This window comes from Gobio gobio (assembly GCF_949357685.1).
Source record: "Gobio gobio genome assembly, chromosome: 10".
Classification (NCBI taxonomy): domain Eukaryota; kingdom Metazoa; phylum Chordata; class Actinopteri; order Cypriniformes; family Gobionidae; genus Gobio; species Gobio gobio.
In genome coordinates, this window is record NC_137116.1 from 29,930,563 (window position 1) to 30,507,278 (window position 576,716).

General features: G+C 39.1%; 24 protein-coding genes across 55 annotated transcripts; 11 read left to right on the forward strand and 13 right to left on the reverse strand.

Annotated features, from left to right (window-relative positions):
• The first annotated feature begins 4,529 nt into the window (after positions 1-4,529).
• On the forward strand, positions 4,530-8,621 carry gpx8 (glutathione peroxidase 8 (putative)). Its single transcript, XM_079827136.1, has 3 exons — positions 4,530-4,774; positions 4,910-5,171; positions 8,243-8,621. Exons 1-3 carry the CDS (start codon positions 4,568-4,570, stop codon positions 8,404-8,406), a joined length of 633 nt encoding a protein of 210 aa, XP_079683262.1. The 5' UTR covers positions 4,530-4,567; the 3' UTR covers positions 8,407-8,621.
• A 9,042-nt stretch (positions 8,622-17,663) lies between these two features.
• lrrc75ba (leucine rich repeat containing 75Ba) lies at positions 17,664-70,204 on the reverse strand. 2 transcript variants are annotated; one of them, XM_079827501.1, is made up of 6 exons: positions 69,629-70,204; positions 59,761-59,889; positions 55,370-55,429; positions 52,918-53,030; positions 21,767-22,112; positions 17,664-20,269 (listed from the first exon to the last, which is right to left on the reverse strand). In XM_079827501.1, the coding sequence occupies exons 1-6, from the start codon at positions 69,899-69,901 to the stop codon at positions 20,036-20,038; spliced, it is 1,155 nt and encodes a 384-aa protein (XP_079683627.1). In that variant the 5' UTR covers positions 69,902-70,204; the 3' UTR covers positions 17,664-20,035. The 2 variants fall into 2 exon arrangements, with proteins under 2 accessions (XP_079683627.1, XP_079683628.1); XM_079827502.1 differs by lacking the exon at positions 55,370-55,429.
• An 18,251-nt stretch (positions 70,205-88,455) lies between these two features.
• On the forward strand, positions 88,456-98,570 carry ggt1a (gamma-glutamyltransferase 1a; the record flags this gene model as incomplete). Its single annotated transcript, XM_079826409.1, has 14 exons — positions 88,456-88,484; positions 89,428-89,529; positions 89,793-89,969; positions 90,049-90,179; positions 90,676-90,765; positions 91,501-91,693; positions 91,901-92,061; positions 92,159-92,308; positions 95,363-95,499; positions 95,736-95,923; positions 96,129-96,256; positions 96,377-96,489; positions 98,215-98,328; positions 98,424-98,570. 14 exons carry the CDS (start codon positions 88,456-88,458, stop codon positions 98,568-98,570), a joined length of 1,860 nt encoding a protein of 619 aa, XP_079682535.1.
• A 9,912-nt stretch (positions 98,571-108,482) lies between these two features.
• ggt5a (gamma-glutamyltransferase 5a) lies at positions 108,483-130,094 on the reverse strand (the record flags this gene model as incomplete). The annotated part of the gene is made up of 12 exons (XM_079827384.1): positions 108,483-108,629; positions 108,719-108,829; positions 110,839-110,951; positions 111,712-111,803; positions 111,932-112,116; positions 112,421-112,551; positions 120,109-120,255; positions 120,331-120,491; positions 120,580-120,769; positions 121,072-121,167; positions 121,280-121,407; positions 129,928-130,094. The coding sequence occupies 12 exons, from the start codon at positions 130,092-130,094 to the stop codon at positions 108,483-108,485; spliced, it is 1,668 nt and encodes a 555-aa protein (XP_079683510.1).
• Positions 129,638-144,567, forward strand: asphd2 (aspartate beta-hydroxylase domain containing 2). 3 transcript variants are annotated; one of them, XM_079827387.1, is made up of 5 exons: positions 129,638-130,439; positions 133,221-133,329; positions 135,291-136,492; positions 137,255-137,368; positions 143,339-144,567. In XM_079827387.1, the coding sequence occupies exons 3-5, from the start codon at positions 135,598-135,600 to the stop codon at positions 143,446-143,448; spliced, it is 1,119 nt and encodes a 372-aa protein (XP_079683513.1). In that variant the 5' UTR covers positions 129,638-130,439; positions 133,221-133,329; positions 135,291-135,597; the 3' UTR covers positions 143,449-144,567. The 3 variants fall into 3 exon arrangements, with proteins under 3 accessions (XP_079683513.1, XP_079683512.1, XP_079683511.1); XM_079827386.1 differs by lacking the exon at positions 133,221-133,329 and having other exon boundaries at positions 130,196-130,439; XM_079827385.1 differs by lacking the exons at positions 129,638-130,439; positions 133,221-133,329 and adding an exon at positions 134,178-134,615.
• A 6,076-nt stretch (positions 144,568-150,643) lies between these two features.
• On the forward strand, positions 150,644-184,004 carry cabp1a (calcium binding protein 1a). Its single transcript, XM_079826601.1, has 7 exons — positions 150,644-151,647; positions 176,539-176,569; positions 176,771-176,914; positions 176,999-177,108; positions 177,195-177,269; positions 178,704-178,776; positions 182,368-184,004. Exons 1-7 carry the CDS (start codon positions 150,967-150,969, stop codon positions 182,391-182,393), a joined length of 1,140 nt encoding a protein of 379 aa, XP_079682727.1. The 5' UTR covers positions 150,644-150,966; the 3' UTR covers positions 182,394-184,004.
• Positions 184,005-184,596: 592 nt separating this feature from the next.
• mlec (malectin) lies at positions 184,597-196,886 on the forward strand. Its single transcript, XM_079828149.1, has 6 exons — positions 184,597-184,993; positions 185,799-186,003; positions 187,039-187,217; positions 187,399-187,575; positions 193,272-193,329; positions 193,838-196,886. Exons 2-6 carry the CDS (start codon positions 185,802-185,804, stop codon positions 194,077-194,079), a joined length of 858 nt encoding a protein of 285 aa, XP_079684275.1. The 5' UTR covers positions 184,597-184,993; positions 185,799-185,801; the 3' UTR covers positions 194,080-196,886.
• A 3,699-nt stretch (positions 196,887-200,585) lies between these two features.
• unc119b (unc-119 lipid binding chaperone B) lies at positions 200,586-208,836 on the forward strand. Its single transcript, XM_079827987.1, has 5 exons — positions 200,586-200,911; positions 201,287-201,400; positions 203,624-203,732; positions 204,095-204,267; positions 205,354-208,836. The coding sequence occupies exons 1-5, from the start codon at positions 200,686-200,688 to the stop codon at positions 205,464-205,466; spliced, it is 735 nt and encodes a 244-aa protein (XP_079684113.1). The 5' UTR covers positions 200,586-200,685; the 3' UTR covers positions 205,467-208,836.
• LOC307133151 (phenazine biosynthesis-like domain-containing protein 2) lies at positions 208,830-213,762 on the reverse strand. The gene is made up of 10 exons (XM_079827986.1): positions 213,489-213,762; positions 213,241-213,376; positions 213,032-213,128; positions 212,852-212,950; positions 212,657-212,766; positions 212,537-212,566; positions 212,365-212,453; positions 210,320-210,495; positions 210,133-210,195; positions 208,830-209,939 (listed from the first exon to the last, which is right to left on the reverse strand). Exons 2-10 carry the CDS (start codon positions 213,322-213,324, stop codon positions 209,827-209,829), a joined length of 861 nt encoding a protein of 286 aa, XP_079684112.1. The 5' UTR covers positions 213,325-213,376; positions 213,489-213,762; the 3' UTR covers positions 208,830-209,826.
• An 867-nt stretch (positions 213,763-214,629) lies between these two features.
• LOC307133148 (uncharacterized protein) lies at positions 214,630-226,517 on the forward strand. 3 transcript variants are annotated; one of them, XM_079827979.1, is made up of 9 exons: positions 214,630-214,832; positions 214,922-215,064; positions 215,186-215,344; positions 216,297-216,413; positions 217,447-217,563; positions 217,766-217,864; positions 217,968-218,075; positions 218,607-219,135; positions 225,129-226,517. In XM_079827979.1, exons 2-9 carry the CDS (start codon positions 215,033-215,035, stop codon positions 225,684-225,686), a joined length of 1,719 nt encoding a protein of 572 aa, XP_079684105.1. In that variant the 5' UTR covers positions 214,630-214,832; positions 214,922-215,032; the 3' UTR covers positions 225,687-226,517. The 3 variants fall into 3 exon arrangements, with proteins under 3 accessions (XP_079684105.1, XP_079684104.1, XP_079684106.1); XM_079827980.1 differs by having other exon boundaries at positions 214,788-214,832; positions 215,001-215,064; positions 225,129-226,292; XM_079827978.1 differs by lacking the exon at positions 214,922-215,064 and having other exon boundaries at positions 214,639-214,832; positions 225,129-226,292.
• hnf1a (HNF1 homeobox a) lies at positions 224,961-247,543 on the reverse strand. Of its 5 annotated transcripts, none has more exons than XM_079827984.1 (11): positions 247,334-247,466; positions 246,923-247,231; positions 244,036-244,235; positions 243,746-243,926; positions 243,174-243,376; positions 242,846-242,994; positions 240,399-240,540; positions 239,818-240,000; positions 239,023-239,138; positions 238,238-238,322; positions 224,965-225,189 (listed from the first exon to the last, which is right to left on the reverse strand). In XM_079827984.1, exons 2-11 carry the CDS (start codon positions 247,219-247,221, stop codon positions 225,152-225,154), a joined length of 1,596 nt encoding a protein of 531 aa, XP_079684110.1. In that variant the 5' UTR covers positions 247,222-247,231; positions 247,334-247,466; the 3' UTR covers positions 224,965-225,151. The 5 variants fall into 5 exon arrangements, 4 of the variants coding, with proteins under 4 accessions (XP_079684109.1, XP_079684110.1, XP_079684107.1 ...); XR_013817371.1 differs by lacking the exon at positions 224,965-225,189 and adding exons at positions 231,129-231,451; positions 231,894-232,054 and having other exon boundaries at positions 246,923-247,543; XM_079827982.1 differs by lacking the exon at positions 224,965-225,189 and adding an exon at positions 231,129-231,451 and having other exon boundaries at positions 247,334-247,473.
• On the forward strand, positions 227,165-231,766 carry cUnh12orf43 (chromosome Un C12orf43 homolog). The gene is made up of 6 exons (XM_079827988.1): positions 227,165-228,490; positions 228,647-228,677; positions 228,761-228,859; positions 228,996-229,078; positions 229,178-229,268; positions 230,601-231,766. The coding sequence occupies exons 1-6, from the start codon at positions 228,397-228,399 to the stop codon at positions 230,932-230,934; spliced, it is 732 nt and encodes a 243-aa protein (XP_079684114.1). The 5' UTR covers positions 227,165-228,396; the 3' UTR covers positions 230,935-231,766.
• A 3,121-nt stretch (positions 247,544-250,664) lies between the features above and the next one.
• LOC307132114 (uncharacterized protein) lies at positions 250,665-252,692 on the reverse strand. The gene is made up of 3 exons (XM_079826271.1): positions 252,219-252,692; positions 251,558-251,702; positions 250,665-251,416 (listed from the first exon to the last, which is right to left on the reverse strand). Exons 1-3 carry the CDS (start codon positions 252,625-252,627, stop codon positions 251,050-251,052), a joined length of 921 nt encoding a protein of 306 aa, XP_079682397.1. The 5' UTR covers positions 252,628-252,692; the 3' UTR covers positions 250,665-251,049.
• An 842-nt stretch (positions 252,693-253,534) lies between these two features.
• hps4 (HPS4 biogenesis of lysosomal organelles complex 3 subunit 2) lies at positions 253,535-271,556 on the reverse strand. Its single transcript, XM_079827380.1, has 13 exons — positions 271,300-271,556; positions 270,315-270,356; positions 267,820-267,907; positions 266,048-266,191; positions 265,753-265,860; positions 263,727-263,843; positions 261,039-261,133; positions 260,457-260,529; positions 260,228-260,361; positions 257,365-258,121; positions 255,419-255,545; positions 255,143-255,254; positions 253,535-254,486 (listed from the first exon to the last, which is right to left on the reverse strand). The coding sequence occupies exons 2-13, from the start codon at positions 270,347-270,349 to the stop codon at positions 254,315-254,317; spliced, it is 1,962 nt and encodes a 653-aa protein (XP_079683506.1). The 5' UTR covers positions 270,350-270,356; positions 271,300-271,556; the 3' UTR covers positions 253,535-254,314.
• A 1,386-nt stretch (positions 271,557-272,942) lies between these two features.
• Positions 272,943-277,430, reverse strand: cox6a1 (cytochrome c oxidase subunit 6A1). Its single transcript, XM_079828032.1, has 3 exons — positions 277,319-277,430; positions 276,849-276,988; positions 272,943-273,303 (listed from the first exon to the last, which is right to left on the reverse strand). Exons 1-3 carry the CDS (start codon positions 277,416-277,418, stop codon positions 273,214-273,216), a joined length of 330 nt encoding a protein of 109 aa, XP_079684158.1. The 5' UTR covers positions 277,419-277,430; the 3' UTR covers positions 272,943-273,213.
• Positions 277,431-279,217: 1,787 nt separating this feature from the next.
• On the forward strand, positions 279,218-287,682 carry LOC307132325 (C-type lectin domain family 2 member B). 4 transcript variants are annotated; one of them, XR_013817281.1, is made up of 8 exons: positions 279,266-279,337; positions 279,549-279,636; positions 281,612-281,689; positions 281,794-281,880; positions 282,046-282,185; positions 283,712-283,824; positions 285,152-287,132; positions 287,204-287,640. XR_013817281.1 is itself a non-coding variant. In XM_079826566.1 (7 exons), the coding sequence occupies exons 2-7, from the start codon at positions 279,570-279,572 to the stop codon at positions 285,303-285,305; spliced, it is 639 nt and encodes a 212-aa protein (XP_079682692.1). In that variant the 5' UTR covers positions 279,218-279,337; positions 279,549-279,569; the 3' UTR covers positions 285,306-287,682. The 4 variants fall into 4 exon arrangements, 2 of the variants coding, with proteins under 2 accessions (XP_079682692.1, XP_079682693.1); XR_013817282.1 differs by having other exon boundaries at positions 281,794-281,871; XM_079826566.1 differs by having other exon boundaries at positions 279,218-279,337; positions 285,152-287,682.
• Positions 287,683-288,800: 1,118 nt separating this feature from the next.
• On the forward strand, positions 288,801-301,359 carry asgrl1 (asialoglycoprotein receptor-like 1). Of its 2 annotated transcripts, XM_079826554.1 has the most exons (9): positions 289,442-289,535; positions 289,986-290,069; positions 293,661-293,777; positions 294,826-294,909; positions 295,062-295,154; positions 295,268-295,306; positions 297,273-297,412; positions 297,501-297,613; positions 299,925-301,359. In XM_079826554.1, the coding sequence occupies exons 3-9, from the start codon at positions 293,765-293,767 to the stop codon at positions 300,088-300,090; spliced, it is 648 nt and encodes a 215-aa protein (XP_079682680.1). In that variant the 5' UTR covers positions 289,442-289,535; positions 289,986-290,069; positions 293,661-293,764; the 3' UTR covers positions 300,091-301,359. The 2 variants fall into 2 exon arrangements, with proteins under 2 accessions (XP_079682679.1, XP_079682680.1); XM_079826553.1 differs by lacking the exon at positions 293,661-293,777 and having other exon boundaries at positions 288,801-289,535.
• On the reverse strand, positions 300,237-304,814 carry LOC307132318 (phospholipase A2, minor isoenzyme-like). The gene is made up of 4 exons (XM_079826557.1): positions 304,761-304,814; positions 302,910-303,060; positions 301,623-301,756; positions 300,237-301,150 (listed from the first exon to the last, which is right to left on the reverse strand). Exons 1-4 carry the CDS (start codon positions 304,807-304,809, stop codon positions 301,032-301,034), a joined length of 453 nt encoding a protein of 150 aa, XP_079682683.1. The 5' UTR covers positions 304,810-304,814; the 3' UTR covers positions 300,237-301,031.
• Positions 303,994-316,085, reverse strand: LOC307132317 (phospholipase A2-like). 2 transcript variants are annotated; one of them, XM_079826555.1, is made up of 5 exons: positions 315,951-316,085; positions 313,826-313,878; positions 312,902-313,049; positions 312,668-312,801; positions 303,994-305,911 (listed from the first exon to the last, which is right to left on the reverse strand). In XM_079826555.1, exons 2-5 carry the CDS (start codon positions 313,872-313,874, stop codon positions 305,706-305,708), a joined length of 537 nt encoding a protein of 178 aa, XP_079682681.1. In that variant the 5' UTR covers positions 313,875-313,878; positions 315,951-316,085; the 3' UTR covers positions 303,994-305,705. The 2 variants fall into 2 exon arrangements, with proteins under 2 accessions (XP_079682681.1, XP_079682682.1); XM_079826556.1 differs by lacking the exon at positions 303,994-305,911 and adding an exon at positions 311,417-312,403 and having other exon boundaries at positions 315,951-316,079.
• A 7,655-nt stretch (positions 316,086-323,740) lies between these two features.
• prkab1b (protein kinase, AMP-activated, beta 1 non-catalytic subunit, b) lies at positions 323,741-335,722 on the reverse strand. 6 transcript variants are annotated; one of them, XM_079827369.1, is made up of 8 exons: positions 335,593-335,722; positions 334,482-334,629; positions 334,185-334,339; positions 332,962-333,055; positions 328,102-328,216; positions 327,885-328,018; positions 325,673-325,741; positions 323,741-324,914 (listed from the first exon to the last, which is right to left on the reverse strand). In XM_079827369.1, the coding sequence occupies exons 2-8, from the start codon at positions 334,620-334,622 to the stop codon at positions 324,837-324,839; spliced, it is 786 nt and encodes a 261-aa protein (XP_079683495.1). In that variant the 5' UTR covers positions 334,623-334,629; positions 335,593-335,722; the 3' UTR covers positions 323,741-324,836. The 6 variants fall into 6 exon arrangements, 4 of the variants coding, with proteins under 4 accessions (XP_079683495.1, XP_079683493.1, XP_079683494.1 ...); XM_079827367.1 differs by having other exon boundaries at positions 334,479-334,629; positions 335,593-335,702; XR_013817326.1 differs by having other exon boundaries at positions 324,432-325,259; positions 325,350-325,741; positions 335,593-335,702.
• Positions 335,723-337,332: 1,610 nt separating this feature from the next.
• LOC307132154 (transmembrane protein 233-like) lies at positions 337,333-347,726 on the reverse strand (the record flags this gene model as incomplete). Its single annotated transcript, XM_079826321.1, has 3 exons — positions 337,333-337,497; positions 344,747-344,881; positions 347,535-347,726. The coding sequence occupies 3 exons, from the start codon at positions 347,724-347,726 to the stop codon at positions 337,333-337,335; spliced, it is 492 nt and encodes a 163-aa protein (XP_079682447.1).
• A 1,972-nt stretch (positions 347,727-349,698) lies between these two features.
• On the forward strand, positions 349,699-352,167 carry LOC307132856 (uncharacterized protein). Its single transcript, XM_079827432.1, has 6 exons — positions 349,699-349,829; positions 349,940-350,293; positions 350,452-350,589; positions 350,738-350,775; positions 350,870-350,968; positions 351,775-352,167. Exons 1-6 carry the CDS (start codon positions 349,781-349,783, stop codon positions 351,871-351,873), a joined length of 777 nt encoding a protein of 258 aa, XP_079683558.1. The 5' UTR covers positions 349,699-349,780; the 3' UTR covers positions 351,874-352,167.
• A 711-nt stretch (positions 352,168-352,878) lies between these two features.
• Positions 352,879-374,916, reverse strand: msi1b (musashi RNA binding protein 1b). Of its 6 annotated transcripts, none has more exons than XR_013817358.1 (15): positions 374,687-374,894; positions 374,400-374,440; positions 373,477-373,558; positions 373,262-373,346; positions 365,876-365,917; positions 365,680-365,772; positions 361,125-361,173; positions 359,512-359,594; positions 359,316-359,433; positions 359,027-359,107; positions 356,854-356,910; positions 356,496-356,558; positions 356,194-356,327; positions 353,245-354,312; positions 352,879-353,201 (listed from the first exon to the last, which is right to left on the reverse strand). XR_013817358.1 is itself a non-coding variant. In XM_079827801.1 (14 exons), exons 1-14 carry the CDS (start codon positions 374,815-374,817, stop codon positions 354,271-354,273), a joined length of 1,101 nt encoding a protein of 366 aa, XP_079683927.1. In that variant the 5' UTR covers positions 374,818-374,894; the 3' UTR covers positions 352,879-354,270. The 6 variants fall into 6 exon arrangements, 4 of the variants coding, with proteins under 4 accessions (XP_079683927.1, XP_079683926.1, XP_079683929.1 ...); XR_013817359.1 differs by having other exon boundaries at positions 353,247-354,312; positions 356,194-356,348; XM_079827801.1 differs by having other exon boundaries at positions 352,879-354,312.
• Positions 374,917-383,651: 8,735 nt separating this feature from the next.
• On the reverse strand, positions 383,652-414,786 carry lzts1 (leucine zipper, putative tumor suppressor 1). Of its 8 annotated transcripts, none has more exons than XM_079827018.1 (7): positions 414,340-414,496; positions 413,245-413,322; positions 389,950-390,306; positions 388,144-388,983; positions 387,787-387,975; positions 386,186-386,380; positions 383,658-386,094 (listed from the first exon to the last, which is right to left on the reverse strand). In XM_079827018.1, the coding sequence occupies exons 3-7, from the start codon at positions 390,166-390,168 to the stop codon at positions 385,507-385,509; spliced, it is 2,031 nt and encodes a 676-aa protein (XP_079683144.1). In that variant the 5' UTR covers positions 390,169-390,306; positions 413,245-413,322; positions 414,340-414,496; the 3' UTR covers positions 383,658-385,506. The 8 variants fall into 8 exon arrangements, with proteins under 8 accessions (XP_079683140.1, XP_079683144.1, XP_079683142.1 ...); XM_079827016.1 differs by having other exon boundaries at positions 389,809-390,306; positions 414,340-414,486; XM_079827014.1 differs by lacking the exon at positions 414,340-414,496 and having other exon boundaries at positions 383,652-386,094; positions 389,809-390,306; positions 412,944-413,272.
• Between the last annotated feature and the right edge of the window lie 161,930 nt (positions 414,787-576,716).

Below are 576,716 nucleotides of genomic sequence, written 5' to 3' on the forward strand. Positions count from 1 at the left end.
TTTGTTTCTGGTGTCATTTGACAGCTCTTTGGTCTTGGCCATAGTGGTGTTTGGAGTCTGACTGTTTGAGGTTGTGGACAGGTGTCTTTTATACTGATAACGAGTTCAAACAGGTGCCATTACTACAAGTAACAAGTGGAGGACAGAGGAGCCTCTTAAAGAAGAAGTTACAGGTCTGTGAGAGCCAGAAATCTTGCTTTTTTGTTGGTGACTAAATACTTATTTCCCACCATAATTTGCAAATAAATTATTTAAAAATCAGACAATGTGATTTTCTGGATTTTTTTTTCTTGTTCTGTCTCTCATAGTTGAAGTGTACCTACAGGCCTCTCTCATCTTTTTAAGTGGAAGAACATGCACAAATGGGGGGCTGACTAAATACTTTTTTGCCCCACTGTACGTCTGTGCGTAGTGGTTCTTGAAGCACTGACTCCAGCTGCATTCCACTCTTTGTGAATCTCCCCCACATTTTTGAATGGGTTTTGTTTCACTATCCTCTCCAGAGTGCGGTTATCCCTATTGCTTGTACATTTTTATCGACCACATCTTTTTCTTCCCTTTGCCTCTCTATTAATGTGCTTGAACTAGGGATGGCTGACGTGAAACTGACGTTTCGGCGCTTTGCCGAGATCCCGAAGCGCAGATGTTTCGAAACACTGCTCCGAACTGTGATTCGAAACACCCATGTCACGTGACTATGGCTAAATGAAGCTTCGAAGTGTTTCATCAGGTGAAGCCTGTCGAAACTGTGTTGATTAAAGGGGGCGGGAACAAACCACACAGTCACACATCTGTATAAACCTAATTCAATTGTGAGAGGAGAGAGATTTTGTGATAGCAGTGATATAAGTGAGATTTATAGTGCGCTCTGGTTAGTTAGGCTATATTTAGGCTATATTTAAATTAGATATATTGACTGATAGGTATAGACAGTGACAGATAGGATAGATATAGTGACACATTCATATGTTAGATAGTGACAGATAGCACAGCATAAGTGAGAGATATAGAATTATATAGATTCATAGGTGATATATAGATAGATATATTAATAGAATAGATAAAAATGGAGCCTCAACATAAGAGATGCCGAACATTTTTTTTATTGCTGAACAAATAATCATTTACAAACAGCATGGCAATAACAGAACATTTTTGTATTACAGATCAGGTGCTTGAAAGTACAGTAGAAAAATATATCAGGCAAATCATAATAAAAGAAACAAAAAACATTGAAGGGGCTAGGGTTTTGTTTGAAGATCATATTATTCTATAATGGAAAAAATACTGATTGCATTTTCATAACTTTGAGGGCTTTTGTATAAGAGTTAAACTCATTATGACATTTTTTAAATCTTGGTTTCACCTTTAAGAACTTGCATTTGTGTATATAAAATGTTCCCAGCATGAGGATGTTGTTAATCAGGAAGTTATCTTTGTTATTGTCCATTACAAGAGATGCCGTACATCTGTGGTGTGGGAGCATTTCCATTTGGAAACACCAAATAAAGTGAGATGTGTGTATTGTGATTGGCAGCTAGCCTTGATGCACCATTTGAGGAGCACTCATCCTGGCATTTTGGAGGGTGCAGAGGACAATGTGTCCCATGTGTGAGGATTTTTTTAAAAGCTGGATTTTATATGTAAAAAAAAAAAAAAAGAAGTCAGCAAACTCCTTCAACAGCAGAGCAAATAATATTTTTGAATTAAAATGTTATGTAACAAATGAGACACATTGTGGCTTTATTTATTTTATTAATGTTCATTTTTCATGACCACAAAAAAAACTAGTTATTCACAATGAGGAGGCTACAGGTTTAAAAAAACAAAAACAACATCATGTAGTTGTCAGACAGATGTTAAAAAGGGTTTTTTTTTTTTTACATGGATCATTGTCAAGGTATTTCAGATCAACACATGCAAGTGACCCCTAGATGTCGCCGTAGAGACGGTGTCGGATTGATTCGAAGCTTCGAAACAACATGGCACATTTGCTTCAACTGTTTTAGTGCTTCACGAAGCCTCGGCCTGCCCGTCACTAGCTTGAACACAGAGCTCTGTGAACAGCCAGCCTCTTTTGCAATGACCTTTTGTGTCTTGCCCTACTGGTGTAGGGTGTCAATGGTCGTCTTTTGGACAACTGTCAAGTCAGCAGTCTTCCCCATGATTGTGTAGCCTACAGAACTAGACTGAGAGACCATTTAAAGGCCTTTGCAGGTGTTTTGAGTTAATTAGCTGATTAGAGTGTGGCACCAGGTGTCTTCAATATAGAACCTTTTCACAATATTCTAATTTTCTGAGATGCTGAATTTGGGATTTTCCTTAGTTGTCAGTTATAATCATCAAAATTAAAAGAAATAAACATTTGAAATATATCAGTCTGTGTGTAATGAATGAATATAATATACAAGTTTCACTTTTTGAAAGGAATTAGTGAAATAAATCAACTTTTTGATGATATTGTAATTATATGACCAGCACCTGTATAAGTCGTTATTTTGTTTTATTTTGGCGCACCAAAAATATGATCGTCGCTTTATAATATTAATATTGAACCACAGTTCTCACATGGACTGCTTTAAATATGTTTTTAGTACATTAATGGATCTTGAGAGTTTAAATTGCTTTGGTCTCTATGGAGGCCTCCCTGAGCCTTCAGATTTCAACAAAAATATCTTAATTTGTGTTCTGAAGATGAACGGAGGTCTTACGGGTGTGGAACGACATGAGGGTGAGTAATAAATTACATTATTTAAATTTTTGGGTGAACTAACCCTTTAAAGTCTACAAGGTGAATCTGCAGCTTTAAAGGGATCGTTCACCCCAAAATGTTATTTCTGTCATCTTTTATTCACCCTCAAGTTGTTCCAAACCTGTACGAATTTATTTATTCTGCTGAACACAAAAAAAAAGTTTGAAGAAAAAGAGTAAAGAATGTTGGTAACCAGTTGACGGTAGGTATTGACGTATTTTTTTCCTACTATAGAAATCAATGGGTACCGTCAACTGTCTGGTTACCAACATTCTTTAAAATATCTTCTTGTGTACAGAAGAAAGACAATCATACAGACTTGTGAGTGATGATAATTTTCATTTCTGGGTGAACTATCCCTTTAAAGAAATTTTCATTGAAAAAGCCTAAGCTCTTATCTCAATTCTTCAAGATAAACTTGTTATTTGAAAGCTATGAAGTTAAATGGAAAATTAACTGAAATATATCTAATGGCCATAGCTCAGAGGGGTTTATTCCTCTGCATGAAGAGTTTAGCTCCTACACACCAGTTTTCATTGATCCTAATGACCTTGATTTGCTGCTTCAGGTGTGTTTAATTAGGGCTGGAAATCAGAAACATTTTCCTTTGATATTGAAGCATTAAAAGATTTGAGAAAAATAGAATACATATACAGAATTTAACGATACTAATCATAGTTTGAATATTTTGTGTTGAGCAACTTTTTTTTACGTGAATCATATTGTGTAACATTCTTGAATGTGACTGTATGTATGACAATTGAATTGACTTGTTTTTAAATAATAGCCTATCATGCTTTCTTTTTCAGATTTCAGAGAACCAAAAGGAAAAGAGGCAGTAGTCTGATGCAAGCCAGATTTACACAAAAAAAAACACCCCTGAACCATTGGACCACCTGTAGTTATAATGACATCAGACTTCTGAAGATCATTTTATTTTCAAAGGTTGTTATGCTTGTTGTTGTTGTTATCCTGAGGGGCCTGAGAGCTCTCGGATTTCATTCTTAATTTGTGTTCGGAAGATGAACAATGGTTTTACGGGTTTGGAACGACATGAGGGTAAGTAATTAATGACAGAATTTTCATTTTTGGGTGAACTATCTCTTTAATATACCATGCCAGAACATCACCAAGTGGACAACCTTTACTTTTACTTTTCAACCTTTACTAAAAAAAACCAGCTGAGTGATTGTACGGGGTTAGGCTATAGAGACACAATCCTTCCACCAGTAAAAAAAAAAAAATTAAATTCTTAACACGGTATTGTAAAGAAGCGATTCTATTTAAAATTGGTAAACACGACACGATACGAGTTTGCACAATAAAATCAGATAGAGTAAAGGTTATTTTAGCGCAGTGTCCAAGGCGAGGGCTCGGAATTTGACCCCTCATCGAAATGGCTTCATGGATTGGTAGGTACAGATATATAGCCTACGCCATTAAATTAGCAACATATCCATGTTTTTAAGTCATTGTGTTTCTTAAACTATGGGCACCTTTAGCTCTGTGGACTTTTACAAACTAAACTTACAGTTTTCGCACTCTATTTCGTTATCAGCATCCAGTGGAATAAAGAATAAACGTTCTGTAATAGTAAACTTGCCTGATGACTTTATGATTAAAGAAGAGGGGAAATTGTCTTTTTACAATCGCATTTCCTTCTGCCCGCCTTATGTAACTGACAGCCTTCTCAACCAATTAGAATAACATTCAGACACGCCCCGTAATATCCCACTATCCACACGCCCACTATTCTGACTAGCGAAGAACCATATTTGAAGTTTTTCTCCCTGATTTCTCCACATATCCTCCGTCATGGAGGCGCTTGGGGGATACCCCACCAAATCATCTGCGTCTAGAGCAGGACTGTTCAAGGTCTTACTGAGTGTGGCCGTGTGCATGGGCTCACTGTACCTACTGCAGAGTAAACTCTCAAAGTCGAGAAAAACCAAAGATTTCTACTCATATGAAGTGAAGGACGCGAGAGGCAGGACTGTCTCACTGGAAAAGTATCGAGGGAAAGTAAGTTATGCAATTTTTTTCTGTTTTAAGTGCTTTGACTTAATTTGTATGTTTTTTTCTGAGAAACGCATAACTGTCTTAGTGTGTTTTATGCAGCAGTATTTTCACTCGAGGGCTCGCTGTCTCTGATAATAGGTCTCTCTGGTTGTAAACGTGGCGAGTGGGAGCGAGTTAACGGAGCAGAATTACTGGGCTCTGCAGGAGCTTCACCGAGAGCTCGGCACGTCTCATTTTAACGTGCTCGCGTTTCCCTGCTCGCAATACGGCGACACCGAATCAGGCACCAGTCGAGAAATCGAGGCTTTTGCCAAATCCAACTACGGTGTGACGTTCCCCATCTTTAGCAAGATCAAAATAATGGGGTCTGAGGCGGAGCCCGCATTCAGATTCATCACAGGTAGGTTTTACCTGAGAATCATTTTCATTCAATAACTTTAAAGTTTTACACGAAATAAAAATTGTAGCACTTTTGAGAAACAACATCAAGCCATTTACAGTCACAATTAGCTAAAACTGGAATAAGTGTTTTTTTTTTTTGATGTATTCTTCAGAGTGCCCTTACGAAAAAGTTTATTCACGTGTGCTATTAGTATACTTCTTTTAAACTAAAAAATAAGAGTATACTTTCAGTCTACTTTTTGTATACTTAAAGTTCTCAGAACATTTGATGTAGCCTACTTCTCAGAAATATAATTCAAATTGCACTTGCTTAAAGGGTAACTTCAGTGATTTAGCATTAGGTTTTGTATCAGTAGAAACCCGGTAGTATATTCAAATGATGGTACTTTCCCCCCTCATATCCCTCTGAGACGAGAGAATTATGAATTTGATTTCTGGAAAAAAAAAATGTTTGGCCAGAGGCTAAAGACTACAGCCACTAGATGGAGCTGTTCTGCATGTTATCAATCCGCCCATATAGTAGGGAGGTTACCGGTAAGCCCAAAAAATAGGCCTTTGACTTCAAGTCATGATGCAAAGGTCCCCTTTGGTATGGAAGTACCTTAGGGCCATAGAAATAAATTTATCCTAAGACACAAGTGAGATCACATTTTGTAAGTTCAGAAAAAGACCCAAATATATCCTATTCATACGCCTATTCATTATTTTTCTCACATGAATAGGGTAAAACATTTTACCTTTTAGATATCACCATGAAAATTACTGAGTTGATTACTTATATCAAGACAAACAAAAAATGTATTACAAGTCTTTTTTAAATTGTTTGTAAACATGGACAAACGGTGCATAATCTAATGTGCTAATTTGCATAAATACCACAACAGATCTAAATATTGGGTACAGCGTTTTTAAAACATTCAGAGATTCAGTCAGTCATTAATTCAAGGTCCACTCAACTGTCAACTCTCAACTGTCACCAAGCTGTCCCTCAGGTAAGAAAATGTCCTTTTGTTTTTCCTACATGGATTATTCATTAATATAAAACATACCTGACTATTTTTGGTGAAACGATGTCAAGTTTAGGATTAGCGAATAGTTTCATTAGATAGCTAACACGGCTAGCAGCAGCAAATAACTTGTTAGCTGTCTTAAGATATGGATACATGGATTATTGTAGCCTACATGGCAGTGTAATGACTATGTAATTCAAGTCATTAATCTCAAGTAAGGGATAATGTATAGCGAGGCGGTTGTTATAGCGAATAACAACCCCTCCAGGCTGATTCAAGACCCCTCCACGACTGACTGAATCTCTGAATGTTTTAAAAACGCTTTACCCAATGTTTAGATCTGTTGTGGTATTTATGCAAATTAGCACATCTGTAATTAGATTACCGGTATGCACCGTTTGTCCATGTTAACAAACAATTTAAAAAAGACTTGTAATACATTTTACGTTTGTCTTGATATAAGTAATAAACTCAGTAATTTTCATGGTGATATCTAAAGGTTAACTTTTTTACCCTATTCATGTGAGAAAAATAATGAATAGGCGTATGAATAGGATATATTTGGGTCTTTTTCTGAACTTATAAAATGTGATCTCACTTGTGTCTTAGTATAAATTTATTGATATGGCCCTAAGGTACTTCCATACCAAAGGGGACCTTTGCATCATGACTTGAAGTCAAAAGTCACTTAACCTCCCTACTAATAGGGGAGAGATCTCACGCACAGAATGTAAGACACAGACACAAACGCATGGATATAACGGAGCGATGCAGACCAAAGTGAGTGTTTCAACTTTTCAATGAATTCCTGCGATAGTTTAGCTTCCATATGCGATCTGATAACGCTCCAGACTGGCACTTAACGTTACCTCAGCTCTGCTCAGCTCGAATGAAATCTGACACTGCTGTCTGTGACATGACTTTCGTTCGGCTCTCTCACACTTTATTGAAAAGACACGTTCAGTTTTTAATTGTAGTGTTTATTCTCTAACTGAACGAAATGATTGTATTACTATGAAGATCAAAATGACGGTGTATGGAGTGGCCTCGTAGGGCAGCGAAGCAAGTGCATTCTGGGAGTAGTTGTCTTTCATCCACATGAGACAAAAATACATTTTCTGTCTTTTCTCAGTCTAGAAGGCAACAAATTCAAAAATAATTTCACATTTCTACTGCATAAATGACCCAGTTTAAATACAGAGCTTAATGCTAAATCACTGAAGTTACCCTTTAAGTATAACTTGACTTATACTGACAGAAAAGACTTGGTATATTTGGCCTATACTTGTACTCAATCTTTTGATCAAGATCTACTTAAAAGTAGGAAATTAAGTATTCAAAGTATTCTTGCTTTGTTGTGTTTACTCTTTTGATTGAGGAGCCTATTAAATATACATTTTCACATAGTTTCACATACATTCTTATAAACTTGCATTGTTTGAATTTTTTTATTGATAAAGCAGATTCTGCTTTTTTTTTTTTTTTTTTTTTTTTTTTTTTTTTTTTTGTAGGCTTGTCCACTGGTGGTATGGAAGGCTAGATTCTTGAGGTCACGATTCGATAAATCGATTCTCGATTTTGAATCAAGTTTCGATTTGATATATGCATAGATTTGAGTGTGGTAGACAGTTTAATAGGTCTAGAAGAGAAAAATCTTGCTGAATTAATGCATAAACATTTATAGGAGGTGTGCTCAGCCAGATGGGATTTAAACTTTGTTGTTGGACTCTTCAGGCACTCAACTTTCTAGCAGACCGACTCTGATGACAAAAGACAAAATATAAAATTCATACATTTGAGTACATGGTACATAGTGTATAGTGCATCGTTTGGGATTGGGACACAACTTATGGTAGATCATTGTGCACAGGGAACCGAACTGATAAATATTTTATCCCAGACCCTGTAAATTTGAGTGACAGCCCAGCTATGTATAGTAAAGCAAATTATAACCTCTGGTTTCAAATATGAGGACATTTCTAAATGTATATTAATATTGAATAATAAATAATATTATGAACTCAATATTCATGTATATCTAAAACCTTTTTATTTTTAGATTCAGTACAGAGAATGCCGAAATGGAACTTTTGGAAGTTTCTTGTGAGTCCGGAAGGCCAGGTGGTGCGTTTCTGGAAGCCAGAGGAGCCCATAGAGGACATTCGAAAGGAAGCCACAGCCCTTGTGCGGAATATCATACTGAAAAAAAGACAAGAGCTATGATGGGCACAAACCCTCAGATACTCAAAAGTGAAGCATTGTGCACATTTAAGTGTGTATAGATCATCTGTGGTCAAATGCAGAGGGCTTCGCCTGCAGTGACATCAATGAGAATGAAAGTAATTCTGGTTAATGTGAATGATACTGACAGAAGATGATTGCTTGAGGCCTGGCTTTGTGTGCTTGTGTATTAATGTTAATAAAAATTTAACGTTTTTGATTGGTAGTAGTATGATTTTGCGACACAAAATACCTCTTAAATTAATCTTTTTTTTCTTCTTTCTTTTTTTTAAATAAAAAGCCTGATTCTTGTGATTTATTTTTAACCCTCTGGTGCTCTTCGTTTAGGGGTTGCATTGGTGTGTGCAAGTGACCGGACACCTAAAAATTAAACTTCCTCCACCCCAGTAAAACCAATGCAATTTATTTTTCTTCAATAAATAATTTTGTATTTTGAGATGATTTGATGGTATTTTTTAAATATTTATGCAATAATTATGGTCTATTTTTGCCATTGAAAATGCAACCATGGTTGTAATCACTACTCTATGGAGAGGCTTGAGAATTCCCTAGTTCTCTTTTGAACCCATTTAATAAATTTTTTTTTGGTGATGGATTTGAATATATATTTAAAAAATCTCAAAGACTATTTATTATAAAGTTTTAGATTTTTTTTGTTGTTGTTAGAAATATATTATATATTATATATAAATATAAATATTTTTGACCGAAGAGCACCAAGTTTTTTTTTTACGACCACTTAGCATGCTCGAATCATGCCCTCATTTTTTTTTTGTGTGTGTTTACATACCTAATGATAGAAAAGTCTCCAAGTTTCATATCATTCCGATGAAGCAGTGATTTTTAAAATTTCAAAACAGAACATTTTCTGGTCAGAAATGACAGAAGAGCACCAGAGGTTTAAAGGGATAGTTTACCCAAAAATGAAAATCATCACATGATTCACTCACCCTCAAACCATCCTAGATGTATATGACATTCTTCTTTCAGACGAATGCAATCGGAGTTATATAAAAAAAAAGTCCTGGAAAAATGGCAGCCCAAAATTTGAAGATCAAAAAAGTGTGTCCATCCATTATAAAAGTAATCCACATTACTTTTATTAACCCTCCAGTGGGTTAATAAAGGCCTTCTAAAGCGAATCGGTGGGTTTAGTAAAATATCTAGCTTCCGTATTCAACTTACGAAAAAAGCGTAACTGACGTGACAGTGATGTTGGACGCAAGCGGTTTGAACTCTGAGAGACACTACACTTTCTTTTTAAGTTGAATACAGAAGGCGGTCCGCCGGAAGCTAGATATTTTACTTTATAAAGTTTTAAATATGGATATTTTTCTTACACAGACCCATTGATTCACTTCATTAACCCCCTGGAACATTGTTGATTACTTTTATAATGGATGGACACTTTTTGGGGGGCTTCAAATTTTGAACTGGCATTCACTGCCATTATAATGCTTAGATTAGCCAGGACATTTTTTTCACAGTTTTTCTCAGTCGCTTTGGTACATTTCTCGAATCATCCTCGACATTTGCAAAACAGTAAGTGCACTTCTCAAAACAATTCGTACAAATAGCAGAACACCATGTATTACCTGCAAAAGCCAGTCTCTTGCTCAAAATCCTTAGTTAATCTCTCAAAAGTAAATATGTCAAAGAACATGTCAGTGCCATCAGAATGACAAGTCCTTGTGTCATTGAGTACGGATAAGACAGTCAAATTGCTTAGCAATGTTGTCAATCTAACTGTATTCTGGAGGGATGTTCTGATGTAAACTATGGCTAAAGTTTTGATGACAATTACTGTATTGTAAATTGTAGGTTACACCTCAGTGTAAGTGGGAGTTTGATTGCAAGAGACTGGACAAGATTCACATTTACGCTTTTACTGTTTGTACTGTAATTTGTCGACAGACCATGTCATTGCGATACAGAAAGGAAAAGACAGCACTGCCATAGCGCAAAGAAAAAAAAACTAAAGTACAAGTGTGAACATAGGACAATCTCCTAAGGGAAAACTGTGTAGTACTGTTGGAATTACAGTGCAGTCCTCCTACACCTCCTGACGTTCCTGTCTGTTGGGCCACAAATTCTCATCCACATCACAACAAAAATCTTTAGAAAAAAAGTCTAGTGAAAATGTATTGAAATATGCTTGAAATATTATGACACCTTGTTCAACCATTTTGCATGTAAAGACTTATGCTATGAACTTGTGCCTAAATGTTGGGGGTAAGACTATTCAACAGAGACCCATTAAAATACATTTTGATCAACATGACTAAGCAATTGATAACGAAGGAAACAGGGTAACAGTTTAGAATAATGGTCATTAGTTAACTACATTAGTTAACATGAACTAATAATGAACTGCACATATAAAGCATTTATTTATCTTTGTTAATTTCAACATTTACTAATGCATTATTAAAATCTTGTTAACATTAGTTAATGCGCTGTGAACTAACATGAACAAACCATGAACAGCTGAATTTGTATTAACTAACGTTAACAAAGATGAACAAATACAGTAACAAATGTATTGCTCATGGTTAGTTCACGTTAGTTAATACATTAACTAATGTTAACTAATGACCATTATTCTAAAGTGTTACCGGAAACAGCAGATAATTGTACATATTCAAATGCATGACTGTACCAAAGCATTTGCAACTTGTTCAAAGAAATGAGAAACTGCTTTTTTGATGTGCACAAGTGACACAATGATGTGAAGATTGAACAGGTTTTGAGAATTCCGATTCTGATCTGAGAAAATGTTATATACACCTGGCTTGAGGGTGAGTAAATTATGAGGTCATTTTCATTTTGGGGTGAACTATCCCTTTAAAGATGCAATAATGCACATTTCAGATCCTTTTCTGATATGTGGTAAAAAAAACAACAACTTGGAACAATCAATTAAATATGTCACTCATCTGGAATAAAAGGCAGGTAGCCTATTGCAGATAAATGCATATTCATAATTTACAATAATGGTGTAATTTAGGGGCATAATTGACAAATTCAGTTTCTTATTCAAGAAGAGCTGAATTTGCCATTTGCTAATGGTAAAATAGTATGCCCTAATACACACAGGAAAAAAGGGGTGTCAAAAATTGTACATTAGCTTGTCCCTGGGGCAGTACCCTTAAAATGACATTTTTGTACCTTTTTTTTTTACCACAAAAAGGTAAGTAGTACCTTAAGGTACGTACGTATTTGTACTCTAAGGTTCCCAACCACGTTCCTGGAGGACCCCCAACAGTGCACATTTTGGATGTGTCCTTTGTCTGACACACCCACATCAGGTCTTGGAGTAGCTACTAATAAGCGGATGACCTGAATCAGGTGTGTTAGATTGAGGAGACATGCAAAATGTGCACTGTTGGGGGTCCTCCAGGAACGTGGTTGGGAACCTTAGAGTACAAATACGTACGTACCTTAAGGTACTACTTACCTTGTTGTGGTAAAAAAAAAAGGTACAAAGATGCCCTTTTAAGGGTACTGCCCCAGGGACAGGGTACCCTGTTGTAGCCTTAAAGGTACAATTTTGACACCCTTTTCTGTGTGTAGTGAATCTAAATGTTATGCTTAACATATCTAAAAAAATACATCCAATTTGTTTAGTTATATTTGTACGTTCATTTTTTTAGGGTTGCATTAAGCCTTTAATCCTAACAAAATCCATGATCAAAATGATGTGATCATATTTTCAAAGGAATATTGTTTGATTCACAAAAGTTACATCACAGGAAAGATCAGTATTTTAATCTCCTTTCCTCGTTTAGAAAAAAAACTATGCATTCTTGATTATGCCATTTGCTGTAGTTTTGTTAATGGCATTTTCTAGTTTTATTTTCACTGATTCTCTGACAGGCCTTTGCCACTTACATAGTTCATGGAGGTTTGTTTGCATTTTTGAAACACTCGTCTTCTATAAACCAAATTAAATCTAGCTGATTTCATTTAAAAAAGAAGATTTTCCAATAATTAACTTTTGTCCATGTCCACTAGATGGCAACATCGTACAACATGACAAATCTCTCTCCCTTTCCCATAGCAAGACTTTGCTGATAGATTTGCACTTGCTTCAAGCGAGATGTCGAATATTTGCAACTGAAAATGTATGGTGATACTTTGAGTAAAGGGAAAGAAAAGTACATACTTTGAAGAATGCACTTATTAATAGTTTAGTAATTAAAAATTAACAAAAGGAAGTAACTTTTGTGATCCCTGCGAAAATGACGCCAGTGAAGATTTGGGAAAATAAAACAAGATTCAATGTCCAACTGGTGGAAAATCGTCGAAAATCGGGTGGTCGGGTTGCAAAACAGAATACAAAGCCAGCATATGTCTTAAACTTATGGGCTCATGTACCTCAATCCTAATGTTTCGATGGTTGAGTTGTAGCTTAACATTTATCTATCTATCTATTATTTATTTTGCAAACAAAGCTGTAAAAAAGAAAAGAAAAAAATGGCGTACCGGTTGTCAGAGCCGTCAGTAGGTAAACTTTGCACTAGAATGCAATATGTATAGTACTAGTATGCTGTATAGAGTGCATACAGGTAGCCTACTATACATTTTATAGTGTACATTGTAATATTAGTGAGCATTAGTATTTAGCACTCTAAAGTATGTAGATTGTAGATACAATGGCATTCAGAAGCAGATGTAATGTTTACAATGGGAACTATAGCTTTATGGTCAGGGCTTATTCTATTGTCTAGGAGACCAGTTTTTTGGGACATATTGTATTCTGTTTCCTTTAATAAATCTGTTGCTTCTGTCCCATGTCACAATTATGTATTTTAACCATTTGATTTGTTCTAGCTGTTTTTCTCTTAGGAGGCCATAATCAGATCTCTTAGAAACTGACGGCCTACAGTCACACACATTTGTCATTCTCCTGACTGATGTGACAGAGTACAGAGGCAGAAACGGCAAAGAGACTTGCAAAGGACAGAGTAATGAGTTTGATGTCCAACTCTGCCAAGCAATCACCTTCCCTGCCCTCATGTTGAAAGGATCCAGCCTGACCCGGCCAATCCATCACGCTGTTTGTTATTTGAACTGAATGTTCTTAGAGGAAAAACATCCTCCGAACTAAATGTACCAAGTGTCCAGACAAATGAACGCATACATTCTTAAGCTTCAAAGTTCAGCTTGGTGGGGTTACCGCTGCCTGACTGTGCTCTGACATTTTGTGAGCTCTGATCAAAAGGTCCAGCTCGCTTTGACAGCACAGAAGACCCCATAAGGTGCACCGCTGGGAATACAAATCCATGGGAACCTTCAAGACTGAGCATAATGAATGAAAAATACATGCAAAATATTTTCTTGTTGGCATGTCAATCAAATTAAACAGTCCCTGTGTTATACACATTTTTAAAAAAAATGGAAAACAGAAGGTGACAGAAAAAAGAAAAACATTTAAAAAATCTGGATGTTTTGCAAATTCAGAGAACATTCAGAAATTACTTTTTGGGAATGTTTGCAAAACGTTCTTAGAACATACAGTTGGACAGCGTTGCACAATTAAACTGAAACATCTGATTTTAGACCACAAATAAATGATTAGTATGGTGCAGGGCCTCCTTTTGCTGACAATACAGCATCATTTCGTCTTGGGAATGACAAATACAAGTGGCTAAAGGGATTTTGAGCCATTCCTCTTCCAGATCACTGGCCAGGTCACTATGTGATGCTGGTGGAGGAAAGCATTTTCGGACTCTCTCTTCCAAAATACCACAGATCCTGTGACTGTGCAGGCTTTGGGGCATGTTCAACTTCACTTTCATATTCCTCAAACCATGTCACAAGTTTTGCTTTGTGTATTGGTGCATTATCATGCCGATACACTGCACCCTCTTCTGGGTACAATGTTTGAACCACATGGTCCTCCAGAATGGTTCGGTAGTCCTTGCCAGTGACGTGCCCATCAAGCACATTAGGGAATGCCATAATACTGCAAACCATCACTGATCCACCCCTGTGCTTCACTCTGGGCATGCAACAGTGTTAAGACTCTTTGGGGCTTCTCCACACTGTAACTCCCACAGATATGGGGAAATACGTGTAGGTGGACTTATCAGAGAACAATCCATGTTTCACATTGTCCACAGCCCAAGATTTGCACTGTTGGCACCATTGAAACCGACATTTGGCGTTGGCACAAGTCGAGTGACCAAAGGTTTGGCTATCGCAGCCCGACCATGAATATTGACTGGACAAACCGTTTCGGTGGAAACAGGAGAGTCGAGGTGCACATTTAATTCTGCAGTGAGTAAAATTTTTTGGACACAATCCGGGTTAGGACCTGGTCATCTCTTTCAGACAGCTTCCTCTTGTGTCGACAATTACTCCTATTGGATGTGGTTCATCCTAAGTAGTGGTATGCCGACATTACCCTGGATACTAGCTCTCGATACACCACAAAGACTCGCTGTCCTGGTCACAGATGAGCCAGTGAGACGCTCTCAAACTATTTATCCTCTTTGGAACTCTGATACGTCTCCCATTATGTTGTGTGGTTTGCAATATTTTATGTCCAGCTGTACTATTGCTCTGCTAATTCAACCTTCACACTCCGCTCTTACTGATGGAATGTAAAATCAGTGAAGATTGGCCACCAGGCCAACAAATGTATCGCCTCCACCTCTGTATTGGCCAGTGTTTCAGTTTCATTGTCCAACCCCTGTATTTTTGTCAGCTGATCCAGTTCGGAATCTGGATGATTAGACTACATTTCCGTTTGTCAAGTTTCCATTGGAGGGGAAGATTATAAGGGGAAAATTAGACTCATTTTATTGTATTGTTGCAATGTATTTGCTGGGTTGATTGTTTTGTACGCTAAAGTAGACCTTTTTTTAGTGGAAACTTTAAGATAATTATTAATTCATATTTAATTAATATTAAAGTCCCCACTTTTTTTTCAGTAGGTTTTGTTCAGCCATGGGGTGGCAGACAAAGACTCTAGCAGTATTTCTTCCGCAGTAACGTGGGTCTGTATGCTTGTCACATAAACACAGACCATGACATGCATAATTCCCAAGACCTCAACGGGACTGTCTCGGAAGCTGTTACAGCGTCACTGTTTATACAACCAAATATAACACAGCAGAACAGCCTGCACTTCTTGTTTGAGATCACAGTGACAATAACAAGTGTACACACTGCTGAAGATCTGTTTACAGATGTTTAACACACACACACTCTTTATAACCACTATCATACACACACTGACAAGAACCATACAAGCCCAACTCCATTTGAGTGGAACTGGGCGTCTGCATTATGTTTCATGTTTCTAGAAAGGTAATACTGCTCTTTGAAAGGGATAGTTCACCCAAAAAATATTTCCTCATCCTCATGTCATTCCAAACCTGTTGCTGTTATTATTATTTTTTGGGCAGAGGCTATTTACACTAAGTACAAATAGAGATAGATGCTATGTACACTAAGTGAAAACAGTATTTTCTTTACACTAAGTGTAAATAGTAGTTAGGTACTAGCACCTCAGTGTATAGTAGTATGTTATAAAACAGTATGCAATAATTACAACATATTGTGTATGATTATATTTATTAAAATCATAAATGGATGCCGCCTTTTTGGTACATTATTTGTTGTTAAACATTGTTCTATACTCGTTGGGCACTTTATTACCAATTATTTTATATTTTCATACGTTTATTTAAATTAAATGTGTCTCCAAGCTGATGTGCATGGGAAAAGGCAAAAGAATGAGTTAGGAAAAATCATAATTTAACACGTAAAAAGCCGCCTGCCTTACATTCCATGCCACTGCTCCTGTTATCCGACAGGTTTCTTTTGTAATTTTGCCTGGCTCAACTAGACATTGGTGGACAGAGTTAAGGCCAAAGTATACTTCACTTTTTACTCGTACGCAAGGGTCAGCATACAGTGCGCACCACTGGATTTTTGTAACCGTGCGTACTTTGTATGCGCAGGTTGTACATGCGCATTTAATTTTTTTGCAGTATTTACATGGGTTGTAACTCATGGCAAGAGATTGCTCAAAACTGTGCATGTGTCGAACACCTGTGTACGCGTACGAGTCAAAAGAAGTATACTTCGCAAGGTTGTGCGTTCAACTGTGCACATACGCTCATGTACGCACAAAAGTGTAAATAGCCTCTGCCAAAAAGGCAGGCATTTTTTCTATGAAACACAAAGAGAGAATTTGAGAATTTCTTTCTACGCAATAGTTTATAGTAACGAATTTTATCACACTATCAAACAAAAAAACAGCACAATAATAGCTGTCCCTATGATTTGTGTTCTATATTCCAAGTCTTCTAAAGCAATAGAACAGTTTTGAATAAGAAAAGGATTTGACATATCATTTGAGGTTGGACATCAAATGTCAATGGTTCGCGTATGGTTCATGACCAAATGCCATTGACGCCAAATCTGCGTCATATCTTATCTGAAATGTACATTGAAGGTGAAGATTTTCATGTAAATTGGGTCTCTTCCTCACAAAATCGCATGGCTTCAATATGGACTACTTTTTTAAAAGACGCTTTTATGGGGTTTTTGTCTATTTAGAAGCTTAAGGTCAGCACGAAATGACTTTTCTTCCATATTGTAACATATATCCAAGTCAAATAGCTTCTCGAACAAGAAATGTAAGGGCGGGACTTGATTTTGTCTATCGAGAATTAATTGGATGGTTGTAGTTTGCTATTGCTGTGATGTCATGTGAGTGACAGGTTGTTCCGCCCTCGAATCAGTAAAGTAGCATCATCAGAGAAGAGAATAGGGGGGCAAGAGGGATGGAAAGTTATTTTAATTGAAGATCACGAGGGCTGTGTTTGAAAAAAATTATGTGCACCGACAAATCATTTATAATAATTTTGACTTCATGGTGACTTTAAAAGAGGAATTGTTACCGTTTAAAAAAAAGAGTTGCATGACACATTTTCGAAAAAATTACTTTTCTCTGCATATGGGTTTGGAACAACATGAGGATGAGTAAATGACAGAATTGTGATTTTTCTTTAACATTTCAGAAGAATGTGTGTGTGTGTAATATTCCCTCAGGCTGCCACAGATCCTAGCACAACCCCCATCATAAAAACGTATCTGCGTCTCCTCCATGCACTCCAGCTCATCAATCAGCAGATGGGCACCTCACCAACCTCCCACAGACACTTTCAACCATCAAATGCCGATTTGCCATCGCTTAAAAATAAAAAAGCAAGTATTATTTTGCCACACTTATGGTATTACCAATAGAAGTTTATTACAGAAGCGTTGAACAGTCTTATAAACGATTTAATACATGTTTGAAGGACAGATTAAGAGGTACATATGACACAGACAGAGACTTACACATAAACAACATGACAAATAAGCTGCCCTCTATCAATAACCTGCCACTGAGTGTATTAGTTTGCTTAGCATTGTGGGTATTGACACCATCATGGTGTTTATGAATAACATATATAGCATTACGCAGGTTAAACATTCCAAATAATCACATCAAACCAAACCAATCACCAAGCCTGGTAATTGTAATGATTTAGACACAGGGCCAAACAACAAATGCAAAGAAGCCACTTAAATTAATTTTTTATAGGTTCTGAGTAGTCCAGATTATTCAATCTTGGGTTTCACTTTATGTTCATGGTCCCTTTAACACATTCTGTTGATTATGTGTAACGGTGCACCTACATGTCTTTTAACTCTCAGAGTGTTAGTTACTTATAGTCAGTAGAATGTCTGTTTAAATACCATCACAAAAAAAGAGAGTTAGTTGACATGGATTGGTCTGAGCAACAAAAGTAGCCCAATGGCCTGTCAAAAGTAGCTCGAAAATAGCCTAATGCGATTTTCTCCATTGGATTTGTACGTCTGGGGGGGATGTTGGAGCGCCAAATTTGTACAGGGGTGGAAATCAACCCGCAGAATTTTTTTTTAACCCGCGGCAACAACTTAAAAGTAGCCCAATTCAATTCGGGAAAACCTGGCAACACTGCTAAATAAAGTGTTACTCAGTCTTGGAAAGTTAAAAAGTTATTTTGCAACACAAGTTGAATTTGTCAAGGCCCTGTGAAGATGGTTGTTGTGGAATATAACATATAATATAATAGTCTGAAGTCGACGACAACACTGAGAAAACATTAAGATAACATTAAACAAATACACACACAACTGACACATTTAAAAGAATACATACATCATATATAACACTGACATTTAACTATTTGTTAAATGTGCTGGTTAGTACATTTGTTTGACTAATTTTTGTTTCAGAATGACATAAAAATTTTGTTACAAGACGGCAATGCTACAACAAGCTTTTCAGTTACAAACCTGATGAAAAAAAAAAACAGACTAAAGTGCTCAGGTAATCAAAGGCCATGGAACAACCATTAGCGCTTTAGCTTTAGGTCCATTCATTTTGACATTAATGACTTGTCTGCCAAAATTAGATTTAAAAACGGCCAAGGTTATTTTGAACATGAGGTTAAGAACAGTTAACAAAGTGTACCAGACGTGACTTATCACTTTTAGTAAAGTGTACCAGACGTGACTAATCAAGACAAGAATGTAGAATACATATTAAAATACAAGTGAAACGCCATGTTTCATTGGATCATTCCAAAGGGAACAGCAATGCTTTAAGACATCAAGACATATTTTAAGAGGTATATTTAGGATGTAGACTATGACTCAAAACATAAATAAGAAACCGTTATCATTCAGTAAACTTTCATATATAACAAAAAACGTATCTTTGTTGAAATGTACCAGTTGTCTTCTAAGATAGCTTTGTTCATCATTAGTAGACAACAAAAACAAGCCGCTGGCAATTCAACATCATTCACAACTACACGACAAGTGGTGCGTGGGTATTCACAAGTGAACATTTTGGAAAGGGGGGGAAAAAGCAAAAGTCTTGACATAGCAGTTTTGCTTGCGTCACGTGACGTGGGTCGCCTGTATAGTCTGTTGAGCTGGTTTCATGGCTTTTGTTGGGAGATTAGTAGAGCACACACAGAGTGGTGATAGGTCCAGTCTGCTGCGGCAGAGACGGCCTCAGCAATGCAACACTGACAAACACGACCAAACTTGACCCGACCCCACATCATTTCTAACCATACCCTAGTTAAAACCGGGATCCATCAAGCTTCAAATCCACCGTTGGTATGCATCAGCCAGTCGACTGACTCTGGGATTTTTTATTCGCATCTTTTCCTGTCCGTCACTGGTTCTTTGTGATCGAAGAGGGGCGTAAGACGGCATCTTTTACGCAACTCTACTTTGTGGCCCCCTCCAATGAACCCCCACCTTGAGTCAAGGAGCGTCATCTGCCAACACAGTAAGTCAATGGTGAAGCTTTTAGAGCGTTTCAAACTGCTGTGTTTCACCGTTTGCTGTGCTCAGGTGCTTAGGTGGCTCTTTAAATGTGATGCTGTTGGTTCACACATAACCACAATGGGAAGGTCATGGAGCTGCGGTAGAGGAGGGAGATGGTAAAAGGTGTTGGACTGGGAGAAATGGTACAGAGAGAAGAGAAATCTCCTGCTTGCGCTCTCCCATTCTTTCTTGATCCCATCGTCAGATGAACGTGATAGGTTCACCTCTCGCAATGGCGCAGGGTAAAACTACCTGAACTTTTCTGTTCCCCAATGCTCCATGGCTCCAGGTCCTCCTCTTCCTCCTCATCTTCCTCCTCCTCTTCTTCGTAGTGGCTGGGTTCTTCAATAGAACTCTCCATGCGGTAGCAATAGGGCTGACCCTCAGTGTACTCATAGATGGTGGGCAGACTGCTCTTTAGACTACAGCGTCGCCGTAGGGCCACCAGAAGAGGCTGAGAACAGAGTAGAAACAGTTCAACTTGAGTTAAACAACTTTGAGTTTCAGTTACTTACAGATAAAGTCCCTTCAAGGCAGTGGTTCTCAAAACCTGTCCTGGAGTATCACCAGCCCTGCACATTTTGTATGTCTCCCTCATCTATCACAACTCATGATCTCATTAGTAGAGACTGCAAGACCTGAATTGGGTGTGTCAGATATAGGGAGACATACAAAATGTGCAGGTCTGGTGGTACTCCAGGACAGGTTTGAGAACCACTGCTTTAAGGCAAGTCATTCCACTCGGCGGCCATCTTTGAAACACCTCTTGGACAGCTATTGCAGTCATGCAAGTTCAGCTCCTATCTCTTTGAATGGGGAAACGTCAAATTTTCCAAAGCTGTTCACCAAGCTTACGAATACATTTTACATTTGAAATCACCAATGAATTCTGACAACTGTCTTATAAACTGTGTTTCTAAATGCTCAAATCATGACCAAAAAAAAAACTATTTTCAGGCTGGACCAGCCAATGCGCATGTGCAGTCATAGGCACACGTCTAAGAACATAAGCAGCTGCAGTGATGTGATGACTTTAACAATTAGCGATTGGCTCTTTAAAATTAAAAGACAGGACTTATTCCGCCATATTGCACTTTCTCCCATTCATAATAATATGACTGCACCATTTTTCGATATAAAGTCTGCTGTTACACAATGTGCAGATTAAGGTAGGGGTGTCTATTGTCTGGATGTGGATGTTACAGAAAGTCATGTGCTCTGGATGAGTTAATCTCTTTACGTAATTTAATTGTTTTATTAGATGGGATACCAGCAGTACTTGAATAACCAAATGTTGCTTTACCCAGAAACTTGGTTTAAAAGGTCTAAATCCAGCTTTATTTATCGTATTCGACAACGGTCAAACTAAAGGAAAAGAAAAAATAATGGTAACACTTTGCAATAAGGTACATTTTTTAACATCTGCGTTAGGTATGATGAACTAACAATATATGAAGACAATTAACTTTAACCAAGACTTAATTGTTAGTTCAGGACACCTAAAGCATGTTAGCAAACTGATGCTCTTCTCCTCAGGGAAACCAATCCAAATCCAAATAGATTTTAATTAAATGGTTTGCTCTGCCAGTCAAAAACGGTGACAGAAAAAGTGTCAAACAAATATTAATTTTGCATAACGTGATTCACCTGAAAAGAACATGTTCCCGAATCAACATCCTTGATGGTCCTAGTCCAACATTACAGTGAGAAAGAGGATTATGCTTAAGGCTGGGGTTAGGTATGATATGTAGACAAAGATCTTGTCTTTAATTTTAGGGTTAGGTTAGGCTTAAGGCTAGGGATATGACTCTTTGTTCAAAGAATACTGCTCCAGGAGCATCAAGGATGTCCTACTTGGCTAATCCATGTTGTGCCTCATATCTTGCAGTACAACAGTGTTAATACTACATTAAGGGGGACTGTGATTGATTTTAAGATTCTGTTGTTTTACCTGTGGCATGGTAAATATGTCCACGTTGTTGCCTAGGTCAATCCAGGCAAGACAAGTGAACCTCTTGGATTCTTTGAGGGCTTCAGTCAGATCTTTAAGGATGCCAAGAGTCAGACGGTTCCCGTTGAGAGCCAGTGTTGTGAGTTTGAGCAATGCACCCAGGAAGGGCAGAAGTAGACGTAGGCCCTCGTCCCGGAGCTCAGTGAAACTAAGATCTACGGATATCACAGCGCCCCCACTGGTCTGGAGGTAATACGCCACATGCCGTATGTCGCGAGTTGATAAAGGGATGCCTGAGAGATCCACCGAGTCACTGCAGAGCTTCTTCTGAAGTGTTGTTTTAAGACTGAAAAGTAGGGGAAAAAAACAATTGTCATATACCGAGGAATTAAATGAGATGACTAAAAAAAGACTAGGGTGATTTGGACTCTAAATCTGATCATTTATAATGCTGCGACTTTAACAAAATTGAGGTTGAGGATTTGGTTATTTGCTCTATATTAAAATCCTTCTCTTCCGGCTAAGAGCAGGGTTCTGTAATAACTTTGTGTTTCCAGTATTCTTTAAACCAGAGACAGGGGAAAGAAAGACCGCTGTGGTGGGATCAGCAAGTGTTACATGTATTTTACTGTCCAGTCTTTGTCAAAAAAAGGTCAAATCCAAGTTGCAATCATATCAGAATTCCTAATAATCTTTCATTTTATTACGTGCTGAGGAAAAGTAGCCTACACTTAATCCAAACGAGTGTTTTTCCTCATATTTGCCTGTAAGGATTGCATTAAGATTGCGTCTTACCCTACAATTTATAACAAATGTAGCAATTACAGTTTTATCTACATTTTGTACAATTTCAAAAGTGTAAATCATTTTAATGAAATAACACAATCCGTGTTTTTGTGCATGAATTATAACATGTCATTATACTGTGTGTATGGGAGATTTTAATAGAGCATAGATTGATGTTAAATGGACAACAGACACTCATCACATAATTGTGGGTCCTGCCTAGACATTCTACACTGGTAGTCACTATTTCCAATGAAAAAGGCATTAGATTGTGGGCAATTATTCATGCATTTTTGTCCCAACTGTAAGCCTGGCTTCTTTAGATGAGGATAGAGCTCTCAAATTGGTGGGGCTTTGCAACAAAGGACTAATAAATTAGTTGATTTAGGTGACTGACAGCATTTATGTGACAAACAGTTCTCAGAGACATATATGAAGTTGAAGTCTCTTATAACCATTTAGTATTCTCAAACTTATTCTTTGCCATTTGGAATTTGATTAGTAATTTCACTGTTTAGAACAATAGTTTGAGAATAGATAGCTTTTGGGAAGAACACTGCAGATATAAAACATAAAAAAACTGAGTACACAGTTAGTTATTGACTGACATCTGTGCTTGCCAACTCGTGAGAAGCACCTGTTTGCACTGGAATGTATGTAAATGTCATCTTTTTTTGCATCAGTACTGGTAAACATCTATTCAATGAAAACTATCCTTTGCAATTCTTTGTTCAACGACTTAGTCATGTATACAGTTTATCTGCACATATCCTTCGGCTTCAGTAGCTGGCATCGAGAGCCTTTGCAGAAATCAGATAAGAGCTTTAAGAGCTTTCTTGCATGTATTGCCTCTTATAAGTCTTTGACTTGGCCAATTCAAATAGCTTGTTTCTTCCCTTTGAGTCAATTGCTGATTGTTTAGTCTAGTTGCAAGGTCCAAAGTCATGAAAAGACTTCTCAGGTACTCTCTGATGCACTTTCACTGCACTGTAGGCAGCCAATAATGCATCTACCATAATGCTCTTTGATATGAGGTTACTTGGCAAAGCTATAACTATCTGGCACACTTAAGTCATGCAAATACATTTATTTTGAGAAGCTTCTTTCTTTCAGAACTTGGGTAGAGAAAGAAGGGTTTTTTTTTTTCAGATGCACGTTAACATAGATTTGCCTGCAAATTAATTAATTTGCAGAAATGAGTGCAAACTGTTATTTAATGAGTTGTTGAGGATAATACATGTACTGTTTTTGACTAAACTTAAAAACAGGACACATGAATTGGTGTGAAGAAGTAATACATTAAATTGTTTGTCTTTATTTTGACTATTTTAAAAAATAACAGCCAAAGTTATACTGGGGAAACATACAGTCTTTAAGAGGAGATAATATTAGACATCCATATGAGGAAGATAAGACCTCCTAAAGTATTATTTTCTTCTCAAATCATTTCTGAAGTATGGTTCACAGCAAGAGTTCACTATTGTTCTGTCAAACCGTGCTGAAAACTGGATCCCTGCCGCTGATGAAAGCTGCTTTTATGATTTTTTTTTTTCTGATGATGGTTGCGTGCACGGTGCACCAGTGCCTTTCTACACTCACCCACAATAAATCTTTCAAAATGTTTCAATGTACAGTTGCTAAGAAATTCATATTTAGTTCAACATTCAACTAAACTGTACTTTTTGGATTTGAGAATTAGACTAGTTTTATAACATTAATTGTAAGAGAATTATAACAGAAATTGAAAAAAAAAAAAAAAAGATACGAATATTTATTAGGTGTCATTCAATGTTAAAATACTTTTTCCTTTCCCAGTCTTCGCAAAGTCAAATATAAGCCATTACTTTGTGAAAAAGAAATCCACTTAATTGTACTATATTAAAAAAAAATACATCAACTAATTCAATATAAAGTAGTACATAGACTTCATTATTCTAGGACTAAGCTTAGCAAATTCTATCCTTCCACCTCCTCTATCTGTAACAAGTGTGAATCTGCTGAAGGCACCTTGGGACATCTCTTTTGGTCATGCCCGAAAGTGTATGAGTTTTGGTACGAAATTTTTAAATTCTATTCAGAAGCTTATTCTTGTGACCTCTCTTTTGACCCCGCTATAGCTGTTTTTGGCTGGTCTAATTCTCTCATCTCAGGTAATATTGCAGGCTTTGAAGCCACCTTGGAACCCTTTCTTAACTATCTATCGACTGTTAGTGATAATAGCTTAAAAGTTTGACCCTTTTCACTACCTACAAGTCTACCTTATACTGCCCAAATCCACTCGCTTAGAAACATACACTCAAAAAAAAAAAAGGTTCTATATTGCACCAAAAATGGTTCTTGGCTCGTAATCATAGGGGAACCTTTTTTAGTGCTATATAGCACCAATTTTGGTGCTTCAGTGGTTCTTCAGCGGTTCTTCAGAGGTTCTTCACCGGTTCTTTGACTAAGGTGCTATATAGCACCTCTGAAGAACCGCTGAAGAACCACTGAAGCACCAAAATTGGTGCTATATAGCACTAAAAAAGGTTCCCCTATGATTACGAGCCTTTTTTTTAATGTATAGCATTTCAAAATATATAAAATGTATGGAACTGATCTAACTTTAAGGTTGTTAACTCCCCCTCCCCTCTTTTTTTTCTCCTTTTCTCTTGTTATTATTATTGTTATTGTGGTTCTTGTTTCCTTGTAAAGTCCTATGTTGTGTTGTCTTGTCTTGCTGCCAAGACAAAAAAAAATTATTTGTCAAAATAAAAACCTAATACAAAAAAATTATAAAAATAAATACCAGGCGAGAATATTATATTAATAAAATGAAACACCACTTTCATGTTTCTTAACACATTTAAGAACACTTAAACAAACAAATAACGTTTAAAGTGCATTTTATATCATTATGTTTTAATCTCTTTTGCTTTAAAGTAGTTATTTTGATGTGTTGACTAGCATGCTAAAGCACAAATACAAGTAAGTACTTGATTGTAATTTTAAGTGTTATTTGATTTAAAGTTAATATGTACTAAATTTCAAATTTATCATAATGTGAAATTCCAACAAGTTTCAATAGAAATTGCATTAAAGTGTGGTGCTATTAAAACACTGATCTGATGGTATCAGGATCTAGAGTAGTCTGCCAACGGTGTGAGTCTGGGGCGTGTGAGTCTGGGATCTCTTTGGATGACCAATGGCAGACAGGGGGCGTGTTTAGAAAACCTGTTTTAAAACATTATGGGCCCTATTTTAATGATCTAGGCACATGGTCTAAAGCGTAACTAAGTGCACGTAGGGCGTGTCTAAATTCACTTTTGCTAGTTTAACGACGGGAAAAATTATCGCCACGCCAGGCACACGGTCTAAAAGGGTTGTCCCTATTCTCTTAATGAGTCATGGGTGTGTGTTTGGGCGTAACGTGCGATAAACCAATCAGAGTCTCCTCTCTCAATCCCTCTCTCAAAAAAAAAGAGGAATCCTTTTACTTTTAAAATGTAAAAATGTTTGTGTGCTGCTGCGTGTCCCTTTGTGTGTAATAAGCAAAGTGTGTGTGTGTTGTGGACACGCCTATAGGCGCATATTACTAACGCGCCCTAAAATAACAAAAAAAATACTGCGCTATTGACTTTAGACCAGGTTTCAGTTGGTCAATGGCGCAGGCATTTTCAGTGGCCTCAAAATAGCAATGCGCCTGAACACACCTCGTTTTCCGACCAGCACGCCCATGGGTGCACAAATGGGCACATATGCATTTGCTATTTAAACAACGTGGCGCAGGACGTGAAAATGATAACTGCGTCAGGCTAAAACTATAGCAAAAAACACTTGGCGTTGCACTGCGCCGGGTGTATGATAGAGCAACTGCATTTGGTGCCAGTAATGGTGCTAAAATTGTACACTTCACCTTTGAAACAAAATAGAATCAATCTGCTGACACGTAAGAAAATTAAACAATCTTTCAAAAAATAAAGGGAATGTTAGGGAAAAAACTTCTTTCAAAACAGCAGTACCTCCCCTCCACAGTCCTCTATCAGAACCATTACCATATCCATGCCAGTCTGTGTGCTTCATTTTGACCCAGTTCCATTAATAAGATCAATAAAATACATGCACAGACATACATCTGCTTGAAAATCACTCAGCTCCACAGATGTACATGATAAATTCTTCATGATTTGGGCCACACGGTAACAATGCACAGTTTGAAATGGAAATACGGCGAGTCTTGCAATATACACTGTCACACGAAGACAGGACAGAGATCAAAAGAATATTCATTTGCCAAGGAAACACACACACCCACGCCGAGATGCAAATGCATTATTACAATCCTCTCAAAGGCTGATATCTCTTCATGAAATCCCACTGACAGTCTTCCTCCATTTTCCTATCACTGGTAGCAGGTGGCATCGCTCTTCTGTGTTTGGGCCCAAATTCAATTTCTTTTTCTAAATATAACTCCAGGTCCAAACCCCCCGGGGTTTATGCTGTATACGAATGTCCAAAGGCTTTAATTTGACAAACAGTGGTTCTTTTAAGCTTGCTGCCTCATTTCTGCTAACTCACAAGCCAATCTGCTCTGCCTTTAAACGGTGACATTTGAGGGGTCTCTGCGATTAAATAGCAATAGGTTGGCCCATGAAAAGACTGTGTGCTTTGATGAAATGCTGAAGATGTTCTTTGAAGATGCTTTAGGAATCAATTTCGATAAAAAGTCAGCAAGAGAGAAGCTTTTGACAGAAAATAGTACAATTAGTCTGACCTGCCAATCCTGCTTCGGATCTAAATGATTTAAAGACAAGGATATATTGGTTATTAAAAACGATACATGTTGGGGCATTTTACCATTTTAAAGGGTTAGTTCACCCAAAAATGAAAATAATGTAATTTATTACTCAACCTCATGCCGTTCCACACCCGTAAGATCTCCGTTCATCTTCGGAACACAAATTAAGATATTTGTGTTGAAATCCGATGGCTCAGTGAGGTCTGCATAGCCAGCAATAACATTTCCTCTCTCAAGATCCATTAATGTACAAAAGCTTCATGAAGCAGCGTTTTGAAATCAGCCATAACTATATAAGTTGTTATTTAGTTTTTTTTGGCGCACCAAAAATATTCTCGTCGCTTTATAATATTTAATATTGAACCACTGTACTCACATGAACTGATTTAAATATGTTTTTAGTACATTAATGGATCTTGAGAGAGGAAATGTCATTGCTGGCTATGCAGGCCTCACTGAGCCATCTCAAATCTTAATTTGTGTTCCGAAGATGAACAAATGTCTTACGGGTGAATAATAAATTACATTATTCACATTTTTGGGTGAACTTACCCTTTAAGCATGGCAAAAAAGAGTTCTTAATCATAATTTGATCTAGTTGTGCAGTGAAACAGTTAAACAACCTTAAAGCAGCACTAGGTAACTTTTCAACCTTCATTTTCAAGACTCTTGTGATGATACATCGACTTACAATAGGTTGAGTGACACGTCTGCCATAGCCTGACGGGGTCTGTATCGTTTTTAATCGTACTTTTAAACTTCGGGTTTCGGGTAGTAACCCGAGAACAAAAAGAACTACAAAATTCGACTGCTTTACGGCATATACGTCACTTCCACCACCACCCCCACTTCCTTAAATTCGGACGTGCGAGCCCGAGCCCAACTATCATTTGTTTGCCGAATGTTATAGTCATGGCCTAAGCAGCACAGAAAAATAAGAAAGCAAAGGTTTTGTCGGAGGAAAGCAAAAAGAGGAAACGAGAAAGTGATCGGATTAAAGGCAGGACGAGGATCAACATTGGGCCAGCGTTTGCTCGTTGGAGTGAGCTGAAGGAGGAGGGGCTACATTCTTGCAAGTAAATACATAAGACGTACAAAATCAAATTTTAGGATACCTAACATGTCTGTGATATTTGTTTATTTGTCTTGCCTCAAGCTATAATGCAAATCGATTTTTCAAATTTGCAGATTAATCTAGGGTAGCTTGATATTATAATATTGACGATATATGGTTATTACCTACCACTCAAACATTGAATTGAAGTATCATATAGATTCCGTAAAAACGGGAACCAATAGACTAGGCTACTATAATGACGCTGGCTTCTAAACGTGAGCATCGCGATCATTTGGCGTTTGAAAAAAATAAAACCCATGAAATTATATTCATATGACATGCTGAAACATATGCCACTGTACCTGGGATGAAGACATTTCACACGCGACGCAAGCAGAACACCTGCATGTGAACTCCTCCTGCAGTGTTCAGGGCTATCACGCCGCATTCACACGGGCCGAGAAGCATTGACGCCGAAGCCCCGTGGGAATGTGGCGTCATAGTTGTCATGTCAACAAATGCATGTGCGATGCATCCACTGATGTAAGATGACAAAAGTTTACGACAGTAGTAGAGGACAATACTGTTTCCCAACTGTAGGGGGACCCCGAGAGCAAAAACTACCTAGTGCTGCTTTAAAACTGGATACATTTACTTGAGAAACACAATTGCATATTACATTGCATATAATGGTGTATTTTTGGTTCAACTTTATTTCGATAGTCTACTTTAGACACAATTTTGTCAGCTAGATAACTCTAATAACTACATGTCAGCTAACTCATTAATTTGCAACTGCATGCTAACAAACTTTTGATTAGAGTATTATTAGACTGTTAGGTTAGTTATGGTTACGGTTGGTAGAATAAGTTGACATGTAGTCAGGACTTGGGGGAGCATAAAAATAAAGTGTTAGCAGATATTAAGCAGACAGTCTACTAATACTCTAATACTGCAGTGTATTCACATGGCGGACCCCGGCATGGTTCCATCCAGACCCGCGGGACATAATTGCATAATTTTATCGTTTCTACAGATCAAAGTGAGCAGCAGAGCAAAACAACGAGGCGTCATTTAAGGTAATGATCTTTTGGTGCTACATCCTCTTATATTTTTATCTAGAGCCAAACGCACTTCATCTAAGTATTTTCCGCTCCATGCTTGTTGCTTCTCTTTTCCGCTAAAGATGTAAAGCGTCACATTAAGAGTTATTTTGATAAAAGTAGCAGAAACATAATGAGCAGCAAAATAGATACTTTTGCTAAAACGCTGCAGAAAACGAGAATGCAGAAAATACAAGTATTTTTATCTGTCATACAGATGACTGTTTGAAGTATGCACTATGTAAAAGAAATGTCAGTAAAATATCCAAAAACCACTAGGCCAGTGTTGTATATTTTTTTCAGTTGAGTACTTACAATATCCCACGTTTCCAACTATTTGTAAATTGTGAAAAATTTGCTCTTTTACCCAAGGAACCGGGACGTGTGAGGGAGTCGCCTGTAAATGGCGTCAGATCTGCCCTCAGTTTCCGGTTTTATTTTGCAGAAACGCTTTACTCTTACTGCAGTGTGCAACAAGTGTCATAGCAGCCACAGAGCAAACGCACATATCAACGTCATAACATAATTTTCAACACACTCAGATGTTTCTAATATGATAAACAGAGCTGCGTTACTCATGACCGGAAAAGCAGAAATGGCGCCGACGACTGTGTCATAATAAAAGTCCTGCTGCTCACGAGGCGTGTGTTGCGTTCATCTTATTAACAATCGCTCCAGCGGGCTTGCTCAGCTCCACAACACTCGGTCCTGCTCTGCTTCATACTACAGTACCGTCAATAATCGCATCCATGAACATGATTTCTGCTCCAGACCTATCCCGATTCTTTTCCACCATGAGGTGAAGACCACATGTCCAAGATTCTGTGCTCAAACCTGGCGTCATCAAACTATGCCTTTGTTTTGAATAGGCAAGCTCTAGCGGACAGAAAAGTTACATAGTGCTGCTTTAACTAAACCAGGTTTGTGACACTTTGCATATTAAGAGAATTTCATAATAAACAATGTTAAGGCCTAATTTGGATTATTTAGCAATGGCAAGGGAAGGCGACGACAAACTTTATAATTACTAGTTAACTTTGTTTTGTGCTCTCGATGAGAGTTTTGATTATTAGGTTATGTATATAGTTCTTTTAGTAGTTTATTACTTTGAGCAAAATATAAAAATGGTCCATACTTTTCTTAAGAGGTAAAGCCTGCACCCCCAGTATGTTTTCTCAGTCCCAAGGCCTTCTATGTGCCATACACGTAGGTTTCTAAAACAAAAATTAAATAATAATTATAATAGCCTGATAAAACATCTGATCTTACCTTTTTATATTCATATCCAGTTGGGAGAAATATTAATGTAATTGTTTGGGGAAATATGGGCAAAAATTTGTATACATCACTGCTTTGGCTCATCTTTGATGACTATTTTGAGTGTTTTAAGATTTTTTCTTTTACAAAGTACTACGGCTGCCATATTTTTCTTGATTTTAAGCAAAACCTCACTGAACTGTTACATTTATATTGTGATATCTTCATATTAATATTTTAATATTAACTGTGGTTATATCTATCTATCGATATATAGATAGATAGACATAACCACAATTAATATAAAAATATAAATATGAAGATATTTACTGGAAAACGAGAAAAAAATACTGATTAAGAACTTTTTATACTTTTTTTGTATTTTTTGCAAATGTGCATCTGTGCCACTGCAGGATATGTAAAAAAAAAAAAGAGTAATTTTAATGTGTTATTTATCAGGGGGGGGGTTTCTCACGACCGGGTGCCAGTTTGAATTACAGTCACTTCGGGCTCACTTCACGTTCCTTGGCAACCAGCAGCTATGAGTGACATTCATTTTCCTTACTGTCAGCTTTCGTACAATCACAGACACTAAGCATTCTGCATTCAGACGGCACCAATGTGTGTTCCCTTCGCAGCACATTTCCAGTCTATGGAAGTATGTGAGTTTTGAAACATGTAAAAGACAATATTTTGGCCATGCAGAGCTGAAAAGATTTCTTCCTCAGCCCTCATTTTCTCCCTCGTCTAGTCTTCCCTGACGTGTATGACTCAAGCATCACTACATTTTGTTTTTGCAGAGTCCTCAATGATGCAAAATACGTCCATTATTAATTCTGGCCCAAAGGAACATTCCTCCTTCTCTGTTTCTCTTTCACTGAAAACCCTGCTGGACTACCATACCATAATCCAATAAGAAATATTTGCTGCCAATTTATTCAAAAAAATTATAAAATTGAACATGATATCACATATATCAATATTTGCCAAGAAACCACCAAAACGAATGGCCTCAAAGGCATTATATTATTTTGGCAGATGAATAAATCATAATACATTAAACTTACTAGCCCCAATAACTATGTAACAAATACCTATTTCGCAATTACAGAGGTAAAAAGGAATGATATTTCCATATTTCCTTTGATGATTTATTATTCTGACACCTGTGGCAATGAGAATTTACTGCTGGAAAGTAAAAATCTTTCCTGGTTTACTGGCATATTACACAATCAGTAATCATGCTCTTCTCGTTCTCACATTTTAAATAGTTTTATTTAAGTTATGAAATCATGTCACGTCAATCTGATTTTGTTCACAAATGGTTGAAAAGAGGCAAGCAGCATAGCACACTATCTCCTAATGGTGAAAATTAAAAAGCAAATATGCAAATCGGAACACAAAAATGTATTCTTGCATTATCAGAATCCCTACTAAATATGAATTTCTCATTCAGTGAGCTGTCTAAATGAACAAAGGAATGAGGGAAGTCATGTCTAATATGCTAATCAGAGGCATGAGAAACCAACTAACTGCGTCAAACCAGCAGATTGCATCTTTAACATCTGTTTGACTTTATGGTAAGGCCTAATCTGACAGACTTTTTTCTAGAAATTGTTCCGCTTTGACAGTGAAAGACCCACAGTTGTATGGCAGTCGAGCATGACAAGAAGCATGCATTAAGACCCTATAATTGTTAGTAAGTACTGTGGGTAGTTGTCACCAAACACGACCTAATACATTCCCATGAAATTCTGAGGTAAAAGGGTGAAAAAGGGAGTGTCTTTCATATGTTCTATTCATAAAAAAGAGCCCTTTTGGCACACAAATATATAACAATCAAAAACTTGCTTTATAAATGTACTTAAATTAAATATGTTATATTTGTAAGTGGTTTAAAATAATAAATTACGTAGTGTTTACTAAGAGCAAATAGCCTGCCTTGTTGGCAGAGACTATTTACACTAACTCCGCCCACCAGTGTCTGATTGAGACAGACAAAATTACAATATAAATCTCTGAGGATCAAATAGGATCAGTGGCATGGTGGAGAGTAAAGCCCAAACTATACTTCCGCCGTCCACACGTGCAGCCCAATATTTGAAACCACGTGGACAGTGCGTGTACAACAGCGAATGCGCAAGAAAGACAGAAGAGTCACAACAGTTGTACTGCGCATGTGTCGAACTCAGTCATCCGTACTCATCTGCGGTGGGTTGAGTATACTTCGAAAGCTGTGTGGACACGACTGCGCGCGAGACGCATCCAGATTTCTCCAAACTCTATATTCTCCCTTTTCCCATCACATATCAGTTCGGAGATAGAATTAAAATTATGAAAATATTTGAAAAGTGGGAATAAGTGTTTAACTGGTATTTAATAGTGTGATTAAAGTGTTCCGTCCATTTATGATTTACATTGAATATGTTGTTGTTATTCTTGCATACTGTTTTATAATGTACTGAACTACAATACACTGAGGTGTAAATAGTATCTGCCACTCTTTGCACTATATAGTATATATAGTGCACTACTAGTATAAATGGCATCTAGTAAAAACTATTTACACAGTGCAAAGAAAACACTATCTATCTCTATTTGCACTTAGTATAAATAGCAATCTGCCAATAAATTACTTCTGCACTTCAAAAAAGTTTGAGGTCAGTGAGTGTTTAAGTAAATTAAAGCAATAATCCCTGTAAAGCCGTGATTTACAGTTAATTTATAACAGCTAGGGGGCGTTGTTAGGCATGACGCGGAATTCACTGTAAACCGCGGCTTCACGGGGGCTTATTGTTTTTATAAAACAATTACCACACTATGCAAATATTAAAGCCAAATATATGTATAAATGCAACTTGTAAAATCACTAAAAGCCTTCCTTCCGCTGGAAAAAATAGTCCCTGACCGAAAACAACAAGAGAAGTTACATTATTATGCCATTAGATGACGGCAAAGACTGTCTTAATGACTGAGTCACTCAGTGACTCAAAGACTTTTATATTGAAAGGACTGTGAACATGGGAACAAGACACAACTGACAAATGCTACTAGCGCTGTCAGTGTCAGGACACAGGAAAACCCCATAACTGTTAAAAGGACTACTAGATATCGCAGCGGACATTCAAACTGATTTTTTATTATGAATATAGGACTGACCTGAAGGAATCAAGCTGCCACCTCCCCCAGTTTCTCTTGAAGCCAATACAGAAGTGACTTAAAATGCAATTCATCGAATGGCCGCTAGGGACAGGCTCCAGAAGGGAGCAGAATCTCATTGAGCCTCATGTTAATATGCTAGGGCTGCTCGATTATGGAAAAAATCATAATCACGATTATTTTGGTCAATATTGAAATCACGATTATGTAACACGATTATTTCACATGACTTTGGGAATGTGTTGTATTTATTAAAAATACACCTTTCAACAATTCAATTGAAATTGTAACATTTGTTGTACTTTTTGAACTATTAAAATAAATAATATAACATATATTCGAATCAAAGTATAAAAGTATTCACGTAAAAATGATAACCACAAATAAATAAGATCAACAATATGGTTCGGCTATGCTTTTCATGTACGTCTAACATTAGTTTTCAGGTACAGAAATGTATCAAATGTAAAATAACATTGCATATTTGAGTGCATAAATTAAAGATTAATCCTATTAAACTTACAAAAGCTATTCAATCAAGAGCGGTGAGTGATGTCCTTGTCTTTTGTTGTTTGACATTAAACAGACAGCAGTAAAGGCTACTGCCCCTTTAAGACCTCACGTCTTCTTTATCGACTGTATAAAGTTCACTTAAGGCATATACAGACTATGTCTGCTAAGATACTCATCAAGATGGACATGTTGACATACGTTTTGTGTGAGTTTGTCCGTTTAAGAGCAAGACTTGAAAGAGAACTCAATATTTGCGCGCTGAGAGACGTGTGCGCGCTCTCGGATGAACGCACAGAGACACATTTTCTCACAGCGCGCACGGCTTCTCATTCTAAACCTAAACCCTAAAGCACTAAACCCGGGTGATGACGGTGAAAACGACTGGTCATATTCGAAAATATGGCAGCACTCGCAATCTCGCATGCATTGAACAAAGTTTACAAAGAGAGAATTATTTGAAAAATATGAAGGAAAAAAAGGACGTTTACACGGCTCCCCTGCTCTCGTCAGTTTTTGTTTCTTTATTAGATTGTCATAGGTCACTCTGTTTAATTTTCAAGTGGTTAAACAAATTCGTGGTGTTCCCTTGCGTCACAGCCACTGCCATGTAGCAAATCTTAGCATGTTTCTGCTCGTCGTCTGATTCCTCGAAGCCAAACTGTTCCCAGACAACGGAGTTGGTTTAGCCTTTTTTTGCTCACCAAACGCTGCTGTAACTGCCCTCCTTCTGCCATCTTTACTCGCGCCGAGTTTTTACATTCCAGCGGATGATATGCACACGAGACTCACGACCTGAGAGAGATTTGTGGGTTCGGGAGGGGCGGATGTGCGCGTGCGCGTTTCATTCAGAACGCAAGGCAAAATAATAGTTTTTTCTCGATTGTACTATTTTGGTGATCGTTGGGAGGCAAAATCGAAATCGAAATTCGATTAATTGCACAGCCCTATAATATGCCCAACTTTACAGCAGAAAAAACATGTTTACAGCCTGGTGCAAATTGTGGTTTTGGTCTATACAGCTAATTTTGCCCTTCATGACAGCTGTGAGGGGGATTAATTTTTTTTAGAACACATTTGTTTAAATTATATAAAACCTTAAAGTTCTGCGTAATTAAGGGCGTGGCCACTTGAGTGACAGGTGGATTGCTGTCTATCTGCTGTCTGTTAGTCATCACGTCACCTCAGCTCCACCCACGTCCCGCCTCTTTGCCCATTTTCAGTTATCCAGGAGTGACGTGCGGTGACACGCTGCCAAGATGGCAACGGCCGACTTTACACTTCAAAACTGCTCTTCAGAACCCTACGTCACGGACACTACGTCCATATTTTTTTAAAGTCTATGGAAGGAATATGCTAAATCCGAATGCAGCTAATACACTCGGTCACAATATATATGCTGTCCTTTTGAACTTTGAACATTAAAAATAATAATAAATGTTTCTTGAGCAGAAAATTAGCATATTATAATTATAGCAACTCTCCGTTGGCTTGCGAGCTGGAAAAACCAAACTCTGGTCAGGCCAATCACATCGTGTATAGAGTCGGTGGGCGGGCTTAACATAATTGACGCAGTTCCGCGTGCTACTTGAAAACAAAGAAGCTGGCGAACAGCGGTCTTTCGAAACGGCTTTGGCCGCGACTCTGGAAGACTTGGAGTTAAGCTTTTCTTTGAGAAAAGAACAAAGAATGGCACTGAAGTCATTCTTAAAAAAGGAAAATGTGTTCTGAGTTTTGCAGACCGGATACGGCAAAAGTTTAATCTATCAACTAGCTCCGCTTCACCTTCTTCATTACTCTTGTTGGTTTTAGCGCTATCCTATTGTAGCGCTATTGCATGCAGAGGGAATATGAAAGACAACCGTTTATCCCGTCCCTCGGATTGAGCCCTGCCAATGGTGTGTTCCCAGACCCAACATCTTGATGTGGGTCTTGCTTGTCAGGCTAGTTTTTACTGTATTTTTGGATCAAATAAATGCAGCCTTGGTGAGCATAAGAGACTCCTTTAAAAAAAATCACTGACCCCAAATATTTGAAAGGTAGGCCTACTAGAGTGTTATAGGCATCATTCACAGTAAGGTCCACACCACTTTTTCCTATTATAGATTTTGTCCCCACTTATTTTGTAGTGAAGCAACTGACACCGGGATGACAGGTATGCTAAATGATAAATTATTATCGTTCTCCCTGGTGTGTGTGTGTGTGTGTGTGTGTCTTTGTCTGACTGTGCTGTCGGTCTACAAATGGGACAAAACATATCAAAAGTCTTCCACCAAAAAGAAAATATTATTGTGAGTGTGATTATTTAGCAAAACCTGCACACAAGTAGTAAAGCTGGTTTTCAGGGGCCTGTTCTTCATCCCTGAATGGGTCTGAAAGGCTTTGAGAGGTGAGAGATGATGCAGAGGATATACTGAAAGCTAAAAACCAACCAAGCAGAATGAGTGACAGAGAAAAGGAAGACAAGTGCTACAAAGACATGCTTTCCACCGCCGTTGGCATGGCAATGGCTGTTTTCTACCTGAGTGGATGCTTTTACACCTTTGATCAGCATGAGATTCAGACTCACACCCGCCTCCAGGAGCAGATGCTGGTCTGTCTTTCTATGAAGGCCTGCAAATAACACTATCACATCATAGCCTTAACTGAGCACAGGTAAACAACACACAGAAGTATAAACACGGCCAATCACATGCCATTTGGAAACAGAAGCACCAATCGCTGAAATTGAAATCACAAATACAGCTTTGGAACAGCACGAGGGTGAGTAAATGATGACAGAATTGTAATTTGTTTGTGTATACTAATCTCTGGGATCTCTGATTTACTGCTGAGAAATAAACCCTAATAATCATGCATGTGTCTCCACTAGAGTTTCAGAAAAGATCTCAACTGTGTCACAAACTGCTTGTTTTTGCCAGCACACCAATTTGCAATCAAAACCGACATTGCAACAGGAACTCAAACATTACTCATCAAATTCTTCCAAAACCAGATTATCTAGAGCATGCAATTCACATTAAGTTTATAGACATTTTTAAGTTCACCCTATGCTTTTGGGAAATACTCATTATATATTAGAGTTAAATTTTGCTTGGATACAGTGCAAAGAAAAAAAAAGGAGCCTTGCTGCATAAATTGACAATTTCATGACCCTGGCAAATGGTTACATCAATAAATGAAAACACAGAATCAGTAAGCCGCAGTCTGTTATTACGCTAGTCCCTAATTATAAATCAGGTAGGACCACTAAGTGAATGTCATGTCACGTGATTAATATTCATGAACTCTCCTGTTCTCTTGTTTCATAGTGTCTATGCCGTGCTGATTAAAATGGAAACATTCTAGTTTTGTTGGTTCGCTTTCTTAGGCTACGTTTACACTAATCTGGTCTTTTTCTCTGAAATCTGCGCTTTTTGAAGATGCTCTCTTAAGTCTTTCAAATGTGAAAACATCGTTTTTTGTGTTGTAGTGTGTACTGTGAAAATGGAGGTATTTGAAAACGTCTCGGTTACGTATGGTAACCCTCGTTCCCTGAAGGAGGGAACGGAGACGTACGTCGGACGTACCGACGAATTGGGATCACTTCTGGGAGCCCCTATCAGCTTCGAGCTATCTAGAACCGGCCAATGAACAATTGGCGTGCGAGATTTGCATCTCGCGCTCCGCCCCGCGCCGCGGGTATAAACAGGAAGCGAGAGCGAATGCACGCTGTTTTTCACTGAGGAGCCACACGTAGTGGCTCGACCTGCAGTGATGGTACAGCAACTGTGGCGACGGGACGTACGTCTCCGTTCCCTCCTTCAGGGAACGAGGGTTACCATACGTAACCGAGACGTTCCCATTCAGTCGGTCACGTTCGACGTACGTCGGACGTACCGACGAATTGGGATCCCCTATGGAAAACGCCATAGTTACTACCACTTCCAGCGCCCAGCGATGAGCCCCACAGACCCCGATCTGATGCGGGCGGGTAGGTTCACGCAGGGAGAGTCAAAGCTGCTGTTCCGCAAGACCCACTCAGCTGACTGTATTGGATAACGCTGGGAAAGCGTGCCTGTGAAGGCAGCTGCGGAAGCCACATCATGCCCAGAGGGAGTAAACATGTGGAGAATACACGTATGGGCTGGCCGTGGGCAGCACAACATACGGAAGTCTCAGGGGTGGCCCCGGCCAATTAGGAGGGAGACAACACGTACCTGAGACGGCAGAGGAGCTCTGCCGAGGGAAAGACACGGGCTCGCCGTAGGGAGCCGTACCGTGGAAGAATACACATATGGGACCGCCGTGGGGGTCACTACATACGGAACCCAGCCTAACACAAGTTCCACCAATGCATACGAGTGTTAGACCTGGCGTCGAACGCTCCGCCACGTCCGACTGCCGCGGGTTGCGGAGGACTCAACAGGGTTCGCCGTTCCGGGGAACTCGACTGGAGCGGAAAAGCGCACGCATCCGTCTACCATAGGGGAGGGAATGGCGCAGCAAGCCGACACTAGAACGGGTACTTCGGTGTTACTGACTATGGGAAGTGAGCACACAGGAAGACACCGGCTCTACACGGAGGCTATAGAATCTAGCGAACGTGTTAGGTGTCGCCCAGCCCGCAGCTCTACAGATATCTGTCAGCGAGGCGCCACGAGCCAGCGCCCAGGAAGAGGCAACACCCCTAGTGGAGTGGGCTCTTAACCCGAGCGGGCAGGGCACGTCTTGGGACTGATAAGCCAAGACGATGGCATCCACTATCCAGTGGGCCATCCTCTGCTTGGAGACAGCCTTTCCCTTCTGCTGTCCTCCGTAACAGACGAAGAGCTGCTCTGAGGTCCTGAAGCTTTGCGTTCTATCCACGTAAGTCCGGAGAGCACGGACGGGACAGAGAAAAGCTAGGGCTGGGTCTGCCTCCTCCGAAGGCAGCGCTTGCAGGCTCACCACTTGGTCCCGGAAGGGAGTAGTGGGAACCTTGGGCACATATCCAGGCCGGGGTCTCATGATCACATGAGAGTTACCGGGCCCGAATTCCAGGCACGATTCGTCGACCGAAAATGCCTGCAGGTCCCCTACCCTCTTGATGGAGGCCAACGCAATCAGGAGTATAGTCTTTAACGACAGTATTTTCAACTCAGCTGACTGCAGAGGCTCAAAGGGTTCTCTCTGTAGTGCAGTTAGCACCAGAGCTAAGTCCCAAGAGGGTATAGAGGGAGGACGAGGAGGATTTAATCTCCTTGCTCCCCTAAGGAACCTGACGATCAGATCGTGCTTACCTAGAGATTTTCCATCTACGAGCTCATGATTAGCGGCGATAGCGGCGACATAGACCTTGAGGGTGGAGGGAGACAGCCTTCGCTCCAACCCATCCTGTAGAAAGGTAAGCACAGAAACGATCGAACATCTTCGGGGGTCTTCTCGGCGAGAAGAGCACCAGTCGACGAACAGGTTCCACTTCAACGCATAGAGGCGCCTCGTAGAGGGGGCTCTAGCGGAAGTGATGGTGTCAACTACCGCTTGCGGTAGGTCACCTAGAACCTCCGCGTCCCGTCCAGGGACCAAACATGGAGTTTCCAGAGGTCCGGACGCGGGTGCCATAGGGTGCCCCGTCTCTGAGTCAGGAGGTCCTGTCTCAGAGGAATGGGCCAGGGAGGTGCTGTCGCGAGGAGCACTAGTTCCGGGAACCAAGTCCGGTTGGGCCAATACGGAGCGACCAACAGGACCTGCTCCTCGTCCTCCCTGACTTTGCACAGTGTCTGCGCAAGAAGGCTCACTGGGGGAAACGCATACTTGCGTTCTTCCCGGGGCCAGCTGTGGGCCAGGGCATCCGACCCGAGGGTCCCCTCGGTCAAGGAATAAAACCGCTGACAGTGGGTCGTCTCTGGGGAGGCAAACAGGTCTACCTGTGCGGCCCCGAAACGACTCCAGATTAGCTGGACCGCCTGGGGATGGAGTCGCCATTCTCCCGGAAGTACCTGCTGACGTGACAGCTCGTCGGCCGCACGATTGAGCAGGCCCGGAATGTGAACGGCACGAAGCGACCTCAGATGCTTCTGACTCCATAAGAGGAGATGGCGGGCGAGTTGCGACATGCGACGGGAGCGTAGACCACCCTGTTTGTTGATGTACGCTACGGCCGCAGTGTTGTCCGTCCGGACCAGAACGTGCTTGCCTCTGAGCGGAACTTTGAAGCGGCTGAGTGCAAGACGAACTGCTAACAACTCGAGGCAATTGATATGCCATTGCAGTTGAGGCCCCGTCCACAGACCCGAAACTGCAAGCCCGTTGTACGTGGCACCCCAACCCGTGGATGAGGCATCCGTGGAGACAACGGAGTGCCTGGACACTTGTTCTAGGGGTACTCCCGCCCGGAGAAACAGAGGGTCCGACCACGGGCCGAAGGTTTGGCGGCACCTCGGAGTCACTTGGACGCGGAGGGAACCGCTGTGCCACGCCCATCTCGGGACTCGATCGTGTAGCCAGCGTTGAAGCGGTCTCATATGAAGCAATCCGAGCGGCGTTACTGCGGCTGCGGATGCCATATGCCCCAGGAGCCTCTGAAAATGTTTCAGTGGAACCGCTGTCCTGCCTCTGAACGAATTCAGGCAGTTCAACACCGACTGGACGCGCTCCTCGGTGAGGCGCGCAGTCATGGCGACCGAGTCTATCTCCATACCGAGAAAAGAGATCCTCTGCGTGGGGCAGAGTTTGCTCTTCTCCCAGTTGACCCGAAGTCCCAACTGGCTGAGGTGACTGAGCACCTTGTCCCTGTGTTCGCACAACTGCTCTCGCGACTGGGCAAGGATCAGCCAGTCGTCGAGATAGTTGAGGATGCGAACGCCATGCTCTCTCATGGGAGCAATGGCCGCCTCCGCAACCTTCGTAAAGACGCGGGGCGACAGGGACAGGCCGAAGGGTAAGACGCGGTACTGATATGCCCGTCCCTCGAACGCGAAGCGCAGAAAGGGCCGGTGTCGAGGAAGAATCGAGACATGAAAGTACGCGTCCTTCAGGTCTATCGCTGCAAACCAATCTCGGGGACGGATGCACCTGAAGATGCGCCTCTGCGTTAACATCGTGAACGGCAGCCTGTGAAGGGACCGGTTCAGGAATCGCAGATCCAAGATCGGTCGTAACCCGCCGCCTTTCTTGGGTACAATGAAGTAGGGGCTGTAGAACCCGGACCTCATATCGGCTTGAGGGACCGGCTCTATCGCGTCCTTCGCCAGTAGGACAGCGATCTCCGCCCTGAGCACGGGGGCGTTCGCCTCCACTACAGTCGTGAAGTGAACGCCCCTGAACTTGGGGGGACGCCGGGCGAACTGAATCGCATAGCCGAGTCTGATGGTACGGATGAGCCACCGAGACGGGCTGGGAAGCGCTAGCCAGGCTCCCAGACTCCGAGCAAGGGGGACCATCGGCACCACAGACGTACCCGCAGCGGGGCAGCGAGGCGGAACGCAGGGATCCGGCACGGACGGCATGGGAGCGGCCCGAAGCGGGATCTGAGTGTGCTGTGCAACACTTACCTGCATCCGCGGAGGGGACGTGCGAGTGTGGGGAGGCCGCTTGTGTGCGTCCCGACAGCCGGCGTCCCCTGCTGGCGAAGGGAGAGGTACTTGAGGGTGGCGAGGCATGGGAGCGTCGACCACCGCCAAGCGCGCTCTCTTGGCACCCAGAGATATTGGAAACTGCTCTTTTATTGATGTTTTGGGTGCCGCTGGCACTGGGGCCAGCGGCGGAACAGACAAACAAAAGATTCTCCCCCGGCCCTCCTCCGGGGGAAGGAGTGGTGCTGCAGCCATCTCCCTCCGAGCAGTTTCCTCCATCTCTGGGTGGCCCGTCTCAGGGTCGCTTGCGACGACGCTTGCCACCTGGCTTGGCAGCGGCCTGAGCGGGCTGGACATCCTTCCCACGGCCGGCCCCACGCCGTCGGCTGGTGGAAGGCTGCTGCGGTGCCTTGGCGGGGGCGGAGGCGGCGGCGGGTGGACGTCCTCGGCGACGAGTAGTCGGAGGCGCTGCCGCCGGCGGCGGGGTGGAGGCAGCAGCGGGCCGCCGGGGCAGGATGTGCTTGATCGCCTCCGTCTGCTTCTGGGCGGCCGAGAACTGCTGGGCGAAGCTCTCGACCGCGTCGCCGAACAACCCAGCTGACGAGATGGGGGAGTCCAGGAACCGATATTTATCGGTCTCCCTCATATCAGCCAGGTTGAGCCAGAGATGACGCTCCTGGACCACAAGCGTGGACATCGCCTGACCGATGGAACGGGCGGTGACTTTCGTCGCCCGGAGGGCGAGGTCCGTCGCCGTCCGGAGCTCCCGGAGGAGCTCTGGGTCAGGCCTACCCTCGTGCATGTCAAGGAGCGCTTGGGCCTGGTGGACCTGAAGCAGCGCCATGCCATGCAAGGCGGACGCAGCCTGCCCGCAGGCCTTGTAAGCCTTCCCAGTCAGACTGGAAGAGAACTTACAGGCCCGGGACGGGAGACGCGGGTCACCGCGCCAGTTAGAGGCGGTCGCCGGACACAGTTGCATCGCGACGGCGCGCTCCACTGGCGGGATCCCCACGTAACCCTTGGCTGGTCCGCCGTCGAGAGTAGTGAGGGGGGAGGAGTCACTCGGCCGGTTTCTGGCAGAAAAAGGTGCCTTCCACGACCTCGTGAGCTCCTCATGCACCTCCGGGAAGAAAGGTGTCGGGGCGGGACGCTGAGAACCAGCGCGACCCACCCCGAGGAACCAATCGTCCAACCTAGAGGGTTCGGGACACGGTGGAGGGTTCCACTCGAGCCCAACCCTTTCGGCGGCCCGGGAAAGCATAGCAGCCATCTCAGGGTCCGGTGCAGCCGTTGCCACTCTCCCAGAGGGAGGCAGTACAACTGAACCTTCATCCCCCGAGGACTGAAACTCCCCCTCCGATGCAGCGATTGACATCTGTTCATCTGCTGGAGCTCCAAAAGTCACCACTGGTCTCCCGTGGGAGGGTCCAGCGGGTTCTCCTGGAGGCTCTACCGGCTGCGGAGCAGAGGGAATAGGGGCCTGCGGAGATTGACTCGGCGGGTTTGCCCTAAACGTGATCCTCAGATCACCCTGGCCATCCAAAGAAGCAGGTCCACCCGGGTTAGGGGCAGCCCTGGTTCGTGGGATGGGTAAGGGGACTCCCCCAGCCCGGAGGTAGGAGAGTCTCGATCTAAGCTCCGCGATAGTCATGTTCCCGCAGTGGGAACATGAACTATCCACAAACGCCGCCTCAACGTGCTGTATGCCCAAACACGTGAGACAGCGATTGTGACCGTCAGCAGGGGACAGGGAACGACCGCATCCAGAAACGCACGGGTGGTAAGACATCCTGAAAAGGACAGCACGTCACCCGTGAACTCTTTTTGTGAGGAAACGCTCTTGTGCTGAAGCACTCAGGGGGAAACGCGACAGCGCACGGGATTGTTGTGCAGCCCGTGCCTGTACTCAGCAGGAAAAACGCCCAACCAGACCAACAGGATTTGCTGTTGCTGTTAAAACAGCAGTTTTTCTCTGCTTGCAGCGATAAACTCAAGCAGTGTAGCGTTGAGAGTCCTCTTCATCTGCCGTGTGGCTCCGAAGTGAATGACAGCGTGCATTCGCTCTCGCTTCCTGTTTATACCCGCGGCGCGGGGCGGAGCGCGAGATGCAAATCTCGCACGCCAATTGTTCATTGGCCGGTTCTAGATAGCTCGAAGCTGATAGGGGCTCCCAGAAGTGATCCCAATTCGTCGGTACGTCCGACGTACGTCGAACGTGACCGACTGAATGGGAACTATGATGCATGTTTAGTCATCATGTGACACATAGATATTTAAGTTTATACCGATATGTGCCTGCTGTCTCTTACAACAATTAAGTAAATTTTATATTAAGTATACTTTATGTAGTAAGCATACTAATATCAGCGTACTAGAAGTATACTTGTAAGTGCACTTTTTAGTGCATAAAAGTATAATTTGAAGCGTACTATAAGTGTAACAGCAGTAAACTTTGAGTACTAGTTTACAACTAAGTTTTTTGTTTGTACTGGAACTATACTACAAGTGAACTTATAGGTAAACTGATAGTTCACTAGTCAAATGCTTGTAACACATTTTTAATACACTTTGAGCTAGTTTTATATTGCAAGTATACTTGTACATTTTCTTACAAGTATAAGTGAACAACATCATACTTACAGTTGACTATTTATATATTGTTTTGCACTTTAAGTATACTATGTTCCTATGTTTTTTTATATTTTAATTTGAATTATACCTTTTAACTGTACTTGAACTCTTTCCATTTTAAAAACGTTTAATTCTAGCTTCATGCATACTTTTTGATCAACACTTTATTGTGGGTAAGTTTCATTAAAAGCAACATTTTAAACAAAAAGCTGAGAAAATCGCATTTTTCTTTGTCCAGATGGGATTCATAACACAGATGGAGTAGATCGAGTAGATTGAGTCCATCAACACCCCTAAAGCTTCACAGTTGTTTTCTCTTAATGGGTTCAACATTTAAGTCCGTAACATCAGACGGTTTTGAACTTGCATGCTGTTTAAGTTTAAAAGAAGTATACTAATAGCACACTTGAGTAAACTTCTTTTTTCGTAAGGGATGTGCTTTTCCCTTTCACAGTGTTTGCACAGATACATGTTACTTTGTACAATCTTCATATTACATTCCTGCAAAGGTCACAGAAAATGTTCTCGCAATTGCTGTCCTGTGGCAAAATATGAGAACAGTTGAGTTTTAGACCAAACATGGAGTGACTTGATTGCAGCAGTACGTGTATATTTTGCTAATAAAGTGATTGTGCCAGAAGAATAAGAACTTTATGATGTTTGGTCTTTCGGCATAATATTAGTGAGCTTTTATTACACTCTACGCATACACAATAACATGATTTAAGCATCTTCCAACGTTTCAATGTGAACGAGAAATTTTTGGAAAATGCTTGAAAACAATATAATAATAAATGTTTCTTGAGCATCAAATCAACATGTTAGAATGATTTCTGAAAGGATCATGTGACACTGAAGACTGGAGAAATAGCTGTTGAACATTTAGCTTTGCCATCACAGGAATGAATTACATTTAAAAATGTAAAAACAGTTCTATTAAATTGTAATCATATTTCACAAAATGACTGTTTTCACTGTCACTGTTTATTTTTGATCAAATAAATGCAGCCTTGGTGAGAATAAGAGACTTTCAAAAACATTACATATGTCTGTGTTACACATTTTACATGTAATTACTATAGTAATAACTATACATTATGCATAATTACATGCAAATAACTCTAAACCTAACCCTATAGTAAGTACATGTAGTTAATTATTATTACTCAGTACTTAAATGTATAATTACACTGTAACAAGGACACCGTAAAATAAAGTGTAACCCAAATCTTACCAACCCCAAACTTTTGAAAAACATAAAAATCGTACCAACCCCAAACTTTTGAACGCTAGTGTAGGTAATTTAAATATATCGGAGTTGTCATTGCATTCATGCATCCATCTCTGAACAATTAAAATCCTCAGCCACTGCAAAAACACATTGCAAATAGAAAATGTTGATGCACGGATAGAATTAATTTTGCATCCCTAATAAATGTGAAAGCAAAAATAATACATCCGACCGACAGATTGTGTTTATTGATGTGCGGTCTGGTTAAACCAGTCACATAGTCATCGGCGACGGTCGCTTTACACTGCCAATCAAAGATATGAGGGTGTCAGAATGATGGTCCTCTCATGCAGAAGATTCACCATAATGCCTGTCTTACACTCCTGATCAAGCCGCAAGAAACACACACAAAAGAACCAGCACAACATGAAATCCTGCTTCTTTCATCACCGCTTACAACTCTCTTCCACCTTCCCTCCGTTTTGCTTCATTTTTCCTATCATGCAACACACCCTGAATAATTTTCCTAACTGTATAATTACATTATCTTCTGTCGCTATTCACGCAAGTTGAACCCCAATGAAAGTCTGAGGATTTCTCTACAAGAGAGGAGCGAACTAATGCAGAACCATCAAAAGTGAACAGACACATATAAATCTGTCAATTCAAATTTAGCCAACCCTCTTTCTCATTTCCATGTAAATGGAGCTGGATTACGGTGATATGGCACCTAATAGGACCAGCATGCATTCATAAAATGAAAAATATTGGATGAAGAGGCACACATATGACGTAATCTATATAATAACTCAAGAAATATTCTCTGAAAACAGTCAGAGATGTCTTAATATCATATGCGATTTTACTTCTCAAGTAAATGCATCTGGTTTTATACAGCGCCCTACACTAATATTGGCACCCTTGGTCAATATGAGCAAAGGCGGCTGTGAAAACAAATCTGCATTGTTTACCCTTTTGATCTTTCATAGATAACATTTTTTTTAAATTATTTCATTGAAGTAAAAGAATTGAAAGTGGGAGGGGAAATCACATTATGAAATAAATGTCTTTCTCTAGTTCACGTTGGCCTTAATTATTGGCACCAAATTATTACAACCTCCTTTTCCCAAGATAACAGCTCTTCTCCTATAATGCCTGATGAGTTTGGAGAACACCTGACGAGATCAGAGACATCCATATAGAATCTCTCCAGACCGTTCAGATTCCCAGCTCCATGTTGGTGCTTCTTCTCTTCAGTTCACCCCTCTCATTTTCTATAGGGTTCAGGTCAGGGAACTGGGATAGCCATGGCAGAAGCTGCATTTTGTGCTCAGTGACACATTTTTGTGTTGGTTTGTTTTTTGGATCATTGTCCTTATGATTCAACTATGGCCCATTATAAGATTTCTAGCAGAAGGTTTTGATTTTTTTATCTGTTGGTATTTGCTAGAATCCATGATGCCATGTATCTGAACAAGATGTCCAGGACCTCCAGCTAAAAAATAGGCCCACAACATTAAAGATCCAGCGGTATATTTAACTGTGGGCATGGGGTACTTTTATCCCTGTTTTCATGAAACCTGGTAGGTTTGCTGCCAAAAAGTTTTTTTTCTTTTTCTTCTGACCTTAGAAGTCAGCCCCATTTGAAGTTCCAGTCGTGTTTGAGAACTGAAAATGCTGGAGTTTGTTTTTGGATGAGCGAGGCGGATTTTTCTTGAAACCCTTCCAAACAACTTGTGGTGTTGTAGGTGCTGTTTGATACATTTTTAGGCTTTCTTTGCCCCAAGACTCAACTAATCTCTGCAATTCTCCAGCTGTGATTCTTGGAGAGTCTTTGGCCAGTCAAACTCTCCTCCTCACAGTGTATTAGGACGATTTAGACACACGTCCTCTTCCATGTAGATTCGTAAAATCTTTAGTTGACTGAACATCTTTTAGTTAATTTGAATGCTTTAGCTACTTTCTTACAGCCACTATTTTGTGAAGCTCAACAATCTTTTGCTGCACATTAGAACTATATTCTTTGGTTTTACTCATTGTGATGGATGCTAAGGCCATACACTCTTTCTTTATCTCTCACACTCTTTACAAAGAGCATGTTCCTCGGTCTGTGCCTGGTTTCTGTAGTGTAGAGCAGAAAGGACCTGCGGACTCTCTGTTTGTCAGATTGACTTATGAACACAAAGCTCTAGGGAGAGTATAACAGATCCTCCAAAACAGAGCTCCTGAACCACACACACACACACACACACACACACACACACACACACACACACATTGCAGAGCAATCTTGTCTGAATCTCTCATCACACAGAAGATTGGCACCACAGCACACAAACACAAAACGCCAAAATAACCACCATAATATTTGGTTTTTGGATATGTATGACCATAATAGCATGTTTTTTGAACATGTACCATTGTATTCTTTGAAGTAGCTTGGAGTACCATGTAAATAATATTGCACATGCATATATTCATCGTGGAGTACCATTGTAAACTTATTAAAAGTACCATTACACTGTAAGAAATCTAAATGAGTATCAGTCTTGCTTTTCCAGGAAAAAAAAATTAAACATTTTTAAAACAAGATTGTATGAAAAGCATAATTGTGCATAAACAACACAACATGAGTGAATTAACTGACAACAGGTGAACTGAATAAAACTGAATACGACTAGAAACTAGAGGTGCATTCACAGCGTGTCGTAATTATCTCAATTTCAACTTCTAAAAAATGTTACGTCCTTATAGAGCTCGTAAGACCTCCTACTGCTGTAGCACCTGACCGCTGCAGATTCATTTAAGCGTCGATAGTGGTGCCATAGTCATCAAAATGACGATATTTGCGTCATCGGAGGCTTTTTCCAGACATAAAATACATAAATCTCTCATCTCAGGGAGATATGAGCGGGGGAAGCACAATCATTCGAATATACTACCAGGTTTCTACTGATACAAAGCTGCTAATCGCTGAAGTAACCCTTTAACTGTGAAATTATTACATTATACAAATTTTATGTGATTAATCGCAATTACAACACTTACTTTTATACATTTTTTATATATTTTATAATGTAATCATTTCACAGTTAATCCCACTTCCCACATAAACTGTGAAATTATTACATTATAAAATCTATTAAAAAAGCGTGTTTTTAATTGTGATTAATTGCGATTAATCACAGAAAAATGTGTGATTAATCTAGTTATTGTTTTCAATAGATTGACAGCACTAGTTTAATATCTTAATAGCTTGTTCCACATAATTGTATGTCTACATATTTGACAAAAAAAAAAGATTATAAGGGATATAACTTTGTTTCAAAATGACCAGTACAGTTACAGTTGCTTATATTTAGCAACCCTGTATAATACATGAGAATGTACTAGTGTGAAAATACCCTTCTCTTTCTCCCTCTCTCATCCACTGCTTTATCCTCCCCTGAGAGCCTAAAGGTAATGGAGCAGGGCAACATGGTTAATTCAGTATGTGGAAAAACTATTGAGTAGAGGCAATGGATTCAGGGCGCGAGTAATGGCAATGTGGGCGGTACACATTCATTTATTCACTTTTCAACAAGCATGCAAATATGCAAAATATATTCTGCAACCATTGACTGGTGCTTGTATAACACACTGCAAACTGGTTGCTCGAATACATTTTATTAATCAGGTGAAGTGAACAGATTTATGCTGGATAACTAATGTTCGGGAGTATTACACACACAAGTTACAAAAGGCATTTATGGCTCTCTCTTTATACAGCACTTCCCAGATCCAGCAGCAGTGCTGTTAAAAGACTCTACTAATCAATAGCAGAGATGAGGGGGAGCTGCGATTAATGGGCCAGCGGTGGCAGGCCAAGCAAGCTCTAATTTGTTACACTCATCTATAATCACACTGTCTGAAACTGCTACCAGATTTCTGTTCAATAACTCTGTTCAATAAATAAAATGGAACAGATCTGTAGTTTATGCAAATTTCAGAAGATTTTCCAGGTCTTAAATTATGTGGACCAGTGTTAATTAACTAAACCAATTAAACTACTAAAATTATTTTCTTATAAATAAAACAGTTGTGAATAATATAATATTATATAATATAATTAATATAATTAATATAATATAATATAATATAATATAATATAATTAATATAATATAATATAATATAATATAATATAATATAATATAATATAATATAATATAATATAATATAATATAATATAATATAATATAATATAATATAATATAATATAATATAATTAATATAATATAATATAATAGTCACAATCACCAGCTGGAGTGCCCTTATTATCTACCAGAGGGCACTCCCCTCTTGTTCACTGTCATTCCAACATGGACTACGTTTCCCAGAACTCACTGCTTGGTCTCATTCCTGATTGTTCTCAGCTGTTTCTCATTACATTGTCAGTCCCTGCCTATATAAGTCTGGTTCATTCAGTCACTCTTGGCAAAGTCTTGTATGTGTACTGCATTTCTGAGCCCTTGTATCCTGGTTTCCCGTGGCTTGGTTTTGATCTTATGCCTGATGCCTAGGGATGGAGAAATGAAGCCTCTTGAATCTTTTAAGCTTTTCTCTGATTATTTCGGAAGAAGATTCGAAGCATCAGAAGTGTCAAAAACAGGGCCATCTTGTGGCAGGTCAAATTTATAGCAGCCATAAACCAGGGAGCGCAGCTCTGTTGTTTTATCCATTAAGCACAAAAAAAGCCTGACATGTTCAGACAAATGTTCAGTTTTCTGATAATATAATTCCCATATTCAAGTGTGGCAATAAATGAAATGAAATTATAATATTACTAATTAAAATAATACCAACAGAGTTGTTTGATGCAAGTAAATGGTGCTCTAATTAATTTTATGTTTTATATACTGTTTATCCATATATGATAGTGTAAAATAGGCTATAAGCCTATAAAACATGTTAGTAAATGGACTTGAACTTCCATAAACCCGTAAAGTAGCGGTCTGGGTTCAAACATTCTGACAAGCAAAATGAAGCATTCACGTGACTGGAAAGATAGTGAGGATACGTTTTTCATTGATCACGTGTCTGAAAACAATACGTGCTCCGGCACAGAGCTTCACGAGAAATTGCACTGCAAACTCGATATGCCCATTGAAGCTTCGGTGTCAGATGTAACATCCCTACTGTTGTCCTGGATAAGCCTTGGACTCTGTCACTGAGATTTCCAGTCTGGTGTTCCCAAGAGCTGAGCCTCTTCACAACATGGCTGCCACACGAGAGTCTCCAGCCATCAAGGCCGCCCCGACAGAGTCTCCAGCCGTCATGGGCGCCACGCAAGATTCTCCAGCTGTCATGGGCGCCACACCTGAGTCTCCAGCTGTCATGGCTGCCACACCAGAGTCTCCAGCCATCATGGCTGCCACACCAGAGTCTCCAGCCATCATGGCTGCCACACCAGAGTCTCCAGCCATCATGGCTGCCACACCAGAGTCTCCAGCCATCATGGCTGCCACACCAGAGTCTCCAGCTGTCATGGCGGCCACACCAGAGTCTCCAGCCATCATGGCTGCCACACCAGAGTCTCCAGCCATCATGGCTGCCACACTAGAGTCTCCAGCCATCATGGCTGCCACACCAGAGTCTCCAGCCATCATGGCTGCCACAGGCACCACGCCAGAGTCTCCATCTGCCACGTCAGAGTCTCCGTCAGTCATGGGCGCAACGCCAGAGTCTTCAGCCATCATGGCTGCCACGCCAGAGTCTCCAGCCGTCATGGCCGCCACGCCAGAATCTCCAGCTGCCATGGGCACCACGCCAGTGTTTCCATCTGCCACGTCAGAGTCTCCAGCAGTTATGGTCGCCACGCCAGAGTCTTTAGTCATCATGGACACCACACCAGAGTTTCCGTTTGACATGAATGTTGTACATGAAGTCATTAAGATAGTCCCTATGCGTGTGAGACTGGCATTCAACATGGCAGATCCTCCAATTATGTTGGTCTGTGTGACTATTCAAACAATACCGGTGGTCCTAGCGCACCCTAGTCCGGTGGTCTGGGGGTCTCAAAGGTCCTTCCACCATCGGTTGCATTTCCTGTGATGGCAGTTGCGATTCTGTGTGTCTGGGCCGTGTACATTTCTCCAGAGAAAGCAGCACCTGATCCAGCTTGTCCTGACACGACCACGGAGGTTGTTCCAGAGCTTCCTGTCTGTCCTGACATGACCACGGAGGTTGTCCCTGAGCTTCCTGTCTGCCCTGACATGACCACAGAGGTCGTCCCTGAGCTTCCTGTCTGCCCTGACATGACCACGGAGGTCGTTCCTGAGCTTCCTGTCCTCCCAGACACAATCTCGGAGGTTGTCCATGAACTTTCTTTTTGCTCTGACATGACCCCGGAGGTTGTCCCCAAATTTCCTCTCTGCCCAGACAAGACCACAGAGGTTGTTCATGAACTTTTTGTTTGCACTGAAATGACCACAGAAGGCAACCTGCTTTGACAGGGCCCCTGAGGTCAACCAGAGCCTCTCTATGCTCCGTGTTCCAGTTCTACCTGATCTGCTATGGTGGTCTTCAGATCTTCAGACCTGTCCGCTCTGCTGTGGTGGTCTTCTGCTCTGCTGTGGGGATCTTCACACCCGTCTGCCCTGCTGTGGTGGTTATCTGCTCCGCTGTGGTGGTCTCTAGCTCTGCTGAGTTGCTCTTCAGTCCCATCAGCTCCACCCTAGAACCACCCCAGTCTCTAGTTCTGCTTCCATTCCATCGACCTGGCCTGAGCCCTTGTATCTTGGTTTCCTGTGTCTTGGATTTGATCTTATGCCTGTTGCCCTGGATTTCTCTGTTAGCCTGTGCCTTGGTTGGACTTTGTTTGGACTGTTTACCCTGTGCTTTTGACCTTTTGCCTTTGAATTACATCTTTGGATTACCCTTTAATAAGCTTCTGCATTTGGATCCTTAGCCTTGTGTCTCGGAGCAGTTTCATGACTAATATAATTTAATATATGGAGTAAATAGTATATCTGTTTAAGCATTAATGCTGAGGGATGGCATTAAATAATTGACTCCATATCAGCACATTGTGATGTTTTGATGGCATACAAAATAGGGAAATTTTCTCACCAGGCCTGGGCCTTTCGCCGGGTCATACTTTTTCTAAGCCACTTGGAGTGAGGGGTCAGGTGGTAGATGAGCTGTCTGCATATTTTATCAGTTGCCTTCAGCGTCTCTGAGTCCTGAAAGAACAACATGAATAGAAAGGCTCAATAAGAATGAATTTTTTTTTTATTTGATTAAACTTGACAAGATAAATGTGGGGCCTACAGCATGAAGTTCTCAAATTCTGCGAGTAAACAAAATAATTCACTACATAAGGAGCAGATCAGGGCAGTTTCTTATTGCAATCTTTTTTTTCTGAAGTTTGAGGCACTTTTTAGATCTAAATTTAGATTTGGACGAAAATACATCAGAAAAATAATCTTCTCTGAGACTGAAAACTGTAATCTCCTCTGATATATAATCCATATCGGCTTTGTGTCATTTTTTTGTCTTGTGGTTTTACAAAGATGGCTGTCTGAAGCTTTGAATCACTAAACACTTCTATGTGTACCAGCCAAATCAGACTAATTCCTCAGATACAGATCAGTAAAAGACAAGAGCGAACAAACAAAAAAATTAAGATGATTAATTCAAATCATTTTTTAACAAATTAGCTTTTTTGGCAGGTCAATCTGTCTCTGTCTGTGCTGTCTTGTACAAGTATTCTTGATAAAGTGTACAAGAGAGCTGTCAGTGAATGTGACACTTTTTGTATAATTAAATTATAAAACTCGTCGATTTTAATTTCAGAGAAAGTCCGTTTTTATTGACATCTATACAAAGTCATCTGAACACTTGCTGAAGTTTGTCTGCCTTGAACAGTACAACCAGACTATCCAAACCAAAATGTCACTGTTGCCTTCTATTAATAACTTGCACCCTGCTTAGATGGAAATCTCTGGAGCTCCCACTTGCACAAGCAAAGTGATGGTTTCACATTTAGAGATGCAAACCTGGTAAGAACACACTGACTGTAGGAGGTGAAATAAATCATGTCATCAAATATTTATACTGGAACAGGTGTGATGTTAAACCAATGCCATTTTATACCCTTGTGAAACAAATGTCCTTAACTTTTCCTCTTTGTAACGTAAAATGCAAAAAGCTGAGGTGCAAATTTAATTCACAGACACAAATTTAGTCTGTAATATTTAGACTGCAAATTAGCTTAAAGTGGACACTAAATGTGCATTCAAATGAAGTAATTGTCATTGTTTTCAGCTCAAAAGCAGATCCTTTTTATGCAAATGGACTTTTTATATACACCATATTCACAAAAGTGAGTCTAGCTACAATTAATGTTTTATTTACACCTGTGGAATTTTATATAACATATTTGTGAATAATTTTTTAGCCGATGATCATATGATGGAGTAGAGCATTATAATTGGGTATACATTATACATCTGTGGTGCAGACGATTTAGCCCAGATTCCCATTAAAGTATGCCAGATTGTGATGGTATACTGTATGGAAGGCCACTTCCTAGTAACGAATGAGAAAAAAAAATAATGCTTTGGTTCCTCATAATTTTGACTTTGGTCATAAAAAAGTCATTATCACAAGAAAACGGACATTATATGTAATAATTAAAACTTTGTATGTCATTACATAAACGTTTTAATCAAACAATTGTGACTTAAATTTGTTTTGTCATAATTTTGTCTTTTAGTCAAAATTATGACTTTTTATGTCAGACCAATTCCTCAGACACAGATCAGTGAAAGACAACACCAAACAAAATAAATGCAAGATGATTAATACAAATAATCGAAAACCAATTATCCTTTTTGGGAGGTCAATCTGTCTCTGTCTGTGCTGCCTCGTACAAGTATTCTCCATAAAGTCTCATAATTGTGACTTAGTATTTCATAATTTCAACATTCTGCCATTACTTCGACTTTTTAAATCGCATTATTGTGACTTAGTATCTCAATTTCAACTCTTTTGTTTAAAACAGTATCTAAACATTTCAACTTAGTATCTTATTATTTCAACTTATTGTCATTATTTCGACATTTCCTCTCATAATTGTGATTTAGAATCTCAAAATTTCAACTTTTTGCCATTATTTAAACAGGGCCATCGTATAAGCGGAATAATTGACTCTAGGCCAATGAATTATTAGAAAAATAATGCACACCTGAGGTGGTAATGCAGTCACGACACAAAGCCGAGTGGCCTTTACACCTCGGGTGTGCATTATATTTCAATAACTCGATGGCCCAGAGTCAATTATTCTGCTTATACGATGGTTACCACACCTCAAAACATTGTTCAGATGATTTATTTCAAGACATTAGTCAGGTTTTGTTCTTTAAACGCTCTTGTGTGCAGGACTGATTTCTTACGCATCTAAACCCAAGCCTCCGTTGCTAATTCCAAAACGTCATTAATGCAGTGAATTATTAAATAAAGAAAGAGAGAGAGAGAGAGAGAGAGAGAGAGAGAGAGAGAGAGAGCGTATGTGAATTACCTCAGTCTGTGCTTCTTTTTCAACAGTGTTCCGACGGCAGCAGCATCTACTAATACGAAACTGTAAGAACAGCGCAGTTATTACCTTGCTAGTGAGAAATGTCATGTAGATTTTAAGTTGCTAAACTATTTTACTGATAAAATCGTCAGAGCAGCGCTGACAACAGGTTTCTGTACGAGTGTGTGTCCGTAACCTACTGTATGTGTGTGCGTCTGGTCTGAGTGGGAAAGCAGAGAGAGCGGGAGAAAGAGAGTATGTGCTTTTCATACATAATAAAACTTGAAGAAAAAAACATGACAATAATTTGTTGTTTTTATCCTGTTTATTTGCTTGGTCAGTGTTGTTGTAGGTTTTGGTTATTTTGCTGTTGTGGGCTGTAAAGACACTTTAAATAAATGAAATCATTTGGTAATGGAACTGTAATGGACCTGCCTGGAACTACTTTAGCCTGCGTTTCCCTGAAAATAATTGCACACCTTAGAACATTTGTCAACCAATCAGATTCAAGACTTCAACAGCCCCGTAGTACAAATATTCTCGATAAAGTCTGATATATGTGACTTACCCTAGTGAAAAATAATATACCAAAATGTATTTGAAATACATTTATTTTATGCTAAGTATACTACAAATACTTTTACATGTATGTACTTAATATAAATACCCTGCAATTGTACTTTTAGTATACTAAATTGATATGGTTAAAGTCTGCTAAATTGTTTTATAAATGTATAATTATAATTTTTGTCTCATGATTATGACTTAGTATGTCATAATTTGGACTTTTTGTGTCATTATAACTTTATGTCATTATTTCAGCATTATTGTAACTTAATTTCAACTTTTTGCCATTACTTCAACTTTTCATTTCATAATTGTGTCTTAGTATCTCATCATTTCTACTTTGTCATTACTTCGACTTTCCCCCTGGATTCACAGGAAAAGGCTCAAGCTAGTCCTAAAATGCATGTTTGAGCTGTTTTAACTGAAGGCAACTTGCAACTTCCATTATTTTGTCTCAAGATTCACACCATGAATGTTTTTTTTCTAAGGCACGTTTAAAAAAGCTACTTAAATGTCCTAATTTAACTAAGGCCTGATACTGTCTGTGAAACTGGGGCTTAATCTCATCATTGTGTATTTAGTATCTCAAAATTCCAGCTCTTTTGGCATAATTTTGTCTTTTTGTCATTTTTATGGCTTTTTTGGGAGGTCAATCTGTCTCTGTCGGTGCTCCATGTACAAATATTCTCGATGAAGTCTCATGAATGTGAATTAGTATCTCATTATTTAGAAGGTGTTTTTTTTGTATATAACTTTTTCTCTCAAAATGACTTAGTTGTCATGATTTTGACTTTTTGTGTTATTATAAATGTATTTCATTATTATCACTAGGCATGCTATAATTTGACTTTTATGTCATTATTTAGACTTTTTATCTCAAAATTAGGATGTGAAATTCAGTGAAATTAGAGAGACTATAGTGAACTTTAGTCACTGTCACTTGCAGAGCAGATCAGATTGACACGTGTAGTTTCCTAGTGACGGTTTCCTTACAGTCCTATACTCTATACTGAGTACCACACTGAGCTTCCTGAGTCTTTACTGTTAAAGTGATAGTTCACCCAAAAATGAAAATTAGCCCATAATTTACTCACCCTCAAGTCATCCTAGGTGTATATGACATTCTTCTTTCAGACGAATAAAATCTGAGTTATATTACAAAAGTCCAGGCTAATCCAAGCATTAGAATCGGATTTATAGTTGCTCTGTTTTTGAAGTCCATAAAAAGTGCATCTGCCCATCAAATAACGTGCTCCACGCGGCTCTGGGGTGTTAATAAAGGCCTTCTGAAGCGAATCGATGCGTTTGTGTAAGAAAAATATCCATATTTTAAACTTTATCAAGTAAACTTTCGACCGACCGCCTTCCCTGTTCAATTTATGGAAAAACTGTTGAAAGTTCCCCTGCCGGTCAAAAGACTAACGCGACCAGGTAGGCTCATCATGACGTCACGTACGCATCTTGAGTTTCACTTTCAACATTCAACACTTTTCCATGGAAGGCGGTCGGTCGAAAGTTTACTTGATAATTTTTAAAATATGAATATTTTTCTTACACAAACGTGTCGATTCGTTTCAGAAGACTTTATTAACACCCCGGAGCCGTTATTTGATGGGCAGATGTACTTTTTATGGACTTCAAAAACAGAGCAACTATGAATCAAATTCTAATGCATGGATTAGCCTGGACTTTTGTAATATAGCTCACTGAAAGAATTTTATACGTCTGAATGAAGAATGTGATATACACCTAGGATGACTTGGGGGTGAGTAAATTATGGGGTAATTTTCATTTTTGGGTGAACTATCCCTTTAAGAACCACCTCCCTATGACTCTGACAGAAGCACAGAAAGATCTCCAACTAATTTAATGCATACACTTTTAAATCCAGCAGCAGCCTCAGGGTTATGCAACTATATTAATCATTAGAAAAAAAATCTGCATAATATTATTTACAATCTTTAATGGACAAGAATATAAGATAAGCGAGAAGACTTTAGTTTTCATCAGACTGCTAGTTTCTATTGTGCCCTGCAGCTGGTCTCTCTCTCCTAGCGTTTGTCCTGTCATAATGCGGGGTCTGCTTTTCGGCAGTTCGCTCTCCATGTTTTCCGATCGAGGGCATCATCGGGGGCGACATTGTCATATTTCATGTCTTCCTTTATCCGATCCATCCATTGTTTCTTTGGTCTTCCTCGGGGTCGCTTTCCGTCAGGGTTGAGACTCATGGCCCTCAACACTATTGACTCTTCCTCGCTCCTGACTACGTGGCCATACCATTGAAGTCGCACTTCCCTCATCTTCTCCATAATCGGTGCTACTCCCATGGTCTTTCTGACGCCCTCATTCGTTACTCTGTCCCATCGGGTTAGCCCTAGCGTCCACCTGAGCATCCGCATCTCCACTACGTGAAGGGCCTGTTCGTCCCTGTTGGTCGCAGGTCAACACTCTGCTCCATATAGAGCGACTGGACGGACGACTGTCTTATAGATTGTTGCCTTAACCCTCTGGGGTACTTCATTTATGGGTCACACTCAGGACCTTCGGGTCAAAAATGACCCCCAAAACAGACAAAAAAACTCACACACACTTATACGCACAAAAACACACATATACAAATGAACGCGTGCCGTTCCAAAAGCTAATTGTGTTTTTGTGTGTGTGTGAGTTTTTTTGTCTGTTTTGCACTCTTGATGTTTTAGAGATTCACCCTTTACTGTTGAGTCCTTTTTTCTGCATCCTGGCTGATTTGTAGATTGTATGGACAAAAAAACTCTGTATTTTAATATTTTTGCCCATTTCCCATTAATTTCCTATGGGGGTCATTTTTGACCCGAAGGTCCTGAGTGTGACTATTTTTTTACGACCACTTAGACTTTTCAAATCCTGTCCCCAATTTGTTTGGGTGTTCATATACCAAGTACCAATAAAGTCACCAAGTTTCGGACCATTCCGATGAAGCTACGATTTTTTTAATTTATTTATATAACGCTTCAGGTCATTTTTGACCCGAAGTACACCAGAGGGTTAAGGTGTTTGGGCATGCGTTTATCACAGAGGATGGCGGTGACATCTGGAAAGCTGTCACCATCGGCTGAGAGGGTGGAGCAGAGGGATCTGAATTGGGTGGCCTTCTTCAGATCTATGCCGTCGATACTGATGGTATCCCTGGTCTGGAGGGGGGCACTTTCCATGTACTCCATCTTGTCGATGTTAAGCCATAGGCCATTCTGGTCCAGGTGGTCTTTCCACCGTTGTGTGTGGAAAGCAGGAAAAGGAAATCAGTCTCAGAATGCCCTATGGTGCTGATTCAAAGATCCTGGATAGCTGTGGGGCTGACTTAAGGCAGACTGACGCTTTGCTGATCTTCAATCATATCATACTTTCAGCAAATGAGCAAATTCATACACAACGACTCAGACAACACTCAGAGAGTTTATTGATTTTAGGAATGGTTGAGATACAAGGCAGCAACAATCGATTGTTTAATCTCATCTGTTTTGAGTTTAAGCAAGACTTGAGCTTAAAGTTTAATGAATCAAGTCTTTATAATTTGATTGAACAGACTCAACTAACCTTCTGCAATGCACACTAGGTTTTAAATGAATGCCTGAAGAAACACAAATGAGATGCCATAGTTATCATTCCCTGTCTTGTCTTGTATTGCATTTGTGAGCCATGTGTGGATTACAAAATTATTTGTGAGCTCCATTTGAGGGCTGCAGTAAATCAGTACACTATACGCAAACACATTTCTTTTCATTTACTCTAAGTAGCAATCAACAAAGCGAAGAAATTACACGCTCAAGTGAAACTGATTGACTCACCTTCTTTGGGCACTGCATGTCTCTAGCCAGACTCAGCAGGAGCTCGTGAGATATGGGGTCGACCAGGTTAAGGAATGATGCATTCTTATAGAGAATATCATTGAGCGACGTGCCCTCTAATCCCAAGTCCTGAAAAAAGAAAACACAAAGAGAGTACATATTATCAGTCACTCACTCAAGATGCCTTTTCTGGCAGTTTCATCATGTACTCTATGTCTCTGAATTACACACAATGTTTGTTTTTGTCCTTATTCAAAATGGTACCCCTGAAATTTATACAGAAAACAATCAAAATAAACTATTTTGCTTGATTCGTTCTATCAAAATCACGTGACCAATGACATCCGAAGCTTCGTTTCACACACACCCACGTGACTGCTTCATACTCATACTTCATACTTCATACTAGAATTATTGTATTGGAATAGTTTATTGAGACTTTGTCATGGTACATGGGGACACTTTCATTTGAGTTCGCCCAATAAGGTTGATAATATATTTAGCTTTTGTTCTGGAGCCCTTAAATATATATTTATATTTTGTCTACTTCCTTTATTCATGAGTTTTATTTATTCACAAAGAGGAAAAATGTCCACATTCACAATACAAAATGTCTTTATTGGGTTGAGTTACTAGGAGTATGCAATGGAACAGATTTAATTTAATTAATTAATTAATTAATCTATTCATTAATACATTTTTGCTTTAAGATAATGGTTGCAAAACATTTTGCGACACAGTGCTTTCCTGCAGAGGTCCTCGTCGAGCTCTGATTTGAAAAGCTTCGAGTAATGAACCTTTTTCTGACACAATTGTGCTGAAAGCTTCACTGGTTCAGAAAGCTTCACTTCGCCATCACTAATAATTTCTAACTTGCAGTCAAACATGACCCTTAACAAACCTAGCCAGTTCATATATGTCGTGTTCTAGCTTAAGCGCTAATGAAGCCCTTGATTTGCCCTTGATTAGCATCAGGTGTGCTTGAGACAACACCTGTTTTGCAGATTTGTGCTGTTGTGAGGGATTCTATTCAGGGGGCTGATTCATTTTGAGACTGTAGAAGTCATTAAAAAGTTGCATTTTCAGTTGAATTTGGGAAAACCACTTGAAACATTTGTTGTTTTGAGCTATTTCAATTACTTTTGCTTGATTTGTTCATTGCAAACAGCTGAAAGTCTGTACATTTTGCCAATAAATCTGATTTGCAATGGGTGTTGAATAATTTTGATTACATCAATATATATAAAAAAGTGTGCCATTCTCAAAACACAACAGTTTTTGTATTGATATTGTGAGTTGTGTGTGTATGTTCAATGGGTTCCTCTTTAGAATCGGCAGGTGGCATTTTCGCTTGGTTTGGGGGGGAAATAAATTAATTAAATTGTCCTGATTTATTTAGAACTTTCTCACCTTTTAAATTCTTTGCATATTTAGTCTGGATCTAAATCTGTGTTTGACAGCTGTCCCAAAAAGTGGAGAACATAACTTTTATGTATTATGCAAGTTTGATTTACATAGACAAGAATGACTCTAGAATGGCAAGATTGGGGTGTTTCACCGAGACAGAGTGAGAGCCGCAGTCTTTCAGTAAGAGAGAGAGGATTATGAAACGACCTACATTGGGTTTTTAATATTCAGAGACCAGATGCTTTTATCTATGGTGACTTGCATATTTGAATGGAACAGGTCTTTGCACTCAAGAGCAGTTGAATGTGCATGCCTAAATGTGTTTAGCTGCAGGGAAGGAGACGCCCACACCTACCCACCACTCTGTTCCCTACTCTTCTCCATCCATCTGGCACCAGACATTTCCCCCCCTCATTATGGTGTGCTGAATCTCAAAAGAGCACATGGGGTCACTTTAGCTGCTGGAAAGCCCAGCTTAGACCAGCATGAATACTGGATAGTGCTGGTTTGATACTTGAGTTTCTTTCAAATCAGGCTCATTGGAAAAATTGCCTGTGGCGACATTTCTGCAAAATGATATTACGCTGCTTTGTGCAATTTTCACAACACTTTCAAGCTGAAATGTCCAATGAGTGGCACTTAAAAGTGTGTTCAGTTTCAACTGAAACAGGTGAATGAGAATCTGACAACATTTTATTACGTTGGTTGTCGTACAGTACATATCGCGGCAGTTAAATTAAATGTTCAGTGAGTGGCACTAAAAGGTTAATTCTCTATAACACTTGTAAATAACAAACAAAAACACTAAACCCTATCCTAAACCTAACCGATAGTGTTTATAAAAAGCAAATATGAGATAAAATCGCATTTGCTGAAGCAACCATACCATTTTATGGTATTAATATTTTTTACAGCCTCTAGTATTCATTTCAACTGGAAATTGGTGCAAATTAGCAGCTATGCATTGTCTGTAAAAACTCATAAAAGTCTTTTTTTTATAGGTTTAAATTGTGTCCCAGAAATGTCTGATCGAGACAGCAAGTGAGCAGAATATGAAAAAAGCACACAAGATGTGTAGCTTACACACGTCTCATAGAGTGGGCAAGATGGATGTTTTTTTGTATGTGAGTATGTCTAATGATGCTTGACTCTTATAATATTGCTTTAACCAAACAAGCTATTTTATCTTAGTACACTGAACAAAAACGCAGCACTTTTGTTTTTGCCCCCATTTTTCATGAGCTCAAAGATCGAAGACTTTTTATATGTACACAAAAGGCCTATTTCTCTCAAATATTGTTCACAAATATGTCTAAATCTGTGTTAGTGAGCACTTCTCCTTTGCCGAGATAACCCATCCACCTCACAGGTGTGGCATATTGGCCTTTTGTGTACATTATAAAAAGTCTTAGATCTTTGAGTTCAGCTCATTAAAAATGGGGGCAAAAACAAAAGTGTTGGGTTTATAATTTCGTTCAGTATATGAACAACACACAAGACAAGCAAAGACATTATTGTGAAAGTCAACTCAAATTGACCACAAAGGGTTAGGAAAACATTAGTAGGAAATGATGATAAAAAACCTTATAGGATTTGAAAATAATTTCTGTTACTGTGACTTCCAAGAATCCTAATAATAATCTCTATGTATGACAAGCCTTTTGAGAAAGAGATTTGAGTAAATCACCAAGCATCGGATGACAGCTGCCCCAAGTTATATCATATGAGATCTGGGGCTGTCAACTTGTTTTTTAGATGCAGTCCGGCTAGCTGGTATCTCTGTATGCCAAAATAATTTTTCGTCAATGCGAGATCAGTAGCAGTCCTGTCACCAACACACATCAAGTAGAGGAAGACCGGGCAAGATGCCCCCAGAGTAAGACGTCTCCCTCTCCTTCAATTTCCACTTGAATATAGCATTAAGTGCATTTACTATTGCATCTAAGTTGACATCTGAACATCATCTTTTGTGGGATTTATTCCATCTGAACAGGTTTGAAGTTAGTGCCGAAAAGTTACCTGCTTTTCAACTAATAAAGTTCATATTTATTCCTCTAGAGAGATTTGCACATTTTCTCCAATTAAGATGAACTTTTGTTTCTACCTCCTCTTCAGTTGGTTGAGCCCCTGTTCTTAGTTTTATCAAATTTGGTGTCACTGGATAATACTGCTCTCCGAATTCAAATATTTTAATGTATATTTGCATATTTAAATAATTAATACATTAATGCTCTTTGTTCAAAACAAATAATGGAATCTTATATTCCAAATATTTTCACTAAAATATATAAACTTAACTGATAAGATGCATACTTGAATAGAATATTGATTTAGAATTTTTGGGCTGTTTACACGACACTGTTTTCAACTAAAAATTGAAAACATTTTATTCGTTTTGGCCATTTACACAACAAAGCCGATTTGGGGGCTGAAAAACGCTAATTTTGGAAAAATGGGTTTCAAAGTGCAAGTTTCTGAAAACAATATTGTCTCTGTGTAAACTACAAAAAATGAATTTGTGAAAACGGTGACATCATGCGCATGTGTATTATGGTTGCGTCCGAAAACTGAAATATGCTACTTTTCGGGGGAAACATTTCAAGGTAAGAAGGCATCATGGCACGTCCGAATGAAAAGTTAGCTTCACTTCTTGTCTTCTGAGATACCTTAATCTGATTGTTTTTTGAAAACAGCAAGGATGTATCCTTCGCTGCCTTTGATATCCCACAATCTTTCCATTTTGTGACAGTTGAGCTAAAAAAATATAGATGGCGTCTGAAAGGTGCAGTTGGTTGTCAGTTTGTGTGTAAATGTACATTTTTGACCAACGTTTTCCACTTTTGATGTAATTTCTACACTGTAAAAATGGGTAAATAATGAATTGGTTTGAGTACAGCCAACTCAAATAAAAATAAAAAATCAAATGAACTTATTTACAACTTTCTTTTTCTTTTGAGTTCTCAAAACTGACATATTTGAAGTAATCTGAATTGTTGTATTGTTATGAGTTTTATGAAATTGTTACTTTTAATTTAGACAAACTTAAATTTAACTGAAACGGCTGGGATTTCAATTTCCTGACATGCTTTGCCATGAGGGAGAGAAAATGCTAAAATGAAGTGTTATATAATGTTTTTTGTGCAGGGTTAATGTTAAGTCTGGAATTTAGAATTGTTTAATGTTTTTTTATGCTAGTTTAGAAGAGTTTCTGCTATGTTAGTTTTATAGGGTTACCATCATGATGACAAGTGGAGCATGAGCTTAGTTTGAGAACAGATATATGTGACCCTAGACAACAAAACAAGTCATAAGTCGCATGGGTATATTTGTGGCAATAGCCAACAGTATGGGTCAAAATTATCAATTTTTCTTTTATGCCAAAATCATTAGGATATTAAGTAAAGATCATGTTCCATGAAAATATTTTGTACATTTCCTACCGTAAATATATATAAGATGTATCATTAGTAGCAATATGCGTTGCTAAGGACTTCATTTGACATTGTACATTTTTGTTAGTTTTGCCAACTCATACGGGTTTACAGTGTGGCAATTAATTACTATTGTAGTAATGAAATATTTGCTTAGTTATCACCAAAGCACTCTCTATCTTGCTGTAGATCATTGAACTATTATGCTGCCTCAGAAGTCTGTCCAAAATCAGTTTCGTGAGGTGCTTTCGTGCGCAAACGCTGCCTGCAAAGTCATCAATGGCAACAAGTCAGCTGCCTAAGTTTTTGGACTGAGCCTCCATGATCAGTCTATAAGCGCACAGTGTTTCTTTATAAAGTGACATCGCCAAATACTGGCCTGACAGCAGAATACAGCGATTTTAGATGTTCTCGCAGATCAGTGTGAACGGGGATCATTTTGACAATGTTGTCATCTCTACGTGTAACTTTTCAAAAACCTGCATGGGGGGCCGCATATCCCAATTATTTTGCTATAACAAATATATGTTTCCATTTATTTCCCCTAATAATATCTAATAATATGAATGATGCATCATTATCCTGCACATGCTACATTCACAAGTTGCAATTATTTGTACATGTTGTTCTTCAAGGGGTATGTTCTCTTATCAGTTCTTTCCCGGTCCACTCTAATTGTGTTAGGTCCTGTTAGCAGCTCTGAAACATGAGACCTATTTTTAAATCTCTGTTTCTTGATAATGAGAGAAGGCTGTAATGAAGACTGAGAATGCACACAAAGGACCACACCGCGAGTCACCGCCGCACAGGTATCCAAGACTATCTCTCTGTGTAGATTAAACGCTCTCTGCTCTGGGATGTCAAATTCTCAGTGTAATTAACAGCACATCCTGAGAGAGGGAGACAATGAAAAGAGGACTATAAAAAACTGAATTAAAAAACAAAACAAAGGGATGACAACAGGCAAACTGTGGGGGACAATTACATAAAAAGATTGAATTCATGAGAATAGAGGGCACAGTGTGAATGATAAATATACACAAGCGACTAATAGATATAAGATATGTACAGGCCTGAGCGTGCCCAGTCCTTGATTTACATGGCGTACATAAAAAAATAAATGTTTACCCGCTGATAGAAGATTTTATGCATTTTTCCGACCAAATTTAAAGGTACACTATGTATGACTGCATCATCTTCCAAACCGTGTTTTTGTCTTGTCCTGAATCAGTACGCCAATAATAAATGTTTATATTCAGACTATTTTAGACCGAGTGAGAGTGGAGTAGTCCAGTACCTGTGTGACTCGTCATAGACATAAACAGAGAGAAGTAACTCCGACTACAATGTTCTTCCACAAGATAGTGTGACAGCAAATTAAGGAGGAAACTTTTTTTTTAATACATTAATCAACATGCATAAATATTTTGAGTAGTTGCATGTGAAACCCTTTACTTTTTCTGGAAAAAAAGTGTGGCAAAGCTATATATATATATATATATATATATATATATATATATATTTCAAAATTCTTGTTTCTTCTCATCATTTTTTTTTTTAAATATCTTTGATAAAACAGCTAGCAACAGATCCATTTATAATTCTTGGCAGATGCTTTTTTGTAATCAAAACAACAGACAAACAATAGCCAATAGATGAGAAAAGCAACAGCATTTGAGTTAATTTGGAACGAGGAGATGAGCAGCTGCAAAGACGAGAACATCGAAAGAGAGAGTGAGAGTGAGAGTGAGAGTGAGAGAGTGAAGGAGAGAGAGAGAGCTGGGTGTAAGGTTTATAGAGTTGTGGCAGGATTTTTGGCTGGAAAATAATGGAAGAATTAAGATGAGGAATAGCTGCCTCTCCATGTCATATTTTGACACAGTAATCCTATGATATCAGAAAGATATTGTAAAAGTGATTTTTTTTTTATGTTAAAGGTGCAATAAGTGATTTCTGAGAAACACTGTTGATCTTTGAAATCAACCCAAACAAACACACCCCTCCTTTCATTGCTCCGCCGCAAAATGCAAAAACACGCAATGCAAGAGTGGATTTTATCACTCTTTGTCATAGATGAAGAGAAGCAAAATAATGCTTCATGAACAATAAAGTGCAGATGACGAACGAACAACAAGGAAGGACAAAAAAAGAACATACAGTATGCTGTTACTCTAGCTAACATTACAACAACAGCATTTTGGTTCTGTGAAACATACCAATGTTACTCATGTAAGGAGCAGAAACAACACAAGCTCTGCGTCTGTTTTCAGGCCTTCCTGCTTGAAGTTGCTCCAGCGCTGGAAAGCTATTCTAATATTAACATTCAAGAGCTCTTGCCTGATCATAACCCTTCTTTTTCCAGAATATTATTCTCTCTCTCTCCTCCCCCGTCATCATGAATGTAAACACCCTCTACTGCTGATTTGCTACAAGTGTGTTGTGGTCAAGAAGCAACCTCCCACGGTCTCTCTTGAAACCAAAACAGAAGTGACTTAAACTGCAATTCATCGACTGGCCACAAGAGATAGGCTCCAAAAGGGAGTAAAATCTGTATCTCCCCCATGTTACAATGCCCAAATTTACAGCAGAAAAAAAATATGTTTACAGCCTGGTACAAAAAATTGGTCTATACAGCAAATTTTGCCCTTCATGACAACTGTAAGGGGGGTAATTTTTTTTGTAACTTATCCGTTTGTATTATATTAAGCCTTAAAGTTCTACATAATTAAAGGTGTGGCCACTTGCGTGACAGGTAGATTGCCAGGTGGGCATGGTTTCTGCAACCAGGCACCTCAGCTCCACCCATGTCCCACATCTTTGCCCATTTTCAATTATTCGGAAGTGACCATAGACTGTAAAAAAATATGGACGTAGTGTCCGTGACGTCACCCATAGGATTCTGATGAGCCGTTCTGAAGCGCAAAGTATGGACGAGATGGCCGTTGCCATCTTGGCAGCGTGTCATCGCGCGTCACTCCCGGATAACAGAAAATGGGCAAAAAGGCGGGACGTGGGCGGAGCTTAAGTGATGCGATGACTAACAGACAGCAGATAAATGGCTATCCACCTGTCACTCGAAGTGGCCACGCCCTTAATTATGCAGAAATGTAATGCTTTATATAATGTAAACAAATGAGTTATAAAAAAATTCACCCCCCTCACAGTTGTCATGAAGGGCAAAATTAGCCGTATAGACCAAAACCACAATTTGTATCAGGCTGTAAACATGCTTTATTCTGCTGTAAAGTTGGCCATTTTAACATGGGGCTCAATGAGATTCTGCTCCCTTCTGGAGCCTGTCCCTAGCGGCCAGTCGATGAATTGCAGTTTAAGGCACTTCCGTATTTGCTTCAAGAGAAACTGCGGGAGGTTGCCGCTTGGGAGTGACGCGCTACCGAGATGGCGATGGACGGTTTTAGGCTTCAAAAATACTCTTCAGAAACCTACGGGTGACGTCACGGACACTTTTTTTTTTTTTTACAGTCTATGGTTGTGGTGCTCAGTCCGATCCATACATTTCTCAGAAATTGCTTATTGCACTTTAAAAATACTCTTTCCTGTCCAAGCTTGATATGCAGAGACAAAAAAAGAGACTGAAAAGGCAAAACACAGTAACTACAACCAGCACAGCAACCAATGAGGCAAGACTATCTATTTGTCTGACCAATGGTTGATGAGGTGAGTGTTCAAGAAACCTGTTCAAGAAAACACTACAATAATCTATTCATCTATTCAGAATCTAGGCATGCCTTAAATATAATATAGCGTACTACATTGTTTATGTACTTTATTGCCTTTTACAAACAGTAGCTTTTGACTTATTCTTACACATACACATGACGCACTTAAGCGAGTGACCTCCTGATCTCCTGATCTCCTCTGTCATCAGTGGGCAGCTCACTCTCTGATGCTCTGTACTGGCACTCTGTGTTGAATTTGAGCATATAGGTCACACTGACAGAAAAATTGTACCATAGAAGCATCCAGGCATTAGTATTAGGTGTTTGTGTAGAGTCTCGACAACAAATCCAAGGAAATTATTTTTTGCAAGGTGACTCACTGCAGCACTACAGAGTGAGCAGCACGGTGGGTGTCTGAAGTGGAAATTCCAAGCAGCATTTCACCTATTAGATACATTATACGGGTCAATGACACGGATGTCTGAGATGAAAATGAGAAATGTAGTTTAAAACACGTGGCATGTTTTTTTTAAATGTAATGTTTGTATTTATGGTATAGTTTCATTTTTTCACGTTTATTGCACTTTTTACAATAAAAAATGGGCTAAATGTCAAGTGGTGCAATCATCATGTAAAAAGTAATCAAACATTTTCCTTGCACCTATAACATACACATGAGTGTGCACAACTTGCTTTTATTTTATTACTTTTTATTACTTTCTGTTTATTTACTTATTTTCAAAATATGTCATAATAAAAAAAAATAACTGGCTGACCTTGACAAAGTCATGAAAATCTAAATGGACATTTAAATGTTTTTTGGTCACATGACAACAAAATGGCTTCCTTCATGTTGGTTACTCCACACTGACTTTGATTTGGAAGACATACATTTCACAAATATTAATAATTTTGGATGTTGTTTTGGAATTAAGAAATGCTTGTAAATTTTAAGAAATAATATTTGAATTATAAATAATAGGCTATACCACACTGATCACGTCAACATTTCCTTATTTAAGAATTTCAGCCATTTCCAGAAAGTTACACCATGCACCTTGACATTGTTTAGGCTATTTTAAGCCCAACAAAAATATCAAATTGACTTTTAATTTAGAAAATGAAAACATGTTCACAATAGAAGAGGTGTTCAAGTGATTTCTGCATGAATTTCGTTTAATGATGTCGTTGTGTGTCAATGCAACTGATGCACTTGTGCAATATTTGTGTCAGCGATTGCAACTACATGATCTACACACGCAATGCCAGTCAAGCAGTGAGAGAGGCAAACTCATGTATATTTTACAGATGCACATGTTTTTTTAAGCACTGCATGACATTTGCCCTCACCTTCCTCAACAGTTTGAGCACGTCCGTCGCCTCTTCTATCTTCCTCTCCCGGAGGAGCTTCTGAATCTCTCGGATCCAGGCGACTCGTCTGACATACGGGCTGTGGTTGGCTCTCCTCAGCACTCCCGTCAGTTTATCCGACCTGAGCATCAGGGATGTAAACAAGAAGTCTCCGCTCCGATCGCTCTCTCCCGTGCTGTCCAGATGCTTCCGTCGCCTCCTTGAAAAATTCTCATTGTCGAGACTGTTTTGTCGGCTGAGCCTAGAGCCCATGATTTCAGTCACGTTAAAAAGCACAATGTTACTCTAAATACGACCCTTTTGCCTCTCAAACCATGGCAGCCCGTAAGATAACGCCCAGCGGTCTCCACATCGGTCCGAACTTGGGTAGCACGTACTCGTTATGCTTCCAGTCAATGTCCTTTGTGCAGTTCTCCCGACGACACAAGTAGTAGTAGTTTTAGCTGCGGAATTGTGAGTGTTTTGTTCTTTATCCCAGCTCTCACGTCCTCGTATGTGTGTTTGTTGTCAGTAGGACACGTCCGCCTGATGCTCTAGTTGGTATTCAGTGATGGTGATGCTCTCCAGCACCACGCGTGGATCATTACTGAGGTCTGTCCTGCCATTGGCTAGCGGTGTTTCGTGTATGTGCCCCATATGCCAAGAAAGGTGGTGGTGAGGGGAAATCAAAACTACATTTTAATCGAGTTTTTTAACTGAGGGTGAATTAATTTCATAAATTGATGCTGAATAGGAGGTCCAATTGGAAGTAAATTGCATCTCAGTTCTAGACAGCAGTTGCAATGATAAGTGAATTAAGACTTTCGATAGTCTTTTGCTTCTCAGATGTTTTTTTCAGTTTAAAAAGGATTTCTTATGGAATTTCAGAAGAGTTCTCAACACTATTTCACACTGTTCTCAGATTTGTTAAGTTTTCAGTATGCACATTTTTTCTTTAGGCTATTCTTCCGAAAACAAATTATTTAAATGCTCCCTAATATTGTTGAATTTAGCAGTGACACTTTACAAAGGTCTCATTTTTAAACATTGTTTAGTTAAGTTAGGATTTCGTGGTAAATAATTCCATCATGCGTTGGACTACGTTCCGGCTACTAAAGCGCATGGGGTGGAAAAGTGTGATAGTTTGAAGAAATTTTTAGGTTTGTTCGACTTGAAGAGGCGCTTGCCAGACCTATCTGTGTTTGACATCACAATACCGCAAGAGTGATTAGAGAGCAGACGACTTTCGATTAGCTCTCATGATACTGTGATGTCATACACCGATCGGTCTGTGTAGTGCCGCTTCAAGTCGAACACACCTTTGTTCAGTGAAATTTCAATCAAGACCGAAAGTACAAGGTAGACTCATAAAAGGTAGACTAGTCATCATCAGGTATTTTCATAAAAATAACCGGGGCAAATTACATTTACATTTACATTTAGTCATTTAGCAGACGCTTTTTTCCAAAGCGACTTACAAATGAGAGCAAAAGAAGCAACTAGAACAGTCAAGGGCAACAGAATGCAAGTACTGTAACAAGTCTCAGTTAATCTAACACAGAACACACAGGACAGTTCTTTTTTTATATATAAATAAATTAGACAGACAGAAAATGAAGAGAATGATAAGTGCTATTCTTGATTGGTCAGGTGCTGCTGGAAGAGATGTGTCTTTAGTAGGGATGCAACAATACAGTTAGTCCACGGTTCAATACATACCTCGGTTTTTACTCACGGTTTTCGGTTCGGTTCGGTTCTGATGGCTTGTCACATACATTTTTTGTTATTCTATTCTTAGGCGACAGGAACCGCAAGAGGTTAAAGAGAAAAAAGACTATTTTTTTTATCGCAATACTCTTTATTTATTTTAATTAAAAGAATTGAAAAACCTTACTTAAACTTAAAACTTTACTTCAATAAAACCCTTCTACACATTCCTAGTGTATTGGATAATATAAAATAAATATATATAAAGATTTACACTGGCAGCTCAGAGCTGTACAGCAACATTTAAGTATGAAATTGAATGAGTAAATGTAAAAATAAAACACTACATAGACTTCACTATAAAACATTGATTCTTAGCTAGTTTTTCAGTCAAGAGCAGTGAGTGATTTTCTCTGTCTTTTGTTGTTGTATTAACATTAAAGGGATATTTCACTCAAAACTGAAAATTATGTCATCGAGAAATGAATACAGGTTTGAAATAATATTAGAGTGAGTAAATAATGACATAATTTTATAGGTGAACTGTCCCTTTAAGGACCGCGTGTTCACTATAGGCTGCGCTGCTATCAATTTAAGACCTCTACACATCTACTAATATACAGACACGACTGCGATTTTACTTTCATTTTAGACATAACCGACTGTGTTTATGTTAACCTTGTGTGTATTTGACTGTATTAGCGCAGTAAGACGACTACTTAGTTCAGTATTCACGTGTTTGACAGGCTTTTTGTGCGCGCGCTCTGAAAAGCGCATGTTAAAACCGCGCACGCGAATGAAACTGGCAAGGCTTTAAAACGCATGCAAATAATGAACTTTCGTGATTGTGAATAACTATAGTGTTCCGTGAGTATTACTCCACTAACGTGTGATGTGAATGTATGTCGCGTTGTTCAGTATTGGGATGGAGGCAAATGATAGAATTTGTAGAAAAAAAATTAATTAAATGCGAAACCGAAATAAACGCAATTCACAAGCGCGTATTGAACCGTGAATGCTGTACCGAACGATTCAATATTATATTGAGAATTGTGGCATCCCTAGTCTTTAGGTGTTTTTTGAAAATGGCTACAGACTCAGCCGCACAAATTGAGGCAGGTCATTCCACCAGGTGGGAACGGTATGGCACCACAAGGCGTCGTTAACTGGCAGGACGTAAGTTCCTGGTGGGTGTGTAAGTCTGAATGAGCGAGTTTATGTATATTGGTGCAGGGCCAGTGGTTGCTTTGAAGGCGAGCACCAGTGCCTTGAATTTGATGCGAGCGGCTATTGGCAGCCAGTGCAGACTGATGAAGAGAGGCGTGACGTGCGCTCTCTTCGGCTTGTTAAAGACCACCCTCGCCACTGCATTCTGGATCAGTTGCAAGGGTTTGATAGTGCATGCCGGAAGGCCCGCTAGAAGAGCATTACAGTAGTCCAGTCTGGAGAGAACAAGAGCTTGGACCAGTAGTTGTGTAGCATGCTCTGATAGGAAGGGTCTAATCTTCCTAATGTTGTATAATGCAAATCTGCAGGACCGGGTTGTTGCAGTGATGTGGTCAGCGAATTTTAGCTGATCATCAATCACAACTCCAAGGTTCCTGGCTGTCCTGGACGGAGTAATGGTTGATGAACCTAGCTGAATGGAGAGATTGTGGTGAAGTGCTGGGTTGGCAGAGACCACAAGCAGTTCTGTCTTTGCAAGGTTGAGTTGCAGGTGATGATCCTTCATCCAGGCAGAAATGTCTGTTAGGCAGGCAGCGATACGAACACCAACCATGGGATCATCTGGTTGAAATGAGAAGTAGAGTTGAGTGTCGTCGGCATAGCAGTGATAGGAAAAGCCATGTTTCTGAATGACAGATCCCATTAATGACATGTAGATGGAGAAGAGAACTAAATGAATTAGCAACACGGGACGAAAGTAACAAAGCACACAACCCTTGACAGATCTGCCAAATATCACGTGATTCCGTCATCGTTTTCCGCGGTTAGGTCCGATATGCAGTTTTCAAGTACGGCAAGTAAATTAATGAAGCAGTACTTTTTTTCTAATTACAAGTTATGTTTCTTGTTTCATGTGTCACAGTAATGATCAATCTACGGGTTATTTAGTGCTGTTACACACCCTGAAGGTTTGTCTTTTCAGAGTTTTTTAAAGTAAATTGTGTTTAAATGTCAGGACTTCCTGTCGGGACGAAAGTAGCACTTGTTACTTTCGTCCCGCTATTATATATATAATGCATATTATGCTAATTTAATTTAATTTAATTTTCATATTGTTCATACTGTTGCATGTTACATATTAACAAGGTCATAGTCAGGTATGTTTAATAAAAACAAGATTGTTGTATTGTTACTTGGGTCTCGATTGTATTGTTGTGTTACTTTCAAAAGTAACAATGTGCAGCTTATGTTCAAAGTGAAAATATACTGTAGTCATTCTACATTTGTACAAATTACCACCTGCTATTGATAGACCACACTTGTGAGTTATTGACCACAGCAAAAATATATCTCGGACTAAAATATTATCTTTTAAAATGACGTTTTTCTCTCCCTATATTGATAATGCAATGCTAATCGAATGAGCTATTATTTAGCATTTTAGTCTCCTCTAAACAAAATCACATGGCATGGTTTTAAAAAAAATCATTAAATTAAGAGTTTTACAGCTCTTCTCTTGCTTAATCCTCAGATTTTAAATAAAACATGGTCAGAACAACATTAAGCTATATTTTATTTTATCATTATTTTATCATAGAATATTCTTGTTGAAACCCAAAACACAAGGTGTGAAAACAGAGCTCCAAATTTGCACAGAAGCTTTTTTTTCTTCAAATGTTATATTATATTATATATTATATTATGTGTGTTATTCTTAATGAATACAAAAAATAAAAATGGAAATATTTAAGTTATTGTAGTAGTTTCTAAATCCAGAAAGTGTTTTGAAAAAACTCTAAATCCAGAAAGTGTTTGAACTTAGGGCTTTAAAGAACAGTTAATGAACAAAGCACTAAAGGAAAGGAAAAGGAAAGGAAAAAGGTCAAATGTATGCCAAACTCATTCATTAAAGTATTGCGCATGACTCAGACATTAAACGTAGCCCCTTTTCAGTAAAGAGTGGCCCCAGTTTTTTTTTTTAAATCCTATATCCAATTTTTTATTCTATTTTTTTTTTGCCGGGGGGGGGGGGGGGGGGGGGGGTATGGACAATATACTGTAAAAAAAGATGGACAATGCGCCTTCACTCTCTTCCATTGACGTAAGTGAAGCCAGCGGTGTTCGAATATGGCGCAGACATCTTGGGTCTAGAGTCTACGCAGTATCAACTTGGAGCCAGATTCGGCGAAGTAGTGAGCGCAAAGCCGCAATATCAAGGTCCCGCCAACAGGGAGAAAGAAATGTAGAGATTAAAAGCACCAATCTCTTCCAGAAGTTCACGAAAAAAAAATCACTCAGAGAAGCTGTCGATCTCAGCTGTCAATCATAACGTCACACCTCCGTTTTTATGGGGGGCGATCGAAACGCATTGGCTTCACTTTTCAGGACTCGTGTGGCACGCTTGGTATGGACACTGATAAGTAGGCTAGTGATGGTAAAACGAAGCTTTTCGAAACTCAAATGGACCATTTCTTCGCAAAAGGATTGACTTGTGTTTTGCACCTCCTGGTCGTACGCAATGAACGGGGTTTAACACATTGAAAACTCACCCAAAAAATAACGATATACAAACCAATGGCAAACGTTTATCAAGAAAGTTTAAGCTAATAAATGTGATCAACAAATAAATAAATATGACGATTTTAGGTCTTTTATTAATGTTTACTGCTTGGTTTGTATGTTAGGCAGGGCTTGTCAAATTAGCTAAATCACAAGATATTTAATACAATATCCTTTTTGTATTAGCTATACACGCATAAGTATTACAAATCATAAAATTAATGCAAAACCTACATTATAAAACTGACCTAAGATCATTTAAGAACCTCGTTCAAGGGTTCACCAGATCAACGCCATCTAGCAGCGAACCATACGAATTTTGAAATGTTTCGAGACCAAGGTTCGAAACAGTATGACATAACGAAGCCTTGTTTGCTGAAATCACGTGGCTTAGTGAGTTTGATAAGGTCCAACCCACTGATTGGAAACAAAAGATTTGTAAATGTTTCGATGCTTCAAGGACAAAGTAGCTGTAAGAAATTTTAGGGCAAACAGCTGAGACATAGATAGCAATACAATCCATCAAGACATGAATTGACCTAGCTAAGGTATGGTGCTGATTGTTCTGCTGATGTGCTCTCAAACCTAAACATGAGTAAAGAATGTTAAAATGTTAAAGGAAAATGTTAAACACCTTCATGAAGAATCAATCCATCACATCACAGGTCTTCTGCTGGCATTGAAGGTTACATGACATGTTTTGTCTCACTGAAAACCTTCTAGCTGATAATGTGGCCTAGACGCTCGCTTAAGCCTCTCTTATTCAGCTGCGGTAAAGCCTTTCATTATCTGTCCAAAGTGACATGACAGATGGAATAGACCTTAGCAACAGACCTTACTGATGTCCCCGTCTGATTTCCAGGCTTGCAGCCTTTTTTCAAAATATCTGCTGAAACTCTATCTGTCTTTTATTTCCAATGTGAAGGCAGGCAAAAAAAATGGACACATAAAAAATGAGTTCCTACTGAGGGTTGGTTTTCAAAAACTTGTCAGTAAGCTATTGCATATTTTATTGCTGGCAGTAGTAGCATGAATGCAATATGCCATATTTACTGGAAAGGCAATTTCCACATATGCAAGTTAATTGATGTAATATATATCAAGGTGGGTGGCTGTAGAGAAGTGCACAGCGATGAAGATACTTAACAGAGCTTTATTCTAATAATCAACTCAAAATAAACAGGAGAATAACTAGATCACACAACCACGCGCACACTGACGTTAAACAATCCAAAACAAGGAACAGACGGAAACTGAGGACTTTAATACATGAGGGCAAACAAAGGAGCTGATGAGTTCATTGACGAGGGACAGGTAAATGAGATGAACCAATGAAACACATGGGAAAACTGGGTCAAAGGAAAATTAGCAATCAGAAAGTGAACACAATGAAAACAAAGACAGAACAGATTCTGACAGTACCACACACCCCCTGGGAAGATCCTTGGGAGGATGAATCGGAGGATGATCCAGGGACAATCCTATGGGGTTGTGAACTCTGGAGCAGGCTCATGGGCTGGAGCAGACTCTGGACTGTGCTCAGGGGCAGGAGCGGGATCTGACGCTGCTTTCTCGGGAGGGGGCTCTGGCACAGCGTCCTCTGGAGCAGGCTCTGAGATTACACTCGCTGAAAAGGACTCAGGAATTTCTCTCACTGGAACAGACTCAGGAATTTCGCTGACTGGAACGGACTCAAGAATTCCTCTTACTGGAATGGACTCGGGAATTTCACTCACTGGAACGGACTCAGGAATTTCTCTTACTGGAATGGACTCAGGAATTTCATTCACTAGAACGGACTCTGGAATTTCACTCTCTGGAGCGGACTCTGGGATTTCACTCTCTGGAGCGGACTGAGATTTCACTCTCTGGAGCGGACTCTGAGATTTCACTCTCTGGAGCGGACTCTGGGATTTCACTCTCTGGAGCGGACTCTGAGATTTCACTCTCTGGAGCGGAGACTGGGATTTCACTCTCTGGAGCGGACTCTGAGATTTCACTCTCTGGAGCGGACTCTGGGATTTCACTCTCTGGAGCGGACTCTGAGATTTCACTCTCTGGAGCGGAGACTGGGATTTCACTCTCTGGAGCATGACTCAGGAATTTCACACACTGGAATGGACTTAGAAGCGGACTCTTGACTTGCGGACTCTGGACGAGAGGACTGAGGAATGGAGAACTTCCTTAGAGCCGCTCTGACAGAAAGGATGGAGGGGTCCGCTGACTTTGCCATCAGGTCAACACTGTTGGACACAGCCTTTTGGGCCAGGCGAAAGGCTGAAGAATAGGCGTCCTGATGGTCGCTGGTGCAGAGTCCATGGAAGGTTTAGGTACAGGTTTGCGATACAGGGCTGGAGTAGTTTCTAAATCCAGAAAGTGTTTTGAAAAAACTCTAAATCCAGAAAGTGTTTGAACTTAGAGCTTTAAAGAACAGTTAATGAACAAAGCACTAAAGGAAAGGAAAAGGAAAGGAAAAAGGTCAAATGTATGCAAAACTTATTCATTTAAAGGTCCCATGGCATGAAATTTTCATTTTATGAGGTTTTTCAACATTAATATGAGTTCCCCTAGCCTGAATATTGTCCCCAAGTGGATAGAAATGTTGATCGGTGTAAAACCGAGTTCTGGCTGTCTTTCTCTGCCTTTGAGAAAATGACAGCCCAGACGAGCCAGTCCTGAAGTCTCCTGGTTTGACGTCCAAGCAGGAACGGTTACCTCCCTTTCCTCCGCCCAGAGAATCTGGCACGCCCATGCAAACGCTCGAGAGATCATGGGTTGTGAACGAGTGAACGCTGGCAGTTTCTCAGTGTTTGGATGTACAAATGAAAACAGAAGTCTTTTTTCAGTTCCTTCTGATCTGTGATCAGTGATTTCTGATGTGTAGCTAATTATTTATTATTCGTGCACACGCAGCGGCTTCTCTCTCCAGACAGAACGGTGTTTTCTATCTTGTGAGTCAGTGTTTTTGTACGTCCTCGTCGCGTCTATCGGTTCTAAAATGTGCATACAGTCATGAGTTTCTGCTCAACATCGGCAGAGTCAGATCTTTAGAGATAAAACTCACACACGCCGAAGCTCAGGCTGCACTGGCCGGTGGCCTTAAACATCCCCGACCCCCAGTACTGCATCTGGCCCACAGCGGAGGCACCAAACGCGGCGTGAGATTAAGCAGAAGGGGGGTAAGCGTGAGCATATCCGGGCTAGCCAGCCTAGCCCCACAATAAACTGGATTACATTCGATTACTGCTGTTGTGTCTTTGTTTGCGCTGTGTACTGTGCCTACTCCTGCCTCGTAGACCTCGTTAAACCACGCCCCCTCCGCTCATTTAAAATGCAAAGATATCAGCCAATCACAACAGTGGGCGTTTTTACTGAAGTCTCACAGCAGACACGCCTCTTGAAGCAGGGCATTCAGCCACAGGGCAAACAGCAGTAAATAAAAAACTTTTATTTCTAAATTATGACATTTTATGATGTAAAAGTCATACTAACAATATAAGTACACCTCAGGAAACATTATAAAATAAAAGAAAAATGCCATGCCATGGGACCTTTAAGAATTGCGCATGACTTGCATATTAAACTTGGCCCCTTTCTGTAAAGAGTGGCCCCTTTTTTTTCTTTTCTTAAATCCTAAATCCCGTTTTTTTGGGGTTGGTTGGTTAACGTCGCAATGGGCCAGACTGTAAAAAAAGATGGACAATGCGCCTTCACTCTCTTCCATTGACGTAAGTGAAGCCGGCAGTGTTCAAATATGCCGCTGACATCTTGGGTCTTGAGTCTGCGCAGTTTCAACTTGGAACCAGATTCGGCGCAGTAGTGAGCGCAAAGTGGAGCCGCAATATCAAGGTCCCACCAACACTCCCGCCTAATCAACAACTTTTTGTGAAATAAACATTGGAAATGTAGAGATTAAAGTTAAAACTCCAATCTTTTCCAGAAGTTCACGAAAAAAAATGTCCGTTGGTGCCTCAGTGACTACTTCACTCAGAGAAACTGTCAATCTCAGCTGTCAATCATAATGTCACACCTCCGTTTTTATAGCATCAAATAACAAACTAAAACCAAACCTATTTAAAGAACAAACACTTCTAACATCAGTGTGATAAAAACAGCCTAAAATGACAGAAACCATCTGTGGAAAGCAAAAACATTTATTTGATGTGTAATTTGATTGTTTAGTTTGTCTATGCCCCATTACATAACATGGAGAGGGCGGAGTTTATGACCTATACTGCGTCCAGCCACATGGGGGCGATCGAAACGCATTGGCTTCAAAGGTACAGGTTTGGGATGAGCTGGAGCACAATGTTTTCAGGATGGGACTGGATGACCACAGGTAATGTCCTCAATTTCCTCAACAACGAAATAAGATCCGTTTAGCCAGAGGACATGATTAATGAAATCAACTAAGGGAATATAACAATCACCAGGAGATAAGAATCGAAATAACTCATCATCCAGTCCCATCCGAAAGCATGCATTGAGCATAGAATCGCTCCAGCTCACCAGATGGAACAGCTCCAGGAATTCCCCCACGTAATGCTCCAAAGGTCAGCCTCACTGCTGGATGTGACAGTCTCTGTTGCTCAGACCGTTCCATTTTAGTTGGTCATGGATTCTGTCACGGTGGGTGGCTGTAGAGAAGTGCACGACAATGAAGATACTCAAACAGATCTTTATTCTCTAATAATCAACTCAAAATTAACAGGAGAATAACTAGGAGATCACTCAACCACGCACACATTGATGTTAAACAATCCAAGACGAGGAACAGACTGAAACTGATGGCTTAAATACATGAGGGAAAACAAAGGAGCTGATGAGTTAATTGACGAGGGATAGGGGAATAAGATCAACCAATGAAACACATGGGAAAACTGGGTCAAAGGAAAATGAGCCTACAGAAAGTGAACACAATGAAAACAAAGAGAGAACAGACTCTGGCAAATATATATATATATATATATATATACACCGATCAGGCATAACATTATGACTTGTTATGACAGGAATAAAGGAATGAAGTGAATAACACTGATTATCTCTTCATCACGACACCTGTTATTATCAGGGTTCTAAATTAACTTTTTTTATCACCAGCCAATGTGGCTGGTAACTTTCTAAAGTTACCAGCCAATCAGAATATCCACTAGCCAATTTTTTTGCAGTGAAAATAAGAGAAATTATGAGTGCCACTGAATGCATTTGATTATTTTATTAGAATTGCTGGCATGAAAAACACAAAGTACAATACAAAAAAATATACACAGAAAGTGCAAACATTTAATTTCAAGTTTGGGATCTATCTATCTATCATTTGAATAGCATGTCTTCAAAGCTCTTCTTCTTCTTCAGAGGTGCCATCAGAATCTGAGCCACCCTCTGTTCCTTTTGTTCCATGTTTGCGCACAAAGTCAGGCCTGCGTGAGCGCAAACTGTCAGCATGCCAGATGTCAATGGCTTTGGTTGGGTCAAAGTCTTTGATGTCAGGTGAGCACAACTGGGTTTTAAGGAGGTCAGAGAGGGTCTCACCTTTTAGGCGTGAGCGCCAGTCACTCTTTACCTGCTTCATAGCACTGAACCCTCTTTCACAGTCAGCTGTAGTTGCAGGGATGGTGAGGAGAGCATCAAAAAGATCAAGGACATCAGGACACCGATGGCGCAGCATTCTGTTCACAGTAGGCCAGGTCTTCTCAAAGGTTCCTGTAGCAGGGTGAGACAGAAAATATGCATTATGCATTTGCAAACAATTATACATTTTCAAATGCAACTTTAGTTATTAAAAGATGGCATTCAAATTGGGATTGTGCCTTTAACAAAATGTTAATTACTCTGATTCCTGATAAACAAAATAAAACTGTCTTACAATATTAGACTTTTCTATAGCGCTTGGGAACTTTTCAAGCACTTGTTTAAAAATGCTACTGATATGGTACATCAGTATGAATTTTTTTCCTCAAACATCATTCTCCAAGTACCTTGGCTGAATCCTGCTGTGTACAGTTCAGACTTGAGAATTGTCCATTGATCAGGGATCAACTCCACATCTACTCCAGCAGACAGTAAAAGAGGTCGGAAGTGACTGATGAGTTTGTTTACCTCTTCATCACCAAAATCTGAGAACAATGGGGAAAACATTAATATAAAGTTAAGCAGTTGTCTTAAAACATAAAATGCGTAAAGATTTGTTCATTACATTTGAATTGCTAACCTGAACTCGTGTCTGCCTCTGGCCAGCACTGGAAACTGGTCAGCTGCATAGCCTGCAGGACACCACTGTTCACATCACTAAATCTAACAGTGATGCACCGGCACAGAGAATCGATTAGCTCATTCTTTGCCTTGTCATGCTGGTCGGCATCAGTAGGCTTCAGGAGGACTCCCTCATAGGTGTCTGTGTCCAGCACTGCTCTCAGCTTAGGCCCAGGTCTACAGTTGTGCAGAGATGGATGGATGAGCATCTTTTTAATTATTTTTTATTTATACTGAGATGAAAACACACCAACACAACCTAAAATGAAATCATAAATTGTAGGATATATAATACATACCTTGACTTGTACTTTTCTATGACAGCCTGAGTGGAGGAAAGGCAGCTCTGAGCTTCAGCCAGGGTTGACTCTGACCTCTGCAGTGACTTGGAGAGGTTACTCAGTTGATAGATGGTGTCATGGAGAAGGCAGCAAAATCTGAGCACTCCACCATCCTTGGCTATGTTGAGGAACCCCTTGGCTTTGGCCCTCAGAACAGCATTGATGTTCGTGGCCTCCTGGGACTACAAACAAAACAACTGCATTATATCAGACAGCATTTAAAACTGATGAAGAGAAAAAGAAAGCAAACATTAAATAATCCATCTACACTGCTGGTTTTAGTAGGCTATACATTAACATACCTTCTCATCTAGGTGGTGTACAATGCCAGCATATCCCCTGAGAAAATGGTCTAGTGCTATGAAGAGATGTGGTAGCCACCGGGTTCCACCTACTCTGGTTGGCATCAAAGCCTTCATGTTCAGCTCCCTGAAGTGTTGCTTTAGGCTGGCCCTGTTCACTCCACTCTTATGATATAAGGTGTAGAGTCCACTCAACAGGTCCTCAACTTTCCTGGCCATCACATTTTTCCTTATTCCGTCTGAAAAGGCAAGCTCTAGCTTATGGGCCATGCAGTGGATCCCCAGCACATTAGATCTGTCTGCACGCAGTTTTGTAACTACACCATTTTTTACCCCTGTCATTACAGATGCTCCATCTGTGGTGATTGCAACTAGCTTGTCCTTCCAATCTGTGCTGACTCCATTTTCCATTATACTGCACACTGCTTCAGCTATATTTGTAGCATCTGGCTTTGAGACAGCTTTTACCCCGACAAAATCAACTTTGACCTTCCCCTTACTGGCACTCCTGACGTAGACCATTTCTTCTTCCATCACTGCACTGTCCAGGGATCCATCTGACATGACCGAGATGAACTTGCCATCTGATAATCTTTCCCTCATCTTTCTTCTCTCATCCTCTGCTATGTAGTGTATGAACTCTTTTGCCTGGTAGTCATTTGTGTATGTCTCTCCTATCTTCAAGCCTTTCTTCCTGTCCACCCTGAAATTAATTTTCGTGTAACACACCACTGTTAGCGCCTACAACATAGTACATTTCAGTGATATTGTTTTTTCAATATGTGTTTTCATCTGTGTCTATGGAAGCACTTTGAATCGTATTAAATGCACTGTTTCTGAAACATGTAAATAGTAGTGCTGTCAAACGATTAAAATATTTAATCGCGATTAATCGCATTAATGTCATAGTTAACTCACAATTAATCACAATTAATCGCACATTTTTATTTATTCTAAATGTCCCTTGATTTCTTTTTGTCCCATTATTTTTTCTTATTTTAATGCTCTTATCAACATAGAAAAGTGGATCGGCTTGCTTTGTTCAAATGTTTGTTTTATTGAAAACAACATTGGCATACTTTAGTGTTCGATTTCACACCAACATTCTCACTTGGAGCAAATAATCTCACACAATGTAACACTGCCCATCAATAAAAGGGTGAAACAAATACTTTGTTGCACAAACAGCCCCTTCAACAGCCCTTTCTAAGGGATCAAAACAGGGTGATACAAAATAAAATTACAAAGTGCACATGCAAGGTAAACTAGGACTCCGCCTATAGTGCAGTTAAACCAGGGGTCGCCAACTAGTGAACTCCGGTCCGAATCCGGACCGCGAGATGCGTCCATCCGGACCGCGAAGCCTTTTGACATAATGAAACAGTTAACGTTGCAATGCTCTCTGTTACTACGTTCAGACCCAGACGCGCGGTCAAGCATGCAGTGAAGAAGAGACTGATGGTGCGCTCACACCGGACGCGAATGACGCGACATGCACGCCGCTTAATCCGCGCCGCAGAATGTCTATTTGCGTCTTTGCATTGACTTAAATCACTCGCGCAAAACGCTTCATTCGCGTCTGGTGTGTAGGCTACGCACCATCAGAGCAGAAATCAGCGCTCAAGACAAGCACTTTTAGTTGAAGACCCCTGAGTTAAACCATGGCTTAATACGTTTCTCATTTCGGCGTCTCACGCTTGCCATCCACGTCTACTCTTTTAATGGCCCAAACGAGTGCGGGCAGCCGCAGCGTGCCTGATGTTTTGTTTCCGGTCTAGCTACATCCGGAGTGGTGTTGTAGTTTTTCTAACGTTACTAGTTGTTGCAACAGCATGTGAAAAAACTACAAAGTTTGTTAGACCAAAAAGAACGTTAATCTCGCGATAAAAAAATTGACGCCGTTAAAATAGGTTTGCGTTAACGCCGTTAATAACGCGTTTAACTGACAGCACTAGTAAATAGTAACGTTAATTCACTTACTCACACATCCATGCGAAGTCGGTGAAAGGCCTGCCCTTCTTTCCGATGGCGTGAGCATTTCGAAAAAGTAGCTGCATCTTCTCCAACTCAGACGTCTTCAATAAAGCGAGGCTTCTCCCAGCAAGGCTCTCTTCAATACGACCTGTCTTGGCAGTTTTAACCCTTAGGCTCTCCAGATGACTTCGGGAACTCTCATGGTCCTTTACTGCCTCTACTTTAAAATTATTAGATCCTACTACGAAATTGTTTGTTTTGTTTTTTTCTTTTGCGTACATGCGGCAATCCTGACAATACATGACGACATTGTTGTGATCAAACACTAGCCATTCACGACCCGTCAGCCATTTGGCATTAAATTTTCTTTTCTTAGTTTCTCTGTCGATACCCTCCTCATCCCCTGCCTCGTTCCTCTTCTCGCCCCCAGAAGTCTGTCCCAACCACCGCCGCATTTTGTTTAATATTAACCTAACGTTACTAGCCAACTCCGTTCGTCTTATTTCTTGTGTTTTCTGTCTATTCGTTTCCATGGTTTCTCGCGCTGGTTTAACTGCAAACTGCGCGCAGCCAATGGGCGTATGAAACGTCATCACGTAGCATTACGGCAGTGTTTTTTTTTGTTTTTTTTTATTGAAAATCAAACACAAGCTACGGCACAGTGTTCATGGGAAATGTAGGAGATAAATGACTGAGAACAGAGCGGAACAGAGCCTTATGTATCATGCATGTAATGCCTCATGCATCACCGGCCAAACTGGCTAGTAAGTTTTTATTAACACCCGCCAAAATGAATTTTAACCCGCATTTGGCGGGTTGGCGGGTGTTAATTTAGAACCCTGGTTATTATACCTGTATATTAGCAAGTGAACATTTTGTCCTCAAAGTTGATGTTTAAAGGCCTGTTCACACCGGGACGATTTTCGCACGCGTTTATCGCCGACGTTTAACGCCTCGGGACTAAACAATGGGCGCCAATGTGAGTGTTCACACCGACGCGCAAAACGGCAGGCGTAAAAGCGTCATTTTTAAAAAAACGCCTCGGGTTCGTTTTTTTATTTTGACGCGGCGCGTAAAAAACTGGCCGACCAATGAGATCGGCGCTTTTGTTCACGTGCCTGGAGCTGCTGAAGTGACAGTAAAACACGACTTGGTGGCGCTCAAGCACAAAACGCTCTTGCCGAGCACACATTGATACGACGAAGAAGTAGTAAGTAGACAAAGAAGAAGATGAACTGCTAATGCTGCTTGCCAGTTAGCAAAAAGTGTGTGAATGGTTTTGTCCATATACATAATATGTCTATGGTTTTGGCAAGCACGTAAATACTGTCTCTCTTCTCCTTCTGTGTGACAAGCGAGTGTCAGAGGCTTAAAGTGCCGCAGCACCATCTTGTGTACCGGGAGCGCATCTACTGAATGTGCCCGTTCACTCTGCGCAGCGCCAGTGAAAATCGCTTGGGTGTGAACACTCAAGACGCGCCGAAAAACGGCACGAAAAACGCTGGCGATAAGCGCGCGCGATATTCGTCCCGGTGTGTACAGGCCTTTAGAAGCAGGAAAAATGGGCAAGCGTAAAGGCCTGTACACACGGGGACGAATATCGCGCGCGCTTATCGCCAGCGTTTTTCGTGCCGTTTTTCGGCGCGTCTTGAGTGTTCACACCCAAGCGATTTTCACTGGCGCTGCGCCGAGTGAACGTGCACATTCAGTCGATGCGCTCCCGGTACACAAGGTGGTGCTGCGGCACTTTAAGCCTCTGACACTCGCTTGTCACACAGAAGGAGAAGAGAGACAGTATTTACGTGCTTGCCAAAACCATAGACATATTATGTATATGGACAAAACCATTCACACACTTTTTGCTAACTGGCAAGCAGCATTAGCAGTTCATCTTCTTCTTTGTCTACTTACTACTTCTTCTTCGTATCAATGTGTGCTCGGCAAGACCGTTTTGTGCTTGAGCGCCACCAAGTCGTGTTTTACTGTCACTTCAGCAGCTCCAGGCACGTGAACAAAAGCGCCGATCTCATTGGTCGGACAGTTTTTTACGCGCCGCGTTAAAATAAAAAAACGAACCCGAGGCGGTTTTTTTTAAATGACGCTTTTACGCCTGGCATTTTGCGCGTCGGTGTGAACACTCACATTGGCGCCCATTGTTTAGTCCCGAGGCGTTAAACGTCGGCGATAAACGCGTGCGAAAATCGTCCCGGTGTGAACAGGCCTTAAGGATTTCAGTGAGTTTGACAAGAGACAAATTGTGATGGCTAGACGACTGGGTCAGAGCATCTCCAAAACTGCAGCTCTTGTGGGGTGTCCCCTGTCTGCAGTGGTCAGTATCTATCAAAATTGGTCCAAGGAAGGCCCGTGTGGTCCGATCAAACAGACGAGCTACTGTAGCTCAAATTGCTCAAGAAGTTAATGCTGGTTCTGATAGAAAGGTGTCAGAATACACAGTGCATCGCAGTTTGTTGCGTATGGGGCTGCATAGCCGCAGATGTGGCCTCTTTCAGCAGGATAATGAGCCCTGCCACAAAGCAAAAATGGTTCAGGAATGGTTTGAGGAGCACAACAATGAGTTTGAGGTGTCGACTTGGCCTCCAAATTCCCCAGATCTCAATCCAATCGAGCATCTGTGGGATGTGCTGAACAAACAAGTCCGATCCATGGAGGCCCCACCTCGCAACTTACAGGACTTAAAGGATCTGCTGCTAACATCTGGGTGCCAGATACCGTAGCATACCATCAGGGGTCTAGTGGAGTCCATGCCTTGATTGGTCAGGGCTGTTTAGGCAGCAAAAGGGGGACCAAAGCAATATATATATGGGTCAAATGATAATGTTCTCACATTAGAATCAGTTATTTGGCTCAACACATTGTTGCTTTACAAATGAGTGGTGTTAATGCTGTGTAAATATGAAATTCATAAATATTCATATATTAACTTCATGTGTGCCCATAGCTCTGATATGCTGTGATGTTAGTGTTATGATTCCATATTATGTGCAGTCTCAGTTGCTTTTTGATTGTTCATTTCCAAAACATCTGGCTGTCCGAGTCACCGCTCCCCTTAATTAACTAAAACAAGACTGTACATATATCACAATGAAAGAGATTATTAGGGAGTTTTTAAAAGGGCGTTAAGAGCAAGTATCATTTATTAATTCAATTCATGCAGTACAAAGATAAATAAGGGCTGAAATGCAGTAGAAGTTTGTTTTAATAGTTTCAAACTGACTTGAATGTGTAACTGTGTTTGCAGGCAGACAGAAGAATAAAGTTCCTAACAAAGTTTAATTGCAGGCATATTAATAAATCTTGAACGGTGTGCAACACATAATGGGAGGAGCAGAAGACAAACTCTGACAAATTATACAGTCATGCTGACATGCACTTTAGTGAATTGAGGACTTTGGGACAAAAGGTCTCTTGAACAGGTCTAATGATGCTTCAAGTGTCTTCTGCTGAAAAGTGCTTACCGGCTGTTTTTATGGTGTCATTACTGTGCTCTTTGACTCCAGTTACAAGGTCATAGAATTTTCTGGTAGAAAGGCCTCAAATTATCTTTAGCTTTCCTCAATGGAGCAATTCCTCCTGAATAAAATAACAGGAAGCTTTACAAACATAGAAATAACATTTTCAAAGTCAAGAATCCCCCATCTGCAGTCACCCATTTAGCTGTGAGTCAACACCAACATGATGCATCAGAGGTGTTTCTTTGAAATCTTACGTAATAGGAAATGCTGGCTCACATAAATAAGCTTCAATAATCATGTCCAAAAGTCTGAAACCATGTTTCTATGAATTCAATAGATTATTTGCATTGCAAATTACTAAATTATATCATCCGCATAAAACAATGTTATGAACATGTTGAAAGACTTGGATAACATCACACTAATGGCTACATTAATATACATTTCACAATTTCTAAGAATGCGGTATGAGATGTTTTGCTGTAATGATGCGGGTGCTGAAGCTGTCACGGACAGTTTGTTCAAAACCTAATGATCCATGTATTCTGCCGTGATTTCAGAATGTCTTGTTTTTCAGTGGAAGAAAGAACATTTGAACTTTTGGCAAGGGAATTTACATGACCAGTGTTACATATTTACTTATACCCTAGATAACTCTTTAATATGTGTTATTTTTTGTAGTAGCAATTCTTTTTTATTTAATCTGGATTCAGACTTTTGGACCCCACTGACTGTGTATATTTGTATTTATTTTTTGTACATGTCTAAGATTATGGGTGGGGTGAATGCATTGCGTCACTATTCTGCAGTTGATTTACCTCTGAAGCTCCTACGCTTTTAAAAACAGGGTGACGTTTCATGTGAGTAATACCTCACCTGTCTTTACTGGCAGGACCTTTTGAAAAATAATCCTGTTTTAGCCAATCACCATGTAAGGTTGATTTATAACCTGGAGTTAAAATTTTATTAGCACGGATTATATATGTCCCCAGTTCCATTCACTCTTGTCTACAAGAAAAAGGATTCAGTTTTATGGATTATTAATAATTATGGTTCACCAGACAAAATCATCTGAGAGGTATGTCTCCATCTATCTATCTATCTATCTATCTATCTATCTATCTATCTATCTATCTATCTATCTATCTATCTATCTATCTATCTATCTATCTATCTATCTATCTATCTATCTATCTATCTATCTATCTATCTATCTATCTATCTATCTATCTATCTATCTATCTATCTATCTATCTATCTATCCATCCATCCATCCATCCATCCATCCATCCATCCATCCATCCATCCATCCATCCATCCATCCATCCATCCATCCATCCATCCATCCATCCATCCATCCATCTTTCATCTTTGTCTGTCTCTCTATCTATCAATCTGTATATCTTTGTCTATCGATCTGCCACTGTATATCTATCTATCTATCTATCTATCTATCTATCTATCTATCTATCTATCTATCTATCTATCTATCTATCTATCTATCTATCTATCTATCTATCTATCTATCTATCTATCTATCTATCTATCTATCTATCTATCTATCTATCTATCTATCTATCTATCTATCTATCTATCTATCTATCTATCTATCTATCTATCTATCATCTATCTATCGTCTGTCTGTCTCTATCTAACTCTGTCTCTATCTTCCATCTTTTTGTCTGTCTGTCTCTCTATCGATCTATCTCTCTGTCTATCATCTTTCCGTCTGTCTGTCTCATTGAACTGTATGGTTTTCAGATATTGTCTTTAATTACTTCCTCAACCTCTCTTTCGACATGCATATACTATAATGGACTACTATCTGGAAATAAAATTCTGTGATTGCATATTGTGTGACTGTTGTATGCTTGGATTTAAACAAGGATGCACTCCCTGAACTGCAGGGTTGATCCAAAAACAATTGATGGAGTGCTATGACATTGTAAAATGAATGCTGAGCCTAAATGATGATGATGATGATGATGGCGATGCGTAACTGTAAAGGGTTTATTCAACAGGTCCTTTGAGCTAGGTAACATTTCATTGTTATCTGTTTCTTCTAAAAAATTACCAAAGGTTTACACCCGTGCTTCCATTCATGATGAGCACATGTGGAAAAGGTGATGCAACTTGTATGCTTATTTTTTTCATTATGGGGTTCATTATGATTACAAAAAAACAGTTCACTGGTGTGATTCAGTTCACTGATCAACTGAGAATGACGAAGTGCATTACATTGAAGCGGTGGTGATAAGCACATGTCAAAATAAATAAAGATATTTGTATTGTGTGTAATGAGTGATAATCTCATAAATGTCATCAAGCATCAAATTACAGCCTCAAATGTGTTTATCTCAGATATTCACATTCTGTATCCATTCAGGAAAATGGTCAAGAAATCTCTTGTTGCTGGGCTGGTGGTCTTGCTTGTGGCTGCAGTGGGTTTTTTCATGGGTGTGTATTTGGGGATCGCAAATAGGAGACTCGCTGAATCCTCGGGCCATTTCTACTCAAAAGCAGCAGTGGCAGCAGATGCCGGGAAGTGCTCTGAGGTTGGGAGGTAAGAGTCCGAAGAGCCAAATGTTTCCTTGCATGTCGTTGAACGTACCTTACACACCCAGCTTTCTTTATGTTTGCAGGGACATCTTAAAGCGCAATGGTTCCGCAGTTGATGCTTCTATTGCGGCTCTGTTGTGTGTCGGGCTGTTCAACGCGCACAGCATGGGCATTGGAGGAGGGCTGTTCTTCACCATATACAGTGCAGCTACAGGTAAAACAATGATATTTATGCATTCAGCAGATACTTTCCTAGGGTTTGAACCCATGACCTCTGTGTTGCCTTCAACATAACACATTGAATTAAATGTAAAACATACTCCTCAAAACTGACATTGTTTTCTAGTAAACCTGACACTGAAGGACATTGCTTTAGGAGTTAAATATGACGCAGAGGTTATTTGCCATTCAGCAGATACTTGTCATGCAAAGTGACTTAGAGTACATTAATTGAAGTGACATGGCCAACCTGGGGTCAAGTGCCTAGAAAAAGGGCACAGAATTGACTCAGCATCATAGTGAACACAAATCTTGCGTCATTTTGACTTGGGTGTAAACATCAGCAAATGACGTGGATGACCACTACCTCATTAGGTGAAGCTAACAAGAGTAAACAACAATTGACGGTGACACACAAGCCTCTTGACAAACAACACTCAAAATGACAGTCTTGACAATGGAATAAATAAATTACATGTTTTTTTCCACAGGAAAGGTGGAGACAATTGATGCCAGAGAAACTGCTCCAATGAACGCTTCAGAGGACATGTTTGGCAATAACACCCATCTGTCACGGAAAGGTACATTACCATTAATATCACCATAATGTATCACCAAGTCCAACCTCCTTTCCATAGCTGCAAATATATGTTTCTGCTGGTGGGTGCCAACTCTCTCACTCTTATGTACTGATAATCAGTAGCAGTTCACTAAATAAAATAATTGAATAAATACCTGTTTACAATAAGCACTTAGAGTGAGGAGATTCACGAGTACACAGGACAAAGTTTGAGCGTGCGCACACAATATCTGAGTAAGAGCAGAGCCATGAAACCACTGTATTTTTGAGAATGTGTGTCAAATTTTGTCGGAGAGTGAAAGAAATGGACTCTTACAAAAAAAAGTATAATTCAAGTTAATTTCCTTAAGTATAATTAAGTAAAGTTCAAGCATATTTTTAAGTACTTTATGTAGTTAGTAAACTAATGTACTGGAAGTATACTTGTAAGTGTACTGTTTCATTACTACTTGGGACTAAATTTGCCCACTTTTTAGTGTATAAAAGTATACTTTTAAGTATACTGTAAGTGTAACAGAAGTAAACTTTGAGTACACAACTAGTTTACAAATACGTTTTTCTTTTGTACTGCAACTATACTACAAGTTAACTTATGGTATATGTTCTTTTTAATATCTTTTTTTTTTATTATTGAGTATTTTTGAATAATTTAACAGATAGGACAGAAAATGAGTGCCATTGCAGTTTTGGCCTTTGAACGATGATAACACTCTACTGTGTCTTGTTTGAATGGCAGGAGGGTTGTCCATCGCCATACCAGGAGAAATCCGTGGTTACGAGATGGCGCACAAAAGACATGGGAGACTGCCATGGAGGGTACTGTTTCAGCCCAGTATAGAATTGGCACGCAATGGTTTTCCAATTGGCAAGGCCTTGGCCAATGCCATTGCAAAAAACAAAGAATCAATTCTGAGTGACGTGATGTTGTGGTAAGGATTTATCTTTTGGACGCTATACAGAAACAGGGCAATTTGTGAGAAAATCCACTTATCATAAATTAAAATGGCACATTGATCTTCTCATTGTAAAGTAAAAATGTGCGATTGCATCATACATTACACGCCACACTTTAAACACTGCCTCTACTAGTAGTTTCAATGAAATCTTATTGATCTTGTCCTCTCTCTGTGTTTCAGTGAAGTATTTTGTGACTCAAACAAAAACCTCCTGAAGGAAAATGATATAATTCGATTTCTCAAACTTGCTGACACCTATGAGAAGATAGCGGAAGAAGGGCCGGATGTTTTTTACAATGGATCTATGGCTCAGAATATAGTGGATGATATCCAGGCGGCAGGTCACTTCATTCTTTCTTTGTTTTACCCTATTTATCATGCCTTAAAGGTCATCTGGCCTAATTTTAATTAAATATGCAAATCAATCTGTCACTACAGGAGGGATTATTACACTTGAGGACCTAATGGAATATAAGCCAGTGTTAAATGAGACCCCGTTGAAGTTAAATGTGGGAGAGTACACCATTTATATTCCTGATGCTCCATCCAGTGGACCTGTACTCGCTCTGATTCTTAACATAGTGGATGGTGAGTCTTTGTGCATGCCTAGATAGATAGATAGATAGATAGATAGATAGATAGATAGATGGATGGATGGATGGATGGATGGATGGATGGATGGATGGATGGATGGATGGATGGATGGATGGATGGATGGATGGATGGATGGATGGATGGATGGATGGATGGATGGATGGATGGATGGATGGATGGATGGATGGATGGATGGATGGATGGATGGATGGATGGATGGATGGATGGATGGATGGATGGATGGATGGATGGATGGATGGATGGATGGATGGATGGATGGATGGATGGATGGATGGATGGATGGATGGATGGATGGATGGATGGATGGATGGATGGATGGATGGATGGATGGATGGATGGATGGATAGATAGATAGATAGATAGATAGATAGATAGATAGATAGATAGATAGATAGATAGATAGATAGATAGATAGATAGATAGATAGATAGATAGATAGATAGATAGATAGATAGATAGATAGATAGATAGATAGATAGATAGATAGATAGATAGATAGATAGATAGATAGATAGATAGATAGATAGATAGATAGATAGATGGATAGATATCCCCATGAATGTCCTCAACCTCAAGCCATCCTTGTCTTATATATTTTCTTCTTTCGGACGAATACAATCAGTGTTATGGCAGTGAATGGGGGTTGAGATTTTGAAGCCCAAAAAGTGCATCCATCCATCCATCCATCATAAAAGTATTCCATATGGCTCCGGTAGGTTAATAATGGCCTTCTGAAGTGAAACGATGCATTTGTGTAAGAAAAATATTTAAATATCATATTTATATATCAAAAACAAAAAAACTAGCTTCCGACAGACGGTTGCACGCATCAATTTACGGAGAAAGAGTAACCCCTGACCTGATGCATGACGTATTGACGAACGCGGAAGCGCAGAGGATAGAGAAAAACTAAACACCTGTCATAAATTAGAAGTCTAAAACGAGAATTTTTAAAGAGAAATGTGGGAGGATTTCGATATAAGAGAGGCTTGAGTTAGTTGCCCATGCCTATTTGTTTGAACCACGAGAGGCGTCTAAGCTTAAGATACTACATCCAACGTCATACATTGTGTCAGAATTACTCGTAGGCTGTCTGTCAGAAGCTAGTTATTTTAAAGTTTTAAATATGGATATTTATCTTACAAAAACCCATCACTTTGCTTCAGAAGGCCTTTAATACCCCCTGGAGCTGTATGGATTACTTTTATGATGGATGGATGCACTTTTTTGGACTTCAAAATCAGGACCGCAATTCACTACAATTATAAAGCTTGGAAAAGCAATGACTCTGACTGTGTTCGTCTGAAAGAAGTCATATACACCTACACATATACACCTAGTCATATACACCTAGGAAAGCATTTTAAACTGATAGATGACCGATAACTATGAGAGGGCATGTTTGTTTTTTTTTAACCTGCTTATGTAATAATCCCCCATCACCGCAGATATTTACTAACTCACTCAGAGACGCTACCATCTTCAGAGTGCAGTCTACATTGAGTAATCCCAGGATTACGCAAAAGAGCTTCATTCATGAGGGCGAGCAGCATCATGTTATGCATTAAGAAAGAATGTACATGTAGCTCAAATTATTACAAAATAGACGTCAACGAGGCAAGCAGGTTAAGATCTTGTATCCCCCCGAAGGGGTTTATTTTGCAATAGCGATTAGATGACAGTACATTATACATTTTACATGACATATCACCAAACCAACGCTTTCCTGTATTTCAAACAGTAGATCATAGCAGCAGCAGCAAGGTCATGGATTCGTTCCTTAGGGATGCATGAACCGAAATGTATGGCTTCAGCGCAATGTTGTGCAGTTGCTTTGTATAAAAGTGTTTGCCAGATGTATAAATGTAAATTAAATATTCATTTAGAGTTTAAAATATTTTGCATATTTGACTTGCATATTATCTTTTTTTTTTAAAGTTCATCATACAATATACAAAACAAGCATTCAATAAGGCAAACTCAATAATGTTTCAGAAATATGAATACTGAGGTAATTTACAATGCAATCTATGAAAGAGATTCAAGATGCCAGTGCCAGTACTGTTTATATGAAACAAGAGAAATGAGTATGCGAGACATGTAAGTGCGACTTTCAGTTACCCGGAAGAATGGACTTATACACAGCATTGCCATTGACGATGGAGAATTGGAGAATATTAGAAAATATCTGGCTGCTGAATTTAAAGTATTCCAGAGAGTTGTGTAACTTTAATACAGGATTTGTTTTTAAGTTCCAAGCGTTGCTTTTCCATTGTTTTTCTATGCATCAACCTCTTTTACCTTAAACGCTACATTTTTAGAACGCTGTTATACACGAATGAAATAGTCAAACCATTTAGTGCATGTTTACATAGAAAAACAGTGGGAAAAAACAAAAAATGCATTCTAATTTTGTAAGACAAAGTAAATATTTGCGTGTATGGACACGTTAAAGGTGCTGTATGTAAAATTTTCACTCTACTAAAGCATAAAAATACCATAATATGTTTGCAGATATTTAGGAAACATGCTAAGTTCACATACGCATTTCTCAACAAAAACAAAAAAAAAACAATGCTATAGCCAGTTATTCTACTTGTGTGTTCCATGTCGGAATGTCTGTTTTTGTTTTGGTCTGTGCGATACTGCGACGCCGGTTTACCCAATAGTATTTCGACACCTCAGGTTGTCAGTTGGAGAAAAACAGTGTATTGCAGCCATGGAAGCCATGCAAACTGGGTCAGAGATCACAGATTCTACCCAACCTAACAAGCCTAGGCATCCATATAAAAACGAGAGCATATTAAAATATGCATTGACTTACAGTGTGTAAATCTCCTCGGCTTTAATTGTCAATTGCGCTTGCTCCTGTTGCGTGTCCTCAAGCTGGCAACCCAGTCTAAGGAGGAGGGGGTGGGGGAAACGACTCTCTCCAATAGTTTGAATTTGGAGAGCAGTACCCATTTCGACCACTAGCTGTCAATATTACATACTGCACCTTTAAATGAATCAACTCTCGTTTTCTAGGTTACAACTTCTCAAACAGCAGTGTGTCCACGGCAGAGAAGAAGACGTTGACATATCATCGCATCGTAGAGGCATTTCGTTTTGCTTATGCCAAGAGGAGTAAACTGGGAGACCCGCGCTACCTCAACATTACTGACGTGAGTTCAACTATTTGTAATATTTCGTTTTTTGTTTTTTTGCCTTGCGCAAGATTATGGGAATTAAAGCTACCTGATATCATGCAGTTTTAAACAGGATCCGTGAAGTGGTTTATAGAGTCCTTTATAATATTGTCTGAGGATATTTTCCCAAGGCCTCTAACTGTTTCCGATTTCATGCACCTGCGAGTTCAACGGCCTCTTGTAAATCTCTTTTCAATTATCTCCTTTCCCAGCTCCTCCATAACATGACCTCAGACTACTTTGCAGACAACATCAGGAGTAAAATCACAGATGACACCACTCACCCAGACAGCTACTACGAACCGGAGTACTTTGTACCCAATGACCACGGCACGGCTCACCTGTCAGTCATCGCAGAGGACGGGAGTGCAGTGGCGGCCACCAGCACCATCAACCTTTAGTAAGAGAAAAAGGGCACTAGACCTGTGTTTCTCACTTTGTTTAATTTTGAAAACACTGTTCCTCTAACAGTATTTATGGAGGCTCTCATATGTTAGTCTGAATCTCTGAGAAAGAAAGTTATTATTGTTTTTGGTGCCAAAAAACATGCTATATTTTTGTTCTCTTCATTTTTATCTGATTTTATCTTTCTTGTTTTCTCACAGTTTTGGCTCTAAGGTGATGTCACGCTCAACTGGGATTATCTTTAATGACGAGATGGATGATTTCAGCTCTCCTTACATTACCAATGGCTTTGGGGTTCCCCCTTCACCCAGCAACTTCATTCAGCCAGGTGTCTTGGGTTTTACAGCTTAAACTAAATGACAAATAATTCCCTTTTTTATTTCTATTGACACACTGGTAAACTTCAAATGATACATGTATTAACATACTACTTTTGTCTTTTGACAAGGTAAAAGACCACTTTCATCGATGTGCCCCACGATAATATTTGACAAACACAACAGAGTCAAAATGGTGGTTGGGGCCTCAGGTGGGACGAAAATCACTACAGCAACTGCTCTGGTAACCACAAACACCACATTTTTTTATCTGGTCACACCTGATCAACTCAATAAAGATTTCAAGACTTGAAATTAATGTGTCAGATAAAAAAAGATGTGTATAAAGTCAATATAATTAAAATGGGGGTTTATATTGAATAGGGCATGTTCATTATACCTTAAAAGTTTTGTAGTTTCTAATCCAAATCATTTAGATTTGACTCCTTAAAAAGGAGTCTGTAGTTGACTCCTTAAAAAGTATTTGATCAGCTATAAATGTATACATGTAACCACTTTCATCAATGTGAGTGGGCTGTGGACTACACCGTATAGATTAACAGTAGTAAGTAGCATATTGTAGTGTGTCGTGTCCCTTCCACTAATTCTTAATTTCGTGTAGGAAGTCGCTGCAATTTATTCATTTTGAAAGTGTCCCCATTACTTTCGTTCATGCTACACGTTGTCTAATGTTACTGGGCACACTAACAATGATGCTAAAGTCCGCAGTCGCTAACATGCCTCTTGAGGCCAGGGGAGTGAAGTTTACATGCACAGTTTTTACTGGCCTATGTCTGTTACGCTCACCCGCCTAAACCTCACTCTCATTTGGGTCACACCACCAAATGTAACCAGTCCTACTCAACCTGCTCCAAGCAGGATTCGACCCTGGGCCTTTGGCATGGGAGGGGTGCACACTATCGACCGCAGCCTTTAGCATCAGTCGCTAGTTGAGCCCAGGGGAGTGAGGTTTATACGCACAGCTCTTACTGGCCTATGTCCGTTACACTCACCCCCTAAACCTCACTCCCATCCGGGTCACGGCACCAAAATGTAACCAGTCCTACTTGACACACTACAAGCAGGATTCGAACCTGGGTCTCAGGCATGGGACGTGCTAACGACCGCAGCCTCTAGCATCAGTCTCTAGTTGAGGCCAGGGGAGTGAGGTTTACACGCACAGCTCTTACTGGCCCTAGTCCTTTATACTCACCCCCTAAACCTCACTCCCATCCGGGTCATGGCACTAAATGTAAGCAGGATTCAAACCACGCCTCCGGCATGAGAGGTGGGCGCACAAACAAGCGCTGCATCCCAATTCGCATCCTATCCGTACTAACCCATACACATCACAACATGTAAATAGGAAAATGTTGGCGTTATTGTGTCACTCATTGAGCAGTAGGCTAGCTGGAGCAGTTTACCTCCAGTCTTTGTGCTAAGCTAGGCTAGCGGTGGGTTATGGCACGCACGGAGATGAGAATGGTATGTATGGACTTATATAACTCTGGGGGATACGGTGAATAAGCTAAAGTCCCAAAAAGTCAGCGTGTTCCTTTAAAGACCCACGAATGGCAGATCAACGTACAACTACATTTCTCTCCAATATGGTAGGAAATTAAATTGAATGTGGAGGATTTGAACTGTGATGATGATTGACAGGGCAATTTAAAGGGTGACAGGATGCACATAACTAAGCAACAGAGTCCGTTATAGATGACGAAGTAGTGTGTCCCAAAGCTTGCATACTCTTCTGCTACACACTCAAAAGTATCTACTTTTTCTTCACAAAAAGAGTACATACTTTTAGGTCGTAGTATAAGTAGGCAAATTGGGATGCAGAAAAGGACACTAGTAAGCCTCTTGAGACCAGGGGAGTGAGGTTTACATGCACAGCTCTTACTGGCCTATACGTCCGTGACATCTATCCAAACGTGCCTTTTCACCTCTCCTTCTTCACTTCTACCAGGTGATCCTGAACTCGCTGTTCTTTAACTACGATCTGAAGAAAGCGGTTACAGAGCCCAGAGTCCACAACCAACTCAACCCCAATATGACAGTAGTGGAACAGGACTTTGAACAGGTGGGTTCCTGCACTTGACAACTAAACTTTCTCAATTTAAGCTATGATAAAACAGTTCATTAACCCTGTAAGGCCTGTGTGACATGATGCTACAGAGTATTCTTGATGGCTTGGCTCAGAAGAATCATGTAACAGAGCTGCTGAGGACGCCAGGAGCAGTAGTGCAGGCCGTTGTGCGACAAGGGGACAAACTCTACGCTGAATCTGACCCCAGGAAAGGTGGCTATCCTGCAGGATACTGAACGCTACTCCCTCTCGTCCTTCTCACATTTTTTGGACCTTCAGTCATTGGTGGCTCAATGAAGAACCAGGAAAAACTAATATACACATTCAATAGCAATACACCTCTCAGTCCCACAATTAACAATTGCACCACAATGCACAAGGTTGCACAAAGACTCCCTGTATTTATTAACTTTTTCTTATCGGTATCAATAGTGCCTAACTTTCATATTGAACAGTCTATGGTTTTATCAAGCTTATTTATTCCTTTTGTGTGTAGAGAAGAGTATTGATTATCAGTATGTGGGGGTCCTTTGGTACCTGATTCCATTGTACAGGTTTTTTTGTTGTGTAATGGAGGTCCTTGGGTTAATGGACATGGGGTTCATATTGAGAGTGCTCCAAAATGAGGATGTGCGACTCTTGTTCAAGTCAGGGAAATAAGTATAAAATTAACATATTAATACAATATTACAGGTATTTAATGTCCATCATGAGATGCTTCCCAGCTAACAGGGAATGTTCTTATAACTTTGGCTAACGTTCTGGCAAGGTTCTCCAGTAATGTTAATATAATGTTTGTTCAAAGTTATCTGGTCTTTAATAATGTTCTCAATACGTTAGCACAAAACATTATCGATACTTTGAGCATAGAACTTTTTTTCTGAAACGTTTTAGTTGGACTTTCGTCTAACATTTTTTAATGTTACTACTTAATTCAGAATGTCCAGAAAACTTTCAAAATGAACGTTTCCATAATGTTTGCAAAATGGAACGTTTGTTTAACATTCATAACCAAGAAAAAACGCTGGACGTTTTGAACGTTCAAAGAACATTCAGAAATACAGGGAATGTTAGCAAAACGTTCTTAGAGCGTATTTTTGTTAGCTAAGTTTTAAAGAGATCCCCCCAAAATGAATATCCAAACCTGCAGACTTTCATTCTTCTGTGGAACACAAAAGATGTGCTTTTTGCTCATCTCCGAGCAGTAACAATAAATGAAGACTGGAGATTTCAAGCTTCAAAAAGGGTGTCCAGTATGACTTGTATTTATATAATTTAATTTGTTATTGTGTTCAACAGAAGAAAAAAGTCATATAAGTTTGGAAAACCATTTTTTGGGTGAATTATATATTTTTCATGATAGACACACACTGGATAACAAGACAATGTTAAAAATGTGTGAGGAAACTCTATTACTATCTATAAGCTGAATGTTTCATTAAAGCAGCAACCACATATTCATTTTTAAATAGTGAACTGGAATGATAATGTTCTTATGTTGAAGAGAAGCTGTTATTGACATCAGAGCCATTCAGAAGTCAAATCTTGGGAGAACGGCATGCAAGGCATCAGATTACCTCACTATGATACCCTCTGTATACAGCCATCCTTTCCCGAGATGACTTGTATAATGTGAAATGCTGAACGACAATAACAACTGTTTTTCTGTTAATATGTAAATTACTTGTGGACGTGAAACAGACCTGAGCTTTAAGGCAGAAAAAAACAGTTCACTTCAGGTTTTTCAGGTAACATTGTGTAACTGTAATTTAAAAACATTTGAATCAGGCCATAAAAAAGTTCTTAAGAGAACATCTAATATTAAACGTGTATAGAGAGATTCATCAGAATAACCATCAGAAGTTATTATCTAGCCTGATGTTAGTCTGATTCTATGTTAAATTACATTAAGAGCTAGCACTAGACTGTTGAATGTTGTCATATTTTTCACCAAATCATATAACTGCAATAGCCTATCATGCTGTATAATGTATATCACATTCAAGCTATTTCATGAAGCTATAGATGTTAATGTTTATCACGAAATGACACTGTGGTGGAAATGTTCATTCTGACAAATAAAATACATTTGTGTATATATTTTTTAAACACCCACTGTCCTCTGGCTGTTGCTATGCTGTTAATTAAACGGTTTTGGACCGATAGATGTTTGCCGGCGCATTCATAAGTGTTCGTATAAATATTTTAACAGCTAATTACTAAACAATGCAAGCTGTATTTTAAGGAAACAGTGCCATTTGAACCATCTCTGAGTCAAAAACATGTTTTGAAAAATGAAAGGCATGGTAAATTATCACATGCCCAGTCAGCAGCCACACACAGGAATATAAAGTATTTATTATAAAGGTAGAAGAGCGAACTTCTTTGAAAGTATAATAAAAATCAAGTAAACAATATTTAACCTGCTGAACTAATGACAATCTGGTGTCTAAAGGCCTTAGTGGTGTATAATTTCTGCACCACCAAACAGAATTGCAATTTATGTCATCCAAAATTAGGTACTTAGAAAGTAGTAGAAAAGCAGCCCTACAAATATTTGGAGATGGGGACTGTTTTCATAGAGGTTTAACTCATTGGGCTCTCAAGTCTCACGCATTGGGCGTGAGACACACGCATTTCAGCCCGTTCACACGCTTACACACCACACCTTGTATTTCTCACACAGAGAAATTTTCGCACTCAGAGAAGCTGTCAATCAACTAAAACTTATTTAAGAAACGAACACTTGAAATGAAATCATCGTGATAAAAACTGCCTAAAATGACAGAAACCATCTTTAGGAAACAATTATTTGAAGGGTAATTTGATTTTTTAGTTTATCTCGCGTCCATTAGAATTCACGGAGGGGTGGGGATTATGACCTATACTGGGATCATATTCTATATGATTCTAGTCAGAATATGAGTCTGATACTGCTCCATTGGGCTGTGATTATTGGGCGTGCTTCAACCGAACCAGGAAAGACCTCAGTTGGAGTAAGTAAGTGATGTATGTTGAGAAACGCATAGTTGTCCACAGAACTCAACTGCACGCACGCTGGAAGAAGTAGAAGAAGAAGATGAGTGTAAACGATCTTTGCCGGTGTTGTAAAAATAATTTAAGGATACACAGAGTACTTACCAACACGATCATAATTTTTGAGAGAAATAGTAAAGGTGAATGCATATACGAACAAGTTCTCCGTTTTGTAAACAAATTCAGCCCAAGCACTCTTATTGGTGACGTGGATGGTTATGTTACTGTTGATCATCTGTCCATCATCGTATAAAGCCCGCCCTGAAAATCGAATTGGTCCGAACAGCTCTGGTTCGAGCATAGTTGCTCCACAACGGATCAAGTCCAGACCATAGACTGTAAAAAAATATGGACGTAGTGTCCGTGACGTCACCCATAGGATTCTGATCAGTTTTGAAGCGCAAAGTATGGACAAGATGGCAGTTGCCATCTTGGCAGCGCGTTATCGCGCGTCACTCCCAGATAACAGAAAATGGGCAAAAAGGCTAACAGACAGCAGATAAATGGCTATCCACCTGTCACTCGAAGTGGCCACGCCCTTAATTATGCAGAACTTTAATGCTTTATATAATGTAAACGAATTAGTTATAAAAAAATTCACCCCCTCACAGTTGTCATGAAGGGCAAAATTAGCCGTATAGACCAAAACCCCAATTTGTACCAGGCTGCAAACATGTTTGTTTCTGCTGTAAAGTTGGCCTTTTTAACATGGGGCTCAATGAGATTCTGCTCCCTTCTGGAGCATGTCCCTAGCGGCCAGTCGATGAATTGCAGTATATGTCACTTCCGTATTGGTTTCAAGAGAAACTGCGGGAGGTTGCCCCTTGGTCCAGACTGAACTTCCCGACCTCAAATGTTGTGGGCGGGGCTAAATTCGGCTGGCATCCAGGCTAGGAAGTATGACCATATTAGCCTGGTTCTGTCAACACTGCATTGGCTCCCTATTAAACATTGCATACATTTTTAAATCTTGCTAATTACTTACAAAGCACTAAATGGTTTAGCTCCCCAGTACTTGAGTGAGCTCTTTACGCATTATACGTCCTTCATGTCTATTACAATCTTCAAAACTCTGGCACGTTGATAATACCTAGAATATCAAAATCAACTGCAGGTGGTCAATCCTTTTCCTATGTAGCACCTAAACTCTAGAACAGTTTTTCTAGCATTGTTCGGGAAGCAGACACACTCTGTCAGTTTAAATCTAGACTAAAAACGCATCTCTTTAACCTGCCATACACATAGAATATTATCAATTTCTATTATTCAATATCAGTTAAATTATTGTTAGGCTGCATTAACTAGGTCAGCCGGAACCGGGAACACTTCCCATAACACCTGATGTACTTGTTACCAGTGTTATCAGTGTAAAAAATTGCGTTGCTCCCTTAAAAAGTAACTAATTGTGTTTACTTTTATTTACTATTGTGTCTTTTTCTCATCTAGGCTGGGTTTGTTTTTTTGTTTTTGTTTTTTTATAACAAAAAAAGTTATATTTTTGTGCAAATGGAAAGACCCTTTTACACCAAAATTGAAATGATAAGCCTCAGGCCAAGGTAAAAATGCACATTGACGCGATAATGGAAGAATAGGACACAGGGGAAAAAAGTTTAACACTTACAGTCCTTCACCAATAGAAACAAAAAAATCTAAAGTCATTTTTGCTCATGGCTGCTCATTTGACTGATTTCATTCATTTTGAGGAATAGCCTACTGAGAAAAAATATATATTTTTTTTTTTGCAAGTGAGATTAGTAAAAGCTCACATTTAGGCCATGTCCACACGAAGCCAGAACTTCCCCTATCCGATCTTTTTTTTTTCTCATTTCAAGAAATATCTGCGTACACACGAGAGCATGAAAATGGCTCAAAACGATGTAGTATACATGCCAGGCCAGTATGTGGCACTGTAATTCTGCCACAGAAATACACTAAAAACGGAGAAGAAGAGTTTTGGCTAGAAGGGGTACAGCAACAGTCGGAGGTGAGGTAAAATTTCACAATAAAATAACAATAAATAAATTTGCTACTTACCAGATGTGTTTTATTAATGCATACACCTACCCCAACCCTAAACATACCCTTACAATAATGCAAATACAGTAATTAAACAACGCAGTATTGATGTGCGCATGCCCAGTGCCCGTAGTTGTATCTCCTCTAGTCTTCCCCGCGCAGGACGTGGTGTGATGACATCACCGTTTCACAAAATATACGGATTGGCTGTATACACGAAACCGCAAGGGTGTCGTTTTCAGATTTATCCACTTAAGGACCCGGTTTCAAAAAATAGCGGTTTCAGTCTCCCAAAACGCCGGATCTGTGTGGACGAAACGCCAATACAATAAAAAATGTATACGTATACAGTGATACGCGTCTCCGTGTGGACGGGCCCTTAGTCTAGAACTACAATAACCCTCATGTTTACACACAACACCTCTGAAATGACTCTCGATTTCTCTCAACATGGGAACGAGAGAGCTGTCAGTCAAATAAATGGGAAAAAAGTATTTTTTATGAAAATGTAACTCAGATATTTTGTTGTAAATTTTAAACGTAATGCATTACTTTACTAGTTACTTGAAAAAGTAATCTGATTAAGTAACTCGAGTTACTTGTAATGCGTTACCCCCAACACTGCTCGTTACATCATAAGAAGAATGACATATACGCTAATATTAGTCTCTGTGTTTATCCCGAGGTTTACAGTGGTCTGCCGGATCCAGGCCATATCCAGATCAGATGGTAGACCTGCAACATGACCACAATGCAGCCCTGAGGTGTCAGCAGAGACCCCCTGTGAAGGCCTCCTTCACTTTACTTTCTCTATGTCCAGATGAAAACGTTATCGTAATTATCGGAAACCACTTAAAACGCTGTATTATGCAATGCAGACAAGTAATTTAGCAGTCATTTTGTAAAGAAAAACACATATGTACTCAAACGCACTTGCTAAACATGTAATGCTTACAGGCATGCCATCACCGTTCTCACGCGGTTTTTTTTTTTAGTTTACACAAAGATGATAATGGTATCGTTTCAAAACCTGTCTCGGGGTTTGCGGCCTCTAGCCGACGGGCGCTGTTGCCGTGCGGATGAGCGGCAGGAACGAATTGATAGTTTTCTATTTTGGTTGAAAATGGTGTTGTGTAAGTGGCCCCAAAGTAAATAACTAATGATTATAACGGAACTGAATCAATCAATAACTTACTTTAGCTGGACAATACCTTTTTTTCTAGAGCTAATGTACAGCCAAAACAATCTCTCTTCCATTCATTTCCTATTATCACTGTGATCTGTTTCTTCCTATTTATCGCTGCTTTAAAATAATCTATATTGTGAAAAGAGCTATATAAATGAAGGTGACTTGACTTGACTAAAGCCCACCCTCCTGGTGACGTGTTGCTTACAAGGTAGTTTGTGACGTCAGAAACACCAACGATTTCAAACTGCTCTTTTGAGACTCACTGGAGTTTAAAGGAGAAAATACTCAGCAATGGTGTTGACTTGTGAATTTGCACATGGTTTGTCTAAAAGCACCACATATAAACAACATTAAACACAGTATTTCTGTTTTACTGTATTTTTGATCAAATAAATCCAGCCTTTCAAAACATGAAAAAATCATACCGACCAACTTTAGAACAGTAGCATAGCCAACTGTATAAAAGTGTATAACTACTTCTTTGACATGTTTTTATATTGTAGCCTAAGCATTACTCCATAATGCCGTAGCAGCCTGTAAAACATGCAAGTGAAGTGCCTCAGGCATTGTCTGTGTGTGATTTGCATAAATTTCCATGTTGACTTCCCTCAGCAGGGAAAAGACAGAATAAAAAATATTCAAGGAAGCATTCTTTTCCACAACAGCCCTGAAGCTGCTCACTGACAGGAGCGTGGTCACCAGCGAATGCTCATAACTCACTGTGGAGTGGCTTTGTTAAGATTCTGAAGCACTCATGAATGTTCCGTCAAAGAGTTTTCAAGAGCACATTCATACTTAGAATGAACTGAAAACTAAGGGAATCCACTGATTGACACACAAAAGGCGACATCCAAAAGCGCACAAGTGTCTGACAGTTGTATTGTCCCACAGCTGGCGGTTGCTGAGGATGGCTGTAAGTTTGGCCTGAGGAGAGATGATTCAGTATTGTACTGTCAGACAGGAAACCCTCTGGCTTATATGCTCTCTCAGCTCCAGGATGGAAAGCATAAAGGAATGAGAGTGAGAAAGATTTGGGTACCAGCAGGCAGAATCCAGACTAAAGCTCCCCCGTGGACTTCAAATGGAAGTGACTGGGCTTTAGGTTTGCACAGACGGCAGGCTCTAAAGGTTTGCTGACTGGCACTCAAGTTATGCTAGCTGCTTATGCCAAGCAATTACATACACAACAACGTTTAATCTTGCGCTCTAGAGCTCATAATGTTCTGTTTATCTTTCCGATCATGATGCCAAAGCTAATGCAATCACTCACATTGTTCATAGCCTCCGATGGGATCTCGCTGTGCATTTTCATGAGTCAGACACGTCCTGTTTTCAGAGCTTTGGACGTTAATTATAAAGAAATGCAGGGCGTCTTGCTGTGGAGGCATCATTGGTGAGCAGCTGAGCTAAACATTCCCTTTGACCATCCATCTGCACACTTCAGCGCTATTGAGAGTTGCCAAGAACCTGTGACAGGCGGTCAGCAATCCACACAATCAATAACGTGAATGTAAGACTTTTTGAAGAGTCCGTTTAGTCCTGTTGAACACCATTACAAATACTTTGACACTATCTAATTGGAAATCAAATTTTAAACTAATTCAGATATGAGGTTTTCAAGCAACAACCAAGTAAAAAATAATCAAAAATATGTTTATATTATAGTCAGGAAAATCCGGCCCCCAAAAATTAGGAAATGTGTTTCAGCTAATATTAGATGATAATTAAGAATAGAATATCATACAATACACCGATCAGGTATAACATTTTATGACTACCTTCTTAATATTGTGTTGGTCCCACTTTCGCTGCCAAAACAGCCCTGACCCAGTCGAGGCATGGATTACACTAGACCTCTGAATGTGTGCTGTGGTATCTGGCACCAACATGTTAGCAGCGGATCCTTTAAGTCCTGTAAGTTGCGAAGTGGGGCCTCCATGGATCGGACTTGTTTGTTCAGCACATCCCACAGATGCTCGATTGGATTGAGATCTGGGGAATTTGGAGGCCAAGTCAACACCTCAAACTTGTTGTGCTCTTCAAATTCCTGAACATTTTTTGCTTTGTGGCAGGGCTCATTATCCTGCTGAAAGAGGCAAAGCCACCAGGGAATACCGTTTCCATGAAAGGTGTATATTGTCTGCAACAATGCTTAAGTAGGTGGTACGTGTCAAAGTAAGATCCACATGGATGGCAGGACCCAAGGTTTCCCAGCAGAACATTGCCCAAACATCACACTGCCTCTGCCGGCTTGCCTTCTTCCCATAGTGCATCCTGGTGCCATGTGTTCCCCAGGTAAGCGACGCACACGCACCCGGCCATCCATGTAATGTAAAAGAAAACGTGATCCATCAAACCAGACCACCTTCTTCCATTGCTCCGTGATCCAGATATGATGCTCACATGCACTGTTGGCACTTTCGGCGATGGACAGGGGTCAGCATGGGCACCCTGACTGGTCTGTGGCTATGCAGCCCCATACGCAACAAACTGCTGTATTCTGATGCCTTTATATCAGAACCAGCATTCACTCCTTGAGCAATTTGAGTAGCTCCGTCTGTTTGATTGGACAACACGGGCCAGCCTTCGCTGCCCACATGCATCAATGAGCCTTGGCCGCCCATGGCCCTGTCGCCGGTTCACCACTGTTCCTTCCTTGGACCACTTTTGATAGACACTGACCACTGCAGACCGGGAACACCCCACAAGAGCTGCAGTTTTGGAGATGCTCTGACCCAGTCGTCTAGTCATCACAATTTGTCCCTTGTCAAACTCGCTCAAATCCTTACGCTTGCCCATTCCTACTTCTAACACATCAACTTTGAGGACAAAATGTTCACTTGCTGCCTAATATATCCCACCCACTAACAGGAGCCGTGATGAAGAGATAATCAGTGTTATTCACTTCACCTGTAACTTCAAATTTAAATTACTCAGAGATCAGTTTTGAAATAATTAGCAATGACATGAATAATGAAAAACAATTCACATTTTTCAGCAAATGAGTTTATGTAAAACATCTGTTGTAGTTGGTACAAATGTTGCTTCATGTCTATTTGTTTAACTTTCATTAACAAAATGAAAAGAAATAACTTTTATCAATCTATAAATATGAAAGAAAGATATTGAACCTGAAAATAACAAACTTGCGAAATGTTTGCCAGTGTTTTAAGCTTGGGCTAGCAAGATTTTTTATGCTTACCAAGGGTGCATTTATTTGATCAAATACACAGTAAAACAAATTTAAAATAGGTGTTTTGTATTTAATATATTTTAAAATGTAATTTATTCTTGTGATGGTAAAGCTGAATTTTCAGCATCATTACTCTAGTCTTCAGTGTCACATGATCCTTCAGAAATCATTCTAATATGCTGATTTGCTGCTTAAGAAACATTTATTATTATTATTAATGTTGAAAACGGCTGTGCTGGTTAATATTTTTCAGGATGTAAATGTCTTTGCTGTCACTTTAGATCACTTTAATTGATCATTGCTGAATAAAAGTATTAATTTATTTTTTTTTAAATCCTCCAGACCCCAAACATTTGAACAGTATTGTATATTTGCCCTTATAGACAACCCTGTGCACAAATCAACTCGTATTATACAAGTTTTGTAGTACACAAAGTGATTTTTTAAACATGTGTCCCTAAAGTAGTGTTGCACACTATTATAAAATAACATTCACATACTGTATATATATATATATATATATATATATATATATTATATATAAAACACACATTTCATTTTCATAGTAAAATGTCAAAACTTCACATATTGATGGTGCTTGCTAAAAATTGTCAGTTTGTCATCTGCCCAGTGCACTTTATCCAAACACGGCACAGATGCATCAAGCAAAAGTTGAGAGAGCTGGTGTGAATTAGTCTCCAGCTGCACTCCAGGTCAATACCCTGCAGCTTTTCCATTTTTCCGTGAGTCAGATACGGCCACTATGCAGTTGTTTTGCTTTGATACTGCATTAACCACATTATAAAACATCTGCGGGACTTTGACTTTGTGCCCAATCTTGTTAAGTGACTCCAAAACTATCTGAGGAAGAAAAGAGATGAAAGTGGAGTGAGCATTTCACTTGATCCTTTACAAGCAATTTACTTCAGGAACATCTGTGTTCTACTTACCTTTTCAAACAAGGGCTCAAAGTTAAGAACGTTTTTGGAGTCCACAAATACCACAGGGGCGTTGATGGAATCTTGCAGAGTCTTGCCGTACCACAGGAAGTTCATGAGTGTCTAGCCAGAGGAGTTTCAGCCAGAGTTGGATTAATAAAGCACAATGCGTTCAATTTGTTCAGTTAAAGGGCCAGATTTACTAACAGCGCAAACCCGCTGAAAAGGCGTGGACAGGGTTATTTTTGGAAATACATTTATAGCCGTTTCTCTTTCAGGCGCAACATTTATGGAAAGAGTATTTAAATTAATCATGCAACATGATTTACTAAGGTTTGTGGTAGTCAATTTGGTATTTGCGCCAGTATTTAACACACACACACGTGTGCACAGAATGGCTTCTCATGGTGAATGAATAGTGCGCGATAATGAAATGGTGAATGAATAGTGTGCGATAATGAAGTGCGATAATGAGTTCTCTTCCTTGTCTTTTTGCAGTGCACGCGAATGGACAAATACACACAAAAAAGTCAAAATACTCTCGTAAACACAGTCGGTTATTCCGTTGATGGTAGATTTTCTTGATGCCGTCTCTATGATAACGTTAATCAAACAACAAAGCTAAGAAAATTCACTTGCTGTTCTAGACAGAATAACAACTATATTTGTAATGTACAGCCTGGGGGGCAGTTGTGGCCTAATGGTTAGAGAGTCGGACTTGTAACCGGAAGGTTGTGGGTTCGAGACTCAGGTCCTGCAGGAATTGTCGGTGGGGGGAGAGAATAACCAGTGCCCTCCTCCACGACTGAGGTGAGACCCTTGAGCAAGGCACCCACGGCTGCCCACTGCTCCGGGTGTGTGTTCACTACTGTGTGTGTGCACTTGGATGGGTTAAATGCAGAGCACAAATTCCAAGTAAGGGTCACCATACTTGGCCACACGTCACTTCACTTCACTATATTTTATTAAAAAAATGCAGTATTATTTTACATTTGATTACAGTTTAACACTTTCTGTACCTTCTGTACCTACCTGAAAATGTTTATTTCAATCATCTTTGTTCAATTGTATTCATTAGTGCAATTGCCAATTTGTTCTTTTTCTAATTACTTTTTTACTAATGCTTTTTTTTTTTGCTATGCTATTTTTAAACCATAGGCAAAAGTTGCTATCCAGATGATTTTTGTTTATGGTATTCAGCTAATAAGCCAGCACTCTGAAAGCGCTTCGAAAGTGCTGCAATGTATTTACTATGTCAACAGTGTAGGATACTGGCACAGATGAGAAGAGATTGTTGAATAAATTTGTTATTTTTGTGGGTTTTTGCGCACAAAAAGTATTCTTGTCACTTCGTAAAATTAAGGTTGAACCACCGGAATCACAAGGACTATTTTAACGATATCTGTAACTTTCTGGGCCTTGAAAGTGTTAATTCAATTGCAGTCTATGCAGGGGTCAGAGAGCTCTCGGATTTCATCAAAAATATCTTCATTTGTGTTCCAAAGATGAACGAATAACTTGTGGTTTTGAAACGACATGAGGGTGAGTAATTAATGACAGAATTGTCATTTTTGGGGGAACTAACCCTTTAAGCAACAGCATGTGATTTCAGATGCTGCCCATGTCTTAGCCCATTTTGCGCTTGACATGACTGTGATAGTTGCTGTTAGGAGGCACCGCACATAACAGTGTGTGTGGTAGTGGGAAGAGAATGGTCTCCACTGGTGTTCATTTATGTGGAATTCCAGAGGAAGAAGCCATCCGAAACATATCGTTTGCAAAGCCATGTTATTTTTTATTTTAAATAACCGGTAGATACAATTTTTATTTAACTTTCGTGGCTTATAACATTTTAACAAAGACTTTTAAAAAATCCCTATGGGAATAATTAGTGGAAAAAATGCTTCTGGAACCAGCGGCGCTAAAAAAAGGGGGCGGGCGCTAATACACTCTATTTGCACTGTTCTTGGAAGATTGTTTTGGTCATAACGAAAATGAGCTGCTGCATCTGTGTTCAGTTTGCACATTGGCAGACAACCCGCAGAACTTTCCACTTCATCGGCTCTTCTATGGGATCATGCTAATTTGCCCTGTTTAGTGAATCTGGCCATAATAGTGCAGATTAAACTCACCAGTGCCACCCCGGTGGTGATCATACTGCCCCCTGAGGCTCCTATGACCACGATGTGTTTCTGAGATCGGGAGTAAAGGATCACTGGAGACATGGAGGAAGGCGGCTGCTCACCTTCACATAGATACAGACAGAACAGGAGTTCAGTACAAAATACTAATAATAATTAATGGATTATTTGAGCTGTGAAGCTGTCTAAATCAAAATTTTTGATGTTGGGATACCGCTCCACAACCGGAAAAAAATGGCAGGGATCTATTTTTACTTGATCCATCCTATAAAAATTACTTGTTTTAGTGCAATTTGATTAGGCTGATTGAATAACATTTTGAAAACCAATTTAGATGCTACCACATGAACAATGCTTGAGGCTACCTAAATGTATAAGTCATGTGGCTATGTATTTTTTTATTATAAATTATACATATAAGCTTATAATCATGTCTATATTATGTCTAATGAGTCATAAATGGCATATATATAAAATCTGTACTGTTTTGTCTACATTAAGAATTAAACACTATATCTAAAACCAATCATTTAAATGTTGCAAACAAATGTATGCATCGCAACAATAAAATGTTCAGATGAAAAATGGATATGATTTTTGAGATTTGCTAAAGATTACATTAACTGTTATTCAATGTAAAAACAGTGTTAAGTTCAATTAATAAACAAAGATTATTGGAGTATGTTTTACAAGAAAACTATTTCAGTCTTTCTACTTCAAAATTTTCCATTTAATACAGTGTTGTACTGTTGTAAGTGTCCTCCTATTGCAAATGCCAATAGAATGTTTATCGATACTGAAATATTCCATTCATTTTGGGAACTGTATATGTCAGAAATCAGCCATTTGTGAAGGGTTACTAACCAGCATGAATCTGGTCTGTTTTTCCACAGAAGTCGGCAAGTTCATTGTTGATCAGGATGCCTGTTTTGGAGGAGAAAATTCTGGATCCAAATCTGAGAAGAAAGAACCGTTTCTAAGGTACCATTTTACTCCAGTAAGGCATTGTATTTATCAATTAGGTAATATTATATCATTGTGTTCTAGAGCTTGTGTAAATGGTGTGAATGATACTTGATTGTACATGTGGTTGATGGTGCTGGTCACAGATACCGCCATCCCATCCTCAGCGAGCACGGACACATGAGTGGTGCCATGTGAGTCCAGGTATGGAGTGACGTTGTAGTAGCTGGCATCATGAGTGCGGTCAGGACTGATTTTTGCTCTCACTTTGTCCGCAAAATGCTTCTGAGTGATCTCAACTGCCTCCTATTCAAGCCACACAGAACGTCGAGGATGATGAACTAATGCATGACTTTATGTGTGCCAACCAGTGGGTTGCCAGCAATAATGGCAGTGTTGCTGTGCTGTACTCTACTGCCTGCAGTAATGATCACCCAGAACACAGCACTTAAGTCATTACAGCAGATTACACCAGTGCCTCCATAGAGGGTAATGACTGTAATGTTTCTGTTGAGTTACTAAAACAGAGCCTGACCAATGGTATCATGCCTATAGCGCTTACACAGAAGTTTAATATGTAAAACAAAAGACTTCCTCCTACAGAGCCTACCGTTTGAGAGGCAAAGTTGGGGTCTTTCATGAACTTCTTAAGACCGTTGGCAAATTTACAGGTTTCTACGTAACGTTGGAATGTTAAGACCTTCTCATCCCCCTCCAAAGATGAAGGACTTGGATCAAAACCTGAGGAGCACAGAAAACTTAATCAGTCTTTCAGTTTAGAAGCAACAACAAAAAAAAGGTTCTGTAAAATTGATCATTAATATAATCAAATAAACAATATTCATCTTTTAAAGGATACCACAAAGCACCAAAACACATTTGACTACAAAGAAGTGATAGGAAACAGCAACATTGTGGTTGCTACAATTGTTTTTAACACATTCGTTTGTGGTTGCGAAGTTGTTTCACAGTGGTTTTCTTAGTGGCTGACAGGGCTTGGCATTAACACCAGCCAACCGCAGGTGTATTTCAGTAGTGGCATGTAACGCAGTCACTCCTATTTTATATTTTATATATAATATATATATTTATCATTTGTAGTCTTTTAAAAAGGCATCTGAAATAATAAACAAATTGCAATGTACGGTTGGTCAAAAAATATCAATAAATATTGATACTGAAATATCTGAAACACTTCCAATACTCAATTGCCGCAGAATAGATGCACGATACCAGCTGCGCTTTCTCGCTCTCTCATCTCTCCGACAGCGAGTTGACACAAAAACCCCCCACCTCCCCTCACTCAATCATTTAATTTGCTCCGGATGAATATTGTTGGTGTTTCAGGGCTTGAAATTCGGCGTGGGATTGCGTGTATTGCGCATAATTTTACTTATTCCCATTGATTTTGTGCTCACACCCCAAGTGCATGCACATAAAGACGCCTTTCAATACTAAATTGAGTTCTTTTTCACTGCTTATTGCGCTTAAACAGTCAAATACACACTAAATAATGTCAAATTTCCGGTCTTGGTTTTAATAATTGTACATTGGACAAAGCACTGGGCCATTTTAATCAATATGTACACAAATACACGCAAAGACAAAATTGTAGATCTGTGTTATGGATCCATTAAAGGAGCGTACAGATTGGACTGTTTTTATGGACTCTGGTAATGACATTGATGAAGTAACAGATGTGATTAGTAGCCGATACATTTTGTGAAGATTTGTTAATCCCTGTGAAATAATTTAGGAAATGGGTTACGAAATCAATCAAGATTCTTTTAACAAAAAGAAATAGGGCCTTTAAAGAGGGAAATGTGATTATAGATTAAGAAGAGAAATTAAATGTGAAATTAAGAGGGCTAAAGCAGTCTATAAGGAAGATCTTGAGTTAAAACTGAGAAAAGGCCATCTAGGTTCTGTTTGGGAGGGGATGCATTTAATAACAGGTCGGGATAGTAGCAAGCGAAATAATAAAATTACTGGATGGTTTCAGTTCAGATGCAGTTCTGTCTCAGAATTTTAATAATTACCATTTAAGATTTGATACTTATGATTTTGCACAGGAAATTGAGTGAATGTAGAGAAAAAGGTGAGCATGATTGTGTCTTTTTCAACATGGGAGATGTTATTATAGTTAAGCATTGTAAAATTAGGAAGGCACCTGGGCCTGATAAAATACGGGGCCGATTACTTAAAGCTACACTGTGTGATATTTTCCCCCATCTAGCGGTGAAAAGGTATATGACCATCCAGTGAATATTAGTTTCTGTTCCTCTCAATTCCGATTTCGTTTTAACTCCTACGGTGGCCGATTTAGTCAAAGATTAACATGGCTTCCAGTTCGACCTCGTCCACATTCGACACGGTGCCATCGAGTGTTAAAACGTGAAAGGCGAAGCTTGAATTTACGGGTATGTCCCTCTTTGGCTAATGTACTTTCAAGATGGAGGGGCAACATGGAGACCCGCATTCAAACCCCTCACCCGTATGTATTTTCAATGGCATATTATAAACTTACGAGAATACTTTATTACTTGAAAGAAGTAAATATACATTAATGAGCACATATATTTTTGAAAGAACTAAGTGTTTTTAGCTAAGAATAAACTAAAAAAGTGTAGCTTACACAGTGTAGCTTTAAGGAATGTGCTGAGCAGTTAGGAGGACCAATTTATTTTATGTCTTTGCTCTATCCCTTCAACAACAGAGAGAACCTGCACTGTGGAAGCAGTCTACAGTGATACCGGTACCAAAAAAACGCCACATACAGTCAGTTGATGATTTTAGACCGGTGACGCTCACATCTCTAGTTGTGAAATGTTTTGAGAAATTGGTAAAGAGAGAAATTATGCAAAGGACCCAGTACTCTTTAGACCCCTTTCAATTTGCATATCTGCTTGTTAAGTCTTGACGTAAGGAACGCCGTTTCTGGGTCCAAGCCTCAACTCGTTTCACTTGAGAATGCCATCGACGGCCGTTTATGAGCGCTATTTATTCATATTAAACATCAAACATTTAAAAAAGTTAAACATTTTAAATACTTACAGTCTACACAACAGTCTCTGTGCTCACAGCGTCGCAGACATTAATATTTTAACAATTTATAAAAGATGAATCACTGTCTGGCCATCTGGAATTTTGCTATGGAGATAAAGGTTATGATTCTATATTTTTTGTAGTGTTACACCACATTGTGTGTGTATATTAGCACCATTTGTTGTCTTTCTTGTGGTATGGGATTGGACCATTTGGACCTGGAAGCGCTGCCGCGTAACGTCAGACTTAACAACTGGATAGGGATAACCGAGGTGTAGAGGATGCAGTAGCAACCCTTCTACACTTAGTACTCCAGCATTTGGACAAGCCAAAAACATCAGCAAAATTACTCTTTATTGATTTTTCATCTGCTTTCAATACCATTCAGCCACATATCTTAGTCAGGAAACTTATTAATGAATTTAGTTTGGATTTAGTATTGTGGGATAGATTTTAGATTTCCTTGTGCAGAGAACACAGAGGGTCAATCTTTCGAATTGGTTGGTATCATCTACTGGGTCACCTCAAGGATGTGTCCTCTCTCCTTTATTATTTATTTTGTATACTAATAAATAATAAAGGAGAAATTAAGTAAGAGTAATTTTGAAAATAGACATATTATAAAATTTGCTGATGACTGTAATTATTTGTTTATTGAGTGATGGGGACTCAATGTATGGTCCTGTGGTTGATGATTTTGTTACCTGGTGTCAGGATACTTTTTATGTTCTTAAAACTAAAGAGATGATTGTTGACTTTAGCTCGAGGAAGCAATCTATTCAGTACAAACAAACAACTATAAATGGTATGGGTGTTGAGAGTGTTGAGCAGTATAAGTATTTGGGCACCATTTTAGATAATAAGTTGACTTTTTCACTAAATACTGAAGCCCTGTGTAAGAGGGGGCAACAGAGATTGTACTGCTTGAGGAAACTAAGGTATTTTTATGTGGATAAAACATTGATGTGTATGTTTTACAGATCTTACATTGAGTCGTTTTTATCTTTTTCATTGCTGTGCTGGTTCAATTCCATAAACATGTCTGGAAAAGATTGTAAGTCAGGGAAATAAAATAACTGGGAAGAAGCAGATGAGTATGGCCCAGTTGTATCAAAGGCAGGTGTTGGGAAAAGCACAGAGTATATTGTTAGATGAGTCACACCCCATGCACCATGAGTTTCACCTCCTTCCCTCTGGTATTCGTTTTAGAACTCCTATTAGCAAAACAAATCGGTTTAGATATTCATTTATCAGCTGTCAGCAATTCTTTTTAAAGACTTCATATTTTTTTTCAGCAAGATGCATTAAATTGATAAAAAATGACAGTAAAGGCTTTTACATTGTTACAAAAGTTTTCTTTTCAAATAAATGCTGTTCTTCTGAACTTTCTATTCATAAAAAAAATCCTGAAAAAAAAATATATATATATCATGGTTTCTACAAAAATATTAAAGGGGTCCTATAAATGCCCTTACAAGATGTAAAATGAGTCTGATTTGAGTGTGTATTTGAGGTTTAGGCTCAAAATACCCCACAGATCATTTTTATAGCATGTTAAAATTGTCACTTTTCGAGTGTGAGCAAAATCGTGTGGTTTTTTTGTGTGTCCATTTAAATGCAAATGAGCTGCTGCTCCCGGCACCCTTCCAAGAAGAGGGCGTAGCTTCAATGGCTTGTGTTAGCAGCTCTGATTACCTCACGCAGACACGCACTGAAAATGTCAGAAACTGTTCAGCCTTTTATGTTCAAACCGTAGTCGGACAATGATGGAGAGACTCAAGATGGAGAGGCTCAAGAAGAAGTGACAACATGTATAATGCAATAATACGTTTCTGAATGGTTAGTTGATGAATTTATGTAGCTAATGTGGAGTTGATTAGCATATTCTGTCATGATAATCTATAAATCGCTTGTGGGGGAACTGTTGTAAGATGCCCACAGAGCCAGAGAATACAATGCTGCAAGAAGATAGAACAGGTAGAGTTTAGTTTAATTAACTTATGTTGTCATCTTGCTTTATGATATGCTATTGCATACTGTATTGCAATAAATGTGAAAAGACGGATGCGACAGCTTGAGCAGACTCCTAAATGTGTTCCTCTACAACAACTCATGGCCTCACTGCCTTTGTTGTGTGTTCCCGGGGGCAGGGTTTACGTACATTTTGGGGTTAGTGACGTCACTAACCCTGAATAAGCTTTTTGTAACCCTGAATGTCTGCTCATGTGGTCCGTAACATGATTGCATGCAGTAAATAAAATGTCATATGCTTGGTATAATAAGAATAAATGCTGCCATAAATAACGGCCCAATTCAAATGTTTACGTGCTTTTCTTCCTTTTATTTTTTGAGCGGTGATGAAATATATTGCACTAGCACTTAAAGAAATACCAGTCTAGAAATGCATCTAAATTACAGCTAAGTGCAACCGTACAGTGGTCAAAAAGGATATAAACAGTGAATTTTGAAGTGATATATTCTTGAAAACAGATGTGGATTCGGACAGCAATTAAATTACCACACGACCTTGGTGTTTGTCTAAAACAGTATGTAATTTGGCCAGGGATTTGTACGCGGGTGGTGGGAGACGGACGGCAATAAAATCTCTGACTAGCCTGATTTAACCTGTAAACGATGACAATACCTTTTGACCCCACGAGAAAGTTAGTGTCCGAATATGGCTTCAGCCAACTCCTTCACCACTAACGGAGCGAGCTGGAAAATCAAACTTTTCCTGAACCCTGTGGGGAGGAGGGCCACAACATCATGGAAACCAACAAAACTCAGCAAAGATCGTTCTTGCTCCGTTCTTGAACTTCTGGATATTCGGCAGCAATGCCACAATGGAATGAACGGCTTCGCTCACATCTTTCTCCGCCGCCATTACTGAACTAAAACTTAAACTAGCGCATGACATCAACGTCATCGTTCTCAGCCACTCCCTCTGTTCGCTGATTGGACCAGTAAAAATTTTGTTCAGAGAAAACCTAGGAATATACTGAAGTCCCAGACGGAGTACTGAAGGAAAATGAAAATCGAGCGGAAGTACGTAGGAGGGCGGAGCCAGGCTACAGCATATCAGAATATTAGAATGACTTCTGAAGGATCATGTGACACTAAAGACTGGAGTAATGATGCTGAAAATTCAGCTTTGCCGTCACATAAATAAATTACATTTAAAAATATATTCAAATAGTAAAAAAACTGTTATTTTAAATTGTGAAAATATTTCACAATATTACTGTTTTTGCTGTATTTTTGATCAAATAAATGCAGCCTTGGTGAGCAGAATCTTACCAACTCCGAACTTGTATATGGTTGGGTCTCATATCTGTAGCACAAATGGTTTAGGAAGAATTTTGGCACCAAAGTTTAATACTTTAATCATTAAACTACAACCCCAAATCAGAAAAAGTTGGGACAGTATGGAAAAAAAAGAAGTGATTTCTACATTTACTTTGACTTGTATTTCATTGCAGACAATATGAACACAAAATATTTCATGTTTTGTCTGGTCAACATCATGTCATTTGTAAATATGCATCCTTTCCTGTCATTCAGACCTGTCATTCTCAAAGAAATAGCAGTCTAGAAATTCATCTAAATTACAGCTAAGTGCAACCGTACAGTGGTCAAAAAGGATATAAACAGTGAATTTTGAAGTGATATATTCTTGAAAACAGATGTGGATTCGGACAGCAATTAAATTACAACATCATGTCATTTGTAAATATGTATCCTTTCCTGTCATTCAGACATGCAACACATTTCAAAAAAAGTTGGGACAGGAGCAATTTAGGGCTAGTAATGAGGTAAAATGGTTAAATAATGATGTGATTTGAAACAGGTGATGTCAACAGGTGATTGTAATTATGATTTGGTACAAAAGCAGCATCCAAGAAAGGTCTAATCCTTTAGGAGCAAAGATGGGCCGAGGATCGCCAGTTTGCCAACAAATACGTGAGAAAATTATTGAAATGTTTAAAAACAATGTTCCTCAAAGAAAGATAGGAAGAGATTTGGATATTTCACATTCAACAGTGCATAACATAATTAAAAGATTTAAAGAATCTGGAGGAATTTCAGTGCGTAAAGGACAAGGGCGCAAGCCTAAGCTGAACAACCGTGATCTCCGATCCCTCAGGCGGCACTGCATCAAGAATCGTCATTCATCTATAAGCGATATCACCACATGGGCTCAGGACTACTTTGGCAAACCTTTGTCAAGTACCACAATACGTAGTTACATCCACAAATGCCAGTTAAAACTGTACTGTGCCAAAAGGAAGCCCTATGTTAACAGTGTCCAGAAGCGCCGTCGACTTCTCTGGGCTCGGAGGCATCTGGGATGGACCATCACACAGTGGAAACGTGTACTGTGGTCAGATGAATAAGTATTTCAGGTATTTTTGGGAGGAATGGATGCCGTGTGCTCCGGACCAAAGAAGAAAAGGATCATCCAGGCTGTTACCAGCAACAAGTCCAAAAGCCAGTGTCTGTCATGGTATGGGGTTGTGTCAGTGCCCCTGGCAAAGGTAACTTGCACTTCTGTGAAGGCACCATTAATGCTGAAAAGTACATAGAGATTTTGGAGCATAATATGCTGCCTTCAAGAAGACATCTTTTCCAGGGACGTCCATGCATATTTCAACAAGACAATGCAAAACCACATTCTGCACACATTACAAAGTCCTGGCTGCGGAGGAAGACGGTACGGGTACTTGACTGGCCTGCCTGCAGTCCCGAACTGTCTCCAATAGAGAATGTGTGGCGCATTTTGAAGCACAAAATGCGACAACGAAGACCCCGTACTGTTGCCCACCTTAAGACTTGTTTGCAGGAAGAATGTGACAAAATTACACCTGAAACACTTCATCACTTGGTGTCTTCAGTCCCTAAACGTCTTTTAAGTGTTGTGAAAAAGAATGGCAACATTACAAAGTGGTAAATGCTTTACTGTCCCAATTTTTTTTTAAATGTGTTGCAGGTCTGTATGACAGGAAAGGATGCATATTTACAAATGACATGAAGTTGACCAGACAAAACATGAAATATTTTGTGTTCATATTGTCTGCAATGAAATACAAGTCAAAGTAAATTTAGAAATCACTTCTTTTTTTATTTATTTGCGTTTTCCATACTGTCCCAACTTTTTCTGATTTGGGGTTGTAACATATTACCAACAATAATAGTGATGCTTGCCATATCAAGTACAACTAATAAAAGGACAAACAGATGAATACATTTTCCCACCTAGCATGGTGTTGAGTATGAAGCTTAGTGTCGCTCCCCCCGCTGGCGGTGGAGGAAAGTACATGTCATACTCTCCTAGATTCACATCCCAGGCATCTGATTCAGACGTCTTGAACGAACTCAAGTCCTCCAGAGATATTGTTCCACCTGAAATACAAAGTAAATAAACTGATTCATGTATTTAAAGAAATCAGAATTGAAGAGAGTGACAATTTGAATTACCTGCAGCTTGTATATCACTGACAAGGTGTTTGCCGATGTCTCCAGTGTATAAAGCACTCGCCCCATGTTCTGCAATGATCTCAAGTGTATCTGCCAGTTTCTCAAATTTCACTACGTCCCCCTCTTTCAAAAGATCACCTTGTTCATTCTGGAATAACTGGCTATAAAACACACCTTTTCGGTCATTGTTTTGTGTCAAAGGGATCATTATGAGTCTGAATTAATTCTGAATGGGAGTACATGTGTTACCGTAGTGGTGAGTCTGGCTTCTCCTTTAAAAGCAGCGGCAAAAATCGAGAGAGCACATAGGGAATGTGGACGCCCTCTCTAGCCATTTTGATAGTGGGCTGAAATAAACTGGCCCAAGGCAGACGTCCATACAGTGTATGAGCTCGCTCATAGCCACGGAGATCACCTGGGACACCGATCCAGTGAGCCCCTTATAGAGAGAGAGAGAGAAACTATAGCTACCATATGTGCTTAAAGTGCACTATGAGTATGTGTAGCTATGGAAAATGAGACGGCTACATCCTGTGTAATGGATAACAAGGTCTGTTTGTAATTAAAGAAAAGAATAGTGCATTGCATCTTTCCCCAAAGGGCATTGCATATATTTAAGGTATTTTATTTCAAATCGTTGTTATGAAGGAAACCCTTTATTTACACTCTCAGCATATTTAAAGGTGAATAATGTTTGTGGTTGCAAGAAACAAAAGTTCATCCATCTTAACACACTGTCACCTTCCATTGGCTGTGTTGTTGTTGGGCACGTGGCAAGAAGGTCTGTTTTAAAAGCTTTTGGGACAGTCTCTCTGGCATTGATTATTCTCACTTTGCCTAGATAACAGAGATATGGATAAATAATAACAAAAATATACATTATACCGGCAGAAATAATAAGTAATTTAAGGTAAGGTAAAGTCTTTAAGGTAAGTAGGATGAATCTCACCACTTTGTTCCCGTATTGTGAATATAGAGCCTCCGCCAATGCCCATACTCTGGGGATTAATGATTGACGTGCACAGTAAAGTAGCAATGGCGCCATCTACCGCTGACCCACCCGACTGCAGTATATCTCTAGGAGAAAAAAGACTGAAAATGAGCTGTGATTCAAAGGACCTCCAAATGTGATGATCCCCCTGCAAAGGGACCTTTTTCTAAAATTTAAAGGTAGCTATAGCTATCATGTAACAATATAGAAAAGTAGTTTTTTCCCCCCAAAATTGGATAACTGGGTTTGTTTTGGTATTGTAGGTTTAAAAAAAAAAATCACTGTGTGCTAAGTTGATAGTGTATCTGTTAAGGCCCTTTCACACCAACGGCGATAATAACTATAACAATGTTGTTTTAAAAATCATTCTAAATGTTAAAGAATAGCAGAGTCCGCAACTATAATGAAAACGGCACAGTGGAAAGATATTGTTGGGATCACTTTGAAAATGATTTTTTTTTTTCAGTTGATGAATGATCAAAACATTGACAGCCAATCAGAATTCACCCTGCTTTAAAGTGCTTGGCGGATGACATAACTACAGCGCGTGCTAATAATAAACAGAATTGTGCATTGGTTCTAGTCACAGTTATTAAAGCTGCAGTCCGTAACTTTTTGCGCTCTAGTTAATAAACAGAACTGAATGCGTCTTGCGGAAGAACATTGCAGCCGGAGCTACTTATGTCTATGGCGAGTCACGCAGGGACTGTGCTCCTCCGCAGCGGCTCCTCCCAGTCTGGTCTGAAATAGTCCCAATATAAACACTTATTATACGTGTACCATAATGATTCAGGGTAAGACAAAAACACGGTTTGGAAAATGGATTCATGTTGTACATTCTCATTATATAATTTTTGTAAATCTTGAACCCAAAAAAAGTTACGGACAGTAGCTTTAACTTTATAGTTGATGTGAACGGGCCTTTATTCTACACATTTACAGCGGATTTCAAATTTATTTGTACAGTGATTTTCATAATGCGCCTATTGTGATTACTAATAGTTAGGGATTCACGATATATCGGCCACCATATCGGTATCGGCCTGATAAGAAAATTTGCCCTATATATTAAAGCTGATAAATAATGGATTATTTCCTTCAGCTGAGTCACTTCAGATGCGCACTGTTCGCCATGATGGTTTTGAATTGCTTTAAATATGTGATATATGATTGGAATCACTTCAAAAAAAGAAAATACAGTAAAGTGCCACATGTGCAGCGCAAGTCTGTCATACAAGCTATATACAATTATAATGAAAAATAGAATAAATATTTTTGTTTTTATTTAGCGACTTTTGTTTTTGTAATTAGGCTCTCAAAAATGATTGGATTTGAATTTAGATTTATCAGACAATATATTGGTTATCGGCTTTAAAATATTAAGAATTATCGTTATCGGCCAAAATCATAACAATCGGCCATATCGGTGCACCTTTCACACTTGTTTCGATTTCTTGGTCTGAACCCGAGTTTGATTGCTCCCTCTCCTCCCGCTAGATTCGGTTCAAACTGTATTTTTCAGGTCATTACCGACAAACTTTTTCAGGGCCGCCCATAGGCGTAACGAGTGTACTAGCCTTACCCTGCCCATAGACTTGAGTCTAGCGTAGAATTTTCTTACTCAAACCAATTGCCTACCGCTTCTGATTGCTTTAAGAGAGAAAGCTGTTCATAACTGCTGATCTAGGATCAATTATGTCCGAAATGATAGTATATTGGCAAAACTTTTGGCAAATGATCCAGTAAGTGTCTGTTTGCGCTCTCTGGTAACAGAGAACGTCAAAGGTTTCTATTTACAACATGTTTTTGCAGCGTTGAGCAGTGTGGCCAATCAGAGGTGTTTAAGTAAGCACTGAACAAAAACACTGGCATTTTGAGCAGTGAGTGGATTCGGAGTCCTGCACATGCTCAAATCCTCTGAAATAACAAACAAAGTGTAGATATTATATGGAAATGAAAGATTAACTGTGCAGTCAGCCTTATCTATTTAATATGGAGACAGATTAGACTCATTAATAATTCACGCAAAAAACAAGATGCACACATGTTTAGCCAATTTCACATGCATGAAACCAAATTCACGTGCGCAAAAAACCATTCACGTGCGCAAAATAAAATTATACATTCATAAAATACATTTTGAGCAACGAGGGGGAGAGGACGCTGGCGATGTCTGTTTGCCGCTTCTCCACCTCATTTAAGTTTTAATTGTTATGTTTTTATTTTTAATTATATATTTTTAATGACCGTAACCAGTAAAATCACTCAGAGCTATTGGGACAGTTCCAAGGATCTTACAATCTCAGATGACTCCACTCGACTGTTTACAGTTGGTAGCAAGTGTCTGTGTATGAAGCTAACCGGCCCAACAGCTTTTTCTTGCGGTCTACATCACCAGCGCTCATAGCTCCTTCTGGCGTTTACCATGATCCACCTCTCCTGGGGCCTATACCATGAAGCCGGTTTAGCTGGCTAGCCAGATATGTTTAAGCTTAGTTTGTGCCAATCCTGGGTTTAAGGTACCATTAAAGTGGTTTGGCTTTTAGCTGTGTTCATCTCCATAGTAACTTACCCTCCACAGCTAACCTGCTCCAGGGCAGGTTATGTTCTGGATAAGAGATATCAAACTGAAATTGGACCAATCAGCTGTGAGCAAAGTGACACATATCTGATGCAATAAAGTCACTCCCCTTTTTCTTCTCCAAATTAAAGGTCACTACATAGCAAATGGCTATTAAAGACTTAAGCCTCTGGCTTTTAACAATGCTTATTTATAATAATAATAATTTTGAATTATTTAAAAATAATTTATGTAATTATTATACCCTTAATCAATTACACATGTATAATTTTAGTAAATCAATCATTAATATGCATTTTGTTAATATTAAAATAAATATCCTATATAAAGGTCATACAAATAAGCTTTAAATTCAATAACTAAATCTATAAAAAATTACATGTGAGCATAAATGTTCAATTCTCTCTATATATCAACTAAACTAACTTCATAACTTTTACTTGCATTGATGTATAAGATTTTTCTTAAAGTTGTCCTCGACAGCTCTTTTCTTCTGTGTAAATTTGTTTCAATTCTTAATATTTTTCAATCATGTATATTCTGCAGAAGAGTGAAGTTAATCACACTGCTTCTCTCGTGAGAAGTGAATCTCAGTTTTACTGATCCACAGCATGTGATTGGCTGTTCACTACTGATGTCACAGCTAAACTCCTAAACTCAGGATCAAAGCCTGAGTTGACAGAGAAAGTTGATGATCAGCATCATGGGACCAACAAAGCCTGAATAGATTGGTTTGGTTTTGTCAACTCAAAACTAATCCTGTAACCCTGAGTTTGTTAAACTACCATCATGGTACAGGCCCCAGGTCTCGATCTCACTAGTCATGTCACGGATGATTGTTTGGTGCCGAGTTCTTCACTTGCTCTGCATATTGCCTCTGTGGCTGGCGGTTTACAACATACGTGAAGTCTGTGTGGCTGGTATATTGAACTACTCGGCCACTCAACTGATGGAATATAACAACTAAAGTTAAAGGGATAGTTCACCCAAAAATGAACATTTGATGTTTTTCTGCTTACCCCTAAGGCATCCAAGATGTAGGTGTCTTCGTTTCTTCAGTAGAACACAAATGAAGATTTTTAACTCCAACCGTTGCTGTGTGTCACTCATATAATGCTTGTCAATGGAGTCTAATTCTATTAGAGTAAAAAAAACATGGACAGACAACTTCAAATTAAACCCTGCGGCTCGTGACGACACATTGATGTCTTAAGACACGAAACGATCAGTTTCTGAGAGAAACCGAACGGTATTTATGCAATTAATTTCACCTCATATCAGACGAGCGCTTTAGCTCTCCAGACTGCCATCACTTCCCGTAGGTGAGGTCAAAATTCCGGCCGGGTCATAGATATGTATACGTAGATTCCTCATTCGAGCGATCCACGCCATGATCCATGCAGGCACTAATGAGGTATCTATGTATATATCTATGACCCGGCCGGAATTTTGACCTCACCTACGGGAAGTGATGGCAGTCTGGAGAGCTAAAGCGCTCGTCTGATATGAGGTGAAATTAATTGCATAAATACCGTTCGGTTTCTCTCAGAAACTGATCGTTTCGTGTCTTAAGACATCAATGTGTCGTCACGAGCCTTGTCTGTCCATGTTTTTTTTACTTTAATAGAATTAGACCCCATTGACAAGCATTATATGAGTGACACACAGCAACGGTTGGAGTTAAAAAAAATCTACTGTTCTTCAGAAATCTTCAGTTCTACTGAAGAAGCGAAGACACCTACATCTTGGATGCCTTAGGGGTAAGCAGAAAAACATCAAATTTTCGTTTTTGGGTGAACTATCCCTTTAAGTTACAATGCTCCATCATGTTTATCAGTCTTTCAAGAACTTGGACTCCTACGACGGCCTCGTAACATCCACAGAAGAGGTCGGCGAAAGTTTGTTGTTTCCTCCCGGTCTGGTGATACCCGCTTCTATCTGGACAGCTGTGCGCCCTGTCGCGTCGCGTCATCTGAGGACTGATCATTTTAGCTAGGAGCTGATTTTAACTTAATTTCTTAATTGCTCTAACTGCTTCATTTTATTTTTGTCCTCCCTCCCTTTGTAGCACTTTTCTTTAAAATGTAAAGTGCTTTATAAATAAAATGTATTATTATTATTATTTCAGAAATGCAAAACACAATTCGTAGATTTACAACTGTGCACAAAAACTTTCGAATGTTTAAAAAATGTACAAGTTCATCCTGTAATGTGAATGTGCAAATTGTCATTCACGTGGGAATTGCCTTGGATTTGTGTGTGTGTGTTTTTAAGAATTTCCTGGCAGAGCTCTCCTCCCACCCGGATCAGTCGTACGCCTTAGCAATCAGATTTAATCTTATCAATCGGGCAATCATAACCGTGTGAGTGCATTGGGTGTTATGTCATCAGCGTTCGACCACAGTTAGAGATCATGGCTAAGGCCCTGTCCCAAATGGCACCCTAAACCCTCACTATGTAAAAAACAATCTCGATGAGGCCAGTGCTAAGTGGGAGCTATTGGCCACCCAGATGATTGCTTGCAGTCATTTGCGTGATTGTAACAGAGAGAGCTGTCTGAGGGGCTCTGTACCTGCAGCTAAAATACAACAAAACAAGCATAATTTCCTCTTCATATGGGACATCTGACTACCACAGCAGTTGCTTACATCTGTTAATATTTAATAAACTATCACTGATCTCTAACATCTTAGTTTCAGTAAACACAGATATGAACCGATAAACCGGCACATACCTCTGCTTCTTAGCCATGATCTCTAACTGTGGTTGAACGCTGATGACGTAACACCCAGGTGGGCCCGCCCTCACGCGGTTATGATGAATAACCGTGTGAATTGAGCGTGGATTGTTTTTTGTGCATGTGAATTTGGTTTCATGCATGTGAAATTGGCTACACATGTGTGCATCTTGTTTTATTAACTATTAAATGTGTTTTTAAAGGGGAAGCACATCTTCCAGCCACCCTGCAGGTTCACCCTCTGCATATGGGGCTGTGTGTGTTTTTGCCTTTTAATATGAGGTCCAGCCCACTTGTCCGTGTTCAGCAGGTTTCACTATATTAGTGAGGACATTTTTTAACAGTGAGGACATTTTGAACCTCACAGTCAAATCTGTAGGGGGAGACCGGTTGTAACATGTTGTAACCACCAACTCCACCAATCAGGGATAAGCTACACGTTAAAGCCACAATATGCAATTTTTTGCCGCTAGAAGTTGCTTAATTAAAAACAAAGGTGCAGTTTGATGACGCCTTGATTTCACAGAGCTTTTGTTATGCCGCAGACGACCGCTTCAACTTCTTCTGGTCATGCGTATGTGGGGTCTATGATGTGGGTTAACGCAGCGCTGTTTTATCATTTTAGATACATTTGAGTGTGTTGAAAGTTATGTTATCATGCTACTCTGTGAGATCGCTCTGCGGCTATAATGAGACACTTGAGACACCTTACTGCAGTTAGACAGATCGATATTAGGCATGGTAAAACATGGTACTCATGGTAAATCAAGAAAATGAGATTTAAACAATAAGACTAACTGTGTTGAGCTATAACAATCATTCGTTTTCTGTCTTTGGTGCATGTCCTGGTGCATGTTCTAGTGTTTTTTTTAAGCGAAGTCCTATGATCAGTTCATTTTTACCCACTTCCTCCTAGATCCCATATGAATAGTTGTCAGTTGCCAAAAAATATATATATATTTTTAGGTAAGAATGTAATTTTAATTTTGTAAATTTGACTAAAACTTCTTAGACTTTTGCAGATAAAATCATATAATTATATTAGATTAAATTGTAGTTTCTAAGGTAAAATATAATACATTTTAACCTGCAAATTTCAAACCATAATGCTAATACGGCAAGATAAACACTGGCTGACAGGGGTGGGAGCTGTATATATAATATAGCTGTATAACCTATAGCTGTCCAAACACAGCCCTGACATCTACTCTAGGCAAACAAGGCAAAATTTGGGCTGTCAATGAAAATTTAATAGACATCTAACCATAGCCCAAGAATAGACTAGTCATCTAGAACATGTCAAAGATATTTAAACCAAACACCTTGTAATCACTATTGATTTTGCTTATATGAATAGCATACATCTTGCAAGTGATTTTGGCAAAAACGACATGTAACTAAATTCAAGGTTATTTTGGCTAGAAGTGGGTTACTCATAGCCGGACAATATAGGGGTCTATTGTTAACCGAAACGGTGAAATTACGGCTGGGTATTAACTCACCTAGCCTGGATGCCAGCCGAACTTAGCCCCGCCCACAAAATTTTTACTCGGGCAGTTCGGTCTGGACTTGATCCGTAGAGAAGTAATTATGCCCGAACAGAAACTGTTCGGACCAATGAAATTGTCAGGGCGGGCTTTAGACGATGATGGACAGATGATAAACAGTAACGTAATCATCCACGTCACCAAAGAGCGCTTGGGTTCAATTTGTTCTAATCCTAAACGGAGAACTTGTTGTATATGCATTCACCTTTACTATTTCTCTCAAAAATGATGATCGTGTTGGTAAGTACTCTGTGTATCCTTAAATTCTTTTTTTACAACACCGGCAAAGATCGTTTACACTCATCTTTTTCTTCTAACGTAACTTATTCCAGCGTGCAGACAGGGTTGCCAAGTTTTTACAACAAAACCGCCCAATTGCTAACGTTCCTCAAAACTAGCCAAAAACAAGCCCAATCGCTTTCCTGGGGGGTTCTCCGGGGGGCAAAAAATGCATTTGGGGGGTAAAATATGTGTTATTTTGGCAGGGCTGGCAGCTAAAAATAGCATTCCTGGGTCTGTATATCACATAATTGGGGTCGCTTCAACCCGCGGACATGGCAACACAGTGCCGTTGAGTTCTGTTGACATTTGACAACTAATGTTATGCGTCGCTCCGTTGCTCTGATTGGTTGTAGGTCTATCCAATTGAGGTCTTTCCTGGTTCGGTTGAAACACGCCCCATAATCACAGCCCAACGGAGCAGAATCAGACTCATATTCTGACTAGAATTGAGTATGACGACGTCATACTATAACTCACCCTCATGTTGTCCCAAACCTGTATGAGTTTCTTTGTTCTGATGAAAACAAAATAAGATATTTTAAAGAATGCTGGTAACCAAACAGTTGACGGCAGCCATTGACTTCCATTATATTTGTATTGGATGCTACATTTTTGGGTGAACTATCCCTTTAAATTGACATGTTAACTTTAGTCAACTGAAATACAGTTTGCCAAACCCCCTTTGCCTTCCCTTGACTCCAGTTTAACAACCCCGGGCTACTTGGGGAGGAACTGTTGAGAGAGATAAAAAACCCACACAAACAAGAGGAAGAAGAAAATACAGTAATAAACATTTTAACATCTTCTGTATTTGTTAAGCAGACGGTCACGTATCAAAAGCGCTTTTAGACCCGTCAGACGCCTCTGGCGGACGCAGTGCGTTTATGTTTGCAAATGATCCATATATAAAACGTCTATCACGATTAGCATACTTTCTAACCACAGGACTGTCACCTTTAAAAAAAAACATGCTTTTCAAATAGTTTCCATGTCCCTTCTCCTACAGAATTGACAATTGACTTGTATAGCAACAAAACTTACATAAAATAGCCTACTGTTTTAATGAATTGTATACTGATGAATTTATTGTTGTTGTCAAAAGATGTCTCCTCTGAGGAAACCAGAGATTGGTGTCAAGAGGATTATAGGCTGTGAAGATACTTAAACTAGCCTAATTAACGTCCAACTTTCTGTGCACGGACGTCTCACCTCACTCCACTCGTGTCCTGAAATTCACCTGACCCAGCCATCACACAGGATTACAAGACTTGTTGACATATTCCAGAAAAACGTGATATTCCACATCATTATGTTTGATTGAAAGGTTTGGAAGCTAGATTTTGAAGTAATTTCTAAAACATTGCAGGTAATCAACCGACAGCACGCTATTTAGGATTTTAAATAAACACATTTTATGGTGCAGAATTACGGCTACGTAAGACACCATATCATCACTCACCGCCCGATCTTTGAACAAGTTTCCGAGTCCGCTGCCACTGCTGCTTTTTTGTAAAGTCCCTCAGCGCACTCCTCGTTAAAGTGAACCACGCAGATAATAATAATTACAGTAATACATATAAGCGGAATACTTATACACAAACAAACTTTCTCTTTTCGTCTGGCCATTGTATCCGGCGGGGTTTTGCTGTATCACTGAACTTCTTTCTAGTGTACAGCAGAAGTTCACAATTACCCTCCCCTTCCAGACTGTCAACGCCTAATTAAGCGCATTGTCCAGGTGTAGAGGTCGAGTCTAAATCGGATTGCGGAAAGTGTTGTTGCAAGAGGTGTTTTCGCACCATCCAAATGCTATTTGGAAGACTTTAGGCTACTCATACACACACGTTCCCCTGGAGAAAAGGGGTGGACTGCTGGACCACCACCTAGGGTTTGAACTTACTTACAACCCCCTTTTTTTCACCACCACATTGGGTCTCAGGACGATGAGATCATATTCCTGCCACGTTAAAAGTAAGTTACTTAAGCTATTTCTTCCTAACATTAACACTAAGAGTTATGTTGTATAGTTTAATATAGCCTACTATTTAGCCTAACTAAAAATTTAGAAATCAGCCTGGGCTGTTCAATTTGTCAACTAAACACTTAAAGAGTCTTGTTGATGTAATCTGATGTAACCTGGTTGATTTAGTAATGTTGTACTAAAATTATTTGCCAGTCAAATTAGATGTTACATATTTTTGTAGGTTATACATTTTTTTTTAGACAAGCATCTCAATTTCCAATCAAACTGTATTTTAACAAACAAAATTATTTAATCAGAAATGTTTAATTTTGTAAAATATCTTTTTTTGTAGATATAAGAGGTCATGCTAAATTGTGAATGTAGTCACAGCTAAACGAAAACCTTTCAACCGTTAAAAAGTATCCATTTGCGCCAAACTGGTTTCGGGGGGGAAATCACCGGTGTAAAATCTGAACATACTACATTCTCCATTTAGACCATGTCATGTGACCTATGAAGTGATTCCGTGTTCCCCTCCATTTATGAATATTGCGACTCCTTTCCCTGGACAGTAAAACCCAAAATAGGTCGTAAAAATTAACAACAAACTACTGGACACTGCAACAACAGACTTTCTCGCAGACAAGCACTTGTTTGATTTAAACATTTGGCATTTTTTATTAAAACATTTTTAATTTCAATTTAAAATGTCAGGCGATACATTGTTGACATTACTGTTAAAAATGCACTTCCAATAAAGTGAGTGTTGGCAAAAACGGTTGTCATTTTTATGTTGAGGTGGCAGGGGTGTTGTCGGCAGCTACAGAATGTAATTAATAAAGTAACTTGTAATCTAACTTAGTTACTTTTAAAATCAAGTAATCTGTAAAGTAACCATTACTTTTTAAAGGAGTAATCAGCAATCAGTAATCAGATATTATTGGCCCTATCCCAAATGGCACACTTCATATGCACTTTCGGTCTTGTGGTCTCGTGTCTGTTAAATCAAGACCACAGAGAGTCCCATTTGTCATTTTAGGTTTCAGAAAGGTGTTCGCTTTGCGCCCAATATGCGCCCTTGATGCACACTTTTGCCAAGCCCAATGTTATCTGCCTGCAATACCGAAGGCTGCACTTTTAGGGCCACCGCAGTTTCACGACTGCATTTCTAGGACCCTATTTTTTTGTGACGGCGCCATCTAGCCAACTGTAGGACAGAGGAGAGCTGATTCAAACTTTTCCACCTTATTTTTAACAAAACAGCAGGCACGGCCATTTTAAACTTAATTACTTAAATTAGTATAAATATTTCAACAGGTTACCAATGGGTAGGTTTAGGGCTAGGGGTTGGTTAAGATAATATATCAATTAAACACCTAAATTATTGCTAGGGTCCTAGAACGGCGGTCCTGAAAATGCAGCCTCCGGGTTTGCAGGCAGATGCTACTCGCCAAGCCCACACTGAAGCGAGCTCCGCAGCAGAATTCTTCCTGACAGTCAAAGCGGCATTACATCACGAAAGTGCGGACTCGTAGTAAGACCACAAGTGTTTAGGATGCAGTTTGGGACAGGGCCTTTATTGGTCATAACTTCTGATGAGAAATAGCGCACAAGGATTAAATTTAGTGCACATGTGTTGAGCATGCTATCAAAGTATAGGCTATGTATTCAACACATAAGTGTTTACATCAAATCTAAAGTACATTGGATGCGCATGCTGCACATAGATGTGTTGTAATATACAGAATTTTGGGAGTATGCATATAGGCTATTCAAGGGAAAGCTCTGACATTATATTGTGCTATGCAACTGAAATTTAAACCCATAGGGGTTGGACAGTGACATGTTGAACAGATGTTTCATATCAGCTGTTAATAAATGCTGGATAACAGCAGGATTGGAACATTGTATTGGCCAAATCATAGCCTCAAATTTCCACTGAGATTCTATAGTGAAATCTAAGAAAACTAAGAATTGAAAGAATCAGTAGCTTAATATCAGAGTATGTTTGAATTTGTATATTATCATGTTGACGAGTCTACTATTGCATAAAATAATCTAAAGATAATTAGAAATGCATGCTGAAAGTACTATATTCAATTAATACATTTCACTTCAGCTCTCAAAATGTGTGGTATTCCATCAAGTGGCAAAATCATGATACTTGTGCATAAAACGGAAGTTGAGTCTCTTGAGACATATAAGCTATCCGAGTGAAAAAACTAAATGTAGGGACTTATTTTCGTCCATCGGGAATTGACTGGATCTCTGTGGTTTGTTATTTCTATTCGTGTGAATGATAAGTTGTCCCGTCCTCGCTCCAGTAAACTTCTCTGTCCATTGTGTATTCATGGTGACAGCTGTTAGAAAGCAAAAGTGTATTTATAGACAACTGTAATCAACTAAACCTTCATATGACTTTTTTCAAGTAGGCTTGTAGTAGGCTATTTTTTGGGGTAACACTTTACAATAAGGTTCATTAGTTAACATTAGTTAACTACATTTGTTAACATGAACTGATAATGAACTGCACTTATAAACCATTTATTTATCTTTAATGTTAATGTCAACATTTACTAATGCATTATTAAAATCTTGCTAACATTAGTTAATGCACTGTGAACTAACATGGACAAACCATGAACAGCTGTAGGCCTATATTAACTAACGTTAATAAAGATGCTGAACAGAGGTGTTGTTCATGGTTACTTCATGTTAACTAATTCATTAACTAATGTTAACTAATACAACCTTATTGTAAAGTGTTACCTTTTTGTGTATTTCATGAGGGTTGGGGAAAAGGGGAGGTCCTTAATAAAATCCATTTTGGAGATTCGCCAACTGACGCAAACCCACGGACGGCACATAAGGAAACTGTTCATCTCGTGTCACCTCAAGGCAAGTTTCAAGTTTGTAACTATCCGTCATTTTTGTTTTGCACTTTTTTTTAACAAAAAACGGCAGGTTTAATTTATGCGACTGCAAACCATTTTGAACAGGATATTCCTGATAGGCTACTTACAGACTCAAACAATGTAAAGCAGACTTCCTCACAACTGTAGTCTACTGAGCTGCAATTAATAGCAATAAGAGCAAAAAAAGCGACGTAGACCATTTGCAACATACTATCAATATATTTAAAAACAAAACACAAAGCGTTACATTTGTTGCGATTCCATTTGTGTGGAAACGGCTCACGAGCACGACGTCAGAGGATGTTGTCAGTTTGGCGTACAATGCACCATGGGAATTGTAGGCCGTTGGGTGTCACTTGTTAACAGCTGCTACTGCTTTTATGATAACGCGAACTGTGTTACTGTGTCAGTACCTATTGAATTCACAACACAATGACTGATAATGTTGTTTTAATTCCTAATTTATGAAGTTTATTGTTGTCTTGATTGGGCACTGTTGAAATGAAAGAAATTAGGCCTAGTAGCCTATATTCTTGTCATTTATGGAAACCTGTAAATCTTTCTCTTGTTGGTAGATTTGTGGACATGCAAGTTTTAATGAAGGATAATACAATTGGTTTCTACAATGTACGTTAATTGTTTTGTAGCCTACGAATCATTTCGCTCCACACAAAAAACAAAAAACATTGGCTTGTCGCCACCTACCGGTTAACGATAACCCGCAGAAAGGCTCACTGAACATTCCAATAAATTAATATTTTGTTGTGAAAGGATAGAAAAGATTCGAGTCACTCGGGTGATTCAAAATCCACGAACGTTACTTCCCGTGATACCCATTTTATGCGATTTACAACTCGCATGCATCAGTAGACTAAACTGTATTCGGGATTTAATATCCAATTTAATATTATTATTACAATTATTATTATTATTGTCCGAGTTAATGTTGTTATTATGGCCACTATCGATATCCATATTATAATGGAGCATTTATGGCTTCAGTAGCCAGTCAGTTAAATGCGTCTTTTAAACGCCCAGATTTCAATGATGAGACGTCGGACGTCTGTCATGTTGTTTTCTACCCGGTTGTCTTCGGCGTTATGGACGTCGCCTGACAACGCTTTACGCCGGACATAAGGGCTGGACTAGAGACTGCAATGAAGCATCGACAGGGAGGTGTCTGAGAGGGAAGTGTAGAAGCAGGATAACTGGCAGTGCCGGGTGGAACAGTCGCTGCAAATCTGACAGACAAGAAGTGCCGCGTTCTCGGTAAATATGCAATTGAAGGGGCGTCGTTTGCGCATTGACTCGTTGTAATGATATTTTTGCATGCTGAATCTCTTGATTTATTTGTTGCATCAGGTAGCTGGGGTTTCGTTTTCTTTGTGCTATCATATTGAACGCATTCCCCTGCTGTTACTCCCTGTCTCTCAATCTGCCTGTGTTGACAGACGCCGGGTTTGTTTTTGTCTTTCACCTCTAACGTTAGCCTGTCAGGATGCATTGCATTCCATCTGAAGGATCCTAATGCAACAGTAATGCAACAATTCCCCGTTTTCTTTGTGTCAGCCAATTAGGCTCCATAGTCAAATTTGTTCCTGCAGGTTTGTGTTGACTGTCTGCATGCTTTTATTGCAGTATACCTTGGAATTCTCTCATGACTCATGATTTTAGAAAGTGCAGTGCGGAGGTGTTGCTAAGACTGAATTTCAAATGCCATGCCTGTCTGTGTGTGCTGCGTCTCTACCAAGCTGCTCGTCGGGCTGTGCGTAAGTGTGGGGAGGGGGATGTGTGTGTGGGTGGTCTATAGAAATGATCATGTGGTCAAACCGGGCTGTCAAGGCAGGTGTGATGCAGTTTGCCTCAACGGCAATGTCGACGTAGTGATCTTCTGCTGCACTTTATCACAAAATGTCCTAATATCTCCTTTTTTCTCTTTTCCAGGTGCCCTCGGGTGCACTGTGTCTCTGTTGACTGGGATCAGGAGGCGAGGAGCAGCTGAAAAATCTCACACTGTTACTGTCTCCAAATGCATTGAAACGGAGGAGAAAAGCTCGCTTGAATTAACCAAAGTGGTCAGAACGTGATCCAATTAGACACAAACATCTCCTTGAAAATGAAGCAAAAACGCGAGACGGCATCTCTTTACTAAAACACCAAATCAAGCCGACCCAACAGATAAGAATACTCTAAATCATATCTAAATGTACGTCTAAGAGTTGGGAGTGTGAATCTATGTTCGTATGCAGGGATGGAGTGGTCTTTAGAGCGGATGAGGGAATGGGTGGCAGGTGGCATGCAGTCGGTGCGAGAGTGTGAGTCCAGTGCTCTAGGCACTGCTCTTTGTCTCGCCTTTCTATTTATCTGGTACTGCTACCGTGTGGGATGCGAGCATGCCGCCCCTTCGCTCCGTGGCGGTTTCAGCCCAGAGCCACTTGGTGGCGCCATATCTGGTGGCGTTCTTGCCTCTGACCTCTCGGCCCGAGGAGGCTCGTCGAAACTCCATCAGGTCGGCGGGGTAGGAGGAAGCGGTGTTGGCGAGGAAGAGCTCAACGGCTTCGCCTACTGCCAGTCAACCGAATGCTTCCGTTGCACCAAGCCCGGCGAGGGCCTGAACCAGCGGCTCTACCATAGCCTGCAGGAGTACGCCAAGCGCTACACCTGGGCCGGCATGGGGCGCGTCCACAAGGGCGTACGCGAGCAAGGCCGCTATCTGCTCTGCAGCCGCCCCTCCATCCAGAAACCTGAGGTCTTCTTCCTGCCGGACCTTCCCTCGGCTCCTTTCTTCTCACGGGAGGCACAGAAGCATGACGTGGAGCTTCTGGAGAGAAGTTTCCCTGCGCTTCTGGCCGAATTTGAGAGCGTGTACCGGCTGCCGTCCAGTCGGACCGGCTCCTCGCTTCCACTGGGCTGGAAGGCCAACAGCACACCCCGTGGCCAGTGGGGGACCTTCTATCTGGTGAACCAGGGTACTCCGATGGTGTTGAACGCCAGGCGGTGTCCGCGTACGTGGAGGGTTCTCGGCCAGCTCCGTACCTTTATTGCGAATAATGTGTTTGGAAACGCCTGCTTCTCGGTGCTCAGTCCTGGGACAACCATCACCGAGCACTACGGTCCAACCAACGTACGCCTGCGCTGCCATCTTGGTAAGAGGATGTGAATCTATTTACACTACCAGTTAAAGTTTGGGCACAGCTACTTATTGTTTATTACAACGATTTTCCACATTTTAGAATAAAAGTAAAGTCATCTAAACTGTTACACATCACAAATGGAGGTATGGAATATTGAATTACAGTACCATTCATAAGTTAAAAATTAAAACTATTATAATTATTCAGCGAGGATGCAGTAAATTGGTCAAATGTAGGGTGATTTCAGGTTGATTGGGAAACTTTTTCCAAGTCATCTCAATGGCAAAAAGTGTCCCAATCACCCTGAGTTCACCCCTATTTATATTTCAAATAGAGGATGTTCTTTTCAACTTTCTACTCATTAAAGAATCAGCATATTAGAATGAGTAATGATTCTGAAAATTCAGCTATGCCTTCACAGGGATGAATTAAATCTTAAATTATATTAAAATTGTAATATTTCATTGTATTTTAATCAAATAAATGCAGCCTTGGTGAGCGTACGATCTTAAGATAAAAGCTTTCCAAACCTAAACTTTTTTTTAAATAGAAATAGTACTTTGTTAAACAAATCTTATTTGATCTTCTTCAAATTCGCAACCCAACTTCACCAGTATTAAATTATTTTTAAAGATCATGAGAAAAATAAATGTAATCGAATGTGTCCAAACATCCGCCTGGTCATGTATGCATTATATCTGAGCGAAGCAGTCTGTGTAGCTGTCTCTGTGCCTGTTTAAGGTATAGCCATTTTCCCTCTGTGTGTGTTTGCAGGACTGAAGGTGCCCTCTGGTTGTGAGTTGGTAGTTGGTGGAGAGCCGCAGTGCTGGTCTGAGGGAAGCTGCCTGCTGTTCGATGACTCTTTTCTTCACACTGCATTTCATGATGGTGAGAAACAGGAACAATGTGCAGAATAAGTATAATAGATTGTGGTGCATATGCCTTTTATTCAATATTAAGAGTGGTCAGTAGTGGTCAACCATTTGCGCTATAGACCAAGATATATTTCTCCAATGCTTAGACTTTTTATTGTCAATGGTTAGACAATTTTAGACAGCAGGGTGGCTGATACAAAGCCAATATAATTGATGTCACTGTAAATCTTTATACCTTAAAATTATAAACAATATAAATAATAATAATCATATAATAGTATTTTTCATAAATAAAAAAGCTGTTAAAAAACACGACTAAAAGCAAGTAAATACACTAACCAACAGTTCACTCAGTAATGTAGTTTTTGCGCACTAGGAATCATATTTTCGCAAATAAAAACCAAACACATTGTACACACAGTACACAGTGAATATGACATGATTCATGAATATGACAGTGAAAAACTGGATATAGCACAGAATAGTTTGAAATCATTTTTTATAGTTGCTCTTTTGTGCCCAGTGATAGCTGAACTCTCCTGTCTGCATCCAAATCACACAACACATGGTTTTCTATAGGCTATGCACACTAGATCTAACAGCTGGATATACCACAGTTTGCCAGGTTCTGGGCATTAAATGTTTATTAGATACTCAAAGACTTGTTTAAAATGCGTATGTGCTAAATGCCGACAGTGTATGAAAAAGTATTATAGCATTTTCCTTTCAATTATTAGACAGAACTGTTAAACAAAGAGTAAACTAATGAAGGCTGAGAATAGTAGCTCCAGTACATCTGCATTCAAGCACTGCACTTCTCAACTCTGTCAAAATACAAGTCCTGCCTATGATTTTTTTGGGGGGGCCAAACAGAAAAACATATCAATGCAAATAATAAAAAAATGGCAAATATCGGCCATTATACACCGATCAGGCATAACATTATGACAGGTGAAGAGAATAACTCTGATCATCTCTTCATCACGGCACCTGCTAATATTGTGTCGGTCCCTCTTTTGCTGTCAAAACAGCCCTGACTCGTCGAGGCATGGATTCCACTAGACCCCTCTGAAGGTGTGCTGTGGTATCTGGCACCAAGATGTTAGCAGAAGATCCTTTAAGTCCTGTAAGTTGCGAGGTGGGGCCTCCATGGATCGGACTTGTTTGTTCAGCACATCCCACAGATGCTCGATTGGATTGAGATCTGGGGAATTTGGAAGCCAAGTCAACACCTCAAACTCGTGCTCCTCAAACCATCTCTGAACCATTTTTGCTTTGTGGCAGGGCTCATTATCCTGCTGAAAGAGGCCACAGCCACGAGGGAATACCGTTATTGGTCTGCAACAATGCTTAGGTAGGTGGTACGTGTCAAAGTAACATCCATATGGATGGCAGGACCCAAGGTTTCCCAGCAGAACACTGCCCAAAGCATCACACTGCCTCTGCTGGCTTGCCTTCTTCCCATAGTGCTATCCTGGTGCCATGTGTTCCCCAGGTAAGCAACGTACCCAGCCAGTTCTGATGCTCACGTGCCCACTGTTGGCGCTTTCGGAATTGGACAGGGGTCAGCATGCGCAGCAAACTGCGATGCACTGTGTGTTCTGACACCTTTCTATCAGAATCAGCCTTTGCTCCCCATGTGCATCAATGAGCCTTGGCTCGCCCATGACCCTGTCGCCGGTTCACCACTGTTCCTTCCTTGGACCACTTTTGATAGATACTGACCACTGCAGACCGGCAACACCCCACAAGAGCTGCAGTTTTGGAGATGCTCTGACCCAGTCGTCTAGCTATCACAATTTGGCCCTTGTCAAACTTGCTCAAATTCTTACGCCTGCCCATTTTTCCTGCAAACACATAAACTTTGAGGACAAAATGTTCACTTGCTGCCTAATATATTAAACACCCACTAACAGGTGCCGTGATGAAGCGATAATCAGTGTTATTCACTTCATCGGTCATAATGTTATGCCTGATCGGTGTATCTAGTGTACAGTTAGTTGCACTAAGGCAAGCATTACTTCTAGATCAGACTTAAAGTCCCCATGAAAATTTCAATACGTTTTTTGGCCTTTAGTATGAATATGTTAGCGTTAAGGTTATCTATAAGCTAGTGTGCTCCAAAACAATGACAAGGATATAAAATAAGATATAAGCATTCAAAACATACAGTCTCTCACTTCTGCCAATGTGGATCAATGATTTTGATGACATCACTCTGCACTTCAGCTTCTCATCAGATTTTCTGTACAATCAAATGCTCTCTAGAATCTAAAGCGCCCTGCCCCTTACAATATAAATAGACGCTGAAGCTGCGGCTGAAATCGATCACTTGTTTACACATTTACTATTTTCTACATGGTGAATGGCACATAGTGCACTATATAGGGGATAGGGAAATGTTCAGACAGTGTAAATATGCTTTCCATTGGGGCAAATGAAGTCTGGTTTCAGTGTCACGTGAACCACCGCAGCACACACACAGTCTGCTCCGGTCCAGAGACATGATAGCACGGAGCAGATTATATGCACGAGTCGGCACACTCCACAAAACGTATCGGATCCTTTTGAATTCTGAACAGAATGCTATATTTTAAAGTGATATGGAGATTAGGAGAGAAGCTGTTAGAGAATAGGAGGAAACTGCAGCTGTACCGGCTGAGCTGTGGTATAAACTAAACGCTATTGGCTATTTTAAAAAGGGCGAGGGGCTCATCAATATGGGACAAACCCTGTCTTTCTGTTTCAATGGAAATTACCTCAACACATTGAATAATACTGTGCATTTCAAGGCACTTCAGTGGGCCTTTTAAAGTCATGAAATCAAAATTGACCGTTCTTTTTTATATATATAAATGGCAGATTCTAACTCGAGTCGGTCGCATCAAAATCTATTTTCGCTTTATTCTTCATGCCACTGTTACCAGCAGAATTTATTTTGTAAATTTGTCTGGCTCAATCAGACAATTGTTAGGCGGAGTTAGTGTAAATACCCTCTGCCAACAAGGCGGGTGTAAATGACAGTATTAAAATTAATATATTCTTTAATCAAATGAATCTCCCCCTTACCATTGCAGCATCATCTTTTCTCTGATAAAGTGTTTTCTGGCACGAGGGTGGGACAACCTGTCACTCACATGACATCACAGCAATAGCAAACCACAACCATCCAATCAATTTTCGAAGGACAAAATCAAGTTCTGCCCTAAATTTTTTTTCTTGTTCAAGCAGCCATTCCACTCGAGTATACTATAGATAGATAGATAGATAGATAGATAGATAGATAGATAGATAGATAGATAGATAGATAGATAGATAGATAGATAGATAGATAGATAGATAGATAGATAGATAGATAGATAGATAGATAGATAGATAGATAGATAGATAGATAGATAGATAGATAGATAGATAGATAGATAGATAGATAGATAGATAGATAGATAGAATTATATACGTCACAATATGAAAGAAAAGACTTGCTTCTTCTGTATCATGCCGACATTCAAAATACAATGAAATTGCCGAAATTTGGCAGACGGATTATAAAATGGCCTACATTTTTTTCAAAATTGACTACTCGGTAGAAAACTAGTCGGGTAATCAGTGGAAAGGAAGCCCTGATCAGACAGAACGCGTTTTTTGCGTTTGCGTTTTTGCGTTTGTCTGAACGGGGCCTAAGGAAGTATAATTAAAGGGTAACTTCAGTGATTTAGCATTAAGCTTTGTATCAGTAGAAACCCGGTAGTATATTCAAATTATGGTACTTTCCCACCCTCATATGCCCCTGAGACGAGAGAATAATGAATTTTATTTCTGGAAAAAATTCTCAGATGACGCAAATATCGTCATTTTGCGTCATCTGAGGATTTTTTGGCCAGAGACTAAAGACTAGTGCCAGTTAGGGCTGGGTATTGTTCAAAATCTTTCGATCCGGTGCCAATTTTGATACCTCAGTTTCGATACCGGTTCCTAACGATACTTTTTTCGATACAATGTTTTAAAATCCATTTCAACATCAACAAAAATACATTAAACACAAAACTTTTATTTTTCACCTTAATTTAAACAAATTCTGGTAACACTTCTCACTCAGGGTAACATTATTTATAAAACTGGTTGTGCTTTTTGTAAGGGTGCTCCGATCAGGATTTCAGGATCGTCGATCACACATACAGATCTATTTGAAGCCTTCTTGTTTTATCAATTTTATTTCTGACAATGGGGGAATCCCCCCCTTTGGTGACTCTTATCATATAAATGTATATTATTATCTCACCTAAATATTTGATCATGCAGTGCATTTTTGTTTTTAAATACAAATTTTCAGGTAGGTCTAACATTAGTATTGAGGTAAGAAATACTAAAGACATTTAATAAGAAATCAAATGTAAATTAATATTGGTCTTCCCTGAATAAATTAAATTAGATTAATCCTTACACTTAAGGTTGCAAAAGTTAGTCATTCAAGAGCAGTGAGTGTCATAAAGGTTAATCAAACATCACAAGACAAAGAGAAACTCAGAGACAGCAGCAGTTTATTCGACAGCTGTCACTTTAAGAGCGAACACGGATACGGTTTCATGCAGTTGCACAAACGTTCACTCGCGAGTCACGACTGGGTTTACGTGCATACTCGTCAAGACGGTAATTTAGTACATACATTTGTGTGTATTTGACCATTTCAGCGCAATTTGTACTCTCAAGCTTTTTGTGAGATGGCCTGTGTGTGTGTGTGTGTGTGTGTGTGCTGAGCGGTTTGAACACTGGCAAGACTTAAAAATAAATGCAAATAATAAACTTTAGTGACGATGTGACACTGCCTCGATTGTGCAAGTGGCAAATCCTGTGTCAACTGTGCAGCTCGATTTTAGTGCAGATGCGATGTGCTGATGTGAAGCCATTTGAGAATTATGAAAGGGAGAGAGCGCGCGCACGCGGTGATTCACTCGCGCTGCTTGTGAACTTACGTCTCACAGAAAGTTTTCCTTTTGCGCCTTTAGTTGCAATACTTATCGCATATGTTGCACTTTGCTGACTCGGCATCCACTTTTATAAGTGTATAAAAGCCGCTTGGCTTTTGGAACCGAAATTTGGCACCGAAAGATGAAGAATTTTTCGATACTCATAATATCTGAGTTTTTCGTTCGATACCATAAAAGTATCGCCGTTCGGTGCCCAGCCCTACAGCCAGTAGAAGGAGCTAGTTCCGCATGTTTTCAACATCTCACTCACAGAATGTAAATGCGCACGACCGCTCGGATCAGGCATTAATAACGGAGCGGTGCGGAGCAAAGTGAGTGTTTCAACTTTTCAATAAATTCTTATGAAAGTTAAGCTTCCATATGCGAACTGAAAACATGCCAGACTGGACACGCGCCGTGAATGACTGCTGCGCTCACCTCAGCTCTTCTCGTAATGAATGAAATCTGACTCCTGCTGCATTTGTTCCGTGCCTTTCGTTCGGCTCACTCACACGTGACGTTATTGAAAAGACACGTTCAGTTTTTAACTGTAGTGTTTATTCTCTAACTGAACGAAATTATTGTATTACTATTAAAAACAAAACGACAGTGGGGGCGGTGTAATGGTGGGCAAGTGATAACCAGTAGCCGTGGCTTTGGGAGTGGCCTCGTTGGGCAGCGAAGCAAGTGCATTCTGGGAGTTGTTGTCTTTCATCCACATGAGACAAAAATGCATTTTCTGTCTTCTCAGTCTAGAAGGCACCAAATTCAAAAATAATTTCACATTTCTACTACATAAATGACCCAATTTAAATACACATTCATCTTCCCAGCGCTGAAGTACCCCTTTAAAGAGCTTTTACATAAGATGCTTTTTTGCATTCAAAAACGATTCGATTAATATTGCCAAAACGATCCCTACTGTAAACCACTCCTAACTCATTAACGACACCACTCGCAACATGCTGAAAAGTGAGTATTTACCATTTACGTCATTAATTCAATATATGTCTGCGCAGGTTCTGCAGAAGATGGGCCGAGAGTCGTATTCATGGTGGACCTGTGGCATCCAAACGTGGCGGCAGCCGAGAGACAGGCACTGGACTACATCTTCACTCCTGGACGCTGAAAGAGAGCTGGGAGGAGAAAGGGTTAACAATTTCCATTGTATTAACAGTATGAGACGAGTGCAAAGGGAAAGACAGAGTGTGGAGAACATCAGTCTCTTCCTCTAGTATACGTACCTTTTACTCCTCACTTTCCCTCTTGGCACTGCTTCAGTAGAGACTCCGATGTACCGTCACTATTGTACATTATCAATGTTTACAGACCTCTTCAAGTCTAACCATAGCCAAAACCTGCTGGTGAACTGTGCTTGAGACGAAGCCCTCGCGTTCGTGTTGCTCCTACAATTTAGCTGCAGGGTCACTTTATACCCAGTGAGTGTCATAGTATCATTTCACCGAAAGCATTGACAGTCAATCGCACATGGAAATGCACTTTTTGCCACGGCCTGGTTGCCACAGCCAGGTAGGATTGTATAGGAAGCACAGTACAATGTTTGGTCTGTACATTTTTACTGAGGTTAGGCTTACAGAAGCTAAGCTAAACAGTCGTAAAACGACACATGCTGCAGTGACAGGGGATTTGACATTTACACCAAAGGTATGTGGATATATGGCAGAGATGGAATGCGAAGTGAACTGAAGCACTACCAGCTAATGTGTAAAATGACCTCCATTAAGCGCACTAGTGGCAAGTTGTTTTGCCGCCACACCTAAGTCAGGGTCGGATTGCTGCGATGGGGAAGAATACGAGCACATCAAGTCAGCCTGCTTTCCACTTTACTCTTTCCTACCTTGAATTTTTGAATCGATTCAAAACTTATCAACCGCTTTGTATCTCTGTGAAACTCTGTGAGGGACAGGGCGCTTAATATTTTCGGAAAACGCAACGTAATGGCTGTTAATGTGTGCTAGGTTCAACCTTATTGTGCTTCGTCGTACTGCTTGTAAGCAGAGCTTTCGTGGTTGTCGCATCGATATGGTACATTCCTTTTGTAAGACGACAGACCGTTTTGAGACCGTTTCGTGAGAAGTGACATTTTATATCGTTGTGAGACTTTTGGAGTTGCAGATCAATTTTATGACAACGTTCCTACTTCCATGTTTCCAAAATTGTGTGCCATGGACTACTTTGCAATGGATTGAGTAATTCTGTAGATTTAATAAAGAACTAATTCAATATCCGGCTCTGTGTACTTTGTGGCAATGCTGGTATCCAAATATGTTTGAAAATATAACGTGACTTGGCATTTTGTATTACTGCAAATTAACTGGGGTGGGTATGAAAAAGATCTGATAACAATAACATTTGCTGCTTCTCTGAAACATACATGCTATTTTGACACGCATTAAAGCAACACGCTGGATGTTTGGAGGATTTTGTATATGGGGGTGGCAGATAGAAGGGGAGTGCTGCAAACCGCAGCCATTATCAGACTGCAGCGCTGGAGATTTACATAACTAACCTCTTTTGCTAAAACAGAGGGGAGAGAGATAAATGGTAGATGAATGAAACGGTAGAAAAAAGGCAGATGCAATCCACCTACGGTCCATATCTGTTCTTCAGATAGCATTTTGCAGAGGTTGCAGATCTAATATTCAGTTAGTGTTCATAGGTCCTTAATACTGCAGAAAATCATTAGTATGGTGTTACAAACTGCTTTTTCTTATGTAAATATTAATGGCTTTTGAACCAACATGTAAAATGTTGAATTCAATTCCCAGCAGCAGACGCACTTCCCTGCTAACATTCATATTAAGTTATGAAAACGTTGTTCTGAACATTCAAAATGTCCAGTTTTTTAGTTTTACTAAGTTTTTTTGTTGTTGTCATGGTTATAGGGAAGTTCGTTGTTATGGGATATTTTTGAGTGCTCTGGACAATCTGAAACAAATAATAGGCCTAACGCTTAAAAAAAGGGGGGAGGGGGTATAAAGAATGTTTTTGTGCTAACGCTTTTTGAGAATATTATTGAAGATCAGATAACTTTGAACAAACATTCTATTAACATTACTGTAAGATTGTTTGTTCATTGAGAAGCAAAATTCTAGCTGGGTTGTCACGTCGATTCAAATAGTTTAATAATCAATGAAATGCATTTCTCAAAACAGTTTATTTTTGTAATTGGGTGGTTTTGGGTCCGGGCCCCATGGAGTTAAAGGGTTAGTTCACACAAAAATGAAAATTCTGTCATTAATTCCTCACACTCATGTCACTCCAAACCCGTAAAGCCTTCATTCATCTTCGGAACACAAATTAAGATATTTTTGATGAAATCCGAGAGCTCCCTGACCCCTCCACAGACAGCAATTTAATTAACACTTTCAAGGGACAGAAAGGTATGGTAAAAAACTTCATTAAAATAGTCCATGTGAGCAAAAAAATAAATAACGACTTTATTCATCAATTTCTTCACGTCTATATCAGTCTTCTATGCAATTTACATTGGCCAGCTCCTGCGTCAGCATCACACGCTTACTTCGTGGTGCTCACGTGAACAGCTTTAGCCAATGGTAAGCCGGCATTCTGGTGTAGCTCTGACGTAACTCTGAAGCACTGCACTGTTTTTACTAGGTCAACAGCATAATAGACTGACACAGACGAGAAGAAATTATTGAATAAAGTTGTTATTTTTGATTAGCCTAGAAATCTAGATGCACCCTAGCGGCAGCAAATCAAATTTGCTGCCAGGGTAGTATAGCAACTCTCCGTTGGCGTGCAAGTTGGAAAAACCAAACTTTGGTCAGGCCAATCACATCGTGTATAGAGTCGGTGGGCGGGCTTAACATAATTGACACAGTTCCGCGTGCTACTTGTAAACAAAGAAGCTGGTGAACAGTGGTCTTTCGAATCGGCTTTGGCTGCGACTTTGGAAGACTTGGAATTAAGCTTTTCTTCGAGGAAAGAACGGCACTGAAATCATTCTTAAGAAAGGAAGATGTGTTCGGAGTTTTGCCGACCGGATACGGCGAAAGTTTAGGGTGCGTTCACACTTGTAGCTCGGTTTGTTTGGTTCGTTTGGTCCGGACCAAAAAACAAAACATATAGTACTGGTCCGCTTAGCGTTCAGACTGGCATTTTTAACAGCGAACATAAAGTTACCGAACCAAAGGCATAGGGATACAGTCACAACCTGATTGGTCGACTTTTATGACATATATTTCGCGACGGAGCTTGCTTACCGAACATTCAAAACAATGCTGTGTGCTGGATTAAACGCGATAATTTTATGCGTGTACATATGGTTTTATTTTTACCAGCTAAGAACTCACGAAGAGCTTATAAAATGTTCAAAACATTCAAAACAGCACCAGGATTTCCTCTGTTGTATGCAGAGACGAAGATCTGCATATTGATGAGGCACTTTACCTCCTCGTTGGTCCACGTTTGCCCTCTACTCATTTTGGATACACAGATCTTTCCACGTCATCAAATCAGCTGACTTGTAGCGTCGCATCTTGTGACAGCACGTCCTGTTTTTGGTTCGTTTACATGTCTTTGGTCCGTGTTGTGTTCATATATCAATCGAACCGCTCCAGAGTTCGTTTGGAATCGAACGAGACCCATCTTTTTAGTGGTCTCGGTCCGCTTGTTTGTTGCGCACCAGGGTTCGGATGGCAGCGTTCATATGTTCAAATTAACCGCACTAACCAAGCAATCGCACCAGGGTTCGTTTTAATCGAACCAAACATGACAAGTGTGAACGCACCCTTAATCTATCAACTAGCTCCGCTTCACCTTCTGCGCTGCTCTGGTTGGTTGTAGTGCTATCCTATTGCGTGGGAATTTGAAAGACAACTGTTTTTCCCGCCCCTCGGACTGAGCCCTGCCAATGGTGAGGTCTGGCTTGTCAGGCTTATTTTTTTTTTTTTGCGCACAAAAAGTATTATCGACGCTTCTTAAAAGTAAGGTTGACATGGACTATTTTGACGATGTCTTTACTACCTTTCTGGACCTTGAAATTGTTAATTAAATAGCTGTCTATGGAGGGGTAGAGCTTTCAGATTTCATCAAACATATCTTAATTTGTGTTCTGAAGCTGAACGAAGGTCTTACGGGTTTGGAACAACATGAGGGTGAGTAGGCTAATTAATAACAGAATTTGAATTTTTGGGTGAACTATCCCTTTAAGCAAAGTGCACTGTACATTTAAAGGGTTAGTTCACCCAAAAATGAAAATTCTGTCATTAATTACTTACCCTCATGTCATTCGACACCCGTAAGACCTCCGTTGATCTTCAGAACACAAAGGAAGATATTTTAGATGAAATCTGATGGCTCTGAAAGGCCTCCATTGGCACAATGCACGGTTCACTCTCAAGACCCTTAAAAGGTACTAAGGACGTCGTTACAAAGTCCATCTCACTACAGTGGTTCTACAATAACTTTATGAATCGGCGAGAATAGTTTTTGTGTGCAAAAAAACCCTAAATAACGACTAATAAAGTGATGACGATTTCAAAACACAGAATCATGAAGCTTCGAAGCGTTATGAATCAGTGAGTCGAATCATGATTCGGATTGCGTGTCAAACCGCCAAACTGCTGAAATTTAGCGATCCAAACTGCTGATTCGACTCACTGTCACTGATTCATAACGCTTCGAAGCTTCATGATTCCGTGTTTTGAAATCGTCATCACTATATAAGTCGTTATTTAGGGTTTTTTTGTGCACAAAAACTATTCTCGCCGATTCATAAAGTTATTGTAGAACCACTGTAGTGAGATGGACTTTGTAACGACGTCTTTAGTATCTTTTAAGGGTCTTGAGAGTGAACCGTGCATTGTGCCAATGGAGGCCTTTCAGAGCCATCAGATTTCATCTAAAATATCTTCCTTTGTGTTCTGAAGATCAACGGAGGTCTTACGGGTGTCGAACGACATGAGGGTAAGTAATTAATGACATAATTTTCATTTTTGGGTGAACTAACCCTTTAAATGTAGGCCTATGTAGAAAATCTACATATTGCACCATATTTAGTGGGGCTGTGCACAGAACGCGTTTTTTTTTTCATTCTACTGCTATTGTTTTTGTAAACATTACACGGACGCGTTAATAGCGACGCTTTAAGTTTAAAAAAAAAAATACTTTCTGTGTGAATGTACTAACACAGAAACCTTCACCAATCTATTGCGATGCAGTATAATTGCCGCAAGGGGGAGCTAGACAGTCATCTATCCGTGGAAGTGACAGGGCGTCTGTACAAGCAGCCCATAACGAGTCTGGATGAATGTTTCCACTCATCTTCTGAAGGTCAAGGTTAAGATTTTTAATTGGATGAGCAAGGCCTATATCAGCACAAAAGGGCACCTTTTACCAATAGCAGTGTCTGAGAGAGAAAAGTGTGACAGCTGTTGGAGGTTGGCAACACAGTGGAGCGACATTATGAAGCAGACAGTGACACTGCAGGGCACATTCCCTAAGCGCTCTCTCGCTCTCTCTCTATCACACACACACACACACACCTTAGAACCATTTGTAACCTAACAACATGGCTGAATGCCAAAACATGTGAGCAAGATGGGAGAAATGTACGCTAAAAGATGTCAAATGAAATTTTTGCCTATAGCTAGCCCACATTTATTTTGGCAACATTCATTCATCATTCACGAATACTTAGAAGAAAATAAACATCTGATTATATAGCTTATTTACAAATTCAAAGTGCAGATACCACATCATTTGCATCAAGCTGTTAGGAGAGAACAAAAGGCCCTTTGCTAAAACAACCTGCAATTTATCGTCCATCAGACGAATATATTTAAAGAGAAGAAAATTGAAGTAGATTCTAATTTTTTTTTTTCTTACAATATGTCTGTACTTTATTTTGTTGTAAGAAACATCTATTATTTATTGCACAGGCAAAAGAGAACAACAATGTCTCAATCTCCTAATAATATAACTCTATAGATTATAGCCTTATACCTTTTTTATAATATTGTGTATGTTTACATTTTATAATATTGTGTATGTTTACATACTACATCTTTTCAAGATGCCCCCCTCCCCCAGAAATAATTAAGGCTTGGAATGAGCAAGGCAGAGGTGGACTTTGGAGTCTAAATGTCATGTTTTATGCAGGTTATCTCAGTTGTGGTTCATAAGGAATAAATGGACCGTGGAGTGGCCTGAGGCTGGGATGTCCTGCACATGCTGTGCAATGGGATGCTGTGTTTAATCAAGTGAAAATCTGTGGGCGAGAGAACTTCTCAACGTGATGCGTTCTGAAAACTTTATCACCCTGGGGACACGGAGCACATTCAAGATGGTGGAACTGGAAAAAAAAAACTGAAGAAAATTTTTTTTTAATTGAGCAAAATTGGATATTGCAAGCAGATTATACACTCTGTAAACAAATAGTCTGTATACAGTCTATATATTGCACAAACTGATTTGAGATTTTCTTGCAGTTTTATTAGAAAGAATGTCAGAGTGAAGCTCCACTCGTCTGACAGCAGGTGGTAAGTATTTTTGATTATCTCATATATTTTTATATTTGTCATTATGCTTACTCTAATAAATACATTTTTGATGTAACCATTTTAAGTGAAAATTTGATTATCAATACTGGACATAATCAAATATTAAATACATTTGGTTTTGATAAACCAATTAGCTCAGACATACAGTGTGTGTTTTTCATGCGTAATACATTATTTAGGCCTACATTTAATCTGATAAACCTGTTCCCTCAGATGTTTACATAGTACACAATTTAATATTAAATACATGTTTTTTTTTATTAAACGCATTATAAACTATTATTTTATTTATATTTTATGTGATAAACCTGTTAAATTACAAGTTTACATATAGACAGGGTTTTTTTTATTAAACATTATAAATTATTTTCTGTACATTTTAGATGATAAACCTGTTATCTCAGAAGTTTACCTTACATAATTAAATATTAAATAGGCCAACATGTTTTTCCATAAACATGCAAACTATTTTATTTATATTTTATCTATAAACAAGTTAGCTTAGATATTAATACTATTTAAATAAATAAATGTGATTTGCATGCTTTTATGTACCAGAATATTATTTAATGTGTTTAGTGTCCAGACATGTCCTATGTCCATAGGGGGTGAACATTGGATAACATGAAATGTAATTTAAGTTAATGCATCCCACTCTCTTATGGATACTGAAGTATCCTCATAAACAAATATCACAAATGGAGCTTAGACAATGAGAGAGGGATCCTTTCCATATGTTTTTGGTCCATACAGTTCATGTTGTGTTGTGTCACCCACAGGCATCTGATGATGCACACCATACGTTCCACGTGTCATCTCTCTCTCTCTCTCTCTCTCTGAATCTTTTTTGGTTTATTTCCTAGCCCATCTCCCCTTACCTACGCGTCCTACCAGAATAGCTCTTATACCGCCTTACGGAGCAATCAGGTGGCACCAACTCAGAGAGGAGATCTCGACAGCATCACTTCAAGCCCAACATGCCATCGAGGAGGTGCCATACTCTTAGCACTCTACGCTGGGCTATTCAATTTAAACAATAATAATAATGTGACACCTCAGAGGTCAGCCTTTACCTTCAAGGGCATTTTACCAAGCTGAGGATGAGTTTCACGCTCCCCAAAAGCGAATCGACGACATCCTTACTGAGATCCTCCGCACTGGCCAGGAGCGCGGCTCTGCCGCCCGATCATCCCGGAGCCCGGCGGATACACCATCAGCGATCCGCGGTGGCGGCATATGGAGCGGAGCCGGCGGACTGCGATGCGAGCTCGCGGAGACCCCTATGTCACCCCTCACTGGTCGCTACCCGGAATAGCGCAGAGAAGAGCCACCCACAACACTCCCACTCCCATGGACACGCTCTTTCCACGGCTCACAGTCAGGAGGACCTGTCGGAGCTTCCAGGTGGAAGGGAACGACAGACAGCCAGACGGCATCATCATCATCACCATAATCGTCATCATCACCATCACCGCCACCGGTCCACCCGGGACGACCTGCCCCAAGATCCCCGACCCAAACACTCTCACGCCGCTCGCATGCCCACCAGAACTCAGTCTTTTTCCGAGTCCAGGGACGAAACGGCTGTCTTTTTTAACTCACCTAAACTGGCTCGACCGGGATCGTCAGCGAGCAGAGAGGCGTGTCTACCGTCCACCGCCTCATCCTCGCCGGTGCCCGCATCCTCCAGCCGCTCCTCCCGGAGATCGGGGAGGTCCAGCGCAGCATCTTCTGAAGCGGATTTCAACCTGCGCCCGTTCCTCAGCTCAGTGTTTGGACAGGTAAGGCCTGAACACGCTAAGAATAGCCTACGACTTTTTAAAGGGCTGTTATTTAAATATAGAGACCAAACACGTCAATGAAATAAACTTCATGCTACGAGGTGTAAATATGTTAGTCATGATTTTAGTGGTAATTACTTTTAGGCTAATACAAATGCTTACAGCTCTGTCACCAATTTTCTATGGTGGACTCTTACCTAACAGGGAACGTTCCCACAACTTTCACTAATGTTTTTTTGAGAAAAAACGTTATGAGAAAAACACTTTCAGAACATCCTTATGATGTTATCTGTGCTTGATAAATAGGCCTACTCTCATAATGTTGACAGAGAACGACATTCTCTGAATATCCTTATGATGTTATTATTTACGGAATGTCAACGTTAACCTTCTTGGAATATTACAAATAAGCCTAAACATTTAAAAAATTGCAAGTAAAAATGGATAGGAGAATGCAGTTGTACTAACATTATTGCAACCTTTTAAATAATGTTCTATCACAACAAGAAAACTGGACGTTTTAACATTTAAGATACTTTGCAAATCACTGTTCCCACAGTGTAACAACATACATTTGTTAGCTGGGCTAGAGTCAGAACGACTCTAGTATCAAGAGGGTTGCATATGCAGCGACTAAAGTCAGGATTAGGGTAAGGGTAGGAATACGTTTGATTTAAATGGATAGTTTACCCAAAAATGAACGTTATTTCATCATTTACTCACCCTCAAGTTGTTCCAAACCTGTATGAGTTTCTTTCTTCTGTTGAACACAAAAGAAGATATTTTGAAGAATGTTGATAACCAGACAGTAGCCATTGACTTCCATAGTGGGGAAAAATACCAACATTCTTCAAAATATCTTCTTTTGTGTTCAACTAAAGAAAGAAACTTTGGAACAACTTGAGGGTGAGTAAATGCCAAAATATACATTTTTAGGTGAACTATATCCCTTCAAGTTTAGAATCAAAGTGTGGAGTTTTTGTAGGTTTCTAAGCAGTTAAATTCTTTGTATGTGTCACAAGAACGGTTGAGTCTATCAAAAAGCTTTTGAAATTTTTCTGAACAGCATGGTCAAAACATTATCAGACCCAAATGTGTTGAAAATGAAAGGTGTAAGGAGAGTTAGAGTGAGTATAAAGGTGTGTCCCAATTCGCATATTTATGCTGTTTCCCTGCAAACATTGGTAAAAAAAAAAAAATAGCCGCGGTAGGACGGCATAAATCGGTAAAAATATGTGTTGGGGTAACAGCTTAGGACCCAGGACCAGTAGTGAAAAATGAAGACCAGGAGTCAGATTAATTAAAGAAAATTTTTACTGAAGAATAGTTTGCAGTTTCATCAGCAGAAGCCAGCTCAAGAGGAGTTCGTAGGCCGCACTCCCTCTAACAGTCTCCCCGCCTCCGTCTAACGTACATACAATTTTCTGAACAGTTATACGGTTTTCAAGGTCTAGACACGTCATTACTGCCATGTGGAATGATTCTGATTCGTTCTAACAACATGCAATGTAAGCAACTTTCCACACGTAGACAGATAGGAGCATATATCACTAAAAATGCGTAGACTTGATGTCGCCCAGGCCCAGATTAGTCCCTAGCGACCTCGGAGGTCATAGAAAAGACGCCTCCAAGTCTAGAATCGTCTGCCGAAAGGACCATCTCCAATACTGGATCTGCACAGAATCATGAGACGCACACACAAATTTCCATCAAGGTCGGGACATCTTAACTAACTATCAACAAAGCTTCTCCAAAACATGCTGATACTACATCTAGTACAGAAGTGACTTTATTCTATAAAGAAAGAAAAGTATCAGAGAGGTACATTTCTCCCCAAAAGAGTACCCAAAGAATCCCATAGATGTTTCAGGGATGACCCCGGGGGGTCACCTCAGGAAGACATATAGTTAACATATGCTGATCTCGTTTGACTCCCTGGAGTGTTATTACTACACCAAGGACATTGGCCTGCCAGCACGTCTTGACACAGACATCAGAGCTGGATTCAAAAGCACAGAGCAACTAAAACACTACAATATTCAAAATCACTCCTTGAATATAGAGAACTGATTTATCAAATGTAGGACACTGTTATAACTTGATTATCATTCATTCTTATTTTAATATTGAACATAAAATCATTCTTGAAGGATATGTGTCTGATGAAGAGACAAGTGATGTTTGGCTTGACCCTTGACCCTTCATATGTGACACAGAACATTTCCTAAAAATGCATTCAGATACGTCCGCTCAACTTTCATTTTGGAACTATTTTTCAAAAACGACGGAACGTGTCGGAGGAACGTCTTTTCCACTGCCAAATGTTTGCTGGGTTTGTAGTATAAATAGTGTGAGTAGTGTGTTCACACTGAAAATTCCAAATAGAAAAAGTACACTTTAAAGGGTTAGTTCACCCCAAAATGAAAATTATCCCATGATTTACTCACCCTCAAGCCATCCTAGGTGTATATGACATTCTTCTTTCAGACGAACATAATCAGAGTTATATAAAAAAATGTCCTGGCTCTTCCAAGCTTTATAATGGCAGTGAATGTTGCTCTGTTTTTGAAGTCAATAAAAGTGCATCTATATCCATCATAACTGCTCCACACGGCTCCGGGAGGTTAATAAAGGCCTTCTGAAGCGATGCGTTTGTGTAAGGAAAATATCCATATTTAAAACTTTATAAAGTCAAATTTCTAACTTCCGGTGCATGGGCCATTTTCTGTATTCAACTTACGGAAAAAGTGCAACGCCTCGCGCAGTTCAAAATGCTTACTCTACACCTGACGACACTGCACAGCAGTTACGCTTGCCAGGAGACCTTTATTAACCCCCCGAAGCAGTCTCATTTTTGGGTGAACTAACCTTTTAAATACCCGGATGATGCACCTCATGATTAACCGAAAATGAATGAAACGCTACACGAATGAGTACATAGTGGATGTAAGTAGCCTACATAGTGTATAGTGTGTCATTTGGGACGCAACTTAAGTTTTAAATTCACAATGGCAAACAGACACATCCATATTATGTGTGGAAAAATGGTTATCATATTCCTTATGATCAAATGAATCCAATTAGGGCGCATTTAATCTGAAAGTTTTAAGCATATTTATCAATGGCAGATGACCAGTGTGACTAATGCCGAGTGCACACTGCCTGATTTTAGGCCCGATTTTGACTCGCCGACAGGGTTTGCGAAATCGCAGACAAATGCCCGAAATCATAGGCAGATCGGTGCTCGTGCATGTGAGTGACAATCACAAAGTGGCGCCGATCAGACGCGATCAGAGAGAATCGCAGACGAGTCGCCAACGCCCGTGAGATATTTGGCATGCTAAATATCTGGACTTGTCGGCGATTCAAACTCCTGCTGTGTGAAATGTGTTCTGACTGAAAAATACATGGGCGATGACCTACAGCCAATGAGAGAGCAAGATACATGGCAGCTGGAGGTTCAGGGAGGAGTTAGACCAGAATATCAGTATTTTAATAGATATCTTTACAATTATATCAAACAGAAACAAAGCACAAACATTTGCTTGACCAGCCGCATTAGTTGCACATTGCAAAATTATTTATTTACCTCAAACTCTCTTTGCAGAACACAATCCTTGCTCTTTCTGTCTCCCCAAACATTTCCTCCGCCATAATCTTTTTCTCCTTTTCGCTGCGAATCAGCGCACAGACAATTTAGTTTATCAGTTATCATGTTTATCATTTTTAATAACAATTCCAGTCTCGCGCCAGAATGGCCTGACGCATACGCGATCTCACGTTGTTTGGGGTGATATCAGCTAAATTTGGCCACTTTTTTGGTAAATCGCTTGGGACAGTAATACAATACCATATATGCCTTTTCCATGTGCTTTTATGATTATTAATGACTGTTTTTGATAATGTTGTGTTGAAATGATGTAAAAAAAATATTATTATTTAGGCCCTACAGTTCTTAAAACGTCAGCTGTGCCAATTTTTTTTGCATGAGCAGTTTCAGGTAAAATGGGCCGCTGTTTCAGGCAAAATGGGCCGCTGTTTCAGGTAACCAATGGGCCAGTCAAACTGCAGGGAAATAGTGATTTATCATAAATTTTTATTTTATGTAGCCACATACATTTAAACTGCATTAAACAAACATTAAAACATGCCATTAAAAAAACAAAAAAAACATTTTGGGTGCAAACCCACATATTCAAATGTGCAATTAAAAAAGTAAATTTTGGAACAGCATAGATCATTGGTCAGTGGTGTGTGTGTGTGTGTGTGTGTATCGGTGTGTGCTTGTTTATGTGATTTATGAGGGCACAAATTTGTATAATGACATTTACCAATTACACTGATATTATTAAAAGTTTAGTTCACCCAAAAATGAAAATTCTGTCATTAATTCCTCACCCTCATGACACCCGTCAGACCTCCGTTCATCTTCGGAACACAAATGAAGATATTTTAGTGTAAAGCTGATGGCTGAGAAAGGCTTCAGATAGGCCTCCATTGGCATTCAGTACATTTACACTCCCAAGACCCATAAAAGGCACTTAAAACGTCGTTACAAAGTCCATCTCACCACAGTGGCTCTACAATAATTTTACGATGCGACGACAATAGTTTTTGTGCGCAAAAAAAAAATCAAAATAACACCTTTATCCAGCTTGTTCTTGTCTTCCGTGTGTGCCTCCACGACGCATGCGCGAGAATATGACGCAGATCCAGCGTTCGGGAATCCATGGAATGCTCACTTTAGCCCCATTTTGAGCACTACGCCGAGACCTAAAGCACGATCAATGTAGAATTCAACAGATTAGACACGCGCGTCTTCCTCTGCTTGTAAACAAATCGCTTCTGGGTCATGTGTCCGAACGCTGGATCTGCGTCATATTCTCGCGCATGCGTCGTGGAGGCACACGGAAGACAAGAACAAGTTGGATAAAGGTGTTATTTAGATTTTTTTTTGCGCACAAAAACTATTGTCGTCGCATCGTAAAATTATTGTAGAGTCACTGTGGTGAGATGGACTTTGTAACAACGTTTTAAGTGCCTTTTATGCGTCTTGGGAGTGTAAATGTACTGAATGCCAATGGAGGCCTATCTGAAGCCTTTCTCAGCCATCAGCTTTACACTAAAATATCTTCATTTGTGTTCTGAAGATGAACGGAGGTCTTACGGGTGTCGAACGACATGAGGGCGAGTAATTAATGACATAATTTTCATTTTTGGGTGAACCAACCCTTTAAAAACCATTACGCCTATGGAGAGTCCTCATAATGTTGTTGCACCAACATATGTGTGTAGGTGTGTACACACATACACACTCACCCACACACTTCCACAGACACACTCACACACACTCACTCATGTATGTGTGTTTGTGAGTGACACAGAGGCTGGCCCATTTTAGCTGAAACAATGTGGCCCATTTTACCTCAGTGGGTTAAGGTAAATTGGGCCGTCAAGAAAAACATCACTTTTCCAAAAAATATGTTCATATACCAAACTAACAGCATTATTTCTGATGGATGCCATCAAGACAGATATTATGCATATTTTTTATGTGCATGTTTTTTTTATTTTATAGATTTATCATCCTTATAATAGTTTAGTTAGATTTGGTATGCCAGGCTACTTACCATGCAGCTTTCTGGTGCAGTCTTGATTTGAATTATTGCCCCACCCACCAAAGCAAACATAAACCAATCAAATCACCTGTTACATGTCAAACACAGTTATGACAACAGTTTGAAATCCTTTTCAGTCATTGGCTCTAAATTCCAGAGGGGCTGGGACCCCCAAACCTTAAATGGCCCATTTTACCTGATGGCCCATTTGTCACATCTCACGTGTGTTTGATTGTGAAACGTAGTTTTCGGAGAGAGTTGTCGGTGATTCTTCCTATTGTACAGTCATGCAGCTGTGTAACCTCCTGTCACCGATCTATCGTGCAGTGTGAACACAGCAGTGACTGAATGCTATCACAGATAGTCATGCAGTGTGAAAAGAGCAGTGATCCGACGAATTTGAAAATCGTGCAGTCATTATTGCAATATTGTGTATCATCGGAGACTGGGCAGGGACAGCCAACTTGCACGTACTATATGAATTGACAAATCGTAAAGCTCAATCAGTATGTCTTCTGTAGTCTTTCCTTAAAGGGTAACTTCAGTGATTTAGCATTAAGCTTTGTATTTAAACTGGGTCATTTATGCAGTAGAAATGTGAAATTATTTTTGAATTTGGTGCCTTCTAGACTGAGAAAAGACAGAAAATGTATTTTTGTCTCATGTGGATGAAAGACAACAACTCCCAGAATGCACTTGCTTCGCTGCCCTGAGGCCACTCCGTACACCGTCGTTTTGATCTTCATAGTAATACAATAATTTCGTTCAGTTAGAGAATAAACAGTACAATTAAAAACTGAACGTGTCTTTTCACTAAAGTGTGAGTGAGCTGAACGAAAGTCACAGCACAGACCCAGCAGTGTCATTCCTCACGAAGAGCTGAGCAGAGCTGAGGTAAGCGCCAGTCTGGCACGTTTTCAGATCGCATATGGAAGCTAAACTATCACAGGAATTCATTGAAAAGTTGAAACATTCACTTTACTCTGCACCGCGCTCCGTTATTATGATTGTCCGTGTGGCCGTCTGTGTCTTACATTCTGTGAGTGAGATCTCTCCCCTATGGGAGGGTTGATAACATGCGGAACAGCTCCATCTAGTGGCTGTAGTCTTTAGCCTCTGGCCAAAAAATCCTCCGATGACGCAAAATGACGAGGAATTTTCCCAGAAATAATATGCATAATTCTCTCATCTCTGGGGGATATGAGGGGGGAAAGTACCATAATTAAAATATACTACAGGGTTTCTACTTATACAAAGCCTAATGCTAAATCACTGAAGTGACCCTTTAAGGTGCGGCCAATATTTCTGTTTAATTTTGCAGGCCAAAAAGTCCATTGTCTAATTTATCGATAGTGTATAAGCACATGTAACTGTCATAAGCTAGATTTGCGTGTAAACCCTGATCTCAAGAGGGGCTCTAGCGAATGATGCTAGAGGCTGCGGTCTTTATCCCCCTTGTTAGAGCGCCCGCCTCCCAATACCGGAGACAAAGGTTCAAATCCCGCTCGGAGCGGGTTGAGTAGAACCGATTACACACAGCTCACACAGAAGACACTTTCAAACCCAAGTAGCTTTCTGTTCCATCACTGTGGCGAATCCACCTGACCAACTTGCACCCCTGGGGAAATCTTTCACCCTCATGTGAAATTCTTGATCATGTGAATTCCTATTGAAATAATTGGATTTTGCCCATAAAACTTTGCAAGGTAAACGTGACCGCATCTTTACAGTTAAAAGAGCCAATCACCTATTTATTTATTCATTTATTTCTTTATTCAAGAATACGAATACACATTAGCTGGACCGTCCTGAAATATACAATTTAGCTGACTGAGTTGTGATAAGAAACACAAATTTGTGATGCCATTGTCAGATTTTATTACTGATTTGAAATATGTAATTGAAGCAAATTTTCAACAAACGGTTACACAGATTTTGTTCTTTCCCCATTCAAGTCTGAAAATAGCTGCCTGTGGGAATTTGGCTGCCGAGACTTTTTCATAATTCAACTGATTATCGCACACTATATTTTGGCATATGATACCATATTATGAAACAGTATCTGTGTCTTCAGTGTCTTCAGTACCTGAATTGCAGAACCTGAAACCTGGATCATCGTCTTTGTTGATCCTGGAACAACATTCCAATCAATCAGATTTGTGGGACAGGTTTACAGTTATGGGTACGGTTAGGTTTAGGGGTAGTTATCTGGTTAAGATAACATTTTCAGAAAGGAATATTGTTCCAAGATCAACAAAATATGTTGACCCAGGAAGATTTTTTCAATTAAGGCACATATGATAAGCAATATTTTGCGGAATAAATATTAATTTATTTTCACAATGTATCCCAGTGTTTCATTATTGATCTAATGCTTTCTGACAGTAAACATCTGTTAGCTGCCGCTGATTAAATGGCTGTCTAGAATATTGTGGAAGCTTGCCTTCGGTATAGAAGTTTGCTTTGAAAATCAATTGCATTAATAATGAAAGAGTCTTGGCTGGAAGGATGAGCTCTGGTTGCTCCTTTGTTGCTTTAGACACCGAAAGGTTGAATGGATGAAGAATGCAACGTCTGATTGTGAAATGCAAATCTGTTTTAGGCATATCCGAAAGAGATTCTGTGTATAAATGATTAAAAGCTGCTGTGATGTCTGATGGCACCGCCACAATGACTTTGATGCGGTTATAAAACATCACACACAAACACACACATTCATTTGATGCAGGCCGTCCAATTATTGGTATCCAGGAAGCTTTTAAAACTGACATATCGCCACATTTCAGAATCCATGTTAATAAGAGAAACACCTTTTTAACTGGAGGGTTAATCATAAAACATAGACCAGATCAGACCAATTAATTGTATCCGGCTTCAAGGTCAGAGCTATTCTCAATGTGCAAATAGTTAAAAAAAACACCACTTGTTTATATTGCAATGGTTCATCTACATTAGCCTCAGTACTCTTTTCTTATATAAGCCCTTAACGGTTAACCCTTAAATTCATACCTCGGGTCTTTAGTGACCCGGGATGTCATTCGCTACCCTCCTTCTCATTCATATTTTAAAGTTAGACATCAACCTTCTTTGTATTCCTCAATCAATGAACAATATAACATGACAAAAATTATAAAAATATAAAAGAATGCCTGTTTTCCCATTCATTTTTTAAAAAAAAATGGTATAGGGTCGCTAAGGACCCGAGGTGTGTAACTAGGGTTGCCAACTTCTGGAAAAGAAAATAAGGGACAATCGTGGTTCTTTATAGGAAAATAAGGGACAGAATAAGGGACACTCAAAATATTTGTACTGTACCACACAGTGTCTGTCATTTCCGTATCTGCAGTTGAGTATTTGTATAAAAGGTTCTCAGACATTTGGGTCATTCTGTGTCAAAATCAACCAAATTTCAGATTTTTTAAATTTTGTTTCTGAATAAAGACAAACATAAATGAAGAAAAAAATAAATGTGATGGATGTATATTTACTGAGTAATTCAATATTTTGTAGTGGGGGTCAGAATGACAATTTTCACAGGGGTGTAAAAATGGCTCTAGAAAGATGGCAGCATCATTATTTTATTTTTACACAGAGATTGGCAGGTCTATTAGTGAAATATGTTTACTTTAGCAATCTTTGTTGCATTATATGCCGACGGTGACATTAACAATAATCACGTTGTTTCCATCCGCCCAAACTGATTTGCCGAAATCAAAATGCAAAGAGTGAAAGGGATTTGCCGTTAGCGCAAATCAACGCAATCAAATATTAGTGTCACAGTCACTTGATGGTGGATCTGGTGAATAAGCTGAGGCGGTCAGAATAATGATTTTGAAGACATTGAAAATAATAGTTTTGAGATTATGTTTGAGATGGGGAATATGAGCCAGATGCTGAATGTACTGGGAAATGAGCTCTGACGAGGACAGTGGTGATGGTATAAAACATCTGCTCAAACTGAACCCTTCCAAGCTCCAAAAGGTAACAAAATATGTTTTATTTTATTCTTCTGTAATTGTTACTCCAATATCAGGAGAGTTTTATATTATTGCAACATGTAGATCTATCCATGTTAGATGTTATTCTGAGTCGCATACGACCCGAATATAATGTTTGGCGAAACGTTCATGCTTTTGAGGGTAACCACTGTTATTATTCATGGTTTTGTACTTAATTTGCTAACAGATAAAGGTGCACTATGTAACTTTTACGTCCACTAGAGGTCGCCTGTTCAAAACAAAGGCGTAGATTGATGACGCCACGTTTGAGCACGGAATCCTGGGACATGTGGTCTTTACCTCACAGCCGGTGGAAAAGAATCGGGATAGGACTCGGGCAGAAATCATGTTCATGGATGTGATTATTGACGTTACTGTAGTATGAAGCAGAGCAGGACCGAGTGTTGTGGAGCTAAACAAGGCCTCAGGAGCGATTGTTAATGAGAAGAGCGGCGGGACTTTTATTATGACACAGTCGCCGGCGCCACTTCCAGTTTTCCAGTGTTGGGGTAACAGCTTAGGACCCAGGACCAGTAGTGAAAAATGAAGACCAGGAGTCAGATTAATTAAAGAAAATTTACTGAAGAATAGTTTGCAGTTTCATCAGCAGAAGCCAGCTTCAAGAGGAGTTTGTAGGCCGCTCTCCCTCTAACAGTCTCCCCGCCTCCGTCTAACGTACATACAATTTTCTGAACAGTTATACGGTTTTCAAGGTCTAGACACGTCATTACTGCCATGTGGACTGATTCTGATTGGTTCTAACAACATGCAATGTAAGCAACTTTCCACACGTAGACAGATAGGAGCATATATCACTAAAAATGCGTAGACTCCGTGTCGCCCAGGCCCAGATTAATCCTCAATGACCTCGGAGGTCACAGAAAAGACGCCTCAAAGTCTGGAATCGTTTGCAGAAAGGACCATCTCCAATACTGGATCTGCACAGAATCATGAGACGCACACACAAAGTTTCCCAGAAAAACAGTTTCCATCAAGGTCGGGACATCTTAACTAACTATCAACAAAGCTGAATCTGCAAAACATGCTGATACTACATTTAGTACAGAAGTGACTTTATTCTATTCTATAAAGAAAGAAAAGTATATCAGAGAGGTACATTTCTGTTACATTTTGAGTCCCCAAAAGAGTCACATAGCTGTAACATAGATGACCCCGGGGGTCGCTTTAGGAAGACATACAGTTAACACATGCTGAGCTCTTCTCACTTCAAACACCAAGGACATTTTCCTGTCAGCACATCTTGACACAGACATCAGAGCTGGATTCAAAAGCACAGAGCAACTAAAACACTACAATATTCAAAATCACTCCTTGAATATAGAGAACTGATTTATCAAATGTAGGACACTGTTATAACTTGATTATCATTCATTCTTATTTTAATATTGAACATAAAATCATTCTTGAAGGATATGTGTCTGATGAAGAGACAAGTGATGTTTGGCTTGACCCTTGACCCTTCACCGGTCATGAGTATGAGGTAACGCAGCTCTGATTATCATATTAGATAAATCTGAGTGTGTTGAAAATTATGTTATGACGTTACTCTGTGCATTCGCTCGGGGGCTGCTATGGCACTTTTTCACACTGCAGTGAGAGTAAAGCGTTTCTGCAAAATAAAACCGGAAACCGAGGGTAACGCAGATATGACGCAATTAACAGCCGACTCCCTCACACGTCCCGGTTCCTTGGGTAAAAGAGCAATTTCTCACATTTGGGATATTGTAAGAAAGTAACTGAACAAATTATTTAACACTGGCCTAGTGGTTTTTGGATATTTTACTCAAAAATTTTACATAGTGCACCTTTAAAAAAAAAGGGACATATTATGCCCCTTTTCACAAGATGTAATATAAATCTCTAGTGTCCCCAGAATGTGTCTGTGAAGTTTCAGCTCAAAATACCCCCAGATCATTTATTATAGCTTGTCAATATTGCCCTTATTTGGGTGTGAGCAAAAACGCACCGTTTTGTGTGTCCCTTTAAATGCAAATGAGCTGCTGCTCCCTGCCCCCTTCCAGAAGAGGGCGGATCACGAGCTTTGGATACTCCAGCAACAACAAAACAAGCAAATCTCACTCAGCCAAAATGTCAGAAATATATAACATTTTACTGACATTCGTTGGCACATTTCCTTTCAAAAATGAAATTCAACCACAGTGTCCTCAGTGGCTCAGATGCCGGGAGTCTATCGAGACTGGAGTATGGAGTATGTTCGTTGGTACATCCAACAACAAAACATTTGTAATGTTTTTTGGCTCAGAGATTGTAATACTCTAGCTAGGTGATTACAGCGGGTAAACAGAAATGTCGGTCTCTGTGCTTCTCACTCAGGGTTGTGTCTATGCTAAAAGGGCAGATCATCAACAGTCATGGGTGGGGTTTCCCTACTCTTACTTATAGGAGTAGGGGAAATATGAAACTTAATAATATGAAGTATGAAATATTAATATAAAAATATGAAGGAAATATGAAGATTAATAATGATTGATGGGGATTATTAAAAAAAAGTATTGGGTAGATTTTTACCATTAGAGGCTGATTGTTTACATACACTGTGGACACACATCTGTGTTCAAACACCTTATAAAAGTGCATTTTTCATAATAGGTCCCCTTTAATATAAAATCACCATTATTGCCTATACTGCTTCATTCATGTGTAATGTTGGAGTATTTCATTGGCATTCATGGAGGCATCTCACATCACTGGGAGAAACCTTCTGTTTGCAAGTATGTTGTTTAGGCTGTCAGCCTCAGACGCTGTATGAATCAGTGAGTCTGGCTGTGTGTGTGTGTGTAAACAATTTACCAGAAATGCAGTGTAACAGGCTCCAGATCACAGGGGTGACACACTCCCTATTGGTCTGTCTGAATTCCCAACACTTTCCTTGAAGGGGCGTTGAAAAACGAAAATTATCTTTGGATGACAATGCAACTCTTTCAGTCCATGAATCTTGTAAATGTTAAAACAGATATGGTCTCCTCTTCCCTTTAGCGCTATTCTTAGTCTTACAGTCTCACTTAGTCTTTGTGCAAGTGTTTCGTTCCTCCAATATGTTTTTGTGTCTGTTGTCAAACATGCCCCTCCTCTTTTTCGCTTACTGATGTGCTTTTTGAGGTTACAGTGACCTTGCCATGATCTTCTGGGAGATCAAGAACCAGATACTTGAGGGTGTGAAGATGAAAAGATGAAGAAAACTAAATGGATAAAATACATTTTTTTAATTCTAGTGTCAATATTGTAGCCATGTATATGATGAAAGTGCAACAAATTATCTTATCTATATTTAGATTTTCATTAATGTGCTGGCTATCAATTCAGGGTATTTCCCTCCCCGATCAAGCAAGGCCTGGTAAGACATGTTCCTGGATCAACATATTTGTAGTTTCCAAACCATAGTGGACGAGTGCACTCATTCAATCCCACAATGCACCGCAATAACAAGTGTACAACCGGTGTACTCTCAACGGCTAGGGAATACCCATAATGCACTGTGAGATTTGCACACCAAATGAAGCGTGTCTCTACAACGAGATTCTTCCTGGGTTAGTGACATCACTAACCCTAACATTTACATAAACCCCTTCCCCCGGGAACACGCAACAAAGGGGGTTTAGTTTATTGCAATACAGTACGTAACACAAATGCAATAGCATGTCGTACAAGCAAGATGACAACATAAATTATAACCATAATTAAACTAAACTATACCTGTTCTATCTTCATGCAGCATTTATTCTCTGACTCTGAGGGCATTTTACAACAGTTCCCACACGAGCGATTGCTAGATTATCATGACAGAATATGCTAATCAATGACTTGAAGGTAGTTAAAGGAACATGCAGACTTTTTGGGACTTTAGCTTATTCACCGTATCCCCCAGAGTTAGAGAAGTCCATACATACCATTCTCATCTCCGTGCGTGCCATAACTCTGTCTGATGCACCCACCACTAGCCTAGCTTAGCACAAAGACTGGAGGTAAACGGCTCCAGCTAGCCTACTGTTCAATAAGAGACTAAATCATGGAACTTTGCTGCCGTACCATGGGTTCAGCAGCGCAATGTTATTACGCAGCGCCTGAAAATAGTCCCCAGCACGCTCTCTGTGCAAGCAAGTTGTCACGTTGGTTATGTTGACAGAGTTAGTCTATTTTCAGGCGCTGCGTAATATCATTTGTATCAAAGTTCCATGATTACTACGCAGGAATGAGAGTTCCTAGCTATATCGGTCTAGAAAATCGCAACTTTTCATTTTCCGCCGGTCTTAGTACACGATGTAACTATACACATCACAACATGTAAATAGGAAAATGTTGGCGTTATTTAGTCTCTTATTGAGCAGTAGGCTAGTTGGAGCCATTTACCTCCACTCTTTGTGCTAAGCTAGGCTAGCGGTGGGTGCGTCAGACAGAGTTATGGCACGCACAGAGATGAGAATGGTATGTATGGACTTATCTAACTCTGGGGGATACGGTGAATAAGTCCCAAAAAGTTGGTGTGTTCCTTTAACGCCACATCAGCTACATACATTCATCAAGTAACCATTCAAAGGTCCTGTTGCACTTCTTCGTGAGTCTCTCCATCAGTGTCCGACTCCAGTTTGAACATAAAAGGCTGAACCGTTTCTGACCTTTTCAGTGCTTGTCTGTGTGAGGTAATCGGAGCTGCTAACATGAGCTCTTGAAGCTCCGCCCTCTTCTTGAAAGGGGGCCGGGAGCAGTAGCTCATTTGCATTTAAAGGGACTTTAAATTGGTTTTTGCTCACCCTCAAAAAGTGACAATTTTAACATGCTATAAAAATGATCTGTTGGGTATTTTGAGCTCAAACTTCACATACACAGACATCAGAGACATATTTTACATCTTGTAAAAAGGAGCATTATAGGACCCCTTTAAACAACAAGCACAAACTATGCAAAAGCGGCAGCCCTTCTGGTGCACTCAGTGTCCAAATTCACAACACTCGTTTTCATTCACTCCTTCAAGGGAACTATATTAGTGGAATAATGTAGAGAATAGTGAATGAGGGTATAGGGGGTGATTTCGCACAGAGCAATTGCCTCCCAAAACAATTATCAGTTAACATCAGTAATTCTAGTCTTACTTCCTGCACAAACCAACGTAGTTGGTAACAATTTGCATAATACCAGGTCTTTATTGGCTGCTCATTAACAACGTCTACTTTGACCCGCCCTCAAACACTGTATTTGTAGCTGAGGCCTGGAAGGGTTGGGTTTGTGTTGTCGACATGTTGTGTTGTCGAGAAGACGCTGTTTTCTGCATTACGAATCCACTTTTCATGCAGTTCAAGAGGATGAAGAATCGGCTCGGTATTGATACGGTAAAACAGACACCATCATTACTGTTCGTATCTCTGTAAATACAAATGCTGACATTCAGACATGCTAATGAACGTTTTGTTTTTGACAAGCTGTAAGCTATAGACCATTCACAACAGATTGATACATCTGACCAATCAGAGGAGACAAAGTCCTTTATCGAGTCGTTTCAGACACTGAGAAATGAGGTGATGTGCAATGTATATTATAGAAAAGGAAAGTGTTTTTTGACCTTGGATGCATGTAAACCTATTGTAGGAGATCCAAAACAAAACATAATTTAGCATTAATAGTATTAATCATAAAAAAAAGAACAATCAATAATGTGGGGGGAAATCAAACTCACTGACTCATATATTCTGTTATGAATGTCATCCTCACACATTTATAAAACATTTTCCACAAAAAGAGACCGAACAAAATATGATTAGTTATTTTAATCTATTAATTTTTATGTTTAACAGGGAAAAATCTAAATCTTTTCAACAAGTTCCCCCTATAGAAACCGGTTGGGAATCTTTTTGCAAGATGCCTCATCTTTATCCTGTTACAATAATGCACCAGTATTATGACCTTAGGAACTGCTTTTGCTGTTCAATTTTTTGCCTATGCACATTTTTGTTTGTGTACAAGTGGAAACAGGTGTACTTTTGAGGATTATGAAAGATATTGTGTGATATATGCATTGCATTGCAATGGGTATGTTTTTGAGGACATGCTGAGCTTGTGACTGTGTCTGCTGACAGGATGAGAGGTGACAGTTAAAAGTAGGTTGCACACTAAAGTTCACAGAGAGCTTGAAACGGGGATGGAGGGATAGATAAAACTAACATATTAGAGGAGAAGAGGCAGAGAAGGGTTTCAGCCCCTGAATCTGTTTCTCAGGATGAATCATCTCATGGAGAAAAACGAGGGGGAAATAGAGATGGATGGAGGATGACAGATAAAAATATGCGCATATGTGCGTGTGTGTGTGTGTGTGAGAGAGAGATAAAGAGATTCTTGAGGAACAAAATGAGAGCCAGAAAATAACATTTATCTGTGTGTCACAGATAACCCAGCAACATAAACAGAGGCACCATTAATTGGCCTCTGTATCCACTCAATAAGCTTTGATGTCATAGTCATGGCTTGTATATAAAAGCATGGCTATGACATTTCTGAAAGGTTTATGAATACTTTTAAGCTCAGAATAAAGGACAAGGACAGTTCTGCAACCTTCAGTAATACAACTTGTGTACTAAAATGGCATGCTACTTTGACATATATGGTATTGAATGAATAACATATTCATTTACCAAGGTATTTAGTGCTAAACTCAACTGGAGAGTTTGAACTCAAAAGTGGGTTGTATAGGTCTGTTCTGATAGGATCATGAAGAGAAGGGAAAAACAATGCTAACTGCAAATGTCAACATGTTCAGAAACAGGGACGTGTAGAGTGTCTCTCTGGGGCAGGGACTCAAATGTCACGATATCAGATTTTTCACACCACAGTTATCGTGGCCAAAAGAATTTGTGATATATCGCGATGTCTATAGAAACCTATTTGGGGGGATAATGTTAACAGTCAAAATCATGTTTACTTTTGCTTTCTTTTTTTAGTCAATGAATCACACCATCGCATACAACAATTGAGACTCTTTATCTGGCTTCTTTGACTGCCTAAGAAATAACCAGGAGAGAGAACATACTGTCAAGTTCAACAGAATTAAATAAGCTTTAACACAACTAATAACTTAAACTGTTAACTTGCATCCCCATTTGGAATCCACATCCAAGATGGCGCCGCGGATGGCAGCCTCGGTATGGACCTCTTCAGCTATTGTGTTGTTTTTGTTTGTTTGTTCTGCGTTTAGTCATTATTTTCCGATCAGTTTCACCAAAGACAAACTACTGGACATTAGGCTGACTAAGCGTAACTGTGACCTAATATTTTTTTAATGCATTTTCATATTTGTATTCTTAGAATTTGTATTACTATGTTCTTGTTGTGTTTGTATTGTATATGTGCACTGGAAGCTTCAGAACCAAAAAAAATTCCTTGTGTGTGCAAGCACACTTGGCAATAAAGCTCTTTCTGATTCTGATTCTGACATCCAAGAAATGGCATATCCCAATTAAAATAAAATTTCATATCAGAAAATGTGGCAGAAATTATATTATTATATTAGTAATAAAGGCTGTCGATTAGCATTGCATTATAAATATACATTATCCTTACGAAAATAGCCAAGATGGCTTGAAGAACAGATAAACTGTCACAATGGTGTGTTAATTCTCTTCATGTTTAATCAATCAAAACGTCTCTATCTGCATATTATTCGGTGGCAGCGATCCATATAGAGTGGTGCAGGTATGACGTCACTTTCAAGTCAAGTCAAGTCAACTTTATTTATATAGCGCTTTTAACAATGTAGATTGTTTCAAAGCAGCTTTACAGTGTTAAACAGGAAAATAATGCAGCATAATTTTATTCAGCTGTATAGCCATTCTGGAAAAATTTCAAGTATCATACAGTGACAGTGTGGGCTTTAGATCAATAATTTGATCAGTAATTTAGTTTAAATGGTTAATTTAGTTTATTATTTAGATGTATTTCGATGTTTAGTTGAAAAATTTAGTGTCCCCAACTGAGCACGCCAAGCCAGAGGCGACACTTTGTAGGCCAACCGGCAGTTAGTATCACTCTGGTTCCCTCAATAAAAAACCATTAGGATTTTCCCATAGGGCGGCTTTTGGATTATCGCAAAAAAACAAGCTCTGTGGTCAACAAAAGTTTATGATACTTTTGTCCATCAAGATAATTATCAGAGAAGAACACAACTTTTACTAATTTTGAAGCCTAAATGCACCAGAAGTGAAAGGCCCAGATTGCCTCTGTTGTCCCATTTAGCCACTTAGTAGCACCCGCCTTTTTGAAGGCATGTAACAGCTTAAAAAAATCATGAGTGGGGTAATGCTGATGTATTTTATGTCAGAATAAAATGTCAAAGTGTCTTGAGCTTGTGTTCACCACAGACCTTATTTCAGCCATTTAACCAAAATCCCATAAAAAAAACCATTGACTTGGGGACGATGGAACTGGAAGTGCTAAAATGCTAACTTGCTTCCGCGTTTTGGCCTGCACCACTCTATTAGCGATTTCCTGGAAAGTCAAAAGCATAGACTGTAAAAAAATATGGACGTAGTATCCGTGACGTCACCCATAGGATTCTGATGAGCAGTTTTGAAGCGTAAAGTAGGGACGAGCTGGCCGTTGCTCTGGCAAAAAGGCGGGACGTGGGCGGAGCTGAAGTGACGCGATGACTAACAGACAGCAGATAAATGGCTATCCACCTGTCACTCGAAGTGGCCACGCCCTTAATTATGCAGAACTTTAATTCTTTATATAATGTAAATGAATGAAAAATTCACCCCCTCACAGTTGTCATGAAGGGCAAAATTAGCTGTATAGACCAAAACCACAATTTGTACCAGGCTGTAAACATGTTTATTTCTGCTGTTAAGTTGGGCATTTTAACATGAGGCTTAATGAGATTCTGCTCCCTTCTGGAGCCTGTCCCTAGCGGCCAGTCGATGAATTGCAGTTTAAGGCACTTCCGTATTGGCTTCAAGAGAAACTGCGGGAGGTTGCCGCTTGGTCAAAAGTTGAATACTTCTATGGGTCTCACTTGTGGACTTTCTGCGCTATAGCGCTCTCCGGTGTCGAGTATGAATGATACAAATGACATATGATAGTTTAGCGCACCATAATGCTCACATCGCCCTATTTTGGATAAAAATACAACAAAAATTTCCTCTATAAATTTGTTCGAAGTAAATATCCATAATTCTTTATCCGAATACGCACACTTTTTGACTAAAAGCCTCAAGGGATGTAAATATAACAAAACACAGAAAGGCGTTTACTGTAAAGTTGAAAAATGAGTTGCACTTTATTTTGTTGGTCCCTTTTAGACATTCTGTTAACTATATGTAACGTTGCATCTACATGTCCACTAACTCTCATTAGAGTGTTAGTAGAGTATAAGTAGACTGTCTGCTTAATCCCAATCTACAAAATTTATGCACATAGCCTAATTGTCAAATTTCCAGGAAGCCCATGTTAAGAGTGTTTTTTATTTATTTATTTTTTTACAGAAAGCATATAATCACTGATCTATACAGTACTTATATACAATGACGGCTGTCAATGCAGGACTGAAACAACGCATACGAACAATCTGAAGTTACGTGTGTGAGTGCGAGTGTGTGTGTGTGGTATTTTTAGCTGTCTGTATAAATGATTGTTTGGATTAGAGACCAGGCCTCCAGCTGTGAGAATGGTAATATGCATGTCTGAATGAGACCCACTCTCCTCCCATCCTCTAAACACAAACACACAGACAGTTTCTCATTTACACCTCCTCTCGCAGAGCTTTAGCTTGGTAATAGTTTGATTATTTTATTGTATTATAATATTATGTCTCTCGTCTGTGCTTTTATGACTAATGAAACACCTCATACAGCCCTGAATTTACCAAAAGAGCCCTTCATAACCTAATTTAATGATGTCTACACTTACAGAAGAAACCTGTTAAACAAAAAAAATAAAATAAAAAGTAAAATAGAGTGATGTTATGTTCTGTTTCATGATGTTTTCTCCAAATATGTTTGAGATTTAAGCTCATCTTGTGCCCTATATTTCCGTTGCTATTTCACTGAGTGACCTAGTTTTAGCTTTAATTATCAGTAAAGACCACCACATTCTGGGCATACGGTCTTTGTATGAATTCAGGCTTTCAGGGCATATCTTTGAGTAATCTTAGAGCCTCTATGAATGCTAACTAACACGCCATAATGATTTCGAAGCCTGGAATCCTCATTCTGCACGTCAAACAAAGGACGGGAGTGAATTTACATTTTGAAAGGTGTCCTAGTTATTTTCATTTGCATACGCCTTGGTTCTCAGCAACCACATATAGCGAATAAAAACACCATAGCACCATGATAGTGTCAGGTTTATGTTTGGTTCTGTTAACTCTTATTTTGACATTCTGCCTTGTTTCCATTAGTTCCTGTTTTTTCCGCTCTGTTTACAGTAGTTGTGATTTCTAGCTGCCTTTGTTCTACCCCTGTATTTATCGTCTGTAACACTTAGGAGATCTCATGAGAAACATAGAAGATAACCATATAATAAATAAACGAAAACCGACAAGGGACTAAATTCATCCGGGAGTACATGGCAACCCAACCCTGACAGAAGAACCGGCCAAAACGTGAGAGGAAACCAAAACTAAACAGAGCGGGGAAACAGGAACAAACAGAAACATGGCAGAATGTCAAAATAAGAGTTAAAGCTGCTGTCCGTAACTTTTTTTGTGTTTGAGATTTACAAAAATGATATAAAGAGAATGTACAACATGAATCCATTTTCCAAACCGTGTTTTTGTCTTACCCTGAATCATTATGGTACATGTATAATAAGTGTTTATATTGGGACTATTTCAGACCGGTTCTGGTAGGAACCGCTGCGGAGGAGCACAGTCCCTGCGTGACTCGCCATAGACATAAACAGAGAGAAGTAGCTCCGGCTGCAATGTTCTTCCGCTAGACACATGCAGTTCTGTTCATTAACCAGAGCGCAAAAAGTTACGGACTACAGCTTTAACAGAAACTAACATAAACCTGACAGATAGCAAGTTATGAGAGGGCAGGTACAATATTTTCTTGAGAGACTGTTATAATCTAAAATACATATAAGTATAAATAAGTAATAATAAATTAGGTATAGGCTAAATAATAGGTAACAATTTACAATGGTTCCATTTCATTTGTTAAAATTAGTTAACTACATTAGGTAACATGAATTAACTAAGCATATAAATGCTTCAAAAGCAATTATTAATCTCAGTTAATGTTAATTCATTTCATTAACTAATTCATTATTAAAATCTTAAGTTGTATCTGCACTGAATGTTTGCTGTAGTATTTACAATTTTCTTTCAGGAATTGCTATTAAAGTATTTTCTTGTAAAAAAAAAAAAAAAAAAAACTTCAACACTTTTTAAATTATTTACAACTTCATGTTTGCTTTATTATTTTTGTGTTACTATTTAATGGACTTGAGCATTGAACAGTTTTTTTTTTTAATTAATGTTAACAAAGGTTCATAAATAATATAACTCCCATTGTCAGTGCTCGTGGTAGGTTAATATAATGAACTAAGGGACCTTTTTGTAAAGTGTTACTTAAAAAAAAGTTGCACACACAGTAGGCACTGACGGCACCAGTCCTATTAAAAAAAGTATTTTATGTCTTTTTTATGTCTTTGGTGTTTTTTATCGTCTCACTGTGTATTTATCTCACTCTCACCATCCCTTCCTCTCTGTTTATAGTCGCTGTGAGAGTGTATAGATCTGAAGAGTCAGTCTACACAATGTGTTCAGTAAACAGTTATGATGAATGAATGGAAAATGTTGGCTGGATTGCTTATTTTCATTAATGGGAATGCTTTCTTTCTCAATCCATCTTCCTCACACATACAAATTCACACATAGACATGCAGCCCTTTCTCTGTGACATGTGACATTCACAACACATGTGATGTGGCTGTGTATAAATAACATAAGTGATGTTTTGTGAGCTTATGTGTTTGTGTTATGTATAAGAGCAATGTCGAAATACATATACAGACATGACTTGTTGTTCTTAATGGATGGCCTTGTGTATGAGACTTCATTGTACCACCCAAAACATAGCAACGCAGAAAAAAGGGGAGAATAAGGCTAAATTAGATCTGATTTGTGTGTTTATATGAACAATCCTAAACCGTTCCTGGAACCTCATTAACAGCGTGTCGAGGTGCTTCTATCAGTGCAACATGCTGTTCCTGAGCTCTTGATCAACCATAACATCAACTATTCCCTGGTGTCATTCACCCTCAAAAGTATCTGTCTGCTTAACACAACAGGGCATGTTTAAGAGCCTGAGGAAAAAGTGTTGTAAATGTTTTTACAAAGATAGATGGTGTTAACACAAAGACATTTTTGGGGCAATGGTCTTATAATATCATTTTCGAGCTACAAAGACAAGGAGTTCTGGGACGGAATCAAACAGAGACATATTGTATCTGAAAATAAATGACCAGAAGACCAGTTTTAGGTTCCTCTAAATAAAACGGATATATAATATACCTTATAACGCACTGTAAGTCATTTAACTCTTTAATGAGTATGTGTTCCGCCAGTCATTAATATCACAAATATTAATATTAAAGGTGCACTATGTAAGATTTTTTCATTAAATTATCCAAAAACCGCCAGTGTTGTACATTTTTTTCAGTTGAGTACTTACAATATACCACATGTTTCCAACTATTTGTAAATCGTGAGAAATTGCTATTTTAACCAAGGAACCGGGACGTGTGAGGGAGTCGCCTCTCGATTGCGTCATATCTGCGTTACCCTCGGTTTCCGGTTTTATTTTGCAGAAATGCTTTAGGCCTCGATCAAACAGAACGCGCTTTTGCAGCGAGAGACACCTTTTTTGAATAGATTTCAGTTGGCAGAGAGTGTTATACGCGCTGCTTATGCGTCCCGGGCGCCTCGCATTTTAACCGCCTGTTGCGCCTCGCGTTCTAGAAGGAGCGTTCTGAGCCCCTGAAGTTGAAAAAAAATCAACTCAGAGCGGAAAAGTGCCCGACATCATCGCGTTTTTTTTTTTTTATTGTCCAATCAAATGAATGGAGAGGCAGGCCCTCCGTTGTGGCGACCGTTACCTTGATGAGACTGACAGGACAGCTGATTCGGGGGTTTCCTAGCAACATAAAAAAACCCCGCAGCGCACTGCTATTTTCTAAATTGAAAAACGTCGACCAATAAAAGACAGTGCAGTGCGCCTCGCGTTTTCGAACCTGAAAAACGCGTTCTGTCTGATCGGCCTTACTCTCACTGCAGTGTGCAACAAGTGTCATAGCAGCTGCCGAGCAAACGCACAGAGTAACGTCATAACTTCATTTTCAACACAATCAAATGTATCTAATATGATAAACAGAGCTGCATTACCTCATACTCATGACCGGAAAAACAGAATTGGCGCAGACGACTGTGTCATAATAAAAGTCCCGCTGCTCACGAGGCGTGTGTCCACAACACTCAGTCCTGCTCTGCTTCATTCTACAGTACCATCAATAATCGCATCCATGAACATGATTTCTGCCCGAGTCCTATCCCTATTCTTTTCCACCGGCTGTGAGGTGGAGACCGCATGTCCCAAGATTCTGCGCTCAAACTTGGCGTCATCAAAATACACCTTTGTTTTGAATAGGCGACCTCTAGTGGACGGAAAAGTTACATAGTGCACCTTTAAATATTTTTATGCATTTTACATTTATGCATTTAGCAGACGCTTTTATCCAAAGCGACTTACAACTGAGGAGTACAGGAAGCGATCCGTCATGAAGTTTATAATACAATACCGTTGAAAAGTTTAGGGTTAGTAAAAACGTTTTTACATATACTTTTTTTCAGCAAGGACACATTAAAGTGACAGTATACAGCTACAAAAGATTTACATTTCAAATAAATACTGCTTTTTTCATGGTTTCCACAAAAGAATTAAGCAGCATAACTGTTTCAACACTGATAATAAATCATATTTCTTCAGCATCAAATCAGCATACTAGAATGATTTCTGAAGGATCATGTGACACCGAAGAGGAAAATTCAGCTTGTCATCACTGGAATAAATTACATTTTAAAATATGTTAAAATCGAAAACTTCTTTTAAATTGTAATAATATTTCACAATATTTTATAGTATTTTTGATCAAATAAATGCAGCCTTGGTGAGCAGAAGAGCCTTCTTTAAAAAAATAAAATTCTTACCGACCCCAAACTTTTGAACACGAATGTATTTTGATATTTTATTTTGAATTAAATTACACAATAAATAAAACTACAAAATGATTGTCAATATATTTCAGTGGCAATTAAAAGTTATATACCAAATATGTATTATATTATTTCACCAGTGACACTTGTAATATATAGAGATTCAGATTTGTGTCGTTGTTGCAAATTTGCCATTTGTGTTGTTACACTATAAGGGCTCTAACTCCATAAATTGAATGAGGTTGAGAGGAGAAATAGGGTCCCAGGTCACTCAAGACCCGAAATTATGTGAAACTCTAATTTAGAATCATAACAAATACGCGAACACACACATAGACCTACTGTCATGCACGTTGTGAATGATGTGTTACTGTAAATACAGACTTGCTCATGTGTGGCTTTGCCCTGGAATGTTTGATGCTACTTGCATAAGCAATTTAATTTCTCTTATTCTACATGCTGTTGCGTAGGCGTAGGTATTTACGTCGCATTAATTGCTGCTTCTTTGTTTTGGCCTGCAATTTAGGTTGCATGTTTTTACATGTGCGTGTGCGTGAATGTCATGGTCTTACGTAGTCAGTAAAGACTGCATGTTTATACTCCTTTCTTCCCCCGTGGTGAATGCTACAGCTTCTGTTCTCCATCTTTCGCCTTCTCTTTGCTCCATCGCCTTTAAAGGTTGTCACCGTTTGGTGAGGACAGATGCATCTCACTTAATGGGATTTGTTCTCTTAGCTGTGACGCTGGAGAAATGCCATTGCCACGTGACCAGGACCACCTCACCTTTTTTGTAACGCACTACTCTTAACACTATAAAACAAGTCTTAATACACCTTGGGTGTCTTTGAACGAGTAGAAGCAACAATGGATGCATCACTAGTTAAAGGTTTTCTGGTAATGAAGCCAGAAGAACTTTACTTCATGGATGGTCTGGATTTTATTGTGAGGGACTGAAGTTTTAATGTTTGATTGTGTTTAAAATGTAACCTTTGCTGGTGTTGTTTTGACATTTTTTCCTCATCTTTTGTTGTTACAGAATCGAGAGCTGAGACCAGAGGAGATTGATGGTAAGTTTTTCACTCTGTTATTTTTAGTATCATCTGTTATTGTTAGATGATCCAAATGTAATAATTAAAAAACTTATTTTAGCTACTTCAAACCTGTATTAACTATTCCTATATTGTTTTATTAGACCTCATGTTTCATTCAGTTTTCCTACTGTGTGTTAACACGCCATTAATGTGTTTGGTTTGTCTTGATGAGCGAAGAGCTGCGAGAAGCGTTTAAGGAGTTTGATAAGGATAAAGATGGCTTTATCGGCTGTAAAGACCTGGGGAACTGCATGAGAACTATGGGCTACATGCCCACCGAGATGGAACTAATAGAACTGAGCCAACAAATCAACATGAACTGTAAGCTTCTGGTTGAGCACAGCCATAATCTTATCAGCTACGTCTTTTCACTACGAAATATTGACATCAGTCTGTTTTTCTTAGTAGGTGGCCATGTGGATTTCGAGGACTTTGTAGGGTTGATGGGACCTAAACTCCTTGCAGAGACAGCGGACATGATCGGCATCAAAGAGCTCAGAAACGCCTTCAAAGAAGTGAGTAGAGAGTTAAAGAATATAAAGAATATAATATACAAAAAAATGAAAGAAATACCAAATAAAATGTTATGCATTGATTTCAGTTTGACACAAATGGAGACGGTGAAATAAGCACAGGAGAGCTAAGGGAAGCTATGAGGAAGCTGCTGGGACAACAGGTTAGTGCTTTTGATGGAGAGAATTGTGAGAATGTGCTTAAAATGACCATGAAATCAAATTAACATTCTTATTTTTTTATCTGGAAGTGGAAATATATTGGTGTATATATATATATATCAAATGTAATTTTTTTTGTAACAATTCGTACCAGCTCCGCCTAACAATGCCTGGTTGGGCTGCTAGGTTTTGACGCAATCGACCCGGGTTCGAATCCGCCTTTTACTGAGCTCGCTCTTCTCGCTTTTCCATCACACATCACATCGGAAAGGCATTTACTTTCAATAAAAATGAAGAAAATGTTCTAAAAGTGGAAATAAAATGCCAAACGAAATGTTTAATAATAATAAAAGCATTTATTGGATAGTGTTAGCATCCATTTAATAATTTTAATAAATATAATAATTTACACTATGTTATTATTGCATCTTGTTAATGTACAACAATACTGAGGAGCAAATAGTATGTATCTGTCAAAATAAAGTATAAATAGCATCTAATTACTATTTACACATATTGTAAAGAACTGCTATACTTTTACATGGTGTAAATAGAATATATCATTATTTTCACTTAGTGTGCTATTTCACTTAGTGAATAGCATCTACAGCTATTTGCACTTGGTGTAAATATCACCTATCGTTAAGAAAATATGTTATTTTCACTTAGTGTAAGTAGAATCGTAAATAGCATCTATCGCTATTTGCACTTAGTGTAAATAGCCGCTGCCTTATTTGGTGTGATGTGCACTCGTAATCTTTATTCAAAGTAACTTTGTCTTTACTTACATGAGATCACAGCAAAAGCAAACCACAACTATCCAATCAATTATAAACTTTGTTTTGTTTGTTCGAGAAGCCATTTTACTTGGATATACATCTCAATAGAGCAGAAAAGACTATCGCAACTTCCGTTTCATGACTTTAAAGTGACATGAAAATGTACTCTTTCTATTTTCTAAATGAATGTTATTGCTCTTATTGTGAATGTGAACAATTCATTGTTTTGTCCTTGTAATTTGTAATCAAAATTTCATAACTCAATCTTCTGGTGAAAACCGTTTAAACACCGCCCCTTCCTTACAATTGACTGAAAGCTCGCATTCAGATCCGCCTCTATCCAATCAACAACCCGTGGTGCCTTTTTTTCTTCTTCAATGCAGGTTGTACGTCACAATACAGAAGAAAAGATCTGTCTCAACTTAAAAGTTCCCCCACAAATGAAACATCTGCAATAACTTACTCTCCTTCAAGTTTTCTCAAACCTCTAATGCTGTTATAAGGAGAATTGTGATGAATCTGCACGCAGTTCTTTTCCATATAATGACATTCCATAGTGACCACATTTTGATTAGATTTGTGTGAGGAAAAGACCAGAATCATTCAGTCAAATGGCAGTTCCTGTCACCTGATTTCTAACAAGCTGGTTTTTGTTAGGTTGGCCATCGAGACCTAGAGGACATACTGAGAGACATTGACTTGAATGGAGACGGCCGAGTAGACTTTGAAGGTAAGAATCTCAGTAGCACTATAAGTAACAAGGCTGTAACCACCATAGCCATTGAGAGGGACAATGTATAATAATTAGAAATGGCCAAATTGTGTCATCCAATATTTGATATTCTTGATTCTGCTCTGCTGCTGTCCATTATGCTCCACTCTGTTTGTTGTTAGGATAACAAACAGTTTTAAGTTACATTTTTAAGCTGTTCTGCCTCCGCAGTCTAACAGCACTTGATGTCAAAATGACTGAGATGACCAATCAAATCAAAGAAGGCGGGCCTTACTACTCACAGAAGACGAGTGCAAAGTCTGAGTGCAAATGGAGGGCTTTGGCCCCCCTAAAAATGTGCGATTAACTCCGTAATTTGTACTAATTCGTGATCGCCTCAGTGAAATCGGTGGCAGGCTTCGGCTCATCCCCATATTTTAGTCTGCGTAATTAAGTATGTTCTTCAATCCGTAGCAGCGCAGCGCCTGCGTCAAAAGCAGAGGACAACGTGTACGCATTTATTGATAGATTGTTATGATATCTGCATCTGTGTTTGACTGGCTATCACCAGACCAAGCTCGATCTTTTAAAGGTCCAGTTTTTCGTGTTTTTTTGAAGCTTTGATTGTGTTTACAGTGTGCAATATAACATGTGTTCATGTTTCGCGTGTAAAAAAACACAGTATTTTTCACACAATTTACTTATCTGTATACTGCTGTTTTCACTGTCCTCAAAACGGCTTGAAAGATTTCCCGTTTCTATGAAGTCCCTCCTTCAGAAACACGTCACGAGTTCTGATTGTGCCAGCGGTTCCCGTGTTGTGATTCGACAGCAGCTTAGGGCACGCAGAGCGCACGTTACCGGAAAGGTCACGCCTCTTACCATAACGGGGATGCATGCGCTCAATGATCTCTAAGTACAGCGTCCCTGGGAAAGCCAAACAAAGGTGACTTGACTCCGGGATGAAAATAACAGCGTCTCGACGACATGGCGACAAACAAACTATACGAATGCAACCGAACGCAACACTTCCTATTCTCCACGCGGGAGCAGCAAGACCACGCCCCCTTTTTCGCGTGTTCGCGTGGGCGGAGGTTAGTCGACATACTGCTCTACTGACGTAATTAAAGCAGGAAATACCAGGATGTAGTCCTAACCGGCCGTTCGCTGTAGGCTTTGAAAGGGAACTTCTGTTAAATAAAATATCTCGCTTGGCATTGAACTTTGAGCTTTATAATTTTACAGGTATTATAAATGCTCTAACAGCAACATTACACACTAACGAAAAACTAAAGTTTGAAAAATGGGATCACGAAGAACAGGACCTTTAAGATTGAACATTGGTCTGGGGAGTCTGTTCTGTATTTTCTACTGCACAAGAGGCGTGATGAAAGGGCATAGTTCAAATGACTCTGTACGCAATTGGATAGTCCTTCAACCAATCAGACCAACGATCCATCGCTTCTCTATCCGTCATTGTGTTAAACCCGCCAATACCAGGTGGATAAAGCACACACAGACACACTCACTCACACGCGCCCTATCTCTCCCTCTGGTTGTTTCTGTTTGAAAGGAATGGCTGCTGTTCTCTGCTTTTCAACAAATGATTTGAATACAAATTATTTTTCTTTCTTTTTTCTATCTGAAGCTAAAGCAGCAATATTGAAAGCTCCGGTATCTGTGTTTAGCGAGAAAGCTTGTGTGATTGCCGCCAGCTCGCAGTGCAATACAGTCACGCTGTGTACCAGTTGCTTTGATGCGATTATCAAGTTAACTGACTCGTAGTGTGTGCAATATCTCACGACCTCCCGAGTGTCCGAATTTGCACAGTGTACGCCGCCTTAAGCCGGTTTGTGATTGGTCCCCCTGCAAATTTGTAACAGAAGGAGTATTAAAATATGTACAGGTTTCCAGCCTGAGCTGCTAGGGCGAAATCAAATCGGGCTGGACTTACCCAGTCTACATGTAGTTCTTTGTCATAAATGCAGTTTACATAATATGATGCGGAGCAATCCACTGTAGAATCTGGGCTTTTTTTAAATGAAATTCCTTTCCTCTACACTCAAAAAAAAAAAAGGTTCTATATGGCACCAAAAATGGTTCTTGGCTCGTAATATAGGGGAACCTTTTTTAGTGCTATATAGCACCAATTTTGGTGCTTCAGTGGTTCTTCAGCGGTTCTTCAGAGGTTCTTCACCGGTTCTTTGACTAAGGTGCTATATAGCACCCCTGAAGAACCGCTGAAGAACCACTGAAGCACCAAAATTGGTGCTATATAGCACTAAATAAGGTTCCCCTATATTACGAGCCAAGAACCATTTTTGGTGCCATATAGAACCTTTTTTTTTTAGAGTGTACTCATTAGCTAATTTCCACTCACATTTATAGTTATTTTCATGTGTTTTGCTTTTGGATTTATTATCAAATTAAAATTATAAATTTTTATATATATGTTATAAAAATGTTGAATATTATTTTTTAGAATAAATCCAAAAGCAAAACACGTGAAAAGAACTATAAATGTGAGTGGAAATGAGTTAAGTGGTCATCTGTAGCCCTCTACTGGTTATAGTGGTAATTTCATGTCATTTTCATGTTAAAGTGTGTTTGTTTTCCACCAGGTGACAGAAATCCTCCACTAAAGCATGGCACCATGAATGAAAATGAGAAATGTAGATCTTCTTTAAAGTTAATTTTACTGCACAATTGTACTGCAGTTAAAAATACTAGTGTTTAAAACATTACGTGTTGAAAATAATATGATAAAAAATATTCTGCCCAAATATTGCCAATCTATACAACAGTAATATAAAGTTTCTCTATATTCTTAATGAATATTAGCTGGTCGTTTAAAATGATTGATAGGTAGTGTATAACCTCATAGGCATTGTTCATGCCTATCCTAGTATACAATCAATACTTTATATTAAATTAATTTATATACCCTGCTTATATTGAAATCCTAGAATCACCCCCGCCAGTGGTGCAAGCTTTTTTTTTAAATTAAATTTCTGTTTTTAATTGAAAATATGCTATGATTTACATGATTTGTGTAATTCATAAATGTGACGAGAAAATAAGCATTTGCGTTTTCAACATATTAGACAAACGAATAAGAGTAAATGTGTGCATATTTAGAAAATATATTATTTGCAAACATTGTAACAAAATATTTCAAAAGTAAGTTACCTGGTTGCCTTAAAATTTTGAGTTCATTGAAATTAAAAAATTGAGTTAGGACAATGAACGTTTATGAGAATCGACATCACCCTTTATTCAAATATTATTAAAAGATTTTGTAAGCATATTGCGTAATTGTGTTTTATTTGTAATAATGCAGTGAAACATGCCAAATTGTGCTATTTTCATGATTTATAACAACATTTTGTTTAATTTATGTGGTTCAGATACAATAATATTTTTCTATTTTGCTACTTACTAAACCAATTTCCTTCATTGTATTAACTCAAATTTTTAATTTTTTAAATGAACTCAAATGAACAGGCAAACAGGTTATTTACTTTTTTAAGTTAAACCAAAAGCAGACAATAGATGTACAGTATTTTAAAGTTAAAGTCTCTGTATTTGTTTTCTCTCTGTCCCTTTTAGAGTTTGTACGAATGGTGTCCCGCTGAAAGGGCAGCGTTCATATGGTGTCTCCAACAGAAGAAAGAGATGCTGTACTGCTTCCTGCTGGTCAAAGCAGACAGAGTGTTAGACTACTGCAAGAAAAGCCCTGCTGAGCCAGTGTTGAGTGGTATAAAAAAATGAAAACTGGAGTTTTTGGAGAGAAAAAAATAAATTCATGCACACACACAAACAAAAAAAAGTATACACGTATACTGTAGCCAAGTGTCTCTGCACTTTCAACCATGCAAGACCAAACAAAGTTTTTTAACACGCACATTAGAGTACAATGCTTGATTATGGCAATATTACATTAAGTGGTGTCCCTTTTGTCCCATATACGTGTCTCTGTGTGATAGGTGAAGAAAATTATGAACGTTTTCACAGTCACACTGTGATGTCTAACATGTTTTTCTTTTGTTAGCAGTAACGTAATGGCGGTAATGCATTGGCGTCCTGGTAATATGTTATATAAGTCAAGCTCATACCTAACTCCAGTTTTGACTCTATTATTATTTGTCCATGTCAAACTATTTGCCTGTTTCTGTTCAAAGTGCATGACTTTAAAACAAATATATACCACTGTGCAAGATGGAACCAAATTGTGTTGCTGGCCTCTATAGATTTATTTTAACACATAACTGAGTGATTTCTAAGTTTAGAAATGTTCGATTCACTATTTTTAGTTTTCATGACATACTTGTCAGGCAACTAATTCCAAGAGCACAGTTTCACTCTACACAGGCCTATTTGAATCAATGCACAATATCCTTACAAATGTTCAATACCGGATATATGATCAGGTATTGAACGTTTTTAAGGATATTGTGCATTGTTTGTTTAAGAAACAGACAGTGAAGATTTTTTTATTTGATTTCATTCTCTTTATGTCTGTTTGTGTGACCAGTGTCAGAGACATGTGTAGTCTTGTTATCTGATCCGATTATTGCATGCCAAAAAGACCTTCATATGTAATATAGCCTAGTGGTTTTAATACATTGTAACAAAATAAGCAAATAAACTGTGTCTAGTAATAGTGTATATTTTTCATCACCACATTTGTGTTTAAGCTTCATTACTCTATTAGTTTTTACTCAACTAAAGGTTTGCCTACCTCTTCTAAAGAAATGCTATTTATATACACACGGAGCAACAATTTGGCTGCTGTCTGCTCAGCTGTTCTCCAAATCATTCAGCAACGAGCATCACTTTCCCAGCGGCTGGAACAGACTGCTCGTGTTGTCATGGCAACGGGCTTTTTCCTCCGGACCAAAACGGGACAGAGTTTTTCCTGTTTTTTTTTTTCATTGTGAATGCAGCAGCTAGCGAGCGCTAAAAAATAATGCCACCGTGTGGCAAAAAACAACTAAAAAAACATCATGCATGTTTTGTTTCAACCATGCATGCATCTACATTTTTACCACAGCTGTAAACATGTAGCTAAGAGAAAGATTTCTCTGCAAATACATACTTGTTTTCAGTCATGGCTTTTCTGGGAATGCATATTTCAAATCAATCACATCAAATGTCATAAGAGTAACTACTTTATCCGGGGGGGGGGAAACGCGGCTCACAAAAAGAAGCCCATTTTGTTGCATTTTTAAATAAATTTCATTTATAAAGAAATATATTGTTGTATTTATTTAATTAACTGATCAGCATAAATGAATAAAACATACATTTGTGTTTTCAATAAATACATCGTTTCACAAACCACCACCACCACCAACAATAATAATACTTCATTTGAATATATAATATTGTTGTTTTACATATATAGTATAATTGCTGTTTTACTTTTTATTATATAATTAATTATTATATAATTATAAGTAATAAAAGATTCATAAAGATAACATTGTTTTTCTGTTTCTTTACGTTGGGCATTAAAATAAAACTTAATTAATTTACCTGCTCTGTTCTCTCTCTGCCTAATCCCGCCCACCTGTCGCTGCGTATTTACAGTGTACCAATGAACTGAAGCCAGCTAATTTATGCGAGGAAGTGAGTGAAAGTTGATACACTTGATTCGCTGGTTCCGGCCACTTCCTTCGATTGTGATTGGTCAGAGCCTGCCGGACTTGACGAGTCACTAGCAAATCAAGTCGGAGAACCTGTTATTCGGCTTTGTGTGATTGGATGATCTGCGCAAAATCCCGCCCCCTCCGGAAACTGGCTATCAAGTTAGTCTGCCTCTCCTTACTGTTCCATCCCTTCAACCTGCGCTGCTGACTGCACACATACCCACAGTACTGACGCGGCCCTCCCGGTCAGAAATTGCTGTGATTTCAGGCGCAAAAAGCTCAAAACACTTGTGTTGAGTAGTATATAAGCGTTGAATAACCACGGTGTGATCATCTATTAAACGAGAGCGAGCACACGCCGTACACAGGGGTGCAGATGTAAGGGAATAATACCTGCAGACTACAGCTGCCACACTGATGACAGAGCAAGAGGGAAGTCAGTTAGCCAGCTAACCACCCAGAGCTAAACTCGACTACCAGGCAGGTAAATGTACGGCGATCTGGACGGCTCAACAACAACGTGCAACCCTAGCATCTGAACGGAGCCGGCCGTCCACTACAGAGAGTATTTCGCAGACTGCACAGTAAGAGTGACATACATATTGGCTGATATTGCTTTGGGCTTTTCACACATTAAATTGTTAACCCAGGGCCATTCTGGACCCTAGGTTATCATTTTCAAATTGTCACACTGTTCTTCACCCTAGGTTAGGTATTAATCCTGGGGGTTTAGGTATTCATATTTCTTACAGCACATATGTATAGCCTTGGTTAACCTTCTTATTTGCATATGCATGATGTCGGTAAAGCTGATTGGACGCATACAGCTCGAGACGTGCGCGCCCTATATTAATAATAACTGCCTGGCTGTTTATTTGTGTGTAAAAAAAAAAAGCTACAAATTAAAACACAAATAATAGTCTATTCTTTCTGTTTGTCGTCACTATTTGACATGTTTTCTCTCAGACGCTGAAACTAAACAGCGGATGAAAGTTTCTTCAACTGTACAAGGCGTGTGAATATTTAATAAGTTGAGCTGCGAGGCAGTTTATGATTGGTTGTTTGTTGCTAAACAACGTGCTGTCACATATTAGCACGTCGTTGTTTTACGCGGTACACATTTGGTACTACAATTCGGTGCTTACCGGGCTAACCCAGGGTTAAAATTGATGTTGAATCCATTTAAAATTAACCCAGGATTAAAAATGTTCATTCACCCTGCGTTTAACACCGTGTTATTGTCGTTTTAAACCACAGGTCAAGCGCAGGGTGAAAAGCGCACGTGAGTGTCAGTTCCAGCTCACCGGCTTCTCGACTGACTTCCTTGCATGCCGCTTTTCCCGCTTCTGTTTTTTCTTTATCCTTTCACTTTTCTTCTCGGACTTGTAGGCTATGAGGAGGGTGACATTGCGCTGTGCTGTCCGGCTCGTAATCGCAGCTTTGTGGCTGTTGGTGGAAGTGTGTCGGGCCGAGAGCGGGGCCCAGAGTCTGGCCGAGCGAGTCATCTGGGCTGTAAACGCCGGCGGGGACGCGCACACAGACGTGCACGGCATTAATTTCAAAAAAGATCCGCTGGAAGGAAAACTGGGGAAAGGTGAGTACTCGTGAAAGTAACGGATTGCAAAAGAGTGTTATTTATTTTCTCTCCATTTTTGTCTGCAAAAGAATGAGGCTATTTTTAGTGGTGGTCTCTCGAATGAATGAGTGTCCATGTCCCGTGTAAAAATGGAAATAATTCCCTGCAGCAGCATTGTTATATAAAAGCAACTTTTTTTTTTAAATAATGGTAAGTAACGTGCAGTTAAGTGTATGAAAACAGATAACACTTAATTCTAATCTTTATTTTAGTAATGTAATATGTGTACTTTATTTTTTTTGCAAGCGTTTACTCACCCTCATGTCATTCTAAACCCATATGGCTTGCTTTCTTCCATGAGACATAAAAGGAGATATTAACCAACGATTTCTGTCTCAGTCCACATTCACTTTTATCAGATGGAAAAAGATAAAAGTGAGTGGTGACTGAGGCATCTTTTGTGTTCCTCTGATAAAAAGAAAATCATGTGGATTTGAACACTTGAGGGTGAGGAAATGATGACAGAATGAGTGAATTACGAAATATTAAAAGGTATTCCGGTTGCACTGTTTGTTTTATTACAGTATGATTGTAATTAGAACGTCAGTCATATATTATATTACGAAGAGAGAGACTGGTTGTCAGCTCGTCTGGTTCATTAGTAGTTTGTTATTAGAGCTGTTGATCATATCAGGAAGTTGTTTGTCACTTGAAATGTGATGACGGTCACTTCCTGAGTCAGATGAGAAATGCAGTGCGCACATGTCAGGGCCTGTATTGTGCACTTCTAAACTCTGTAAAGACTTGTGTTTTTTCATATTATTGCAGCAGTGTAACCAGATAACGACCAGTATTATAAATGTGGTACTTAATTTTCCACTCTGCTCTTCGTTGGCTATAAATAGATATTGGAACAAAATGAGGCATCTTTATGATAACCTTAATCTGGTTTGACATTTGCTCAGCATGTTATAAAACACGAAATGGCACGTACACTTGCACCCCAAACTCACCATTTGGTTCTGTTGGAACTTTTTCCCCATCTTGCTCCAGCATCAGACTACGGTCTCCGTCTGCCTATCCTGCGCTCCAGCCCGGAGGATCAGGTTCTCTACCAGACAGAGCGATACAACGAGGATACATTCGGTTATGAAGTACCCATCAGAGAAGAAGGAGACTACATACTGGTCATGAAATATGCTGAGGTTTACTTTGCTCAGTCTCAACAAAAGGTGTGGATTTTGCTCACAGCCATGGTGCACACAATCATTCTTGGTAGTCGATATTTGAACGTGGTAATGTTTAATAATTCATGATACTCCAGGGTATGTATTTCATAGTTTTCCCTTATCTCTTTCTCTCTTCTCCTTTCTTCTGTTGTCTTTTGAAACCCTTTTGTTTGCTTTTTCCCAGGTTTTTGACGTGCGTTTAAATGGCCATGTTGTGGTGAAGGATCTGGATATCTTTGACCGTGTGGGTCACAGCACTGCTCATGATGAAATAGTGCCATTCTCCATAAAAAGAGGAAAACTGAGTGTGCACGGTGAAGTTTCCACTTTTAATGGAAAACTCATGGTAGAGTTTGTTAAGGTAAGAGTCATCCTATATTTTCCTATAACCTATACGGATCTCAAGAGTAAAGATGTCCTGCTGGTCAGTGTGAGAGAGTTTTGAGACAGTTGATCGATCCTTTAAAGCAGAGGACGCCAACCCGTCGATCGCAATCGACTGGTCGATCTTTATCACTGTCCCGGTAGCTCCCGATAAATAACTGAAAAATAATTAACAACCTGTAACAAGTAGAATTATGTACCGCTCCTTTAAGGCAGAATGCACGCACTCACTCACTCGCTGATGAGTGGGCAGTCCGTGGACTGAGCGCGTGCTGTTAACATCGCATGTATACGTGTAATATTTCTGTTGCTCTTTGCACTGTTTATTTTATGTTCAGTAATGCAGTTGTTAGTGAAGTGTTTTGCAAACTGCCCCATGTGTGCGTGGGACCGACAACGCTGATAATAAACCCCTGTGAAATATCAGATACGTGAGTTTTGCATACACTTGACTACAACCATTCAGGCCAGCTATCTGGCCTCTCTGTGTAAAGCGTTACAAACACATTATCAAGGCACGAAATCGCTTCTTGTGCTCCCAAAATGTATTCTCTGAATCCTCAAAATTTGCACAGCACAAATCGACCGATGCTATAGTTATGACAGCGCTACTGCAGCTGAATATCTCTTCAGCAAACTGCCGCAAAGGAAAGTAAAAGTTGCAGACGCTCAATACACAATCATTATCATTAAATGTAAAGAAACCAAATGATCAGTGCTTATGCCACTCTCTCCTATTGCGGTCCTTGATTTTTAAATTAGCTGTTGATCAATACAATGCAGCTCATATTTGTTGATTTCCGTGACGTGAACTCCATTCAAAATGCATATAGCGTGGGAATTGAAGACAAAACAATTGTGACCAAGTGTAAATGGAATCGTTCTGATAAATCAGATATCTGATCTGTAAAAACACATGAAGTGGACCAGGTAAAAATATTCCCTGCAAGATAACTGTTCGGGATGCTTGAAATATAGGGAGAAAAATATAAATATTGAATTGGGGAGGGGAAATTTTTCTTTTTCAAAGTCTTGAAACTATGCAATCTAATTTAAATAAAAAAACACCGCTCATGCTACAAGTGTGTATCTTTGTTTGGATCATATTTGTGATTAAAATGCAGCGGTTGCTTCACATTTCAAATGGCTAATTTTTTTTAAGGCTATGAATCTGCCATGAAAAATCTATAAGTAGATTTTGCCTTTCATCAAGGCTGAGGTCAGGGATCGTTGGCTTGAAAAGGTTGGTGACCACTGCTTTAAAGGGTTAGTTCACCCAAAAATGAAAATTCTTATTAATTACTCAGTCGTTCCAAACCCGTAAGACCTTCGTTAATCTTCGAAACACAAATGAAGATATTTTTGATGAAATCTGAGAGCTCTCTGACCCCTCCATAGACAGCAATTTAATTAACACTTTCAAGACCCAGAAAGGGAGTAAAAACATTGTTAAAAGGGTCCTTGTGACTCCAGTGCTTCAACCTTAATTTAATGAAGTGATGAGAATACTTTTTGTGCCTGTGTCAGACTCTTGCGCTGTTGATGTAGTGTAAACAGTGCAGCACTTCCAGAACGCTGGCTTACCATTGGCCGACGCTGTTCACATGAGCACCACAACACATGCGCACGAGTCGTTCTGCCGTTGAACTAGGAAGCGCTGCACTGTTTACGTCAACAGCGTCATTGTTATTTTTGTTTGTTTTGTGCGCATTAAAATTTTCTCGACGCTTCATAAAATCAAGGTTGAAGCACTGGAGTCACATTAACTATTTTAACGATGTCTTTACTACCTTTCTGGACCTTGAAAGTGTTTATTAAATTGCTGTCTATGGAGAGGTCAGAGAGCTCTTGGATTTTATCAAAAATATTTTAATTGTGTTCCGAAGATGAACGAAGGTCTTATGGGTTTGGACAGGTTTACGACATGATGGTGAGTAATTAATGACAGAATTATAATTTTTGTGTGACCTACGCCCTTAACTTGCCCTTTCGGGCCAAAGCTGCAGTCATAGATGTTTCCATCCACATATTTTTTTATGCACTTTTTGGGATATTACATTAAAAAAACACTGTATGGAAATGCCAAGATTTCCATACAGAAAAATGTATGCACTCAATTGAGGAAGATACTTTTTTTTTTTTATCCGATAAGAATACATGCGCAAAAACGAACCCTCGATGCGCAAGAAAAAAACTCATGTGACTTTGCACTCGGTGGGTGTGATTGACTGGACTAAACAGTGGACCAATTTCATTGAAATGCCTGAGCCAAAGTCTGTCATCATCAGAATGATTTGGCATAATGACCTCCCAGAAGCATCTCACATGATTGCAGTCTCAAACCCCCGGCCTTTGTACGTGACATGACAACATAACATGACAGTCTTTATTGTGTTTTCTAATGCACGCTTCTGAGACGCAAGTCATTTATGATATAGGAAAAAAGAGCCACAGTTTCTTCCCCAATTGCAGCAACATCCATTTTTAGTGACAAAGTGACAATTTTGTTCTCTTGAACCCATTGGATGAAAACGCTGCTTTATTCGTAAATGTTTTATGTGCAATTACAGATTTGCAAATAAGTTAAATTCGCAACTTTGAGCTATTGAAAATGTAGCATGAATTGATTTTGTATATCCATTATCATTCTCTTCGTTTTCACTAACTACATTGTTGTTGCAAGATCTGTGAGACTGAACTTAGGTTTTGTTGATAGTCTTGGAAGTATCGGTAAGATTGCACAGAGCTTATTCAGAGCAGCACCATGACCGGTATGAAAGCAAGACTGAGGAAAAGCTTTCTGTATTTTCAATGGCATTTGCTATAAAAAGCTGATAAAGCACCGAAATCACTTAGAATTTTCCACTGTTCATATTGTCTGTGGTTGTTTTTATCTACTGAAATTTCTCTGAAATATATTTTTGAAGTGTTTCGTCTGCAGAACAATCTAAAGACACATTAAATAACAGTACAACCCACTGTAGAGATGTACTGTATATCTATCCCCCACCATTAAAAATCAAAGATGGCGCGGCTGTGAATAAGGTCTGGGCTGCGTCCGAAATCGCGTACTATGTGAGAAGGTACTACATTTGAATTTGAAAAAAGTAAGTTTCTATATAGTATGAATGAATGTAGTATGAATGTAATGCGGACGTACTACATCTGCCATGTTATCATGATCATGTGACCTACCAGCGTCAGTTGCGTCCCGTCACCTTCATTCATAAATCGCCTCCCGTGGCCTCATGGGATAGTAAAGTGTCCATCATATGCGCACTTCAGAATCTCGCCGGAAGTAGTAGGTCATCCGGGTACTTTTCGCCTACTGTTTTTCGCATACTATATAGTAGAGAAGAATTCGATTTCGTATGCAGCTCTGGTCTATTGAAAACTACAAACCAATAGTAATTTTTTTTGCATGTACTGTTGTTCCAGCAAAAGTATGATTGTGAATTGCATTATAGCTGTAATTTTCAGCTTGTTGCACATTTTCATACAATAAAGTGAAGTAAAAACTTTTACTATTAATAAAGAAAATCTAATATACATTTCTAAAATGTAGTTGTGCCTGCATGAAAACAATGTATGTCAGTGATTAGGACATGCATTTATTTATATATATATATATATATATATAAAATAAATAAATAAATAAAATATAATTTTTTTTTGTTGGGGTAACAGCTTAGGACCCAGGAACAGTAGTCAAAAATGAAGACCAAGAGTCAGGAGTGTAATTAATTAAAGAAACATTTACTGAAGAATAGTTTGCAGTTTAATCGAGCAGAAGCCAGCTTCAAGTCTCACAAGGAGTTTGTAGGCCGCGCTCCCTACCAGCCTACGCGCCTCCGCCTATCGTACATAAAAATTTCTGAACAGTTGTACTGTTTTCAAGGTCTAACCACGTCATTACTGCCATGTGGATTATTCTGATTGGCTCAGAGAAAATGGATAGTCTTGGTAAATTTCCACACATTGTCAGTTCACGTGTCCATATATCACTTGTTGACGCTGACAGGCGCCAGCTTGCCCAGAACAACAAGTCCACCCGTCTCTTTGGATGCCCGTAGTCCACATCCAATACTGATCTGTAACACCGAATGCGCACATACACAGATAAACAGTCTCTCCAAGGATGGAGTTGGTTGAGCTCTGGTCCAAAACATACTGATAACATGTGCTTTTATCTCAATGAGAGAGACAGACAATAGTACAGACCATATTCATCTTGATTCTTTAGGGTTTCTGTAAGAGGAAATATAAAATTAAATTAAATGAAAGAAATCCATATTTCGTCTCCGGAAGCCGGGCTAAATGAGCAATCCCTGTTACTGCATTCCTGTCGAGTTAGAAGTGTGTGATGCCTCTAAAATCCAAACACACCACAACATGTTCTGAAAAGTGTTTTTGCGAAACATCACACACCACCAGGACAGACCCTCAGTCACCACTCAGAGACCAAATACAAACTTTAGAAAATATAAAGGAAGAAACAATCATGGGTCCTATTGATTATTCAAAATCATAACTGGAAAGAATCATTAAAATCATAAGATTCCAGAATCTTTCTATATATATATATAATTATTATTTTTTTTTTTAATAAAGTCTCTTATGCTCCCCAAGGCTGCATTTATTTGACAGTAATATTGTGAAATATTTTAACAATTCAAAGTAACACTTTTCTGTTTTAATATATTTTCAAATGTAATTTATATCTGTGTTGACATCTGAATTTTCCTCATCATTACTCCAGTCTTCGATCCTTCAGAAATCATTTTTATATGCTGGTTCTTTTTTTTTTAATGACTGACCCCAAACTTTTGAATAGCAGTGTACATTTACCAATCCGTCAAGATGTTTTTCACATGAACAGAATGCAAGTTAGTCAATGGTTTCTGCTTCAGGGCCGTCCCTTAAAGCAAACATAACTCTTTCAGTGATCGCTATGCAGTCATCTTTTATTGAATAAACAAGACATTCATTAAATAAATAAGCCTTGTTATTTATTTTCCTTTTTGCTAAAAGAACATTGATTAAATATTGTGATATAGTTATCCAGTTAAACACACTGAAGCTTAGTATTTCAAAGAAGACGAATTCTGTCAAAACTAATTGTCTCTTGGAGCGTTTTTTTTTTTGTTCCAGTTGTGTAATTTAATTGATTATTTCAAAGCTGCTCCCTTTTTTCTTGTGTAAACAACAAATGGTTTTGGCTTGTGGGGGTTCTGTCAGCAATTAGTCTCTGAGGAACCGTGGACATTGAGCATGACAGAAATCCAGAGGGAAGATGACATTAATGGATATGAGGATGTAACGCGCATTAGCTTGTCTGTCAGTCACCGGATAAAACATCTCGTTCTTAAAATGAATCATTTTGATGCTTTTGCACCTGACAAATTGTGTCCTAACTGTTCAGCGAATTCTACTTTGATTGGGTTGCATAGTATTTGTATTCATTTTTGAGGTTCAAAACTGAAACCGATGGAGCAGAGAGCCACAGAACTGACTTTGTGCACGCCTCAGCCTTTTATTCACTGATAGAAGCTCTGCAGGCCAACTGCCACACAGAATATACCAGAATTGATTTGCATGTTTTCTCTTGCGTTTGCATGCATTTCATCCACTGTAAGCAGTGAACCCTAATCTATCTTTCTCTTGTGTCCACAGGGTTACTATGACAACCCAAAGATATGTGCACTATATGTGATGAAGGGCAAGCTAGAGGGTAAGAGGAACCCCTGGGATTGGTTGGGATGCCAGTTGTCCCTTTCATAGGGCCCTAAAATGGAATATAATATTTCATAGGGCCCTATCACTGTACACATTTGACTAAATTATTAAAATAAAGTTTTATTAATTCTATTGATTAGACATGCTTTTTAATTTATTAGAATGAACTTAAACCATTAAAAATAATAGAAAAAATTACAAAAAACATGGAATTTGGGAAGAATAAAGCTAAAACTGATGCAATACTAGGGCCCTTAAAATTTTAATAAATTATTGTTAACTTGTGTAAGTTTCATGATTTCAATCAATTAGACAATTTTATTTAACCATGATGGGAACCTATACAATTTAAAGCGGAAAAAAGGGTATCTATAAAAATTAAAATGAAATAAAACAGAATTTTGGAAAAATAAAATGGAATTTTGGGGGGAAAAATAAAACTCTCTGTTGTATCCTTAATCAAGCATTTTCTCCTCCTAACAACCTCTGGTTTGTTTTATCAGATGTGCCAAAACTACAGCCACATCCTGGACTGGAAAAGAGAGAGGAAGAGGAGGAGGAAGAGGAGGAGGGGGAGGGCGCAGAAGGCGAAAAGAAGAGTGCCTCCGCCGCTCTCAAGAATCCAGTTCGGTCCGGGCCACGCACCCCCAACCCATACGCCACTGACAACAGCAGCCTGATGTTCCCTATTCTCGTGGCGTTCGGGGTCTTCATCCCAACCCTCTTCTGCCTCTGCCGTCTTTGAGGGGAACAAGTGAACGAGAGGGGAAGAGAGAGGAGAAAGGACGGACATCAGGCTGTGGAGGGGTGGGGGGAGGGGCGCAATGAGGGACGCACAGCCTTGGGGACAGGCAGAAATAAAGACTGACATCACAACAGATAGAGAGCAAAAAATGGCCGAGGGACATGCAGAAACAAGGAGGTTTCAGATATTGCTGGTTTTTGAAAGACCCGGAAAATACATGGATTTCGAATGCGATTTTTCATTTTGTGCGTGTGTTTGTGCTTGTGTTTGTAAACATTTAATACCAATTTTAGAGATCCGAGAGGTACCGATTAAATGCACATACATACACACACACACACACACACACATCTGCAGCAGGACTAACCACTTTACAAACCTGGTTTGTCTGGTCTAGCAGGAGATACTAAGGAAAAGTTGAGGACACTCCTAGATCACGTGTCCCAATTCATGGAAAGTTATTGGCTGGAAGCTTTTTCTGATCAGCTCTGGCGTTTATCTGCTGTTTTTTGGGGGGGTGGGGGGGTGACCTCTGGTGGGAGGCAGAAATGGTACAAGAATTTTCAGAACCCTTTTTGACACTTTGATCGGTTGGTTAATGCGTCTGAACCTCAGTTCAGAGATTTTTTTTTATTTTTTTTAATTTCCCTCAAACAACCTTCTCTCATTCATTTCGCGCAGCTTCATTCATTGTTTGTATGATTTCAAAGCATATATATCTTTCTTCGACCACAACAACACGTATTTGAATCTCCAGCTGCTCAAAGGAGATCAAATTGATTCTTTTTGCCATTTACGAGTCATTTTTGGTCTCTGGATATCTGCATGCGTTCTGTATTAAATAAAACCTACGATTTTGTATTGGGAAAAAAAGCGTAATTGTTTCCCTTTTTAGGTGGGAACATGAGTTCGTAACAACAAAGAGGGTCTTTAATACACTGGCCCAGAAACTTTAAGATTGTATTGGACTAAAGTGCTTTTTAAAAAGTGTCAAATACTCTCATTGGTAGATGATGTGTCTGGAATAGCATTTTATTGGTTAATGTAATTAATGGCATCTTAATTAACATCGCAAGGGCTCGGTCACCTATTACACGGTGCAAAGGAGGGTAGATGCTCGGTCAGGATGTTCTTTGTCATGTTAACGTCTTTGCACTTGCCACTGTTAGTTTCCTCTTGGTTCAATCATACAGGCCGTTTTTAACAATGCCACCAAAGATACTTGGATTAGCGTTCCACAGAAAACCACCAGGATGCTTGTGGTGGAAGAATTCAACAGACGCAGGCCTGCCATACACTGTGAAGTATGGATGCGGAAGCTTGAATTTTTGTACTCCAGTTGGCAAAGTTCAGTGCTGTCATTTAAGCTACTTATTGCATGTGTTGAGTGAACATTTGCATTCCACCTCATCCATCGTTCGTTTTCTTTAGCATGTTCAACTGGTATACTTTTGTCACGTCTTGCTGTTTTAGATCCTAAGCTGCATCATGTTCCTTTTCCCCTTTGTTTTTTCGCAATGCTACCTTTTGTTTCGCTCAAGCAAGCCTGCCTTAAAATGTGATTTAGTGTGCTAACAAGAGACCAACTCTCACACTGCTGAAACATCAGACCACAATCGAGTGCTCATGCCACTGTGCTGTGTGACGTCCCCGTCTCTTGTGTGAACTCCTTAGAACTTATCTTGGCCTTCACCTTCTCAAAAGGAGTTGGATGAGAGGGCAGGGTTTGCCTTTTTTTTGTTTTTTATAGGAAACAATCATACAAATATCAAAGCAACTTTTTCATTTATCAGAGTTGCAGAAAGTTGATATCTTATCGTCGCCAAAGTCATTTTCTTTTCTTAACTTTTACACGGTGCATGTGTATATAAGGTACTTGGTTTGTTGTGCCATACGGTTATTTGTCCTCTTTAGAATATTGTTTTTTTTTTTTTTATGTGATTGTTATTGGGGTCTCTGGGTTCTTAAATATCTGGCCTTGAAAATAGTTGTGGATAATGACGTTGATTTGATTTGCGACCACACATAGACACACTGACCGATTGTCAGAAAGAGCTTGGATTGTATTGAGGTTTGTTCATTTACAGTGGGGTTTTTTTTATGTTGTATAATTTAAGCAAAAGGATATGGGTTAAATATTGAAAGACTTTATTTTCCAGGAAGTAAGTAGTTGATTTTTTATTTCCTCAGGATCTTTTGAATTTATTTTTATTTTTTATGATGAGTCTTTTACTAGTGTGACTTATTGCACTGCCTGGTGTTGTTTTAAAAGCATTTTTGTTTGTTTGTTTGTGTGCTTGTTTTTTCTTTTTGTCATGCATTGTGTACTTTTGATTCCTTGTTGCCTTAAATTTGAATACATCCTCATGTGCTTTACCATTTTGTGCTCTGTGATCTTCATTTCTATTGAGTTATTGCATGGTTGAGTTTTTTTTTTTTTCTTCATTATTTTGTCACCTGAAAAACAGTAAAGTTGTGTTCAGTTTGTCCTGCACAAATGCGCAACTTCTTGGACAATAGCCAAAGAACACATGGAGGCCTTTCATTGTGCCCTCCTTCATGAAGAGCTTGTGTGTATTACTCCATCCATGCCACACAAACTGCTGCGTTTATGAAAGATGTAGTTTCTGTTCATGTTAGTCATGTTAAACTACCTGTCCCCTTTTTAGCCTCCTCCCTCAGAACTGAAGAGAACATGAACTGGTGAAATAGTATTGGAATGGTTACCCACCCACACTGTCTTTAGAGAAGGTTTCTGAGGTGGGAACTGCAAATTATTGCCGTTTCTTTTTAATAAATGTGCTATTTTATCAAACTGGCCTTGAGGGTATTTTTAATGAGGTCATTTTCATTGTTTCATTCACAAGTCGGCTAACAATCATAGTTTAGGTTGAGATTTATAAATCAATTATATAATTATCATTCATTTTAGTGTATTACTTTTTTACTGATATAGTCAGGGGTGCACATAACTGGTGCGCATGCGTGGTATAAATAAACTGCAGCAGAAAATGTGCGTACCAACATTTTTGGGGACAGGAATGTTTAATTACTGCAGTAGCATTGTCCTCCACCTCTGGTAAGATCATGATAAGCGTGTTCATTAATCATTAGTTGTTAAATACCTTTCTAGTTGGCTTTTCACTAGGGCCACTAGAAAACACGGATGGAATTGCAGCATCTCCAGGTGCTCCCTTGAGAACCAGACCAAATGAAGTTATGTGCACCCCTGAATATAGTGCCGTACCAAAAGCTGAAGGTCATAGAATATCTCGATCAGGCATAACATTATGACTGAAGTGAATAACACTGATTATCTTTTCATCACGGCACCTGTTAGTGGGTGGATATATGGGCAGCAAGTGAATATTTTGTCCTTTAAGTTGTTAGAAGCAGGAAAAATGGGCAAGCATAAGGATTTGAGCGAGTTTGACAAGGGCCAAATTGTGATGGCTAGACGAATGGTGCTTTCGGTGGTGAAAGCCCACTGTTGGTGGACAAGGGTCGGCATGGGCACCCTGACTGGTCTGCGGCTATGCTATGCAGCCCCATACACTACAAACTGCGATGCACTGTGTATCCTGACTCCTTTCTATCAGAACCATGTGCATCAATGAGCCTTGGCCGCCCATAGTCGCCGGTTCACCACTGTTCCTTCCTTGGACCACTTTTGATAGATACTGACTAGTGCGGAGATGGCCATCACAATTTAGTCCTTGTCAAACTTGCTCAAATCCTTACTGTTGCCCAGTTTTCCTGCTTCTAACGCATTAAATTTGAGGATTTAGGCCTGGTTTTACAGACAGGGCTTAGACTAAACCAGGATTAAGCCTTAGTTCAATTAGGGAATTCCCTAGAAATAAACATTACTGGTGTGCATCTTGAGACAAAACAATGCCACTGACATATTTTAAGATATGTCAGCGCAAGTTGCTTTCAGTTAAAACAGCTCAAACATGCATTTTAGTCTGGGACTAGCTTAAGCCTTGTCTGTGAAACCGGGGGGAAATATTCACTTGCTGCCTAATATATCCCACCCAATAACAGGTGATGAAGAGATAATCAGTGTTATTCATTTCACCTCGTCATAATGTTATGCCTGATCGGTGTATATCCATTATATTTACTTATGTAGTGCCTTACCAAAAGTTGAAGGTTGCTTATTTAATGAACAATAAATTTACACTGTAAAAAAAACTTTGTTTACACTATGGTGTTTTACCAAAAGCTGAAGGTCGCTTAACGAACAATCAATTTACAAAAAAAGTTATAATTAGTTTAAAACAAAAAAAACATATATAAAGGAAATTATCAATTAACCAGGGGCCCGTTTCAGTAAGGAGGTTCAACCAACTCTGAGTTTAAACCTGAACTCTGAGTTGACTTACTCTGAGATAGGAAACTCTGAGTTTTGGGTTTCAGAACAGCTGAATTGAGGTAGTTCAATCAACTCTGAGTAGACTGACTCTGAGTTAAGCACATGCACTCCAACTATGAAAAGCCACGATCAATGGAGCTCCGAAATTACGATTCACCATGGCAACAGCACCCAACAAAAAGATGTTTGCATACTTCCGGGTCAATATGTAAGTTTAATTCTTAATTATTTTAATTAAGTTTAATTTTCATGGTATCCAAAAGGCAAAAAAAGAATGTGGCAGCAGCTAAAAATGAAAAATAAAAACATAATTCAATCAGGTAAAGCTTTAAGCATAACATGTTCATGGGTGTTGGTTTAATGACTTTACAGACATTTGACATATTAATTAAATATCATTCAGTGTCCAATGTGCAGCAGCTTTTCCCACATATACCCTTTTCACAGTGATGACGTGTTTTAATGGTCATCAATACCGTAAATCCTGCAACGTTTTTTGTATTTTTTTTTTCTAAATGTATGTACATTTATAACACTAATACTTTGTATTTTGCATAATATTACAAAAAACAAGTTTCCGCTGCTGTGAGAGTGTTTCTAATACAGTGTCTATGGTAGTGATGGTGAAAATTAACATATTTCTCTCTTTCCACGTCCGTTATCAAACTCACTCTATTTTTTCCCTCTTTTTGAAAGTTGTTAAATCACTATTGTGGGGTTTTTCTTTTGCTATTTGAGCATGGGGACACACAAAAAATATATTTAATTTATTCTTTCATTCACCGCTATCAAAGTTAACCCTATGACGACTTCCGCTCTGAGAAACCCAGAAATGTGAAAAGGGTCTATGCTCTTTACACATAATGAAATGTTCTCTGATCCCACTTGTTACATTTATTAACTAGGGTAATGACATTAAACATTTGACTTCTACTCAGGCCAGCCAAACACCAGCACCACTGACAGATGAAGAGGAGATGGAGGAAGAAAATTAACATCCATCAGGAAAAAGAATAAAGTATTTGTAGGAAATAAAGATGACCATAAAAATTGTAATTAAATGTATTTAAGAGCAGTGGTGGTGGTTATGGCATATATTTTGTTCTACCATCTGGCAGCATCCTTCCATTCCATACAGTAATCCGTTTTCAGAAAGTGTGATGATGGGAATATGAGTGTTATCAATGCATCCAACCACTGGAAATCCTAAAGGAAATTCTAATTATCAGTATACTTCTAGAGGTTTATCAAGTGAATGTCAGGATCCTTCCTGTATAAAAGGACATGCCATTTTTGTCAGTTTGACAGTGTCCCCATGATGAAAATATAAGCAATGAATGAATGAACCTCCACTGCAAAGAATGCTTTTCTCACTATGTATTTTTGTCAAGTGGCAGATAATTTAATTTGTTTTAAGTAAACTTTGCTTACTTTAGATTTAGATTAAATTTATAATTTGTTGATATTTGTATTTGAAATCCGACCAAAATACTCAGTAAAAAAAGCATTTGTGCAGTTTGAATGAATAAACTATTTAAACACAGCTGGCGCTTTAAAAAAGGGGAGGAGACTGAAAGAAACTCTGGGTTTACCAAAGAAAACCTGCTCCTGACCAGGTTAGGTTCACAGAGTAAGTTACCCTGGTAACTTAACTGACTCTGTGTATAAGTTACCTCTCTTTTAGAAACGGGCTTGACTTACCCTGCTTTCTCGGGTTTGACATACCTCCCATTCTGAAACAGAAAACCCAGAGTTTCCCTTATATCAGGGTTAACATACTCAGAGTTTTCACTTAACCTCCTTTCTGAAATGGGCCCCAGAAATGTAGCAAAAATAATGAGAAAAACTGAATAGTTTTTTTTTTTAAATAAGAAAACCAAAAAAATTCAAACAAGATGTACAATACATAATAATAGGGGCTTAGGGAAAATGTGATAATATTAAAAGGCTAAGTACTTAAAATAAAACCATAGTTTTATAAATTAAATATCTGCACTGGCTCAAAAGAATAATAAACTGACGTGAGCTGATGGGGAGACTTGAGAAAGTAAACAGAGAAATTATGGTAACCATAGCAACTTTCGAACGCCTTCAGCCAATCAGAGCGCAGTCCTGTCGGCGTAGGTTCTCCATAGTGACGCGCTACGCCATCTTGCATTCAGCAAGCGTCGAGTTCAGTGGAGACGTAGTCCGCGCTTCGCCGCTACACCAAGTGAAATTTAGGAGAGATGAACAGTCAGAGCTCCCGCAATGAAACGGCAGCCACCGCCGTTAACGGTTCGGATTCAACGGCGGCGGCTTCCCGAGAACGCAAAACCGGAGGCGGCGTTCTCAAAAGGCTGAAATCGCGACGAAATCAAGTGGACCGACGGCCTGTAACGGAGGAAGAGCTGCGGGCGCTGGGGAGAGACATCACTCCGGATGAAGTTTTGGGACTCCGCGTAGTCACTCGCGGTAAGAGCTGTGGGACAGCACCATGATACCTGCTTCATCTCACAACTCTTCAGATGCTCTCAGTGTGCATGTGTTACTTGCGAGTTACAGCATCTACTGAGTAACTGTTTCATGTGTTTGTTTACTTAACTGTTACTTTATATAGTAACAGGCCCAATCCATGCAGCACATTTTAATGAGTTTCCAGAGAGCACTTTGACTTGATGTCTATTTTAAACATGGCCAATTAAGCACTGTGGATCCTGCATCATATTAAGACTGTTGCATGTCTTTCTCAGTGCTTAGATTGCATACATTTATTCGGAGATTACTAGTATATACTATGTTCCTCCCATGATGTATTACAGAAGTTCATGGCACATTTTCCCTCCACAGACTATCTGTGTAAACCAGAGGACAACATCTACAACATTGACTTCACACGCTTTAAGATCAGAGACCTGGAAACGGGGACTGTCCTTTTTGAGATTGCCAAACCGCCTCACTGTGGTATGTTTCCTTTCTTTGTCTTCAAGTTAAACTAATAGATAACTTCGCACAATGGTTCTTTCATCATAACTAACTGTATTACTTTTCACTTAAAGGGATAGTTCACCCAAAAATGAAAATTCTGTCATCATTTACTCGCCCTCAATTTGTTTCAGTTTCTTTGTTCTGCTGAACACACAAGAAGATATTTTGAAGAATGTTTGTAACCAAGCAGAGCAACCATTGACTACCATAGTAGGGAAAAAATATTTTTCAGCAGAACAAAGAAACTCATCCAGGTTTGAAACAACTTGAGGTCGAGTAAATTATGACAGAATTTTCATTTTTGGGTGAACTATCCCTTTAAGTGAAATGCATCTGTGCATGTTTAATAGTACCATAACTTTCTCTTTTCTTTTTTTTTTGGCACAAACTATTGTATACATTACCTCGCTGTCTTATATTTATGCTTTTTCTATCTTTGCCAATCCTTGTGAGCTACTAAACAGTCGTTGTTTTAATGACAATAGAAATAAAGATCTATTTTATTCTATTCTATCTTGCAGTAAAACGACAGACTTGTTGGTGATGTATGCTGGACGTCTCCATTCATTTAATCTGTTTAAAGGGATAGTTCACTCAAAAGAAAACTACCTCAAAATGTACTCACCCTCAAACCATCCTAGGTGTGTATAACATTCTTCTTTCAGACTAATAAAATTGGAGTTATATTAAAAGATGTCCTGGCTAACCCAAGCATTATAATGGCAGTGAATGGCAAAATTTGAAGCCCAAAAAAGTGCATCCATCCATTATAAAAGTAATTCACACGGCTCCAGGGGGTTAATAAAGGCCTTCTGAAGCGAAGCAATTTTGTAAGATAATATTAAAACTTTATAAAGTAAAATTTCAAGCCTCCGCCAAACCACCTTCCGTATTCCGTAACTTATGAAAAAAGCGTAACTGGTATTATGTTGGACGAAGCGTTTTGAAATGCGAGAGGTGAGTTGAATACAGAAGGCGGTCTGGCGAAAGCTAGATATTTTACTTTATTAAGTTTTTAAAAAATGTATCTTACAAAATTGAGTTGCTTCGCTTCAGAAAGCCTTTATTAATATGTGGATTACTTTTATAATGGATGGATGCACTTTTTTGGGCTTCAAATTTTGGGCTGCCATAATAATGCTTGGAAGACCCAGGACATGTTTTAATATAACTCCGATTGTGTTCGTCTGAAAGAAGAATGTCTTATACACCTAGGATGGCTTGAGTTGAGGGTGAGTACATTCATTTTTGGGTGAACTATCCCTTTAAACCTTGTGCTTTAATAACAATCGACCTCAAGCTCTCATTCAGATTGCCTCCATCCAATCAACAACCAATGGATAGAGGGGAAGTCCCCAACCTACATTTTTTCCCCTCAATAATCCATTTCATACATATGTATGTCAAAATGCAGAAGAAAAGATCTGCCCCTGCTTGTTACACCACAGCTTTTAGTGTATCAAATCTATTTAGAGGTTTCTTTTTTCATGGACTCTTGAAATATGAGGGAATGTTATCATGTCATTTTCATTAGAATTTCTGTAGTGAATCTATATTTCTGGTTTTGCTCTGCATGGACGATTTGGCTTTCTGAGTCTCCATTGAGCTCTTATCCATTCAGTTCTTATCCTTTTTTTTTATGCATTTTTGACAAATACTTTTGTTCATAAGTACAATAGTATTAAAAAATCTTTATCAAACGATTTTAAATACTTATGCGTGAGGTGAGTAATCATGAACAACTGGAAAAGTTATGGAAATTCAGTGGTCAAAAAGAATGTTTTTTACTCATACCAGTGTTTTTTTTTTTTGGTGGTCATTTTTAGTATTTTTTTTATATGTGTGTATGTATGTATATATATAATATAATATAATATAATATAATTATATATATATTGAATTAGATTTTTATATTTTCTGTTTCGTTGTTATTTAATTTAAAGTTTTAGGAATTTTGTTGTTTGTTTTGTCATTTTTATTAGTTTTTTTATGTCTATTTAGTTTTTTATAAAATTTTAGTTTTAGTTATTTTAGTACTTCAACATAAAATAAATTAAAATGAGAAATGTTTTCATGACTATTAGCTGAAATAAAATAAGTTTTATTATTTTTATTTTAATACAAGTAATGAAAATACAATTTTTTTTTGTTTATTTTGTTAACTATAATAACCCTGACTCATGCACTTTTTCTCAACAGACCTTGATGAGGAAGATGAGGAAAACGGCGAGGTTGACACCAGTGCTGGGCGTTTCGTCCGATACCAGTTCACACCGGCGTTCCTTAAGTTACGCACAGTCGGAGCCACGTAAGTCTATCGGACATGTGCATTCTGCTGTGCAAACAAACCTCAGTGGCTCTGAAATTCAGTTGACCAGCTCTCATGTATTGAAACAAAGGATCTTGTCATCTGCTGCAACACTTGAGCAACGTTATTAGCCAAATCCCACAGAAATCATGAATAAATCATGATTTGGCCTCAGTAATTCTTTCAGTTGGGCAGTAAACATGAGCAGACTTCAGTCATGTTATCTGTTTAATTCAGTGTTATTGAATGTCATAAAGCATTTGTTTAGCTAAAACAAACTGAACTGAATGGGTTTTTATTGCATGGATTGATCATCTTGTGCATTGGTGTATAATGTCTCTTATCTCTTCACACTCTCTCAGTGTTGAGTTCACAGTTGGCGATCGACCTGTTACCAATTTCAGAATGATTGAGAGGCATTATTTTCAAGACCGCCTCCTGAAGAATTTTGACTTTGACTTCGGCTTCTGTATCCCGAACAGTCGGAACACGTGCGAACACATTTACGAGTTTCCTCAGCTCCCAGATGATCTCAGTGAGTGTTCTGGTTGCTATTTTAACTATAGCTCTAAACTCCTGTAATGAATATAACAGATCTTTTAGCTATTAAACCAGTCATGTTTAGTCCTGTCATGTGTTGTTTTTTTTTACTTTAGTGTACTACACTTTACTTTTATTTTATTGAATGTAACATAGTTTTTTACTTAGTAATTTTGCCTCCTTTTCCAGTACAAATATCTATAAACTATCCAATGTGAACTATCCCTTTAAGTCATTTTGCTTTCCGAATTGTTGATATAAGAATTTTGTTATTTGTACTGGAAAAGACATATATGTGACCCTGGTTGACCTCAAAACCAGTAATATTTTTTTAAAATTGAGATTTAGATCACCTGAAAGCTGAATAAATAAGCTTTCCATTGATGTATGGTTTATAGGATAGGACAATATTTGACTGAGATGCAACTATTTGAAAATCTGAGGGTGTTTTCCTTTAGAGTTATCCAAATGAAGTCCTTAGCCCTGCATATTAATACTAATAATAGTTTGTTTGATAAATTTACAGTAGGAAATTTACAAAATGACTTTATTGAAACATGATCGTTACTTAATATCCTAATGATTTTGAAATGTGTATATATATATTTTTTTTAATAATTTTGACCCATACAAGGTATTGTTGGCTATCGCCACAAATATACCTGTGTGACTTATGACTGGTTTTGTGGTCGAGGGTCACATATTGAGTCAGGAGTAGTTGTAAGTATAATCTGTAATTTATGAAAATATAATTATAATAGACACAATATATAATTTTTACTATATTATTATAGTTATATAATTTGTGATAACACTACTTAATATGAACACCTTGAACTGATACTAGACTTGTTCCCCTTAAAGGCTGAGAGAGGAAATTTGGCACAAAAGAGTAACCAATTGCCTTGCAAGTAACATATTGACCTGCCTTTGTCTGACATCTCACTCGTCCTGTCAGGCTTGTATCAAATTTCAGCCCTCACTCTCTTGCCAGTGCTCAGATAGAGCACAGGGCATTACATGACCGTGCTAATTTGCTAAAGTGGTATATAACACTGTGGCGTTCCTTTGTTTCCTGCAGTTCGACTGATGATTGAACACCCGTATGAGACCAGATCAGACAGCTTCTACTTTGTGGACAACAAACTCATCATGCACAACAAGGCAGACTACGCTTACAATGGGGGCCAGTAGTGCCGCTTCAGCAGGAAACCTGATCATAGTTTGTTGGAGTGACCGTGTGGTTTTGCTTGGAAAGTGTTTGCGTGGAATGCAAATACAGGACTGCCCCTCGCTACCAACAACACACGGCGTTGTCACCAGCATTACGATCTGGCACCATCGACCCACCCAACAGGAAATGACCATTCCTTCTACAAAGTTCCTGCATTCCACAGACTGCAGGCACTACTTGTGGGTTTGGCCAAAATCTAGCGGAGCCTTTCTCCTCCGCCACACTCGACTAGCCGGAACTGAAGAATTCCTGTCCTGTCATCCTGCTTTAGGGCGACTACAATAGAGGAGTTTTTGTTTTGTAACGTTTGTTCTCATACGTCCTTCACCCCCACCACCACCTTTTTAAAGCTCTCAAGTCCTGTTACCAAACTGAATCTTGAATATCTGAATGGGGTCTTTCTATGCTACAGCTTTTTTCAAATGTGCTAAAATGAAGCGATCCTGCCACATACGTCTTTGGTTATTAAACAATAAGGGGTTTTTGCACAGATTTGCAGTTGTTGTAGTTCATTAAAGGGGTACAACGGCATTATTGGGGTAAATCAGCACAGGGTTATTATGTCCAGTTAAAGAGGATGTGATCTGTTTTCTATCATCATAACCCCAAGGGGGCGTTTACACGATAGTTTTTAACTAAAAACTTTTTAAGGGTTTTGGCCGTTCATTTACAGGACAGCAGCGTTTTTGGGAGCCTGTAAACGCAAACATTTGAAAATGGGTTTTAAAGTGCAAGTTTTTGAAAACGATAACGTTATCGTCTCTGTGTAAACTACAAAAACGCGAATTTGTTAAACGTTGACGTCATGCCTATGGCTGTTTAGTTTATGGGCTCGTAGTTTTTCTTTACAAAGTGACATTGCCAACTACTGGCCTGACATGAATAATAAAGCGTTTTTAGTCGTTTTCGCAGATCTGTGTGAACGGGGATCGTTTTGACAATTTTTCCAGTTTTAGTACTTTGTTGATGTAAAACTAACTGAAAACGGTTGATAAATTTGGGGTCAGTAAGATTATTTTTCTATGTTTTTGAAAGAAGCCTCTTATGCTCATCAAGGCTGCATGTATTTGATCAAAAATACAGTAATATTGTGAAATATTACAATTTAAAATTACTCCCTTTGAATTTGAATATATTTTAAAATGTTATTTCTGTGATGGCAAAGCTGAATTTTCAGCATCATTACTCCAGTCTTTAGTGTCACATGATCCTAATATGCTGATTTGATGCTTAAGAAACATTTCTTATTATCAATGTTGAAAACAGTTGTGCTGCTTAATATTTTTGTAGGGGAAAAATGATTTATTTCAGGATTCTTGATGAATGGAGAAGAAATTATATGTAATTGTCTTTACAGTCACTTTTGAGCAATTTAATGCATCCTTGATGAATAAAAGTATTAATTTCTTTTAAAATAACTAACTTAACCCAACATTTTCAACCCTAAACTGACCATTGATCACGCTCATTTTATAATGTACTTTGTTTGATTTCGTCTAACGGCTTTGTAATATCTTTATCTGACGGAAAACAAAAGTGAACTTTTCTTAGGTGTGTAGTTTCAGTCCTGTTGGGATCTGGAATGGATCTGGCCGTAGGGCATCTGTCTTTGTCATGTACGAGGGTTTTTGATGTCAGGCTCAGCTGTGCATAGGCTACATAGAGAAAACATGTTTTCACTCGTGTCACACACAGAAAGGGATGGGATTCCCAACATGGTGTCCTTGTGCACCTTTCAAGCTGTTTAGCCTCTATCAGAGCTTTGATGTTTACCTTTGATCTAATTCAGCATGGTGTTTAATAGCGCTTTCGAATTAGGCGGTGCGATTGGCTGAAAAACTCAATTAATAAAGCTTCTGGATGCCCATCAAGACATGCCTAACTTTACATATTTAATCAATCTTAATTTGATTTGATTAACTCATGATCAAAGTAAATAATGTGAAGGTTGCCCATTGTTATTCATTCACAAAGTCAGTCGACTCTCAATCTATTCACAAACAAGTCAGTCAGCCGGAAGCTGACTTTCTTACATTAAGTGTCCTTAAAAGAGAGAAGTTGACCCATGTTTGTGAAGTATTTGTGGTTGTATGTCTGTCTGAGGCCTTATACTCGTGCTGTTTACAATAGGTAGGCTGCTACTACTACTAGGCAGGATTGTATATGCTGTTTTCATTGGACGCGTTATTAAATAACTAAACGTTATTTTTAGCGTGTTTCTCATCCAATAAATTGAAATACGATTTATTCAATTTGATTTGAAACGAAGACTTAGCTTTCTAATTCTGTCAAATGTATTACGAACTTCAAACAAAGGCGCTTTGGCGCTCTTTGTTGTGACGTGATCGCCTCACTTCAAGCGAAGCGGCAGCGATGTACCTGATGGCGTATATACAAGCGAATCGAATTGAAACTAAATCGAATTTAATTGAAGCGTGAAGTTTGTGTCAATACCCGGCCATAATAGGAACCATGTATTTGTTGACATGCTGTAACCTACATGGAGTAAGTTACTACAGATTTTGGTCCATATATTTGGCCTACTGCACAAAGATAATATTTTGGTTTATTCCATTAGAGTTACTGAGAGAGATAAAATGTCTTTAATATTCTTTAAAATATTCAGTTATCATTTGGTGGTTTCTTGTATATCATGGACACTAATGTGTGGATTTAGTCATAGCAGCTGTTTTAGGAATTATTGTTCTTGCTTTACATTTGTTGTGTAGCCTAATATGTCAACTGGAATACATTTCTGTCTTTTTATTTAGCCATTTACTGGGTTTCTGCAGGTCTTAATTCACCCTTGCACAAATTAAGTCTTAAATCGGAGCAAACATATCTTAATTTCATAAAGTCATGGCATTAAATCTTGCATACATTGTGAAAAATGAATATCTTCCGCAGGGTTGTTGTCCTGTTTGCACTGTTTTAAATCATAAACTTGTTACATTTTGATCACAAGACTTCAAATCTTACATTTACCGTCATAAAACCTACAGAAACCCTTATGTCAAGACTATTTTTTCCCCCCTTCTTCATATAAAAAGGCCTGTATCAGGACTCTTTAAAAAAAAAAAGAAATTCATAATATTATTTGAGCATTACAAAAACAACTTGTTTAGATAACGGGGACCATAATTCACACACACCAGCTCCCAGTTTAAAGATTTACCCAAGATCAACTGCAATTAAAGACAAAAAAAAAAAATCTTATCCGGTTGTATGTAGGAAGGAACATTGTATTATACTGTGTAAAATAGGAAGTCTGTTCAGATATGAAGGGGGAGCGGTGTTCAGAGAAATAAATAAAATACATTTTATAAACTTTATCTGTTTTATTCTTGACTTCACAGTAAAAATGCAATATTGTACCACAAGGTGGCAGCCAACGTCACTTGGACAGCAAATGATTTTAAATACTATCTCAAAATATTTTCATTTCATTGGCACTAAGAAAATACTGCTATTTTCACTAAGCGCAAATAACCGCTACCATTATTTAATAAATATAATTATTTACACTCCGTTATTATTGCATACTGTTTTATAATGTACTAAAATACTGAGTATAGTATCTAACTACTCATTTGCACTTATTGCAAAGAAAATACTATTTTTACATAGTGTAAATAGAATATCAATTGGAAAAGACAATTTTTGCTGATTACCACCTGAAAACAATAAAATTGTGGTTTTAGTTAAGCATCTAAATATATGTTAATATATATGTACCTCCAGCATGGCATATTTTAACCATGTGTAAACAAAAATATATCCTATTAAACTGCAATTAAGGCATATTGAATGTTAAAATGCCTTTCAAATATAATATTAAGTGGGTATTATTACCCATTTTACCCAACTTAATAAATGTAATGTTTAAAAATTTATCGATAACAAAATAAGTGGAATTAGTAACGGAGGCTTGGTCTCAACTGTTAAAACTGTCAACTTGAGATTTGAATCTATGGTAGAAGTAGTTCCGCACATAAGAGGGTTTTTAAAGACCCTCTGTTGTTGTTTCTTATTTATTTACACACTTATACCGTTGAACTGTTGTATAAACGTAATATCACACTCGTAGCCGTGCAATATTGCTCATATATCAGCACAGCTGTGATTCGGCCGTAGGCAATCAATGGCTCTGGGCTGAAAAAGACACTCAGCCAATCAGAATCGAGAACTAGAATGCCATGTATAAAAGTTATTGTACATAACTTAGAATGCACCTTCACATTGATATAACGTGGAAATTAAATGCACTTAATTTTAATCAAAACTATCAGCAAATTCAATGAATCGGTTGTGCAAGTTTGTCTAGATTTTAAGAGTTCCCTGAAGAATGATCTGCGCCTGACCAATGATGTCCACTCGATCATCATCTCTTATCTCCAGCTTTACTTCACCACCACGACTGGAACACTGGTAGGCTAGAGAAACAAATACAGCAGAGATAAATGTCCTATTCTGAGCAGATTTTGTCAATGTTACTCATCAGTTTACTTTAACACATTGATGTGAACTAATGTCAGTATTTCCCTTCTACTGTAGATTCTGATTTTTTTTTTTTTTCCATTCCAGTGTTTGTGATGACATGTATTGAAAGAAAAAGGAGGCTGTTACCCGTCATTTTCTTTTTCTCCAGCTTCTCAGACCAATAGCCAGCAAGGACTGTATGTGCAGACCCTTTTAGAAATAAAGTTGTAGTATGATGCATTGATGATTGCCAGTAAGCATTGATTTCTCTTGTGCATGTGAGTTTACATTGTACACATTTCTCATTCAAATGGCTTTTGAGGGTTCTGCTCACCAGTGACTGGATCTTCAGGGACACCAACCCAGGGTGAGAAGACACGGGAGTAGAAGTCATATCCAGACTGAGCAGTCTGCGTTCCTTTCACTGTAATAATGAGACTTTTAATCTTACCAGTGGTCTCATTTCTCACAAGAGCCTCTGCCTCTGGCCTCAAAGACATAAGTTCAGACCTGCCAACAATGAAGAAGCGTACTTCACATAGAATTTGCAATAGATTATTCCTTTTTCTATGCAAAAAGCTGTTTTTACATTTAAAGGATTAGTTCACTTTAAGGTGTATGACTTTCTTCTTTCTGATGAACACAATCGGAGTTATATTAATAAATATCCCAATGCTTCCAAGCATTATAATGGCAGTGAACTGGGCTCATGAATTTGAAAAAAGTGCATCCATCCATATTCCCCCAGCTGGTCCGGGGTCCTTTGCTGAGGGCTGTCCGGTCCCTGTATGACCGAAGCAGGAGTTTGGTCCGCATTGCCGGCAGTAAGTCAGACTTGTTCCCGGTGCATGTTGGACTCCGGCAGGGCTGCGCTTTGTCGCCAGTTCTGTTCATAATTTTTATGGACAGAATTTCTAGGCGCACCCAAGGGCCGGAGGGTGTCAGGTTTGGGGACCACACGGTTTCGTCTCTGCTCTTTGCGGATGACGTTGTCGTGTTGGCCCCTTCTAACCAGGACCTTCAGCATGCACTGGGACGGTTTGCAGCCGAGTGTGAAGCGGGGGGATGGGGATCAGCACCTCCAAATCCGAGGCCATGGTCCTCAGTCGGAAAAGGGTGGCTTGCCCACTTCAGGTTGGTGGAGAGTTCCTGCCCCAAGTGGAGGAGTTCAAGTATCTAGGGGTCTTGTTCACGAGTGAGGGGAGGATGGAACGGGAGATTGACAGACGGATCGGTGCAGCTTCTGCAGTAATGCGGTCGATGTACCGGTCTGTCGTGGTGAAGAAAGAGCTAAGCCGTAAGGCGAAGCTCTCGATTTACCGGTCAATCTACGTTCCTACTCTCACCTATGGTCATGAGCTTTGGGTCATGACCGAAAGGACAAGATCCAGAATACAGGCGGCCGAAATGAGCTTTCTCCGCAGGGTGGCTGGGCGCTCCCTTAGAGATAGGGTGAGAAGCTCAGTCACTCGGGAGGAACTCGGAGTAGAGCCGCTGCTCCTCCACATCGAGAGGGACCAGCTGAGGTGGCTCGGGCATCTGTTCCGGATGCCTCCTGAACGCCTTCCCGGGAAGGTGTTTCGGGCATGTCCAACCGGGAGGAGGCCTCGGGGAAGACCAAGGACACGCTGGAGGGACTATGTCTCCCGGCTGGCCTTGGAACGCCTCGGTGTCCCCCCGGAAGAGCTGGAGGAAGTGTCTAGGGAGAGGGAAGTCTGGGCATCTCTGCTTAGACTGCTGCCCCCGCGACCCGGCCCCGGATAAGCGGAAGAAGATGGATGGATGGATGGATGCATCCATCCATCATAAACATACTCCACACGGCTCCGGGGGTTAATAAAGGCCTTCTGAAGCATGTATTTTTGTATGAAAAATATTCATATTTTACACGTTATAAAGTAATATATCTAGCTTCCGCCAGACCGCCGAAGAAAGTGTAACTGATGTGACATATGGTGTCGAACGAAGCATTTTGAACTGCGAAGTTGAATATATTTTACTTTATAAAGTTTTAAATATGGATATTTTTCTTACAAAGTTAATCTATTCACTTTAGAAGGCCTTTATTAACCCCCCGGAGCCGTGTGGAGTACGTTTATGATGGATGTATGGATGCACTTTTTTGAGCTTCAAACTCATGAGCCCCATTCACTGCCATTATAAAGCTTGGAAACATCATGATATTTATTAATATAACTTTGATTGTGTTCATCAGAAAGAAGAAAGTCATATACACCTAAGATGGCTTGAGGGTGAGTAAATAATGGGGTCATTTTCATTTTAAAGGTACTAATCCTTTAATGCTCATTTAATGCACACAAATACAATGCCATTATCAATGTCATTTTCTTTGTTCGTTTCAGAAATGTCCACCAGTACCTGTTGCATGTGTCAGCAAGACGAATCATTAGATTTTTTATGGCTGGACTGTAGCACACATCCTGAATGGGTAAGTCTCCAACAGCAGCCTAAAAATGTAAGGAAAAATGGTGACACAAAATAGTTTCTGCTTGTGTCATTCTAAAAACAGAAATACTAATGGCAACGTTACCTTCAAAAGATCCTTGATTTCATGTTGGTCCTGCAAATGAACATTCAAATCTCAAATTCAGACCAAAAGCAACTACTTGATTGTTGAAGAAAGGGTCCACGAGGTGTCTTTTGGTAATACCTGGGGCTTTGGTGTGTTTAAGGGGAAGTCCATTATTAGAGATTCTTCATGCTGGCGCACAATAAGCTCCCCACTCATAGTCTCAAACACCACAACAGGGTTGACATTCTCTGCGTGATGATATTGTGCTTTTAGAAATGGTCACCAGTCCATTGTTTTTGGTAAAAGATTCATGTCAGGATGAGCGTTTCTTACTTTTAAGGTAAAAGAGCACTGCTGCTGAGGCTAGTGTTGCATGTCCACATAGTGGATACTCACTTTTGGGTGTAAACCAGCGTAACCCAAACCTTGCACCTTTCAAAATACATCAAATCCAAAATGTAAATAAGAGTTGTTTGAGTATTTCAACATGCATCTCTACATGCAGCGGAATACCTGAGGTAAAATCCATAGAATTCTGTTTTGTGATGAAAGCAGTGTCTGATAAATTCATCTCAGCAGCAATGCTTTGATAAAGATCATCTTGCAGCTCCTAAATGTATTACAGAGAAACATTTTATAACGTTGTTAACGCGCTAATTAACATGCTATTACCATGAATAACTAATGTATACGTTAACGTATTTAAGTCTTAGTGTACTTACATTCTCTATAAGACATACTGCAGCAGGATTACCTTTGAAAGGTACATTGGTAAAAGCATCAACGGTAAATATGGGAATTTCCATTGTCGTGGCAAATTCGTTGTCTTTGACTCTTCAGTTCTGGTCTAAAAACAAGCTGTCGAAGGAGATTTACTTTATTGAACATGCAATAAAGTTGAGATGCCAGCTGTTCATCTGACTTATTCAATGTAAACCCTCACTTCTACTTTTGTTCTCGCTGTACGTACATCCAATGGGCTCTTTTCTTTTTGCTCCACCTCATGGCACCATTTCCTAAAACAGCCTGACACCATTGCCTCTGCCAACGCAGCGTCCCACTCCACTTTTAGACAGTGATTTGGAGTTGAAGTTTGACCAAGGGAGCGAGTCTATTTCAATACATATAGAATGCTGCATTAAACAAATTCTTAGGGGAAAAAGGTAAATAACAAATCTACTCCATAGCGGATTCCGAGTGATCAAGGACGTTCCAATTCAGCCCATTGCAAGGTTTCCGCCAGTAGTGGGCACTCGTGCAACGTAAACAATAATGAACATCCGAGTGAACGAGACTGAGGGAATTTAACGAGAGAAGGGTATAAAAAAAATAAAAATAAAAACTGAAACGCAATTTGTTCTTCTCCCTTTTCTCATCGCATATCAGATTGGAAATAAAAATTAATATTTAGAAAATATGTGAAAAGTGGAATTTAAGTTCCCTAAAAGTGTTTATCGGGTACGGTAGTCCACTAAATAATGTAGTCTATAGCCTAGATACTTACTAAAATACTGAGGTGGAAATAGTTGAACTACTATTTACACTTGTTGCAAAGAAAATACTGCTTTTTACATAAAATGTAAATAGAACCTAGCGCTAATTGCACTTAAATATCTTCAATTAGAAAATAGGCAATTACTCAAGTATAGAATAATTTTTACTTTCAGGTGAATCTTTTTACTATTCTGTTTTTGTTTTGTTTTTGTCAAAATAAAACTTTTTACATTATATAAATTATATCAAAAGTAATTGTACATTCTGTAAAAGTTTATCCAGGGGGGGGGCTTTACAGGGCTATCTTCTTTTAATATTTGACATTTTGTGCTATAACAAGAAAATTAGCAAATGTTTCTATTTATTTCCTATAATAACATATCCTGCACACGCTAAACTTGTATCTAAATATGTTACAATGTAAAAGTAAATCTACATTGTTGTTAAGGAGGGCATCTTCCCCCATCATACCCCTAACTCATGTTGTGTAGGCCTACAGCTCTTATAGGAAGAAAAAAAATATAGAAAAAAAAACATTCAATGAATGTCTGTTATTCTAAAACAAAACAATCTTTGTAAGGTATTTGTTGATCTTGTCTGTCTGATGTCTGTTTTAGAGGGGTGTTGGGCACTTTTCGGCTGGCTGGCCTGGATATGGGAAACCAGCTCACAGAAGCAAATCTTAGGCTGGTTTATTATAATAAACTATGTTTGTTGGTTTAGCCTACCGAGGAGGGCGGATAGTTGAGTATTATACGTGAATGACAGGAATACTGACTGAAAGTGAAACTGATTTGCAAGACTGGAAATGGCTACTATTGTAAGTAGGATTCTATTTAGGCTGATATAAACGCATTGTAAAATGTTACCATTCTTTCACAACCTACATTTTTTACATCATCTTTACAGGTTTTTAACGTGAAAACCACTAAGTTTCGATTTCTGCATATCGTCATAAATGGATGAGTTCATTTGCATGCCTCTACAGGTCTTAAGTTTGTCTGCGCTTAAAGGATTACAATGAGTCTTAACGAACCAGTTTGTCTTAAAAGGTGCTGTATTTTTGAGTTTTTATCACTGTGTTTTGAAACGAAGAATCTTGACGTGTTTAGCTCATATTTATCTTTGGTAGGCTATATAATTGCTTACAAATCTTTATGTGTTGATTTCAAGCCAATCCAAACGAAAAAGATCGGAGTCTCACTCACCCTTTAGACAAGAGTCAAAGAGAGCAGCTTCTCCTACATCCAGCTGTCTGTCAACGAGGACAGACTGGTCAATAGAGCCACCAACCAACTTCAAAGATGGAGAGACATCTCCTTTGCATTCAAGGTGAATTTTATATGAATACAAAAATGAAAGCACATTTTACTCCATGATCATGTTTCCAATAACTGTGAAATATCAAAATAACAAGAACCTAAAACAATCATTTAAAAAAATTAAAATGTTTAGTGTAAATTCAGATTTTGGATATATGGGGCACTTTTAAAAGATGTAAGGTGGTCATCAAAAAAATTAGATATAGTCAACAAATTGGAATTGGGCATCAAGACCTGCAGTGTAAGTGCGGCCCAAGTGGTGCTCACTGCAGAGCTAAGCCTGTCTGACACAGATTGGAGTTTTTTGCACACGTGTAAACACAAAAATCCGCATAAGATCCCATTTTTTCACATCTGTTTTGAACCACTTCCAAATGTGGTTTTTAATCCGATACATGTCCGATATCAGGATGTCTGACCTACGTCTAAACACATATCCAATTCCAATATCCAAGTTAGAAGTATTGCGCAGTTTGTCTTAAAATGTGCTATATTTTTTAGTTTTTATCACTGTTATGAAACAAAGAATCTTGACGTGTTATTTATTTATCATTGGTATAGAAATGATTACAAATCATTCTGTGTTGATTTCAATCTAACCCAATAGAAAAAGATCAGAGTCTGAATGCACTGCCAAAAAAACATGGCAAAAATAAAAAGTAATCAAAGTATCTTTCCATGTATGTCTAAGGAAAACTAACCGTTTTATAGTTAGACTACTATAAAATCTAGCATGTGCCCAAACAACCATTTTTGCCCCTAAATTAACCTCAGTGACCAACCACAACCCTAAGTGGCTGTGAACTTTTCAAAGGGCAATATAAATCAGGACGCCTGCCATATTTGCTGATATATAGGGAGACTATTGAAATTACATTTATTAGTTAATTAAAATGTAGAAATATGAACGTTTTTATCACACAGTTCTGTTTGACATGACCTTCTTCTCACTCACCCTTTAGACAAGAGTCAAAGAGAGCAGCTTCTCCTACATCCAGCTGTCTGTCAACGAGGACAGACTGGTCAATAGAGCCACCAACCAACTTCAAAGATGGAGAGACATCTCCTTTTCATTCAAGGTGACTTTTATATGAATACAAAAATGAAAGCACATTTTACTCCATGATCATGTTTCCAATAACTATAAAATATCAAAATATCAAGAACCTAAAACAATCATTTAAAACAATTATAAAAAAAATAATATTTTTATAAGACAAGGCATCAATTTCTAATCAAACACATACGCCATGCGCCAACACATTTAAAATGAAAGTTGTTTTTAAAATGTTTACAACATTTACTCCAAAAGTTTAGTGTAAATTCATTTTTGGATATATGGGGCACTTTTAAAAGATGTAAGATGGTCATCAAAAAATCATATTGTCAACTAATTGGAATTGGGCATCAAGACCTGCAGTGTAAGTGCGGCCCAAGTGGTGCTCACTGCAGAGCTAAGCCTGTCTGGCACAGATTGGATTTTTTTTGCACACTTGTAAACACAAAAATCCGCATAAGATCCCATTTTTTCACATCTGTTTTGAACCACTTCCAAATGTGGTTTTTAATCCGATACATGTCCGATATCAGGATGTCAGAAGTATTGCGCAATTTTTCTTAAAATGTGCTATATTTTGTAGTTTTTATCACTGTTTTGAAACGAAGAATCTTGACGTGTTTAGCATTTATTTATTTATTTATCATTGGTATAGAATTGATTACAAATCATTCTGTGTTGATTTCAAGCTAACCTAAAAGAAAAAGATCGGAGTCTGAACGCACTGCCAAAAAACATGCTAAAAATAAAAAGTAAACAAAGTATCTTTCCATGTATGTCTAAGGAAAACTAACCGTTTTATAGTTAGGCTACTATAAAATCTAGCATGTGCCCAAACAACCATTTTTGCCCCTAAATTAACCTCAGTGACCAACCACAACCCTAAGTGGCTGTGAACTTTTCAAAGGGCAATATAAATCAGGACGCCTGCCATATTTGCTGATATATAGGGAGACTATTGAAATTACATTTATTAGTTAATTAAAATGTAGAAATATGAACGTTTTTATCACACAGTTCTGTTTGACATGACCTTCTTCTCACTCACCCTTTAGACAAGAGTCAAAGAGAGCAGCTTCTCCTACATCCAGCTGTCTGTCAACGAGGACAGACTGGTCAATAGAGCCACCAACCAACTTCAAAGATGGAGAGACATCTCCTTTGCATTCAAGGTGAATTTTATATGACTACAAAAATGAAAGCACATTTTACTCCATGATTATGTTTCCAATAACTATAAAATATCAAAATAACAAGAACCTAAAACAATCATTTATAAAAATAATAAAAAAATGATCTTTTTATAAGACAAGGCATCAATTTCTAATCAAACACATACAATGCCATGCGCCAACACTATATTTAAAATGACAGGGTTAAGAGAAAACGAGAGACCTCACCAGTCGCCAGTTATTTTTCACTGAAAAGTGACAACCCAATGAACGTTTCAAAATGCAACACGTCCGACCTAAGGTGAGGACATTTATCATATTTGAACTAAAATAAGTTATCTTTACTATTACTATTACTGTAATAAAAAGAAATAGCCTAAGGACATGACACTATTTTCTTACAGAGAAAGAGCAGCTTCTCCTACACCCACATGTTTCTCTTTGAATTCTGACTGGTCAAAAGATCCACCAAGCAACTTCAAAGCTGCAGAAGCTTTCCCATTAGATCCAAGGTGAAGTTTTTCTTACTTATATTTATTTATTAATATAAATAACAGTTTAAAACTCAGCCTTAAAGGGATAGTTCACTCATCAGTTACTCCCCCTCAATGCCATCCACTATGCTTTCTTTCTTCAGATAAACACAAATACATTTAGGAAAATAATCCATCTCTGCGAGTCAATAAAATGCAAGAGAATGTGTGCTGCTTGGTTGATGCTTGAAAGCGAAAAAAGCTTCTTACCCACACATTGATTCATCCACTGGGGTCGTATGTATCACTTTCACAACCGCTGTGTGTGGTTTTTCAAGCTTCAACCAAGTGGCACACATTGGCATTATATGGACTTATTAAGAGATTATTTTCCCAAAACAATTTTGTTCAGGTTTATCTGAAGAAAGTCATATACATAAGGGAATGCATGAGGGTGAGTAAATGATTATTTGAGTATTTTCATTTATCAGTGAACTATGACTTCAAGCAATGTGACAGCATTGTGCAGAAAAGACATTTTGAGAATGACTTTAATTTTGTGTCTTCTAGACTGCTGACAGAGCAACACTTAAAATGTCCTTTGTGCAAATTGATGTTGAAGGATCCAGTGTCCATCCCCTGTGGACACAATTACTGCAACAGTTGTATTAATGCATTCTGGGACAACTGTGCAGGAGAATATGCTTGTCCACACTGTGATAAAGCATCAGAAACACGGCCAGTTCTGAGCATAAATGCAGCTCTGGTTGAAGTGGTTAAAAGCATGAAGCAGGCAAGCTTCAGTCCAGCCCTTCCACCACAATCCTATGCTGGACCGGAAGACGTGGCCTGTGATTTCTGCCCTCCTAAGGGCAAACTGAAATCGGTGAAGTTTTGTTCGAACTGTGGCACGTCCCTCTGTGAGACTCACGTCAGGCAACATTACACAATACCAGCACTACAGAAACACACACTGTCAGACGTGACTGGAGACATTAAGACGAGACCCTCGCAGCAGGGTGAGAACTCCGACACCAGCTTCAACAGCACTGCCAGCGGACAAAGCCATCGCACAGATAAACCTCAAGACATTATAAAGGTTTGGTATCCTATATGATATTATGCGATATATAAAACAATGCAGCAAATTTGACTATTACTAAATTAATAATGCATACTTTATTAAAGTTCTCATGAAATGGAAGTTGCGATAGATGGAAAGGCTGCATTTACATTACATGGTTCAAGTGACCCAATTCCAATTTTTTCCATCCTATACGGCACAGAACAGATATGACCCACAAACGTATATGCAGGAGAAAAAAGCACATGGCTTCCGATATTCTCAGATCAGTTTCAGGCCTCATTCATGTGGAAATAAATCTGATATGAATCGGATACATGCAATTGCGTCTGCCATGTAAAGGCACAGATAGAATATTCCCCTGTCAATGCGAGTCGTACGTCATGCAAAAATTATTTCCATGCTTTTCATGCTTGTGTATGTTGACCTAGTTTCTTTGTGTGTGCCAGTTGGCCTAATCAAGTTCACCTGTTATTTTGTTAATAGGTTTGGTCTGTCCATTTAAGCTCTGTGTTTCCCTCAGTTCTTTGTCAGTTCTTGTTGCGAGAATTGTCTGTCCTGTGTCTTCCTAAAGAGTTAATTGTGAAGTTCCTGTCTGTACTGCCTAGTTCTCCAGCCCTGCCTGCACGGTCTCCTCTCATCCCTTCAGCTCCTCCTACACTGGCTTCGCCTCCCCACCTAGATTTGCCACGAGTTTCGTGTTCGCCAGTTCAGCCCTGCTGTGTCGACCACATAGCTCCGCCTAGATCTTCCGGGCCTGTAACTCCCCCTTGGCTTGTCGAGCAGTCTTCTCCACCTTTGCTCCTCGCCCCCCTCGTCCCTACGACTCCACCAGGCTTTCTCGTCCCTTCTGCTTTGCCTTGGTCAGTCGTCACTCTACCATCGCCACGGACTTTCAGGCCTTCGGATGTGCCTCATCCCTCTACCCCAACGGCTCCAGTGGGCTTCTCCTTCCCTTCAGCTCTGTCTTGGTCCTTGGTCGCTCTGCCTTCACCCCGGTTGCTCGTTGCTGCGGCTCCACTCTGCCCTCCAGGACCTTCGATGTTTCCCGTTCCCGTCAACTCTTCAGCTTTGCCTGGGACTCCATTACCATCGATTCCATCTCAGTCACTTGTCACCCTGGTCATACCTGTCAAGCCTCCTCCATGGCTCCTGCGTCCCTCGACACCCCCATGGGCCTACACCCTGGCCCTTTTGCGCCGGCTCCTCCAACCTTCATCTCCACCTTGGCCCTGCCTGTCCCATGTCCCTGCACCTCCCACCTAATCCCCCACACATATTGCTATGGCCAGGGGACACACCTTCCACGAGGAGGGTGATATGTAACGTGTATATTCTGTTTTGGTTTGGTTCTGTTCTGTTTCTGTTCCATGCTTGTATATGTTGACCTAGGCTGCGTCCGAAAACCTAGGCAGCTGACTTGTTGCCTCGCTGCCTTATCAGACAATGGCTTGTAAGGCAGCGTTTGTGCATGAAGGCACCTCACGAAACTAATTTCGGACAGACTTCTTAGGCAGTGTAACCGTTTACTGGTCCACAGCAAAATAGAGATAGCTTTGGTGAGAACTAAACAAATATTTAATTACTACACTAGTAATTTCTCGCTAGAAATGACATCAGAAGTAGAAAATGTTGGTAAAAAAACGTATATTTACATGCAAACTGACTTGGCAAAAGCAACTTTCGGACGCCATCTTTTTTTTCCAGCTCAACTGTCACAGAATGGAAAGCACAGGATTGTGGGATATCAAAGGCAACGAAGGATAAAAATATGCCGCCTTTCAAAATCGATCAGATGAAGGTATCTCAGGAGACAGGAAGTGAAGCTAACATTAGATTCGGATGTGCCTTGGTGCCTTCCTGCCTTGAAATGTGTCCTCCGAAGGTAGCAACTAGGTAAACCTAGGGTGCTTCTCAATATCCCTCCTCGTTTCCTCGCTCCTCCGTCCTCCATCCTATGACCCGGAAACCGACCAAGCTCAGCCATCTTGTAGGACATCTCAATTCTCTAATTGCACTTCGAGGAGGCGAGAATCGAGGAGTGAGGAGGCCTCCTGAGGAGTCATGAGCGAGGGTACACGGGTGTATCCTTTGCGGAAGTGTTTTATCAACTAAACGTGACGCACGTATAAATTCTCCTCCCCCTTCACATCTTGCCACAGTTTATTCATTATTATTATTATGTTTACATGTACAAGACACAAATGTATGTCAAACAACAACAACTGACAGTTGCAGAATTATATCAAAGCACAAGAAAATGAAAGAAACAAACTGTAATACTATACAACAAATAAAAAGCAGTTAATAACTGGGAATAATTAGTTGTTATTAAAGGTCCCATGGCATGGCATTTTTCTATTATTTTATAATGTTTCCTGAGGTGTACTTATATTGTTAGTATGATTTTTACATCATAAAATGTCATAATTTAGAAATAAAAGGCATTTTTTCAATACTGATGTTTGCCCTGTGGCTGAATGCCCTGTTTCAAGAGGCGTGTCTGCTGTGAGACTTCAGTAAAAACGCCCACTGTTGTGATTGGCTGACATCTTTGCATTTGAAATGAGAGGAGGGGGCGTGGTTTAACGAGGTCTACGAGGCACGAGCAGGCACGAGCTGCTGCCAGAGAGACGGATGGACCGGAGTTCACTTCACATCAGTTCTGTCAGTCTCAGTTCAGTGAACTGTTGTAGTTACAGCATATACTTCAGGTTATTAGTCTATTTCTAGTCGGAGGGACTGTCACTCATGTCAGAAAGTTAGTAACTTTAGTAAATTATGGATCAGCGCTGACTGGAGACGCGAACCGTTTAGAACGATTCCGATTTGGTGAACTGATTCGGTTCACTAAAAAGAACCGGTTCAAAAGAAAGATTGTTCGCGAACCGGACATCACTAATGTACCAGAGACAGAGCTCAGCGATTGCTAACAAAGTTATTTATAGTAACTACTGAGTTGTGAGAGCGCTGTCTGTCAGCGTGAGTTTATTGTGTTTGTATCTGAGAGTTCTGAATAAACACGAGTCCCAGTCACGCCGAGTCCGTCTTCATCGTTATTACCAACTTTGTAACACATGCAAAGTACCATTACAGCTGTCAAGATGAACGAGTTATGAGTAAGTGTTGATAATAGCATTATTTTTAGATATTTTCCTATCATATGAAAAGCGTCAGTGACGCACATTGAGTACACAGCGCAAACAAAGACACAACAGCAGTAATCGAATGTAATCCAGTTTATTGTGGGGATAGCTGGCTAGCCCGGATATGCTCACGCTTACCCCCCTTCTGCTTAATCTCGCGCCGTGTATGGCGCCTCCGCTGTGGGCCAGATGCAGTATTGGGGGTCGGGGATGTTGAAGGCCGACCGGCCAGTGCAGCCCGAGCTTCGGCGTGTGTGAGGTTTATCTCTAAAGATGTTACTCTGCTGATGTTGAGCAGAAACTACTGTATGCACATTTTAGAACAGATAGACGCGACGAGGACGTACAAAAACACTGACTCACAAGATAGAAAACACAAAAACACCGCTCTGTCGGGAGAGAGAGAAGCCGCAGTGTGTGCACGAATAATAAATAATTAGCTACACATAAGAAATCACTGATCACAGATCAGAAGGAACTGAAAAAAGACTTCTGTTTTCATTTGTACATCCAAACACTGAGAAACTGCCAGCGTTCACTCGTTCACAAGCAATGATCTCTCCAGCGCTTGCATGGACGTGCCAGATTCTCTGGGTGGAGGAAAGGGAGGAAACCGTTCCTGCTTGGACGTCAAACCAGGAGACTTCAGGATTGGCTCGTCTGGCCTGTCATTTTCTCAAAGGCAGAGAAAGACAGCCAGAACTCGGTTTTACACCGATCAACATTTCTATCCACTTGGGGACAATATTCAGGCTAGGGGAACTCATATTAATGTTGAAAAACCTCATAAAAATAAAATGTCATGCCATGGGACCTTTAATAACTGGTAATATTAAATAAAATATGGACAAATGTGGTATTAATAGTTATCTCTAATGTTCAAGAATCCCGATGTGCAAACTAAATCCAGCGGTGTAGAGTCATCATTAATTGACGACGCTTTGAAGTGACGCTAAAGGGAGCGAGGATATATCATTTCACTTCATTCAATTCCTCCGTCCTCAAATCTTTTCCTTGCATCCTTCCCTCGCATCCTAAAGGGGTGGAGCTAAGACGCAAGGAAAGGAGGCGAGGAAAGGAAACGAGGATGCACAAATAAGAATTGAGAAGCACCCCTAGTTTCTTCGTGTGTGCCTAATTACTTTCACCTGTTATTCATTGTGTTGATTGGTTTGGTCTGTCTATTTAAGCTCTGTGTTTCCTTCAGTTCCTTGTCAGTTCTCGTTGCGCTATGTTTGGTTATTTCCATTAGTACGACTATCTTTGGTTGTTTCTCCAAATGTTTAGTTTAAATTCAGATTTCGGATATATGGGTCACTTTTAAAAGATGTAAAATCTGATCTAGTCAACAAATCGGAATTGGGCATCCAGACCTGCAGTGTAAGTGCGGCCCAAGTGGTTCTGACTGCAGAGCTAAGCACAGATTGGAGTTTTTTGCACAAAAAATCAGCATAAGATCCCATTTTTTCACATCCGTTTTGAGCCACTTCCAAATGTGTTTTTTTTTTTGGCTCTGCAGTGAAATGTTAGCCTGGATGCCATCCGAACTTAGCCCCGCCCACAACATTTTTACTCGGGCAGTTCGGTCTGGACTTGCTCAATAGAGAAGTAATTATGCCCTAACAGAAGCTGTTCGGACCAATGAAATTGTCAGGGCGGGCTTTAGACGATGATGGACAGATGATAAACAGTAGCGTAATCATCACGTCATCAAAGAGCGCTTGGGTTGAATTCGTTCTAATCCTAAACGGAGAACTATGCATTCACCTTTACTATTTCTCTCAGAAATGATGATCGTGTTGGTAAGTACTCTGTGTATCCTTAAATTCTTTTTTTACAACACCGGCATGGATCGTTTACACTCATCTTTTTCTTCTAACGTTAGGCTACTTATTCCAGCGTGCGTGCAGACAGGGTTGCCAAGTTTTTACAACTAAACCCGCCCAATTGCTAACGTTCCTCAAAACTAGCCAAAAACAAGCCCAATAGCATTCCAGGGGGGTTCTCCGGGAAAAAAAGGCATTTGGGGGGTAAAATATGTGTTATTTTGGCAGGGCTGCCTGCTAAAATTCGCATTCCTGGGTCTGTATATCACATAATTGGGGTCGCTTCAACCCGTGGACTTGGCAACACAGTGCAGTTGAGTTCTGTTGACATTTGACAACTAACGTTATACGTCGCTCTGTCGCTCCGTTGCTCTGATTGGTTGTAGGTCTATCCAATTGAGGTCTTTCCTGGCTCGGTTGAAACAAGCCCCATAATCACAGCCCAACGGAGCAGTATCAGACTCATATTCTGACTAGAATTGAGTATGACGACGTCAGGCTAGTGAAATGTCTTCTCGAACAAGAAAAAAATGTAGGGCGGGATTTGATTTTGTCCATCAGGAAGTGATTGGATGGTTGTGGTTTGCTATTGCTCTAATGCAGGGGTGTCCAATCCTGCTCCTGGAGGGCCACTGTCCTGCAAAGTTTAGCTCCAACCCTAATCAAACACATGTGAACAAGCTAATCAAGATCTTGCATGCATACTAGAAACTTCCAGGCAGGTGTGTTGAGGCAAGTTGGAGCTAAACTCTGCAGTACAGTGGCCCTCCAGGACCGAGTTTGGACACCCCTGCTCTAATGTCATGTGAGTGACAGGTTGTCCTGTGCTTGTGCCAGTAAACAAGCCATCAGAGAAGAGATGGTGCTGCAATAGGGAGGGGAAGTTGTTTTTATTTGAATTGCGAGGGCACATGAATTAAAACAATGATGTGCACGCATAAATACTGCAATATTCCATTAAAAAAAAATAAGAATTGTCAATTTCGATTTCATTGTCACTTTAATTTGCTTGATGTATTTTTTATTTTTTTTGTAGGAGATGGCAGTTGCCGCCAAGCCTCAGACACGTCTAAAAAGATCTGCAAAAACCTTCAGACCTAAAAAAAAAAAAAAAAAAGATAATGTTAGCAGTATTGAGTTCTCCACACTACAGCAAGAGGTTTCAGGGCTTAAAGAAAAAGTTTCACAGTTAGAGACAAAGAATTCAATGAAAGAAAAATACGAGGACGAAGAGGATTATGGAGAGGGATATGATAATGAAGAAGACAGTGAGGAGGAGGATGACGACTATGGAGTGGAAGATGAAGATTATGAGAAGGATTATGGAGAGGAATATGATGATGACAATGACGACTATAGTGAGAAAGATTTTGATGCAGAGACTAGTGATGGAGAGAATGAAGATGAGGAAGACTATGATGACGAGAACAATTCTGAGGAAGATGATGATGATGAGAACAATTCTGAGGAAGATGATGATGATGAGAACAATTTTGAGGAAGACTACTATGATATGAACAATTCTGAGGAAGACTATGATAATGAGGACAATTCTGATGAAGATAGCGATGAGGATTATGATAAGTATTATTAATCATCCCTGCTTACAGTGGCTGTTGCTTTTCTTAATATACATACAAGATCATGTAGCAGTAGAAGTACATACATTTTCTTAATGATCTTTCTGCAAATACATTTCAAAGCATTTGAGTGGGAAATAATTACAGTTAAAACAGCCAAAACTCTGGTTTCATTATATGCATTCTAGCACTGTTAGTGAAAGTTACTTTTAAAAGTAACGTGTTACCCCCTAAAAAAGTAACTAGTTGCGTTAATTACTTTTTATGGAAAGTAATGCGTTATGTTACTTTAAAAAAAAAATAGTCACTGGGATGGGCTTGCTTGTTTGTTTTTATTTTTTTTAAAAAGTTCTATTTTTGGCAAATGTGAAGGCACTTTCACACCAAAAGTGAAATGAATAAGCCTCAGGCTGAAGGAAATGCAAATCCATGCCCGTACAGTACAGAGCACAGTTAAAAATAAAAAAACCTTTCAGCTGTGCTGCCATTCTTACTGTCAATTTCTTTCAACATGGGTACAGAAGAACTGTCAGTCAATAAATGGGAAAACTAAATAAATTGCGATACTTATTTGAAAAAGTAACTCCAATATTTTGTTGTAAAATTAAAAGTAATCTGATTACACCAACACTGACTGTTAGTAATATTTCAAAATGAACAGTATTTACTGGACTAAAGTTTACCTGATTATCCCTCACATTCTTTTTTTAAAAAGAAATTAAAAAGAAAAATCCTGTTAAATGTGAGTATCAAAAATAATGCATTTTGGGAAATCTCTCAGTCATCATTGTATTGCATTGCATTACATGTTTTGCCCCGACAATAAAAACTACAGAACTTTGGTCATAAAACTAAGCATTTTAAATATCATATTAAGTCATAATTCTGGAATATATACAGTGACAACTGATATTTATGTGCATTTTATGTAGGCTATGTAGTCTGCAATACTATAAAGATCTGATTGATTTATATATATATATATATATATATATATATATATATATATATATATATATATATATATATATATATATATATATATATATATATATATATATATCATATATACAGGTTGTCCTATATATATCCTATATATATCAGATATATATATCATACTATATGCGCCATAAAAGCCTGGAGCATCAAATATGATAATCAACAAACAACACATGCAAACACATTATTTTAGATTGTCTAAAGGTTCAATAAACTGTTCCCTTAAAAAAAAAAAATTTTTTTTACTATTGTTTCATGTCAAGTTTTACATCAATGTCCTATTTTTCTACAAACCCATTGTATTCTGCAATAAAATCTTCTTTCAACTAATTTCAAAATGGACTGATTTAAGAGAGCAATTGAACAACAGACAAAGTTTTAAAATCAGTATGTTGGAGAATAATTCATTAATTACTCACACTCATGTCGTTCCATCCAAACCTTTAAGACTCATCTTCGGAACACAAATGAAGATCTTTTTTTTTTTCCATTACAGTCGCAACTGACACTTTAACGCATCAAACAAAACTGAAGACACTTAATCACTTTGCCCCGTCAAGCGAACATGCTTGAGCTTCCGTTTACCACTGATGTGTGCGTTGAGGAATGTTAAAAAATGAATAAAAGCCTAAATTATCTGTTCATTATACAAAGCGACCATGCCTCTTCAGAAATTTTTGACTAAACTTCTCAATTCACATGGATTAGTTTTACGATGTCTTTATGAACTTTTTGGCATGGACTTGGTGCTGGTAACCCAATGCACAGGACAATGATGACATCAAAAATATGAATGATTCTGAAGCTGAAAATACAGAATTATTTTAGACGAATATGCTTGTACTCTGACTAGATACATTTAAAATAATGTAGGCCACTTTTTACTGGTCACAAGACATTTGGCATTATTAGGACCCACATCACAAATATCCCCCATTGCATTATTATACATTATATTCAACATTAGTAGTTTAATGTAGTACTGACACATTTTTCTTGCACAGTATTTTCATTTTGGTTTACTATACACAATACAGATTATCACTATCCACAGTTATCCAGCATTTTTGTATTGGGATATGTGACACGATATATTGTTACATCCCTAGAAATTAATTTAAGAATTGTCATTTTTGGGTGAACTAACCCTTTAATCTCAAACAACTCTGAACTGACCTTGAATCAGGAACTATGGTATTGGGGGGAAAACACACATTTTAAATCAGAAAAAAAAAAATCACAGAACAGAAATTTAAATACTAAAAACGTAAATATTAAAAACGTATAATGTTTAATAAGCTATAAATTCTTAAAGGTGTTGATTGTGTCTGTCGGTCTTGGTAGGTCAATAGATTACCATTCACTCCCCAGAATGACATGTTTTAGCTCCATTACAGCAGGGGGCAGTAAAATACTTATGCTTGATGCTGCAACCTGAGCGTTTTTTGTTCGTTTTAACTACATGTGAAACGAAAGCTCGTGGTGTGGACTCTTTTTTTATATTTAAATGTGTGAAGTTAAAGTGGATATTTGGACGTTGTATATCAGTCACGTTTTTAGCATTCCCCTCGAAACGGTCTACGTTAATGTTTGTCGTCGTTGTTGCGTTGATTCGCGTCTTGTCACCCAGTCTAGTAAACTAAACATGCTTAAAGTCTTAACAGCGTAGTGTCATAGCTATAAACTGATGTTTTTTATTTATTCAAACACCGATAAACCTTGAGGATGTCTGAAAGCAGCAGTGAAGATGAAAACTCTGCAAGACTGAAAGAAGCTGTCTGGTGCTTTGGACCACAGAATGTTAAGATCAATGGAAAAGGTAGGCTAACGTATATCAGTGTTTTATAGAGATCTTTATTTTTTTCGAGATGTTTGCAATGCATAGTATGAAATGAAATTACTTCACTAACCAATTAAGCGTTGACAGATATTACATAGATATCCCAGTACTCAGTGCTGCCTTTATCCCACACAGGTGGAGGAAACAACGGCACACGAAGTCGTAGGTGAGTCAGCATGAAACGCTTTGAGATTGGATTTAAGTGATTATTTGGTCATAGTTAATAGTTTGGTTAACTTTGCTACACAGAGTCGATGTTTCAAAGCATGAACATGATGGGAATGAGCTCGGGACAACACCGGAGTTTCAATCCCATGTGGCAAAAAAGTTAGGAGCCATGTTAGACGGGTGAGACGCTACAAAAAAATATATATATATTTCTCAAGTTCAACTTCTGAGTATATTTGTCATTTATCTTTTATTTCTCAGCTTGCCAGTACAATTTCTCTGCCTCACTCTCGTTTACAAACACACTTAACTATAGGTGCATTTCAGAAGTGTTTTCTGAGACTGTTGACTCAGAACCTGGTCAATCCAAAAACAGAGATGAAAAAGAGAATGAAGAAAGTAAGCAAACTTTAAAAGTGACGGATGTAAAAACATACATAATATCCACTAATGTCTCAGGATTTCAAATAGCTCAATGTTTCATGTCATTTTCTAAAGGTTTCCGTCTCTTCTCCACATCTGCCTCTGGAAATTGGATGGAACAATCACCTCCTCCACCTCCAAAAAGGAGACCAATTCCCAGCTCTAGGTGAGTCTGAGTCCTGCTTATGATAGAACATGCACACATTCTTTTAGTTCACCCAAAAGGAAAATTCTGTCTTCAGTTACTTACCCTCATATGAGTCCAAACCCATAAGACTTTTGTTCATTTTAGATGTATGATATATTGGCCACCGTATCATAGGGATAGGCGATATCTTATCGTTTGCGAAATACCGGTAAAAATTCTCCCCACGATAACAATTAGTCTTCCCGCGATAATAACGATAAAGCCTAGTTGATGACACCACCCATTCGCAGCTCACGTGCAGAGCGAAGACAACTATGGCGGAAGCTGCCGAGGAGTTTATCGCTAAACGAGGAGCTACCTGTGCAATCTGGAACCTGTACACACAGATGTATTTTCACTCTCTGAGCACTTGGACTGAGCGCTTGAGAGATTTGCGCTTTGTCAACAGTGTATTTGACGCACAATAAACACTAGTGTGAGGCGTGCGACTGATAACGCTCTGTGTTTCACACACTCAAAGAGAGAGCGAGAGAGTCTCATACCACACTGAATTGACGTGCTACATGCAAACAATATTCTTTGTTGTATTTTCCTGTAAAATAACGGCGTTCATTTGGAATTATTCAGCCTTTATGAACAAGAAGAAACTAATGCTCAAAAGCCAATCTCATTGGCTGGTGCTCACCTATTACTGTCCCTGTTCGATTTCAGCAAATCAGTTCGAGCGAACGATGACAACATGATTAATATTCATGAACCCTGAAGCTCATCAATCCTTAGTGTGGTTTATATTGTTAGTAGTAGTAGAATTCGTAGTATTATCTTATTAGTATTATTGTTAGTTTATTATTTTTTTTGAGAAACACTGAATGACCAACAATGTCTTAAGCACCACCACCAGTCCTAAATTCAGTTAAAATTACAAATATGCATTCATACTTTTTCATTCGCACATGATTACCAAGTTTTAGTTCAAATTACTTGTTATATCATTAAATTATTATTTATATCTATATATAGTTTGCACCATGAGAATATGAATAAATACAGAATCTGTGTTTACATTTCAAACTTGTCCTTGATTCAAATTATTATTGTTTGTATTTTGTGATGTTTTTCATCACTGTTGCACTATTCAAACATTCCCTGCACTTTTACAGAAGAAAAGTATATCTGCAATTTTTCAATTTCTGAAAAGGCTGGTGTATGTTTTTTTAATTTTTTGATGAAATGTTTATTATGGAGCATCTATCTATCTAAATTATCAACAAGCTAGTAAGTTTATAATACATTTTACATGAATGAAAATCTATATTCTGTTCAAAGCATCTTGTTTCCCTATTTCTGCAGTGACAGTGACAGTGAGATGGAGATGAGGCTTAGAGAAGCTGCTGTGTCTGTGGCAGACATCCTCGGCCCTTTAGCCCAAACCCTCACAGAGAAAAGTACAACAAACGTAGAGTCTGGAAAGGAGGACACAGTCACAAAGAAGACAAGGAAAAAGAAGAAAAGAAAAACATCCACAGGGGAAAGCGAGGAGAGAAGTATTCATGTGTCAGAGAAACCGTCTAATGGAGAAGGAACAGAAGTGCAAACAACTGTGGTAGAGAATTTGACAAAGAAAAAAAAGAAGAAAAAGAAAAGAAAACAGTTGGAGGAGGGCAGAAAGGGCGATGATGAATAAAAGACTTTATTGTTCTAAATGGCAATTATTCTGTTAGTGCTGTTTTGTATGTTTGAATGGTGTTTTATGTTCATTGAGCATTAACAGTTGACTGCAAAGTTTAAAGAACCTGTTTCTGGCCAGTTTAGCATTTGTATGCTATAAATCCCCCCTCCCCCTCTTAAAAAAAAAATCAATAAAGTAACATTTATTTTGCCATTTTACTACAACTTAACTGTCCTTTTATTGAGCATAATTTAAGGTTTTGTGACAAACATCATCATTAGCATCAGTAGGCAGCAGATAGCAATATAGCAGTTTGGATTTTTCAGTGACAGATCATTGTTTTTCGTTTCGTTTTTGCTCTCAGCAGCTTTTGGAAGTGGTATTGTCATCAGTAGCTGCAGCTATTGTGCAGTAGAGACCATTTGTGTAGGGATGTAAGGGTCGATGTCCCCTGGTGAAGAGGAGAGCAGGTGTGAAGGATGGGTTTCACTTGTCTGGGTTTGAGGGTAGAGCTCCAAACTCCCCGAAGACACTGGAAATTTAAAGGTGAACTTTGTGAGATTTATGATAAAATACATTCTCTTAATCCAGTTTATTGTACATTGACTACTATTAGTATGCCATTCATGGCTTTATATCCCCCAAAAGTGTAAACATTGAGCCTTCTAGAGACACCATCTAAACAATGAGTGCGGTTATCTCAGATGTGTCATGCCAGCTTCACACATACTCCGTTTGCAGTGCGTATGCAGTACATATTGTAGTACGTATGCGGTGCAGGAGCAACACATGCTTGGACGCGTTTGCTGTGATCCGCGGCTTTAAACACAATAAATATAAACAACGCAATATTCGATTCATTGTTTCTATGTAGATGTATACATTAAGATTCTCAAGCACATGGCTAAACATTTAAACATGATACTTCTCTAATGTAAAACTTAAGTAATCACAAATACTTTAAACTAACTTACCATCCACACCAACAGCCGTAGAAATTGTCTCCCATGCCTTTTCTTTTAAATCGCTATATGAAAAGTCCTGCGGGTCATGCAACACTTTGTGTTTTTCCACCTCACTGATTAGACGATCGTCATCCATTGTAGCTTTCTTGTTCCGAGTAGTTCTCCGACTACTAGCATGTCACATAATCAGTGTTGGGGGTAACGCATTACAAGTAACTTAAGTTACATAATCAGATTACTTTTTTCAAGTAAATATATGGGTTCCTTTTTCGAAATGAGTAACGCAAGTTACTTTGCTTTTTCCATTCATTGACTGACAGCTCTCCTGTCTCCATGTTGAAAGGAATCGTAAGTGCAGAAGCATTGTGTTATTGTGGATTTAGATGTTCCCGGGGTTGAAGTAATAAGATTAGGCTACCGTGAAAAATAGTAGTATACTTTAATTACATGCACTTATGGTACTACATTTTCATGTCAACTAAGTGTTCATTTTGACTACAAACGATGCAAATTCTGTGCGTGCAAAAGAGCATGGATGCGAAACAATCGCTGCACCGCACCGATCCTGGCACTAGCCGCACCACAGCCGTGTGAATGCTAGTCTAACCGATTAATGTGGACATGGACAATACGTACTGCAAACGGAGTAGGCCCAATGTGTGAACCTGGGCGTGGCTATTAAAGCAGACGGAGCCAAAGGGTATTTGCCGATGCGGGTCGAGACCATGACAGACGCGCACGCGCTACATGGGAATTCAGCTTCATTTGCATAAGTGCAAGCCCAAATTCGCTTTATTAGACTTCCGAAGATTAAACGGGTCATGAACACATCGAAGCGAACAGGGCATTGAGATGTACAACTTTAAAATGGACATTGGATGTTTATTATTATAAGCGAGACTTGTGTACACTCTAGACCGTGTTAGCTCAACTGTTTACTATGACACACAGCAACACAGCTTTAAGTTTTCCTATTATATTGGACCTGTTAAAGTCCCCCTGTAGTCAAAAATTTTTGGATCTCAATTACCTATTTAAACGTTTTTTTATTGTGAATTATTTTTTTTTGTGCCTTAAAATAACTTGAATGTAACTGTACACCCTTGTCTCACTTAGTTTATGCGGATTCATGAATATGCAAATTAGCCCCGCCCCTACTCACTCGTACAAGCTCAGAAATACAGTCGGCGAACTTGCTGAGGTAAACGCTGCACAATGGCGCTCTTTACAACGTTGGACACACAACGGTAATTAATATGAGTATCCTTTTGCTTGACTACTTTATTAAACAGCTAATAATGTGTTGCTAATGTTACACAAACCATGTTCCTATTTGCCATCTCAGTCTGCCTTCAGTTTCAGTCAGTAGGCTATGCTTAACTTTAGAAACGCTTTGAACATCATAGAATGTCAGTGGAGAAAGGCAAATTTCATCATAACATCGTAATATACATCTACATCATATACATAATTCACCCGCTGTATCTCTAAATGTACACGATGTTTCATATCAACAGAAAATATACCAGCATAACCTGGCTTCAAAGAATAGTTAATGATATGCTAAAGGCCGCAGGCCCGTTGACGTCAGAAACACAAGCGATTTCAAACTGCATTTTTGAGACTGTCTTTGGTTCACTGCAGTTTTAAAGAAAAAATACTTATGAAAATGACTTATCAATTTGCACATGGTTTGTCTTAAAGAATATTAAAAACACCACATAGACACAAATACAACATTAAAAACTTGATTTTCACCCAAACGGCAACCTCCCGCGGTCTCTCTTGAAACCAACACGCAGCTACGCAACTTTACAGCAGAAAAATATGTTTACAGCCTGGTACAAAAAGTAGTTTTGGTCTATATAGCTAATTTTGCCCTTCATGACAACTGTGAGGGGGTGATTTTTTTTTTATAACTCATCCGTTTCAATTATATTAAGCCGTAAAATCCTGCATAATTAAGGGCGTGGCCACTTGTGTGACAGGTTGATTGCCACTATGGTCGAGCTAGGTGGGCGTGGTTTCTGCAACCAGGCACCTCAGCTCCACCCACGTCCCGCCGTTTTTGCCCATTTTCTGTTATCCAGGAGTGACGCGCTGTAGAGATGGCGACGGCCGGTTTTAGGCTTCAAAAATGCTCTACAGAAACCTACTGGTGACGTCACAGACACTACGTCCATATTTTTTTTACAGTATATGTTTTCACCACAGGGGGACTTTAAAACATGCCTGCACAAGCGAGAGGTTGCGCACTGCAGAGCAAATGGGTGGAGCTTACGTCTCTCCTCGCTAGGCACCCGGTGAGGAGGAGCAAATGTAATTTGGGCCTAATGGGTGTAGCTAGAATATCTAACCCTACCCACAACTCTATCCATCCACCCCATTAGATGTCCAGAGAGGAGGTGCTGGACGTCATTTGACTCTGCAGTGAGTAGGCCTACCACTTGTCACAAACACCTAAGAGCTGTGTTTGTGATGTTTAAGTAAATGTTTTTTGTAATTCCGCTAGGTGTCACAGAAACAACATACTTCATCTTTAAAGGATTAGTTCACTTTAAAATGAAAATTTACTCACCCCCATCTCATCCAAGATGTTCATGTCTTTCTTTCATCAGTCGAAAAGAAAATACGTTTTTGAGGAAAACATTCCAGGATTTTTCTCCACACAATGGACTTCAATGGCAACCAAAATGTTGAAGGGCCAAATCAATATAGTTTCAAAGAGCTTCAATGGCTCTGCATGATCCCAGACAAGGAATATCTAACAAAACCATCTGTCATTTTCAAGAAAAAATAAACATTTATATACTTTAACCTAAATTGCTCATCTTGCGCTGCTCTGCAACGTGCCACGGATTGCGCAATCATGTCGGAAAGGTCACGCTATACCAGTGGTTTTACATTAAAAATAATAAAAGAATCATTTTGTTTTCATAAAATCAGTCTATAGGCCTATATAAAAGGAATACATTCGTGAAATATATTTGCCTTAAATAATTAACAGATTAACAAAAAGAAAGAAAAAACTGAGACTGAGCTGCTGAGTTTGGTTCATTATCATGAGGTGCGACGCTCCTCAAACAAGTTCACGGAAAGGAAACCAGACGACAGAAAGCACATCTTGTTTTATTTATTTTACAATAGCACAGTGTAAGTAAACTTTGCAATTTTGAACAATGTCCTACTCTTATTATCAGTGTTGGGGGTAACGCATTACAAGTAACTTGAGTTACGTAATCAGATTACTTTTTCAAGTAACTAGTAAAGTAACGCATTACTTTTCAAATTTATAACAAAATATCTGAGTTACTTTTTCAAAAAAGTAATGCAAGTTACTTTTTCACATTTATTTGACTGACGCGTCTCCTGTGCCCCCATGTTGAGAAAAACTGAGAGTAAGTGCAAAGGCGTTGTGTGTAAACATGAGGGTTATTGTAGTTCTAGACTAAATGTGAGCATTTACTCATCTCACTTGCACAATAAAGGTTCAGTACTCCTCAAAATGAAGTCAGAGTACTATGCAAGAGTACTATGCAGAGTACTATGCAAACCTCCAACAATCTACCTTTATTGACCAATGTCTTGCTGCTGACCTTTGATGATTCAGTTAAACCATGAGCAAAAATTACTAGATTTTTTATTGGTGAAGTAAGTGTTTAACTTTTTTCTCCTGCATCCTATTCTTCCATTATCCAGAATGGCAGCACAGCAGAGCTGCGCCCTCTACTGTTCATGCGTGAATTTGCATTTTTACCTCAGCCTGGGGCTTATTATTTCAATTTTGGTATGAAGAGGTCTTTACATTTGCACAAAAATAGAACTTTTTTGTTATAAAAAACAAAAAAACAAGCCCAGCCCAGGTGAGAAAAAGGCTAACGCCAAAGTAACGTAACGCATTACTTTTCTTAAAAAGTAACTAAGTAACTCAATTAGTTACTTTTTAAGAGAGTAACGCAATATTGTAATGCATTACTTTTCAAAGTAACTTTCCCCAACACTGCTGCTTATTATCTGTATGACCAAAATGACGGAGTATTTTATGTTTCCTCTGCTTGTTTGCGCGGGCGCCTCACGCGCACATAACATATTCCAGCATTGCACACTTGACATCGCAGTCATTTCATTATCAACATAAAATAGTCAACCTAACAGTTACACAGCTCAGTTTAAACTTTAAATAGTCAGTAGTAGCCTACAATTCGTGCCTTTCAGTGTGAGCTCCGCCGCTGTGGTGTTTCCAAGCATATGTGAAGAGGATGATTTTTCCATCAGTATTGGGACGCGAGTGAAAATAGCCTATAATAAATAATCGTGAGTCTAACGCTGGTTACTTTCAGATTCTAATTAAATGATTTCGTTTTGGCTTTATAGTTATGTACTTATATTTTTTAATTCTTGATCTGTTCTGAATACCGTTCAATTTAAAGGATTTTGTAACGCGTTGTGTCGAGAGGAAAATCGGTATAGCTCACTTAACTGGAGTTATTGTAGACATGGAGGCGATGGACATTTCACAGCTCACACTTTATTCCTCGTGAAACTCGCGTAATAGTCCGTCACAAACGCTATACCGTCCACAGTGTTACTTAATCAAGAAAACAACTTGATTTGAGCAACAGAAAATAACCCGCATACATGGGAGTGCTCGAGGCGCAGACAGTTTAACAGAGCGCGCAGCTCTTAAAGGGGCACCATATTCCTACTCATTACAATTTGTTGTGGACTGAGGGGAACTAAAATAACCTATAGCTACGTTTGTAGTGTTTATAATGCCTGTAGTACATTTATAACATGTTGCTTTATTTACCGGTATTATTTCTGAATACAATAAAATGTGACCCGTTTTTTTTTTTCAACCAAATGATTAATTGGTCAAAATTCTTGTCCCATATATATATATATATATATATATATATATATATATATATATATATATATATATATGTATGTGTATATATATATATATATATATATATATATATATATATGTATGTATATATATATATATGTATGTATATATATATATATATATATATATATATATATATATATATATATATATATATATATAGGTCTAGCTATCAAATTAGTGCAGAATCAACTTTGCGTTGGGAATATACATCAATCATCAAAAGCGATTGTGTGGAAAAGTGCTGAGCTAAATTTTTGTGTCATCTAGTGGTTTAATGGAGTACAGTCAAATGACCAATTGTATATAAGTAATCGTGTGCTTGGCTTGACTTGTTTGAATATAAATGGCTGTAGGCCTATTATAGTATATGGGTTGGGAAAAAAACGGGGAAAAGAAGAGGGTCGCGAAAAAAAACCCACTGCGCTAGACGTCATAGGCGAAAGTACCGCCCCAAGCAAACGTGCTAAGACTAATACAAACACTCTTTACAAAAAAACCGATGTTTAACCTTTTTTTGCTAAAGGACTTTTGTATTAGTCTTTGCACGTGCACTTTGTAAACACTGGGGCAGTCATAGATCTACATAATAAAGGCTAGATGTCTTACGGCAGAGTCTCTAACGTCATCACCGGCGGCCATCTTGTCACAGGCAAGCTTTCTGGTGGGCTCTGATGTAAGGTGAGTGATCAGGTACCTGATGTGAGGTGAGTGATCTGCACGAACACAAATACTCTAATCTCGCTGAAATCTTGACGGATTTACAAATGGTTTGGTTTCTTACAAACGTTATTAACGTGGCTATAATTCTGGATGTTTGAACAAATTATGAATAATTATTCATAAGTATGCAGTGTCATAACTAGATCTCTGACGTTTATAACAAACCAAACAGTTAAAAAATCGGTAGAAAATGTAGCAAGTTATGGTTATTTAAAAAGTACATGCACCATGTTACGAGTGAGCGAGCTGACTGTGACAAGATGGCCGCCAGGTGCGGATAAGACATCTAGCCTTTATTATGTAAATCTATTGGGGCGGTACTTCTGCCTATGTCTAGCGTGACCTCTCCGACGCGATTACGTAATCCGTGGTGTGTCGCAGAGCAGTGCAAGATGAGCAATTTAGGTTAAAAATTATATTTGTATTTTTTTTACACTAAAAAGACCCTATTCCGCAGCTGGGATCGCGCAGAGCCTTTGAAGCGCTTTGAAAGTGCATTGATTTGGACCTTCAACATTTTGGTTACCATTGAAGTGTGGAGAAAAATCCTGAAAGGTTTTCTTCAAAAAACTTAATTTCTTTTCCACTGAAGAAAGAAAGACACGAACACCTTGGTTGAGATGGGGGAGTATTATCAGGAAATTTTCATTTGGAAGTGAACCAATGGTTTCATAGTAGTAACATCTGAATTTGGCTACCATAAGCACAGGGTTTGTACCTGGTTCTGGTGAAGTGGATTGCAGATGTAAAGACTCCTCTTCAATGGGAGTGTCTGTATGACCCTCAGGATCTGAGGCGAGAATCTGATCAGGAGGAAAATGATAGATAATTTAAAAGAATCGCTGTTGATTTCACACTGGCTAGTTTTACATGACGATTAAATTCCTGTTCCATTCCTCATTTTCATCTCTTGGCAATTTTTACATTCACACACAAGCATAATGCAAATGTGACAACCTGATTAAGTCACAAGTACAGTTTCTAGAAATTCGTTATTATGTTATGTAGATACCTTTTGTGGAATATTGTTACAGAATATATTCATTTATATCAGATCAAAAATAATTCTGGGTGCTACAGGCAGCAATGGAAAGTCATTTTTTGGATCTTCAAAATTTTGGTTACCTGGACTTTCAATGGAGGGACAGAAACCTCATAAATTTTTTCAGGATACTTTGATGAATAGAAAGTTCAAAAGAACAGCATTGATTTGAAATGGATACCTTTTTATAATATAAATGTCTTTACTGTCACTTTTGACCAATATAATGCACCCGTACTGACCGCAAACATTTAAAAGCTAGTGTATCTCAAAAAGAGAATTATGGGTAAATTCGTGTTTTAGTTTATTCAGAATATGCTGAATGTCTTGTTCACATGCCTGTGAGCTCTGAAGCAGGTAAAAAAAAAAATCTAAATAAAGCCCAGTATATGGACGTTAATCTAAAGATGAGGTGCGTGTGTAAACATGGTCAGTGGGATGAGATTGTGTCTGGTTCTTGCCTGTCGAACAGCTGTGAGGTTAGTCAGTGTCCCAATGCTGTTGCTGTCTGCGATGACCATAGCCTGGGACAGGAGACTGGAGGAGGGGTAAGAGCTCAGGTCTGCTTTGCTATACACTGAAACACACACAATATTAAAGCAGAAATTTGGTTAAGACAAACTAGGTCTTTGCTAAAGTGTTCTGACTAGTATGTTGCTATACTACCGGTCAAAAGTTTGGACATTTTTTTATGTGTTTGAAAGAAGTCTCTTATGTTCAGCAAGGCTGAATCTTGGTGAACATAAGAATCTTTTGTAACATTATAAATGTATTTATATTCACTTCCACAGCCTTACTCCCCCAGTCTTTTGAATGGTAGTTTATCACGGTTTCCTCACAAATATTAATCAGCACAACCATTTTCAATATTGATTATATAAGAAATGTTTCTTGAGCATTAAATCAGCATTTTAGAATGATTTCTGAAAGATCGTGTGACGCTTAAGACTGGAGTAATGATGCTGAAAATTCAGCTTTGATCACAGGGATAAATTACATTTTAAAATAGAAAACTTGTACAATATTGTTATTACTGTAATTCTGATCAAACAAATGCAACCGTATGAGCATAAGAGACTTCTTTCAAAAACATAAAAAAAATCGTAATTATTCCAAACTTTTGACCGCTAGTGTATGTGGTTGCTACAATGTTCTGGGTGGTTTCTAGGGAAATGCTAGATGTTTTCAAATCAAAAATGCCCCTCCATAATAATAGTGATGCTTGTCTTAGAAGGCACCACTAATTAAGTACTTACTGTGGCATGGGAACTGTGCCATTGTTGCCATGAAAGAGCTTGGGCCAATGTGAGACTGGAGCTGCTGTGCTATTGGCTGCTGAGGTGAGGCTTGAAGCTGCTGCTGAAACGAGATCGGCTGAAGGGTAGTAAACCCTCCCCCCATGTTGTTAATGACAGTCTGTTGTTGAGAGGACGTCAAACCTACAGTAAAAGACATGTTTTAACATTAATTAGCAGTGTTTTGGTGTTAAACTGTTAATGTAGATCACTATATGCATGTGAATGTGATTTCAACGTGCAACATGTTGCTGGATCATCTTTGTTGATTCTGGAACAACATTCCAATCAATCAGATTTGAGGGTCATGTTTACAGTTTATGTCAAGCTTGGGCTTACAACCAGGGTTAGGTGCTTCTACATCAGTGTTATTTACCTATCATTTCCCTCTGATTTTAGGAAGAAGTTATGGGTAGGGGTAGGGATTAGGTATAGAGTTAGCACTACATTTCCAGACTGGAATGCTGTTCCAGGATCAATAAAATATGTTGACCCAGCATGTCTTACTTTGGCAAAATCACGGTGACCGATATGCATTATACCTATGAGGAGTGAGGAATCTCCCAGACTCATTACACTTGGTAGGGAGGCCATGATCAGTCCTGGAGGGGCAGCGGACGATCCGGACACTCCGTGCAGGGAAGTGAGAGTACTGACTGGAGGTAAGGAGCCACCACCAGATACCTAAGAGAGGAAATAAAAAACTCTGTCAGGTTTCAGCTTCCTTAAAGGATTTAAACTTGCCTTAAAGGGATAGTTGTCTTTCATCGTTTAAGGAATTCTTCAGTGTTTTTGTCCATACAAAGAATGTCAAAGTGGTCCAATGTTGGTTTGGCCCCCACTGACTACTATAGAATGGACAAAAACGCTTGAAACATTCTTTAAAATATCTTTTGTGAACAAAGAAATGTATACAGGTTTGGGGTGACATGAGGGTGAGTAAATGACAGAATTGGCATAATGTGGCAAACTTGATGTAATTGTGTCAAAACTTTGTAAGAAATGATCAGAAAAAGTTCATATGTAAATTCTGGTATGACCCAGTGTCAGCATCGCTGGCCTATGGCCCTGTCCCAAATGGCACCCTAAACGCTCATGGTCTTCCTCTGAGTCCGCACTTTCACGGCGTAATGCCGCTTTGACTGCACTGAAGAAGTCCGCTGCGTAACCTGCACCAGTGCGGGCTCGGCAGAAGTGCGCATCGAGGGCGCATATCGACCTCAAAGGGGGCGTCGCGAGCACCCTTCTGCGACCTAAAATGACAAATGGGACACCCTGCAGTCCCGTGGACTTAAAGGGTTAGTTCACCCAAAAATGAAAATTCTGTCATTAATTACTTACCCTCATGTCGTTCGACACCCGTAAGACCTCCGTTCATCTTCGGAACACAAATGAAGATATTTTAGTTGAAATCTGATGGCTCTGAAAGGCCTCCATTGGCACAATGGACGGTTCACTCTCAAGACCCTTAAAAGGTACTAAAGACGTCGTTACAAAGTCCATCTCACTACAGTGGTTCTAAAATAACTTTATGAATCGGCGATAATAGTTTTTGTGCGCAAAAAAACCCCTAAATAACGACTTATATAGTGATGCCGATTTCAAAACATGGCATCATGAAGCTTCGAAGCGTTATGAATCAGCGAGTCGAATCAGCAGTTTGGATCGCCAAATTTCAGCAGTTTGGCGGTTTGACGCGATCCGACTCATGATTCGACTCACTGATTCATAACGCTTCGAAGCTTCATGATGCCGTGTTTTGAAATCGTCATCACTATATAAGTCGTTATTTAGGGGGTTTTTTTGCGCACAAAAACTATTCTCGCCGATTCATAAAGTTATTTTAGAACCACTGTAGTGAGATGGACTTTGTAACGACGTCTTTAGTACCTTTTAAGGGTCTTGAGAGTGAACCGTGCCATTGTGCCAATGGAGGCCTTTCAGAGTCATCAGATTTCAACTAAAATATCTTCATTTGTGTTCCGAAGATGAACGGAGGTCTTACAGGTGTCGAACGACATGAGGGTGAGTAATTAATGACAGAATTTTCATTTTTGGGTGAGCTAACCCTTTAACGGACACGCAGCGGCCATTGTAAGTCCACAAGACCGAAACGGCACATGAAGTGTTCCATTTGGGACAGGGCCTATGACATGACTTTATGAATGGGTCATTGAATCATTCAGTCAACCGATTTGTTCAAAACGCAGATCATTCAGGAATGATTCTGCGATTGAGTTGTTTGGAACTATTTTAGTTGGTGAAAAAGAGCAAAAGCAAACAATACCGTGTATAAAATTTAAGCCACTTAATAGCTTCTTGTTTGTCAAACTGTTGAATAAAATCCATCACATTTGCAATCATGCTGATATTTGGGGAAAACAGCACTTATACTGTATGTTACACATAAAAAAACTAAGAAGAGGCGTTTTTTGCACCCATATCTTGAATTTGAGGGAGTAATTTGATGGCATTTTTTTCCCAAAGCCCTGTCAAGGGTAGGATAGGTAATTTCGGAGAGGCTAGCAATAGCAAGCTAGCTTTGAAAGCATTAGTTCCATCCCTCCCATCAGAGAATCTCCAAAGCCACGCCTCCTTCAAAACACATGAACGGAACACACACAGCAGAGTCTGCTAAGTGTCACAAGAGACGGCTTTAAATTACCTCATGTCCCAGAGCACATAACATTACAATAATAGTGAACATAAACATCTTACAGAGCTCTTATTTGTACCACCTGACTGCTGCAGATTCATTTTGCCATTGACAGTGTTGACAGAAACGCAAAACAAATAATGTGAGAAAGTGAACATCTTAGAATTTCATGGGTCATCATCTCGTAATGAAGAGAGTGTGCAGAGTTTCAACCAGTATATCATAAAGTGTTCATAAAAAATGTCCTACCCTACCTTTATTGTGATCACAGACTGTTTCTATAATCTCTATCATTTATTGTGATATGTGTCAAGAAGTGTATTTAATTCTCACTGATTTGTGATGGTGTGCATCCAGGAGTGTATGACTGGGTTCTAACTGAACTGGACTGGCCAGACGACCGCCGCCACCCCGATCTTCACCACTGGAGCTTCTCATTGTGCCCAAACTCTCACAAAGCACCGACTGGCTGTACTTCAGACCTTCAGTGAATGAACAAAAGAGAAAGGTGGGTAAAGCAGGTCAGATTTAGGGAGAAATCTTCAATAGAATTCTTCTAGGTCATTAAAAATCAACCCATTTGACATTAAAAAAGATTTCAAAGTGTAGTTTTTTGTGTGCCAATGACAAAGCATCAGTCTGAGCTTGAATGACTCTGCACCTGGTGAAGGACTAGATGATAGTGTCTGTCCTGTGGAGGAAGCAGATTGGCTGCTGTAGGGCACGTCCAGTGCCAGTTTGTGGCGAAAGGCCTCCTCTTTACGCCGATTCGCAAACCAATTGTATACACGAACCTCTGTGACCAAATTAGAGCCCAGGCCAGCCAGTTGAGAGGGAGAAACTCCCCTCTGAAGACACTCCGCTCTAAAACACACATGCATTCAAGCGGTATTACCCAGCTTCCACTTACTATATTTGAGTGCTCTATGATTAAATGTGAATAAAAGCTTAAATTAAATCTGTTCATCATATAAGGGCAGAAGACTTCAGACGGTATTAAACCGCTCGATTCATATGGATTTCTTTTGTGATCTCTTAATGAACCTTTTTAAGCGTCAGAGTTTTATGTAAAGACTTTCAATGGAGGAACAGAAATCTCTCAGATTTCGTTAAAAATATCTTCATTCTTACGGGTTTGAGGGTAAATAGATGTTGACAGAATTTTCTTTTTTGCGTGAACTATCCCTTTCAAATAATTTTGTGTTATGCCAGTTCACTCCTGTGCTCATTTACCTGTTGCACTCCTCCACCAGTCCCTCCCTCTCCTCCTTACTGGGGTTCTTCTGTCGTTCATAAGCCTGGAACAGGATTTGCTGGGAAGCCGGGCCCCATTTGAATCGGTTCCTCCGTCCCTTTCTCACATCCTCCCCGGATTCCTCTCCTGACATGACACCTCGACTGGCATTGGTGAATTCTGCATTATTCAGTGTGAGAGATGAATTCATTCCATTCATTCTAATGGTGCAAATCTTAAAGGAGTGCTGAAACAAAATCTTGTAAAAGAGAAATATGTTCATACTCACGTTGGCTGATCTCTGTCTGTTTCTTGATGTACCAGCTGTAGAGGGCGGCACGCTTTTGATTCTTCATGGGTGTGCCCTTGTTGAGGTGCTGGGAGAGATGGGATTGGTTGAGGCCGGTGGACTCCACCACCTCTCTCTGTGGTAGGTTGTGCTGCTGCATGTAACTCTTCACCACTTTAGCCACATGCCAGGGATCCTCTCTAATACACCAACACATTGATACATTACGCATTTCTGAATAGCTCCAAACAAGTTCTCATAAAAGTGCATGAATTTGTGCCTATAAATTTCAGGATTTCTTTTAATTAATTGTCTTTCAAGAATCTTCTTTTTCTATCTTAATTATGTGATTATAGCCTTCCAAACTTTTCTATATTCTATATGTATTTTAACAACGTCAACGTTTCACAATTTGGGGGTCAGTAAAGTTTTATTTATTTTTTTAATTGAATATTTTTATTCAAAGGTAATTTGGGGGTCAGTGTTTAAAAAAAAAAATGTATAATGTTATTCAAAGGTAATTTTGAGGTCAGTAAAGTTTAAAAAAATAATTTTATACTTTTATTCAAAGGCCATTTCATTTCATTAAATGTATTAAAAGTGACAGTAAAGACTTATGTTACAAAATATTTATATTTCACATAAATACTGTTCTTTTGGATTTTTATATTCATACAAGAATGTATCACAGTTTCCTCCCAAATATTTAGCAGCACATCTGTTTTCAACATTGATTATAATAATAAATGTTTCTTGAGCAGCAAATCAGCATATTAGAATGATTTCTGAAGGATCATGTGACACTGAAAATTCAGCTTTGACATCACAGGAATAATTTACATTTTAAAATATATGAAAATACTAAACACTTATTTTAAATTGTATTAATATTTCACAATATTTCTGTTTTGACTGTATTTTGATCAAATAAATGCAGCCTTGGTGAGCATAAGCCTTGGGGATACTTTTTTTTAAATCTGACTGCACCAATCTTTATAATGGTAGTGTATAACTAACTAGAAAATTCTGGTATCACTCAGTTTTTGTATTAAGTTACAATTTTTAAAAATGTCTTATAATGGCATTAACTTGCTCATTTCAATGCATTAAGTCACATAAAATGCTCAATAAACATCATTAATACTGATAAAGACTGTAAAGAGAAAAGTATTTCTTTATGAGCCATGTGGTCAAATAAATTTGATGATATATCTCCATTAAATATGATATCATATGCAGAAAAATGTGTTTAATATTTCTCAGAACATTAGAAAACATTATGGTGAATGCATAAAATTGTCATTTTAGTACCAGTTAAAACTCATTTAAAAACACATCAACTCTACATAAAAAATAATTACTACATAATTAGTATTTAGTGTATATATATATATATATATACACACACATCAGCATCATTACTCCAGTCTTCAGTGTCACATGATCCTTCAGAAATCATTCTAATATGCTGATTTGCTGCTCAGGAAACATTTCTTATTATTAATGTTAAACGCTGTTGTGCTGCTTAATATTTTTATGTAAACTGATTTTTTTGTCCTTTCAGGATTCTTTTATGATTAATAGAAAGTTCAAAAGAACAGTATTATATATTATAGAACTATTTAAAAAACTGTTTTGTAATATGTATTCATTTAATAAATGTCTTTACTTTTTCCTGATCAATTTGATGTGCCTTTGCTAAATAAAAGTATTCATTTATATTTTTTTAATAACTTTCTTTTTTTTTTTTGATAATAATTTTTTTTTAAACATTGATAATAAAAATAAATGATCTTTTTACAGTAAATGATCAATTAATTTTACAGTATTACTGTTTTTTTATTACAGTGTTACTGTATTTACTGCATTTTTGATCAAATATGCAGCCTCTGTGAGCATAAGAGACTTCTTTCAAAAACATTACAAATCTTTCCAAACTTTTGACCGGTAGTGTGTGTGTATATATGTATATGTATATATATATATATATATATATATATATATATATATATATATATATACTGATGGCACTGTTGCCTGCAAATAACCCTTCTGAACATTTTATTTTATAAAAAACAAAATCTTGATTAAGACAAAACACTTAAAAAATATTTTGTGAGAAGGGTGAGGGGGAGGAGGACGAATTGTATAGAGGCAGAGAGAGTGCAATGTTTACACTGTAAGATAAGGCAAGAGACAAAGGGCCAAAGTCCAGTAAAAGAATAACCCTTGTGAAAGCTATACAAACACACAAAGCCTTACAAACGCAAAAAAACATATCCAACAGCAATGCATTTCACTTATACAAATCACTCGCACATATAAAGCAGCCCTTGAATATTTCAATAAAGTGCATTACAAATCCATTTTTATCACTGTCCAAAGAGCCACATATTTGTAAACGAACAAACCTCCCTTCACAACAGCACTATCTTTACAATGTCACCACAGTCATGTGTACACAAACACACACACACAGAGCGATGTCACTCTGTTAATTTTAACCAGTCGATGTAGCTCATTTATTAAAAAGATAGAAATGGCCAGAGAATAATGAATAGGGTGGGTAATTAGTAACTAAAAAAGGTGGAACCTCCTTTATATTCACCCCATCAGTTGGGAAGCAGAGCATTAGTGGAGAGAGGAAGCCAATGAAAAGGAATAGAAGAGAGAAGACCTGAGATGAGCCAGTGAAAAGAAGGAGGTTTAATCAGGAATTTGTGGAGCGAAATACTAAGTTGAGAAGAAGACGAAGGTAGATTTTTACGATGTTTCTTTAGAAGAGCAACATTTGAGGCACTAAAGTCTTATTAGATAGTTCAGCGTGCGTGTTTTTGATGAAGTTTGGATTGATTGAAAGTGTATTAGAAGACACCTGGAGACTTACTGCAACAGCCGGTCGACTTCAGCCCTTTGCCTCGCGGCCTCCTCTGGCGGAAGCCTCTCCAGATCACGGAAGATGGGAGGGGGAATGTCCATCTCTCCCTCCTCTGAGCTCTCGCCGTCTGCCCGGTCCGTCCTCTCTGCACTGGCCGAGGCCCGTTCTCGCTCCAGGTCGCCCATGGCCTGGATCAGCAGCTCTTTTGACAGTCCCGAGCCCAGCAGCGACCACACCAGCTGCTCCTGCAAGGCCGAAAGCCGGCTGCTTCGTTCTCCTCCTGCTCTCCTCCCCTCTTCTCCCTCCATCTCTCGTGTTCTTTGGTGTTTTAGCAGCCGTTGTTCTTCAGTAACTTCGTGTGCAAACAGACGTACACACACACACAAGGCAAAACAATTATCGGACGTGCTCAATATTCACCTGATTCTCAGGGTTTGAGTTCAGTAGACAGTCCTTGTTTTCATTTTCTTTATCCTTTTCTCTTCCTTGTTTTCCAGCGTTCCTCGGTTTCTGCTCCTGTATTAAGTCTAGACACCTGTTGTCCTTTTGCTTTGAAATCAGATTTTTTGCTACTTGCTTTTCCCTTCATCCCCTCCTCCTTACTCTGTCGCTCTCTCTCTCTTTCTCTCCCCCTCTCTCTCTGTGAACTTTGGCCTCGGCCTGTGTCGAGGGCAAAGTGTAGAGTCTAACCATTCAGTGAAAATGAACATTACAAACACATTCAACACTCACACTGTCATCTTGCTTGAGAGTCTTTATTATGAAATGGTGTTATATGGCGGTTCTTAAAACTTCTTGCACTTTTATGTACTAGGGCATTTTTTTTTATTAAATCATGGATTATCATGACAACTTGTAACTTTTGTTAACAAAAAAAAAAAGAAAAAGAAAATCACATTAAAACTTGGAAACTTTTCATGATGCTATTTATTACATTTATTGGAGCCCTTTAAGTATACATTTTATTTGGTAGATTTTAATTTGTTTCACCCTTGTTCCACACTTTTAAATGATGAAAATGTATCATAGAAATATTGTTCCATTTTTTAAAACTGTGATAATCTTAGCAGAGAATGAAATAAACAATTTCAAATTATGATTTCCCTTCAGTTGTGATGCAATTTTTTTTTACCATCACTAGCAATATGAACACTAGTAAGTGTGTGTTTTTAGTGTCTATTTTAACGATCTAAGCGCATGGTCTAAAGCATGTGGTGCAAGTGCATTTAGGGCGTGTCTGAATCCACTTTTGCTAGTTTAACAACGGAAAAAAGGGTTGTCCCTATTCTCAAAATGAGTCCTGGGTGTGTTTTGGGCGTAATGTACAATAAACCAATCAGAGTCTCATTTCCCATTCCCTTTAAAAGCCAGTTGTGTTTGCGCCATGGCGGATTCGCTATTTACATGGTGGAATTTGCGAGCGGAAAAAACTGAAATCTGCTTCTCCAGAGAGGAATCCTTTTATTTTAATATTTGGCATGTTTGTGTGCTGCTGCGTGTTCCTGTGTGTGTAATAAGCAGAGTGTACGCGCGTTGTGCACACGCATATAAGCGTATATTACTAAACCGACCTTTAAATGAAAATAATAACTGCGTTGGGCTAGGCTGTCAAGCCAGCAAGATGTTGGGTCTGGGAACTCACCATTGGCAGGGCTCAATCCGAGGGGCGGGATAAACGGTTGTCTTTCAAATTCCCTCTGCACACAATAGGATAGCGCTACAACCAACCAGAGCAACGAAGAAGGTGGAGCGGAGCTAGTTGATAGATTAAACTTTCTATCCGGTGGGAAAAACTCTGAACACATCTTCCTTTCTTAAGAATGACTTCAGTGCCATTCTTTCCTCAAAGAAAAGCTTAACTCCAAGTCTTCCAGAGTCGCGGCCAAAGCCGATTCGAAAGACCGCTGTTCGCCAGCTTCTTTGTTTACGAGTAGCAAGTGGAACAGCCGTGACTCTGTCCTCATTACGTTAAAACCGCTCCCACCGACTCTATACACAATGTGATTGGCCTGACCAGAGTTTGGTTTTTCCAGCTCGCAAGCCAACGGAGTTGCTAGACACCCTGGCTGCAAATTAGATTTGCTGCCACTAGGGTGCGTCTAGATTTCTAGGCTAGCGTTGGGCTGAAACTAGCAAAAAACACTTGCGTGACATCACACCTTTTACTGTAGTTTATAAATAAGCTTTTTTTTTCACAAAATCTGTAATTTTCTGTCATTGTTAAATACCCAGATGTAGCAGAAGTATTGGATTTTCTTCAGCAAACGGGACGCAGGGCGGTGAGCTGTCTGTGTCCGGCATGTGACATTAGAGGCTGAGGAGGGGTCAAGTAAACTTGAAAAAGTCCTCCCACTTCCCACCTCTCTCAATATCGCAGCCTAACTCACACAGTTATCCTTCAAGTTCTTGTTCACATGCTATCAGCAGTGCCTCTGATTTTCCACTCCATTTAAAAATAACAATTCACTTACAACTATTGTCAAAATTACAGTTTAAAATGCATAACCGATGGAATATTAAAAGATGATAAAATTGTTCATCCTGTAATGAGTGTATTTGTGTGTGCACTACTCGCTTCTCATAATGCGTGTGTGCAATGACTTTGATGGGTTAAATACAGAGGACAAATTCCGAATATGGGTTACCATACTTGGCCTTCACGTCACTTCAAAGTTCCATAAAATATTACTATATGATCATTTTACTATAACTGCAGTAAACTTATACAGAGTTGTCGTCACAGTTTCCGGAACTATGCTAGTGAAAATATGACTGACCCCAATAAAAATGTGCTTAAAAAGGTGCTATAGTATAGCGGCATAATCTGTAAAAGTACAGTACACCTGCACTGTACAACTAGAAAATTGAGTCAGATATATTCAAACAAACAAAAGAAAACATCAACAAGTCATTAACTCGTGTAATAAGCCAAGATATTCCCTGCAATAAACCATAAAACACAACCGCTTGGGGTCAGTAAGATTTTAAATATTTATGAAAGAAATCCCACCAAGGCTTCGTTTATTTGATAAAAAATGTAAATAAAAACAGTAATATTGTGTAATATTATTACAATTTTAAATATCTATTTTAAAACTGTTTACTATTTTAATATATTTTAAAATGTAATTTTTTCCTGCGATGGCAAAGCTGAATTTTCAGCATCATTACTCCAGTCTTCAGTGTCACATGATCCTCCAGAAATCATTCTAATCTGCTTATTATTATCAATGTTGAAAACAGTTGTCCTGCTTAATTTTTTTTTTTTTTTTTTTGTGGAAACTGATGCATTTTTTCCAGGGTTATTTGTTAAATAGAAAGTTTCAAAGAACAGCATTAATTTGAAATAGAAATCTTTTGTAACATTATAAATGTATTCCCTGTTGCTTTTGATCAATTTAATGCATCCTGGCTGAATAAAACGATCAATGCAAGAATTTGATAGTTATTTCCTATAGTGTATTTCCTAAAATGTGTGAACAGGAATTGGTAGTTGCATTGGATGCTCAACATACGAATCAAAACTACAATCTGAAAAATAGTTTTCTCTTGAATTCTCATTCAAACCTGAAAATTACTAAGTTCCTATGTTCAGTATGTGAGGGAGATCTTTTTCGTATTTAAATTGTATTCCGTTTTTAAAATCCAATCCTTTTCCCCACCTTGTTGAGACAAAATGTCTCAAATAATTGAGACAAAACAATATATTTGCAACAGGAACAGAGAGAAACAAACTATTGGACACTTAGATACGACGCAAAAAAAGTTTTTATATATAGAACTGTAATTATACACTATTTACATTTATCTCACAAATAACACCCATAATTTAATAAATTCAATTTACATGCTGAAGTGCATAGTGTTCCATATAACATAGGCCACTCTGAATTACAGTAAGCTCTCTAGAGCTGAAGAACCATTGTGACAATACAATGGGAATCATTAGCAATTCTTACAAAATAGCGAACCATCCAGGGAACATTCACACCAGGTGTTAGTGGACTGAATGGACGGAGACTTTATGGCCACAAAGAACTTGTGAAGGGGGAGCGCTAGGGATTGACAGTCTTTGGTTGCACACAGAAGCAGTTTCTAAATGTATTTGCTGAAATCACTGTTCGATATGATCTTGCTTATCTGTACGTCAGAGCGATGAAGGGTGCATGTTCTAGATGTACACCATAATTTTGACAGGGCTGTGCGATATTGTCCACTAAGCTGCAGTGTAAAGCCAGTCCCAGCTCTAAAGCGGGCTGCAGGGGGGCCGCATCCTCAATGCCCTCATTTACCTCCCCCCACACTACAGGCACTGTGTCTTGAAGGGATGGGGGTCTTTGCTTTTGGACAACGGCCCCTGGTCTGGTCAAGCCCCTCACCCGATGCATTTCCATCAGGCTCGGGCCTCTGCTGGATCCTCCGATCACCAGCTGCAGAGCCTGGAAGAGGGCGAGCAGATCTACTCTCAGCTCCACGACACCGTCTCTCAACCAGACACTGTACCTGCAGAGAGAAAGAGAAAATAGGGATGACTTTTAAGGTGGTATGTTTTTTCAGAAACTCCCTCAAAAAATGCCATAATTTCTTGGAGAACAGTGTTAATAACAACATTCTCACTTCATCTATCAAGTTCCTCTGCCTCACCTAGTAGGGAACCCTCGTTTCTCCAGTGAGGGGAGCACAGGTTGGATGTTGAGGTGTTGAGGGTTTGAAAAGTGAAAATGAACTTCCGCTTTCTCCAGCGGCGCTGACAGCACATCCTCACCAAGCAGAAACTCAATGTTGGAGTCTTGACAAGTCAGAAAGAGACACATTATGTTAGGGACAGTGCTGTCACACAGTAAACATAGGCCTACCTACTGTAAAATATATGGAGTATTTTACCTACAAATAATTTATTACCCTGCTGAAAAGACACGGCTGGTATTTCAATGACCTTTTAAGGGAATTTCCCACAGTTATTTCGAGGTATATTTTTTATACTAAATAATAAAAGTTATAATGACAATACTTTTTGTACAAAATAAAATCGCTCGACGCTACTATCGTCACTTTAACGCTACGTAAAGTACTCTTCTTGTTTGACTAAATTTGAATAACGCTGGTTTAATATAAACCGTATAACCTTGTGTTTTAACTTCTTTTGCAGAATGAATTACCTTTAATTTACTGTTCGCCATCAAAACTGTAGCTGGTGAACCTTTAACAAAAAAAACTTCGCCGTGAGTATTATGTGTAGGGATACCAGCATCCCATGTTGAGCATCAGTTTTTCAACAGGGTTATCGGCACAGAGAGCTACTTACCCCCAATTTTTCCGCCTTGTATTCCCTTGACACTTCCACAGTGGTACCCCACTTGACAACAGCGATACACCCGTCTGACGAATCTGAAGAGGGCCTGTTCTGGGAAAACAGCACGACGTGGACTATCACTCATCGTCGATAATATCTTCAGACGGTACATCTGGCCCCAGTCACCAAGCGGGCTGGTGCTCTCCGTCCACGGTGCGCTTAGGAGGGCGCACTGGTCGCGCTCGATTCCCGGTTCGCGACGGCTCCGTCTCTGGACGTGTCCAATACGGATTTTACGTTCTCCTTGAAACGATGTCACCTTGCGAAGCTGTGACCGAAGCGATCGGCACTGTACTCCTATAGTAATAGCCATGAAAGCGAGGACCAGCAGTGAAACCCGTGTGCGCGTAACCGTGGCCATCTCAAGTATCTACATATGATATTGTGCTCCGGAGATGCTTGTCTCGTGCTCTCCACGATGCGACTAAGAGGTTAAATCCCCCGGCTCTGACAATAAGCTCAGTTTCTTCTGTGGAATTTGAATTCTGGCTTCTTCTGACTCTCCTCCCCCTGGTTTTGTTTGGGACCCTTAAGCAACCATTCGCACCCCCATCGACCTTTTAAATGTGTCTGCATAATGAGGCGCCTAGAGCCCTGCCAGCTCAGTCCATTCTTATTCTCACTCCTAATGACCCTCATTACAGAACATCTGCACCATCACCAACGAGCTGCTCATTTGCAAGAGAAACAACTTGGACCAAGGGAAGCATAAAACTTTCCCCTACCCTGACAATAGCTCCACAACCGACAGAGAGGTAATCTGCAGCTTTCCTGGATGCAATATAGAATCCATTCATCTGGATGCACATACTCTGGCCCTAAGTAGTATTTTGGACACTTAAGCTACACTTTGTAATTCATACTAATAGCCTGCTAATGTATGAATTTAATAGCATAGATAACAAACAATCAAACCAAATTGCTTTTCTCAAAATTAACTTTCCATTTGAAGTTACTTTTAACCATGCACAGTTTCAATGTTATGTTTACTGAATGTACAAACTCAGTTCTCAAGTTCACACAGGTGTCCTATCAGAAGGGGTTTACCACAGGTGCAGTTTCTCACAATCCATAAACATTTGGCACCCAAAAAGTGCTTTGAACATGTATTGTTTTATAACTATTTTTTTGGTGTGTGAAATATCTTGCTTAAAAAGTGTGATTGTAGGGTCACTCTAATATATAGACAAAAACATTCATTTTAATATGGTAAAAACAGTAATATTGTGAAATATTATTTTCTATTTGTTTAGTTTTTTTGTATTTTTAAAATGTAGTTTATTCCTGTGATGGCAAAGCTGAATTTTCAGCATCATTACATTAGTCTTCAGTGTCACATGATCCTTCAGAAATCATTCTAATATTCCGATTTGATGCTCAAGGAACATTTCTTCTTATCAATGTTAAAAACAGTAATGCTTGATATTTTTATGGAAACCGCTTTGCAAGATTATTTTATGAATATAAAGAAAAATAAATGAACAGCATTTATTTGAAATAGAAAGCTATGTAACATTGTCTTTACATATTTTCAGTGTCACTACTGATTCATTTAATGTGTCCTTGCTGAATAAAAATAAAAATGTTTGAATTTTTGTATAAATATATTTCTGCAATATTTAACCATCCCAACAATCTCAAACAAGGGCATTTATTAACACTTGAGCATAATTCGGATTTAAAAAGGGGAAAGTTTTAACAACTACACACATCTAGCTTTAACTGTAACACTGAATGGTGTGAACCGGCCTCAGTTCTCTAAATAACAAAGGGTTACAGCAGAACAAGTCTCTCGGGAGGGAGACACTTCCTCTATATTTTAGTCCCAAATGGGGAGTATTCCTGGCATGACAGTGTATTTTACACTTTCAGCCTCTACTTTTTTTTTTTTATCACAAAATGAACAAATAGCAGCCTATTATATAAAAAGCATTCATTACATTCTGAGCAGTATAAGAGACATACAGTAAATAGTATAAATATGGTGGATATCTATGAAATGATAAAAGAAATCTAAGAGGAGTTAAAATCTTTAAAAAACAAAACAGTTAAAGCAAGTTAACTCCATGTTTAAGGAGCCGCTGACGGGCTTTTCTGGGTAGTGAGAAGGCACTATCCTGAGGATCAGGACTTCCAGAGTTTCTGACAGGTGTTCCCTGCTGGAGAAAGTACGTCTCCTGGGCTGTGCTACGGGTTCCATACACTGCCGCGCTAGCGTTCCTGTAATTCAGCACACAAACACAGTGTTTACATAACTGAAATGTGCTTAAAATGATTTCTAACACCCATGTTTGAACTAATTACATTAGCCGCGTTTCCACCGCAGGAACCTTTCCCAGGAACTAGTGACTTTGTGGTGGTACTCTGTGTGTTTCGACCGCAGGTACAAGGGTCTAAATTAAGTTTCGGGTAAAAATGTCCTCCTCAAAAAGTCCCTGCTCGCGAGGTTGTACTTTTTCAAAGTGCAGGAACTTTCCGGGTGGGACTTGGTCGCTGAACATGCTGATTGGTTGAGTTCACACAGCATTTTATTTTATTTTTTGCAACTTTTGGGTTGCATACAGTAAGAGTTGTTTGCTATTTGAATCAACAATGAAGTTTAAAAAAATACGGCCGATGGACCGACAATGAGGTTCAGGCTTTGTTAAACTTATATGTGGAGGACGAAATCCAGCAAGAACTGGAAAGTCGTGCAGTCCTACATCACCAGATTTGCCTAATCTTCACAGTACTATAGACCGCGATGGAATCGCAGACAGGTCTGGGGGAAAAAAGTTCCTGGGACAAACTGTTCCGGGTAATTTCGGTGGGAACGGGAAATTAATCAAAGAGCTATAATTAATCAAAGAGAAAATGTGTGTGAAACACACTCCAACCTGACAATGGCCTCCTGTAGTGTGTCTAGGTGTGAGAAATGTGAATGGAGCAGTGCAGTGGCCCTCACAAAGGCACGATCCTGGGGTCCAGTGGAGCGCCCGCATACATTAGCTACAGAACAAAATAAAAGTCACTATTTCAGGAACATACATAAAATGCACAAACATGTCTGTCACCATTTAGACTGAGGTGTTGAAGATCCTCAGTAAGTTTGGCATAATAATTTCCTTTGGGATACTGTGTGCACGTTTATATATGTATGAGACAGGACTTACTAGTAAGTGTGTTTTGAATGCAGTCATAGTGGGCAAAGGTGTAGGGCCCCGGTGGGCCGGGGGTCCCTGGTGAGGTGTTCCTCAGGTGAGCCTCAAGCCCATTCAGTGATGCCAAGCTGCTGTGATGCTGCAATAACAGTAGACACTTTTATTTACATTTATTCATTTAGCAGACGCTTTTATCCAAAGCGACTTACAACTGAGGAAGACATGGAGCGATCCGTCATGAAGAGGAGAGAAATCACAAAAAGTGCCTGAAATACTAAGTTTTGGACATTACCCAGAGAAGCACAGGCCAGAATATGGAGGAAATAGAGGGAACATTTTTTTATATATATATATATATATATATATATATATATATATATATATATATATATATATATATATATATATATATATATATATATATATATATATATATATATTTTTTTTTTTTTAAGATAAAAGAAAAAGAAAAGATAAAAAGAAAAGGAAAACAGCTATATATATATATTTAAAAAAATAATTATTAATGGCTTCTGAATGAAGGCCATTATCACTGTTGTCTCTATGAAATAGATTTTTAAAAAACATGAATTATAGACATTCAACAACAACAGTATAACTGAAAGCTTTTAATTTTAACATTTGTTAGACTTTAGAAAAACTTTTAAATTATAAGTGAACTGAAAACAATCTTCACATAAACCCATTAAAAAAAAAGTCAAATGGTAGGGCATATACAGAAATTGAATAAAGTTATCAAACACTTTAGAGTCTTCACTGTATAAATTGTCAATTAAATGTAGATGAATCCTTGTTAAAGCTACAATTTTCTCTTGTTTTTGTTACCCTTGTTCTTTGATTAACACTAATGACAGCAACTGTTTTATTAGGCTGCTGTCACTTTAAGACCTGCCGCTGCCGCACATGACGCGGATCTGAAGCGCATCTCATTTTCTCACAACTCTTTAAGTTAATTTAAAATGTTATTTAATTTAAAGGGTTAGTTCACCCAAAAATGAAAATTCTGTCATTAATTACTCACCCTCATGTCGTTCGAGACCCGTAAGACCTCCGTTCATATTCGGAACACAAATGAAGATATTTTTGTTGAAAGCTGGTGGCTGAGAAAGGCTTCAGATAGGCCTCCATTGGCATTCAGTACACTTATACTCCCAAGACCCATAAAAGGCACTTAAAATGTCGTTACAAAGTCCATCTCACCACAGTGACTCTACAATAATCTTACGATGCGACGACAATAGTTTTTGTGCGCAAAAAAAATCAAAATAACACCTTTTTCCAACTTGTTACTGCCTTCCGTGTGTGCCTCCACGACGCATGCGCGAGAATATGACGCAGATCCGGCGTTCGGACAGATGACCAAGAAGCGATTTGTTTACAATCAGAGGAAGACGCGCGTATCTCAGCTGTTGGATTCTACATTGATCGTGCTTTAGGTCTCGGCGTAGTGCTCAAAATGGGGCTTAAGTGTGCATTTCATGGATTCCCGAACCCCGGCGCTACGTCATATTCTCGCGCATGCGTCGTGGAGGCACACGCGGAAGGCAATAACAAGCTGGATAAAGGTGTTATTTTGATTTTTTTTTGCGCACAAAAACTATTGTCGTTGCATCGTAAGATTATTGTAGAGTCACTGTGGTGAGATGGACTTTGTAACGACATTTTAAGTGCCTTTTATCGGTCTTGGGAGTATAAGTGTACAGAATGCCAATGGAGGCCTATCTGAAGCCTTTCTCAGCCATCAGCTTTCAACAAAAATATCTTCATTTGTGTTCCGAATATGAACGGAGGTCTTACGGGTGTCGAACGACATAAGGGTGAGTAATTAATGACAGAATTTTCATTTTTGGGTGAACTAACCCTTTAACTTAGGCTGCTCTTATTAGTTTAATATGTATGAAATATTTCAAGTAGACACACACACACATGCTTCTCACCACTTCCTCTCCAGCCGTAGGGTCTGTGTTGAACTCGGGCTCCACCAGCAGGGCCAGGACCAACTTACTGACTCTATGCTGGTATAATAATGAGGGCACTAGAGAGGTGTCTACTAGTGTCTCATGTGGTGGAGGTGCGTTTGTGGCTTCAGGTTTCTCCTCGAGTCTTCCTTCCACTTGCTTGCTCTTTGTTCTCGTCTCTTCCTCGGTTTCTCCTTGGAATTTGCCATTCTTATTGGTCACATGATTGTTAGCGTCCAGTTTTTCATCTTCACTTTGAATGTTGTTGTCATGGTCAGGGGCGTCTAAGTGCTTCTCAAGATACCCATTAGTAACGGCTTTTATTTCTTCACTCTGAATGTCCTGATCGGAATTTAAACCTTGGCTTCTGGTTTCTGTCTCAGAGTTTGGATCTGTATCCTGCTTTGTGAGACTTCCGGTCAGAATTTGTTCTTTTACTGCAAGCACGTTAGTTCCGTTAGATACGTGGTGGTCATGTGCCTCAGGAGTGAAATACTCTGATTGGTTCATGAGATTGGAGTGAACGGGAGTGTTAACCCGTAAGGGAGAGGAGCTGAAACATGCTTCATCAGAGATGGAGGAGCGAGGAGATGACGGCGTCGTCGGATAGGATGTTGGGGGACATTGTGTGAGGTCTAAGCTTGAGGAGTCAGTATCTGTGGTTGGGGTGTCGGACAAAGTGCGAGACAAGAGGCGGGACTTGATGGGTTTGCTGGGGGGTTGTTTACAGTGAGACCTAAGAATGAGAGTATATAAAAAACAATCAATATATAATTACACAACTTCCCAAAAGTTTCGGGTCAGTTAGATAAAAAAAAATAATAATACTTTTATTCAGCAAGGATGCACTAAATTGATCAAAAGTGACAGTAAAGACTTTTATAACGTTACAAAAGTGTTCTATTCACCAAATAATCCAGGAAAAAATGTATCATGGTACACACACACACACACACACACACACACAAAATTAAGCAGAACAACCGTTTTCAATATTGACAATACAAAATGTTATTTGAGCAGCACATCAGCATACTTGAATGATTTCTGAAGGATCATGTGACACTGAAGCCTGGAGTAATGATGCTGGAAATTCAGCTTTACCATCACAGGAATTACAATATTTTAAAATCATATTTTAGTTATTTTAAATTGTAATAATATTTTCACAATATCACTGTTTTTACTGTATTTTTGATCAAATTAAATGCAGCCTTGGTGAGCGTAAGAGACTTCTTTCAAAAACATTAAAAAAAAATCTAACTGCCCCTAAATGTTTGAATGGTAGTGTATATCAGGGTCCGAATCAAACTTTTCCATTAAGGGCCAATATTTACCCTCTGGAATTGATTTCCAAGGATATTTCTTTTTACCTTTGTAAGGGTAATTTTTTGAATGACTTCATTAAATGTATCTGTGGTGTCTTTTATGTCAAATACTTAAACCAGTCAGAATACTATAGACCAGGGGTACTCAAGTTCAGAGGCCAAGGGGGCCACATTTAAACCACATAAAATGTGAAGGGCCACGAATTTGCATCGTAAGACAATATTTACAGTTTTTACTTTAGAAACGCAGTTTATTTTGCTAGGTAAGACTTGCTAGTATTTGTCCTATTTAAATTAATACTGAACAGGAAAATAAAATCTGGAATAAAAAGTGTATTAACAATTTCTTGCAATATTAATGCAAAAAAAAACCCTCAAAAATGTATAAAGAAAAACATTGAGCAAATATGGGCTACTTCTCTAGCCCTGCTGAAAAGCAGTCCTTCCTTTGAATACAATTTTTGTTTTTCACACTGAAGAGCAATCATATAACACAGCTTGTTTTATTAAGTTGGGAGCTATAAATATCATTAAAGTGTGATATTTAAATTATGCAAGTGAAAGTGAGCACTGCGTATCACGCACACAAAAGTTACTGACTGACAGCTTTACAGATTGTTCTGCTATTTGTTATGCTTAGCTTTGAGAAAAAACTAAATTAATTGCTACATTTCGGAGATATCAAGTATGTAAAGTCCCATTAAACATTCCACACACATCACAATGATGGTGAAGCTGAAGTGACGCGCGAAGAACTTAAATGTTATTAACTTAAATGAAACTTAAATTTTCAGCGTTGCATCCTGAAGCTCAAAACACAGTTGTCTTCATTAAAAAAAAATGAGACTATAATATATTACCAGTGCTGATGCCGCTCTTTCTGCTATTACGGTCTTTGATCTAGAAATGAGCTGAAAATGTAAGTGAACGTTTTATTTTTTATTAGACCTGCGGATTTTCCACAGCGTCCGTGGTATATAAACATATAAGTCAAACGGTCTGATATTCGCGCAACATTGCAGTTGCAAATTATTATTATAATTTTTTTCTAAAATGATAAAAAAAAAGTGCAATCATCTTTATCATGACCCGGGCCACAAAATGAATACAGACGGGCCGGATGCAGCCCGTGGGCCGCCTGTTGAGTACCTCTGCTATAGACTGTTACCAATCAAATAAGTAACAAATCTGAACGCCTCTGATTGGCCATTGCATTCATAAGCTCAACAGTAACATGTGCAATATATGGAAAACAAAATCTGATGCAACGTAAGGAAATCTAAATGTAATGCCGCAATCAACACTTTTCATACATTTTCACTTTAATTGCAAAAGCCATAATAGATTTAACTTAATTGTGCAGTCATTTTTTGCCCTCTTATCTTGAATTTGGGGAACATTTTTGTTAATATCTGTGGTTTTTTGCCACAATCCCACAGTAATTTATGACCCTGATGTATATCCTTTTCCAGAAAATGTAAAAATATAGTTATGAATACTTTTTGGAGTTGTACCTGCATGCCCTATCCACTGGGGGGCGGCGGAGCATGTGCAGTTCAGTGGGTGTCAGGAACACCTGTGTGGTTACTGGGAATGAGGCCGGTGAGCCCACAGAAGTACTCAGGCCATTGGCCATCACCCGGTAATCCTTTATCGAGATATAAGGAGTAACACAACAAATGTAAGATTGTACGTATGTTGGTGCATATGCAATATCAGGAATCACTATGAACTTGATTCTACCTGGCTGTAAGTTTGCGTCTCATACACCATCACCTTCACTGTCAGCGCAGGAGGCATCTGAGTACTCACCACCCTGTACAACACAGAAATGTCACTCGATTAAAATGAACTCTGGTGCGATTGCTCTGTTGGTGCGGATCATTTGTTCAAGTGTGAACGCTGCCATTAGAAATAGGGGTGACCTGATCTACCGGTAGACATGATTAACCTGTAGAAATCCGTCAACCAGTAGAGATTTTGTCTTTATCGTGGTTGGCTCATGTGACGTTGCAGTGCTGCGCCGTCACAAAAGCTTATCGTATGCATGCTTGTTTTTAAAAACAAGTGCTTTGGTTAATTCTATTGTTATATATATGTCATAAAAGCTGTTTTTTTTTGTTTTGTATATTTCGGTTCGTGTTAAAAATGACAGTGTGAATGCTAAACAAACCAGTGCTAAAGGTATCGTTTTCTTTTTTTGGTCCAAAAGAACCAAGAGAACCAAACTACAAGTGTGAATGCACCCTAAATTGCTTTAGCCACTTACATATGCAAAGATCAATATTTGTAATAGACAAAATTTCTTCTTCTGTGAAAGCTCACCTGCCCCTGTAGAGGATGCAACCTGCCAGCACCAGAGGACATCGCTGACATGCTTGTAGAATGAGGGCAGCCTTCAGCAACAGCAGAGGATCAATCTGATGCAGGAGTGAGAAGTGAACAGTTAGGGTATTATAGGCCAATAACAACATTTTACAATGAACATAACCATTTAAAGCCAGGTACTTCACATATGAGAGGATTTGTGTCCAGACAGAATGACCTGTATGTGTGTGGTAGAGTGACCTCTGACCCAACGTAGGCATAGCCTAAGCTTAGGTGAGAGTAGACACCTCTCGCGGTTCAAACAAATAGGGCTAGGCAACAAACTCAAGCTCCTCCAACATTTCTCTTTAAAAATTCTAATTTTATACTTCTAATTTGTAGCCATCATCTGTGCTTCCACGTTCGTCAATACGTCCAGTCAGAGTTCACTCTTCTGTAAGAACTAGACTCACGTACAGCCATTACCGGAGGCCAGTGATTATAGTTTATAAATAGGGATGCTCTTTTCGGTTATTTTTCCAGACCGGCATCCGCCGCTCATTATCCGATTATTAACTGTTAACTGATAAGATTATAATATTGAATTGGCATTAAATAAAAATACAATTGATGAGTGTCTGTAACCTGTTAAAAAGACACTTTTTTCACGGTTTATTTTGCTGTGCAAACAGCCACATACAGAACAGACCAACAACAGAACCTGGATTCACACATTATCAATTTTTCACCCACCTGCAGCGTTTCTGACAACAGAGAAAAACTGAATAAAATATAAAAAGCATAAAATAAATAGGCCTACACTTAATATTTTTCACTTAACTTAAATAATTAACTAATTAAAATGACAAAACGAAAATACACTGAATCCGTTTGAAGCTTTGAAGAACCAGAATAGTTTTTTCGTCAAATAAAAATAGCAGGCCTACCTCAATCCACCCCTTGTATGGTTTTTGTTTTTTAAAAAGTAACATGTCTAAGTGATGTGGGTTAGTCTGGAGTCTGTTTGAAACGACAGAGGGCGACTCATTATTCTATAAACCATCAGGAAACAGCGTCGAGAAGAACATACGTTGCAATGTTTACTTTAGTAAACTTTACCAAAACCACACTATGAAAAGCCTTAAACAAGGCTTCAGATGACACTGATGCCCCAGGAATACAGACATACCGCCTTGCAGAGGTGGACAAAGTACACAACTCTATTACTTGAGTAAAAGTAAAAGTACTACTGGTCAAATATTACTCCGTTACAAGTAAAAGTTCTAAAAACAGATTTTTACTTAAGTAAAAGTACAGAAGTATTTGTATTTAAAAGTACTTAAGTATCAAAAGTAAATTTCATTTTTTATGTCAATGCATTATTTTATTATTGTTGTATAAATGCACATTATGCCACTATGGTGGTTTAAGCCAGTCAGTGAAGCTCAATCCGACATGTTAGCATACGACTACCTTAAACTCATATCAATACTTGTATAAAAGTTACAATGATCTTCACAAAGCTGCTGTCACTTTAAGGCCAAATGCACGGATCCAATACACTGATACACATCCGATGTTCTCCCAACTGTTTACTTTTCCCTTTCTCCCAAACGTTTACATTTTTTATCAATTGTATGCCTACTAAACTCATCTTTAATCTTTTCAGAAAACTGAAACATACTTTTTAAGTTTGGCCATGGGTGCGCACACTTCACAGAGGAACCACTTTCTTCCATTTTGCTATAAACTGATCAGTGTTCAAAAAATGTTGGGAAACTTCACATGACCGTATACAAGCGTGATTACTGATAGGCTGTCTGAAAAAACAACAACAACAAAAAACTTTTAAAGAAGAAAAAAATCCTCCACTGACTTTGAAAGCTGCTAAAGAAATTACTTTCGACTTTGAGGACCTTGATAGAAATGTAGTGGAGTAAAAAGTACGATATTTGTCTTTCAAATGTAGTGAAGTAAAAGTCAAAGTTTCCCTAAAAAATAATACTTCAGTAAAGTACAGATACAAGTAAAGTGTACTTAAGTACAGTACTCAAGTAAATGTACTTAGCTACTGTCCACCTCTGCCGCCTTGCTAGAGTGGCCAGCCTCGGGAAGCGCCTTTCATTAAGCGGTCATTAACGGTTAAGCGGTCAATATGAGCGTCCCTATTTATAAAGTTATAAATATGGACATTTTTCTTACAAAATGCATCGCTTCGCTTCGGAAGGCCTTTATTAACCCCCTGGAGCCGTATATGGATTACTTTTATCCATCACTTTTATGATGGATGGATGGATGGATGGATGGACTTTTTGGAGCTTCAAAAACGTAGGCAGTATTCACTCCCATTATAAAGCTTGGAAGAGCCAGGATATTTTTAAATATAACTCTGTGTTTGGCTGAATGAAGAAAGTCATATGCACCTGGCTTGAGGGTGGGTAAATTATAAGATAACTTTCACTTTTAGGTGAACTATCTCTTTAAGTGGCGTTCAGTAAACTAGTTGACTACAGTACATTAAAAACATACATAACCACAAACTAATGAGCTGTGTACAGAAGTACGTCACAAAGCTCAGTCCATTTCCATAGAGTGCTTTATGTATCGCTTGCTGTTGCAGTACTGACTGAATTAATCATTTTGAACTTTAAATGTTTTGTGGCACACTGTTAACATAATGAGAAGAGCAGGTCCACTTGTTCTTACATGTGTGGAGTCAATCGTCCTCAGGCAGCTGAAGATGCTGTGGAGCTCAGTGGAGCCGCCCTGCAGGTGACAGAGATATCTTGCCCATCGTAGAGCCAACTCCTCCCGACTGTACAACTGTGAAGACAGGCAAAACACAACATGTAGGTTTCATTTTAATATGTTATAATTTATGAAAGAATTATGTACAGTAAGTTCAAAAGTTTGGGGTTGGTAAGAGTTTTTCTCTTTAGCTCACCATAGCTGCATTACTTGATCAAAAATACAGAAAAAAACGGTAATATTGCTACAATTTAAAATAACTAATATATTTTAAAATGTACTTTATTCGTGTGATGCAAAGCTGTGTCTTCAGTGTCACATGATCCTTCAGAAAACATTGTAATATTCTGATTTGGTGCTCAAGAAACATCATCGTCAATGTTGAGAACAGCTGTGCTGCTTAATATGGTAATCAAACAGAAGACTTAGAGTACCATGTGCTAGAATGAACAGATTACGGAAGTTTTTGTTCATCAGTCTGTAAAATTAATCCAGAATTGGGGGTCTAAGAAGGCCCTCAGGATTCTGAAGAATGGAAGATAATAAATTGTTTCACTGCAGCTGGATGTGTGTTGGTTTTGTGAATCAAGTGGTGTCTATTGTCGGGTGTCTTGTTATTTGATGTGGGTGTGTATTGATGCGAAACAGTAAATGCTGTGGGATGTGAGGCAATTCCAACAATGAAGTGAAAATTGAACTGAACTGAATAGAACAGCATTTATTTGAAATAGAAATCTTTACTGTCACATTTGATTCATTTAATGCATCCTTGCTGATTAAAAGTATTAATGATGGTATATGTTAAAGAAATATATTAATGTTTAAGAGGCCATATGATGCTTTAATGTTTTCATTTTTCTTAAAGCTACACTGTGTGATATTTTCCCCCATCTAGCGGTGGAAAGGTAAATGACCATCCAGTGAATATTAGTTTCTGTTCCTCTCAATTCCGATTTCGTTTTAACTCCTACGGTGGCTGATTTAGTCCAAGATTAACATGGCTTCCAGTTCGACCTCGTCCACATTCGACACGGTGCCATCGAGTGCTAAAACGCGAAAGGCGAAGCCTGAATTTACGGGTATGTCCCTCTTTGGCTAATGTACTTTCAAGATGGGGGGGCAACATGGCGACCGGCATTCGAACCCCTCACCCGTATGTATTTTCAATGGCATATTATAAACTTACGAGAATACTTTATTAATTGAAAGAAGTAAATATACATTAATGAGCACATATATTTTTGAAAGAACTAAGTGTTTTAGCTAAGAATAAACTAAAAAAGTTACACAGTGTAGCTTTAAGTGTGTAATGTATCTGTGTGTGCATGTATAAAATCTGTTACAAAGTTCATAGTCTCCCATGAAGGGATTTATTCGATCTAACAGAGAACAGTGTTTCAGACCTGCCTAAAACACCTCGACTGAAGTCCAGATATTACTTCCACAAATGTCTAAAATCACAATTTGAAATATTAGCATAATGCTCCCCCATAGACATGCGCGAAGAAAGAAGGCGAGGCTTCAGTGAATTGTTGTGATGTGTGGCCATGTTTTGGAGATGGCTGTGTTTAAACGTTCTGCTAAAGTCATGCTTGCAAAGTGCGCTCCAATCGATTTGCTTGATAACATTCAGAATCTGACGATCTGCTCAAACTGATACAGTACAACCGACAACATTAACAATTTGTATTTACTAGAAGCCTGGGAAGCTGAAACTCGCGATTATGGTAAGTGGCGTAACGTTTCTGTTACACACTTGAGGTGTTCAGCCAATCAAAGCACTCTTTGTAGAAACTGGAACACAATCGGAGCGATTCAGGCAGACTGGGAATAGAGGTGCTGTAACAATGTACGTTATGTGAAAAAGAATGCGTTTTTTGAACATTAAAGAATTTTAACCTTTTCTATTACACCAAATAAACAAAATAATGTCCTCTTTAAATCATGATCTGTGAAAAGAGTACGGTAGACTGCGATGATGCACCTGGTAGCTCTGACGCACTGGTCCGTTGTAGAAACAGAAGAGGGCAATCACCTGATCTAGGAAGTCACATATACTCACATCAGGAATGTCTACCACACAGCTTAATGCCTGGAAGCCAGAGAAAGAGCCCATTCAAAAGACTTGTAAAACCACAAAAAAAGTCACTCAAACCAAGTGTGTAGTGCTCTGTTTCGAAAACCTTGGTTTTATTTCAGTTAGGATGTAGGAAGCATCAAAGCATTAGGTTTTGTAACAGAGCCCATGTCATTACACAAATCTAAAAATTTGCTCTTACCCAAATGAAGTTATCCTTCATGCGGACTGCATACTTGCTTTTGCGCAGGCGGAGCAGACGTACGGGAGATGAAGACAGTTCAGACACACAGCGACACACACCGGCCAGCTGTCCACATAGCAGCTCCTGTTGGTCTAACGGTGTCTGCAACAGCACACATACTGTCATGCATTCAATGCCCCACTATAGCAGAAAGTATTATGAAGGTTGTCTTCTAAAACATAACATAATTACAAGTACTCAATTATTATCTATTACATAATAAACTACTTGATTACATTATTCTCACAATGGCTGTAAATTATTTATAAATCATTGATTCTTCCTACTATTTCCTTTTTATCTGTTAAATTTTCCTTTCTAAAAAATCCTACTGCTTATATACGTTCAGAAGGTCCTCCAGGTTTGTGGAAATTCACACACAAACCGCCAGCCACTATATGTGCCTGTCACTGAAAACTGAGACCCACATATTTGATCTCTGGATTTGCTGAAATAATTTCATTTTTACGAAGTGTTTTCTCAACATTGCACATCAAATCAACTCCTGACAAACACATTAATTATTTTTTGAATTATTACTCGGATGTCAAGTCAAGTCAAGTCAACTTTATTTATATAGCGCTTTTAACAATGCAGATTGTTTCAAAGCAGCTTTACAGTGTTAAACAGCAAAATAATGCAACAGAATTGTATTCAGCTGTATAGCCATTCCGGAGAAAACGGTGATGTCATCAGTTCATTTCAATTTTCATACAGTGACAGTGTGGGCTTTAGATCAGTAATTTAGTTTATATGGTTAATTTAGTTTAATAATTAGATTTATTTGGATATTTAGTTGAAAAAATTAAGAAAAACTTTGTGAAATTTAGTGTCCCACATTAAATTTCGAACACATTAAAATGTACAATCTCACATAATTTCACATGCAATGCTTTTTTTTGTCAACTGAACCTTTGAGCTTATATTAATTCATATTTTTTTGCAATTACAACATCTGAACATCTGCATGCTTAAGATGAGTGTTGTTGTTTTTTTAGCTTTTTTATATTCATATATCAAATATGACATACAGTTGCTTCAAACAATGGTATAAGCCATTCAAAACATCATTCAATGTAAATTGTGATAATCGTAGTTAATGCTCGCAATTACAATTTCCAGGGAATAATCAACAAATGTGATTGTTGTTGTTGTCATAATTATGCAGCCCTACTTTATAGTACCCCCTGAGATTGTAAATTATTTTGTTAGGTCAACAATAAAATGAAGACAATAATCATAAATAATAATACAATCAAGTTCACGGTTCTATGATGTCGGTTAATGGTCACATGACAGGTAAACAAATAAAAACATTTTTTAGTAAGCGTTTTGTTTTTATTATTTTTATTTATTTTTTGTTTCATTTTTATTTACATGTTTATGATTTAATTACTAAATAGCTTTTCAACCCGAGTCGGGGAAACCCTGACGTAATGTAATATTTAATGTACTTCACGCTGTTGATCCAAAATGTTATATATTTTCTATCTCTTTGTATTCTTATATCAATATGGTACAAGATTATCCTATTCAAATAAATGAGAGAGTTAGGTCAATAGTAATCTAAAAAGAATCAAAAAGTAGTCAGATTATATTACCTTAAATGTGTAATGTAATGGATAATGTTACAAACTACAATATTTGTCATGTAATTTATAATCTGTAAAATTAAAAATTAAAAAGCAACTAAGTAATCTACCCAGCACTGCCTGTTTGTTATGTCTTACATCCTCAGGATAGAAGTAGTATATCCCGTCTCTAGTCAGGTCACCCTCCTCTTGCACCTTTGAACTATCGTACAGGAAGAAACAGCATCTGGAAATATAACCAAACATGCATGGTAAAGTTAGCCTTTATACCAAACTTCTTGCCTTCCAGTCTTTCTGATAAAACTTGAAGAAATTGATGCTGAAGTGTTTTCCCATTGATGTAAAGTATGATAATATTCCCAAGCATGTATAATACACTGGACAATGAACGTTCTGTTCTCGGTGACTTCATTGATGGGTCACATTGTAAGGAATATTTACTAGTTGCCATATCAACACTAGAGAGAATTTTTATTTAACCTGAGCAAAAGTAAATTTCTTAATTAAGATAATTTTTCATAAATTGAAGAAGTTTGGAATCATCAGGATTCTTCCTAGAGCTGGCCGCCCGGTCTAACTGAGTGATTGGGGGAGAAGGGCCTTAATCAGGGGGGTGACCAAGAACCCGATGGTCACTCTGACAGAGCTACAGCGTTTCTCTCCTGAAAGAGGAGAACCTTCCAGAAGAACAACCATCTCTGCAGCACTTCACCAATCAGGCCTGTATGGTAGAGTGGCCAGACAGCACATGACAGCCCTGGGGTTTGCCAAAAGGCATCTGAAAGACCATCAGACCATGAGAAACAATATTCTCTGATCTGATGAAACAAAGATTGAACTCTTTGGCCTGAATGGCAAGCATCATGTCTGGAGGAAACCAGGCACCGCTCATCACCTGGCCAATGCCATCCCTAGAGTGAAGCATGGTGGTGGCAGCATCATGCTGTGGGGATGTTTTTCAGCAGCAGGAACTGGGAGACTAGTCAGGATTGAGGGAAAGATGAATGCAACAATGTACAGAGACATCCTTGATGAAAACCTGCTCCAGAGCACTCTGGACCTCAGACTGGGGCGAAGGTTCATCTTCCAACAGGACAATGACCCTAAGCACACAGCCAAGGTAACAAAGGAGTGGCTACTGGACAACTCTGTGAATGTCCTTGAGTGGCCCAGCCAGAGCCCAGACTTGAACCCGATTGAACATCTCTGGAGAGATCTGAAAATGGCTGTGCACCGACGCTCCCCATCCAACCTGATGGGGCTTGAGAGGTCCTGCAAAGAATAATGGGAAAAACTGCCCAAAATATGTGTGCCAAGCTTGTAGCATCATACTCAAAAAGACTTGAGGCTGTAATTGGTGCCAAAGGTGCTTCAACAAAATATTGAGCAAAGTCTGTGAATACTTATGTACATGTGATTTTTTTTTACTTTTTATTTTTTAATTTTATAAATTTGATTTCAAACAAACTTCTTTCATGTTATTATGGGGTATTGTTTGTAGAATTGAGGGGAAAAAATATTAATTTAATCCATTTTGGAATAAGGCTGTAACATAAAATGTGGAAAAAGTGAAGCGTTGTGAATACTTTCCGGATGCACTGTATATCTTTTATTTAACAGCTGAGATTAATGCTTTTTTAATGCTGATCTAATCAGCAGAAGACACGAGCCGAGGTTTAAAACCCAGTTGTGCAGGTGGGGTGCGTTGTAACACTGTGCATTAGAATTATGCTATTCTATTCTATACTTTTATGAATTCTATTGAGAAACTATGAGAAAGAGGTGAATAAAGACTGAGAGTCAAGGTTCAGAAATGATTAATTAGTATGTTTTGAACTATGCTGTATAGCTGTGTTTTGCGGTGTATTTGTTGTCAAACTCAAACGTTTGTTTATTTTTAATTATTAAAAAATACCATTATTTTATATGAAAATGTTAATAATTGTTTTATATTGACAAAATATTTTTTGTCTTGTACATTTTTTCAATGAGATCAGATAACATTTTAAGCTGTCATATGGTCATGTTACATTGTGCCCCACCTATGGGGCATGTTGTCACAATTCACTTCCATTCTTTCAGGGCATATCAAGAAAAAAGTTTACACTGTATTGATGAAACAAAACCACATAATTGTACTAGACATGTGAAATTAATGTGGGGAAAAAAATAAATACTCTGAACCCCAAGTGGATATACACAAAATGAGAAAGTAAAAAATAGTGATGCATAGTAGAAACAAATAATTTCAAGACCCCTAAAGGGCTATTTATGCCATTCAAATCATAACATGTAGGTTATATTACCAACTCTAGAACTCTCTTTATGAAAAGCTGAAAGTAATGCTTTGCTGCCTACTTTCATACTTTTTTTGTCTATCCCCACGCATGTCTGTCTAAGTGACTGTTCTGGAGAAGAGAATTTTAATTCAGTATTTTAAAAAATTAAACATAACATGCATTGCTTTTTAAATAAAGTAGCTCAAATATGAATTCGTAAATATATAAATAAATGTGTAACATAAAAAGTAATCTGATTACATAATGCAATATCAATTACTTAATCAGATTACTTTTTTTTTTTACTTAAAGTATTTCCCCCAACACTGCTAATAAAATGGATATTATTCTCACCGTCTGGAATCAGTCAAAGCTGCTGTCTCAGCCATTGGTGATCTGTTGAGAGAGCAGCAATCTGGTTAACTTTTGTACATCACAAATTATGATTAACTATGTTTGTAAGGGAGAATCTATGGGGGAAATAATGTGCATGGAAAAACGTAAGCACTGCATGATCTTCAACTGGTCTGAGACCACATTAAAAAATCTGGGACATTTTTTTTAAGTTAAACTTGGTAATACTAATGTAATTATTATAATACAAACATGTATGAAAAAATTAAACATGATGTAAAAATGCATGTCTAGGTCACTATTAAAATGTACGGTCCATGTTACTGTAACTGCTTTGCACGTGTACTTGATTTCTTTGAAAGACACGAGCGTAAACTACTACTATGTATTACTACTACTCCAGTACTACTACTAACACTTGTTAGTCAACTTTATTACATTTTCAAGGCAAATATTGTTTGTTACTCTTTGCCATTCCGTTTAGACCTCCAAAGTACAAGGTACACTTCTTGCAGGTCATGAAAACAAGATGTTTAATTAGGCATAGCTTTCACTTTAAATTCTGATTTCTTAATTATTTACAAGGTTAGCGTACAAGTTAATTCAATGAGTGTGTCTCACTGTAGAAAATTCAGAGCCAGACACGCAGTCTTTAATACTAACGTTAGCTGTAAATACAGTAAAGCATTGCTGCACTCAAGTGTAAAGAGTAACATAAGACATATAGGGGAATATTTAGTAAACCTTTAAATACTTGTATTTATTTATTTTTGTAATGGAGTAACTTAGATCCGTTTAAACGGGGAAATGATTTTTAAAGTTGGTAAATTGATGTGCATTTAAGTAGTCGTTTATCACGACTATCAGACATTGTACGTTTGCGTAAAAGTTACTGATTAAACACGCGAAGAGACGACAAACACATCGGTCCTCAATGTTCATGGTCCAAACAACAAGAACCGATACAAACAGTATTTTGACTCACCGTCGGTGTGTTGAATGGAGAGCAGATAAGCGTCACGCATGTCACTTAACTTCAGCTGCGTTACTGAATCCCACTCATGCTCATTTAATTACTCATACTGTTAAAAAAAAACTCACGATTAAGCAAATGTCAGTAGAATGTTCAGTATAAATGGAAAATACGAGCTCGTGTCATATAGCCATTATATTTCGTATTTGAGAAGGAATGTGTCACAAGAGTAAAGTCATGTGAGAGTGTCTTGACATTACGGAGAGCCTAGAGGGACAAACTTTCTCCACTTGAGCGGTTTTTTTGGGGGGGAGGGGGGTCACCATATCCTCATTTTATAGATGTTATGAATTTTTAAAGTCAAATGTTCTATTACACCCTAAACCAGCTTTTAAAAACATGTTTCTTTAACCTTTCCCTATAAACTCCCCGGTTTCACAGACAAGGCTTAAAGGGTTAGTTCACCCAAAAATGAAAATTCTGTCATTAATTACTTACCCTCATGTCGTTCGACACACGTAAGACCTCCGTTCATCTTCGGAACACAAATGAAGATATTTTAGTTGAAATTCGATGGCTCAGAAAAGCCTCATTGGCACAAATGTACTTTACACTCTCAAGACACATAAAAGGTACTAAAGACTTCGTTACAAATTCTCTCTCACTACAGTGGTTCTACAATAACTTTATGAATCGACGAGAATAGTTTTTGTGTGCAAAAAAACCCTAAATAACGACTTATAAAGTGATGACCGATTTCAAAACACTGAATCATGAAACTTCGAAGCGTTATGATCAGCGAGTTGAAACATGATTCGGATCGCGTGTCAAACCGCCAAAATCACGTGACTTTGGCGATCCAAACCGCTGAATCGGCTCACCGATTCATAACGCTTTGAAGCTTCATGATGCAGTGTTTTGAAATCGTTCAAGTCGTTATTTAGGTTTTGCGCACAAAATATTCTCGTCGCTTCATAAAGTTATTGTAGAACCACTGTAGTGAGATGGACTTTGTAACGACATCTTTAATACCTTTTATGGGTCTTGAGAGTGTAAAGTGCATTTGTGCCAATGGAGGCTTTTCTGAGCCATCGGATTTCAACTAAAATATCTTCATTTTAGGGCTGTCAAAAGATTAATCGCAATTAATCTAATCCAAAATAAAACTTTGTGTTTACATAATATATGCATGTGTACTGTGTATAATTATTATTTATATATAAAAACACACAAGCATGTATATATTTAAGAAAAATGTATTATATTTATATATAAAATATTCACATTTATATATAATATAAATTATATAAATGTATATACATGAAAATATTTCTTAAATATATACATGAATGTCTTTGTATTTATATATACATAATAATTATACAGAGTGCAGACAAATATATTATGTAAACACAAACTTTTATTTTGGATGTGATTAATCGCGATTAATCTTTTGACAGCCCTACTTTATTTGTGTTCCGAAGATGAATGGAGGTCTTACGGGTGTCCAACGACATGAGGGTAAGTAATTAATGATTTCATTTTTGGGTGAACTAACCCTTTAATCTAAGCCCTATCTGTGAAACCGAGCCTGCATATAGCATTTAAGTACTGAAAACTTCAACTACTTCCTTCAAAAATGAAACTTCAGACAGTTTATAATTTAATTGATTGATTTTTATTTTTCAGTTTAAGCTGACAATGTGATACAATGGTCCTTGAGTAAATGTAACTGTATCCATAAGGTACTTCCACTATGCGTGGAAAGCACAGAGGTAAGATCAACAAAACTGGACAGACGTCATGTAAACTGAAAGAAACTGAGGAGTGGTCCAGGCCTGGGCAGATGTCCAGGGATGTGAGAGAGGGGATAGAGGGGGCCCTCTGGTCCCTGCAGGGGAGTTCTGGGAGAGCTCCTGACACCCTTCACTCATCATGATGCTCGTAGCCGTCGGGGAGGGCGTTGAGATGGGGGTTGTGGAAGAGCGACTTGGTGCCGTCACCCCATGGGAAACGCTAATGCAAATGTGTGGAAAAGAGAAGAGGCACAGATGTGAAATGTATTGCTTGAGTAACAAAATTATCATAGGTTAACAAAAGACACCATGAGGCATTTTGCATACAGGGATGCAAACGGGTGAGGGGTAAAAAAGGTGAGAACATTGCGTGGATGGAGAAAACATTCTCAGAGGTCAGGACACTTAAATATATTTGCTTTTCATGTTCATTTCTAGACACTATTAAGTATCTTTGAATCTGCCTGGAAACTAATTCAAACAGGTAAGAGGTAAAAAAGTTTGTGTTTTAAGTAGGGCAAAACAACCCTTTATTAAAAAAAAAAAGGGATTCAATAGATGTGGGAGCTGAATACATAAACTAAAAAAACAAAACAAGACGACAACAAACAGATAAAAAGCATGTTGGAAATCATCTTAGCTTCTTTATTAACACTCAAAACTGAAGATCCCACTGGTTACAAATGCATCAATATGGGATACTTTGTACACCACTTTGTAAGTTTAACCCTATTTCTTCTGATATTCAGCCACCAGCATTTCAAGGGCCCGCTTCCTTTGTTTTGCTGCATGCCTCAGCCTTGCCCGTTTTTCTTTGATGCATTTATTTTAATTTATGTTTTTTTTTATTACCGTAATGTCACTTCACAAAACTACCAAAAAAACCAAACAAAAAAAAAGATCCGCCTGAACGGACCTACCATTTGTGTTTAAAATGGTAATCACTATTCTAAATGGATAACAACAAAATAACATGACTTTGACTAGAGGTTCTGGCAAATTGTTAAAAGCTGCAGTCCATTAAAAAAAGATATTTAATGAATTTGAATTAAATTGGATGAATGATTCGATGACTTACTCAAACTTCTTGGCTGCGTTTAACTGCACTTTTAGACATACACTCAAACTTCCCTAAGTACTTCCCCTCGGGGGAATCCTCGATGCCATTTTGAAGCGCGTTCAACTTCAAGTGGATGAGGGAAGTTTATTTGGACAGACCCTCGACTTCTCGACTTTGACAGAGGGAGCGAGTCTACTCAACATGTACACTAGTGGTAGATCTATAGATAGGGTGACCAGACGTCCCGTTTTTCCCAAGACAGTCACGTATTTCAGCTTTATTTTTAGTGTAGACATGTGCCGGTACATGCATAATATTGTGGGCACTTCAAAATACCGTGAATAATTATTAATTACGAATTATTCAGATTTTTAGAATGCATTAAGAATACTTTACCCATCAACCGTTTAAAATGAACAACACGTCAAAGAGGAACGCGCACTGATGTAAACAGACCGTGCATGAGCCGAGCACATGGCGGAACGAGACAAGCACTGACGGAACAGCAGAAATGCAGCCGTTTCCCCGGTAACCCTCGTAAACAAAACGATATGGTGCTCGTCATCACATAACCTAATACTTAATACTTAAAGACTTAAGGCTATTCATTTTCAAACTTAAACATTTTATATTTTAATCTGGACTAAATTACATGCCCTCGATATTGTTTGAATATGTTCTGATTGTTATTCAGTCTCACTTAACAATAAGGCACCATTATTTAACATTAGTAGATTCATTAACAAACGGACAATGAAAAATACTTCTAAAGCATGTATTAATCTTAGTTAAATGTACATTTCAGCATTTAATAACACATTATTAAAATAAAAAGTTGTAACTGTATTATTTAATGGACCTGAACTTACACTAAATAACATTTGCTTTTTTAAACTAACATTATCAAAGAAGAATAGCTTCCGTACAAATTTAGCTAACAAAGAATGAATAATGTTAATGCATTAACTGGGGAGACATTATTGTTAAGTGTTACATATTGTTCTTTATAATTCTTTTGCACTTAAACGTTTTTTAATTTTTGTTTACTTTATACATTTTTGTGTATTGCTTCATTGTATTTAAATGTTTGGTTCTTTTGTTATAAGAAAGTTATTAAACCTGTTATAGTATGACAACTGTTTTTTTGCAACTTATTTCAATATCATGATAATACCGTATACCGTGATAAAAGCTTCAGCAATTAATCGCAACATGAAAATTTGATACCGGCACATGCATAAAAAAATCATGTTTTGTCCCATAATTCTTCTTTCCTATTTTGTCTTTGCTAGATGATCGTATAGAAGGCCCATCATGTGGAGTATCTCACGTAAATACAGTTGGTTATGGCTTAAGTGAACAGCTCGATGAAAGCCGGATATCTGCCAGTATTAGATCCTAGAATTCGGTCCTAGAACGCCGATACATATTTTAACAAACAATATTGGCCGATTCCGATACTTGTCACTTGCCCTCTTATTTGAAGAAATAAGTGTCCTTTGTCCTTAAAATAGATAGTGTTTTGATTATGTTTTAAGCAAAGTAAAAATAAAAAACATGCATAACCTTATAGCCTACTAGCAAGTTTGTTGCTGCATTATTAAATTATTTCTAATGAACATAGACTGGATCAATTTAACATTCAGCATAACAAATACAACAGCACAAAAATACATATGAAATAAACAGTGCTTTTTAGGTAGGTTTAACAGTTTCCAGGTACAGAAATAAAGTAAACAAATGTTGAACAACACTGCATATTCTTCACTGTATAAATTAAATGCATATAGCTGAAGGCTGTTGGTCATAGTGGTGAATTTAAGGTACTTTTTTTAATATATATATATATAAATACTGTTCGTTTCTTGCACAAACCGATTGTTTCGTGTCTTAAGACATCATTGTGTCGCCACGGATTTAATATGGATTTGTCTGTGCATGTTTTTTTACTCTCATAGATTGTTACCATTCACATGCATTATACGACTGACAGACTGCAACGGTTGGAATTAAAAATCTTCATTTGTGTTCTACTGAAGAAACAGTCACCTATAACTTGGATACCCTGGGGTAAGCAGATAAACATCAAATTGAAATTTTTGGGTGAACTATCCCTTTAAACATATTTCTGTATCCCTAACCGTGATCATAATTGAAGATCCACCATAAGGAAATATATAGATCATCAAAAGCTGATAAGTAGATATATTTTAGCTATATTTCCCAGTTCTAATAGAAACATATCAACATTTCTCTGTAGTGCTGTATGCATTGCTTATGGCGTGTGATGTCACAGCCTCATTCCTGGAGGCCCTCTAGTCTAAGGTCTCAATTACAATGCACACAGCTCAGGATAAACCAGCAACTCTCACATTTACTTGAGAAATTAAATCATGTTTCTTGGCTTTCAAAATGTTGCATCATTTTACCTTTATTTAATGCTATGCCTATTCTTGGAGAGATCATTTGCACGACCCATTGATCTTGAATGACATTGATTTTCAAGACCAATGACAGTGTGTTAATGTTAAAAGTATAATCATATTATAACCGGCCAAATTTAAAATGGGGTATTAGCAATACTTTAAAACAAAACTGAATCAAAAGTACATGACCACTGTAATTTTGCGCTGTCTTTTCATTTAAATCAGCTTTAGAAACCACTATGAAAGTGTTATTTTATTGTGAAAAGTGAGTGTTTTCACCTTGCTGCGGATGCGCAGGTGGCTGTAGGGAACAAACTCCGGCTGTTCATGATGGTGTTGGGACCTGAGGTACATGTTCAACATGCACACCGCGACTCCCGGGAGAGCCACCACAAACGTCAGGATTTTCCAGGTCTTGGCTACATGAACATACGAGAAATGAGACATATTGTAAACAATTCTGTTTGACACGGGTAAGACAATTTCATAATACATTTACCGGCTGACAGGCAAGAAGTATAGTTCACTTAACTATGTTGTTGTCAGACGTCATTCGTTCAGTTTTCGTTAACTAACCATACATAAGATTAAACTAAATGCCAATCTACCATCTGTGTCAACGACAGCACAACATTAAATAGCCATTCGTGTCACATCCGCAAGGTCAAAAGGTAGAGTTACGGCTGCTCGCAACGGTTGGTCTCTTTTATTACAGCGTCTGTTTTAAGCTACTTAAAGTTGTTACTGACCTGCTTGTTCGCCATGAGCTGCTACAGCCGAAAGCTGGCGGCTTTGGTTCAACGCGGCGGACTTGAGGAGCTTTTGGGATAAACGTCCGATCGCGGCCATTTTCGCGGAGACTGGAGGATACAGGGCGGAAGAAGCTTTAATGCTGGTGCTGGTGCTAGAGTTTGACCTGCCCGCCATCTAGCGACAGGGAGGTCTAACAACGGCTTTAAATCATCTTTAGTTATTATTTATTTTAAAAATTATTAATGAGAACAAAACATATTGTACATACAAGAGCACATGTAACCATACATGTCAGGGGTAAATAATACATGTAAACATATGAATGTATTTATATAGTTTCCAAATATATTATTATTATTATTATTATTATTATATTAAATGATTAAACATGTGGCATTTTTCATTCCATTTCACTTTATTAAATCAATATAAACATATGTTTTAATCACAATCAAATTAAAAACATTTTAGCAGAACATAATCATAGCTTTTCTTTGTAGGTAATTATTCTGTAATTATTCAATAATTTCATTATTGAAAATCGTGTCATGAGACACTCCCAAAATAAATTATTAATCTCAGGGGAAATTTGACAAAAAACACAAATATATCGTCCATATTCACTTTAAAATGCTGTACCACATGTGATTTAAACTCGATGGAAATTTTATATGAAACCTCTTTTACTTTATTTGTGATCAGTTTTAAATCAGACTGGGGTGGATTTTGATTCATGACCAGTGTGACTCGAATCTTTTAATCCATTCACTAAAAAGATTCGTCATGGTCTACAGGTTACATCTTTACGCCAGTTGGTGGCGACAAGTGTGTATTTTTAGGTGGTACGAGCATGGGTACGAGTGAGTAAATCGATTCTACAAAACAGCAATAATAGAGTTATTTATAAAATCTAATAACAATTTTATGTAATTGCAATTGTGTTACTGTCATTAATGTTATTTGAATTATGTTATTAATTGTGTCATTTTTACACATTTATAATTCTTTAGCCATTTTGTCTAGGTCTAGCTTGTTGGGAACACCGTCGACTCACGTGACGAATACTAAATTGGTTCATTTGTTGCTGTGTTGCTTTGAGTCTTTTTCTGAATCAAAACTTTGACTCATTCCGTAAAAGGGGCGTATTCATTCAGTCGGACCAACCAATTAAATTAGTCTCCACAGCCCGCACTCGACAGCCATTGGTCAAGTCACAAGTGAAACAAAAGGGGAAACGATGAGCGAAAAAATGAAGGGACTAAATAAATAAATAATAATAAACGATTCGCCCACAAAGACCAAACTAGATTTTGCATTCCCTGACGTAGGCCTAAATTATAATGGATTTTCAAGGCAACAAAAGAATAGTGCTAACATTTTAGATAAGCATTGGGTTTCATATGGCAGCTTGTTTCTGCCACAGAATTTAAAAAGAGTATATATAAACTTGCAATTGCGAAATAAAGTCAGAATTGCAAGATGTAAACTCGCAATTGTGAGATAAATTTCAGTATCTAGTTTCAGGCTTTGGATCTGTGAGTGAAATTATGCATATGACTCACTTTGCTATTGTCATGACAACCAGTAGCCTGCGCATCCTGTTTTCTGTAACGTTAAGCTTATGTATACATAATGTAACGAATCAACAGTCACTATTCAGTGGTAATGCAAGGATTATGGTTAATTACATAATAACATATGAGATTCCCATTGGAAACACATTATGTCATTCTACTGCTTTTATTTGAGTTTAGAGTAGAAACGTTTAATAGGGCAAAGGGCATGTGAATAGCTCGTGCTCAGTTGTTTTTCTGACTTACTATGATATTTATATTTTATAGCTACTTGTCACGCATTTCTGGCAACTGGGATGTTCTTGGCAGAAAGCCCAGAGCTTTGGTTTGGCCTGTGGAGAGGACCAGCCCCTCTGGCGTCATCCAGCCATTCCACAGAATCTTCACTTTCCATGTTGTGCCATGGAAAACTGTATGTGTTGCAAGGAAACAAGTTGATCAGTAAGTCGAAGTTTTCTTAAAGATTATTTTCGCATTTAAGATTCAACAACTTTCTCGTGTGTTTGTGCTCATAACAGCTGCATCTTTTGTATTGAATGCGATGTTGCACGGATTTATTGCGATTGTCTAGTATTTCAGAGAACGTTGTGAAGTGGCATTTTCATATATTATCAGATAATCACTTGATTTACACTTTTGTCTTAACACTCAGGCTATAGGCTGACTTCAAGGAATGCAGGCCAACAAACTCTCAGATGATGTGGAGGGAAATCCTGACAGGGATCCCTACTACCAGCAAGGCAAGTAATGTAGTATCATTGTAGCTTATTATAGCAGAGACAGTGGCTATGGGCGTTGGCTGCTCTTTCACTGGTTAAAGGTTTCAAGTCCCATCCAGGTAGGGGTTATCTAAAAATTGAAAAAGACATGTCATCTGTGCCCATGAGGCATTTATTAATTGCATAACATATTGTCTATAACCTGTTAGCTGTCCTGGTAACGGGATACTTGGCACACTTTTCTATTGCCTTTCATCACATATTTTAGTAACCATTCGAAAAAAATTGATAGCTTAAACACTCAAAATTCCTCCTGTGGGAAACAGTACATTTTAGCAGGCTCAATATCAAGTTCACATTTGGAACACAATTTGGTTAGACATGGCAATTTTAGAATTATTTTATAAAATATATATTTTGTATAAATACAAATGTTTAGCCTAGTGCATTTGCTTTACAGTAAACTTAAACTTTTATAACTTTCTGACAATTTTTTTTTAAGTTAATTGCTTTCACTTCTGCAATAATAAACAGCTGTGTGTCCTTCTTCTTTAAAGCAATCGTTCACCTAAAAAAAAATGTATCCCAAATTAAATTTGATCACCCTAAAAGCCAAATATGGATATTTCTCTTACAAAAACCCATCGCTTCACTTCAGAAGGCATTTATTAACCCCATGGAGTCGTATGGATTTCTTTTATGATAGATGGATGTGCTTTTAGTAGCTTCAAAAACTCAGACACTGCCATTACAAAGCTGTGAAGACCCAGGGTATTTTATAATATACTCTCAGAAAAAAAGGTACAGTGGAGGTACATTTTTGTTCCTTGGTAACTAAACGTATAACTGAACCTTTAAAGGTACACATTTGGTCCTTAGGGTACAATTATACCATTGTTTTCGGGGCAGGCAAGTTCGGTCCTAGTGAATTGCTGTCCTGCAGAGTTTGGCTCCAACCCTGAAAGACATCTATAGAAGCTCTTATTGAGAATTAACAGAGGTTTAGATGTTGATGTTTTATTGAAAATATTTGGTCGCCATTATGGTGATAAGTGTTTCGTTCATTTGGGCAGTTTGATTCTTGGCTTTTTACGTGAGTTAGTGGTTTTTGTAACAGTGTTAACAAAACATATAATCTGTTCAAATCAAAAGAAGCCATAAACAAAAATTGTCATGAAGAGAAATGTTTGATTCATCACTGACTAAAAATGTTAATAATAATATTCACCAACAATACTTTCTTGCCACAGATCAGACATTCTGAATTTTGATTTTTAAACATTTACATTTATGCATTTGGCAGACGCTTTTATCCAAAGCGACTTACAGTGCCCTTAATACAGGGACAATCCCACTGGAGCAACATGGAGTAAAGTGCCTTGCTCAAGGACACACTGGTGGTGACCGCTGGGATCGAACCAGCAACCTTCTGTGTATCAGTGCCATGGTTTAACCCTTTGGACCACCATCTCACATTTAAATACTTGCTGGGAGCCATGAGCTTAGTAGAGCTAAACTCTGCAGGACATCAGCTCTCTAGGACCGAACTTGCCTACCCCTGACTTAGAGGTACAAAAATGTACATTTAAGGCTACCACCCCAGTGACGGCCACTTGTACCTTAAAAGGTACAATTTTGTACTCTTTTTAACTCAGAATGTGTTTGGCTGAAAGAAGAAAGTCATTTACACCTAGGATGGCTTGAGGGTGTGTAAATTATGGGATCATTTTTGGGTGAACTAAAAAGAGACCAACCTTAAGTCTGTATTCCGAAACACTCATGAATTACAACCATTTAAGTTCAGATCTATGCACCAAAAGGAGGGTGACTAAATGACAAGTTGCAGTAAAATATGGTGGTTTTGCAGGCTTTACATCAGCTCGTCTAATATACAGTGCTTGCTTTAGATATGCCTAATTTGAAGTCTGTTTTAAGCTGCTTACTTTTAGCATTTAAAGTCTATTTACTATTTATTATTTCCCCATGCTGTGTTCAGGAAAAGTGGCTTGTGTCATGTTCACGGTTCTCCTCATCCTTTCATTCTTGGTAATAGGAATCGTAACAGGTGTCAACTGTAAGTCCGACTTATAATGATGTCAATTGTTTCTGAGCAAGTTTGTATGTGTTAATAATGGATGTGTTACTGGTTTGTTTTTAATTTAATTTAACATGCTGAAGTCAAGAAGAATTCACAAGAAGATCAGACCAGAGGTCTTTTATCTGATGATATTACGCCTATCCCGTTCCAGTACAAAGGTGAAAGAAGTAAGAAATGTTGCATTTCAAGAAAGTCAATGGCAACACAACTAAAGTATGAATAGATTTCAGTAAAATCACATAGCTCTAATGTATTTTATAATTATAAACACCTTTTTAACATTGGTAAGCAAGTGTTGTCTATAGTCGTGTGTTCTGTTCTCTCATCTACAGGGCGCTGCTCGGATGGGTGGGTTTCATATAAGAACAACTGTTATTTGTTAGTGAATGTTTATGGGACGTGGGAATTATCACAGTCTTTTTGCCGCAACCACGGGGCGCACTTAATGGTTGTGAACAGCACGGAGGAGCTGGTAAGGACATGGACACTGACATGTTGATGTATATATTTTTATCCTCATTTACACTACCGTTCAAAAGTTTGGGGTCAGTATACATTTTTTAAGAAAGAATACTTGTATTGATCAAACATGAAAGTAAATATGTTTATAATGTTACAAAGAATTTCTACACAACTGTTTTCATCATTGTTAAATGTTAATAATAAGAAATATTTTTGAGCAGCAAATCAGCATAATGATTTCTGAAGGATCATGTGACACTGAAAACACTGAAGTAATGATGCTGAAAATTCAGCTTTGCATCACAGGAATAAATTACATTTTAAAATAAATTAAAATAGAATCTAACTTTTGACGCTTTAGCGGTTAATAAACAGAACTGTATGCGTCTTGTTGAAGAACATTGTAGCTGGAGCTACTTTCTGTTAACTCTCTGTTTATGTCTTTGACGAGTCACGCAGGCTCTGTAAAAAAATATATGATCAATATGTTATGATATGTTTTTACATTGCTTTAACTCATCAAAATAAGTTAAGCAATTGTAATTTTTTAATATACGTTTTTTTAATCAGTTTAATGTAATTTAAGTTGAAATGACTTAAACATCCAAGTTGATTGTACTTAAAAATCAGTGTGAGCTACTCCGCAGCGGTTGTCGTCCCACCTGGTCTAAAATAGTCAGAATATAAGCAGGGGTGTCCAATCCTGATCCTGGAGGGCCACTGTCCTGCAAAGTTTAGCTCCAACCCCAATTAAACACACCTGAACCAGCTAATCAAGGTCTTATTAGGCATACTAAAAACTTCCAGACAGGTGTTGAGGCAAGTAAGAGCTAAACTCTGCAGGACAGTGGCCCTCCAGGAACGAGTTTGGACACCCCGGCTTATAGGCATACTGTAGTGATTCAGGATAAGACAAAAACACTGTTTGGATGATTGTTTCATTGATTCAGAATGATATTCTTGCTCATTATATACAATTTTGCAAACTTTGAACAAAAAAGTTACATCATTTACCTTTAAAGTCCCAGTGAACCGGAAGTTGCAACTGATTTTATTTCAGTGCTGTGACGTATTTCCAAGTGAAACGGAATATTGAATAGAGGGCAGGGTTTTACTTCAGCGCTCCTCCTCTCCATCTCTCGCTCATAGCAGACTAACGGTTGGAGGGGAGTGGCTAAGGATATTCAAACCCAAACCACACAGTCGTCATTGGAAAGGGAACGCCATTCCAGACCGGAAGTTACTTTTCAGATTTTGATTAAAGATTACCACGGCAAACAATTTTTTTCTGTGTATTAACTTGCACGGTTTAGTTGTTCCCCCTAAGACCTGTAATGTGGGCTAACAAAGTAAATAAGATCGATTTTGATTTCATGAGGACTTTAAAATGTGATGATGTTTTTACAATATTACTGTCTTTACCGTATTTTTGATCAAAGCAACCAACTTTTGAATGGTAGTGTATTTCTGAAAGCATTATGCATTATATAGTAACTAATCATATAATTAAAACACATTGCCACCTCTTTTTTTTAGGAGTTCATTTCAAGAGTTGTCCAGAAGCAGACTGACTACTGGATAGGCCTCAAGAGGGACAAAATGGGCAAATGGTCCTGGGTTAATGGAGATGATTTTCATTCAGCTCCATAGTAAGAAAGCATTGACTTCCATACATTTGAAACATGTGTTTTATGTCGTCTGTGATTGCTTTTAAAAGTTATTAAGAAACAGCATTTTGAACATAGACCGATCAGGCATAACATTATGACCAGGTGAAGTGAATAACACTGATTATCTCTTCATCACGGCTCCTGTTAGTGGGTGGGATATATTAGGCAGCAATTGAACATTTTGTCCTCAAAGTTGATGTGTTAGAAGCAGGAAAAATGGGCAAGCGTAAGGATTTGAGCGAGTTTGACAAGGGCCAAATTTGGATGGCTAGTGGACTGGGTCAGAGCATCTCTAAAACTGCAGCTCTTGTGGGGTGTTCCCGGTCTGCAGTGGTCAGTGTCTATCAAAAGTGGTCCAAGGAAGGAACAGTGGTGAACCGGCAAAAGGGTCAAGGCTCATTGATGTACTTGGGGAGCGAAGGCTGGCCCATGTGGTCTGATCAAACAGACGAGCTACTGTAGCTCAAATTGCTCAAGAAGTTAATGCTGGTTCTGATAGAAAGGTGTCAGAATACAAAGTGCATCACAGTTTGTTGCGTACAGGCCTGCATAGCCTCAGACCAGTTAGGGTGCCCATGCTGACCCCTGTCCACCGCGGAAAGCGCCAACAGTGGGCATGTGAGCATCAGAACTGGACCACGGAACAATGGAAGAAGGTGGCCTGGTCTGATGAATCATGTTGTTTTCTTTTACATTACGTGGATGGCCGGGTGCTTGTGCGTCGCTTACCCGGGAAACACATGGCACCAGGATGCACTATGGGAAGAAGGCAAGCCGGCGGAGGCAGTGTGATGCTTTGGGCAATGTTCTGCTGGGAAATCTTTGGTCCTGACATCCATGTGGATGTTACTTTGACACGTACCACCTACCTAAGCATTGTTGCTGACCATCGGTATACCCTGGTGGCTGGTGGCTCTTTCAGCAGGATAATGAGCCCTGCCACAAAGCAAAATTTATTCAGAAATGGTTTGAAGAGCACAACAATAAGTTTGAGGTGTTGAATTGGCCTCCAAATTCCTCAGATCATCTGTGGGATGCCAGACATCTTGGTGCCAGATACCACAGCACACCTTCAGGGGTCTAGTGGAGTCCATGCCTTGATGGGTCAGGGCTGTTTTGGCAGCAGAAGTGGGACCATAACATCAGGTCATAATGTTATGCCTGATCAGTGTACATTCATTGTGTTTTGTGTTCTTGACTCCCATACATTTGAAACATGTGTTTTATGTTGTCTGTGATTGCTTTTAAAAGTTATTAAGAAACAGCATTTTGAACAAACATTCATTGTGTTTCATGTTCTCTTCAGTTTCTTGGATGAAAATCAACCTGCTCGTAGTGGTATGGAGTCCTGCGTCCACTTAAAAGGAGCCGACACAGTGCGTCGCAAGCTGTTGCATGATGACTGTTACAGCGAACACTATCACATTTGTCAACACAAACTAGAGAAAGGCATGTGGTAGGAAACTTCACCCTTAGTTCAGCTGCATTAGCCTGTTCTCCTAAAATTCTTTGGACACACATCTTCTGACATTGTTACATGTTTGTAGATGTTTTCTTTCTTTTTGTTCGTAAACTGTACTTGCCTGACTGATGCATATTTAATGTACGTTTGCTAAGCCACATGTTTTATAGTGATCCAGTGTAAAGTCCTGTTACTGTATATGAACACATCCAGTTAAAGGGATAGTTCACCCAAAAATGAAAATTCTGTCATCATTTACTCATCCTCAAGTTGTTCCAAACCTGTACGAGTTTCTTTGTTCCGCTGAACACAAAAGAAGATATTTAGAAGAATGTTTGTTAGAACCATTGACTACCATAGTATTTTTTCCCCTACTATGGTAGTCAATGGTTGCTGTATCTGCTTGGTTACAAACATTCTTCAAAATATCTTCTTTTGTGTTCAGCAAAACAAAGAAACTCATACAGGTTTAGAACAACTTGAGGGTGAGTAAATCTCATTAAGTAAAAATTTCACTAAAAGACACCTAATATAAAGTGTGACCAAATATACAATTTTTATGGTCCCTTTAACACATTCTGTTGATTAATATGTAATGTTGCGGTAACACTATATGGAACACATATTCACTATTAACTACGACTTTTGCCTCAATAAACCCCTAACTTACTGCTTATTAATAGTTAATAAGGTAGTTTTTGTAGTGTTTAAGTTTAGGTATTGGGTAGGATTATGGGCAGTGTTGGGGAGTAACTAGTTACATGTAACTAGATTACTTAATTTAATTACAAAATAAATGTAACTGTAATCAGTATATTTTCTATAAAAAGCTAGGATATGTTGAATAATATTAATTTGTTTTTGAATTTAATTTTTAATTTAATTTTGCTTTGCCTGTTTTTGATGAGCACGGTACCTCCTGGCATTTTAGGCTGTTTAGTAAAGCAATGCTATTCTGATGCTTTTGATTGGTTCTCGTTTGAATTTACAGAGCACCACATCTGCCAATTATATCAATCCAAATTGCCGCTGAAAGATTTAGGCTACAACCTGTCTGAGAGTTGCCACCATGGCAAGCGATAAAAAGGCATTTCAGTGCTGGAAAAAGTAATCAAATGTAATAGTTACATTTCTTTAATAAAGTAATTGAAATAGTTGTAACCTGTTACATTTACAAAGTAACCTTCCCAACACGATTATGGCATCTAGAATAAGCTTGTGCAGAATTAATCATTAATATGTGCTTTATAAGTACTAATAAACTGCCAATACCCTAGTAATATGCATGCTAATAAGCAACTAGTTCATAGTGAGAATTGAACCCCAAAATAGTGTTATCAATGTTGCACCTACATGTCTACTAACTCTCATTAGAGTGTTAGTCTAGTATTAGTAGACTGGTACCCCTTTTCCACCAGAATGAACCGGGTGCTAGTTCAGAGCCAGTGCTAGTGCCAGTTCAGAGTTGGTTCGACTGACGGGCCTTCTAAGAACCGGTTTGCCTTTCCACATGCTAGAGCCACCACAGAACCATGTCTTACGTCACTGTATACGTCACATCTTTCTCAGCAATGCTAGCGAGGCAGCGAGAAACAAACACACCAGGCTTGTTCGAGAAGCATCGGCGCTGCGCAGACCGATTAGCGCATGATATCAAAATACCGCATTCGTGCAGCTCGCTGTAATTAATTTGTATAGACAGAGATTACAATCGAGTTTGTGTTCGTCTTGTTGTCACGGTAACCCCGCCCCCAGCCCCTGACGCAAGCGGTTTTTACTTCTAGACCATTAATGTTTTGGTGCTACTTAAGAACCACTTTTCCTGGTTCGGAGCTGGTGCTTTGGGTGGGGAAAGATACAGAACCGATTTGACAGTAGGCTCTGGCTCCGAACCAGCACCAGCACTGCCTTGGTGGAAAAGGGGTATGATAGGGTTAGGGTTAGAATAAGTTAATATGTAGTTGCAAGGCTACTTATAGTCAGTAGAATGTCTGTTTGGGGACCAACACAATAAAGTGTTAGCAGATATTATGTAGACACTCTACTAATACTCTAGTGAGAGTTTGTTGACATGTAGTTGGAAAGTTACTTATAGTCAACAGAACGTTCAAAAGGGAGCATCAAAATAAAGTGTTACTGTAATCACAATTCACAAAGTCAGCAGTAGTCAACAGTCAAGCTGAACAGTACAGGGAAGACAAAGAAAGTAAATTAATCACAACTAAGATTAGAATTGAAGTGATGATGACCTTTGGTGGTGAGCCTGAACTGCAGGTGATGTTACAATGGAGATGTCAGTGAATCTACTTCAATAAATCTAAGCCTGTCTACTCAAAAAGAGAAATTTTCTTGAATTAAACAGAGTGGATTCATGCATGTCATATACATATGATTGGTGCTTATTTTTGCAAAGTATGCATGTTTTTTTAGTTCCTTCATAAACATAATGACCCCTGAGGGAAGAGCTACAAAAACAATAGCATATTCATATTAAGAAAGTACTTTCCAGTTTTGGGTGCCATATGCATTAGACATTTAATATACACTATTCAAAAACCTGGAGTCGTAAGATTTTTGTTTCGTCTTTTTGAAAGTCTTTGCATTTGCATTTATTCAGAAAATACAGTAATATTGTGAAATATTATTACAATTTACAATAACTGTTTTCTATTTTAATATGTTTTAAAAAATTATTCATTTAAAAATAATCTTCAGTGTCACATGATCCTTCAGAAATCATTCTAATATGATGATTTCTTATTATTATAAATTTTCAAAACAGTTGTTGCATTTTTGTGGAAGCCACAGGATTCTTTCATGATTCTTTGATCAATAGAAAGTTCAAAAGAGCAACATTTATTTGAAACAGAAAGCTTTTGTAGTTTTGTAAATGTCTTTATAGTGTCACTTGATCAACACGATCTCCCTGAAAAAAAGTATTAATTTATGTTAAAAAAAAAATTCTTACTTATCCCAAACGTTATATCGACAGTAAAATATTTTTCATCGATTAACAACATAAGGTATAATATTCTAGTATATAGTTTGGCCTCCATAAAGGGATATTTCACCCAAAAATTAAAATTGCTAAATCTTTCAACTGTGTTGCCATTCTGGATTGAAGAAGAATAGGATGCAAAAGAAAGTTCAACACTCTAAAGCAATAAAAACAATGAAACACAAATGTGATTTACTTAAGTTATTTGCTCATTAGTATGGTTGAATTGGATAATCAAAGGTCAGCAGCAAAGACAATGCTTAATAAAGTGAAATTAAATACATAAAGTATATAATATTCTGCATTTGTTACAGTCAGGTTATGCAGCGAGGAAAACAGGATGCGGACTTCAAATAATAGATGGGTTTAATACAAATAATAGGAGAGTACAGAAACGGGACACAACCAAACAACAAGGTAACGCAAACAAGAACGGACCATGAGTGCAGAGGAGTGAGTCAATATAAAGGAGTGTAGATGATGACTCCTTTATTGTGAGGAAGTGAGTTCAGGTTTGAGACAGGGAGGATTCTGGGAAACGGAGTCCGGGGCAGGGGTGGATTGTAACAGCATTTCACTAATTTTATAATTTTTTTATTGTTGAGAAATTACTCTTGGTTCTTTTTGGTTCGTTTTGGTTCAACTTAATCGTCTTTAACTTGCACCAGAAAATTCTTATTTAGTTTTATTTTGTAATTTTCAGGAGAGTGTACTCATTTTTACAACACAACATGTTATTACTTTGGTAGGAAAACCTTATTAATTCCTAATTAATATTGACATGCTTCTTTGTTAATTGATCAAGCAGACTTGCTGGAACATTATATCTCCCAGGAACCCTAATATGTTATCTACATAAAGAGTAATTGATAACTTTCATAGGAGGTGTACTCATTTATGCTGAGTACTTATGCCTATGTATGCATCCAACTATATTCATATATCTTATATCTGAACAATAGCATTTTGGCCAGAAGTCCGTTTCTTATATTAATTGATTCGAGTAATTTCTTGACTGAATATTTTGTCATATTTCACACACGCGAGGATGCAAATTTTAGAACAAGTCCAGTAGGATGTTAGGACTGTCAATCCACGTTCTCGGAAATGGTTTAGGAGTTACGTAAGGACAGAATGACAGAGAACAGCCATCAGGACACTGACCGCAAGCAGAGGAGGGAGATTCGACAGAAACACTCGCTTTAAACAGTAGATTTACTGCACCTGACAGTAAGTTTTTTTGTATTTCCACATGAGAGCATAATGTCCTCAATGTATGAACCTTCATGGTAAAATCCTAATTTTGAGTAATGAGAATGTTTCACATGTTTGATTTAGTTTTGTGTATTTCGCGTGTAATATGTCAGATAATAATATACAAAAGTCTCTTTATTCTACTGTGTTTGAACTAGCAGTATATGTGGGCAGACATTTCTTCATGTGCTCTTCTCCATGTTTGTGATAGATGAAGTTCAGTAATAGTTTGTCAGTCTAGCGGTTAATATTCAACTGTTTTGTTGCATGACCTTGAAACTCTTGCGATTAGTGCATTCACACAGTTTCTTTGCTTATACCGATATTTATATGTTGTGACAAAAGTCATTACATAAGAGAAATACATTTCAATTCAGTTTTAATTATTTGATGTGAATACATCATTCATCCTGCTTTATTCTTCAGAGATGGAATCTGTGTCATATGACCGGTTTACCACACCTGAGGCAGAAATAAATCACACTGGCCAGAAATTTATATTTGAATCAGGTGAGAGATGTTTTTTTGTTTCAGGTTATGAAAGGAATGTTTGTAAATTGTGCTTTGTAGAAAACATTAACTCAAAATTAAGAATAAATCGATCTCGCCACCTTACTAAGAAAGGCATTTCTAGTAACCAGAAAAGAGGGAGAAATACCCTGGTAAACCCTTATTTGCTAAATACTGAATACTGACACTCCATGACAACCCAGCTAACAAGCACTGATAAAAGTTATTCTGTGGTGAAGTAAATAATACAGGAAAAAAAACTAATGTAATTTCTACATGAAAAAGTTAGTATACAGGCAACAATTACAAAAACAGTTCTATATACACAAATCTCTCTATAATCTATCTATATACAAACTATATCTATAAATACAAAGTAAATTCTATATTAGTGCTCAATTTAAGCTTGTAGAAATTAAAGTGTAAATATCAACGTTATAAAATTAAGTTAAACGATTCAACTTTTCTGATACTGTTGTTCCTACCACACTGTAAAACATTTTAGGGGTGTACAACAAAAAAAATCTTAGTACCAATTTCCCCTAGCTTTTTTTTGTTGACTCAACTTTTGTAAATAACGGTTATATGAACTGAAAATAAGTTGTATGTGACATAAAAAATTTTTAGTTGAGTCAACTTGACATTATTTGTTTTCTGGAGATATGCAACTATTCTGTAACAAATCTTTTGTAGTTGAGCCAATTCAAGAAATGTTGTCCATTGGAAACAGAAGTTCTTAAGAATTAACAGGTTTAGATGTTGATTTTTTTTAAAAATTGAAATTAATTTGGTCTTGAAAATCATGAGTGTTTTCTTTGGTTGGGCAGTTAGCCTCTTTGTGTGAGTTTGTGGCCTTTGCAACAGTGTTTAGCTAAACACATAATTTGTTGCTAAGAAAGAAACCAAGACGATTAAGTTTTCAGCCTCATAAACTCTAATAAATCAATAATCTTATTTCTGACCAATATTTTACAATATTTAATATTTTACCAGCAAAACTTTGTTTTAGCAGATCAGACATTCTGAATTTGAAATACATTACGGGGGGGAGTATTTTGCCACACACAGACATCAAGAATCAGCATATGAATCTCAACAATGGTGACATGCTTCATGCCGCAATGCATGCTGGGAGCCAAAAAAGAAAAATTATGGCTCCCAGCATACATTGTGGCAGGAAACATGTCACCATTGTTGAGATTCATATGCTGATTCTTGATGTCTGTGTGTGTCTAAAAAAAGTTCCCAAAATGTATTTAAAAATCAAAATTCAGAATGACTGATCTGCTGCATAAAACTTTTGTTGGTAAATATAATATATTATTCATAAATAATCACTTTTGGTCAGGAATAAAGTAGTAAACTACTCCACTTTATAATGTTAAATAATAATAACTGTATAAAATTAAGTTTTTTGTTAAACACTGCTACAAAAACCACAAGCTCACATAACACCAAGAGTCAAACTGCAGAAATCTAAAGGAAACACTCATTGAACTCATTGAACACTTATAATTTCACTCATGAAACATTTTCAGTAAAAAATTCTACATCTGAACCTGTTAATTCTTAATGAGAACTTTTGTTTCCAATAGACACAAAATGTTGACTACAAAAGATTTGTCATCTCTCCAGAAAACAAATAATGTCAAGTTGACTCAACTAAAAAAACATTTTGTGTCACAGAAAACTTATTTTCAGTTCGTATAACTGTTATTTACAAAAGTTGAGTCAACAAAAAAAAGCTAAGGGAAATTAGTTCTAAGATTTTTACAATGTGGATTTTTGCTGAACCAACACAACAAAATCAGTCATTTCAACTTTTTTCAAGTTGTGTTTTTTACAGTGCATGCACGGTTGGTTTTCCAGCTGTATTTACACTGTTTTATCATTGCTTTTGTTAGGTTTAGTAATGCAGTTTGTAACACCTGGAGTTCATTTTCAAAATGACATTCATACTCAAAAACGATCCATCGAATGTTACCGACACTGTTTATTGTGTACCAAGTAATGAGGTCTCTGTGTACAGGTGTTGCATTACTATAACATAGATCTGTTGTGTTGTTGTGAAACATACATTTTAAAAGCGTGGTTTAATTCAGTGTTATATTGTTTGAGTATTGCAAAGGAAACGTCAACTAAGTAGAAATACCGGTAACTCAACAACCTTTTACTGGCTTTTTAAATTAAATAATTACTTATTTTATTTGTTAATTTTACTTAACTTAGTTAAAACTGCAGTCCGTAACTTTTTTTGGTTAAATATGATCCAAAATCTAATTTTGAGCAAGAACATAACCAGCCAGTGTTCAAAACGATGTCCTTACCGTAACCCGATTCACTACGGTAAACTTGTAATACTGTGTTATAATTTGAGTGGTGGATTACTGGTGGATTTCCGAGGGAAATTTGAGCATGGTGCCGTTCGTCTTTGCGTCATTACGTCACGTCTGTATACATAAAGAAGGAGTCCGGCTAGTAGTAGTGTTGCATGCGAGGATGCTACAGGTGGTTGATCATTTATAGATTTTTCTCACAGCAGCTGGAATAATTAAACGTATCATTTTGATGGCAGATTGTAATCCAGAAAGATCCAAATGACAATCATCAGTGACAACTGGAGATTCACCCATAGTCAAAAGCAAAAGATTAGTCTGTACAGAAATTAAAATCTACAGGTAACGCTAATACACACTAAGGGTGCGTTCACACTTGTAGCTCGGTTCGTTTGGTTCGTTTGGTCCTGACCAAAAAACAAAACATATAGTCCTGGTCCGCTTAGCGTTCAGACTGGCATTTTTAACTGTGAACCTAAAGTTACCAAACCAAAGACATAGGGATACGGTCACAACCTGATTGGTCGGCTTTTATGACGTATATTTCGCGACGGAGCTTGCTTACAGAACATTCAAAACAATGCTGTGTGCTGGATTAAATGCGGTCATTTTATGCGCGAACATATGGTTTTTTTTTTATCAGCTGAGAACTCACAAAGAGCTCATAAAATGTTCAAAACATTCAAAACAGCACCAGGATTTCCTCAGTTGTATTCAGAAACGAAGATCTGTATATATTGATGAGGCACTTTACCTCCTCGTTGGTCCACGTTTGCCCTCTACTCATTTTGGATAAACCGATCTTTCCACGTCGTCAAATCAGATGACTTGTAGCGTCGCATCTTGTGACAGCACGTCCTGTTTTTGGTTCGTTTACATGTCTTTGGTCCGTGTTGCGTTCACATATCAATCAAAGCGCACCAGAGTTCGTTTGGAAGCGGACCGAGGCCCATCTTTTTACGCGTCTTGGTCCGCTTGTTTGGTGCGCACCAGGGTTCGGATGGCAGCGTTCACATATGTTCAAATGAACCGCACTAACCGAGCAATCGCACCAGGGTTCGTTTTAATCGAACCAAACATGACAAGTGTGAACGCACCCTAAATACACATAGTCACGCAATGCTGTTAACATGAACTATTTGAGAACAAAGTATAACAATAATAATAATTTGCATGTTTTGATGTGATATGAGCTAAGTGATCGTTAGATTTAATCCGTTGGTAGCGTGATTTATTGTAATGCTTTTTTTCTCAGGTGGTCAGAACAAAATGTAGAATCTGTGATTCCGAAGTAATCAGACTGACAGCCACACATACTCCTCAAAACATTAGATTCATCCGCGCTGAGGAGCCGTGAAGATGCACAACCTACGTAAAGACAATAATTCCATAAATAACTACAATTGCAGGTTTCAAACAGAGATGGCGACAAAGAGGCAAAACTTAAAACAGACTGCAGCTTTAAAGGTGCAGTGTGTAAATTTTAGCGACATCTAGCGGTGAGGTTGTAAATTGCAACCGCTCACCTCTCCCTTTCGAAGCACATAGAGAATCTACGGGGGCTGACACAGGACAACGATGTTGTCCTCGGAGAGAGCAGTTTGTCCATTTAGGGCGACTGTAGAATCATGATGGCACAAAATGGCGATTTCACTGTAAGGGGTCCAGCAGTGTATGTAGATAGAAATGGCTCATTCTTAGGTAATAAAAACATAACGGTACATTTTGTTAGGTCTTTATACACCACTGAAAACATAGTTATGTATATTATATTGCATTTCTGTCAATAGATCCTCATAAATAATACACACTGCACCTTTAAGTAGCGTTTACTTAATACCATAAGTGAAATGTACTTAAAAAATATGCATGCAAAAATGTGACAAAGAAAAATGTTGTATAATTTACCTGTTTTTTTCAGTGAGGAACATTCTGGGAAATGTGGCTAATGTTCTGACAAGGTTCTCTCAAAGTTATGAACAAACCTTCATCCAGTAACATTAATAGAATGTATGTTTAAAGCTATGTGGTCTTTAATAACATTAGCACAAAAACATTTATACATCATTCATGGAACGTTCTTCTGAATCGTTTTAGTTGGACATTAGGCTAATGTTTTTTAAATGTTACATATTACTATTCGGTTCAGAGAACTTCCAAATGTAACTTTCCATCATATTTGCTAAATTATAAAATAGAACATTTACTTAATGTTTTCTTTAACATTCTCAAACCTCACCAAGAAAAGTTTTTAAAATATTTAAAATAACTGGACGTTTTGAACGTTCTGAGAACATTCAGAAATAACGTTTTCACAACTTAATGGGAACGTTAGATAAACATTTTTGTTAGCTGGGAATGTAGTTTTAGTCTGTGTTTGTTCCATATTCTTATGTTATGACTTTAATTCTTTCCTACAGGTAGACAGAACAGAAAGATGTACATAATATATGGTGCCCTCGTCCTCTATGTGTTTATACTGACACTGGCTGTAGGAATTAAAAGTATGTTGTGAGCATTTTTCTTCCACCAAATAATTTGTTGATGTCAAATTTAACAAAACCTTCTGGATTCCACTGCATTATTATTATTATTATTATTATTATTTATTTATTTTTTTACCAAAGGGATTGATTTCAATTATTATTTTTAAAAGTCTCTCAGGTCAGCCAAGAGGTCGCTGAAGTTAGACTTTCTGTGGAGTCCCTTGTTGCCTCCATTAAAGAGTCCCCCAAATCTCTGCAATTTGGTACATAAAGATTTTTTTTAATAAGTCTTTGTAAAATTACATTTTTATATAGGTTTATGCATATACTAACAATGTCTGTAATATTAATTTATTGTGATTTTTATTTCTCCCAGAAAATGCTCATTTCTCTGAGCGTGTGATGCCGGTGCAAGGTGAGGCTCTTTATGACAATGGGGTCCAAAAGTCAGAGACCACTAGTTTATTTGCCTCTATGCTTTGCATTTATATAATTTAATAATAATATATCATCAGCATAAAAATTTGAGTTTGAATTGAAAAATGTACATGCATTTTAAAATGCCTTAGTATTATATCTATATTATATCTCATCTTGATCTCGAGTTTCATTTGAAGAATATCTGATCTTGTCTACACAAAGTCACTTGGTCAATGTTACAAATGTACTACGTTTATTAGTGACCTACAAACAGCAGAAACATAATCCTATTTCTGAATCATTCAAAAAAAAAAAAATAATAATAATATAATAAAAAACAGGGTTTATTTCCAGTGTTAAAGGCACAATATGTAAGAATTTTGGATGAAATATTCAAAAACCACTAGAACAGTATTAAATATTTTGTTGACTTGTATACTTAAGTTATCCCAAATGCTTCCAAGAATGTTTAAATCCAGAGAAATAAGACTTTTTTTACCAGGACACGTCGCCTATCAATGACCAAACCCGCAGTACCCTCGGTTTCATTTTCATATATAGGTTTTATTTTATAGAAACCATGGAAACACCAAAGACGCTTTAGAGGAGCACGTCCTTGTGGCGACTTTTTGTGACTTTAGCTTATTCACCGAATCCCCCAGAGCTAGATAAGTCCATACATACCATTCTCATCTCCGTGCGTGCCATAACTCTGTCTGACGCACCCACCGCTAGCCTAGCTTAGCACAAAGACTGGAGGTAAACGGCTCCAGCTAACCTACTGTTTAATAAGTGACAAAATAACGCCAACATTTTCCTATTTACATGTTGTGATGTGTCTAGTTACATTGTGTACTAAGACCGACGGAAAATGAAAAGTTGCGATTTTCGAAACCGATATAGCTAGGAACTATACTCTCATTCATGTGTAATAATCAAGGAACTTTGCTGTAGTAGGCTAGCTGGAGCCGTTTACCTCCAGTCTTTGTGCTAAGCTAGGCTAGCGGTGGTTGCGTCAGATAGAGTTATGGCACGCATGGAGATGAGAATGGTACACTCTAAAAAAAAAGTCTCGTAATCATAAGGGAACATTTTTTAGTGCTATATAGCACCAATTTTGGTGCTTCAGTGGTTCTTCAGAGGTGCTATATAGCACCTTAGTCAAAGAACCGGTGAAGAACCTCTGAAGAACCGGTGAAGAACCTCTGAAGAACCGCTGAAGAACCACTGAAGCACCAAAAATGGTGCTATATAGCACTAAAAAAGGTTCCCCTATGATTACGAGCCAAGAACTATTTTTGGTGCCATATAGAACCTTTTTTTTTTAGAGTGTATGTATGGAATTATCTAACTCTGGGGGATATGGTGAATAAGCTAAACTCCCAAAAAGTCGTTGTGTTCCTTTAACATATGTGTTTTATTAGACAGGTGAGCAACTGTTTGGATACATTCATCGACAGAAAACGAATGATTGTTATATAGCACAACACAGTTAGTCTTATTGTTTAAATCTTGTTTTCTTGATTTACCACGCGTACCATGTTTTACCATGACTAATATTGATCTAGCTTACTGCAGTGTACAACAAGTGTCTCATAGTAGCTGCCAAGCGAACACAGAGTAGCATTATAACATAACTTTCAACACACTCAAATGTATCTAATATGATAAAATAGTGCTGCGTTACCCCACATACGCATGACTGGAATAAGCAGAAGCGGTCGCCTGTGGCATAATAAAAGCGCTGCACAATCAAGGCATCATTAAGCAACGTTTTCACGTTTTGAATAAGTGACATATTATGGCTTTTTAATTACATTATGAACCCCAGATTTTCAAGGTGGACTCAGACTTTTGGACTTTTACCAATTTTTTAAAAATGTTTATATTTGGCTTGGCAGTGAAATGCGCCTGATTTAAGTAATGATTGATTTTGATTAAATGCATATTTAACTGTACAGGTCCCTGCCAGGAAGGCTGGGTGTTTTATAAAGAGTCATGCTACTTTCAGTCTTCAGTCAAGAAGAGCTGGCAAAATGCTGAGAACAACTGTATCCAGAAAGGGTCCCACTTAGTGGTTGTCAATGACTTGGCTGAACTTGTAAGACAAAAACACACACAGCATCACAATTATTTGTGGGAGTCTTATGTGAGGTTAAATATGTGTTTGGTCTCTCTTTTTAAACCAGGACTTCCTATCCTCAATCTTGAAGATGTCTATCAGCTACTGGATTGGGCTTGTTGAGAAAGAAAAGGAAAAATGGTCATGGGTGGATGGAACAGACTTTAGTGCTACAGAACAGTAAGAATGAATATAAAATAATGAGAGAAGGTCAAAAATCTAAATGCACTAAGTAGCATATTAAGTGCCCCTAGTTTTTTTGTGATTATTATAACATGACAATGTATACAATAGTAATGGACGGCTCAAAAGTCGGACAATTTCTGTTGAGGCGTTGCCATAACGCGTTGCTTTGGGTCGCGTGCGTTTTGATTGACTGCTGATTTTCCTCTGTTCGGAAATGGCTCTCGAGCCAAATATGGTCCTTTCAGAGAGTGTGTGGCCTCACGGGAAAAAAGTAAACCAATATTTTTTTTTTCATCCATAATCAGAGCTAATGTGTTGATTTAATTACAAATCTATATATTATATATTTTAAAGTATTACACAATTCACCAATGCCTGTTTGTCATGTATATACACCAACCAATCGTGATCTGGCAAAGCAAGTTCAAATTCCATTGGGCAATGTGAAGCGGTAATTTTCTGTTCTTATTCATAAATCGGTTGAAAATTACATGGACAGACGAACTAACGTTTGTGGAACGATTTCCTGCGGTTTGTCTCATTTTATTAATTGCATCACTGACAAAATGGATTTTAACTGACAACAAACAAATCACTGTACAAAACCACAGCAGCAAAAGTCGCATTAATGCTAAGTAGTGTTAAATTCACTTGTATTTATGTATATTGATACACCGTTTACTATTTCATGAAACTATCAAAGTTAACAAAACCCAAGTTCCACCAGCACCAACAGGCCTATTATGTGAAGTGTAGGCTGGCGAAATGGTTACATGAAAGGACTTTATTATATTAACGTTACCATTTTTGAATATTATGCAGCATTATGAAAGAAGTCTCTTATGTTCATCAAGCCTGCATTTATTTGACAAAAAAACAGCAATATTGCGAAATATATTAAAATAATGGTTTTCTATTTTAAAATAATTTAAAATATAATTTATTCCTGTGATCACAGCTGGATTTTCAGCATCATTACTCCACTCTTCAGTGTCACATGATCATTCAGAAATCATTCTAATATGAGGATTTAATGTCAATGATGGAAACTGTGATACTCTTTTCAAGATTGTTGGATAAATAAAAAGTTAAAAAGAACATAATGTAATAATATTTCACAATATTAGGGTACAGTTTTTTTCTGTATTTTTGATTAAATAAATGCAGGCTTGATGAGCATAAGGATATATTTATCCTTATATATATATATATATATATATATATATATATATATATATATATATATATATATATATATATATATATATATATATATATATATATATATATATATATATATATATATTGCCCCTTTTTTACATTTGAGCCCCTGCCCCTGAAGAACTCTCTGCACGGCCCTGCACACAAGTGCTGATTCAGATATGCTAATGGCCGTTTCATTTCTGCCACGCGCTGTAAAGGCCGGGACACACCAACCCCGATGTCAAAAAGCTAGCAGCAACGAACGCCGACGGTGTTGTCGCCTCTCGTCGGCCGCGTCTAGGAAAAAAAAGCTGCATTTGAACAAACCGAGAGAACTACAGCTGACTGTCAGTTAGCACGCGTGTTCTGCACCTGCGTGTAAATGAGACTGTCTATTTCTGCAGATATATTAGTCTATATTCGTCATTCAAAAGGAAAACCAAGGTTGAGGCTGCAGATACACAAACCGTAAACAAATCAACACGCTCTTACCTTTTTGAATTTCAATAACGCTGATCATGTTCTTTATTCCACTCCGCTCATGTTAATATTAAAATATTCGCCCAGGAACGTAAGATGACGTAAAATTAGTAGCGTTTTGACTTCTTTGCGCGCTGTTTTGCTATTATTCTCCTGGACTGACTCATTCGCTAAGCTGAACAGCCAATCAGAGTTCTCTTTCTCACTGACGGCAATTCTGCATGTTGAATCGGCCCAAAAAAATCCAGACGTTGTCCAACTAGAGCCAACAGAACACACCGAAAAAACTAAGCCGGCCAACGCTCAAAAATGGTCTGATGTTGCCCTACGGCCAATCGTCAGCTTGATGTGTCCCGGGCTTAAGCAGTAGACCAATCACAACAGAATGGGCCATCTGACCAATCAGAGCAGACAATGCTCTCAAAAAGGAGGGGTTTAGAGAGACAGAATCCTTTATCAAACCGTTTCAGACACTGTAAGAAAAGAGGTGATGCTGCAATGTATATTATGAGAAAATGTAAGTGTTTTTTGACCTGCTGTAGGAGACCTCAAAAACAAAACGAGGAACCTTTAAAACAGCACAATAGGGGCACTTTAATCTAACTCTTGATGTCTGTTTCAGCCACTGGGATAAAGGTCAACCAGATGACTGGGATGTCCGTGTGAATGGTGAGGACTGTGGGCAGCTCCACTCTCGGAAAGCTGTGGAAATACGGAGGCTGTGGAATGATGCAGACTGTACGCTCACTTACCCTTACATCTGTGAGGGCAAACCCAAGAGCCACTGATAAATACAAAACTAGCCTCAAACAATGCAAAAGTCAGTTTCTTAAGCAGAATTTTTGCCTCTTATTCCAGTAAAAATATCTAAACATCCTTATTTTGAGGTGCAAGATTGTAGATAATGGACTTATTAGATAATACATCTTGAATTAAAAGTTGAATTAAACTTTTCTGCAGTTTTTATTTTCGCAATTTAAGCCCAAACCTTAGAACATTTTGTTAGATTTGTGCTTAAAACAGTTTACCAATGGGTCAAGATTAAAAAACGTTCACTTTATGATTAATTCTCTATGAACATAATATTAATAAGGAAATTTTGCTTCTCAAGTGAATTTAAGGATGTTTCAATGTTTTTACGAATGTGAAAGTCAACTAGTATCTATGTAGGATTACAATGTTTTTGTTTTTGTAGTATGTTTAATTTATAAAAGGTTATATAATGATTCTGTATCAATAATGGCATGTAAATGTACTTAACTTGCAAAAATAATTTTCTTAATCAGTATTTTTGTCTTTTTAAACAAAACAAATGTACTTGAGAAGCAATTAAATAAGATTATATGACTTATTTTCACAGAATATATAAGTTCTTCCCCCCATTGGCAAATTGTTTTTAGTTGTTTTAAGCAATTCTTCCAAATTTAAGCTATTCTTCCAAAACAAGAATAACTGCCAATGGGAAGACAAATCTACTTAATTCTAAAAAACAATTCTTAATAACGCTTCATATTTAACTTGGACATTTTTACTGGAAAACTATGAAAAATATGAAGAAAATTATAGTAATGTTTTTTTAATTGAATGAATATTTACATACCATTAAATAATCTCTCTGCTATGAATCAAAATATCAATTAGCATGAACACAAAATAAACGGTTACATGATATACCATTGCTATGTTTAATGAGACTTTGAGTCTTAAAACTTTATCAAGTGTCAGGTCATTAGCAGTTTTCACTGGGGTAGTGCTCGTTCTCAGGGTTGTAACCCGCTTGTGCAAAGCATTCAGCTGCTTTTCTGTCACATTCGCAGATGAACATCTCACAGGGGCGATTCTTGTCAGCTGCAAGAGACAACAACAAAAACAGCAGTTCAGGTCTCAATTACTAACTGAGCTTTTTAGATGGTCTGTCCTACTGAGTCCTAACAGGGAACATTCTTAAAACTCCCCTAATGTTCTGGCAAGGGTTGTGAACAAATATTCTTCCAGTAACGTTAATACAACGTTTGTTAAAAGTGATCTGGTCTTTAATAAAAACATCTATACACCTTTATGAAAGCTTTTTTTCTAAAACATTTTAGTTGAATGTATATCTAACATTTTTAAATGTTACTACTTGTTTCATAATTTTCATAAGAACATTCAAAGGTAACATTCCCATGTTTGTAAAAATTGAATTTTCCTTTAAAATTTCGCACAAACAAGAAATATATCAATGTTCCTATAAAATAAAAACTGGACAGAGAACATTTAGAAATTACATTTTCATAACATAATGGGAACGTTGGCATATTTTTGCTAGCTAGGGACTTACCATTGCAGGTGATTTTCTTTGCCGGTTTGTCGCATGCGAATGAATAGACTTCAGTGTAGGGGTTGTCTAAGATGCCCCAGCAGTCATCTTGCTGCCATGAGTCCGAATAACACTTGTCATGCACCTGACAGCACCTAGAGAGGAACAGAGTGTACAGTGGACATGTTTATGAAGTTTGTCATTAATAATGATATTTAAAGAGATTTGCATTACTTGACTGCTGGAAAAATGCATTTTCCTTCATAATGTTTGGGTGCGTACTTCGCTTTCAGACATACACTTGCGAACTTCCCTAAGCACTTTCCCTTGGGCCACCATTTTGAAGTGAGTTCCACTTTGTCAAGAGGGCGAGGGAAGTTTATGTGGCCCTCGTCCCCTCGATTTTGACAGAGGGACTGAATCTACTCCGATGTACACTTCAAGCAGCTATATATCCCACAATTCAACTTGATTGCACAGCAGATTGATTGCGCATGATATATTCATTATTTTGAGAATTCATCTCATAATAGTGTATATTAATTATCGAGATCTAATCGCTTAATACTCGTAGCTACCTTATGTTCACGGTCAAAGTTTATACTATTGATATTTTTATATCAAAATTTTGACTTTATAACTCGCAATTGTGAGAAAAAAAGTCAGAATTGTGACTTTATATCACGCAATTGCGAGTTTATATCTCAGAATTGTGACTTTATATCAGAATTCTGACTTTATAACTCGCAATTGTGAGAAAAAGTCAGAAGTGTGGCTATATCACGCAGTTGCGAGTTATAAAGTCAGAATTCTGAGATATAAACTCGCAATTGCGTGATATAGGCCTTGTCACAATTCTGGCTTTTTTTTCTCAGTCAAAATTTTGACTTTATAACTCTCAAATGTGAGGAAAAAAAAGTCAGAATTGTGACTTTATATCACGCAATTGCGAGTTTATATCTCAGAATTGTGACTTTATATTAGAATTGTGACTTTATATCACGCAATTGCGCGTTTATATCTCAGAATTCTGACTTTATAACTCGCAATTGCGCGTTTATATCTCAGAATTCTGACTTTATATCTCGCAATTGTGAGGAAAAAAAGTCAGAATTCTGAGATAAAAAGTCGCAATTACTCTTTTTATTTTTTTATGTAGTGGCGGAAACGGGCTTCCTTTGCCTACCATTTGTAGTTATAAACTGTTCACTAATCTTTTCAGTCTGAGCAGGCAGAAGTTTGACAAACAAAGCTGTATCAAATGATTGATTCCAGTCAGTGTCTCTGTAACTGATGTGTAAATCTGACCTGTCCAGCTCATCCAACGGGGTGCCTGAGCCTCCCTTGCCGCAGTAGCATCCGTAGTCTGCGTAATCCAGTGCAGGCCAGCTATCAGGGATGGTACAGAGGATCATGGACCTGAACTGCCACAGCGCACGGTAGTCTAAAGTCGCCAGCACTGTTAAACAATGACAGTTTATTAATGCGAATACCGCTTAGCATCAAAATAGTATGTAAACAACAGACTGCATTGCAGAATCATCCACTGTTCTACACTTGCTAAAAGGAAAAATGTTTTCAGTTTCACACAAAGCTATCACATGGCTTCAGAAGATGTGGAATATTTCACAAAAGTCATATGGACCATGCATTTTTATGTTTCTTTTGTACCTTTTTTTGAGCTTGACAGCCCTCACTCGATGTCACTGATTGGAAAGCCAGGATATTCTTTAAAAGATTACTTTTTGTGTTCCACTGAAGAAAGAATCTCATACAGGTTTTGAATGACATAAGGGTGAGTAAATGTAAATTTTTGGATGAACTATCACTTTAAGGGGACATTTTTTACCTGACCTGATCACCATTCATTCATAGAAGACTGTAAAAATGTATATGATCAATAAGTTATGACAACATGTGTTTTAACATTGCTTTAACTCAAAAAACTTAAAATAAGTTAGCTTTTTTATGTTATACATGATTCAACTCATTTTTTTAAGTAAGTGTAATGTAATGTAAGTTGAAATGACTTAAACATTCAAGTTGAATGTACTTAATTTAAGGCAGCAACTATTTTTTTTTTTTTTACAGTGTACACACTGTTCACGAGAAGCAACATAGTATACATTTATCATACATATTTTATTTACCGCCTGCCTTACATAATATTTATGAAAGGTGTATAGCAATTTCAAATGGTTTGTTTCTGCTTCACATCCAGTGATCTGTCTCCTGGTGGACCCGATGGTCAAATGTAACAGTCAATTTAACCAATTTGTCTCTTAACCATTTACATTCTTAAGTATTTAAAAAAATGTCATAATTTCATAACCACATTACATAGTTTAAAGTGTTGTCTATGTTTCCTGTCAGTATTACAACCCACCTTGGTAATGACAGCACTTTTTTATTTGACATACACACACAGTTTAGGGATAAGCTGTAGTTTCAAAAGAACTTTAACTTCAATTTATACAAAATTTTAAGACAAAAAACAAGTCTGAGTTACAAAATGTGTTAGAACACTTGCCGCTCTTCCTTCTACAATCTATATTAAGACTATAATACTTTTAACACACCAAGTTTTCTGGCTTTAGGTCTTGTATAAAGCAATACTCCACACAAAAATGAAAATCATCTTTTACTTAACCTCATGTGGTTTCAAACCTGTATGCATTTTTTTCTTCGGTGGAACATAAAATAATTTTTTTCGAAGAACCTTTGGAAACCAAACAACATTGGAGCCCATTGACTTCCATTATAAGGACAAAACAACAGTAACAAAAACAACACACCGAGACATTTATCAAAATATCTACTTTGATGTACAACAGATGAAAGAAAAGCATACAGTTTTGGTACAGTAAGTAATGACAGAATTTTTGGGGCGGACTAGCCCTTTAAATGTTATTACAGCATTCTCATAAAATATATTTAATCTAATAAATGAAGGCAAGAGGTCTTTTTTTTTGAAGGCAAGAGGTGCAATTATTTGACTAATTAGTAAATGCTATTTTTCAAATTATTTTACATATATATATTTAATCATCTCGTGTATCTATATTAAATATTTGCCTTGCATACATAAGAGAAATTATTAAAACAATAAGGTCCTGTACAGTAGTTGAATAATAAATCATATTTTTTAAGTATACTCACAGGCTGGCAGACTGACACTCAGGACCACGAGAGACAGAAAGGTGTGCATGGTGAAGACCAGATGAACAGGTGTTCATGCTGATTATTTATAGAACTTATTTATATAACATTGATGGGCGGGGTTCACTGATAAGCCAACTTTGTGAATATTATGAACATGTGAGATATGTTAATATACAGTATGTGCATTCATACAAAAGCAAAAACATACAGCTTGTTGTTGAGATCTTTACAGCTTTGTGCAAGTTGAGTGTGTTAATGTACACTTGTGTATGTGTGTGTGTGTGTGTGTGTGTGTGTGTGTGTGTGTGTGTGTGTGTGTGTGTGTGTGTGTGTGTGTGTGTGTGTGTGTGTGTGTGTGTGTGTGTGTGTGTGTGTGTGTGTGTGTGTGTGTGTGTGTGTGTGTGTGTGTGTGTGTGTGTGTGGACTGGTAATCATCACGTTATGGGGACAAAATGTCCCCACAAAGATAGCAATATCCGAAATCCTCATCCTTGTTGGGACATTTTTAGGTCCCCATGAGGAAAACATCTTATAAATCAGACTAAGTGATGTTTTTTGAAAATGTAAAATTGCAGAATGTCTCCTGTGAGGGTTAGGTTTAGGGGCAGGGGCAGTGTAGGGGGATAGAATATACGGTATGTACGGTATAAAAACCATTACGCCTATGGAAAGTCCCCATAAAAGATGAAAACACTACATGTGTGTGTGTGTGTGTGTGTGTGTGTTTGTTCTTTGGGAACATGAGCATGTGTTGGCAATTTGCACAGCTGGTACGAGAATTCAGTTTTCTCTAAAAAAGTATGAGAATTTCATAAAGGCTGGAAAAGTTGCAAAACTCTTGAGTACATGCAAAACAGCTGTCAGCGCACAAAAGGTTTTTTGACCAAACAACAATAATGTTGTTAATGTTGCATTGTTATATGCATGCACATTTCACTGACTTCAGCGCATTTTGTTGCTGTAAAGGATTGTGAGAGTGACTATGAATGCAACAAGAGTGGTAATAAAGCTGCTGATCTCTCTGGATGCTGAACTGCAAACACTTGCGGGCAGATGATTATTGGAGAGGTTATAGGGGGATTGAGCGAAACACTCCGCTGCAGCCTTGTCACACTTGCAGATGAACATATCACAGTCATCATTACTGCCTGAAAGATAGAAAGAAAGAGATAACCCTTGTGAAAAAGAAGTGTTCTCAATTGTATCGAATGTGCACTTGTAGTGTAAACCTTAAAAGTATATTTAAAAAACTGTACTTGCAGATAATACAATAATAAAATAAAATGTCACTTAAGAGAGTACACTTCCATGAATGTCTCTTATGCTTAAGTACACTTAAAAAGAGCACCTTGTAATGTGAAATGAAAAGTTATACCTTAAAGTAAATTTTAAATCATTATATTGTAATGATATTTTGTTGTGCGTCAAGAAGTACACTTATTTTGATGTGTTGACTAATATACTAAAGCACAATTAAAGTACTTGATTATAATTTAACTTTAGTGTGTTATTCAATATTACATCTAAAGTTAATATATTTACTGCAATGTATTATTTACTTTAACTGTTCATCACAAACGTGTAAATACAAATATATTTAAATACATGATGTGCAAGTTATTATAGAAATGGCATTTAACAAGTACATTTTTCATTAAAATACATTTTAGTTTCAGTACATTCAGCAGTACACTTTAAACATATTTCAAAGACAATAGAAGTATTTTTTTAATACAGATGTATTAAGTCTTTAACTTTTAAAGTCAACTAGTTGCATTTAATATAAAATTAAACATTTAGATTTAGTTCATCCTTAATTATATTCTTTAAAAGTATATTATTAGCCTGACGTCGTTATACTCAATTCTAGTCAGAATATGAGTCTGATACTGCTCCATTGGGCTGTGATTATGGGGCTTGTTTCAACCGAACCAGGAAAGACCTCAGTTGGATAGACCTACAACCAATCAGAGCAACGGAGCGACGCATAGTCAACAGAACTCAACTGCACGTACGCTGGAAGAAGTAGAAGAAGAAGATGAGTGTAAACGATCTTTGCCGGTGTTGTAAAAATAATTTAAGGATACACAGAGTACTTACCAACACGATCATCATTTCTGAGAGAAATAGTAAAGGTGAATGCATATACGAACAAGTTTTCCGTTTAGTAAAAAAATTCAACCCAAGCGCTCTTTGGTGACATGGATGATTATGTTACTGTAGATCATCTGTCCATCATCGTATACACAGCTCCTGTTCGGGCATAGTTGCTCCACAACGGATCAAGTCCAGACCTAATTTCCCGAACTCAAATGTTGTAGGCAGGGCTAAATTCGGCTGGCATCCAGGCTATATTATTTCAGTAATAAGTACTCTAATAAAAAAGATTTTTTTTCCACAAGAGAATGCTTATAATACAGTACATGCAGAAAATAAGTCTTCCATATCAGGGCTTACGGAATGTAACGGTGATAACTGTAAGCTTTATTTGAAGCACTGAGCTAAAGTATATGGCCGGGGACGTATAGCAAACCCCCCCCCCCCCCCCCCAACAGACTCAGGGGCTGGAGCCAACAATGGAACAGACTCAGGGTCTGGAGCCGACACTGAAGCGGACTCAGGGGCTGGAGCCGACAATGGAACAGACTCAGGGGCTAGAGCCGACACTGGAGCGGACTCAGGGGCTGGGGCTGACAATGGAACAGACTCAGGGGCTGGAGCCAACAATGGAACAGACTCAGGGGCTGGAGCTGACACTGAAGCGGACTCAGGGGCTGAAGCAGACACTGGAGCGTACTCGGACTAGAGCCGACAATGGAGGGGACTCAGGGGCTGGAGCCCGACACTGGAACAGATTCAGGGGCTGAAGCAGACACTGGAGCGGACTCAGGGCTTGGAGCCGACAATGGAACAGACTCTGGGGCTAGAGTCGACACTGGAGCGGACTCAGGGGCTGGGGCCGACAATGGAACAGACTCAGGGGCTGGAGCCAACCATGGAACAGACTCAGGGGCTGGAGCCGACAATGGAACAGACTCAGGGGCTAGAGCCGACACTGGAGCAGATTCAGGCGCTAGAGCCGACACTGGAGCAGATTCAGGCGCTGGGGCCAACAATGGAACAGACTCAGGGGCTGGAGCCAACAATGGAACAGACTCAGGGGCTGGAACTGACACTGAAGCGGACTCAGGGGCTAGAGCCATCAATGGAACAGACTCAGGGGCTGGAGCCGACAATGGAACAGACTCAGGGGCTGGAGCCAACAATGGAACAGACTCAGGGGCTGGAGCCGACACTGAAGCGGACTCAGGGGCTGGAGCCGACAATGGAACAGACTCAGGGGCTAGAGCCGACACTGGAGCGGACTCAGGGGCTGGGGCCGACAATGGAACAGACTCAGGGGCTGGAGCCAACAATGGAACAGACTCAGGGGCTGGAGCTGACACTGAAGCGGACTCAGGGGCTGAAGCAGACACTGGAGTGGACTCAGGTGCTGGAGCCGACAATGGAGCATACTCGGACTAGAGCCGACAATGGAGGGGACTCAGGGGCTGGAGCCCGACACTGGAACCGATTCAGGGGCTGAAGCAGACACTGGAGCGGACTCAGGGCTGGGGCCGACAATGGAACAGACTCAGGGGCTGAAGCCAACAATGGAACAGACTCTGGGGCTGGAGCTGACACTGAAGCGGACTCAGGGGCTGAAGCAGACACTGGAGTGGACTCAGGTGCTGGAGCCGACAATGGAGCATACTCGGACTAGAGCCGACAAGGGAGGGGACTCAGGGGCTGGAGCCCGACACTGGAACAGATTCAGGGGCTAAAGCAGACACTGGAGCGGACTCAGGGCTTGGAGCCGACAATAGAACAGACTCTGGGGCTAGAGCCGACACTGGAGCGGACTCAGGGGCTGGGGCCGACAATGGAACAGACTCAGGGGCTGGAGCCAACCATGGAAAAGACTCAGGGGCTGGAGCCGACACTGAAGCGGACTCAGGGGCTGGAGCCAACAATGGAACAGACTCAGGGGTTGGAGCTGACACTGAAGCGGACTCAGAGGTTGAAGCAGACACTGGAGCGGACTCAGGTGCTGGAGCTGACCATGGAGCGTACTCAGACTAGAGCCGACAATGGAGGGGACTCAAGGGCTGGAGCCCGACACTGGAACAGACTCAGGGACTGGAGCCGACACTGGAGCGGATTCAGGGGCTGAAGCAGACACTGGAGCGGACTCAGGGCTTGGAGCCAACACTGAAGCGGACTCAGGGGCTGGAGCCATCAATGGAACAGACTCAGGGGCTGGAGCCATCAATGGAACAGACTCAGGGGCTGGAGCCAACAATGGAACAGACTCAGGGGCTGGAGCTGACACTGAAGCGGACTCAGGGGCTGAAGCAGACACTGGAGTGGACTCAGGTGCTGGAGCCGACAATGGAGCATACTCGGACTAGAGCCGACAATGGAGGGGACTCAGGGGCTGGAGCCCGACACTGGAACAGATTCAGGGGCTGAAGCACACACTGGAGCGGACTCAGGGCTGGGGCCGACAATGGAACAGACTCAGGGGCTGGAGCCAACAATGGAACAGACTCAGGGGCTGGAGCTGACACTGAAGCGGACTCAGGGGCTGAAGCAGACACTGGAGTGGACTCAGGTGCTGGAGCCGACAATGGAGCATACTCGGACTAGAGCCGACAATGGAGGGGACTCAGGGGCTGGAGCCCGACACTGGAACAGATTCAGGGGCTGAAGCAGACACTGAAGCGGACTCAGGGGCTGAAGCAGACACTGGAGTGGACTCAGGTGCTGGAGCCGACAATGGAGCATACTCGGACTAGAGCCGACAATGGAGGGGACTCAGGGGCTGGAGCCCGACACTGGAACAGATTCAGGGGCTGAAGCAGACACTGGAGCGGACTCAGGGCTGGGGCCGACAATGGAACAGACTCAGGGGCTGGAGCCAACAATGGAACAGACTCAGGGGCTGGAGCTGACACTGAAGCGGACTCAGGGGCTGAAGCAGACACTGGAGTGGACTCAGGTGCTGGAGCCGACAATGGAGCATACTCGGACTAGAGCCGACAATAGAGGGGACTCAGGGGCTGGAGCCCGACACTGGAACAGATTCAGGGGCTGAAGCAGACACTGGAGCGGACTCAGGGCTTGGAGCCGACAATAGAACAGACTCTGGGGCTAGAGCCAACACTGGAGCGGACTCAGGGGCTGGGGCCGACAATGGAACAGACTCAGTGGCTGGAGCCAACCATGGAAAAGACTCAGGTGCTGGAGCCGACACTGAAGCGGACTCAGGGGCTGGAGCCAACAATGGAACAGACTCAGGGGTTGGAGCTGACACTGAAACGGACTCAGAGGTTGAAGCAGACACTGGAGCGGACTCAGGTGCTGGAGCCGACAATGGAGCGTACTCAGACTAGAGCCGTCAATGGAGGGGACTCAAGGGCTGGAGCCCGACACTGGAACAGACTCAGGGACTGGAATCGACACTGGAGCGGATTCAGGGGCTGAAGCAGACACTGGAGCAGACTCAGGGCTTGGAGCCAACACTGAAGCGGACTCAGGAGCTGGAGCCATCAATGGAACAGACTCAGGGGCTGGAGCCATCAATGGAACAGACTCAGGGGCTGGAGCCATCAATGGAACAGACTCAGGGGCTGGAGCCATCAATGGAACAGACTCAGGGGCTGGAGCCGACACTGGAGCGGACTCAGGGGCTGGAGCCAATGTGAGTTGTCCAGACACACACAAATGCGCCGCTATGGGCAATGCAACGCTCTCTGGACTGAATTCTGGGGCTGAGGCAGACTCTGGAGAGCACTCTGGAGCAGACTCTGGAGAGCACTCTGGAGCAGACTCTGGAGAGCATTCTGGAGTGGACTTCAGAAGGCGGATATATTGTTCCATACAGGATGTATTGTTCCAATGAGCAGTTGTAAGTATCCCAGGGCAACATCGAGTATAACGGTTCATCCAAACTCCCATGAAAGATGGTCATCAGTAAATTATTCTTCAGATAGACTATGGAGGCCAGCTCCAAGAATTCCTCTGCATATTAGGCAATGGGTTGGCCATTTTTGAGAGAGGGAGTATAGCTGGTCAACAGGAAGGAGTGGAATGCTCATGATGCTGTCGATTCTTATTTGCTGGTCTTCTGTTGTGGAATGTAGACTCAGACACAGAGAAATGCAGATAAAGGTGATCTTTTTTACAGCACTGAGCAGAATGGTGAATACGGGCAAGTATGCAGTTCAAATAGACTTTGATTTCAGAGAATAACTTGGTAATGATGACTTTCTTTGTCTTACAGGTGCAGGAGATCATGGATGGTTGGACGGATGGCTGGATAGATGCACACACCTCATCGCGTTTGGTGAGTATGATGGTAATGGTCTTTGCAGGTAGCTGATAGGAAAACACAGGAGACACAAGGGAGAGGAAGACCCTGGAGTACAAACACTGGAGATAGTTGCTGGAGTAAACGCAGGAGAACAGGCAAGTGTGCAGGTGGGAGTCAGGAAGGATTATGGGAAATGTAGTGACTGACCAGCAGACCAGTGATATTGTGACACAGGGTTATTATTATAACTGAAACTACAATATATATATATATATATTAAAAAAAAGCCTCTAAAAGTAAACAACAACCAAAACTTTAATAGAAAATTAAAATGAAAACGGAAAATATAAACACAACATCTTATACAAAATTATAATACAAACTATATAATAGTATTTCAATTATACTAAAATAACATTGTTTCATACTCATCTATTATAGTTTACCATTAGTTAATGCACAAAACCTCAGCCTTATATTTTAGTCAGATTATAAATGTGAACATACACAACAGTTAGTTCTGGTACTTTCCACTGTTTGTATCATCATCCGTTTGTCTGTGTCCCAGAGAGACTGATAGTCTGTGTATTAGTGGTAGGGATTTTCATCGACTCTTTCTGCAGTTATATGTTAGGCCAGTAGGTGTACTATCATTATGGCAGAACAACAAGTACAACATGTTCCTGCATCGTGTATTATGAGTGAGCCATTAAATCAACTGATTTGTTCAACAACATTGATTCATTCAGGAACATGTAAGTCATTGAATCATTGACTCAACTGATTTATTCAACAACATTAATTAATTCAGTGCTGCATTACAGTTTGTTTTTTATTATGCCTTTCACTTGCTAACTTCCCTCCGTCTCGTTCACTCGGATGTGCGTCATTGCTTACGTTGCATGAGTGCCCACTACTGGCGGAACCTTTGCAATGGACTGAACTGGAACGTCCTAAGCCCTTTATCACTTGGAATCAACTATGGAGTTGATTTCTTTTTTCCTTTACGGAATTGTTTAATGCAGCATTCTATATGTAGATAGGTGTGTTTGGGTTGTTTTAAATTAAAATATCATAGAGTTGTTTGTGGTGGGGTACATTAAACGCGATATGCGGTGACCTCACAATCGTGTTGCATTGTGGTATATGGAGCTCTCTGAAGTGTACATATGAAGTAGACTGTCCATAAACGTCCCTCGTCCACTTCACGAAGTGGAGCGCTCTTCAAAATGGCAGCAGGGATTCCCCCGAAGGGCAGTGCTTAGAGAAGTTTGCAAGTGTGTGTCTAAAAGTGGAGTGGAACACATACATTGATTCATTCAGGAACATGTGAGTGAATCATTGAATCATTGACTCAACCGATTTGCTCAACAACATTGATTCATCCAGGAACTAAAATGTTTTTTTTTTTAATGGAATATTGCAGTATTTATTATACATGAGTTATCAGTGCACATAATAATTATAATTATTATATATAGATTATAATCTTTTGGCCTTTTAGGAGTCACTGATATGGGATGAACTCCTGAGATTAATTTTCACTCACCCAGACATGTGATCGTTCTGGTAATCTTATCGCACTGGTAGTCATATTTGTTTGTGTAGGGACTGTCAAACAATGACGTGCAGGACTCAAGAGTCTTTGCTTTGGAATAGCAGGCATCATGGGTAAAACAACACCTACCAGGTCATTAGAGAGGGGACATTCTTAATACAAATATAATTATAAATTAACACCATTAAAACAATGTAGCACATTCCCACAATAAAATCAACTCACCGATCGAGCTGGTCAACTGGCGACCCTTGACCACCAAAACCACAAAAGCAGCCATAGTCTGCAAAGTTCATCAGTGGTGAACTGTTCGGTATTGTGCACTCGATCATGTGCTCAAATTGCAGCAAGTTTTTCATATTGTATAGATGCGCTTCAGAGAAAATATTACTGTTAGAGAGTCAAGTGCTAAATTATGTGAAGATCACAGTGTGGGAAAACACATTAAATATGAATAGAGTGACAAAAAAGAATAGACTCCTTTACATAACACACCAACTTAACCATAATTATGCATAATGCTGAGTACAATTCTCCCTAATAAAAGTAAAATAGTAATTTTGAAATCAAACTTTATATTACTTTAGATTCAGATCTTCAATCAAAATAAAACAGCAGATAATAGACACGATTTATCTCAATTACATTATTTCTGAAAAAATACACAAATAAACTGTCTGGAATAGAATTATTTTTTTAGCATGTTAGAATTTGGTGCATTTATTTATTTACACAGTAGTATTCAGTAGGGTTTTATGTTTTATTTTATTTATTTTTTGAAAGAAATTAATATTTATATTCAGCAATGCATTTATCTAAAGTGACGATAATACAAATCAAATTTTAATTTTAAATAAATCATGTTCTTTTGAATCCTTCATTTTTTTTATAACGGTTTCAATAAAAATACTATGCAGCTGGTGTACATTATAATATATTAAAATAAAAAGCAGTTAGGCTATTTCTATTTCCCACAATATTACTGTTTTTTTCACTTCATTTTTGATAAAATAAATGCAGCCTTGATGGACGTAAGAAGCTTCTTTTAAAAACATAATTTTTTAGTTTGTTTATAATCACTTCAAATAGATGATATATGTCAATGTTAACTATGGTGTCAGAGCCAATAAAAGGATGAACAATACTTACATGATGGTAGAGTGACAGTAAGGATCAGAAGTGCGAGATGGACATCCATACCACTGCGAGACAGAAGCAAAGTAATTTCATATACGTTCAGATTCTTTCATTCTGTTAATACATATTGAATATTAGTTTACAATAGTGTTTATTGTTTATACTATATTATTGTAAATCTCCCTGAAATTCTGTTCATTAGCAGAAAGGTCATGGGGATCCATTCAGAGAATGGATCATTTAAAAAAAGAAAAAGAAAATAAATGCTACATGAAACTTAAAATATACCAGCCCAAAGTCTAATTTCAGAAGCTGCCCATGCAGTTATGAAACATTCTCTAAACAATCTTATGTGTCAAATGGTACTTCTGTGCTTTATGTTGTTTTTATTCCACACATTTCCCCCTTCTGTATTGGTGTCTTCTGAACAGAGATGTAGGCTATAAAGTACTAGAGACACATACTTGAGTAAAAGTACCTTATCAAAAAAGTGACTTGAGTAGAAGTTGAAGTGCTCTTTAAGCACCACACTTAAGTAGAAGTACTAAAGTATTCAACATTTTTTGTACTTAAGTATTGCAAGTAGTTTATTTTAAAATTTACTACTCAAGTACTGAAAGTAAAAGTATTGTGTTATGTAGTTATTAAAGAAAGTAGTCAAAAGTTTGAACATCATATTGTTTTTATTATTTCAAATGATTAAGCTAAAGGACAATCACAATGTTGGTAGGTAATTTTTCTACATATTGTCATATAAATAACCTGAAAATACTGTAGTTCATTAAGATTAAATCTTACTATAACAACTCTTACAAAAAAAAAAAGGGGTAAGCACACTTATATTCTCATTTCAAGAGGTGTTCTGAGTAAATTATTTGTTTGTAACACTTTACAATATGGTTTGATTTGTTAACATTACATTAGTTAATGTATTAGACTAATAACTAACATGAACTAACCATGATCAATACATTTGTTACTGTATTTATTAATCTTTGTTAATCTTAGTTAATAAAAAATACAGCTGTTCATTGTTTGTATATGTTACTTAACAGTGCACATAAAAAAAAAAAACCACACCATAATCCCCCCTCCACCAAACTTTACACTTGGCACAATGCAGTCAGGCAAGTACTGTTCTCCTGACAACCGCCAAACCCTGCTCCTTCCATCGGATTGTCAGACAGAGAAGCGTGATTCATCACTCCAGAGAACAAATCTCCACTGTTCTAGAGTCCAGTGGCAGCGTGCTTTACACCACTGCAGCCGACGCTTTGCATTGTATTTGGTGACGTAAGGATTGGATGCAGCTGCTTGGCCATGGAAACCCATTCCATGAAGCTCTATACGCACTATTCTTGAGCTAATCTGAAGGACACATGAAATTTCTGTAGCTAAAAGAATGGCGACTTCTGCGCACTGAGCCCCTCAGCATGGCTGAGTTTCTGTTGGAACAGAGTATAATACCACTGACAGTTGACCGTGGGTTATTTCACGAATTGACTTATTGCACAGGTGGAATATATATATATATATATATATATACATATATATATATATATATATATATATATATACATATATATATATATATATATATACATATATATATACATATATATATATATATATATATATATATATATATATATATATATATATATATATATATATATATATATATATATATATATATATATATATATATATATATATATATATATATATATATATATATATACCTTTTTTCAAAAAGAAAGGTTCCATGGCTGTTAAAGGTTCTTCATTGAACCATCAAAGCCAAAAAGGAACATTTATAGAGTGTAGAGTATATTTATCTATTGTATACCAGTAATCTAAATGTAGCCACATTGAAAGCAGGGTGGTATCAATTCTGGAAAAGTTAAAATTCCCTTTCAGTCACATAATACCAGAATTTTCAAATACCAGAGCTTTTTAAATTTTAATCATTACACATGACTGAATTGTGGGCTAATATAGTTTATGATCAGAGTGCATGACTTTCAGTAACAGCAAAATATTTTTGGCTATGTTACACACATACAATGTATGCTATACCCTTGACTTGTCACTGTAATGTAAAAGTCAATATAAAACAATGATTATTCCATCTTACCCTAATAAAATTATCCAAGGGCTTCCTCTAAACGGGGTAAAAAATAACCACTGTGGTTTTCCAATGTAGTACAGTTTTACTAGCAAGTTAAAGCTCTATGCCAAGCGACTTGCACCAAATCACTGTCTCTTCTCTAATTAACAGCCTTCCTTTTGTAGACAGGATTTTTTTTTATTCTTTTGCATGCAAGCAGCTTGTTATTACAATCAACCAGTCTGTCAACTGCAGTAAATACTTTGCATTCTTCATTAAATCTGTCACATACTGTTATGACTGAGAAAAATTACTTTGACTGAACGTCAGATCTCAAAGTAAGAAAGATTCTATCAATCAACATATATTTATACAGCCCTTTACAACACTCAAGTTGAACCAAAGTGCTTTCCAATAAAAAAAAAAAACAATAAAAACAAAAATTAAAAGCCAACAACAAGAAAATACATAAAATACACAAAAATGCCACAACTGCTTAAATATTAAAAGACAGTCTAAATATATAGGTTTTAAGCTTAGCTTTAAAAAGGCCCAGGTCAGTGATAGTGTGCATATCAGCGGGGAGCTTATTCCAGAGGCTGGGCCCAGCTACAGAAAAAGCTCGGTCACCCCAGTGTTTGTACCGTGACCTTGGGACTTCCAGCTAAAGTTGATTTGTTGACCTAAGAGCCCTGTTTGGCTGACACAGAGCCAGCATCTCAGTTATATAAGGTGGGGCAAGGCCAGTGAGAGCTTTAAAAACAAACAATAGAATCTTAAAATCAACTCTAAAAGAATCTGGAAGCCAGTGGAGCGAATAAAGAATTGGGGTTATGTGCATGTGTTGGTTAAAATATGAGCTGCAGCATTCTGCACCATCTGAAGGTGCTTGAGGAGGGATGACTGTGAGACACCCGCATAAAGCGCATTACAATAACCTAATCTTGAGCTGATAAAAGCATGAATAGCTTTCTCAAGGTCAGAGCGATTCAAAAATGGTTTGACCTTGGCCAAAAGACGTAGCTGAAAAAAAAAAAAAAAAAAAAAAAAAAACTACCTTTAACCTCACTGTCAATTTGTTTATCAAATTTCAGGCTACTATCAAAAGTCACACCGAGATTTCTGATAATTGGTCTAAGCTTTGCATCAAAGTCAGAAGTTACAGACTCACCAAATAAAATATATTCAGTCTTTTCTTCATTTAAATGAAGGAAATGTAATGTCATAAAGGCAATCAATTAGAGCCCCAACTGCGTCAGTGTTTTTTGGACTCATAGGCAAGTACATTTGCAAATCATCAGCATAGCAGTGATAAGTTATCTTATGCCTTGCTATGATGGACCCGAGAGGCAGCATATAAAGTGAAAATAAAACAGGCCCGAGAATGGAGCCTTGTGGCACCCCACAAGAGAGAGAAGTGGTGGAGGAGGACGAGTCCCCAATCCCCAAAAGAGATTCTGTATGGAGAAATGGTCTCTGATCTCAGGTGTTATCCAAACTCATCAGGCATTATAGGAGAAGACTCTGTCTTGAGTCTGAGCTGTTATCTTGGGAAAAGGACGTTGCAAAATGTATTTAATAAAAGGATGCAAATAATTATGGCCAACCTGTTTTGGAGAAAAGCATTTATTAATGCATAATGCAGCGTGTGTTACTATAGCAGCTGTTAAACTGATTTTAAATGAGTTCATAATGTAAAAGATATTTGTCATTTTAATGGTAAAAGACTATAAAATGCTATGGTAAAAAATTGTTAATTGGTCAACATTAAGTTCCCTTAGAATATATATTGAAAACTATAATAGTTCTAACAGGACATTTTTAAATTTTAATTTAAAATAAAATAATTTTACAGTTTTTGAAAGTGAAAAACAACAAGCCATCTTATAATTTACAGTGAAGAAAAAAAAACTAAATTGACATTTCCAGAGTTCCCTGTGTGACATTTCAAATTTGATGTTTTTTCTTAGATTTTTGTCATTAGTTATTTACATAGGGTTTAATATTGCATCCTATATTTTACATGAATGTTCATTGTATTATTTTAGTGTTATGTGAGTACCATGATGGTGCTTTGTATTTATGTGCACGAGACCTTGTTCATCTTCTTCAGTTGAGGTCAGAATTATTGGCACCTTTGGTAAATATGATCAAATATGGGTGTAAAAATAAATATGCATTGTTTATCCTTTTGATCTTTCATTAAAAAAATCACAACAATCTAACCATTGAAGTAAAATGATTGAAAGTGGGTGAAAAATCACATTATGAAATAAATGTTTTTTCTCCAATATGGCCACAATTATTGGCACCCCTAGAATTTGTTTTAGTAAAATATCTCTGAAGTATATTCCCATTAATATTTTTTTGCACACTAGGGTAAATAGGAACATTAAATTGTGACTTCCTGCTTCGCAAGAGTATAAATATGAGGAAACAAAAAGGACAAATTCCCTTAATCATTCATTACAATAGATGAAAAAAAAAACTAAAGAATATATTTCTGATGTGCAGTAAAAGATTGTTGCGCTTCACAAAATAGAAAGTAGCTGTAAGAAAATAGCTAAAGCATTGAAAGATTCTGTCTGGAGGAGGACATGTGTCTATATCATACACTGTGAGGAGAGTTTGAGTGACCAAAGACTCTTCAGGGATCACAGATGGAGAATTACAGAGATTAGTTGAGTCTTGGGGTCAGAAAGCAAAAATAATAATAATAATAATAATAATAATAATAATAATAATAATAATAATAATCAAACACACCCTACATCACCATATGTTGTTAGTCAGACTCCACCGGAACTTCAAACGTGGCCGGCTTTTCTTTGGTCAGATGAAACAAAAACAAAAAATCTTTTTGGCAGCAAATCCACCATATGTGTTTGGTGCAAGCAGGGATTAAAAAGTACCCCATGCCCATGATTAAATATATTGCTAGATCTTTAATGTCGTGGGCCTATTTTTTTGCTAGAGGTCCTGGACATCTTTTTCATATCCATGACATCATGAATTCTATACCAACAGATAAAAAATCTAAACCTGACTGCTTCTGCTAGAAATCGTATAATTGGCTATGGTTGAATCATCAGGACAATGATCCAAAACAAACATAAAAATCAATACAAATATGTGTCGCTGAGCACAAAATGAAGCTTCTGCCATGGCCGTCCCAGTCTCTGACCTGAACCCTATAGAAAATGAGTGGGGTGAACTGAAGAGAAGAAGCACCAACATGGAGCTGGGAATCTGAAGGATCTGGAGAGATTCTGCATGGAGGAATGGTCTCTGATCTCAGGTGTCAGGTGTTCTCCAAACTCCTCAAGCATTATAGGAGAAGACTCTGTCTTCTGAGCTGTTATCTTGGGAAAAGGACGTTGAATAAAATGATGCAAATAATTATGGCCAACCTGTTTTGGAGAAAAGCATTTATTTTATAATATGATTATGAAACGCTATTTGTGCTAATAAAAAGCTACTACAAATTGGATTTATCATCACAATATCATATTGTCATGATCTGGTCATGACGGAGTGTGAGGGTGAAGTTAGGATAGAATATGCCAACGCTACGTTTACATTACGCCTCCACTCTAGTTTTGCTTTTTATAGAAATAAAAACAATTTCTTTCAGGTGGATAACTGTTACTTCGATTCCATCAGCTCATCCAAAACAAGCTGTTCGAGTCTCATCTGAGGGTTGTCCCCCCCACTAAAAATATCATTAAAAAATATAGCTGCAAGCAGCCATTAACGGGGCCAAGCTCAACAGAAGCAAACAAGGAAGATAGCAGCAGACCAATTGAAAAAACGAGTGAAGACATTTGAAGCAAAAACGTTGAAACACCACATTAAAACATTGAGTTGTATAGTGACAATGTCATGTTTTGTTCTATTATAGCGCCACCAAGAGGCACAATCCTAAAAAAAAATGTATGTGTCCTCGGAGTGAGCCCATACATGTGTGTGTCAATTTTGGTGAAAATATCTCATGTCGTTTTGGAGTTATAGACATTTCTATGAAAAACAAGTAAAAAATGACTGACACCTGACTTTGATTGGATTTTACTACCCCTTTCTATCAAAATTTTGACATTTGGGCTGTGACATAATGCTATCAACCTATGTTTCCGATTTTCTGGTGCTGGTTTCGTCTCGATCGGACTAGCGGTTTCGAAGATATCAGCTAACGTTTTTTAAGCGCTAAATTACCGCGCTGCACAAACCATACACCGAAACCTGGCAAGTCTGGTATCGTTGGACTCGGCAAGGATTCAGGAGACAAAAAAAGTTAGTCCCATGAAAATAAGTCAACCCCACCCAAAGTTGTAAGCGTTTGAAAAAAAAATTATCCACTAGGTGGCGCTGTTTCGAAACTTGTCAGGCTACTTCAGGGCATCATGCTGATGACCCATACCGAGTTTCGTAAAACAATCCGTTCATGCGTTCATAAAATACAGCATTTTAGCACATAATTCAAAATGGCCGACAGTCAAAATGGCCGGTAAAATTGGATATCAGACAACTCAGCATGCCGTCCCAAATCTAATGAGACCACTTTTATGATTTTTGGACAAACGGTTCAGAAGTTATACGCAAAAACAGCAATTTTTCGTATCTCCGGACCAGTAGGTGGCGCTGCGCCGAAACGCTGCATGTTGCCTCAGGTCATGATTGTGATGACTTGTACCAAGTTTTGTTTGAATACCATAAAGCGTTGTGGAGATAATGCCTTAAGTGTGTTTTTGCAAGCGTTACGTAAAATTTGTTATTCAAAAACGATATGACGAATCAACTTGAATTCCATGTTTTTTTGTCAGCATGGTCTGAAGATGATCTGGATCAATTTTCGTGTAAATCGGACCAACGGCCTAGGAGGAGTTCGAAAAAGTTGGGTTTCGGTTAATTAAAAATGGCGGGAAAATTTTAATGAGGGAAATGACGTCATATGTTGCAATCGAATCGGCTTGAGCCAAGGAATCGAAAGAAAAAAGGATTTTGTTTCTAGCCCTTATGGTTCAAAAGTTATTAGCAAAAACATGAGTCAAACTTTGGACAGGTGGTGGCGCTAGAGAGATTGATTTAGAGACTCCAAAATTGGTGTGGTTACTATTGGTAATGACCTCTATCAGTGTACCAAATTTCATTATTTTCCCACAAACGGTTCTATGGGCTGCCATAGACTTCCATGGCGGAATAATAATAAGAAATCTAATGGTTTCAAGAGGGGCTTCGCACCTTCGGTGCTTGGCCCCTAATGACATTGTGTATTGTGAATAATATAATTATATAATTATATTTACTTAAAATAATTGTATAAGTAGTAAAAAAATACAAACGCAAACGGGGCAAAATGTGTTTTAAGTTTACAAACATTTTGAGTCCCCCCTCTCTTGCCCCACAGTGGTTAGGTCCACCGCGCACCTCACCGACACATAAGTGCTGCAGTGGGAGAGAGTGTCTCGGTTACGTATGTAACCCTCGTTCCCTGAGGAGGGAACGGAGACGTAACGTCAGTGACTGACGAATCATCTTCGAGAATTTAACAACGACCAATGGCAGTGCCAATGCCATGGGCATGCGGAATTTGCATGCGTAACTCCGCCCCACCGCGTGGGGATATAAGGAAGTACGCTGGCAACATCGCATTATGTTACCTGCTGAGGAGCCAAGACTGAACTCCCGGCCGTTCCAGCAGTACAGCGGATGTGGCAGAGGGACAATAGGTCTCCGTTCCCTCCTCAGGGAACGAGGGTTACATACGTAACCGAGACGTTCCCTTTCGTTCAGTCATTCCGAGTAACGTCAGTGACTGACGAATGGGGGTCTCAATTCAGACACGCCACTCAGCTGTCTTCCAGTGCCCTGCGTAAGTGCGAGTGCCCTGTCGTAAGCTAGTACGGACGAAGGACTCCCACTTAACACAGGAATACCAAGGTACACTGGGAAGCATATTCCAGGTGGAGATATGCCAAGACGCCTACCCGTAGGGAGGACTTAGAGAGTACACATATGACCCGCTAAGGGCTGCATATGGAGAACTCTGGGGGACCAGCCGAAGGTGGATTTTTAACCCCAAGCAGAAACTGCGCGCGCTCGCTCATAAGCTGCGCGCACATGGCGACCGAGTCGATATCCATACCGAGAAAAGAGATCCTCTGCACGGGGCAGAGTTTGCTCTTCTTCCAATTGACCCGAAGGCCCAGACGGGCTAAGTGCTGGAGCACTAGGTCTCTGTGTTCGCACACCTGCTCTTGAGAGTGACTCATTATGAGCCAGTCGTCGAGGTAGTTCAGGATGCGAACCCCGTGCTGCCTGAGTGGCGCAAGGGCTGCCTCGACAATCTTCGTGAAGACGCGAGGGGACAGAGCTAGCCCGAATGGGAGGACCGCGTACTGATATGCCCGCCCCTCGAAAGCAAACCGTAGGAACGATCCGTGTCGAGGTAGGATGGAGACATGGAAGTAGGCGTCCTTCAGGTCGATCGCTGCAAACCAATCAGCTGGACGAATGCATTCGAAAAGGCATTTCACTGTTAACATCTTGAACGGAAGCCTGTGAAGGGATCGGTTCAAGACGTGCTGGTAGGGTGGCTATCTCCGCACGCATGACAGGGGCATTGGGCCCGACCATGGTGAAGCGGACTCCCCGGAAGCGGAGAGGAGCCTGCGCGAACTGAATCGCGTAGCCAAGCCAGATGGTCTTCGCGACCCAGCAGGACAGTCCCGTAACCTGTAGCCAGGCTCCCAGGAACTACACCAGCGGGGTCATTCGGACCACAGACGTACCCAGGGTGGGGCAGCGAGGCAGCGTGACTGGCCCGGACGTGGGAGGCGTAGCGTCCCGGTGTGGGGGCACAGTCAACAGCTGCGTCCTGACAGAGGAGACCAGGGAAGGACACGCATTCCACTGGGGTCTGCTCTGAGAGGAGGCTGGCGACAGAGAGGGACGAGAGTGGCGTGACCCGGGTCCGCTCGCCGTCCCGCATATCAGCCAGGTTTAGCAACAGGTGTCGCTCTTGGACCACAGCTGTGGACATCACCTGACCCAGGGAGCGTGCGGTCACCTTCGTCGCCCGGAGGGCGAGGTCGGTGGCGGCACACAGCTCGTCCATGAGCCCTGGATCAGCTCCACCCTTGTGCATGTCCTTGAAACCTGCAGAATTGCCATGGCATGCAGAGGCGGCAGCCTGCCCCGCAGCTCTGTAGGATTTCACCACCAATGTTGATGTGAATCTACAGGCTTTGGAGGGGTGCTTAGGGTCGCCACGCCAGGTCGAAGCGCTCTGAGGACACAGTTGCATCGCAACAGAACGTTCGACTGGGGGGACCCCAGTGTACCCTTTGGCCGCGGCCCCATCGAGGGTAGAGAAGGCAGAGGAGGCCGCCGAACGGTCACGGGAAGACAACGGGGACTTCCAGGACCGCGCCGGACCGCGGGGTGTGGCAGAGGGGACTCATACTCTCACGAAGATCATTGAGTCTCGATCGCAGCACCGCAATGGTCATGTAATGAGTAATTAATAAATTAGCAATGATAAAACATTATGATAACCGATGTATTTTTCTATAAGTCCGATATTTTAGCGATTGTTTTTTGGTAGCTTTTTGTAAATCACCCACTACAACTAACACAGCGATACGCCTATGTGTGAACTGATATTAGGCTAAAATTGTAAATCTACTGCTGTGTTTGGGTTTTGCTCAATGCTATGTGGAAGAAGCAAGATAATTTAATAATTATATGGTGAACCTATGATGAGTCATATTGAAACAATTAGTGTAGTGTTGTTGGCCAGATAAAATGACACAGAAAAGAAAAACGGACATGAGATCATTTTTAGTGCACCAAAATGCCACAATAATTCATATTGAAATGAAGTATTTAAAATTAAGAAATTAAGTAAATCTTAAGTAGAACTGAAATGACATTCCTTACAAGATGATAAGTTAAAACATTTCAAATGCACCTGCAAACAATCGTTCTAGTCATGCATTTCATCATTGATGATTTCTTAAAAATACTATGTAAAAATCTCATCTCCTCTCGTGAACCCAATCTCCAATCTCATCTAGTCTCGTAAGATAAGCATCTCATCGCACCCAAACGCCACAATTATTTGATTCAGTTTAGCAGGACTTTCAACATTGTCGCCTGGTAACATCACATGACACTCATAACACTCTCAGCCAACCCTAATTATGTTTTAGCACTGACCAAAACTTTTGCAATGAAACTTGTGTTAGGATTTTGATAGACTTGTTTACAAAAAAAAAAAATTCTGCAGGAGAACTGTAACAGAAAGAAAACCTTGCATTAAGAAAAACATGCACATAATGCAACATACCCTTATAGACTACATAATTCTAATATCAAATCCCCTTAAAGCAGCAGGACAATTAAAAGCATATTAAATATATATAAAAAAACAGCTGATCCAACACTTTCACAGTTCAGTATGTGATTGCTCCTTGCAATTAAATGATAGGCTACACAAATAATGTATTTGTGTGCATTTTATTAGCACAATGGTCCATTCATCAACGGTTCTTTTCAGATATTTCTTAAGCAACATGATGGGGATGTTCATATTAAATGTCAAAATCCTTTTAGTGACATCCCTGGAATCAAGATCTCAAAGAAAGAATGATCAAAAACTGAAAAGCCACACAAAACAATTATACATATCTGCAAATATCTTTACATTTGCCAAGCGTATTACACTATGTGTGCAAACAGAAACACTGTAGATATTGGTTTATAGATCGGTTTAGACATTCAGAAACACAAATATAAACACAGACACAGTTCTGTGATGTTTGATAGGTATGGTCCCGTTCTTTGATGGGTTAAATTATACAGTATATGGCAGAAAGCAGAGAGAGTAGTGTTGGTCCCTCAGTTGGATTGAGATCAGATAGGCTTGTACAGCAATGTGGTCACATACTTCTTTTTGTAGCGATGTGTTGCACTAAGGACCATCACACCATCCTGTGTGAGGAAAGCAAACAGATTTACATGTCAAATCACCTGTATTTATATAACACTTTATACAATACAGATTGTTTCCATGCTTTACTGTGATAAACAGGAAAATAAACTTTTTCAATGATGTAAATAGAATTAAATTCTGCTGCAAAAATGAAAAGTCTGTCATTTACTCACCCTTAAGTTGTTCCAAACCTGTATAAGTGTCTTTCTTTTGTTAAACACAAAAGAAGATATTTCGAGGAATGTTGGTAACCAGACAGTTAAAGGTAGCCATTGACTTCCATGGTATTTTTTTTTCTGTTACCAACATTCTTCAAAATATCTTCTTTTAGTTCAACAGAGTTTCTGAAAATAAACACGAAGGTGAATAAATGAGCAAATTAGCTTTTATTTGATTTGTTGTTTGTTGTTCCAAACCTGTATGAGTTTTCATACAGGTTTGGAACAACAAACAACAAATCAAATAAAAGCTAATTTACTCATTTATTCACCTTCGTGTTTATTTTCAGAAATATATAGTACATAAGTCATATCTATTAAAGTAATGATGCTTTTATTGTGCTTTTGTCATTTTTGGAGTCTGTCAGCCTTCCATTGTATGGAAAACAGCAGCACTGTCATTCCACTGAAGAATAACACGCAGGTTGAGCAAAATGTACATTTTTGGGTGAACTATCACTGATGATGATGTGGACGTTATTAAATAATTTCCTTCAGTGAGTGTCTTCCCAAAGTGTGTGTGTAGTCTGTTACCGAACCTTGATGGAAAGGGCATACAGGTGGTTGAGCATCACATGGTTTGGTTCAGGCAGCAGGGTTGGGTCACACTGTTCAAAGCAGACACAGGAACATGTTAGGGAAAGTCACTGCTTTCTAAAACTGCACACACTCAGCAATTTCCATCCAAAGGCTCTTTATCTTTTCTTATCTCTTTAAGAGAGTGACATGTGAAGGCCCATACTCTGAATTTGGCATGTAACCCATCCAAGTTAGTGCACACACATCAGGAGCAGTGGGTAGTGAAGTCACACACACACACACACACACACACATACACACTGCACCCGGAGCAGTGAGCAACGATTGGGCCTTGCTCAAGGGCAACTCAGTCATTTTCTGCAGGTTTTGAGAATCGAACCTTCGGGTTTAAAGTCTGAATCTCTAACCATTAGGCCACAACTGCCACGAAAAGGAACTGCTTTAAATGTATTTACAAAGAATCGACCTCCTCTCAAGTCACAGGTTTCCACCCATCTGTTTTTGTGTGCTTTGGAAAACTTAATGAAAATGCTTTTATATCCATTTGTTTAAATAGCTGTTTTTAAGTAATAGTAATAATTTAAATGTTATATATATATATATATATATATATATATATATACACACACACAAGATATAATATTATACGCATTATTTTTCATTGTTCATGTTAACTTATGTAGTTATATATATATATATATATTTATTTTTTTTATAAATATATATATATATATATATATATATATATATATATATATATATATATATATATATATTAATCACAAAAAGTGGTAACGCTTTACAAAAAGGTTTCATTGATTAACATTAGTTAACTAAGTTAACATGAACAATGAAAAATAATGCGTGTAATAATAAGTCAGCATTTACTAATGCATTATTGAAATCAAAAGTTGTATCTATTAATATTATTTAAAGAATCTGAGCTAACATGAACAGCTTTATTTTTATTAACTTACGTTAACAAAGATAAAAAAAAATACTGTAACAAATGTATTGCTTATGTATTGTTAGTTAAAGGGTTAGTTCACCCAAAACTGAAAATTAGCCCATGATTTGCCATAAGTCGAATTGCATACGGCTTTCTGGCGGAAGTTAGTTATTTTAATCTATAAAGTTTTAAATATGGATATTTTTCTTACACAAACGTGCCACTTTGCTTCAGAATAATACTAACCCTTTAATATTAGTTAATGCATGAACTAACATTAACTAATCAGACCCTATTGGAAAGTGTTACCTAAATGTTTTTTTATAATTGCTGATTTTCTATTTCTTTTATATATTATTAAAGTATTTATGAATCACATATATTTTTAAGTTTTAGTCATTTTATAATGTGCTTTTGTCATTTGTATTAGTTTTTGTTTCTTATAAATATTTATGCATAGCTTTACTATTTTATTTAGATACTTTATTTAGATTTTAATTTTAGCAATTTTAGGAGTTCAACTTAAACTTATTTCACTTTAGTTAGTTGCAAAGGCAACATTTCTCATTTATTTATTTTTTTATCTAATATTTATATTTTATTTCAACTTTTATTTAAATTATTGAAAATGCCTGGCTGTGGGGGCTTGAGAGCAGTTTTGGCAGCGCAGCGTTTTTTTCAGTTGAGGTGCTTTGCTTGAAATGATACGGAATATTCGTGGAACTGTTACTAGCATCTCATGTCAAAGATAGTTTGTTTCTGTATTTTTTCTATATAAAAATGCCAATATAATGTAAAGTATTTGCTCTGGCTCTTGTTTAAAATTATTTGTTCTGTTATTATGCTTGTTGTGGAAGAATGTGGCGGTTGGTCGGTGTTGCATTTGTCCCGCCTCCACTGTGATTGGCTAGGTAAAAAGTGACAAGATGAGCGTTTTACCCAAAGTTGAAAATTCTTCAACTCTCGGCGACCAGAAAAAAATTACGACGCACTCAGGGTGAAATAGACGCTCAGTTATGCTCCTGGCATTGAAAAACCGTGACGCTCCCATTGAAAACAATTGGAAAAATACGCCAACAACATGAAAAAAACGCTTTGGTGGATGCAAGGCCTAAGGGCCTGTTCACAGAAGAGAAATGTGTTGGAGTGGGCATAAAGTGGGATGAAAATGGCGAGATGGAAAAATGAGCCTAGCCAGACAATTGGGTAAATCAGCTGCTGTCATTAGATTTGCGTCCAGGACATGGCAGAGCAGTACTTACAGAGATTCCAGTGTCTTTGTTGAGGAGCACCTGCAGCAGGTGTGGAGGGAGTATGGGTGGAGAGCGCAGTCGGTCTTCTGATTTGGTCGAGTAGGTATCCTGATGGTACGGGCCAGGTGGGGAGCTGGATAAGTCTGACAGAAGATGTTTAAGATCAGAACCTATAGCATATTTTAATTGTGTACCAGTGAAGAGCTTTATATTGATTAAGAGTTACCTGACATGTCGGCACATTTCTCAGAGTCTGTCTTCAGTGCGTCGAAAACCTCAAAGTCTGTTTTCCTCACTTTAATGACATTATTCACCACACCTGACTTATTAGTCACAACAGGCTAGGAAAAAATAATCATAATTAAACTTGATGAAAAAAATGGTTTCAAAACATGTTGGCTTTGTTCACACTGTCAATCCAAATCCGGTTATTTGTGTATCCGATTGGAATCTGATCTAAATTGACTGTCCACATTGTGTATGGCAACTGTTCAGATTCGTTTTCTGGAATATCTGCAATGGTTTCTATCAGAATGACAATTCGTCAGTAGGTATACACAAAAAACAACAACCGCAACATGGAGGCGTTTGCATTGCAACACAGATGTTATCATGAGCCCTGTTTACACCTGGTATTAAGATGTGTTTTGGTCGATCGGATCACAAGTGGACGACGATGAATACAGGTGGGTTTAAAACGTTTTGAGCTTGTCCACCTTTGACCACTTCTAGAGGTGGTTGAAAACACATTCGACCGGATTGCTTTTGTAGTATAAAACGCCCATGTGGCTGAATACGTTTGAACAGCCACAAAAGACCGCCTACTGACCTAATGTGTAAACATCATGGGAAAAGCGCTAGCCAGATCGGATTTTGACAGCTGTAGACCCAAGTTTGGTTTAAAGATGAAAAACGTATCAAGCAATGTTCTCTCACCATTCCTGATTTCTAACACGCATTCACAACGTTTTAAATTGTGTGAGCTTATTTTGTCTAGATCGAAAGATCTGAAAAAGTCCATACATTTAGACCCTCACCTCAAAGAAATCAGGACAGAAGTGGATGAAAGTGAACAAAATAGACGGATTAAAACACCAGGTGTAAACGGGAATGTGTCTCCCTCGTCTACTTGTGATCCGATCGACCAAACCGCATCTTAAAGGGTTAGTTCACCCAAAAATGAAAATTCTGTCATTAATTACTCACCCTCATGTCGTTCGACACCCGTTAGACCTCCGTTCATATTCGGAACACAAATGAAGATATTTTTGTTGAAAGCTGATGGCTGAGAAAGGCTTCAGATAGGCCTCCATTGGCATTCAGTACATTAACACTCCCAAGACCCATACAAGGCACTTAAAACGTCGTTACAAAGTCCATCTCACCACGGTGACTCTACAATAATTTTACGATGCGACGACAATAGTTTTTGTGCGCAAAAAAAAATCTAAATAACACAATATCCAACTTGTTATTGTCTTCCGTGTGTGCCTCCACGACACATGCGCGAGAATATGACGTAGCGCCGGGGTTCGGACACATGACCCAGAAGCGATTTGTTTACAAGCAGAGGAAGACGCTCGTATCTCAGCTGTTGGATTCTACATTGATCGTGCTTTAGGTCTCGGCGTAGTTCTCAAAATGGGGCTTAAGTGTGCATTTCACGGATTCTCGAACGCTGGCGCTACGTCATATTCTCGCGCATGCGTCGTGGAGGCACACACGGAAGACAATAACAAGTTGGATACAGGTGTTATTTTGATTTTTTTTTGCGCACAAAAACTATTGTTGTCGCATCGTAAAATTATTGTAGAGCCACTGTGGTGAGATGGACTTTGTAACGACGTTTTAAGTGCCTTTTATGGGTCTTGGGAGTATAAATGTACTGAATGCCAATGGAGGCCTATCTGAAGCCTTTCTCAGCCATCAGCTTTCAACTAAAATATCTTCATTTGTGTTCCGAATATGAACGGAGGTCTTACGGGTGTCGAACGACATGAGGGTGAGTAATTAATGACAGAATTTTCATTTTTGGGTGAACTAACCCTTTAATACCAGGTGTAAACAGGGCCTTTTTTACAATATAACTATGTGTAACCACCGCACTGCACTACTAGAACCATAGGAGGCTGGGATGCATGGCTTTATTCTTTGCTGCCGTCTCCATCGGTCTCCTATATTGTCATTTTCAGCTCGTCCGGACCTATTCAACACAACCTTGTTTCTGCAGTGACTTTCAGCATGTTTCCTATAACAATGTCTGCCCCACAGAATTCGATCAGGGGTGCATTCCCATCGTTAGCCAACTATGGTTGCAAGTTCCGTCATTATCAACATGGTAAATTGGTAAAAAATATAGCGCTTACAACAGACCCAGGGCCATCCAAAGTGCTGTACATATTTCACCCATTCATACACCGATGGAGGTGTTAGCCATGGAAGGGGCCATCCAGCTCGTCGGGAGCAGCTGGGGTTAGGTGTCTTGCTCATGGACCCCTCGACACTTGGTCAGGTGGAACCGGGGATTGAACCACCAACCTACAACCTACATGAACCACTGAGCCACTGCCGCCCAACATAGTCAACCAGTCGTGTTTCCCGAAACCATAGTTCGAACGAACATTCCCAAACAGCATCGCAAACTTGTGTGGTTGCAATGGCGGCTCTCGACCTGTGGTTAGAAGCATAGTTTCTTGTTTGCAGGACATGTGGACTTAATAAATTCTTATTTTGAGCAAAATAAGCAAGCTGACATTCAGTACAATCTATATCTTTTATACAAGTGTCATTTATGTATTTTAGTTTGTCAAGAGATTTAAAAGCACCTTTTTTGAAGAGTGCGCATGTGCGGACGTGCTCTAGTACGTAATAACGAGCTTATGATTGAATCTGGAAATAAAGCAAAATAAGAATTAGTCCTCAGGTGCCATGTCCATAATTTATAGCAAAAAATGTAGCATGAATTCAATCTCAAACTAATTCATTAAAGGGTAACTTCAGTGATTTAGCATTAGGTTTTGTATCAGTAGAAACCTGGTAGTATATTCAAATGATGGTACTTTCCCCCCTCATATCCCCCTGAGACTAGAGAATTATGCATTTTATTTCTGGAAAAATTCCTCCGATGACGCAAATATCGTAATTTTGGTTCATCGGAGGATTTTTTTGGCCAGAGGCTAAAGACTACAGCCACTAGATGGAGCTGTTCCGCATGTAATCAACCCACCCAATAGGGGAGAGATCTCACGCACAGAATGTAAGGGCGTTTTCACACCTGAAAGTCCGCACCAAGGTCCGAACCGAAGTTCATGTTTTGATACTTTTTATATATTCGGTTAGTTTTGGTTTGGTTTCACATTGCAATTCTGTGAGCGGACTAAAGAACTTTACATGACACACTTGCGTCCACTCGTCATCATCTATGTGGGCTGCATCTGGACATTGATTGGTTTGTAAACGGACGTGCGTCTGACATCAGCGTCTTTGACAAGAGTGAAGGAACGGACGCATATCGTGGTTGCCACTATTGAACCGTGCGCATTGCTTGACTATTTTTTATTCGTTACGTTTAAAAGTGGACATTTCAAGCTTTATATACACATATTTCTCATGTTTGTGAGGCAAGTAGCCTGCTGAGTTTTGGTTTATTTGAGACGCGCTCCAGTTCATGTGTAAAGCATGTGATCGATCCCGCGATTATTGTCTGCTATAGATTATTTGCTTCTTATTTATTAAATCCAGGCAAGTATCTGATTAAACGTTGATTAAAATTAAGATACAATTTATACAAAACGAAATTCCCATTAAAGAAATGCTTTCAAAGCAAAATCATACAAAATTTCATTCAAAATTATTTCTGACTTTCTGTCTTCTGACATATTGCGCATATTTTCACTTTTCATAATCAATGTAGCCTAGATTGAATTTAAAAATAACGTTATGATATTTAAACATAAACAGGAACTTCCTGTAAATGGTCTGAAAGTCCGAACCATACAGAAAATGCTTTCAGACTAGAAACGAACCGAACCTTTGTTCAGTTTGATCCGGACCGAGACTACCTCTTTTTGTCGGACCAAATTTCGTCTGTTTGGTCCGGACCGTGGTACGGGGGAGGTTTCACACCTGCAATTTTGATTCGGACCAAACTGAAAAGTCCGAAAATCCGGACCAAACAAGGTAGGTGTGAAAACGCCCTTAGACACAGACGGCCGCACGAACAATCATAAAAACGGAGCGCGGTGCAGAGTAAAGTGAGTGTGTCAACGAATTCCTGTGATAGTTTAGCTTCCATATACGATCTGAAAACGTGCCAGACTGGCGCTTACCTCAGCTCTGCTCAGCTCTTCGTGATGAATGAAATCTGACACTGCTGCGTCTGTGCCGTGACTTTCGTTCGGCTCACTCACACTTTATTGAAAAGACACGTTCAGTTTTTAATTGTAGTGTTTATTCTCTAACTGAACGAAATGATTGTATTACTATGAAGATCAAAACGACGGTGTACTGAGTGGCCTCATAGGGCAGCGAAGCAAGTGCATTCTGGGAGTGGTTGTCTTTCTTTTCTCAGTCTAGAAGGCACCAAATTCAAAAATAATTTAACATTTCTACTGCATAAATGACCCAGTTTAAATACAAAGCTTAATGCTAAATCACTGAAGTTACCATTTAAAAGCAGTTATTACTCCACCACCTGCGTGACATCATTAACCAACATGGTTGAACGACAGATTTTCGACAATATGGTTTCGGTAAACAGTTGTGATTATCTAGTTGATTTCTTCAACGATGCATCGTACTATGGTAGTTAGGCAGTGCGTCACGTCGTTGTACGGGAAACGCACCCCAGAGCAGTCGGACTGAAACAGATTTCCAGAGATAAGATTTGAATAGGATTTCAAACCACATGAATGTAGCTTAAACGAATTTGTAAAAAATCGCATTTCATGTGATTTTTTGCCATTCATACTTGCTAAATCTGATCGGATATCCATAACAATCGGATTCGGACTGACAGTCTGAACAAGGCTGTTGTTGTTAATGAGGGTTATCAGATAACTGAAAACTTTAAGAGACTCTCTCCCACCTCTTTGGGATCTAATATCCAGTGTCCATCCACATAGAACTTATACTGGTGTTCTCCTTCAGGCAGGTCAATGATTGCCACAAAATTATTATGACTGTTAAAAGAGGAAGAGAACAAAACAATAAGGCAAAGCAGTTAGAAGGTTGTGGTGAAATGAAGGCACATGCAGGAAGATGCCCTTTTGTGTTTGGCATGAGGTCACATGAGTGTTAACTGTTTTTTTTTTAGTTGCTTGTAAGCACACACTGACCCCTAGTGTTGAACATGTAAAAGAACAGCACTAAGGGCCAGATTTACTAACAGCTTGCGTTAGGGCAAACCCTCTTTTGGCGTTAAAAAAGTACTGTCAGGATTTACCAAAGACACGCAGTGAAAAATTAGCGCTGAAAAGGCATGGACAGAGTTATTTTTGCGGCTGAACTTATTGCATATGCATTAGGAGTTTCCCTTTCAAACTATGCTAAATTTATGGGGGGAGAGTATTTATATGAATCATGCAAGGTGATTTACTAAGGTGTGCGCCAGTCATTTTACTGGTATTTGCACCATTATTTACCACCCCCCAAAAAGCACATACACTAAACTAGACACTAATTTGCACTCTTGGTAGATTGCGTTGGTCATTATGGAAATGATCCGGCTACGGATTATATGGAATCGATACGGAAGGCGGTCTGCCGGAAGCTAGATATTTTACTTTACAGCGTGTTAAATATGGATATTTTTCTTACAAAAACCCATCGATTCGCTTCAGAAGTCATTTATTAAACCCCCGGAGCCGTTTAGATTACTTTTATAATGGAAGGATGCACTTTTTTGGGCTTCAGATTTTGGGCTGCCATTATAAAGGTTGAAGGGGCCATGACATTTATTAATATAACACCAATTGTATTCGTCTGAAAGAAGAATGTCATATACACCTAGGATGGCTTGAGGGTGAGTAAATCATGGGGTAATTTTCACTTTTGGGTGAACTATCCGTTTAACTTGTATTGAATATGGAATATTCCTTTAAATTTATTTTAATAATTGCATTTAGCTTTTAATTCCCTGTCTGTGAATCTCTGAACAGACCTACTACTGAGGTCCAGCTGGCTTAGAGGACATTGTAGAACGCTTAGCTCTATGATTTTTAGGATGATGTAGATACCTCCTGCTGTGTTTCTTGTTTTAACACAGTCTAACATGTCATGCTAATGATCTGATGGTCTGTCAGCACTCACCTCTTAGTCAAGGGGATTTTGTTGGCCCAGTTGTTAAAGGAGCCAGACAAGAAGATCTCTTTCCCTGGACCGCTCCAGCGGAACACAGTGGGCCTTTCCTCCCCTTCCGGGGCTTTAGTATCTGATTCCTGATCTTGTTGCCAGGCCAGAAACTCCTAGAAAGACAGAGAGAAAGATTGATGAGGTATCTACTATCTACTGCAAATAGAGGTAGAGCGCCGAGATATAGCAGCAAAAAAAAAAAAACGAGTTAAGAAACATGTTGTTACAATTAATGTTTCACTGTAAACACACCACCTTGGCATCATCTGCTTGGAAGATGTCTCCATCCTCCGCGCTGTCCATCAGGATTTTGGGTCGAGCTCCATCTTTACCACCACGGCTCTCTCGCCTGTTCGTCTTCTCCGCTCCGCTTCTCTCGCTGTTGGTGTTGCCCATGCTGCTCCTTATTTTTATGCATGTTAATGTCACCATGAAATCAAACTTGACAATACTTGTTTTTATGGAATATTGCTGTAAATTACTTTTAAAATTCAATACTTGTGATTAGTACCCAATGTTAAGTCGACAACATGACATGCCTACTGTCATTATTTATGAATTTATTAAAGATTTACATGTCACATACGGCAAATGTCCAAAATTATAATCTTTCCTCATAATCTTTAATCCAAAATAACGTCCTCTCCCAACATTTATTCTCTGATGACGTGTTTACTGTCACGAGGGCGGGACAACCTCAAATTGAAATTTCACGTTCACCAGGTAACGTTAACTTAATAAGTACGCACGCTAGCGTTTAGCACCTGATGGTAAGTCGACGACATGACAAGTATTGTCATTGTTTATAAATATATGAAAGACTGACATGTTACATACGATAAATATATATCCAAAACGTAAGTATTTTGCTTATAATTGTAGTTTAGCTAAAAGTACCAGAGGCGCTAATGGACATTTACATTCCGTCGAACTGCAGCCTAAAATTACCTTTGCAACGTTATGTAACGTTACATTAAATAATTCAACATGGGTTTAAAGTGCATTACAACAGGTCTGCAACACTGAAAGTCGTTCATCGCACTGTTCACAAACAATGCAATGCGCGCGATTAAAAAAAGTAACCGCTGTTTACAATTGTTTTGACAATCATCTAACGTTAATACACCTAACTGCGTTTTGTTTAGTTTTATCAGTCTGGAGTTAAATCGCTGATTTTTACAGTTAAGAAACCGAGCCTATAAATACAAACAAAGGAAGTAAAACACTTGGATGTTGTTTCTTTGGTCGTAATTTGTGACTTTGTTGTTCCTGTTCTTGCGTGTAGATCTCGCCTACATAAACGACCGCAGTCTATCTCCGTTTCAACGCGGACTGTGGTAGTTTCCCTTATGATGAACTAACTTACCTCTGAAAACTTTATTTACCCGTAGCACGCGACTGTGTTTCTTTTCATAACGCCATTTTCACATTGCCCCACAAAAAGGTTAAATGTTAAGCACACCTCTTCCGCCTGCTGTTCGGGACTATAGAGCTCTGTATAACGTTAGAGTTAAACCAGTGGGATACGGGGGGGTGTTATAACGGTTTGTTAGCTGCCTGCACCTCCTGTAAAACGGCGTTTTTGTACTTTGTGCACCTAAAACTTGGATATAATGTATACAATACACATTTGTCTGCTATATAGCCTCATGGGTGCCACTGTCCTCGTACGAGGACATTATTTTCTGTATTTCTCTGACACCATACATGTCACAGTTTTATGTCTGGATGTCCTGCTTTTCAGAGATACCATTTGTTTTGAGGTTTCACCAGGACAACAACTTCTCCTTGGTCTTTAAAAATGACTGAATGATCAAATTTAGCACTCTTATGGAAATATGGTAATATTTAGTAATTATCAAAGAAAATGTTATGGGATTTCTAAGCAAAATGACTCTTTTTACAAAACGGGGCATTGATTTCATGTCCTCTATAGAGGACACCGGGACTTAAAGCATGTTTATCAGGCTTTTTGGGAGACACAAGTGAATAGGGAAATAAATTACACATCAATGTTCCCATAAAAATATTAGATATTATTATGAAAATGTTGCCAACTATTACTCCCATTATTACACTTGTTTTTTCATCATTTTCAATGTTCTTCAGTTGCGCCAAGAACACATTAATTTGCAAATTAGACAGTGTATAGATACATTGCATTGAATGGGAAAACGCATGTATTACCATTTTACCCACATATTGCATAAAGCAGTGGTTCTCAAAGTGTGGTACGAGTACCACTAGTGGTACGCAGAGGAATCACTAAATAAATTAATGTTAAAACACAATACATTTTAATTGAATCTTTATTTAATTATTTTATTGACCTGTTTGTAAGCACAGTGCAGTGTTAATGTACAAACTGTATTTACAACAATCAATATTCTTATTAGGAATAAACTGCCTCGTTTTTGAACTGTGCAGAGCTAGCTGAATAATTAGGCCTATTACGCTACTGTATTTTAATGTTGGTCATTATGGTGGTACATGGTGGGCCAAATATTTTTTGAGGTGGTACTTGGTATAAAAAGTTTGACAACCACTGGCATAAAGTAAAATGGCATATCAATTAATTCCATTATATCTTTCATAACATAGTTGAGAATCATCTTTAAACACAGTTTGGTTATTAAAAAACCCCAACCTGAAACCTAAAAATTGATTGGTGAATGGAATATAAATCCCATTGTTTTTGCCGATACATATAACATTTTTCAAAAAAAAATATTTTCCAATTGTTTCCTATGCTCTAAACAGTGTAATGACATGAAAAAATGCTAAATTCAAAAGACTTTGTTTTCCTGGGTCTTAGGAGGATAGATTAGTGTAGTGTAGAAATCTACAACTTGTCCATAAACTATGTTAAAAGAGTTGTTTTGACTACTTACCTACGGATTGTTGACTAATAGAAAGCATTTTAAATGTTATGCATGACTTATGAATTATGTACTATTATAATGGAAATCATATATACTTCAAATAATTATTTTATATCGCACCAGCTTTATTTAAATTAATAACATTCAATTAAAAGTTGTTTAATAATCCAGTTAAAAGCTTTAATTTTTTTAATGTATTGTAATATTTTAAAAATAAAAATGTATTATTTTTTTAGGGACTGTGCCAGATTGGGTGTGTCCTGTGATGGAGTGAGCCAGCTGTGTTTAAGAGTCCACACGTATTCATCAGAATCTTGCGGCATTTTCACGGCTGTCCAGTTTCGCAGTGTCATGATATGACTGGCAATGAGGTACTGAGAGAAGTGGAACTGTATCCGCAAAGAACACTTCAATAAAAACAGACATGGGTGGGTGGCAACAGCAGAGAGATGAACCACCAGTACATATTGGAAAAACATCAAGTGAGATTGATGGTAGTGACACACTGATTAATATAATCACACATATATTGAAGTACACTGAAAACTTATCAATGAAACATTTAAGTATTCTATCACATGTGTAGCTAGTAGTTCTTTACTTTGATTGCCAAGACTGGAGACAAATTTAGCTATATTTAACTGTAGCTGGCTATAATATTACATATCAAAATACAGGATACTCCAAACGCTGCAGATTACATTGGGTGTGAAGTAGGAGAGGGAGTGGCTTGTGCCTGCTATAATCCATTATTAAACTGAGACAGACACATTTCATACATTGCACATTTATTCACATTTTCCTTAAAAAAATTATCATACTTTGTCATTTTACATTCACCTGTACAACATAACACTGGTTGTTTTTTTTCTGTAAAAGCAATGGTTCGCTATTTGGGTGCAAGCATTCTTTTAGTATGCCAAGTTTAGGACAAGCACAATGTACACCTCTAAACTACACATTTACAACATTTGAAATGTCGTCATACTCAGTGAATACAGACTTGCAGTTGTACTGCCTGCAGGAATAAACATCACTCTGATATATCGTTGAGATGGTATGAATATGAAGTGACTTTTAGTGTAAGATTTTCAGTAGTTTGGATTCTTGGCCATGCTTTGGGCAAATCAGACCCACTTATACATTCCATTTGAAAATATTGATTACTTATAAACCCGGGATGGTTCAAGCACATGGTGCCACCACAGTGACACCATGTTCTGGGTTTAGCTCACAGTGTCCTCTGGCGTTCACTGGAACCGATCGCCACCAATTTACAGTATAGTCTTCCTGCCATACCGGTTTATCCACCATCAGATTGCATTCTGTTTAGTTGATATAAAAAAGAGCAATAAAAGAAGGTAATATTTTCTTACTAAATGAGAACAAATCGTGCTACTTAAATAACAGGACATGCAAATGAGAATATCATTTATAAGTGATAATTTAAAGGAATAGTTCACCCCAAAACAAAAAGAGCTTAATTTAATAATGCTCATGTTGTTTCAGACACTTATGGTTTCATATCATGGGACAGAAAAGAAGCAAATTAAATAGGAAAAGGCAGCTTTCAAGCCTAAAACAAATTCAAAAGCTCCATAAAAGAAGTCAATATGACTCTTGTGGTTTATTACAAGTCTTCTGAAGCCACATAACAGCCTTTTGTGATGAACAGACTGAAATTTAAAGTGCCTTTATTGTGCTATTACCTTTCATGTAGTGTGTAATCTAGCTGTTTATGAATGTAAATATCTACAAAGTTTTAAAGAGCAAAGTGCACGATAAATGGAGTTCTTGTCTCCCAAAAGAAAGAACCGATTCTGAACTGCCTGAAATGAGTCGTCAGTAATTCCAGTAGGGATGGGCGATATGGACATTTATCACAATATTTTTGTGATTATATTAATTATTGCGATAACGATATCAATGACGATATAACTTTAGTACCATTCCCCATGTTTTTGGCTACAAGTGAGAGCTGCACGCATTCGTGAGAGCCTCAGAAAAACAAACAATGATATAAAGTAAAACATACCCATCATCAAATATGCGCCATAATAAACACATTTCATAAAATAATTATAAAAGAAAAAAACAGTAAATATCCAAACACCAGCCTTTTCAGAAATGGAAAAATGGCAGATGTACTTTTCTGTAAAAGTGCAGGTAATGTTTGAATTGTGCAACTGTGATACAAAATACAAACAGTAATAATTTAAATCAATGACAAGTTTGAAATGTAAACACAGATTCTGTATTTATTCATATTCTCATGGTGCAAACAGTGGCAAAAAATTGTGCAAACAGCAAAAGTAATAATCCCAACCATGTCTTCTGATTACAAAAAAAAATAATGCAAATAATTTAATGATAGAATTCAAGTAATTTGAACTAAACTTGGTGATCATGTGCAACATTTTAACTGAATTTAGGACTGGTGGTGGTGCTTAAGACATTGTTGGTCATTCCGTGTTTCTGTAAAAAAAACAAAAAAACTAACAATAATACTGATAAGATAATACTACGAATTCTACTACTACTAACAATATAAACACACTAAGGATTGATGAGCTTCTGGGTTCATGAATATTAATCATGTTGTCAGCGTTCGCTCGAACTGATTTGCTGAAATCGAAACAGGGACAGTAATAGGTGAGCACCAGCCAATGAGATTGGCTTTTGAGCATTAGTTTCTTCTTGTTCATAAAGGCTGAATAATTCCAAATGAACGCCGTTATTTTACAGGAAAATACAACAAAGAATATTGTTTGCATGTAGCACGTCAAATCAGTGTGGTATGAGACTCTCTTGCTCTCTCTTTGAGTGTGTGAAACACATCGCTCTGTTGCGCGCTGTTATTTTTGCAAAATGCCAGCCTATGGTCTAAATTGGCTGCCCGTGAACAACGTTATGGCAAGAGGGACCCGGCCGAGAGCCGTGGGAATGAGCGAGGCCAGCGGTGCGATTGCTAAAGCCCAAAGTAAACTTTGGCCATCCCACAGTCCGCGCACAACAGCACATGCGCAAGAAAGACAGAAGAGTCCACTAGGTGGCAATATGCACAGTACTGTGCACAGTGTGCAGTCACGGAAAGACCAATTCAAAAACAACACGCTTGAGGCAAGGAAAATGCTACAATGGACGGCGAACTTCACGAGCGTTTGTGCGGAGTTTGTGCGTTGTTGTTTCTTCTGAACTATGTTGCAATGGTTGAGCCACTACTTTTCTTCGTCGATCCTGCCAAGCGAATGTCCTGTTGATGACACGCCTCAGTGCTTAGTGACCGTCACCTGCGCGTTGCACTGGCCTCGAGTCTCACGGAAGGAGATCCGGATGAATAAAAGGAGTAGTGACAACAGTGCAAGACGAGAGAGGACCGGGCCTGGATCTTATGTTGTGTTTTGTTATGTTTCGGCGGCAGTAGTCCATGAGGGGCTGCCGCTTTACTTTTTGTTTTGTTTTAGTTTTATAATTAAAGAGTTTGACCATTCCCCGGTTCCCGCCTCCTTGTTCACTGAACAACTAACCTCTCTACATTGGTGCCAAAACCCAGGAGGAAGGAGCGCTTGCTGCTGTGGGGAATCCCCGGTGCCATTGAGCATGGCTCAGCAGAGTCTGCCACCATTGACGCTTGAGGGGGTGTGCTGAAGAGTTGCCGGTGGGATGGACTAATTTAGGTTCGGGCACATCTACTCACATCAATGTTTATGGACATACTGGATATTATTTGCCGTCATGATGAACATCACAATGTCGGGTTTGCCTACGCTGCCGTCACATTCTTCACGCCGTCTGGATGAAGATACGGAGACTGCGCAGCGAGTTGTGTTGACAGAGTGATTTGGAGAAGAGTAAACTTCAGAATAATGTCACAGAGTTCATTCAGGAAGTTGTGTGAACAACACACGGCATCCATGTATGTCCGCCACATGCGCACTTTGGTCAGAGCGGTAATGCTATTAAGTTGTTTACATGCCTGTTTATTGCGATTAAAATCAGCATACGCTACATAGTTTAATGCGATTATGGTTACTACGATTATGAGCTTAATCGCATTAGTTTGATCAAAGTATTGCGTTACATGAAGTAAAGTTTAAATGCAATATTGCCAAAATCACATTATAATCGCATTATGAGGGTGCATGTAAACGACACTCACTGTGAGAAAAGAAAAGATGCTGCAATGTATATTATGAGAGAATTAAAGTGTTTGTTTTTTTAAATCTTGGATGCTTGTAAACCTGTTCTAGGAGACCTCCAAAACAAAATTAGGAACCTATAAAATAGCATAAATGTGGCACTTTAAGTTCACTTAAATCTTGATAATCACTGCAATCGTAACAATCAAGTCAGTGAGTTGTTGAACCAGATCAGTCGATTTGTGAACTAATTCACATTCATTCACTTTGTGAACATAATCAACTGATTCATATAGAAGATTCAATATAAAATAATGATTTGTTAACAAATGAATACTCCAAGGAGCAGGTGTCAAGATTTTCAGTGATTAATGAGTTAAATGTTAAGGTGTCATGAATGGCTTTTTAAAAAAAAATGTATTCTGTTGTCTGAGATCAACTTATGACGTTTGTGTGGTTTTTACATTCAGAAACATCATAATGAACGATCGGTTTTGATGGCTAGGATTGGATAAGATTTGCATATTTAATGAGCTTCTGCTCCCCTGTCAGTGAAAGCGTGTATCAAACGGCAACCGGAATGAATCACCCAGCCCACAGCCAGGGCTTGCAAAATGTCTTTATCAAACAAACACAATGATTCATCTCTCATCCACCCGCGATTGATTGGAATATTATTTCTGTATCATTTCGCTCGATCATCAGTGAATATAACCGCGAACCGTACATACACACACACACACACACATAGCCCCGGGACTTTGGGCTTTGCGAGCTGGTGTTACAAGTCAGAGTCTGATCACGATAGGGCTGTCAAAATTGCTCAAAAATGATGTTCGAATATTCCCTCTAAAAAAAGCACGAATATTCGAACTATTCGAACATCTGGTTGCGCATTTTATCAATGACACGCATTACGTCAATAACAGGACAAATGAATACAAAGAGACATAACTACTTATATAGGTAGTCTAGTTAAGTTTAAACATATTTGACAACATATTACCTACACAAAAACAAGTAAATCAACTAATGGCTAAAGACCGCAGACCTCACTCTCTCTCGCCCTCACGCTCTCTGCTCATAACGGCTTAAATGAACAAACACATTTCGAGAGCTGATCAAGAGTTTTGTGCAAGCAATTTAAGGTCGCGACTCTTGTCCAAAATATAGCAGGCTTCATTCAGTGATTGAAACAAATATTAATATAAGTTTTACAGCATATTATTGAACGCTCCGAGCGAGCTGTGCTGTGGTAAACATGGAACTTTTCTTTGACATGAAACGGTAAATAATCAAACCAGTGGAAGCAGTGCATTTATCCTTCATTCATGCAATATCTATTCAGGCAGTACCTCGGTTCCATTGCTGGACAGAACTCCCTGAAGCCGCCTCATCCACGACACTGATCGCTCTCATGTCCTTACAAATGAACTAAATTAATTTCTCCGTTATGGCCTCGCGTGTTGCAGACAGAGAGCTTGTGGCGGGCGATGCAAAGTAAGGGTGGTCCAGTTTGCACATACAAATGAGTTGCTTATATTTATAAAACGAGCCTACAAAAGCATAAAGTCCGTTTAATAAAGAAAAGTGAAACTAAGTGAAAACTCACTAAAGTGTTTAGTGAAATTATGAAACATTTAGATATCATAAATTGAGTTGTATAAGTTAACGTTACATTTCTACATACATTTTGTTCTCATGTCACAAGTAATATCAAGGTTTATTTTGATCTGTTTTACATGATTCTTTTGTAGTGTGGTTTTCGGTGAAGTGTACTAAAATAAATATCGTCACCTGTGTACATTAGCCCACTTCTTCTCGACGCTTTTCCTGATAGTTTATAGAACAATTACTCCGAGTCGCCATCTGTCGTTTCAAAGAAAAGCACAACGCCGAGCGCGTCAAATATAAACGCCTCGTCCGTTTGGGGAGGAGCGCGCGCAGTCAGCGGGGGCTCGCGCTCTGGAGACGGGCCAAAGTACACAAGGCTTCAGGCGCGCTAGCGCCCACTCGCAAAGCAGACAGCCACGCCTCTACTACCGCGGGCGTTTTTTTCCCACATTTTTTTATTTATTCGAATATTAATTTTCACCTTCGAAATTCGTTTTTTAAAAACTATTCAAATATATATTCGAATTTAGAATATTCGTTGACAGCCCTAGATCACGAATGAACCAATAACACCTCCAGCCTGTTACATTGCCGCCACTCCCACCACGCGCAGGACACCAAGTGCTCAGGGGGGCACCACAAGAAAATGCTCTCTCTATCCCATAAAATAAAAAAATACAAATAAATTGAAAATAAATTCTGAAAATAAATATTTAAGCATAAATAAAATAATTACACTATTGCACACAGTATCAACAAGCAAGCAACATAATAAAGTGCACACTGACTGTACTATACTTAATTTTAAAACTATTTACAGCCTAGTCATTTAATGGTAACACTCTAAAAAATGCTAGGTTAAAAATAACCCAAGTTGGGTTGAATATGGACTAACCCAGCAATTGGGTTGTTTTGACCCAGCGGTTGGGTTAAATGTTTGCTTAAAACAACCCAATTGATGGGTTAGTCCTTTTTCAACCCAACTTGGGTTATTTTTAACCCAGCATTTAGAGTGTAGGTGCACTTAACTTAATCTCTTGTAGAGCAACACCAGCGGTAATTCAGGAAAAAAATCTCCCAATGCTCCATGTGAAACTTCAGTCTTTCGACCTTTTACCATCGTATCAATTCTCAATTGATTTTGATTAATATGCACGAGGGAGGGAGAGCAAGACAGTTTGAAGACGGTGAGAGCTGCCTGTCTGTAAATAATGCAGGAAAAAAATATCGGCGAACGCAGCAGCCTTGTATCGGCCAATGCCGATACACGTAAAAATCACAAATATCGGCCGGCCGATATATCGGTCTAACACTAGCACAGCATAGTGTTTTAATCTCAATATGTCTGCAAATCCAGTCTCAACCTCTATCTTGTTTACAATCGATTCCGCATCATTCCACGAGTCGGTGGGCGGGCTTGAGGTGGTGCTTCTGCGTCCTACGTCAGTGGTCGACATATTCTGAGATCTCTCGTTTTCTGGGCCTGGTGTCTATAAAAGCTTTTCTTTGACTAACAAGGACGTTTTCAGTGCTGATACTTACAGGATATTCTTATATCACGACGAACTTTTATATACCAAAGGCTCAAAGGAAAGTTGATTTCTCAATTCATCACAAGTCTGTTTCACATATAAACCTATCATATGACTTTAGAAGACTTGAAATTTAGCACATGAAGTCACATGAAGTGTTTTGTTTCTGGGTTTTTTTTTTTGCCAGTCCTCATTCACTTTCATTATATTGAAAAGACTAACCAGAATATTTTTTAAAAATGCATATGGGGTTGGAAAGATATGAGTAAATGATGTCTGGATTAAACCATTCCTTTAACAAGTCACATTTATAATATACTCAAAACATTGAGCTGTTTTGTGCAAATGAGTACCGTGGTGAAGTGTACAATACAGAAGACCGTTATGATCAGAAGGCCGATGACTAGAGAAGCGATTCCCATGTGAAGAGCCTTCCTCCCCAGCCGCTGAGCTCCTTCATAGTCTTCAGCATCATAACTGCTTTGAGACTGAATTAGAGAGAGAAATCGCAATTGCGAAATTACCCAGTTTAACAAAAGAAATAAATTCAGGAAGGAAAACCTCAAAGAGATTAATTTGATTGAGGTGAGACAGAAATTATGTCATGCTTAATGTGAAATTTGCTGCATATTTCATTGGCAGCATCAGTGGCAGGTCTCCAAGTGAAAACTAGACTTCAGTATGTGGCCCATAAAGCAGACAGCGATGGGGAGCATAGTGATGATGCCAGCCTCATTTCGGCCCTCTTAATATGATCAGACAGCAAACTGAGACTTGGACATACAGATCACTGGCACTAAATCACATTTACTGGGATGACAAAGATGATTTGACTTCACGAAGATGATTCACATATTAAAAATCTGAATTTTTCAGGTATTAATAACATTTGAGACAAAGCAGATGGTCTGAACTCTTTTATTAGACAATAAACTTTAGATTTATGCCAAAAACATGAAATTTAAATATCTAAAAATGTTTGAAAGTTTTTAATATTTATATTTAATGCAGTTTCAAGTAATGCTCATTTTATTACTACTGATTAAAACATGTTTTGTCATTTTTGAACCTGGTTTAACTACATATAAGTGAAACAAAAATACCATTTCAAAGCATTAAATCTCTGCTCTTGTAAAGAGAAACTGTGCTAACCACTTTTGACACGAATACAGTGTGCATAAAACCCATCAGTGTGTCAGAGGGCAGTAAGCTGGGTTGCGTGATTTGTAATGCTCATTTAGTTTCTCACAGGCTGTGTGGTGGCGCCTGCAGCTGCTGTAGTCAGTGAGCCCTGAAGTTTTACTCAGAGGCAGAGTCAACCTGAAACTTGAGGTGTTGTTCTCCACAGCAAACCCTTGCACTTTACCCCATTCAGACCCCGCTGCCTCTAGTCTGGTAGTGACATTTAAAAAGCACAGATTGAATGCAGGGCAAAATGGCTGGAATGGGCAGCTGGTAAAAATGATTCATTTTTATGCCCTGATGTGAATGGATCACATGTATGCCATGAATCACTGTACCTTACAAAAAATATCCCACCTCTCTGTCTTGATCTGCACCCCATGATTAATTGTACCCTATGATGCATTATTCTTTATTATAATATCTGTTAATAAAGCAATAAGCCCCAAGAAACCAAGATTAACAGTGAATTAGCACACCACAGAACGTTTAGCTGTTCTAAATTCACTGTAAACCACAGCTTCACAGGGTTTATTGCTTTTTTAATAACATGGTTAGTCCATAAAAATAATTATTTTAATAAATAACAGGCGTATGTTTGTAGAGCAGTTTAGCAGTTTACAACAGCTTTGAATGCAGGTCAACCAGTTAGAATCAAGGACTATCTGTTTTTTTTTTTTTTTATCATAAATTATGAATTAAAAATAGTAAGGTTGTAATTAGACTAATCAAAAACTAAGCATGATTCATCTAAATATTTCAGTTTTCCACCCTCAGTAACAATTGTTATTGATTGAAAAAACTCTAAATAAGATAATTTTTAAAAACGTATTTCAATGTGTGTGTATATATATTTTTATTATATAAATGTATCTTTATATTATATATATCTTTATTATCATTTCATAAAATAATAAAGAAATAATCTATTTGAATCTATTTATAATATTTTAATTATATATAATTGTGTATGTGTGTGTGTGTTTATACATTTCATTTTTTTTTCATTTATTACTACCATATATATTAATTACAATAAATACTGGTATTTTTTAATAAAAAAATACAAATATTATTGTACGTGTATGTATATATGTATATATATATATATATATGTATATATGTGTATATATATATATATATATATATATATATATATATATATATATATATATATATATATATATATATATATATATATATATATATATATATATATATATATATATATATATATATAGTGTGTTTGTACTATAATGTAGTGTACTGTTACATAATATACAATATTCATGTACTTTAATGAGAATGAGAAACGATGTTCTATATAATATTCAGTAAATTAATTGCAAAAACAGTGTTGACATTAAAAAGAAAGTGACATGTTAGTGGCCTGACCGTATAACTGCATCTCTCATTCTGAGGTAAAGGTGTGAAATGTCAGGTAGAAAACCACTGAAAAAAACCTTCCTGTTCATCTACTGTATAAGCATTGTTTGAGAACAACAGCCTGAGAAAGTTCATCATCATAATATTCACCTTTCACATGCCTTGTGCAATTGAGCACATCTGCAGGCTGTCGTGTGAATGTTCGAGTAGGGGAAAGGGTGTGAGAGTGTATGCAGTCTTGCTTGTATGTGTGGGAGTGCTACAAAGTTAACTGCACAGATACTTAAGGCCTATCTATTTATACCACTTATATGTCTATCTGGACCATAAGAACATTAGGTTTAGTCAGATTTCAAAGCCACACGTATAACGCACTGCCAAGTAAACCCACAAGAAACATACCTCTTAAGAAAAACACTCTTAGCAGCATATGACCAAAACTCTGTAAGGAAAACTGTAGATACACTCTACGTTTTGATATATAACCTCAATTAAGAATTTGATTTAATAAAGCAGCATATGAAGATGTAACTCTCCAGTAGAATAACAAAAATAATAGTGTTTTCTACTCACCATCAGAGAAAAAACCAACGCCACAATGTTAATAGGCCACGCCGGACAAAAACAAGTGAAAATAGTCAAAAAAATGTAATTTTTTAGCGGTGGTGTCCCTTGAGCCTCAGCACTCCTTCCAAAACTGTGGTCAGAACTTCCATCGATAGAGCAGTCTGTCTTTCCATCCGACCGTTGAAGACCAGGACTCATGATGCAGGAGTTAAGAAGGAGCAGGAGATGGTGAGAACATTTACTCGAGGCGTGATGAGAAGATCAGGAAACTGAATGGAAGACTGGAGGAGAAACAAGAAGGCAAGACACTCATGGGGGATGTCAGATGATTGGGTAAGTGTGAAAGGCGATGGATGAGAAGTTGAGTGAGTCAGAGATGGCTTATGACCTAATTACCACCCGGGCTGAACACTATCCCACTTCAGAGAGGGAGAGAGAGAGAATGTGTGCAGGACGCTGAAGCAATGTAAGATGTAAGAGGAGAGGGAAGAGGAGGAAAAAAAAAGTCTGTCTACTTGCCCATATTACCATTATCTGTCAAAGGGAGAAGAGAGTGTTAAAGTTACAACTGATACAGCCATATGGATAATGGCCCCAAAATCACATTACTAGGCTGCCAAGAAATGTACACTGGCAATTTTCCCACGGTTTTTGCATGGTACTTTAAGTGAGGAGAGCAAAAACAGTGCTGCATAGAGGACAAAAACTGTATCACACATTACAGATGCACAAGAGTGCACTGGATGATACAATTGAAGTAAATGGACACATCTTGTGTACTTAAATAGCAGTAAATTATGCATAACCATAAACCAAACCATAATTCTAGTAAATACATGTTAATACTTAAAACGGACAGATTAAAATAGTGTAACCAAAACTTAAAGTTGGCCTATAGTTCTTATAAAGGTACTGTTTATATTAATGTTGTTTCCTTCTGGTTGAAAATAATTGATGTGGTGCATTCATCAAGTAAAAAGTATACACTGAACAAAATTATAAATGCAACACTTTTGTTTTTGCCCCCATTGTTGCAGCATGATAATGCACAGCCCCATGTTGCAAGGATCTGTACACAATTCCTGGAAGCTGAAAACATCCCAGTTCTTGCATGGCCAGCATACTCACCAGACATGTCAACCATTGAGCATGTTTGGGACGCTTTTGATCGGCTTATGACAGCGTGTTCCAGTTCCTTCCAATATCCCGCAACTTTGCACTGCCATTGAAGAGGAGTGGACCAACATTCCACAGGCCACAATCAACAACCTGATCAACTCAATGCGAAGGAGATGTGTTGCACTGCGTGAGGCAAATGGTGGTCGCACCAGATATTTACTTTTTTTTGGACCCCCCCCCCAGCTCGGACCCCTCCAATACAGTAAAACGGCACATTTTAGAGTGGCCTTTTATTGTGGCCAGCCTAAGGCACGCACACCTGTGCAATAATCATGCTTTCTAATCAGCATCTTGATATGCCACACCTGTGAGGTGGATGGATTATCTCGGCAAAGGAGAAGTGCTCACTAACACAGATTTAGACAGATTTGTGGCCTTTTGTGTACATCGAAAAAGTCTTAGATCTTTGAGTTCAGCTCATGAAAAATGGGGCCAAAAACAAAAGTGTTGCGTTTTTAATTTGGTTCAGTGTATATCATACAGATTTTTTTTTTTTTTAATGACATAATACATGATTATGGAAAACTATAGGCTTCCTTTTTCTTTTCAAGAATTCTTAATTTTCTTTTCTTGAGGATTACATTTTCTTGTGGATTTTTAAATAAAATAAAATATTGCAAGCAAACAATTACAATAAGGCAGTACAAAATCACTAAATATCAGAGCAGAATTTATTAATTTTAATTAAGCTTTCCTTCATTATGATATTATGACAGTTTTTTCACCCTTATCATTTTTACTCCCTCAAAATTAAGTTTAATACAGAGACAGTTTAATACAGAAAGTAAAAGCATGCTCATCATAGAAGAGGTGCATTGAAGTTATTGCATGTATGAATTGCCTTTTTAATGTATTTATGAATAAATTAATAGATTTGCTAAATGAGTAATGTTGTAGATCTGACAAAAATGAGCGTCACAGAGTGGCCTGACTGTGGGTGTCACCGGAGCGCGTGTTTATGCAGATAAGGCGATGCTTTGTTTCAGACGGCAGGATACACCACACAGGAAAAATGAAAAACACCTGCCTCTGCTTAACATGAGAAACCCGCTTGTCTCTGCAGTTTAGATAAAATGACACGCACCAGTCTCTCTGCTCTCTTCGCAACCATCTGGTTCACAGGTAATATCGTTTTTTCCTCCTCGATAACACTACTTTTCATCGACACGATGTCAGTTGGTTGATGAAATTAAATTAATTTAATACTTTGCTTTTTTGCTACTTTCTCACAGGTCTCATTCCTGGAGATGTAACTTTGCCATATCTTGGCATATCTGTGTGGCAAAAACCTGAGACAATACAATTGAAAGGCACAAGTGAGAGCATCACCTGTCATATTAAAGCTCATTCGCGAGTTCAAAGAATTATGGTTAAGTGGTTGCAAAATAATCAAACTGTAATGAAGAGGGAAGCAATTAAAATGTCTGACAATCGATCGTCTGTATCTGGAGCTGTGTTTATTAATGCATCGCTGGACCTGCGGTCAATACGTCTAAATCATAGTGGCATGTATTACTGCACAGCACAGATGGATTTACCTACGCTTGAGCCTGTTGCATATGGAAATGGGACGCATGTATATGTGGGTGAGCTTTATTTTTTTACTCTTTTTAAAATGTTCATTCTATTTTGTTTTAAGACAGATAATATCATGCACATAATCTATTAAAACTATACACTCAAGACCACTTTTGTGGTGCTTTTTGTGCTAAACTTGCATACTTCTCACTTTCAACATTTGTAGTGCCTTATTCAACAACTGTGACAACACCGACTGCAAACCCCTATAATAAGGACAAAATGATGTGGTCATTGCCTTTAGGATTGGGCTGTGTCTTATTAATCATCTCCATTGTGTGTATTATTCACATATATTATAAAGGTAAGAAAAATTGTGACATTTCTTTAAAAATCGGATGTTTATGGGTTTATCGTAATGCGCTTCAGATTACTAATGATGGCATGCTATCAATTACTACTGATAGCATGCTATCCGTTATTAAAATAAACAGCTTGTTTTTTTTAACTAGATCACTTGAGGATAGAACCTAACACAAAAGAAGTCAATGTGAGTAAGATTTATTTATTCATTTTTCATTTGATTTTGAATATTGGCAGAGCTGATGGTCTTTCAGAAAAGTATTAAAGTACTTTTTCCTCAGGTTGACGCTACCCATGTATCACCCTGCCCTGAAACAAGTGAAACTGTTGTTTATGCAGCATTAAACATTCCTCGAGACAGCGTGAAATCAAGAAATGAGGTAAATAGTGCCCATTAAGAGCATTTGGTAGTCTGTATTATTCAAGTGATGTTTTGTTAATTACTACATGTTAAAGGGATAGTTCACCCAATAATAAAAATTATCCCATAATTTATTCGCCCTCAAGCCATCCTAGGTGTATATGACATTCTTCTTTCAGATGGATACAATCGGAGTTATATAAAAAAATGTCCTGGCTCTTTCAAGCTTGATAATGGCAGCCCAAAATTTGAAGACCTACAAAGTGCATCCATCCATTATAAAAGGAATCCACACAGAGGTTGATAAAGGCCTTCTGAAGCAAATCGATCGGTTTTTGTAAGAAAAATATCCACATGTAAAACGTCATAAAGTAAAATATCTAGCTTCCAGCGGAACGCCTTCAGTATTGAATTTAAAAAGAAAGTGTTCAAAATGCTTACGTCGTGCCAGTTATGCTTTTTTCCCCCGTAAGTTGTATACAGAAGGTGGTTAAATATGGATATTTTTCTTTCAAAAATCCATCGATTCGCTTCAGAAGGCCTGTATTAACCCCCCTGAGCCATGTGGATTACTTTTATAATGGATGGATATACTTTTTTGGTCTTCAAATTTTGGGCTGCCATTCACTGCCAATATAAAGCTTAAAAGAGTCAGGACATGTATATGCATGTCATATACATCTAGGATGGCTTGAGGGTGAGTACATTTTCATTTTTGGGTGAACTATCCCTTTAACAATTAAGCAAATGGACAGTTTGCAGTTAGCACTTGCACATTATATATCCAGATGCAATTATTATGTCATGCAATGACTTGTATTACAGAACAGTGCAGCTCTGGCACTCACTTCAGTGACCTGCACCGAGGACTCTGTGACATACTCTGAGGTCCACATAAAGAAAGGACCAAAGGATGAAGGTTGAGAATCATTTGCCTGCATTTTATTCGCATGATTTCTTTCGCCTTGCATATGGGACAGTTACTCAAGCTTTTAATGGGACTTTGAGCTTCTGGTCCTGTTTGAATTTGTCAAGGTATTGCTGTAAATACTGTAAATGTTGATATAGTTTTCAATGGTGTTTGTTTCTTCATGTAATACTCATGAAGGTCGAATTGTTAAGTGTAATTGATAAGGCTCACATTTGAGTCTGTTTTAAGCAATATTGTGCTCAAATGTATATATTTAAGACAATCATAAAAACATCTGATAAAACCTTCAAAGACTTCATCATTTTGAGTGATCAGGTTAGAGTTCGGGTATGATATTTTTATTGGATTCTTTAAAAGGTGCCTGTCAAACTGGTCTGCAACCTCATTGAATGGCAAAATGATGTTTTGCAAAGGGTTTGTCAGCGCTTTCATTTTAGACTAGCTTTAAGGGCACTGAAAACAAATTATTTTATATATTAGACTGCCATTTAAACAGGCAAAAACTGTTTAGAAAGAGAAAATATAGTGTGTGGTGGCTACAGCCCAGAGCAAAGCTTTAAAGTATTCTAATATTTCATTTTTCATATCAGTTGATTTCTAGTTTTTGTAGCAATTGACAGAACAGAGATGTTTATCGAAAAAGACTGATGTGTTACCGCCTACACAACCCCATTTAGAAGCTTAACGGTAAAAGCCCTAATCAAATGACGTGCTTCGACGATAAGATAATGCTGTTTCATCCTGACAAAAATCTTCAGTTTCGTTGTATTCCCACAAGTGTCCCGTGAATACAGATTTTCTATGCGGGGGTGTTCCTTGAGCACTTTCATAAGAGAGACCGTAGGCGATTTGACATCACATGTGAATAATAAAAGATTAGCAGGAAACGTCTGGCCTAAAGTGATGCATGCAATTTTAAAACCTGTAGGAGTTCTGAAATTTGAAATAATTTGCCATTTCCAAATGTACTTTTTAATTTGTTTTTATTTCATTTTTTTCAGAGGGTCAAGCTTCAAACAAGAAACATTAAAACTTTCAATTATTAACAGCCATCCTGTTTACTTCATAAAAAGTGTTATATTAGTGTTGCTATTTTTTTTTTTTTACCAGTACCAGAATCTTCAGTTAATTGAAGTATATTCATATTCCAATTATTACAAGACTTTAAACCTCTAAAAGAGATTAATGGAATTGCGTTATGAATATAAACTTGGTAAAAGCAACGTGACAACATGGAAATAGGGGTTACAATTCACATTTTAAATCATCTTACTGAAGATAATACATTAGCTCATGACATCATCAGACGAGCATTCACTCTCTAACACACACACACACACACACACACACACACACACACACACACACACACACACACACACACACACACACACACACACACACACACACACACACACACACACACACACACACACACACACACACACACACACACACACACACACACACACACACACACACACACACACACACACACACACACACACACACACACACACACTCAATAGTAGCATCATTCACATTGCCTTCTGTCAACAAAAAAACACAACAAAATAAAACAGTTCAAGTTCATCAAATCATGAAAAGAAAAAACAAACATTTTTGGACATAAAGAATATCATGCGTTTGCGCTCTTGAGTGTAAAAAACTCTTAATCATGCTGACAGATCTCACCAGATCAAAAAGACAGTATATACAATATTTTACACAAACAAGGTCTAAGTCTGAGAAATATGTTCTCCTTGTAATTACTGCTATTTGCATGATCAGTGTAATAAATCCAGTTGCAAAACTAACAAAATATACATTTTGATGTCCCATCACACTATATTCTTCAGTAGAAAATGTACCAAATGCATCTGAAAGTGATTTAGTCTTTTAAATACACTACAAAGATCCACATAGATTTGACACGGATTATTGCTCTTATGAGACCGTTAAACCGAAAAGACTACAATTACAAGCCTACATGTACATAATGTCATCACAAAAAACAAGAACTGAGAGAAAAAGAAATCAAACTAAGACAAGTTGTTAGCAAACTGAGAAATAAACTAATTATTTACAGGTTTAGCTCTATATAAGAGGAGCAGGAGGTTAGTTAGACTGATATGACAGTAATTCATAAAACAGGAAATATGTCACATCACATTATTAGTGTTGCAGCCGCCGTTCCATCAGCTTAGGGCTGATTCATCTCATCCAAAACCATTTAAAGACAGAGAGCTTGATAAAATAACAATAAAACCCTGCGGCACGCAGAGTGCATCCATTATTATTCGATTGAGATCATCACATACTTTAAAAATCCTTCCTCAAGATGTAGGGAAGACGTCAGAATGATGAATACTATTGTACCAGCCCTCATTTCAATGGTAGCCGTTAGTAAATGCCGTAGCGATCAGAGGGCCCTGTGAAAGTAAAGATAAGGCATTCATTGTAACTGCAGCAAAAATGACACGGGAAAAACATTCAATTATTTATTAAATTCATCATGTGCATCAGATGTTCTCGATTAATAATGTGACGCACGTTTTTTAAATTCAAAAATAGATTAATTGATACATACAATGACTTGAACACAACACTTTTGTTGTGAATTGTATTTATTATTACTATAAAAATTGTAATAGATAACAATGATTATTTAAAAAAAACAATATGACTGCTTACTGCTCATTAATATTTGAAAATATGCCCTGCAGACCCTCATGACTGTGTGTCAGGGTCAATAATGTGACCTTTTCCACATGGCAAGGTTAGTTCAGGTTGTAAAATGTCATGCGGTGTGGCTCTCCAAAAACATAATATTTAAGAATTAATTTCACTATATTTTTCACGATTTATGTTACTTTTTACTGGACAGATGTTTTAAGAATCATTCAATTAATTTTTTAACCATATGAAACCAATATGGTATTATTGGTATTAAACCAATACCAATACAATTTCGGCCCCACTTTATATTAGGTGGCCTTAAGTACTATGTACTTACATCAAAAAATAAGTACAATGTACTTACTGTGTTCATATTGTATTGCAAAACACCTTTGCTAATATTGAGGTGGGATATGGGTAAGGTTAGGGGCAGGTGTGGGGGTATGGGTAAGTTTAAGGGTAGGGTTAGCTGTAAGGGAAGTGTCAACTGTGTAATTACAAATGTAACTATAGAAATTAATTACAGACGTAATTACATGCAGGTATTTTTAAAAATGTAAGTACAATGTAAAAACATGTATGTACACAATAAGTGCATTGTATCAAATGATTAATTAAAATGTTAGTACATAGTAGTTAAGGCCACCTAATATAAAGTGGGTCCAAAATTTCTACACTTTACTTTTTACTTCGTCATCAGTGTTATTTTAGTATTATTTTATTTTTTTTGTTTGTTAATATTTTGCATTCATTTTTATTTTATATGTTCAGTTTGCATTTTAATTGTTTATTTTAGTATTTTTTTAATTATTTTTAATACTTCTATTTAGCTTTATTTTCATTTTAGTCTTACACCGTGTCCTAACTACACGTGACGCCGTGACGCGTGATAAAAGGTATCTTTTCTATGTTAATTTGAGTTTTTGTCCTAACCAGCCGTGACGGCGACACGTAATGATTCTATTTTAGAAACGGTTTCTATTTCTGCGACGTCGCGGCTGGAATAACAACACAAAACATGGTAATGATAATCTCAGGTAGTGTTTATGTGCTTTATTTTATGTTAAAAGCGTGTAATGTGACTTTGAATATCATGTAGTGCTCCCAGCTTTGTAACGTAGTCATTCTAAAAGCAACAATGAATAATTCACCTCTGTTCTGGAAATAAAACAAATGGAAACAAGAACGTTCAAACTGTGGACAAACAAGTGTATTATATGACAAAGATTGTTTTAGTAAATCAGTATGTATTTTAGTAATGTTTAAAAGGTGAAATATTTGGTAATTTGATTATGTAGGCTACTTCCATTTCCTTGCGAGTGCAGTCAGGTGCCGTGCACTTGCCGCGAGAGCCCGCCCACACGCTGTTCTGATTGGCTGTGGTTTTTGATTGATTTGTTGCATCTCCTAGTCGCGTCGCGTTTGGTGTGGTCAGACAAGTTGCTTGTCGCTGGAATCTTATCGCGTCGCGTGTAGTTGGGGCCCTATTTTAACGATCTGAGCGCATGGTCTGAAGCAAATTTTCTTTTAATATTTGCATTTTATTTTATTTCAGCTTTATTTCGATGACTTTTCTATTAAAACTCTTTAATAGTTTTAGTTAACACGAACAACACTGCATTTCACTGACTCACCCCAAGGCTGTGGCTGAATCCAGTGCTTGGAGCGGGACTTGCGGCGCTGATATAGCTACTGACAGTTGAGTCCTGATTAGCCGTTCCATACAGGTCTGCCATCGGCCCAGGGCTGCTGGTACCTAGAAATCCAGCTGAGCGAGAAGGGGTTGAGCCTACAATATAAATCGGCATGAAATTCCACAATACCTTTTCATGAACAGGAAATCGTATAGCTATATAGGTCTACAGATTGGGGTGTGAGAGCTCATTTCCTGAGAATGGGTCATGTGTAGGATGTAGAAAAAATTTAATTCTCGCACCTCTGACCACAGCTGCTGCTGCTGCGGCTGCCGCCATGGGGTTGTACGCCGTTAGAGGAATGGCTACAACAGCATCCGCATGCACGCACAACAAGCAAACAAACAGGAAAGAGAACTCAATCAGTATCAAGATAGAGTACGAATTGTCTGAAACCAATGGGAAAAATGCTTGCATCATACAAGCACAAAATGATGCTCTGATAATTTGTGGTAAGAGTAAGCTGTTAAGCAGGATTTCCTGGGTGACGGTGCCACAGCGTAAACTTACAGCACTCAAATCACACTTTGTTGTGTGTTGGAATATGGTGAGTGGGTACCATGTAAAGTAGCTGCTTGTAAAGCTCATAGAGGGACTAACCTGTGAGCTCAGGGGGGTGGGGTGATGTCAGAAGGGGGGTCCTCTCTAAGTGGAATTCTAGAATAGAGATAAACACAGAAAGCCGTTTAAACATACACAAGTGCTCATCAGACTACACACACGGACAAGCGCTACAGGGCCTATGGCAGCAAAAATGAGTGGCAAGCATACAGGCTTCAAGTGCACATAGAAGGAGTTTTATACCGCCTCCCTGAGATTTACAAGCAGCCATGAGCCATAAATGAGTGATATATGACAATATACACAACCGTTTGGGGTCCTTATGATTTTTTTTATTAACACTTCTATTCAGCAAGGATGCACCAAATTAGTTAAAAGTGACAGTAAATGACATTTAAATGTTACAATGTTTAAAATATTGAATAAAATATTTCTATTTCAATGAATTAAGTTCTTTTGAACTTTCTATTCATCAAAGAAGCCTGAAAAAAAAAAAACGCATCACAGTTTCCATGAAAATATTAAGCAGCACAACCATATTCAACATTGATAATCAAACAAACAAATAACAAAAAAGTTCTATTTTTGGCAAATGTAAAGCCCCTTTCACACCAAAAGTGAAATGAATAAGCTTCACGCTGAAGAAAACGCAAATTTCCGCCTGTTCAGTAGAGGGCGCAGTTAAAAAAAAAAAAAACCTTTCAGCTGTTCTGCATTCTAGATTAAGGAAGAATAGGGGGCAGGAGAAGAAAGTTCAACACGCTTACTTCAGCAATAAAAAAAAGAAACACAAATGTGATGTTTATCTAAAGTCATTTTGCTTATTAGTATGGTTGAATTGAATCATCGAAGGTCAGCAGCAAAGACATTGGTTAATAAAGTGGGATTAAATACATATACAAGTATATTTATGCAGTTTAATATATTTAACTATTGCCGGTTTGCGTAATATTCTGAGACTGCATTTGACTGTTTATATTCATTTTGAGTAATACTGAATCTGTTTTTTTTGTTGAAAGTGAGATGAGTAAATGCCTGCTCACATTTAGTCTAGAACTACAATGACATCATGTTTACACACAGCCACACAATGCCTCTGCACTTACTCATGATTTCTCTGAACATGGGGACAGGAGAGCTGTCAGTCAATAAATGGAAAAACATTTAACCTGCGTTACTTATTTGAAAAAGTACCTCAGATATTGTGTTGTAAATGTAAAAGTAATCCGTTAATTTACTAGTTACTTGAAAAAAGTAATTGATTACGTAACTCGTGTTACTTGTCATGCGTCCAACACTGTTGATAATAATAAGAAATGTTTCTTGAACAGCAAATCAGCATATTAGAATGATTTATGAAGGATCATGTGACACTGAAGACTAGAGTAATGATGCTGAAAATTCAGCTTTGCCATCACAAGAATACATTACATTCAAATTGAAAACAGTTCTTTTAAATTGCAAAAATATTTCACAATATTACTATTTTTAACAGTTTTTTTGATCAAAGAAATGCAGCCTTAGTGAGCAATTAGTGAGAGACTTCCTTCAAAAACATAATCAAATCTGACTGACCATTTTGAACGGTAGTGTACATACATACGTTATATATGTGGTGTTTTTACACATAAAATCTGATCACAAAATGGGAAATATAAATTTTTGATTAAAATTAGCATATTCTTTTGTACATATGCAAATTGGGTGATATCAAATGCTTGGTCACACTTTATTTTAGGGTTCAGTTCTCACTATTATCTACAGCTTTTGCCTCAACAAACCCCTAATTACTGCTTATTAATAGTTAGTAAGGTAGTTATTAAGTTTAGATATTGGGTAGGATTAAGAGATGTAGAATATGGTCATGCGGAATAAGGAATTAATAACAGCCAATATCCTAATAATATGCATGGTAATAAGCAACTAGTTATTAGTGAGAATTGGACCCTAAGTTTTACCAAGGCATATTTAGCAACTAGTTACTATATTTGACAACCTACCATTACATAATACTTACTGAATAGTGTATATGCAATTATAAACTGATTACCAATCATTTCCTGGTTCAAAAACCCATTATTAAATTAGCTAGATACCCGAGTATGTAAAGATTCATTCCAGGAAAGAGTTAATATCCATGAACCAATGTGTGAAAATGTGTACGGAGACACTGATACAGTGTTTACAGTATGAGCCAGACATTGAGTCTTACCAGGGAACTGATATGTGTATCCTGGTGTGAGACTAGTATAGCTGCGACCGGCATATGTTGCTGCCTGGAACCCTGGATACCCTGGGGGAAAAAAATGTCACTCATCAAATCAGATGAAATGAACATTAATCAACGAAATGATAGAATTGGTGTATTTAGTATGAATTCTGTGGCCTGTACAGATTGCACTTTTCACTCTTAACAGCAGAGGGCAGAAGTGTCCACACTATGCTTTTCATCACTTGGAGCCCTGATCCATGCAGTCGGCAGTTAAGTGCTACACTCTTACCCAGCATTCCTATCCCAAGCATGAAGGCGTCCATCCCATAGGGCATGACACGAGCACGACCTCTTGAAGAGCCCGTGGGTGACATCACTTCCTTGGGTTGGGCTTTCTTACACTCCACCTGTGATTGGAAAGGGAAGATATCAGTCAGTCAAACATGCGTATGAATGAAACAGTGTTTCAGAATAAGAACTCTCACCATTTTGTTGTTGATCTCGTGGAAGTGGATCTCACAGACTTTCTCCACTACATCTTCATTCTCAAAGGTCACAAATCCAAACCCTGAGGGAAGAAAGAGTCCAGACACTCAGACCGCAGTTTACATTTGGATTTCCACTTCAGCCATCATTATAAACAATGACTACGGTTCATATACTTCAGTTCAACTTCAGGTGAGAAGTTCAGATGCCAAACTCACAAAGAAAAGCCAATGAAATCTGCTTCGTTTTTCACAGACCTTGTTAAATCAATACCAAAATGATTATGGAATTACTAAAAAGTACCATGATACTACCATGTTTTGGTACCATAGTATACATCAAAGTACTGTCTGATACCATCACTAATACCATCCAGAAGTCTGAGACCACTAAGGAAAATGCTTATATTTTGCTTTTTTAAAAATCTGATACCAAATTTGTCATTAGAAATGATATTATCAGCATAACAATTTGAATGAAAAATCACCAGAGGCTGCATTTATTTGATCCAAAATACAATAAAAACAGCAATATTTTGAAATATTATTACAAACAACAATAGCTGTTTTCTATTAGAATACATTTTAAAGTGTAATTTATTCCTGTGATGGTAAAGCTGTATTTTCAGTCACATGATCCTTCAGAAATCATTATAATATGCTGATTTGGAGCTCAAGAATGATTTATTTCTTAGTATTATCAATGTTGAAACACTTTTGTGGAAACCAGTAAACATTTTTTTCAGGATTCTTTGATGAATAGAAAGTTCAAAAGAACAGCATTTATGTAAAAGTGAATAAAGTAATAATTTCTTTAAAATCTTACTTTTGAAGTGTACAAAAATTACATAATGTCTAATTATTGGGTGTCACCAAAAAAGCTCCCATCATCAGTGTCACTTTGTATTGAGCAAAATCTTAAATATTTTTTCATAACATTACCTTGTAAAATGCAGAAATTATTTATTTTCCTGTTTATATTCACATTTTGACGTTTGGACTCTACTCAATATTTGTAAAAAGGAATTTCATATGCCTGTAACTTCTCCATGTTGAGGTTGAATATTTGTGAATGTGAGTGTCCTTAAGGTTCACCCTTAATACTGCAATTATACAGATTTCCAGTGACCTGTATTCTATTTTAAGCCTTTGTGGTCATACGCACGTCCACTTCGCCTCCGTAAACAGTGCTAGATTTTCTCAACAAAAAGATGAGCTGCTGCTAGATTTTTTTCATCAAAAACTTGCTTCTCTCTACTCAAGTGCTGCTCTCGTCCCCTGTCTGTCTCTCCGTGTGTCTCATCTCCTCCACCTCTCCGCTGGGTTGAAAGGCTGCAGTAAAGCCATGCAAGCTGTCATAATCGATGTGCTGTAGAACCGGCGGGGGGAGGGAAGAGCGCTTAACAAGGTTTTAGCCTAAACCCCGATTAACGAACACACTAATTACTCAATCTCTCTCCTCACCTCCCGCTTATCCTACAGAGTACAGGATGGAGGGCCATGGAGAGGAGACGGAGACAGATTGGACCAGGGTTAGGAAAGGAAGGAGTAAAGAGGAGAACGGCTGCCATTGACGCGTTTAGTTATTTAAAGAAAGATAAAGGGAAATTTACCTCTGTGCCTGTTGGTGGTTTTGTCAAACATAAGCATGGCGTCATCCACCTGTAGGACAGGAAGAGAGAGAGATTTCATTCAATGCAATTAATACTATTAAGCAGGGGAGATCAGGTGGAAATAGATTGTTACATTCTCACTTGAACCAGCAACACACCACTTTATTTCATAAGCTTGTTTGAATACTACCGCAGTAGTGTGAATGCTAACTACAATATCATAGGGTTTCTGTTTGAAGAAAGAGGTGCGAAGGTGTATTTTTCTTGCGGTTTATTGTCTGTGTGCAAAAGTGCGTCACTGTGAGCATACTGACAGACATCTCCAAACAGCTTAAGCCTAAAGGTCAGAGGTGAAGGTCAAACTTAGAGGGCATGATGTGAGAAAAAGACACAGGAAGAGAAACAGTTTCATATTCAATCCAAATATGAAAAAAACAAGTCGACAGCTTGACCAATCAACACTTAATGTGCACAAACGCTCACAGTCTCTTGGTGAAAACAAACTAAAAGACCAAAAACACTCTCTGCGCTCTCTCCATTTCCATTATTTGTCTTTTACTGTGTGCCTGGGAAGAGAACTCCTCTTGCCTTGTAGTGTAGTATGGTTTAATATTACTAGTTATTAATTGGTTGATATTTGGTCATTTTGAGATCATCGGCATTGCCCGATAACTGTGTCCACTTGGTTGATAAACACAATTAGAACCAAAACAAGTTTTTTTTGCTGCTCCGACTGAATATTTTCAGTTGCCAAAATTTTGGTGCATCACTATTTAAAATATTTGAGAGAATATTATTTAAAATTAATGTTTAAATTGTTTAATTTCATGAATTTTCTGCACATTTAATTTTCTGTCGTTTGGCATTATATTATGTTGTGCTTGACAATATGGCAGTCTTGGACATTACAGTAAAAAACAGTTACTGATATTATAGTAGAAATTAGCTATTTTCTCAAGCAAAATTACAGAACAGCATTCCTGTAGCTTAAAGCGTAAAGAATGGCACTAGCAATGCCAAGGTCACAGGTTTGATTAGCAGGGAATGCAAGTGCTGATAAAATGTTTACCTTGAATGCTTTGAATTAAAGTGCCTGGCAAATGGCGAGGAGAAAGTTACAGAAATAAAGTAAGTATTATTTATCTGGTCTTGTGATCCCAATATGGCAGCCCAGGAGGAGACCTGTTCCATGTAAATAAATCAGTTCTTATTAGACTCTGATATGACTATAGTCTTAATCTCATCTGAGTGTACACGATTTTAAACAGTTTCAGATCTGTTAATATTTTCAAATAATAGACTTCATGAGAGCATTTCCTGAATGCACATTTAAAGGCATTCAAAGAGCAAACTGATGTAGAGTCATTTCGAACGAAGTACGATTGGCGTTAAAAACAGCTTGCCAAAGCAAACTTTACCAGAAATGTTAGCTGTAGCTGGTAAACACCTTAGGACTACCATTGGTTTTTGGTGATAGGTACGTAATAGATAGGTGTGCTCTGAGACCTTCATTGATGTGGATCTTTTCTGGTTCATTTCTTCTGTTCAGTCCGTCAAGGTCAGATTCAGGAACAAACATGAACACTCTGGAGAGCTGCTTTAGTAGAAAAAGAAGTTGTTGTTCTAACTGAATGACTTTTTCATGTTTTTTTTTACTGTAAAGCTGTTTGCATTAAAGCCCGGGACACACCAAGCCAACGATCGGCCGTAGGGTAACGTTGGGCCGTTTTTGAGCATCGGCTGACTTAGTTTTTTTTGTGTGTTCTGCACTGTTGACTCTAGTCAGACACGTTTTTTTGGGCCGATTCAACATGTATAATCGGCGTCGGGCCGTCGGTGAGAGAGAGAACTCTGATTGGCTGTGCAGCTTAGTGCACAAGAATAATAGCAAAACAGCATGCAAAGAAGTCAAAATGGTACAGATAGAAGGGCGAAAGTACCTGGGCGAATATTTTAATATTAACATGAGCGGAATGGAATAAAGAAAGTGATCAGCAGGATATTCAAAATGGTAAGCATGTGTTGCTTTGTTTACAGTTTGTGTATCTGCAGCCTGCAGCATCGATTTCCCTTTTTGAATGGCGAATATAGATGAATATATCTGCAGAAATAGACTGTTGTCTCCTTTACACGCAGGCGCCGAACGCACATGCTAGTTGACAGTCGGCTGTAGTTCTCTCGGTGTGTTCAAGTGCAGCTTTTTCCCCCCGAAGCAGGCGACGCGAGGCAACAACAGTCGTCTTTCATCAGCGCTAGTTCTGTGAAGTTGGTTTGGCGTGTCCCTACCTTAAAGCTTAAATCTCTTGTATAAAGTGGTATGGTGACTGGACTGCCGAATTGCAGATCTTACATCCATATCACAATGCTCAGATGCTTTCTCGACTGCTGTTTTCTCAACAGTGTCATTGTTCAGGTTTCACTCAGATACTGTAAAATGAAATTTCAGGACTTTCAAGGACTTTTCAAGCACTACTTCTTTGGTTTTCTAGGACTTGAAACTTGCTTATCTATCTTGGTTTTCAAGGACTTGAATCTTGCTTATCTATCTTGGTTTTCAAGGACTTGGTCTTGCTTATCAAATAATATCTTTATTATCTTTCAAATTCTAAAAAAGGTGAAAAGTTGTATCAAATACTTGGAAATATCTGAGCAATAGCAATAGCTCATAGCCATGTAAATTGGCATATCTATATCAGATGAGCTGCAGCATTAATTGTGCGAGAAAATACGTCTGTATTTGTGTTTTTCTGACACCCCCCCCCCCCACATTAATTGAATATACTGTCTTTCACTAATTCAAGCACTTTTCAAGTACCTCTTCATAAATATGGCAGTTTTCAAGGGTTTTCCAGGACTTAAATTTCAAATTCAAGTACTTCAAACACTTTAAGCACTTTGTACGAACCCTGATTTTTCCACAGCTACGATCAGATGCTTTCTAATTATTTTTGTTGTGTTTATTTTGTCATTTAGAGGAAAGCACGCACAACATATTTACATATTCATCCAAATGCCGCTTTCCGCAGCGTGAACGGCGTTGTGATGTTCGCTAACCGCATACCCGCTACAAAGGTATTTGAGCAAAGAACAAAAAATAATTTTGCTGTGAGTATATCAGGGCCTTAGGGCCTCATAAATCTGAGTTCTCGCTTTTCACACTTTTGTATTTAATGTCTTGAAAACCTTTCTAGTATCTTTTGTAATTGAGTTCCAAATGGAGTCCCTTCTTGTTCTGTGTGCTTCTTCTCATGGTGTCTGTTTTTCTCTCTCCATCGCTCCCTCTCTCCATCCCTTGTTCAAACCAGGCCAGAACACAAAGTGACCAGTGAGGCAAACTAATCTGCAACTTCCCCGGGTGGCTGCGACTATCATCTCGCTCTCTTTTTTCTCTCTCTGTCTGCATTCCACACTCAAGTATGGCTCAAGAATGATGAATTATTTTCCATTGAAGTCTTGCACCCAAATCACTGACAATGTGTAATTGAAGTGTGATGCAAAGAAACATTAGAAGACGTATAGCACATCAGTTTTTTGGGGTGTATTGTTGTTTTACTTCAGTTATGAACATTTGTCCTCCCCCCTAAACACACAATCTCTCCCTCGTTTTCTCTCCTACACACACACACACACCCCAAACACAAAACCTTTTGCCCGCTAAATTACTTGGGGACAATGGATGGGCAGGGTCACCGTGGTAACCGGGTAGGAGGGGGGGCTGAGGGCAGGAGCAGCTGTTCCATCAAATTAATTCAGATTCAAGTAATCTCCCCCACCTTCCCCTGCAAACAAAACTCACCCCTTCAAACTCTCAAACTCTACCCCAACTCTTTCTCTCAGTTTCTCTCTGCCTTTCTTGTTCCCTCTTTCACGCTTCCCCAACAAACTGGCTCAAATTTCACTCAGTTCACCTTTGAAAAACTTCAGAATGATTCGTTACTGTTCTTTTATTTAATCTTTTTTTTACATTTTTTTATTTAAAATGAATCATTTCAACTGTAAATTCTGATTGGGCGAGTCATGGTTGATACGGTTTTCAATTGATAGAAACAAACACATGTGACCGTACATTATACAGTAATGTTCAAAGGTTTGGGGTCAGTAAGATTTTTTTTTAAAGAAATTAATAATTGAAAAATACTTTTTGAACAAAAAATCTATCACTGTTTTCCACAAAAAAGCAGCATTTTTAACATTGGTAATAATAAGAATTTTTAGTACCAAATTAGCATATTATATGTTTTCTGGCTGCTGAAAATTCAGCTTTGCCATCACAGAAAAACATTACATTCAAAATACATAAAAAAATTATATTTATAGTTCTTTTAAATTGTAATATTTTTTTAAAATTAAAAGACTTTCAAAAGTTTTACAAAATCTTACTGACCACAACTATATATTAATGAATGTGCCATATGGTATTGTATTTTATCATATTCCTTTTGACAAAATCCATAGTAAAATCACTATAACATCGTGCCTCTTGAGGCTTATCTCTTTATTTTATCACCATGATATCCCAAAAATCCTTCAACTTTTTCAAACAAAGGCAACTTACCTTTCCGAACTGGTCAAAGTACTGCTTTACATCTTCAATAGTAGTGTTCACCGACAGGCCTCCAACAAAGATTTTCTTTGTCCGTGTCACCAACTGGAAAGAGAGAGAGGGTTAGATCTTCAAAAATAACAAAAACCTGGATATTATATAGCACAAGAGTCGGCGTCTTGACCATGTTGACCAGTCAAGCACATACCTTAGGCTGGGCTCGTCTCGGGAAGGCAACTTTCGGGTCAATCTAGAGGAGAGTTTGAGAGGAGAAGGTCTAGTTTAGAAATTCTGGAGAAAGAGGAACACTGACACCAACACACCCGGGACTGTAAATGAGAACATCAGTGAGAAGCTCACATCCTCTGAGCTCTGGTTTCAGTTGGTGTCTCTTGCAGGAACATCTGCCTGTGTGTTTTAAAGGCTCTGGCTGCACCCTGCATTCACTTAACTGTCTGAGAATGATGGTACATTCATACATGCGGAGTTCAGGGAAGGACAAGAGTGATGAGAAATATGGAAAGGAAATGTAGATTTGTTTAAAGAGAAAACAATAGTGACAGTGAGAAACTATTAAAAAGAGAGTGAAGCGCCGTTCACACTGACAGTGATTTTATTGCTGGATGTTGGTCGCTTGTAGGCGTTACTAGTATTATTGTTGGGCTATGCAATTAGTCGTAACTTTTGGAAGTCCAATCACAGATGAGATGTATTGCCGGTAAAAACACTCTATTTTTACAGATTAATTCTGGAAGGGAATTGCTTGTATATAAATGGCAGCAGTGCATAATACATCATAATAACTTGAAAATTATAACCCTATATACACTACCGCTCAAAAGTTTGGGGTTCGTAAGTGTTTTTAAAAAAATATCTTATGCTCACCAAAGCTTGATTTACTTGATCCAAAAATACAGTAAAAACAGTAATATTATGACATACTATTACAATTTAAAAGAACTGTTTTCTCTTTTGATATATTTCAAAATGTAATTTATTCCTGTGATTCTCATTACTCCAGTCTTCAGTGTCACATGATCCTGATTTTTTTCTGCTGATTTTTCTGCTAAAGAAACATTTATTCTTATTATTATCAATTATAATTAACAATATTCTCAAACGCTGCTTAATATTTTTTGTGGACACCTATATTTTTTCAGGGTTCTGTGATAAATAGAAAGTTCAAAAGAACAGCATTTATTTGAAATAGAAGTCTTTTGTAATATTATACATTTCTTTACTGTCACTTTTCATCAATTTAATGTTTCCTTGCTCAATAAAAGTTTCTTATATTAAGAGATAACAAGCTCCACTGTCTTCACTCCAATTGTCAGTCACCGCAATGTGACTTTTCTCAACGCCAGCGGTCATGGCAAACTGGGAGTCGCTTTGACGCTGTCAGTGTGAACAGTAACGAGAGTAGAGTAACGACACAAATGACAGAAAAACGGGGTGAAAAGTTTACAGCTTTCTATGAGAGGCAAGTATGACTAGACAGAAGAGGCTGTCATGGCCACCTGTGACTGAGTGCGCCGGACAAGAGAAGGGTCAGCTTTCCTGTAAACATCACTGGACGACATGAACAACACTCAGGGAAACACCAGAAACCATGTTTCTTTGGAAGAAGAGTGGTCAGAAAACAAAAGAAGGCACAGAGACTCAAGCAGAAAAGCATCCTTGACCCACACACTCTTTTGACAGCCAAACAAAAAGTATTTTGTTTGTTTGTGTTTGTTTGTTTTTGCATGTCTTTCTTTCTATTTCTTTTCTTTCTTTCTTTTAATATTGTTTAATGGTCCCTAAATCTGGAAAATGAGCTGTAAAAGAGTGTATCCAGCTCCTTGAAAACTAGTGTATATTTGTAATTAAATACATTTAAACAATGTTGAAGTAGCTAAAAAGCTAGACCTGTGTAAATGTAGCAACAACACTTTTTTTCATATTTATGAACCACGTGCAGAAAATCGACGTCGATCAACACCCGTTGAAACAATAAACAAACTAGATTACAGATACTCAAGATACTCTATATTAGTCTATAGTCTAGTCCAGCTATTTACCAAACGCTAGTCTACGTCATGCTGTACTGAGGTTAAATTCTAGAAGACAGTGAAGGCAGTACAGCGCTAGCAGCAATAATGATTAGTCTGTCTGAGAGAGGGTTCGAATAGAGCTAACGCTAAAGAGCTAGCACCTCTGAGGTAAACTACAGCAGTTTACCAGAGTTGCTTGTTTATTTTCATACACCAGACTACGAGTAACAGAGTTTCTTTGTGAATCTAGAGAGTAAAATGAAGAGGCTAAGCTAATCTGAACAGAGATCTGATGCAGAAGCTACAGTTTATGTCTATAGTTTCTAGACTACTCTGATAGTCACCTCCGGTCCACAACATTGCTGAGGCCGCACCACTCCTGTGCACAATCAAAAACAAACAAACAGACACACACACAAACAAACAAAATCAACATACAGCCACCGACGCACATGAGAGGAAAGCTGAGGATAAAATGTATGGTCACATAAAACAGATTATTGTCATTAGAGTTGATTTTGACTATGTGGAGGGTGAAGAGACATTGAAAAGTAATGGAATCAGGGGACTTGTATGTTTAACCACCACAGACATTCATTAAAATCAGATTATTAGTGGTCAAACAAAGATCTTTGACATCCTTTGCATTTTATACAGTACATGGGTCAATGGAATGACATGAAAATAATAATTGTCTAATAATTATTATTTAAAATACTTTATACAAAAAAATTAATTCACATCATTCTGTGTATGTTTTTACATAAAAGTGATTTTACAGTACATTTAACCATACAGACAGTAGCGGTCGATTAATATGAAGTACATAAAGTAAATGGTTAAATGAAATGACATGAAATTAAAAAGTAGTTTTTTGTCTTTTATTAAAAATACAGTAAAATGCAATTCATACTTACAATGAATGAATGAATTTCCGAATTAAAATGTATTTTGAGATTTTTTGGGGGACCATTAAATCAAAATTGTTAAAAATATCATGGTGGTACACCTGTTCTGATATTATAATAAAGAAAAATTATAATTTGAAAGAATGTTTAAAATGTATTATTATTATTATTATTATTATTATTATTAATGGTTAAATAATATTTTAACTAATCTGCTTCACTGCTTATAAAAACGTATATACTGTATACATATATATGCAACAAAATTAAAAACAAGTAATGATATCCTTAAGAATTAGACCCATGAGTAAGAACAAGACCCATGCAGACACTCATGACTCTCAAAAAGTCTCTTAAAATATCAGATCATTTTATGACAAAGTTAGTTCAGGATGTAGAATGTCATGTGCTGCAACCCTCCAAAGCCTTAAGGTTATTTATGAATCAATAATAAAATAAAAAAATAAAATACTTTTTAACTTTTAAGATGTGTACACTCAGATGTATCCAATGTGTAAGGAATATGTTTCTGGATGGTTACACCATAGGACATTTTTATTTTTAACTTGTAACTTTTGTTTAACGGTATAAAAGCTTTTCAAAACCACCTGAAACCAATATGTATATAAAAAGCAAATTTTGAAGAACTTGACACATGTTTTGGGGTATGTTTACACCACAACAACTAAAATCCTTAGCATTTTTCGCGTACAGGCGACAACATTGTCAAAACGATCCCCATTCACACGGATCCACGAATACGACTAAAAACGCTGTATTCTGCTGCCAGGCCAGTAGTTGGCGATGTCACTTTGTAAAGAAACTGCATGGCTATAGACTGAAGATGTAATGCACATGACGTCACCGCTTTCACAAATTCGTGTTTTTGTAACATGGAGACGATAGCGGTATCGTTTTCAAAAACTCAAGCGGCAAAAGTCAGTGTTTTCAGGCCCCCAAAACGCTGTCGTGTAAATGAATGGCCAAAATGCATAACATTTTTTGTTTTCAGTTGAAAACGGTGTTGTGTAAATGCCCCTTTAACCCTTAAATGTATACCTCGGGTCATTAGCGACCCGGGACGTCATTCACTACCCTCCTCCTCATTCATTTTTTAAAGTTAGACATCAACCTTCTTAATATTCCTCAATCAATCCATTTTAAACAATATAACAAGAAAAAAATTATAAAATTATAATTGAATGAATTATAATTCAGATTTTTGTCAAAATTGTATAGGTTCGCTAACGACCCGAGGTGAGTAAGATTGTACCTAATTTCTTTAATGCACAATAATAAATTAATCTATAATGACGAAATAAGTGCAATTCACATTTATTCCACAAGGTGGCAATGTCTGATACACAATGATGAAGTGACTTCATAGTTGCCTCAGACAGAAAACGAAACAATAATAATTATAAACTGCAAAACTTGAAATGGCTTTATTTTACTGCAGAGCAAGTACTGAACACATTAAAATATTAGTGTCACTGTCACTTGATGATGGATCTGGTGAAGGAAGCTGTCAGTGATCAAAATATTTATTTTGAAGACGTTGAAAATGAGTTTTGAGAATATGCGTGAGATGGCGAATATGAGCCAAATGCAGAATGTATTGGGAAATGAGTTCTGACGAGGACAGTGATGATGGTATAAAACATCTGCTCAAACTTCCAAACCCTTCCAAGCTCCAAAAGGTAACGAAATATGTTTTATTTTACTCTAATATAAGGAGTTTTATTAATTATCGTGACAGGTATGTTAGATATAGATCCGGGTCGCTAAAGACCCGAATATGTAAGAATGTTTGGCGAAACAGTCATGCATTTAAGGGTTAAACATAAAATATTGTTTTCCTTTTCTTTATTTTGGATACTCTTATTTGCCATTGACCAAGAGGTCGATATTACAGTGAGAACGTCTTTCCGAGCTTGACTACCAGAGCTAGTACACTTTAGTACTAAGTGTGCACTACAGATGCACACTCTGTATGGAGATTGTGATTTGTGTGTTTACTCTGAGGGTGTTTTAAGACACTGTCAATACTTCTCTGTGGCTCAGGGAATAACATTCCCCTTTGATTCACAACCTTTCCATTTTGTGGAAATATAAACACATATAGCTACATAGCTTTCTTTCTTTAACATACATTTTTTTCTAAACATGCATCCATAATTTCTGACATATAAAAAGGATATATTCTAACACCATTTGACCACAATGTGTCCTTAAACGGCTAAAATTGCCATCCTTGTCAAAACTATTTTAAGTCAATAGACTTAACTAATCAGGTCAATCCTTTAGGGTCAGTCGCTGGCACCTTGTTAGCAGTTTGTATCACATGCAGACAAACACACAAGCACACAAACTTACAGAATGATTGCATCGTCTGCGAGAAAGTTCAAAAGTGCTTCCCAAGACTGCTGACTTAAAATCGTGATTTTTATGAGTTGCGCCGCACACATTTCGCTCTTTCTTTCCTGGCCTCCCCTCCTCCACCGGCCCATCGCTGAGCTCGTTAAGCTAATCTCCAGTTTAAAGTCGGCCCAGGCGAGCAGCCATAAGGCACCTTCACAGGGGCACAGTCATAGAGGTAAAGCAGGACAAAGGCCTCCATGTTCCCCTGGCTCTGCCTGCCTCTCTCTCAGGGGGGAGGCACTTAGAAAACAGCACAAGCGACCACGCTGTGGAAGACTGGAGCAGAGAGACACTTTCTAAATGTTCTCTTTAGTTATTATGTTGGTTTTATTTAAGAGTCCGATTGGGCTTTTCCAGTCTCTGTCAGCCTCAGAAAAGTGTTCGAATAGTATGGAAGCTTATTTCTGTCACAGAATAAAAATATAAAAAGGGTAATTGCGACTTTTTTCTCACAATTCTGATTTTATATCTCACCCTTCTGACTTTTTTTCCTCTCAGAATGCAAGATATAAAGTCAGAATTGCAAGCTTATATCTCTCAATTCTAGACGTTAGAGAAAAAAATCTGAATTGTGAGATGTAAACTTCAGAATTCTGAGGAAAAAAGTCAGAATTGCGAGATGTAAACTCAGAATTGTGAAGAAAAAGTCAGAATTGCGAGATGTAAACTCAGAATTCAGAGAAAAAAGTCAGAATTGCGAGATGTAAAATCAGAATTCTGAAGAAAAAGTCAGAATTGCGAGATGTAAAATCAGAATTCAGAGAAAAAAACTGAATTGCGAGATGGAAACTTATAATTCAGAGAAAAAAGTCAGAATTGTGAGATGTAAACTCAGAATTCAGAGAAAAAAAGTCAGAATTGTGAGATGTAAAATCAGATTTCTGAAGAAAAAGTCAGAATTGCGAGATGTAAACTTATAATTCTGAGAAAAAAAGTCAGAATTGTGAGATGTAAACTTATAATTCTGAGAAAAAAGTCAGAATAGCGAGATGTAAACTCCGAATAGTGAAAAAAAATCTCTAGAGTTGTGAGATGTAAACTCGTAATTGTTAGGAAAAATTCATAATTGCAGAGATATGAAGTTTACATTTTGAGAGGGAAAAAGTTGTGAGAAAAAATTTGAAAAAATTGTGAGATTACAAAGTCGCAATTACCTTATATTTTTATAATATACCTATATTTTTATTCTGTGGCATAAATAAGCTTCCACAGAACAGCTCCGTAGAATCTACAGTGACTCAATTTTGGGTAATTCCAAACAAATTACCTGAAGAGTATTTGTGAAGTACAGAAACACATAGTTTCGTTGTGGTTTGACGTGCACTACCTGTTGCCATAGTGCAAGGCTGTTTTTCACTCAAATGAGGAACTAGTTCAAACTTTCAGAAGAGGGAGAAAAAGAGAGAGATGAGAAAGTTTTTTTCCTTCTCCTTCAAGCCTTACCCTCCCTCCCCACTGACCCCCTGGGGGGGTGACTCCACTGTCGCCATGGCAACCAACGGGCACCATTGTCCCAGGACCCGCCTGCTCTGCACAGTGACAAAGACTCTCACAAATAGATGCACCACAACACACAAAACCTCTCACCAAAGTTTCCTATTTTTTAACACTCTCACTCTTACTAGTAACCAGTCTGCAAATGCAAACGCAGAATCATGTTTATTTTATTAATTAGATTTGTCATTCATAAACTAGGCCTTACATTAAAACATAAATCCTTTCTAACAGAAATACACCTGCTAGAAAAACATCCCACAAGACTCGAGGACTTTCCACAAGGGGCAAATCTGAATTCCGCACGGGTCTAATGTGTTTGGTGAGCACTCTTGAGACAAGGCACCACAAAGGCTTCCCAGCATACCCTGTCCGGGTCCCCTAGTTACCATAGTGATTGACACAGAATAGGAATGCTTCCCTGACAACCTCATTGAGGAAAGGCTGAGATGGGAACTTTTTCTCGCTCTCTCCCAAATTGTTTGACCAAAACCCAAAGTGAAAAGGCATGAAACCTCACATGCATACGCAGCATCTGCGACTCGAACGATTACGAATCACCATATTATGGCATTACAGTCAGTTCCTAATGCACTAATACACATTAAAGCAAAAAAATTAACTAATATTAAATTTAAAAAATATTTAGTTAACACACCCCTTGGCTTATTGACAGAATAAGCCAAATAATGGCAGTGATGCACAGGAAATTATTAGCAGGACGAGGTTAAAACTCACAGTTTTGGAGTCCAGCTCATGTCTGGTCTGGGCCAGAACTTTGTCCACGCCAGCTTGGTCAACAAATGTGACGAATCCGAAACCCCTAGCCGAAAGAGAGATCAAAATTACAACACCGTCCTCCACCCATTCTGTTTAAAACGGACAATACAGTCAATAATAAAAGCCTTTGTGTGTTTGCTGTCGCTTCTCAGTCAGGTTGGTTGTTCCCTTACCTCGAGCGCTTTGTAACTGGATCTCTCATCACCATACTCTCTTTCACTTCACCAAACTTGCAGAAGTAGTCCTTCAAACCCTCTGAGAAAGCAAGAGAAGAAGACTTACTTTATCACATTAGGGGCGAGAAGCTTAAACACTGCGGGAAAACCAAGATTATTCGTGGATGACATCAACAGTGAACGGGTGACATCATCAATCGAGATGATCTAAGAAGCCTGATGTGAAATACAAGGTGAAGTCATCATCGTGTAAATATGATTTACATGTCCAAACTTTAGGCTAACTAACATATGCTCACTAGTTACCGACGTTGCTGGTAAGTAGGTGTCTGCCAAGCCTAATGAAAATGTTCATCCATTAAATGATCATAATAGCTGGAAGAATCGGATGACAGGGAGGCTATTAAGAGTTCTGTGGCGTGAACAATGCCTCGGCGTAATTCAAAACAACAATGTGTCCTACATACTGAGGACAGCCTACAGCATGACAGCAGTTGGTGAAACTTTCTCCATTCACTCAGCTAAACCTGTTGTATCGCCTTCGCACAAAGGATCAAGCCAAATTACAGAGCAACCCAATGGATGTGTTTCACCATCCAGGACTACTTGCTCATTAGTTGCATGCGTACGGTGAATGACATAACTGGAGCTGTACACATATGCATTATAAAAATCATTGTTTGATCTACTGGTCGTAGACATTACTACATTTCAAGCATAGATTTCCTGTTGTTAATTCACAGTGGTTGAAAAGGTGCAGTGAATTCGCAGGTTGTAACTGATTTTACTGTAGACTTTTTAGTTGGTTGAAAAGGCTACTTTAGAGTATAATTAGACAGTTATTCAGGGTTTTCTTTGAATCACATCTGTCTCTTTGGCTGACATGTGCAGATACTCAAAAAAAAAAAAGTGTTACTCACCTTGCGTAGTCTGCCAGCTCAGACCACCGATGAACATTTTGCTGTGAAAACAACACACACAAGTGGTCAACAAGTGCCTCGCGTTTGAGTATAAATCTGAAAGAGCCGCATCAAGATCTTCCGAGATTCAAATAACGGCAGTGATTCCCATCCGAGTGGATGAGAGGTGCGCTGGACACCGCCAAAACACGTTTCCCTCTTTGTTGAGTTACTTTTTAATTGATTTCGCCCTGGCGCTCTTATATGTAGATATCCTATATAAGTAAGAGGAAGGATTTTTTTATTACCAGGGGTCGTGCGGAGAGTCCGAGGAGGACAGGTTACTTTGGCTGCCTTCCGACTCCATTGCGCGGCTGTGTATCCCGTCCGAGTATGGTGCGAGAAAGGAGGCAGAAAGTGTGGAGAGGGGGATTGGCATGGGGTGAGTTAGAGCTCAAAGCCCAAAGACTCCACCTCTCTCTTGGTCCAGTCCCGACGTGAAACACGGGGGCTCTCGAGAACTGACCGGGAGTCAGTGGATTACCTTCCTCTGTGACACGACGATGACATCAGAACTGAAACGTCTTGGCATCACGCGGGCAATCTCTGTTTACTACTAAGTAATAGTGAAGATTGTTTATTTAGGTAGCTAGTTATATCACTGATTCTTGAGATAATGGACAAAATATGCTTTAGAAGTTATTTTTTATTATTTTAATAATACATTAATTATAAACTGATATATTTGTCGACAAAGGTCTCAGCAAACGAACCTCCTGAAAATGTTTTTTTTTTCCTTCTACAAATATACGTTTATTCACTTCATAACTTAATTTGTGTGAACTATCTATCCAACAACAGTGCAATTATTTAAAAATGGTGTTCAGTAAAAACCTTGGTTAGGGTTATTATTAACAATCCAGTTCCTAAATTCCTTTCTCTACCCTCCTTTTTAATATTAAGCATATATATCCAGGTAAATCAGACATAATATCATGTAGTTCAGTTGATGTTTTAATATTTTAACACAAATAAAAAAATCTTTCTTTCAAAATGAACAGAAACCATGAAGGCGTTAAATAGGCTACTGCCAAAGGTCCAACAGAGGTTAAAACAACTGATTGACAAGACAACAAATTAAGACAACTAACTAATTTTTAAACTAATATTTAATATTTAATTTAATATAAATCTTTCCAGTGTTTTTTTCTCTTTTTAGCGGTACAATCTCATTCTGTTTACTCAAAGTACTCAAATTGCATTACGTTTTTTGTTGTTGTTGTTGCATACAATATAAAAAGTGTCAGCAAGACATAAGACTATAAGACATGAACTATACATAAGACTATACAGACATAAAAAATATTGGCTATGAATAACAATGAAATGCTAATATGAAAACCGTGCGCAAATACTCTCCCCATACATTACCTGTGTTCTATCTATTTCTGACAGTTTAGGTAAACAAAGAGTGACATTTTAGAGTTTTTCAAAGTAACTCTAACATCAGCAGTGTCCCTCTTTCTTCTGGAAGCCATTTTTGTCTGTGTTTTGCTTTTCTCATGAGAATCTGTTTCTGACGTGTATTCAGATCTAACCTTCTGTTTAGGGCCTGATAACTTTCCAGGTTGCTCTGATTTTCACTTTCATTTTGCCAATGTTATGAGTTGGGTTTTTTGTGTGATTTGGTTTTGTTCATCAGCCTTGCTATGAAACGGATTCTTTATATCTCTTTATTTTCTTTCTTTTTTTCCTGACACTTGTTGATAAAACGGCTCTGGTGGAAACCCAGTCCACTCTGACCTATACTCTCTATAGAGGCAGTCCGTATCAGGACAGCATAATAGCATTGCTATAATAATTTCAGACATAGAGATGCAGCTCAGAAGGAGTTTTCAACCTTTACAGACTCAACAGCCTCCAAAAAAGTTACTGACTTGATACACATTATTTCTACTTCCTGTTTTTTGAAACCAGAAAATGGTTTAAAATTCATTCGATTATAGCTCAGTCAGATTTCAGTTCTCCTTACAAGACACAACAGTATAATCTTTTCAAATTATCCTCGTGTTCCTTTGTGAAAAAGACATAAACGCTGACTGTGTGCAGTGTGAGCAGGTGGTATTGGAGGCCATCTTAAGATCAATACAGATTTATCTGCCCGTATGGCCTAATTTGACACATACGAGAGGTGGAAAAAGGCCACTGCACATTGCCAAGTGGCTCTCTACAACTAGCCAGATCTTCTGGAGATTTATATGTCATAATAGGATTGTGAGTAAGCGGTGCTTGGCTGTGTGAATTTATGTGCCTGATTTGTCTGTCCCACTCATAGCACTCATTCTATCTAATTCACACACTTAAGGGCTCGCAATGGACAAATGTAATTAGAGCGGAACGTAAACATATGGTAGCAACAGTGAGTTTAAGACATTAATCCTCACTGGTTGCGTACGGTTGGATCAGTTCTGTGCACAGCGAGTGTCTGTGTTGTCTCCATTTGTATTTTAACTCAAAGAGACACCCCATAATGAATATTCTTCATCATTTCTCGACTTCATGTCATTACAAACCAATAAGACTTTCTTTCCACCTCGGGATAGAAAAAGGGATGTTTAGCAGAGTGTTTGTGCTGCTCTCTTACTTACAGTGGAAGTGAATGGGGACCAGGGGCTGTCAAGCACAAAAAACAAACAAAAAAAAACATAATAAAAAAATTATACAAATGGCCTATTATTAACTTTAACACTATCCCAGGTCTTCTGAAGTCAGAGTTTTTACAATAAATTGCTTGATAAACTGTGGTCACCATTCACTTTGACATTTTGTTATACATCTTTAATATTTATCCATGTGGTGAATTTTTAAGAGTAAGGCTTAATTTAGGTAAGTTATGTTTGTACATTTTGTCAAAAAGAGAGCCTCTTTTCTTTTGGGACAGAATGCTTACGAAGAATGTAATATCCGATTGTTACATTTGGTGTTTTTATGCAAAACAAAAAGGCTGACCTTGTGTAATAATATTATGATTAGTGGTATAGTTAAACAAATGTAGATTTGTTAAAGTTGCTTCAAGTTTTGTGACTTTGTGATTTTTTTGAATCTCAATCCAAAAAAGGGGAATGCTATTAAACTATCTGAAATTGCTTTTATATAAGCAATTTACATTTGTATTTTATAGTGCTGTCAAACGATTAATTGCAATTAATTACATCCAAAATAAAAGTTTGTGTTTACATAATATACACCGATCCGGCATAACATTATGACCTAATATTGTGTTGGTCCCCCTTTTGCTGCCAAAACAGCCCTGACCCGTCAAGGCATGGACCAAGATGTTAGCAGAAGATCCTTTAAGTCCTGTATGTTGCGAGGGGGTGCCTCCATGGATCGGACTTGTTTGCTCAGCACATCCCACAGATGTTCGATTTAGATCTGGGGAATTTGGAGGCCAAGTCAACACCTCAAACTTATTGTTGTGCTCCTCAAACCATTCCTGAACCATTTTTGCTTTGTGGCAGGGCTCATTATCCTGCTGAAAGAGGCCACAGGAATACCGTTTCCATGAAAGGGTGTAAGTGGTCTGCAACAATGCTTAGGTAGGTGTTACGTGTCAAAATATAATAACATCCACACGGATGGCAGAACTCAAAGTTTCCCAGCAGAACATTGCCCAAAGCATCACACTGCCTCTGCCGGCTTTCTTCCTTCCCATAGTGCATCCTGGTGTCATGTGTTCCCCAGGTAAGCGACGCACACGCACCCGGCCATCCACGTGATGTAAAAAAAACCATGATTCATTAGACTAGGCCACCTTCCATTGCTCCGTGGTCCAGTTCTGATGCTCACATGCACTGTTGGCGGTGGACAAGGGTCAGCACGGGCACCCTGACTGGTCTGAGGCTATGCAGCCCCGTACTCAACAAACTGCGATGCACTGTGTATTCTGACACCTTTCTATCAGAACCAGTATTAACTTCTTGAGCAATTTGAGCTACAGCAGCTTGTCTGTTTGATCGGACCACACAGGCCAGCATTTGCTCCCCACGTGGCACGTGCATCAATGAGCCTTGGCCGCCCATGACCCTGTCGCCGGTTCACTATTCCTTCCTTGGACCACTTTTGATAGACACTGACCACTGCAGACCGGGAACACCCCACAAGAACAGCAGTTTTGGAGATGCTCTGACCCAGTCGTCTAGCCATCACAATTTGAGATAATCAGTGTGAATGAGTGTGTATTTATATATGCATAATAATTATACACAGCACATGCATATTTTATGTAAAAGCGAACTTTCATTTTAGATGTGATTAATCGCGATTAATCGATTTCACAGCACTAGCATATACACACAGTGTATACAGAGCATACAGTATATACAGTGTATATACATGCTTATGTTATGGATATACTTTGTTCGGAATTTTTTTGAATTATCTGCGTTATATACAAACAAAAACAATGTTCATGTGATCTATTTTTCAGAGCTATTGTGTTTCTGTTTTCTTCATGGAGTCTCAGTGTTGCTGAGGTTTTAGTCAGCATGTTCAGTGCTTATGGCTGAGTCTTAAGTATTTAATTAGTGCCAGCTATGGCTAATCTCTCTCTTCAGCACACACACGCGCGCACGCACACCTAAACATGTGACCCCATCACTGATCACTATAGGATTACCCAACCTCTCTAGCATGCTTAAACAAATGGTAGCCTAGTGTACGAGAGGGCTTGTATGGATGCTGCTTTAAATATGTAGTGCATTGTTTCTCTGAACAGTTCTGTGCTCTGTGTCAAACGTGTAAAACATTTAACTACACAACACATAACCTATTAATCCAGCTGTGAATTTTTATGTAGGCCTAACTAAAATGCAACATATGCAAATAAGGTGTTAATGTATTCTTTTTTTGTTTGGTTGTTGAACTTGGACATTTAGCTAAAATATAATGTATAATATGTGCATGTTTTAAATCAGCGGTCTTCACGTCTGTGGTGTTCATGTGGTCCTGATACTTAAAGTGTGATTATAAACTAAATTTGGAGAAAATAAATAAATAAATAAATACGCAGTTCGAATTATTTTCATGAACATGTCAGTTCAGTGGGGGTCAGGGGGTAGGCCTACTACTGCTCCAGTGCTCCGTCTCTACCCTCTCTTCCACTAGAGGGCAGCCTTTACCGTAAGTAAACATACATGCAAGATGCTGTTGTTGGAATTCAGAGTTCGCATGTATATGCAATCATGAATTGCTTGTATATTCGTCATTTATTTATATTCGATTATTTATGACATGCTTCTAAAAAGGGTTCTGTCAGTTGACTCGAGTAAGAGTGAGAGAGTTACTTGATTCACAGAGTTGTTCACACAGTTAAATAATGCGAATGGATTATTAAAAGTGCTCCCTCTAGAGGACGAACTGAAAACATTTTTCACCTTCGATACAAAAACACTTGACTTAAAACATTGATAACACAACTAAAGCGGTGAACTAAGAACTAAGACACCACACTTAAGACACCAAACTCACTATACATTTAAACAAATAAGACCTACAACAACAAAAACAACAACAACAATACGTTTCTTGTGAGAATTTTCCATTAATTTATTATTTGGACGTGATATGTTTTTCATTCTGTTTTCATAAAAGTCATAATATTACTCTTATTTTGACAATTTACAGAAACGGAAGCAATATTTGCACATAAACTTCCTGTCTTCGATTTGGCGGCAGGTTTGGATTTCGCTTGACAGGTGAAGAGTGGGCAGACATCCACGTGGATTCAAGGAAAAGAGAGGAAACCTAAATTCCAAATCAACGGTAAACAAACATTTCGGAGAAGCCATCATTTTTATTCAGTTAATATGGTTTAATCCTACAGATAAATCATTAATGCATAGAATAAAGATAAAGATGTCTGGCTTGTCTGGGCATTTTTCTGGGCAACTACATTGCTGTCTTGTGCTTTCATCATATCAGACATCAGATTGAAATCAGATCGGATTGGAGCCAGTCACACAGAGGGCAATGCTGAGCTGCACTTTGATGGAGGTGAAAACAAAAACAAAACAAGATCATTTTATACACAATTGTAATTGTAATAACACAGAGGTTTTCAAACTTTATGATGTCAAGGACCCCCAAATATGATGAACCTTTTATGAGGGACCTCGGCTAAAATCTGTATGGAAAACAAAAAACAAAAAAACATTTAAACTGTTAGATAAATAGTAAGTGTGACATTATAAATACAACATATTGTTTCCAAACTTAAAGAAACCTGGAGAAGAACATTTTCAGGTTAAAATGATTTGTATAAGGAACTAAAGAACTAACTTAAGCAGCTTAAGTACTGCGTTCAAAAAACTGCCTTACAACACCAGTGAGCAAGAAAAAGGGGACTATGGTGAGGAAAACTAACTAGAAAGATACAAAGCAAGCATAAACAATTCAGGAAAGTGTGTATACGGCAAGAAAAGAGAGAACAATTTAGAACTGAAACAGTTAGAATGTTCGGTAGACTTTATAATTTTTTTTTACTTTGTCTTTTTATTCTATGACATTTTCTGGGGACCCCTTAGAACCTTCTGGAGGACCTGAAAACTCCTGTAATAACAGAAGGTCGCCACAAGAGGGAGACTCCACAATATCATTGAGTTTTGTCTGTCATACTACTAACAGTAATATTAAAAACATTGAGCAATGAAACATTTAGCAAAACCTACTTGAAATATTTGCAGTGGTTTGATACAATTTGAAACATTTGTATGCTGGCATTAACCTAGACATAAAATATCACCATGTTAATATCTTCATGGTACTGAAAGTTACTGATACAATAACATTGCATGCATTAATATTGGCTTTAATAATTTTGTGTCTTTTGTTCGGCTCTCACTTTCCAATAGCAAGGGTTCTAGGCTTATGAAAAATAATTTACCTTACATAAATACTGTTGGGTAGATTATACAAATTGTAATCAGTAACTGATTCCAAATGACATGATAATTTTTATTTTAGTCAGAAATGTAATCCATTACATTACACATTTAAGTTAATATAATCTGACTACTTTTTGATTACTTTTAGATTACTTTTGACCTAACTTGTTTATCACATGGATTTGAATGGAATAATTAATATAACATTCTTTGTATGAAATATGTAAGGTTTTCCCATATTGGGGTTCGTGAAGTAACTGAACGGTTGAAATTTAAGTTAACCCATTTAAGCCCACCTGGCAACTATAGTTGCCGCAGTGCATAGTTGTCATTTTCCTTTTGTAAGTATTTTTCTAGATAGTATCCATGTTTTATATCTCAATGACACGCAAGAAAACAACCAAATAAAGGATTTCAAGAGAAAAAAAAAAGTATTAACTTCCTTCCTGTCACATGAGGCTGCCAACTTTCTACCCCTACTTCCAGGAAGAATAACGAAGGCAAACCCTCTCAAAGAAAGGTTATTTTCATGTTACTAATAATAATTTTTTGTTGACATATATATCTCTACATAATCGTGAAGGTCTCTAGAATCATCCAAACAAAACAATTCTTACAACAGATCTATAGTTTTTTGTATACTTAGTCAAAAGTCCAAGCGGCAACTATAGTTTTAGGACCCTAATTCTTTTTATGACTTGTAGCTTATTCCATTATAATGTGGAAATTCAGACAAGTAATGAGTTTACATTTACATTATTATATGAAATCACCTACTACAGTCAGCCATTGAATACTATGGGACTATTTATTTTTGTTATATAGATGTAATTTTTTCGTCATTATATTAATTTATTTTCATTTAACTTTTTGACACACAATTCCCTGTTAGGGCAACTTAATGGCTGCACTTTGTTCTGCACTATGTTCCACCACTTTAAGACTTTTGTTGTTGTTTTAAGATATTTGTTGTTTGTTGTATTTTCATAGTCAACAGATTATAAGATAGATGCAGCTTTTTTGAGTTTGCATCGAATGTTCTTCGACTTGTATACATAATAAATTTGTTTGTGAATAAAGATTGATCTGTTGAAAGCAGTTATTTTGAGTTAGATGCCAAATGTTCTCATCCTAGTCAAATTTGACATTGAAGGGGTGCTTACAACATATTTGTCCACCGGCACATTCAAATACGATTTTCAAGAAAAAAAACTAAAACTTGGGGAAAATAAATGCAGAACACGTTCACATAGGACACTATTAACATGACTATATGCATGAAACCATTTAGAAAAATTTGGGCACAAATGGGTTAATAAAAAAATAAAAATAAAAAAAAGCTTACTAAAAAGACAATATTTTATTTGTTTACCCGCATGTCATGTGACCATTAACTGACATCAGAGAACTGTGAACCTATTATTATTATTATTATTATTGACGTAATCAGATTCTAAACATTAGGTATTGTATTAGATTTTATGTTTTAAAATAATTGTAATCACACTACAGTTACTTTTTTATTGATTACATGATTACATGTAATCAGTAAAACCTCAGTCTGGGAAAGCCTGACGTAACGTAATATTTATTGCACTTCATTTTGTTCATAACAAAGAATGTTGTATATTTAATTTTTTTTGTATTCTTATATCAATATGGTACACGATTATTCTACTCAAATTAATGTTATAAATTTAGTTAAAAAGTAATAAAAAATATTTCGACTATATTACCTTAAATGTGTAATGTAATGGATTATGGTAACACTTTATTTTAGGGTTCTACTAGTTGCTTATTAGTATGCATATTACTAGGATATTGGCTGATTATTAGTACTTATAAAGCACATATTAATGTTTTATTCTGCATGACCTACATCCCTTAATCCTACCCAATACCTACATTTAACAACTACCTTACTAACCATTAATAAGCAATAATTAAGAGTTTGAGGCAAAAGTCATAGTTAATAGTGAATATGTGTTCCCCATTCTAAAGTGTTACCTGTATTTATGTTATTAACTACAATTTTTGTCATGTATATCGGAATCAGTAATCGATGAATACAATTTGTAAGTATCTAGGAAATTACTTTTCCCTTCATTGTCTCTAGTAGTATGAGAATGCTAAAATGCAGGATCAATACAGAAATTTACAACAAAGCAGATTATTTGTCTGGCCTGGCTTACTTACCTGTGTTTCAGAATGATGTCATCACCTGCTCTGGCAGTTGCGTTGTCTTTTGTCAACTTTGATTCTGATTATTGTTTAGGTACTGTCCCATACATTTGTCTCTTGAAGATTAACTATTGAAAACCAATCGAAAAACCTTATTCAGAAAACATCTTAATTTATTTAGTCAAAATAAATAAGAAATATACAACACATACATGCATTCAAATGCATCTAAAGACAGACTTACATCCCACAACCACCCTGCACCAGCAATAATATGATTATCAGTTTGTTCTTATCAAATCACAACTCCTGGAAGCTCTAAGGATGATCATTTACAAGGCAGCTTTTTGGGAAATGTTGCATGATGAAACGCTGGGTAACAAATTTGTGCAATGAAAAATCTTTGTGCTGACCATCTCACTCTTTTTGTTTGCCGTTTTAAGCAACATTGGTAGGAAAATTTGTACTGTGAACCGTGAAATATAGTATTGTATTACATCTGTTTTTCTTGGTTTTAAGTGCTACAAAGGAGGACACACTACTCCATCTTGTTTCATCACCTGTTTTTCTGCAATAGCAAAAAAAACTTTTCATCTCTTTATGGTGTACTCTTACTATCAGGCTCCTTGTAGTTAGATGTTTTGTAGATAACATTTTGAAGTGATAACTAATTCAAACTCCCACTGAAGAGTAAAATAGATCACCGTGGTCCAGTCACTTTAGAGATTTGAGCTACTTTATCCCTGTATACATATTATTTCTATAAGCCTGTCTGCCAAGACATTGGAGATAAGGATTCTTGTCATATAAAACAAAGAGAGCGTGCAAAACTAGCAATTACAGCAAATAAATAAAATATCCACCCCACAAGGTTTAGGCAAGAAGCACTGGATTGTTTGGGAAAGTGGGAGGTCAAGCGTTTAGTTGATTGTGCACAGATTAAAGGTGCTGTAAGCAATGTTAGCCATTCATCTACGTTTACACGGCACTGATATGCGTAAAGTGGAGAAGTTTTTCCTTTTGAGTTTTCCGCGTACAGTGGACACCATTGTCAAAACGATCATGGATCCGCGAAAATGACTAAAAGCGCTGTATTCTGCTGCTAGGCCATTAGGCGGCGATAAAACACTATAGACTGAACATGTAATATGCATGTGAATGACGTCACCGTTTTCACAGATTCACGTTTTTGTTTTTTTACACAGAGACCGTTTTCAGAAACTTGCAATTTGCAATCTTTTATCAAAGGTTTGCGTTTTCAGGCACCCAAAACGCCGTTGTTGTAATGAACGGACAAAACACATGAAAAGTTTTACATTTTTAGTTGAAAACGGTGTTATGTAAACAGACCCTTAATCACTAAATTAGACATGCCCCCTCTTTCCATAACCCCGTCCTAATGTTGTACCACAGAGACCAGTAGCATATCTCATTGTTGCCAAAGTTGTTAAAAACTAAACGGTAGCAAAATAATAGTTCTTGTACGACGAACTAACAACTGTCAATCGCTTATGTAACTGAATATGGTGCTTAACTTGAATTAATCAACTAACTTCAACTACTAAAATCCTAAACCCCTGCTTCCCATTCATGGGCTCCTATGAAGGCTCAAAATGGCTAAACAAAGAATCTGACTGTGGTCAATTATTTGGATTTTACAGAATTTACGGCTGCCACAGAAACAGATGTGATAGTTTAGGAAACATTAATTCAGTGATATTTGTCAAGTCAGAGGGATATTTTCTGAGTGCTATTAGACAAAATCGCTTACTGCATCTTTAATAGGAATACATATGGCTGACATCCTAAGATTTTCAATTAAGTGATCGATCTAAAAACAGAAAAGCTTTTGGTGGTATGTACAAGGGATGTTATACTCTTGAACATCTTGGCAAACTCTTGAGTTTTTAGCATCTTAGAATCCTCTGTGAATTGCACCCATTTGTACATTCCTCCTTTTAAGACCATTCAGTTAATTTTGAAAACATTCATCCTCTATGACCTCATATCTCTGTGGCTACAATTTTATCAAAGTTCAGGTCAGAGCTATGGCTGTCCATGTCCATCTCTGTCCGACTATCCATCTCAGCCGTTAGCTCTCTCAGAATCTTCTCCAGGTCCTTGTTCTTTCTGTACATCTGCAGGTAATTGTACTGCAACTGCTTTTGGTATCTAATTACTTTGTCTTTCTCTTTATTCCATATTTGTCTCTCTTGCTGGAAGCTATTCATCATCTTATGTTTCTTTTGCTTCTCTTCCTTCAGTTCCCCTCTCAGCCTTTCTACCTCCTTCTGTAGGGTATCCAAGTCAGCGCTCCTGCCATTATGATGCAGTGTTTTACTGGCACCTGTTCCCTCCTGGGCTTTCGATTTGGATTGACTAGCCCCAAAGGCCTCCATCCGGGCTTGGCTTATCTTCAGTTGCAGCTGTTGCTCCTCAACCTTGGCTCTCATGGTCATTAGCTGCTGTTGCTCCTCTTTGGCCATTGCTAGGTCCTGCTTCATGCCCTTGATGTCGGTTTCCAGCATGTTCACCTTCTCCCTGAGGAGGTCAGCCTCATTCTTCTTTCTTTGAAACTCATTCTTAGATACCTTTTTAAAAACAGATATCGAAGTCAGTCATACGTAACGGTACAGGATGCAGTAGCAACTACAAGTTAATATAATATCAATGAACACATACCTCAACCTCAGTGCACCGCTGGTGAAGAGCTTCCTCATACTCCTTGATCTTCTGCTCCAGTTCTTCTGTCTTGCATCTAGACTCCTTCAGAGAAGCTTTGAGACTGACAATCTCACTTAGTTTGTTCCCAACATCAGCTTGGGAGTCCCTAAGTTGCTGCTTTAGCAGAGAAATCTCACCTGACTTCTGGCACACCTATGAATATAATATGGGGCGAAAAAAAATCATGAATGCGTTAAGTCGTTTTTTGTAACTTACAATTTAGCTGTTTTCCCCTGATTATCCTAATATTTGGGATAGTGCTTAATATTAGCCGCGTTTCCACCGAAATGACATGGAGCAATTTGTCCCAGGAACTTTTTTCCCCCTAGACCGGTTGCTGTCTGCGTTTCCATCGTGGTCTAAAGTACTGTGAAGATTAGGCAAATTAGTCCGGTGACGTTGGACTGCGCGACTTTCCAGTTCCCATATAAGCTGAACCTCGTTGTTGGTCCATCTGTCGTATTTTTTTAAACTCCGCACCACAGCAGACTTTTTAAAAATGGTGGTTGAAATAAAATGCAGCACCCAAGTCCCACCCCCAAAAGTTCCTGAACTTTGAAAAAGTACTACCCCGTGAGCTGGGACTTTCTGAAAGGAAATTTTTTACCCGGAACTTCATTTAATCACAGACCCCTGTGGTCGAAACACATATACCCCTTTTCCACCAAGGCAGTGCTGGTGCTAGTTCGGAGCCAGAGACTAATTTCAAATTGGTTCTTTGTTTTTCCACACCCAGAGCACCAGCTCCGAACCAGGAAAAGTGGTTCTTAAGTAGCACCAAATCATTGCTGGTCTAGAAGTAAGAACCGCTTGTGTCAGGGGCTGGGGGCGGGGTTACCGTGACCAACAAGACGAACACAAACTTGAGATCCACAATTTTTGAAATAGCAGCTAATGGAGCTAACAGCTGCTGCTAGTTTGTAATCTCCGTCTATACAAATTGTGGTGAGCTGCATGAATGTGTTGGATTTGCTGTGTTTTGACGCCGATGTAGGATCGTAAAGCCATGTGCATCAATAGTAACGCAACATTCGGCATTGTTGATGGAAGGCTTGTTCGAGATGCATCGGTGCTGTGCAGACCGATCGCCGTATGACAACGAGTCCAACAAGAGCATATGACTCCTTATGCTTTTGATTCACTCATGCGGTGTTTTGATATCATACGCTGATCGTCTGCGCAGCACCGATGCATCTAAACAAGCCTGGTGTGTTTGTGTTTCCCGCTGCCTCGCTAGCGTTGCTGAGAAAGATGAGACGTATACAGTGACGTAGGACCTGGTTCTGTGGCGGCTCTCTAGCCCGTGGAAAGGCAAACCGGTTCTTAGAAGGCTCGTCAGTCGAAACAACTCCGAAATGGCACTAGCACTAGCTCTGAACTAGCACCCGGTTCATTCTGGTGGAAAAGGGGTAAAAGAGTACAACCCCAACGTCCCTAGTTCATGGGGAATGTTCCTGTGGTGGAAACGTGGCTGTTGCCATATACATCAAACATAGAGTGCATTCAGTGTCGACATCGGTCATTTGTCATTAAACCACAATAAGGTCTTGTAGACTGACCTCCCACTGAGTTTCTTCTAGTGTAGGTACAAGGTTTCTCTGGCTCTCATAGATTCGAAGTCGGCTTTCTGCAGTGTCCCTGTCACGATTAAGCTGGTCCACTTCCTCCTGCAGACGTTCCTTGTCCTGTTGAAGTTGTATCACCTGAAGTTGCAATAACTGTTGGGCTCTCAAAGCCCTCTGGGACACCTGCAAGTTACACAAACCATCATTAGGATCTATCTGGATAAAGGTGAATAGCGTGCTTGGTTGACTATCAAGGTAAGGTAAGATACTCTTATTGGTTTTGGATTAACACCAGACTTTATACATATAAACAATTCCTTTCAAATCTATGAAATATTGTAAACAACTTACTTGACGAAGTTTTGTAGAACAGCGTTGTTTCAACCCCACCATCTCCTCAGCACAGTAGCGTTGCTTCTCCTCAAATAGCTGACATGTGTCTGACTCCTTCTCCTCAAGGCTTGTTTGTAACTCTGCCAGCTCGCTTTCACGTTCCAGAAGTTTGTACTCCAGCTGCTGTATTAGTGATTCATTCATTGAAATTGGTGATCGCACACAGCCCCCAGAAGCTGATGGTTTTGTTGGGCTTTGCTCTGGAAATCTGTGTTCCAGAAGCTGCTCTTGGTTTCCAGAGAAATCAATCTTTGGCTCAGTGGATGAGACTGTCAGTGCTGCAGCAGTTATTTCTCTGTTCAAACTTATTGCAGCTGCAACACTTTCACTGAGGACTCCAATGGATCTTGTGTTGCTGTTTGTGGACTCGCTATTTCTGTTTGTTTCACAAAATCCATCAGTCCAACTGTTTCCATTAGTCCCACTACAAATCCAACTGGATCCAGGGTTTCCATTCATTCCTGCTACACCCCCCTGTGGGTTCTGAGATGTTTCCATGTTTTGGCTAAGGCCTGCATGGCGCACCATGTGGTTAGTTGAAGTGCTTAGGTTGTCCATCTGGCTGCTGCCACTGGTGCTGTGGGTGGGCAGGCTGGACATAGAGTTCCTTCCAGAGTCAGAGAAGGTACCAGAATTTGTCTCCAGCTTGGGGTCCTGAAGATCTTTGAGCCTGTCTATGGGACTAATTCTTTTGCCCAGGATAGTGCTCAAGTTGTTATGAGTCTCCACCAAGGAACTGCTGCTTCGTGGAAGAACAGGTTTAAAGGCGGTTGGTCGAATCAAGGCGTTCTCTACACTCTAGAAGAGAGGGGACAAAAAATACGGATAAGTGTTTTTGAGATTTAAAGTGTACTACAACCAATTGATCATTCATGAAGCTCATGTTTAAGGCAGGACACTATCCATCTTAAAACCTATTGATCAGATGCTCTCAAAGTAATTACTCTCATAAATGCCAGGACATTACAACAAAACATTTTGCATAAATGATTGATCAACAAGGCAATCTCAACAATCTTTTCTTCCTTTCTTATTCTTCTACTATTTTCCCAGTCATTTTCTCTTCCCCATGGTAGTATGTTTGCCCTGCTGGTTTAGCATTAACTTCCTGACCTAGTAAAACTTGGTTTATTTTCCTAGCTAGATCCTTCATAAATGAGGCTATTCACGGAAAGAGGAGCTTGCCTGCTTGCAAGTGCCACGCTGCCATTGGACCGAATCTCTGGAGAGATCAAGGCATTCTTACCTCGTCAATCTGGGGGTTTAATTAAATGGAGCAGACACTGCTAAGCTCTTAGTGAAAGTGTCAGGGGCTGGTGGGGATTACTTAACATCAACTATATTTGACTGTTGTTTGATTTTGTGTGATAACAATGGGTGGGGGAGTGGGGGATGGGCCATCTTTTGGGTTTGGCTGCTTTAATGTGAACTGAACATGCTTCATAAGCAGACATTTTAATTCCTACTGCTTTATAAACGGAATTGAGTTTTTATAGGATGGAAAAACTACCTTAATATACAACAGTACTGGCATTGAAAAAAAAAGTACTCTTGAGGATTTTGTTAAACTTTGTAGCCCAAGCCTTGCTTTGTTTACTCTCTGGCTAACTCCAGTTCTGTTACCTTTTCTAGTTTTCCAGACAGCGGAACTAATTCTGGTGGCCCTCTTCTCCTGTCCACCTCATTGTCCATTTCAGCTGTTCTTCCTTGACTGTCTTCAGCTGTATTAATGTTATGTTGAGCAGCTCGGGGATTGTTGCTGACCTTGATGTAAAAGAAGTCGTCGTTTTTGCCTGAACGATAGCTGACTTTTGAGTTGTTGTTGGTGCTGCAATGGTCCTGAGAGAAGCCATACTTCAGAAGACCATCCAAGCTACGGCCTGTTTTCTTAGACTGAAGCCCCTTTTTGAGTTTGCTTTCAGAGGCTTTGCAGTGTTTGCTGTGGAGGCTATGGCCTGATATCAAGCTGCTGACACTACCCATGTTTGCTGGGACATCTGGAGAAAGCAGGTGGTGGTCTTGGTGGCGGCAGGTGTGTAATTACAGAATTTTAATGATGGAGGAAGGTCTGATGGGCTCATTGCCTTGTGTGGAGATCCTTCTTATTCCCATTTGGGAAACCTGGTAAAACATGGATTTTAAGAAATGTAGTGAGATGTTTCTTGTTGTCATTAGAGCAATGTAGCACCAGGGTCTATGCAGAATTTATGTTAATGTTTACTTAACTTAACGTTCACTAGGTGAGCAAACAGGTCCTATAAAAACAGGAACTACTGCATGTCTTGTTGGCTATTTGCCAACATGTTGTACAATAGGGGTAGACCTATTGGCAGTTACCCTGAATATCCTGATTTACAGAATTGAGACCATATTGAACGCAACACTATGAACAAGTACCAGAACACCCTCCTTTTTGACAAACAAAGCTGCAATGCTGCAAGCTTGAAATTAGTGTGACTAGGTCAAACATCTTTTCATTTTACTTGGTCAGTAGGTCAAAGGACCTGCCAATTATTCATTATCATTATTTTTCTACTTGTCAGGCTAAAAAAGTTGAGTATGTTTACATGCACATTGAGTTTGATTTCGGTCTGACTAAAAAAATATATTTTTAAAGTATCATGTACATACTTTAGTCCAATCCTATTTTTGCAAAGTCAGACTAACAGACCTAGATGATGCGATTGTAGCTTGGCTTCATCCAGAATGTACGCATCAATTAGACTACATTTGCCCTTGGTGTTGTGTGCTTGTGCAATGTGCATTTAATCCTTCAAATATTCGTTTACGCATTTTTGTCATGTATAGTTAGACAGACTTTAATGTATGACTTTAAGTAGAGATGCACTGGTCGACCGGTCATAAATCAGAACTGGCCAGTTATTGCTCCAAACACACGATCGGTTTTTAGTTTAATTTTGGCCGATATCTATTCCGAACTTGCACACAAAATGCATTGCAATCCTTAATTTTATTTGTGTGGAAATATTATGAAGTCTGTAAATAGGACATTAACACAGGCCAGAGACAGGACACGCTCAAGACAAATGCAAAGAAGAGAACACAGATGCGGTAGCAGAGCAAATACTGTACCAGGCACAGCAAGCTCACTGTTTTTGTTTTGTGCAGGTGGCTTATGTAGCATAATTTCACAAATCTATAGTCCATTCAGTTTTGCTTTAAATAAAAAAATTATACAATCTAATTCATATAAAAAAAACAACAACTGTTAATGCTATATGTGTGTAGCATCTTTGTTTGAATTGTGATTTAAAATACAGTGGTTGCCTCTAATTTGACCAGTTTGCCTGTTATTGAGCAAATAAACAACAAACAAATATGCTTAAAGAAAAAAACAACTGCAACTGGTATCGGAATTGGCTAATTTGCTTGTAAAAAAAATCTGAATCTGAATCGGCCATGAAAAATCATGATTGGGGCATCACTATGCATATAAGGTTTCATATATGTTGGAAAAAATATTCCAATAATGGGAGCCCACTTGGGAGACCTGTCAGCCACCTGACAACAGTTCAAGAGAACCAAAGGTCTGTCACCAGCTTATCAACCTTCTTTTATGATTCATATGTGCCCAAAGCACATAATACACATCCATAATCAACACATCATGCCTTCCATCTGTCTTTCAGAGCAGATAGCAAGGGGCTTTATGAACAAAAGACCCGCCACCATCGTCACACGTGGCTTTGTATAACTAGCCTAATTGTGATGACTGATATGTTAAAGGCTTATTAGCTAGAAAGAACAGAGCAAATATGCCAGCTGTTTCTTAATTATTAACACCACATTATAAATTCATGCATTACAAAGAATCTGTATATTTTTGTTATTTTATTTTGTGCTGTCTTGTAGCTGCTTTTAGATAAGAACCAGATATACAACCACGTATTTGTTTTTGTCATCTCTCTATATTCCGACTGTAAGTTTCCTAGTTGCATGCCATTTCAAAATTGAATATAAAACGGTATAGGGGCATATATTATTGACTTCTTAAACACTGATTCAACTGTTTGTACTGCCAGAAGGATGATATTACAAACAACTCAATTATCATTCATGTGGCTTTATTCTGCATATGCAGGGATTTAAATAAGGTTATTTGATACTACTTTTGAATTAAACATCTGTTTCAGCAGGACTTAATGGCTTCAGGCAGCCCTTTGGCAGTCCCCTCCAATGAAAAGCGACCTCATCAGAGTCTTTGTTTAAGAGACTAACACATATTTTGTCCTTGAGTCATGCCAGCCAATGATGTAATGCTAATACTCTTCTTTCATACAAAACTGCAAATTAATCACAATGCTTGACGTTATCATCAATTCTCACGTTCAGTTGCAACACATACTTGTCATAAGTTAAAAATGCAATAAAATCCATTTAAAACAACTCCCATAAATCACTTGAACAAGCAAACTGTTTTTGCCAACCCACAGAGGGGAGTATTTTTTTTTGTGATGAGTTTGCTCTTTTCATTTATGAAGAGCAATATAATTAGCAATCTATAAAGACAACATATTGTATTATTGCATAATTTTTTTCATTTAAAAGGTACAAAACAATCAGCAAAAGTCAAGTCGGACATTGCATTGTGCTTTGACACATGCACATACATCACTTCCCACCATGTGCTGCAGGTAAACAATCTCAGTTGGACCGTCTCAATGTCCGTATGGCTTCTGTAACCCAAAATTACCTCGTTTTACTATACAATTACGTTCAAGTTCAAAGGCTTACCACCAGAATAAAAAATATGACAGAATGACACTTACTCTTCGAACAAATAAATCCACAGACACCGCGTTTGTCAAATCTGAATCAAATCTCCTTCGCAAGCTCTCCGTGGCGAGTCAGAATGTGTTTGTCCTTGAGTGAACCGCTGAATACTATATAGACTGCCTGTAGACAAGAGTCTACCATGCAGAAGGGGCGGATCTTATCACCACTGAGAGAGCTCCCCCCCCCCCCCCCCCCCACCATATCTTTTTTTTTTGAATAACCGACATGTAAATGTTGCTGGGAGACGGGACCCCAGTGTCCCCTGGGGTCCCCTGGGGCAAGGAGGGGGCAGAGACCATTACACCTCTTTACATAAGACGTGTGCCGCTAAAGAGATTAACTCACTGCTGCTCACAATGAGCTCCAAGCCCCCCTCTGTTACACTCACTTTCACTCCCGCTCTTCCTCTGTCATACACCCTAACACTAACAACTACAATGCACAAACAAATATACAAGTTTCAGTAGCTCTTGTGAATCTCACTGGTTAAGTATGGGTTATCTTTTAACTTTTTTTTTTTTTTCCGTACAAACACACACTTTTCCCAGTTGGCTCTCTTTTCCGCCCTCCCCTCCTCTCCAAACTGCCCTGCACCCACTCTGAACAAACACCCCTCTAGGAAAAGAAAGAAGAGCTTGACGTTCCCTCCCTCCGTCTGTGTCTTTGTCCACTGAAGTGTGCCTGTTTTGTGTGAGGTTCAGTGAGCTCGAACATTTATTTAGGCTGAGTGCTACATTTACACCATAAAATAAATGACTAAATACCTCTCAAAACAGAAGTGTGTTGCCGTAATGTGCAGAAGGTATCTTTGTGCAGATGTTTATGTTTACAAAATGAACTTTAAAATGCCAACGCAATTGAATTTTTAATATCCTCCAAAAGCAGTTGAACATATGTTTAAATGACCCTCTTGATACTCTTATATTGGAGTAGTAAAACACAAGTGGCCCTTTGACTTGTAAGCAAGTATAAATTACTTACAAGATACTTTTATTTTTTACTTCAGCATTTTTTTATTGATTGATTTATTGATTTATCAATTCTTATTCGGGAAAAGGAAAGTAAACCATATAAGAAATATTCTTTGAAAAATATTTTTTTGCATTTTAAATGTAAGGACTTTTATAAGAATATTCACTTCTACATGTTATTTATAGATTTCTTGTACAAAATAAATTCAATCCAGCACATTTCTTCAAGTTGCTTTGCTAGGTCTGCATTTGGATTTTATTTTAGTGACTTTTGTAGAAATTATCATAAGCATTTTCCCCAACAATTGTTCTAAAGTCGTCAACGGTTTCTGAAAATGATAAAAATATCTAAGAGTAAACTCAAATGTCATAACCACTACACAGCCATTGCTCTTCACCCAAGTTTTTGCATCTGTGTACATTCATCTGAAGCGCAAATTCAGCACTACAGGGACCAGAACAAAGAAGGCAGACTTTCAGATAATCAATCTGGCTGTGAAACTATATCCCAACGCTGCGGATGCATCCTTTTGTCCAACACACCAAGGTTGGAGGAGTTGTGTTGTTTGGAGGAAATGTTAGACTTGGAGTTAACAAAACATTTTCAATGCTATAATCGTGTGTAAAATATGTCGTTTTTGAAAGCGTTAGCTCGGATTTGTCACCCCAAGTCCCTTTCAAGTATTCATTTAATTGCACCCTGACAAGATGTTGTTTTGGGGGTGAAGTTTGATTTGGCAAGATGACAGCAGAAGGCATGGTATTGATTCTTCAGATTCTCTTTGTAAGTGCTTAGTGGAGGGATCGATGCAATCAATATGTAAAAACAGGCCGTAGTCGTGGACAATGGACTGGCACATTAGCAAGTGTGTGAAGAATCAAAGGTCGGCCAGTCTACGGCTGTGGCCCCTCGGGACAAGGGGCACAGACAGCACATTGAATACGTTTCTTTAAATTATGAATGTGGATTTAAGTGTCTAGGAGTTCCCAGAGGAGTTGTTGTTTTAATATGGTACCTTGCTATGAAAGTGAGAGGGCAGCAGTCTAATAATGAGATATGCTTATATGCATAATGTCATAAGCCCTCATTGGTCAGCTCAGAGTAGGGCCAATTGTGATTTATGACATCTGCAGTTGGATGCAGTTCTGAGTCTCAATCGGGAGACAACTGATGTCATATGTGGCCATGTGCCAGATGACTGTTTCAAACAAAAAGGAAAGCTCTAACTGACTAAGGGGCTGTTTGCACAACACCGTTTTCAACTAAAAATGGAAAACTTTTTATGTGTTTTGGCCGTTCATTTACTTGGAAGCCTGAAAACACAAACTTTGAAAACTGTATTCAAAGTGCAATTTTTGGAAAAATGATACCGTTATCGTCTCCGTGTAAACTACAAAAACGCGAATCCGTGAAAACTGTGACATCAGGTGCATGCGTATTACGTGTTCAGTCTATAGACATGTACACGCACCAATAATGCGCCTGCACACACACCTTGTTTTCAGACCAGCCCGCCCATGGGCGCACAAATGGGCACGAGTGCATTTGCTATTTAAACAACGTGAAGCAGGACGTGAAAATGATAACTGCGTCAGGCTGAAACTAGCAAAAAATGCACCTGGGGTCGTATTGCGCCGAGGTGTGATAGGGCCCGTCGTGTTTCTTTACAAAGTGACATCGCCAACTACTGGCCTGGCAGCAGAATACAGCGTTTTAGGGATTAATTAAATGTATATAGAAATAGGTGACAACTCAGCAAACATACATTTAAAGATAGCACATACAAAATACAGCATCCTTAAGTTAAATCAAGTCAATTAAAAAATTGCTGAACAAGTTGAGCAACTTATGGCCTATAGAATAATCCATCAACTACATTCAAATAAAGATTCCAAAAGGTGATTTTCGAAGCAATGCCATTGAAAACCTTTTTTTTAATAACCTAACATTTTAATAATCATAACAATTTTCCCTTTTACAAATGTTTTTTTTTGCATTAAAAGGTTCCATGGATGTTAAAAGTTCTTCATGGGACCATAAATGCTAATAAGGAACAATATTTTTTTGTGTAGCTGGAATTTTTATGGATTATGAATTACATTTAATGTCTGTATAATAACGGACACTTTGCCCTCCCAGAGAAGATAATTTTTTAAGCTTAATTTTCAGATTTTGGCCTTTGTAACCCTGGGGCTCATTTAGACACCATTGTAATCACCCAGCAGTAGGACACATGATTTACAGTTTGTTGGAGAGCAGCTTTGGCTCTTTATGTTCTCGGCCGTTGTTTCATTGTTCTCAGAGACAGACGAGAGCGATATGACCTAATCATACAGTCAATGAGCTAAGCTCAGTGGGAGCCGTGACAGAGCGGCCGCGCGTGTGTCTGCGGGAGGGGCTTACTGCTAATAGATGCTTAGATGTTATTGAGGTGGAAAGTCGAGCTGCTTTAATTGGCCATGAAAGACCTTTATCATAGACAGTGGGCCTCTTCTGGGTTGCGTGTATGTGTGTGTGGTTTTGTTCCCCTCACACGTTCCACTTGTTTGTCAACCTATGCGGGACAAAGACGTCCTATGAGAAGTGTGGCCAGCAGACGTTATCCAATGCATGGCCAATCCATTACTGCATGCATGCATAGAGACCCAGTTCGGGCTGTTGTACTGTATAAGATTTACTGCAGTCTGAACAAAGCGTTCACTGCTGCACTTTACCACACCTGGGACGGCCAGATGGCACCCATAGACTTGCATCTGTCTTGTTAAGAATCTATTTTTTTTAATATTAAAGTAAGTGTCCCTTCCTCATGATATGTATGACCCCTTTGCTCTAGGCTGAGAAATCTGCCTTGCATGTAGTACTAGATTTCTTGAAGAAATTAAAATACATTAAGAATTTGTGGACTTTTTTCAGAATATAATAGCAATAATAGTTCTGAAACAGCTCTGGTTAAGGTCACTAATGATTTACTTATTGCTTCAGATTCTGGCTGTCTTTAAATTTGGATCCTTCTAGATCTCAGTGCCACTTTATTAGATCATTCGGTTTTAATTACTCGTCTATAAACTGTCTTTGGGGTTTCTGATTCTGCACTTAATTGGTTTAAGTCCTACCTTGTTGATCGTAAGCAGTTTGTTGCCATGGGTGGATTTAGGTCTGAGGGCGCTGTTGTGCAATTGGGAGTTCCTCAGGGATCAATTTTGGGCCCTTTGCTTTTTAACATTTATATTTTTCCACTTGGTCAGCTTTTGAGATCTCTTGGTCTAAAATTTCATTTTTATGCAGACTATACTCAGATCTACATACACTTAAAACCTAATGAAATTGTGCCTGTTGATTTTCTTTCTAAATGTATTTCTAAGATAAATGAATGGATGTGTCAATTTTCTATGTCTTAACAGAGTGAAGACTGAGATTATGCTCATTGGTTCACCCCACCAACTACGTAATGCTGGGTCGGTTACCCTAGATGTTTAAATTATGGAGTCTCAATCAAAATGGAAGAATTTGGGTGTGATCTTTGCTGCAAATCTGACATTTGAGCCACATGTTAAAAATACAGTTAAAGCATGTTTTTTTCATCTTAGAAATATTGCCAGATAACGTCCAATGCTTTCTTTTTCTGTTTCTGAGAGGTTGATTAACACTTTCGTGTTTACCCGTATCGATTATTGTAATGCCTTGTTGGCTGGGGTGTCAAAAGCTACCCTAAACAAATTGCAGCTAGTTCAAAATTCAGCTGCTAGAAGCTGCAGATGAAAAAGCACGCGCAAGTGACAATTCTCAATCAACGTTCTGAATCTGCAGTGATTCTAGCTCCACCCTTTAGTACTGGACTACTGTGCTAGGTACACCAACGGAAGGGTGGCAGAAAATTTGTTCAGAATTAGGGTACCATTCACAACTTCTGACAATGGAAACGGCAAAATTTTTGTACCGAACTGTACCGCCATAAACAAGCCATAAGTGGCACACACATAAAGCCTGTCAAATATACACAAAATTGACAAAATACTCATCTTTGCTAGTATTCTGTTAAACACAGTTTTTGAATGTAAATAGTAGGGCTGTGCAATTGCAATCGCAAAACAATCGCGATTTGAGCACATGCGATTTCTAAACCGCATAAGGCTGCGATTGTATTTATTTAGTTATATTTGAATTCAGAATACCACAACATTCTTGTGCGCATGTTTAAGATGTTAACCACTCAGAGCTCACTCAGCACATGCAGTTCTCTCACTGTAGCGTACCGGACCGAGCAAACACAGCGTAACAAATATGGTGGTGAGTGAATTAGGCTAAATAATGAATTATATGCATCATGCTTTCGGAACTTTTATAATCGCTATAAGTTCCCGTGCTAACTAAAAAGACCGATTATCAGCGCAACATGGCTGAAGCCCGGTTTATTAGTGACGCGCGAATCAACGTTGTATAGGCTACTCTGCGCGTGTTCACTAGCGCGCTCCAAAAGGGTGATGATATTTGCGCAAGCCGTTCCTATCATGCTATAGTAAAAAAAAAAAAAACAAAAAACAAAAAAAACAAGTTAAGTAAAGTTAGTTTGACTTATTGAAGTAGAAAGTAAGCAACAGTCTCACGCAGACACAGCATGCAGTGCAGGTTTCTTTACGAAAAAAACTGAGAGGTTTTACAACCTTTACAAGTGATGGCTGAGGAAAATCGGTCTATATGAATTAAAGTAGGACTGAATTCTATTAATGTATCTTTGAAGGGAAATTACTACTGTACCAAAATTACCCCTTGAATAATTAGCTTTTATATTGCCACTAATGCCAAAGCAAACTTTAGAAAATTATCTGGAAATATTTATTTCATGTTCAGTTTTTTTTTTACCACCCACTTGCATAATGAATAATTAATTTAAGATTTATCACATTTCACAATGAATATCATTCCAAAGCAACATATTTAAATTATATTCCGAACTTTAATGCTGTCAAAATGAATCTGAAAAATAATCTGTCAACCAATTTTAGAATCAATGCACTGCATTTGTTTTTATGAAACAAATGTTACTAGTGAATAAAAACACATTTACAACACCACGACCCACAGATATGTGGTCCAGCAGAATGATGGAGACGCATATAAATTTAACGGTTTTGAAGTTTATTGATTATGACTGGAATTTAGGTTAGTTAACCTTTAATTTATTTTATGTTGTCTATTTTAAAGACAGTTTATTACAGTTTTGTTTATCAATTTGTTAATACTGTTATTTAATTGTGAAATGTGTTGTTGTGCACTTGTACACTCGCATGTTTGAAAAAGCAATAATCGCAATATGATTATTCTGTCCATATTGCACAGCCCTAGTAAATAGTTGAGAAAGATAACACATGTTGCTTAACAGTAAATTGGATCCATGCATAAACTCTTAAAGTGACAGTAGCCCAATATTCCTGCTTCTGTCTGTCATGTTAATCAAAGAACAAAAGACAAAGAAAATCACTCTCTGCTCTTGACTGAATAAGTTTTGTAACTTATTCAGATAGAAATCGGAACCTGCCAAGAAACTTGCAATCAATGCATCTCTACTATAAACAATCCATTATGTCACGTTTTTTTGGTCACTTTAGATACGATGGCCCTTGGTTACATACAGTATGTACGTCAAAAAAATGTCATATTGTATTTAAAAAAAAGTGTTGCTGCTATTGAGGTGGGATATGTGTAAGGATAGTGGCAGGTTAATAGTGTAACCTGAGTGTAACAGATTTAATTACAGAAATTAATTGCATATAATATGTAAATATTGTATTTAATAGTATTGTAATAAAGTTGCAGTGTGTAGCATTTACGAGGATCTATTGACAGAAATGCAATTTAATATACATAACTATGTTTTCAGTGGTGTATAAAGACCTTACATAATGAACCGGTATGTTTTTAGTACCTTAGAATGAGCCATTTCTATCTACATACACTGCGGGTCCCCTTACAGTGAAATCGCCATTTTGTGCCGCCATGTTTCTACAGTAGCCCTAAACGGACAAACTGCTCTACAGAGTGCTAGCTACTCTCTGCTGTCTCAGACAACGACATCTTTGTCCTGCGTCGGCCACTGTAGCTTCTCTGTGCTTCTAAAGGGAGGGGTGAGCGGTGGGCGGTTGCAATTCGCAACCTCACCACTACATGCCGCTAAAATGTACACACTGCACCTTTAATATATAAGTACAATGTAAAAACATGTATGTACACAATCAGTGCATTGCATCAAATGAGAAATTTAAGTCTTAGTACATAGAACATAGAAGTACAAGAACATAGAAGTTAAAGACACTTAATGTAAACTTTTTTTAATGAATTCTTGAAAAGCTCTGGAACATATTTGTCATTAATATACTCTGTGAAATAACGCTAATTTGACAGGTGATTCCCAGAAATGAGTGAAAAGTTATAGCACTTAAAGACTGATCAGACCTGTCTATAAAGTTGTGCATGTATAGCTGCTGCGAATATAGTGTCTATATTGGAGTGCATGCAGTGTCCCATGGGAATAATGTTTCTCAATCACAACAATGCTGCTTCCTCCCAGCGCTCTGTATGAGCACATGTGCTAATTAGCTGAACTGATAGTAACTTAATTTCACTATGTATTCATTCGGTTCATTACACAATTTAGAATTGTATTGGTTACATGTTGAATGAGGCTCTGGTTAATATTTGCAGATGGTTAATGAGCAGATTTTGAGCTGAAATGCATACAAATTCTCCATTTCATTTATGTATGTAATAAACGAATGTCACCACACATGTTTTTAAAGATGTTTGATGTATAATGCTTTCTCGTGGATCCATTCATCATCTAGTCAGGGAGACTTAATTGGTGGTATATTGTGTTCAGCTGCTAAGGGTCTGTGGGGAAAAGTCTTGTTAGTGATCTCTTTCGCTTTCTCTCTCTCTCTCTGTCCACCAGCAGATGTGATCTTATCATTCCTAGCACAATGACCATCTGGAGCTAAGCCCATCATAGTGTCCCAAGCTTTTACACATCGAACAACGTTAATGCCCCTGTTAATTTTCTCTCATTAGCTAACAATTTGTGTTTAATTAGTATAAAAGGCAATAGGATAGGAAATGTCATACTCCAGGACTCAAAAATTTCTGATACAGTCAGTCTTAAAAGGATAATTCATCCAAAAATGAAAATTCTGTCATTCCAAACCTGTATGACTGACTTCCTTTAGCAAAATATAAGAGACGATATTTTGATACCTTTTATCAGCGGTTACCAAAACTGTTTGGTTATCAAGATTCTTCAAAATATCATCTTTTGTGAAAGTCATACAGGTTTGGAAAGGCGTGAGGATGAGTAAAGGTCCCAATTGATTTTTGGGTAAACTATCCGTTTAATGGTCAAAATCATAATGTTATTGTATTCGTAATCAAATGTCTTTTCTGTTTTCGCTAGACTTATGTTTTGTGAAGTCACTGTCTTGCACTTTTTCTGTAAAACTTTACAATAAGTTCCAATTAGTGATTTAGGTGCTTTTCATACTTGCTTTTCATACTCCTACTTTAGGCGGTTAATATCTGGTTAATATTCATTTTTACATAAACGCTGTAAGTAATTGTTTGTTTATATTAGTTCACTTGTTCTTTAAAGAAAAATTGTAGATTAGACTTTGCAATGTCACAATTAATTCCAGTCCATTTTGACCATGCTATGAGCATATTTCTCTGAAAATCATGCTCACACTTGTCTAACCGAGGATGTGGAACTTATGTGGAACTTGACAATAATTTTGCAATGCAAAACTGACCTTATTTACAGTACAGAAAGTCTGTTGGAACGTGGAAGTGGACACTTTCATACCAAAATGCATTATGTATTCAACACGCAATTATAAGTCTCCATGGCAACTATAAATAAAGGATTTTTTAGGGCATTATTGATGGTTTTAAATTCCGGGCATTGCCTTCTTTAATATACACCCCAGCAGTGCACTTATCTCTTGCTGGATGATCTGAGATCTGAGTCCTGAGAGAAGTAATTGAGTTATAAATAAAGTAGGTTACAGCGAGAGAAACATTTTAGCAGGATATTTATATTAATTCTTAAATTTGGCTGAGAGTAGCACACACACATGCGCATCCCGTCGGTCACATTTTTCAAAATCAAGCTCTCAGCCACATCTGGAGCAGTTGAGAGTAAATGCACTCTTGAAATAAGAACTCTTGACATGAAGGCAGATGCATTACAGCAATGGAGTGAATAATTCAAAAGGAAGGACATCTCCTCCTCCTGCATCAGTCTGAGTCCTCTCCAACACCCTCACAGCACTTTCTGACCACTCTCTTATGCACGTCGACCACTTAGTGCTTAAGTGATACGCCTTCCTTTGAAAGTTAGATTTCATGTATAATTGTGCAGAGGATAAATAAATCACTGCCATTGTGTATGCGAAACAGCTCTTACTCTTTCTCCTAATTCTAATAACTTTTTAAACCAAACTTGGAGTCTGATATTATTGTCCAATTACTATGAAAGACTATTTCCACTACATAACAAACAAATAAATAAATAAAAAGCATGCTTTGGTAAATCATAATTATGACATATAGAGTATGTACTAACTTAAATCATAAAAATGAGATTAAAAGTAGTTTTTATTTATGAGATGAGAAATTGAAATTATGACACTAAGGGCCCTATTTTAATGATCTAAGTGCATGGTCTAAAGCACACGGCTCACGTGTACTAATGGCGTGTACAAATCCACTTTTGCTACTTTAACGACGGGAAAAATGTTCTAAAAGGGTTGTCCCTATTCTCTTAAAGAGTCATGGGTGTTTTTTGGTGTAACCATAGACTGTAAAAAAACATGGACGTAGTGTCCTTGATGTCACCCATAGGATTCTGAAGAGAGTTTTTGAAGCGTAAAGTCGGCCGTTGCCATCTTGGCAGCGTGTCACCGCACGTCATTCCCGGATAAATAAAAATGGGGCAAAGAGGTGGGACGTGGCTGGAGCTGAGGTGACGTGATGACTAACAGACAGCAGACAAACGGCTATCCACCTGTCACTCAAAATGGCCACGCCCTTAATTATGCAGAATTTTAAGGCTTTATATAATGTAAAGGAATGATTTATAAAAAAAAATTCACCCCCCTCACAGTTGTCATGAAGGGCAAAATTATCCATAGACCAAAGCCATAATTTGTACCAGGCTGTAAAAAAAAAAAAAAAAATCTGCTGTAAAGTTGGGTATTTTAACATGGGGCTCAATGACATTCTGCTCCCTTTTGGAGCCTGTCCCTAGCGGCCAGTCGATGAATTGCAGTTTAATTCACTTCCGTATTGGCTTCAAGACAAACTGGGGGAGGTTGCCACTTGGGTGTAATGTGCACTAAACCAATCAGAGTCTCATCTCCTATTCAGTTGCGCTTGCACCATGGCGGATTCGGAACTGACCGCTTCTCTAGCAAAGAAACGGATCTGCTCGTCCAATGACGCCTGCTTGCTTGTCATTACTGCAAATAGGTAGGCTAATTCTGATACATGCAATGACTATCCATTATGACATGTAGGCATTTTTATCTTTATGTACGCAATAATAATCTTTTACATTTTAACCCTTACATTTTTCACATTTAAAAATGTGTGTAATTAGCAAAGTGTACGTGCGTTGTGGACCCACCTATAGGCGCATATTACTTAAACGCTCTTTAAATAAAAAAATATATATTGTGCCATTGACTTTAGACCAGGTTTTTGTTGGTCAATGCGACAGTCTATTTCAGTTGCCTCAAAATAGCAATGTGCCAACAATGTGCCTGAACACACCTCATTTTCAGACCAGCACACTCGTGGGCACACAAATGGGCACAAATGCATTTGAACAACTTTTAAACAACATGGCGCAGGACGTGAAAATGATAACTACGTCGGGCTGAAACTAGCAAAAAAACATTTGCGTCGCGTCTGGCACCGCATTGCGCCGGGTGTATGATAGGGCCCATAGTCATAATTATGACATACGAAGTCAAAAAAAGTTGAAATTATGACAGAAAAATTATAATTTTCGCATAGAAAGTTATAATTTTCTCTTATTATGACTTGGTATGTTAATCATGATTTAGTGGCCTGGTTTCACAGATTAGGGGTTAGATTAAGCCAGGACTAGACCTTAAATTAGGATATTTAAGTACCTTTTTGTAAACGTGTATTAAAAAAAAACAAAACAAAAAAAACACATTTACTGGTGTGCATCTTGAGACAAAACAATGCCACTAACATATTTTAAGATATGTCAGTGCAAGTTGCTTTCAGTTAAAACAGCACAAACATGCTTGCATGATTGAGCTGTTTTAACTGAAAGCAACTTGCACTGACATCTTAAAATATGTCACTAAATGAAAATACATTTTAAAGATATTGTAAAATCATCAAATAACTCACTCAATGCAACCCTCTTCATTGCAAGTAAATAACTTGCATATGCGACTAAATGTCATGCTAGGTTACTAAATGATGTGTATCATTATCATTGTTATTTTATTTTTACATTTTTATTTTTATTCCGTTTTCGTTAATGGCCATGTCTTGATTCATCCATGTCTTCCTTTTACTCAGATCTGTGATTCTTATAATAACCACCACTGCACTAATAATGCTACACAATAAGTACAAAACAGGTGCCAGATTAATTTGACCCTCATTCTCACCACATGTGGTGTGAAATAAAGGAAAAGGATGATGGTGGGAGTGGCCTCCTCTTCCAATGCCCTTTAACCTCTGCTGTTTTGGATAAAGGTGTGTAGGAGACTGAATGAAATGCAGGAAAAAATAGAGAGGATAGAATGATGGAGGGGGAGTTGAATTTGGAGTTAAATGAAGGGTGTGTAGGTTGGATAGAGTGAAAGCGAGCTCGGTTAACTAAACAACCCTAAATTGTTGCCAACAGCAGCACTGAAATTGAAACCGTTGTAAGGATGAATCATAAGGTTATTGTTAACTAAAACTATTGCAAAAGATTAGAACTAGCAATGAGTAATATTTTATATAGTTATATCTACCAGAAGGAGCGAACAGAGCCATTGTAACCAGTCCCCTAGATTTATTCTATCAAAAAGAGCTAATTAGCATCATCAAATAATTTAATCAACAAATGTGATAATTAACAGATAATTAAAGCTATATACTCCTATGTCTAATAAGAATAAGGAAAAAATTTTTTTTTATTTGATTTAATGAATGAAAAGACTATTATCATATTTCTGCTTTCTAGGCTCTACTTCTCTTCGGCAAAGTGATCGGATGTCATCAAGAATCTCGACTCTTGTCTCTGATTGATCTCTGTTGTCTGGCTCCTGGTACCATCAACGATTCCCTGAAAGCTTAGAAGCCTCTGGAATCTGTCCAAAAGTAGTTTTAGAGCCCAGTGTATCTGGGAAATATATGCTCCATGTCATTTTCATGAAATATTTACAGATATGCTCTCCTCTCTGAACTAGCCCTGACAGCTAGAGACAGCACAATACCATATTTCCATTTCTTTTTTAAGATTGACCCTTGTGAACCCATGGTAACACAGCAAAATAGGCAGCTGATCTTAGACCCCATGATCACTGATGTTTCTGAGAAGATCTACTTAGATGTGCAAAACTGTATTGTCCAACTACGTTAGTTACTGGGTTGTGTTAAGTAATAAAGCTGGTTTAAAGTGCCCCATTATGCTATTTTAAAGCTTTCTAATTTAGTTTTGGAGCTCTCCTACAACAGGTTTACATGCATCAAAGGTCAAAAACACTTTCATACATTGCACATCACCACATTTTTCAAATACTTTTCTCAAACGACTCAACGAATGAATCAGTCTCTCTAAATCCTCCTTTCCACAAGCTACTCTGCTCTGATTGGCCAGACGGCCCAGTGTGCTACTATTGGTCTACCGCTTGTCGTAAGCTAAATGGCCATTACCATAACTGAACTTCAGCTCCGGTGGTTTCCTAAAGCTCAGCGATTGTACACACATTAAAGACAGTAATAACATGAGTTAGCCGGAAACGTACACAATATAAAACACAAAACTACGTATTTTGAACACCTGGTAGAAAATCTATACATCAATAATAATTCATACTTGCAGGTTGTGATTCTGAGGAGCAAGCTGGTCCAAATAAACTGAGTACTGACCCATCTTTCAAGAGCAAGTGTTTTGCTAATCCCGCGTTTAAAGGGCTGGTCAAGATGTTCGCGAGCAGACAACGTACAACATAGGCGGTAGGGCTGCGCAATATATCGAAATTATCGAAATATCGCAAATATACATGTTGCAATTTGCATATCGCAAGGGTACGCAGTAGCTGAATGATTTTAATAGGCTACTTCAACATTGTGAAAAGTGTACTTTTTAGGTTGACGCATATAGCAGAGAAGACTGGGCACGCGACTGTTACTTATGTGACTTGCTTGACGTCAAAAAGAGTTATTAAACGCAATAACTTGCAAAAAAACAACTCATTGCAGTCTGCTGTCTGTCACACACACCGAAACGTGCGCACAAGCTGTTCTTTTTTTCGTGGACGCGTGCACGCGTCGCGTCACAGGACAGCGGTTAACCTCCTCAACTCACTTCACGCGCAATAGCGCCATATACAGACACTCCCTCAACCGCCACAGATCAGATTTTCCGCCACAGTAAAGAGAGCTTATTAATTACGAAAACGAATATTTATTTTTGCTAATTATTATTTTATTTCAGTTAGTTTTTCTGTAAGAGTTGTTAGTTTTGTTTAGTTTTAGTTTTTCATTTATTATGATTTTTTAATTTTATTTCAGTTTACGAAAATGTTTTTTTTGACCAATAGTTTTAGTCTTAGTTTCAGTTTTCACGAAAATAACCTTGGTGCGACCTGGGCATACGAAGTACGCATGGTTACAAAAATCTGGCGGTGCGTACTCTTCTGATGACGAAAATCACTGTACGCTTACCCTCACGTATGCATTAAAAGTAAAGTGCACTTTGGGCTTTATAGTTTCCTGTTGTCCTTATTATGATTTACAACTCTAAAAGTAGACGTTGCAAAATGTGTTTTGTTTTTTTAGACCAATGTTTAAAATGCTTGTTTTGAGCAAAAATATATCAAGGTATATAGTAGATTGTTTTCCTAAAGAAATACATTTGTAAAGCTGCTGGTACCAAAACGGGTGTCAGTGTTGAAACCGATGAGTGTTTAGATCCCAAAACACCTTTTAATTTCTTCTCTTAAAAGTATGTCTCTGCATGACACCTTGTTCAGTGCCAGTGCTCCACACCCCGACTGCATCTCTCACCCACACAAGATTTCATAAGCACGCATGAGTAATTTCTGGAGGCAGGAAAGAACATGTCTCTCTCTTCAAAGGATTAACTGTATACATACGAAAGGCCATCTCTGATACCTCTGAATGTTTTGAACACTCTGAGGTGCCAAACTGGAACAAAATCATTCATGAGATCATTATGTCCTCTAACCGTCTGTCTAGTACACACAAGATTGTCGAAAACAGTTTAACTAGGAAGGGTTGCCTACCATATTGAGTTATTGACCTTTTTGGAGGGAAACAGGTGTTTAAAAGATCTTTTTTGCTGAATATGTCTGGCATGAGGATAGGGGAGGGAAACATCTTGGACTTTGAGCAAACTGGAAAATAACTGACTCTGTTAAAACCTGATGATAAACTTGTCTATTCAGGGTGAAGTCGTACACCAACTGTTCCTCCCACATGCAAAGAGAGTAAAAAACAAGGAAACAGACAGTGTCGTTTATACGGTTAGGATACAGTCTCATGTTTCACACCGCTTTGGCGCTTGTCTTGTGTGTGTGGTTCAGATGTACCCTACGTTATGGGGACAAATTGTCCTCACCAAGATGGCAATATCCGAAATCCTTGTCTTTGTGGGGACATTTTTTGGTCCCCATGAGGAAAACGGCTGGTAAATCATACAAAGTGATGTTTTTTGGAGACGTAAAAATGCTGAACGTTTTCTGTGATGGGTAGGTTTAGGGTTAGGGGATGAAATATAGAGTTTGTACTATATAAATCATTTATGTCTATGGAATGTCCCCATAAAAACATGAAAACCCAAGGGGAAGGCCAAATAGGACCAGTTTAGCACTGCCTGATGGGTCATAATTAGCATGAATTATTCATTTATAAATGTCACGTTTTTGTGGAGTCGCACCACATGATATTTTAAAACCTGAATTAGCCTCGTCATAAGATCAAATTATATGATATTTGAAGAGGCTTATTGACCGTGACACACCGTCGTGCTCTGGGTCAAATCTAGGTATGAGTTGAGCTCACCCAAAAATCTGTTTTGCCCAACCAATTGGACTTTAGGTGCATCCAATTATTTGTCGATTGATTAAAAGCGCTCTGAGACAGGCTGTTTGTGAAACTTTGAGGAAGACTGCCCCAACCTATCATAACACCATAAAATTGCTGTATTTTTCTTTATTATCTGAAAGCAATGGTGCATTATGCACAAGGCGGCTTCGGTCTGTCGGTGAAAAGCAGATACTGACAATCACACGAGCGATGACTGGCAGAAATATTTGCGTGCTAATGCTATCGAATTACAAGGAGTTTAAAATATATCTTCATGAATATGACTATGGGGTGATACCCTTATATCACCAATCGATACATATCGATACGGAGTATCACAGTAATATAATACCGTGAGTTCGAAGACATATGGTAAAAGGTTAACAAAAACATTTACTGATGATTAAAATGCTAAATTTGTTTTTACATTGGGGTGGAAATGAATACATTTGGACTTCTTGGATTGAAGCTGAAAATACAGAATTATTGTAGACGAATATGCTTGCACTATTAGATAAATTAGATTAGATAAATGGATATATTTAAAATAATTTACTGGTATTATTTTATTTTAGTGGTATTAATTTACCACTTTTTACTGGTAACAAAAGACATTTGACATTATCAGAATACCAAATATTCCCCCATTGCATTATTATATGTAGTACAGACACTAATACTCTGTAAACTTGAATTTGTTTCTCACACAGTGCTTTTTATTTTAGGTGAAGATTGTCAATATCCACGATACATATTATTGCATTTTTGCATTGTGATATATTGTGACGCGATATATTGTTACACCCCTAATATGCATGTTTTAGTGCTGTCAAATCGATTAATCGCGATTAATCGCGTCCAAAATAAAAGTTTGTGTTTACATAATATATATGTGTGTACTGTGTATAATTATTATGTAAATACACACTCATTCATGTATATATTTAAGAAATATTTGCATGTTAGTTTCGGTTTTCGTGGACTTTCAGTTTATTTTCATTTGTCCCACTCGTCTATCATCTAGGTTACCGTTATTATTAGTTCATTTCTTTCAGCTTTGTTCACCCCATCGCCATCTGTATTTATGTCCCTCTGTTGTAGTTCCCAGTTGTCCGGTCTCATTTCAAGTTATGTGTGTGTACCCTGCCGCCTATTTAGATTTGTACCTGTTTGGATTATTCTATTAAAGCTGCAATATGTAAAAAAAAAATGCAGTAAAATATCCAAAAACCACTAGGCCAGTGTTCTATATTTTGTTCAGTTGAGTACTTACAATGTCCCAAATGTTTCCAACTATTTGTAAATTGTGAGAAAATTACTATTTTAACCAAGGGACCGGGACGTGTGAGGGAGTCGCCTGTCAATTGCTCCATATCTGCGTTACCCTCAGTTTCCGGTTTTATTTTGCAGAAACGCTTTACTTTTACTGCAGTGTGCAACAAGTGTCGAGAGGCGTGTGTTGCTTTCATCTTTTTTAACAATCACTCCAGCGGCCTTGCTCAGCTCCACAACACTCGGTCCTGCTCTGCTTCATACAGTACAGTATAGTTAATAATCGCATCCATGAACAGGATTTCTGCCCGAATCCTATCCCGATTATTTTCCATCAGCTGTGAGGTGAAGACCACATGTTCTAAGATTCTGCGCTCAAACTTGGCGTCATCAAACTACGCCTTTGTTTTGAATAGGCGACCTCTAGCGGATGGAAAAGTTACATAGTGCACCTTTAAACCATGTGTTGGAACTTTATTCGTCTTTGTGACATGACATACTGAATATATTTAAATAATTTATATTATATATATAAATATTTTATGTATAAATATAACCAAAAATATATACATGCATGTGTGTGTATTTATATAGGCCTATACACCGACCAGGCATAACATTATGACCATTATGAAGGTGAAGTGAATAACTGATTATCTCTTCATCACGGCACCTGTTAGTGGGTGGGATATATTGGGAAGCAAGTGAACATTTTGTCCTCAAAGTTGATGTGTTAGAAGCCAGGGTTTTTCCTGGGTCAAAAATGGTCTTCGGTGGTGGCTGACAGACATGGTCATCCATACACACACACGCACGCACGCACGCACGCTAAAAAAGTACCCTACCCACGTGATCTGCAAGCGCAATACTGATACATTTTAAATAAATTCAAAGAAAGTTTGTAACTTTTGCTTATCTTATTTTGATCCCACATGAAAAAATACTATAGTATATTATAGTAAAATTACTCTAGTAAATACTATAGTGTTTTTGAACCGTACTATATTAAATATACTACAGTAAATTAACAAAGTGTAGTAAATACTATAATATACTACAATATACTAAAATTTACTGTAGTATCTTTACTATAGTATGGTTCAAAAACACTATAGTAATTTTACTATAATATACTATAGTATTTTTTCATGTGGGATACCTTGATGTTTGTTTTTGTTCCTCATTTTTACACTATTTACTGATAATTGTTTTGGTATATAATCATATCAATATTAAAAAGTAGCATTAAAAAAATGAACAAATAGCCACATTTTCTGCCATATACAATTTCATAAAATTATCAGCTAGCTAACAACAACTTTGTTCTGGGTTCACCTCACTCCAGTCTAAACTAAGTGATTTTTAGGCTATTTATTTTACTACACATTATGAACATAAATAAGCTGAAAGACTGGATAATTAAAACTAACTCTTACACCCACTCTTGCTAAATTGTGCAAGCACACTTGTGTTCTCTTCAGATGTTCAGAGTAAATGATTAAACTGATTCGTTAGTTCAGTGTTGGACGGATCAGTTGTTCTAACCAGTCGTTAAAATGATTCGGTTCAAAGGAGTCATTATGGCGAATCGGAAATTAGCAGACGCTTTGTGTGCGAATCCCGTCTGTTAGAACATCGCGAAAGATTTGTCAACACACAGAAAACACATCATAACCGGACAGGATTTGTTTCCTGTTTATTGAAAGTATGGTTTATGTCAGCTGGTCAGAGAATCAGTCAATGTTAAAGGAAAACATTGTCTGATAGCGCCACGTGCAACATGGATTCGGTCTTCCGACCTTTTGATTTTGATTAACATAATGTGAAATATTAGAAAGCTAAGAATGCTTATTTTGAAGACCGAGAGCGTGCGAGCGGGGGAGGAGCTCTGGTCGTTCTCTCGGTCACTCAGTTACAAGCGCAGCATCTATTCTATATCAATCATAAATCACAATAACTCATCAAATAAAGCTTTGGCGGGACAAAAATTGGTTTTGGCGGCCGCCAAAAAATTTTCAATGTAGGAAAAACCCTGGAAGCAGGAAAAATTGGCAAGCGTAAGGATTTGAGCGAGTTTGACAAGGGCCAAATTGTGATTGCTAGACGACTGGGTCAGAGCATCTCCAAAACTGCAGCTCTTGTGGAGTGTTCCCGGTCTGCAGTGGTCAGTATCTATCAAAAATGGTCCAAGGTAGGAACAGTGGTGAACCTGTCATGGGAGGCCAAGGCACATTGATGAACGGGGGGACCGAAGGCTGGCCTGTGTGGTCCGTTCAAACAGACGAGCTAATGTAGCTCAAATCGCCCAATAAGTTAATGCTGGTTCTGATATAAAGGTGTCAGAATGCACAGTGCATCGCAGTTTGTTGCATATGGGGCTGCATAGCCGCAGATCAGTCTAGGTGCCCATGCTGACCCGTGCCCACAAAGCAAAAATGGTTCAGAGATGGTTTGAGGAGCACGAGTTTGAGGTGTTGAATTGGCCTGAAATTCCTCAGATCTCAATCCAATTGAGCTGGGATGTGCTGAACAAACAAATCCGATCCATGGAGGCCCTACCTCGCACTTACAAGACTTAAAGGACCTGCTGCTAACATCTTGGTGCCAGAGCACACCTTCAGAGGTCTAGTGGAGTTCATGCCTCGATGGGTCAGGGCTGTTTTGGCAGCAAAAGGGGGACCAACACAATGTTAGGAAGGTGGTCATAATGTTATGTCTGATTAGTGTACATAATTATACACCGTACACGCATATATTATGTAAACACAAACTTTTATTTTGGATGTGATTTAATCAATTTGACAGCACTAGTATCTTTATATTTACTTCTATTTCTATAGCTCTGACTGATTTTAAAGTGTAATTGGTATGGGTCGTAGCCTAAGCCTACTATTGACATTAGAAAGAACATAATGCAAGTTTTTAAATGGTTTAAAATGCATGGTTTAGTTGAAAGCTTGCCCTCTTTCTCTTGCTGTTAATGCTTCAGCTAAATGTATGAAGCAAACTGTCTGCTTAAACAAAGACTTTATCTATTATTTGACTTATTTGCATTTGTTACTATAACAAGCACCTGTCAGGTTTACTTTCAGAATTGTTAGTCATTTTTTAAAAGAAAAGTGAACATAAGATAGCCTATCTATACAGCATCATGTCTGACCCAAATAGCTGAATAAATGGTGCTCAGTAAAGCATTAGTTTATAATTTATTCATGCTGCAGAGAGAACTGAAGACCTGCAGATATCCATATATTACTGTATGAAAAATGTACAACTTAACTTCTTATTGTTATACATTTAGTTAATTGTGCAGCTATACATTAGCTGATATAAAATGAGCTAATATAGTAATTTAACATCACACTTACTCATATTAGGGTGCTGGAGGTCCTCCCTACTTCACTACAGTCCACCTACTTTGACATTTCTGTCCTCTTTTCTTGTGTGTATGAATATAAGCCATGTCTTCACACTGTGCATTCACACACCCACTATCTGAAAACTTGTCTGTGCAGATGTCCTGTTAAACTCTTCCGCGGACAGTAATTCTATGTATCTGTTTCCCTGCCTTTCCTGAGATCAAGGACTCATAGTAAATGAACTGGTTTGAAGTAAAAAGATCCTGCGCTCCCACACGTCTTCAAGTACTTGTGTATTATCTGAACTTGCCTTGGCATGTAACAGCTCTTGTGTTCACATTGTTATTCTGTTTACACGGTTTTACCCAGTCTGCAGTTTCTCTGAAACCTGGGAAACAGGATGAGGCATGCTTTTTAAACTGATGTCATGTTATCATCACCATCATCCTCATCATCATCACAGAGTTTTAACCTTCTAATTAACATTTTTCGAAGTTAAACTATATTGGCAATTGGCTCATGACGTTTTAACAGACAAGTTTGTATTATAAAACCAGTATTCATGGGAAGTGTTACCTAACAAGAACAGTCAATGGTGTAAGGAGATAAAAATGGCATAACTGAGACAAAAATAAATCTGTTATGTAAGAATGCTTTTCTGACATAATTCATTTTTAGTCTCTGTGGTCACTGATCACTTTTGGTTCTAGCAGTGGCATGATTGTTTATGTCTCCTAGATGATTTACTCATGAGCTCAGATAGTTTGATCCAGGTTTAGGTACATGTTCCTCGCAAAGAACATTTAATATTTTATCATATTATGATTGGTCATAATTTCCCTATTACTGTATTGTACTCATATGATCATGCTGCCTCATGCATGGAAGTTCCACTGGCTCACATTTAACTTGATCAGCAATAATAATTCGTTATTATATGTATATTACACACATAATGTGTTTCATTATTATATATAAAAACACTAGATTCATTCATTATTATATTATTACACACATAGTGGACATAGTGTCCTACACTGTAAAAATTGTCATATTCATGTTATTTTACAGTGCAATAACTAATTAGTAAATTGGAAGTGTTGTAAAATTAGAACAAGTAGTTCATGTGTTTGTTCATGTTAACTAATGTTAACAAATAAAACCTTATTTTAAAGTGTTACCGTTAGATTTATGCTTAAAACAGACAAAAAATACTAGTAGGTTTAGAAAAGTAAACTTATATTCTCTGAAAATCTTGCAGTTTGTATCTTGTTTTTCAAGAATATTTATATACTTTTACTGTAAAACAAGATATAATAATGTTTTACAGTGAAATAATGAAAACAACATAATTTCAAAAAGTCCGATATGCAAAATAAATGTATGTAAATGAATAGTGACTCACCATGTTTCATGGTCCCTCGAGTGTGTTTTTGTTTTTGCTGTGTATGTTCTGTATAAATGCCCTGATCATATTTAAATGGAGAACAGGACGTTAGAAGCATTATCTCTCTGGTCTCTCCTCTCTCGATCTTTCCTCCTTCTGTACTGTAGGTTGAGTCTCTACAGACTGCCATGATGTGGGTGTTTTGTATAATACCCACCAGTGCACAAACCCTCCCTCTCTTTCGGTTTATCCCTCCCTTTTCAGTTATCTATCTCTTTCGATAAGTCCATGTTTGCAAGAGACGCAGCAAAGTTTCTGCTTGGATATCTGCAATGCATCTTTTATACTTTTAGATTTCATATATCATTCCATGCATGTATTTGGTCCTCTTCTGTCCTGGCAGGCCATTAATGTGGGTAGTGATCCATCATAAGACACTTCACTCATGTGCACTCACCGAAAAGCGATAATTCTACTGCATGTGCATTTTTACAGGTCTGCCAGATGGTGACCGAACATAAAACAAGCTGCGTTAACATGAACCTCTGGAATCCCAGCATAACATCCGCCCTACATGAGGCCAGTGACAGTTGAGAGGGATATGATACTTCAGACCTCCCAAGGGCCGGCTTTTAATGGGGCCGTTCCGGCCCTTGAGTCCAGTGCCATCTATTACAGCTGTGACCTTGGTGTAGTAGAGGATACTCTTTCTAAAACATCTGTGTCCTTGTGCAAGGATACGTCCTTCATTTGTGTGAATGAGCCGTTTTTCACCTATTACTTCACAGGTCTTTCTCATGTTATATCATATTGTGGATAGCAGAAAATAACGAGATGCAGTATTAAATCTAAAAATCCTTCACTGACCTCATACATTTTCGGCTGATATTTGATTTTTATTGTGTCAGTTAATATTGTATATGTAATCATCATTCATTTCCCAAATTTTTACATGTAGCATTTTTACATTTATCACAAATTCTTCTTAAATATATACAAGCATGTGTGTGTGTGTGTGTGTGTATTTATATTTATATATATATATATATATATACACACTGTACACACATATATTATGTAAACAAACTTTTATTTTGGATGCGATCAATCGCGATTAATCGTTTGACAGCACTGATATAATAATTTAATAACACTTACTGAACATCATAATTTTTTAGTGATTTATTTATAATTTAGACAAACTAGTAAAGAATTGTAACATTAGGCTTTTGTCGGTTGGCCATAAAAGGAAAATATTATTGTCCTATTATTAGCGGCCAGTCTTTCAATTCATCCTTAAGGCCCTTTCACACCAAGGACGATAACTAAAAATAACGGTAAAGATATAGTTCTAAAAATTATTCTCAATATTAAAGAATAGCAGAGTTCACACCACAGCGATAACGATAAGCGCAAAACAAAAACATCCTTTTTCTGATGAACAATAAAAAACATTGATAGCCAATCAGAATCCATCCTGCTGTAACAAGCTCGAGCATTTAAAGTGGCATATGATAAAACTGCAGCACGGGCCTTATGGTAACTATACGATAACTACATAAAGATGCTCTAGTTTTCTAGTTCGTAACAGCAGGATGGATTCTGATTGGCTGTCAATGTTTTTATCGTTCATCAGCTGTAAAAAAACGTTCTGAAAATGGTTGCAACGATATAGTTTCTCTGTGCCATTATCACTAGTTGTGGTGTGAAATATGCTATTCTTTAAGATTTTATTTAGAATTTTTTTTAGAACTATATATTTATCGTTATCTTTATAGTTATCATCTCTGGTGTGAACGGACCAGGGGTGCGTTTCCTGTACAACGACGTAACTCACTACTGAACTACCATAGTACGATGCATCGTTGAAGAAATCAACTAGCTGTTTCCCGAAACAGTACTGTCGCAAATCTGTCATTCAACCACGTTGGTTAATGATGTCACGCAGGTGGTGGAATAATAACTGCTTTTAATGAATTAGTTTGAGATCGAATTCATGCTAGATTTTTTTGCTATAAATTATGGACATGGTATCTGAGGAGTAATTCTAATTTTTCTCAGTTATTTTGCTTTATTTCCAGATTCAATCATAGGTTCGTTCTTACGTACTCGGGCACGTACGTACATGCGTATTCTTCAAAAAAGTTGCTTTAAATCTCTTGAGAAACTAAAAGACATAAATGACATATGTATGTTTTCTAAATAAAAGATATGATCGTACTGAATGTCAGCTTGCTTATTTTGCTCAAGATAAGGACTTATTAAGTCCACGTCATGCAAACAAGAAACTATGCTTCTAACCACAGGTCGAGAGCTGTCATTTCAACCACACAAGTTTTCGATGCTGTTTGCGAATGATGACTCGTTGAACTTGTTGATAACTACGGAACTTGCGACCATAGTTAGCTAACGATGCTTTTGGGAAACGCACCCCAGAACGATATCGTCCGCTGGTGTGGACGCTAATATAGTTATCTTTATAGTTACCTTTATACCTAGAGTTATCGTTCTTGGTGTGAACAGGCCTTTAGAATCCTGACTGGTTTATTAGGCTCAAATCATACACAAACTGTATTTTTCAGGCCTGTCAAGTTATGCAGTTCAAAAGTTGCTGGTCATTTGCTGAAATTTTTATTCAGATATTACAAGCAAAGATTTATTTTAGAAATAACTTTCTGTTTATCAAATAATAATGAGAAAAAAAATGAATCACAAAAATATTAAGCAGCACAATTGTTTTTAACATTGATGATAAGAACTGTTACTTGACCGAATCAGCATATTAAAATTACAGGAGTAAATTACATTTTAAAATATATTACATTAGAAAACCTTTATTTTATATTGTAATATGCATTTCACAATATTAATGCCTTTACTGTTTTTTTTTGTTCAAATAAATGCAGCCTTGGTGAGCTTGCCTTCAAAACATTAAATTATCTTATCAACCCCGAAGTTTTGAATGGTACATTCTACAGTAAACAAATATGCGATGTGTTCTTTGAACTATAAGGCAGGTCTTTAATTTCTAGAGCCGCCATATTAAGCGTTGTGTTGTCTCTATCAAAACTGGAAAACAGGACTACAGATGTAGCAATACAGGACCATAACGATGTAGCAATTTGTCCCATTCATAAATGTGTGAGGGGAACATCTTTGCCTTATACAGTCTCTGGTTCCCTTTCTGTTGAACAAGCTGAGTGAATCAGTCACGTAGCGTAGTCAGATGTGTGAAACGGTAATGTTTAACGATGAATTAAGAGAGTTAATGGCCCGTTCTCCTGGAAGTAGAAAGGGGTGATGCACATTAAACTGTATTGCACTTGACAGGCAAACACTTGTCAAATGTCTCTCTTGTGCTACTGATAGGGGATGCATGCTGTTATTTATTCATTTTCTCCTGTATCTTTGTGCTTTATAAATGTGTAAAGAGCTTGATGTTTCTCTTTTCTTTCTTCCATCCTACACTTGTTTCTTGCTCCCTCAGCCCATGGTTATGCAACAGAGCGACTGAATTAATGATCAGTGTTGATACAGCCAAAACAGCAGTGTCAGTTCTGATGGACAAATCAGAAATGACACAGAAAAACACTTAAAAAAAAAATAAAAAATGTATACAAAAGACTGCTTAAAAATTAACACAACACTTTCCACACCTATTCAGTGTGGCATTTGCAAAGTGAATATTGATGTTTAATCAACTCATTACGGAGTGTTTTTGTACTTAAATGTGTCAGTTTGGTGTACTTCACTTCAAGGACTTTAATTTGTTACGTAATGTAAAAAAAAAACACTGTCAGTAGTCTTACAACTGCCTGAGGGGCAGTTACTGTCTCATTGTATGTGAATTATGGGAAAGGCATTTGTTGCAACGGGTTACCCACTGTAATCTCAGTTCAAAGGCAAAGAGTTCATGTGTAAAATATGTGTTGAGTTTATTAAAATCCTTTCCGGTTCTAGTCATGTTGGAACTTGCAGCAGGGAAGTTAAAGTTTGTTATTTACATTTTTAGCATTTGTCCAAGTTGGAAAGAATTTGACAAGTCAGAACAATGCAGATCAAAATGTTTTTTTTTTTTTTTTTTTATGAAACTTGCCCACATTCAAGTGTTGATGAAAAAAAGAATGCATGAAGCTAGAATACAACTGTTTTTGTTGTTGTTATTTAAAAGCAGAGGGTCTGTTCTTTTTTTGCTATATTGCATGTTCAGATATTCATACAACAAAATATTCTGGGGGCCATGAAAATTTTATGAAAATGATAAAAAAATGCTGGCAGTAACTGGCAACTTTTAAAAAAACACTGTCGGGGAAAGAGTTGAGAATAAAAGCACTGAAAACTGATACAGTGGCTTATGCGTACTTGTATAACTCCTGTAAAATAAAATAAAATGTATGGCAACATACCAGATACTTGTTTTAAAGGGGTCATGAACTGGCATTTTTTTATACTGTTGTCTGAGGTCAACTTATGACGTTCGCGTGGTTTTTACATTCAAAAACATCATAATGAATAAGTAATAGGCTATTTTCTACCCTGGTTTTTAGCCTAGCTCTTGAAACGCTCAGTTTTTATGGCCGTGCCACATCGAAGACTTGGAAGTAAACGCCCACTGCTATGATTGGATAACAGTTTTGCATATTATAATGAGCTTCAACTCGCTCCAAGGAATTGTTTTGAAAACTTCCAATGTGGAGAAATGGGAACCAGAGTGATTCGCCCACAGGGCTCGCAAAATGTCTTTATCAAACTAACACAATGATTTATCTATCATCCACCCGCAATTAATTGGAATGTTATTTTTTTATTACCTGGCCGGCCCGATCAGTGGATATAACTGCGAACCGTGCATAACACACACACACGCACACACCATTTCACTATTTAAGATAGTGCGAGCCCTGGTCCATACATGTTCGAGTCTGATCACGAATCACAGGACAATGAACCAACTCAAATTTAAAGCATGTGACAGCGTGGAAGTTATGTTTTGTTAGACACGTACATAATCAGTAGGTATCAAATGTAACAATGCAATACTATCACGTATAAAAAAAAAATTTTACTCACATAATTGTGTTGCATATTTAAAACTTTATAGACTAAAATAACATCGGTGGATCGCCGTATGCATCGATGTACGGCGAAAGAGTAACCCTTGACCCTTAAACTCTTGACGCATGCGTATTGACGAACACAGAAGCGCAGAGGATGGAGCAAAACAAAACACCGGTCATGAACTAGAAGTCTAAAACGAGAATTTTTAAAGAGAAATTGAGTTTCCGCGAGAGGCGTCAACGCTTGCGATGCTCCTATACATCGCGTGAGGGATTACTCTTTTGCCATCGGTCAACTTGCATCCCGCTGGCCGCCAGAAGCTAGTAATTTTAGTCTATAAAGTTTTAAATATGGATATTTTTCGTACACAAACAAACCATTTCGCTTCAGAAGGCCTTTATTAACCCCCCGGAGCCATGTGGAGCAGTTATATGATGGATAGATACACTTTTATGGACTTGAAAGAGCCAGGACTTTTTAAATATAACTCCGACTTTATTCGTCTGAAAGAAGACTGTCATATACACCTAGGAGGACTTGAGGGTGAGTAAATCATGGGCTAATTTTCATTTTTGGGTGAACTAACCTTTTAAGCCCTGAGTTTCATTCTGTTCCTTTGTCCGAAATCGTCTAAGTTAAACGTGTGTTTATTATTCTCCTGCGATCTCCTGAGGTTTAGTTTGTGGATTTAATAAAGAATGTTTTTGTTCTTTCTTCTTCGTCTTGTGCTTCACTACAGCCACACGTGACAGAATACCGGACCCTCTAATTGAGTAAAAGAAGAAATATGGAATTACCGACAGTCCAGCTGCTCTGCTTGGAGCATATGTTCACTTTCAAGAAGTGCATGTAACTTCGGCCCCGTTTACACCTGGTATTAAGATGTGTTTTGGTCAATCGGATCACAAGTGGATGATTCTAATGTATAAACATTTTGAACTTGTCCACTTTTGACCACTTCCAGAGGTAGTCGAAAATGCATTTGACCTGATTTTTTTTGTAGTGTGGTTGAATGCGTTCGAACAGTCATAAAAGGCCGCCTTCTATCCGCCTATTGACCTAACACTTAAACATTATGGGAAGTGCCCTAGATGGGATTTAAACTTTGTCGGCTGAAGACCAAAGACCAATTTCTACAAAAAACATACAAAGCACAATGTTCTCTCATTCCTGATTTCGAACACGCATTCACAGCGTTCAACGTGGTCTCGTGACTGTCAGAGCAGAAAAACGAAAGCTTCTGCTCAGTGTTTTTCCATCAATCTTCGATGCGTTCATATGTAAATTGCGTGAGCTCATTTCATCCATTAGATTGAAAGATCTGAAAAAGCCCATACATTTACCTGCCCATAGACCCTCCCCTCGACGAAATCAGTACAGATGTGGATGAACGTGAACGAGATGGATTAAAACACCAGGTGTCTCCCTCGTCTACTTGTGATCTGATCGACCAAAACCCATCTTAATACCAGGTGTAAACAAGGCCTTTCTCCCTTTTACTTCTGTCTCCCTCTTATTCACATGGTCCTTTATTAGCTATTTGACAGTGACACACACTGGCTCACCTTATTCCCATCTGTTCTCTTCCTAATGCACTTCACAGTGTTGGGGGAGAGAGGGAAGTGACCCCTGCTCACCTCTACTCAATACTCTACAAACACATCCATGCTCCTGATCACATCCTCGTGCTGAGCAACCCCAGGGGACGTGCTCTGAGCTGAAGGCCACATCAGGTCAAATAACTGCTGATGGAGAGCCAGTGTGACACTCCCTGCCACACATTCAAAGACCTTTTGCCTGGCCAAATTCAATTCATGTCCCTCTGCTGGGGTTCATACACAGTTGATTCATTGCTAGCAATGAATCAGCTGTGATCACGGTTCAAAGATACAGACAGAAACTGTGAGCAAAAGATTGTCTTAGTCATTTTGGGGCAACTCAAATTTGTGTAAATTTTTTTTTTTTTTTTTTTTTTTTTTTTTTTTTTTTTTTTTTGTAATCCCCATTAGCTTCTACAAAGTCTTCCCATGGTCCACTAAATACACAATCTAAAATTACAATATATTGTCAAAATTGTATTATAATATTGTAGTTAATATTATTCAGTAAGAACACATTAAAGTGACAGTACAGAAATGTATAATGTTGCCAAAGTGTATCTAACATTGACAATAAAAAGATAATTTTCTTAAGCATCAAATCAGCACAACAGAATGATTTCTGAAGGATCATGTGACACTGAAGACTGGAGTAATGATGCTGTAAATTTAGCTTTCCATCAAAGGAATAAATTACATTTTACAATATATTATTATAGAAAACGGTTCTTTTAAATAGTAACAATTTTCCACAATATTGTTTTATTGTTTGATCAAATAAAAACTTTTTGAGCATAAGATACTATATATATATATATAAAATAATACAAAATAATTATTATAAAAATAATAATAATATAAAAAATTTTCTGCTCCAAAGTGATTAGTCATATGGCATATGTGACCCTGGACCACAAAACCAGTCATAAGTCACACGGGTATATTTGAGGCAATAGCCAACAATACATTGTATGGGTCAAAATTACTGAATTCTATTGAAATCTATGCCAAAAATCATTAGGATATTAAGTAAAGATCATGTTCCATGAAGATATTTTGTATATTTCCTACCGTAAATATATAAGATAAATATGATTATTAGTAATACGCGTTGCTAAGGACTTCATTTGGACAATTTTAAAGGCGATTTTCTCAATATTTCGATTTTTTGGCACCCTCAGATTCCAGATTTTCATAGTTGTATCTCGGCCAAATATTGTCCCATCCTAACAAACCATACATCAATGGAAAGCTTATTCATTCAGCTTTCAGATGATAAAAATAATCTGATATAAATCTTACCCTTTTTACCCTTATGACTGGTTGTGTGGTCCAGGGTCACATATATGACTCTTGTGATTGGCTCAAACAAAAACCAAAAAACTGGATGCAAACCTGAGCGCCCAAATACAGTAGTGACTTAAGTTTGAAATGGTTTGAGTTGTGAACATGATGTAAAAACTGGGTTTAGAAATCTGAACACAGTAATTATGCCATAACGGGTTTGATGATCCGTTTGTAATTAGTATGTATTTTGTATAATACAGTGAATAGCATAATTGCATGGTCTTGTTCCAAACATTTGAGGTAAAAGGAGAACTAACCCTCCTCTCAGATGTAAATTTTTATTTTCATAAGAATGTCACTGTTGTCTTGCCAAGATAGAGCGTCTCTTTCTGTCATTGTGTTAGCTAGCTATGTGTGTGAGCTGATACTGCATGCCCTCGCCTGTACAGATGCAGATAAACCCTTAGGATGGAGAAAGATTCACACTGAACTCTTTGACTGTAGTTTTGGCTAGCGGCAGGCATTAGGACATGATCTGGATCTATATTGATTCTCTCTCTCGTTCTCTGCCCTCTGGACACATGTGGTATTGAGCTCCTCTGTGAAGGGATCAGACAGCGGGCAGAGACTCTGACTCAGCTCAGGAAGCCGTCGCTGCGAGCATATGGGTGAGTTTCTGGTTACTGTACTCAATATTCACATTGTGTTTGCCGAAAAACTCCAGACCTCTAATGTTCCAGCTCTGCTCTTTACTCAGTTTTCCTTTGAGTATAGAAAATCAAAAACTAAATCATGGTTAACAGCCATCGGCTACTTTAAAGAAACAGATTGAGCTATATTATATTAAAATAAATTTCATTAAAGTATGGCCCATCAACCAAGAAATGGTGAATTATGGTGAAACACTGCCCCCTTGGGGTCACGCTGTGTCAACAGCGCTGGCTAACAGCTGCAGTAACATTCATATTATTTTAAATTGATCTTAATATGCTTATTGATCCATATATATATATATTTTTTTTTATATATATATATTATATATATACACTCTAAAAAAAGGCTGGGTTTAAAATAACCCAAGTTGGGTTGAAAATGGACTAACCCAGCAATTGGGTTGCTTTAACCCAGCGATTGGGTTGTTTTAACTCAGCGATTGGGTTGTTTTAACCCAGCAGTTGGGTTAAATTTGCTTAAAACAACCCAATTGCTGGGTTAGTCCATTTTCAACCCAACCTGAGTTATTTTTAACCCAGCATTTGTTAGAGTGTAATTATACAACTGTAAACAAAGTTGCTGCCTTAAGTTAAGTCATTTCAACTTAAAATGACATTAAACTGACTGTAAAAAAACGAGTTGAATCTGGTATTAACATATTTTGAGTTAAAGCAATGTTAAAACCTATGTTGTCATAACTTATTGATCATACACTGTAAAAAATGCTGGGTTAAAAATAACCCAAGTTGGGTTGAAAATGGATTAACCCATGAAATTGGGTTGTTTTAAGCAAACATTTAACCCAACTGCTGGGTTAGTCCATTTTCAACCCAACTTGGGTTATTTTTAACCCAGCATTTTTTAGAGTGTATATATATATATTTTTTTTTATATATATATATTATATATATATATATATATTTTTAAATGTATTAAATTGTAACTTCATTACAAAAGATTAATTACAAATATATTTAAGTGACATAAAAGTATATTTAAACTATAAATGCTTGCCAGTACAATCGGCTGCCCGGTATTTCAAAAACAAAAGAAGTAATTATTAAATTACATGTAAAGATATCCTACTTGCGTGCTTAAAAAAAATCACTCATGTTCAGTTTGTTTTAACATTCAGGTTGTTTTCATCAGTCACACGTGTTCCTTTGTTCTATTTCCCGCCACAATCTGTCACCATGGACACTAACCTCATTCATCACATTTTAGTTAATCATCTGTGTTTTTAAGTTCCTGCTTGTCTTCAGTTCATTGTCCGGTCATGTGCACATGGTCTCGCACATTGGCTTGTTATTTAGATCTTATTAATAAATCCTGTGTTATCTTCATCATCGTCTTCATCTTCCTAGAACCTGAGCATTACACAATCACTTTTAATGCAAATGTAAATTATATACATTTTGATTTAATTGTAAATATGCAAATAAGTGTTCAGAACATTATATTCAGTTCACACTAAAGTATATTCTTTTAAAGTATATTATTTCTGAAATAAATACTCTTTTTAGAGGTACTTGTTGACTTTTAGCCACATTTCTTTTGGAGATTTGAACTCATGACCTTTTTTCAAAGTCTTTTCATAGTTGTTTACATACTGCTGAACTGTACAGGTATAGTGTAGTAATAAACAATAATTTGTTTTACAGTTTTTCCACTTATTTTATTAGACAATTTGTAGATTACAGATCTAAATTCATGTCATTTTATACGTTTCATCTTGGCATCAGAGACAAAGCAGATCAATCTTGAAGCCAATGGCTAAATATTCATTTTCAGTCAACTGCATGAATTTTCTTTCTTTGATACCACTAGTCAACCGTTTTTCCCCCCTCAGAAGTTGTCTTCGACACATCATTCTGCTGTGGTGATGAAACCCGCTTGATCAGCCATTCATGACAGATGCATTTCCTGTTTAGTGCTATAATTCCTAGTTCTGTCACAGCATAATGACAAACTAACTCTCAGGAAGTAACACAGCTCCTCTTTGAAATCAAATATTTCGTTCCACATTATCAACTCCAACTTCCAGAATCAGAAAGAGCTTTATTGCCAAGTGTGCTTGCACATAAAATAACTTTTCCTTGTTGGTGAAGCTTTCAGTACACGCATAAATACGACGACAACCCAATATAAAATTAAAAAAATAAATGAAAGTATGAAGATAGTTGGGATAAGTAAGAAAAAAAAATGCTAATGCCGAAAACCCTACCAATGGAGAAAACCCCCCTAGACAGGACAACACGAATGACTCTTCACCACAGTATGGACACTGCAATGAAGAATGGATATAAATAAATACAGTATGTTTTTCACAGAACTATAAAATGTTTATTTTTCACACTCTAGCACCCCCTTGTGGCTGCTTTGAAATCCCTGGTCTGAAAAATTACACACTGCTGTTCAAAAAAATTCTCTTTAATCTTTACAATTGTTTTAATGTTTTTGAGATCACTTAATTTTACAGTCCTGTTCCCCATGTACATACTACGTACTTATTATAGTAATTGCAATAACTGTAATAACTAGGTACAAACTCTGAACCTACCAATAAAACCTGACCGTAACCCATGTAATTACCTTATATTACTTAGTACTTTCTTAGGTAAGTACACTGTAAGTACACATAAATAAAGTGCAACCGGTCTCTCAAGGCTGGATTTATTTTTATTAAAAATACAGATAAATGTTTAATATTGTGAAATATTATTACAATTTAAAATAACACATTTCTATTTTGGAATATATGCTGAATTTTCAGCATCATTACTCCAGTCTTCAGTGTCACATGATCCTTCAGAAATCATTCTTGTATGCTGATTTAATGCTCAAGAAACATTTCTGATTATTCAATGTTGAAAATGGTTGTTTTCAACATTGATAATAATTCATGTTTCTTGAGCAACATATCAGCATATTAGAATGATTTCTGAAGGATCATGTGACACTGAAGACTGCAGTGATCACAGGAATAAATTACATTTTAAAATGTATAAAAACAAAATATTATTGTAATATTATTGCAATTTTATATTGTAATATTATTTCATAATAACTGTTGTTAGTGTATTTTCGATCAAATAAATGCAGCCTTGGTGAGCATAAGAGACTTCTTTCAAAAACATTACAAATTCTTAAAGATCCAAGACGTTTAGTTTAACCATGCTTGTGATAAAGATCTGCTGGGTCACACTGCTGGGACAATAGGAAAGTCAAGCTAATTTGAATATATCAACCATTCCCCGCAACAACACTTGTCACTTTTGGATTCACCCTAAATTGTATCAGCAATCATGATTCACACCATGGGAGGCATCTCGCTCCGTATTATCAGCTATTATGAATGATAAATGAGTAGTTTGGGATGAGGCGAAGTGCTTAGTAATCTCCATTGCTCTTCAAAAGATGCAGTACTTTGATGAGTGATGAACAAAAACAAACTCTAGTATAAAGCATTCTCTAATGATGATTCAGAATCCTCACAGATGAAGAACCAGTTAGTTTTTTTTTCTGTTCTGAGGATTTTAAGGTGAGTTTTTAATCTAGCTTTATACTTTTGAAAATGTATTTATTTATTAATTTGTTTATTTGTCTGTTTGTTTTTTAGTTATTTGCAAAGTTACTTTTATTATTATTATTATTATTAATAAAGTGTGGATTAATTTGCTAGAATCTCTCTATTTGGGCCTGGTCTCTTTGTCAGACATCTTTCTTTTGTAACACTTTTTGTTCAAATCAGGGACAGTTTCCAAAATACCTTTTTCCCCCCGAAGAAAATACGTAATAAATATAACGTATAAAAATATTGTGCTATTAATATGTATAAATTGTCTTTTATTTAAATAAAAAAACAAACAAAAAAAATCACTGCCCCAGTACTGCGGTCAATAAAGTTATAGAACAGAAAAAATCTGTAATTTTGAGAATTTTCCTGTAATTCAGAAACGATATATTTCATTTTCATAAGTTCATAATTAATTGACTGTTAGTCACTGAAGAAGTGAAGACTCCTACTATGATGTCAAGAGAATGGATAGGTTTTCTGCGTTTTTGTCATAACATAGAAAGGTCTCACTGCCAGTGTGTATAAAAATAGCATTTTGAAAAAATGATTGATGGGGAAAACTGTTTCCAGGTATGATATGTCACAGCACTTTCATGAAATATGGGTTAGCCAGTGGCCTACTGAAATATTCTAAATGTCCACTAAGAGGCAATGTTGATCTTTTTTAAATAAGGCTTTGAAATGAAAAAGAACAAGTCTGAATATGATAAAAAATAAAAACAATACATATCAATGCACTTCAGCAGAGTCAACAATATGTGGTGTTTTTTTTTTTTTTTTTTTTTAATGGAAAAGCCATTAAAAGGCAACCTGCCGTTTACTTGGGTTGTGTTAAAATGTAGTATGCAGCATGAAGACTGGAGACTGAACTTCAGATGCAGCTAGTAATTAGATGACGGCATCTAAAGCCATTTTCTTCCCACGAAAAGAAGTCATTTACAGCAATGCTATTATTAAGGAATCTGCTGCAACAGGTGCCATTAAAGTCATAAATGCTCATAGACGCAGAATTTCACTTTGCACATAAACCTGTGTATGGCCACATTTTGTTTAAACTGCATCCATGTTGGCCTAAAAATCTTAAACCTGGTAAAAAGTGTGTGCTGTGCTGGAAAGCAGATTTCCCGACAGACAGATTCTCATTCAGACACCCACATGGCACATCACAGCAATCAGTAATAATAATAAAAGCACACACAGTTTGAAGATTAGACAAGCCACAGACACACAATCAGCACCTCAGCCCTGAATGTCAGCAAGAGAAACCGAAGGCTTTCTGGCTGAAAAGAAAAGCGCTTACAGAGACAAAAAGAGGCTCGCATGGCAGTGCTGATGATGTAACGGTGCAAATGGCTGCTTCAGATTCCTTGGTCTACTGATCTCAAGACCACACTCAAAAAGGTGTTGTTACAGCTCCGCTTTAGGTGCTGTTTGAGAATGTGTGTGATTTTGACAAACAATTGTGAAGCACTGTCACAGAGAACACTCTCACCGGCGCTATTTATACTGGTATACCAACACTCATGGGTAGCTAGTACAAAACACAGTTTAGAATGTATTGTCCAGTTGATCATACGTTTTTTGAATTGGCATAACTATTGCAATTTATCAGCTGAAATATGTTTGCTACAGCTGGATCCAAAGGAATGTTCTGTTGTAAGAAAGGAACTTTTATCTTTTATAGACAATGTGAATTTACTATTTGTCTTTCTGCATTGAGTGAAACAGGTTATTTAATTGAGTGTTTCCCAACCTTTTTTCAGTCATGGCACCCTTTGAAATTTTTTTCCATTTTGTGGCACCCCCTCGCATACGTTACGCTAGGGGTGTAAGGGTACAGATTGCTCACGGTTCAGTTTGTATCACGGTTTTAAGTTCACGTTTTCGGTACGGATCAGTATTTGCTATGTTCAGGGAAAAAAGGAGTAGGCCTACTGTCAAATAAAAATAAAGAAAATAATAAGAACAAATAATTTAAATACAACAAGCAGCACAAATAAATACTATAGAGCAAAGATAGGCTAGTAATAAAATAAACTATGCTTTTCAGGTTTTTCAGGTACGTCTAACATTAGTTTTCAGGTACAGAAATTGATCAAATGTAAAATAACATTTGACTGTATAAATTAAAGATTAATCCTATCAAACTTACAAAAGCTATTCAATCAAGACTGCCCCTTTAAGACCTAATGCTCGGATATGCATCGTCTTTCTCGACTGTATAAAGTTTACTTAAGGCATATACAGACTATGTCTGCTAGAATACTCATAAAGATGGACATGTTGACATACTTTTTGTCTGAATTTGTCTGTTCAAGAGCAAGACTTGAAAGAGAACTCAATATTTGCGCGCGGTGAGACGTGTGCGCGCTTTCGGATGAGTGCACAGAGACAAATTTTCTCACAGCACGCGCGACTTCTCATTCGCGTCTTGTGGCAATACACCCTGGTGATGACGGCGAAAATGACTGGTCATATTCGAACATACGGCAGCACTCGCATGCATTGAACAAAGTTTACAAAGAGAGAATTATTTGAAAAATTTGAAGAATTTTTTTTTTTAGTTGAAGGACTTTTACACGGCACCCCTGCTCTCGTCAGGCGGCATCCCGGTTGGGAAACACTGATTTAATTAACAAAAAGGGTATAAAGGGCCGGACTATTATCCATTGGGAATTGAGTGGATCATTACACTCTCAGAGGAAATATGCAAAAATGTTATCTTTTATGGGTACAACAGCTGGTTCCTATAGTGCTGTACCCTAGACATACATCTTTGTACAATGCAATGAGTGCAATGTTGTTTTGGAACTCAATGACTTTTTATTGTATGGAGGGGGGAAAAGGTGTTTTTTTTAACCCTCTTAAGGGGGTAACACCTTTTTTTTTTTTGACAGGGAACAGTAAGAATATAACTTTTAAACGAAATTATATAACACTAATTTCCCTGTAGTAATAACAATCAATTTATGTACTTCTTTTGGTATATTTATTTATTTATTTGTGTACATTTCTCATCATAGTTTGTATAAGCAAATAGACAAACTTTTGGAACTTAAGTAAAATTCTACACTTCTGTAAGTTGAAACACAAAGAAAACATGGCCAGATTTCTGCTATCTGGTGTATAAAGAAAAATAAGGACTTAGTGTCAAATTAAAATGATGTTATGACGATAATGGACAGTAGATGTATTGAAGTGTTTTGTTCATCCATCCCACTGCGCACTAATTCTTGATTTTATGCTTAGAAAATAACCATTTCAATGTTTATTTAGATATTATACAACTCTTATTTATCAAAGTTTGGACAATGTTTTAAAATATTTTTGAAGCATATTTCGTGCAGTAATGCTTACATTCATAGACTCCCATTTGTTTCACTCTCTTAGTCTGCCTGTATAAGAGTATTATGTGTATGGATGGGTGTGAATTTCCCATTCATCTCCTATATGGTCGGTCAATAGGCTTTATGCTGAATGTCACATGAACAAACAGGAAAACAGGTCTCATTGTATACGATTGTTGAAGAAAGTCCCACTGTTGTCAATAATATTATCCCTTAAAACTCTTTGATCACCAAAATGACATTAAAAAGTTTTTTTTCCCTGTCATTATTCATGCTATTTATTCATAGCTTGAATACAACAGCCTGGCTTCATTTTTGCCGCTTTTCCACTGCATGGTGCGGTTCGCTACGGCTCGGTACGGTTCGCTTATTACCACCTCGGTTGAGGTTCTCCAAGCGTGCCGTACCGATACTAAAAAGTGACGTTTAAACACTGAATTTTTTCCCTTCCCCAAACCTAAAACCCAAGGGGAGAAATGACAGTGTTCTGTCGATTTGTCCTACCTTGTCAGATTTTCCTACCGTAGCACAAAATTATAGCTATCTCTATCTAAATTGACGAAATGGCTGTTTAGCTAAAAGTTTACATTTATCCAATAGCCAAACAGCCTAAGTGATGTCAAAATTCATTCCAAAGAGGAAGTTATTACATTTTGATTTAAGATTAAGAAGCATTTGCCTCAATGAATCATTCACGATAAGACCAGGAATGTGCATTCAGAGAGCAAATGGGGTCAATTTTGATTTCATGAGTGAAAACAACATTAAAAAAGGCAATAAGCTACTCTAATTTTGAGAAGCTGAAAGTCGCTCAGTGTCTATTATTGTTTACACCACCATGGGGTGGTATTGCATATGCAGTAATGTACTTAGTATCTCATATGCATATTACATTTTTATGCCATTTTGATTGTACCCTGTTCTACATAATGTGTTATTTCACATAACTCTAACTGTAATTGTATCTCTCTCACACTATTACAGCCCCCCTGAGCACTCTACAAAGGTTTTATTCATTATTGGCAAGCCCATGTCCTTCCCCGCAAGCATGCCATTGTGGTTTGCATTTAATAGAAGCAAACTTATCTGGCTGAATGAAATGAGCTTGTGGTAAGAGAGGGAACAGTGAATGTTTATCTGTGAAAGAGACTCCCACCAGGGACATTTTGCAGAGGGGGAACTCGATGAGCTAAACTGAGCCAAGTTGCACAAATTGTACTATTTATCTGTGTTTTTGTCTCAGTGCTCTGAACTCTTGCACAATTTAGTGTCATTAAGCACCTTATAAACTATTAAAAGCTACATTACTTTCTTTTCAACATGCTAAAATGTAAAAATGCATTGACCCTAACATAAAATTAAAATAAATTGAATTATTCAATTAAAGGGTTAGTTCACCCAAAAATGAAAATTCTGTCATTAATGACTTACCCTCATGTCGTTCGACACCCGTAAGACCTCCGTTCATCTTCGGAACACAAATGAAGATATTTTAGTTGTGATCTGATGGCTCAGAAAGGCCTCCATTGGCACAATGCACTTTACACTCTCAAGACCCATAAAAGTTACTAAAGACGTCGTTACAAAGTCCATCTCACTACAGTGGTTCTACAATAACTTTATGAATCAACGAGAATAGTTTTTGTGCGCAAAAAAAACCTAAATAACGACTTGCATAGTGATGACCGATTTCAAAACAATGTATCATGAAGCTTCGAAGCGTTATGAATCAGCGAGTCGAATCATGATTCGGATCGTGTGTCAAACCGCCAAACTGCTGAAATCACGTGACTTTGGCGATTCAAACCGCTGAATCGACTCACTGATTCATAACGCTTCGAAGCTTCATGATGCATTGTTTTGAAATCGGTCATCACAATATAAGTCGTTATTTAGGGGTTTTTTTGTGCACAAAAACTATTCTCGCGATTCATAAAGTTATTTTAGAACCACTGTAGTGAGATGGACTTTGTAACGACATCTTTAGTACCTTTTAAGGGTCTTGAGAGTGTACAGTGCATTGTGCCAATGGAGGCCTTTCTGAGCCCTCGGATTTCAACTAAAATATCTTCATTTGTGGTCTTACGGGTGTCGAACGACATGAGGGTAAGTAATTAATGACAGAATTTTCATTTTTGGGTGAACTAACCCTTTAAGTTTAAGTGTTAATGACATGACGTGTATATTTGTGTCCAAGTGCATTATTTCCTTTTAAAATAATTTGATAAATTGCTGACATATCACTTTATTCTATAAAACCTATTTAGTTTGAATTCATTTTTAGTACATACATATTATATTATTTTATGTTTTGTTATCTTAAACCACCAAAATGTCAGGTGGTGCAACTGTCTGAACAAATTAACAGACTAAGGAAACTGATTAAATGGTGCCTTAATAATAAAACATTTAAAACGAAATACTATGGCATCATTTTAGTTTTGAAACCTTTCATATAAACACGTTTTATAAATATTTGTTGAGAATTTAAAAACTTTTTTCCAGAAATGTGTATATTCTCAAATGTCAGGGTGGCACAACTATGGAAGCTTGTTTCCGCCACTGAATAAAAAAATAATTGCGACTTTTTCTCTTTCACAATTCAGATTTTTTTCTCATAATTCTGACTTTCCCCCTCAGAATTGCATATTATAAAGTCGCAATTGCGAGTTATATAGTCAGAATTGCAAGTTACTCAGTCAGAATTGCATGTTATAAAGTCAGAATTGCGAGATATAAAGTCCAATCCTGAGGGGGAAAAAGACAGACTTTTTTCTCAGAATTGAATCTAGCAATTGCGCGTTATAAAGTCAGAATTGAAAGTCATTAAACATTTTAAAAGATAATTGCGACTTTTTATCTTACACTTGTGAGTTTAGTTTGTGAGGTTTTTTTTCTCAGAACTGCGAGATATAAAGTCAGAATTGCGTGTTATAAACTGGCAATTGTGACGTCACGCAATTCTGACTTTATAACTCGCAATTGCAACGTCACCTAATTCTGACTTTATAACTTGCAATTGCAACGTCACGCAATTCTGACTTGATAACTCGCAATTCTGAGAAAAAAAATCGCTATTATCTTTAAAATGTTTTATTCTGTAGTGGAAACGAGCTTCCATACACAGCTGCAAACAGTATGACAGAGTGAAAATGTTTGTAAATCTCTCTCAAATACGAGTAAAAACAAATTTTAAGTTTGGGTTGGTACATTTTCCATGTCAAGTGGTACAACTACAGTATACTGTATATACAAATAACTATTTGGTTGTACCACCTGACACTCAGAAACCGTTTTAAATGTTATTTAACAACTGAAACCTGTTTAACACATTGTTCATGACTCAAAAATATGCATTACATCAGTTTTGAAAAGTAAAAAAAAAAAAAAAAAATTGTCAATGACCCATTAACAGTTTCACCATATTATTTTTTCATATTGAATCACACGTATGACAAATTGTCAGCCCTAGTTTTCAAGCTTTCAAACTACGGACGCCTGCTTGGGGTCTGTGGTTCTCCATCATCATTTCATCAGCCGGAAATGCATGATTGCTTTTCATGATTAAGTATATGTAGCATAACAACAGCGAAACTAAATTATATTAGATAATTATATAATATTTGAATATTGAATATTTCTAGTGCTTGTTTCAAGACATTGACTTTAAACATGCATACCTACTCTACTATGTTAAGCATAACTCCTCAATGTTTCACAAGACCATTTATTTCTCTCAAGAAATCTTTGTCTGTTTGCATCAAACAGCCATATTTGAATCACATCAACTGCACATTCTTTTGCTTGTTGTGGTGAAATGCTGTTGATTTCACCCTCAGGCTGCGCTGCGGAGCACTGCAGTTTCACAATCGAGGTGGCTCCGACTGAGTTTGATTGAATTACAGTCAGCAATACAGTGGACAAGTCCCCGAGGACTACAGTAAATCTAATCACCTGCTTGTGGAAATGAAAAGGCATGGCACTACCTGCCAGTGTCTGTGCATGTGAGTGGGTGGGGGGTGAAAGTGAGAGAACAGGCCACAACAGGTAGTGTTTGCAGTGCAGGAACATAATAAAAACGGAAGATTTGGAGCAGCGGGAAGAACAGGTGTTAAATGGACAGCGAGGGATTTGACAAAAGGTGGAAAAGAGAGTGACAGAAGTATAATAGAATAAGAAAACCCAAGGAAGGAAGCCTAAAATAGTGCAGAAGGAGGGAAAAAAGCTTGAGTGAGTGATTGGGATTAAAACGAGCAGCATGATCGGCTTTGATTGGCTCGTCTACACAGAAAAATCCTCATTTCTAGCTATCCATATGGCTCTGTTTACACCTATGGGAAATGGGGATGCTGGGGGTTTCACAGGATTGCAAATGCAATGCACATTTTTCTTAATTTATATTTATTAATTTTTAGCATTTAGTAATTTATTTGTAATAAACACTTTAAGCACCAGCGCCTCCATGTCATTGTCTGCTATATTTGCTTATTTATTAAATCAAGACATTAAAATACAATTTATATAAAACGAAATTCACTTTAAAGAAAGGCTTTCAACAAATGAAGTGGTCAAAATCATTTCTGACCCCCATGTCTTCTGACATATTTCACATCTTATGTTTCACTTTTCATAATCAACGTAAATGAAATTAAAAAATAACATTATAATATTTTAACATATACAACTAAGTACGTGTTTTAATGGCTACAAAAAAAGTATAGTAGGCTATGCTACAGTACAAAGAAATTTCATGTGGGAGCATGATTTGTGCGACGTTTTACCGGTGAGCTGCTTCATTCACATGTTCTGGTAAGTTAGGCAGGTTTTTTGCCTTAATTTTATGTCCTGTTATTGTGCAGGCTCTTTTATTGTATTGGACAGTGTAAACAGCTCAATAACCCTTTTATTTAAAGGTTTAATGTAGGCCATAGTCCATTGCATTAATATTGCAAGAAGGATTAACAATGTCAAAAATGTGATGTGCAGTCAAATGTCCCAGTGTGTATGCTGTTTAACTTCTTAACCCGCATCGGATCGTGGACGGGGGGGTTGACGGAAGTGGGGGGGTGTGTACTTTTATTTACTTTTGTTTTATACAAAATATTCAATCAACTATCACAAACTATGCATCATTTGAAAGCTAAAACACTCAAGATTCATGTTCTGAACTTGTTTTTGCAATAAATACACCAGAGAGGAAAGGGTTAAATGAAACGCTAAAGGACCGTCCATGTAAACATTAGCATAATATCAGCGTTACTCATCTTTCATCTCCTGTCGTTCAGATCAGATCGGACGAATCCAATAAACACCCGCATACATCTCTGTGTAAGAGTCCATTCTTCAAAATGCATCCCACTTTTTAATCCAAAACAACGAAAAAATAGGGAAAAAACTAAAAATCCTCCGTTGTTTGCAAGAGAGTTTTGAGTTAGCGTGATCAATCATGTCCATTTTCAATGAAATATCGATTCTATTCCGTGTCTGGCAAACTCCCCCTGCTAGAATAGCTTCTCCCAGAGCCATATAGAGAGAGAGTTGCGACAACTCCATAGACTCCAATGGAACGGTTTTTTTTACAGCAATGGCGGCTCACGGAGACTCTCAATAGTTCCCGGAAGTAGCAGCCACGCCATAGAGAACAGCAGAACAGACCGTTTGTGATGCACTTTTAAAAGGTAAGACGTTTAATCAGTAAGATTTTAAATGATCAGCACATTTTAATCAAAATAACTTGTACATTAAAGCCTGCTTGTGTAGATTATTCATCATTAAAAAAATATATATTTTAAAAACAACATCGCTGTAACTACATACTCATGCTACATACACAAGTCGATGTGTAATAAAATTATTGAAAATCAATGCATTTATTGACTATTAATTACCAAAAAGCGCAGTTCTGTCACTGTGACTATCAATTTGAATTGCCCGTCAAAGCACTTCCTGGAACTATTCGAGGTCTACATGAATCACGTGACTATCAAGCGTTTTGAACTTCCGTTGTCGCAACTCTCTCTCTCTATGGCTCTGGCTTCTCCCACGTATTTTAAACCCTCCCTCGTCTCTCTCCTTCAATCAGAGACTCTTCTGGGATGCATCATATAGAGGAAGTGCCTTACAGGCTTGGTGAGCTGTCAATCATTGCGCCCATGGTTTTCGTTGGATAAAGGCACTCGGTGCCCAGCCAATGCCTTTCCAACAAAGGTTTGATTGATGGACTTAGTAACCAATCAAAAGGCATTATCTTGCGCAGTTTGCGTAAGTAGGCTTTGGTGAATACTGTTTTTGCGCTGGCTGCGCGTTCTCCATGGCGCAACTGCAGTGGAGCGCGCTGTCTCTCACAGACGCTTCCCATCAGCTAAATGAGTTTTTTACACTTTGTAATCTCTGTAATTAGTTGCTTTAGTTTTTCAGTAACTGTTTATCCATTATAATTAGTAGTATATTGCAGTTTATTGCAGATTTATTTGAATGAAAAACTACTCTTTACAATAGCAAATGTTCTGAAATAAATGGCCTTTTTGAAATGACGCCTAGACTTTTCTTGACATAAAAGCTCACAGAAGCTACATTACTGAGAGAATCATCCTCATATTTGAATCATGACATGATTAGACATTCAGTTTTATATTTAAGTTATTTTCAGGCTCTTAACATTAAATTATAATATTTTTTTCCCTAAGTGAAAACAAAAAACGTGAGTCACTTACATGTATATTTACATGTATATTACTCTGTTCCCATATTACTTTGAGTTATTATGACTCTTGGGTAGCAATATTTCAAGTGTCTAGTTTAAAATAAGACCAGGTTTATGAATATAGACCATAGGGTTTAAGAGCTGCAGACATTTTCATTTGGGTATATCGTTTTCAAAGAATTCCTAAAAAATGGGGCGCTTGTTAAGAGGTTAAACGAGTGTTCTCACCGATATGCTTGTTGTGCCTATAGTGTTTTATAGACTCGATATTGTTTCTTAGATATGGATAAGACCACTTCCAGAGGTAGTCGAAAATGCCTTTGAACGTATTGCTTTTGTAGTGTAGACGCTCATGTGGTCGAATGCGTTTGAACAGCCACAAAAGACCACCTACTCTCTGCCTACTGACTTAATGCGCAAACATTATGGGAAGCGTGCTAGCCAGACAGGATTTAAACGTTGTCAACTGGAGACCCAAGTTTGGTTTGAAGATGAAAAACAAACATAAAGTTCTCTCACCATTCCGGATTTTTAACTCCCTTACAGTGTTCGGTGTGGTCTTGCGGTTGTAAGAGCAGAAATGAAAGCGTATGTTCTTTCATCGACTCAAGTCGCGTTCATACAGTATGTAAATTGCGTGAGCTTATTTCGTCCATTATATCAAAAGATCTGAAAAAGTCCATACTTTTCAAAGAAATCAGGGCAAACGTGGTTGAAAGTGAACAAAAGAGAAACAACAGGTGTAAACGAGAATGTCTCCCACGTCTACTTCGTGATCTGATCGAGCAAAACGCATCTTAATACCAGGTGTAAACAGGGTCCATGATTAAAACTCAAACAGGGTGGTTTGTCAAGCTCTTGCTTAGATGGAATGACTTAAGTAAGTCTTGCTTGTTGGAATGTGGGAAACAGTGAGCATTGTGGGTACATTATGACTAAGTGTGCTACCATTTTGTGCCTTCAAAGAGATCAATCACAATGACAGCCAGTGGTAACACAAAACAACAGGATAACAGAAACAAATCTTATCATCTTTAAACGCAAACGTGTTACTTGCTGAAAAACATATCACACTTCGTCATCATTTACTTTTCCAATAAAGTTTCATGCAAAGCATTCTGGGAAATGGAAATCACTTGCCCACTTTCAGACAAAAAAACAAACGAGCAAATAAATTATTCTTTTAAGTGCCATAAATTATTTTTTAGCCCTCACAACAACAATGATAATAATACTAAAATCCACAAATTCATAAAACTTGAATGTACATTGATCTAAAGCTGTCAAAGAAATTGACAGTCAGAGTGTGTAGACTAAAAAAGTGTGTACACTTCAGTTTGAGATAAAACAACTTATTATTTTGGCTTCAGTGGTTTGATTTAAATCTTGTCAATAGCGTTCTCTACTCTCCCCCCTTGTATTATTTATGCTCGGAGGCTGCATTGGTCCAGCACTGCCGTATTTTCTGCCTGTAAGTGTTTGTAGTAACCTACTCATTGAACCAGTAAATTGATCTGACAGATGCTGATGCTCTTATATTGTACGCCTTTAAGCAAAGTTTTGGCAGATAGCATCAGATTAGGCTCAGGCCCTGGACTGCCAATAAGCAGAGTCTGCAGTCTAACCATCTCTCAAGAGTCTGTCTGAGTGCTACCTTTAGAGGCGTCATAAATCATGTGATTGATTTGTTCTTTTTGACTAGCATAGCACCTTTACTAATCTCCAATAGCATCTATTCAATGATCAGCATAACATCTTGTTACATCTTATGCGTCAAGTGCATTTAAAGCAAGTGCTCCTATATCTAAATCTGATTAACACAGAAGTGTGATAGGGGTGAGACAGGGACTGGTGTACTGGAGTTATTCAGAACTTTTACAGAACTTATGTATTAAAGGGATCATGAACTGCATTGTTTTATTGTTTTATAAGGTGTCCAAATTTTACATCAAAAATGGTCACAATTTAGAAATAAAAGGCATTTTTTTCAATCCTGATTTTAGCCCTCTGATTTGAACGCCCTGTTTGAAGGGGCGTGTCTGCTGTGAGACTTCAGTGTAAACGCCCATTGCTGTGATTGGCTAACATATTTGCATATGAAATAGCAAGTATTACATGTAGAACTCTCTCGAAAACCTTTAGCGCGTTTTTACTATTACAGCTCTCGAGGTTAACTAATTGTGAAAAGTGTTGATTATGGCATTATATTTAGATCTATGGCATTATAATTCGATTGTGGCATGAAAGGTTGCAGTGATGAGCATTGTATCTCGTCATTGCTACTCGATTTCGCAACTCTAACGAATGCTTTCATCTTAACTAACAGTGCAAACACAATGTAAATAAAAGATTATAACAGGAGTTTTGGCCAGGAAACTTAGTCACTGATAAACTTGCGCTGTTTGATTGACAGCTTTGATTGTAAAGGGAGAGTTCTTTGATCGCTTTCTATATATAATTTAATAACAGTTTAAATAAGAGATTATTTTCATCCTACTAAGAGAAACAATTTGAAGTTGACCGTTTAGTCACTGGTTTGATTTACTCACACTAGGGGTGTAACGGTACACACAACTGACGGTTCGGTACGTACCTCAGTTTTCAAAATTGAAAATTGCTTTTTATTTATTTTTATTAAACAGTGGTTTACTGAAGAAGAAAAAAAGTCTGTTCTTAAATAAATTAAATTATAACTAAACGTTTATTGAAGATATTGCTGTAAACTATATAGGGAGCCCTTACTTGCACATTAATATTAAAGGTTAACAACAGAGCCCAAACTATTAGCCTACATTCAGTTGCTATTTATTTTTTAGATATAATAATCAAGACTCAAATAAACAAGACATCACTAACAGGTTAAGTAGAATATAATGAATATATAGGCTAATATAGTGCATATATTTATTGAAAGAGTTGATTTCTCTAGTGAATAAAATTCTGTGGACACTGAATGACTGCCTGAGGTTAATGTGATAGTACATGTTTACAAGCAGTTATATTGAGGTCTTTCCACGGTTGAAACACTGATTGAGCGATTACACCACATATGATACGTGACCGTAAGTTGTAATGTATCCTCAGCATACCTTCAGATGTTCATTCATGTTTATTCTTTAGGAAGAGATGATCATGTGGGAACTCGGATTAAAGTGTGTTCCGCGCTTAAAACAAGCGGACTGTTAACTGTTAAAGATTGCATTCGGAAACCATTCGGTACACGCGTGCACCGAACCTAAAGCCCTGTACCGAAACAGTTTGGTACGAATATTTGTACCGTTACACCCCTAACTGATACATAGACAAAGAACATCTGATTGTAGCTACATGAATCATTACATATCAGAAATCACTGGTCACAGATCAGGCATTAGAATTAACAGTTACTTGCAGTGTTGGGGGTAACGCATTACAAGTAACTTGAGTTACGTAATATTACTTTTTCCAAGTAACTAGTAAAGTAACGCATTACTTTTCAAATTTACAACAAAATATCTGAGTTACTTTTTCAAAAAAGTAACGCGTTACTTTTTCACATTCATTTGACTGACAGCTCTCCTGCCCCCATGTTGAGGAAAATAAGTACTGAGGCGTTGTGTGTAAACATGATGGTTATTGTAGTTCTAGACTAAATGTGAGCATTTATTTATCTCACTTGCTCAATAAAGATTCTGTACAGCTCAAATTGAATACAATCAGTCAAATGCAAAATCAGAGTACTATGCAAACCTCCAATAATTAAATGTTGAATAAAACAAAAAAATGTATGCATAATCTACCTTTATATTTAATTGACCAATGTCTTGCTGCTGACCTTTGATGATGAAAATTACTAGATTTTTTGTTTTTATTGGTAAAACTTTTTTCTCCTGCATCCTATTCTACCATTATCCAGAATGGCAGCACAGCAGAGCTGCGCCCTCTACTGTTCATGTGTGAATTTGCATTTTTACCTCAGTCTGGGGCTTATTATTTCAATTTTGGTATGAAGACGTCTTTACCGTTGCACAAAAATATCACTTTTTTGTTATAAAAAAAACAAAAACAAGCCCAGCCCAGGTGAGAAAAAGTAACGCGAAAGTAACGTAACACATTACTTTTCTTAAAAAGTAACTAAGTAACTCAATTAGTTACTTTTTAAGGGAGTAACGCAATATTGTAGTGTATTACTTTTCAAAGTAACTTTCCCCTACACTGGTTACTTGCATGTTGTCCCATTACTGTCAAATCCGTATTTTAAAAGTCTGTTTGGAAAGCATGCACTGAAATTGCGACTGATTTACCAAAGAATTAGTGAAATGTACTGAATACAAATATATAATGTTCAACTGAAACATTTCACATTGTTGAAAATAAACAGCCTAACCACATTCCTAGCATCAAAATCCTTTGGAAGATAATGTTATTTTTAGTCCAGGGATTCTGTATCGCTCTTCTCTCCTCGTCATCTCACTAACACACAAGTGGGTGGGGCCAAAGTTGCAATGATGAAGCAGGCATGGATTTTCTTCTGCAGAGGCGGTCACAACAAGTCATTCTCTGGGCTTGGTTACAATAAAAGCTGTTTTTGGACTAACAAGGAAGTTTTCAGTTCTGAAACGTACAGAATTTTATTATAGTATGATGACCTCTTATATGTCAAAAGCTTAAGGAAGATTTGATTTCTCAGTTCATGACCCCTTTAAGTTGTGTGCTCCAAATGGGTTTTGCCTCTATGTACTGACACCGAGGGACATTTAATAATGTTGACATATTACTAATGTGAGCAGGAAGAACTCAGAATCCAGCCAAGGGTGAGAAGATTATCTCAAAATGCTCATCCATAATCCGGCAATGTTTCCAACTTCAGAACATCCTGCTGAGAAACTGCTGAGATGTTTTCTTTAAAAATAAGAGTGTCATTTTTTTTTTCATCAAATAAATGCCTTGGTGAGCATAAGCATTTAAAAACAATAACAACAACAACAACAACAACAAAAAAGACCTTTGAGAACCACTGCTGTTTGGTTCTAAACGTTTTATACGGCAGACTTGGTTTATGGTATGGTGCTGGTGAGTACTATTTGCCATGTGTAAATATGTGCCATGGATCACCTTTGGCAAATCGCAACCGTAGTGTGCATTTCTGTAGTACAGAATGCTGACTTAGTCATTCAATGCAAGACATTCAGTTTACTTTGGCTGTCTCTCTATTTGACATTTTTCAGGCATGGAATATAATGAATTGAAACAGAGCTGCTTTCCATTTAAAAATCAGGACCTTGGCTGAACTGTGTTATTGTGTACTAGATAAAAAGAGAAAATGACATGTGAAGGCTAAGTATGGTTAGCCATATCTGAATTTGTCCTGTCCTCTGGATTTAACCTATCCAAGTTAGTGCGCACACATCAGGAGTAGTGAGTAGTGGGCAGACATTTTTTCTGTGGCTCCCGGGGAGCGACTGGGGGTTAGGTGCCTTGCTCAAGGACACCTCAGTCATTTCCCTCCAGTATTGAGAATCGAACCTGCAACCTTGGGTTACCATTCTGACTCTCTAACCATTAGGCCATGAATGCCCCCAAATGTCTTGTGTGCTAGTAACATCACCAATTGTATCTGTTTCAAGTTAATACATCCCGGCCGGCACATATCGATTTCCTGGCTGCAATTTAAACCAGAAAATTACTAACACTAATAGGTATTTCATCGCTTTGTTTAACCATCCTGAAGTATCACAAGCTTCCATTTTGTTTTGTTCCCAATTTCAGTCTAGCCCTAATGCAAATGCAGCCCTTCTGTCTGAACAGTTTGTGTGTGGAACCATCAGTTAACTGCTGTAGGCAGTTGAGTGGATGACAACACGGTGCACTAGAATTGAAGAAATAACTGGAGGATAAACGCAGAGAATGACAGCTGCCTTCACTGAAGTAACTGACGTTGATTCTCCTTTCATATCGGTTTACTTTGAGCTAAAAGCTGTAATATATAAACATCCTTAAAGGAGTTGTTCACCAAAAAAAAAAAAAAAATTGTGCCATCATTTATCTTCTTTTAGGAAAGCAAAATGATGATATTTTATAGAATGTTTAAACTGTTTTTGTTCATGCAATGAAAGTGGTGCCCAAAACAACACTAAACTCCATTGACTTTCATTATATGAACAGTAATAGTAGAATTCCTTCAAATTGAAATGAATAATCCTTACATATTGAAAAAACAACAACAACTAGAGCTTAATAAAACATTTTGTGTAAATCTTAACGGAACAAGGGAATGGAACAGATTATGTGATTCGTTTTCATAAATTAAAAATGAAAGTATGTTTAAATTTAAGTTTAGGATTTATACAAAATGTTTTAAGCTCATTTAAAATTCTTAATTCATTACATGTAATGATTATTCAATTCAATTTGATGGATTTTTCTATTAACTGAAATGCGGATCTCTTGTAAAAAAGGCTAAAAATGTTTGTTTTTTGAGTGCATGTATTGGCCAATTTTTTATCCATTTAAAACATTGACATATTGTCTATAGCAGTGGTCTTCGCTAAGTAGGTTAGAGGTTCTGAATTTCGGTTTCAATTACTTTTACTTTTTGATTAATCGTCCAGCCCTACTCTGGGGTAGTAGGCAACACCAGTGTTAATTTTGTTGACAAATAATTTGTCATAATTTTCGGCAACAAAACTTTTTTTTACGGATGAAAACGAGACAATAACACTTTTGGATGACAAAAACTATGACGAAAAATCTACTGTCATTTTCGTCAACAAATAAAAACGAGACAAAAAGAGATCCAGTGAGTACTGATATCCTGTGTAATAGATGCGCACATTTGAATTGTAACGTGCTGATCTAACCACGGGAAAATGCGGCGCTGTTGCTCATTCTACAGGCTTACACAACAGCGCTTCAGAGCGGTTCAGTCATTGAATAGCGCACATTTATGCCAGGCAATTGTTTATGAACTAATGCTGAGTAATAATGACACTGTTTACTTTACAATGTTTATATGATAATATGTTTTAGACGGTTGTAACAATACATATTTGATCTCCCTGATCTGAACTTGAAAAAACAGCCTGCAACTGCAATAGTAAGGCACAGAAATATCAAAATAAGAGTCACAGTGCATTTCGAGCTTGTTTATAATTAAAGGTTGGCTAGGTAAGATTTGGTTAAAAAACTTTTTTTCCAAATTTGTTTAAAGGTCCCGTTCTTCGTGTTTTTTTGAAGCTTTGATTGTGTTTACAGTGTGCAATATAACATGTGTTCATGTTTCGCGTGTAAAAAAACACAGTATTTTTCACACAATGTACTTATCTGTATACTGCTGTTTTCACTGTCCTAAAAACGGCTGGTGATTTCCTCTTTCTATGAAGTCCCTCCTTCAGAAATACGTAACGAGTTCTGATTGTGCAAGCGCTTACCGTGTTGTAATTCGACCGCAGCTTAGCGCACGTGCCAGCAGTTCCTGTGTTGTGATTCGACAGCAGCTTAGCGCATGTTGGAAAGGTCACGCCTCTTAACGGAGAGATGTATGCGTTCAATAATCTCTAAAGCGTCCCTGGGAAAGCCAAACAAAGGTGATTTGACTCCTGGATGAAAATAACAGCGTCTCGACGACATGGCGATAAACACACTCAACGCAACAGTTCCTTTTCTCCACGCGACACGTCCGCTTCTCCACGTGGGGCAGCAACAAGACCGCGCCCCCTTTTTCGCGTTTCTTTGTGGGCGGAGGTTAGTCTGTTCTACTGCTCTACTGACGTAATTAAAGAAGGAAGTACCAGGATGTAGTCCAAGCCAGCCGTTCGCTGTAGGCTTTGAAAGGGAACTTCTGTTAAATAAAATATCTTGCTTGGCATTGAACTTTGAGCTTTATAATTTTACAGGTATTATTTATGCTCTAACAGCAACATTACACACTAACTAAAGTTTGAACAATGGGATCATGCGGAATGGGACCTTTAAACTTTCTTTATACATCAATACATAATTAAAATGTAAGTACTCTGAAAAAGAAAGTATAAAAATTGAGTGTCTGTAGACCTCTCACGACTGTTTTAAAGACAGCTTATTATTTCCATTCACTCCACCTTCTCCCTTCTGGGCTCTTTCCAAAGCCACGCCCCCAAAACACATGAACGCGCTACACCGACCGTGATCAGCTCAGCTGAAAGACGCATTATTTACCTGAGGCGAGCGGAGAAGAAGTACATGTAGTGACATCATGTCAGAATCACATGTAATAAAAAATCTAACTTATCATTATGAATATAAACAAATAAGATGTCTTTTAGTACTCACTATCAAGCTAGAATAACGATACTGGTAAAGTTTAAAATACACACACACAACACAGTGTCTACGACACACACAGATACAAGATAAAAACATCAGTAAGGTAGAGAATATAAAAACAAACCAAGGGCCGAAATAAACGTGCAGGTAAAGTTCCCGGTGAACATGGTAAAAGAGTTTAGACAGAGGATAGTAGCTAAAGCTAACTTAGTTCTAAAAAAAAGTTCCTGGATGCGGTGTACTAGCTTTTACACATGCATTTTGTTATCTAAAGTTACATTTTGCGAAATTCAACACGACAGCAATCAACTTGAGCTAAGCATATTGAGTATTTATCGTCTCTACTAATGGTTTGCTAAGTGTACAACATTGTAACTTTATGCTAAGTAATGTTATGTTAGCTATATTAGGCAGCTACGTGTGCTAGTGAGACATACTTCATGAAAACATAAACCAAAAAAATGTATAATCAAAATGAAAGATTACCTGTCCAGCAGAAATACAGCCTCTTGAACTCCTCAAATCAAACGGGTGCGCCTGGGTTGCCAGGTTTTCACAACAAAATCCGACCAATTGCTACTCAAAACTAGCCCAAAACAAGCCCAATCGTGTTTCTCCTGTAAAAATCGCATTTGGGGGGTAAAATATGTCTTTTTGGTAGGGCTGCCTGCTAAAATTCGCAAATCCCGGGGCAAAATATCACATAATTGGGGTCGCTTCAACCCGCGGACATGAAAATCAGCCCGCGGCAACAGTGTTGAAGTAGCCCGACTTGGCAACACTGGGGTGCGCGCATGTGGGCAGATCCTGTAGCAAAAGCGGTGGTAGCCATGGTAGCGAGAGAGAGTGACAGTCACCCAAGCCAATCACTTGTTTCGGCCCGAACGAAAATAATGAGCGGTGTTTATTGCAGATTAAAAAGTCTAGAGTCACTCGATTTTTATACTCTCTTTTTCAGAGTACTTACATTTTAATTATGTATTGACATATAAAGAAAGTTTAAACAAATTTGGACAAAGGTGTTTTAGATCATTCTTACCTACCCTACCTTTAAAAGTCACGCATTATATATAGATATTTGGTTACACAATAAACTGTATTAAATGTAATTCCCATTTAATTCGTAGTCAGGAGGAAAGACTAAGAACAGTATTTGACACATACCGGTATATTATTCAATGAAGTGTTATAATAGTTAACTAAAACCATTAAACATATTCATTACTTAAAATTAAATAAATGTCAACTGAAATTAAAAAAATAAATGAACAAACTTATTTGAAGCTTTAGCTTAACCTGATATACTAACTAAAACAGAAATACAACATTATAAAATATAGATGTTTTTTTTAAAAAACAAACAAAAAAAGTGAATTGAGCTCTCTTTCGTGTATTTTTAATTTAAAAAACACATGCATTCAAACAGTAGGTTATGTAATGCTTAAATTCTCAATTAATGCATTACAATTTAACTAAATTCCTTAGATTTTAGTCGACTAAATCTATTGTAGATTTAGTCAACTAAAATCTTATGATATTTAGTCGACTAAAACTAGACTGAAAATAAAAACAATTCAGGTGACTAAAATATGACTAAAACTAAATGGCATTTTAGTCAAAAGACTATGACTAAAACTAAATCCAAATTTGCTGTCAAAATTAACACTGGGCAACACGCACAAAATAATTATCTTTAAATAGACTTTAATACGGAACATAGGAGTAACACAACCACATTGCATAAGACAATAACTGACTAAGGACTAAACAGAACAGGGAGTATACTACAGGGCCGTGCAGAGAGTTCTTCAGAGGCAGGGGCTCAAATGTAAAAAAGGGGCAATATGTAAATATATATATAGTAGGGGTGTAACGGTACACAAAACTGACGGTTCGGTACGTACCTCGGTTTTGAAGTCACGGTTTGCTACGGATTCGGTACAGCAGTTTTACAAAATTGCTTTTTATTAATTTTTATTCAACAGTGGTTTAATGAAAAAAAAAATTGTGTCTGTCCTTAAATTAATTCAGTTATAACTAAAAGTTTCTTAAAGAGAATGCTGTAAACTATATAGGGAGCCCTTACATATTGCTATTAAAGATTAACAACAGAGCCCAAACTATTAGCCTAAATTAATTTGCTATTTATTTTTAGATATAAAAATCAACACTCATAAGCTTCACATAAGGCAGTTTTTGCATTAATATCGAAATCTAATTATTATTATTTTTTTTCTCCAACTCGTTGTTGAAATATAATCATTTAGTGGCTGTAATTTTCATGACAGGTTTATTTAAACATACATTAAATAAACAAGACATCACTAACAGGCTAAGTGGAATATAATGAATATATATAGGCTAATATAACGAATATATAGGCTAATATAGTGCATGTATTCAGTGAAAGAGTTAATCTCTAGTGAACTCACAGCTGTGGACACTGAATGACTTCTGAGGTAAATGTGATTCTACATGACATTTTTTGTTTACAAGCTGTTTTATTGTCTTTCCGCGGTTGAAACACAGATGGAGCGATTACACAACATATGATACGTTTCAATAAGTTGTAATGTATCCTCAACATACCTTTAGATATTCATTTCTTTAGGAAGAGATGATCGCGTTCACTAGCGCGCTGCCGCTTGAAGTTGAACTGATACGCGTCTCTCTGTCACGTCACATAATAGAGCGTTAAAACGGCATTTATCGTTTGAATTTCGTGATAAAATGGACTGAATACTTAATATGTTCGTGTGGGAACTCGGATTGAAGTGTGTTCCGCGCTTTAAACAAGCCGACTGTTAACTGTTATAGATTGCATTCATAACCGTTCGGTACACGCGCGCACCGTACCAAAAGCCCGAAACGTTAGTTCGTCTGTCCATGTAATTTTCAACCGATTTATGAATAAGAACAGAAAATTACCGCTCCACTTCACATGCCCAATGGAATTTGAACTTGCTTTGCCAGATCACGATTGGTTGGTGTATATACATGACAAACGCGCATTGGTGAATTGTGTAATACTTTAAAATATATAATATATAGATTTGTAATTAAATCAACACATTAGCTATGATTATGGATGAAAAAAAAATATTGGTTTACTTTTTTTCCTGCGAGGCCACACACTCTCTGAAAGGACCATATTTGGCTCGAGAGCCGCTTCCGAACAGAGGAAGATCAGCAATCAATCAAAACGCACGCAACCCATTGCAACGCGTTATGGCAACGCCTCAACAGAAATTGTCCGACTTTTGAGCCGTTCGTTACTATTGTATACATTGTCATCAATGTCATGTTATAATAATCACATTTATTTAGTTTTATTGACCACGATATTATCATTGATATTTGTCTGAGAGGGGCACTTTTGATTCATTTTGAAAAAGGGCAGGGGCTCGAGCACCCAAAGCCCCCCCCTCTGCACGTGCCTGGTATACTATATGTTAGGGATAATCAGGAACTAAATGAGATATAGCTGATGATAATTAACCACAGAATCAAACAGGACATAATCAGAAACCAAAACTAAACAGAGCAGGGAAACTGTAACTAATGCCGAGTTCAGACTACACGATTTTCAAACTCGTCGGATCACTGCTCTATTCACACTGCATGACTATCTGTGGTAGCATTCAGTTGCTGCTGTGTTCACACTGCACGATGGATCGGTGACAGGGGGTTTCACATTGCATGACTGTACAAGAGGAAGAATCGCCGACAGCTCTGTCCCGTCCGCAAACTACATTTCACAACTAAACACACGTGAGAAGTGACAAGGAAACAACGCGAGATCACACGTGCGTCAGACTGTAGTTCTCGAGCGAGACTGGAATTGTTATTAAAAACGTAGACTGCAGAAAGCTTGCAATCCAAATTGTCTGTGTGCTGATTTGCAGCGAAAAGGAAAAAAAGAAAAAAGATTATGGCAGAGGAAATGGTTGGAGACAGAGGGAGCAATGACGGTGGTCTACAAAGAGAGTTGGAGGTAAAAAAAATCATTTTGCACCATGCTGCTGTTGCGGCTGGTCAAGAAAATGTTTGCGCTTTGTTTCGGTTTGATGTAATTGCAAATATATCTATTAAAATACTGATATTCTGGTCTATAACTCTTCCCCGAACCTCCCGCTGCCCTGTATCTTGCTCTCTCATTTGCTGTAGGTCATCGCCAATGTAATTTTCAGTTAGAATACATTTCACACAGCAGGAGTTTGAATCGCCGACAGGTCCAGATATTTAGCATGCCAAATATCTCACGGGTGTCGGCGACTCATCGAGTCTCTCTGATCACATTTTTGATTATTCAGACCATGTGATTGTCACTCCTATGATTTCGGGCATTAGTCGGCGATTTTGCAAAACCTGTCCGCAAATCAAAATCTGGGCTATAATCGGACAGTGTGAACTCGGCAAGGAAAAAAACTGAATATTAAAATAAGAGTCCATAACTGTGACAGTACTCCGCCCTCCCGGAAGGCGTGTCCTCGCGCCATAACTCATAGTTCTAGTATAAAGGAAGGCATAATGTAATTATAATAAAAAGCCACATTTAGCAGCAGATAGTGATATGACCAACCAGAGGAAACATCTCAAATGTTTCTCCTAAACAAAAATGAGATTAACCCCTAGGAGTCTGAGCTGTTTTGGGGCCCTTTAGAAGTTTTGACATGCTCTTACATTTGTGCTTTTTTCAGTTATTTATAAACATATTAATGGAAAAAGTGTAAGTACATGGTATTCAGCACAAACTGGGCTACCATAATATCTGAGCAACATGTATGTACATGCTTGTGTTTTTTTATGAGAAAAATATCTATGCATGATTTTTGAAAAAAAAAAAAAAAAATTTTTTTTAAATGAAGGCCTCAAAACACACAATAGATGTGTGTTCACAAGACTTTTGATTAATGGGTGTATTTGCCTAGAGTGTTTGCTTCAAACTGATGTGAGAATCATTGAGCCTACTCATTCACTATCTAGTAAATGCATCTTGATTTAAGAATGTTTAAATATTTAGACTAGAAACAAGACAAAAATTACTAACAAGAGCATTTAAAAAAAAATGTTTTTTACCATTTTATGTTTTTGAAAGTAGTCTCATGCTAAAGAAATAAATAATTAAAATTAAGATGCAATTTATGCAAAACGAAATTCACTTTAAAGAAAGCAATTCACTTTCTACAAAAAAAATCACTTTCTACAAAACAAAACTCCAGAGTCATTTATTTAGAATGTAGTCAACAAAGGCCTATTATATTTTAAATGATCAAAAGATTTGACTACACTTTAAAAAAATGCTCTTCTTATTTAGTTAGTAGTTAAAAAAAATACCATTAGGCTATAATATTTAAACATCAATATGTAGCAAAATACGTTTGACTGGTACTTTATTTATAGCATCTGAGCAGACATTTGCGAATAAAATCTTTATTGATGTGACACTAGGCTCTTTTACAATAAACACGTTATAATATGTCCAAAACAAGCCACATAACCCCCTCGAGTCGACCGCCGACTTGAGGGGGTTAAGGAGACTTTTGCTTGAGTCTCCTGCCTCTCACAATTGTCTCCTGAGATAACACTTTCACATTTGTCTCCTCTAAATCTTAGAAGAGATCTCAACAACATCACACACTGTGCTCAGATTTTCCTCCTTAGCTAGAGACTCTGGTGGTCTCACATTTGTCAATTTTTTCCTGTCTCTCCTCATGTCCTGTCTATTAAAAGTCTGATCATTAACCAGAGGTAATAGCTTAAGCGATTTAACAATGCCACCCATGCTTGCTATTGTTAAAAAGTACCGATGTACATAATCCATACATAACATCAAATGCTCTGAAGTAAAGAGTAAAACAGATTCCTGACTTCTGAAAATTACATAACTAAAAGACACTCAGTGTTACGGTCTGACCTGTGTAAAGGACCCTTCTGCAGCATCACTTAAATACCAGACCAAGACGGAATCCTCTTTCAACTGTAAACATGAGTTCACTCCTGTAGACCTATAATTTACACCTTATTGAGGACAGGAGGTAAAGACCAATTGGCAGAGGACACAACCATAACAATAAGCAAAATATCTCTAAATTCTTAAAACCTTTTTGTTACCTTTTGCTTTACTTCTGTGAGAATGAGACCTTTGTACCAGTCGCACTGAGACGTTTCAAATGTTTCCAAACATGTATAATACTGTATAGTACTTGTTCACATTAACCCATGTAGATTTTGTGTGAATTTCAACATATGGAGAGGAGAGATGAGGGTGAGGTGAATGAAATGTAAATGTTGGCAATACAATATATTTATTTGGTGATCAGTGGGATTTCGTCTTGGATGGGGATGGTACTTTCACAAGAGAGAGTTCAGATGTTAATTTCCTTTTTTTTTTTTCTCAGAGAGTTGCCATCTCTTACAGTTCTTACAGTTTTCTCCAGTCTTACAGTTTTAAAATTAGGAACCAAACTTGTGATAGATTTTGGCAATGTTTTGTGAATGCAATGCATGTGCAATCAGATTACATTTGATCACGCAACAAACTTTGGTCCCTTGATCAATTTTTAAATGTTAAGTGTCCCCATGGCAGTAGAAATTGGAAAAAATAGCATACATTCTGAATTAACATGCTTGCAGGGACCGCATAATCAGCACGGCTGTTGCAGGAGAGTCTGATGAGATGTTTTTGCTATGCTCACACACAGTGTATTCCCCGCAGCCTTTGTTGGTTTTTCTCTGTGGCTCCAGCTTCATTTGTTCTGCTGGGCCTGGCTGCCTCTCACACCTCCACCCAGCTCTCTTTCTGTTGGGATTGCAATGAATGGCTGTGAATTTTAAACGCTGGATTAGAATCCCTGAGAGAGAGAAAGGAAGTGGGGAGCTTTACAGACAGCAGCGTGCTAATTTGTAATTTTCAAACACAAGCCCAACATATTCTTGCAATATGTTGGTCCTTCAACCCCAGAATGTCAATCTGCTGATTTACTGGACAAACTATGAGTGAAAGCATGAACAGACAAGTTTAAGGATATTTGGAGGAAATAACTTATAATACACTGCCCTTGGCGTAAATTCACAGTCCTTAGATTAGCGTCAATCCTTGCTAATATGAGGCCAGAGCTTTTGGTATTGAGGTTAAGCTCATGCATTCTAAATCCTCTCTAAATCCCCTTTACTACACTGTTACTCTGTTAATGACTGTATCCAGGGTTGTCTGGGCTGGGATGTCAAAAATTGTACCTTAATTACACATGTAAACATTGTCTAGAGACAGACATATACAGTAACTGTTTGCAAATTATGTTTTACTTAAGATTAAGATCCACAAGTTACATAAGATACAAACTAACTACATGCTATTTGCTTAAATTTATGCTATCATGAAAAAGTTTGGGGGCAGAAATTTATATTTTAATGTTCACCAAGGCTATATTTAGTACATTTGTGAAATATTACAATTTAAGAACTATTTGTTAATTATTTTGTTCCTGTGATGGCAAAGCTGAATTTTCAGCGTCATTACTCCAGTCTTCAGTGTCACATGATCCTTCAGAAATCATTCATGCTAAACATTTATTATTATTATTAATGTTGAAAACAGTTGTGCTGCTTAATATTTTTTGTCGACACTGCAATGCATTTTTTTCAGGATTCTTTAATGAATGGAAAGTTAAAAAGAACAGCATTTTTTTTACATTATAAATGTCTTTACTGTCACATTTGATCAATTTAATCCTTCATTAATTTAATCTTTTAAGAAAATCTTATTGAGCCCAAACTTTTAAAATGGTAGTGTATGGCTGTAATTGCTTAACTAACTGTAGTTGTAGTCTTTTTTGTTAGAATAATGAATATGGCATATTTTTTTAATTTAATTTATTGCAATAATTTAATCTTTGCATAGTACATTTATTGAAATACACACTTATTGGTAATGTGGTCATGCTGTTCTCCAAAAGATGCATTCCAATGTACATATATTAGGTCTTATTAGGTCTTATTTTTACTTCGTTTCTAGACTTTCTGGAACCACTGCAAGCTTCCATTTTGCAGCACTTCAGACTGTCAGTTGTGCTTCTCTCTAATTGGGTAACATTTGTAAGCAGGGCCATTGTCTGAGCATACAGAGAATGAAGAATCCTCCATTTTCTCGACAGTACATGTTTAAACAAAATATAGATTCATTCTTTGCATTGAAAACATAAAACCTCATTACTTTAAGATTATTGACATTCCAAGTGTGTATTATGGCCCTACAGTGGCGTCTCACTGGAACCACTTGACACACTAATTAGGTGATCCAAAGCCTGATTTAATGATGGGATATGCCAGGATAAGTAAGGATCATTTCTGCGGTTTCTTTTAGTTTACACAAGGATGAGCAGGTAAAGTCATTACAGAGGTCTCATTTGGGCACCAAGCTAAAGCTCTTCTTATTTCAGTAAGTATCATATTAGGTACAAACTTTGTAAAGAACATAATGCGACTAGAAAAATGAGGCAACAATAGTGAGAAGCAAGTAATGTTAGAAACAAAACATGTTGAAAATGTATATCTATCCGGGTTACATCAGGTAAAGGAAAAAAACACACTCAGTATCAGCGATGGAGTGAAAAATCTACAAAACATATACTCCTCGCACATTTATACACGTCAAGGACAAGCAATTTAATCTTCTAAGAAGAGATGATTCCTATACCTTGTTTGGGGCACTCACAATGACATTGCTTCACAATATGGGTACCGGGAGGTCCCATGTGTAGTCCATGAATTTATTTTCAAATGGATTGACGTGTTGTGTCTTGGTTTGCTCAACATAAACAAGGCCCTTAACAAATGGCACTATGTGTGGAGAATAATAAAAAGGACTCCTACCTCACTCAGCATACACCTGTAAGATGAAATGATTTAACCAAAGTCTGATCTGAATACAAACAGCTATATGAATACGTTATGAGAAATTCCATTGAAGGAGCAGATGCACAATGGGAAATGGAGATACTAATAAAAGTCAGTAGATTCAGAAATCATTGTTTGGCTTTTAACATGAAAAAATATTAATCAAACTGGCCACAATAGGCAGAGAGGAGGTGGAAAGTCTAATTACCATTAAAAAGATAAGATTTTTTTTATTCCTCCCTTTTTGCATTAAATGTAATTAACAGCACTGGCTTTTTGGACCTTATCTAGGTAAAGAAAATGTCAGTGGCTGTATAGATATGACAAGTCCACTTTTTGGTGGTGATAGAGAAAATGTAAAGGTATTATACTTCAATATTTGCAATCAAAATGTGCCTATATTTCTCATGAATTGATAATAATTTTAGTAGAAATAATGAAATGCATAAATGCAAAACTAAATAAATAGAAAATATATATATTTTAGACAGGTATGCACGTATGTATGTATTCATTCATTTAGTTTTAGCAAAATTTACATTTTGGGAACCCCTTGCAAAAATGGGAAAATTTTAACAAAATTAGAGGGATCATACAAAATGCATGTTATTATTATTATTATTTTTTGAACAAATGTTTCCTGGAAGACAAATTAAGTACAATTTACCTTTTTTCAGAGAAACCCTTATAGTGCGCTTCAGGACTAGCTTACAGCAAACACTGGACCAGACTATTTAAATGCTGAGCAAACAGTCTCATTGGTTGCCAGATCAGCTGAGGCCAATCAGCTTGTGCCATGCGGTAATGGTGTGATTACTTGCAGACTGCATGTAAAGGACCAGTCTGCGCCATCTAGTTTTTCATGACTGAACTAGATGTTCCATTATTCATTTAACATTTTTCAGAGATCTGTGGAAATGTATTCCATGTAGACTTGCTGATGTCTGTAGCACAGTTAATGATGACGTTCTATTAATCTGCTCTTACCAGACACACTTACCAGACACCAGTCCAAGTCTGGCTTTAAGCTTTAGCTCCGAGCACTAGGAATCCTTCTCTGGTCCTCTACATCCAGATTTGCACTTCCTTTCTTCCCAAAGATTCCCAAAGTTTCTGAACTATCCACAGACCATTATGAAACTGCTAAAACTTTGCACTGGAGCAGGACTAAGGGGAGTGATATTCTTTTCCTTTGCTGAAGCAAAAAGTATGGCCCTTTTTTATGTATTGCCCCTACTGTCTAATGGGTAACATGACAGGTAAGATAGTGAGAGTATAATGATGTGTAAGGTGTCATTCAAGGTGTCCAGCTGGCAGTTTTCACTGCTGAAATGGTGTGAATGTGCATTTGTGTCTATATGTGCTATAGCACATTGTTTGTAGGATCCATGTTTGAAAACAAGTTAAGTTTGAAGATTCCATGTATATGAATACACATCCACACTTTCATAAAAAGGCAAAGAATGAGTGTGTAACGTGTTTTTGGACAAAGAACTTAAATTTGTTTGGGTAGTGTAACTTTGCTGATATACTATTCATTTTAACTCCATTCAGTGCATTTTGAACAGACTACAGACATTAACCTGAACTTTTATTCTGTTTTTCATATTTCATTTTCTCTTTGCTCTATTTAAAGTTACGGTTTTTGGCACATTCCACGAATAAGGTACTCTGCTGGGTTTTTTAAAAGTAAACATCTTCTTTTTAGATATTAGGGATATTATCCAACATGAAATTAACCAGGCGTGAACATTAAAGTCTTGTCCTTCTCCACTATATCCAAATATTCAATGTCATAATGTTGATATGCTGTATTGAAATTCACTTCACTGTGGTAAAAAACAACAACAAATTTTAAGAATTATCTGAATTTATTACCAAAACTTAATATTTGCTTATTTATTATCTACATTTTATCTTTTTTTTTATATTTAGGACACAGCCCTGTTACTGGTTGATTTTCTCCCATTACAAATAATGTAGCCTTCTTAAAAACTGTGACACTCATGAAATAACATTATTTGGACTCTTTCTAAAGCATAGTGTGATTTAATTTAGATGTTTCTTTAATGTGTCTTTTCCTGAAAAAACAAAACAAAAGAATAAATGAAAAATGTGAAAACCTCAAAAATGATTAGAAAATGAAATGTGCTAATTTAGTTTGACCTTCTGAGGTTGATAATTACATTTTCTGAAGGTTAAGTACTTCTTTTCACTGATCATTTGTTGAGAATTTTAGACACTTTTTTGTGGAACATTCCAGTTGTTAGATGCCATTTTCTTTGCTCTTTAACCCTAACCGCCATTGACATTATTTAAGGTTAAATGCAATAGAATTGTACTCCTTGTGTGCTCTTGTAAGCATGTAGACCTCACTCCCACGAACAATTCTGTATCATCAACAAACCTCTGAGCTGTTGGTAAGGGTTGAAATTACCTCTGGGGTTTTTGACCCCTACCTATTCAATTTCGCCCATCATCTGAAAAACTTTTTATTCTTGAAATTTCAACCCTCTGGCAATATCCTCAAAGATTCTGTTTGTGGGTGTGTTTAGAGAGCAACGCATGTTTTTTTTTCTCTATACTGTAGATTTTCACAATGAAAAAATGAATAGAACATATTCTCCTGGAAACGGTTCACCTCTTGTTATAGTGTGTTTGATACTCTGTTGTATCACCGGGTGGCACATTGATATTGTAATTCAGCTTGCACATCAATAATACATCTGTGGCAGCTAAGGGCCAGCTAAGGCAGATATTTGATAGAATTTCAAACCACTCTTAGGACCATTTGAACCAAATACTTACATTATTTTAGGGTGGACCGACAACAAAACAGGTTGCAGGATGCTTGTTATTCAGCAAAACTGAAGCACATTGTTATAGTGCAAAACTAAAACCAATCATAACAATCTAATAGACTCCATTTATGTGCCCAGTTTTGCTGCAAATTTGATGCTGATACAACCATAAACCCCTAAATTGAGTGTTTGCTTTAAAATTAAGAAGGTATTATCATAGTAATGAAGTATGAATATCATTTAACAGTGAAAACGAACATATTTTGTGTTGTTTTGGGGAGATTAAGGCGGAAGTGGGTTTTGCTAGTGGAACAAATTACCTACAGATCAAGCCAAATTTAACTCCAGGCCTTTCTGGAGATAGTCAAAATGAATAATTTATGTGGAAGGACAGAAACCTACTCATTGCTTTGCTCAGTCAAAATGAGAGGGGAAGAAACACAACTACTAGATGATTCAAGGTGGCACAAAATTGGGTTTTTAATTAAACGCTTGATTACCTCCTATTAATTGGACTTCAGTTAAAATAAATGCCTGGGACTAATGTTTTAACCTCCCCGAAAGTGAGGTTCCTCTGCAAATGATCTAGAAGAAAACCACTTCATTCATATGTATGCATTATCTCTATTTAACCTTTATGTCACAGTGTAAAACGGTTTTGTTTATAAAAAGAAAAGCAGTTGATCAGTGAGCTGATATGAACATAACACGTTCAAACTCTATAAAACATCAAATAATGTTCAAGTATCAGAGTAATTCCAGTTAGATCACTAGATATATCTGAAAATAGATGGAGCTCTCGTTTGATCTACATTAAATGTCACTCATACTGTTTGCTAAAGAGCAATGGAATTGTTTTTTTGAACACATTTCTTATTGAAACAGTAAGTTGAAGCGGAACGTATTGTAGGACTAGTGCCAATTTCATCAAAATAGCCAATGGAGCGCAACAATGGACGCCCACTTAGCTGTTGTGGTTTTTTTTATGAGCATTTCATTTTTAACCATAAAGATTTCTAAATATTTGTAAATAAACATAAGACCACTGATGGCAAGCGAAGATGAACCCAAGTGCAGTTTTATTAAACTCAAAACAGCAAAGTAAACAATTTGCCAAGATCCCGAAGCGCAGATGTTTCGAAACACTGCTCCGAACTGTGATTCGAAACACCCATGTCACGTGACTATGGCTAAATGACGCTTGAAGTGTTTCATCAGGTGGTGCCTGTCGAAACGGCGTTTGATTGAAAGGGGCGGGAACAAACCACACAGTCGCACATCTGTATAAACCTAATTCCTCACAGATTAAAAGTGAAGTTAATCCGTCTTCACCTCGTGGGTTTTTGTGAGAGGAGAGAGATTTTGTGATAGCAGTGATTTTGTGATAGCAGTGATTTTCCCTCATTTGTATGCAAGTTACTTGCTAAAAATATTTGTGCATGCCAGCAACAAGTGTCCCTTGTGAGAGGATTTTTTCAAAGGCTGGAGAAATATGTAAAAAAAAAAAAAAGAAGTCGGCTAAGTCCTTCAACAGCAGAGCAAATCATATTTTTGAATAAAAATGTTATGTAACAAATGTGACACATTGTGGCTTTATTTTTATGAATAATTTTTATCAATCATTAATCATTTTTCATGACCAAAAAAACCTATAGTTATCCACAAAGAGTAGGCTACAGGTTAAAAAAAATAAGATCATGTAGTTGTCAGACAGATGTTAAAAACTTTTTTTTTTTTTACATGGATCGTCAAGGTTATTTGAGATTAACACATGCAAGTGACCATTAGGTGTCGCCATAGAGACGGGTGTCGGATTGAGTCGAAACTTCGAAACAATATGGCACATTTGCTTCAGCTATTTCAGTGCTTCACAAAGCCTCGGTCTGCCCATCACTAGTAAACAATAACTTGACTACATCTTGACTAACTTGACGACAACAACCAAAACATAAACTTGGACAAGACAAAACCTCACCACCAACAGGTTACAACGTTCAATACTAGACAAAAGACACAAGGGCTTAAATACACAAAGTCTAATGACTAAACAAGGCACACCTGTGAACAATCAAGACAATGATCCAATGACAGAACTGAACTGAGAACACATGACTAAAACAACCAATGAGAACATGACACATTAGGTGTCCTGCGGCAGGATGCAACCGATCGTCGAGAGTAGCCGCGTGCAGGCGGGGAGGAGCTGCAAAAGGAGACATGAAGTCATACACTTTCTGCTTCCCGAAAGAAGGATGTTTTTTTTTTCTTACTTTCTTCACGCTCGGGCTGTGTTTGCATGCTTTATCACAGCTGAAGTGAAATAAATGCAATATTTGTCAAATACACAGATGTTTCAGAGACATTTTCATTAAATACTGCATGCACTGCTTAATACAGTGTGTATTTGTTCAAGAATAAAGTTTAACATATAAACCTACACTATCAATGAAGTGGGGTCTACGGTTTTTATCAGTTTTATTTTGATAAACATGACAATATAACATAGCGACTACATGAAAAGAGGTTTTACCGTTGAAGGTTTTAGAATAAACACGAAACACACGTGATCGCTGTCATGCGGTGAATCTGGCCAATCGAAGAACAGCTGTGTCCTTGCAGCCGCTCTAGAGAAACTGCACCGGCTGTATTAGCCGTCTGCTTTTGAATCGCTCTCGCGGTACTTTGATGCCATACGTCACAGTCATGTGGTATCGGCGCTGCCTCAAGTCGGACAACATTTCTAACCCGCATGCAATGCTTCAAGTCAGCCGCCTATCAGTCTGCGCATCGCTGTATGAAGTCGAACAAGCCTATCAGGACAGGGGAATCACATGACAATGTAACGCATGACAGGATCACATGACAAAACCAGGAACTGAAACATGACTGTGAGATAACAAAATAAGAGACATGAAAACATAAACGTGAAACCAAACACGAAAACAACTGTGACAATGGGCCAAACAAACTTGCTCTGATATGAATCACAACATAACAAACAGGGCTTAAAAACGGAAAAAAATATCAATCGGTTCACTCCGAGCAGAATCGATATTATAGCGTTTCCGTTTTTGCGTTCCTCAATAAACATTACTGTTCCGAAAACGGTTTGATTTGAAAAAATACCGGTTAATAACGTTATTTTAATTTAGCCTATACTTTAAACAAATATGTATAAATAGACTTATTTTCACTCAATAATATAACGCATGGTAATTAAACTTGAATATTTATTTCATAACATTTTTAAAACCACAACAGAAATACATGCATTAATTACAAAGCATAAACAGCGGACCTGTTTTGGAGCGTTAGACAATTGAAAGTGGCCCTCTAATGCCTAATTCTTTTCAGAAGAGTAGCCTAATAACATTCTTTGTAACGTTACATAACTTTTTTTCAACACGACTTGTTTAAAAAAATGTATGAATAAAGAATAAATAAACTGTAAAACCATTAATGCACCCTCAACTGCTAATTTCAAAGCAAACACTGCGCAACATGTCCTTGCATCACATAATCAAATTCAGTCAGCTAATAAAGCTTGATCATTTAATGCAATATAACATACCATTTAATACGAAGCATCAACCGTCTATAGAAAACATTGACCTGTCCTGTATTGGGAATCTGAAAGACTATAGGAAAAATGTTTGATAGATGCTATAGCCTACTTGGATAGGCTTAAACGGAATCCATAAACTAGCCTAAATCAGTCTATTTGAGCTTAAAGTCTGTACTGCTTATTTAAACGTACGAAAATAATGTCCTCCAATACCTGCGCTTTCATTGTAGACCTCAGCGGGGAAAGAAATGTATTTGAGGCATGAAAATGCGCGCTCTACAATGACTTGCATTACCGGTAGATTCATAGATGACTGGTGCGCGGGCATTTCACTCACGCTTGATCCGTCAACGTCACATGCTGTACTACTCTATTCATGATTGGTCACTGCCAAATAAAAATATTAAAGAGAACGATAAAATAACGTTATTAACCGGTTAATAGTCATTTCAAATTAACGTTTCTGTTCAGAACGATTCAAATTGATTTTGATTTCGTTTTCGTTTTTGTTCCTCTTAAAATTTCGTTCGTTTCCGGTTTTCGTTTTCGTTCCTTGAACCGGTTCGGAGCCCTGATAACAAACAAAAAAGTATTTGAAAATCACACAAAAATACGCAATAACCTTGAACTAAATTAAAATGAAGAAACAAATAAGAATAACATGGCCACAATTTAACTAAAACCATGGTACGAATAATACAATTAATAAAATGTGGTGATGTATTAGGTTGTGGAAACAAATTATACATTTTTGGCCATGATATAAATTTTTTCTTCTGCATGTCATAAAAGGGGTTCCGTTCAAATAGACAAAGTTACATTGTGTAACATTATGTACAAAACATTTAATGAGGGAATGAACTACAATCCCATTAAAATTGTGAATAAAATGGATCAACATGGATCGAACAATGCTGAGGTAGATGGTACATTTCAAAGTAACATCCACATGGATGGCAGGACCCAAGGTTTCCCAGCAGAACATTGCCAAAAGTATCACACTGCCTCTGCTGGCTTGCCTTCTTCCCATAGTGCATCCTGGTGCCATGTGTTCCCCAGGTAAGCGACACACACGCACCTAACCATCCACGTGATTTAAAAGAAAACGTGATCAGACCAGGCCACCTTCTTCCATTGCTCTGTGGTTCAGTTCTAATGCTCAAGTGCCCCACTGTTGGTGCTTTCGGCGGTGGACAGGGGTCAGCACGGGCACCCTGACTGGTCTGAGGCTATGCAGCCCCGTACGCAACAAACTGTGATGCACTGTGTATTCTGACACCTTTCTATCAGAACCAGAATAAACTTTGTGAGCAACTTGAGCTACAGTAGCTTGTCTATTTGATTGGACCACATGGGCCAGCTTTCGCTCCCCACATGCACGTCCCGGTCGATTCAATCCCCATGTGCACGTCCCTGTCGCCAGTTCACCACTGTTCCTTCCTTGGACCACTTTTGATAGGTACTGACCACTGCAGACTGGGAACACCCCACAAGAGCTGCACTGCCCTACAAAGGCAAAAGACCTTAACTCACCAGAATGTGACACTGAGAAAAATGACTTTAAAGTTTTTTTTGTTGTCCAGCCAATTGTATGACAGGTAGGACACTGAAAAAAGTAGTTGTCATAATTAATATATTTATCTACATACATTTTTTTTAGCTCAAACTTGACCTTTGACGCTTATTCGGAAGTAACTGTATTCTGTCTTTGCATTATCTGCAAAACAATAATGGGTCATACAAAGGCAAAATACCTTAACTTCTAATTTATTGATCATTTTGACTTTATCACTCTATACAAACATTTCTATGATAACAATGATAGCCTTAAAATAACATTTAGTGAGTTCTGTCTAGTAATGCTTAATATTACATCAATAGAATATTACAAAATAAAAAATTATGAGAAGGCTACAACTGTACTGGATCATTTTAAAACTTTATCATTGTACTTAATTTAAGTAAAATAACACTTTAAGAGGTTAATAAAGTAACCTTCCACAAATATTTCTTACATTTGAAAGGTTTGATTTTGCTATGCCAGTAATATGTAGACGTCCTTTCTCAAATACCATTCACCCTTTTCTGACAAAACGTATAGGAATATGCTTATATCTGATGACATTGTGTGCATGTTTTCCAGAATTAATGAAAAAACTCTGTATTAATACATTTTCCTGGACAGAATGGAAAATGTATTTAGTACCACATGCATGTACAGACTACAGTTCTCGCTCACCAATTTGATGTGATTAGGATTGATTATCTTGATATAGTCAGTTTATGACAGTTTACAAAGAAGGGAGTCTAACAACAAACTGATTTTAAGAAATGTATTAAATTAACAAGAAAATGAAACGAAAGAATGTTAAGAGGTGAATAAAATGAAAAATGTTGATGTATTTTGGTTGTGTGTGTGGGTGTGTGGGTGCGTGCGTGCTCGTGTGTGTGTGTGTGAGAGAGATAGAGAATCACAAGAGTCCGGAAATCAGTCCACAGAGGGGCTTAATTTATCCCTATTCTTCAACCTCATTGAGGTTTCTGACCACCAAGGAGCTCCAGAAAAACCTCCTTGTAGGAGGCATGAGGGGAACAAGATTCTTTAGGATCTCTGTCTTCTTTTATTTTCACTTTATTTAAGTTAATGGGTGTGGCAAAAGTGCTTCAATTACATATAGGCATAACACCGTAACTTCAGCGCGGCAAAAATCTTAACGTTGGTAAAAACAAAGGCAGAGTGCCATAACTCATGCGTAACTAAATCCAGCGTTCTAGAGTGCAGCGGAACAAAGCTAAAAGACTGTAACTGATGTTAAGGGTTTCTGCCTTTGCTTTCCCTCTGCTTTTGGAAGTTATGGCAAAAACAACATCCTATTTTTCGCAGAAAAATACAAAATTAACTATATTTTTCCACATGATAAAACTGATGTCCATTGTTCCAAAAATGGCAATAACAAATTTTTGACCAAAATTGAAGTTAAAGGGTAACTAAACCCCTGCTCAGAGCTTAACTCCACCCACTGGCAAATTTTGAAAAATGCTGGAAAAGTGGGCAGAGCCCAGCGGAGACAGAGGGGATGAACCGAGGGCGGAGCTGAGCGGAGGGTGTGCACCTGAGACCCGCAGTGACGGATTGATTGACAGCTGTCAGACTCGCGAGTCGCAAAGATGGAGAATGACTGGAGTGACGCCAGCTTTGCAACAGAGCGGTCATTTCTCCTACCTTCACCTGAAGTGGAGGAGGGTGGATTGTCTGTACTAGACACAAACCCGGAGCCTTATCAATGCGAGCCGCTGCTCAAACTGCGTTAACTCCCGATGCAGACGATGCTAGTGAAGCAGCCGCGCAAGAGAACTGACCTAATCTATCTGCGTCCGCGGCAACCACTTGCGTGTCAGGGTTTGAAAGCGCGTCTCATGTATGAAAATTATCTGTACACATGACGGGCGGCAATAATATCGAAAGAAAAGCCTGACGTGTACTGACAACTGCATTATTTAACCGTATTTTCTTCAATACAATGTTAAAGCAAGTGTCAAGTCATTCATAATGTTTCTACTTCATGTAATATGACATTTCATACTGGAGTGAAGCCGTTCTCATCATGTGATTGGGGGAAACATTTCTGAGGGCGTGGTGAGCTCGTGCCAGGTGTGCGGATAGTGAGCCGTTGGAGGTACCATCATACGTCACGATGTACCACAACGTCCAATAGGAAAATTCAACTGCAGTAGCCACCGTTCAACCTTAAGAGGGCAGCACTTTGGCGGTTTTACACCATATTTTATAGAATTAAAACACTTTATACTCAAATGTCAAAACATTTACTCGAATCAATGAACAGCATTAAAGGGGGGGGGGAAACACTCAGTTTCAGTCAGTCTCATGTCAATCTTGAGTACCTATAGAGTAGCACTGCATCCTGCATATCTCCGAAAAGTCTTTATTTTTATTTTAATTATAAAAGAAAGATGCGCTGTTCCGAGTCTTTCCGGAAAAAGCCGTGCGGCTGGGGGCGTATCGTGTGGGCGGAGCTAAAGAATGTCGAGCGCGCGCCGCTGTTACTGTGTTGAGTCCGTCTGAAAGCTGCGTCATCCCTAAAAGCGGAAAAAAACTTTATTCAACATAAAAAATGGCTTTTAATCAGATACAGCCATACATCTATGATCCGGAATCAGACCCAGAGGCTGAAGTTGAACAGGAGCAGCAGCAAAAACGACTAGAGCAGGACGTCGACTATGTGGTATAAGTTACACTAACTATATAATATGTTTAGCGGCTTGTGTTATTTAGAACACCATGTCAAGCGCGAGTGTTACAATGTGTGTGTGTGTGTGTGTGTGTGTATGTGTGTGTGTGTTTACGCGTGGTTTGTGAAGACATGATTTGTAGTAAGCGGACTGGTTTTGCGCGTCAGGCTAGTGTTTACATAGAAAGACATGGAATAGTAGCGCATTTGAATGAAGAAGCGCGCTTATTTAATTCAACATATTTCCCCATTCTTTGTGTATTGTTGTTTGGAGTGCTTTTACAATACACTAACATACACATATAGTGGCCAGCTAAACAAATGTACACACACTATACATCGCATGCTCCATTGATCAATACGTGGTCATGTTTGGGCTACTTGATGGGCATAGGCAAAAACAGACATTTGAAGCAGTCAAACCTGCGGTTCCAACGTTGGGACCTTTATCGTTGGGACCGCTCCATCCTTCAGTATTAGGCGATCTGAAAATCCGGCGTCAAACTGGGTCTTGTTTATAAAACAATCGGCACCGAAATGCAGGGAACAGACATAAATATTTGCGCAACTCAGTTGTTGATCCGGAAAAGCAAATTCCATCTGTACGAGCCAGCGCTTTGATGGGCGTAGCCTATTGCTTTCACGCTCTCTCTCTCTCTCTCTCTCTCTCGCGCGCGCTCTTCCGGTAGAATTGTCCGTACGGCCCATATAAGGAAATTCCGCCCTGTTGACGTCAAGCGGACCCATGATCGAAAAAAACTTTCCGAAACTTATGACTAACAGGAAGTACTAATTTTGGCAAAGAAATACTCCCATCAAACGTCCACCTTAGCTTATGAAACGGTGTCCATGTTTAGCATGGGAATCCAAGTCTTTAACAGTGCCAAAAGATCAGTATGCGTGAAACAGCATTTCACCCCCCCTTTAATAAAGCCCCAGTATTACAGATCATTAACTAAAAAAAGTTGGTTTAGGGTTTAGTTACCCTTTAAGGTCTTTTGCCTTTGCACGGCAGTGCAGTTTTGGAGATGCTCTGACCCAGTCGTCTAGCCATCACAATTTGGCCCTTGTCAAACTCCCTCAAATCCTTATGCTTGCCTATTTTTCCTGCTTCTAACACATCAACTTTGTGGACAAAATGTTCACTTGCTGCCTAATATATCCCACCCACAATCAGGTGCCGTGATGAAGAGATAATGTTATTCACTTCACTTTCAGTGGTCATAATGTTATACCTGATCGGTGTACATCAAAATAGCGAAGAAAAGATCCTTGCAATTTCTGTTTTTATGCCAAGAGGTTTATGTCATTGTTAAAAAAAATCCCTAATAGAGAAAATTTATATGATTTTTACTTCTGAAACCTAGTTGTTGTGCCTTTATTTTAAATTCACAGCAACATACTGTGATTTGCTATCGTACTTGTTATGGAAGGATTTGGTGTAAGGGACATCTTCATTTTTGAGAACATATATTATCAAAAAATCTATACATTTAATCAACTTTTAAAGGTCCCATGGCATGGATTTTTTCTATTATTTTTTAATGTTTCCTGAGGTGTACTTAAATTGTTAGGATGGTTTTTACATAAAAAAATTTCATAATTTAGAAATAAAAAGCATTTTTTTCTATACTGATATTAGCCCTCTGGCTTGAATGCTCTGTTTCAAGTGGCGTGTCTGCTGTGAGTCTTCAGTGAAAACTCCCACTGTTGTGATTGGCTGACATCTTTGCATTTGAAATGAGTATTAGATTATGTGGCGGAGGGGGCGTGGTTTAGCGAGACACCGTCAGAGTCTGCAAGCACTGCCAGTCCAGAGAGAGACGGACTGGGCACTCCTGGAGCAGAGAGACGGAGAGCTGGGGAAAGATAGCTGAGAAAGTTTTACTGTACCGAGTTGTTGAGAGCGCAAGTTTATTTTGTTTGAATCTGAGAGCTCTGAATAAACACGAGTCCCAGCCACGCGACCCTGTCGTCTTCCTCCTTATTCTACGAACTTTGTAACCTGTGGAACCCCTCTAAACCCACTAAACTACTTTTTTTTTACCATCACTGCCATCGAGATGAACGAATCGTCAAAGTGTTGATTATAGCATTATTTTTTAGATCTTTTTCCATCACATGAACGGCTGCAGTGATGAGCAGTCTTGTTGATCGTGTGAATGCAGTGATCTCATCTTTGCAACGTTATTTCTCTCACAAAATGCTTTGACCACAACTAACAGCAAACAGGATGTCGACATGAATACAGTAAGAGCTTTGTTGTGCAGCATAACAGTGTCATTCGTTATTATGGCAGTTTGGACAAGTGTGCAGATATACTCGCGACGTGTGATTGACAGATCCGAACATTATAAAGAGAGTGTTCTTTGATCGCTTTCTGTAGTTTAATCGTTTAAATAACGGATTTGTTTCATGCTACTAACAGAAACCATGTGAAGTTGATCGTTTTAGTCACTGGCTTGATTCACTGATACATTACGCTTAGGGCATCAAGACCGCCAGCGGCGGGACTGACAGTATTAAACGATTTAGAAAGAAAGTCTGTGTGAACTTGAATGATTAGCTACGCATCAGAAATCACTGATCACAGATCAGGCATTAATGAACACTGTTACTCACTGTTTGTGGCGGTGCTGTCGAATCCATATGGTAAAAGTCTGTTTGTAAAGCCTGTGCTGACATTGCGACTGATAAACTGAATCCATTTTCTCCAAATTCTCTGGGCGGGCAAAGCAGAGGAAGGCGAGGGAACCTTTTCTCGTATGACGACATAACAGGGAAGATTTCATATCGGCTCGTCTGAGCTCTCATTTTCTCAAAGGCAAAGCAGGACAGCCAGAAGTCGGTTTACATCTATCAAAATGTCTAGCCGCTTGGGAACCATATACAGGCTAGGGGAACTCATATTAATGTTAAAAAACCTCATAAAATGAAAATGTACACTAGTGATGAGTACACTAGAATTTACAGTATACGTCGTCTAGGCTAACAGACATGGACTAAAATCCAGAAATCTCCCATTTTAATTTAATTGGATCTTTACAGTATAATAACAGGCAACTATAAGTTGAATATTGCCTAAACATATACACCACCAATCACCATTCACATCAACTGCTGCATAAAAGATCATAAAAGGCGTTTCTATGTGTGAATATATCTTGATGAATGGTTAAAAATGAAATACCCATAAAAAAAACACAACAGCTTAGTGGGCGTCCATTGTTGCGCTTCATTGGCTATTTTGATGAAATTGGCACAAGTCCTATAATATGTTCCGCTTCAACTTACGGTTTCAATAAGAAATGCATATTCACCGAATGTTACAGACAAAGCTGACTTTGTATGTGTTTGTGTGTGAATGTTTATGTTTGTGTGATACAAATAATGACTGGTTCCACTGAGACAGGACTGGCGGTTTATTGAGTTGATGATTTATGTGCTTGCTGCTGCCCTTTCCACATCCTGTACTAAGAATGCAAAGCACAGGTAGACTGCAGCTTTTTAGGGAGCATTCGCAATGTGTTTGTGTGTGTGTGTGTGTGTGTGTACATATTCTCGGCTGAAATTCTGATGCAACATTGTGCCTCGGGCAGTCAGGACTATGTTCTCAAATCCAGGCAGTTCATCACCGGCATCTTGGTAGACATCTTACCAGAGAACTGCTTTGACACTCTGCATGTGCAGGGGCGAATGTGGCCTCGTATGTCCATCAGCATAAGTGTATTTATACAGCATGGATACCATAATATGAAGGGTTTTCTGTGTGTGTGTGTGTGTGTGTGTGTGTGTGTGTGTGTGTGTGTGTGTGTGTGTGTGTGTGTGTGTGTGTGTGTGTCTCAATGCTCATGTACAGTAGATGCATGTTCTGGCTATGTACTCCTATTGTCTAGTTTCTCTTAAATAGATTTCCCTTATTACATTTTTAAGAATCTGTTGTTCTCAGCAGTAGAATTAAAATAGTATTGTTGACATTTAAAAACGGTTGACATTGAAAATTCAGCTTTACCATCACATAAATTACATGTTTAAATAAAATGGAAAACAGATTAATCTGTAATAATATTTCACAATACTGTTTGACTGTAATTTTGATCAAATATATGAAACCTTGATGAGCATAAGAGATTTCTTTCAAAAACAAATATTCTAGGGATGCACCGATATGAACATTTTGGCCGATACCGATAACCGATAATTCTTAATATTTGAAAGCCGATAACCGATATATTGGCCGATAAATCTAAATACAAATTTTAATAAACTCTGAGAGCCTGATTACAAAAACAAAAGGCTCACCATTAAAAGCCATGTCCAAAAACACTTCAACATAAATCAAACCTATACACTACAGTAGCCTATTTGAACCAGTGTGAGATTCCTTACCTTTTCAAATTAATTTTACACTCCTATGGCCAAATTTTTTTTTTTAACACTTTACAATAAGGTTTAATTTTTGTTAGTATTAGTTAACCAACAATGAATGAACAATACTTCAACAGGATTTATTAATTTTATTTCATGTTAATCTCAACATATTCAGACCCAAAGTTGTGTCTTTTAACATTAGGTATGAACTGTGAATGGACTGTTACAAAACACAAACATTTTATTACTAAAAGAAACAAAGGTTATTGCTCTCTGTTTGTTCATGATAGTTAATGCATTAATAAAATGAGACCTTATTTGTAAAATGTTACCAAAAATTATATTGTCTAAAAAATAAAAATAATATACCTAAATAATGCAAACAAGTAATTGAACAGCATAATAAAGAATCAGAATGCAAGTGCATGAAATAACCTCCGCACAGACGATAAAGAAATGGTTTTAATCAAACCATATTGTTGATGGAAATGATACGAGAACAATAAAAGTGCTAATTATAAAAAATAATGCCTCTGTGTTTTTGAAAAAAAAAATATGTTTAATATTACAGTAATAGTAAACATCTGTAATATTAGTCTAGTCTATTAGGAATAATGTTGCTGTTTGAGAGCGCGCTGAAGCTGGAGAGAATGAACGAACAACCATAAACTGAAGCGCTTAGAAGTTTAATTAACAACTAAACGCATCATATATGAGAACAATCAGATATTTATACAAAATAAATATAATATTACAACTTATATTAGCACAAAATCACGCATAGGTGAAGGGTTATAACTCCTGTGGATGCTCTTCCCCTGTTTTAGAGCGTGCTGAAGCTGAAGATGATCACCGGTACAGTGAAGCGCTGCGGGTTATTGACTTAACGAAACACATCCTATATGACTTTAATCAGATGTTTATACTACAAAAACGTAATATTACGACTTACATATGCTTAAAATGACGCGAATGCACAAGCGAACTTGACTGTGCTGGTCAGAATGCGTTGTTGACGCTTCCCACAACAGCGCGCTGAAAAACAACTAAACCCAGAGAATTCACTAAGTTTTATAACAGAAATATTCTCATTGCAGTGTTATGTATAGGACAGTCCCAGTAGTTATTAATGCTGTGCATTTCTGTTTGAAATGCGCGCGCCGGTACAATGAAGTGCTTTACTGCATCGTTAATTAACTCAACCAAACGCATCCTATATGATATTACATACACAGAATAATAATAAATATAATATTACAACTTACAATGGCACAAAAGGCTGTGAATGCACAAGCAAACTTGACTGTGCTCGTCATGAAGGTGTAACTCCGTGGGCGCGCTCTTCCCTCAACAAACGCGCTGAAACACAACGCTCTTTTACAGCCTACTCTATTCTCATTATCATTTTATGTAGATTATAGAAGACTTGCGCTGCACATGTTGCACATAACTGTATTTTCCTTTTCGAAGTGATTCCAAACATATTTAGAGCAATTCAAACCCATCATGGTGGACAGCGCGTCCGTCTCAGCTGAAGGAAATAATACATTATCTATCGGCTTGACTATATCGGTCAAATTTTCTTATTGGACCGATAACGATAACATCAAAAATAATCATTTATCGGCCGATAACGATATGTTGCCGATATATCGTGCATCCCTAAAATATTCCTTACCAAAAACTTTTGCATGGATTTGTATACATTTTATAATATTAATCTAGATACTGATAAAAATATCCATGATCATGATATGCACCCTCTACCCATGAACGTACAGTGCATCCAAAAAGTATTCACAGCGCTTTCACAGGATTAAATTCATTTTCTTCCTCACAATTCTACAAACAATGCACCATAATGACAATGTGAAAGAAGTGTCTTTGAAATATTTGCAAATTTATAAAAATATAAAAAAATCACATGTTCATAAGTATTCACGGCCTTTGCTCAAGACTTTGTTGAAGTACCTTTGGCACCAATTACAGCCTCAAGTCTTTTTCATGCCACAAGCTTGGCACACCTATTTTTGGGCAATTTCTCCCATTCTTCTTTGCAGGACCTCTCAAGCTCCATCAGGTTGGATGGCATGCGTCAGTGCACAGTCATTTTCAGATCTCTCCAGAGATGTTCAATCGGGTTAAAGTCACCATGCTTCACTCTAGGGATGGCATTGGCCAGGTGATGAGCGTTGCCTGGTTTCCAGCAGACATGATGCTTGCCATTCAGGCCAAAAAGTTCAATCTTTTTTTCATCAGACCAGATAATTTTGTTTCTCATGGTCTGAGAGTCCTTTTGGCAAACTCCAGGCAGGCTGTCATGTAGGGATGCAACGATTATATATTTTGTTGTTCTGATTATAGTCTGATAAATAATCATGGTTTCACGATTATCGCGATTATTATGCATTCATTAATTTCACAACAATGTATAAAATCACTTGAACACTCTTAAGATTTTAAAGTGTTATTTTTTGCTACCTTTTGAACCAGAAATAACACAGTAACCAAATAATACAGCACACAATAATAATAAAGACAAAATCCATCTCTCCCTTTGGAATTAAAGAAAGGAATTAAAGAAAGGTGACCTCTGCTCTGTAAACATCCATGTCAATATGAGGGGAATAAACTGAATTATTATTGTCACCAACTGTCATCCATACGTATTCATTTTAATAATCTTTTTAATAATTCATCTAATTTTACATGTGGCCTGAGAAAGTCGTATATCTGTTATTTTGGTTTGTTTGTTTGCGTCACTGATAAATTCCAATGTGCGTCTGCGCTTTGGCTGGCACTGAGCCAGAGACGATGAGCTCAGCGCTTTTCAGATCACTATTCAGATATCATTATTCAACCACATAATTTTTTTATTTGAGGTTTCAGATATTTAAATAGACATTTAAATGAATTACTAGCCTATATAAAAAAAGACATGTATAGTTTGTTAAATTTAAATTCCATGCACTGATATCTGTGGAAGCTGCAATAATAATTCTTTCAATTATAATTTGAATAAATGTTTTATTACATTTACTTACATTCACATTATTCATATCAGATACACATTGTGCATGAAACAATAACGTTTGTTCTTCCATGTTCACTGGCCACTTCTATGTATTTCGGGGAAAACTGATGAATTTAAATGATGTAAACTTATCCTCTGAATTGCAAACTCATCGCGCGTAATATCAACTAACATGATCATTATAAATGGGTTATTTTACAATCAGAATATATCACAATTCATGATATAGATAACAAGTTTGTAAATATTTTGAATAAAAAAGGAAAACCGAAATAAACACGATACTTATCTGTATTGTGACTGCATGACGCCACGGCATGGAAATAATACGTTCTGAAATAACGGTCACTTTAAAACAAAACCACGCGCTGCGGGCTCAGCTATAGACTGCCGACTTCAGAGGTTTCTTTGGTGGAAATAAAATTTTGCTGTTTGGTCCCTCTGCCATAGTTAATCCAGTGTGTACGGTAGTAGTATCCTCCGTGACTCTGATAAACATGGCACTTTAAACTGGTGCACAGCTGGTGTAACTTTGTTTTGGTCTTCTGCAAGTTGCAACATTTCCATTCTGTGCAAAAGAAACACTCGGTGTAGCAGAGCCTTTATGGTTAATTAACCGATTTTAAGCAGAAATCGAGAAATCGCTGCATCCCTACTGTCATGTGCCTTTTACTGAGGAATGGCTTCCGTCTGGCTACTCTACCATACATGCCTGATTGGTGGAGTGCTGCAGATAAGGTTGTTCTTCTGGAAGGTTCTCCTCTCTCCACAGAGAAACGCTGGAGCTCTGTCATTTGGGTTCTTGGTCACCTCCCTTACTAAGGCCCTTCTCACCCGATCGCCCCTTCTTGTTCCACCATGACTGCGCACCAGTGCACAAAGCAAGGTCCATAAAGACATGGATGAGCGAGTTTGGTGAGGAGTCCTGACCTCATCCCGATAGAACACCTTTGGGATGAATTAGAGCTGAGACTGCAAGCCAGGCCTTCTCGTCCAACATCAGTGCCAGACCTCACAAATGCGCTTCTAGAAGAATGCTCAAAAATATCCATAAACACACTCCTAAACCTTGTGGAAAGCCTTCCCAGTAGAGTTGAAGCTGTTATAGCTTCAAAGGGTGGGCCAACTCCATATTAAACCCTACGGATTAAGAATGGGATGGCATTAAAGTTCATGTGCATGTAAAAGCAGGCGTCTCAAAACGTTTGGCAATATAGTGTATATGTAGTCTTGTAGTGGTGGAACATTCCATCGAGAGCGAACATTGAAGTTAATTAGGAATAAATAAAATACTGAGGCAACTACTGTAAGTTAGTCGATCCCTTTCAGAGAAATAAGTTAACATATAGCTTTAAGAAACAAACCTTCTTAATCAGCACTTTGATACTTTTAATACTTTTATTACCAAAGCAGAATATAAACTTTTTACTTTGTGCCTTAAACTCTAAATTTATTTTTGTCAGGTTGTTCTTTTATTTGTGCAAACTGTGCTTATTGGGAGCCAGTTCTTTGATATGCCCCCACATTGAGCTGTGCAGTAAAAACAAAATCTAATGAATACTTTGCATTTATACTGATGGAAAACCTCTACCAAGGGATTTATGAAGCCTATTGAAATTTGCATGATTTGCAAAGGGGCCACATAATGTGAAACAATTCACAATATCAGTGCTTCAACCTTTGGCTCTCTTTTAAAATATAGTATATTAATTAATTTAGTTATGGCTAAAAAGATCAAAACATATATCTTTCAAATATAAAAAAAAAAGTATGCCTCCATTACATTAATGAGTCTGTGTGAATTGGCTGACTGAGGGAGAAAGTGCTGCCAGAAATGACAGGGAAGGCAAAAAGTTTGAGTTACCAAGAGTTCTTTGCTGTTACAGCATAAAAGTACATGTCAGAATGTCAAATGTCTTATGGCACTGCAGGAAGTTTCTGTACTTCAGTGTCATACATTAAAAACTCATCAGGCTCATCAATTCAAATTTTCACATCATGCACAGCCATGTTGATACAGTATTCAGGACAACATAATTATTATTTAAAGTGCCTCTATTATGCTATTTTATCTAATTAGTTCCTAGATTTGTGAACACTTGAAATGAAATCATCGTAATAAAAACTGCCTAAAATGACAGAAACCATATTTAGGAAACAATTATTTGAAGGGTAATTGAATTGTTTAGTGTGTCTCGCGTCCATTCTAATACATGGAGGGGTGGGGTTTAGGAGCTATACTGGGACCGGCCACCGGGGGGCGATCGAGGCGCGGAAGCTTCAGTTTCTGACAGGAGTGCTGCATGCTTGGTTGTGATTGGTCTACTGCTTACAGTGCACGTCAGTAACAAAACGTCCATTACCATATTTGAAATTCAGCTCCGGAGGCTTCCTTGGCACTTGCTGCATACATGGTGATACGAATGGTAACAATGGTGTCAGTTTCACTGTATAAATTTGAGCGCGAATCCTTTTGATCTTCATGCAAAGTGGATTCGCAGTGCAGAAAACGTCTCCGGTTATGCATGTAACCATGGTTTCCTGAGAAGGGAATGAGACACTGCGTCCTCAGAGGACACTACGGGAAACGCCTCCCATGTGACCAGTGTCTGAAGCACGTGATTCAAACACAACAATATAAATGGTCGTCGACAGCCCATGTTGTGACTACGGGTGCGACCGTGAGTACAAGGGGGCACGTAGTACACATCATCAACTTCTTTATCTGAAGGAGACGCGAGTAAGCAAGCCCGAGGTATGGCAGAGAGACGCAGTGTCTCGTTCCGTTCTCAGGGAACCATGTTACATGCGCGACAAACAGTGAGTAACAGTGTTCATTAATGCATGATCTGTGATCAGTGATTTCTGATGTGTAGCTAATCATTCAAGTTCACTCAGACTTTCTTTCTAGATCGTTTAATGATCGCCGTCTTGATGCCCTAAGCATAATGCATCAGTGAATCAAGCCAGTGACTAAAATGATCATTTCTGTTTGTAGCATGAAACAAATCTGTTTTTTAAGTGATTAAACTGCAGAGAGCGATCAAAGAACACTCTTTATAATGTCCGGAGCTGTCACACGTCGCGAGTGTATCTGCACACTTGCCCAAACTGCCGTTATAATGAATGACGCTGTTACGCAGCACAGCGAAGCTCTTACTGTATTTATGACGACGTCGTGTTTGCTGTTAGTTGTGGTGAAAGCATTCTGTGAGAGAAAATGCACTGCAATGAGGAGATCACTGCATTCACGCGATCGTCTGTCTACTCAATGCTCATCACTGCAGCCTTTCATGTGATAGGAATAGATAATAAAATAATGTTATAATCCACACTTTGATGATTCGTTCATCTTGATGGCTGTAATGGTACATTACATGTGTTACAAAGTTCGTAGAATAAGGTGGAAGAAGACAGAGTCGACGTGACTGGGACTGTTTATTCAAAACTCTAATCTAACACTCATTTCCAATGCAAAGATGTCAGCCAATCACAACAGTGGGCGTTTTCACTGAAGTCTCACAGCAGACACATCCCTTGAAACAGGGCAAATTCACCACACCTTGTCTCATGAATGAGGGAACGGCAAGGCCGGTCGCCTTCAAATTCACAATATCTTGTCATATGAGTGAGGTAACGGCACCGCCAGTCACCTTCAAACTCACAATAGCTCTTTTCGTAAATGAGGGAACGGTACCGCCGGTCTCCTTCAAATTTACATAAGCCTTGTACCGAACTTACTACCAGTATGTGAGCTATGTCTGCGCAGAATCACCGGGCAGAACCAACAGCCTTATTGAACTGATAACACTTTCGCCTGTAAGGCAGGAACTTCCAGATTGTAAAATCTCACGAACGTAGACGGGGAGGCCCAGCCTGCCGCCACGCAAATATCGTGGATGGAAATCCCTCTGGCCCAAGCCCACGAAGAGGCCATGCCTCTGGTGGAGTGTGCTCTGACACCTAGCGGGCACTGCAGGTGTTTGGAAGCGTATGCAGTTGCAATCGCGTCCACTATCCACCTGGACAGGGTCTGTTTCGAGGAGGCGAGACCTTTAGCGCGCCCTCCAAACGAAACAAATAGCTGCTCAGAACGCCTGAAGGCGGCGGAGCGTGTGACATAAACCCTCAATGCCCTGACAGGGCAGAGGATATTGCCACCGTCCCCCTCGTCGGATGCTGGCAGAGCCGAGAGGGAGATAATCTGCGCCCTGAAAGGAGTGCCGATCGCTTTGGGGACATAACCATGCCTCGGTCTGAGAATGACCTTAGAGTCATTAGGACCGAACTCCATACACGTCGGGCTCACTGAGAGCGCGTGTAGATCCCCCACGCGTTTCACTGAAGCCAGAGCTATCAGGAACGCGGTTTTTAGCGAAAGGAACCTTGGTTCCACAGTCTCGAGCGGTTCAAAGGGATGAGCCTTCATGGCCTCTAGGACCAAGGCCAGATCCCAAATAGGAACCGATGGGAGCCGCGGGGGATTCATCCGTCTAGCTCCTCTGAGGAAACGGATGATGAGCTCGTTCCTTCCTAGCGTGCTGCCTAGCGTCGTCTGGGCGAATGCTGCTATAGCCGCTACATACACTTTGAGCGTGGAAGGGGACCTGCCCAGTTCCAAGAGCTCCTGGAGGAAGGAGAGCACCCACTGGACCCCACATTGCTGCGGTTCCAATCCCTTGGAAGCACACCACTCAGTGAACACCGACCACTTAGAACTATATAACCGCCTCGTCGAGGGGGCTCTAGAGTGTGAGATCGTGTTCATAACCCCTTCGGGCAGGTCAACGGGTATCCGTTGGTCACCCATACATGCAGAGACCATCGCTCTGGATGGGGATGCCAAACTGACCCTCCTGCTTGAGAGAGGAGGTCTGCTCTCAGCGGAACTGGCCAGGGGGGTGAGTGCGACAGCTTCACCAGCTCTGGGTACCAAATCTGGTTCTCCCAGCGCGGCGCTATAAGGAGCACCGGGCGGCGCGTTTCCCTGATTTTCGCTATAACCTGGGTCAATAGGGAAATCGGCGGGAAAGCATACAGCGGGAGGCTGGGCCAAAGTTGGGACAGCGCATCCTCGCTTTTGGACAAGAACGTCGAGCAGCGGGCGTTCTCTTTTGTTGCAAAGAGGTCGAGCTCCGCTCTGCCGAATAGGCGCCATACCAGCCGGACTGTCTGGGGGTGCAGGGACCATTCTCCTGGGAGAATGAGGCCCCTGGACAGCTTGTCCGGGCCCACGAGCAGGCGTTCCGTCAGATTGCCCAGACACCTGGACCTGACACCGCCCTGCCGGGTTCACGTAGGACACCACCGTGGTATTGTCCGACCGGACCAACACATGGTGTCCCCGTATAAACGGGAGAAACTGCTTGAGCGCGTTCTCTACCGCTATCATCTCCAAACAGTTTATGTGTAGGAGTTTTTCTCCGCTCGACCAGAGGCCCGAGGCCGGTCTGCCCTCGAAAACGGCGCCCCAACCCAAGGTGGAGGCGTCCGTCGAGATGACTTTGCGGTGTGAGATGGCTCCCATTGTCACTCCCCGCTGGTACCAGTCGGCTACTAACCAGGGCTCTAGGGCTGCAACACAGCCCTGAGTCACTCTGATCCTGAAACCTCCGGCAGCCCAGGCTCTGTGAGGCACTCGGGCGTTTAACCAGCGTTGCAGCGGGCGCATGCGCATTAAGCCCAGCTGGAGCACAGCTGCAGCTGAGGCCATACGTCCCAGCATCCTCTGAAAAAGCTTGAGAGGTGCGATTTTGCCCGGCCGGAAGTACGCAGCCATGCGCCGAACTTGGCGCGTGCGTTGTGGTGACAGGCGGGCAGACATAGCCACAGTGTCCAGATTCAAACCCAGAAATGAGGTTGATTGCGTGGGCACTAATGAGCTCTTGGTCCAGTTGACCGTGAGCCCCAGGCTGTCCAAATGGCTGAGCAGCATTGCCCTGTGGGCGAGGAGCTCGGCCTCTGACTGCGCCAGGATGAGCCAGTCGTCCAAGTAGTTCAATATTCGCATCCCCCGGTTTCTCAGGGGAGCGAGGGCCGCGTCCATGCACTTCGTAAATGTACGGGGTGCTAGTGACAGGCCGAACGGAAGGACGGTGTATTGATAAGCCTGGCCGTCGAAGGCGAATCGTAAGAATGGCCTGTGACGCGGCGTTATCTTGATTTGAAAATATGCGTCTTTCAAATCTAGGGAAATTAGCCAGTCTCTCGGGCGAATATGCGCGAGGATCTGCTTGGTCGTAAGCATCTTGAACGATCTCCTCAAAAGAGCTTTGTTCAGACGCCTCAGATCCAGAATCGGTCTGAGCGACCCGTCCCTTTTTGGCACGAGAAAATATCGTCTGTAAAAGCCTGACTCGCTCATAGAATGGGGAACCGGTTCTATAGCCCCTTTGCACAGCAGCGTGGCTATCTCCGCTCGAAGTAGATGTGCTACTTCTTCGCTCACTCTCGTCTCTATACGCGCACAGAAGCGCGGAGGGCGGCGAGCGAACTGCAGAGTGTAGCCGTGCTTCACTGTTCTCAGCACCCATTCTGATACACCTGGAATGGCTTCCCACGCTTTCGCGTGTGCCAAACGGGACAGAACGGCCTCTGGGCTCGAAACGCCGCGTTTCGCGGGTTTGACGGCCCGTATAAGAGGGGCGGGCGCGGTGCGCGCGCTCTCTGTGCTGTGGGCCAGCCGCTCGCTTTCGGTGGCTGGCCGCCTTACACACTGTGTCTCTACCGCTTTGAGCGGGGAATGTCTTGTGTGTGGCCCTACACTCATCGCTTCGGCCACCTTGGGCGGAAAACAAATGGTGTGTGGCGCGGCGCGTAGCGCCTGGGGCATAATGTTCGCGAAAATGTGTGAGCGCGTTTGAGCGGGCACAACTCTTACGCGTGGAACATGACCGGTTAAGAGTGGCTGTGTGACAGCGCGTGTGGTGGCTAGGCGTGGACGCAGACAAGTGGACACGTGACCTAACTCTAGCACTCGAGCGGCCGGAGGCCGCTTTATGTGAGTGGGGGACACAGGGTTTATTGTGCTTATGTGCAGGGGTGAACACAGAAAAGTGGGCACATTTACTGCATTTGAAACACATACGGCGTGAGCCGTGCAACCAGAAATAATGCAACTTTTGTGATTTCTCTGGTTCGCCGTAAAAACGGCGGTGGTTGACAGGCGAGAGGGCGTTTTTGCCGGCTCGTTGGCTGCGTGAAATTCCTCTGCAGCAGCCACAGTGGTGGGGGCTGACAGGAAAAAGAGTTTTGACGGTGGTCCGGCCGCAGCGGGACTTAACCGTCGTTTCTTGCCTCTGGCTAGGAGGGCTTTGGAGGCTCGGACTTCAGCACGATCCTAGGCCGGGGGCCCCGAGGGGGAGGCGGCTTACCGTGGCTGGAAGAGCGCGATCTGGGGCGGCCGCTCGGTCTTCGCTGAGACGAAGGGGGCCGCGCTGGGCGCTGCGTGGAGCTCGGTGCTGGCTGGTCGCGAGGACGGCGAGCAACGGAGCTACCGCTGGCGCCTGGGCGTCGAGGCAGGAAGAGGTTCATGGCCTGCGTCGTCTTCTGTACTTCGGAGAAACGGTCGACGATCCCCTTGACCGCTGGTCCGAAGAGCCCAGATGGAGAGAGCGGGGCGTTTAAGAAGGCCGCGCGCTCTGTTTCTCGCATGTCCGCGAGCGTGAGCCAGAGGTGGCGCTCAGCTACCGCGAGGGAGGCCATGGAGCGTCCGAGGGCCTGTGCTGCGGTCTTGGTAGCGCGGAGGGAGAGATCCGTCGCGCTTCGCAAATCCGTGAACAGCTCAGCGTCACAGCTCCTCTCGTCCAGATCACGGAGGAGATTGGCTTGGAGGATTTGCAGCACGGCCATAGAGTGCAGAGCAGACGCAGCTTGACCGGAGGCAGCGAAAGCGCGGCCGATCAGCGATGACGTCACTCTGCAGGCCTTAGACGGGAGGGCAGCCTTTGAGCGCCAACCAGAAGGCGGGCAAAGGTGCGCTGCGACCGCCTCTTCCACCGGAGGGATAGCGTTGTAGCCTTTCTCAGCCGCGCCGTCAACTTGTGAGAGCGTCGAAGAAGCCTGAGACGAGACCCTCGCGGAGAATGGCGCGTTCCAGGACTTCGCGAGCTCCTCGTGAAGCTCTGGCAGAAAGGGTGCAGTCCTGGCGGTGGGCGCACGGCGGCGACTGTTCAGGAAGCATCCGTCGAGCCGATTCGGCGCTGCCACCTTAGGCGGGGCCCATTCGAGGCCTAGCTGCTCGACAGCCCGGGTGAGAAGGCGCAACAGTTCGGCGTCCTCACCCGCTCGAGAGCGTCCGGAGGCTCGGACTGAAGAGGTCGCGGAAGACCATTCCTCGCTGTCGGAAGCCATGATGGAGCAGCTGTCGGCGCGTTCCGCGGCCGCATCCGCCTCATCCCCAGAGGCGGCAACAGAAATGGCGGCCTGGGGTGGGGGCGGGGAAGGCGAGAGTGAAGCGGGCGGGAAGGGTTCCGGCGAGCTTCTCTCGGCCAACTCCGGAGTCCGCTGCGAGCGGCGCTTTTTCCTGCGCGGCTTAGCAGAGACTGGAGGGATGTCATCTTCGAACTGATCGAGTCGAGCCCGCAGGGTCGACATCGTTAGTTCTTCGCACTCCGGGCATCCGCCGGCGAGAAGTGCGGCGGCGGCGTGATCACGGCCCAGGCAGAGAGCGCAGATCACATGGCGGTCCCCGGAACTGAGCTGCGCGTGACACGAGCCGCAGGTGGAACGAGACATTTTTAGAAAAACGCTCGGCTCTTTTTGTGAAAGTGTGACGCAGCGGCGACAACACTGAGCAATAAAAGGATATAATGCTGCCGGATAGCAGAGCAGGCACGGATGGCTGAAGGTGGCGCGATGCTGCCGGCTTCTTCAGGCGCTGTCCTCTGCTTGCTCGTCTGCACGTTCAACGGCGGCGGGTTCCAGATCCAGCGATGCGAAGGGCTTCGCTGAAGAAAAGAAAATCGAATATGCAGCCCGTGAGCCCTGCTTATATACACGTGGCCACGCCCCACCTGTAGGCAAATGAAGCCAGGTGTGCGCGAAGTGCCCTCATTGGTCGCCACGTCACGCGGGCTCACCGATAGGCTGCTGCAGTTGCCAGCAGAGCAGCCAATGGCACGCTGGAATAGCCTGCTATGGTCTGCCAGGCTGCCGCACTGCGTTGACAATGTTACAAAATTAAGGATAATTTTGGGTTTTTCAGAAATCTCGAAGAAAGAATACTTTCCCGTAGCGTAAGGAACTTACGCAATACGAGAGAACCTCTCGTAAGAGAACCCAAATTTATGACTGTGTGCTGCACATTTTTCGGAGGATTGTTTCCAGAACCTGGGAGAGTACAAGGCCGACTGTGCACGAAGGCTGATTTTAAAAAGTGGGACAATTCCATCTTTGCAAGTACAGTCTGGCGCTTCTGACTCACAGACAAAGCCTGTAAGTATGTTTGAATGTTTTTAAGCATTTGCTACTGACTATTCAAACGCGAGTTTTGAGCAGTATAGAGTAGCGCTTGTTTGTCATTTCTGCGATCACAAATGCAAACTTGCCAATCTGATATGTTCTGGTCCAGTCGCTCTGGCAAAGTTGATTGTTCCATCTGCATTTTCCGGATCAGATTTGGGCTCGAATTGATAAGGCAGTACCGACATTATCACCTGTCAATATTGCGTTGGGAGCTGATGTTCCAATATGGTAAAGGCTGATTTATACTTCTGTGGAGGACCTTACGGGTTACGGGTTATACTTCATTTATACTTCTGCGTTGCTGTCCGCGTCAATGTGCAATTACACATGCAGACCTTGAGCAAGTTCAAATTACATTCTTGTTTTAAAGCAAATGTTATGTTGTGTTAAAGAATTCTCTGTTTCATTCAAAGCGTAGAAACTCTTTTGAATTGCATATAGAGAAAATGAATGGAAAAATACTTGAATGGGGAAAAAATACCTGAAACCAAGGCAGCTGAAAAAGAGAGCAGTCACTGATTCACTTAACAACCCTGTCATGCATATCTCAGTAGCTGTTCTAACACTCCTAACCATGTGTGACATGATAAAATGGCAAGCAGTATAGATCCTATGTTCTCCATGTTATTCTGAGTTGTGACCCTAACCAACTATGACAAGCAATGAGTAACAAGTCATTGTTAGTGACTTATTAGTTTCTATTTACAGTATGTTGTGTTTTGCTGCTTGTTTTGTTGTCTTGTGTGCTTTGCCCATAATGAAATGTCATTGGTCTACATATTAAATCTGAAAAAAAATTGGGGCTGTGCAGAAGGGTTTTGCTTTCAGTTAGCAGGGAAATATTTGTTGAAAATGTGTATGGTATGTAACACAGTAGCGTTACAGTGAGGTTAAAAATGGTCATGCAAACTTAAAATGCCATGTTCTGTCATGAAACTCTAGACGTCACAGGCTGATGGGTCCTTAACGCAACCTGATGACATTTTCATTGTTAACTACATGGCATAAGCTAATTGGTTCCTGTTGCATATTATTAACAGCAGAAGCAAGCAGTCAATGTAGTGTCTGTGAAGTTACAGTGAAAGCGATTCACTTTTTCCACATTTTATGTTGTTATAGCCTTATTCCAATAGCCTTATTTTCCTCAAAATTCTACAAACAATACCCCATAATGACAATGTGGAAGAAGTTTGTTTAAAATCTTTACAAATTTATAAAAACAAAAAACAAAACAAAAAAATCACATGTACATAAGTATTCACAGTAGGGGTGTCGCAATATACCGGTATTGGCGATAACCGTGATATTCAAAGCACGAAATATCGACATCGTGTTAATTTAGGGTGTGGCAATATACCGGTATTGGCGATAACGACAATATTGAAAATGAATAGGACTCTTATGATAACATGACACGTAAATACTCCGGTGTCCTGAGTCCGACTGGAGCTCGTGTTTTTTTTCTCCCTCCCTACTACACATTGTTGCAGCCATAAAAATTGTTCAGCTTTGTTTTTAATGTCAAAGTATTTATATTTCGTTTCATTATTTATTAAGTTAATTTAGAAAAAATGTTTGGAGCAATATTTGTTTGTTAAATTAAAGTTTTGTTTTTTTAAAGTAGGCTGACCAAGCGGCCAGCGGCCGGCAGTGAGTTAACAGTGAGTTAACGGTCTTGGCGGTCGTGGTAGCATGGGTTCGTGTTGTTTCCACCAGTGCAGCACATCTCAGTTTTTTTTATTAATTAATGTCTATTTACATAATGTCTATTCTTGTATTTGTATTTGCAATCTAGTCATGGCCAATAACATTTATGTTAATATTTATTCATCATACTGTTGAACTTGACAGTATGTTCTCTCTTGTTATTTCATAGGGAGCTTCAAAGAAGATTTATCAGTAACAGAGTATAAGTATCCAATTATGTTTGTTGGGTAAAAAAGAAAAACTAAATAAACCAAGTAAAAAATAATTTGATAACTTTTCCCCCCAAGGTTTCTATAGATATCGCGATATATCGATATTGTGATTTTTTTTTTTGGCCACAATAACCGTGGTGTGAAAAATCTAATATCATGACAGCCCTAATTCACAGCCTTTGCCATGACACTCAAAATTGAACTCAGGTGCATCCTATTTCCACTGATCCTTGAGATGTTTCTACAACTTGATTGGAGTCCACCTGTGGTAAATTCAGTTGATTGGACATGATTTGGAAAGGCACACACCTGTCTATATAAGGTCCCACAGTTAACAGTGTATGTCAGAGAATAAACCAAGCCATGAAGTCCAAGGAATTGTCAGATCTGGGGATGGGTACAGAAAAATTCGATGAGCACTGTGTCCTCCATCATCTGTTAATGGAAGAAGTTTGGAACCACCAGGACTTTTCCTAGAACTGGCCGCTCAGCCAAACTGAGCGATCGAGGGAGAAGGGCCTTTAGTAAGGGAGGTGACCAAGAACCCGATTGACAGAGCTCCAGCGTTTCTCTGTGGAGAGAGGAGAAACTTCCAGAAGAACAACCATATCTGCAGCACTCCACCAATCAGGCCTGTATGGTAGAGTGGCCAGACGGAAGCCACTCCTCAGTAAAAGCCACATGACAGCCTGCCTGGAGTTTGCCAAAAGGCACCTGAAGGACTCTCATACCCCTTTTCCACCAGAATTCTACTAGCTCAGAGCCAGTGCTAGTGCCAGTTCTTAGTTGGTTCGACTGACGAGCCTTCTAAGAACCGGTTTGTCTTTCCACATGCTACAGAGAGCCACCACAGAGCCAGGTCTTACGTCACTGTATACGTCTTATCTTTCTCAGCAATGCTAGCGAGGCAGCGGGAAACAAACACACCAGGCTTGTTCGAGATGCATCTGTACAGACCAATCAGCGTAGGATATCAAAATACCGCATGAGCGATTCAAAAGCATAAGGAGTTGTATGCTCTCGTTGTACTTTGATGTCATATGGCAATTGGTCTGCACAGCGCCGATGCATCTCAAACAAGCCTTTCATCAACAATGGCGAACGTTGCGTTACTATTGATGCACATGGCTTTACGATCATGCATCGGCATCAAAACAGCGAATCCAACACATTTGTGTAGCTCGCCGTAATTTGTATAGACGGAGATTACAATTGAGCAGCTATTACCTTTATTAGCTGCTATTTCAAACATGGCGGATCTCAAGTTTGTCTTCATCTTGTTGGTCATGGTAACCCCACCCCCAGCCCCTGACTCAAGCGGTTCTTACTTCTAGACCAGCAATGTTTTGGTGCTACTTAAGAACCACTTTTCCTGGTTCGGAGCTGGTCCTTTGTGTGTGGAAAGACAAAGAACCGATTTGAAACTAGGCTCTGGCTCCGAACCAGCACCAGCACTGCCTTGGTGGAAAAGGGGTATCAGACCATGAGAAACAAATTTCTCTGGTCTGATGAAACAAAGATTGAACTCTTTGGCCTGAATGGCAAGCATCATGTCTTGTGGAAACCAGGCACCACTCATCACCTGGCCAATACTATCCCTAGAGTGAAGCATGGTGGTGGCAGCATCATGCTGTAGGGATGTTTTTCAGCGGCAGGAACTCTGAGACTAGTCAGGATCGAGGGAAAGATGAATGCAGCAATATACAGAGACATCCTTGATGAAAACCTGCTCCAGAGCACTCTGGACCTCAGACTGGGGCAAAGTTTCATCTTCCAATAGGACAACGACCCTACGCACACAGCTAAGGTAACAAAGGAGTGGCTACGGGACAACTCTGTGAATGTCCTTGAGTGGCCCAGCCAGTGTCCAGACTTGAACCCGATTGAACATCTCTGGAGAGATCACCAACATCTCTGGAGAGAGCACCAACGCTCCCCATCCAACCTGATGGAGATTGAGAGGTCCTGTAAAGAAGAATGGGAGAAATTGCCCAAAAATAGGTGTGCCAAGCTTGTAGCATGAAAAAGATTGAGGCTGTAATTGGTGCCAAAGGTGCTTCAACAAAGTATGGAGCAAAGGCTGTGAATACTTATGTACAAATGATCTTTTTTATTTATTTTTAATACATTTGCAAAGATTTCAAACAAACTTTTCACATTGTCATTAAAGGGGGGGTGAAATGCTGTTTCATGCATACTGATCTTTTTGCACTGTTAAAGACTTGGATTCCCATGCTAAACATGGACACAGTTTCAAAAGCTAAGGTGGACGTTTGATGGGAGTATTTCTTTGCCAAAATTAGTACTTCCTGTTAGTCATAAGTCTCTGAAAGTTTTTTTCGATCATGGGTCCGCTTGACGTCAACAGGGCGGAATTTCCTTGTATGGGCCGTACGAGAGAGAGAGAGAGAGAGAGCGCGTGAAAGCAATAGGCTACGCCCATCAAAGCGCTGGCTCGTAGCCAAATAACCCCGCGTTAAGGCAAAAGTGGATGGAATTTGCTTTTCCGGATTTTCAAATCGCCTTATACTGAAGGATGGAGCGGTCCCAACGATAAAGGTCCCAACGTTGGAACCGCAGGCAGTGAGTAAGACTGCTTCAAATGTCTGTTTTTGCCTATGCCCATCAAGTAGCCCAAACATGACCACGTATTGATCAATGGAGCATGCGATGTATAGTGTGTACATTTGTTTAGCTGGCCACTATATGTGTATGTTTGTGTATTGTAAAAGCACTCCAAACAACAATACACAAAGAATGGGGAAATATGTTGAACTAAATAAGCGCGCTTCTTCATTCAAATGCGCTACTATTCCATGTCTTTCTATGTAAACACTAGCCTGACGCGCAAAACCAGTCCGCTTACTACAAATCATGTCTACACAAACCACGCGTAAACACACACACACACACACACACACACACACACACACACACACACACACACACACACACACACACACACACACACACACACACACACACACACACACACGATATAATTAAAGTATAAATGTGTAAATAACACAAGCCGCTAAGCATATTATATAGTTAGTGTAACTTATACCACATAGAGATGTCCTGCTCTAGTCGTTTTTGCTGCTGCTCCTGTTCAACTTCAGCCTCTGGGTCTGATTCCGGATCATAGATGTATGGCTGTATCTGATTAAAAGCCATTTTTTATGTTGAATAAAGTTTTTTCCCGCTTTCAGGGATGACGCAACTTTCAGACGCACTCAACACAGTAACAGCGGCGCGCGCTCGACATTCTTTAGCTCCGCCCACACGATACGCCCCCAGCCGCACGGCTTTTTTCGGAAAGACTCGGAACAGCGCATCTTCCTTTTATAATTATAATAAAAATAAAGACTTTTCGGAGATATGCAGGATGCAATGCTACTCTATAGGTACTCAAGATTGACATGAGACTGACTGAAACTGAGTGCCCCCCCCCCCTTTAAGGGGTATTGTTTGTAGAATTTTGATGAAAAAAATGAATTTAATCCATTTTGGAATAAGGCTGTAACATAACAAAATGTGGAAAAAGGGAATCGTGTGAATTTTTTCCGGATGCACTGTTTGTATTTTAAGTACTTTGTGCAGCAGCAGCTGCAGCATCCAGAGCAATTCAGATTGCACTGTTAGAAAAACTTACTATCAGCAGCAGCATGCATAGCAAATTCAGATTGTAATGTTCGAGAATATTATTAACATCAGCAGCATGCAAAACGAATTCAGTTTGGTATGGCATGCAGAGTAAGTTCATACTGCAATATTAACAAATATTAACAGCAGCAGCATGCATAGCATACATTATGGTGAAGTCACTGCAGTGTCTTGCTTAAGATCATCTTAGTATGAATTATGTGTTTGGCCAATGAGTTGATCATGCAATGTGAACATTATTGTTTTTAATATGCAATAGAAATATATTACATTTAGTTGAAATACAAGTAGCAAACAGCTCTATTTTCTGGCAGAATTAGTTGTGGGCATATATACTATCTGACAACTACAGGATGAACAGGTTTATGCTAATGCCAGATACTTTTCGTTAGCATATTAGGCTAAAGGGAAGTAGATCTTTCACTGCAGTCAAGTTAAAGAATGATAATTAATCGTTTCTACTACTGAGAGAGTGAGAGTGATGAGGAAGTATTTCTCATCTCAACATAAACCTCATGCGAAACTTTCAATGATTCTATCATTTTCATTAGCATGCAGAAACTAGAAACTAACAGCTGTGTGTCTGTTTACTTCACATTGCTAAGAAATATTAATCAGAGAAAAAACACATTTTGGCTTGAATTGTTCATCTTCTCGTTTCCAGCTGTGTTGGGGGGTAATTTTATATACTATTTGTGCAGCAGCAGTATGCCTTACATGCGCTCAGCAGCATATTGATGTATGTATTGGCAGTAGCAAGTCCCTACACTGGGTAAACCCACCCCGATCTGCTGGCGATTTGATTTCGCCCTGCAGCTCAGGCTGGAAACCTGTAAATTCTTCTATCCTGCTTCCGTTATAAATCTGCGGGGACCAATCACAAACTCGCTTATCCACCTGGCCCGCTATTGCCGTTTTTTTATTTAGATTTAACATGGCGGCCACCGAAGCGCAGCAACCCGTTGATGCCACTGTCACTGCTGTTTTAAAAGATTTCAAAGGCAAGTTTTTTTGAAAACAGAACAGAAACTTGCCCTGGAACAATTCCTACAAAAGAAGGACGTGTTTGCCTTACTACCGACTGCTCTGCAAAGTACGTCACCCGGATCGTTGGTCTGATTGGTTGAAGGACTATCCAATTGCGTAATTGCGTAATTGCGTAAAAGAGTCATTTGAACTATGCCTGTTGATCACGCCTCTTGTGCAGTAGTAAATACAGAGCAGACTCCCCAGTCTAATGTTCAATCTTAAAAGATTGAGCTTGGTCTGGTGATAACCAGACAAGCAAGTCCCTGTAAATCTTCAGAGATTTGTCATGATAGAAATACCAAGTAGATGGTGCAGGCTGATGGCCATCTAGCGCAGGCTAATTATTTAAAGCAATCTGATTACATTTACATCGTTAACTACATGGCACAAGCCGATTGGTTCCTGTCACATCTGCAGCCAATTAGCTGCTACTCAACATTTAAATAGGAGGTTAGCGTTTGCTATAGCAGTTAACAACGAGTTCCTCTGAAACCCTCCACTTTCCCCAGCTCCACCTGTATAGATCTGCTACGGGTAATTTTATATAGGCTATTTGTGCAGAATTACAGTTATTTTAGCGCAAAATACCCAACATTAATTTTTTTTTTCTAATTTTGCAATGAACTAATGTTGAGGGTGTCAAGCTAAAGTTACTAAGCAGAATTATTTTGCTTGTCCTGTCCGTGGTGTCCTGGAATATATGTAGCACATTTCAAAAGTGACAGTAAAATTTACAACATCCTATCTGACCACAATTCAGTTTCGTTTTTTTTTTCTGAGGGTTCTTCAGTAAAATTACAACAAATGATGAGTGACAGAGGTGGAAAACATTTGACAGTTCTGGAACTAATTTAAAAGACTGTCTATTTAACAGTTTAGCTGGCGAGAGTTGAGAGGAGACTGTAAGGATGTCTTTACATTGCAAAGTGTTGTGTATTCCAGGCTCATTTACACTGAATGAGATAAATGCAATTACACATACATCTGAATTGCTAAAATAATTATGTGAAATTCACTCAAGCACCTTATTCAAATATTTTTATTGGCTACTAAGCCTCATTTGCCATCTTGCCAATAAGCTGTCATCTAAACAAGATCCAATTATTCAATACCAATCCTCACACAATTTATTTAAAACATGTAAAATACATAAGATAATTCTACAAATTAGCAAGGATTTTACTACCTTTTTCTACTTATAACATGCTACGCAATGCTAATTTTACACTCATCTGTTCCACAACTGAATGTACACGTAATTCAATATGCTTTCCACCTAGGTAATTTGTTACTTTACGCTACTGTTTCAACATGATAAGGGGCATGTAACAATATTCATGTTTTTGGGTTTGTCAATGGGCTTATTTAATGAATGAGCTTGTGCTAACAAGCATTGTTGTTGCTTGCACTCAAATGGAACACCACTAGCCCAAGTTTGTATTGAGGTAATCATTCATGCTGAAGTTCTGTCAGTAGACAAACAAATAATTGGGTCCGTTCTGGAACTCTGTGTCATAGGGCAAAACGTGATTTAGAATGAACACTGTTTAGTTTTGCTTCCTGCTATGCGAAAATTCATATACTACAACCCTGCAGCTACAGGTTACACACCCACATTACAACACATACACACCAGCTGAAAACTTTAACTTACAAAACTGTGAAGCAGTGGAATGTGCTGGTTTGTCATTGTATTGAACCAATGGAAAAATACATATTAGGGGCCCCTATTTTAATGATCTGAGTCAGGGTGTATGATCTGGCCCTAGAAATTAATTGCGAGAATTTAGTCTATTTAGAGAGGTGATGAGCTCAATTTTATAATAATAAAGATGAAGAAAATCATCTTTGACTCATTTTCTAGCAAAACAAGTTTGTTTTTATCTAGTAGCCTACCACTGCATACTAATATGATCCTTCAAATCCTTCATATTGAGGGATAAGGATAAATTGATATTATGCTTTATTCTATTGTATGCTCATGAGCTGTGTGTTGTAGAAACCGAACAGTTACAATGAACTGAATCTATAGTAGTTGGTTCAGCACCATCAATTTCCCTGCCGCGGTTATTCAATGCAATCTATTGTTAATTCACACAGAAGGAGACTTCTGATTAACAGAGTCCTTGTGGACCACCAAGCTCCTCACCACATTCATGCAGCTCTTTTTAATTAGGACACAACACTCAATGATACATTTCTCAGAAATTCATTATAATTCAAGTGGCCTTGAGTCTGTGTCCCTATTCATTTTCAATAGGTGGCTTTACACCAGGGCAATCAATCGATTCAGAAGTAGGAACACCATACTGTTAAATGTGGTCAGATGCTAGGTAGGTAAGTGTGTGTGAAATGACAAATTGAACTGGGACTTTTTGTAGACACATTTTGCATAATTTACAGAATTTTAAATCAGAGTTTTCCAGTACTGGTGTACCTTAAAAATATAATCTTGTACTGCGGTGCTATTCACTGAGGATAGGGTGTTTAGTTGGAAATCATAATATTGATTCCTTTTTAGAATGATGTCTTGCCTTCCAGTACAAATATCTAAACATTTTAAAATCAAGATACATTTACTTAAGAAGAAAAAATACTTAAGATATCTTGCTTTCTGAAAAGTGTATTATGTTATGCTTAAAACTAGAATAAATATCCCAATGCCAATGGCCTAAGAAAAATACATTTATTTTCCCTTTCCCCACTGGTGGATACTTTTTCTTGTTTTAAGCTTAAACTCACTTCCTAACAAAACATTATTTTGTGGAACACAAACAAAGATGTGTGTGTGTGTGTGTATGTTTTTTCATATCTCAGGTTTTTTTTTTTGTCTGTACACTGAAAGTCGTAGTTTTGGACACCATTGACTTTTATTGTATTTTTATTTATTTTATTGTATCAAAAACATTCAAAACCTTCTTCAAAATACGTTATTTTGTGTTTCACAGAAGAAATAAAGTCATACCAGGTAAAGGTTTGGAATGACGTGAGGATGACAAAATGATCTTTGAACTTTAAGGACAATCTCTTTAAGGAATTAGCTTCTAAGGAAACGTGTCCTTGAAATTCTGAAAATGTCTTCTTGTACATGATGTTGTCTCCTGCAGTAGGACTGCTCCTTAAGGATAGTCCTTGGATGTCTGTTTTCAGTGAACAGTTTTGGCAAAAGGGATTAAATTCAGATATATTACATGGAAAAAGCTGTTGGGAAGTGATATGCAGGTGTTGTAGGCTATATGCTGCTATCCGACATCAAAGACATCCTTCAATCCCTAACTTTTGGACAAGAGTGTCTACATATTTACCTGATATGTAATGTAATGTGAGGAAGCTTTGATATTATTCCAAGACAAATTGTTGCTGTTGGTTTGTTGACATTAGTGACTGGGAACTTTAGTATATAGTCAGGTCCAAAAGTTGTGACCACTAATAAAAAGTCTTCCATTTAGCAATAATTGTAATTTAATTGACATTATTTCAAGTTATTAGCATTAAAAAAATGAGTGAGAATTTGACTGAAACATAAACATGAATTTCATAATGTCTGGTTTGTCAGCAGTCTTGCGCTCTACAAGCAGTGTTCAGGGTAATGCATTACAAGTAACTTGAGTTATGAAATCAGATTACTTTTCAAGTTACTAGTAAAGTAACACATTACTTTTACAAAATGACTGACAGCTCTCTTGTCCCAAAATGTTATGAAAATTCAGAGGCATTGTTAATAAACATGAGGGTTATTGTAGTTTTAGAATAAATGTGAACATGCATTTACCATTCTCAGTTGCACAAAAAAGATTCAGTATTCTTCAAAATGAATAAAATCAGATAAATGCAATACCTCCAATAATTAAATAATTAAATAATTAAACCTCCAATAATTAAATATGTTAAATAAAACAAATATTTTTATGCATTTAACCTCACTTTATTGACCAATGTACTTGCTGCTGTCCTTCGATGAATCAGTAATTGTTAAACTTTTTTCTCCTGCATGCTATTCTTCTGTTATCCAGAATGGCAGCACAACTGAAAGGTTTGTTTGAGCTGCGCCCTCTACTGTACATGCGTTAATTCGCATTTCCTTCAACCTGAGGCTTATCATTTAAATTTTGGTGTGAAAGGGTCGTTACATTTTGCCCAAAAATAGAACTTTCTTGTTATTAAACAAAAACAAAAACAAAAAAACACTCAAGCCCAGTCCAGCCCAGGTGAGAAAAAGTTGTGTAACTCAAAAGTAATGTAACGCATTACTTTTTAAAAAATGTAACTAATGCAATTTTATTACTAATGCAATATTGTAATGCATTACTTTTCAAAGTAACTTTCCCCAGTGTGTGTCAAACCTGGGGTCAGATTGAGGAAACATTAACTCTTTCTCCGCCAACGTTTAAAAAAAAAAAAGCCAGCCACTGCCAGCATGGCCACCAGAATGTTTTGTTGTATAAATATCTGAGCATGTAATATATGAAAAAAGAAAGAACACAGCCTCTGCTTAAAAAAAAAATTAATTCTACCCTCATGCATGCATGATGTGGGTAAATTTCATAAAAAAGCAAAATTTTACAGAAAAAGCTGAGAAAATCTAGCCTGACGTCATCATACTCAGATTCTAGTCAGAATATGAGTCTGATACTGCTCCATTGGGCTGTGATTATGGGGGCGTGTTTCAACTGTACCAGGAAAGAAAATGCCTCTGCACTCAATTGGATAAACCTACAACCAATCAGAGCAACGGTGTAAGTGACATGTTGAGCGACGCATAGTTGTCAACAGAACTCAACTGCACGCACGCTGGAAGAAGTAGAAGAAGATGAGTGTAAACGATCTTTGCCGATGTTGTAAAAACTAATTTAAAGATACACATTGTACTTACCAACACGATCATCATTTTTGAGAGAAATAGTAAAGGTGAATGCATATACAAACAAGTTCTCAGTTTAGGATTAGAACGAATTCAACCCAAGCACTCTTTGGTGACGTGATGATTACCTTACTGTTATTCTGTCCATCATCGTATAAAGCCCGCCCTGACAATTTAATTGGTCCGAACAGCTCTGGTTCGAGCATATAGTTGCTCCACATAGTTGCTCAAGTCCAGACTGAACTTCCCGACCTCAAATGTTGTGGGCGGGGCAAAGTTCGGCTGGCATCCAGGCTAGAGAAAATCGTGTTTTTGTCAAAAACTACAATGTGCATAAGCGATGCTTTTATCGCTTGTTTCTGCTTCTTTTTTCCTATGTTTTGATCCAGAGTTTCTGTACTCTTTCAGAAAATGATAATAGAGCCCCCTACGTATAACAGTAAGTAACATGCCCTGCGTCCCAATGTCTATACTATCCATCCTAAATAGTATGTGAGATTACAATAAGTGTGTCCCAAAGCATAGTATGTTGAAAAGAGTATGCCAAAAGTCCCTGGATGGATAGTCTATTATTTCTGGCAGAATACGGAAGGCGGGAGCTAGATATTTTATGTTATAACGTGTTAAAAATGTATATTTTACTTACACAAACGCATCGCTTAGCTTCAAAAGCCCTTTATTAACCCCTCGGAGCCGTGTGGAGTACATTTATAATGGATGGATGCAATTTTTTGTGCTTCAAATTTTGGGCTGCCATTATGCAGCTTGGATTAGCCAGGACATTTTTAATAGAACTTGAGGGTGAGTAAATCATGCTGTAATTTTTGGCTGAACTATACCTTTAAATTAGGCTTTTATTCACATATAGGCCCTATCATACACCAGGCGCAAGGCATAACGCAAGTGTTTTTTGCTAGTTTAAGCCCGACACAGTTATCGTTTTCACGTCCTGCACCACGTTGTTTAAATAGCAAATGCACTCGCGCCCATCTGTTCTGTTCTGAAAATAACTGCAATATTTTTTTTGTTTGTTATTTAAAGAGAGTGTTAGTAATATGCGTCTATAGGCGGGTGCACAGCGCACGTACACTCTGCTTATTACACACACTGATGCGCAGCAGCACAAAAACATTTTTAAATATTAAAAATAAAAGGATTCCTCTCTGGAGAAGTGTTCAGTCTTTCTCCTCGTTTTTCCCGTCGTTAAACTAGCAAAAGTGGATTCGGACACGCCCTAAGTGCACCTGCACCATGCACTTCAGACCATGTGCTCAGAACGTTAAAATAGGGCCCATAATCATTGATCAGTGAACATACATAGAGCACTCGAATATGGTAAGCGTATAAGCTCAATTTTACTTTTGAGATTTAAATTAGAATATATTCCCAGATTTCCAATATGGTCTCAGATATTTGGATACCACTATCCTCATTACACAATGGCTTCTTGTTCTTAATACATTTGAGATGTTCCTCAACAAAGCAATAACAAAAAATGGGTTGAATCCGGTAGCCGTCCATACCTGGGCATTCAATCTACCCTTGTTGTGGGTTTCAGTATTGTACAAACATGAGAACATACCCACGGCTTACAAAAGAAGACAATGAAAAATATGAGCTTATAGAGTTTTGGCTTAGTGAGTGATGAAAAGGAGGGAAAAGTGTGTGCGTGCACAGGTTCTCAGATGCCTGCGAGAGAAATCCGTCCACAGCATGGGATCAAAAAGAGTGAGAGAAAAGGCAGGAAAGGTGAAAAAGCATAGGATGAATCTATCTCTCCAGTACACAGAGGAGATGAAACAATCGATCCTTTGCTCTTGAGCAGAGCCTGTTGATGATGATGAACCTTTGCAGAACTTTCCTGCTGGCCACAGCACTGCGGCCCTGTTCATCCCAGTCCCCAAACCCAGCCGACTGCAACCCATCATTCTCTGACAGCCTGCCTCTACGCTGCTTACAGCCCACTCTCGCCTCTCGCTGCACTCAGATATACATAGCTGGAGTGAAGCTATGAGATGGTTTGGCAATGTGCTTTTTTAAAGGGGCAGTTCAGCCGGAAATGAAAATGTGTCATCAATTAATCACTCTCAACAAGAAGTAGAAAGGTCAAGTGTTGTTTTTAATGGGTAATGTTGAATTTCAGTCACAGCATCAAAGCTGTATTAAACATTTTGGATGCGATCTGGCACATTTGATCTCTTCACTCGCCCAAAGAGATCATCTAATATGATAACGGCGTAAATTGCGAATCAGCGGAGCCTGCATGGCCGATATTATGATAAAAGTGTCCATTACTTTTGAAGAGTATGTCATAATTTTCTCATAGGACTGTGTGAAATGAAAGGATGCGCATGGCCAATGAAATTTAATCGTGTCTTTGTGCCATTTAAATTATTTTCATCCTTGTCATTTTAAAAGAACGTGTCTGGTTTTGAACCGATAGGCTTTGTTGCTCAATGTGTTCTGCAAGTTTCCCTTCTCTCTTCAAATCTAATTTATATTTAATTTTCAGTTTCTGCAGGTGTGCTGTGCACTATGACAAATTCATTCCTTTTGGCTAAACATTAATATACGGGACGCCCTAAAGGAACAAATACACAATCACAGATTCAGAAAGTTATTCCATGAATCACATCTTTGCAATAGTTTGTGTGTGCAGTGCTCCTGCTCTTATTTTAGCAAGCTTTGGTTGGAAAGTTCATTTATTCGGCTGACATTTATTCTGTCATGCACTTTGCAGGGGCATTTTAATGTTTACAAATAGATACAAACAATTCTTTTTTTTTAAACTGATATGGTTATTTTGCATTATTGGTAGTAAGTCAGGCTTGTTCTTAATGAGTGTTGGACTATGCGAGGGCTATCCCTTGTCTCAGATTCTGTTTGTGGTATTCATGGACAGGATCTCAAGGATGGGGGTTGGGGGGTGTCCAGTTTGGGGGTCTTATGGTGGCATTGCTGCTATTTGTGGATTATGTTGTTCTGATGGCCTTGTCGGGCTGTGACCTCCAGCACTTACTTGGGTGATTTGTGACCAAGTGTGAAGTGGTGGGAATGAGAGTCAGCACCCCCAAATCTGAATCCATGATGCTCAGCCAGTAAAAGGTGGATTGTCCACTCTGGGTAGGGAGTGATTTACTTCCCCAAGTGGAGGAGTTTAAGTGTCTTGAGGTCTTGTTCACAATTGAGGATAGGTTGGAGCAGGAGTTTCACAGGTGGATTGGTATGGCAGAAACAGTAATGTGGCCATTGTACTGGTCATGGCCTGAAGCGGTCGATTTACCAGTTGATCTTTGTTTCAACACTCACCTATAGTCTTGAACTCTGGGTAGTGACTGAAAGAGCGAGATTGTGGTGCAAGCAGCTGAAATTAGTTTTCTCAGCAGGGTGGATAGGCTAAACCTTAGAGACAGGGTGCAAAAGCCCTGGTATCAGGGAGGGACTTGGAGTAGAGCCGCTGCTCCTTCGCATTGAAAAGAGCCAGTTGAGAGAGTTTAGGCATCTTGTTGGGATTCCTCTTGGAGGAATGGGTGTGTCCAGCTGGAAGAGACCCTCATGCGCTCAGAAAGCCGATTCAGACAGTGCACGGCTGTGTTGAGTTTTCTTTCGCACTTGAACGGACAAAAACACATAAAAGTATTCCAAAATGTCCACTTTGTCGAGTACCCTCATAAGGCAAGGCAAGTTTATTTGTATAACACATTTCATACACAGTGGCAATTCAAAGTGCTTTACACAGGAATAGAATTAAAATATTCGTAAGTAATTAAAATAAAAAAAATATATAGTATAACCCCTATCTGGAGTGGAAGAAAATGGAGAGTCAGGTTTACTTTTAAAAATATTTGTCAGGTAACTGTGCGTTTAAACAGTACCCTTGCAGACAAATCATCTTGGCCTAACTGGAGGGCTATCTCAAAATGTTTTACCCATCAGAGCAGATCTAAACGGGTCTTCCTTGCACTGGAGGGAGTACTCAAAAAATATTTGTTAGGTAACTGTCTACCTGGACTGGACCACCAGGGCTATCTCTACCTTCTATGGGATCAATCAATCAATCAATCCTACCACCACAGGAAATTATAAAAAGACAACTTACCTGTTATCTTGGGAATATCCCGGATGAGCCCCTAACTGTTAGAATTTAACAATAAGCACAGTCTTAAACGAGTTAAAATTGTTAAATGTACGCAGTTGAAGTGAAGTTGAAATGAAGAGTTGTGAAGACATCAGATGCGTGTCAGATCCGGATCGGCGTCACATGCTTCAGATCTTAAAGTCCCTGTAAAGGCAATACTGAGACGCATTTTAAATGTTAGAAATGTATTGCTGAAACACATTACAAATACAGTGAACTGTATAGTACTGAATTGTGGAGTTAGATACTTAAAGGTTTTTCACCATTTCTGTTCAGGATTTTTGGGCTGGGCTAAAACAGTGGCTCGATGAAGCACTGGAGCCCCTAAGCATAACACTATAATAACTAGAGCACATTCGCATCAGTTCGCCCGCTCAATCGCGAGTTACTGTATGTTAGTTACTACAGCCTACAGCTAGTTATGCCTTCGTCGTGTAAACGCATATTACCTGGTTGCGATAATTTACAAAACAGCAATGATTTCACCTTAATTCTGTGAAGAGGCACCTTGATGGAGAGCTGAGGATCACACCCAACTCCTGCCTCTGCAGTGATCATTTTACACTGGATCGTTTTATAAACTTTCATCGGAGACAACTGGGATTTACTGATAATTCACTGCAGAATGGGGCCGAACCGACTATCTCCCACCCCGGCCTCCATCCTCCCGTCCTGTGACAAGTGGTGCCATTGTGGGCAGTATGTGCCCACTAATGAGTGTGGTCTTGTGTGCTTACGGCAGCTTTTCCGTGAGTGGGCGTGGTTTCAGTGCCAACAGCGGACACGCCCCCAGCGTTTGAGAGCAGAGAATACTGCTTAATTTTTTTTTAAAGATTTTGATAAGCTATTTTATTTACTTGCCGTTTTTTTATCATTCAAATTTGGCTGGGTGGTTAATTACAAATTTTTCTGTGTGACAAACTCCGAACACATATTTATTTTTTACTTTACACAGACTTTAAAGTGACAGCAGTCTAATAAACCCGCTGCTGTAATGTCTGTCATAAATGTAAATCAAAGAACAAAAGACAAAGAGAAAATCACTCACTACTCTTGACTGAACTTTAGTAGAATTAATAAGTATTCCTTTATAATAATTCAATTCATAATTTATGCTGTGAAGACTGTGAAGTGTTTGATATCTTTATTTAATTTCTGTATATTTCCTACCTGTTAGATCAAATATTTAAAATATACTGTCTTTATGTTGTTTCTAATTTGGAGATTAAATATTAAATTATTAAAATATAAAAATATATAAAAAAAATTATGTTAGGTGCGAATAATTACAGAAAACTTTTTGATGAATTCGTTGACAGCACTAATTATATTGTTATGAATTATGTTGTATTAAAACACTAAAATCTATCGAAACAGCAACATTTGATAATGTACATTAAAACTGTTTTTGGGATACTTTTATTTTTATTTTTCTTCAGTGAATTTTTTCATCTTCCCATAGACGTCTGTGTTTTGTTAGAACAAGCTTTACTGTGGACTTTAGCTCCTGCTGTTCGCTTTATCTCTGCTTCCCAGTTTACCTTTATCAAAGCCTTCCTCAACACTGTCTGGCTGGGATTACTGTGTGTGTGCTGACCTCATGTCTGTCTGGGTGTGGGCTGAAAACAGTGTTGTGGTGGATTGGTATGTTTAAGTGTGGATTAAATTGCACTTTATTTCTCTTCCAACTCTTTTTTTTGTAAAAGCGAGCAGCAGAAATGGACTCTAAACTCAAAAGTGTTTCCTGAAGATATTGGTACTGACCTAAACAATGCATGTTCAACAGAATACTTGCTGATACAAATAGGACAGAAAAGATTGGAGTTGTTGCTAGGTTGTCTTTGCTTAAAGTAAAACCCTTGCTGAACAAAATCTTTTTCTTTTTTTTCAGACACGTCAACCATCGAACATCGTTTAGAATTCAACATTAATTACCTGCGAGTTTATGGTATTTGTCAAACTTTTTCGAATGTTGACTGACAGAAATTGATGACAAGCTAAACAGAAAAAAATGTCAACAGTGGGTTGTTCAGCTGTGATGTACCTCATGAATTTTGTAAGGTTAGCCTGTCTAAAAATATACTGTTGTGAGATGCTTGTCTTGTTCGTTCTGCTGTCGCACAATGTAATCAAAGTAGGTTTTGGCACTTGGATTTTTGACAAGACGTGAGCTGTTGTCAACCAATAAAGTGTTTTCTGTTGCACAACTTGTCAGGCTTCATAAAACATGTTTGCTCTTGCCAAACTGACAAGAAAAATAAATTAATCTTTAGGCTCCGATTTCTCTCTGGTGTAGTTTGGGGGGCCTATTGGGCTTCAATAATCTGCAATCAATATCTGACAGGCCCAGACTCTGATATACAGATCTCTGGCTGAGATTCATCAGCTGTGACACAAGAGGGTTGTCGGACAGGCTAGCAGTGACATGGCTCTGACAAGACACTTTTGAACAGACCGGAGTGTATTTATAAAACCTGATTGTGTAACCAAACACTGTAGACATCACTGTAAACCCTAACGCTCAAAATAATTAATTGGTTTGACTAGGAAAAACTTAAATTATACAAATTAGTTCAGTCAAATTAACTTTTATGAGTGTTTAGCACTTTCTTTTTCTTTCAAGTTCACAGGACTGATATAATTTAAGTTAACTGAACTGTTTCATTGTTTTGAGTTAAATAATTTATCTTAATTTAGACGAATTTAAGCTTAACTGAAACTGAGCTGGGATTCCATCCCAAGCCCATCATGCTTTGCCCATGGCACCCGAAAGGGAGTAAAAAAGTAAAAAGTTTGTGCTAATTTTGTAGTGATTAATGTTTGTTATACTAATGTAGAAGAGCTTTAATTTAGCTTCAATTATTTTGATGGTCTAAGTCGTCATTGTTACCAGGACAAGTATTAATGTAGTCTAAAATGTTTTAATATAGGGCTGTCAAAATTAGCGGGTTAACGCATGCGATAAATTTTTTCAGTTTAAAAGGTAAAAATATTTAATGCAATTAACGCAGCAATTGCAGCTTTAATAAGGATTAATAGGGATTAATAAGGATTTTGTAGCTTTAATAAGGATTAATCTGTTTCATTTATAATGAATTCATGCAAGTGAGTGTTTGATAACCTTATTCAAGTTTTGTATATTTCCTACCTGTTAGATCAAATATTTAAAATATACTGTCTTTATGTTGTTCGTACATTCATTTGGAGATTAAGTGTGAAATTATTACAATATAATTTAACTTGAATGTTAGTTGTGATTAATCGTGATTAACTACGGAACAAATGTGTGATTTAATTAGTAATTTTTTTTACCGATTGACAGCACTAGTGTTGCTACATATGCATTTATTCTTTGTTTATTTTGTAGTGCTGTCAGTGTTATCAGTGAATAGTACAATTAGTTATTAAAAAGTAATGTGATATAAATTATTTAATTTAATCATGTACCTTGACCTTGAAATATTCATAAAAAAATCCTGAAAAAAGAAATGTTCTTGAGCAGCCTATTACCATGATTTCTGAAGGATCCTGGGACACTGAAGACTGAAGTAATGATGCCGATTCAGCTTAAAACATATTACAGCATTTATTTTAATTTGTAAGAATATTTCACAATATAACTGTCTCCCTCTAAAAGCCTGGAAGTCTTCCAGAGCTCCAGGGTGTCTGAGGCATGCACCCAAGCCGACCAGAGGCCACTCTGGTTGGTCAGAGAAGTTGAATTGATCCCTCTAAAAGCCTGGACGTCCTCTTTAAAAAATCTAACCATCCTAAAACTTTTGAACGGTAGTGTGCATTCGTAAAAAAAAAAAAAAAAAAATCTGATATTAATAATGTAATTCATTATAATCAGTTGTATTCAGGATTTAATTAATTAGACATTCAGCATATCATGCCATTCATTTGTGTGCATTTTTAATTAGTTGATATCACTAATATTTTGTTATTTTTTCCTCAACCTATTCTTTCCTCAAAAAATATTGTTTTGATATAGATTGTTTTCTTAATGTCAATCTTCAAACCCATATTAATCCATTACTAATGAGCTAGAAAGGCAGCAGTGAAGATGAGATTAACAAACCAGTCTAAGTATACCTCCAGGTGTTAATTTGTTCATTAAACATTCACAAGACTAGGGTTAAACACTATTTTAGTGCATTGTCAGTAAGATAAGGCGAATGTGGCTGGGCTACTTCCTCATTACCTTCCCCCCTCGCCCCCCTCAGTGAAGTTTTCCTCTGTGAGTGCACATACACCTACACTCCTCTCATTAATCAGAATTCTGCCCCTCTTCTCCAATCCAATTACAGGCTCTTGCAGGAGGGCCTGATCAGGGATGAAATCAGGCCCAGATTTGTTGAATTTCATTATCAGGAGTTTTCCCAGGCTTATTTTATTTATTTATTTATTGCCAGGAGAAACTCCTCTTCAAACTTCTTCAATCATCCCTTCATATTTGTCTAGGTGCCTTTGGGTTATCACACTTTTTTACGCTGTTTTTCTATAAGAGATCAAATCATTGCAGGCTCAACTGTGATATGTTGTACTTCTTTAGAAGTTCTTCTGCTGTGTTCAAATATTTTTACGAGACGTTAAGAAATAGTTCCTTCGCCTAGTGCTTCCATAAATCATAACCAATACCAAACTCCAATAGTATTTAAAAAATACCTTTCGACCTCACAGTTATGAAACAATGAACAGCTGACGAATGACTAACCTTGAGGGGAGTGTAGCACTAAGATGTGTGATAAGGGGGTTTCTTTGTTTCATTTTAATTAGTTTCATTTGTGAAAACCGCGTGAGAGGCGAAACAGCCATGTGTCCGCTCTGGTCTGCACCATTCTTGAGCTGATGCTGCTGCAATGTCTTCACTTATTCAACTGAGCCATTTATTATGCATCAGCTCAGCACTGACTAATACAAACCTCTGGATCAAACTGTGAAGAACACAACTGCTATTTGACATATCAACTGAGATTTCTTAGACTCAGGATGCTCTTTTCTTTCCATTGGTTTTACCTTCAATGTTTAATGTTTGAAAAAAAAAAAACCTAATCAAATAATGTGGTGTGACTCTCATGACATTGTCAATGTCAAGGTCAAGGTCAAGGTCAATGACACTCTTAAATGGATAGTTCACCCAAAAATGAAAACTATCCCATAATTTACCTGCCCTCAAGCCATCCTAGGTGTATATGACATTCTTCTTTCAGATGAATGCAATATATAATAAATAATTATAGTTATACAGTTATATAAAAAAAATGTCCTGGCTCTTCCAAGCATTATAATGGCAGTGAATGGCAGCCCAAAATTTGAAGACTAAAAAAGTGTATCCATCCATTATAAAAACAATCCACACGGCTCCAGGGGGTTAATAAAGGCCTTCTGAAGTGAAGCGATGGGTTTTTGTAAGACAAAAATCCATATTTTACACGTTATAAAGTAAAATATCTAGCTTCCGGTGGACCGCTGTTTTCTTTAACCCTGTAAGAACAAATTTTCTATAAATTATAAACCTTTTTGTGTCAAGGCAAGGCTAGTTCAGTTTGTAATATATAATGTGGGTGGCTCTCTAAAAAAACAATAATATTTATGGATGATGAATTCATAATATTTGTTAAGAAAAAACTAAAAGCATTTAAATATTCTATTAAAGGGGTGATGAATTGAGAAATCAACTTTCCCTTGAGCCTTTGATATGTAAAAGTTCATCGTGATATAAGAATATCCTGTAAGTTTCAGAGCTGAAAACTTCCTTGTTAGTCAAAGAAAAGCTTTTATTGACACCAGGCCGAACGCCAAACGCTCGATCTCAGAATATGTCGACCATTGACGTCATAGAATGCAGAAATGCAGAATGCAGAAATTCTCCACAGAAGAAGAAGAACGCCTGATTCTGTAGCCCCGCCCACCGACTTGTGGAGCTAAACGGATCACGCTACCGAGCAATAAACATGCCGAAGATAGCAAGATATTACGCTGTGCCTGGTTGTGGAAGAACACAGTCGCTGCATAAGCTTCCTTCGGATTCTAATATTGGAAATGTGTGGTTGAACTTTATTTTTAATGAATATCCAGCTCATGTGAGGAAGACATTGCACGCATGTTCCTTCATTTCACCGGATTCGTTTGTAAACAAGAGACAGGATTTGCAGACAGGATGAGATTACATGAACGAATGAAGCAACACACTAATGCAAGTAAAAAATGTGTTTATGTGTGATAGTATTGCATTGTTACAGATCATATACAATGTTACATTGTGTACATGTCTAACTAAACATAACTTACCACTGTCACAGGGCTCGCGAAGCCCAACGTCCCGGGGATGTGCGTTGTTCACTCTCTTGACTTGATATTTGAAGGAAAAATACCATTGCAGAAGTTTTTGCTGTCTGCAACGTACTTGGCACACGCGTTTTAGTGTGTGTGTGATGCACGGTTTGCGCTTATATCCACTGATCGGGCGGGCCAAGTAATGTAAAATAACATTCATATTTCACATAGCCTAATATACAGTAAATACAATAAATAATTGGCACCAAAAGATGAGTAATTTTATCTCAAGTTTTTTTTCACTATAAACTGATTTAATTTTGAACGAGAGATACAGGGTGTATGGCTTTATTGCATCTTTACTTGCAGCTGATTGGTCCAGTTTGGGTTTGCGAAATCTCTAACCCAGAATAAAACCTGCTCTAGAGCAGGTTAGCCGTGTAGTAGGGGTGGGCGATATCTCGATATTTAAAATATATCGAGATATTTTTTAAACACGATATGGATTTTGACATATCGTATATATCGATATATTGTTTATATTTAATTCTGATTCCGCCACTTTGCTTGTTTGCCTTCTCTGTGCTGTGCTCGCCCCCGCTCGCTCGCCCCCCGCCTCCTTGCATTTGTTCCCCCTCCCCTAGCGTGTTGTCATGGCGGCGTCCGCAACCAGCTCGGAGGCTACAGAACTCGTTCCATTGGAGATACTTCGGTTTTAAGGCGTCGGACGAACAGCAGACAGATGTCTACTGCCATGAATGCCGACAGTTGGTTCTCAAACACTTGATCCAAGATACAGTTTACCTAGGCAGCATTACTTTGCGAGACAAGAACACCCGCGACTGTACACTACGGAGAGAGAGATGCTTGGTTGCTGGAGAAGGTTACTTACTATGACCTTGATTTGAGTTGTTTTATTTTTGAATGAAAATTCATTATTTGCATGCGTTTTAAAGCCTTGTGCGTAGGGCACCGCATGCGCTTTCCCGAGCGCCGCGCACAAAAAGCCTGTCAAACAAGTGATTACTGGACTAAATCTTACTGCGCTAATACTGTCAAATACACACAAGGTTAAAATAAACAGTCGGTTATGTCTAAAGTGAAAGTAAAATCGGCGTGTGTTTGTATATTAGATGCGTGAAAGTCTTAAATTGACAGCAGGGCAGCCTATAGTGAACACGCTGCCGCTTGTCCTTAAAGAGACAGTTCACTCTAAAATGATGTAATTATTTACTCACTCTAATGTTGTTCCAAACCTGTATTCATTTCTTCTGTTGAACACAGACAGCTGATGGTAGCGATTGACATTCATATTATTATTTCCTACAATGGGGACCAGCAACTGTTTGGTTTCCAATATTCTTCAAAATATATGTTATGTCCAACAGAAGAAAGAACTTTATTCAGGTTTAAAACAACTTGAGCGTGAGTAATCAATGACAGAATTTTCATTTTTGAGTGAACTATTCCTTTAGTGGTTAATAAAATAACAAAAGACAAAGACAAAATCATTCACGGCTCTTGACTGAAAAACTAATACAGTAGCTTTAATAAGAATCAATGTATATTTTATAGGGAAGTCTATGTAGTGTTTTATTTTTACATTTATTAATTCAATCTCATACTTAAAGGCTGCTGTACAGCTCTGAGCTGCCAGTGTAAATCTTTATAAATATATATTTGTTTTATATTATACAGTACACTAGGAATGTTCAAGTTTTTTAAAAAGTAAAGTTTTAAGTTTAAGTAAGGTTTTTCAAGTCTTTTAAGTAAAATAAAGAAAGAGTATTGCAATAAAAAAATAGTATTTTTTCCTCCTTAAGCTCTTGCTGTTCAGCTAAGAATAGAATAGCAAAAATCTAATGCGACTAGCCATCAGAACCGAACCGAAAACCGTGGTAAAAAAAAACGAGGTATGTATTGAACTGTGGACTTACTGTATTGTTGCATCCCTACTTTGTTCCTACATGAACTGCCTACCTCTTTGCACTTCAATAAAAAAAAAGACTTTGTGGTATTTGGCATATTTGTTTTTGCAGTAGTTTTTGGGGGGTTATTTTTCCTGTAAAGATATCGAGATATATATCGTATATCGAGATATAGCAAAATATATCGAGATATATTTTTTGCTCCATATCGCCCAGCCCTACCGTGTAGTATAAGTTACTATGGTGATGACCACTGTTAAAAAACAATCCACCTTCTTGAGCCCGAAAAACCAGAGTTTGCTCAAACTAATCTCGAACTTACCTGGGTAGCAACTAAAACCAGCTTTGTGCAACAGGCCACTGAGGGGCGAATCATTCCGGTTGCCGCTTTCAAAACAATGCCTCAGGCGTACTCACCGGGGAGCCGAAGCTCATTAAATATGCAAATCTAAACCGAGCGTGTCTTGATAGAGGCTCAAAACCATGGCATTTTTTTTTTTTTACCATGGACAATTACAACTTTTGTAATTGACCCAGTTGAATTTCCATCCCCTTTTTTACATGACTCTGTCAGAACTAACTTGCACATTTTCTATAAATTGAAAAAAGCAAACAAACTTCTACTTAAACTCCCTGCTTAATTTTAATTTCAGGTCTACGGCCTTGTGCCCCACCTATGCAGAACTTTATCAGATATCCAGACTGCATTCGGAGTGAGTCATAAACTCAAACAGAAAGGTCAGAAAAGTTTCTTAAATTAATTTGGAGAGGGTAGTTTGGATCTGCCTTGAATGAGGATTATCCAGTGGAGTTCACAAATACCATCACAAATAAAAGCAGCTCTTTGATTCCATTAGGATGAACGGAGTGATTTCAGTCTTCTTACAAAAACACTCTTTCTCTCTCTCACTTTCATTATATAAATAATCCATCTTGTCTACACCCTCATGATGTCAAGTTTTGAATGACTGGTATATTGTAAATTTCAGATCTTGCGCAGGAGCATTAAATAAAAAATGATCAAGTTCAGAATTCTTATTGCCAATACATTTGACAGGAGCTCAATGCAAAGACCATTTAGTAAATTGCTGAGGAGAGCCGTAGTTATACATGGCTGTACCGTCATCTCCTCTAAAAAATGTTTTCTGCTGTGGTGGCAGAACTGTACAGGGTGGGTTTATGTGCCGTCCAATCATAAAACAATAAACAAATATTATTAATGGCCACCATTGCTGGGCTTAACATTTCAGTAAGTCTGCAATTTTAGGAAATGCTCTAAGTCCATACTCTCATGAAGTTCTTAACCTTTAATGACTTAACCACTCAAGAGTCCATTATTCCACCCGAGACTCCCTTGTTTACTGCTCTGGGTTAGTATGAGTGTTGTAACTTTAAATCTGTATAAATACCTTGACAGGTACCTAAAAATTTAAAACATGTCATTTGTCCTAGCTTTTTGTGAGTGCACACATTAAAACCGAAAAGCTGCAGACCTAATGAAATGTCATTTCCCTTCCTTCTGAATCATTTCCATTATTTGTGGAGTCTATTCATTCCAGTCCAAAAGCAACATAACCCAAAACCGAGCCCTCACAGTTGTGCTACAGCAGCAAAACTGGTGGTTTTGAAGAAGTGCCTGTCCACCACGGCTCTGCAATTTACTAATTGGTGATACTAATCAACTCTCTACTGTCAGCTGCACTTAGTGTTGAGAACATTCAGACCACAACTGTTTACTTCACAACAGGGTACTGTGGGAGGCACTTATAAAACCACTGCATTGTTTTGAAATATATCGGTCCGTCTGACTGTTTGTCTGTCTCTCCGTCCATCCCTCTGTGATTTAAAATTCATTATTTTGATATTATTTATATTCATAATTAGATGTATAATGTATTTGTGAAGTTTAAGTGCATGAGAAGGTTATGAACTGCATGAGCTGAAGTCTGGTTGAACATGTTAGTATCATATGGCAGATCCAGGGAGAAGAGATGATTTCGGGGATACAGGGATGTGAGTACATGTAAAATGTGTTTCCACTGATGCATACAGTAGTATACGTTTTCTGCTGATCTATTTGTTCCATGATGTACATCATGTTTCTCTGCCTTGTAAGGAATTGCAAATCCTTTAGTCAGTGGTATATGCTCAATGTTAATGCACTGTCCAGAGAAACACATACAGCTGGCATGAAGACAACAGAACAAGTTTCTCTCCTATGCCTGATACATATGACAATAAAGAGTTTTTTGGCAACTGGTATCCGGTTCTGTGATTCAACCATAAAAGGGATCAACAGTCTGTCTTCCATCCATCCAGAACACAAAATCTGGCACAAAATCATTTAGGCAGCATTTGAACTGATACATTTTTCAACCCCCCCCCCCCCCCCCCCCCCCCACAAAACATTAAATATAATAAAATATACAATATATTGCCAAAAGCTTTGGGACACCTGCCTTTACATGCACATTAACTTTAATGACATCCCATTCTTAATCCGTAGGGTTTAATATGGAGTTGGCCCACCCTTTGCAGCTATAACAGCTTCAACTCTTCTGGGAAGGCTTTCCACAAGGTTTAGGAGTGTGTTTATGTAGGGTGACCATATTTTGATTACCGAAAACCAGGACACTCGGCCCGGCAATGAGATTCTCAAATGATACTCGAAGTTTACACAAAGATTCCTTATTACTTTCAATACATTTAAAGTATGCCCCCTCTGTACGGATAGAAAATTGTTATATTAGGGCCAGAACAGGACTTGAAAACAGGACATGTCCTGGGAAAACAGGACGTTTGGTCACCCTAGTTTATGGGACTTTTTGACCATTCTTCTAGAAGCGCATTTGTGAGATCAGGCACTAATATTGGACAAGAAAGCCTGGCTTGTAGTCTCGGTGTTCTGTCGGGTTGAGGTCAGGACTCGGTGCAGGCCAGTCAAGTTCCTCCACACCAAAAGCTTTGTGCACTGGTGCGCAGTCATGTTGCAATAGGAAGGGGCCATCCCCAAACTTTTCCCACAAATTTGGGAGCATGAAATTGTCCAAAATGTCTTGGGTGTACTGAAGGATTAAGAGTTCCTTTCACTGGAACTAAGGGGCCAAGCCCAACCCCTGAAAAACAACCCACACCATAATCCCCGCTCCACCAAACTTTACACACAATGCAGTCAGGCAAATACCGCTCTCCTGGCAACTGCCAAACCCAGACTCGTCCATCAGATTGCCAGACAGAGAAGCGGGATTCATCACTCCAGAGAAAATGTCTCCAATGCTCTAGAGTCCAGTGGCGGCATGCTTTACACCACTGCATCTGACGTTTTGCATTGCACTTAGTGATGTAAGCTGCTTGGATGCAGCTGCTTGTCTGTGGAAACCCATTCCATGAAGCTCTCTATGCACTGTTCTTGAGTTAATCTGAAGGTCACGTGACTGTTGGAGGTCTGTAGCTATTGAAGTTATTGAAGTCTGCAGAAAGTTGGCGACTTCTGCACACTGTTAGCCTCAGCATGCGCTGACCCTGCTCTGTGATTTTATGTGGCCTACCTCTTTGTGGCTGAGTTGCTGTTGTTCCCAATCGCTTCCACTTTGTTATAATACCACTAACAGCTGACCGTAGAATATTTAGTAATGAGGAAATTTTACGAATGGACTTACTGCACAGGTGGCAACCTATCACGGTACCACGCTTGAATTCACTGAGCTCCTGAGAGCGACCCATCCAGAATTGTTTGTAGAAGCTGTCTGCATGCCTAGGTGCTTGATTTTATACCACCTAGGTGCTTGATGTTATACACCTGTAGCCATGAAAGTGATTGGAACATCTGAATTCCATGATTTGGAGGGGTGTCCCAATACTTTTGGCAATATAGTTTATGTAAGGTTACAAAGCAGTTAGTGACTACTTTTAGTTTTGTACTGAATGATTTCCTTACTGAAATGATCTTTAAAATATTTTATGAGGGTTTAAATAATTCAGTTCTGGTCTGATCAGCAGTATATATAATGAGCAGCCATTTGCTGAATAAATGAAGACGCTGCGGAGGCAATGCCAGTGGATAAGAGGCAACTGGACACTAGGCTTCATAGATTTTAAATGTCACTGTAATTTTCTCCTATCTTCCTGTATCTTATCACTCTCTCTATTCAGACAATACATATATGGCCCCAGAATTGGACGTTGAGCTGGTACAAAAACACAGATGACATATGGTTACCTCTCACTATAAGCTTTCAGTCTTTTGAAAATGTTAGTACAGCAATACAACAAGGTCAACCTGTCAGTGCATTTGAATATCTTGTAAAGCTTAGAAATGAGTTATCCGTCATAGTAAACTGTTCAAAGAAGATTTCCACCCACTAGTAAATTGCTTCAATTTTGTACTTTGAATGCATTTCTGAATGTCTCTGCATTTAGTATGTGTAATTCCTGGTAATAGATTACCATTAAATGCTTTATGCAATTCATCAATGTCATATAAATGTGTCCACAATAAAGAAAAGGCAAAATTGTTTAAGTTTCAAGTGACTTTGAGAAACGTTTATACCATTTTCAAGAAAGGTTTCAATTTCAGTGACTCATGTGGTGTAACAGTCAAGTAAAAAGGAAGAACACATGTTCTATACATCCATATATTCTATACTATACATAAATATTGTCTAAGAAATAAAAATACTTAGCAACGCCATGCAACGCTGCATTTCCACTGCTAATGTACAGCTTTAAGCAAGGCACTTACTGTATCTCATAGTTCCTCTGGGGGTGCTATTCCCTTGATCCCAACAGAGCGTTCTGTGACCACAGGGTCATGACCCTCTGTTGTTTGACCACAGCCCTGGAAACAAGCCCTGCATCACTCAAATGATACCGCAGATCTCTGATTGCAGGTAAACAACTGACAGCACCTGCCAGTAGTAGAATGGCAAATTATCCTTCCACCTGGCTAGAGTGGACAATGCACAGCTGTCATGGTTTGGGAATCAATCACACACATATGCGCACACACACACACACACACACACACACACACACACACACACACACACACACACACACACACACACACACACACACACACACACACACACACACACACACACACACACACACACACACACACATGTTTGTTTTTGTGAAATGTGAGGACATTCCATAGGCGTAATGGTTTTTATACCGTACAAACCGTATTTTCTATCCCCTTACACTGCCCCTGCCCCTAAACCTAACCCTCACAGGAGACTGTGCAGTTCACTTTCTGTGAAAAAAAACTTGTTCTGTGTGATTTATAAGCATTTTGAAAAGTGAGGACATGGGGAACGTCCTCATATTTCACCCTCTTTTTGTAATACCTATGTCATACCCATGTCATTATACACATTTGTGTCCTGATATTTCACAAAAACATGCCCACACACACACACACACACACACACACACACACACACACACACACACACACACACACACACACACACACACACACACACACACACACACACACACACACACACACACACACACACACACACACACACACACACATTCTATTAAATCCTGAGCTGTCCAAACTCTAAGCAGAGAGAACATCACCCTGCTTTCCCCCAGTAGTAATTCCAGAAAAAATTGAGGGAATGGAGCAGGAGTAAGAAAGGAGTTTTAATGTCTGTTGATTATAACAGTGACCTGTCCTGCAGAGCAGCTTTGTACAGGCTGTCTCTGATAATCCCACTGGCCATCTGATGAACTTCTCTGTTATTTTTACGACCGCAAAGCCTCCGAGGTAAATTCCATCCACCGTGAGTCATCGTGAGCAAACTTCCCATCAACCATGAGTCAGACACCTGCAGCACTTGGCCACTTGGCTCTTTCCCCTCTTTTATTTCTTGTTAGATGGAAAACAGAAAGAAGTTATAAAGAATTATAGGTCATCCCTGTAACGGTGTAGATTAAATTAGGGAGAAGTTACACAAAAAGAAACCACACTTCTGGGCTCTTTATACAAACAGCTTTTAGTGTTGTGGGATTGTTAAACACTTTTATTTGTTAATAAAATATTATTATTATGTATTATAAAAATGATGGCAGAAAACAAATATGCAAACGTTAAACTATCAACTTTATTATAACTATATGATTTTGGCATGATTTTTGCTGCTTGTTTTATATATAAATATATACAGTGTGTGTGTGTGTATATATATATGTGTATGTGTATATATATATATATATAAAGGTTAGTGCGCTGCTTCATGGAGTGTTCGTGCTCCGACTGGTGTTCCCATGTGCGATGCTTTATGTGGTGTGGTGATCGCCTGCAGCTGTGCCAATCCGGTCCGTGCTGAGTGCTGGCAGGTGATCGGTGTTCGTTGCCAGGGCGACGCTGACGAGAGCTCGGGAGACTTGTCACACTCCCCCCCCCTAAGCGTCGCTCTGGTCCTGTAACGATAGTTAGACACACACATTGGGGAACATAGGGGTGGGCGGGGAATGCGCCCTGATAGACCTGCGTAAGCCGACCACAGCCTGGAGAGTCCGTCCACGTTGGAGTTGGCCGTCCCGGCCCGATGCACCACCGTAAAGTGGAAGTCCTGGAGCGCCAGGAACCACCGCGTCACCCTGGCGTTGGTGTCCTTGGCTCGGGCCATCCACTGCAGCGGGGCGTGGTCCGTCATCAGGGTGAAGCGGCGTCCCAGCAGGTAGTAGCGGAGCTCCAGGACTGCCCACTTTATGGCCAGGGCTTCCTTCTCCACCGCCGCATACCTGGTTTCGGCTGGGGTCAGCTTACGGCTGATGTACGTGACCGGATGCTCTTCACCTTCGCGGACCTGGGAAAGGACCGCCCCCAGGCCCGTGTCCGAGGCATCCGTCTGCAGCAGGAAGGGGCAGTTGAAGTCGGGCGCCCGCAAGACCGGCTCCGTGGTCAGGGCGGTCTTGATCTTCCGGAAGGTCCTGTCCAGGCTGCTGTCCCACTGCACCTTCTCCGGCTGCCCCTTCCTGGTCAGGTCTGTCAGGGGAGATGCTAGGGTGGAGAAGTCGGGGATAAAACAGCGATAGTACCCCGCCAACCCCAAAAAGGCTCGTACCTGGGTTTTGGTCTCCGGGCGGGGCGTCGACAGGATGGCGTCTATTTTCTTCTGCTGGGGCTGGATCAGTCCTCTACCCACCCGGAAACCCAGGTACTGAGCCTCGGCGAGGGCGAGATGGCATTTCCGGGGGTTGGCGGTTAGCCCAGCCCGCCGGAGTTCCAGGAGCACCCTCCGCAACCGCTCCAGGTGGTCCTGCCAGGTCTCGGAGTGGATGACTACATCGTCTAGGTACGCCGCCGCCTACAAGGTGTGGACAGTTATTTTTGCTGCTGACCTTCACTGTTAAAAATGATTCTGTGGTAAAGTAAATACTACAGAAAAAAACATGGAATTTCTACATGGAAAAAGTTAGTTCAGGCAAAAAATTTAAAATGCAAAGTAAATTCTATTAGTACTCAATTCAAGATGTAGAAATGGAAGCGTTAATTTCAACGTTATAAAATTAAGTAAAACTACTCAACTATTAGTTCCAGGTAGTTCCAGGTAGTTCCCCCTCCCCCCGCTGTTTTCCAGCTGTATTTACTCTGTTTTATCATTGCTTTTGTTGTTAGGTTTAGTAACTTGACATTTTGTGACATTTCTACTCAAAATGACACATTCATACTCAAAAACGATTCATCGAATGTTACCGTCATTGTGTGTATAAAGTATTGATGTCTCTGTGTTCAGGTTCTGCGTTACTATTACTTAGATATGGTGTCTACACAATATCTATTGTGTTATTTGCTTAGATGTTTAAAAGCGTGGCTTAATTCAGTGTTATATCGTTTAAGTAAAAAGTATTTCAAAAGAATCTTCAACTAAGTAGGAATAACTCAACCTTTTACTGGCCAATAGTTACTTATTTTCTTTGTTAATTTTACTTAACTTAGTTAAGTAGGGTTTACTTAATTCCAAATGTGAAATTTGCATAAAAAATATGCATGCAAAAACTTGACAAAGAAAAATTAAGTACATTTTACTTGCATATGCATTTGTAGGAGTCTTCCTTTCAGACGCAAAATATATGGGAGGAGAGTATTTAAATGAATCACGCCAGGTGATTTACGGCCCAAAAAAACATGTCTTAAACCAGATGCTAATTTGCGCTGCTCTTGGTAGATTGCGTTGGTCATTATGGAAATTATCTGGCTGCGTCTTATGCCTAATTCAGACTACATGACTTTAAACGTTGGCAGATTGCTGTGCTGTTCAGAATACATGACTGTAATCTGGAGTCTTGAAGTCATTGTGTTCACACTATGTGACACTATGTAAATGATCCGCAACAGGGGGTCACACACTGCATGAGCTGACAACAACTCTGTCACTCAATAACTTTATCCAGTCCCCAAAGAATGTTTTGACACGAAAACACACACAAGAAGGGGAACGGGAAATGATGCAAAACAATGCGTGAAACAGGAGTTGTTTATTTGAAAATGGACGTCTGGAAGAAATTAGCGCTGATGATCTGTTTTGAAAAACCCTGAAAAAAAAAAAAAAAACTAAGAATATGGGTGAAAGAATGGATCAGCACACAATGGAACAATCAAACAATGGATCAGTCTGAGCTACAGAGAGAGTTGGAGGTGAGCTGATGTTTATAATGAAAAAGTAACTGCCTGCTCATGTTGTGATTTGGCAATGACAGCAAGGTCTTTTCTTTTGGTGACCTCAACCCATGCCTTGCTCTCTCATTGGTGTTTGTGAGGCGTCAGCGAGCCTCTTTTTAATGTGTTGTTGAGTAGTTCAAGAATAGCGAGTGCTGATCACCTGCTGATTTGTTCCCGATCACAGCCCGACCTGTTGGTGAGCTCGTTGACTTGTAAATCAGGCTTAAAATCCTGTAGCGTGAACTTGCCATTAATTTCAGTAGATCATCAGTAGATCACGCACAGACTTTTCCACTCCCATCTGTGCTTTTTTGGAATTGCACTAATTTGTCCTGTTTAGTAAACCTGGCCCATAATTTCCAAATAAATTGCCAGTTTTCCACTCAAACTGAAGCAGGTAAATGAAATTAGTTCACCTAATTGCAATACTGAAATAAAAGAAAACTAACTTATATGACTTGCTTCTTTAAACATGGTGACTATAATACTTTATCCAACATATTAAAACATTACAGCTTCAATCACAAAGAAAGCTTAGGTTTGGTTATATACAGTGAGGAAAATAAGTATTTGAACACCCTGCTATTTTGCAAGTTCTCCCACTTAGAAATCATGGAGGGGTCTGAAATTGTCATCGTAGGTGCATGTCCACTGTGAGAGACATAATCTAAAAAAAAAAAAAAAATCCAGAAATCACAATATATGATTTTTTAACTATTTATTTGTATGATACAGCTGCAAATAAGTATTTGAACACCTGAGAAAATCAATGTTAATATTTGGTACAGTAGCCTTTGTTTGCAATTACAGAGGTCAAACGTTTCCTGTAGTTTTTCACCAGGTTTGCACACACTGCAGGAGGGATTTTGGCCCACTCCTCCACACAGATCTTCTCTAGATCAATCAGGTTTCTGGCCTGTTGCTGAGAAACACGGAGTTTGAGCTCCCTCCAAAGATTCTCTATTGGGTTTAGGTCTGGAGACTGGCTAGGCCACACCAGAACCTTGATATACTTCTTACAGAGCCACTTAGTGCTGGGTGGTATGACCAAAAATGTATATCACGGTATTTTTCTAAATTATATCGGTTTCACGGTATATGACGGTATTTTTTCCCCTATGCATGACTGGGTGTTAATCACATTTTCTACTGATTAAGAGGAAATACTGCAGGAGATTCACTAGAATACCCTGTTTTACTGTCATGACGAGTGAATATTGTAGAAAAATTCCACTCTAGAGTTAATACAGGTTTGCAAAGCCCCACAAAATGATGCTGTGGAGAGTAGGGATGGGTCGCGATTTTCGAATATGCGATTAGTTATTTAATCATAGAATATCGAATAGTATATGCGATTATCGTTCAAAAAAAATCCCCATGTTGTCGGTGCTGATGTGGTGCTGACGCGTTCATGTAACCAGAGGCGCTGCCAATAACGCTCCTAAAAGCTGCCACTGCCAGTCAGCTCTCACGATACAGATCCACTTTTGCGGCACGACTGAAGCGTGGTGTTGTGACGCTTCCCCTCATGTGTATGTTGATGGGCGTTCCTCAAGTTTACCGCTATGAGTGTGTGTTTGAGCCAGTGGGGAATGAAAAACAAAGGACCGGCGAGAGACTTCCCTCCGTCTCCATGTGCTCTACTTCTATTGGATAGTCGCGTTGCGTTCAACGGATTCATTTGTGTAAAGTTGCCTTCAGGGTTTGCCTTCAGGGTGCTGATCCACTTGTCCGTGCAACACTTCTGTCGCGCCGCACTCCACTTTATTCCTATGGGTGACGTCAAGCGACTTTAACGCGCACGCAAAGCATTCCGGGAAGGCGGCGCTGCATTTGAACAAATGCCGTGCGTCAAAAAAGCTGGCCGAAGCTCAACTTTATGCAAATGAATCCGTTGAACGCAACGCGACTATCCAATAGAGCACATGGAGACGGAGGGAAGTCTCTCGCCGGTCCTTTGTTTTTCATTCCCCGCTGGCTCAAACACACACCCATAGCAGTAAACTTGAGGAACGCCCATCAACATACACATGAGGGGAAGCGTCACAACACCACGCTTCAGTCGGGCCGCGAAAGTGGATCTGTATCGTCAGGGTGTTTTATACTGGACACGTTTGCTGCGGTCCGAGTCTGATTGTTCCCTCCGCCTCCGCAGTGTTGGTCTGGTTTCACACTCAACTTGAACCCTGGTGCGTTTGCGTTCATCTTACGTCATCACAAACGTGCACGGGCGTGATAGAAAACAGAACGCGGGTCAATATATTGGGCTTTTTTCAATTAATTTGGTGCTATTATGTGCAGCTGAGTAAACGACAATTGGGTTTACCGTATGTGTGTCGCTTGAAGGCGGCTTTGCTGCTTGCAAACAGACTCTTTTGAGGAGACGGTGAATTGCCATTCATTTGCTGCCCTGATTGCACTCTATGCGCGAATACACTGCAGGCTCGTTCTCGCGATCGTATCTCAGCTAAATCATCAACACTATCATCTCTTACGTGTATGTTATTGAACTAATGACATTGTAATCGGCTAAAACGCATGCGCTGGTTACTTTCTTCCACAACAAGTGTGCACCCGAGTGTTGTTTGCACATTCACGTGAATCACGGCTCAGCTCCGAGAGCAACCGAACTCCGGTTGTGTGTTCTCGGGTTCGGCACCTCAGTGCACACCAAGCTCTGTAGGTAAGCTTTCACATTAGCAATTTTTCATGCTAACCGTGCCCCATTCCGAACTAAAATGCCAGAGTAAAAACGCCCTGAGACAACAGAAGAATAACACATCGTCTCACGCGCACGCTGTAGACTTGTGGCATTTATCAGGTAACTTGGGGCGATGTCACATTACAGTCATATGTTTCAGTATGTTACAATAATATGGCTTGAGTTGATATAGCCTATTCCCTAATGAATTAAACAGTTTGTTATCATACAGATTGAGAGTGTGAATGATCTCTCTCCCTCTCTCTGTTTATGTTTGTAGCCTATACATGCGTACATGCGTGCATGGGGGGGAGGAGTTGCGATTTTCGAATAAAAATCGAATAATTCCCAGCGATCTTCGAATATAATTTTTGCTTGAAATGCCCATCCCTAGTGGAGAGACAACAACCAATAAAACACAGACCTGCAAGACACTCAGAGTCATACTTACAGACACCTGAATATTAAAAGTTGAGTTGAGGGCACCTTAAGCATTTTAAAAATCTAACCCTATATAACAACAAACTGCCAAAACGAGGAGAAACGCGGATATTTGCAATACATTTAAGAGCACTCTTTGAACGAATGACACACATCAGTTAAACAGAAAGAATAAAGCAGTTACTTTTTTGCCCATTCTTCTTTGAATTATCAGTTTATTTATTAATTTACATCATTGTCTTTTGTGTAGCAGAATAATCCATCGTGTCAGCGCGCTCGTGATCAGACATACGGTTGTATCAGTGTAATCAGTGCACTGCGCATACATTCATTTTAATAAGACGTGATGAAATATGCGCGCACACACGCTTCTGGTTCATGTCTAGAGCACTAGAGTTTATGAAATATGTCCATAAAAATGTAAACGCGCTCGCTCTGGTCTATATCAGTGCTATGCTATACGATCCATGTGGAGAACGCTGTTAATCCCATAGCGGTGCTCCGCGCAGAAACCGCTCTCTCTCTCTCGCACGCGCGCGCCGCGTGTAGTTCGAATTCTCCACTATAATCAAGGGCTAAATCCGAAATCGCCCCACATAACCTCAAATATAGCATTATGGGGGCAGCGCTTTTTAGAGGTGTCTGAAACCCTAGTGGACGTTATTGAGTGCACTCATTCTATCCCATTGCACTGCAATAACGAGTGTATAGCCGATGTACACACATTGCCTGTCCGACTTCACGCACATTTTCATTCACTCCTTCAAATAAAGTGATAACATGAGGAATAATGAATGAGAGTATAGGATTCAGCCATAGGCTGTGCTGTTAATGCGATCTCAACTGTGCTCTGACTGCTCTTTCTACAGTGCATCAGTGAAATGGGTCCCCTCTCAAACAATGACACGCTGCGCCACGTTCCGAACGTTGTTTAAGCGACATATACCGGTATAGCGGTATCAGCAAAATTCATATCATAAAATAAATAAATACCGGTATTCGGTATGAACCGGTATACCGCCCAGCACTAGAGCCACTCCTTGGTTATCCTGGCTGTGTGCTTCGGGTCATTGTCATGTTGGAAGACCCAGCCTCGACCCATCTTCAATGCTCTAACTGAGGGAAGGAGGTTGTTCCCCAAAATCTCGCAATACATGGCCCCGGTCATCCTCTCCTTAATACAGTGCAGTCAATCTGTCCCATGTGCAGAAAAACACCCCCAAAGCATGATGCTACCACCCCCATGCTTCACAGTAGGGATGGTACTCATCATTCTTCTTCCTCCAAACAAAAAAGTTCTATTTTGGTCTCATCTGACCACATGACTTTCTCCCATGACTCCTCTGGATCATCCAAATGGTCATTGGCAAACTTAAGACTGGCCTGGACATGTGCTGGTTTAAGCAGGGGAACCTTCCGTGCCATGCATGATTTCAAACCATGACGTCTTAGTGTATTACCAACAGTAACCTTGGAAACGGTGGTCCCAGCTCTTTTCAGGTCATTGACCAGCTCCTCCCGTGTAGTTCTGGGCTGATTTCTCACCTTTCTTAGGATCATTGAAACCCCACGAGGTGAGATCTTGCATGGAGCCCCAGTCCGAGGGAGATTGACAGTCATGTTTAGCTTCTTCCATTTTCTAATGATTGCTCCAACAGTGGACCTTTTTTCACCAAGCTGCTTGGCAATTTCCCCGTAGCCCTTTCCAGCCTTATGGAGGTGTACAATTTTGTCTCTAGTGTCTTTGGACAGCTCTTTGGTCTTGGCCATGTTAGTAGTTGGATTCTTACTGATTGTATGGGGTGGACAGGTGTCATTATGCAGCTAACGACCTCAAACAGGTGCATCTAATTTAGAATAATAAATGGAGTGGAGGTGGACATTTTAAAGGCAGACTAACAGGTCTTTGAGGGTCAGAATTCTAGCTGATAGACAGGTGTTCAAATACTTATTTGCAGCTGTATCATACAAATAAATGGTTAAAAAATCATACATTGTGATTTCTGGATTTTTTTTTTTTAGATTATATCTCTCACAGTGGACATGCACCTACGATGACAATTTCAGACCCCTCCATGATTTCTAAGTGGGAGAACTTGCAAAATAGCAGGGTGTTCAAATACTTATTTTCGTCACTGTAAATACATTTGACATGTTAAAGGAATATAAAACAAGGATGATTTTTCATTCTTGAGTGAACAACCATTTTAACATCAATTTTCCAAAGTAACCACCCACATGGAAAGAACCTATATGAAGATATATGCGCAAAAATGAAACCTATATGCAGTTTATATGCACATATATGACAATATATATGCCGCATATATGCGTAGATATGCCACATATAGGCAAAATTGAGGTCATATAGGTCTCCTGTATTGCTTCTTTATATCCACATATAAGCCCTATACATACAAGATATGTCTCCTATATAGCTCATGGCAGGATCTGGTAATTTTGTAGCTCATATCTCACTTTGGCAACTGTCATACATGATGCCTAGCTCATATGATCTATTATCAATGCAATAACTAAGAACTAACTAAAAGAAATGATGCAAGAACTTATGCGAACACGTGAAATTGGTATCACATGTAATTGGCATGTTATGGAATTTAACTATGGCAATTAGGTGAGAGGAGATGGAAAGCTATGATGTCTACACGTTGTCCTGAAACATTTACAAGGTCGATTCTTTCTTGTATGAAGATAGTGGAAAAGAAGGAAATGTATAACAAAATGGTTTGTCGTTTTTCTTATTTTGTCAATCAAGCCTTTTTTCCAATTTCAAGTCACTTCCAGATTAACATTACAGCTCATACACATCCACACATTCACCGTTACATCCATCAAATGCAATGCAAAATGCAATGTTTTCTGTATTATCTTAATGCAGTTTCTAGATGAATATGGCTGAAAGGTCATTACAGTCTGAATGTAGCAACAACAAAAAAAGTACATAGGTGAACATATAGGTGCATATATATGTGCATATATAATATAGGAAAACGGCCAATTTTATATATGTCAAATATATTAAAAACCTATATCAAAACCTATATTAAAACATATATGTTCATATAGATTATTTCCATGTGGGCAGGGACAAGAACATTGAGTTCTCTATACAGTATGCATAGAGAAAAAATAGATTCTTACAATAGATACTATGAAATTGATGTTGTAAATGCACTGCATGTGTAGAGTGTGGATCCTTTTCACTGGAGCGGTGTTATTAAAGGTGAGCAGAGAGGTGACTGAAAGCCAGGCGATGTGGAGAGTGATAAATGACAATGAGCCTTTTTGTTTCTCCAGTGAAATCTGATGAAACGATGCACAGAGTCATTTATGTCCTCTCTGGATGATAGAAACAAGTCCTGAGAGATCCCAAGCATTTGTCTCAGTACTTTAACCATCTTGTTAAGAGGCAGTTTATTGTGGCTCAGAAAGACCATGATATGAGATGTGATATACCTACACCCTTAAGAAAATGGTTCTAAACAGTACCAAATTAGGATTATTTGGCTTGAAACAATAGCAAAAACGTCTCGGTTACGTATGGTAACCCTCGTTCCCTGAAGGAGGGAACGGAGACGTACGTCGGACGTACCGACGAATTGGGATCACTTCTGGGAGCCCCTATCAGCTTCGAGCTATCTAGAACCGGCCAATGAACAATTGGCGTGCGAGATTTGCATCTCGCGCTCCGCCCCGCACTGCGGGTATAAACAGGAAGCGAGAGCGAATGCACGCTGTTTTTCACTGAGGAGCCAAACGTAGTGGCTCAACCTGCAGTGATGGTACAGCAACTGTGGCGACGGGACGTACGTCTCCGTTCCCTCCTTCAGGGAACGATGGTTACCATACGTAACCGAGACGTTCCCATTCAGTCGGTCACGTTCGACGTACGTCGGACGTACCGACGAATTGGGATCCCTTATGGAAAATGCCATAGTTACTACCACTTCCAGCGCCCAGCGATGAGCCCTTCAGACCCCGATCTGATGCGGGCGGGAATTCACGCAGGGAGAGTCAAAGCTGCTGTTCCGCAAGACCCATTCAGCTGACTGTATTGGATAACGCTGGGAAAGCGTGCCTGTGAAGGCAGCTGCGGAAGCCACATCATGCCCAGAGGGAGTTAACATGTGGAGAAAACATGTATGGGCTGACCGTGGGCAGCACAACATACGGAAGTCCCAGGGGTGGCCCCGGCCAATTAGTGGAGGGGGAACAACACGTACCTGGAACGGCAGAGGACACTCTGCCGAGGGAAAGACACGGGCTCGCCGTAGGGAGCCGTACCGTGGAAGAATACACATATGGGACCGCCGTGGGGGTCACTACATATGGAACCCAGCCTAACACAAGTTCCACCAATGCATACGAGTGTTAGACCTGGCGTCGAACGCTCCGCCATGTCCGACTGCCGCGGGTTGCGGAGGACTCAACAGGGTTCGCCGTTCCGGGGAACTCGACTGGAGCAGAATAAGTGCACGCATCCGTCTACCATAGGGGAGGGAATGGCGCAGCAAGCCGACACTAGAACAGGCATTTCGGTGTTACTGACTATGGGAAGTGAGCACACAGGAAGATACCGGCTCTACATGGAGGCTATAGAATCTAGCGAATGTGTTAGGTGTCGCCCAGCCCGCAGCTCTACAAATATCTGTCAGCGAGGCGCCACGAGCCAGCGCCCAGGAAGAGGCAACACCCCTAGTGGAGTGGGCTCTTAACCCGAGCGGGCAGGGCACGTCTTGGGACTGATAAGCCAAGACGATGGAATCCACTCTCCAGTGGGCCATCCTCTGCTTGGAGACAGCCTTTCCCTTCTGCTGTCCTCCGTAACAGACGAAGAGCTGCTCTGAGGTCCTGAAGCTTTGCGTTCTGTCCACGTAAGTCCGGAGAGCACGGACGGGACACAGAAAAGCTAGGGCTGGGTCTGCCTCCTCCGAAGGCAGCGCTTGCAGGCTCACCACTTGGTCCCGGAAGGGAGAAGTGGGAACCTTGGGCACGTATCCAGGCCGGGGTCTCATGATCACATGAGAGTTACCGGGCCCGAATTCCAGGCACGATTCATCGACCGAAAATGCCTGCAGGTCCCCTACCCTCTTGATGGAGGCCAACGCAATCAGGAGTATAGTCTTTAGCGACAGGATTTTCAACTCAGCTGACTGCAGAGGCTCAAAGGGTTCTCTCTGTAGTGCAGTAAGCACCAGAGCTAAGTCCCAAGAGGGTACAGAGGGAGGACGAGGCGGATTTAATCTCCTCGCTCCCCTAAGGAACCTGACGATCAGATAGTGCTTACCTAGAGATGTTCCATCTACTAGCTCATGATTAGCGGCGATAGCGGCAACATAGACTTTGAGGGTGGAGGGAGACAGCCTTCGCTCCAACCCATCTTGTAGAAAGGTAAGCACAGATGCGATCGTACATCTTCGGGGGTCTTCTCGGCGAGAAGAGCACCAATCGACGAACAGGTTCCACTTCAACGCATAGAGGCGCCTCGTAGAGGGGGCTCTAGCGGAAGTGATGGTGTCAACTACCGTTTGTAGCAGGTCACCTAGAACCTCCGCGTCCCGTCCAGGGACCAGACATGGAGTTTCCAGAGGTCTGGACGCGGGTGCCATAGGGTGCCCCGTCTCTGAGTCAGGAGGTCCTGTCTCAGAGGAATGGGCCAGGGAGGTGCTGTCGCAAGGAGCACTAGTTCCGGGAACCAGGTCCGGTTGGGCCAATACGGAGCAACCAACAGGAACTGCTCCTTGTCCTCCCTGACTTTGCACCGTGTCTGCGCAAGAAGGCTCACTGGGGGAAATGCATACTTGCGTTCTTCCCAGGGCCAGCTGTGGGCCAGGGCATCCGACCTGAGGTTCCCCTGGGTCAAGGAATAAAACCACTGACAGTGGTTCGTCTCTGGGGAGGCAAACAGGTCTACCTGTGCGGCCCCGAAATGACTCCAGATTAGCTGGACCGCCTGGGGATGGAGTCGCCATTCTCCCGGAAGTACCTGCTGACGTGACAGCTCGTCGGCCGCACGATTGAGCAGGCCCGGAATGTGAACAGCACGAAGCGACCTCAGATGCTTCTGACTCCATAAGAGGAGATGGCGGGCGAGTTGCGACATGCGACGGGAGCGTAGACCACCTTGTTTGTTGATGTACGCTACGGCCGCAGTGTTGTCCGTCCGGACCAGAACGTGCTTGCCTCTGAGCGGCACTTTGAAGCGGCTGAGTGCAAGACGAACTGCTAACAACTCGAGGCAATTGATATGCCATTGCAGTTGAGGCCCCGTCCACAGACCCGAAACTGCATGCCCTTTGTACGTGGCACCCCAACCCGTGGATGAGGCATCCGTGGAGACAACGGAGTGCCTGGACACTTGTTCTAGGGGAACTCCCGCCCGGAGAAACAAAGGGTCCGACCACGGGCCGAAGGTTTGGCGGCATCTCTGAGTCACTTGGACACGGAGGGAACCGCTGTGCCACGCCCATCTCGGGACTCGATCGTGTAGCCAGCGTTGAAGCGGTCTCATATGAAGCAATCCGAGCGGCGTTACTGCGGCTGCGGATGCCATATGCCCCAGGAGCCTCTGAAAATGTTTCAGTGGTACCGCTGTCCTGCCTTTGAACGAATTCAAGCAGTTCAACACTGACTGGACGCGCTCCTCGGTGAGGCGCGCTGTCATAAGGACCGAGTCTATCTCCATACCGAGAAAAGAGATCCTCTGTGTGGGACAGAGTTTGCTCTTCTCCCAGTTGACCCGAAGTCCCAACTGGCTGGGGTGACTGAGCACCTTGTCCCTGTGTTCGCACAACTGCTCTCGCGACTGGGCAAGAATCAGCCAGTCGGCGAGGTAGTTGAGGATGCGAACGCCATGCTCTCTCATGGGAACAATGGCCGCCTCCGCAACCTTCGTAAAGACGCGGGGCGACAGGGACAGGCCGAAGGGTAAGATGCGGTACTGATATGCCCCTCCCTCGAACGCGAAGCGCAGAAAGGGCCGGTGTCGAGGGAGAATCGAGACATGAAAGTACGCGTCCTTCAGGTCGATCGCTGCAAACCAATCTCGGGGACGGATGCACCTGAAGATGCGTTTCTGCGTTAACATCGTGAACGGCAGCCTGTGAAGGGACCGGTTCAGGAATCGCAGGTCCAAGATCGGTCGTAACCCGCCGCCTTTCTTGGGTACAATGAAGTACGGGCTGTAGAACCCGGACCTCATATCGGCTTGAGGGACCGGCTCTATCGCGTCCTTCGCCAATAGGACAGCGATCTCCGCCCTGAGCACGGGGGCGTTCGCCTCCACTACAGTCGTGAAGTGAACGCCCCTGAACTTGGGGGGACGCCGGGCGAACTGAATCGCATAGCCGAGTCTGATGGTACGGAGGAGCCACCGAGACGGGCTGGGAAGCGCTAGCCAGGCTCCCAGACTCCGCGCAAGGGGGATCAACGGCACCACAGACGTACCCGCAGCGGGGCAGCGAGGCGGAACGCAGGGATCCGGCTCGGACGGCATGGGAGCGGCCCGAAGCGGGATCTGAGTGTGCTGTGCAACACTTACCTGCATCCGCGGAGGGGACGTGCGAGTGTGGGGAGGCCGCTTGTGTGCGTCCCGACAGCCGGCGTCCCCTGCTGGCGAAGGGAGAGGTACTTGAGGGTGGCGAGGCATGGGAGCGTCGACCACCGCCAAGCGTGCTCTCTTGGCACCCAGAGATATTGGAAACTGCTCTTTTATTGAAGTTTTGGGTGCAGAAAAACAAAAGATTCTCCCCCGGCCCTCCTCCGGGGGAGGGAGTGGTGCTGCAGCCATCTCCCTCAGAGCAGTTTCCTCCATCTCTGGGCGGCCTGTCTCAGGGTCGCTTGCGACGGCGCTTGCCACCTGGCTTGGCAGCGGGCTGGACGTCCTTCCCACGGCCGGCCCCACGCCGACGGCCGGTGTTAGGCTGCTGCGGGGCGGAGGCGGGGGCGGAAGCGGCGGCGGTTGGACGTCCTCGGCGACGAGTAGCCGGAGGCGCTGCCGCCGGCGGCGGTGTAGGGGCAGCAGCGGGCCGCCGGGGCAGGATGTGCTTGACCGCCTCCGTCTGCTTCTGGGCGGCCGAGAACTGCTGGGCAAAGCTCTCGACCGCGTCGCCGAATAACCCAGCTGACGAGATGGGGGAGTCCAGGAACCGATATTTATCGGTCTCCCTCATATCAGCCAGGTTAAGCCAGAGATGCCGCTCCTGGACCACAAGTGTGGACATGGCCTGACCAATGGCACGGGCGGTGACTTTTGTCGCCCGGAGGGCGAGGTCCGTCGCCGTCCGGAGCTCCCGGAGGAGCTCTGGGTCAGGCCTACCCTCGTGCATGTCAAGGAGCGCCTGGGCCTGGTGGACCTGAAGCAGCGCCATGCCATGCAAGGCGGACGCAGCCTGTCCGCAGGCCTTGTAAGCCTTCCCGGTCAGACCGGAAGAGAACTTACAGGCCCGGGACGGGAGACGTGGGTCACCGCGCCAGTTAGAGGCGGTCGCCGGACACAGTTGCATCGCGACCGCACGCTCCACTGTCGGGATCCCCACGTAACCCTTGGCTGGCCCGCCGTCGAGGGTAGTGAGGGGGGAGGAGTCACTCGGCCGGTTTCTGGCAGGTGCCGTCCACGACCTCGTGAGCTCCTCATGCACCTCCGGGAAGAAAGGTGTCGGGGCGGGACGCTGAGAACCAGCGCGAGCCGCCCCAAGGAACCAATCATCCAACCTAGAGGATTTGGGACACGGTGGAGGGTTCCACACGAGCCCAACCCTTTCGGCGGCCCGGGCAAGCATAGCAGTCATCTCGGGGTCCGGGGCAGCCGTTGCCACTCTCCCAGAGGGAGGCAGTACAGCTGACCCTTCATCCTCCGAGGACTGAAACTCCCCCTCCGATGCAGCGATCGACATCTGCTCGTCTACCGGAGCTCCGAAAGACACCACTGGTCTCCCGTGGGAGGGTCCAGCGGGTTCTCTCGGGAGCTCTATCGGCTGCGGAACCGAGGGAATAGGGGCCTGCGGAGTTTCACTCGGCGGGTTTGCCCTAAACGTGATCCTCAGATCACCCTGGCCATCCAAAGAAGCAGGTCCACCCGGGTTAGGGGTAGACCTGGTTCGTGGGATGGGTATGGGGACTCCCCCAGCCCGGAGGTAGGAGAGTCTCGATCTTAGTTCCGCGATAGTCATGTTCCCGCAGTGGGACCATGAGTCATCCACAAACGCCGCCTCAGCGTGCTGTTTGCCCAAACACGTGAGACAGCGATTGTGACCGTCAGTAGGCGCCAGGGAACGACCGCATCCAGAAACGCAGGGGTGGAATGACATCTTGAAAAAGACGCAGCGTCACCCGTGTACTCTTTTGTGAGGAAACGCTCTGTGCTGAAGCACTCAGGGGGAAACGCGACAGCGCACGGGATTGTAGTGCAGCCCGTGCCTGTACTCAATACAGGAAAACGCCCAAACCAGACCAACAGAATTTTTTTGCTGTGAAAACAGCAGTTTTCTCTGTAGCACAGAGGCAGCTGATGAGTTTTCCGCGGTCCCGCTGGAATGTGCCGTCTCTCCAACACGCGTTTCTCCTCTTCTCCGGTTCTTTCAAACTCTTGTTGTGTCTTGCTGATAGCAGCGAACTCAATTTGAGTGGTCTTCGTTCTGCCGTTTGGCTCCGAAGTGAATGACAGCGTGCATTCGCTCTCGCTTCCTGTTTATACCCGCAGTGCGGGGCGGAGCGCGAGATGCAAATCTCACACGCCAATTGTTCATTGGCCGGTTCTAGATAGCTCAAAGCTGATAGGGGCTCCCAGAAGTGATCCCAATTCGTCGGTACGTCCGACGTACGTCGAACGTGACCGACTGAATGGGAACCTTTTTGGTGCTATATTGAACCCTATAAGGTTTCATAAAGAACCATGCTTTGAAAGTGCTATGTATGACCTGGTGTTATAAATAGCCTTTTTAATAATAGTTTATTTTCATTAATATTAGTATAATAGTATCTTCATATTTGACCCTGGACCCCGAAACCCCATAATTTGCACATGTATATTTGTGGCAGTATAGCTAACAATACTTTGTATGGGTCAAAATTATCAAAAATCATTAGGGAAATTAAGTAAAGATCATGTTCCATGAAGATATTTTGTCAATTTATTATTAGTAGTAATATGCATGGCTAAGGAGTTAATTTGGACAACTTTATAGGTGATTTTCTCAATATTTAGATTTTTTTGCACCTTCAGATTCAAGATTTTCAAATAGTTGTTTCTCGCCCAAATATTGTCTTATCATAACAAACCATACATCAATGGGAAGCTATTTATTAAGCTTTCAGATGGTATAAATCTCAATTTAAAAAAAGAAAAACCTTATGGTTTTGTGGTTCAGGGTCACATATTATTAATATTAATATTATTATTTTTATGTATTATTAATATTGTTTTTTTTCAGTCCTCTACCTGCCTAGTCTTATAGTATCTTGTTGCCTCTATTTGGGTTCCAGTGAAATATCTTCACATTCCCTTTACGTCCTTCATGTGTATTTTGAGTGGCAGTTTCTCTCTGCAGATGATGAGGTTATAGGATGTGACAGCATCTGAAATACACAATTGAGTTTAGAATAACAGTTTGTCTGTACATTTGATTATGTAAAAACAATGTCTCAGAGAGCGATTCATTCATTTTATGTTGACCGCGCATGCACGACATGCCATTGGTTCTGTACAGGATCTATTCTGTTTCTGCATTCAGACTATGGGGCTGTGACTCGGTGAACGAATGACTCGAACCTGATGACTTGAGAGGTGAACTAATCAATTCTGTTTCCGGGACTGCATGCATTGTGTATGGGGCTGTCACGGCCCTGATCAGACATTGATGACGGAACTAACAAACATCTTTAAAACATGTTTATAAAGGCCAACATTAGCAAAAATTGACAATATGTGAGCCTTTACCGTGTTAAAATAAAAAAGTTATATAAAGTCATGGGGTAGCTTTATTTTGTGACTGGTATGTAAGTAATAATTAAAAACAAATCTAACAATATGGGTCATAAATTCAATATCTCTGTTACTTTGTGGAGAAGAGAAGATGAGTCCCTTAACTGAGCAAAGGTGCTCACACTTACATCTTCTGTTAAACTAAAAATGTTCAAGTTTATAGAAATCATTTACCTGTCGAGAGTGTGTTGACAGTTTGTGTAGTTGTATAGCTGAGCTCCAGAAAATCAGTAGTGAGGTTGCTTTGGCAGTTACAGATTTGAAAAACAAAAAGGCGGGAATAAAGAACCTTAAACTCTAACACAAAAAACCATTTCAGCATATAAAGGGTTCTTCAGGACGATACCGTTCTAAATAGAACTGTTACTATGTATAAATGTGGCAGGGCGGTGAAGGGCAAGAATTGACTCTAATGTACAACTAGATCAAGATAGAGCAGACCACGCCACCCCGTTTCTGGGAACGGGGAAATTTATACCCAAAATAGGGCACACAGATTCGTTACCACTGAACACAAGAGACGTGGATATAAATACAAAATGCTTTTATTTCACAATAATAGGCTGTCGCACCTGTCATTCAGGAGACAACCACGTTTAATAGGGCGGGACCTAGACTGCCCTACTACATAAAGAACCTTTAAAGAACCATGTTTTAATAGATACCTTTGCAACTACAGTAGAGTATTAGTAGACTGTCTTCTTAATATCGGTTTACAGTTTATTTTGATGGTCCCCTAACAGACATACTGACTAAATAACTTTGCAACTAAATCAATTTATAATACTAACCTGAATCCTAACCTTACAGTCTACTAATACCCTAAATTTGGGTGTTTGGCACACTTGGCATGTTTGGTTCGATTAAAGTGAACCCTGGTGCGATCACTCTGTTAGTGCGGTTCATTTGAATAAGTGTGAATGCTGCCATCTGTATCCTGGTGCGCACCTAACAAGTGGACAGAGAGTGCTGAAAAAATGGGTCTCGTCTGCGTCTAAACGAACTCTGGTGTGGTTCAAATGATATATGAACGCAACACGGCCCAAATACATGTAAACGAACCAAAAACGGGAAGATGAGACCCTAAAAAGGACAGAATGTCATAGTCTCGTCATAGTCGCGAGTTTGCCCATCACAGTTCCGCACAGGCTTCAGAACTGCGCCTCCTCGCAGCAGATCTTCACTTTGTGTGTGTGACGGAGGGATTCCTACCACTGTTTTGACCCCTTTACACATTTATATGCTCTTCATGAGTTCTCAGCTGGTCAAAATGACATACACAGATAACACACAACGAGCACATTTAGCCAAGCACACTGCATTGTTTTGAATTTTTTGTTTGGTAAGTTCCGTCTCAAAATAGGCGATGCATCATAAAAGCCAACCAATCAGGTTGTGAGCATATCCCAATGCCTTAAGGTTCAGTATCTTTTGGTTTGGTGATAAAAATGCCAATTTGAACGCTAATCAGACCAGGACTAAATGTTTTTTTTTTAATGAATTAATTACAAGTGTGAACACACCCTTAGTTGACATGCAACTGCCAAGTTACTTGCAGTTAGAAGAATGTCTAAAGTGGACCATCAAAATAAAATGTATCCCACTTTTCTGTCTTAAAAAAAAAAAGATTCATTACATACTGTGCAGTATGCAGCTATTCCGTTTGGAACATTACGCTTATCTTAATGGAAGACAGGCAGTGACAAATGGAAGCAGGAATGCAGAAGAGCAAACCGCATCTCAGATATGATTCATACACAGTGGAATTACAGGGATAAAGAAGATATAGCAATCATATGAAACACAGATGATGGTGAGAGGATTGAGCTCAGGTTCATCATCATACTGCAGATCAATGTTTTCATCTCCTTTGTGCAAATATGGGATACACCTTTTATTTGCTCTCTTCACACACTTGCACTGGGCTTTTTTCCAGACCAGTACTTTTTCTTCTTTTTATCTTTTTTTATGTAAGCTCTGCATGAGCTTGAGAGTTTGTTCAGGTATTTTACAACTACCTCAAGAGATGCGTACCTCACACTACACAGGTTTATAACAGAAGATTATCTGATTCTTTACTCTTTCTCAAGACATGATTGACAGGCTGTTTTATATCTATGGTAAAGAAAACATAATTAAACACACAAAATTTCAGACAAATATTAACTGTTTTCAAGATTGATGATAAGAAATATTTCTAAATCAAATATTCAAATATTTGTACTAAACCAAATCAAAATATTAGAATGATTTCTGAAGGATCATGTGACACTGAAGACTGGAGTAATGATGTTGAACATTCAGCTTTGCCATTACATGAATAAATTGCATTATTAAATATATTCAAATACAAAACAGCCGTTTTAAATTGCAATGATATGTAACAATATTACTGTTTTTACTGTACTTTTTATTAAATAAATTCTGCCTTGGTGACCATAAGAACATTAAACAAACATTAATAAAACCTTACCAACCCCAAACTTTTTAACGGTAATTTATCTTTGTACATTTGTTATTATAAAATGTTACTGTTATGAAATGTGACAAAAACTTTCCCATAAGTTTATGGGATGCTGGATGCTTGTACACAGGGCTTTATTATACATATTAAACACCATATTACACACATTACAACTTAAATTAAATACTAATAATATAGTAAAAATAGGAAATAATTCTACATTAAATCATGTAAGGACTCTATAATGTAAAACTACTTCATTAATTTCAGTTTTTTTTTATTTAATAAACCTGTTCAAAATTGTACACATGCAATATGCAGTGTTTGCTTTTATCTTGCAACATTTTTGAAAATATTTTCACATATCATAATAATATTATATTTAATGTGTTTAAAAATGCTGGACATCAGGCCCGGCTCCATGGGGGAAATCCATATTTGTCTCCAAGCAGATTTGTGCCAATGGAGAACATTTCAAAACATCACAAACCTTCTGCTGGTGACCTGTTAGAAGAGGCACTTTACTTTAAAAAGAGAGCGCAACAACAAGCAGTGTTGTATGAAATTAAAAGCCTCTTCACACTCAATGCTGGATCCATGCAGCGAGTTATTTTCAGCCACTGAGATTATTGTTTCATGTGGCTTTTTGTCTCCTCATATGATGATGCTGTATACTAACCAGAAAAGGACATTGTATGGTTCTCTGGTGGCTTTAGGGGCTGTAAAACTCTCTTGATACTACTCCTTCCTCCAGGGGGGGCACTCTCGCAGAGAGATCACATCAAGCTGGGAGATGTGCTCAGCATGCTAGCCTCAAGTAATGTTTAATTATTCAAATTACACATTGCACTTAGCTGTCACAGCTGGGTATGTCTCTGTGAAACTTTTATCCAGCAAACTGTGGCTGAGAAAGAGGTGGCGTCATCAAATAGCTTTTATATGTAAGGAATAATGAACATCAAGTATTTATTTTGCGATAACAACTGACTATATGTATACTATTTTACTTTTTAAAGGGATAGTTCACACAAAAATGAAAATTAGCCCATGATTTACTCACCCTCAAGTCATCCTAGGTGTATATGACATTCTTCTTTCAGACGAATACAATCGGAGTTATATAAAAAAAAATGTCCTGGCTCTTCCAAGCTTTATAATGGCAAGAATGGCTTTTTCTGTTACCAAGAAGAGCGGTGGTTACGACCAAGGCGTTCATCCACCTGAAGGACACGTCTCCATTCATGTCTCCATTCTTCCTCGACACAGACCGTTTCTATGGTTTGCTTTTGAGGGGCAGGCATACCAGTACACGGTACTTCTATTCAGGTTAGCCCTGTCTCCGCACGAAAGTCGTCGAGACCAGAGGTGGACAGTAACGAAGTACATTTACTTGAGTACTGTACTTAAGTGCACTTTTTGAGTATCTGTACTTTACTGAAGTATTATTTTTTAAACTTTTACTTTAACTTCACTACATTTGAAAGACACATATCGTACTTTTTACTCCACTACATTTCTATCAAGGTCCTCGAAGTCGCAAATCGTTTCTGTAGCAGCTTTGCAAGTCAGTGGATGATTTTTTCTTCTTTTTTTAAAAGTGTTTTTTTGTGTGTGCAAAATATAAATGTCTGGGAGAAAGAGAAGCATAGACATATGGATGAATCTGAGAAAGCATGATGAAAGAGCTCAGTTCAGTCTTTTTTGTGCCTCTGAGATGCCAGAGCACGAGTACTGAATAGAGCTTTCTTTTGTGTGTTTTTTTCGCACTTAAACAGACCAATACACACAAAATGTCAATTTTCATTTTTCATTCATGTAAACAAAGTTGATTATGTCTTAAGTGAACGTAAACAGTTGGGGGAATATCGGATGTGTATCAGTGTGTAGGATTTGTGCATTCTGCCTTAAAGGGACAGCAGCTTTGTAAAAAGCTTTGTAACTTTTAAGTATTTAAATTAGTTCAAGGTGGTCGTATGCTAGCATGTCGGATGGAGCATCACTGACTGGCTTAAACCACCATGGCATAGTGTGCATTTATACAACAATGCAACAATAATAAAATAATGCATTGACATAAAAAAGGAAATTTACTTTTGATACTTAAGTACTTTTAAAAGCAAGTACTTCTGTACTTTTACTTAAGTAAAAATTGTTTTTAACAACTTTCTCTTGTAACAGAGTAATATTTGACTAGTAGTACTTTTACTTTCACTCAAGTAATGGAGTTGTGTACTTTGTCCACCTCTGGTCGAGACACCCCTTGTGCCACTCAGGCAACACAGTGTTCACAACCTGAACTATCTCGACGACTGGCTGATACTAGCTCACTATCAAGAGCAGGTTTGCGAACACAGCGACCTGGTGTTCCAGCACCTCGCCCGTCTGGGCCTTCGGGTCAACTGGGAGAAGAGCAAACTCTGCCTCGTGCAGATGATCTCTTTTCTCGGTATGGAAATCGACTTGGTCACCATGTATGTGCAGCTTACGAGTGAGCGTGCGCAGTCACTTCTGACTTGCAATTCGAGGGCAAGAGAGCGGTTCCACTGAAGTTATTTCAGAGGCTCCTGGGGCATATGGCATACGCAGTGGCAGTCACGCTGCTCGGACTGCTTCATATGAGACCACTTCAGCACTGGCTTCACGATTGAGCCCCGAGATGGTCATGGCAACAGGGCATGCTCCGGGTGCCAGTCACTCAGTCCTGCCGTCAAACCTTCACCCTGTGGTCGAACCTCTCTTTTCTACAGGCTGGAGTGCCCTTAGACCGAGTTTTCAAGGCATGTTGTTGTGTCAACAGATGCCTCCGCCATGGGATGGGGTGCCATGTGCAATGGGTGCAATAGCGCCTATGGCATGTTAATTGCCTCAAGTTGCTGGCTGTACGTCTAGCCCTGCACTGTTTTCGAACGCTGCTGAAGGACAAGTACGTACTGCCCCATTCAGAGTTGAGCCTTCTTGCACAGGTCCTGTGCAAGATCAGGGAGGACAAGGAGCAGGTCCTTTTGGTTGCGCCGAATTGGCCCAGCCGTACTTGGTTATCTGAACTTGGTGCTCCTCGTGACAGCGAACTCCAGCAAACTCAATCTCCCAACAAAGTTTTGTGAAACCATCCCCCAAAACTGCAACTAACATCCCTAGTGCAGCTAACACCGGGCCTCGGGTTACAGGACACATGGAGACTGAGGTTTATGACCGGAAGGAATTTGCAGAGAGCTGTGAGTCTCACTTAATTCTTTTTGAAAAGGACAAGTAAACCATCTTAAACCCATATAGCCTATATATAACCACTTGAGAAATATATAAACATATATCCATCTCATGATTTTTATTTTATAGAGTTTGGTCTATGTATTAATTCAATATCTGTTTGATTTATGTTTCAGAATCGCATACTATGGTTAACGAAAATCATGTGTATGGCATGTTTGGTCTCTACGAACTCCAAATTTTGTTCCCCATTTGTTAATTTACATTACAATTTGCTAACTCTGTGCCACATTAGTATGATAAGAATCGTGAAGGTTCTTCTCTTTAGCATACAGAATATTACATATTCAAATGCCCTTCTAGAAGACAAAGGATCGTAAAACTTTCTCTCCGAAAGCCTAAGTACGATTGGCTCACTGACCCCTAGGTGGAGAGGCTATCCTCAGAGGTTTTAAAGGCCCTCCGCACAAATCTTGCTCTCTTCTTTTTTCTACTGCTGCTCCTGCCTGGTTGATGGACGTGGGGGGACCCCACCGGGGCCCATGGGCGCCAGCAGGCCTCAACCACAGCCTGTTATGTCTTCACTCTCCACCCAGGAGAGAGGACTCTTCCAACAGAGTCAGACTGAAATCTCCTCGTTCCAAATTCGGAAAGAAATTGCTACTTCGTTGTCACTGCACTGAGAAACCATCAGCGCTCTTCCTGCCTCTTCTGGTTGCCGTGCGCGTGTGGGACGGGAACCCGGTCCAACCACATGAAGTGTTGAACCTGCCATCCTGCAACCAAGCCATGTGCAACTTCCTTGACCATGACGGAGTCGAAACTAACCATGCAAGTTCATCATATCTTCAGTCAAAACAGAAGAAATCGATTGTAACTTAAACACCATCGACTCACAGAACCATCAAATCAGGAACTTTACTAAACTGCTTCAACTGCCACGGCAATGCAAATATCGCCTATCTTAACTAATCAGAGGGTTAGGATAAGCAGTAAAATCCTCCTAAAAAGGTGCTTTGAAAATAACAAGCTGATGGTTCTTTTCATGGTTAATGAGTTTTCCATAGCTTCATTCCCGTTTTTTTGTTTGATTCTGTCACTTTCCATATTACCCATGTATGTGTGATTTGTCTGTATGTGTTTATGTTAGTTTAGTCATGTTCGTGATTTAGCTAAAAAGATTTGTTCACAATTCATATTGTGTCAATAGTGAGTGTTCACAGGATGAACCGATTGATTGATTGATTGTAATGTTAATGTAGCTACATCAAGTTAATCTCCTTAACTGATTCAAATACGCATAATGAATCATAACGAATAATCATGAGTTATGAATAATTATTAATATTTCCCCTCTGAGCTAATTCGCTACTGTGTCATCGCTTGCTGCACCATTCCACTCCACGGACTGGATGTGTGCGCTATTTTACTCAGGTGAGTTTCTCAGTGAAGCCTGAGTTCCTCCAGCACTGTTGATGCCGACACCAGAGTGCATGCCCGCTCTGTCAGCCTTCGTGTTAGGCTAGGTGCCTCCATGTGCATGGTTCCCTCTCTGGGCAACCCCCACATTTGTATTTACACGGTAAGTCTTCTCCGAGCACGTCTTCCCTTGGCAAGACACCTTGCCATCCCTGGGGTTGAAACATTCCACCCTGCGGGCTGGATACCTCAGAGTGTTCCATATGCATCCCGTACTCGGGTCATATGTGTATTCTTAAGTCCTCCCTGCGGACAGGCATTGTGTTGCATATTTCCATGTGGGATATGTTTCCCAGTGTACCTTGGTATTCGGCGTTGAGCCTAGCCCTTTTTTCATGCTAGTCTCATGGCAGGGAGCTCAGGACGCTGGAAGACAGCCGCTGTGGCGAGTTTAGATAGGGACCCCCATTCCGTCAGGCACTGACGTAACTCGGACGTAACATCTCACCTCAAACTGAGTAGCGTATCACAGAGAAACGTCCTGCTCAAGATGTTCTTGCGAGGGAGGTTTGGGTTGAATAACTAGTTTTTCCAAAGTTGTTTCATCATCGGACTAGCACTCGGATTGATATGGTAAAATCAACGTCATTGGTACTGCCTTTACATGGTGTATAATATCTGAGCTTTAAGGAAGCCTCTGGATGGAGCTGAAGTTCAGTTATGGTAATGCCCTTTAGCTTCCAAAACACACATTAGACCAAGCGGTAGACCAATCACAACAGACTGGGCCATCTGGCCAATCAGAACAGAGTAGCTCACGGAATGGAGGGATTTAGAGAGACTGATTCATCCATCGAGTCATTTGAGAATCATTGAAAACTGTGTTGATGTGCAATGTAAAATGAAAAGTGTTTTTGACCTTTGATGCATGTAAACCTGTTGTAGGAGACCTCCAAAACTAAATTAGAAACCTTTAAAATTGCATAATAGTGACACTTCAAGGGATAATGCACTTACTACTCATAACACTTACTACTTAGTTTTTCACCACATAAATAATGACAGGGACATGAAAAATGTATTTATGAAACTTTATGTACTTTTATGATTTATGTACTTTAAAATCGTACTTGTTTAATATCTTATAATCCATAACAGTTTGCAAAACAATCATTCTAGCAGCAAGATGGACACTTTATCTTGTTGCTAGAACAATTGTTCGTGGGATATGAGAGGCATGAAAGAAGCGCTGGCCTCAGACACCTGGATGAGCGGTCATTAGATAACATTGACCTCTGAATATTGCGACTGACCAATCAGAATAAAGCATTTCAGAGAACCGTGTAATAAGTGAAATTAAACCTTTGCCCCTCTTTTGTAGCAATGAAGAGAATTCCTTTGGACCCAGCACAGATTGTAATTCCATTAATTACAAACTAAATATCTGGAGCGAGTTAAAACACTTTGTTACATTATAAATTCATGATATTCATAATTAATGTGGTTGGTTATAACTGATGCCAGTGAACTCCCAAGACATCTTGTCCATGTAAATATAAAATTTTAACCATAATTACTTACTAATATCATAGGCAGCATATTTTCATAGCATCACATAAAATCTCTGTATTAATCCTTTTAAAGTTGAGATGTGCTAACGTATGACTTATTAATACACTTCACATATTTTCCACTTTTGCCCTTCTCAATACTCTCAAAGCCTTGTTATAGTTACATTTCATGTGGTTTTCCCAGTGAGCCGAGCAGCAGGATGTTTCAGTGGTGCGTTTGACCGACTGCAGATCCTCACAGGAGGTGGAGAGCTTGCACCGCAAGTCAGTAATAGATCTACATCCACAGCGTGAACACAGCACTAAATGAGAGAGATTCTCGCCTGAGGATGTTACGCATGTAGCAGGACAGATACGTATATAGGCTATATATCGACACCATGGGATTAAACCTATGGGCAAAAGTCCAAATAATTTTACAGGCTAGTGGGTCAGACTGATGCATTAGACCAGCATTGCACCGTCAAGAAAAATACTTTTCAGTTTTTATCATAGAGACAGTTCCATGTTAAATATTGCTTTTGTCTTGCTAATGTTTGTTGACTCATTAACAGGCCTCATGTGACTTGTCCATAACCTTGAGGAAAACTCAAAGGCGGGCAGCCAGACTGCATTAGGTTTTCACTCGTCTCTTAAACTGGGTTAAATCACCTAATTCTCTTGGTTTTACACATCATTACATCAGCAGGGGTACTGGTGCTGTAAATGGGAGCCATTAGAAAAGCTGTAAATGTTTCCTTTTAAAATCAAAATGTGTGGAAATACGAATACATTAATATCTTAATTGCATTTACTTAAACACATCTGACAGCTCTTTTGAAAACATGAAATGCTGTTCAATGTTTTTAAATGTGTATAATGCAGTAGACTTTTTAGTAGCTAGAGAACCCAGGCTCATTGGAAATGCATGCCGGTGGCGACATTTGTGCAAAATTATATTACGTTGCTTCTTGTGCATTTCACAAAACTTTTAAAGAGAAGTATCCAGTGATTGGGTCTAAAAGCACATTCAGTTTTATCCAAAAACAGATGAATGTCAATCTGGCAATATTTTATTACATTTTGTTTGGTTGGCTGTTTTTTAAAATGTAGATTTATGTAGCAAATAAGAATTGATATAATTAATGTTTAATTTTGAGACAAAGGTCTTCTTAATGATGTTCTTAAGGTAATTAATGCAACAGTTTTTCAATAATGGAAGCATATGTAAAAGTTTGGTATTTGGGGCTAAAGGCACAATAATAAACATGATAATAAATAGCTGGCTGATCGTTGGGTGCCCACCTTAGAGATAATACCCATATTTATAATGAAACAATCATATTTAAAAATATGATAGAAATCATATCATATAATACAATATAATGTATTGTTACTACTCTAAATCTTTATTAAATTATTATGGGATCTCCTCCAATGCTTTCAGAATTTTTACTTGTTAAAATAATTTTGTTTCTATATTTTTTAAATATATTTTTATATTAACATTTTAATGACACTGTATTTATTCAACAAAAAAATATTATTTTATTTATCAAAATAAACAGAAAATAGTACAAACATTGCTAAAGTGATTGTTTTGAACAAGTATTAACTTAGACATTATTAAAAACATTATTTTTTTAGCTAAAATATGTGTATCAATACTGTGTGTCTTTTGCCTCATGCTGTTGAGCCTTTTACCCTGTGTGTGGGCCCTCCTCGCCACCTCATTTATTTATTTATTTTGACACAAAATTTGTTGCTCCATCAATGTTCAATACAAACATTGTATTGTATTTTTTTTCTGCAATCTAATTTTTCCTTAAGGTGCCTTTAGCCCCATTCGTACCCTACGTATCGTAAGTTGTATCCCAAGTAGCACTAAAAGATTAACCCTACCATAAACTGATAGATTCAACTAAAGCAAATGTAAGATTAAGGGCCTTATTTGAACGATCTGAGCGCATGGTCTGAAGCTCATGGCGAAGGTGCACTTAGGGTGTGTCCGAATCCACTTTTGCTAGTTTAACAATGGAAAAAATGGTCGCTGCACCAGGCGCATGGTCCAAAAGGGTTGTACCTAGTCTCTTAATGAGTTATGGGAGTGTTTTGGGCGTAACGTGCAATAAACCAATCCGAGTCTCATCTCCCATTCCCTTTAAAAGCCAGTTGTGCTTGCCCCATGGCGGATTCCCCATGCGAGCGGAAAGACTGAACGCTTCTCCAGAGAGGAATCCTTTTATTTTTCATATTTAAAAAAAAAAATTGTGTGCTGCTGTGCGTCCCTGTGTAATAAGCAGAGTGTATGCACATTGTGCACTCACTTATAGGCGCATATTACTAACGCGCCCTTAAAACACAAAAAATACTGTTGACTTTACACCAGGTTTTTGTTGGCCAATGATGCAGTCAATTTTAGTTGCCTCAAACTAGCAATGCGCTATCAAAGCGCCTGAACACACCTCGTTTTCAGACCAGCACGTACGCCCATGGGTGAACAGATGGGCACGAGTGCTTTTGCTATTTAAATAACGTGGCGCTGGACGTGAAAATACGTTGGGCTGAAACTAACAAAAAGCTCTTTTATCGTGACTTGGGTTTCATGGAGCCTGTCCTCGAATGCTTCACATTGCAAGTGCAGTAGCCTACCTGGTGAGCCACAGAGCAAGTTTACTATGTCAGGAAAGCCATGTTTATGGAACTGGATATGTGAAGCAAACACCAAAATGTATTAGGTTTCAAATCCTGTGCTATGGTAGCCTTTTGAGTTCATAACATAGTACTGTGCAAAAGTCTTTATTAATCGATAATCTGCCTCATAATCAGAATTTATGGATAAGGAATTCAAGTTGTTGCCGTTTTACTGCCTCTTGTGTTCATTTCAGCTGAAAACTGCAGCGAATGTATATATACACAGTAGTTACATTTTTTGAGTTTTTCAAAAATGTATGTTTTTCCAATGTTTCCATCTTATTGCTGCATAGTACTGATTGTATGTATCACTTGTACACTGCCTGAATGGCAGCTTTAGTTCCTCACTGACTACTGCAGCCTCACAGCACACAATGCACCTTTCCTAAAGATGTAGAGTTGAGTTAAAAGCCTGTTTTAATAGTCTTTACTGTATGAAATCTTTGAAGACCTTTGATTAACTGCTTCAGGTGTGTTTGATCAGAGTTAAGATGTAAATGACCATGAGCTGAGTTAAGCACTCCTGCCACAAGTAATCTGTTCATCTGACACCTAAATCTATTTACATTATGAATGTGCTGGAAATATATATAAAGCAGTGAATGGATGGGAAAGATGTATTTGGATGGATGTAAATATACATGAGACAGCCGTATGTGCCAATTTAATTCCAATAAAAGTCTTTAAATTAAGTTCCGCATATTGAATTAATTTGGAAAAACAAACAGGAGACACATTTGAATTTTTAAGTACACTATATTGTGAAAGTTTTGGGATGCCTGCCTTTACATGCACATGAACTTTAATGACATTCCATTCTTAATTCGTAGGGTTTAATATAGAGTAGGCCCACCTTTTGCAGCTATAACGGTTTCTCTTTTGGGAAGGCTTTCCACAAGGTTTAGGAGTGTGTTTATGGAAATGTTTTACCATTCTTCTAGAAGCGCATTTGTGAGGTCAGGCACTGATGTTGGACGAGAAGGCCTGGCTCGCAGTCTCCGCTCTAATTCATCCCAAAGGTGTTCTATCGAGTTGAGGTCGGGTTGAGGTGCAGGCTAGTCAAGTTCGTCCACACCAAACTTGCTAATCCATGTCTTTATGGACCTTGCTTTTGTAATGTTTTATAACAATATGCATTATTTTTAATAATAATAATAATAATAAGTGAAATGTACAGGTAGATGGAATACCTGCTAGGCATTGCTGCCGGTCGCACCTCCTCCGGTGCCCACGGGTCAGCGGGCAGGGTCATCAGCCAGGAACCACCCTACACCAACGTTTCGCTCCTTTAATCCTGGAACGTCTCCTGGTGGCGGAGCAGTGACAGGGATGTCTCCCTGTCACCCCCTGCAACTGATATGTGTTACCCTCTGCGGCTGTTGTTGGGGTTAGTTGTTCTTTCCCCAGCTCTTGATTTTCCCCTCAGCCAGAGCCAAAAGCTCCCCTTCTCTGCCTACTCTGCTAGCTCTTTGGTTGCCTTATTTAGGTTCCCTCCGGTCACTCCTGCATTCCTCAGAAGGCGTGTGGTTGACAGCCCCATGTAGCCTCGGCATCCAACCTCCACTGGATAGATGGTGGTCTTTCAGCCAGCCTCCCGGCACTCAGCAGCCAGCTCTGAGTACTTGGCCTTCTTGTGTTCTTAGGGGGCCTCCATCCCCTCCTCCACTGGTATTGTGAGCTCAATTATCAGGACCTGGTGGTGTGTTAGGGTATTGCAGAGTGTGCAGCCTTCCTCACTCCCGAACCACTGGTGAAGTTTCCGAGGACAGGGAAGCATATCGTAGGTTGAGTGGATGAGGAAGCTGAGCCGTGCCTGCGGGATCTTCCACAGGTCTGCCCAGGTGATGTTTTGGTTGACAACTCCCTCCCAGGTTGTCCAGCTTCCCTGTCAGCCTTGCGACACAGCCTTGATTCTTGTCACCTCCGCCACCACCATCTCCTTCCTCTCCTTGTTATTGGCCTTGGACCAGAACCATGGTGCTTCTCCCCACCCTAGCCCTGCTCTTCCTTTCTAGACTCTGCCGACAATCTCTTGATGTTGCAGCCAACTGACAGCTTGGTCGACCTCCAGTTCGTATTCCTTACAGCCTGGTCAGCCGACTCTCTCAACTCGAGAACAAGCCTGGTATTTTCCTGCTTCTCCCGCACCCTGGGAAGCCTGGGACTCCCACCTTCTGGCAGTTGGTGTCAATGTAGCCATTCTCAAGCAGGTAGGTGGTCTTTCTTTCTGGCCAGCACTGAGAAGATGATTTTTCCTTCTATGTTCAGAAGAGCAATGTTTCTGAACCGGCTGATGTCTTTGGAGTTCGCTTCTTTGGGGATGAAGACCACCACAGCTCTTTGCCATTCAGATGGGATGAGTTGCTTTTTCCAGTCAGTTCTCATGAGGTACCATAGCAGCTCTAGTATTTTGGGGCAGTTCTTATAGAGCTTGTAGGGGATTCCATTGGGGCCTTGTGCTGATGAAGACCTTGCCTTCTCCACGATTTGCCTGACTTCACTGAGCTTGGGGGCATGATGTTGAACACAGCAGTCGGAGGTGCAGGCTTAGGCACGTACCCTGGTGTTCCTAATGGGACGTTCCTTACTGGATCGCTGTACTGTTCTCTGATGTGCTTTTCCAGTTGCTCCCTGGTAACGCGCTTCCCACTCTTCTCCTCCAGCAGTTGTCTGGCATGCTTTTATGGGTCTTAAGAAGCTTACTCATTATTTCTGTTTCCGTTTGCTGCAAAACTGCGACGCCTGGACAGTCTTTGCCTGACCTCCCACAAGGCTTTCAGACTCTCTTTCTCTGCCAGCGTTGCCTTCCTCCAGTTCTTCCGTGGTTGTCGGCGCCTTCGCACTAGGTGGTCAATCTCCTTTTCCCTCAGGTCTTTGGGCGGTCCGCTGGTTGTAGGTCACATCACCAAACCTGTTCTTGCAGGCTTGTTATAGGATGTCCCCAATATGGTTGAGCTTGGATTCCGCCCCTCCTCGCAAAGATCCCTCCAGTGTCTTGGCCAGGTTAGTGTCCAGTGTTCGCCATGCCTCTGTCTCTCTTGACTTTGGCCATTTGAGTTTGCCTCTTCTAGTTGGTTTCTTTGTCTCTGTTTTTGTCTCTATCCTGTGTGAGTTGGTGGCAACTGGGTCTTGGTACTCATGTGGGGGCTCTCCATCCACCAGTGGGCCTACTTCCTCTGTGACATCTTTGCCTTCTGCAACATTGGGTCCATTAGCCTTCAGTTTATTATTCGGTTTACAACCCCAAATCAGAAAAAGTTGGGACAGTATGGGAAACGCAAATAAAATAAAAAAGAAGTGATTTCTAAATTTACTTTGACTTGTATTTCATTGCAGACAATATGAACACAAAATATTTCATGTTTTGTCTGGTCAACTTCATGTCATTTGTAAATATGCATCCTTTCCTGTCATTCAGACCTGAAACACATTTAAAAAAAATTGGGACAGTAAAGCATTTACCACTTTATAATGTTGCCATTCCTTTACACAACACTTAACGGAACTGTATGTAAGAAATGTATTTCAATTAATCATAAAATGGCCCTGATATGTCACTAGACATTAAGAAATCATGTTAATTTCAAATACTTATATCACTGACAACGGTTGTCCGGCCAAGATATTGTCATTTTAAAAGTGAAGTTGCAGCCCTCAACTGATGTTGATGTTGACATGTTGTGTTTTGGCCTGAAGCGCCACCCTCCACCTATCTACCAATCACGAAGTCAGTAGTGTTTCTGCATTCGGGTTGCCAGCTCTGCTCTAGTTACCACAGCTGCAGCTATAAACTTTTTGGATAAACAATGTCTAACTTTACGAAACCTAAACGACCTTGTTATGAATCAGAAAAACGTTGTGACAGTGTCCGAAATAAAACAAGGATTTGTATAAGAGATGCCTTTGAAAGATGGAGACGGCTGAAAACGGAGAATAATTTGAAGACTGATGCCAACGTTGCTAATTTTCCCCTGGACAGGTAAGGTTCATCTATGTTTGGCTAACTTGTACTTAATGTAAATGGACATTTCAAATATTCATGACAGTCGAACAAAGTTATGCATGTTCGTGCAAAGTAACGTTAGGTGAGCGCAGATGGAGGAGGTGGGTCATTGAATTGAAAAGGTAACGTTAAGGAATTGTTTGGTAAATAAAAACGGCGAGTCGTCTATGCTAACATTAGTTATGCATTATCAGAGCCCGTTTCTCTGTCATTATGCTGGGACGCTGAGGAAAACAACATTAGCACGCCTATGGCAATGTGAAAACGTATTTGAGACAGTAGCCTAACGTTACCTCGGTAAAAATTATTCCTCATTCGTTCTTCGCATATATAGTGGACAAAACATGCTGCAAGTTGACCTGTATGACCATTGCTAATGTTATTTAGCTTTGCTGTAATTTTACTATAATATACTATAGTATTTTTTCATGTGGGAATGTACTGTCACATACGAGCGTTCATATTTACGATTATATTTGGCTAATCGCCATTAGTACATTTTTGCGATTCATAATTACTTCACAAAACATCGCTCTTGAAGCATAAACATAATTAACAGAAAGAAAAAAAACTTACTGTGTACGACTCGTCACTTAACATTGAAAGCTCTGTGTAGCAGCCTGCTGGATCCTGCAGCCTATCTGGCAACCTCGAGTCAGGGGGAGGGGGAGAGGGGATACACCGCTCAACAGTAATTTGAAAGTGATTGCAGTACCAGTTTTGGCCACAGTCCTACATACAGCTCCTTTAAAAGACATTTAGGGACTGAAGACACCAAGTGATGAAGTGTTTCAGGTGTAATTTTGTCCCATTCTTCCTGCAAACAAGTCTTAAGGTGGGCAACAGTACGGGGTCTTCGTTGTCGCATTTTGCGCTTCAAAATGCGCCACACATTCTCTATTGGAGACAGGTCGGGACTGCAGGCAGGCCAGTCAAGTACCCGTACCCTCTTCCTCCGCAGACAGGACTTTGTAATGTGTGCAGAATGTGGTTTTGCATTGTCTTGTTGAAATATGCATGGACGTCCCTGGAAAAGATGTCTTCTTGAAGGCAGCATATTATGCTCCAAAATCTCTATGTACTTTTCAGCATTAATGGTGCCTTCACAGAAGTGCAAGTTACCTTTGCCAAGGGCACTGACACAACCCCATACCATGACAGACCCTGGCTTTTGGACTTTTTGCTGGTAACAGTCTGGATGATCCTTTTCTTCTTTGGTCCGGAGCACACGGCGTCCATTCCTCCCAAAAAATACCTCAAATACTGATTCATCTGACCACAGTACACGTTTCCACTGTGTGATGGTCCATCCCAGATGCCTCCGAGCCCAGAGAAGTCGACGGTGCTTCTGGACACTGTTAACATAGGGCTTCCTTTTGGCACAGTACAGTTTTAACTGGCATTTGTGGATGTAACTACGTATTGTGGTACTTGACAAAGGTTTGCCAAAGTAGTCCTGAGCCCATGTGGTGATATCGCTTATAGATGAATGACGATTCTTGATGCAGTGCCGCCTGAGGGATCGGAGATCACGGTTGTTCAGCTTAGGCTTGCACCCTTGTCCTTTACGCACTGAAATTCCTCCAGATTCCTTGAATCTTTTAATTATGTTATGCACTGTTGAATGTGAAATATCCAAATCTCTTCCTATCTTTCTTTGAGGAACATTGTTTTTAAACATTTCAATTCAATTCAATTCAATTCAAATTTATTTGTATAGCGCTTTTCACAATACACATTGTTTCAAAGCAGCTTCACAGAAAGTGCATTTCATAAATGTACATTGAAAAATGTTAGAAAAGAGAATGTTAAAGAAAAAATGTTAGGATAAGTTAATCAATCATGTATTATTTTAGGCCATAACAACGCTGGCGTTGAGTCGTCTCTTCACAGGCGTCGAGTCGTCTCATCACAGGTGTCGGGGCATCTGAAGTCTCCATCAGAGGCTGGATACAAACTGGAGCTGACGAACTAGTTACCTCGGGACTAGTGTCCCGAGATAACAACAGAAAAGCAGATGGGAAATAATTAGCATAGCTGCTGTTCAGAATATTAATGCTGTTGGTGCGATTTAACTGTAGTATAAAACTTAATTATAATGTGAATGCTTGGCTAAAGAGATGCGTCTTTAATCTAGTTTTAAACTGGGACAGCGTGTCTGAACCTCGAACAATATCCGGAAGACTATTCCAGAGTTTAGGAGCTAAATGTGAAAAAGCCCTCCCTCCTTTAGTGGACTTAGATATCCTAGGAATGACCAGAAGCCTCGAGTTTAGTGATCTTAAAGAGCGCGATGGATTGTAGGGCGATAAAAGATCAGTTAAATACACTGGAGCTAACCCATTTAGGGCTTTATAGGTCAGTAGCAATACTTTGTAATTGATACGGAACTTAATAGGTAACCAGTGTAGGGATGATAAAATTGGTGTTATATGATCATATTTTCTTGACCTAGTAAGCACTCTAGCAGCTGCGTTTTGGACTAACTGCAGTTTGTTTATCGATGATGCAGGACAACCAGCTAATAAAGCATTACAGTAATCTAGTCTCGAGGTCATGAATGCATGAACTAACTTTTCTGCATCAGAAATAGATAGCATGTTACGTAGCTTGGCAATGTTTCTAAGGTGGAAAAATGCCGTTTTTGTAACATATGAAATATGACTTTCGAAAGATAAGTTGCGGTCTAATATAACACCCAGGTCTCTTACTGTAGTGGATAAAGCGACAGGACATCCTTCCAAGTTAAAGTTGTATTGTGAGAGGTTTTGTGGGCAATTTTTTGGACCAATAAGTAACACCTCCGTTTTATCTGAATTTAATAGCAGAAAATTACACGTCATCCAGTGTTTAATATCATCAACACACGCTGTCAGTTTAGATAATTTAGCGTTTTCATCTGGTCGTGATGAAATATATAATTGAGTGTCATCAGCATAACAGTGGAAATTAATTCCATGTTTTCTTATAATATTACCAAGTGGCAGCATATATATAGAGAATAGCAGAGGGCCTAGCACGGATCCTTGCGGCACCCCATAGTCTACTGATGTTATCTTTGATTTTTCCCCATTTAGACAGACAAAATGGTAGCGGTCTGATAAATACGATCTAAACCAGTTTAATGCCTGTCCCTGAACACCAGTGTAATTTTGAAGTCGATCTAATAGTATTTTATGATCTATAGTATCGAACGCAGCACTAAGATCAAGTAGAACTAGTATTGAGATACAGCCTTGGTCAGAGGCTAGAAGTAAATCATTTGTGATTTTAACGAGTGCAGTTTCTGTGCTATGATGCTGCCTGAATCCTGATTGAAATTTTTCATAGATATCATTTTCTTGCAAGAAAGAGCACAATTGAGCGGACACAACTTTTTCTAGTATTTTAGACATGAATGGAAGATTTGATATTGGTCTGTAATTTGCTAGGTTATTATGATCTAATTGTGGCTTCTTAATGAGAGGCTTTATGACTGCCAACTTGAATATTCTTGGAACATGACCTAAAGATAAAGACGAGTTAATAATATTGAGAAGAGGCTCTTCCACTACAGGTAACAACTCTTTCAGTAGTTTAGTGGGTATTGGATCTAATAAACATGTTGTTGGTTTAGATGCAATGATAAGTTTATTTAGCTCTTCCTGTCCTATGGTTGTAAAGCAGTGTAGTAGTTCTTGAGGGGCGATAATTGCGGTTGAATCATAAGACATCATTAATGATTGTACATTTACAATTTTGTTTCTGATGCTTTCTATTTTGTCAGCGAAGAAGTTCATAAAATCATTACTACTAAACTGTAACGGAATATTTTGTTCAGGCGATGCTTGTTTATTTGTTAGTCTAGCCACAGTGGTAAATAAAAACCTTGGGTTATTTTGGTTATTTTCTATTAGTTTGCGGAGATGCTCAGCCCTGGCTGCTTTTAGGGCCTTTTTATAACGTGACATACTTTCTTTCCATGCGATTCTAAAGACCTCTAAATTAGTATGTTTCCATTTACGCTCTAAGTTACGAGTTTCTCTCTTGATAACATGTGTAGCACTGTTGTACCATGGTGCTTTAGTTTTCTCTCTAACCTTTTTTAATCTAATTGGTGCTACAATTTCTAATGTACTAGAGAAAATGGTGCTCATACTGCTAGTCATTTCCTCTAGTTCATCTGTTTGTTTGGGTTCACTTAGCAGCTGAGCCAGATCAGGTAAGGTATTTGAGAATCTATCTATAGTGGTTGGAAGGATTGTTCTGCCTGGTCGATAACGTGGCGCAACATGACAGATTTCAGCAGTACGCAGTATGCAAGTTACCATGTAATGGTCAGTGACATCATCACTTTGTGGTATAATATCTATATCGGTTGGGTTGGTTCCATGTGATATAATTAAATCTAGTGTGTGATTAAGACGATGAGTGGGACCAGTGACGTTTTGCTTGACCCCAAAGGAATTTAATAGATCTGTAAACGCAGCCCCTAACGCGTCATTTGTGTTATCTACGTGTATGTTAAAATCTCCAACAATTAATGCTTTATCGACGTTGACCAATAGATCTGAGAGAAAGTCTGCAAACTCTTTTAGGAAAGCAGCATAGGGCCCTGGAGGTCTATATACAGTAGCTAAGGCTAGAGATAATACAGATTTCTTTCTTACATCTAATAGCGTGACATTTAGCACTAGTACTTCAAATGAATTAAACCTGTGACCTGTTTTCTGGGTAACATTAAGAATATCTCTATATATTGTTGCAACACCGCCGCCACGACCAATCAGACGGGGCTCATGCTTATAACAGTATCCTGGCGGAGTAGACTCATTTAGACCGAAATAATCATTTGGCTTAAGCCAGGTTTCAGTAAGGCAAAGTACATCGAAACTATTATCTGTGACCATTTCATTTACAATAACCGCCTTAGGTGTGAGCGATCTAATGTTTAGAAGACCTAGTTTTAGAAATTGTTTTTGTTCACTAATATTGAGATTTTCTGGTTTAATCACAATTAGATTTTTCCTAGATCCTACAGTAGATTTAATGTTTGACCTCACTAAACGAGGAATAGACACAGTTTCTATATAATGTTCTACATTGGTACTTATGTCAATTAAGTTAGTACAAAATTGGTTTTGTTCACTAATATTGAGATTTTCTGGTTTAATCACAATTAGATTTTTCCTAGATCTTACAGTAGATGTAATGTTTGACCTCACTAAACGAGGAATAGACACAGTTTCTATATAATGTTCTACACAGTTATGTTCAGACACAGTTTCTATATAATGTTCTACATTGGTACTTATGTCAATTAAGTTAGGACAGCAAATACTGTTATTTGGACTTTGACTTACTAGTCATATGATGGTGTGCAGCGCTCTGGAGATGTTGTCCGACAGAAGAGCCGCTCCGATTCTGCTGGGGTGAAGGCCATCAGGACGGAAGAGCCTAGGTCGCTCCCAAAACAGATTCCAATTATTTACAAAGAGCAGCTTCTGTTCATTACACCATGACATTAACCATTCATTTAGAGCAAATAATCTACTGAACTTTTCATGTCCTAGTCGGTACGTGGGAAGCGGTCCGGACACGATGATCGCTGCTTCAGGCGATGTTCTGCGCACCGTCTCGATCAGGCTCCTGTAGTCCCTCTTCAGAACCTCCGTCTGTCGCAGCCTGGTGTCGTTCGTCCCCGCGTGCAGCACGACAGCTCCGATGCGCTCGTCACCGTTCAGGATCTCGGGAACCTGCGCAGCGACATCGAGAACTCGAGCACCAGGAAAGCAGTGAGTGATAACCTTGCCTTTACCTGAGGTAGCGTGGACATGCCGGACGATGGAAGTACCGATGACCACAGCGTCGCGTTCCGTCTCGCGAAGAGGGGAGAAGCGGTTCCGGGTGGAGATCTCGAAGACCGGGAGGGGCGGAGAGGTCCTCGCTCTGGTCCTGGCTCGCGTCTTCCGCTGTGGAAACACCCAGGGTCCATGGCGCTGTGTCGGTGCCGGAGTGAACGAAACCAGGGATGATGATCGCGTCCTGGGTGCTTGGGTCCTGTGCAGAGAAACACGCGGAGTAGACGAGGTCGGAGTCAAAATGTTAGTATCCACTGACTTGTGCGCATCGGCGCGTGATGTTTCAAGCGCCGTTCGCCGCTCTCTCAGCACAGCTTGTCTGTCTAGAAGGCCGCGAATCTGACTCGCCAACGACTCCAACTCCAACTGCACCGAATGCAGCTCGAACGTGTCCTCACCTGCACTCAAAGGTAACATTAGACACACATCCGAGTTATTCGCCATTGTAGCAGAAGTGCTACGATGGCGAATTGTAGCTATCAGTGTTTACCGGGTGTAACGTTAAACAAGTTACCACGCGTGCAAGGCTAGCGGGCTACCGGTGTAAACAAGTTACCACGCGTGCAAGGCTAGCGGGCTACGGCTAGTAGCGGAAGTTCGGATATAAGTAGCGATATCAAAGCAATCCGATTGTTTTTTATAGAGAATCGTATCGGAGATATGTTCACACGCTGTAAATAATAGAAAGTATTCGTTTGTAAGCGAGTATTAAGAAGAAAATCAAGGATTTATGAATCAATTTGACGGAGCTCAAACACAAACAACGCGCTCACAACGGTTGGTTGAGTTGGTTGAACTCACAAAATGGTTGAGTTCTCACATTTCAATAATTTTCTCACGTATTTGTTGGCAAACTGGCGATCCTTGGCCCATCTTTGCTCCTAAAGGATTAGACCTATCCTGGATGCTGCTTTTGTACCAAATCATAATTACAATCACCTGTTGACATCACCTGTTTCAAATCACATCATTATTTAACCATTTTACCTCATTACTAGCCCTAAATTGCTCCTGTCCCAACTTTTTTTTAAATGTGTTGCAGGTCTGAATGACAGGAAAGGATGCATATTTACAAATAACATGAAGTTGACCAGACAAAACATGAACTATTTTGTGTTCATATTGTCTGCAATGAAATACAAGTCAAAGTAAATTTAGAAATCACTTCTTTTTTTATTTGCGTTTTCCATACTGTCCCAACTTTTTCTGATTTGGGGTTGTATAATAATAATAATAATAATAATAAACATTAAAAGTTGTTAGTTAATTGTTGTGACATTATTGAACTTAGTTATATTACTGACTAATCAATAAAAAAATATTACACCTAAAAAGGAATAGTTATAATTAGAATTCATATTCACTTATTTATGTTTTGTTGCTTGTAAACTCATTTATTTAGTAGTTCAGTAAATTCCTCTGTCCAATTGAATTAAAATGAATTGAAATTAGAGAAAGAAGGCGATCAAAGAAGCCAATACATTTTGCCCCAATATTGCCTGAAAATCAGAAAAATAGAGTTGTTACATTTGCTCTCACAGCACAGCCTGTATTATTCAACATGATTACAGTGAGGGCTGCAGAGGTCATACATGTCAGTGAAGTTTCAAGCTTCCCCTCATAGCAAACATGATTTATTGTCCCTAGTTTGACAGTGTTCTGTTAGTGGTCACATGACTCTGACACATTCTGTGAACTTTTACCTACAAAGACAGTCACTGAACTATCGCCGAGACCAAAAACTGTAATGTGTGCATTCCTGTCAATCCTTGGTACAAGCAATAGGGCTCAAAATAAAACCACTCACCACATGGTTTTTATGTGACAGCCAATTTGACCAGCTTGGCCTTTGTTTGCTGGCATTGTCGGGATGTGTGTGCTATGTTTTACACAAAGTCCTACAAATCTGTAGTTCTCAAAGCAGTATTTTATGACAACAGTATAAAAGTCTGTGAAATACACAATGGCACACACATGAGAATCCCCTCACTGCACTCAAATACCCTCTTCATAATATACACTTGATGAATAGTGACAGCCTGTATGCAAAAGTGCTACTGATGAAATATTGGCAGTGGTTCAAACAACACATGAACACATAGACCTTATGTGGCAGAGAAATGTGTGCGCAGCCATCTTTAAAATTTTGTCTTTTAACTTCCATTTTTGCGATAGGTCTGTATGGCATCACTGTCAAAGAATAATTATCTGGTGATGTGGATTTACTTATTGCAGATTTATCAAAATGTATTATGAGCATTTAAATTTTTAAAGCAGATTTCTTAACAAATGTTAGTAGACCGGGAAGATATTACATCGAGCAGTTCATTCATAAATGCATTAGATCGCTGGGGAAATACAAACCGGAAGCCAAAAGACAATGTGCATACACTGAAAAAAAAATCAGGTCTCCAATTGAAAATTTTCTAGTGACCGATCACATCTACATTTTTCAGTTGGCCAAATTGAATTTCTGTGAATTGACGCAATTTAATTAAATTAAAATTCAAGAAATTCAATTTGGCCAACTGAAAAATGTAGATGTGATCGGTCACTAGAAAATTTTCAATTGGAGACCTGCTTTTTTTTTTTTACAGTGTAGCGCTGAAGAAGAGTGGGGCTACATATGGTCTGTAGGGTAAGATGACTGTTCAACCTTAATTTTTTTCACTTGACGATATACGGCACAAAATCTCATCTCAACACTTGATGAATGGCTATATGTGTAATGACCTCAAATAATTATAACATTTTTTTAATATCTTTGTTTATTGTAGATAAGTTGCACTAATATAAGGAACTTTTATATAGAAAACCTAAGAAAACTATATACTGTTGTGGCACTGTGGGAAGAAAAGACTAGTGAGTAAAAGGATAGAGAATACGTGCAGTTAACGCATGTTGTTGTTCATGTTAAAGCTTTCAGCCCCAAAAATCTGTCTCAGAAAACAAAAAAGAAAAACAACCGGGGCAAATAAATCTACAGAAGAGAAAAGACTGTCATGGGCATTGTCCGAGGGGGCAACATATAATGTTTTATAAACATAGTTCGGGAGGAGCACGTCAGATAATTGACACAGGTGGAGAGCACTCAGCTAATCAACAGTAAGAGGTATATATATACACACGCAGCAGTCTTACCTCCATTCATTGACAGTTTCTAGCAAAATGTCACAACGTCCAAGCCCTCGTTCCAACGATGAAAGCGACATCCCCAGGGATCCGCCGCCGCATTCCGCCGGCACCAATACCATCAACCCGACGCCGGTCATTCAACTCGAGCCCCAGGCTTCCGGGCGCGGTCGCACGCCTGCTCGAACGAGCCTGCACTCGCCCCGACGCCGAGGCCAGCCTTCACCACCTCCGGCAAGATTTACAGCTTCCTCCCCAGCCTCTTCCTACCGCTCGACCGTCCCGACAATTCCTCCTATCGGGAAATGGACGGTAGCTGGCTTGAGGCAAGCTCTGGGGAACGCAGACATACAGGCTTCACGCAAACTAAACAAAGCGGAGCTGTATGAGCTCTATGTAACTCTGCATCCCACTAACCTCTCTCCAAGCTCGTCACCAGCTCCTAAGACGGCCCGTAGGCAAAGCCAACCTAGCATGGCACAAAGTTCGCCTCTCCCGGTAACACCGCTATCTCCATGCACAAGATCCGGCTGGCGCCGCCAATCGAGCCGCATCAACAGGCCTTCAGCGAGCCTGGGCCGCGCTCCAGATTCCGCAGGGGCTAGTCCTCTCCCACCGCCAGACGCAGATCGGCCTTTCTCCACAACTTCTGCCGCTGCAGCGCCGAATGCAGCTGGGCCCAGCGGCCTCCCCACTGTTTCCCAGTTCTATGCTCCTCTCGTTTCTAACCCTTATTCCTTTCAGGGAACGATGGCTCCCGCTGCTGATGCTAGCGGAATGCTACCTCCGCTAGCACAACAGGCCCAATCAGCTCAATCACTTTTTCCAGCAGGTTATAACCCCGCCCAGGTCCAGTGGTCTGCAGCTCCAGCAGGGCAAACAACCGCGAGCCTACCGCCGCTCGCAGTTCAAGCCCACACCTCATTTCAACCTTTTTCTTTCTGTCCTACAGCTCCCTTTTCATGCCAAGCCACAGACGGCAATACAAGCGCGAGGCCGCCGCCTCCATTTGCAGCCCCGGCTTACAACATTCCCGGCTCTCTGTTGCAACCTAAAACTCAATATTCTCTGTTTTCAGCAACCCAGATGCCCGTGCCGTCCAACGCCCTCGCCATGGAACCACCTCCAGTGTCGCAAAACATCCGCGCACAGATCCTAGCAGGTAAAGACATAGACCTCTCATCTCTCCTCTCCATGCTCCCCGCAGCCGAACCAGTCCGCCAAATAGACTGCGGGGAGTTCTCCGTCACACTTAAATCCACAAACACACAATCATCCCGCGTGCTTTCTTTTCCTGAATTTTCAATTGCTTTTGCTCGCTTCACTGAAATAATTTGTTCAGCTTTTCCCCACAGACGGCGCGAACTAAATGACTACCTGGCCATCATGGCTGAGCTCGCGCTGTCCTATGGGGGAGGGCATTTTTATACATACCACAAACTTTTCTCAGCCAAAAGTGCCGTGCGAATCGCGCAGTGGAATCAATGCACCTACTGGGGCGCACTAGACCAGGATCTTCACAGCAGGGTGTTTTTAGGATGTAAAAACATCTCCTGCGCAGTCTGCAGGTCAGTGACGCATGCTACTATATCATGCCCGCAGGTCAGACCCTCCTCTCTACCCTGCCCGGAAACAAAAGCAGACAGATCCACCAGTTACGTGCCTCGCGCAGCAACCACCTCCGCATTCGAGGAAAACAGGCAGCTCTGCAACCATTTTAACAATGGGAAATGCGCCAGACTGCACTGCCGGTATATGCATGTGTGTAAATTCTGTGGTGGCGCTCATGCACGCATTGTATGTCCAGTGCATAAAGCTGTAAATAAAAAATCCAGAAACTACTTATCGACTCCCGTAAATATTTCGCGCATGGAATTCGAACTAGCTCGTCACCCGGACGCTGAGTTTACTAGTTATCTGTTGTCAGGTTTAAAGAACGGCTTTAACCCCGGCGTGGAATGCCCACTTTCCCAAATTACAATATGTAATAATCTCCAATCTGCCCTCATTGAACCTGAGGTTGTAGGAAACCTTATCAAAAAAGAAGTTGAGTCAGGCTTCATGATCGGCCCGTTCGATAATCCCCCGTTTAGTATTTTTCGCATCAGCCCCGTTGGAGTAGCTACAAGAAAATTCTCGGGCAAAAAACGTTTAATAATAGATCTATCATCCCCGCACAATTCCCCGTTCCCAAGCATAAACAGCTTGATCCCTCTCGACGAATTCTCACTCAAATATCACGACATAGACCAGGCAATTGACATGATTAAAATTGCAGGAAGGGGTGCGTGGCTAGCAAAAATAGATATAACTTCAGCCTTCAAAGTAATGCCCATCCATCCTGATGCGTGGCACCTATTCGGGGTTCGCTGGCTCGAAAAATACTATTTCGCAGTACGCTTAACTTTCGGATGCAAGAGCAGTCCAAAAATATTCGACATGCTGTCAGAAGCCGTTTGCTGGATTCTGTCAAACAACTACGCCATTCCTCACCTCATTCACCTACTAGACGATTTTTTAATAATCTCGCCTCCCGATGCCATCCCGGCCGCGCATATCCTCACAGTCCAAAAAGTTTTTTCCGAGCTTGGAATTCCCATAGCACAGGAAAAAACTATGGGGCCCGCCACTTCCATCGAGTTTCTCGGAATCAATTTAGATTCAATCCATTTCCAGGCATCTCTACCCAAAGAAAAAATCGACAGAATAATTACCGTCACATCTACTCTCCTCGAGAAACACAATTGTTCAAAACGCGAACTTCTATCCCTACTCGGCCATCTAAACTACGCAATACGCATCATTCCACAGGGCCGCCCATTCATATCGCATCTCCTCTCGATTGCGTCCTCCGTCCACTCACTAGAAGACCTAATATCCATAAACCAAGCATGTCGCAACGAGCTCAGGCTATGGATTACATTCCTGAACCAATGGAACGGTCTATCCTTCTTTTACAGTAACCTCGTTTCGTCTCCCATCGATATCCAGTTGTTCACAGACGCCGCCCCCTCAATCGGTTTTGGGGGATTTTACCAGGGTCGTTGGTTCGCTTCTCCATGGCCACCGCAGCTCCAAGACATAAAACAGTCTTCAGCGCTCTTTGAACTTTACCCCCTAGTAGTAGCAGCATTTCTATGGGGGAAAGAATGGGCCACTAGCAGTATTTTAGTGCATTGTGACAACGACGCAACGGTACAGTGCATAAACAAAGGTCGTTCTCATGCCCCCTCTATGATGCCACTTCTAAGGCGTCTCATCTGGATTTCGGCTTGCGACCAATTTATCTTAAAAGCTAAACACGTCCCTGGAGCAGAAAACCAAATCGCTGATTCCCTGTCTCGCTTTCTGTTTCAGAAATTCAGGACGTTGGCTCCAGAGGCGGACCAATTCCCAACTCCAGTACCTCCCTATTCGGAACTGATATTCCCGTAAACCACCCTTTAAAACATCTCCTTGACGTATCTCGCGACACCATCCTCCAAGCAGTTTCTCCAAGGACACTTCAATCCTACCTGACCGCTTGGAGAAACTTTAGAGCATTCCACATCTCTTATAACATGCAGTTCCCCGATTTTTCTCTCCTTTCCGTCACCTCGTTTATTTCCTACCTTAATACCATTAAGAGTCTTCACGTAGGGTCCATCAAAGGCTACCTAAGCGGCATTCAATTTTTCCACAAACTGATTTACGGTGCTCCCTCTCAGGAGATAAGTAATTCACAAACATCCCTTCTGATCAAAGGTATTCAAAAATCCCAGCCCACCCGTATCGACACCAGACAACCTATAACTCTAGACATCCTCACCAAATGCATCCACACTCTCCGCTCAGGCTACCAGCCCCCTAATACCGCACGAACACTCGATGCCATGTTCATCCTAGCCTTTTTTGGTTTTCTTAGATGCTCGGAACTCACCACCACTTCCAAATTCGACCCAAAAATCCACCCCACCATTGCAGACCTATCAGTTCTAGACGAGGAAACAATCTCATATCTGATTAAGCAAAGTAAGACCGACCAAACAAAAAAAAGGTCATTTTATCTATATTTTCAATCTCCCATCTCCAATCCAGCCATACCAGTCAGTACTGGCTTATCTTCAATGGAGGAAATCTCCCTAAATCTTCCCTGGAACCCCTTTTTCTAGACGAATCCAACAAACCCGCGACTCGCTTTTGGTTCCAGAAACACCTCAAATCTGTTCTCCAACTATCAGGGGTCCCAGCAAATAACTTTTCAAGTCACTCCTTCCGCATTGGGGCAGCAACCTCAGCAGCCCAAAAAGGCCTCTCCCAACAGCAGATCCAAGCTCTCGGGAGATGGTCTTCAGACGCTTTCCAAAGCTACATCAGGACCAATCGGTTCCACATCAAAAAAGCCCACCAAACCCTTATTGACTAGTACACAGTGAGAATATCCCGACCAAACACTCACATTTTTCTCTTTATGTTCTCAGGCTCCAGTAAGAAATGGAAAGTTTCCATGGATGCAGTACAGGGGGAAGTTCCTCACAGCTTGAAAGAGTGGAACATTTCCACGCCATCTGTAAGAGAGGAAGTTCCTCGCAGCATGAAAGAGTGGAAGTTCCACGCAGTATGTAAGAGAGGAAGTTCCTCGCAGGATGAAAGAGTGGAAAGTTTCCACGCAGTACGAAAGAGTGGAAAGTTTCCACGCAGTATGAAAGAGAGGAAGTTCCTCGCAGTATGAAAGAGTGGAAAGTTTCCACGCAGTATGAAAGAGAGGAAGTTCCTCGCAGTACGAAAGAGTGGAAAGTTTCCACGCAGTATGAAAGAGAGGAAGTTCCTCGCAGTATGAAAGAGTGGAAAGTTTCCACGCAGTATGAAAGAGAGGAAGTTCCTCGCAGTACGAAAGAGTGGAAAGTTTCCACGCAGTATGAAAGAGAGGAAGTTCCTCGCAGTATGAAAGAGTGGAAAGTTTCCACGCAGTATGAAAGAGAGGAAGTTCCTCGCAGTATGAAAGAGTGGAAAGTTTCCACGCAGTATGAAAGAGAGGAAGTTCCTCGCAGTATGAAAGAGTGGAAAGTTTCCACGCAGTATGAAAGAGAGGAAGTTCCTCGCAGTACAAAAGAGTGGAAAGTTTCCACGCAGTATGAAAGAGAGGAAGTTCCTCGCAGTACGAAAGAGTGGAAAGTTTCCACGCAGTATGAAAGAGAGGAAGTTCCTCGCAGTATGAAAGAGTGGAAAGTTTCCACGCAGCATGAAAGAGAGGAAGTTCCTCGCAGTACGAAAGAGTGGAAAGTTTCCACGCAGTATGAAAGAGAGGAAGTTCCTCGCAGTATGAAAGAGAGGAAGTTCCTCACAGCACGAAAGAGTGGGAAGTTTCCACGCAGCACGAAAGAGAGGAAGTTCCTCGCAGTATGAAAGAGCGGCAAGTTTCCACGCAGTACAAAGAGTTGACATTTCCATGCAGAGTAAGAAGTTTCCACGCAGCAAGGAAGTGTTTAATAATGTTTTTAATATTGTTGCCTTTCCCATATTTCCCTTTTTCCGTTTTCTCTTGCAGGCAATCCCCCGGCACGATGCGCCACAACCACTCTCAGGGGCCTACCGGTTAAGCAACCAAGCCTTTCTCAAATGCCAGCCCGCCAAGCTCGGTTTTTGGGGGGGTATTTAGTCAGGCGGCTGTCCTATGCTTTAACATTTTTGGGGGGTACTCTGGGTTCGGGCCAAATTCCGAGCTCGAAGCCCTCCCCCGGACAGCACGCCAAATACGCAGTTAAACTTCTCTCCATAAATTATATGTAAGTGTGAACTCGTGAAATAATGTTTTATAAACATAGTTCGGGAGGAGCACGTCAGATAATTGACACAGGTGGAGAGCACTCAGCTAATCAACAGTAAGAGGTATATATATACACACGCAGCAGTCTTACCTCCATTCATTGACAGTTTCTAGCATCCCTCCACCACCCCTTCTCCACACTTTTATTTTATCAACCACTTTCATATACGGGGGGTACTCTGGGTTCGGGCCAAATTCCGAGCTCGAAGCCCTCCCCCGGACAGCACGCCAAATACGCAGTTAAACTTCTCTCCATAAATTATATGTAAGTGTGAACTCGTGAAATGCTATAATTGTGTCATTTATTAAAATTACAACATTTGTGATTTTGTCTGCTATCGATTTGTCTCTTTAAAATAGTGATCTATGACATTGTATTATGTTGAATATCCCAAAAAAATGTAATGAGGTTTTCGTTGACAGATTAATGTTTTTAGATTTTGGAGTAAAATATATAGTTTTCCCTATACTATACCTTTGGGCTAACATGGCCCCCCAGAATTGGGACACAAGACCCGAGTGGCATGTTGTTATTATTTAATTTAATACTTGTTGTAATTCCTGGGGATATTATTCAATACATTCATATTAGATGTACATTTCAGACATTTTTCATTAAAACCAATAGGCTAATTGAGTGAAATATTTGAAATTGAATTCATAATGTTGCCATTATGACATCACTGTACATCATTGAGTAAATTAACCTTTCATATGAGTCTCTTTTACTGGGATCCTGCTTCATCAGTCATTGGTTATTAAATTATTCAACTAATTTGTCAAAACACAATTTAAATAAAAAATAGTTGATTTTAGTATTTTACATTAATGACACTTAAAACTATATATATAAGAATGATATCAAAGTGTTGGGGAAAGTTACTTTTAAAAGTAATGTGTTACAATATTGTGTTACTCCCTAAAAAGTAACTAATTGTGTTACTTAGTTACTTTTTTTGGAAAGTAATGAGTTACTGTCCTGGGCTGGACTTGCTTGTTAGGGGCCAAGCACCGAAGGTGCGAAGGCACCTATTGAAACCGTTCCCGTTCTTATTATTAGGGGCCAAGCACCGAAGGTGCGAAGGCACCTATTGAAACCGTTCCCGTTCCTATTATTATTATTATTAGGGGCCAAGCACCGAAGGTGCGAAGGCACCTATTGAAACCGTTCCCGTTCCTATTATTATTATTATTCATCTTCTTCTTCTTCCGCCACGAAGTCTATGGCAGCCCATAGAACCGTATGGTAAAAAGTTATGAAATTCGGCACACTTATAGAGGACGGTCTCAAGTGTCTCCATAGCAAGTTTGGAGTCTCTAACTCAATCCCTCTAGCGCCACCATCAGTCCAAAATTTGACTCATGTTTATGCTAATAACTTTTGAACCATAAGGGCTAGAAACAAAATTCTTTCCTCTGATTCCTTGGCTTAAGACGATTCGATTGGACACTATGACGTCATTTTCCGTCATAAAAATTTTCCCGCCATTTTTAATTTTCAGAAAAACCTACTTTTACGAACTCGTCCTAGACGGTTCATCCGATTTGCACGAAAATTGAACCAGATCATCTTCAGACCATGCTGACAAAAAATCTTGCAAATCAAGTTGATTCGTCAAATCGTTTTCGACTAACGCGCAAACAAATTTTACATGGCGGTTGCAAAAACACACTTAAGGCAATATCTCCGCAACGCTTTATCGTATTCAAACCAAACTTGGTACATGTCATCACAAGCATGACTTGAGGCAACATGCAGCGTTTCGGCTCAGCGGCACCTACTGGTCAGGAGATACAAAAAAAAATCTATTTTTGCTTATAACTTTTGAACTGTTTGTCAAAAATCATAAAAGTGGTCTCGTTAGATTCAGGACGGCATGCAGAGTTGTCTGATATTTTCTGACAATTTTACCATATCGGCCATTTTGAATTATGTGCTAAAATATTATATTTTACAAACGCATTAGTCTATCGTTACGGAACTTGGTATGTGTCTTCCGCACCATGCTTTGAAGGTACTCAAAAAGTTTTGGGGTAGTGCCACCTTGTGGTCAAAGGTTATAACAACATTTACGAAAATGCTAATAACTTTTGGTTAAATTAGCCTAGTTTAATGAAACTGGTCATAATACATTTATTGGCTCATGCCAAGAATATATATACTAATTTTGACATATTTGGTCAAACATCCTGTCCGCAATGTTCTTATTTGATCAAAATCTACTTTTTCAAACTCATCCTAGACCGTTTGTCCAATTTCCACCAAAATCGAATCGTATCATCTTCAGACTGTGTCAACAAAATGTTAGGGATTTTGCATCAATAGATGAAACCGTTTTTGTAAACCTCAGCGACGAAGTTGAGCCATTATGCCAAAATTACTCTTGAGGCTGTATCTCTGCAATGCTTTGACATATTGGCATCAAACTTTGCATGTGTCATTGTTCCCTTATTCTGACCACACCACATCAATTTCGTAACTGTGCCACCTATTGGTCAAAAGTGATAAACCATTAACTTATATTATCAGTGACTCTATTTATGATATTTCAGCCATTTTGCCTAATCTTCTTAAACTGTATAATTGTTCATTGTTGCAGTTGGTCTGACACTCTCAGACTACAATGCATTTTTCAGCCTTTTGCCTAAAATCATCTTAAAAGGTGATTAATTGCTCATTGCTGCAGTTGATCTGACACTGCCAGCCATTTTGGCATGTCTTGTCTTCTTCTTTGCGCTTGGCCCCGGTATTGCTGCTTGCAGCTATATTTCATCTTCTTCTTCTTCTTCTTCCGCCAAAAAGTCTATGGCAGCCCATAGAACCGTATGGTAAAAAGTTGTGAAATTTGGCACTCTAATAGAGGACAGTCTGAAATGTCACCGTAGCAAATTTGGAGTCTCTAACTCAATCCCTCTAGCGCCACCATCAGTCCAAAATTTGACTCATGTTAATGCTAATAACTTTTTAACCATAAGGGCTAGAAACAAAATTATTTTTTCCTCTGATTCCTTGGCTCAAGACGATTCGATTGCACCCTATGACGTCATTTTACGTCATAAAAATTTTCCCGCCATTTTTAATTTTCCGATAAACCTACTTTTGCGAACTCGTCCTAGACGGTTCATCCGATTTGCACGAAAATTGAACCAGATCATCTTCAGACTATGCTGACAAAAAATCTTGCAAATCAAGTTGATTCGTCAAATCATTTTCGATAAACGTGCAAACAAATTTTACGTAGCGGTTGCAAAAACACACTTAAGGCAATATCTCCGCAGCGCTTTATCGTGTTCAAACCAAACTTGGTACATCTCATCACAAGCATGACATGAGGCGACATGCAGTGTTTCGGCGCAGCGCCACCAACTGGTCCGGAGATACGAAAAATGGCTATTTTTGCTTATAACTTTTGAACTGTTTGTCAAAAATCATAAAAGTGGTCTCGTTAGATTCAGGACGGCATGCAGAGTTGTCTGATATTTTCTGACAATTTTACCATATCGGCCATTTTGAATTATGTGCTAAAATACTATATTTTACAAACGCATTAGTCTATCGTTACGGAACTTGGTATGTGTCTGTAAAATCCAATCAAAGTCAGGTGTCAGTCATTTCTCATGTTTTTTTTCATATAAATGTATATAACTCCAAAACTAAACAAGATATTTTCACCAAAATTGACACAGACATGTATGGGCTCACTCCAAGGACACATACAAAAATGATAGGATTGTGCCACTTGGTGGCGCTATAATAGAACAAAACATGAAATTCCCATTGACTACAATGCAGTTTTATGATATAAAATGCTATGCTTCACAAATGAATTGGTGTATCATTACGAAACTTGAAATTGGCCATCAGCACCATGCCTTTAAGCTGCTTAAACTGTTTCAAAACAGCACCGCCATGTGGTCCATACTTATAATGAAAAGGCCTCTTGAGGCTATATCTCTGCAATGACATATTGACACTATATTGACACTCTGCTTTGATATATTGACACCAATCTTTGCATGTGTCATTGTTCCCTTATTCTGACCACACCACATCAATTTCGTAACTGTGCCACCTATTGGTTGAAAGTGATAAATCATTAAATCATTATTATTGACTGTATTTATCATTTTACAGCTATTTTGCCTAAAATCAGCTTAATAGGTCTTTAATTGCTCATTGCTGCCGTTGATCTGACATTGCCAGCATTTTTGGCATGTCTTGTCTTCTTCTTTGCGCTTGGCCCCGGTATTGCTGCTTGCAGCTATATTTTTTTTTGTTTTCCACACCAAAAGGGAAACAAATAAGCCTCAGAATTAAATGCAAATTCAAATTCAGTAGAGGGCGCAGCTCAGACAGACCTTTCAGCTGTGCTGCCATTCTGGATTGAAAAAGAATAGGATGCAGGAGAATAAAGTTCAATTCTCTCTATTTGATGTTTATCTAAAGTCATTTTTTGCTAATTGGTATGGTTAAATTGGACAATTGAAGGTCAGCGGCAAAGACAAAAATTATTTTTTAACTTATTTAATTGTTGCAGCAGATTAGCGTAAGACTCTGAGGTTGCATTTGACAATTATTATTTTTTTTTTCATTTTAAGGAATACTTATTCTGTTTTTGTGCAAATGAGATTAATAAATGCATGCTTGCATTTAGTCTAGAACTACAATAACCATCATGTTTAGACAGAGCACACAACACCACTCGCGATTTCTCTCAGCATGGGGACAGGAGAGGTGTCAGTCAATAAATGTGTAAACATTTACATTACATTTAAGTAACTTGCGTTATTCGAAAAAGTAAATCAGATATTTTGTTGTGTATTTAAAAGTAATGCGCTACTTTACTTGTTACTTGTAATGTGTTACCCCCAACACATTGTTGCATATGTTGTAATACGTTACCCCAAACACAAAAGTTTAGACAGTTGTTGGGTAAGATTGCCTCTTTAACCCTTAAATGCATGAATGTTTCGCCAATCATTATTACATATTCTTTATCTAACACGGATAGATCTCTACCTGCCATGATAATATAAAACTCTCTTGATAGTAGAGTAACAATTACAGAAGACTGAAATAAAGCTTATTTTGTTACTGTTTGGAGCTTGGAAGGGTTCAGTTTGAGCAGATGTTTTATACCATCATCATTGTCCTCATCAGGGCTCATTTCCCAGTACATTCAGCATATGGCTCATATGCGTGACATATTCTCAAAACTATAATTTTCATCATCTTCAAAATCAATATTTTAATAGCTGACAGGTTCTTCACCAGATCCACCATCAAGCGACAGTGACACTAATATTTGGTTGCGTTCAGTACTTGCTCTGCAGTAAATGAATCATTTAAAGTTTTGCTGATGATACTTCCTATTCTTTTGTTTTCTGCCTGCAGTAACTATGAGTGAAACGTCACTTCATCATTGTGTATCAGACATTGCCACCTTGTGGAATAAAGGTGAATTGCTCTTATTCAGTCATCAAAGATTCAATTATTGTAGTGCGGTAAATATACTTACACTAATCAGTGTCACGTGATTTCAGCAGTTGGCGGTTTGACACGCGATCCGAATCATGATTCGACACGCTGATTCATAGCGGTTCGAATCTTCATGAAGCAGTGTTTTGAAGTCGTTATTTCGGGGGGTTTTTGCCGCACCAAAAATATTTTCGACACTTTATACTATTAATATTGAACCACTGTACATGAACTGATTTAAATATGTTTTTAGTACATTAATGGATCTTTACAGAGGAAATGTCATTGCTGGCAATGCAGGCATCACTGAGCCATCAGATTTCAACAAAAATATCTTAATTTGCGTTCCGAAGATGAACAAAGGTCTTACGGGTGTGGAATGGCATGAAGATGAGTAATAAATGACATTATTTTCATTTTTGGGTGAACTAACCCTTTAATAACACATTTGGCGATGCATCGTCATCCTGCACATGCTTAAGGGGGGTGTCTTCCCCCATCCCTACTTAATAAATTATGATTAAATACATAAATAATCTGGTGTCATGGACACAGAGTGGAAACCCTGTCTGGAAACTATATCCGCAAGCCACATTTTGAGGCAGCATTTGGCCCCATGTGGGAGAATGTAGTCCCTCTCCCGCTTTGACACAATTGATTGCAGCACTGCTTGGTTGTCCTTAGGGACCGAAATAGGGATGGGGTATCAAGGCCAATTGAATACTAATGAAATTCTGAGAAATGTATTGCTGACTGTTGTGTCCTAATTAAAGGGAGCTGGACGAGTGTGGTGAGGAGCTTGGTGGTCCACAAGGACTCTTTTAATCAGAAGTCTCCTTCGGTGTGAATTAACAATAGATTGCATTGAATTACCTGGGCAGGGGAATTGATGATTGCCCGGGGAGGGGTGTTCCTCTCTTTGTGCACTTTCTCTGTTGTGAAAATAATGATCTTTCTCCTTCCCTGGCTCCCTCATCTCAGACACGACTCTACAAAAACAAGCCAAAAATAAGTCATTTCTGTCTGTGAAGAGCATTCATACATATATATGATGCATTTCTGAATTGTTAGCAGTATATGAAGAGATAAATAATAATAATGCCAAAACAGAGATTTATGAAAACAGACTGGCTGGTGCATCATGAGTATTGCCCAGTCATAGCATGTGTAGTGCTATCCACAATGCACGGCGGCGGCATGCAGCCAACCCTAATTCTCTGGGCTTTAGATACCTGATGTGGTAGCATTGTGCTAACTCAGCTGCACTGTAATTGGGAACCCCGTCTACTGCATTACCCCATCAATGCACTGCTACCTTCACATGCAAATTAGACAAATTTAATTCACTAACAAAATAAATGGCGTGGAGGTTAATGTGAAATGATCTGTACTCATTTATCTGACAAAGATTAGTACACCAAAATTCGTATAGATAAATATGAAATTGTTGGTCAGTGAAGTGATCATCTCAGAAAATCAGTTATTTTGCATTTTTATTTCTGAAGTGTAAAATGTATTTTATCAGTCTGATAAAATAGTATGTCAAGTAAAAAAAAGAAAGAAGTGAAATTGAAATGGAAGGTCAAGTTGTACACACTGCATTGTGGGATAATATATTCCTCGGGGTATATGTGGATGTGTGCAGTATGCAATAAGTAAGCCTGGAAAGGTTAAGATAAAATTCTGCGGTCTTCACAAACAGGTATAAAAGTGCATTATATATGTGACAAAAAGTCAGAATTGTGAGAGAAAATGTTGCAATTACCTTTTTTATTTTTTATTCTGTGTGCTTCCTTAGTCAGAAGCATCATAAAGGAGTTTCCTTTGCCATGTGGTTGCACACAAGCCTAAAATCACCCTGTGAAAATGCAAGTGTCTTCTGGAGTGGTTTGAAGCTGACTGCCACTGCTCCGGTCCAGGAAAAATACTCTATGGAGTGATGATTTATGTTTTACCATATGGCAGTCTGATGGACAAATCGGGGTTTGGCAGATGTCAGATAAACACTACATGCCTGAGTGGCTAAAACCAACTGGAAATAATTAGAATAATAGATTGAGCCTGTTCAGTTCTCTTAATTTTGCTGAAGGGAAATATTTCCTTGATGCATTTCCAAATCGTTGACAACATTTTTTTTTTTTTTTAATTGGGAGTGCCACTTGTAATATGAAGGAATTAATAATCAAATAATTATTATTTTTTTAAATAAATTAAATAAAGTAAATTATTACTTTTCAAATTGACAAATTTAATAGGCATTTTTAAAGCATTTAAATAATGTTTAGTTAATAGTAACATTAAAAATAATAAATATGATTAATTATTGTTGTTATCAGCATGTGTACAATTTACAAATAATTCATTATTCAATCTAAATTAATTACTTTTATATTTTTTATTTATTATTAAAGGGCATATTGCAGGCTAGAGACCCCAGTGAGTCAATGTATAGAAAAGTAATGTAGGAACTAGATTTTCTCTAAAATATACTTATAAATACGCTACTAGGGCTTTTGGAGTAATTTTTGTGAGAAAATTTTACTTCCACATCTAAAAATACCAAAACCGGAAGTGATGTAACTGGAGGGAGTACAGTGAATTTCAACGATAGGAAAACAATGGATCGCAATGACAGTTCGGACGCTGAGAAAATTATAAATGTTTATTAATACTCATGGCAGACCACAGCCATACAATTATGACACACAATTAGGGACAGGCCAGGATTAGACAGAACAACGATTAGAGGAGACAAATTGAGTTGTTGTGTGAGGAGAAACAGTAAGAACAGGGCAGGTGTCTAGGTGAGAGACCAGTGTTAGCTAATGATATAAAGACGCTAGTTAACGATATGAACAATGTGCTAAGATTACAATACTGTACAGATTATTATCATGTATCAGGCAATAGCAAAGCTGGTATTGGTCATCTAGGATTATTGATACTTACCAGTAACAGAAACTAATAAGCTTTGACCATCAGTAGGGTTGGGTATCGTTTGGGTTTTTTTCGATTCCGGTGCCAAACCGATACTTTTAAAACGGTTCCGGTGCCTAAACGGTGCCTGAACCGATACTTTTTTTTTTTTTTAAAGGCCACCAAACGAGGTGGATAACATTAAATGGCTTTTTATTTATTTATTTATTATTTAAATTGAACCATTTATTAAAAGTTTAATGTATACTTAAATGTATGAATATAAATAAATACAAAACACAATTTACTTATTTACAAATTATAATTGACATATTTACAAATTCACAGTAAAACCTAAGCCACCCAACTACAACAAGCCTAATATAACTCTAAACAGTTACATTAATAACAGCAGTCGTCTGTATTCTTGCTCTGCTACAAACCAGCTTCGAGCTTCAGCTTTATTTTGAAATATGATCATATTCTCTGGCTAAATATTTTAGAACACATCGCCTTAATGTTTCCATGGTGACGCGTCATGTTTCTCACATGACACACAGTAGCCGCAATAGCGCTGACAGCTCAGCTGTATCGGGTTTATTTCGTTTTTTCTTTTTATTCAAAATATTCACAAACTTCTTAACTGTGTCACAAACTATCTGATGTTCAAATGTGTGAGTGAATGTGTGTTAGTTGATCAATAAAGCGCAATGGGCGGCGCCATGTTAGTTTGCGCCTCAGAATCGGATCTGTCGGATTTACAACACTTGAGTTCATTCTCGTCTCACGAAATACATGAAAGTAAGTGACCAGTGAACTGGAAGAAGAATAGAGTAAACTATATAGTTACTATATAATGTGCATTTATCTGATGTGAATAAAACACGTAACGTAGTCAAATTATAACCGTCTGAAAGGATTGTCATTGCCGCTTTCATAGACATCAGTGTGTGTTTTTTGCTAGTAGCCTACTTATGAACATTTAAATGTCTGAAACCTGAAATAAACATGATGTCGTTGAAAACACTGAATAGTTGTCATGAGTTGTGATGTGACGAGCGCTGAGCGTCTGTCTCTGGCTCAGCCAAAGCGCGAAAGCACGTTTGAATTTTGGCACCGAAATGAGGAACCGAAATCTGCGTTCTGATTCGGTCCGGTACATACCGGTTATATAAGTACCGGTGCCATATTGGAACCGGATTTCGGTACCCAACCCTAACCATCAGGCATAAGTCACACTGGTTAATATCCGTCCACACTAAACGTTATGTGATTTACCGTTAGCAGTTTCTCATCACGACTGATTCGGTAGTTAGCAAATGTTTAAAAAACAAGATTTGCGGTGCACAGTTCATGTTTTCTTCGAGCTGCCTCTCTGACGGATCAGTGACCGTCACATATCCCACCAGCGGCCGAACCACAAACAGTATTGTTTTATTGTATGCGTTTCATGTTATCCTTTATACATTAATTCTGTGTTATTTCGTGCAGATTCGCCGATAGTGTGATTTGATGTAAATTACGTTATGAGTATGTATTTGAGTGAATTTGAATGTGTACATACATGGCATAAATAAAATATTTACATTACCAGCACATATGGTATATGGTAGATGGCCACCAAAGCGCTTTACATATTGCCAACATAATTCCAAACTTTTTTGAAAAGTGTGAGACTGTATGCATTTTGTGTTAATGTACATAGGGCCTACTTTATATTCATCAATGTTGAAATTGATTCACGTAAAAACAATGGCAAAGAAGCATCGCGTGTGGATGTTTATTAATTTAATATCATGCGCGTTGGGTATGGCTGTCGCCATGACGAAATTATATATTGGGTTATGATTTTGCCATTATGACATGGAGTATGATTCTCAATTTAATCAGCCAGCATAATTTTATTTACATTTCTCTTCTTTTTTTATTTATGCTATTCAGACACGTTTGAACACGTAACTCAACCCCATCCCTAAAATGTATTATAAAATACAGGATATAACAGGCAGATATGACAGCTGGCACAATTTATTTGAAAAGTACAAATATTCCAAGTGTTCCAAGGTCAAACGATTGATTTGTGTGAAGAAAATCCACCAAAAGCGATCAGCGTCTCCATCCGCCGAAAATCATAAATACATTTAAAAAATTGCCGCCCGGAGAAACGTTACGTCAGCTTTGATAGTGAAATTGCATTGGCTGTCGTATGTCTCGTGACCATTTGCATCATTACGTCAGCTTTGATAGTGAAATTGCATTGGCTGTCGGATGTCTCGTGACCATTTGTGACCGCAGCGAGGTGTGAGTGTGCTGTGCAACACTTACCTGATTCCACAGGGGGGCAGGAGGAACGTGAGGTGGTCGTCCACTGCTGCCTGCTGGCGAAGGGGGAGGATAAGTGTGGTCCGGCGTTTGACCGCCACAACTCTCCGAGCCCCCTGAGGACCCGGAGATGGAGGAAACTGCACTTTTATTGAAAATTTGGGAACAGAAACAAAACGGAACACAAGATTCTCCTCCTGGGGGATGGAGTGGTGCGGTCACCGTCTCCAGAAGAGCAGTCCTCCCCATCTTCGGGTCGCCCGTCTCAGGGCCGCTTGCCCTTACCAGGAGGGTGGAGGCTGCTGCTGCGACGCGGGAGCGGAGGCCTGACGCAGGCGGCCGGCGGCGGGGTGGAGACAGCAGCTGACCTCCGTGGCAGGATGTGACTGATGGCCTCAGTCTGCTTCTGTTCGGCCGAGAACTGCTGGGCGAAGTTCTGGACCGCGTCGCCGAAGAGGCCGGTCTGGGAGACGGGGGAGTTAAGGAACCTGATCTTGTCGGTCTCCCTCATGTCCGCCAGACACAGCCAGAGATGGCGTTCCTGGACCACCATAGTGGACATCGCACAACCCACAGCCTGCGCCGTAACCTTCGTCGCATGAAGTGCGAGGTCCATTGCGGTTCTCAGTTCTTGAAGAACTGCGGGATCGTGACCACCCTCGTGCAGGTTCTTCAGTGCCTGGGCCTGATGAACCTGCAACAACGCCATAGCGTGTAAGGCAGAGCCTGCCTCTCCACAAGCCTGGTCGGCCTTTCTGATCAGATCGGATGAGTACCTACAGGCCCGGGAGGGGAGACACGGGTTCCCTCTGGATGTGGAGTTAGGGCACAGTTGCATAGCAACGGCCCGTTCCATGGGAGGAATCTGCGTGTATCCCTTTGCAGGTCCACCATCGAGGGTGGTGAGGGAGGAGGATCTACTGGGCCGGTTTCGGGCAGGAAAAGTCCACGACCTAGTGAGCTCCTCGTGCACCTCCGGGAAGAAAGGAACCGGGGTGGGGCGCTGAGAAGTACCACACGAGCCCAACTCTCTCGGCAGCCCGGGAAAGCATGACAATAATTTCTGGATCAGTATCTGGCACAATGAATCTTCCCGAAGGAGTCCCCTGCTCTGACATGTCATCTCGCGAAATATCCGATGCAGCGATGGACATCTGGCCCTCGAGAGGAGCCCCGAAGGATACGGATGGTGCACACCTCGTGGATGGCCCACCGCGTTCCAACGGCAGCTCTACTGGCTGCGGAGTGCGAGAGGGATGAGGGTTCCCCGGGGTTTGTTTCCTTGGGGGAAGCACGCTCACCGTAACCCTCAGATCACCTGCGCTACTGCCTGAAGTAACCCTCTGTGGAGGGTTAGATCGAGGCAGAGGCACGGGGACTCCACCCCTTGCGAGATGGAGTCTAGACCGCAACTCCAAGATGGTCATGTTCCCGCAGTGAGAACATGAGTCATCCACCAGCGCTGCCTCAGCGTGCTGAATGCCCAAACACGAGATACATCCCTCGGTGACCATCCCTCGGTGACAGGTAACCACCGCATCCAGAAACACACAGATAGAATGTCATCTTGAAAAAGACGCTAGCTCTATCTGCTCTATCTCTCCTTGGTGCTGAAGCACGCAGGGGGCGGGGCCACGGTGACACAGTCAGGGGGTGGGTGCAGTCTGACATGCGCGCTCTCTCACACGAAGGCGCTCTCTTACCAGCTGTAAGAACGGCTTTTCATCGCTCTCCACCTAGCGCACCGAACCAGCCGTGAGAACAGCCTTTGTGATTGCTCCAACAAACAACACAGAGAGATGATCCAAAAACCACACGACCCGCTGCTGTGCCGTCACACCAACACCGACTGAACAGATCGCTTCCGAAAGGCGGCTTTCATCTTCAGGCAGGACTGCGAAGTATTGAGTGATATCTGGCGTTACCATCTACCACTCGGCTCCGAAGCAAAAGGTTGATTTGATGCAATCACCTGTGTCTCATTTATACCCGCACGCCGTGGCATGAGCACCTGGTGCAATCATTGCATGCCAATGTGCATTGGCTCGTTTAGTTACACTCAAAGTAGATGTGTGACCGACTGAATGGGAACTGCAGCACAAGCCTGTCAAATTTCCATCTTAAAACAAAAATATGTGATCAAGATGCACGTTTTGGGCACCTGCTGCAGTATTTCAATCACTAAAAACTAAAAACAGCGAGACGTTTTTAAAATGCTTAACATGAAAAACACTATAGGGTGAGTTGCACCAATAAGGATTCAATTAAGCAAAGTTTAACGCTAATCTAGTATTTGTTGATATGGGTTTTTTTTTTAATCGAGTTGTTGCACCATTTAATTTTAAACACAGATTAATTATGCAGTAAAACTTTAGAATTATAGAGCTGATCAAGCAGCAGACGGAGGGTGAACTGACGACAGGCTAAAGAATGCTTATTTGTGCAACCCAACCCACCCAGTGTCGTGATGTACTAAAACAGTGATATTAAAAAATCGAATTCAGTTTACACCTTTTTGATTATGCATACTATATACAGGCGAGCAGATGAGCCAAGAATATGAACGAAATGCGTTTTCTTTATAATGGGTTTTGATTGAAAAAATACGCTTAACGAGAAACCTTGTGTTGCATTAATATTCTGTGTTCATCTGCTTTACTGTACAAAGTGCAACATCAATAAGGTGTCTGCAATAAGCTCACTACAAACCTGGTAAAAATGACTGGCGGGCAATGGGCAATGCCCTCCAGGTGGGCGTTCCTATAAGCATGTGATGTCAGGTGAAAACTATGAATAAGCACATTTGGGACAAATTTGGGGCCTTTGTTCCAACTGGAAGCAGGGAAGAGTGAAACACTGCTACAGCAGCACGGGAAGGCTGACTCTATATTAAAGGTGCAGTAAGCGATTTCTGAGAAACACTGTTGATTAATCCAAACAAACACACCACTTCCTTCCTCGTTTCTCCCCCAAATGCACAAGCGCGCAATGTTTCTTTATCATAACTGAAGCGAAGCACAATAATGCTTCATGAAAAATAAAGCGAAGTAGACTGGGTAAATCCAGCCTGATCTGCCGGCGATTTGATTTCGCCCTGCAACTTAGTCTGGAAACCTGTACATTCATTTCTACTGTTACACTTTTGCGGGAACCAATCACAGACTGGCTTATCCACTTGGCGTGCTATTGGCGGGTTTAACATAGGGATGTTAACCGATGACCGCTTGACCGATGGTTGACCGTATCAATGTTAACCGATCAAAGTTGTCGGTTGTCGGTTAAAAAAAAAAAGTAATCTCTAAATTAGGCTATTATAGACAGTGGACTAAACGCTACTTCAGTTAGCCATCTCATTCCAAAATCTTTGTGTGAAGTGAACAAATCCCTCACACTCAATTTTTCATAACTCGCCTGTTTGTACTTAATAAACCAATAAAAACATTTGGCACGTGGTCACAGCGTTTGGGTTTGCGTGCTCACAAGGTTTGCAAAAAGTAAACAGGCTAAAACACTCGAGGTTATTGTATACAACATTCCGCATAAGATGGGCTTACATTTGGAAATATATTACATCTACATTTCAGTGGTAACACATAAAGGTGTTGATCATCATCTTTCTTTATTATTGTTAGCACTACCTCGAACTAAAGCGGCGTCTCTTCGGAGCTGTCATTTTCTTAAATGAGCCGCGGCAATGTTTAAAATGAGCTTCTAACGCTAGACAAATGCCTTTATTTTCAACGCGATCACCTTGTACCCAAACCATTTCGAAACTAAGGAGCCATTTGTCCTCCGATTACAAACAAGCTCCTCGGCGCCGCGTTTGCGGGAATCATGTTTCGCGCTGTAGGGGATTTTAAAAAAGCGACGTGAGTGAGGGAGGCGGCGGCGCCGGGACAATGTGTGTGTGTGATGCCGCATTCACACGGGGCTTCGGCGTCAACGCTTGACGGAGGGCGTGGCTGAAGCTTGGTGCTGACATGACCGTCATAGTGACAACAGCTAATCACATTACTTGCTGCTTGGACCACAACACAACACAAAAAAGCGCATACAGCACATGCAGGCGCGGCTCGCGGCTGTTATTTCAAATAGCGCAGCATATTTTAAACTAATCGGTTAACCGGTTTAAACCGGCTAATGAGGCTCGGTGGTCGGTCAAGAAAATGTTTAGTTTTCGCCATCCCTGGTTTAACACGATGACGGTTAGAGAAGCGATGGACCGATGCCTGTTGATCAAGCCTCTTGTGGTCTGATTGGTTGAAGGACTATCCAATTGTGTACAGAGTAATTCAATTTATTCTCTTGTGCAGTAGAAAATACATAGCAGACTGCCCAGACCAATGTTCAATCTTAAATTGAGCTTGGTCTGGTGATAGCCAGACAAAAAGCGAAGATAACAAACGAACGTCAAGGAAGAACAAAAAAATGAACATACAGTTCTGAAGAGTATATACAAACAAGAGTTGGTTGTTAGTCGCCAGCAGCACAGCTGCTCCAGACAAACAATGACACTCAAACTGACCTGTTACTTGAGCTAATATTACAACAACAGGATATCTTGGTTCTGTGAATGTTACTCACGTATGGAGCAGAAACAGCACAACCTCAGCGTCTGTTTTCAGGTCTTCCTGCTCTAGGTCTCTCTAGCACTGGAAAGCTCTAATATCAATGCAGGCCCTAAAGCTCTTGCCTAATCATAACCCTTCTTTTTCCAGTGAGATTCCTCTGACGGTAACGCTCAGGTTCCTAATGAAGACGATGATGAAGATTCCGTATTTATTCCAAACGTGATAACAGTCCAACATGCGAGACAGAGTGCACTTGACACAAACAATACCGGACACTGAACGGAGGAAAAGGAAGAACTTAAAGCTACACTGTGTAACTTTTTTAGTTTATTCCTAGCTAAAAACACTTAGTTCTTTCAAAAATATATGTGCTCATTAATGTATATTTACTTCTTTCAAGTAATAAAGTATTCTCGTAAGTTTATAATATGCCATTGAAAATACATACGGGTAATGTATTGGTAATGGTTCGAATGCGGGTTGCCATGTTGCCCCTCCATCTTGAAAGTACATCAGCCAAAGAGGGACATATCCGTAAATTCAAGCTTCGCCTTTTCGCGTTTTAACACTCGATGGCACCGTGTCGAATGTGGACGAGGTCGAACTGGAAGCCATATTAATCTTGGACTAAATCGGCCACCGTAGGAGTTAAAACGAAATCGGAATTGAGAGGAAGAAAACGTCTCAGGTTACGTATGTAACCATGGTTCCCTGAGAGGGAACGAGACGCTGCGTCAAAACGCTTAGAGAACGCTTCTGCGTGATTGCGTCTTGAAGCACTTGTGGAATCAGTCCAATGGACAGACGGAACGTCATAGACGGGTGACGTCATAGACCGGAAACTATAAAGCACCCGTGAACACAGACAGAACTAGCTTCTGAAAAAGCCTGAAAGAAGTCGCTCACGGGCACACAGGGAATATGGCAGGGTGACGCAGCGTCTCGTTCCCTCTCAGGGAACCATGGTTACATACGTAACCTGAGACGTTCCCTTTCAAGGGAACTCGCGCTGCGTCAAAACGCTTAGAGAACGCAATACCAACGCCGCCATAAGAGCATGTGACCGTATGTGTGAAATCAAAAGTGCACACTACTACGATAGCACCTGCACCCCAGGAGTGGTCAAAGCAGATTAGTTTCCCTTGGTCTGACGCCGAGGAGGACAAAGGCCAGCAGTACTATAGGTATTACAATGCTAGTAGAATTTTTTCCCCAGCAACATAGCCTGGCCTAGGATGAAGAGAACTTTCCCTATGCCGGGCGCAAACCCTTGACTGCAGATCTATGCCTCAAAAAGCCACGAAGGAAACAAGTAACTAGCGGGTGTCTCCTCATAGAAACCTCACCCAAAAGGAGCGTGGAAAGCAGCTAAGGCTGCCACATACACCTTCAATGTGGCTAGAATACAGTTTCCTAGTGGACGGAGCTCTGGAGTGATATATGGTCTCGGCAGCCTCGGCTGAGAGACCTGAACTTATGGGCTGGGCCCCCTCGGAGGCCAGGCCCAGTTTCACCCTCCTGGCAGGGGTGATGATCAAACCTCTCACTTAAGAGTTAAATTCCCTACTGAACGGAATCTCCAGCGGAGAGCCATCCAGAAGAGAAACTAGGTCTGGGCCCTACTCGGGCCCGCCAGTACGGAGCTATTAACAGCAGACGAGCCACGTCTCGGCGAATTCTCTCCAGAACTCCCAGAAGCAGAGCAATCGGGTAAAGGTGTACAGGGTGGCCTCGGCCATTCCCGTATCATGGTGTCCAGTCCCGGAGGAGCTGGATAACCACAAGAGCTCCGCCACCTCGGTGTGGAGTCTATATTTACCCGGGCCTCAGCCAGTGCCTCAGCAGGATCACTCATGATCGCTCCCCCAGCCCGCAAAGGAAGACTCTGTCGTTAGCGTAACGCGACGAACATGAGTCTCCAATACCGGCCTTTAGGACGTTAACCAAGGATCTTTCCACATAACTAGAGCACGAAGGCATCGCCGCGTGACTTCAATCATGCTGTGCAGGTATCCCCTCAGGGAAACCCCTTGGTTATGAGCCACCACTGTCATGGTCTCATGCTCAGCAGGCCAAAAAGGTATCCCCGTTGGACGCAACTGCCATGAAACCTAACAGATTCTGCCATGGTGCCAGTCCCTCAAGACTGACCTCTGACATACTGCGAACAGCAAGCGCAGTGCCCTGAAGCACGAAGGCGCAGGGAACAACTGGCCTGACTGCTCTAGGACCCTCCTCGGAGGGGGCGCACACCCCAGGGCCACTACGTTTCCGGGTGGAACCTGAGATAAGCTTGTTAGGGACCACTGCGCCCCGAAACACACGAGGTGGCGGGGTTAGCAGAATGGTCCCCCCCAGACATGATATTGATATCGTCGGAAATATTAGAGATACCAGTCTCTCGAGACTGGCCTCTGGTGTACCACAAGCAGCAAGCGCAGTGCCCTGAAGCACGAAGGCGCAGGGAACAACTGGCCTGACCGCTCTAGGACCCTCCTCGGAGGGGGCGCACATCCCAGGGCCACTACGTTTCCGGGTGGAACCTGAGATATGTGCTCGTTAGGGACCACTGCGCCCCGAAACACACGAGGTGGCAGGGTTGACAGAATGGTCCCCCTGAGGGCACCGAAGGGAGACGGGCACCGTATAATGAAGTAGAGACCGCCTTCCTATGGAGGGGATCCTCAGAGACATGATATTGAAATTGTCAGAAATATTATAGATACCAGTCTCTCAAGACTGGCCTCTGGTGTACCACAAGCAGCAAGCGCAGTGTCCTGAAGCACGAAGGCGCAGGGAACAACTGGCCTGACTGCTCTAAGACCCTCCTCGGAGGGGGCGCACATCCCAGGACCACTACGTTTCTGGGTGGAACCTGAGATGTGCTTCCTTCTTTTTCTTTCTTTTTTCAGACTGCATCTACACGCTGCCTCGGCAAAACATGAGATGCAGTGTTATATTGCTCTAGAGAGTGACCACTCATGATTTCTACCCCCAGCCCGCAAAGGAAACTCTGTCGTTAGCGTAACGCGACGAACATGAGTCCCCAATACCAGCCTTTAGGGCATAAACCAAGGATCTTTCCACACAACTAAAGCACGAAAGCATCGCCGCGTGACTTCCATCATGCGGAGCAGGTATCCCCTCAGGGAAACCCCTTGGTTATGAGCCACCACTGTCACGGTCTCATGCTCAGCAGGCCAAAAAGGTATCCCCGTCGGACGCAGCTGCCATGAAACCTAACAGATTCTGCCATGGTGCCAGTCCCTCAAGACTGACCTCTGACATACCGCGAACAGCAAACACAGTGCCCTGAAGCACGAAGGCGCAGGAAACAACTGGCCTGACTGCTCTAGGACCCTCCTCGGAGGGGGCGCACACCCCAGGGCCACTA

What these genes read in the sequence shown, in the direction of transcription:
- gpx8 (XM_079827136.1), top strand. Translation starts at nt 4,568, where the DNA reads ATGGAGGCGCTTGGGGGATACCCCACCAAATCATCTGCGTCTAGAGCA. An exon ending in TGGAAAAGTATCGAGGGAAA is followed by an intron (nt 4,775 to 4,909) that starts GTAAGTTATGCA and finishes CTCTGATAATAG; the next exon opens with GTCTCTCTGGTTGTAAACGT. An exon ending in CGCATTCAGATTCATCACAG is followed by an intron (nt 5,172 to 8,242) that starts GTAGGTTTTACC and finishes TTTTATTTTTAG; the next exon opens with ATTCAGTACAGAGAATGCCG.
- lrrc75ba (XM_079827501.1), bottom strand. Translation starts at nt 69,901, where the DNA reads ATGGGCTCTAGGCTCAGCCGACAAAACAGTCTCGACAATGAGAATTTT. An exon ending in ACATGCAGTGCCCAAAGAAG is followed by an intron (nt 55,430 to 59,760) that starts GTGAGTCAATCA and finishes CTGTTCTTACAG; the next exon opens with TTTCGTATTAGTAGATGCTG. An exon ending in AAAAAGAAGCACAGACTGAG is followed by an intron (nt 53,031 to 55,369) that starts GTAATTCACATA and finishes TTGTTCTTTCAG; the next exon opens with GACTCAGAGACGCTGAAGGC.
- asphd2 (XM_079827387.1), top strand. Translation starts at nt 135,598, where the DNA reads ATGGAGTGGTCTTTAGAGCGGATGAGGGAATGGGTGGCAGGTGGCATG. An exon ending in ACGCCTGCGCTGCCATCTTG is followed by an intron (nt 136,493 to 137,254) that starts GTAAGAGGATGT and finishes GTGTGTTTGCAG; the next exon opens with GACTGAAGGTGCCCTCTGGT. An exon ending in TCACACTGCATTTCATGATG is followed by an intron (nt 137,369 to 143,338) that starts GTGAGAAACAGG and finishes ATGTCTGCGCAG; the next exon opens with GTTCTGCAGAAGATGGGCCG.
- cabp1a (XM_079826601.1), top strand. Translation starts at nt 150,967, where the DNA reads ATGAGTTTCACGCTCCCCAAAAGCGAATCGACGACATCCTTACTGAGA. An exon ending in TCAGAAACGCCTTCAAAGAA is followed by an intron (nt 177,109 to 177,194) that starts GTGAGTAGAGAG and finishes CATTGATTTCAG; the next exon opens with TTTGACACAAATGGAGACGG. An exon ending in CGGCCGAGTAGACTTTGAAG is followed by an intron (nt 178,777 to 182,367) that starts GTAAGAATCTCA and finishes TGTCCCTTTTAG; the next exon opens with AGTTTGTACGAATGGTGTCC.
- mlec (XM_079828149.1), top strand. Translation starts at nt 185,802, where the DNA reads ATGAGGAGGGTGACATTGCGCTGTGCTGTCCGGCTCGTAATCGCAGCT. An exon ending in GGAAGGAAAACTGGGGAAAG is followed by an intron (nt 186,004 to 187,038) that starts GTGAGTACTCGT and finishes ATCTTGCTCCAG; the next exon opens with CATCAGACTACGGTCTCCGT. An exon ending in TCATGGTAGAGTTTGTTAAG is followed by an intron (nt 187,576 to 193,271) that starts GTAAGAGTCATC and finishes TTGTGTCCACAG; the next exon opens with GGTTACTATGACAACCCAAA.
- unc119b (XM_079827987.1), top strand. Translation starts at nt 200,686, where the DNA reads ATGAACAGTCAGAGCTCCCGCAATGAAACGGCAGCCACCGCCGTTAAC. An exon ending in TTACGCACAGTCGGAGCCAC is followed by an intron (nt 203,733 to 204,094) that starts GTAAGTCTATCG and finishes ACACTCTCTCAG; the next exon opens with TGTTGAGTTCACAGTTGGCG. An exon ending in TCAGCTCCCAGATGATCTCA is followed by an intron (nt 204,268 to 205,353) that starts GTGAGTGTTCTG and finishes TGTTTCCTGCAG; the next exon opens with TTCGACTGATGATTGAACAC.
- LOC307133151 (XM_079827986.1), bottom strand. Translation starts at nt 213,324, where the DNA reads ATGGAAATTCCCATATTTACCGTTGATGCTTTTACCAATGTACCTTTC. An exon ending in AGTGCTCTTTTACCTTAAAA is followed by an intron (nt 212,767 to 212,851) that starts GTAAGAAACGCT and finishes ATCATCACGCAG; the next exon opens with AGAATGTCAACCCTGTTGTG. An exon ending in TAAACACACCAAAGCCCCAG is followed by an intron (nt 212,567 to 212,656) that starts GTATTACCAAAA and finishes GTTCATTTGCAG; the next exon opens with GACCAACATGAAATCAAGGA.
- LOC307133148 (XM_079827978.1), top strand. Translation starts at nt 214,774, where the DNA reads ATGACAGGAATACTGACTGAAAGTGAAACTGATTTGCAAGACTGGAAA. An exon ending in ACATCTCCTTTTCATTCAAG is followed by an intron (nt 216,414 to 217,446) that starts GTGACTTTTATA and finishes CTCACCCTTTAG; the next exon opens with ACAAGAGTCAAAGAGAGCAG. An exon ending in ACATCTCCTTTGCATTCAAG is followed by an intron (nt 217,564 to 217,765) that starts GTGAATTTTATA and finishes TTAAAATGACAG; the next exon opens with GGTTAAGAGAAAACGAGAGA.
- cUnh12orf43 (XM_079827988.1), top strand. Translation starts at nt 228,397, where the DNA reads ATGTCTGAAAGCAGCAGTGAAGATGAAAACTCTGCAAGACTGAAAGAA. An exon ending in TTAGGAGCCATGTTAGACGG is followed by an intron (nt 228,860 to 228,995) that starts GTGAGACGCTAC and finishes ACTTAACTATAG; the next exon opens with GTGCATTTCAGAAGTGTTTT. An exon ending in TGAAAAAGAGAATGAAGAAA is followed by an intron (nt 229,079 to 229,177) that starts GTAAGCAAACTT and finishes CATTTTCTAAAG; the next exon opens with GTTTCCGTCTCTTCTCCACA.
- hnf1a (XM_079827981.1), bottom strand. Translation starts at nt 247,221, where the DNA reads ATGGAGGGAGAAGAGGGGAGGAGAGCAGGAGGAGAACGAAGCAGCCGG. An exon ending in ATCATCTAGTCCTTCACCAG is followed by an intron (nt 242,995 to 243,173) that starts GTGCAGAGTCAT and finishes CATTCACTGAAG; the next exon opens with GTCTGAAGTACAGCCAGTCG. An exon ending in ATGCACACCATCACAAATCA is followed by an intron (nt 240,541 to 242,845) that starts GTGAGAATTAAA and finishes TTCCTCTCTTAG; the next exon opens with GTATCTGGTGGTGGCTCCTT.
- LOC307132114 (XM_079826271.1), bottom strand. Translation starts at nt 252,627, where the DNA reads ATGGCCACGGTTACGCGCACACGGGTTTCACTGCTGGTCCTCGCTTTC. An exon ending in ACAAGGCGGAAAAATTGGGG is followed by an intron (nt 251,703 to 252,218) that starts GTAAGTAGCTCT and finishes TGACTTGTCAAG; the next exon opens with ACTCCAACATTGAGTTTCTG. An exon ending in AAACGAGGGTTCCCTACTAG is followed by an intron (nt 251,417 to 251,557) that starts GTGAGGCAGAGG and finishes TTCTCTCTGCAG; the next exon opens with GTACAGTGTCTGGTTGAGAG.
- hps4 (XM_079827380.1), bottom strand. Translation starts at nt 270,349, where the DNA reads ATGGCTGAGACAGCAGCTTTGACTGATTCCAGACG. An exon ending in GCTTTGACTGATTCCAGACG is followed by an intron (nt 267,908 to 270,314) that starts GTGAGAATAATA and finishes TTATATTTCCAG; the next exon opens with ATGCTGTTTCTTCCTGTACG. An exon ending in CCAGTGGATAGGGCATGCAG is followed by an intron (nt 258,122 to 260,227) that starts GTACAACTCCAA and finishes TCTCATTCTTAG; the next exon opens with GTCTCACTGTAAACAACCCC.
- cox6a1 (XM_079828032.1), bottom strand. Translation starts at nt 277,418, where the DNA reads ATGGCCGCGATCGGACGTTTATCCCAAAAGCTCCTCAAGTCCGCCGCG. An exon ending in AGCTCATGGCGAACAAGCAG is followed by an intron (nt 276,989 to 277,318) that starts GTCAGTAACAAC and finishes ATGTTCATGTAG; the next exon opens with CCAAGACCTGGAAAATCCTG. An exon ending in ACCTGCGCATCCGCAGCAAG is followed by an intron (nt 273,304 to 276,848) that starts GTGAAAACACTC and finishes CATTTGCATTAG; the next exon opens with CGTTTCCCATGGGGTGACGG.
- LOC307132325 (XM_079826566.1), top strand. Translation starts at nt 279,570, where the DNA reads ATGCAGGCCAACAAACTCTCAGATGATGTGGAGGGAAATCCTGACAGG. An exon ending in TGAACAGCACGGAGGAGCTG is followed by an intron (nt 282,186 to 283,711) that starts GTAAGGACATGG and finishes TCTTTTTTTTAG; the next exon opens with GAGTTCATTTCAAGAGTTGT. An exon ending in GATTTTCATTCAGCTCCATA is followed by an intron (nt 283,825 to 285,151) that starts GTAAGAAAGCAT and finishes TGTTCTCTTCAG; the next exon opens with TTTCTTGGATGAAAATCAAC.
- asgrl1 (XM_079826553.1), top strand. Translation starts at nt 289,988, where the DNA reads ATGGAATCTGTGTCATATGACCGGTTTACCACACCTGAGGCAGAAATA. An exon ending in TCAATGACTTGGCTGAACTT is followed by an intron (nt 297,413 to 297,500) that starts GTAAGACAAAAA and finishes TTTTTAAACCAG; the next exon opens with GACTTCCTATCCTCAATCTT. An exon ending in GACTTTAGTGCTACAGAACA is followed by an intron (nt 297,614 to 299,924) that starts GTAAGAATGAAT and finishes TGTCTGTTTCAG; the next exon opens with CCACTGGGATAAAGGTCAAC.
- LOC307132318 (XM_079826557.1), bottom strand. Translation starts at nt 304,809, where the DNA reads ATGCACACCTTTCTGTCTCTCGTGGTCCTGAGTGTCAGTCTGCCAGCC. An exon ending in CCGTTGGATGAGCTGGACAG is followed by an intron (nt 301,757 to 302,909) that starts GTCAGATTTACA and finishes GTTCCTCTCTAG; the next exon opens with GTGCTGTCAGGTGCATGACA. An exon ending in AAAGAAAATCACCTGCAATG is followed by an intron (nt 301,151 to 301,622) that starts GTAAGTCCCTAG and finishes TGTCTCTTGCAG; the next exon opens with CTGACAAGAATCGCCCCTGT.
- LOC307132317 (XM_079826555.1), bottom strand. Translation starts at nt 313,874, where the DNA reads ATGGATGTCCATCTCGCACTTCTGATCCTTACTGTCACTCTACCATCA. An exon ending in TACTGTCACTCTACCATCAT is followed by an intron (nt 313,050 to 313,825) that starts GTAAGTATTGTT and finishes TTTTCTCTGAAG; the next exon opens with CGCATCTATACAATATGAAA. An exon ending in CAGAACGATCACATGTCTGG is followed by an intron (nt 305,912 to 312,667) that starts GTGAGTGAAAAT and finishes TCTATCTTTCAG; the next exon opens with GCAGTAATGATGACTGTGAT.
- prkab1b (XM_079827368.1), bottom strand. Translation starts at nt 334,658, where the DNA reads ATGGTGACATTAACATGCATAAAAATAAGGAGCAGCATGGGCAACACC. An exon ending in AAAATCCCCTTGACTAAGAG is followed by an intron (nt 333,056 to 334,184) that starts GTGAGTGCTGAC and finishes CTCTTTTAACAG; the next exon opens with TCATAATAATTTTGTGGCAA. An exon ending in GAAATGTGCCGACATGTCAG is followed by an intron (nt 328,019 to 328,101) that starts GTAACTCTTAAT and finishes ATCTTCTGTCAG; the next exon opens with ACTTATCCAGCTCCCCACCT.
- LOC307132856 (XM_079827432.1), top strand. Translation starts at nt 349,781, where the DNA reads ATGACACGCACCAGTCTCTCTGCTCTCTTCGCAACCATCTGGTTCACA. An exon ending in TGGGACGCATGTATATGTGG is followed by an intron (nt 350,294 to 350,451) that starts GTGAGCTTTATT and finishes CAACATTTGTAG; the next exon opens with TGCCTTATTCAACAACTGTG. An exon ending in TATTCACATATATTATAAAG is followed by an intron (nt 350,590 to 350,737) that starts GTAAGAAAAATT and finishes TTTTTTAACTAG; the next exon opens with ATCACTTGAGGATAGAACCT.
- msi1b (XM_079827800.1), bottom strand. Translation starts at nt 374,817, where the DNA reads ATGCCAATCCCCCTCTCCACACTTTCTGCCTCCTTTCTCGCACCATAC. An exon ending in GACTCTCCGCACGACCCCTG is followed by an intron (nt 374,441 to 374,686) that starts GTAATAAAAAAA and finishes TTGTTTTCACAG; the next exon opens with CAAAATGTTCATCGGTGGTC. An exon ending in GCTTGGGATAGGAATGCTGG is followed by an intron (nt 359,108 to 359,315) that starts GTAAGAGTGTAG and finishes TTTTTCCCCCAG; the next exon opens with GGTATCCAGGGTTCCAGGCA.
- lzts1 (XM_079827014.1), bottom strand. Translation starts at nt 390,168, where the DNA reads ATGGGTAGTGTCAGCAGCTTGATATCAGGCCATAGCCTCCACAGCAAA. An exon ending in GTTCTACAAAACTTCGTCAA is followed by an intron (nt 387,976 to 388,143) that starts GTAAGTTGTTTA and finishes TGTAACTTGCAG; the next exon opens with GTGTCCCAGAGGGCTTTGAG. An exon ending in AGCGGTGCACTGAGGTTGAG is followed by an intron (nt 386,095 to 386,185) that starts GTATGTGTTCAT and finishes GTTTTTAAAAAG; the next exon opens with GTATCTAAGAATGAGTTTCA.